At 45.6% G+C, this 529,093-nt stretch overlaps 5 protein-coding genes across 11 annotated transcripts; 3 read left to right on the forward strand and 2 right to left on the reverse strand.

The window, feature by feature from the left end:
• Positions 1-3,576: 3,576 nt before the first annotated feature.
• Positions 3,577-297,733, reverse strand: MYO5B (myosin VB). Of its 3 annotated transcripts, XM_082241748.1 has the most exons (40): positions 297,285-297,733; positions 203,630-203,740; positions 193,792-193,963; positions 191,485-191,629; positions 149,316-149,472; positions 135,020-135,163; positions 133,606-133,687; positions 125,142-125,249; positions 123,763-123,872; positions 119,853-120,118; positions 111,756-111,837; positions 109,432-109,572; positions 106,827-106,949; positions 103,616-103,699; positions 96,480-96,632; positions 94,532-94,629; positions 91,041-91,127; positions 79,335-79,449; positions 76,932-77,143; positions 73,849-74,005; positions 70,578-70,817; positions 64,060-64,296; positions 60,357-60,441; positions 58,021-58,169; positions 56,765-56,884; positions 51,419-51,556; positions 45,400-45,465; positions 40,996-41,235; positions 40,133-40,233; positions 33,512-33,589; positions 25,046-25,244; positions 18,868-18,961; positions 15,697-15,840; positions 14,421-14,572; positions 13,112-13,201; positions 11,443-11,593; positions 9,719-10,004; positions 7,631-7,805; positions 6,665-6,745; positions 3,577-5,583 (listed from the first exon to the last, which is right to left on the reverse strand). In XM_082241748.1, exons 1-40 carry the CDS (start codon positions 297,309-297,311, stop codon positions 5,431-5,433), a joined length of 5,553 nt encoding a protein of 1,850 aa, XP_082097874.1. In that variant the 5' UTR covers positions 297,312-297,733; the 3' UTR covers positions 3,577-5,430. The 3 variants fall into 3 exon arrangements, with proteins under 3 accessions (XP_082097874.1, XP_082097875.1, XP_082097876.1); XM_082241749.1 differs by lacking the exons at positions 33,512-33,589; positions 297,285-297,733 and adding an exon at positions 266,108-266,218; XM_082241750.1 differs by lacking the exons at positions 33,512-33,589; positions 40,996-41,235; positions 297,285-297,733 and adding an exon at positions 266,108-266,218.
• Positions 297,734-306,807: 9,074 nt separating this feature from the next.
• Positions 306,808-322,982, reverse strand: CFAP53 (cilia and flagella associated protein 53). Its single transcript, XM_082242049.1, has 8 exons — positions 322,856-322,982; positions 320,600-320,829; positions 318,904-319,077; positions 315,030-315,333; positions 314,645-314,863; positions 311,003-311,219; positions 308,676-308,778; positions 306,808-307,261 (listed from the first exon to the last, which is right to left on the reverse strand). Exons 1-8 carry the CDS (start codon positions 322,919-322,921, stop codon positions 307,039-307,041), a joined length of 1,536 nt encoding a protein of 511 aa, XP_082098175.1. The 5' UTR covers positions 322,922-322,982; the 3' UTR covers positions 306,808-307,038.
• A 9,477-nt stretch (positions 322,983-332,459) lies between these two features.
• LOC309543052 (tetraspanin-36-like) lies at positions 332,460-362,816 on the forward strand. Its single transcript, XM_082242270.1, has 7 exons — positions 332,460-332,727; positions 352,466-352,657; positions 353,957-354,031; positions 356,097-356,192; positions 358,045-358,203; positions 358,952-359,035; positions 361,122-362,816. The coding sequence occupies exons 1-7, from the start codon at positions 332,668-332,670 to the stop codon at positions 361,206-361,208; spliced, it is 753 nt and encodes a 250-aa protein (XP_082098396.1). The 5' UTR covers positions 332,460-332,667; the 3' UTR covers positions 361,209-362,816.
• A 3,141-nt stretch (positions 362,817-365,957) lies between these two features.
• On the forward strand, positions 365,958-384,221 carry SKA1 (spindle and kinetochore associated complex subunit 1). 2 transcript variants are annotated; one of them, XM_082242257.1, is made up of 7 exons: positions 365,958-366,096; positions 367,898-367,993; positions 369,591-369,715; positions 373,831-373,922; positions 376,586-376,723; positions 382,562-382,731; positions 383,665-384,221. In XM_082242257.1, the coding sequence occupies exons 1-7, from the start codon at positions 366,057-366,059 to the stop codon at positions 383,811-383,813; spliced, it is 810 nt and encodes a 269-aa protein (XP_082098383.1). In that variant the 5' UTR covers positions 365,958-366,056; the 3' UTR covers positions 383,814-384,221. The 2 variants fall into 2 exon arrangements, with proteins under 2 accessions (XP_082098383.1, XP_082098384.1); XM_082242258.1 differs by having other exon boundaries at positions 366,058-366,194.
• Positions 384,222-416,927: 32,706 nt separating this feature from the next.
• MAPK4 (mitogen-activated protein kinase 4) lies at positions 416,928-520,088 on the forward strand. 4 transcript variants are annotated; one of them, XM_082241998.1, is made up of 6 exons: positions 416,928-417,176; positions 470,922-472,237; positions 502,555-502,720; positions 515,837-515,998; positions 517,138-517,339; positions 518,082-520,088. In XM_082241998.1, exons 2-6 carry the CDS (start codon positions 471,692-471,694, stop codon positions 518,767-518,769), a joined length of 1,764 nt encoding a protein of 587 aa, XP_082098124.1. In that variant the 5' UTR covers positions 416,928-417,176; positions 470,922-471,691; the 3' UTR covers positions 518,770-520,088. The 4 variants fall into 4 exon arrangements, with proteins under 4 accessions (XP_082098124.1, XP_082098123.1, XP_082098126.1 ...); XM_082241997.1 differs by having other exon boundaries at positions 416,928-417,172; positions 470,919-472,237; XM_082242000.1 differs by having other exon boundaries at positions 416,929-417,172; positions 470,919-472,237; positions 502,555-502,699.
• The last annotated feature ends 9,005 nt before the right edge of the window (positions 520,089-529,093 follow it).

The raw sequence follows: 529,093 nt of genomic DNA on the forward strand, positions 1-529,093 counted from the left end.
TCATAGGGTATAGGTCTGACCAGTCTCCCCTCAATAAATAAAGTTATGGTGCTGGGCCACCCTAATGCCCAGCTCTGACAATTAGTTTTCAAGGGCACAGCCAGCACTATAGGCCAACCAATTCACTTTGGGGGTTTAGATTCAATGCAAACTGTCCATGCTCATTGAACATGTATATAATGAAGTTGTGCGGACACCCTGTTGTGAACCCCTGTTTATTGCATTATAGTACAGTAATTTGAAGCCTTGAGCTGAGGAGGCTAACCTGTGGCTCTCCAGCTATTTTTGGACTACCACTCCCAGCGTCGCTGACCATTTGGCATGCTGGTTGGGGCTGACGGGAATTGGAGTGCCTCAGGTTAGTCATCCTTGTCCTAAAGAAGTGACAAAAGAAAGCCAGCACAGATCAAAACCAAGTCCGCACCCACCCAAACAGTGTGGGAATCAGCCCCAAAAAGTTCAGTGACTTTATAGGATTTCTGCCAAGTCTAGGAAATTGAAATGCTCCCTTCTCTCTTTGGAAGTCTGCTGCTGATGGAAGAGGATAGAGAAAGAGAGATGTTTGGTAGTGGCTGCAGATTTCTTCCAGCCTCAGTTGATATGTTCCTGCTGCTGCATAGAAAATCTTTGTAACACCCTTTCTCAACCTGCGATCTCATTGCTGGAAGGAAGGGAGTAACAAAAGTGGGTTGGGTTGTTGTTTTTTGCTAGCTATGGCACCATTCATGGAATAGCGATCAATGACTGCTTCACCAGCACATGATCACCAGCTAATTGCTACAGTAAGAATTTCACACATGAATTCGTCTCTGGGAGCAGTTCCAATAGTTATAAAAAGATCCATGCCCAAATTTAACTGACACATAATTATGAATTACTGACTCAGGAAGAAATTCCTTAAGTTGCTCACTGGTGACGTGTTCTTTCCATACTAGCTGGACTAAGTATAGAGAAGTTACATGCTGGGCTATTCGTTGCTAGGGAACCTTCAACATTGCTAATTTGACTGCTATCCCCATTCAATTGCCCTTTATTATGAGGAATGTAATATATGCTGCATTCTCTCCCCCCCCCTTCTCAATTTGTGGGTCTGAATGCATTTTTAAAATTTATTTTACTGTTAATATGTGTGCTGATTAATTATGAATGTGTGTTCTTACAAAACAGGGTTTTCCATGTTAGCAAAAGGGGGTGCGTGTGAGCAAGCATCAATGTCTGCACATCCACACTTTTGGACACATTTCCCTTTAAAAAGTCATGTATGGGGTGGAGGCTTAGAAAACTGCTTGGGGAAAGGCCATTAAACCCAGTTTGGATTCTGTGCAATTGCTAGACTGCATCTATTGTTTACAGTGAATACTGAACTTGCTTCATCGACTTTTGAACATGTCTACTTCAAAATTTCCAGCGTCAACTGTCTACTTACAACTCCAAAGGCAATTTTTGGTGACATTTAAAGGTTTCCCCAGAATTATTAACACTCAGTCTTGAAAAAATAGTGATTGAGAATAATGGTGAAAAGGCACACAGTGGGAAAGTACTGTATCAGAAATATTTTAAAATGATGAAATAAATGACACCAACCACCTTTTTGAACTGTGCTAAAGAGTTTTAAATGACATTTAAATGGCTGATGGGGAAGAGAGAGAAGGCATGTTTGTGCAGGGCAATACCAGTGAATTGGCTTTTTAAAAAGTAAGTCCCAAGACATCTTAAAAACAGATAACATAAAAATTACATACATCAAATATATTTAACATGAGATCCTTCTGAAAATCTTTTGCAGTTAAATATTACAGTTATTTACTCAGTTCATATCTCTTTCTATACTAACAGTTAGAGTTTTAAAATATACACAGATATAATACATAATATAAATAAATTCTCCTTGCAGTGCTGTAGTGAAATACCATTATCCTCAGGAAGAACATTAGCCACATTTTATAAATACGTTTTCTAGGGTCACTGTGAAAGTGGGTTCTGCAGCCCCCTTTCAGTTAGCCTACCTGGTTAGAATTATGGTTAGCAATGCATAGTGATTCAGTTGCAGCTGGAACACTTTAAAAAAATTGCACAGCTGGATACACAGAAACAGGTGCAACAAGAGAAACTGTGAACACATACTTTCTGCTTAGTCTAGAGTGCAGGACAACACTAAATTCTGCATCGCATTGGAGAAATCAGGAGCAGTCACCCAGTTCACCTCCCCCCGACGTTTAAGGAGGCAAATGCTCTAGTTCATCACAACTGGCAGAGTGCCCCAACCTCAGGCTGATTGTATGGGAAATGGAAGATTTGATCCTGGGAAGAGAACATAATGCAGAAAGAAAATTACCTGGCTGCTGCAGTACCGACTGTGGCTTGGATGCTGCTATTCTTGCTTTTATGTCATTTAATTGACCATTACTGTGCACTGGCTAAAGAAAAAAAGAAGTGCCTGGAATTTATTATTTTAAAAAGAAGCTTCAAAGGAAATCTCTTCAATCATGCTGGAAAGAGACAGTTGTGGTATAAAGAAAGTTGTTTGCCAAGGTCAAGGAGAAGAATGGCTTTGTTCAGTGAAGGCAACATACTTTACTGTGCTTCCTTATTCTATCAAGCTTCAAACCCACAAAGCTGGCATGCCTAAGCACAAGGGGTCAGTCATGGCAACTGCTGGGGAAAAGCTCTGTCCAACACTGCTTTGCTGCATGCAGGAAGTCACAAGAGAAAGAGGCAAAGTTTGCCATGAGAACTGGCACTTTCTATGCCCAAGCAGGGTGTGAATGAGGAACAATGCGGGTGTGTGTGTGTGGGTGTGTGTGGGTGTGTGTCGGGGGAGGATTCCCTTGACTGGAGCATTATTGGGTAATTTCACCACCATGAGACTGGCTGAAACCTAACTGGGCACCTTTGGCAGGGACAAAAAACTACCAAACAGAAGCTCAAGGCACTGTAGAACTGAAGCAAATTCAGCTGAAGGAGTAATGTCTCAAGTGCATGCTGAAGCAATCATTACTTGCCATAGTTACTGGTTTATGAATTAGGAATATGAAAAGTTATATTAAACCATGACCCCCAGAATAATTCCATTTTGTATTATAACCTCTGTTCAACTGCGATGTTAATACACTGCTGTGTTGCAGCAGCGGATTTGTAAGTGCACATTAGAAATGCGGAGTGAGAGAGACGATTTTTGTGTATCAGGTGACTGCAGGACTTTACTTGTTCCTCCCTCTCTCTGCATGTTGTTCTTCCAAGGACTCGATACTGAATCAGCAATACGTCAATATGCAGACTGCTGAACTTTTAAAAAAGAGAGCGGTGACTCTTGGGACTCATCACCTGCTAAAAATGGGCAAGTACTCCAGTTCTTTTCTGAATCAGATCAGAATGCTTAGGACCAGTCCATCGGTAAAAACTGTATTCTATTATAAGGGAGATACTTCGCAAGCTGGGTATTCGATTTGCAGCAGTCAAAGAATTGGCTAGCTGCCTAAGTTCAAGTTGCAGGAAGCTGCTCTGCATTTCTGATGCTATCTGATAGTAGACTGAGTGTTGCCTTTGCAAAGCTTAATAGTTTTGAAAGCAACTGAATAGGTAGGAATTGCAGGTGTACTTTAATGTCGAAACAATAGAGTGTTGAGAAAGCTATTTACTTTAAACATTCTTTAACCCAAAGATTAAAAACCATATTGGTGAAACAGTTTCTGTGTGTTACACTGGTCGCGTTCACATCCTGGCTTGGTAAGTGAGGATACGCATGCAGCCACTTCCCTCTTCCCTTTGCACAGGCAGGGAATTACGTCAGGAAGCTGCAGTTAACCATAGCTCCCTATAATGTGCAAACCTAGAAAGTATGGTGAATGTCTTTCAAACAAGCCAGGATACCAAGCCATGGTTTAACATTGGCTTCCAGATCCTGGGTTATTTGGAAACCATTAACCATAGTTTCCTGGTTTGCGTGTAATGGCAAGTCATGGTTAACAGTGGATTCCTGCTTCATTGCCCGCTTACTTAAAAGCACCGTGTGTCAGTGCACTAAGCTTGGGCGGATCCAGTTTCTTAAGCCATGTTTCATTAGGCAATTGAGTATCTGATGCGGAAGTGATGCTGTTAACACTATTGCATATTAGTGCCATGTTAGGAAGTTAAAATAATTTCCCTAACCATTCTGGTTTCCTTCAAATTGCTGGTAACGATGCAAGCCAGTGCCAATATCTCATTCTATTTCTCCCAAAAGGCCTCCCTGCCAACCAGCGCTGTGCTACCCAATCAAATATGGTATCATACAACTTTTTCCATGGTATGAAGCAACTGCCCTCCATAACTGACTTGAAACAAGTCACAAAGTTGGCTGAAGGCAAACCTTCCATTCAGCTTGCCCAGCCAGTCCTATGGAAGCTCTGCCAGACTGTATCTTGACTTCACAATGGTTCCTAACATGGCCAGGGAATCTGTCCTGCAGATTGGCGCTGCCACTAGTAACCGTAAGGACTACTCAACTATGATAACAAGGAACTGACCTTTTTGTGAAGTATTTTGGACCTTGTACCCCTATCTCTCTTTTCTCACAATCACAGTAAAAGCAATGTGTTCTCATACATATTCACAGGATAAAAGTTTATGGATTGGTCCGAGTAACCTGCAGCAGTCTGCAGTGGAGCTGTAATTATAGGGCAGAGGTTTCTGGGTCCGTGACTTTCCTCTTTCTCAGTGTGGCACATGGACAAAATATTTATGGCCACTTAATATACTGAAGGCAGGCTGAAACTGCCCTACTGACTGCTTCTAGGTTATGGTCCGTACAAAGTTGCCTTTGATGGAGCTGGGACAACAACTGTAACCATCTTCTTGTGCCCCAGATGCAAGGAAAAAGCATTGTTCCCTCCACCAGTTAAATTTCCTTTCGGACTACATAATTAATTCTTGGTTTGGCCTACTGCAACTTTATTTCCCAAAACAATCATTTTAAAAATGAAGGGCAGCGGCAGAAATTGAAGTTCAGTATGTGCAAGCGAGCCCCATAACCATGGACGACGTTACGATACACAGTCACGAAGGCTTCTTTCTATTATTTCAAGATAGAATTTCTCAAACCACAACCTAAGAAAATGAAAATAGTTATTCCATTTACCAATGCTGGTGCCTTAATGACAGCAGGGAAAGAATAATTTTAGCATGGTATCAAGTGGTATAACCCCCCCCCCACTTGTTTCAAGTATTCTTAGCAGCAAAATCTCCCCCCCCCCAAAAAAATCCCCTCCATACAAACCAAAAAGCATCCAACCAAAAATACAAGATTAGTTTCTTATGCTATACAATTCAGCACTGATTCACTAAAGTGTATTGGTTCATCAACCATCATTTGGTCCACATTTGAAGAGATCCTTAAATTCCACTTTTTGCTTTTTTGCTTAGGAAATTTGGCTGGGAGTCTATATAGTATCTTCAAACTCTGATGAGGAATTCCAGGCCGAGAGAAGCGGGGATGTGGATAGAGTCCATGGTTAGAGAAGAAGGGTTGAATGGAAACAGTACAGGGAACATGAACTTGAAGTCTAACAGTAGCTGTGGAGGTTCATTCCGCTCTTGCAAATTTGCCTACAAGAAATTGGGGGCAAGGGGATGGGGAAGAAAACACACTCATCAGCAAACAGACAAAATGCAGCAGAATTCACGTTGGAACACCTGTGTGGCTGAGACCAGCCTTATCCTCAGTTGGCTTTCTGCAGCTGGGAGAGGGGAATGAGACTAACACTTATCTGGCTGCCATGGTAGTCAACTGAGCAGTCAAATACTGTGAATTGATTGACTGATAAAAACCAAAGGAAATAACTGTTTGGTGAATCGTTCATATTTACCAAAAACCTTCTGAGACCAAATCTTTTCATCAAGTGACTAATTGTAAAGCTTTGGTCTAAACGGCCAACCATATTGGATTTTGATCCATTATTCTATACCAGGACTTTGGGTCATGGGAACCAAACCTTTGTGCCAAGAAAAGCTATTATTCAGCTATTCTTTTCCCTCAAAAGATTAGAATCACAGAAGGGAGGGTATGTGTGGCTGTGGATGCTGAAAAGCTCCAACCCCTCCAGAAAGTCACCTTTCCCAAATCTGCAGCCTTCCGTGACTTGAAGGGCATTTTTTTCCAAGGTAGGAAGCCAGGAGGAAATCTGGCAATGTTTCCAATATTGCTTCTACAGGTCAAAGATACACGGCGTCCCTCTCACTGTTGGCCTTGTCTGTGATAGAAGCATTTTGCAACAATCAATATAAATCTGCAGAACAGGAGCACAGCACATGGCTTTGCGTGCATGGAAGGTACCAGGTTCGTTACTTGTGTCTCCACCTCCAAGTGTGCAAGGAGTTAAGGCCTGGAAAGATCTTGAGCTGAGACTGTGGAGAGTCATTGCTATTTGAAATAAATAGAACTGGGCTACACCAATGGCCTTGTGTGCTTCTATGAGTGACGCTGCACAGAAAAGGTACTAGTAGGAGGGGGAGGGAAACTGAGCATCTTGGGTTTTTTAAAAAAAGGAAATATAAATGCTTTTGTATCCCTGTGATCTGTTCCTGAACCAAGGCTTTAAAAGCTCTGCCATTTAGAAAACACACATGGCTGGTTTTTCCTGTGAGGCAGAGGTAGAACTTCCCAATGCCTGTCTGTTGGAGCACTCACCTGAATGTTTCTTATGAAGGCTACTGTCACACGCTCTTCAAATTCATTCACGGGAGTGTAGAGATTGAGTATTTTTACAATCTGTGGACAGGAAAATAAGACGGGGGCTTAGAGGAGGGGGCATACACAGAGTAGCTGAATTGATGCAGTGCACCCTGCATCACCCTTTATGTAAAAAAACGTAGCCACTTCTCTCAAGGAAAGAGGGAGAAAACTTAGGAACTAAGGGTGTAACTACAAGTTGCAAGGATAACACAGGGCACCCAACCTGGGTGGGGAGGGGAAGGTTAGATGCTTCCAGGTGGGAGTGGGTGCTTAACGTTTGCAACACCTGCCCAGTGATTTTTCTCCTGTAAATGCTTTCCTTTGGCTGAGGGGGTAATAACCTCAGAGAGGACTTGGGGAGATCCAGGGTCAAATTCTTGCTTGGCCTTCAAGCTCACCAGTAAGGTAAAGGTAAAGGGACCCCTGACTGTTAGGTCCAGTCGTGACTGACTCTGGGGTTGCAGCGCTCATCTCGCTTTATTGGCCAAGGGAGCCAGTGTACAGCTTCCGGGTCATGTGGCCAGCATGACTAAGCCGCTTCTGGCGAACCAGAGTGGCGCACGGAAATGCCATTTACCTTCCCGCCTATTTATTTACTTGCACTTTTACGTGCTTTCGAACTGCTAGCTTGGCAGGAGCAGGGACTGAGCAATGGGAGCTCACCTCGTCGCGGGGATTCAAACCACCGACCTTCTGATTGGCAAGTCCTAGGCTCTGTGGTTTAACCCGCAGCTCCACCTGTGTCCCTAAGCTCCCTGAGCTCTTTAACCTCAGCTTGACCTCAGCTGTTGTGAGTTTAAAAACGGCGTGGGTGGGGTCTTTTGGGACAGCAAAACAATCTTGTGTTTGGCTTTGTCAAGTCTTTTGTTAAGACTTTGACCTCATAAACAAGTAAATCAATGGATCCCTTCACTTCTTTACCTGCTGTGTGGTGAGGGCTGTGCATAAGGAACATATTGCCTCCGCATCTTCCGAGGTCTTCTTCTTCAGCTGCAGGAGCTGTGCCGCTTGGATCAGAGGCTCCATGGTCTTGGCAGCCCCGCTCTGTAGTAGATTCTTTCCTCGCAACCATTCCTCCAGCTGGCTGATGTTAAACCTGGACCGACACAAGAAGGCCATAATTAAAAAAAATAAAATAGGAGGAGGAAGAGGAAACATTTCAAACATGGCAGGTTGCCTCTGAAAGTGGCTGAGAAGGTTTGAGTTTCCCAAGGCAAAAGAGACCCTTGGGGGTGCTCCTCTGTAGCGACTGACTCCCGAAGATGATCTACACAGCATGAGAGATGAGCTAAAGTCGAGGCAAGCAAACTAGTATGATTGCACTACTGCACCAGGGATGGCACACACAATGCTCACACATTTTCTTGGTGAGGCAGTGCATACTACTGCCCTTCTTCCTCCTGAAAAACTGGGACCGCCTCTCCTGGTATAATAATAAAATAATAATAATAATAATAATAATAATAATAATAATAATAATTTATTATTTATACCCCGCCCATCTTGCTGAGTTTCCCCAGCCACTCTGGGCGGTTCCCAATCAAGTGTTAAAAACCGTACAGCATTAAATATTAAAAACGTCCCTAAACAGGGCTGCCTTCAGATGTCTTTTAAAGATAGGATAGCTGCTTATTTCCTTCACATCTGAAGGGTGGGCGCCACTACTGAGAAGGCCCTCTGTCTGGTTCTCTGTAACCTCACTTCTCGCAATGAAGGAACCGCCAGAAGGCCCTCAGTGCTGGACTTCAGTGTCCGGGCTGAACAATGGGGGTGGAGACGCTCCTTCAGGTATACAGGACCGAGGCCGTTTAGGGCTTCAAAGGTCAGCACCAACACTTTGAATTGTGCTCGGAAACGTACTGGGAGCCAATGCAGATCTTTCAGGACTGGTGTTATGTGGTCCCAGCGGCCACTCCCAATCACCAGTCTAGCTGCTGCATTCTGGATTAATTGCAGTTTCCGGGTCACCTTCAAAGGTAGCCCCACGTAGAGCGCATTGCAGTAGTCCAAGCGGGAAATAATTTGAGCATGCACCACTCTGGTGAGACAGTCTGCGGGCAGGTAGGGTCTTAGCCTGCGTACCAGGTGCAGCTGGTAGACAGCCGTCCTGGACACAGAATTAACCTGCGCCTCCATGGACAGCTGTGAGTCCAAAATGACTCCCAGGCTGCGCACCTGGTCCTTCAGGGGCACAGTTACCCCATTCAAGGAATCCCCCACACCTGCCTGCCCCCTGTCCCCCCAAAACAGTACTTCTGTCTTGTCAGGATTCAGCCTCAACCTGTTAGCCGCCATCCATCCTCCAACTGCCTCCAGGCACTCCAGGTATAGCCCGCAGAGGACCTTAAGGTCCATGAATAACCATAGTTTAGAGGTCCTGGGCCCTAAGGAAGTTAGACTATCCTCCACCAGGGCCAGGGCCTTTTCGATGATTGCTCCAACCTGGTGGAATGCTCTGTCCCATGAGACTAGGTCCCTGCAGGATTTAACCTCCTTCCGTCAGGCCTGTAAGACAGAGCTATTCCGCCTGGCCTTTAATTTGAATTCAGCCTGATCTTCTATTTCCCTTCTCTTCCCTCCCCCTCCTCTTTTATTAAGATCACCCGCTCTGAGACCCCACAGCTAATTCTCCACTGGCCTCCTCGCTGGCCCAAGTAGGACCAATTCAGCCAGCTAGCCCTGGGGATTATCTAATGCTTATTTCCCTTAAATTGATTTTTGAATTTTATCGTTATTCATGTTTTTATACTGTATTTTATGCTGCTTTTATAATCAAATGTTTTAAATTGGTTGCTAGCCGCCCTGAGCCTGGTTTTTGAACCGGGAATGGCGGTGTATAAATAATTTAATATTATTATTATTATTATTATTATTATTATTATTATTATTATTATTATTACTACTACTACTACTACTACTACTGGGAGAAGCAAAATGGTGGCATTGGGAGACGTGCAGCCTTTGGGAAGGGTGGCTAAGCATGATCATGTGCTTTGGCCTGAACCCCACCTGAGTTGCATGCCTGTGCTCCACGAACAGACATCCTTCCTCAGCAGCAGATTGTTCAGGGCCACTGCATTGATCATGTAGAAGAGCTGCTTCACAGCCTGCTGGATGATCTCGGGGTCGAGGCCCTGGTCGTACATGACGCTGTGGAACGTGTTCAGCTGGCGGATGATGGCCTCCAAGGTGTAGAAGTTGTCGCTGTCCCCCATGCTGGAGGTCCGCTTGCGGTAGCCCATTGGCTTCACGCCCGACAGACCCTGGATGCTCTCGTTTTCTAACACCGCCGTCACTGGGAAGGAAAGAAATTACTCTATTTGTCACTCTATAAGACGCACCAGACCATAAGACGCACCTAGTTTTTGGAGGAGGAAAACAAGAAGAAAAAAATTCTGAATCTCAGAAGCCAGAACAGCAAGAGGGATCGCTGCGCAGTGAAAGCAGCCATCCCTCTTGCTGTTCTGGCTTCTGGGATAGCTGCGCAGCCTGCATTTGCTCCATAAGACGCACACACATTTCCCCTTACTTTTTAGGAGGGAAAAGTGAGTCTTATAGAGCAAAAAATACGATATTTGCAAAAAGCAAACTAGGTGTCTTGAGAAACCTGAAATGCTTGTGTTTCAGTGCCGAGTTTTCCTAAATACCTCCACCCACCTATCCAGCTGCACAAGTCTGCCTGCCTCTAAATCATCTTTAAATTGCAGGCAATTTGCATTTCAGTCCCATGAGTGGATAGTAATGGGCTGTGGTGGTTGTAGTGGCAAACGAATACAGCGCTCTGGTAGCCCAGAGGGAACAATCAGCGGAAGGAACTTTCACCTGGCACCAAGGAAGACTTCCTTTGTCAGATTAATCTTCTCGCTCTTGGCATAGGGATGGATAATTTTATGCAGCATTCCTCCTGCGTCGGTGTTGGGGAGGATTAATTACTTAATGGTTATAAAGCACGGGAAAATGGTGTGGGCAACAGGATGGGTTGGAACCCAATTAACATACTGTAAAAATTACGAACACCTCTGCACAGAGGTATCATAAATACCCACTGCAGCCCCAGCATGCAGTTTGAGTAACTTCCGTATTTTAAGCCCTTGCGTAACGCAGGCGGAAAAGGGAGGCAAGGAAAGGTAAAATTAACGTTCCTAGATGAATCTGAAAACATGTGGAACTGAGTACTGAGCAAAGGCCTCAGGACTGTACAAATGTCAGCATTTGCTCCCCCCCCCAACAAGTTTCTAGTCTTCATGGCTGTGAAAATGCATAGGCCTGGTGAAATTTCAGGAATCATAGCAGGGATTCCTGTGCAATTAGCGTTTAAATTCCTGTGAAGGGATTGTGGTGGGAAAACTCATTGGCACAGATAATCCCCATTGGATGCCTGCCAGGTTCTGGTTTCAGATCAGTGCTTAAAAAACCACAAGGATTTTCAGTTCCAACACGAAGTTCTCTTGCATAGATTCCTCCCTAGCAAGAACTCCAAAAATAGTTTCCATGTATGAAAACATGATGCCCAAACTGGCTGATAATGTGCACAAACCACAAACAACTCCTTCACTGCAAACCCTATTGCTGTTTGGGGTGCTGTGCCCACTGGGTAACTTGGTAAATGGTATTGGTCACCCCGAATATTATGGATATGGGTCTGCTTCTGTTGGATTCCATTTCCCAGTTTAATTCAGGGTGCGCTGAAATGCACCACTGGGCTGAGTTAAATGTGAGCACTGGGGTTTCACCTATCATGGGCTGCAAGACGCCTTCTGCAATTTTAATGAGCTGCTGGTAGATCTGAATGGAAAGATCACTCAGGATCTGGCGGTACTCCGTGAGGTCGAAGTTCTTCAGGCAATGTTCATTCTGCTTCACAGTATTCTGGGTCATAAAACCCTAAAAAAAAAGGGAGAGCAACAAAAGGGAGACATTTAGCCACGATTGGTTTGCTGACATGTAAACCAAAGCAGACTCTTCCAAACACGACCCTGAGAAAGGCTTGGGCTTTTTGGCCAGATCTCAGGGTCATTGTTGCCCACTGCCCGTTTGCAGGTTTGTGACAGGCAAATCGAGTTCCCCATGATGTCTAAGCAGACACTGTTTAGATGGGAGTGTTCTGCCCTCCTGCTTGATCTATGGAGCCCTTGATCTATGGCAGAAGAAGGTCTCTCTCATTGGAGAAGTTCAAGTGACTACCAGGTCTTGAGCATTTCATTAGCTGCTTGGTGCAGGTATGAATTTGATACCCGCAATGGGCAGCATGTTCTGGGATGAAGGTAAAGGTAAAGGACACCTGGGCAGGTAAGTCCAGTCAAAGGCGACTATGGGGTTGTGGCGCTCATCTCGCTTTCAGGCTGAAGGAGCCGGCATTTGTCCACGGAACAGCTTTCCGGGTCATGTGGCCAGCATGACTAAACCCCTTCTGGCGCAATGGAAAACCGTGATGGAAGCCAGAGCACACGGAAACGCCATTTACCTTCAGAGTGCAGCGGTACCTATTTATCTACTTGCCCTGGCGTGCTTTTGAACTGCTAGGTTGGCAGGAACTGGGACAGAGCAACGGGAGCTCACCCTGCCACACAGATTCGAACCACCGACCTTCCGATCGGCAAGCCCAAGAGGCTTGGTGGTTTAGACCATAGCGCCACCCGCTCCTGTACATTGTGTTCTGGGTTGAGGAGAGACACCAAGATCCTCTTGCTGGGCAGGATGCATGATGCACAGCACACACACCAGCATATTTTCATGTTGATATACTTAACTAAAAATAGGCAAATAGGGAAAAGGCATTTTGGCTCAGTCCACCCCCCATCCTGCTTCTGGAAACGATCTAAGGGCATTTTTGTTGTTGTTATTCTAGATCTACTGATGTTAAACTCAAGGGAATAAGCAGCTGTAGCTTCCAGGGCAGATCCATAGGAGGGTGAAAAACTTTATGCTAATAGGGGACTCGTTCTCCGAGTGTGGAGCCTTGTGTAGCAAAATGGTGCTGTCCATAAATAGAGGTGTCAACAGACCTGGAGGAAACCCAAATTTGCACAATCTTTAGATAAACCCCTAAAGGAGAGGAAACCCCCAAAACAAAACAAAACCACACATAGTCAACAAAGACTGAGCATGCTCAGTGAGAACAGAATACGTCCACAGGTGGAGCAAGAGAACAGAAAATCAGGGTGGTGGGTGAGAAAAGATGTAATATCCTGTACTCGAACACTGCACATTTTTCTTGCAAATCCCATTTGTTCTGATATAAGATACTACAAAGATATTGAAAACAATTCAGCATTAGCCTTCAATGGCAAGTTCCCATTGAAGTGAATGGGAGCAGCAGTGCTTATTTCAGTAGAGAAGTTACAGGTGACAGACTGTGTGCACATCCATCATGGTGACATTTCCCACAACCGCTTATCTCACCGTATCCCCACTGTATTGCTTCAGGCAATGTAGAAGGCGGCAGGTGTTAGCCAGCCAAAACGACGTCATCTCAAAGTCGTCGTGATGTTTCTGCGAAGAACCCAAAACAAATATGATGAAAACCCTCTTTGAAACCTCTGCTTTTATGGGTTAGTTTTGCTTAAAACCCCCTGATTAATTCCTGGAGTCACAATATCCTTCTAGTCACACGTCCATTATAGGCAGGTGATCTAGATATCTGCAGCAGGAATGCTTAATTCTGCTATTTCCAAATATGCTTGCATTGAACCATTAGGGAGGTAGTGTTGCTGTATCAGGAGGAGAAGCAATTTAGTGTAATAGGATTGTAAGAATGGAGGGGCAGACAAGGAGCCATCCCTTGAGCCCATGAGACTTCTTCATTACCTCCTTGAAAGAAATCTGGTTCGATCAGTTACATCTTGCTTGCAACAAAGCCTGGCACTTTCCCTTCATGGGTATCATACAGACTTTTGGTTGCTCATTCTGCAGCATAAATTCTTTGGTACCAGGATTGGCTCAAAGCTTAAGGTGGGTGCTGGAGTAAGTGCCCTTTGGTGGACGCTATCCGACTTATCTGGCAGGGGTTCCTAGCTGAAGGCAGCTAAGAGCCACCTAGCTGTACTTTCCCCAGGGAGACTGATGAGAGCATCACAGCAGAGCAGGAAATTAACATGGCTGCTCACAGACTCAGCTGCCTGGCATGGGTGGGACAAGGCAGAGCTCAGTGCTGGTAAGTCCTGCCAGGATGCTGGGGCCTTAGCAGATCATAGATGCTGAGACCAGGCCTGGCAGGAAGAGTAAGGTCTAGAAACTGTGAGCTCTGAAGCAAAGGCCATGAGAAAAAGAACGAATGTGAAGTTCTTGACACATCTACTGATGCTCTTGCAAATGCTTCCTCAACTTTGGCCCTCCAGATGTTTTTGGCCTACAACTCCCATGATCCCTAGCTAGCAGGACCAGTGGTCAGGGATGATGGGAATTGTAGTCTCAAAACATCTGGAGGGCCAGGTTAAGGAAGCCTGCCTAAGAGACTCTCTGGGTGCACATTATGGTTTCAAAGGCTCCAGTGTTTTATGGAGAAAGTTTCTTGAGTTCTGGATGGAGGGGCAGGCATATTCTTTCCCTAGAAACCTCTACTGCCAACCATCCAGTTGTATGTTTAACCTTGTCACACTTCTTGCTAATAATATCAGAACAAAGCCAAACAAACAATAAAACCCCAGGCAATTTGTTCCCATTAGAAAAACCCTGAGGTTACGTAGGTGTTAGGGTTTTGCTTTGTTTTTACCTTTAATACTTTTTTAATGCCATTGATGGTAGAGGTAAGCAAGGAGTGCACTTTATGATCATCATTACTATAATCTGCATGCCTGATACACATGTAAAGGATGTAGGCAGGAAGACAGGGCACCGTGGCAGAGACCATCTGGGGCTTCAGATCTGTGAGCAGGAGAGAAAACCTTTCAGACAACCTGACTTCTTAACAGTGTAGTTATATATTATGCACACCATCTGAATGATGACCAAATCACAGAATTACTTAATTATCAGATTCCTCCCCTACAATATAAAATCTATACAAAAAACTCATTTTTTAAAAAAAACCCCAGTTATGCATGCATTAGCTAAATGAAGTATATCACATTGTGAAGAAATGGACCCACATTAATACAGTTAAGTGGGCACTGCAGTCAAAAACTCAGTGTGTAAGAGAGATTTAAATCTGATGATTTAAATACTTTACAAGCTATTTTAAATCCTTTTAAAAACCAGAATGATATCTGATTTCTACACGGAGTTTCCAGTAGATCCTGATCATTTTTGCACCTGCTTAGGTTTGGCAATTCTGCAGCATCACACAGTCCTGCTTTCCAGGGGACGCCGTATAATTTGCTTGCTGTCAAATTTTTGTGCTTCTGCTGTGAAACCCTTGCACGTTGCAGAGTATTCTGGGAAGTGTTAAGTGTTCTCAGGTGCACACTACAAAATAGCCAAGTCTTCGGGATCAGGTTGAAGATTCATGCAGTCCATCATGCTGGCCAGCAAGACGCTTCCAGGAAGCTTGGAAGGCAGTCCTCCTTTCCTGCAATGCTGAGATATTCCATTCAGGCTCTACAGCTAACAGCCATAGACAGACCTATCTGTGGTGGATTGGTCGCATCCTTTTTGATGGCCCTTGGATAGTGAATTCCACAAATCAATTGTGCGCTGTGTGAAGAAGTACTTGGCATGGTCGGACTTCCTGGGACCACCACACAAAACAGAAAGTGCACCTTATAAACAGTGCTTGAATTACCGGATGGAAGAGAGTCTCCCCCCCCCCCTTTTTCCTTCAGCAACAGCCTACTTCAATAAACTTGGTCCCATGGCTTGCCTGGAAATGGGGTTCACCCCTATCCCACCTGTTTCTGTTGTTTCAGAGCACATGTCCTTTCCCTGCAGCTGCCCATTACAGGGCAACTTCAGTAGATGTTGGCAGCCATCTTGCAGGGAAGTGTGCCTGCTGTTACTCGCCTTCCTACTCTGAGGTTTCTTTTAATAACAAGCAAAGCCAAGAGCATTACCTGTAATGAGATTTTTCACAAGTAGCGGCTCATCTTCTTTGCAATACTCCAGCATTCCCTGGAAATCTTTCTCCTTCCTTTGGACAGTGACCTGTCTGTTGAGTTCATGCCGCCGCTTTTCAGTCTGTTCAACAACTTGATCAGCTGTGAAGAGAAAACAGATGAGCCGGTGCTGAATCAAAGTAAATTGCCAAATGATCAATGCTGCACAGATACCTTACAGGCAGGCTTAAAGCAGCAGCCTTGAAAAGCAGCTAGCGCCTTCTGGTTTGGTCCATTTCAAGCTGGCGGTCTCCGAGAGAGGACTGCTGCAGGGAGATTTCTTACCCGTGGTTAGGAGATCCAGGAGCGAGCCACAGAATTGCACACTTCCTTCTCACCTCCCTTGGCATCAATTCTACTGCCCACTTTAACTGGGGCTCAGTGTTGGAAAGGCACCAAAGCTAACTGAACTTGGACTGATGTCTGTGCTTAAAGGTAAAGGGACCCCTGACCATTACGTCCAGTCGTGACCGACTCTGGGGTTGCGGCGCTCATCTCACTTTATTGGCCAAGGGAGCCGGCGTTTGTCCGCAGACAGCTTCTGAGTCATGTGGCCAGCATGACTAAGCCACTTCTGGCGAACCAGAGCAGCGCACGGAAATGCTGTTTACCTTCCCGTCGGAGTGGTACCTATTTATCTACTTGCACTTTGACGTGCTTTCGAACTGCTAGGTTGGCAGAAGCTGGGACCAGACAAGAGGAGCTCACCCCATTGCGGGGATTCGAACCACTGACCTTCTGATCGGCAAGTCCTAGGCTCTGTGGTTTAACCCACAGCCCCACCCGCATCCCATGTCTGTGCTTAAGTTCTCACAAAAAGCTGATAAAGTGAGGCTGTGTGTGTGTCATCTCTCTTCAGACTATGGGTGGGGCACATGGCTCCAATGATTTAATGCTCCTCCATACGAAAGCCTTACTTGCACACAGAAGGCTAGCGCATGCCTCATCTCCCTTGTTTTCTATGCCCAGGTAAGTAATATGCAGAAGCATTCAATGAGATGAGCCTTCTCCTAAGGTCTGGCATAGCTCCGGCCCAGGCTTACTTCCTCCCATCTACTGTATGTGAGAAAGAATCACAAGCTCTATAGGTCCCAACAGTTGCATGCCCTGTCATTGTTATATCCTCTCCTTTCTTGTCCATTCCTTCCCTACATGAACAAAAGAAACGTCTCCAGAGGCTTTCGTAATCACACTTATGCAGGAGTAAGCAGCTCTGAACCAAGTGGGAATTACTTCTAAGTATACACACCTGCTAATAAAAATGGATCTTGTGATCACTCATAATCACAAAAAGTTGCATCATCATCAAGTCCATTAATGGACCGAGAAGCTCACTGCTAATTTGCAGTTAACTGCCAATGGCTACAGATCCCATACACTTATTTGGATGCTATCATGTACCGTATTTTTCGCTCTATAACACGCACCCGACCATAACACGCACGTAGTTTTTAGAGGAGGAAAATCCGTAGGCATGCCACCCGTAGGCATTCCCTCCATAACACGCACAGACATTTCCCCTTACTTTCTAGGAGGAAAAAAGTGAGTGTTATGGTGCAAAAAATACGGTATTTATTTTTTAAAATTTGATTTACTGTTACAAATATATCCCATCTTTTCTCCAAGGAGCGCAAGGCAGTGCGCATGGTTCCCCCCCTCAACATTTTATCCTCACAGCAACCCTGTGAGGTGGGTTAGGCCGAGAGACTATGACTTGCCCAAGGTCACCTAGCGAGTTTCATGTCTGAACAGGGATTTGAGGCCTGGGGTCCCAACACTCTTTTATCACAGCGCCACACTGGTTCTTGGCATAGTAAGATATGGCATAGTAAGATGTATTGCTTTGTTGTTTTTTTGTTCCTGTTTTTATCATGTGCTTTGTGTTGCTGTACTGTGTTTTGATGTTGTGAACCGCGCCGAGATCTATGGATGTAGGGCAGCATACAAATTTAGTAGATAAATAGATAGATAAATAAATAAATAACCGTTCTGTGTGAGAGAGAAGATCTGGCCGCAACAACTAAATCGTATGTGCAGCCCACCTCCCACTCTCAAACCTGGTCCAAGGTGCTCATCATTAAGTCCTGACTTCCTGGATTGATCCCTAGTGGACAACTCGGCTGCAGCCATTAGACAAAACTGCTGTGTTCACAGGAAAAAGAGAAGCTCTGCTCTTTAACCGTACAGGAAGATGGTGACCGTACTGATGCCTTTTGTGTGTTAACACTGTTTAAAGTGGCTTACCATAGAGGATAACCGCTGTGGCACCCTGGTGAGGGGCGCAGCCGTGATATTTATTAGGAAAATGGATATTAAGGCACAATTCAAATAATGCGGCAAGTGTCACTTTGATGCATGTAAATTACAGTGACAAGAACCATCTGCTCCAGCTGCCACGATGCAGAATCCCCTATTCATTAGGCTTAATTTCATTTAATGACCAGCTTTCCAAAACCAGTCCTTCGGATCAAAGCCTGGCGTAGCTAATCGATCTGTCAAGCCACCAAGATAAAAAGAATTACAGGGCTGCACAGATGTCTTCTTTCCATGTTCCTTTCTTGCTGAGGCATTTCAACTGCTGCTGTAAATATACAGGGTTCCCTTAATAGGTGCAATTTATCCAAGAGGCACCAGGAGGTGGAGTGCTTCCTCGATATTGGAAGTACTAAAAGCCAAAGGAAGGCAGGACCGAAAAGGGCCACAGGGAGGCACCATGAGAACTGATTTTTAAAGCAGTCCAGCTCCTGTCCTATTTTATAGGCAAGAATTGTGCACCCCAGTCTATCAAGACTGTGGGATGTTATAGTGGGGGTGAGATGACTGATGGCACCTATATACCCTTGTACCCTGACAACATCTACCTACCAAATGAGTAACAAGGACTCTGGCTCTTAAGGTTCCTGACCGTTCCTTCCCCCTATGCATAACTCTCCTTGGTCTTCCAATCAATATCCTGATTTACACCTTAATATCATATCATCTGCTGCAGCCTCAGAGTTTCTGGCTTTCTGTTGGTTTAAAGATGCACAAGCCGCTCAGTTGAACTGAACTCTCTGTTATGGGGAAAGGAACACAACGGAGTTCTATTGACTTCTCATCTACAGCAGGAACATCTCAGGCCAGACCTACCTTCATAATCTTGGACTTTCTTCATGTAAATCTTGAGCTGCTTTTTCAGCTTGCTTTCATTCTTCTTCAGTTTTTCCAGCAGCTCTTTGAGATCCTGAAAGACAGGAATGACATCTGTAATCAAGTTAAACTGCTTCACTTGGCTAACAGAGCAAAAGTCTGCGTGTGCTGCTGCCAAACGCTCTGCTTCAGCCGTGCAAACACAAAACCAGCAAATGCTTCGTGGCACTCCCTTTACTGATTTGCATTAAAACAGTCCCCAGCAAGGGCGTTCCCACTTTGAACAGGTAATTGGAAAACATGCTAAAATGTAATAAAAGGGCCTGTCATAGCTAGAAACACCCCCCCCCCAGTGTTGCATTTACCTCCAAGGGTTTGGCGTTTCTCTCTAGCTACAGGGCGTTCCGGTTGTATGCCCTTTCCCAGGGCTTACAGCTTAAATTTATGGGAGGCATGAAAATGACTGGAAATTAGAAGCACTAACAATTCCACTAATGAGTATGCAAGGAATCCTGGTTTTAGTTTGGCACACCCAGTCCATAATGCTTTTCTGTCTCCTTTCCACATTCAGATTGGCCTCATTCACAGGGGTAGGGAACCCCTGACTAAATTTGTGGGCCTAATTTGGCCTGATGCAGGTTGACACATCAGGTGCGGAGCAAGTAGAGATGTACAGCAGATAGGAACCTTGCAGAAAGCAGCGTTGAAGGCTTGGTGACCGATCAGGAGATTGTGCTTTTTGAGGTTTTCCCATAGTTAATTCATGGTTTGTGGTTTCCTGCTTGTCAGTTTCCCTGTTCACATAGCAGGAAATTACATGATAGGAAGGGGTGGAGCTAAAAAGCTCACCGGTTCAAGGATTTCCATATGGGGCGCTCCCTCAGTTAAAGTTTATACCATAGTCAAACTAAGCTGTGGTTTAACTGAATATACAGCCTGCTGGTAAAAGGTAAAGGGACCCCTGGCCGTTAGTTCCTGTTGTGGCCGACTCTGGGGTTGCAGTGCTCATCTCGCTTTACTGGCCAAGGGAGCCGGCGTACAGCTTCCGGATCATGTGGCCAGCATGACTAAGCTGCTTTTGGCGAACCAGAGCAGCGCACAGAAACGCTGTTTACCTTCCCGCCAAAGCGGTACCTATTTATCTACTTGCACTTTGACGTGCTTTCGAACTGCTAGGTTGGCAGGAGCAGGGACCGAGCAACGGGAGCTCACCCCGTCGCGGGGATTTGAACCGACGACCCTCTGATGGGACGCGGGTGGTGCTGTGGTCTAACCCACAGAGCCTAGGGCTTGCAGCCTGCTGGTGCATGCTGCTAAAAAACCACTGGTGGTTTGCTCTTCCCCGCTGCTTCTAGGAAGCAAGCCATGAGCTGTGGCATGAGTGTCACACCTGAACCTGGGTTTGTGGTTTGTTTTGTCCAGAGAAAGCATGAGCAGTAAGCCCAAAAGAAACCTTGCTGACCACTCACAGTTTGGTTTGGAAATAATGAGCCTGGGATTGGACATAACGCCAAGCCAGAGGATGGTTTAGCTCCCAGAAATAGGACCAGCACCTCCAATTTCAGCAATGTGCATCAGTGCACACTGCACATTCGCCTTGAAGCCACAGCTCAACTATGGTCTAAAAGCAGTGTGTGAACAAGGTCACCATCTTCATGGGGTAAATTGCTGGTGCATGCCCATGAATAAAAACCGCTAGGGAGAGCTAGTGTGGTATTTTGGGCAGTTGGACCAGAGGGAACAGGCTTCAAATCCCTGCTCAGACACCAAGTTCACTGACGAATCACAGGCTCTCAGGCCAAACTACCTCACGGGGCTTATAGTGAGGATTAAATGGGAGAAGCCCAATTTCTAAGCTGAACTGAATATCTAGAATGAAGGACAAGGCACACAGATACAACAAATAAAATAAGCAGAAAGGTCTAAGGAAATTGTTGTCTTCTTCAGCCAGAAAGAAGTTGTCTAACTTTTTTTTTTTAAAGAGACCCTAAACACACCAGCAGCTTTTTAAAGCTGTACATTGATTTCTCTTTCAGGGTCCATTTCAGTCTGCACCAGACCAATCAATCATGCGTTGTGAGCTTTTCATATAATAGTAAAGTGAGTAATTTGTCAAGTTGCTCAGGGTGAGGCTGAATTATTTTAAGGAGCCAGTTATCGTGTTCTCTCTTTCCTTGCTGCTCGACTGCCTGCCTGATCTAGCTGTAACGTTATCAAAAGCTTGATTCCGTGTAGATGATGGAGAAAGCGTGGTTCAGCAGTTAAAAAAAACACACACAAAACCCCCCAGATTATACCATCAGCAGTTTGAAGCAGTAAAGCCTTCCCTGCAATGTTTGGGCTGCAAGTAGAGGGAAGGGGAAAAGAAGGCTACATTGTCTTCTCATTACATTAGATACATAGTGGTTTCTTCAAGTGCAGGGTTTAGGATTTTTAAACACATGTACGCACACACAAATTGCTCACGTGATTCTCAAATCTGGAACAGGACCCTAGTGTCAGGGTTAGGAGTGCTTTAACTGTTTGTCCTCTGCTGTGTTACCAATCCAGATAAGGCCTTCTGTACCAGTGGGGGACATGGGTGGCGCTATGGGTTAAACCACAGAGCCTAGGGCTTGCCAATCAAAAGGTCGCGGTTCGAATCCCCGCGACGGGGTGAGCTCCCGTTGGTCAGTCCCAGCTCCTGCCAACCTAGCAGTTCGAAAGCACACCAAAAAGTGCAAGTAGATAAATAGGTACCGCTCCGGCGGGAAGGTAAACGGCGTTTCCGTGCGTTGCTCTGGTTCGCCAGAAGCGGCTTAGTAATGCTGGCCACATGACCCAGAAGCTGTACGCCGGCTCCCTTGGCCAATAAAGTGAGATGAGCGCGGCAACCCCAGAGTCGGTCACGACTGGACCTAATGGTCAGGGGTCCCTTTACCTTTACCTGCAGTGGGGAGGAGTGTGTGTCTCCCATTCACTTCAATGGATAATTTTTTAGCCTAATACCAATTTAAGGCATGTTCCCACCAATATTGACTCAGACTGTGGTGGCAATTTGTATGAAACATTTCCATGAAGCTAATGTGACATGTAGTGTGATCCTCAGCTGAGCAGGAAATCCATGCAAGGCTAGCCTCATGTTTGTAGTTTTCGCACAGTGCCTGGAGTTTAGAGATGCTTCATAAGTACTAATTAAAGCTGTGCGTGCAAAGAATAACAATCCTGGCAAGAAAATGGCAAGTGTTTGTTTGACAGCCCTCGATTGCTGGAGCTTCTGCCAACGGGTTAAGCAATAAGCAGGTCTCTCCATGGCATGCCACAAAACCTTGCTCCCAACATAAATAATTACATTAAGAACAATCAGGGAATTAGTGGTTTATCTGACAAGGCTTCCTCCTACCAATTATTGCTTGTCAATCAGTCAGTCTTTGTTGCCCTCTGCCTAGCCAAAGAAACAACCTAAGGTCACTGATTCCCGACTTCCAGGGGAAGCAAAACACGGTACATAATAATTTACAATTTGCCACCTCAGTGCTTTTTGCCACAGTTCTTGACGTTCATATTTAAATGATTCTGACACATCTGCTTGGAAGTGATAAAAGTTTTCCTAATAAGATGCCACTGTGGAGCACAAGCAGAAGCGGCAGGCAAATTGATCCCCATAAGATCTCTACATTCTTTCGCGCTAGAGGGCCCCCTACTCTACAGACCACAATATCTCCAGGTAAAAAGGCCATAGCTCAGTGATAAGAGCATATGCTCTGCATTCAGAAGTCCCAGGCCCAATCTATGGCGTCTCTGGTTAAAAGGATCAGGTGATGGGAAACACTTTATGCCTGAAGTTCTGGAAAGTTGCTGCCAGGAAAGAGCAGGTAATGCTAGGCCAGGAGTAGCCAATGTGGTGCTCTCCAGTTGTTCATAGAATCATAGAGTTGGAAGGGACCCTGAGGGTCATCTAGTCCAACCCCCAGAAATGCAGGAATCTCAAGTAAAGCATCCATGACAGATGGCCATCCAACCTCTGCTTAGAAATCTCCAAGGAAGGAGAGTGCACAGCCTCCCTAGGGTTCTACTGTCAGACAACTTTTCCTGTTGTTGAACCACAACTTCCATCTTTCCTGACCACTGGCTATGCTGGCAGGGGCTGATGGGAGTCTCACAATATCAAGAGGGCACTACATTGCCTATCTATGTGATAGGCTGCATGGACCGGTGCTTTAACACAGCACCTATGTTTCTCTCTCCTGCTATGAAAATCTCTTCCTCTCAAGACGCCACATCAGGGACATGCAGTGGTACCTCGGGTTACATACGCTTCAGGTTACAGACTCCGCTAACCCAGGACTAGTGCTTCAGGTTAAGAACTTTGCTTCAGGATGAGAATAGAAATTGTGCTCCGGCGGCATGGCGGCGGCAGGAGGCCCCATTAGCTAAAGTGGTGCTTCAGGTTAAGAGCAGTTTCAGGTTAAGAACGGACCTCCGGAACAAATTACCGTATTTTTCGTTCTATAGGACGCACATTTCCCCCTCCAAAAATTAAGGGGAAATGTGTGTGCGTCCTATAGAGCGAATGCAGGCTGCACCGCTAAGCCCAAAGCCAGAACAGGAAGACGGAGCACTGCGGAGCGCTCCGTCTCGCTGCTCTAGGTTGGGGACGGCTGCGCGCAAACCTCTGCAGGGCAGCGGGGCGCTGCGTTCCAAAGGCTTCAGGGATCTTTGAGGCTGGCGGTGGGGGAAAGCAGCGCTTCCCTCCACCGCCAGCCCCACAAGCTCTGGTGAACGCACCTTGTTTTAGAGGGGGAGAACAAGAAAAAAAAAAGTTTTCCCTGTTCTCCCCCTCCTATGGTCCGGTGCGTCCAATGGAGCGAAAAATACGGTAAGTACTTAACCTGAGGTACCACTGTACACAACTTAGTTATCCCTGACATCTTCCTGAAACATCTGCAATGTATCTATAAATTATAAGGAGCTGCCTTAGGGTTGATGGTCTGTATTGCCCAATGCTGGGTAGAATATCAATCCTTTGCAGCCCTGCTACGGATTCAGACATTTGGCAGTTGCTTAGTTACTGTTTTGAATACAACATGATTTGTAAGCTGCCCTATGTGGGAAGTCTTCTCCTCTGCACACAAAATGGTTTGCATCTGTATAGTGGAAACGAAAGGTCTCACCTACTGGGCTGCTACACACAACCATCTCCCCAGGCAGTACGAGATGGAGAGAGGGCTGTTGCACCCATGCATTTCCTGCAGGTTTCCCACTGGCATCAGACTGGCCACTGTGAGAACAGGATACCAGATTAGATGGGCCTTTGGTCTGATCCAGCATGGCTCATCTTATTGAGCCCTGCCCTGGAACGTAACTGAAAGGAGACTCCGACATTACAGGAGAGGGCAGAGGTGCCAAAGGCAGAGGTGTGCAAGCAGCTCTTTCCTCCCCCCTGTCTCCAAGACAGGGTCTTTTTCACCCATAGCACGACTGCAGCATTCCACAGCAGGAAGAGCCAAGGTACGCAGGCTGAGACCCTACCTGCCCACAGACTGTCTCGCCAGAGTGGTGCATGCTCTAGTTATCTCCCGCTTGGACTACTGCAATGCGCTCTACGTGGGGCTACCTTTGAAGGTGACGCAGAAACTACAACTAATCCAGAAGGCGGCAGCTAGACTGGTGACTGGGGGCAGCTGCCGAAACCACATAACACCGGTCTTGAAAGACCTTCATTGGCTCCCAGTACGTTTCCGAGCACAATTCAAAGTGTTGGTGCTGACCTTTAAAGCCCTAAACGGCCTCGGCCCAGTATCCCTGAAGGAGCGTCTCCACCCCCATCATTCTGCCCGGACGCTGAGGTCCAGCGCCGAGGGCCTTCTGGCGGTTCCCTCATTGCGAGAAGCAAAGCTACAGGGAACCAGACAGAGGGCCTTCTCGGTAGTGGTGCCCACCCTGTGGAACGCCCTCCCATCAGATGTCAAAGAGATAAACAACTACCTGACATTCAGAAGACATCTTAAAGCAGCCCTGTTCAGGGAAGTTTTTAATGTATGACATATTGGTGTATTTTTGGTTTTTGTGGAAGCCGCCCAGAGTGGCTGGGGAAACCCAGCCAGATGGGCGGGGCACAAATAATAAATTATTATTATTAATTATTATTATTATTATTATTATTATTATTATTATTATTCTGCCAGTCCAACCCTACCAGGTTTTCGCTGGTCAGCCGCATGATTTCTTGCTGGATTCCGAACTCCACTTGGGCTTCTGGCGACAGCTGCAGCGTCTGGAAGAAGACCTCCTGCTGTTTCTCCATCTCTTCCCTCAAGGTCCCCATTTGCTCCTTCAGAGTTTCTACTTCCTCTTCATGCTCTCTCCTCTGATCCTGGAGCTGGGCCTCAAGGAGCCTGAGTGTGTGTGGGGGGGAGGTGAAGTGGGAGAAGACAGAGAAATCACAAAATCACTTGACCTCTCAAAGCCAAGGTCCGGAAGAAACAAAGAAACCGCACAACAACTGGACACGAGGGATACGATTAGGATAGCCCAGTCAGCAGAGCACGAGACTCTTAACCTTGTGAGTGTGAGCTCCACGTTGGGCAAAAGATTCCTGCTTGCAGGGACTAGATGGGATCCCTTGGGGTCCCTCCCAACTCTACAATTCTTTGACTCTATGAACTGCTATGGGTGGGGCATGAATTATCAGAGGGAAATGGGCCCCCTTTAAGAGTTGAGGGCACTTGCTAAGTGACAACACTGCATCAGCTCTGAAGCCACTCTTCTGTAAAATATTTCTGTAAAGCCAGCTGTTGTGAAGAACTACACACTAAGGAGTTTGTATTGGGCATAGGTTACGAGCTGCAAGGATTGTTATCGTTAGGTATTGGAACGTTCTTTCCAGCGCTACGCTGTCAAATGGATATCAAGTGGTACAGGATACAGTGCTGGTACAGCTGAGGATTGTATGAGGTCAAACTAAGAAAGATAACTTTACTGTGGTGTGGTCCGATTTTATAATATTTACTAATATTGAAGAGCCTGGACAATCCGCCTTACAGGCATACAGTAAAGTTTGGTTGACATAGATTCTCCTTTCCTTTTCACGCAATGTATCTAAAATAACAAAAAAAAAGTTTGAATTTTTACGTAGAAACTTTGTATTTTATTTTCAAATCATCCGTTCTGAGAGAAATGAATAGCAAACTAACTTTTCCGATGGGTATGTTTTGGATATGATATACACTGAAGAGTTTTTGATTTATTCTGTACAGTAAAACAATTACCTAATTTTGTTTTATTTATCATTTTTTTTCTCCTCCTCTCTTTCCTTCAGTTACTTTATCCCACAACAATCTTAGTTTGTGCCAGTTTGTTTCATTGAAGTGTATAATGTTTTGACAGCGGCAATATTTTTCCCTTTCCTTTTCATGTGTTTTAAAATATAAAAAAGATGAATTCGAACAAATGCAAAAACTCTGAAGCCACTCCAGGAAGTGTGGCAAGAAGGAAGCAGCCAGCCTCACTTCCGGGGGGGGGGGCGTTCTGAGGGGCTCATTCATGCCACTGTTCATGGTGCAAGCCTTTTAAAAGTTAGTATCATTACATTACATATTTATTTATACCCTGCTTTTTTCCCTGACAGGACTCAAGGCAGCTCAAAATTAAGAACTGCTAAAAACATAGAAAAACCAATAATTAAAAAGCAATTAAACGTTGATAGAATTAAAAATATATATACATATAAACAATCTATTAAAACCACACCAATAATTACAATAAAGACACCACAGCACCAACCCTTTCATTAAAAACAGCCCGGAACTGTTGGAACAAGAAGGTCGTTGCCTGCCAGCGCAAGGACAACAAGGACAAAGCCAGCCTAGTTTCTTTCGGGAGGGAGTTCCAAATTTGCCAGGAGCAGCACAGGAGAAGGCCCTTTCCCGCTTCTCCACCAAGCCAGGACTGAGAGAGGTTCCCTGTCCCTTCCCCTCTCTGAAGGAGAAAAGCAGTGTGGCCAGAATTGGGGAGGGGGCCAAAAGTAATTGGCCCAGGACACCCTCTAACCACCAGCATCTCTATCAGATAGATAATGCTTCCTTCATTTTGTAGAGAGGGGTAGCCCTCATTCGTCTTTCTCGGAGGTAGAGACTGATCGCTGGGGGAAAGCTCATAGGAGCCAAGGAGTGTCCAGTTCAGGATAAATCCTCCCTACAGAATGAGTGCAAAAAAGTTTAAGATTGCCTGAATAGGGTAGAAGGGACGCGGGTGGCGCTGTGGGTTAAACCACAGAGCTTAGGACTTGCCGATCAAGAAGTCGGCGGTTCGAATCCCCGTGACGGGGTGAGCTCCAGTTGCTCAGTCCTAGCTCCTGCCAACCTAGCAGTTCGAAAGCAGGTCAAGTGCAAGTAGATAAATAGGTACCGTTCCAGCGGGCAGGTGAACAGCGTTTCTGTGTGCTGCTCTGATTCGCCAGAAGTGGCTTGGTCATGCTGGCCACATGACCCAGAAGCTGTATGCCGGCTCCCTTGGCCAATAAAGCGAGATGAGCGCCGCAACCCCAGAGTCGGCCACAACTGGACCTAATGGTCAGGGGTCCCTCTACCTTTACTTTAGGCCATGAAAGTGCCAGGTTCAAAGAGACCAAAGCACAGGTGCTGAGGACCTTTGGAGGAAGGAACGCCTGTGCTTTAGAGCATAGTTAAACTATGGAATTTGCTCCCACGAAAGTTGGCGCTGGCCACTGACATGAAAAGGATTCAAAAGAGCATTAGACATACGAATGGAGGATACAGCCATCTGTAGTTACTAGTCAAGTTGGCTATGTTCTCCCTCGAGTCCAGCTTGCAAGCTTCTCCCATAGACACCTGGATGGTCACTGTGAGAGCAGGATGCTGGACTAGATGGGTCTCTGGACTGATCCAGGAGGGTTCTTCTTATGGCTGTTGACCTATTGTTCTTATTAGAAACTTAAGTTCTTATTTAAAAGCAGCTTTTCCTGGAAAACTGCTGCAAGGAGGTTGGGTGAGTCCCACAATCTCCTCCCTATAAACAACTGGGCCTGCAAGTTATGTTGCCGCGGATCCTGCTATCTCCACATCTCTGGCGGTCTGCTAGATCAGTGTTTTTCAACCTTTTTGGGGCAAAGGCACACTTGTTTCATGAAAAAAATCACGAGGCACACCACCATTAGAAAATGTTAAAAAAAATTAACTCTGTGCCTATATTGACTATATATAAAGTAATTCTCTTGAATAGGAATCAAATAAACACAAAGAAAGTATTTTATAATTACTTTATTATGAAATAGTAAGTAAACAGAAATATGAAAAATTATAAAATACTTTATTCAGTGTGCAACCTGGGCCTGTTTGGCTGAACACAAAGCTGATATTCTGGCTGGAATTGAACGTTGCGGACCGTACTCTGCTCAGTGGGGATTGATCCGCTGATCCCCGCTGAGCCAGCGGATGACAGCTCCGTCTCTGCACTGTGTGCGGAGAGGGAGATGTCAGAGCCCCGCTGCTCTCTATGGGGAATCGGATGAGAGCGGACTGCCTGTCCGCTCTCATCCAATCCCATCCGATCTGATCCCCACCCAGGATGGATGGAAAATAGGGTGGACACAGTCCGGCGCCCGCCTAGTGGGCAAAAATTTGACATTATTTTTTAAAAAATCTTTCGAATTTTTCAATTTTTCCCACGGCGCACCAGGCAACATCTCGCGCGGCACACTAGTGTGCCGCGGAACAGTAGTTGAAAAACACTGGACTAGAGTATCAGGAGCAGGCCTGAAGGGCCCTGGCTGGGCCCAAGATCCTTCCTGCTACCGACTCCTGTCGTATTGATTCCAGAGAACGGTGAACGCATTCTGAATTTGGATACATTTTAATCCAAGGGAACCATGTCCCTCTACCCTCCGAAAGGTATCACCTTATTTGTCTTGTACCTCAAATTGTCAAGCAATTATTTTTCTGAATTGGTCTCTTATTCAGAAGATGAGATATGAATTACCGGTATTTCTGAGGTCTCTTTAAAAGGTCTCCAGGTGAGGCTCAAAGCGCCATTAAGTCATTTTGAAAACCTAAACACTACATTTATGAACTCTGTTGTATCCTGCTGTACAAGAAAGTTTGAAATGCCTATTGTGTGTGTGTGTGTGTGTGTGTGTGTGTGTGTGTATATATGTGTGTGTGTGTGTGTGTGTGTGTGTATGTGTATATATAGTGTGCGTGTGTATATATATATATATATATATATATATATATATATATATATGCAGGTTTTGGTGTCTTCGGGTGTCTTCCCGTGTAAGAGTCGGGGTGTCTGTGCGACGTTTCGACGAGGTCTCACTCGTCATCTTCAGGCTGGTGCTTTCGGCTTCTTGTTACTGGAACAGAGCAGAATCTGGTGTTTGAGTTCCTATAAATACTGTTGAGGGGTGTGGTGTATAGCCTCCAACGTTCTGGGCAGAGAGGAAGTTCCTAGATTAGTGTGCCTTTTCTTCTTTTGTTCCTTAATTACTTGAGGGATATCTTGAGTGATTTCATGAGTGATATTCTGAATACCACTGGGTGGGTCATTAAGGTGTAGATTAGTTGCTAAAGCTTTTGTGTCTTGACCTCTTGAGCTTGTGAAGAGTTTTTCTGAGAAGATGGCTGTGCTGCATTTAGTTGTGCTCTGGCTTGGCTTCGTGTATAGGGGCGAGCTGTGGTTTTGTGCCTTGTGCCAGCCAGATCTGTGTAGGGATTGCAGGGGGGTGCAGCATCCGGAGGTGCCACTATAGTTTGGCTACTGGATGGAGTCTGTAATATGTCTGTGGAGAGGGTCTGGGTTTGGGTCTGGTGTGGTTGATTGGTGACGGCGTTCTGTGTGCCTCTGGTTCTGGTGTCGGTTTTTGTGGGGAGGGCTAATTTCCAGATGTCTGGCAGGCGGGACGTGTCGTCACGCTTGTTCATGTTGTGAGGGTGTTTCTCTATCTCGATGGCTTCCATGATTATTCTCTTGTGGTGATGTTCCATGTTAAAGAGCAATTTGGAATCTGCAAAATTAATTTCGTGTCCTGTTTCTTTCATGTGTTGGAAAAGAGAGGAAGTTTTTTCTTCTTTTTTGACGGCATTCTTGTGTTCTGCGATACGTGCATTTATTCGTCTGTTTGTTTGTCCAATGTACGTGGCTGGGCAGACTTTGCAGGGTATTTCATAGACCCCTTGGTTTTCCAGCTGGATTTTGTCTTTTGGGTTTCTGAGGATATTGGCTATTTTATGGTTGGTGCAGAAGGCTGTTTTGATATTGTGTTTATGGAGGATTTTGCTGATTTTGTCTGTAGTGCCCTTGATATAAGGAAGGAGGGCCATGCCATTGTTTTCTTCTGTGTCTTGGTTTTTGGGGGGTGTTTCTTTTTGGATTAGCTTCGTAACCCTGTTTTTCTGGTATCCATTGGCGATTAACACATTTGAGAGATTCTGTAACTAAATGCAGCACAGCCATCTTCTCAGAAAAACTCTTCAAAAGCTCAAGAGGTCAAGACACAAAAGCTTTAGCAACTAATCTACACTTAATGACCCACCCAGTGGTATTCAGAATATCACTCATGAAATCACTCAAGATATCCCTCAAGTAATTAAGGAACAAAAGAAGAAAAGGCACACTAATCTAGGAACTTCCTCTCTGCCCAGAACGTTGGAGGCTATACACCACACCCCTCAACAGTATTTATAGGAACTCAAATACCAGATTCTGCTCTGTTCCAGTAACAAGAAGCCGAAAGCACCAGCCTGAAGATGACGAGTGAGACCTCGTCGAAACGTCGCACAGACACCCCGACTCTTACACGGGAAGACACCCGAAGACACCAAAACCTGCATTCCTGTACCCGTGAAAATCTACGAAAGCATATATATATATATATATACACATATATACACACACACACACACACACACACACACATATATATATATATATATATATATATATATATATATAACATGCTTTTATTTTAAAATGAGGCAACTTGAATAATGGAAGTTAAAAGGGTGAAAGAAAACCTACACAGACTGTGCCAAAGGGAAATTAAAACCATGGTTTTCAATAGCAAAGTGGAAGAGAGGCTTTAAATCACAAAAAATAACCCTCTTCTAAATGAATGCACACTGTGCAATTCTGCACAAACAATAAATTAAGGAACATGCAGCACTTTCCGTACCAGGGGTTGCGCGAAACAATTCTTTGCATTTCTGACTCCTTTTCCACCCACTCCAGCGAAAAGTGTGATTCATCCCTGAAAAAGGTTACAGCTTTCCCGTATATGCCTGCACTGTTGGGTGTGCTGGTAAGGTTAACGTTTGGTAAGCTAAATTGATTCTTAAAGGTGCCAATTAGAGTTTGCTAAATTGAAACCTCTGCTACTTAAACTGCCCCCCCAAAAGCTTTCAGAAGAGATTCTAAAAGCAAGGCTGCAAACATTCATCAATCTGTTCTGACAGCCTGATCTAGGCAGGTGGTAGAACCCTAAGGTTTTGAGTAGGTTGAACCACTTCACATTGCAAGTGTGTGTGTGTGTGGGGGTGTGCCTTCAAAATTCTTCCCCCATGTTTTTTAAAGGCTCCCTGTGCTTGTTTTATCAGCACATATAGCTTAAAAAGGCCTCCCCACAAACAGAAAATCAGAGCAGCCTTCTCTCTGATTTACTAGTTTTCTACTTGCAGATAGATGGAGTCTGAAGTGGTACAGTCCCCTCGTCGGGACTCTACCTGCAAATGTAGACTCAGCAGTTTCTAGACACTGAGTTTACTAATATAGGATTGTGATCAGCAGCGAGGCAACCCGGGAAGCTATTCAAGGCTCAAGCAGCTTTGGCCCAGGTTCCAAAGGCATCCTTGATATATGGCTGGACCTCTTGACATGACTGGCTCAATCCCTGGGAAAAAGTTTGCCTGGGTACCAACACGCCAGCCTGCCGCGAGGTGGTTTTGTGTATGTAAGCTACTATAAACCAAATTCAACAACAACAAAAAGCAGCATGCCAAAAGCTGGATTTGGTCTAAAACAACAGGACACAGTCGTGCAAAGATGTGAAATGCTGGGATGCTTGGGATAGAAACCAGCACATGGTAACTGAATTACTTCATGCATAAAGCTCTTTGTGGCTGCCTTAGTCAAGATTCGTGCAAAAGACATCTCCACACAAGGCATGCTATACCTGCTAGGTTGTCAGTGCCAGATTATGGGCTCTACTTTAAGAAAGGGGGTGGCACGTACGGAAGATACGCTTAAGGTCCACAAAATCCTGAATTGGCCCTTCTGTTCATATCCAGGCTTTGTGTGCATATCCACATGCACAAGCAAAGAAAGCACTTGCCTTCTAAGAATCTCAGCACTAGATTTAAATACAAGAGCAGGTTTTGTAGACCTCGTAGATGTGTGAGAGAAAAAGGCTTGGAAGCACTTTCATGCCCTTGACTTGTCCTCTTTTCTCCTCAGCTGTGCTGTTCCTTACAAAAAAACACACCAAATACCCCCCCCACTCCCTAGTAATAATGGGAATGGAATAAACTGAAAACGTAAGATACTTAGAAAATTGATCGGAGGCTTTTGCATCTACAACTCGCTAGTGTGTGAAATAACATCTGTACAACTGGAACAAGTGACAAGGTGCCTCGGGAAAATATGAAGATATATGGCTGAAATCATTCTTTTATTTCACTACCATATCAAATTGATGATAGAGTAGTGTGCAGAAATTGAAATAGTGACTATCTGTATTAGTCACACACAATGATATACAGTGGTACCTCGCAAGACAAAAAACGCGCAAGACGAAAGAGTTTTCCATTTTTTGAGTCGTTCCGCAAGACGAATTTCCCTATGGGCTTGCTTCGCAAGACGAAACGTCTTGCGAGTTCTTGCGAGTTTGTTTCCTTTTTCTTAAAGCCACTAAGCCGTTAATAGCCGCTAACCCGCTAATAGCCGCTAAGCCGCTAATAGCCGCTAAGCCGCTAATAGCCGTGCTTCGCAAGACGAAAAAACCGCAAGACGAAGAGACTCGCGGAACGGATTAATTTCGTCTTGCGAGGCACCACTGTACTGCAATATGCATGCATGCTGAAGGGTGTGTAACATTTGATGCCCAGAAGAAACATTTTTAAAGTTTTGCATAAATATCCAAGAAATAAGCTACTGTATGCAAATATCCTTAATTACCATTATTTATTCTAGAGGAAGAACTACCTTAGCCACTTTAAGAAAAAAAAGAGACACACACACTCCTCAGATTTAGGGCTGGCTAGCCCTGGCAGGCGACCGTTTCCACTCTAGAAAACTCAAAACTAATTTAGCTGGCCGGCCAGCACCCAGATGTTGCCAACAGGATGCCCATGGATGCCCGTGTGCCCACCATTATTTGTTGATGAGTGATAGTTGATGCTATCAATCAATCAATCAATCAATCAGCCCAGCCTGTCTCTTGTATCCCTCACACACAGATCTGGTTCCAGTCACTACCCAAGTGGCAAAGCTGGATTTGACATCAAAACAGCTCCAAAGGAATCCAGTTTGGGGTCTTTGTGAATTATGTCCATTTCCAGTTCCACATGAAAGTGAGGGGAAGGAGAAACACTGGAAAGAGACAGTAGGAAAAGGTCCGAAAGGAGAAGGAAAAGATGTAAAAGTATTTGACCTGGCAACTTGCTTTAGACCCTGATAGGCCAAGCCGAGCTCTCCATCTTCATTCAGATACCCCCAGTCCTCAGTCTTGCTAGAAAGAAAGGACAGAGGAAAGGGAAACAGAAGTGGACAGGAAAGAAAGATAAAAGAAGTGTCAGCTGCAAGAGATGGGAAGAATAAGGAGGCCTCAACTGCATTCAAGCAGACAAGCCCTGTGCCAACATTACAATCCACACACTGTAGTGGGCAAGGTTGGGGGAGAAAAATCATGACCACACCTGCTGTTATGCACCTCTATGAAAATATTATCATTAATGTGTTGCTATCAGGTGCAATCACGACCACCCCCGCCCCCACTGCTTGATGTTTGCACGCACAGAATTGCAGTTTTTAAAGAAAAAGCACCATTACAGTAAGGTGATAATGCTGTGAACCACCCATCCCACATGTTACAACTTTGTCAGTCTTGTTAAGAACAGTTTTCTGGCATCTTACCCTCAAAACCCACCCAAGAAATTCTCTCTCTCTCTCTCCTCTCTCTCTCTCTCTCTCTCTCACACACACACACACACACACACACACCCGTCCTCCAATGGCCGACATTAATAGGAGAGTGTTGACAACTAGGAGATCACATCTGCCCCAATGTCAAACCTGAGCTGTATTTCGCATAAAGAGGTGTACAGAAGAGCATTTTTCAGTTGCTAAACAAATGCAGAGACATATGCTACTTTGGCAAACCTTGATTATACTGAGAATATAGCAACTGACTGTGTCCGAGTCCATAAAGGGCCTGAATTTTAGTGCTAGGGCCCTTAAAAACTGCCCAGCTGGTTTGAGTGTAGCACCTGCAGTCACATTTTCTTATTCCAGCTGTGGCTTAAGAGAGATGGGTCAAGCAAGGACCAGCCATGGTCCTTTGGCACAGCATCATCAGCAACATCATCTGCTTAGCAACAGAACACTTGCCCATTAATGTGCAATGACTTGCAGTGCTCTCAACTACCACAATATTCAGATATTACAAAAGGGAAGAAGAGCAATTAACTGAAGAGCTGGGTCTGGCTGCCACATTAGGGGCACCATGGGAGACGCACCCCTTCGCTCCGCGAGAAAAATGGGTTGCCTCACTGCCCTGAAATAAAGCAACCGAGATGCTCAAAAACAATTCCAGCTTTGCGATGCTGGGACCCTCCCACCATTTTATACTCGTCTCCTCTGAGTGTTAATGCTACAGCTCAAATCAGGAGCAGACCCAAACAGACGCCTCCCCGCAAGCAATGGCTCCACCAAAGAGAAAATTATGGGGGAAATATCTTATGGAACACGTACAAACTATTGGAGAGGTATGTCCTATTGTCACCAGTTTTCTTACCTGGTTCCTGGGACAGTCGCAGTAGGTGCATTTGGGCTGCCAGCATAAAAACTGGTACAATCCCTGTGGTGGCTAGGCAGGTCATTGAATCATTGAATTGTAGAATTGGAAGGGACCACAAGGGTCATCTAGTCCAACCCCCAGAAATGCAGAAATCTTTTGTCCAACATGAGGCTCGAACCCACAGCCATAGGATGAAGAGTCTCATGCTCTACTGACTGAGCTATGCCTCTACCCCCAGTTTGGCAAACACCTGACATTTGTAAAAAGCCCCCTCCCCCTCCCAATTCCTGGATTATTGTGGAATGAAACTAATTCAAGGACATGCCATTAGCCTTGAATATAAAGTCTGGTAAATGACAAGCCCATGGCATTTATAACTCCTGAACCTTCATTTGCAAATGGAAAGCAGTTAGGGCTTGCATCCATCAAGGAAGCAAACCCCTGTGGAGGAGGCATCTCTCTTGAGCTTATGCTTTTAAATGGATATTGTCCTGCTGTTTATGAGCTGATCTGACAGAAAGGAAACATTCACAGAGTAGATCTACAGAGTGGAAACATGCAGATTGTGGAAGAAAAGGCTGCTGAAGGACTGTAGGCAACATGCAAAATTACTTGGGGGCAGGGGTAGCCAATGTAGTGCTGGTAAACTCCCAACTCCCATGAACCCCAGTCAAAAGTGTGGGATGATGGAGTTGTAGTCCGACAACACCTGGAAGGGCTCCAGATTGACTTTCCGTGTTTTAAAGATGCCGAAGTCTGTTGCAAAACAGACCACAAGCTTTTTAGATGCATCAGCGACAAGAGTTCAGGACAGAGAGCCGAACGGCAGTGATTGTCAAATGGACTGGAACTCAAGAAACTTGGCTAGTTGCCAAGGGTTCCCAGTATGGATCCCACTCTGAGTTCCACTTTCTAAGAGAGTGGTTTGGTAGCCTTCTCTAGCGAGCGGCTGGTGACTTGTGACTAAACGGCAGGAAGAACTTTCTGAGAGTAAGCTGTTCGACAGTGGAATAGACTCCCTCGGGAGATGGTGGATTCTCCTTCACTGGAGGTTTTTAGGGAGAGGTTGGATGGCCATCTGCTATGGATGCTTTAGTTGAGATTCCTGCATTTCAGGGGGTTGGACTAGATGACCCTTGGTGTCCCTTCCAACTCTACAATTCTACGATTCCCAGCAACAGCTTCTCTCTACACATCTCTGCAAAATTGGATTTGGGTAGCCATAGTTTTCTTTTAATTATTTTTCAAGAACGGTTTAATTGAACAACATAAAATAAAAAGTGAAAATAAAGAAAAGCTATACTATATCATTGAACGAGTTCTTTTGCTTCCACAACATTTACAAACCCAGATGATAGCTTAAGTTTGTAGACGGTAGGAAAGGTGATGGAATCTGGGGAATACTATGAACATGGAGCTATCTAATTACAGTCAAATAAGTATTTAGATTGCTTGCAGCATTTTTATGAATGTTCCAGCTTTATCTATCCATCTCCCCCCTCCCCATCTATTCTCTCCCACTTTCGTTTTAGCGTGCTTTCATGGATAAAGGGATGGGAGGATACTCATGGGAGTGATGTAAATCTCTCTCCCTCTTTTCTGTTATTGTAAAAGGAAGACACAAATTCAGGGTATTAAGCTCACACTACAGGAAACCTGTAATCAAAGAGGAATCATGGCTGAGAGTTAAGATACAAATTTAGCAGCTAATGTGGGTGATGGGCTTCCAAGGACACAAGATGTGTATATATTAGCTCATTTTACCATTATAAAGCTGGTGGTTTGCTTTTCTTTAACACTTTTTCCAGCCTCAGGGGAAACATCTTGGCAGCCCTCCTATTAAACATCTTCCCTCAGCATGGTCTATGAATTATTACTTCGATGTAAGTAGTGCTTATAACTCTCCCGTACTGCTACAAAAGCTATATTCCACTGCAGCTTTGACACAGAAGGCGTTCCAACCACTCTGGAGCACGCTGGATTGAACTAGTTAAGTCTCGAGCCAGGAACACCATATCCTAATGTTGGAATTGAACCATACCTTTTCTGTATAAGCAAACTCAGCATTGATGTGACTGGTGTCGGGGAAAGGCCACGGCTCATTGGCAGAGCATCAATACTGGGAATCATAGAATCATAGAGTTGGAATAGACCACAAGGGCCATCGAGTCCAACCCCCTGCCAAGCAGGAAACACCATCAGAGCACTCCCGACATATGGTTGTCAAGCCTCTGCTTAAAGACCTCCAAAGAAGGAGACTCCATCAGACTCCTTGGCAGCAAATTCCACTGTCGAACAGCTCTTACTGTCAGGAAGTTCTTCCTAATGTTTAGGTGGAATCTTCTTTCTTGTAGTTTGGATCCATTGCTCCGTGTCCGCTTCTCTGGAGCAGCAGAAAACAACCTTTCTCCCTCCTCTATATGACATCCTTTTATATATTTGAACATGGCTATCAATCACCAGGCAGGGCTGGGAGAGACCCCAGTCAAATCCTGCAGCACTCCTGAAAATCAGTGTGAACAATACTGAGCTAGATGGACCAGTATAAGGCATCTTCCTAATAACAACAACAACAGGAATAATTTTATTATTTGTACCCAGCCCATCTGACTGGGCGGCTTTTAGCATATGCAAAAACACCAAACATTAAAAACTGTCCCAATACAGGGCTGCCTTCAGATGTCTTCTAAAGGTTTTATAGTTACTTGTCTTCTTGACATCTGATGGGAGGGTGTTCCACATAGCAGGCGCAACTACCAAGAAGGCCCTGTCGGGATTCACAGAATGCTGTGTGAGATAGCAAGTCTGCAGGCTTGAGTTTGCTAGCTGATGCAACTGGCTGATTGCATCAGCCTGCAATACTTTCTATGGAATTGCTGGGTCAGAATGACTCAACAGTAATGTGCTGTCAGTTGATTGGCTGTCATCGGTTTAAAAGGGAAACCTGTCCAGCAGTAAAGGGGTGGTGTAGAGGAGTGTAGTCAGAGAGAGAGAGAGAGAGTTAGAGGTCTTCCTATTTGCCTTAAGGTGCAGCCAGATACTCGATATTTGACTGTATGAACTGCTCGTGTATTATAGCCTGTAGATATTTGTATATATAAAGGTAAAGGGACCCCTGACCATTAGGTCCAGTTGTAACCGACTCTGGGGTTGTGGCGCTCATCTCGCTTTACAGGCCGAGGGAGCCGGCATACAGCTTCCGGGTCATGTGGTCAGCATGACTAAGCCGCTTCTGGCGAACCAGAGCAGCGCACAGAAACGCCGTTTACCTTCCCGCAGGAGCGGTACCTATTTATCTACTTGCCATTTGACATGCTTTCAAACTGCTAGGTTGGCAGGAGCAGGGACCGAGCAACGGGAGCTCACCCCGTCGCGGGGATTCGAACTGCCGACCTTCTGATCGGCAAGCCCTAGGCTCTGTGATTTAGACCACAGCGCCACCCGTGTCCCATATTTGTATATATAGCTCACAATAAATATACTGCACTGAAGAACCTGGAACGCTGAGCATTTCTGCTAAAGTGCTGCAAAGAATTTGCGACAGGCCCTCTGCCTGGTTCCCTGTAACTTTGCTTCTCTCAGCGAGGGAACCAGCAGAAGGCCCTCCGAGGAGGAAGGCCCTTGGAGCTAGATCTCAGTGGCCGGGCTGAGCTTGCGACATTTTAACTGTTGTTCGTTATCCTGAGTAATGTGTATGCATTAGAAGGGAGGGACATACATGTCTGGGGGAGGGACGCTAAGGGTGCCCGCCGAGTCCCACGGTCACAGGCTTCATCCGCCTGTGATTTTCAGAAGGGTCCCCGCTACGCCCGTTTCGTGCGGAGCTTGTCCCTCCAGTTCAGAGGGAGTCCGCCATCGCCGGAGGCGCCACCCCGGAAGTCTCCTGCATTTTTAAATATGTATCTGTCTATCTGCCCATCCACATAAAAAGGAAGTAACTTTGGAGGTAAGAAAACAGTAGACAATGCAAGGGGATCAAGATGTAAGAAACAGTGTCCTGTTTGCAACATATTTCTTTCTTATCCGCAAAAAAAAAGCTCAGGTTTGTTATTTCAAACTAATTCACATGACCAACTTGGCATGACGAAGGAGCAGTCTGAGTAGTCCATTGTCAAAACCTGGCGTGCAAAGTGGTCAATTCATGATGTATCTAATTTGCAACGCAAGCACCATCACTGCAAAGCTAGCCAAGGAGGGCTTAAGGAGCCTTCCTCATTATTGGGTCCTTAGATGTTGTTGGGGCTACAGTCCACATCATCCCCTGCTAGGGGTGATGGGAGCTGTGATGTAAAAAATACCTGAGGACACAGTTTTGACTTGCAATCTCTATGTGTGTAAGAAGAGTCACACAACTGCTTTACCGCGGGCCTAATTCTATACTTCCACCCCCCCCTGCAAGTTCATTTCTCAGTGGAACTCACCTGGACGTGCAAATTGACCCCAGATCTTCAACAGTTAAAGCCAAGTTTTGAAAAAAATTCTTCAGAGCCTTTCTAGGGGCAATGCAATTCTTTTTTTTAAAAAAACAACCCCCTCTTGCTTTTTGAGCCTCTCTCAGATACCATTGAAATGCTTCTGAGTTGTTCTCTCTCTTTTTTAAAAAAATAAATATTTATTAAGGTTTTTACAATGTTACAAAATGAAAAAGAGAAAAGAAAAAATACAAAATAAAAATAGTTAAAAACAATTCAATCTTTTCATCACTTATCTTTCATTTACTTGTTTCCCGGACCTCCTCATACCTCCCCTTTTTGTATTCCAGTTCAATTTATTAGTTCAGCAATTCCTTTCCCTCCTTATTTTATCCTGATCTTTAATCTTGATATATTGTAACCTGAATTTACCTGTTAAAAATCCAATTTTTTCATATTCTTTTATACCATTACAGCTAGAAACCACTTAACTTCAATCCAACATCATTCTAACATTCTGTTTCTGAGTTGTTCTCCACAATGTATGAGGTCTAGAAATTTATTTTAGGGAAAGGGAAGCCAAGATGCTCAGGATACCAATACCCCATGAAACAGCAGATTCTGTGCTTGTGTGAAAAGGCCACAAATAAGAACGATACACCCTGAACAGTTTGTAGTTTGATGCTTCTGTAAGAAGAAGCAATCCATATTTTTGTTTACGATTGCACCTGTTGCTGGTACCCTGCATCTGATGACGCCCCCCTCAGTTACTTAGAAATGAACAGAGGGTCCAGATTCCAACTCGTGTTGACCAGTAGTAATGGATAAACAAAGACAGGCTTACCGGTTTGTCTGACACACTCCATGATAGGCCTCTATGGCATCTTCTGGATCCACGTGCTTGTCACTGTTGGGCCAGCTAGTTTGCATGTTGCTGTTTGACTCCTTGAAAAAGAAAAATCCTACCATGAAATATTTCCTCCCGGTCAATAATTTCCATTTCCCTCCCCACATGCTCTGCTAATTCTACACTGGTCATACATGCAACATTTTTGACATGCAAAAGGTTTCGCAATCATTGATATTACATTTGCGACAAGGTATATTCAATGTCTGAAGGAAGTTGGAAAGTGAACTGGAAGGGCCCAGTGGAATTCGGCCTGAAGAGAAGTTAAGAGGAAAGACGGAGGGCAGATTTTCAACACACACCTATTTCGGTTTTATTCCTCCAAAGAAACCTGGGAGTTGTAGTTTAGTGAGAACACCAAGAATTATCTTTTAAGATTCCTCTAACTCACCTCACGAAAATATGATGGGAAAAATGAATGATTGCTACACCAATTTAATATGAAGAATGGAAATTGGTGGCTGAGCCATCCTAGAACTGAGAAACCAGAACTGAAAAGGGGAAATTCATATTTTGTAAAATGGACCGGGACGATGACGACAGGGGATTGGTCACTTACATTTGCCCAGACCCTTCTTCTGATCAGTTTGTCTTTGATATCAGTTCAGTCAATGCAGACAGACAGCAATGCAACTTGGAACAATTTGTTTCAAAAGAATCCTCCTGACCGTTTTTGGTTTTGGACTTGCCGTAAACCACTGTGCCCGACCATTGAGATACAGTGATAGTTGGCAACATGGTGAAAGGAAAGCACACACAAACACACACAAATGGAAGGACCTGCTTTTCTTGTCCATTACCATATTTCTGCCTGCATCTTTTTGCTGGGCTGCCTTTATAATCTGTGTCCTGAGAATAAGCACCTCTTCCTTCCGCACTTCCAGCTCTTCGTTAGCAGACTTGAGCTGATTCAGGAGGAGGCTGTAACTGTCGTGGACATCGTTAGAAGAGTTGTTCTGGGCCACCCGGTCCACTATAGCTTTCCTCAGCTCGTTAAGGTCATTTTTCAGTTTCTTGTTCTCAGATTCTAACTCTTGCCTCTATTGAAAATGACATTTGAAAAGTCACCCCCACTTAATAATTTCTAGAACTGCTGCTCTTGTTTTTCTCATTCCTTTGGAGCAGCGCACGTTAACAAAAAGCACAACGGGATGATCAGCAAGTTTAACTTTGTATGAACACAACTGCATGCACTTCTTAGCGATTAACAGGCCCAGTCCTACCATTAGGCAGACTGAGGCGGCCGCTTCAGGCAGCAGATTTTGGGTGTCATGAAAGAGCAGCCAATTGTTAAGTTACTTAAATTGTTGCATTTGTAATTTTACTGCCATTGTGGGAGAGAGGTACTGGTGGGGATTTGTACTTCAGGTGTCAAAATAACTTGGCTGGCCTTTTGCTGCCATTTGCTGCTCTGCTTCAGGCGGCAAAATGTCTTGGACTGGCTCTGGCTACTTAATCTTCCTCAGATTGTACCAGCATGTAAAAAGGCGCTGAGAACCTGTAAACCATTTTGAAATCAAGGTACAAAGAAACCATCTCCCACAGAATGCATAAGCAAAACCTTCTCAGAGAGGTCAGAGGGGCAATTAAAAGCTACATGTTATAAATTTTAATGAGTACAATATAAATTAAATCGCAACTACAGAGAAAAAAGAGGCCTTTGAGGTTTGTCCTGAATCTTGTTTTTCCTAGGGCCTTAGCTGGGTGTGGGGGAGTATTCTTCCTGCCTTGCCCTCAATGGAGTCAGTGGCCAAATATTTCTTGAGAGTAGGGATGGTGAATCTGCAAATTTTGTTTTCTCTCAAGTTTCTCATTTTTCCAAACTTAAATTCAATTCTCCACATTTTCAATAGGAGTATAGCATCTAGATCAAGGGAAGTAATAGTGCCACTGTATTCTGCTCTGGTCAGACCTCACCTGGAGTACTGTGTCCAGTTCTGGGCACCACAATTCAAGAAGGACACTGCCAAACTGGAACGTGTCCAGAGGAGGGCAACCAAAATGGTCAAAGGCCTGGAAACAATGCCTTATGGAACGGCTAAGGGAGCTGGGCATGTTTAGCCTGGAGAAGAGGAGGTTAAGGGGTGATATGATAGCCATGCTCAAATATATAAAAGGATGTCACATAGAGAAGGGAGAAAGGCTGTTTTCTGCTGCTCCAGAGAAGCGGACACAGAGCAATGGATCCAAACTACAAGAAAGAAGATTCCACCTAAACATTAGGAAGAACTTCCTGACAGTAAGAGCTGTTTGACAGTGGAATTTGCTGCCAAGGAGTGTGGTGTAGTCTCCTTCTTTGGAGGTCTTTAAGCAGAGGCTTGACAACCATATGTCAGGAGTGCTCTGATGGTGTTTCCTGCTTGGCAGGGGGTTGGACTCGATGGCCCTTGTGGTCTATTCCAACTCTATGATTCTATGGTATCAGCATGTGATTAAGTTTTCACAAAAATTCTTCAGGTGTGTATTTTACCAGCTATGGCTGATACATCAGCTATGGTTGTTCTTGAACAGGGAAAGGCTGGCCATGGTTATCCATGCTTTGGTCACCTCAAGACATGGATCATGCTGTAGGCTGGGCTACCCTTGGGCCTGATCCAGAGGCTTCAGTTGATGGAGACCTGGAATACTGTGTCCTATTCTGGGCACCACAATTTAAGAAGGATGTTGACAAACTAGAACGTTTTACAGAGGAGGGCAACTAAGATGATCAAGGGTCTGGAAATCAAGCCTTATGAGGAAAAGTTGAGGCAAGAGGTCTGCTTATTACGGTATTATCTACCATTAACTGTTTTTTGTGAGCTGCCAAGAAAACATGAATTATTATGCTGCCTATAAACACAATTATTAAATAAATAACTTTTTAACCCCCCCCAGTATATTTACTGTTTCTAAGGGAAACTGTTCCAGAATGACCAAAAATTGCTAAGAATCTTCATTTTTTTCCACCTCCTTTGGGTGCCCGAAAAATAAATGGTTGCAGTTGATGCACATTAAAGATTTATCTTCAAGTTGCGAACAGCTCACACATTAATCATGAGCCTAACATACAAAAAGAAGTCCAAAATGCAACAATTTCTTTTAAAACCTCTTACTGGAGCAAGAAAAAGGGGTGGAGGTGGGGGGGAAAGAGAAGGAAAAAAACAAATTCTATTTATGTCATCACCATCTGTAAATAATTTTGCACACAGAATAGGCAAATTGGTAGAAGATGACTTAAGAAATGCACTACATTGCCAAAGGGAGGTGGCAGGAGGGAAAGGAATTGGTAGTATATGTATACAGTGGTACCTCGGGTTACATATGCTTCAGGTTACAGACCCCGCTAACCCAGAAATAGTACCTCGGGTTAAGAACTTTGCTTCAGGATGAGAACAGAAATCGCGTGGCAGCGGCGTGGCAGGCCCCATTAGCTGAAGTGGTCCTTCAGGTTAAGAACAGTTTCAGGTTAAGAATGGACCTCCAGAGCGAATTAAGTATGTAACCCGAGGTACCACTGTATTTCCTTGATGCTCAGAAAATTGTTAGCCTGAAGAAAATGCAGTGCTCACTTACACCTTGTGCCTTAGGTAAAGGTAAAGGGACCCCTGACCATTAGGTCCAGTCGTGGCTGACTCTGGGGTTGCGGTGCTCATCTCGCTTTACTGGCCGAGGGAACTGGTGTACAGCTTCCGGGTCATGTGGCCAGCATGACTAAGCCACTTCTGGCAAACCAGAGCAGCGCACAGAAACGCCGTTTACCTTCCCGCCTGGAGTGGTACCTATTTATCTACTTGCACTTTTGACATGCTTTCGAACTGCTATGTTGGCAGGAGCAGGGACCGAAAAACAGGAGGTCACCCCATCGCGGGGATTCAAACCACCAACCTTCTGATCGGCATGATCAGTGTTTGGATAGGCTACTGCAGGGCAATCTCTCATATATGCTGACTTAAGTCCCATGATATAAGAAAGGTGGGATACAAATGTACTAAATAAAATAATGTATGAATCTTCAGAAAACAGGGGCATCCATGATACAGCATCTCTAACAGCCGCCTCAAGGTTGTGGCTGACATCCATCTGTCTTGAGAGACAACAGAGTGCATCTCTGGGGATGAAGTCAAACCTCTGCGTTAGCAGCACCAAGGTGACCTCCCTGGGATGCAAGCCTGGGCAATGTGGTTGAAGGTCCTGGGCTGCCCAGACGACAAGACCCACCTGATGTGGTCCAAAGGAAAGCACAGTAGGACATTGGGTACCTGCAGGAGTTGCCAGAAGGAGGCGTACAAGGCGCCATCCAACCGTCTTAGGGACTCCACTCCAGATTTGTGCTGCATTTACTCCTTAGCCTTTCCTTCTCCCAAAGACATCCCTCAAGCCAGCAGAGATTTAGGATCAAAGTTCTCCTTCTTCTGGTGGGCAACCTTCCCAGGTTGACGAGCTCCATCTACCCACCCGCTTCCCTCTACAGACCATGCAGAAACTGCCTTCTTGACTGCTGGACCCACTTTGGTCTTGTCCATTCAATCCACTGGAGGCTGTTTGCATGCAGGAGAAGTCCCTAAATCACCAAGGATTTGAGACCCATTGGCTCCCCGCACCTGGTTTGGCTGGTCAGTCGAAGTCGTTCCCGGGGTGTGGCTGCTGTCGCATGCTGACAGCTTCTAGGAACCACAGGTGATTACTGAGGGCAGGGTACAGACAAACTACCCCGGAAGAAGCACGACGTACCCTCTACCAGAGGTGGACAGGAGGACACAGTCCTTCAACCAACATTTTGAACTGAGCCGAGAAACTCATTGATAGCAAAAGCAGAGTTTTGCCAGCTCATCATCTGCCACATCTGAACCAGACCTAACAGGCAGGGGAGGGCTCTAAAGTCCCTGCAGTGCTCATCCAAGGACTTGGGGAGTCCCAAGAACACCCCAGTTAGAGAATTTATAGGGCACAGAGCACATTGTGCCATAAGATGGCCAAGTCAGTCAGTGGGGCCAGGCCGTGAACAAACAAGACGCCTCTTTTTGTCATAACCAAATGAAAAGGGGACAGAAAGCTGAGCATAGAAAGGAAGACCATGGGACTGTAAATAGTTAAGGCATATTTTGGTGTACCCGTCATGCAGATTTATAGAGACTGGTATCAGCAAAGCTCTTGCAGCTTTTTAGCACCTGAGGTGGGTGAAGAGAAAAAAATATATATATCCCTGGCCTGGAAATTTCTTTTACCTTCAGACTGTTGTACGCTAGATCTGTATCACGGTCCAAATCCATTTCGTTCTTCATTTCAATTACCTGGATGGATTAAGGAGAGAGAAAGAGAGAGATTTGATTTGACAAGAGGCTACAGCGGTTAGGCTTTTTGATTGCAGCTCTGGGTCACCTTACAAAATCTGTTGTTTACTGGCAGAGCAATTTGGCCAAGAAAGAAAAGATGAAAGAGTGAAGGGTGTTTAGTAAACATAGAATCAGATGAGAGGAAAGATAAAAACAATGGGATGGTAAAACAGGGGCACACGCAGAGGGAATCCCTTTTCTCTCTTCTCCTAGCGTCTCTATTATTTATCTGTATCCTATTTGCTGATTCTGTTCTTCCATGCGTAGATGGCAAAAGAGGTAAAATGATGTTGCTGGACAGGGGAGAAAAGAATCTCTGTCGCTAGCACAGGCCTCCGAGCCTGCAAAAAATAAAACAGTAGATAGAGGGTTGAAGCGACTTGTCATATCTTCCCAAAGTGTAGAGATTGCCTGAGGGCAGCATCCAGACATCCCTCCCACAGGATACTAAGGAATGGCATCAGCAGCAAAGGTCAGCTATCAGGCACTTGCCATGTTTCTTTAAGGCAGTCATCTGTAGCTAGCAGGAGTGGAGGCTGATCAGGGCAGTGAACAGGTCTGACCCAGGAGTCTTAACAGTGTTTGTTCAAGACTCTTGGAATAAAAAGGGCAACTGGTGGGGACCAGTGGAAAGGACCCCCTTGGAAGGTGGTGGACTTTCCTTTCTTGGAGGTTTTGGAGCAGAGGTTGGATGGCCATCTGTCATGGATGCTCTAGCTGAGATTCCTGCATTCCAGGGGGTTGGGCTCGATTATTTTTGAGGTCCTTTCCAACTCTGCAATTCTACAATTCTATGAAAGACTGAATTCCTGCTCATCACCTCTCAATCCCGACAGAATGGCCTCTCAGCCCTGGCTCTAGATAAAAAACTATGGGGAGTTCAAACGAGAATAATAATAATAATAATAATAATAATAATAATAATAATTTATTATTTATACCCCGCCCATCTGGCTGTGTTTCCCCAGCCACTCTGGGCGGCTTCCAACAAACACTAAAATACAATAACCTATTAAACATTAAAAGCTTCCCTAAACAGGGCTGCCTTCAGATGTCTTCTAAAAGTTTAGTAGTTATTTTTCTCTTTGACATCTGGTGGGAGGGCGTTCCACAGGGCGGGTGCCACTACTGAGAAGGCCCTCTATCTGGTTCCCTGTAACTTGGCTTCTCACAGCGAGGGAACTGCCAGAAGGCCCTCGGCGCTGGACCTCAGTGTCTGGGCAGAATGATGGAGGTGGAGACGCTCCTTCAGGCATACTGGACCGAGGCCGTTTAGGGCTTTAAAGGTCAGCACCAACACTTTGAATTGTGCTCGGAAACGTATTGGGAGCCAGTACGTTTGAATGAATGAACAATGAATACTTGGAAAAGCAAAGTATTTTTTGTACTTCGGCTGCACTGAATGTACCCACTTCTTGGCAAATGTTGAGATTAGGTAATACAAGAGCTGTTGTGGGATAGTGAGCAGAATGACAAGCAAAGACCATGGAGACCCGAATTCAACCCCAGATAAGCTCATTAGAATCATAGAATCATAGAGTTGGAAGAGACCACAAGGGCCATCGAGTCCAACCCTCTGCCAAGCAGGAAACGCAACCTTGAGTCAAGTCCTACCTCTCAGCCCACCCCACCTCAGAGGGTTGTTGCCTATCATGACGTAGTGGTTTGAGTAGCATCTGGGAGAGCAAGGTTCAGATCCACACCTAGCCATGAAACTCACTGGGTGACCTTGGGCCAATCACTGTCTCTCGGATGAACCTGCCTCACAGGACTGTGAGACTAAAATGGGAAGGGGGAGAACCATTGCGCTCCTTTGAGGAAAGCACGAGGGTGTGGAAATACAATAATAATTTTTAAATTGTTGTGAGGGTAAAAAAATGTGGGGTTGCTGGAACCCTACTTAAAAAGGAAACACAAGAGGATTTAAACAAGAGTCCACTATGGTTCAATCTCCACAGTGCTTGGAATAATAATAATAATAATAATAATAATAATAATAATAATAATAATAATAATATTTTTATATCCCGCCCTCCCCAGCCGAAGCCAGGCTCAGAGCGGAAAGACCATTAATTTTGGAAATGTTTAAAAGCTGCGCATGGGAGAGAGAGCATTCCATGTTACTCTGTGGTCTCCAGCCGCTGTTTTGCATCAAAGTACGTGGAAAATGCAGGCTATTTTTCTTTCTGTTTTGGGTTGCTGCTTTTGTTTTTATAAAAAGTAATAAAAAATGAATTGCAGAAAGAAGTGGCAGCGTTATCCTACAAGGACTCTGGGTCGTGATGAGCCTTCTTTTAAATAAATGATTGTCCTTTCTGCCTCAGAAACACAAGAGAACTTGTTCATTTGCGGGGCAAGCACAACTTTTCAGAAAGAGAACCCTCTGAAGGGTATTATCAGCAACTGAAAAAGAAACAAGAAACTGGTGGGTGGAGGGAAACTTGACGGGGGACATCCATAATACATACTTAAAAGGCAGCCGCCTTTCTATGACCGGATAAACAAGCAAGAAGCAAGTGCTGTCCTTTTTTAAATCCGCTTCTACTGGTTAAGAGGCACAAAGCTTACAGGCTTCCCAAAAGGCATCTGGTTGGCCACAGGATACTGGACCTGACCCAAATGTCTTTAACTGGATCCAGCAGGGCTCTTCTTCAGCTCTTAGGTAAAGACCCTGCCCTTTCAAGCCCCAGGTGGGAGTTTTCCTCCCACTTCAAATAGCAGATGCAAGGGGAGGGGGCAGGCAATTCTGATCAAAACAGCAGCACCGAGAGCAAAGGACCAGTGTTTGAAACTCCCATTGTTCTAGGAGCATTTTGTGAGCAGTTTCTGAGCTCCAGGCACAGTACTGCGCCTAAGATTTCAGATTAAAACTGCAGAGTGGGAGGAAAGGAGGACTTTTTTTTCTGCCTCCCCACTTCCAGCTACTCTCTGAAGACTAGATAAGAGACCCTCTTCAGAATATATGGGGGGTGGGCAGGGGAAGGACCAGACCATGTGAAAAATGAACGTAATATTTTAGCTGCAGTTCATTCATTTTCAGCTTTGTATTCTTCTTATTAAAAAAACACACCTAAACATTCCGTTGTTGTGCCCATAACCTAGGTTTAAGGTGCCATTTAGCTCCCAGCTTTCATATCTCAGTTTCTAACACGGCAAAGGATTAATGCTCTCTTCACCCATATCATGGATCCCAATTTGGTTCCCCATTTCCAGCATTAACTATTTTTTGTTTAAATATCAAATGCATCAGGGCAAGCCGTGAGACGAAATGTCATATCTAGTTTGGTCCTAACAGAGCAAACAAAGCTAGCTCCAAACATTTCAGAGGACAGTACAACCAGTAATTTTGTGGGTGGACCAGTTTGTTGGGGCTTCTGGAAACTGGCAGGGGATGTTGAATGACACAGAAATGCATCTATGATAAACTATTTAAGAGACTTTTACTCAAATCTTCTACCCCATTCTGCCCCAAGGTTAACTATTACTTCATTGAGCTCCTGTGAACTAGACGCTGCCTTATGAAATGCCAGTCCATGAATGCTTCCATCATAATTAAATTACTGGTATAGCATTGAAAGGCTCTTTTGTTTTTGCCTCAACAAATTAACATAGCTACCCCTCTGGGCATTATTACAACTGGTTCATAAATGGGGACCTGTGAGAGGGTGTGCTATTGGTTTGGTTGGTTTTTGTTCATATTATGTACTTTATAGTTTTCTTCTGCATTTTTACGCTGTGGCCCATCCTGAGATCTTTGGATGAAGGGCGGTAAACAAATTTAATTAATAATAAAATTAATAATAGTAGTAGTAGTGGGACGTGGGTGGCGCTGTGGGTTAAACCACAGAGCCTAGGACTTGCCAATCAGAAGGTAGGAGGTTTGAATCCCCGCGACGGGGTGAGCTCCCGTTGCTCGGTCCCTGCTCCTGCCAACCTAGCAGTTCGAAAGCACCGCACCTCAAAGTGCAAGCAGATAAATAGGTACCGCTCTGACGGGAAGGTAAACGGCGTTTCCATGCGCTGCTCTGGTTCGCCAGAAGCGGCTTAGTCATGCTGGCCACATGACCCGGAAGCTGTGTGCCGGCTCCCACGGCCAATAAAGCGAGATGAGCGCTGCAACCCCAGAGTCGGTCACGACTGGACCTAATGGTCAGGGGTCCCTTTACCTTTATCTAGTAGTAGTACTAAATAACTGACTTAGGAATCTTCCTTATACCGAGTAAGAACAAAGGTCCATCCAGCTAAATGTTGTCTACACTGACATGCACCAGGTCTCTGAGGTTTCAGAGATAGGTCTATCCCAGCCCTGTTTAGAGACACCGGGGATTAAACCTGAGACCTTCTGCATGCACCACTATCGTCTACTAGCCAATCCTCATTTAACCAGAAATGGCAGGGGCTGAACCTCAGATCTTCTGCACGAGAAGCACATGCTCTACCAAAAATGTCCCCCCAGAAATCTTGCTTGGAGTCAACCTGTGAGATCCCATGTCTGACGTTCAGAACCTCAACTGCTGTGAAACCAACTCAAGAGTGTGGCAGGGGTGACGGCTGAGCTCGTGCCACAGATGGATCTGGTGGAAAGGAGAAAGAGGACTCTGTGCAAGCAGAGCTGCATGGAGATGGTCCCTTTCCCAGCTGCTGCCCTGACCGCAGCCAACCTCGACCCAGAATCCCCTGGAAATTCACAGCAGGACACTTTCCGCTGGACAAAACTGGATCTCGCCATTTAGCTGGGGTTGCCAAGGCATAACTCTCTGAACCTAAACATGTCCCCATCCTAGTAGGATAAGTTGCATATTTCCTTTAGTTAACAGGTTGTATTTTAGTAAAATGCCGGAACACCCACAGCACAATAGGCAAGGATGTTCACGTCAATGATGCCTTTTCACTGCTTCTTCAGAATCGAAATTTCCCACAGGTCTGGGGGAAATGGAATCGATGATACTTTGGATTCATGACAGCTCATGAACAGAGTCATTGCCAGGCCAATTAACTATACAGTGAGATAAATCATTCCAGCATTGATTGTGTAGCCCGATGATTGCAAAGCCTGTCCTCAGGCAGAAGCCGGCAGCAATAGACTAAAGCATCATAATTATGCATGGATTTCTAACTTAAGTGTGATGGTTAGACCTTAGGATCACTGATGTTTTGGGTATCAACAGGACACAAAGATGAGGTGAATATCTTTGAGTCGAAGGGTAGATTTACAAAGTATTTCTGAACAAAGGTAAAATCCCAGTCACCCATCTGAGCAAAACGTTCATGGGAACCTGCTTAAAAGTTCTCTTAAAGGGCCCCGGCCCAGTATACCTGAAGGAGCATCTCCACCTCCATAGTTCTGCCTGAACACTGTGGTCCAGCGCCGAGGGCCTTCTGGTGGTTCCCTCGCTGCGAGAAGCAAAGCTACAGGGAACCAGGCAGAGGGCCTTCTCGGTAGTGGCGCCCGCCCTCTGGAATGCCCTCCCACCAGATGTCAAAGAGATAAACAACTACCTGACATTTAGAAGACACCTGAAGGCATCCCTGTTTAGGGAAGCTTTTAATGTCTGACATTTTAATGTATTTTTAATCTTTGTTGGAAGCTGCCCAGAGTGACTGGGGAAACCCAGCCAGATGGGCAGGGTACAAATAAATTATTATTATTATTATTAACCTGATCCACAAGACTCAACCAAACTGCGCAGAAAACTGCGCAGAATTCCTAGGACCGAACCATTTCTGACCACAGGGGGAAGGGTCACATTTTCTTGTATATCTTCACATCAAAAACCATCCCTGCATGTATTTAATGCAGTGTCTAGTTTGAGCCATAAATCCACAACACGTGCTTTAAAGTTTTCCCAGGAATGCCTGTTACAGATTTGAAAACCAATGTGGGTAGTAGCAGCAAAGCGACATTTTCTACCTGGGTTTTTTTGCTTTCGTTTTCTCTCTTCTCCAGCTGGCTTTGCAGCTTCTTCCTCTCCTGTTCGAGTTCCCGCACTCTCTTCTGCAGCTTTAGGAAGAGGGTCATGTCCATGGCCGCCTTCTCCATGCCAACCTCCTGTGACGGAAGAGGAGAACGAGAGGTAAGAGCAGAGAGTAACCTTAATGGCCCGGAGGCGCCGCAGGAACATGCATTATGCAGCAGGTCACCAGGAGACTTTCAGCAACACCTGAGAGCTTTGAATAATTACAAAGGAAAGGAACGTGCTGTGTGGCTGGTTCAACACTCTTGCCCAACAGGAAGCCAAGGAAGCACTTCTATCCCACCCAATGAAGGGTTCTTCCAGATGCGGTCCATTTAGCAGGCGCTCAGTCGCTGGTGTTCTGCTTACAACTGGAATAGCAGCTTTGGAATCTAAATAAGATTCTGCAGCCAAGTGGACAGCCCCTTTCTTCACTCCCAAACATATAAGGTAAAGGTAAAGGGACCCCTGACCATTAGGTCCAGTCGCGGACAACTCTGGGGTTGCGGCGTTCATCTCGCCTTATTGGCCGAGGGAGCCAGCGTACAGCTTCCGGGTCATGTGGCCAGCATGACTAAGCCGCTTCTGGCGAACCAGAGCAGCGCACGGAAACGCCGTTTACCTTCCCGCCAGAGCGGTACCTATTTATCTACTTGCACTTTGATGTGCTTTTGAACTGCTAGGTTGGCTCAGCCCCAAATTCTTGGGAGGGGAAGGGTTTCATTGGAACCATGGCGGGCTTTTTTTGAAGGGGGGCGGTAAAAGGTAAAGGGACCCCTGACCATTAGGTCCAGTCATGACTGACTCTGGGGTTGCGGCGCTCATCTCGCTTTATTGGCCAAGGGAGCCGGCATACAGCTTCTGGGTCATGTGGAAACGCCGTTTACCTTCTTGCCGGAGTGGTACCTATTTATCTACTTGCACTTTGAGGTGCTTTCGAACTGCTAGGTTGGCAGGAGCAGGGACCGAGCAACGGGAGCTCACCCCGTCGCGGGGATTCGAACCGCCGACCTTCTGATCGGCAAGTCCTAGGCTCTGTGGTTTAACCCACAGCGCCACCCACGTCCCTGAAGGGGGGTAGAAGGTGCTAAATACTCCCTCCCCCTCCTTGCTGCACATCCGATCATGGTTGCTCCCTCTCACCAAATTAAGACGAGGGAGGGAAAAGAAATGAATATAAAGGCAATGCTATTTGGAGAAGTGCTAAGCTGATAGAGCCGATCCCTAGAGAGGAGAGCTGAGGGAAATGGCTAGAGGAAATCTATATGGGCCATAACCCGTTCACCAAATATGCTGTTCTTGGACAAGAGACAGGCTGGCCACAGGGCTTATCCAAACTTCCCTTTTGCCTCTTTCTTTCCAAGCAGAGATCCATGCTTAAAAGCTCTGTGTCCAAGTGTCTGTCTGTTTTTGCCTCGAGCTTTCCCTGCTCTTCCCCACTGAATCGAAGCAAATGTTGATTCAGGTTTCCCGTAGATTGATGTTTGCTCTGATTGAGCTTTAAAGAGCAGGCTTTTACAGGGAAAGATCAGCGCAAAAGAAGAAGAAGGAGGAGGAGGAGGAGGAGGAGGAGGAGGAGGACGACGCTCGGACATGGAACTTTAGATTGTGACCATATCTGGAAAGAGCGAAGGAAAGGTAAGAGTGGATAAGCCTGCAATTAACCATGTCCTGGTGACATCATGTTTGGAAGACAGCAGAGTGGTCTACACAAAGCTATCCATGAAGGCAATCCAGAAGCGGCAGCTATTGGGAGAAAGTCCCAGCAAGATTGGTGTATGCAATCACACAATGGAATCATGGAGCACCACTCCTTTTGGACCTGCATTGACTGTCGATACGCTAAGAGGCCAGATTCTGGCACTAGTCTATATAAAGCCCAAAATTTCTTGGGAGCCAGATACCTGAAAGAGTGCCTCTCTCAATATGTATTGGCACGTGTGATCAGTGAGGGAAGGGCCCTGCTGGCGATCCCACTCTTGGGGGAGATACTTTCTATGGTGGAACAGGGCAGGGCCTTCTCTGCAGTGGCATCCTAACTGGAACTCGCTCCCATTGCCAGTTCAATCACCTTCGTTCGTAACCTTTTGGTGTATGATCTAGCTGAGATTCCTACATTGCATGGGGTTGACCTGGATGACCAATGGAGTCCCTTCTAACTCTACATTTCTGATTCTAGAATGTATTAAGCAATGGCAAACCTAAACAGCATCTTAAAAAGCAGAGACATCACCTTGCCAACAAAGGTTCGTATAGTAAAAGCCATGGTTTTCCCAGTAGTGATGTATGGAAGTGAGAGCTGGACCATAAAGAAGGCTGGTCGCTGAAGAATTGATGCTTTTGAATTCTGGTGCTGGAGGAGACTCTGGAGAGTCCCATGGACTGCAAGAAGATCAAACCTCTCCATTCTGAAGGAAATCAGCCCTGAGTGCTCACTGGAAGGACAGATCCTGAAGCTGAGGCTCCAATACTTTGGCCACCTCATGAGAAGAGAAGACTCCCTGGAAAAGACTCTGATGTTGGGAAAGATGGAGGGCACAAGGAGAAGGGGACGACAGAGGACGAGATGGTTGGACAGTGTTCTCGAAGCTACCAGCATGAGTTTGACCAAACTGCGGGAGGCAGTGGGAGACAGGAGTGCCTGGTGTGCTCTGTTCCATGGAGTCACGAAGAGTTGGACACGACTAAACAACAACAACAGTGGTACCTTGGCTGGCGAATTTAATCTGTTCTGGGAGTCTGTTCGACTCCCAGAACTGTTAGAAAACCAAGGAGCGGATTCTAATTGGCTGCAGAAGCTTCCTGCACGCAGTCAGAAGCCGCGGAAACTGTGTCGGACGTTTGGCTTCCCAAAAATATTTGCAAACCAGAACACTCACTTCTGGGTTTGTGGCGTTTGGGAACTGATTTGTTCGGGAGCCAAGCCGTTCAACAACCAAGGTACCACTGTGATGGGAGTCATGTAGGACATAAAAACGATGTGGAGTTTTTATAATGTTTTATTTCCACTTTCGTATTTTACTGTTGTATTTTCTGAGATGTGTTTATCTGATGGATTGGTTACTGGTAAACCACCCCATAATCTGGCTGGCTGAAGTATATGATAGAAATAAAAATAAATTATAAATAGAACAATAAATAACTGGACAAACAGTTGCATGAACAGCTGCATGAGGCTCTGCAGCTGGATTACGCAGCTGCTCCAGATTTTATGAGGTCGGGGGGGGGGAATTTGGTTGAGCAGGGAAAACACAGGAGGGGGATGTTTTGATCACAACATCATGCAGATGCCCTGTAAAAATGAGTTAATGATGTGTGGCTATTCGACAGTAATTGTGCACTGTGGAAGCAGCCAAATTGCACAAGCTTTCGTGCAGAATGTTTCCAGCACAGATTGCACCACTAGTTCTCGTCTACCACGTATATAAGGAATGAAGGTGGCTGTGTGAAAGAGAGAAAAACCTGAGATGCGCAAACTCTTAATCTGCAGCTTCTACTGGTGTCAGAAGCCTTGACACTTTGCACTTGGTGCAACGGGTTCATCCAAAGTGAGAAAGCAATTTCACAAATCCATCTTCGGCTTCTTAGCTCTCATGGTCAGGTAACTAACTATCCTAAACACACCCATTTAACAGGGAGAGAAATGGCAGCACCGAGAGGTGAAGTGACTAAAGGCCACAAGAAAATCCGTAACAGACAAATCCGTAACAGTGGTAGTCTGGCCTCCATTCCATTTTGCTTTTTACTCCAGACACACTAACACGCCAGCCACAGAGCCATTCAATCATAACCTCTGCCACCGGACATGCCAGCTGAACGCATTTTGTCTACTCTAAGTGGTTGAAAATATCGGCCTTAGCCCTTGCACTCATTATTTGAGTTCAACACATTCTTAACATCCTAGGCAGATTAATCTTACAAGGCTGGAATGGGCAGAAACGGAGACAGAAATTTTGCCAATCCAAAACCCTGCTGGACTCCTGCTGGCATAGTGGAAGGTGGGGGCCTTCTTTCTTGACCATTCATTCATTTTCATATTTCCTCTCCCTTTGGTCCCAAAGGGGAGGGGAAATCAGTGTGATGGCTCCAGGACTAGGGGCACAATTGGGGGAGATGTTGGGGGAATGTGAGGGCTTTGCAATCCAGCCCCCCACTTGCTGGAGTTACCACCTGGTAACTCCTTACTGTTATCGATGGTGGAGTGCTAAGGGTGGCAGCAGGCTCTGTGCCCACAACGGGGAGGCTTCTTCACCCACGGACCTCCCTCTCTGGGGGCTGAGAGAGAAATATAGCCTGTACTATGGCTCCTCAAGGGGACGCGGGTGGCGCTGTGGGTTAAACCACTGAGCCTAGGACTTGCCGATCAGAAGGTCGGCAGTTCGAATCCCCGCGACAGGGTGAGCTCCCATTGTTCAGTCCCTGCTCCTGCCAACCTAGCAGTTCGAAAGCACGTCAAAGTGCAAGTAGATAAAAAGGTACCTCTCCGGCAGGAAGGTAAACGGCATTTTCGTGAGCTGCTCTGGTTCGCCAGAAGCGGCTTAGTCATGCTGGCCACATGACCCAGAAGCTGTACGCCGGCTCCCTCGGCCAATAAAGCGAGATGAGCGCCGCAACCCCAGAGTCGGTCACAACTGGATCCAATGGTCAGGGGTCCCCTTCACCCTTTATGGCCCCTCAAATGCTCTTCCAGGAACCTTGGGATTTTGCTCTATTAGCCCTTTTGGAGAGCACAAGGAAGCCTTCGGAGTGTTGCTCTGCATTCTCCACCAAGCCTGCACGCTGCACAGATAGATACATTAATGCCTTGTGCCCTAATGTACTTTAAAATGTTGGTTATGCTGAAAGTGTACCAGTGAGGCTGGAAATCTCTCTGAAAACACAATAGGAGTGCCTAAAGCCAGTCCTCAGGAGGCTTGGAAAGGCGCTCAGAAGCCTTTTGAAAGGAAAATATGTTATATAAATGCATTATTAACCACTCGCTTTTTTTTTAATTATCGTTACTTAATGCTCTCCGTGCACAGCCCTAACTGTTAACTAAAAGCGTGCGTTTAAAAATTAATCCTCTTTAATTGCCTAATTAAAGATATAAACAGTGCGACTTTCTCAATGCGAGGCTGAGGTTTTGACATCTGCTGCTCCCTACATAATTAGTGTTGGCTTTCCAGCAGCACAAGAAAACTTAATAGTCACATTTCAAAACCACATCTGCCTCATTCAGAGAAAGTCATGGCACTCCGGTGACCATGCAGCGACCCACTTAAAAAACCCTGCCCCCAAACCCTGTTTGAATTGAACTTTCATACCTCCACCTGCTGGATGGCATCTTCAGTATCCCCAACCTCAGATGTAGAAATTGACGGGTAATTGGAGTCTGATTCCAGGCTGCTCTGGTTCGATGGATTTCTTCTGTGTCCTGGGGTCTGCTATGGAAAGAGATGACAGTATTAAAGTTTCCCACCTACCACCTGCAGGCAGCTGTTCTATCAGATTGCAGAACAGAGGGAGAGAAGGGAAGGAGGTCTGTTTCACAGGCTTCACAGTGACTAGCTTTCTCCAGCTCCTCCTCAACAATCACCTGGCAGCCATCACACCATCAAGGGTACATTAACTTTCTCCATAAAGGTAAAGGGACCCCTGACCATTAGGTCCAGTCGTGGCCGACTCTGGTGTTGCGGCGCTCATCTCGCTTTATTGGCCGAGGGAGCCGGCGTACAGCTTCCAGGTCATGTGGCCAGCATGACTAAGCCGCTTCTGGCGAACCAGAGCAGCGCACGGAAATGCCATTTACCTTCCCACCGGAGTGGTACCTATTTATCTACTTGCACTTTGACATGCTTTCAAACTGCTAGGTTGGCAGGAGCAGGGACCGAGCAATGGGAGCTCACCCCGTTGCGGGGATTCGAACCGCCGACCTTCTGATCAGCAAGTCCTAGGATCTGTGGCTTAACCCACAGCACCACCCATGTCCCAACTTTCTCCATACCAGCTAGCTGTTTTCAGAACCATAATTTCAAAAACTGGTGCTGGAGTTTGCTTTTTACCTTCTCTCCCCCCATCCTTTTTTCCTTCAGGGTCATGACTTGCCCCCAAAGAATTCTGGGAACTGTAGCTTGTTAAGGAAGCTGAGAGTCATTAGGAGACTCTTTACTCGTTCCACAGAGCTGTAATTCCAAGAGTGGTTTAACAGCCCGGCCTTCTTCCTAGAGGACTCTGGGAATTGTAGCTCTGTGTGGGGAATAAGAGTCTTCTAACAAGTCTCGGCAGACTTAAACTACTATTCCTAGGACTCTTTTCGAAAGCCATGTTGGTTTAAAGTGGTATGGTACTGCTTTAAATGTGCAATGCAGATGGGGCCTAATTCAGTAGAGCTACGGGAGTTACACTAGTTCTCATAAATCTATTATGTTCACAGGATATTGCTTATCACTAATTATTTCTGTCAGCTCTAAACAAGAACACACAGGTATTTGCTGTGGTTGGAAGCGCTTCCCAAAATATAGCCAGCGAACTTATCGCAGTTGACGGAATACTATCTGCTCCTAACATAGCATCCCATTACCTTTATGATAGCCATTTCATCCCTTAAGTTGTCATATCTCTGCTCCAGCCTCGAATACTCCTGCACAAGATTCTGATAGCGAACTCTCTCCTCTTCCAGCTCCTTCTTCGTCAGCAGATTTTCCTCGACAGCATTTTGTGCAAACTCATCTTACAGAACAAAAAGAAGACAAATTTGACATGTTTAACTATTGAATTTTTACTGAAGTGTTGAGCTCCGGCACCTCTTTTTCCAGAAAAATAGCACTGATTCAGGCTCTCCCAAACATCTGGAGGTAACTAGGTTGACGAGGACTGGCCTTACAGTCTTACACATACAGTGGTACCTCGGGTTAAGTACTTAATTCGTTCTGGAGGTCTGTTCTTAACCTGAAACTGTTCTTAACCTGAAGCACCACTTTAGCTAATGGGGCCTCCCGCTGTCGTTGCGCCGCTGGAGCACGATTTCTGTTCTCATCCTGAAGCAAAGTTCTTAACCTGAAGCACTATTTCTGGTTTAGTGGAGTCTGTAACCTGAAGCGTATGTAACCTGAAGCATCTGTAACCCGAGGTACCACTGTACTGGTATATGTTGCTGGCTTCTGAAATAAATAAGAAGCCTAAAGAAGATTCCCTCATGCTTGATCCAGAAGCTGAATAGTTATCGAGCAGAATGCTGCAACATGACTGCTGACAGGAGTGAGGCCTTGTCAGCATATAACCACTGCGCTCCAAGATCTGGTAGCCCATTTGCGACTGGGTCATGTTCAAGGTGTTACTATTAATATTTAAAGCCCTTAGCAACTTGGGACCAGATTACCTACAAGATCGTCTTATGTCACATGTGCCCACTCAACACCTCGATTGGCACAAACAGCACTACTACAGGTGCCACGCAATACCTGTGCTGCATTTGTAAGAACCCGGCCATTCAGTGTGGCAGCCCCCTGCCCTTTGAAACTCCCCGTCTCTTGACATCAAACAGGCGCCTTTACTGTACTCTCTTCGGCGCCTGTTTCGGATGCTTAGAAAGTTGAAGCAATCTTAATCTACTCTAGTGTTTTCCCCTTTTGTATGTTTTAAAGTAGGGTTGTTACCTTTTTCTTGACTTTATTGTTTTATCTTTTGTAAACTGCTAGGAGGGTTGGTTTTTTTAATAAAAAAAATAATCAAGTGGTGTATGATTTATGACTGATGTTTGTTCCAATTCAGGAGTAAACAGTGGGTTTTCCTAAGGAAAGTGGCAGGACAAACAGAAAACTGCTCGGATCTGAGCCTAGGAAGTGTGGAAAAGCCTCAAAGTGCAACAAGGCAGTTTCCTATGTTTGTTCCTAACCAATGGATCAGATAGAACCCATCTGATCCACCAAGCAATGTTTCTTTAGGGTGACAGCCCTAAAAATGAAAGAAAGCCCTCTATCAAAATGATAAGCTTGTACAACCCATTAGATAACAAAGGTATTTACTGAGTGCTTGCATTCCTCATGCACATTATGGCTTTCCCAGCCTGTTTTCTCTCTCAGCTTGCCAGTGTCTAAGTCAGTTTTTAAAATGATCCATTCACGGTGCCTTGTTATGTTAAAGAGGCCCTTTGTTGCAGTGCAAATACTGCTGTCTGAACACCACTTGTTTGCTGACACTGTCAAGTAATTTCCCTTTACAGTTCCTCTGATTAGATCCAAAAAAATGTAACTGAAGATTGGGGAATTTGTGCGCATGTGTAGAAACCTTTTTTCATTCCACGCTTAATTAAATTAGCTTTCCCTCCTCCTGTCTCACCTCTCTGAAAGCTATTCCAACACTGTCTTTGGGAAGGAGGCGAAGAGGAACTGTTAGAAGATTAGTAAGGTAAAGGTAAAGGTACCCCTGACCATTAGGTCCAGTCGTTACCGCCTCTGGGGTTGCGACGCTCATCTCGCTCTATAGGCTGAGGGAGCCGGCATTTGTCCACAGACAGCTTCTGGGTCATGTGGCCAGCATGACTAAGCCGCTTCTGGTGAACCAGAGCAGCGCACAGAAACACCGTTTACCTTCCCGCTGGAGCGGTACCTATTTATCTACTTGGACTTTGACGTGCTTTCAAACTGCTAGGTTGGCAGGAGCAGGGACCGAGCAACGGCAGCTCACCCCATCGCGGGGATTTGAACCGCTGACCTTCTGATCGGCAAGTCCTAGGCTCTGTGGTTTAACCCACAGCACCACCCGCGTCCCAGAAGATTAGTACATTTCCGCTTATCAATCACAACTAGCACTAAGGGAGAAAGGGCTCATAACACCGCAAGGAACAAACAAAAGCAAAACTGCCAGCCTGGTTTATCTCCAGCGTTAAATGAAACCATATGCCCTGCTCCTCCTTACCTTCCGACTGACACAGAATTTTGTTGTTCAGCTCCTCTTTTTCCTGCTTCAGCAGCGCATTCTCCTCTTCCAAGTCCGATATCCGCTGAGGAGAAAGCAGGAGAGCAATATTACTGTCCCACAATGTAAGGCAACTCAAGGTCGGTTAACTCCATGGAGCGACAGAGTTTCACCTGGCTGGCTTTTATAGCCAAACCGGTTTTTTGTCCTCCTTCGATCGCTAGAATAATGATACACAACAGTGAAAAGCTTGCTTTTCAAACAGCCTACTCCAAGGACCATTTTTTTTTAAAGAATGCACAAACTTTGGTATAAATCAATGGCTACTAGACATAAGAACAGCCTGCTGGGCCAGGTCAGTTGGGGTTGCCATATTTCAAAAAGTGAAAACCCAGACACAAAAGTCGCTGAGCTTTTTTAAAGTCTACCCACCCCCCAAAATAAAAAAGGACATTTTTGAGCTACTATTAACAGGAAAAAAACAGGAAAAAGAACATGAGCACAAGAGCAATTCTCCCCACAAGACACAATGACTATGTTCTGCTTCTGCTGTGGGTGTGAAGAGCAGTTGATGGAAGTCACAAGCAGGGAGAATAATGTTGAGCTCAGTTTCTTTTAGCAAGTTTTCCATGGTAATCTGGTTGGCCACTGTGAGAACAGCACGCTGGACTAGATTGGTCACTGGTCTGATCCAGCGGACTATTCTTACATTCTTCGTGTTTAGCATAAACAGTGTTTGCTGTCTAAGGCAAACTTGGACCTTACGCCTCAGACATGAAAAAACCTCGAGACGGCTCTGTGGGTCATAGTGAAAACTCTGAGGAGAGTTTTTTAACCTCGTGTTAAAGAAAGAGAAAGAATGTCTAAGTGAAGAATCCACCCCAAACTAAACTTGAAGTGAATCTGAGATACCTCCTCAGCGATTCTGAGGGATGCAATGTATTCATGTCATTGCCAGACTCCAGTGGACATTCCTGATGCCTTGTTTTTCCCCCTTTACTGTTTACTCTTTGCCACAGTGCAATTAGTCTTTCACATAACATTAAAATAAAAACACCTCGGATCATATTGTATGAGGGTAAAAAAAAGAGAAGAAAAACAGAGAGGAAAAGGCTCAGTGTAACTTGAATGCTTCTCATATCCCAGAGCCAATACTGGCAAAATAGGGGACACTGCCATGTCGCACACAAGGTCGTTCTATTTAGCCACAGCAGTCTTACTTCGCTGAATTGCTTTTAGCGCATGAAATATTGGCTTGGTTGTGCTGCACATGGACAAGGCTGCAGGCTGGCACCCCAAATTTCACTGTGGTGTTCCTCTCAGTCTACACAATTGCAACTCGGAGCAGAACAGCTATAATTTGGAAAATTGCTACACAGAGCGTGTACGTGGATTCTGAGCTGCTGGAGAAAGAAGGCTTTATACATCAGAATAATAAAGATTTTTATTTTATTTTTTTGCCATCCTAGCAAGCCCAACAATACATGCCTGCTAAGCCTCATTCATCCATACAGTAGCCTAATTCTTATCTACGTTCATATAACCATTCCCCAGTTTTCTTGGCAGGCAGGAAACTGCAGAGGTATTTTATCAATAAGTGCACATGACATTTAAAAAGCCAAACCCTAAATGGATAACAGGGGCCAGTGGGAAGCAAGCAGTTTATTACAAGAAAAGTTCAAATGGCTTTTGTAAGGCGTTATTCAATGTGCATAAAAACTGGAGGGGGGGGGGCAAAAAGCCCTAAAGCAACAAAATTAGAACAGCTCATTTATGAAATGATCTCTCCAAAGTATCTTTGGAGCATTAGTTCTGAACACAGCTGTGTGCGTTGCTGCAAACGAAACAGTCACTTAGAAAAACAGCCAAAGTTTTCTGCAGTGGATCGTCTTCTACAGTGAACAGGGGGACGGGCAATAATGCAGCTACCAGGGGCACATGCCTGGGGCATCACAAAAAAACTATTATATGTATTTTCCCCTTCAAATATTGTGTGCGTTGCTGCCCAACCTAGAAGGACAGAGAAGAACTCTGTCACCCTGGCCCACAAGGAACCACCTCTTTTGGAGCAAACCTATCCACCGGAAAACGTGAGAGGTAGACCTGATCTACTTATAATAAGCAACAGAATATGTTGACAGGAGCACTAAACTGGTAGAGTGTGGATTAGAACACTTAAAAGTTGTAGGTGGGGCTTCCTGCTTTTGAAAGCTTCCCCAAGCAAAGCAAAGTCGGCTCCCCTTCAATAGAGAGTTTATATAGTCTAGCTGTCTTTCTGGCATGCTACTTTTTATACTTGCAAAGAGTTTTACAAGCAGAAGCGTGGTGTGTTTTTTTTAATGTCTTTCCCCAAACTGCAGTCTGAAGTGGTTCTCCCCTTTTGATCACTTCATCCTGCTGTGTGCACAGGAAAAGCCTGGCCGCACCTAGAATACCAACTGGGAAAGCAGGGGTGTTCCTAGAGGCTGAGAAATTAGGAAGTTTGCCAGATAACATTACAGCCTCTGGTCTCTCACACAATAATGGAAGACCAACATGGTATGGCGATGCCCAGTGCCCACCTAGGACAAATGCAATGCATAAGCTTCTGGGTTTCACAAATCTATTCAGCCCAGAGAAGCAAGTAGCTACACAAGTCTAGGGCTGTTTCCAGAGTGTAATACCACAGGAAGACAAAAACAAACAAACAAGCCCACAGGAGCACAAAATGTAGTTTTTTATGAACAGCAGCATTTGTCCCAAGAGAAAGAACAAGTATTCAGCCTTTTGGGTTGCATAGGGTTGTGTCAAATATTAACCAGGTCCGTTAATTTCAATAGAGCTATTCTGAGCACTACCTAGCAGGAAACAACCCACAGACAAACAGCAACCCATTTGCAACACCGGCTTGCAGTAATGAAGCCCTGCTGTGGAAACACTCAGTATTATCACATCAACATTTCTTAGGTTCAGGGAAGAACTGCCGGCTGACTGGGCCCCTGACTCTTCATGTACAAACACCAAAATGCACAGAAAGGCATTTTCAAAGACATACGAGCTGTAAATACAGAACCAGCAGCCATCTCATACCCCACTTTAAAGGTGAGCTAAGATTATGGAGGTGTCTGCCATCTCCCTGAGTGGACAGTCTGGTTTCACAGTAACCTTTTTCTAGGTAGTCATGTACAGTGGTGCCCCTCAAGACAAATGCCTCGCAAGACGGAAAACCCGCTAGACGAAAGGGTTTTCCGTTTTTGAGCTGCTTCGCAAGACGATTTTCCCTATGGGCTTGCTTTGCAAGACGAAAACGTCTTGCAAGTGTTCCGATTTTTTTTCGCTCCCCCCCTTTTTCTAAGCCGCTAAGCCGCTAATAGCCTTTTAGCCGCTAATCCGCTAATCCTTTAATAGCCGCTAAGCCTTTAATAGCCGCTAAACCGCTAATAGCGCTGATCCGCTAATAGGGTTGCTTCGCAAGACGAAAAAACCGCTAGACGAAGAGACTCGCGGAACGGATTAATTTCGTCTTGCAAGGCATCACTGTATGCAACTGCAAGGAAGAATTTGGCAGTGCAAATCAGCCTTGAGAAATGCCTGTGGACCTTGCAGATGGATGCAGAAACTGTAATAGTGAGAAATGCAAAACCAACCAGCAAGCTTTCAGAAAGTGTGTCCAAGGTTTTGACACTGTGATACAGAAAGTCTGGCAAATCCTGGGGAGCATTACCTTTCGGAGCACATCTTTCTCCTTTGTATAGGTGTCTTCTACTATCTTTCTTTCCCCGTGAGCCTTCTCCAGGGCCAACCGGAGAGAGTCGATCTCTTCTTGCAAGCTTGCAAGCTGGTTGGCGTCTCCCTTCTTCCGCTGATATCGTTGCAGTTCCTTCTTCAGCTTCTCTATCTCGGTGGAGTGAGAAGTGGCGGCTGCGGAGAACTGTTCAGTCAGGAGCTTGTATTCTTTGTTCTGCAATTTTGGGGTAGGTGAGAAGGAATATATGAACACAGCTCAGCACTTGACAGAGGTACTGTCCCCCCTCCCCGCAAAGGCCCAAATACTACAATTTTAAAATATTGGGTTTATATTACTTGTTGATATCTTTTCAGTGTGATACAACTCTCTTTTAAGGATCACAGGGCGGAGAAATGCTACTATAAGCAATAATTTTCAGAGGGGTAGTGTTTGTTGGTCTGTTGCAGTGACAGTCTTGTACAGTCAAACCTCGGTTGTTGAACGTAACCCGTTTGGCTTCCGAAATGCACTCAAGTGGAAGCCGCATCAGACATTTGGCTTCTGAAAAATATTCAAAAACTGGAACACTTACTTCTGGGTTTTCGGCGCTCGGGAGCAAAAACGTTCTGAAACAGAGGTGTTTGGGAACTGAGGTTTGACTGTAAAGCCTTTGAGGACTTAAAGTCCACTACATCAAATGAATGGACTCTATCCCACAAATGTGTCATAATAAATTGGCCAGTCTTAACTATGCCACAGTCATCAGTGGGAATAAACAGAAGACCTCTACTCCTGAGTAAGTGTGTTTACGATGGCATAGTTGCTGGGGCAGCCCAGTCAGATGGTCAGGGTGCAAATAAAAAAAATATTACAGATCCACTTCTTTAAACTAGGGGTGAACAACCTGGGGCCCTAAAACCTAATTCCACGTAGGTGGCACCCCATGGCACTTCAACCCAGCTCAAGATCTGGGAGATGGGGAGTGCGAGAGACAAAATATGAAAGGAGAGATGGCTCAGCTCCCATCACCTGTGCACATAACAGCTCCAAGAAGCACAACGCAGCCCACATTCAGAAGGTTTTTGCTGCAGTGTGAAAAACCGCAGATTGTGTACCAGGGATACAAGTGAAACGTTACATTTGTGATAGTCAGGAAGCTGACGCAGAAAAGAGGGAGCAGAAAAGGTGGAATGGGCCAATGTATTGATGCACAGTACAGCTGCTTTGTGCAGCTCTTGAATGTGTGCCCATTAAACACACCTCCACTGGCCTGCAAGTTGCCTCCAACTCTATGAACCTCTAAGAGATGCAAGACTCTCCCTTTACACTGGACGAGTTCACATGTGCAGCTAAGCCAAACTATGGACCGACACAAATGTGCAAATGCAGAAACAGATTGAAGTGAAGATGTGAAGATCACAGCTGCAGCAGTCTTCCCCTAGTCTTTCTGGTGCTAAGGCATGGTTTTGCTTAGTGCTATAGCTGAAGCTGGACTCGCGGTTTTTTTCTCTCTCAGACAAACCATAAGAGGTAAACCAAGGACTCACTCTGGAGCAAGACAGAGCCTGTGGCTGGGTTTGGGAGCAGCATGAACTGCATGGCAAAATTCGGTGAAGTGAAAATGTCAAAGGTTTGATGTGTTTCAGTTTATATATTACATTGGAAAGTGTGAATTAGACAGACTGGCCTTTATAAAAGTGAACGGAGTCAAAATTCTCCTGTCTCTAGGTAGGGCTAAGGCTTAACAGTGACCACTCACAAAGCGCTGTTTGATGGTAAAGCCATTTCCTGTTCTCAGGGAGATGATGTTGCGGACTGGACACGAAGCCCGACTCACGTGCATGGCGCAGGATAGCCCCTGTGCCATTGGTGCCCTTGGCCGCATCATCCCTTGGACCGACCAATGCGGTTGGTTGGGGGCGTGGCTTGGGCTATTTAAATCGCCTGCGGTCGAGGACTTGCCCCCTATTGCTTCCTGTTTGTGCAGTTATCCCTCCCTCCCTAAGGTTAGGCTCTTTAGTCAGTTGGAGGTGAGGGGAGGTAGTGGCCACCACCTACCCCTCCTAATTCAAGGGTATTCCATTAAAGGAATCCAAGGGGCATGGTCTCTGTCCGAAGCCCCAGACCGGGGGGGGGGGGGGGCTAGGGCCATGGCATGACCCTGGGGGAGTTCCTAGTTGATGTGCATCAGCAGGGCTCCCCCTACTGATTGGAAAGCCTTCTGAGACTTCCTGCAGACAGGCAGGAGTCAGATATAGTCGGTTAGTTTCCAATGCCTAAGCCAATACCACTCACATTCTGTAACCAATGAAGTTGTGGTCTTTTTTAGCCCATTAAGCTAAAATACTGGTCTCATGGTGTCCTTATTCCTTAACATCTCGGGAGGGTTTGGGAGCTTGCCACGCAACACAAGCATCTTGAAATTGATAAGATAATTAACACATGGTATGTAATGAAGGTTTCATTATTCCAATCACAGCAACAGATCATGCAATTCGTCAAGAAGTTCAGCAATGTATACTTGATTGTCTCCACCCTCATCGTTCAGCCCAGACACTGAGGTCCAGCTCCAAGGGCCTTCCGGTGGTTCCCTCACTGCAAGAAGCCAAATAACAGGGAACCAGACTGCGAGAAGTGATGCTACAGAGAACCAGGCAGAAAAGGGAGCTTTTCGGCTGTGGCGCCCTCTCTGTGGAATGCCCTCCCATCAGATGTCAAGGAGATAAAGAACTATACAACTTTTAGAAGACATCTGAAGGCAGCCCTGTATAGGGAAGTTTTTTTAAAAAATGTTTGACGTTCTGTTATGTTTTCATATGTGTTGGAAGCCGCCCAAAGTGGCTGGGGCAATCCAGCCAGATGGGCGCAGTGGTGTAGCGTGGGGGGTGCAGGGGGGGCCGGCCGCACCGGCCGCAACATCTGGGGGGTAGGGTTAGGGGGCGCAAATCCATGGGTTAGGGGTGCAAATCCATGGGTTAGGGGGCGCAAATTACTTGCCTTGCCCCAGGTGCTGACAACCCACGCTACGCCACTGGATGGGCGGGATATAAATAATAAAATGATGATGATGATGATGTCATGCTGCAGTCTCCCTTTGAATTTCTTTTCTTCAAGACTAGCAGAGTGGCAAAGGTAGGAAAGTGGTTACACCAGTGCTGGCAGACCCCCCATTTCTGATTTCAAATGCTGAGAAGGGAGTACTTAGGAGGATACCTTATAACAGGGCTGCAATCAAAATGAACAAGAGCTGTAACTCTCAGGCAGGCCCTGAAATGAAATTAGAGTAAAAGGTGGTTTGGGAGAGTCGTTAAGTATCTTTTAAGACTATCTTTGAGAAGCCTAAGTGAATTGCTTGGAGGCTCCGGGTGGCGGTAGCGGGAGATAAAGAGCTGGCTGAAGAGGCAGAAGCAGTAATTCTTTTGCTGAAGAGCCGACGGCTACATCAACATTTACGTTCTTAAAATGTTCTGAAGAAGACTGTGTGAGCCCAGGGCACTCAGAGCATCAAGTCCAAACAGGCAGCAAGGCTGGCCCGATATTCCTAGGAAATCCACGCTGAGGACTAATTAACAGCCAGCAGCGTTGATTTGTGTGGAAAAAATAATCTCGGATCAACTTTTATAAGCAGAAACACATTAATGGCCAGCAGGAGAGCACTGATGCCTGTGGTTCAGCAATGCCCACAAAACTTTGATCTAATCTGTTGACATATTCACCCCTTTTGTCACAGGGATCTGAGCAAGCTTGAGGACGAGAAGCTGGTGAAACACAATCACAAACATCCATGAAAGCAGATATAATTAAACCGTGAAAGATGTGTCGTAAGGGGGAAGGCTAACGTCTCTTTCACACCCTTCACCATTTCAGTAGAGAGTGTAAGAAAAAACCGTATGCAGAATGTGCTGAGTCAACAACATTTCTGCCAATTCAGCAAAAATGATGGGCAGCAAACAATTTAGAGACGATTACATCAACGCTGATGAGAGGTTTTGAGATTCAATCATCACGAGTCTCCATTAAGGGTGCAGGCGGGAGGAGTGGACACCCTCAAGAATAACAAGCACCAAAACTAAATCCAGTGCCATCAGACTCCCAACTTTATTCCTCCCCTGCCTTTAGGTAAAGGCAAAGGGACCACTGACCATTAGGGCCAGTCGTGACCGACTCTGGGGTTGCGGCGCTCATCTCGCTTTATTGGCCGAGGGAGCCGGCGTACAGCTTCTGGGTCATGTGGCCAGCATGAGTAAGCTGCTTCTGGCGAACCAGAGCAGCGTACGGAAACACCGTTTACCTTCCCGCTCGAGCGGTACCTATTTATCTACTTGCACTTTGACATGCTTTCGAACTGCTAGGTTGGCAGGAGCAGGGACCGAGCAACGGGAGCTCTCCCCGTCGCGGGGATTCGAACTGCCAACCTTCTGATTGGCAAGTCCTAGGCACTGTGGTTTAACCCACAGCGCCACCCACATCCTTTACTCCAACCTAAAAACTGAGGATCATATTCAAGGCTTCTGATGGAAGTCCGCTCTTGTTCACAGAAGCTTATGCCAGCCTTCACCAACCTGGTACCCCACCTACCAGTTGTTTTTGACAATTCCTGACATTTGTTGTTCACTTTTAGGAACAAGCTTGTTCTATAAGGAGAGGTGAGTTATGAGCTTGTGGGCTTCCCATGGCTATCTGGTTGGCCAAGGTGAGAATGATGGAGTAGATGGGCCATTGCCATAATCCAGCCATCGCCTCTTATGTTCTTCTGTCAAAATAAATGTATGCTTTTTAAAATTTGACAGATGTCAATCAGTAACTTATTTAGCTACAAATGTCGTGAGCAAGGCCAACAGATCAGACCGCTGAGGCCCCTTCTAAATCTGTATGTTTGTCTAGAGTGAAAAAATCCTCCAATATCGGCACCTCTCATCCAAATGAGAACTCAGTGCTTCTCTTGCCTTCCCCAATCAGAAAATGCATCACAGGCTAAAGATCCCTATCTCCTTTATTGTTGTCTTAGCATGGCTTTTCTGGCAGTCAATAGTGATAAGCGATGGGGGAGCAGCACAATGCAGGCTTTAGCAGGAAAGCTTGGCTTTGTAGCAGCTCCCTTTTAACATCACAACCAATCTGTACACAAGAGGGATTTCTCTTCAGGACTCAACAATTGTCTTCCCTAATTCAGTCTGAGCCAAGGTTAAGCAAGGCTCTTTAAAAAAAAACACAACAAAAAACTGCACACATTGAAGATCAGCAAGTTGTCAATTTCTTTTTGCTGTCTTTTGACCTTCAGGAAGTTTATCGTTGCTCAATCCAAGAGCTCTGCTCAGAAATGGTTGTCCCTGTGATGATGTGAGATGCAGAGCCAGACAGGACAATAATTAGGGCGCTTTGACTTCCTGGCTAACCTGCAAGACCTATGAATTCCCTAACCCCACCCCAAACCCCACCTGACTTCTTGATTGGGTAGATATACCATTTAACCCATTCCGAGTCATGTTACCTACTGGACTGACAAAAAGCTAAGAAGATCTTGATTCAACTGACCAAGCATCCCTTCCCCAGCCCTGATTTTCAGCCCCCCTCTTGTTACAGAACTTGGAGGCTGACTTCTTCTACTTGTCTGACACAACAAGGCATGTCTTAGTATGATGGATTCTACTAATAAGAGTCAACCACAGGGATGGAACAAATGTCTGTAGCTTTCCATTTCCAAAGTGAATTTGCCACAGTGGACAAGTGTCCTGAATAAAGCAAGAGATACACACAAATGCGAGAGAAAGCAACGGTGCTGCGAGTTATGCGTGCTATTACAGAGAGGGGGACAGGATGCCTGATACTTCTGAGCAACAGCCCAGCTGAAGAGCCACTGCAGCATAGTGGTTAGCGTTAGGATCTGAAAGACCAGGGTTCAATTCCCCACTCAGCAGTGGGTGACCTTGGGTCTGTCACTGGCCCTCACCCCTTCCTACCCCACAGGGTTGTTGTGGGGATTAACTGAGGAGGGGGAGAACCGTATATGCCACCTTGAGTACCTCGGAGAAAAGGTTCGATACAAATGCAACAAACAAACAAACAAGTTCCTGAAAATATTAAGCCTGAACAAAGGCAAGCACGTGATTATTGGGGTCTGGCTGTCAGTAGGGGCAAGAGTAAAAGGAGTATCCCAAACTTCATTGTATCCAACTAGCTACACACATATACATATATTGGTAAATGAACGCTTAAGGTGGATTAAAGCTCTTTGCTATCTCTGCATTCCCACTGCGGTGATGCAGCTGCAGAATATTCTGTGGGCGTGGAAAGACAGTATCAACAACAACGGTGGTGGACAACTCGTAGCTTGCCAGATGTTGCTGGACTAGAGCTCTCATCAGCTCCAGGCAGCATGGCTAATGGTCAGGAAGGGTGGTAATTGCAGCCCAACAACAACTGGAGGGCTACAGGTTCCCCACCCATGGGCCTATATCCAGAGCAGCTGAAAGGTCCAAATATACACTACACAGCAGGACTCGTGGAGGGTTTACCTGTTCATCTATCTTCCTCTGCAGCTGAACCACCTTGTTCTCCATGCCAATATTGAGCCTCTTCAAGTGCTCTGCTGACCTCGCCTCTATCTTTAGGGCCTTCAGCTCTTGCTTGGCCTTCATGCGCCTGAAGTAGCATTGGAGAACTACAGCCGCACTTCTGAACCTGACAAAATGCTTCCGAGTTAGCCAGGCTCGGGCATGCTTCTGGATGATGGTAGCTTTGTGCTCCATGAGCATCTGCAAAACACAGGGATGAAGTGACCCTCAGGAGAAGTGGGGAGGGCAGGGGAGAAGAGCCCGTGATGGCAATATAGCATGGCCCCATCGGTGTAGCCGTAGCTGTTGTTATAGCTGTTGCGGTCTCTCTCTACCAGTATGAAGAATGCTGCCAAGGTTAGTCGTTGCACCATACAGTTGATGTATAACTTTCACAAGACAGGAACCTCAGGTTAACCAGGGACTCATTTCTGGAGCACTTCATCAATCGTATCATAGCTAACACAGCAAACATGAAAAATACCTTCCTGGATCAGACCAAATGGCCATCTAGTTCAGGACTCTGTCATCCAACACTGGCCACCTTCATGCTCCACCCTGCCCAGACAGTTCACATGCAGGTCATGGGGCGACAGATGTTTTCCACCTATAGTGTTCTAATACTGGTGCTGTTCAGAACACATTTATGGCCAGATTCCACATTCGTTAGTAACAGCAGTTAGACACATTTTCTTGTTTGTCACACTGAGATGGCAATGAGAACAGCACCACATCCAAAGGATTTCTTCCTCCTCTTCAATACTTCATACTATTTTCTAGAGATCAAAACTGCCTCTTAATGTTGTCATCCATGCACCCAAGTGCATAATATAAGGCCATATAATATTATGGCACTCTCACAAGACGGAGTGATGACAACTAACTTGGATGCCTTGAGAGGAGAAAAAAGGCGAGAGAGAAAAAATCACTGAGAAAGAGGTCTATCCAACAGCTACTTGCTATGATAGCTAAATGGAATGACCAGATATAGAGGCAGACAGAAGCAGACTAGATGAATCCAGGTCTGATCCAGCAAAGCAATTCTGTAAAAATCAAATGCGTGTGGTATTATTCCGAGGACTGCTTCCCACTTGTCATTTGTGCTGGGTTTATGAATGCAAAAGCACAACGTTCATGCAACTTGAGGCAGATTTTGAACGGTGGGTGCACATTTAAAAATGAAGGCATTCTGTGACTCCAAAGACAGGTTTTAAAAGTAGATTTGGAAATTACTCTACCCAGGTGAGTGACTGGGTGATCGCAGAGTAGCTGCTTTTTTTTCTTTTGTGGGACCCAGAAAAAGGGGCTTCTGAATTGTCTGCCAAACTGAAGGGGAAGGCAGACCTAAGGTCACAGCTCCTGTTCTCTGTGAATGAACCGAAGGATCCCCTTTGCCACAAGTAGGCAGCTGCCCCTGTGGAAGAAGCACTGGCCACCACAAGGAGAGAGATCATTAGGACCAGCTGTAAAAGTGACTTCACCAAGCAGATGGGTTTTAAAGTGTAATTCCAATACCTGTTCTGTCACGTAAATTCTCCACTGAGTGGCTGATATGGATGACATTTCCAGATTTCCACTTTGCCACGGGGCACCTCTCTGTGAGAACAGCTTCATTAAACTAGCAGTCTCTGAGAGGCTGCAGAAGAATTGCTTCTGCCTGGGCAGCTTGAGCAGTGAAATAAGAGCAGCTAGTGCTTTTGGACTCTGAAAATGGACAAGCTTCCATGTCAGAAAAGAAAGAATAAACTCCTTTTGTTCTTCCAGGAAGAGTGACCCAATGATAGGAGTTCAAGTCTGACATCATCCTTGCCCTGCTGTTAAAAGAATCAGGCAGCAGGTGATGGGAAGGATCAGGAGAGGTGCTGCCTGCCAGAGTAGACAATACTGGAGTAGATGGGCAAAAAGTTTGACCTGGCAATAAGGCAGCTCCCTGTGTAATTTCCCTTGCGCAGTCTGCTCCAAACTATTTGCTGTGTTTCCACACTGTTTTGTGAGTTGAATGTCATTGCCAATATTTTACGGATGGGAAGCTGAGATAAGAGACACAGTGTAGCTTTGGTCAAATTGTTAAGACCACAACTAATTTGGGACTCAATAGGTGCATTCACCTAAGCAGTCCTGTTATTGGAAGCTCAGAGCAAGGATTTCTGTTTGTGCAAAGGGGCTTCCTTCATGCTCCTCCACACCCCCAAAACTGGCTCTGGGGTGGTTGGAAGAACCCTAGAACAGCGTTTGGGGGAGGAGTGGGGAGGGGTCATTCCATCTTGCAAGCGGAAATCCTTGCCCTGATGGAAAAAATCAGCTTAGCAAGGTGCTGAATTCCTTATAAATACAAGCAACTCAGATCAAATAACAAGTGGATAACACTGGTCTTCAATAAAGTCAACGCTGCAATCCTGCCCACAGACAAAGTTCACTTCCAAATGACCTGTTTATACAGCATTCGTCCTGGTTTCTTTGCAGGGAGATTAGATGATGTTGGCTGGTTAATGAACATTCATTCCAATTTGTTTGTGCGGAGGTTAGATGACCCTGTATCAAAGCAAGTGTTATCCCAAATCTCCTGTGCGTTTGCCCCATCAATTTCCTTATCACAAATAAGTCCCATCTTCTTGGGAAGCGTGTCTGCTGCAGAAGACCTCCCAACCAACCATAATTGTGCAACCTGAATTTGTCAGCAACCATCTGGAAGTGTTAAATGACAATCAAGTCAGTGAGCAATCAGCGGCAAAGCTGCATGGGCTGGAGACAAAAGAGTTTAGGACAGTTCTCATTTTTAAAAAAGTGGTGTTGGCGGTTCGGTAACACTGTTCATGCCTTCCAAACAGTCTTCTGCTGCAGGAGATCTCTGCAGGCTTCCAGTGTGGTTCAGTCTAAATTAGGGGAAAAGCCAAGTGTCGTGGGTACCTATGACTAGTAACAACACCAACATGCATCTCCACAAACCCTGAGCACAAGGCGGCGGCTCCAAGCTGAGCTTTCATAAATTCCTTGACCTGAGAATGAACTGGCCCATCAAGCTTCTAATCTGCTGCTATATACAACTGTAGCACAAAATTAGAAGCTGGGTTCGTGGGTGGGAGAAAGGTGTTGTGGCTGTTTTCAGAAGGCCACGACTGTCTCCAACCAAATACAAAGTGCAAAGACAAGTGCCAGACAGAACACTGATAGGTCAAGTTGGAAGTTTCCTGCGTACTGACGGGAAACGTATTTTCAAAACGAAGCAGCCTACCTTTCGATAGGTCTTTCTGACAAACATTCCTCGGGTGAAGGCTTGGATTGTGACGGCAGCCCTGTGGATTGCTTGGTAAGCCCGGCGGATCCTCAACATCCGATATTGTTTCTGTAAAACAATGGCTGCTCTCGTCTTCCTAAGACGGTCAGCCAGTCTGTAAAAGTGCAAGAATTAAAAGGTTTAACAACAACAAGAACAAGCGAGACCTGCAACCAAATTTTGCAATGTGTCTTCCCTCACTAGTAGGAATGGTTCCTGTCCAGGGTCACAGCCAGTCATGTCCTGATCCAGGCTGCTCCATTGTATTCCCTCTCATTTTCTTTCCCAACTGACACTCGATGTTATTTGGCTGCTGAGTATGCTCAGTTCTCAATTAGGGTTTCCTGGGAGGATCTGAAGTCGGAACTTCCACCAAGTGTGGTGGAAGTGGCTAACGTTCTTGCCATGAAAACAAATGGCCCCCCCAATGCAGCAAATGAGTGCCAAAACCACCCTTTGGAATGTCTCTCTGTCTTCACCCCAAGACTCATCGTGTTCCAATTGTGCAAAACATATTGTCTCTCATTTGCATCCGTCTTAATTTATTAGAAACACATAATTAAGCTGGGGGTGCCGGTGGAGTGAGATGGGGTGATGCTGCAGTCACTTCCTCTGTTAACTTAGGCTGCTGCTCCCGGACAGCCATGAGAGTCAAATCACATTATCAGCAAATTCAAGTTGCACAATTCAAGTGGGTTTGGCAGCACTTGGGCAAGTAAGCTGCCCACTTCAAAGCAGAAAGAGAACAACCCAGACTTCTTGTGATATAGAAAGTGCACTGGGAAGTGTGGGGAAACAAATTCTCCCCATCAGGAGTGGAGGAAGGGGGGTGCGGTAGGTGTGGGCTGCCCTGGGTGTCACACCCCACTGAGGCAGAACTCACCGCAAGGCCTGCAGTGCGCCCGAGCCACACGTCTCTCCTAGGAAAGACGCAGTGGCTTGGGCGTGCACAGTCTCTGCTCTGCCCAAATAGTCCACCTGCTGCCTGCCCCCCAGCAGTAGGGTGGCTGAGTGGGAGGAGGCAGGCAGGCTCCGGAGGCCCTGTGGTGTGCACTGCCCCTATGGGCAGTGCGCCCTACCCCAGGCGCGCCACCCCAGGCGCCCAAGCCGCTTCCTCCGCCGCTGCTCCCCATACCCTTTCACTACTTGTGTGTTCTAAATTCTTCACTGGTTGTAAGCTCCACTGAAGACATCGGTGGTATGTAGAAGGTGGCTGCTGGGTAGCCCTTTTAAGGCCACCACATGGGACAAATGTATTGTCTGCCCAACAGATGATCCGGCTCTGCCTGGCAACTTTTATTAAACTTTGCTACGGTGTCCGAAAAGTTGTTAATGCTCTTCCAGGATTGAAATAAAATGCAGCACATAAATCGACTCCCTTTCTCTTAGCTTTTCACATCCCGACCTTAAATTTTAAAGCCCTAAAGGACATCCTCATCGCGGCTAGCTGCTCCAGTCCCCCAGCACCAAAAGCAAGTGTAGTGCAGCGTAACTACTGGTTACGAGAAATCCAGCACAACGGCAGCAAATTGATTTGACATTTAAAGCAATGTGCACTGGTTTGGCAACATCTAGGAGCAGGACTGCAAGCGGTTCCTACATGGTTCTTAATTTGGGATGCAGTTAGTATCCTCATGTAGTACTGCAGATCAGAGTATTGGCTTGTGGAATATACAACAGCTCGTTATTACATCTCTTTCAATAAATATTTATAAAACCTCAAGTTTTTCGAGATGGTTAAGTGTGCTTCATTGGATTTTATTATTTGTTCTTTGCTCGGAGCGATTAAAAAAAAAAAAGAACTTGTGAAAGTGGCAGTGGCTGAACCAATTTCCTATTGCGTTTGATTCCTGCAGGGCTCCCTGCTCTTATCATATGGCAGAAACAAAGTCTATCACACAAGGACAACGCAGGTGCCAGCATGAGTGAAAAAGACTTTCGCCCACTGCAAGAGAGGAATCATTTGTTGTATATTCCCAAATAATATATAGTCTTCAAGGTTTGCTCCAAAGGGAAAGGGACACAAAATATTAGAGCAGATTATTTAAAACAATACTTGCTTGGCAAGGACATCATTCAGCCCGGACACTGAGGTCCAGCTCCGAGGGCCTTCTGGTGGTTCCCTCACTGCGAGAAGTGAGGTTACAGGGAACCAGGCAGAGGGCCTTCTCGGTAGTGGTGCCCACCCTGTGGAACGCCCTCCCACCAGAAGTCAAAGAGAAAAACAACTATTGGACTTTTAGAAGACATCTGAAGGCAGCCCTGTTTAGGGAAGTTGTTAATGTTTAATGCTGCGCTGTGTTTTTAATATTCGGTTGGGAGCCGGCCAGAGTGGCTGGGGAAACCCAGCCAGATGGGCGGGGTATAAATAATGGGTGGGGCATAAATAATAAATTATTATTATTAGGGGGTGGGGAGAGCCACGCCGTATATTTAAAGGGCATTCAATGTACATTTGAAGCACATGACTTCCCCCCAAAATATTAATTTGTGGCTTTCTGCACCTAAGTGTCTCAAAGCAACTTACAAGAAAGTAGTAGAAATAACAAGGAACGTTAACATTCATTGCTGTGTGAAGCATGGTTACACCATTATCACCATGGCCAGAGGTTTGATACCTGAAAGCTTCAAGGAAACCAGACTTTTCAATGGCAGCACTTCCATTGATGCAACACCTTCATGTAAGAGAAACACTCTCTCTAGACTGACGGGTGCCAACAACCATGTTATGTGTTTTTGTATTGCAAACTGCCCTGTGGTCCTTGGATGAAGGGCAGTACAGACATATAATTAATAAATAAACAATTTCCACCATCCCTGACCATTCGCTGTGCTGGCTTGGACTGATGGAAACTGCTGTTGGACTATCTGGAGGTCACTATATTTGTTACATGTCCCCAAGATTCAGTACATGGCAGCTTTGCAAGTTCATATGCACTGGGTTGCAACATATAAAGCTGAAGTTCCTAGACTTCAAAGTTATCAGCATCAATTCATATCTTTTACACTGCCCTCATGAGAAAGTGTGTTTTATTGCTTACCTGCGTGCCAGGTGTCCTCTGGTATACCTCTGGATTTTAAGTGCAGCCTTTTTCATCTTCTGATATTTTGCTCTCTGCAGCCAGCCCCGCACAGTCTTCTGTATCATGATGGTAGCGGCCCGGAACTTATCCGCCCGTAGTTTCTCCAGGTACGCCACCTGGCCCGCCCGGAAAAAGATCTTGGTCCTCCCAAACTGGAACTTGTCAGGATCCTTTTCAAAAGCATAAAGGGAAACTGGGTTAAGGGAAACAGCTGTTTAGTCTTCCCCATCAGCATGCAAGGCGGCCTGTATCACATTTTGCAACTAGGTGAAATTAGGCGTAAGCTTCACATCTGTGCAGATGGCAGGTATCCCAAAACAAGACAACTCACGCAGGTCAGAGTGTGAGGAGCAATGAGCATAAGAAAAGCTAGGGGCACATTTGCACACCAAACATATACCCAGTTCTCCCCTTTTCAGGTTACACATGAAGTTTCAAAAAATTTATGATGTGCAACTTGCAGCTTATTTACTGCTGCCTTGGGTGCTGGTGGTACAACTAATTTCGGAATTAGAAACATCTGGATGGGTTGCAGGTCAGCTGTGGGTCCTTAATTGACACTGCCAGTTAAAAAGAACCTCAAATAGCAAGGGACCCAAAGGACCCTATTGTCTGAGAGCTTGGACTGCAACTGTCAGTCAATGCAGAAGAGGAGAAGAACACAGGAAGCTGCCTTATAATGAGTCACACCATTGATCCATCTACCGTATTTTTCGCTCTATAGGACACACCAGACCATAGGAGGGGGAGAACGGAAAAACATTTTCCCCCCCTTGTTCTCCCCCTCTAAAACAAGGTGTGTTCAAGGTGCATTCACCCAAAGCCTCCGGAGCGCAGCGGGAGTTCCCGCTGTGCTCTGGAGGCTTCAGGCAGCTACCATCCCCAAGCTAGAACAGCAAGACCATCTCGCTGTTCTGGCTTGGGAACAGCCTTTCTAGCCTCTGCAGGGCAGCGTCGTGAAGGCACCCCGTTGCCCCGCAGAGGCTTTGCGCACAGCCACCCCCAAGCTAGAACAGCGAGATGGAGCGCTCCGCAGCGTTCCTTCTCCCTGTTCTGGCTTTGGGCTTAGCCGCGCAGCCTGCATTCGCTCTATAGGACACACACACATTTACCCTTAATTTTTGGAGGGGGAAAAGTGCGTCCTATAGAGCGAAAAAATACGGTAGCTCTACACTAACTGGCAGCAGCTCTCCAGACTTTTAGATAAGCGTTTCTCTCTGCCTTACTGGGAAGACACCAGGGATTGAACCTGAGACCTTCTGCATGCAAAACAGATGCTCTACACCTGAGCCACAGCCGCTCCTGGGCTTTGACACCCTTTTATCAACACTCATACACTCAGATTCAGGATTACATAAGCAACAGAGAGCGATGGAACCTTGTGACATTGGAAGTCAGAATCCAGCAAAAGAAAGGAGCTGTCGCTGGGAGTTACTTCAGACATTACTATTTAGTTTTGCCAGGAGCCTAATGGAGGTTCAATTTAACCAGACCCCGTTGGAAGAAATGGTATGGCAGCCTTTTGATGAATTCCCAGGAAACTCTACTGTGCACATTATAATGGTGTGAGGAAGGATTTGATCCTTCCCCTTGTAAAGTCTTTACCTGGCAGACTCAAAGGTGTTGTGCAAGAAATATGTATGGCTGGAGAGGGCAAATATATAACTAGAAGGGCGGCCCTGTTTAAAAGTTTGGTAATCAAGATAAGAGCTCAGGCGATCTCAGAGTAAGTTTGGGGCAGATGTCAAATTTTCCATATTTTGTTATGCTTATTCATCTCTGAGCAATAACACAAGAATGGGAAAGGATTTGAAAACTTTCTGCTGCAGGCGAAGTCACTGCGGTCTCCTGAACCCTAATCTACAAAGCAAACTTTGTGGGGTTATACCAGTTCTACTATCATGGCTTCCCCAAAGAATCTGGGTTGGAGTTCCCAGGTGCGTTGCTGAGAATTCTCTGTTAAGACAGCCCTAAGCCCTCTCCTCACAGCTGAACTGCAATTCCCAGCATTCACCCACAAGAACAGCAGTGAAACCAGCTGAAGACATGATGCTCAATTTGGCTCTAATAAAGTGAGATTAAAAGGAGGCCCCGGAATGGGCAAAAGACTGGTAAAGTAATCTTAAGAATGTACAAAAAGGGTCCTTTTTAGACTGAGGGCAAAACAACCCCCATGGCCATGTCTCATTTACTTCATTCAATTTACTTCATTCAATGAAAGAGTTTTATTCTGCTGTAATCTCCAAGGTCCCCCAGGTCACGGCAACACCTGGCCAACTGGGCAGCAGAGGAGGAAGTGAACTTGGGAACTCAAGTACCAAGGCAACATGGGGATGTGGAAAGACTCTTAACCCTGCTCACCTTAATTAGGCTTTCCAGCAGCATCTTGCAAATCACTTTCCTGTCCTCCTTTTTTGAGGTGTCCTTCTTTTTCATAAGAATTCGATACCTATTGAAGAAGTCATGGTAGGTCCACCTGAGAAGGAAGCAGAAGAGGCTTCAGAATAGCTTGTTTAACCTGAAAGCCACGAGGAAAAGCTAGATGGAAGTCCTTTTAGTGTGTGTGTGTGTGTGTGTGTGTGTGTGTGTGTGTGTGTATATATATATATATATATATTATATATATATATATATATATATATATATATATATATATATATATATATATAGGAAGTCATAATGGCTCCTTCAAATATTGGCAAGAAGCAGAAATGGTGTAGCTGTCCAAAAGCAGAAGTTGTTGTGAATGCAGAAGGAACCTAAGAATACATTTCCACCAACAACAGAGGCACACAAAAGATCTAGGCAAAACTCCCAAGTTCCAAGAAGAAGAGAGTCTAGGGTTGTTCACATAAGAAAAACAACTAGTACTGGGGGCTGAAAAGCCAGTAATCCATTGTTCATCGTATTGCACACTCATTCTCCATCGCTCTTCCATTAGTGCCAGATTCTTCCAGGCTCTGCCTACAGCCTGTTAAGATTACACCCTGGCTTCAAAGCCCATCAGATTGAGTTAAGTTTTATACTGGCTCAACACACTCACCTGTCAAATTTCATGCTTGGTTCCAGCCTCTGGGCATGCTCGGTACTTTTTTGAGATCAAAACTCAGCACCTCTAACCCAAGCCTCAGCCCTGCTAATTACAGAAATTAAGGCTCTTTGTTTTCATGATGAAAGGCAGTGGAGGTGCTTTTTCTTGCTACTGCATGCACAGTCAGGGGCACAGTGAATTGCCAATTTATTCAGCCATTAAATGCAAAATGCAAACAATTGGTGAGGGATGTACTGGACTTAATTCTTCGACCAATGTGAATTCCCAAGCTCCCATACATGTAAATCAGGACAACCCAGCTTCCTGACTGTCTCCCTGTTGAGAGAGGAGAACATGGGCCTTTTCCAACCAACACTTCTGCAAAAGGCTCTGCGGCCTTTGCGAAACCTTTGGCTACCAATTAAACCTTTGGGTAGAGATTTGGAGGCAGCACTGAGCTGCGAGCACACCGTGGCGAAGCTCTAATTCAAAGAGGCAGGGCACTATATCTTGCCTCTCGGAAGAGGCATTTCCTGCCATCATATTTAGATTTAGAGCCCACAGAACGGATTCTGAAATTGGCTCACTGTCTGCCAAGTTTCAGCCCATTGCAAATTAAAAGTCCTGAGTTATGGACCCCTCAAAACGAGCCTTTTAAATAGAATTGCTAGGAGAGTCCGGGGCTGCCAACTGCTGCCATAATTAAATGCATGCGAGTGTCAAAAAAGAAAAGGGAAGGGAAGAGTGAACCACAAAATTCCGAAGGACTGTCGAAATGCCAGTAACTCTGCAAAAAGCAAGAGCCTGCCCCCAATAACCTTCAAAAATCGAAGGTGGGCTTCAGGCACAATGACTCCCCCCTTCTTTCCTGGAGTGTTTGGCTGCTTCCGCGGAGGTCCTGGCAGAACAATGGCTCACAAAAACCCCTTTTCAGGTTGAAGCAGGCTTGCTTGTGACAGGATGGAACCAGCTTGGTCCTCTCCGTCTCAATGTTTAGGGTCCTGATTGGGTAAAAGAGTGTCTATATGCCCCAGTATGTCCAACTGCAGCAGCTTTACAGGGTAGTCCACAAGTAGGCAATCTAGTGCTTTCCTGATGTTGCTAGACTCCAGCTCCCACCATCCCTGACTGTTCTCCATGCTATTTGGGGCTGATAGGAATTGGGAGTCCACAGCATCTGGAAGGCATGACAATGACTACCCTGGGCAAGTCCATTTTCCAAGCTAAGTCACAGAGCTCTGTGAGCAGACTTGCACCAACCCCCACAATGTCTGCAGTTGTTGTTTTTTTAGAAAAATCTATGCATTGTAAGCCAGTTCACATATTTTTGGTCACGCTAAGGTGTGACGGAATGTTGGGAACCAGCTCTTACATATCACTGTGGCAGAGTTGGCACAGAACACATCGAACTGTTTACAATGTCTAAGACTCTTGCAATGTCCAATCCTAAAAAAAAAAAATCCCCCTCTGTATAAAGATAAATAAAGCTTAGTAATCTATGGACCCTGTTTTCCTAGAAGGGACCACAAGGCAGCGTAAGGCACATTATGAAAAAATCAGTCTGCAGAGAGGGGTGCCAGTGGAAAACATTTCAATTATGTATGTGCAATGTCTGTAAAAGTTTAGCAGCTGTGATTTTTATACCAAACTGGTACAAGGCTGCAGCATCCGACAGACAGCTCAGATGAACGGAAGAGGCATGAGTGAGAAGTCTGGAACATTCAAGTGACAATCCCAACCGCTCCTGGCTAGATGAGGTTATATATATTGGATGAGGTGAGCTTGGAACCAGTAAAGGCAGGCGAGCCATCACAGATATTTGTGATAATATGTTTAGAGAAAGGCTAAGGGGGAAAACTATTTTATAGGCTATAAAAGGCTGAGGTTTATCATCAGCACCAGCTATTTGCACAGCCAACTAGTGCACTTAAAAAAAAAAGTGTTGGAAATACGGGGAGTTTTTTATGCATTTCTGTGGCACAGAGGCCGAAAGGTTTCCAAACTCTCAATGGCATGGCATTCCAAACTTTGCACCAAGAAAAGCTGAATTCTTCAACCTGCGTAATTTTGCAAATGTGCAGAATTTCTTGCAATTTACTCTGCCAATATTTTACTACTTTACATCGCCAGCTGAGCAAAATGGGCAAGATAGTAAGACAAGGAGCCAAAGCCTTCTGCACAATGCCAAATATCTAATTCAGCTACTTCTAGCGTTCCCGAGTCTTCAAGCACTCAATGTACACAGCCCTGGAAAGATGCAAGAGGCAGGCATCGATAAACAGTAAATTTGCGAAGCAATTCCCAACTTGTTTCAGCCGTCTTCATCAGGGGAATTTATTTGGCCATTAGCTAGACACAAAGCTGCAGATCTTCTACCTAGAATAGACCCAGAGGCACTAGAACTACGTGCCTAGCTAACAAAGGTTTAAAATTCCCCCACCCCTCGCTGAAGCCAAACTTTGTAGGCAATTGGTTACTGAATTATAGCTTCGCATAATGGGCCTGGTTTATTGCATCTTTCTCATGATTGGTTCTGTCTCTGTGTCACATGTTGTTGTGCAAATTACTACTCAAAGTGTCTGGCTATATCCTAGTTCTCTTCCCCATTCAGTCACACATATGTGCACTGATAAGCACAGGCCACGGCTGCTCCTGTACTGGGGAAAATGATGGCGTTAACTGGCCCAGTCAAAGGAATGGGGACACAGCTCAGTCATAGGGCATAAGAATTGCATGCCGAAGGACCCAGGTGCCTTCACACGGCCTCTTGCCTTTCAGACACTTGCAGCCTGCTTGGGAGGGACTGATGCTCCGTGGCAGGGCACGTGCTTGGCATGTAGAAGGACCCAGGTTCAATCCTTGGCCATCTGCTGCTGGAAGGATCGGATAGCAGGAGATGGGAAAGACCACTATTTGAGACCTTGTAGAGTCGCTGCCAATCAGACAAAAAGTTTGACCAGGTATGAATCATGTTCCTACTGCAGCTGGTGCAGAATGATGGGACGAGATGCTCAGCGCCTCTGCTAAAACATTTGCATGAGCTACCCATATGCTACTGAGTCTTGTTCAAGGTGCTTGCGTTGGGCAATTGGGGTTCTGGATTCCTTAAGGGCCACTGGAGCCTTTATCTCCCAGATCATCTGCAGGAGTGATATTAGTTGACCCCCATATTAAAGCTAGAATTTAGTGGGCATTTAGTGTCACTGGTTCCATTCTTTGGAAACTCTTCCAGCAGAGATTTGGGAGGCATCCTTGCTTTTGACTTTCAGGCATCTCTTGAATGCATTTTAATGCCGACAGAGCTTTGCCGCTGTTTAAACGGGTTAGCCAGTCACCCTTGTATTCAGCTCTGTTAAGGCCAAACCAAAAGCAAATGTTTTATCGAGCATTTCTGTGATGACTCCAGCCTCCTCCCGCTCTACCTCAAATACCTAAAGTATATCTAGATAGTAAATCTTTATACCCTGCATTGCTTTCCTGGGCAGAACAGTGGCTCTGAGTGCAATTTCTGCCACCCGACATCGATTCACTCAATGAACCGGATTAGCAGCAGATTCAGGCCTGACAGGAGGAAGTAACTTCATTTAGCACGTACTTGACAAAATTCACTGCCACAAAGCATAAGGGTGACGGCCGCTGAGCTTATGTGACATTTTAAAAAAAGGATTAGAAAAATTATTGATTGATGGACTATCCCGTACACTAACAGCAAACTCATTTTCAGAACAGGAACTTTATTTACGGCTGCTCCAGATGACCTGGTTATTCGGCATTTGTGCTGAATTGCTTGCACAAAAGCTTAGGCAGTGCTTAGACCATATCGGAACTTTCTTGAGTATTTACTCCAATTAGTTCAGAGGGCGATCATACGATCCTGTGCTCACCTTGATTTGTTTATGGTAGGCTTTTTTAAAACAAAACAAAACAACAACAACAACAAAACATCATCTTCTTGTTATATGTCATTATTCCTTCATCCCATTCTTTTCGGTACATTCTTCATCACTTTCCAAACCACAAAAGGCATTAAAAATGACTCAGTAGGGGAAGGGGTGGGAACATTCAGCCATCCAGATGCTGGTGAACTACAACTCCCATCATCCCTGGCCATTGGCCATGCTTGCTGGAGGTGATGGGAGTTGTAGTTTAGCAGCATTTGGAGGCTTCCCAGACCTATGTTAGGGCTACAGAGCACTTTAATAATTCACTTTAACTGCGCAAACCTAAAGTTCTGGTGTTGTGCTTTACTCTCCGTGCTTGACTCTCTCCCACAAAATATTGACTGAAGGCACTCCTAGACAAAACAGTCCTTTCTATCTATGCACAAGGAGAAGAAGGTTTCTGCAGGACTGGAGGAACCATCAGTTGGCAGAAGAATAAAACAACTTTGTAGGCTGGGGAGGGGAAGGAGAGCAGTTCCAATAGGGACCTCAGAATGTTGACAGACTGGGGTTTTTTTGGGGGGGGGTGTTGGGGGGCAAGGAGAGAAAAGGAATGGAGCACAGCTTTCCAAACTGTAGTTCATGGCGCACCAAACGGCCTTCAAGCTTTATTCAGGCATGTCTGCATTGAACATTCATATTGATCTTAATTGTAACTTTATTGTTTCATTTATTTCTTTATTTTGTATTCAATGCCCTTTTAAAATGTGTGGGGGGGCGTTACTGGGTTATTGTTTTTATTTCGATTATGTTTTCTGTATTTTTAAATCATTGTTTTATCCCGTGGACAGCCCTGAGATTGTATAGGGCAGTATACAAATTTAAATAAAAACAACAACAAAGTTTGAATTCTATGGAATGCAAGGATAAGAAATAAAAGAAGCAAAGAGCACTACAACTGCATAAAAATCATTCTATGGTCCACAAAGACAACCAGCCATTTTCAAGCGGTCTGTGCAAAAAAATAAATTTGGAACCACTGGAATGGAGTATTCAAGTAAAGGGCAAGACCGGACAGAACCCTAAACAGGAGCATTCTATACTGCAACATTTTGTTGCAGGTTTCACTTGACATACACATAGTATATCTCTGGAGACAGATGGACAGGAAGATCATCACTTTGACACTGGGCTGATGAGCTTCCCAGATTCTGTCTGGTTCCTCAGAACTGGGAACACTGGTCTGGTCTAGGAAGGATAACTCTTCTGTTCTTATGACTGACCCTTCTGCAACAGCTGCGCATTGACTCACTGATCTTAAAGCAAAAGTGTTTGCACACAAGGAAGCTTGTGAGTGATAGCTGAGGAGCTCAACTATTCAAGTTCATGGTTTCTAAAGATTACCTTTCAAGTGTAGCCAGCACTTCTAGAACGAAGATAAATTGATTCAAAACGGTTTTCAAGAAGTAAGAGACAGTGTTCCTTGCTTTAAACAAAAAAGGCTGTGATCGATACACTGTCCATTTCTTAGGGATGGTGCATTCATCATGGTACATTCTAATAACGAACATACCCCTCTGCTCCTGAGCAGCGCTTCAAACTGAATTATGCATTTTTAGTCTCTATCATATTTATGCAGAAATCTAGTATTTCATGGCACAAAAAACCCACAACTAAGCATATCCAATTTTGCCAAATGCAGTGTTTATAGTTTTGAAGGTTCCTGTTCTGTCAGTGCTCTCTGAAATCAGGAATGATTAAAAAGCTGCTCTCTCAATTTCACAAAGGGAACAAGAAACATTGCAGCTTTGTCAAGGGATTGCAAGGTGATCCTGAACTCTCAATATTTCAGTGAGGAACAACTGAAACGGTAATTACCCCTTCGCCAATGCAATGCAGACATATTGAAACCAGCCATGTTGAAGTACATGGTATCCTATACACAGAAACATGTACAGGCAGCTGCAGGTGGTTCAGCCATCTGCCCAGGAGGAACTTAAAAGTATCCTGGTTGTCTGTTAGACCCTTGTCTTATGCTGTGACCTTAATGTGCCCAGAAATGCAGAGCTCTATTTTTCTGCATTGGTTTCTAATAACAACAACAACAACAACAACAACAATTTATTTATACCCTGCCCGTCTGGCTGGGCTTCCCCAGCCACTCTGGGCGGCTTCCAACAAAATATTAAAAATTTTAATGCATCAAACATTAAAAGCTTCCCTAAACAGGGCTGCCTTCAGATGTCCAGAAGGGACCTGAAGCTGCAGACATCTTACAGTGTTTATTTATTGGCCATCTGTCACTATGCACTAATTCTTAATCAATAGCCAGGTGAGCTGAGAAATATATAATAAACACACACACAAATTTGCAATTAGGGACAGAAGATTCCGTCAATGTTGGTTTCTTTCAGTTTCTCTTTTTCCACAGCGGTTTGAGGGTTGTTGTTTTTAGTTGTTTTTTTTTAACTCCCCGTGAAGATTCACCAGCATTTTACTGCAAATTTCTCCTACTGTACATATAGGTAAAGGTAAAGGGACCCCTGACCATTAGGTCCAGTCGTGGCCGACTCTGGGGTTGCGGTGCTCATCTCGCTTTACTGGCCGAGGGAGCTGGCGTACAGCTTCCGGGTCACGTGGCCAGCATGACTAAGCTGCTTCTGGCAAACCAGAGCAGCACACGGAAACGCCATTTACCTTCCAGCCAGAGCAGTACCTATTTATCTACTTCCACTTTGTGCTTTCAAACTGCTGGGTTGGCAGGAGCAGGGACCGAGCAACGGGAGCTCACCCCGTCGCTGGATTTGAACCGCCGACCTTCTGATCGGCAAGTCCTAGGCTCTGTGGTTTAACCCACAGCACCACCCGTGTCCCACCGTACATATATTTGTATGCAAATTTCAGTTATCTGCATTTTTTTGGTGACTCAATTTCCATCAGCTGTAATGCTTTTTAATATTATTCACAGTAACATATGCATTTATATGCACAATTTGCCCTGTTGCGTGCATTCCTGCACATATCACTTGGCTGGAGAACTGCAAAATTCAGAGAAGAGCAAACCTCAGAGAAGGGAAGGGCTGTGTCTCAGAAAGTGCTGCTAAGCTCAAACAACAGGGGCTTGTGATCCACTTGTATGTGGGGAGGTTTCTGCGACAGCAGAGCCTTAAAACAGGCAACCCTTCACCTCAGCCTGAAATTGTGCATTTCAGGAAAAAGCTGTCACCACTAGGATCTGCAGATGGTATAAACTGGCCCAGGGTCACCAAGCCTCGCTTCTAAGTAAATCGGTGCAGAACTTGCCCATATAGGAAGACTGCCCTGGCGATTAAATGGAATCTGACATTCCTGTACGCCCATCAAGTCTTCTGATCTTTAGACAGGCTGCCATAAATATTATATGCATGTCTTTTGTGGCTTTTGGGAGGGCTTAGCAATGGAAAGGCTGTAAAAAAAATGAATAAAACCCCAAATAACAGGGGGGAAGTATAATTCTCTATTAAAGCTCCACTGAACTTTTATCGTGATGGTTTATTTGTGTGGACTATGTACGATTAACAGCCTTCCAGTTTGCTAGCTCAGCAGTAATGTCTGGAATTCCTTATGAAATGCAGATTAAACGAGGCTGGTCTAGGCAGACAAGGAAGAGACCTCACTACACACCTTCCTGCTTTTTATCTCAGGCTGCTATCTGCTATGCGACGGCATGGTTGGCACTCAGCTAAGGACAGAGCTGGTGGCGAAGTGGACAGGGACCACTTTAACAGCATTCCTATTGAACAACCAGCAGAGACAGCAGTGAGACATGTGAGCGTAAGAACTGTCTGCTGGATCAGTCCCATCCAGTCCAGTATCCTGTCCTCACAGTGACTAGTCTATGGAAAGCCCGAAAGCAGTACCTGAGTGCAATAGCACTCTCCCCACCTGTGACTTCCGGAATCTGGCATTAAGAGGCATGCAATGGAGGTAGAACCGGTGGCAAGAGATGCAAAGTATTTCCGATGGGCAAAGTATTGCAGGGGTAGATGTGACTCAGAGCCTTGAAGGGCTGGAAGAGGGGAAGCCCAAGGAAGCGTGGATTTAAGCTTTCCCTGCAGTATGCTGGAATAAACGTCTAAGTCAGGGGTAAGCAAACTTTTCCAGCAGGGGGCCGGTCCACTGTCCCTCAGACCTTGTGGGGGGCCAGACTATATTTTGAAAAAAAATAATAATGAACGAATTATTATGCTCCACAAATAACCCAGAGATGCATTTTAAATAAAAGCACACATTCTGCTCATGTAAAAACATGCTGATTTACGGACCTTCCGTGGGCTGGATTTAGAAGGCGATTGGGCCTGATCCAGCCCCCAGGCCTTAGTTTGCCTACCCATGATCTAAGTTGTCAAGGCTCGACATCTTTCTATATCCTTCTTTGGGAGGGACACAGGGTGGAGATCATGCAGGTCCTACTGTAAGTGCTTATTTCATTTTGCAAGCCACCTTTGGGGGTTCTCTGCACACACAAGGAGGTTCACAATACAGCAAAATAAATGGAATGCATAAAGGTAAAGAGACCCCTGACCGTTAAGTCCAGTCGCGAATGACTCTGGGGTTGCAGCGCTCATCTCGCTTTACAGGCCGGGGCATCCGGCATTTGTCCACAGACAGTTTTTCCAGGTCATATGGCCAGCATGACTAAGCTGCTTCTGGCGAAACCAGAGCAGTGCACGGAAACGCCGTTTACCTTCCCGCCGGAGTGGTACCTATTTATCTATTTGCACTGGCGTGCTTTCGAACTGCTAGGTTGGCAGGAAATGGAATGCCCACACCTAAAAACACACAAACCCAATAATGGCAGCAACATTAGCAACCATTTGCAAACAAGGGCTTGTTAAAATGAGTAATTTCCAGAGAAGTAGCCATGCTAAGTCTCTTCTGCAGCATGAACAATCAAGAGAACCTTGTGGGACCTCCAAGACTAACACATTTATTAAGGCTCTCAAAGCTCTCATGGACTCAAGCCCGTGTTGTCAGATATACGAAGTGAAATCTTAGTTGGCAGTTATAGAAAGGAGAAAATGTAAGGTGACTGGCAATGAGATGCGGACATTACAGCCAGTATGAATTAGAGTAGCTTAATGTTAAGTAGACACACCTTTAGCCTTTCACTGTAGAAGAATGGGAATAATTGCTGAGATTAGTGTATTAACACCTGTAATGGGGCAGAGAACTGCTTGCAAAGAAAGAAGATTAATATATAAAATTCCTGCAGACAGAGGACCAGATAATTTTTCTAACAATGATTGTTGCTGTTGTTGTTATCATCATCACCTTCATCATCCTCATCATATTTAGTACCCACCCTTCACCAGAAGGGCAGGTTACGTCAATATAAAATATGGCATTTAAAACAGTTTAAAACAAATCCCAATCACAAGTAGAACGGGTCCTAAAATATACATGCGGTATTTCTAAACTGTCAAAGGGCCAGAATAAAGACACAGAAGGTGGCCGAAAATAAATGGGTTTCAAAAACCAGTTTAAAGGTTTGCACAATTGAATCCCCTGAAAGTCCAGACATTGTTATAAACTCAGGACAGTGGCTGTGGCAGAGGTGCTCTTTTCAAGAGTAAGGAGGAAAAGCAGCCCTCGCTAACCCAGAATGTCAACACGCGGGATGTCACTAGGAAGAGCGTATAATGAGATACAATGAGATGAGGGAAGTTTGGCCGAACTGTATGCCACTCTGGGGACTCATAGAGAACACTCTGTATTCGCCCCTTCTTGTTGCTAATGCACATTTACATTCTGGGGCAGAGGTAAGGGAGGGGGGAGTGTGGCATGAGGACTCGCCATTACAGTAGCCTTACGTTTATAATCCCATTGCTGCAGATGATAAAGCTGATAGTTATGCCGATAGTAAAACACGAAAACTGCTCAGCGGTGAAGCCAGATGCACTCCCACCCCCGAAATATGACTTGCCCTTGTCACCATTATCTCTTGATTTATACCTGGGATGTGCAAAATTTCACCAAGCCCTAAAATGTTTCTTTTGTTAACTCCAAGCTCCCCAATATGTGGTGCAAATTCCAAATGCAAACCTGTCTCTATCCTCGCTTTGTCTGTAAGCCAGTCATCGCAAACTGCATTAGCACAAGACAGTTTGGTGGACTGGCTTAGAGAAGATGATGCTAAACATGCCGTGTGGCAGAACACCAGATGACTGGCCAATCTTTAATTCACTTACAGACTTGTCACTTGAAATTTTATGGAGCCTGGGTTGTTAAAAGAGGCCACCTCTATGTTGTAGCCGGAAAAAAATAGTTACTGCTGGGATTTCTCCTTGAAATTACCATATTTTTCGCCCTATAGGACGCACTTTTCCCCCTCCAAAAATGAAGGGGAAATGTGTGTGCGTCCTATGGGGCGAATGCAGGCTCTTTGGCTTCAGCGATAGCAACGCGAAGCCTGCGCTCCAGAGGCTTCGCGTTGCTTTCGCTGAAGCCAGAAGAGTCTGCTCTTTGAGGCTGGCTGTGGGGGAAAGCAGCGCTTACCCCCATTGCCAGCCTCACAAGCTGGGTCGAAAAGCCCGCAGGAGCCACACAGCCTTTAAAGAGTGCACCGCTCTTGGGGGCTTTTCCCTGAGGAGGGAGAAGGGACTGACTGGCCGTTTCAGTCCCTTCTCCCTCCTGGTCGAAAAGCCCGCAGGAGTCGCGCCTGTCTGCTGCTCTTAGGGCTGCGGGGGGGGGGTGTCATATTTTTTCCTTGATCCCCCCCCTGAAAACTAGGTGTGTCCTATGGGCCGGTGCGCCCTATAGGGCGAAAAATACAGTATTTCCCCCCCTCCGAGGGTGTTGTGGAAGATGGGTGCTGTTTATTTTTTTAAAAAAGAATCAATGCTGAAATGAGCTTATAGCCTTTCCGGACAAAAAACCACTCTTGGTTACTTCTATCCCCAAGAACAATTCAGGAGTCAGGAGATGGCTTAGGGGCAGTCATCTTGCTGCTGCGTGGTTAAATAACTAGAAGACAGGTATCCTTGCTGATCAGCTTCAAACCAACCTGGCTACCTTCTACCTACCCCCGGATTCTATTCTGCTTTTGTGTTTGTTAATTTCAATACACACACACTAAAAACAACACAGCGGAAGAGCATTTCAGAGATATGGTACCTGGATGGGTAGCCGGCTGCACTGATGCGGATGGTCTCCAAGACGCCACAGGCTCTCAGCTGCTGGACTGCTCTCTTTGGGTCAAAGCTGCAAAGAAACAAATTTATAGCACCTATGAACGTGGCAATGCAATACATCTAAAAGCCCTAACAGCAGTTTTTTTCAGGCAGCCCAACTGTTAACGATGCCAAGCAGCGTAGTAATGAGGACAGAAATTTGCCCAACCAGAGGAGGTTTCATACAGATAAGGCTGTGGGCGTCTCCTTTTAAGCAGGGGTTGGGTTGCCACCTGCCATGGATGCTTCAGTCGAGATTCCTGCTTTGCAGGGGGTTGGACTAGACGATCCTCCCAAATCTATGATTCTACGACTTCCCTAGGAGTACTTCAACATTCACTAAAATTTAACGTATTTTTCGCTCGATAACACGCACCTGACCATAACACGCACATAGTTTTTAGAGGAGGAAAACAAGAAAAAAAAATCTGCATGAAACAGTGGATGTATCATTTTTGTGCCTTCATGCTGTGGCCACAGACATGTGATTTGATGGTGAGTTTGGGATCACCCAATGCAAAGATCCTGAGGATCCATGTGGATCCATGCTTTGTAACCATGTTTTTGCATCATTGCAGCCCCAGGCAACAGTGGGTGCGTGATTTTTGGGGGGCAGGCTGTAGCCATGGACATGTAATGTGATCTGATGGTGAATTTGGGGTGACCCAATGCAAAGATCCTGAGGATCCATGTGGATCCGTGCTTTGTAACCACGTTTTAAGTAGGGAGGGAAGAAAAAACACAGAAGGGACAAGGAGCACGAGAGGGGTGTGCGGAGAAGCAGCTAGCTAACAATGCAGGAGAGGGGTTTAACAGGAGGGAGGAAAGGAAGGCAAAAGTTTTCCCCCATCCACCCAAGCCAGCCCCCCCCTCTCTCCCACCTGCATTTTCTGGCTGCCTGTGACGCTGGATGCAGCAGCAGCAGCAGAGCATGGAGAGGAGGAGGAGGTGGCTGTTGGCTGCACTCCTAGCGAAAACAGTGGGTAGTAAGACCCTGAGGCAGAATGCAGGAAAGCAGCAACCTCCTCTCTTTAGCCTTCCCTCCTCCGCGATTTGATTTTTGCCTGATTTTTGCCCCTGTACTCGGGCCAGTCGGCTCCAGGGACCACACATTCGCTCAATAACACGCACAGACATTTCCCCTTACTTTTTAGGAGAAAAAATGTGAGTGTTATAGAGAGAAAAATACGGTAAACTGTAACCGAAAGTGGGGTGGAAATAGAGAAATTTAGCGCATTGCAAGAAAAGAATCGCTATGAGGATCTTGCAAACCATTTCTGGATTTGGAAACACTAAAGCATTCTTAACCACATTCTGCAAGGGCACGGGGAGCTTCTGATTTGGGCTGACAGCCCTCTCAATCTGGTCTTTGGGGCTCTCCCCAAACTTCACTCCCTCTCCCCAGGCAACTTCCCTAATCAGCCCATGCATTTTGGGGGTGGGGGTGGGTCAGGGGCACAGAAGTGAAGGGAAAATGCTTTTGACTAGCTGGGATGTGTCCCTGAACTGTAACAATGCTTATCGCATGCCAGGTTGAAGGATGGAGAGATGCGGTAATAGGTGGTGATATAGCATCCTCTGGCTTTTGTGTACCTGGAATGTCCCCTGGTGTACATCTGCTGCCCCACCAATTTTTGCTTCTGACCCTCACCCTCCTCTAGCATAAGGAGAACATGGTCTATGAGGGAACCTTGCCCTCTGGTTGAAGAAAACAAAACAGTTCCCTGTCCCTGACACTAAGCAGAGGTCACCTTCAATTTCCCAGCACCAAGGAGGTGCATAGGATCACTGCTATCAACCTGAAATGAATTCCGAATTCTGGATCCTACTTGTGGAAGGCCTTTTCACCCCCCTTCAATGAATAACTGATCTGAAGGCAGCCCTGTATCGGGAAGCTTTTAATGTTTTATGTTTTATTATGTTTTTGTGTGTGTTGGAAGCTGCCCAAAGTGGCTGGGTGAAAAAAATACAAATACAAATATAAATATAAATAATATAAATATAAATATATATAAATATAAATATTGGCAAGTTCACAATTTGCCAGAACTGAATTAGAAACTCCAGGATTGCTCGCCAGTTCCTTTTCTGTGGCTCAAAATCTTCAGCAATTGTTGTCAACATTTAATATTTGCAAATCCAGAATCAATGAGCAGTTTTGAGTAGCCCTTGATGCACCATAATAGCAGAAATACGCCTCCTCCTGATATTCGCCACATTATAAAATCCATCAAAGCTGTCAATCCCACAGCAAGTGATCCATTATTTTATCATGAAGTCAAATGCACAAGGAGCAGACATTTAGCACATTATTCCAGCGAGCAACTCAGCAGTACGTATGCTCGTGTGTGTGCGCGCGCCATTTTAATAATAATAATAAATAGCACTAGCAATTTTGCTTTGACTGAGCACCTTTCATCATGTAAACTCCCCAAGCAATTCTTTATGTTGGCTATAACAAAGAGACCTCTCTGAAATGCTGCTGCCACGATCAAACTCTTGCCACTTTGGGACAGAGTACAGCAGTTATTCAACAACACGTTTAGGAAGAAGCGGAGACTATTGCAAATTTCATAGGAGTAACCATAGCAAAAGTTAAGCGAGGGAATGAATTTCAGTAGGGACAAATGTAAGATTCTGCACTTAGGCAGGAAGAACCAGGTGCACAAATATAAGATGAGGGGCGCCTGGATTGCCAGCAGTACATGTGAAAATGATCTAAGGATCTTAGCAGACCACAAGCTTAACATGAGTCAATAGTGTGATGCAACAGCAAGAAAAGCTAATGCTATTATAAGCTGCATCAACAGAAGCATAGTGTCCAGATCAAGGGAAGTAATAGTACTGCTCTATTCTGCCTTGGTCAGACCACACCTGGAGTACTATGCCCAGTTCTGGGTGCCACAATACATAGGATATTCTTTAGGGGAAGGGCAGTGGCTCAATGGTAGAGCCTCTGCTCTGAATACAGAAAGCTCTGGGTTCAAACCCCAGCATCTCCAGGTGGGGCTGGGAACACCCCCTGTCTGAAACGCTGGAGAGCTGCTGCCAGGGCTAGGTGAACACAGCATAAGGCAGCTGTCACCCCCTATTTCTAAAGGCTTATTGCAGTGCTCAGCATCGGGCAGGATTACAATTACAATTAGAAAAGAGGGCTTTCTCAGTGGTGGCACCCACCTTGTGGAACACCCTCCCATCAGATGTCAAGGAGATGAGTAACTATATAACCTTTAGAAGACATCTGAAGGCGGCCCTGTATAGGGAAGCTTTTTAAGATTTAATACTTTTAAATATGTTGGAGGCTGGGGCAACCCAGTCAAATGGGTGGGGCACAAATAACAGCAGCAGCAACAACAACAACTGACAGTCAGACATCAACTATCTCATGGTCTGCTTAACTTCAGCCCATTGATGTTCTTGTCTTGTCGTACTTACCTGAAAGGAAGCTTCTCATCATTTGGCTTGATGCAGCGTACGTAATGGGGAGTGGTGGCATTCAGGGTCTCCATAAGCAAATGTAAGGAGTTACGGAACTGGAAGAAACAATTAAAAAGACAATCCATTCCTGAAATTAGATGACATAATGTGGGGTGTAACATCACTTTATTTTTCTACACCTGATTACACTTAATGAGCAAGTGCTAAATCTATGAGATGACTCAGCCCTACAGCGTAGCATCTCTGCCTGTGAAGCCTTGCCCACTCTTCTGGACACTGCAGTCAAGTGAGGAACATGCACATGGAAACACGTGTAAAAGGGGGAGGTGAATAGTTTGCCCAATGCTGGTCACTGCCTCGTGGCTACAGCATGTGTGAATGACACAGTGTCATGGTGACAAACTGCTTGCTCCACAACTCCTCAAATGCAATCCTTTTTCAGCAGGATCCTGCCCAAATTGCTCCGGATATTTTAATAGGAAAACAGTGAAAATGGCATTTTAAATAAATACAATAGGGTGCAATTCAACATCATGCTAAAGCATTCATTCTGTCAAGAGTAAGCATTTCTGTTTGCCAGACAGAACCATCTCTTCCCTGGAGAGGGAGAGGGGGAAAGAGAGGGCAGAAAGTTGCATGGCGCTAGCAGGACAAATCACAATGGTTTCTGCTAGCACAACAACATGTTTGGATCTGGCCCAAATAGTGCAAAACCCACCTGGCAAGGATACCACATGCAAGAGTGGAAGACAGAATCTGGGGCTCAATGAACCACAGACGGCTGTTAAGTTAAATAACTGCAAGGACTGATACCTATTCTGGCCTGAGAGAAGCCTTCTTTTGGAACTTAAATTGAATTAGTTAATATTTATTACACATATGAATCTCTTCCAATGAAGCATCTGGAAGCAAAATATCATGGTCAGCATATGGAAGAAATCTGACCCTTAGAATGGTCACTGGGGTGGTTTTGTGCCCTAATAAATTCTCCTGCCCCCAGATCTAAGCAGAAGGCAAAAGAAATGCCAAACCACCCCAAATACTAAGGTGGTGGCAGGTGGAGGGGAATACCTAAATTTTCCCCCAAATATACTAAAATAAATAAATTGATTTATGTTAGTATATTTGGGGGAAATTGTGTATATTTGAAAACGTGGGCAGCATTAAGATAAATTCAACAGTGTAAATAAGTTTTGATGGATGGACTAATGGAATAATGGAATACTCAATGGTTTAGTTTACATAAAATATGCAGGGATTTATGTTATGGAAAATGAACCGTAGAAAGAGTAGAAGGGAAGTCATTGATATTTTAAGGTTGTTTAAATGAATATTCTAAAATGTAAAACAGAAAATTTAATAAAAATTATGGGGGGGGGGGAGAAGGAATACCTAAAATTGGCAGCAGAACTTAAGTAAATAAATGCACCCAAGAAGTATTCAGTGTTGGTTATTCACTTAGTCTTACGTTTTTGGTGTGACAAAGAGTACGAATAAAAGGTAAAAAGATAAAGGACCCCTGGACAGTTACATCCAGTCAAAGGCGACTATGTGGTTGAGGCGCTCATCTCGTTTTCAGGCCGAGGGAGCCGGCGTTTGTCCACAGACAGCTTTCCGGGTCATGTGACCAGCAGGACTATACCGCTTCTGGTGCAACAGAACACTGTGACAGAAACCAGAGCACATGGAAACACTGTTTACCTTCCCACCACAGTGGTGCCTATTTATCTACTTGCACTGGTGTGCTTTCGAACTGCTAGGTTGGCAGGAGCTGGGACCGAGCAATGGGAGCTCACCCCGTATTTGAACCGCTGACCTTCCGATCAGCAAGCCCAAGAGGCTCAGTGGTTTAGACCACAATGCCACCCGCGTCCCTATAAAGAGGACAAATGCTGCAATGGGAACACAAAAGTTCCACCGAGAGTGTGTGAGAACGATTTCCTACCTGATGCCCAACTGTTTTCTTGTGCTCCTTATTGGCTGCTTTCACAGCTGGACGGGCAGATCGGATATTGATTTTCGAGGAAGCTCCTTTTCCAGTCGCAGCAGCTGGCGTGGCGTCTTTCCCATCATGAAACAAGTCGGCTACCATGGGGTACTGCAAAGAAGGAAGAAAGGCTTGGACTGTTTAGTGCTCTTGCTACGGCGGTCAGGAAAACAGGCTTAGATCCTCCTGGTCAGCAAAGTCACGCTCAGAGCCCTCGCTGAAAGGCAAGGTTTTTAAACAGTGCTACGCTAAATGCAGCCAGGTGAGAAATGCCATATCAAATGCATTTAAATAGTTTTCTGTATCTCTTAGAGCCAAAGGAGACCTGATGTTAAGCAGGTTCCTTTTTTAAAATAAAATAAAATAAAATAAATTGTTGCTAGCTGGTGTGGTGGTGCAATTCCTTTGAGACCACAGTATATAAGAAAGGGAGGGGGGCACGAACATTTTAGGAATGCAAGAAGCTGCCTCATACCAAGCCAGATTGTGGCAAGACCACCACAGGTATTCCATATACTCTTCCAACAAGACCACCTGTCTGCCTAGCTCAGTATCGTCCCCGCACCTGTGGTTCTCAAATATTTCCCCCCTCCACAGACCCCTGGGAAATTGCTGAGGGTTTTTTGGCAGACGACTTAATGATTTTTCTGCCAGTTGTAATTGCTCTGTGCTAGGTGCTGTGTGACTTTTAACCATATTTTTACACACATTGCTGCAGACCACCTGATGGGAACCCCCCCCAAAAAAAATCTACACAGTTTCAGGCAGAAGTCTTTTCCTCAGCCCTCCATAGAGATCCCAAGGATTCAACCCAAGACCTTTTGCTCCACAAGGCTGAGGTTTAGAAAACCACAGTAACAATTGACTGAGGGAAGTAGATCATAGAATCAAAAAGTCGGAAGGGACTATGGGGATCATCTAGTCCAGCCCCTCCAACACAAGGAATCTTTCGCCCCATGTGGGGTTCAAACCCACGACCCTGAGTTTAAGGGTCTCGTGCTCCAGCAACTGAGTTTAAGCATGTTTAGCCTGGAAAAGAGGACAGTGGGAAGAGATATGAGAGCTATCTTCAAGTATCTAAAGGGCTGCCACATGGAAGATGTTACTCCAAGATTGTTTTCTCCTGCTCTGGAGGGCAGGACTCGAACCCGTGGCTTCAAGTGGCAAGAAAGGAGATTCCAACTAAACCTCAGGAAGAATGTTCTGACAGTAAGAGCTCTTTGGTACAACAACAAGTAACCAAACAATATAACCCCTGTGTTGTAAACGATAGTAGTAATATCCAAGGCAACACGATGACCAAATACAATGATATAATATCAATATACACTCTTTATATAATATGAAATATATGAAATCACATAAACAGAAAACTTATGAATCTCTGAAAGTCACAAATTATACACAAATTACTGCACAAGAAGCAATGTATCAGATTATGAGCTGGTGAAAATAGGCTGTAAAGCTTTGTTTATGGAGTCCAACACTGCCGAAGTAGTTCGCAAACAGATGTTGTGAACAGTGATTCTGGATATACCCACTGTTTCGTGGAATTCTTCTTTAGCACAGCAGAAGGATACAGAATTGCTTCATAAACCCATCTCTATGGTGACTGGAAAAGTAGAACAACAATTGCTATGGATCAGTGGTCATAAAGTTACCGTATTTTTTGCTCTATAAGACTCACTTTTTCCCTCCTAAAAAGTAAGGGGAAATGTGTGTGCATCTTATGGAGCGAATGCAGGATGCGCAGCTATCCCAGAACCCAGAACAGCAAGAGGGATTGCTGCTTTCGCTGCGTAGCGATCCCTCTTGCTGTTCTGGCTTCTGAGATTCAGAATATTTTTTTTTCTTGTTTTCCTCCTCCAAAAACTAGGTGTGTCTTGTGGTCTGGTGCGTCTTAGAGCAAAAAATACGGTATGTGGTCACTGCTACACTGCTTCTTTCAGAGACTTGCATAGTCTTCAAAGACTTTCAGAGACTTATAAGACTTATGTTTATTTGGTTTTATGTTTTCAAGAGAATCCATCAAGAGTGCATAATTTGTGACTTTCAGAGATTCCTAAGTTTTCTGTTTACGTGATTTCATGTATTTCATATTATATCAAGAGTGTATATTGATATTGTATCATTGTATTTGGTCACCGTGCTGCCTTGGATATTACTAGTAAGAGCTCTCTGACAGTGGAATGGATTCCCTCAGGAAGTGGTGGGCTCTCCTTCCTTGGAGATTTTTATAAGCAGAAGTTTTAAGTAGAGGTCCCTTTTAAGCAGAGGTTGAATCACACCTGTCTGGGTTTCTTTAGTTGAGATTCCTGAATTGCAGGGGGTAGTAGTAGTAATAGTAATAATAATAATAATAATAATAATAATAATAATAATAATAATAATAATAAATTTATACCCCGCCCATCTGGCTGAGTTTCCCCAGCCACTCTGGGCGGCTTCCAATCAAGTGTTAAAAACAATACAGCGTTAAATATTAAAAAACTTCCCTGAACAGGGCTGCCTTCAGATGTCTTTTAAAGATAGGATAGCTGCTTATTTCCTTCACATCTGAAGGGAGGGTGTTCCACAGGGCAGGTGCCACTACCGAGAAGGCCCTCTGCCTGGTTCCCTGTAGTTTTGCTTCTCGCAATGAGGGAACCGCCAGAAGGCCCTCGGCGCTGGATCTCAGTGTCCGGGCTGAACGATGGGAGTGGAGACGCTCCTTCAGGTATACAGGACTGAGGCCGTTTAGGGCTTTAAAGGTCAGCACCAACACTTGGAATTGTGTTCGGAAACGTACTGGGTTGGATTAAACGACAGTGAAGATCCCTTCCAACTCTACAATTCTAAGATTCTATGATGTATTTCTCTCTCTCTCTCTCTTTCAGGTATGCACAAGTATAAGATAGTTTTGAGATAAAGTTACTGAAGGGTTCTGGCCGTCATGGAAACACTTGAAAAACTTTCACGGGCAAAACACATTGAAGATAATTTAGAAGAACTTACTTTCAGCAAGCACAGCCCAGGCACCCCCTCCCCCCCAAAAAAACCTCTCTACCTCACAGCACTTCTGTCACAAAAGAAACTGCCATTAGCCCCATTTCAAAACACTGACCCAAGATGCATATCGGAACTACAAGGAACTTCAAAAGCAGACTCTCCTTTGCACTGCCTTTATTAAGACGGGACTGTAATTTTCCGTCAGTTCCTCTTGGAGATTAATTAGCCGAACCTTGTTTGCATATCTGCCAAAATCCCACTGAGGGAAGGATCTGTTTGCATGGTATTATCATCATCTGGCCTGACGCAGGACTCTGTGCTTGTTTTATGCTTGCTGGGCTTTATTTTAATCACAGCCGCCCACAGAATCCTTTTGTCTGCCTAGCTCCTGCCTCCAGCAAGCTTCTCTTGGGCTAACACCTTCAGATAAGCTGAGGAGGTCTAGCGATAGCACATGGTCACTATCTCTCAGCCTCACCTACCTGACAGGGCCGTTGTGAGGGAGCCCTGAGTTCTAGCTTCTCACCTCGTGCAAGAGTAACAGACCAAATAGTTAAAACAGCACATAGTTAAGAATAGAAAGCTCATAGTTCAAACTATGGAATTTGCTGCTGCCACAAGATGTACTATGAACTGATGGAGGACGTCTGTCAGTGGTGACTGGTAACAATGGATATATTACTGACAACATCAGAGGCAGTATACTGGGGAATAACATTGGGAGGTGGTAATTGCCCTCCTTGTGGGTTTCCTAGGAGCATGTGATTAGCCACTGTGGAATCAGAAAGCTGGACTAGGTGGAGCTTCCTGTTATCTGAGGGATAGTTGAGTCAGTAGAGGATGAGACTCTTAATCTCAGGGTCAAACCCCATGTTTGGCAAAAAGATTCCTGCATTGAAGGACTAGATGACCCTGGCAGTCCCTTCCAACTCTTCAGTTCTGTGATTTTACAATTCTATGTTCTTAAAGAATTTATGCTGCTATTCAGGGACTCTTCTGACATTTCAGTTCCTTCTCCCCTTTGGAGCAACACGTGCAGGGCAGCAGCCAGGTAACTGTGGAAGAGACGCACAGCTTTCCCATAACGAACAACCAGGCGCGAATTTGAGACAAGCGGGGGAAAAAACGCCAAGGATTTTCCCTCCCAGGAGCATCACAAGGTGCACGTCTTCTACATGAACACTTTTGACAAGAAAGAGATGTTCGCGCTCAAGCACGCCAAGGCCCCTTGCATCACAAGTATTATTTCAAAACAAGAGCAATAGATCGTGGTGCCAGAAAGCAGCTCTCGGACGCAACACAGAACAGATTCTCTTCACCCTTAACTTACTCCCTGTTGTGGCATGCCTGGCTATTTCCGAGGGTGTGTGTGTGTGTGTGGGGGGTGTTTCAGAGATGTTTTACTGCAATTTTTGTGCTGTGTGCTCAGATGGGGAAAAGCGGGACAATTGAAAGTGAGGATTGTTCTATTTGGCAGGTTGAAAAGTAGAGACATCACCTTGCCAACAAAGGTCCGTATAGTAAAAGCTATGGTTTTCCCAGTAGTGATGTATGGAAGTGAGAGCTGGACCATAAAGATCGCCAAAGAATTGATGCTTTTGAATTATGGTGCTGGAGGAAACTCTTGAGAGTCCCATGGACTGCAAGAAGATCAAACATATCCATTCTGAAGAAAATCAGCCCTGAGTGCTCACTGGAAGGACAGATCGTGAAGCTGAGGCTCCAATACTTTGGCCACCTCATGAGAAGAGAAGACTCCCTGGAAAAGTCCCTGATGTTGGGAAAGATGGAGGGCACAAGGAGAAGGGGACGACAGAGGACGAGATGGTTGGATAGTGTTCTTGAAGCTACCAGCATGAGTTTGACCAAACTGCGGGAGGCAGTGGAAGACAGGAGTGCCTGGCGTGCTCTGGTCCATGGGGTCACGAAGAGTCAGACACGACTAAACGACAACAACAAAATGCTGGCAGAGATGGAACCTTTGAAATGGTGTGACTCTGAATTCCACCCAGTGTGCTTAGGATAGCAGCTTTTTTTTTTTTTAAAGTCCTTTTCTCTCCTGCAATAGAGCAAACATCTCTCCTGTACTGATTTGCTTCTTGAGAGGAGCAAACAGGGCCGGTCCTTTATCTGCAAGAAAGGCTCCTTTATCTGAAAAAAGCCTTCCTCTCCTCCCTTCATTCCATCTGTACTAATACACCTACAGAAGCAGGATCTGGGCAAGCGCCACTGTTTTGTGCGCAGGAGAAAGATGTTCACCACAGCTCACAGTAACAGTAATAAATCTGTCCAGCCAGAAGCTGCAAGACTGCAAGAAAGGTTTTTGTTTAACTCGCACACTGCTAACCGGAATAGAATCTTGTTCACAATATCGCACCAACGCTTTGGAGTTCCTTCTCGGGCTCTTTTTATCTGCTTGCTGCTTCTCCCTGCTCCTCTGTCTCAGAACACCTGAATCCTAACAATGGAGTGAAATTAACCTGCCATTTAAACTGTGTTATCTGCTCCATGCAGTCTGCCTTGTGTCCCAATCTCTTCGCTGCCCCTGCTGCTGCCTCCCGCCCTCCCTCCCAGTCTGGCTGATTTTCCAGGAGTTCTGGTTGGACTTTCGCCCTTGAATTTCTCTGGGGAGAACAGCCACTGAAAGGAGATGAAAGGGGAGCACATACCTCTAGGGCAGCCTTTCTCAACCTTGGGTCCCCAGATGTTTTTGGCCTACAACTCCCATCATCCCTGACCACTGGTCCTGTGAGCTAGGGCTCATGGGAGTTATAGGCCAAAAACATCTGGGGACCCAAGGCTGAGAGCCACTGCTCTAGGGGATAAGCATTCGACTCATGTTCCCCTTTGGGTGGGGGGGAATCTATTTGCAAGAGGGAAAATATGCAAAGTCTTACTACACATGGCTTGTGGCTCACTAGGGTGTTTGATGGCAATCTTGCTTTGAACTGCTGAGTTTTGCAGTTTTTGCACATGTGTGTACACACACACACATGCACACAAATGTTTAATTCTAACTGTAGCCATAGGGGTTTAAGCAGTATCATTTTTTTTAAAAAATACAGTGTATATAGAATATGGATAGATATCTTTTCAAAATGAGAGCAAGAACATCAAGTAATACTGCAAACTCACACCCTTCATTGAATTTATACACATACATAAGAGGCTCATTTATAATTATATTTCGGGACGGATTCGTGTCCTTTTGTTTTATACTTTCTGGAAGTTCCATGATCATATTATAAAGCAGTTGCGTTCTGCGTAATAAATCAAGCCCTGCTAGGAGTCGTATCTTTCTGTTTTTCCAATGCATTTCTTACCAGTAAAAAATATTCAGTGTGGCATGAGCAAATTTTCATTCTGAAAGTGTGGCCCAGGGGGAAAAGTTTGAGGACCACTGGCCAGCAGCAAGGGCTTGATGGAGTCGCAAAGTCACTGTTGCTTCTGGAGTCCTGTGGCAGTGGTCCTGTGCCAGTTTGGCTCCATTCCATCCTTCTGAAATGCCCCCTTACTGAGGTTTCCACTGGTTACCACCACTAGGAAAGCTACTGGTGGTTTATTCCACCTGCCACCTGAGGAGGTGCATCACAGTGCTCCTTGAGAGTGTTGCCCCGTGATGGCCAAGGCCAATCGAATCAGGCAGGGCTGGTTGGAGGGACACCCAGCACGATGGACTGAGAACTGGAATTGTTTTGCCCACTTATATACAAGGATCACCCCGCGTAAAGTATCAACAACTGAGGGCTAAACACAGAAGGATCTAGCTGTGGCAAGGAACCCACACCTCAGGAGGCAAGAGTACCGACCAGAATGTCAATGTACATCCCTTGGCTGCCTTGGGGCCAGGGATCAGCTAATATTTGGTAACATCTGATCGTTGTGAGCTCTTCAAGAGCTCTCTACCCCCATGAGGACTCTTGCAGATTGCCCATGATACCTTGCACTATTTTAATGAAACCAAGATGGACACTTCTTCTCCACAATTCAATCTTAAGCGAATCATTAAGGATGGGAAGCAAGAAGAGGAGGCTAAGCAGGAACCATGAGTAATGCTGGAATGTCAGCTTTAAGTTTATTCCACCCCCTGGTATCTCAGAGTTTACCTTGCTGGCCTTCAGTATATTGATCTGTTCTTCATGTACAGTGTCTCTGTTTTTCTCCAGAAATCCATCACACTGGTACTCCACCTAGGACACAGGGAAGCACAGCAGTTGCGGGAGAAGAGTTAAGATTCTGAATGTAGATTATCCTAACAAAAAACCACCCAGATATTTTTTCAGACACAGAGATGAGCCACAAGGTTTCGAAAGGTTTTTGATGGCATCCTGAATCTTATCTATGCCCATGATGGAATCCTCAAGTGATTGGTTTGTGACTTCCCAAATTCAGTCTGAGCTGACCCATACACATATATATACACACACACAAAACACTGCCGGCCATCTTCTTCCTTGCCTTTCTGCTTCCAGTATCTCAGCGATTCTGAATACCAGAAACTTATAAAAGTCAGGATTTTAACATGACTCTACGGAATAATACACGAACAAGAGCTATATAGAGCAGATGTTTCCCGAATATAAGCCAACTGTGCTCTTGAGACTTTTAAGCCTCTGAAGTTCTTATGGCATAAACTTCCAGAGAAAATGATTCCCCAGATAATAGCTTAGTTTAAGGCAGAAGGCTGGACAAAAGTTACCTAGTGAAATTTACAGTGGGGTGGTTGTTGTTGTGGCAAATAATTCTAGCTCTTTCCCATCTATCCTCGAAGCTTAAGGCAGAAAGCACATTTCAGTCTGAACCAACAAATAAGGAAAGTATAAAAATCTCTCTCAGGTCGGCATCAAGGAAATCAGAACCAGACCTCTGAGGAAATCAGTTGTTAACAGAGAGCTAATTATAAGGATAATCAACAACATTTAGAGACCTCTCTGGAAATTGCTTTTCATTTCCTTTTCAAAACACATGCAAACCATACATGTTAATTGAGGCCCATAAAATATGCTTATTTGCTTTGAGCTTAGTCTCCAAGCTTTTAAGAAGCAGATCTTAAAGATTGAGAAATAGATCTTTAAAACTCGCAGGCTAGAAGCATCTCCCAGAATCTTTCCTCAATACTTTAGATATCACAGATTGAGCAATAATAGTCCATAAAGTATCTCAGACTTCTTTTCAAGGATTGTTACTATGAAAAATTGCATAAATTTTTAAAATTTCACTCCGTGGAACCCTTTTCACACTTACCTTTCCCTATAAAAAATTCCATTCCAGAGCCCTTCTAATTTAGATCCAAACATGCAGCTGCAGAAGATCCATTTACTTAAATCTGTGTGTGCCCCAATGGTCCAATGAAAATTGGCAGTGGAGGTGTACATTTTTCGACCAAAGCGGACAGAGAAATATAGGAAGTTGGAGCCTCTCTGCACCTAACACTGACTTTCCCACTGTGCTTTTTGCTCACAAGCACATCTACTCTAACTGGTCTCACTTCCAGAACCAAAGCTGGACTGAGGAATGAAGCACGAGGGGGAAGGGGAGAAGGCAGGAGATCAGCCCCAACTAATGTGCCTCTTTTGCTCAGATTCCCCCAGCTGGAACTAAACAGATATACCTTCCATGTGCAGTCTGAGAGCCATGGAAAGGAAGGGACATTAAGAAGGCCAAGTGTCCTTCAAAGAAGGGCAGTCAACTTTAACAAAGAGCTTTTAACCGCATCTGATAGCAGAAACTCCAGACTTATTTTTCTCTGATTTGTATCCATCGCTCTAACCAATCAATACATAATTATGGCACTGCATCTAGGCCGCCAGGTATCCGTCGCAGCAGACCAGAGTGATGGGCCTTACTCAGTGAACACCTAGGCCATTGCTTCTCTAATCCATCAAGGTGCTGTCCCATTTAACTGAACATGACTTGGCACTAGTGTGGGAGAGAGACTGTGTATGCAGGTTCTCTCCACCCATCCTCGCAGCTGGTTCTTTGAGAGTCTGCTATTATTATAACTTGAAATGCACACAAGAGAATCAAGGGGGAGATGGCAAGGTACATTAGGCTGAGATGGTGAACCCTGTCCAAGCATACTGAGGCAGCTTCAAGGTTGACTGGAGAGTTAGAAAAGGGTTGCCAACTGTTTTGGGGCCCTGATCCCATAATTTAACCATCTGGCATGAATTAAGAGTCATTTCTAAGAAGTGAGGTACTTGAATCTGCTGTTAAAAGCTGCCCTACCTATTTCCTGGTCTGTTTGTTTGTTTATTAAACTTATATCCTACCTTCCTCCTTGAAGGGTGCCCAGGGCAGCTACCAGCATAAAATCTGATAAGACTACAGTGGACGCTTGGGTTGCGAACGTGATCCGTGCGGGAAGCACGTTCACAACCCACAGCGCAGTGTCTGTGTACGTGTGGGTCGTGATTCAGTGCTTCTGCGCATGCGCAAAGCACCAAAACCTGGAAGTATAGTGACCTCCAGATAGAGTCCAACAGCAGTTTCCATCAGCCCAAGCCAGCACAACAAATGGTCAGGGATGATGGGAATTGTTTTTTATTAATTGCAGTGCACACTTGGGTTGTGAACATGATCCGTGCGGGAAGCACGTTCGCAACCCACAGCGCCGCGTCTGCACATGCGCAGGTCACGATTCGGCATTTCTGCGCATGTGCAAGCACCGAAACCTGGAAGTAATCCGTTCAGCGCGGTGCGCAACCCGAAATCATGCCACCCGAAGCGTCTGTAACCCAAGTTATGACTGTACATCCAAAGGTAGTAATTAAAAATGACAGCTTTAAAATCCACAGTGCCTGCCTGTTTCAGAATGCAACAACGAAATTACCCGTAAAACAAAGCTGAAAAGCAACCATCTATAACCTTCAAATGTGATTAAAATCAACAATAAAACCAGACTGAAATTCATGCCGACATTCTGTTTGAAAAAGCAAAACCCATTTTTAGGAGGTGCTGAAAAGAGTACAGCAAAGGTGCTTGCCTGGTGTCAACAGGCAAGGAGTTCCAAAGAGAGGGAGTTCTGCTATAGCATAGCGGCTCTCACTATGATGCAACTGAATGAAGCAGCTGGAGCTCTCGCTCCCATCCTACCCCCCCCCCCGAATGCAGGCTTTCAATTCATTCCTGCACTGGAGGTGGCTGGGGCCTTGGGGTTCTTCCCAACTCTACAATTCTATGATTCTAGACTAGCCTGAGCATTTGAAGATAAAGAGGAAAGTAAACACATTCTCAGCAGCTGCCACAAACCACACGCAGCCCATCGCCACACTGAACGCAGCCGAACGCAGCACCCTCTCCAGCCGCTCCTATTACCTTATCTGCAAAGTGCACAACTATAAAGGAGATGTTTGACATGCGAGGCTTCTGGAAGTGCTGGCTGCTGCCATGGCGATCGTACAGCTTCTGAGCCCAGTTCTGATCTGTTCCCTTAGGGACCTTGAAGAAAGAAAGGGAGGGAAGCGAGAGGTGTTAACACAGAAAGACATCAATATTCAGCATAAAAGCGCATGGCTTATGCTGATTTTACAAAACGTTGTTAGGGTCGAGGCAGTTCTGAATGGAGATTTGCACTGCCAGTTCGTTCTGCAGCGATGATACGATTACAGCAGTTTGTGATACACGACGATGACACGATCAGTACCACTTGCACTAATCCAGCCTTCACTTACCTGTGACTCCTCAGATGTCTTCAACTACAACTCCCATTAGCTGATGGAAGCTGTAGTTCAAAACATCTGGGAGGTCCCAAGCTGACACAAGTTGGATTAGTGTATTTTTCTGGTACAATTTACCCAAGGACAAAACTCCTGGGCACAACTGTTTTGGACATGTATATCTCACTTCTCCTCCAAGGACCTCAAGTCTACTTGCATGGCTCTTCCTTTTATCATGTTATCCTTACAACAACCGTGCGAGGTAGGCTATAAAAGACTGTGACCGCTTAATGAGCCTCACCCAATGAGCCTGACTGATTGGCGATTTGAACCCTGATCTTTCAGATCCTAGTCCAGCCCTCTAACCACGGCAGAGGTTGGGCGGCCATCTGTCATGTATGATCTAGTTGATTCCAGCATTGCAATCTTCAGGGCCCCTTCCAACTCTGCAAGTCTAGGGTTCTAACACATGCAAAACTGGTACGGACCAGATATTGACTGATCTGTCCATTCCTAGATGCAGGTAGTTAAGAGACTGAACTGAGACCTCATCAAAACATGCTAGCAACCCAGCAACATACCAAATAGGTAAGCATCTTTGATGGCAAACTGGGACACTTGTATTGGTCAGGCTTTTTGTGGCTTGAGAATAAAACGTTTTGAGCATTTTACTTTTATATTTACCCCAACATTTTCCTTACAACCTTTATTGCACCATTATCACCTCTTTCAGCAATGCTACCAGTGCTTGAGAAAACAGTAAACAAATATCTACGCAGAAATGAAGCACAAAGTTGATTCATTCAGGTTGCATCCTGTGTTTCGGCAAAACAAGAAAGCTCAGCACTAAAACTTTTTAAAGTTTAAAGCGCTTAGTGTCTTAATTACTCAAAGCAGATATACACCTAGGCGGAAAACACGTATTTCAGCAGTAACTTGACAGCCTTTGCTTCTCTGTATCACAATCCCACACACCTCAAATGACCTATTTTATCTTCTGTTTAATTATTGTACTGAGTAACAAAGTTTATTTCTGAAGAGGCTTTTCCACAAAATTTTGCCATGCAATCAAGATAATGCCACCTTTGTTTACTCACGGCATCCTTAAAATGTGAGGATTTGACAAGAATGGACTTTTGCACAACTTATTCTTTATGCAGGTTCTGCTCACTCCCCTGCTTCCCCACACCCCGTGTCTGTTTCTGGAATCCTAAAGTGCTATCCTGCTTCCAGGCACGGCCAACAGCCAAAAAAACCCGTAACTAATTTCAAAGGAGTAAGGTAAAAGGTAAAGGGACCCCTGACCATTGGCCGACTCTGGGGTTGCGGCGCTCATTTTGCTTTATTGGCCGAGGGAGCCGGCATACAGCTTCCGGGTCATATGGCCAGCATGACTAAGCTGCTTCTGGCGAACCTCAGCAGCGCACGGAAATGCCGTTTACCTTCCTGCCGGAGCGGTACCTATTTATCTACTTGCACTTTGACGTGCTTTTGAAGTGCTAGGTTGGCAGGAGCAGGGACTGAGCAACGGGAGCGCACCCCGTTGCGGGGATTCGAACCACTGGCCTTCTGATCAGCAAGCCCTAGGCTCTGTGGTTTAACCCACAGCGCCACCCGCGTCCAGGGCTAATTACTGTAATACATTTTCAGTTGGACCTATACTTAGTCATGTTCATAGACTTCTTCTTCTTCTTCTTCCTCTTCCTCTTCTTCTTCCAATTGTACCTTGGTTGACGAATGCCTTGCGACTCGAACCTTTTGGCTCCCGAACGCCGCAAACCCGGAAGTGAGTGCTCCGGTTTGCAAACCTTCTTTGGAACTTGAATGTCTGTTGGCATTGTTTCCGGGCCCAATCAGCCAATCGGAAGCTGCGCCTTGGTTCATGAATGTTTTGGAAGTCAAATGGACTTCCGGAACGGATACCGTTCGTCAACCAAGGTACGACTGTATTGTTATTGCCATCCATCCGACTGGGTTGCCCCAGCCACTCTGGGCGCTTCCCAACAAAATATTAAAAACACAATAGAACAGCAAACATTTAAAACTTCCCCATACAGGGCTGCCTTCATAAAACAAGCAAGCAAGCAAACTGTGTGGCAGGTAAGTCAGGTAGCAAAAGGATGGGGCTGCCACAGCTCTGCTCTGCTAAGCAGAGGATTATAGGAGCAGCAAAGGCAGAATTTCCAAAAGCCTTTAAAGCTTATTGCTTATCGTGACACTCGTATAGATGGAGGGTGACCAAGAACGATTCTGGCTCTTCTTACCTTGCATTCTTCATCCAGCAAGTCAAAGATACCCAGCTTGGCTTCAATAAGGTCTATGCATGGCTGGTTGTCGTAAAAATCTATAAGTGTCCACGGGATCTGCTCCTTCATATATTCCTCCTGCTCCAGTTTAAACACATGCTGCAACCGAAAGACAGTAAAGGTCCGTCTGGATTTAGGAAAAACTAATCTGATGATAAATGAAGGAATGTTCTCAAGGGCCTACTGGGATTTTATTTTATTTTTTCAAAGCCCAGACAGTAAGTAGATGCCTAGTCACTCTCTAGATTTAATGCCTGCTTTAAATTCAGCCAGCTAGCCCTGGGGATTATCTAATTGATTTTTGATTTTTATTGCTATTCATGTTTTTATACTATATTTTATGCTACTCTTAGAATTACCGTATTTTTCGCTCTATAAGATGCACCAGACCACAAGACGCACCTAGTTTTTGGAGGAGGAAAACAAGAAGAAAAAAATTCTGAATCTCAGAAGCCAGAACAGCAAGAGGGATTGCTGCGCAGTGAAAGCAGCAATCCCTCTTGCTGTTCTGGCTTCTGGGATAGCTGCGCAGCCTGCATTCGCTCCATAAGATGCACACAAATTTCCCCTTACTTTTTAGGAGCGAAAAAGTGAGTCTTATAGAGCAAAAAATATGGTAAGTGTTTTAAAATTGTTGTTAGCTACCCTGAGCCTGGTTTTTGAACCGGGACGGGTGGGGTATAAATAAAAATTTAGTATTATTATTATTATTATTCCAAATGTCTGATTCTCAAATGGTCACACACTGGGACAAACACCCAAGGCATGGGGCCTGTGCAAAAATGGGCACTGAGAGTGAAACCAGAAGCACAGTCGTGCTGCCTTCTTCCCTGCAGGTAAGTGCTGTGTGTAAAGTGCTGTGATAACACCAAGGTTGCAGGTTCAATCCCCACATGGGACAGCTCCATACTCCGGCATTGCAGGGGGTTGGACTAGATGACCCTTAGGGTCCCTTCCAACTCATTCTTTCCCTGCCTCTTTTAAATCTAGGCTGACTGGGAAAGCGGCACCTGAGGATCACTATTATTAGTAGTAGCAGCAGGCATTTTTATTCTCCTCTGCAGCTGAAAAAGGCTCGCCGAGTAGCTTTCGAATAGCAGTGGAATGACAGCACCTGCCTAAGAGACACAACAGAAAAGGAAAGGGGACTGGGAGGGAGGAGGAACAAAAAGGAAGCTTTGGCACTATTTCTTAGATACAGAGATCTCGCAGCCATCGGCAGGAATGGGGGGATATTGGAGGACCCTGAATTTGCTGGTCTTTCAGCAACAGCCAACGGAGAGTTCCAGCATATGCACTGCTCTCCCTCTCTCACTGCCTGGTACAGGAAAGGGAAGAAGCTTGCATCTTTTCATACAAATGTAAAGATGCAAGTTAGCACTGGGGGAAACAGTTTCACTGAAACTTTACAAAGTTGCACCAATAACGTTTCAGTGAAATGATAATTTCATGGTCATTTCGAATTCCATAGGACAATGACTGGTTAGTTTTGGTTTTTGCTTTTTAAAAATTGTTTGGCTAGGGCAAGGGGGGCGGTTACCTGTTGTGGGGAGGGTGTTCCTTGCTTTCTTCACCTGTATTTCATTTGTTATGGAGGAGGGGAAGGGGAAATTGAAATAGTGTTGCCTGCTTTTTTTGGGGGGGGAGAAGGGTTGACAGAGCATAAACACCATTTCTTCTCTTAAATGTATATTTAGTAGTGTCCACATTCAGCAAGGCTGGAAAAACTTTTTTTATATATATATTAAAAAAACAGGGTGGGAAAACTTTTATTAGTCAGGCCATTAGATAGTTAGGAACTCTTGAGAGCTTCCTGCTGTTGCAAACCACTGTGATATTTATGATACAGTGGCTTATAAATATTTTTTAATAAGTAAATAAAACAAATACATGCAGTCTCTGAATCTGGGAGATGATTAAATACATTTTCAGCTACAATTTAGATACAAGCTACTCTTCCTCACAGGAGTAAGCCCCATTGAAACCAATGGACCATTACTTTAAGCAAGCATGCAAAAGATTATAGACCCACCATGAATACTGAGGGCTCGTCTGTAATTTTAACATGATAAATAATACATCCTGTTTTCAGCGAAAACAAAACAAACTCAACTGAAAGAAAGGGAAAAAAGCCTGTTGTGTGTTTAAAATGTAATGTGGTTGGAGACCCCCTTGCCATCTTTTACACATATTAAAAAATATTTGCTTTTCTATCTATCCCTCTTCACCACATTTCCAGACAATGTCACTGTGGAAAAATAAAAACTATAAACCCAAATTACCGAGTTGAACTGCTGCTGGAGCTTTTCATTGGCATAGTTGATGCAGAATTGTTCAAAGCTGTTCACTTCGAAAGTTTCAAACCTGCAGACCGAAAGAACATTCTCAGGTCAAGGCTACACAGAACCATTTCTAAAATCTGAGTTTGTAGTTACATTTTAATCGTTTGATTTTTATTTTCTGGGAAGCCACCCTGGGAAGATAGATAGATGATAGATGATAGATGATAGATGATAGATGATAGATGATAGATGATAGATGATAGATGATAGATAGATAGATAGATAAAACTTTATTTGCATTAGCCAATGGCCATAGCAACAGTAAAACATTACAGTATACACAGAAAAGGAAATTTGATGTAAGAGCACAATTTAAAGTCCTGAATCAGTCATCAGTTAGTGGCCCTTACTCTGATTGCCCCTGCTATGAACCTAGCAACCTTTGCTGTTATCTGCTCATTTTGATCTGATATTGTGGCAGTGGTTGACCGCCCTGGGATGGTTAGTACGAGTGGGGTGATGATCTCGTTCCTCAGGTCTTTGTAGAGAGTACAGGACAGGAGGACGTGTGCCGCTGTTTCGGTGCTACCATCTCCACAGGGACAAAGACGTTTCTCAGGCGGGATCTTTTGGAATCGACCCTCAAGTACCGCAGATGGCAAAACATCCAGTCTTACAAGTGTAAAAGCACGTCTGCATTTTGGGATAAGAAGTTTGTGCAGATATGGGGCCAGAGAATCAAAATGGAGAGGTGGAAACTGAACATAGCAAGGGCAGAATTTCCTTATAGTGGCCAGGTTGTTCTGATGCTTGATATCTTTTAGACATTGACCAATTAGACTGTTTGCTTTAGTAGGGGCCACCCTGGGAATATGAGGCCCCCACTGTGCTTCTCTCTCTCTCTCTCTCTCTCTCTCTCTCACACACACACACACACACACACACACACACACACACACACCTCTACAACTCCTTCCTGAAGGTACTTCTTCTACCGCCTCAGGATACTGGGCTACAAAGGTCATTGGCCTGATCCAATACGGCTCTTATGTTCTGAATGACCTAAACATCTAAATAAGCACCACCTTTCTCTCTGTCGCTGTCTCCCTCCCTCCCTCCCTCCCTCTCTCCCTCTGTATTTATTGCTGGGAAAGAAGAAGGCAAAAACATGAGCTTCTTTCTATTCAATTAATAAAGCTTTTGAGAAGATAAAAAGGCAGCTAAGGCAGAACACTTCCACTGGACCATAAAGATAAAGAGCTTAAAATGTATTTTTGTTGTCATTTTTTAAGGGCTGCATTTGTAACTCTCCAGGCTCTGCAATCTTGTTATTTAATACAGGCGGCATTCAGTTAAAAATGTCCCCCAATTTTCCCGATTTTATCAGATTAAGAGCTCCTCTATTGTCATATATAACAGCTTAACTCTAACAGAGCAAGAGAACTGAAGGCTTAAGATAAAACCATTGGCTTAAGATAAAACCATTAACTTTTACAGTTTGTAAGTGTGCTGCTCCAATGGAAATCCAGTCCCCCCCCCCCATTTTGAGGTCGATTAAGGAAATTTCTGCTCTAAGACTCAGATTTAGGCTGTTAAAAATGTATTTGTGATATTGTGATTTCAGCATGCAGCCTAAAAATTGGGAAATGAACTGTCCCTTTGTCTCCATGAATGAAGGCACAAATACGGAACACAAGATGTTTTCCTATGATGTAGGATGAACCAGAGATTTCAGAAGAGAAGCTCTTCTGGATATTGGACCAAAGGCATGTCTCATCTGGCATATTATTTTCCAGAATGTCCAATGCCTCTGGAAAGACCATGAACACAACAAAGTATATGCTCTGATAGTCTCTACATTAGACTACTGCAATGCGTTCTATGCAGGGCTGCCTCTGAAGACGGTTTGGAAACTTCAACTGGTGCAGAATTCAGCAGCCAGGCTGCAAGACGGTTTCCGCATATAACGCCATCCTGGCCTGACTGCACTGGCTTCAAAACAGTTTCTGGGCCCAATTCAAAGTGCTGGTTTTGACCTATAAAGCCTTAAATGGTTCAGGACCACAGTACCTCAAGGACCACCTCTCCTTATATGAACTGACCCAGATCCTGAGATCATAATCTGAGTCCCTTCTTCGCGTGCCTCCTTCATTAGAAGTCCGAAGGGTGGCAACATGAGAATAGGCCTTTTCTATGTGGGGACCAATTAACGCTTGTTGGCTTTCAAGAAGCTCTGTGAAAATGATTGATAGAAATGTTGCTTAAAAGAGATGATAAGACTAAGATTGTTAAAGCGCAATATAAACTTAAGAAATGTGAGTGGAGTCTCCTTCTTTGGAGGTCTTTAAGCAGAGGCTTGACAACCGTATGCCAGGAGTGCTCTGATGGTGTTTCCTGCTTGGCAGGGGGTTGGACTCGATGGCCCTTGTGGTCTCTTCCAACTGTATGATTCTATGAGTAATTGTGATAATATAGAAATTGTCAGATAGGCTGGGGGAAGTCTAAAAGATGTAGATGTTAGAAATGGATGTAAAATATGGATGGAATGTATATTGGAAACTGAATAAAAATTAATTATAAAAAAGAGAGAGAATGGGCCTTTTCTGTGGTGGCTCCCCATTTGTGGAATGCAATCCCCAAGGAGGCAAAATGTTTCTCTATAACCAGGCCTTTGGCTGACATAATATTATACGGCCTTTAAAATGTGTTGTGGGAGAGGGGTTATTGGTTTGCGTTTGCTTTTGCTTTAGTATGTATTTTGTGTTCACATTTTGTAATTTCAATATTATGAACTGCCTTGTGATCTTCAGTTGAAGGGCGGTCCACAAAATAAATGAATAAATGAAATGGAGGCAGCGGCTCTCTCCCACTGCTTCTCCACAGCAATTAGTATTCACGGTCATTCTGCCTCTGATCCTGGAAGTATAACCATCAAGACTGGTAAGACACTGATAGCCTTATCCCTGATGAATTTGTTTAATCCCATTTTAAAGTCAACTGAATTGGTGGCCATCACCACATTCTGCTGACAGGGAGGACAAAACAACATTTCCTGCAATGACACATCAGCCCAAATCCGATGAGGATAGCCTGGGCAGCCAAATATATAGGGTAACAAACTAAGTGAAAAACAGGCAGATGAAGGTGATGGACTACATGGAACTGGCGGAAATGAGTGGCAGAATCCGAGACCAGGAGAAGAGTCGGTGGAAGAAGATTGGAAGAAATTTAAAGACTATTTACAGAAATATTGCAAAATTAATGAATGTTAGAATGATGTCAGAATGAAGTTAAGAGGTTTAAGCAGCAATGTTTTAAAGGTGTATGAAAAATGGATTATTAACAGATAAGAACTCAAAGTTATATGATATTAAGTTAAAGGATTAAGATAAAAACAAAGAGGGAAAGAAATTGCTGAATTAACTAACTGAATTGGAATACAAAAAAAGGGAGGTGTGAGGAGGTCAGGGAAGCAAGGATATGAAAATATGACATGGAAAGATTGATGTGTTTTCTTTTTAAATGTTTTTTATCTTTTTTCTGTATTTTGTATTTTTCTTTTTTCTTTTTTCTTTTTGTCTTTTCTTCTAATCTTTTTATTTATGTAATTTTTTCCCCTTTGAAAACTTAATAAATATCATTAAAAAAACCAAACCTAAGTGAAAAACAGAGTTTTACTTTTTCTTTCTGAGCGTAAACTGTAAACATCGGAAGTCACCAGTCCTAGCCTCACCTCACACAACCCACCACCTCCCAGCCTCAGTTTCCCCATTTGCAATACTGAGATAGTAACAGCGATCCATCTTGCAGGATTGCGTTACTGAGCAGGGCATTGCACAAAAATGTGTGAATAAAACGAACTCGCTTGTGCAAACTTCCTGCCCCATCTCTCTTCACCACCAGGGTCCCCTTCCAGATTGGGCCCACTATTCACAACAACAACAACAACAACAACACCATTCACACAATAGGTAGCTGGGGGCTTCTGACTGGCCACTCTGAGAACAGAATGCTGGACTACATGGGACTTTGGCTCTTATGCCCTTATGAATTCATACATGACACACAAAACACCAGAGACAGGCTCAAGAGTACTTGTTAACACAATGTATGAAAACACCCTAAGGCTGGAAACATTGTGGAGTTTTTAAAAGTAAGCTAGAGAGATGGTATTATAAAGCCTAAGCTACTAATTCCCCTTTTCTTCTTCTTTGTTGTCTGGCTCTTCTTTCTCAACAGAAACCCAAAGCACAGACATGCCAATTTTTTTAAAAAATTATAATGCATCCAGTCATAGTTATAGCTCATCTTCTTCCAGATAAAAACAAAACCATGCACACAGGGGTTTATCCAATTTCATTCTCACAGCTACTAGGGCTAGGCTGAGAAAAGATTGACTGGTCCCAAAGTCAGCCAAGGAGTTCCAAGACTGAGCAGGGATTTGAACCCAGATCTCCACAACACTAACAGCTACAGCACACCAACCTTCTGCAAAACAGAATTCTTTTCTTTTTATTTCTGAAAAAATCAGAAGCTGCAATTATACACTCCCCAGGGAACCAAAACATTCTGCAGGATGAGTACTGGACTAAGTCTGAAGGAAGCATTGCTTATCATGAAAAATGTAAAGCCACAGAGATTTCAAATTGAAGATGAAAACAAAATCTTAAAAACATGTACAATTTGCCAAAATGTTTTAGCTTTCTGGCATGTTGGACATTTTTGCATCCTGCAAACACCTAGTAAGTTTAATAAGACACTGGCGGTTTTGCTGGAAAGCCATAACCAAAGGATCAGACTGCCCACAAAGATTTGAAAAGATCCAACTGTCCGCAGTGTATGTTTCTCTATACAGAAGATATGCTTAACTTTTGTCTTCCAAGCCCATTAGAAGCATTAAGAACATTAATAATTTACTTGCCTGGGGCTCGAGGGTTATAACTTCTGGTTTCAAAGCTGGAAAAACGGCCATGGAAAACTCAAGTAATTTAGTTCAAGACTTCTGCTTAACTCACCAGGCCACTTGACTTCCTGGGCACATGGTTATCTTATTAGAACTATGTGTGGGCAACCTGTATCTTCTCAAGTTGCATGATGCCCTCAGGAACCTTCTGCAGGGCAGACTGAACAAGTTCTAAAGCTATGAAAACCACAGAGAAAGTCTGAAATGCACAATCCAGGGATACCCTGCGCTAAAATAATAATAATAATAATAATAATAGAGGCTTGAAGTGAAAATCACCTTCCCTTATATTTTACAATTTGTCAAGCTTTCTCACGATCTTTGATTAAGTGACTCCAGATTTTTAGCTGTTGGGAGGCACTTCTAGGCCTGACTAAAATGTGTCAAATATGGCTGAACATGAATTAAAACTCTCTCGCCAGGAGAATTCCACAAGCATTTCCATTTGGAACCTTAGCTTTGGACATGATGATGTATGATCCCTTGCCATATCCCCAAGATACATTTCAGTATATAACAAATTGAGGTGGGTAAAAATTCACTGCATGTACCAGGCCATGGCTGCATGCTGTTTGTGTTAATTTGATGAAAGGCATGCAAATAAAGCATGCATACTAATGACAACGGTGCAGCCCATGATAAATTTTCACCATGGCCCATTGTGCCCAGCTTACTGTCCCTTTCCTCCTGCCATAAGAACACAAGCCCTGTTGTTTCAGGAAGCTTTTAATGTTTGCTGCTTTATTACCTTTCTCGCCCTGACCTAGCCACTGTGATTCACCTCCAGGCTTGATTATTGTAACTCACTCTACGTGGGGCTGCCCTTGAGACTGACCCAGAAACTCCAGCGGGTGCAGAATGCCGCAGCGAGACTCCTTACGGGGTCTTCGCTGCGGGATCACATTCACCCAGTGCTATACCAGCTGCACTGGCTCCCGGTGGAGTACAGGATCAGGTTTAAGGTGCTGGTTTTAACCTTTAAAGCCCTACACAGCCTAGGACCCTCGTACCTATGGGACCGCCTCTCCTGGTACGTCCCACGGAGGACCTTACGGTCTTCAAACAGGGAGGTTTGGCTGGCCTCAAACAGGGAGATCCCGGGCCACAGGGAGGTTTGGCTGGCCTCAACCAGAGCCAGGGCTTTTTTGGCCGTGGCCCCGATCTGGTGGAATGCTCTGTCACAAGAGACTAGGGCCCTGCGGGACTTGACATCTTTCCGCAGGGCCTGCAAGACAGAGCTGTTCCACCAGGCCTTTGGCCAAGGCACAGTCTGACCCCCTCCTTCTGTAATCCTCATGGAACTCTAGCCCAATGGTTGCCATTAATTTGATTCTGAATTGATTTTAGAATGTATTTCAATTAATTGAATGTTATTTTATATAAACTGTGCTATTTTTACTGTTGTTAGCCGCTCTGAGTCAGGCTTTGGCTGGGGAGAGTGGGATATAAATAAAAAAATTTATATTTTTATGTTGTTGTTGTTGTTGTTGGAAGTTGGCTGGGGCAACCCAGTCGGATGGGTGGTGTATGATAAATAGATTATTATTATAAGACGAGCCAAAGACCCATCTAGTCCAGCTTTCCTGTTCTCACAGTGGCCAACTAGGTTATTCTGGAGAGGCCAGCGGGACGCAACTGGGCTCCACTGCTTCGTTTCTGCGATTTGTGTCTATGCGGACGTATCATTAGAGAAGAGGTGCAACAACGAGAGACGACAGCAGCTAATTCTCACCAGCATCCCTAGCAGATAAAGCTCTTTTGCTGAAGAGATCATATTCCTGACGTTTGCTGGCAAAGCTCATTGCACCGAAGCGTCTCTTTGATCAATTAAACGATGCCACTTAGCCCAGTTTTTCTTTTTTTAGGGCAGTGATTCCCAAACCCCTTCTCTGACAAATAGGCATAAGCACCAGATGGTGGGTGAAGAAAATGAATTTCACACTAATAGACACCCCCCTTGCCTAACTTAATCTTTCATGGGTATTAGCCTTCAATTCAGATTCCTGTTCTCAGCTCAGATGTCTCTGACTGGCAAGCTTTTTTTTTTTTCCTTTTTGCATTGGTCTTATGCCTCTCTCTTTTTTTCCTGTGTCGCTAATAGCTTTTGGCTTGTCAAACCTCCATCCTTGGCAGGGGAAACTCTCTCTGAAATCAAGAGAACTTGTACGGATTTATTAGGTTACTTAAAAAAAAAAATCCTTCAATTTTCACACCTCTCATTGATCAAGAAATTGGAGCACCTCCTCTGTGACAAAAGGATAAAGAAGTTGGGTTGTTTTTTGTTTTAGGTAAAAAGTGATGATGGGAGATGGTCCATGGAGACAAAGTGGATATGATTATGAATGATGTGGACAGAGAAATAAAACCAGGACTTGGGGTCACCCAAACAAGTATGATTGACAACAGAGGCAAGTCAGACAAAAGGAAGCACTTATTCACACCATGATTAACTTACGGAACTCACTGCCACAGTATGTGGTGCTGAACGCTAGCTTAGTTGTTTTTTTAAAGGATACAATTGGAACCTCCATTAATCAAGACATAATCAAGACATGACTAACACTGTTGGAAACAGAGGGCTGTACTACCTCACAGGACTGTTGTAAGGTAAAGGTAAAGGGACCCCTGACCATTAGGTCCAGTCATGGCCGACTCTGGGGTTGCGGCGCTCATCTCGCTTTATTGGCCAAGGGAGCCAGCATACAGCTTCCGGGGTCATGTGGCCAGAATGACTAAGCCACTTCTGGTGAACGAGAGCAGCGCATGGAAACGCCGTTTACCTTCCCACTGGAGTGGTACCTATTTATCTACTTGCACTTTGATGTGCTTTCGAACTACTAAGTTGGCAGGAGCTGGGACTGAGCAACAGGAGCTCACCCCTTCTGATCAACAAGCCCTAGGCTCTGTGGTTTAACCCACAGCACCACCCGCGTCCCTTTGCATTTGAGTAACCCTCCTTAAAAGTGCTATATAAATTCTGCCAAGTATTACTGTTATGTTTTCCTGCATGGATAAGCAAACAGCCACCCCATCAGCACACACGGATCTAACCATTTTGCAAATTGCAATGCAAACCATCTCAAGCGTCCAGCGGAAACCTTGTCCTGGCAAATGAAAACAAGCTTTCTGCCTACCCGTAAATGTCCAGCACCCCGATAAACGAATGCTGCTTGACCGTGGTGTGCAGGGCCTTGTTGATGTGCTGCACAATCCAGTTGAACAGCTGGGCATAAATGTGCTTGGCCAGCGCATTCCTGGCGTTCACAACCTGCTGGACAGACATGTTCTTGATATAGGTCTCCGAAGTGGTGACCAGCTTCCGATGGCAGAGCCAGTGCTCCATTTGGCTGTGCTCTACTCCCAGCAATCTGCAAAAATTATGCAGGTGTTCATCCTGTTTCTAGGATATAAAGAAAGACATCCAATTCAGCAAAGCATGCGATGGGGGACACGGACCAGATGACAAGAGCCCACCCACCCCTCTGGTTAACGGGGGGAAAGGAAGCAAGGGACGGAGGCTTCCGTTCTGAGAGCTGAAGCTCGCTTTGAGTGATGAAGCTTGTTTACAGAATTGCGCTCCCAGTTTCATTTATTCCAAATGAAGCCATGTCCAAATTCAGCTCATAAGGTCATCAAGGCTCTTAACAACCTCACTGCTATTTTAACCAGTCTCAGATTTGCCATATGCTGCTACTTTACCCCTGATTTCCCACCTCCTATTGGTGCAGTAATAAAGCTGCTGGCACATTTGCAAAGCTAAGCAGGGTCCGGTATGGCTTCCAATTGGATGGGGGACCATGCGTTGAGATTCTTGCCTTGAGGGGGGTTGGGCTAGATGACACTCGGGATCCCGTCCAACTCAACAGTTCTATGATTCTATGTAGACCAGTGGTGGGCCAAAGGTGGGCTGGGATCTACTAGAGAACCTCTGGGTAGATTAGCAAAGTATCTTACTTCCAAATACAGTCATGCCTCGGGTTACAGCTGCTTCAGGTTGCATTTTTTTGGGTTACAGACTGCCGAAACCCGGAAGTACCGGAATGGGTTAGTTCTGGGTTTCAGCAGTCGCACATGCGCAGAAGTGCTAATTTGCGCTTTGTGCATGCGCAGAAGTGCCGAATCGCATCCTGCGTGCGCGCAGACGCGCCGCTGCGGGTTGCGAATGTGCATCCCGAACGGACCACGTTTGCAACCCGAGTCTCCACTATATTTAAAAACAGGACCTCTCCACACCCTTTGGCCAATTAGATAACGGAAATGAAGAACGTTTACTATGGTGCCCTCCTTTCAACAGTGTTTGCTTTTCATGCCTATTCCATCACCACTTCCTTTGGAAAACTTGCCACATACTTCTATTTTGGAAAATGAGGAGGAAAAGCAGCAGGAGGAGAGTTACCGTATTTTTCGCTCTATAGCGCGCACTTCCCCCTCCAAAAATTAAGGGGAAATGTGTGTGCGTCCTATGGAGCGAATGCAGGCTCCTTGGCTTCGGCGATAGCAACGCGAAGCCTCCAAAGTGCAGAGGAGTGCTCCCTCCGCGTTCCGGAGGCTTCGCGTTGCTTTCACTGAAGCCTGGAGAGCAAGATGGGTCAGTGCGCACCGACCCCTCTCACTCTCCAGGCCTCTGGGATAGCCGCCTAAAGCCTTTGGAGTGCAGCACGAGTTCCCGCTGTGCTCAGCAGAGTCTTGCTCTCCCGGCTTCAGAAAAAGGAACCCGAAGCCTCATTAGCGCAGCAGGAACTTGCCGCAGTGGAAATGACGCAGGTGGAAACAGAGCGAAAAATACAGTACTTTCCATTGCTTATTCCCAGAGCAAGCATAGCTTTAAACACCCCCTGTTTACAATGGCATGCACCTACAACTAGGATCAAAGTCAATTTGAGCCGCACACTTATTTAACCCTGAGAAACTGCATGTTAGTAAAAAAATTGGGCAGCCAGCAATTTTAAAACAGGGGCCATGCCTTGAACTGAGCAAGGGCTGAAGGGTCAGGAATGTGGGTCTGTGCCACATGCCTCAAGGCAATACCTCCTAACCTGACTGTGAACTGAGGCACCACTCAAGTTTTTGCCATGTGCTCCTTGGCAATTGACTGCCATACCCAAGCCAGAACAGAGACAAATAGCCCATTGGGTCTGTTGCTCCCCTGTAAGAAGTTGTGAGTGGAGGGCCACACAAAGCCAATCTCTTCTCTACACAATCACATTCTGTTACACCAGGTTGCCTCATCACTAATTAAATGAGTTAACAGACGGCTCTAGCGTCACAGAGCTGCACTTACATTTTAATTAAATAACACCAATGATATTAAGGGAAGACAACGCTACAAGAGAAGATTTGTTTATGTACCCAATTGATCAAAGCCCTGAAATTAAAACAGCCCATCTCTTGGGTAACAGCGACACTGCAAAAGCACATTTTGATATTTTAATTAAAGCAGAAAACTTCCCTGAAACAGGACATCACAATGGCCACAGATTTCACAGAGCGCTACTATCGCGTTTCTATTATTGTATTCGTACTGCCTTGAATAAGAAGCATGTAAGAGAAGAAAGGAGAACTGCTAGTACACCTTTTTTTTTAGATGTGTTACTCATGAGCTTGTGTTTTCTTCAGGCATTTTGATTTGGGAGGTACAGATGCTGCTCTAAGGACCAGCACACTCTGAATACTTTCCCCATGCTTAACCTACATGTTTCCTTCTTTCCTTTTTCCTTTCTCCTTCTGTGATGGGACTCCTATTTGGGGACTTCCCTGGCTTTTTTCTGGCCCAGGTAGGACCAGAATGGATAGTTGGCCTTGGTGAAGATTTGACGTTTTCATCCCCCCAAAAGTTTTTGATTTGAGTTTCTATTGAAATGAGGCTGCATTTTAATGTTGTATTTTAATGTAGTTCTTAAGTTGTATCTTAATCAATTGTTTTATAACTGGTGTTAACCGCCCTGAGCTCGGTCTTCGCTCGGGGGGTATAAATAAAATTTATTATTATTATTATTATTATTATTATTATTATTATTATTATTATTATTATTATTCGAGTCTTCGGTTCTCTAACTGCACAGCTAAAATTAGCTGCTCCCCAGACTTATAGAATCCCAGCACTGCAGAGTTGGAAGGTACCCTGAGGGTCATCTAGTCCAACCCCCTGCAACGCAGAAATATTTTGCCCAGCGGGGGCGGGGGCTTGAACCCACGACCCCGGGATTAAGAGTCACATGCTCTACCGACTGAGCTATCCCACAAGCTTAGGCAAGTGGGAGAGCTGTAGCACAATACCGAAAGAGCCCTAAACTACCGTATTTTTCGCTCTATAAGACGCCAGACCATAAGACGCACCTAGTTTTTGGAGGAGGAAAACAAGAAAAAAAAATATTCTGAATCTCAGAAGCCAGAACAGCAAGAGGGATCGCTGCGCAGCGAAAGCAGCAATCCCTCTTGCTGTTCTGGCTTCTGGGATAGCTGCGCAGCCTGCATTCGCTCCATAAGATGCACACACATTTCCCCTTACTTTTTAGGAGGGAAAAAGTGAGTCTTATAGAGCAAAAAATACAGTATTTTATCAATAATTTGGGGACAAAACAAATGGCACAAATGGCCTCTTCCATGTTTACCGTATTCCTGATTGTTTTAAACTGTTTTTAATACAGTGGTATCTCGGGATGCGAACGGGATCCGTTCCGGAGCCCCGTTCGCATCCCAAACGGAACTCAAGACACGACGGCACGTCTGCACATGCGCGGGTTGTGTTTCGCCACTTCCGTGCATGATGTCATTTTGAGTGTCTGCACATGCGCAAGCGGCGAAACCCGGAAGTAACGCGCTCCATTACTTCCGGGTTGCCGCGGAGCGCAACTCGAACGTGCTCAACTCGAAGCACATTCAACTCGAGGTATGACTGTATTGTTTTTAATTGTTGTGACATGTCCTGGGGCCTCAGGGTGAAGGACAGGTAATTAATTAATTAATTAATTGTTACCATCATCATCATCATCATCATCATCATTATTATTTATAACAACAGCAGCAACAACACAGAGAACTTACTGATATACTGGAGGATTCCCCATCACGTTCTGGTTGAAGGTCCACATTTCCTAAGTGCAGGATAGCGGCGAGTATCTTAAAAATGGCCAACTGATGGGAATCCTTCACTCCTGAAAGAAACAACCAATATCCAGTTTTCACAGAGGGAATGTGCCTGGAGAATTGCTTTCACGTGGCTGCAGGAGATCTATAGGGTTTGATTCCTGTTCCTTCCCTAAGAACCTCAGCCTTAAAATAACAGCAGTAACAACATCCCTATTTCCAGCTCTCCTGGTTCCAAGCATATGCATGAATGTGTGGGCAATGCCTGTTCGAATCTCAAGTCAGAGAAGGGCCTGAATTAATTTTTGGTATCTCGGGGGTAATATAGCACCACTCACTATGCAAAGCAAAACAAGACTTATACAAAATAAGAGAAATTATGATATCCTGCCCAGTTTGCATAATCTATACAGGGGACAGAAACCAATTCAATGGTGCAAAATTTTGAATAACAGGTGCAAAATTGCTGTTGGACAACAACTCCCATCATCCATCGCTAGCAGCACCAGTGGTCAGGGATGATGGGAACTGTAGTCCAATAACAGTTGGGGACCCAAGTTTGTGAAACACTGATAGGCAACCACTATTGGGCTAGATCAGGCATAGGCAAACTTGGCCCTCCAGATGTTTTGGGACTACAACTCCCATCATCCCTTGCTAACAGGACCAGTGGTCAGGGATTATGGGAATTGTAGTCCCAAAACATCTGGAGGGCCGAGTTTGCCTATGCCTGGGCTAGATGGATCAACACTCGGATTCAGCACAAACCAAAACGGATTTTAATGGATTGATTAATCGGCACAAATACGTGTATAAGTAAATAATTTTTTGAAGAAAAAGCATATATAATATTTTTAAACAATACCTGCACATATTCCAGAAGCACCATCTTAGAAGCATTTCCTACCTTGCAGGAAACTAGGGTGGTGGTGTGAATACCTCTTCTCAGCCATAGATTTTTGCAAACACTTTTATTAAAATGAATTAACAAACTTGCGGTCTGATTAAAAATCTTTGGAGTGAATCATCTACTAATTTAACCAATTCATTGACTAGCATGGCTACATCAATTGCCATGTCGAGGAAAGCACGAATAGCTCTATGCCTGCAAAGCATTATTCAAATTAAATAGGTAGACAAGCAAGGTAAAGCTGACTAAGTTTGTGTGTTTGGGTGTGTTGCGGTTGCATGCACGTACACACCCACACCCAAATGCCTTCAAGGCTCATGAGATCACATTAAAACTCCTGAAGGCAGCGCCTTCTGCACAGGACAGCCATATCATCCAAATGTTCCACTGGGAAACCATCCAAGTCATCTTTTAAACAATCCCTTACCAAGCAGAGTGAAGGCATGCCTGGTTTTCTCAAAGTCGTCTGCGTCATCCACTCCTTCGATGGATGTGTCTCCTCCCAAAGAGGTGTACAAAAAGTTTTCGGCAGGCACTGGGGGGAAAGAAACAGAGAGCGTCGGTTTGTAAAAGCGAAACACTGCCGGACTTCAGCTCCAGCAATGGCCAGCGATGATGGGAATCTCAGTTCAGTCACATCTGGATGGAGAAAGGTTCCCCACGTGTGTGCTAAATCGTATTGAGTTTGACGTACTTCTAGTGCAGCCTTTCTCAACCTGTGGGTCCCCAGAGGTTGTTGGACTACAACTCCCATCACCCCTAGCTAGCAAGGCCAGAGCTCAGGAATGATGGGAGTTGTAGTCCGACAACATCTGGGGAGCCACAGGTTGAGAACCGCTGTAATCTAATGCATTGTTCCCCAGCCTTGGGCCTCCAGCTGTTTTTGGCCTACAATTCCCATCATTCTTGACCACTGGTCTTGCTAGCGAGGGATGATGGGAGCTGTAGTCCAAAAACAGCTGGAGGCCCAAGGTTGGGGAACAGTGATCTAATGCGTTGACTTGAAACTCCAGATCACACATATTGCTTTTCGCATCATGACTCGACTCCCAGAGCAGATACACTGGCTTTGTGGCAGCAGTCTCATGGGCACTTACTGCAGCAGGTGTGGTGTGGGTACGTCAGCAGGAATAAGAATAAGAATAAGAATAAGAATAAGAATAATAACAACAACAAACAGATAACAAAGAAGAAGAAAAGGGGCATTAGTAACTTAGGCTTTATAACAAAAACAAAAACAATAATAATTATTTATTATTTATACCCCGCCCATCTGGCTGGGTTTCCCCATCCACTCTGGGTGGCTTCCAACATAATATTAAAATCCAATAATCTATTGAACATTAAAAGCTTCCCTAAACAGGGCCGCCTTCAGACGTCTTCTAAAAATCTGGTAGTTGTTTTCCTCTTTGACATCTGGTGGGAGGGCGTTCCACAAGGCGGGTGCCACTACCGAGAAGGCCCTCTGCCTGGTTCCCTGTAACTTGGCTTCTCGCAGCGAGGGAACCACCAGAAGGCCCTCGGAGCTGGACCTCAGTGTCTGGGCAGAACAATGGGGGTGGAGCTGCTCCTTCAGGTATACTGAACCGAGGCTGTTTAGGGCTTTCAAGGTCAACACCAACACTCTGAATTGTCCTCGGAAACGTACTGGGAGCCACTGTAGGTCTTTCAAGACCGGTGTTATGTGGAACGCTCTATTGGCTCACCCCACTGCCTCCTCACTTCTTCCTGATAAGTGGCAGCAACACTGCTGCTGAGGAGCTAGCATTGCCCCATAATGACTTAAGGAGAGCCTTGCAGGAGAAGCCCAATGGCCCATCTATTTTCAGCATCCTATTCTCAACCAGATGCCCATGGAAAGCCTGCAAACAGGATTCAAGCATAAGAGCACTCTCGCCTCCTGTGGTTTCCAGAAACTGGTACAAGTCACCCACGGGTGAGACAAATCGGTCTCAAGGTATACCATTGTTGTTGTTGTTTAGCCGTTTAGTCGTGTCCGACTCTTCGTGACCCCATGGACCAGAGCACGCCAGGCACTCCTGTCTTCCACTGCCTCCCGCAGTTTGGTCAGACTCATGTTTGCAGCTTTGAGAACACTGTCCAACCATCTCGTCCTCTGTTGTCCCCTTCTCCTTGCGCCCTCCATCTTTCCCAACATCAGGGTCTTTTCCAGGGAGTCTTCTCTTCCCATGAGGTGGCCAAAGTATTGGAGCCTCAGCTTCAGGATCTGTCCTTCCAGTGGGCACTCAGGGCTGATTTCCTTAAGAATGGATACGTTTGATCTTCTTGCAGTCCATGGGACTCTCAAGAGTCTCCTCCAGCACCATAATTCAAAAGCATCCATTCTTCGGCGATCAGCCTTCTTTATGGTCCAGCTCTCACTTCCATACATCACTACTGGGAAAACCATAGCTTTAACTATAGGGACCTTTGTTGTCAAGGTGATGTCTCTACTTTTTAAGATGCTGTCTAGGTTTGTCATTGCTTTTCTCCCTAGACAGCATCTTAAACCACCTGGCATCTCAGACCAGGTGAGAGCTCTACCTGGTTTATCTTCATGGGCAAGTCAATACTTCATTCAAGCAGTACTGACTTCCTCTTAGCGTTGCCAGCATCTGAGAGAGGCTGTCCTTTCTTGACATTTCAAGCACTGTGGTGCCCTACCGCCTCTTGAGGCAACACAGTCCAGAGTGGTCTGGAGGATTTCAAAAAGGCACCTGAAGTGCGGTTTTCATCTTCAGTAACATTTACTCCAAATGGAGTGCAGCAATTTGCCATTTCCCGTGACATGCTGATGGGGCTGTTCTGACCTGCCCCGTGGCTTCAAAACGAGTCAAGCTGAAATAACAGAAACATGCACACATCTTGCACAGGAGAACAAAAAGATTTCTAAGTTGGAAATTAAAAAAATAAACCCACAGTTTGTTTTTCGACTGCTAGCATATGGGCGTAAACCTTGGCTGCACTGCTTAAAATGTATATTTTCTACCTGATTATACACTAAAAAAACTTTGTTGTTTATGATTAGCTCAGTGGTTCTGCCTGATTAAGTGTGCTTCCAGTGAACTCCTCCTGAGGACAGTGAGCAAAGTCCTTTTCTTTCTAGCTTTCCGTTTTATCTCCCTCTAATCAAAACGGCATAGCTTTATTTGAAACTTTCACAGGGTTTTAAACATCCATTTCAATATATGTTTCATGATGACTTGTGGGCCAAGTGGGGAGCCCTCAAGGGAAGAAGGAAGACTGCCAGAAAAAGCAGTGTTGTGTTTTTGTGAGTCCAGTGAAGGAAGGCATTTTAGCGCTTGTATAATGACTTCCCACACCTGTGAAACCTATGGACCAGTTAACAAATGAATGCCAGTGGGTGGAATTCTCAAGGATGGGTGAAAGGACGCAATGGAAAAGCATGTCATTTGAGGTAAGGTAGGGTGAGGGGAAAATATTCCTACTTACAGACTACCCTTTTACCCTTTACCTTCACCATGGTGGGTCACAAGAATGTAAAAACAAAAGCAAACGACCAATAAATAAAACCACAGCTTATATTATCATTTATTTATTTAATAACTGCCTTCTTCGTTGGTCTCAAGACAATTTACATACAAACAACTAAAACAGTACAAAAAAAACATCAATTAATGATAGGTTTTCACACAATACAGAAAAGGCACAGGCCTTTTAACCCAGCAGGAAAAGCTTACCAACAAACAAAAATATATTCAGCTGTTTCCAGAAAACCATAAAATAAAACCACAAAAACAACCAAAGGCAAAGCAACAAATAGGGGACAGAAAGACACTCAACCAACCAACGGCCTGGATAAAAGACTGTGTGGTGTTTTAATATGAGACGGATTACTCACACATGCAAGTCACACTCAATGTCTCAACCATCAAGAGACAGGCATGCTTGTGCCAGCTTGCCATAAATACTATGTCTCCAGTGGGGGAGCCATGTCAGGTCTACTCCAACAAACACAACAGAAAGTTTTGTGGCACTTTCCACGAAAGCCTATCCTGATCTGTAGGTATTATACTATAGATAAAATTATAAGACGGTTGTCATGCTGCAGTTCACATGGCTACCAACAGGTGGCCACGGCAACTCCCACATGACAACAGACCGGCAGGCAGGCAAGCAAGCAAGCAGTGAGGGGCAGGGCAGCCAGCCCAGATGACCTGTTTCAAGTAGAGTGGGAGGTTTGCAAACTGCTCTCTGAAGCACCTCCCTCCCTCCATTAAACATAGCTTCCCAATAAAGGCAATAAAATATTAGATCACAGTCACTTTGTTTTCACGAGACTGTGTCTATTTGTGTGTTATGCACACTCACAGAGTACATTGACTATACAGTGGGCGCTCGCATTGCGAACGTGATCCGTGCGGGAAGCATATTTGCAACCCGCAGCGTTCACAACCCGCAGCGGCACTTCCGTGCACGCCGCAATCCGGCGCTTCTGCGCATGCGCAAGCGCCGAAACCCAGAAGTAACTCATTCTGGTACTTCTGGGTTCGGCGCAGTGCGCAACCTGAAATCGCACAACCCAAAGCGTCTGTAACCGGAGGCATGACTGAAAAACAAAAGGGGACCCGTTAAAATTCACAGATGTGCATTTTATAAAATTCATTGCAATTTATTCTCTGTGGCGATTTGCCATTCACTCCAAAGCATGTTCATGCCAGCTACTTCCCCCCCATATTAATGTACAGTGGTACCTCGGGTTAAGTACTTAATTCATTCCGGAGGTCCGTACTTAACCTGAAACTGTTCTTAACCTGAAGCACCGCTTTAGCTAATGGGGCTTCCTGCTGTTGCCGCGCCACCGGAGCACGATTTCTGTTCTCATCCTGAAGCAAAGTTCTTAACCCGAGGTATTATTTCTGGGTTAGCAGAGTCTGTAACCTGAAGCGTATGAAACCTGAGGTACCAATGTACCTTTCCTCTCTTACACACTTGCTTCATATGCTCCATTCACATATCATTCTCTGTGCTACACACAGGCCCACGACTTTCTCTGTTCATCCTTCCCTCATCCCTGTCTCTTCCCTGTTTCAGCCCCTCACAACATCCCTCCCTGCACACCACTTCCTTCTCCATTGGTGATGCTGCTCCCTCAACAGTTTTGGACCGAAAGGAAGGAAGATCCAACAAATGGTCTTGGCAATGTTTTATCGGAAGCGATTCATGAATGAAACAAATGACCTAGAAACAAGAGGAAGCCTTCTGTGCTTGCTGAAACATCTGCTTCGTGGCAAGGTGGTGCCATCTTGGCGAAAGCAACCCTTCTTGGAAGGGAGAAGCCTTTGACAAGGTGATTCCTTCCTCCCAGTTCAATTAGCAACAAAAGAGGAACAGGATATTGGGTGGGTGGGGAGAGGGAGGCAGGTATTAGAGAGAGAATCGGTGGGAACTGCCTGCTTCCACATTCGTACAAGCAGTGTACCTTGCACTATGCTCAGGACATGAAACATTAAAGCAGTTCATGAGCTAGCTTCAGAAAACTGGGAAGAAAGAAGAGGGAGTCGATTGCGCCCCCTTTTTCTGCAGGTCTTGGGAGTTCTCTGCCTTGTCACTCTGAGCCTTTGAAGGAAAAATAGAATGCAAGGAAGAAGAAGAAGAAGAAGAAGAAGAAGAAGAAGAAGAAGAAGAAGAAGAAGAAGAAGAAGAAGAAGAAGAAATAAAATATATATTCTACTCTGCTTCAGGTCAATCTGCAAATTTTCACTGTTTTCCTTTCACTTATGGATGAGTTACACACACACATTCACAAACATGCATGCAAAGAGAAAGCAGCTATATCTACATCTGTATCCAAGAATGAGTCCTTGGTTTGATTTCATCGCAATTTCAAGCACAGCCTTTGAATGTTCGGTCAAAGGCTCTTTCTTGCCCCTGGAACAGAAAACGTGCCATTCTGAAACAAATGCTAAAACACCCACGAAGAGAAAAAGCCCAGCTGGAGGCCATAGAAACTCTCTCATCTCAAAAGCTTTAGAGGAGAAAGAGAAAACACAAATATTCCCCATCCAGTTAAATGCCATGAGGGGGAATAGCCTCCTCATGCTCTCAGCTTTCTGTGATTTCTAGGTTTTTCCACAAAGTGTTTCCCCTCCGGACACTGGAGTTGAGAGCCACTGTCTTAATAGAATAAAAGAGGCTTTCTTTGTGCAAGGGGGTCGTTTATATGTGCCTCTCCTACCCCACCCCTATCCTGTTCTAGATCTTAGGGTTTTCTTGGGGGGGGGCTTTCATGTTGAGTTCAATCTTCATCTTCAAACAAAGACAAAAGGATCAGTACCATCTGTAACCTGCACACACAAACCAGTGGACTGGCAGAGGACAGGTCTTTTCCTCTTCCAGCAGCCCACTCACTTACTTGCCTGCACAGAATTCCTCACTGCCTATGGCTGCCAAGTGAGTTGTTGGAGACAAGGCTGCCATAAAGAGCCATGCTATGGCTGCAACCCAAATGTACAATGTCTACATTCCACTTTCACCCTTGGAGGCAGGATGACCCTCAGTACCAGATTCTGGAAATCACAAGTGGGGCGGGGTGGGGGAGCTCTGCAGGTCCTGCCTGCGAAGAGACAGCATCTGGGTGGCCACTGTGAAAACAGATTGCTGGGCTAGATCAGCCTTTGGCCTGATCCCAGAGGACTCTTCATATGTTCAGAGGAAAAAGCCAAACTTGCAGGTGTTGTTAACTGCTGACAAAGGGACCGAGCACCCTACATGTTTTGAGCTGGACGCACTGCTCAGAGGCTGAATAAAACCTAAGAAATGTACGTATGTATTTATTAAATTTATACCTTGCCCTGCCTCCCAAAGGAGCCCAGGCAAATGATAAAACAATAAGGACATCTTAAGAGCAATCCTTATCAAGGCTCCTAGGGCTGGGGCTGGGAGTGGGGGTGGTGACAAGGCCGGTGGAAAAAGCCATTGCCTGATGGTCATCACAAATCTGTTAATTATTTTATATGATTTATGTTGTCTTTGTGATGTTCTGTTGTTGTTGTTGTTGTTTAGTTGTTTAGTCGTGTCCGACTCTTCGTGACCCCATGGACCAGAGCACGCCAGGCACTCCAATCTTCCACTGCCTCCCGCAGTTTGGTCAAACTCATGCTGGTAGCTTCAAGAACACTATCCAACCATCTCGTCCTCTGTTGTCCCCTTTTCCAGTGTGGTGTAGTGGTTAAGAGCGGTAGTCACGTAATCTGGGGAACCGGGTTCGCGTCTCCGCTCCTCCACATGCAGCTGCTGGGTGACCTTGGGCCAGTCACACTTCTCTGAAGTCTCTCAGCCCCACTCACCTCACAGAGTGTTTGTTGTGGGGGAGGAAGGGAAAGGAGATTGTTAGCCGCTTTGAGACTCCTGAAGAGGAGTGAAAGGCGGGATATCAAATCCAAACTCTTCTCTTCTTCTTCTTCTTCCTTGTGCCCTCCATCTTTCCCAACATCAGGGTCTTTTCCAGGGAGTCTTCTCTTCTCATGAGGTGGCCAAATTATTGGAGTCTCAGCTTCAGGATCTGTCCTTCCAGTGGGCACTCAGGGCTGATTTCCTTAAGAATGGATACGTTTGATCTTCTTGCAGTCCATGGGACTCTCAAGAGTCTCCTCCAGCAACATAATTCAAAAGCATCAATTCTTTGGTGATCAGCCTTCTTTATGGTCCAGCTCTCACTTCCATACTGGGAAAACCATAGCTTTTACTATACGGACCTTTGTTGGCAAGGTGATGCCTCTGCTTTTTAAGATGCTGTCTGTTAAGTTATTTTAATGTATTGTTTGTAAGGTGCTTTGTGATTTGCATAAATGAAAAGCAGGATAGAAATGTAATAAATCAAATCCCATTTTAGACAATGAGTGTGAAAGAGCTCAACTGAAAAGACTTGTTGGAAGGGGAAGGTCTTCAGTACAGAGACAGAGACTGCCTAATATCGAAGGAGAGGGAATCCCAAAGGGAAGGTGCCACCACACTAAAGGCCACCACACTAAAGTTTCTGCATTGTGCAGAATGGACCTCCTGAGAAGATGGCATCTGCAAGAAGCTCTCCTGCAGAGTTCAGTGGTCAACTGAGTATATAAGGGGTGAGAAAATATTTCAGGTACCCTGGTCCCAAACTGCATAGAGCTTTATATACCAAAACCAGCACCTTGAACTCAAGTCCAATAGATAAGTAGCAGCCACTGCAATTTTTTCAACAGTGAGGCAATGTGTTGACCCAGTATGCAGTCCCTAAAAAGGGAGATATTTGCAACCAGGTGGTAGTTGTCACAAATGAATGGATCTAGGGTGGCCTTTTTTCAGGACTGGTTGGATCACCACCTCTTTCAGGATGTCCAAAACAACTCTCTCCCTGGACCCACTCAGTCATACCCAAACAGTAAGCTTTAATAAGCGAAGAGGTGCAAGGAACACACATTGCTTGCATCAACTGAAACTGCATCAACCGAAGCAGACACTGAACTGCACACCTCACTAGAGTCTGCAGTAAGTCTTGATGTCACATGGAGATTGCTACAAAGGCAAGTGACTTCATTCACAGAGGGTGTCCAAAATGTCTAAAATGCCATTCCTTGGAGTAGATGTTAACAGACACCGGACAATACAGAGAAACTTTGCTAGACGGCTATTTGAGGATGCGATGGAGGCAGAGGACTGGACAATTTACTGCGTCTGTAGAACTAAATGGGCCAACACGGAGACCCAGTCGGCCAGGATCTGCATAGCCCCGCCTCTTTTCCTTGCACATAGTCCCACCCTGGATTCCATTTCTTGGCTGCAAAATCCAGGAACTGATTAGATGGAATTTCAGATCAAGTATCTCACAGTGCAAAGAATAAGGAAGCATATGATAAGAGTGACCGAATACTCAAGGATAATATACTCACTTAGGGAGAGTTCTTTAAATTCTGGAAGACTGGCAGAGGCACATAGCTGATAGAAGATGTGATAATTTCTCTCATCATCTGCCTGAGGAGTAAGACAGATTTCGTTTCAGAGATAAGAGCTTGCATTAAGCATAACCTGGAACACCCTCTTTCCCCCTACTCCAGACATATCCATGCCACAGATTCCACACACATCCACAGATGCCAGTTAAGGATTTGTATTGCTTTATTTACATGACTTCTGACAGTTTACGGATTATAAATAACTCAGCTTGTTCAAGTTTGGGTTCTTGATAACATCTGGTGGTGGACCTGCTCAAGTCCTAGCAATGAATAATGTCTTTACTTCTCTAAGGAGTTTAGGAGGGAAGAACCTTTACTTCTTAATAATGCTAATGCACATTTAAAATGTGAACTGCAGTGCTTTCAAATGTGTCTGAGAGCAGATTCAAAATCGCTGCTTCTGGTATAGCCTCTTTTAAGCCTTATAGGACTGTAGTGTGTTAGAACAGCTGGGGAGATTTTATTCTAAGAGCTTTTTTCTACTTCCACAAACCTTGAGGTTACCTCTTGCGCATCGATGGTGCTGTTTCGGCTACTTAAGAATCAACTCTCAGAGAATGAATTCGCTATTGGGGGAAAATATATTCTCTGTCCTTAGTTGCTCATATGTACGGATGTCTCTCTTTATCTGACCCTCCGTAATTATACCTGAAGGAAAGTCTCCACCCCCATCGTTCTGCCCGGTGCCACTACCAAGAAGGCCCTCTGCCTAGTTCCCTGTAATATCACTTCTCGCAGTGAGTGAACCACCAGAAGGCCCTCGGAGCTGGACAACTGAAGGGACATTTGGACCACTAAACTTCCACTAAATATATATATTTGCATTTATATTCCACCTTTCCCCCCAAGTTGGCATACACAGTTGTTGTTCTCCTCCTCCCTGTTTTATCCTCACAACAATCTTGCAAGGGGGGTTAGGCTGAGAGTGAGTGACTGGCTCAAGGCCACCCAGTGAAATTCATGGCCAAGTGGGAATCTGAATTCTGATCTTCACTGGGTGGCCTTGAGCCAGTCTGGCACTCTAACCACTGCCCCACATAGAGCAGAACTGCACTGGACACAGCAGTCCAGAACTACATCTCCCCTGCAGAGATAGGCATAGAAAAGGCAGGATCAAATGAAGCAATTACACAGTAAACAGCCCTCTTTAGTTAGGCTAAGAGAAACGCTGTGGGGCATGGCCTGGGTGTGGGGGGAGAAAAGCAGAGACAAGTTGGACAGCTCATAATGTCTGAAGAGAGCTATAGGTATCACCCACCACTGGGCAGTGGGTGGGTGTCAATGCACGACTGCTGTTTCATGTTGCTCAGACCCACAGGAAAATATTGTCCAAAATGAGAATCAAACTAACCTGGAACACAACTCTCGATTTCTCCAGTAGGTATGTCCTCATGTTGGCGCCGATGATATGGTATCTTTTGTCAAAGCCAATCTGAATGTATTTCCCAAAGCGACTGCTATTGTCATTTCGAGTTGTTTTCGCATTGCCGATCGCCTTTATGCAACAGAATAAAGTATTAGGGGAAGAAAGATCCTTTTTGCAAGAACGTACATCCTCTCTTAAGTAAACACAAGAAACTTGCAGTTGCCTATAAATAAACAAACATGGTTACATTAAAAGGAAGAGAGATAAAGGCAGACAGAGATGGCAAAACGTCTTGGATGTTAAGTTGTGCGCTCTTCAACATGACTACAGCACTATCCTACAGCTTCAGGTCTGAAAAATGGGAGCAAGAGCGATCTATTTTACAGGACTGCTTTTGAGAGCAACCAATGCATACTGCAACACCCTTTTAAAGAGTTATGGGGTTCCAGGTGAGAGTTTATTCTGGAATTGCTCATGAACAAGAAGTGCTGATTCCAGATTTGAAATTGCAGAGTACACACAATGCTGTTGTCATCATAATGAGCAGGTTGCCTTTCGCCATTAGATGTGTGTCTCCCCTTACTATGAAAATCCAATAAGTAAAAAATAACAGCCTGTATCACGACATCCCTGCTTATTTCCCTTCCTCACCTGAACACAACCTAGGCACTTGGCTCTCAGAAGCACAAACCATATGCGAGGGCTTGTTCCCACCAATTCCCACACGTGGAAGGCATGTTTGATTTCCAACTACCTGGGCTAGGAGGAGTTGCTTGCTCAAAATCTCCACAGGGTAAAACATGCACCAGCTTTTTTCGCTTTAAAAATAAAAATAATATAGAGGTCTTGTGCAAGACCTGTACACATGCACAGAACAGAAAAGAGGAGGGAGGAGAGATTGAGGAAAGTAACCACACACACACACACACACACACACACAACCCGCTCCATATACATTCTGTCAAGTTCTGCTCACCGGATGGCCAGTGGCAGAAGAACGATGAATATCTATGAGTTTTAAAAATGGGCTTATCTGGAAACTAAAATGCCACTGGCTTTTAAGACTCTTTTGAGAAAGTCACGTTCAGGTATGATGTCAGGTGTGGGCAAGGTAAGAGTGGGGCGTTGGAAGTTACAGCCAGGAGCTTAAGAGCGAGCTCCTGATGGTTCCCCTTTGTTGGGGGACGGTGTGCTCCCACTCTTTGCTACAGCCAGGTAATCTCCTTGAGCCATCCTTGCTAACGGAGGGGGATGTGGCTTCCTTTCAATGGAAAGCGCTTCTCCTGCCCAGAGCTGCTCTTTGGATCTCTGAAGACCGGAGGTTCAAAGAGCAGTGCAGGGCTGCTAGGAAAACAGTCCCACGCTGCTCCTTAAGCCTCTGATTTCAGGTGTTGTGTCCCCAAGGAATGAATTAACAGATCAGGGGTTGTCAACCTGGTCCCTACAGCCCACTAGTGGGCTTTCAGGATTCTAGGTGGGCGGTAGGGGGGTTCTATGGCACAAGCTGAATCTCCTTCCATTGAGCACTGGTGGGCGGTGAAGGAATGACCGCCGGGTGTGGAGAACACTTCCACCCGCAGACAAACCACAGCTGTCTGAACATCATGCCCTCGATCTAACCTTTTGCTCTCTTAGTAGTCTGCCGTGCCCTGTCTGTGACCTTTGTCTCCTTCGTCATACATTGTGCAAGGGGAAAGTGAAGCGGTGGAAACAGGTGCCAAAATAACTTTGTACCACCCCTCGATCTCGGGATTGGAAGATGTGTAAAGGTCACAGTCCAAAATGTACCTGACTGGTTTTGCATATTGTGTTAATAAAAAGAGCCTCGACAGAGCAAGCTGGCAGCTTGCTTGTGCACAGCTCACCTGCATTACCAACTCCTGCCTCATGCCTCCACTTCAGGGCGGTAAGAAAATTTCACCATCAAGAAAGATGCATTAGTGGGCGGTAGGTATAAAAAGGTTGACTACCCCTGTACTAGATGATCTTCCTCAAGTCCTCTGAATGGAGACGACATACCAAGAGGACATGCATTTCTCTCAGCCTGAGCTTCTAGCAAATGCTGATATTTTTTAGGGTAGCTGGATGCACTTGCACCTTTCCTCAAGCGGCATACTTGAAAATAAACTCAAATATCACAACGCGCCATAAGCTTCCAATGACCTCTTTCCAAAGAAAATCAAGGCTGGCTAAGCATGTGCCCTTAGGAACGCCTCACCACTCAGAGGAGAGGGTGAGGATAATGATAGGCTCCAGAGACAATTTTATTGATTTGCTGCAAACTATCTGATAGTTTCTTTAATAAGAGCCAGTGTGGTGTAGTGGTTAAGAGCGGTAGTCACGTAATCTGGGAAACCGGGTTCGTGTCTCCGCTCCTCCACATGCAGCTGCTGGGTGACCTTGGGCCAGTCACACTTCTCTGAAGTCTCTCAGCCCCACTCACCTCACAGAGTGTTTGTTGTGGGGGAGGAAGGGAAAGGAGAATGTTAGTCGCTTTGGGACTCCTGAAGGGGAGTGAAAGGCGGGATATCAAATCCAAACTCTTCTTCTTCTTCTAATAGCAGCATGGATGGAAGTGGCAGAATAATGCCTCTTCAGCAATAGCACCCTGGCATTTGGAGAACCGGGATAGTGTTACAATGCGGGTGTGTGTGTGAACGCATATAAATTAACACGTACAAAGGATTAGAGCAGGGGTCCTCAAACTACAGTACGCAGGCCAGATCCGGACCACCAGGGTCCTGAACCTGGCCTGCCTGGCAATTGCAGAACCCGCCGCTGTCTAACAGGTCTATGGTGAAGGGAAGTGTGGTGTCCCGTGCGCAAGCGCGACTTCTGCATCTGGCCTCCATTGATACTGCGAGTGGTTGCATAGCTGTCAACTTTCAGATTTGAAAATAAGGGATCAGCAGCCTCACCTGTCCCGGAGACAGTCTACGGGATATCTAACAATCCAGGATAGCAGCAGGAAGCGCGGGAAACGGCGCTGGAATAAGGGAATTTCCCGCAAAAAAATTTCCCACTATGAGTGGTTGGTTGGTTGGTTGTGGGGAGAGGAGATGGTGCGCGTGCAAGAGAAGAACGATGTGATCCTGCGCACACGCAACAGGCAGGCCAGCGCTTTTGCGCTCTCTCTCTCCTATGGCCCATGGCTGAAAGTTCCTTAGGCTGTGAAGAGCAAGGCAAGCGACTCGGGTGAGGCAGCTGCAGGGGGGGGGGAGGTTGGTCGCCCCCCACCTTCCCTTTTCAGCTGTTGCGCTCTGAAGCAGGACAGGGAAGTGGCCATTTTGGGGGCAGGGAGCCTCATTCTGCCGCCTGGCAGAACAGGTGGGAGGGGGCCCCACCTCAGAATTGAGACGGGCAGCTCTCCCCCAGCCTCCTTGGTCGGGGGTCAGCCACGACCAGGTATGGAACCAGATATTGACCATGTCATTAGCCAAAAGCAAGCCCATACTTCCCACTGAAATACAGTCCTACCTCATGTTACGTTTGCTTCATGTTACGCTTTTTTAAGGTTGGGTCCCGCAGCGACCCGGAAGTACCAGAAAGGGTTACTTCCGGGTTTCGCCACTCGCGCTTCGCGCATGCGCACAAGCACCGAATCGCGCCACGCACCTGTGCAGACACGGCGCTTCAGGTTGCGGGCTTTTTATGTTGCGAACGGGCCTCCGGAATGGATTCCGTTCACAACCAGAGTACACTGTACTTATAAGTTATTTTGGTTAAAATCATTCTTCATTTTAAATATTGTATTGTTTTTCCCTTTTTTGTGTGCACTACAAATAAAACATGTGCAGTGTGCATAGCAATTCGTTCATTTTTTTAAAAAAACCTCTAATTCGGCCCCCAACAGTGTCTGAGGGACAGTGAACTGGCTCCCTGCTTAAAAAGTCTGAGGACCTCTGGATTAGAGAAACCAGATGCCTTATATTCTGTAGGCAACTGTCAGGGAACTGCCATCAGAGGGAAGAGGAGAGGTAAGTTGCTCCAGTGATGCAGGGGAGGGAACTAGCAAGGAGAGAGAGAGAGAGCTTCCATGGGGGAAAGAAATCCAGGGGACACCAGGGAGAAAGGGGAAGCCGAGAGCAAGGCGGAGGGGAGTCTCAGAGACTCTTCCAGTGAAATCAGCGGAGAGAGCACCGGACCTCCGCTTGGCACGCCCACGCTGCGCAGAAGGCTTCCACGCAGAGAATCTAGGAGGAGACATGGAGTCAAGCAACTTTTATGTTGGAAGAAATTTAGGTCCCGCCCACTGACGGATTCTGCCAGTGACTAAGACAGTCGCGTTTCAAGGGCTGTCAAACCAGGGAAAGTTTTAGCTATACGGCTAGCTTGGAGCAGTTTGCAGTTTACGCACAAGCAACCCCAATTCCCATTACAGCAACCTTTCGCTTCTTACACGGAAAGGGAGTGAAAGTAAACTCTGAGGATGATATCTCTCTAAATCACATTCAGAGTAAACCCATTGAAATTAGCAGACTTCCTATTACCGATTCCAGTGGGTTTACTCTGTGCATGACTAATGTTGGGTATCAACTTAAATTATCGGGCATTTTTAGTATATATAGACACCTACCTTTTATATGATGGTATTATACTGACCATAAAAATAATGGAGTCAATATTTTAAATGGGAAAGACTTCTCCCTATTTATGTCATCTATCTGCTTTTCAGGTATTTTTTAAAACATAAGATTTTTTAAAAGTGTTATATATGTGAATGGTTGTAATACAGTGGTACCTCGGGTTAAGTACTTAATTCGTTCCGGAGGTCCGTTCTTAACCTGAAACTATTCTTAACCTGAAGCACCACTTTAGCTAATGGGGCCTCCTGCTGCTGCAGCGCTGCCGGAGCACGATTTCTGAAGCAAAGTTCTTAACCTGAAGCACTATTTCTGGGTTAGCGGGGTCTGTAACCTGCAGCGTATGTAACCTGAATCGTATGTAACCCGAGGTAGCACTGTAGTTGTTTTTATCGTTTACATCTTTATGCCACTCTTCTTGTATGAAAACCTATCATTAGATAAAAATTGGGCCATTCCCAACTCCTCAATTTTATTTTCACAACAACCCTGTGAGGAAGGGTTTGACGGAGAGGTAGCTTCATAGCTGAGCAGGAATTTGACCCTGGACCTCCCCGGCACTCCAGCTAGCTGCGCTGCGACCCAAGTCTAGGCTGCAGAGTAAGACGAGATGTGAGACTTTATGCCATCTGACAGCAGGAGAACTGAGATTACACAGGCAGAGGAGTCTGTTGTGTTTACAAATTGGGCAAAAAGCCTCAAGCCTCTCCAGGAGAAAGAGATGCAAATTCTTTTTTCCTTGCCTCTCCATGCAAGGAAAGGAGACCTAATAGCAGGAGTCAGTGAACAGAACAGAGAAGCGGCGGCTACCCCAGGTCACCTCCCTGCATAATGCACGGAAAGTGCATTTCCTCTTAATGGGAAGCAAAGGACATCCTGCCACACATCAATTTGACATATAAAAGTGGCGGCCATGTGTCCCATTTCACAGAGAGGAGTCCTTTAATTCAGGCATGTCCAACGGGTAGATCGTGATCTACTGGTAGATCACTGGACGTCTTTGGTAGATCAGCGGTAGATCACTCGCTCCCCCCCCAAAGAAACTCAACTACTTTGGCTTCCCAAAAAAGCTGAACAACTTTGACCTGAACCCCCCAAAAGGGGGTAGATCGCTGCCAGTTTTTAACGCAGTCTCTTGGGAGTCCCCCCTGTTCCCCGTTCTAGTTTAAGAGATTTCCTGTTCAAGCATGGTTTAAAGCAGGGGTCGGCAAGGCTTACTTTGCCTGGACCTGTTCACTGCCGTGGAGCCCCTGCCCCTGCCACAGAATTATTTCCAGTTAGCTTAACTTAACAATGCTCACTGATTGATTGATTGATTGATTGATTGATTGTATGTATGTATGAGCAAGCTAAACTCTGTGCCTCATAGTTCTCAAACTTTATCTGCATAAGTCCAGTTTCACACATGCAGTAGAAGTGGCATGTTCTGGTTTATAGCACTTCACAGAGAAATATTGTGGGCACTCATAATTAGAGGGAAAGAGCCATTGTAGGCCTCAAAATTATGTAAACTTATGAAAATGGAAAAATGTTGGGCCAATGACTTGAAATTTTGCCTACCTGAATTTACCTGATGAGGTCTAAAAATGTGCTAAAAATTGCCACAGGGACAGAAAATTTTAAAATGCTGAAGATTAGCACATTGACTCCTTTTCATTCCAATTTTTAAAGAAGCTTATCATATATTTCTTTCCATTCTGGGTGAGAACTACTGGTGTACTTCGTTCAGGCTTGTTGAGGAAGGCATTCTGTCATCATTTGAAGTTATAAGCAGTGGTTCAAAGGTTTTCCTGCCCCATTAAAAGTCTGTGGGACCAACTACTGACAAAATGAGGCGGTGTGTGCACAAATCAAATTCTGAAGTGAGAATTTTGCCAAGACTACAGTCATATTTGTAGAGGGAGCCACCTAGTGGGTGCTATTTCCCCAGTAACAGAATATAACACCATGGTGCAGTGGTAAGACAAGGAGTCTCCCATGAAGAAGTAGGCTGCAGCACTCCAGAATGCAAGTTTTTAATGTTACTCCACAAAACACACATTGAAAAGTAGAACTACTGCGCAGCAGAGCAAAAATTTCCAGAAGGGCGGTCATATTAATCTGTTGCAGCAAAAACAGTGAAGACTCTTAGAAAATTCACAAGTGCTAGGGGAGAATGGTTATGTAAGCTTTCAGAATATTTAGAATTAGCCAAATTGACAGATATAATAAGACAAAAACCAAAAAGTGAAGTGAAAAAGGAATGGGAGTGCCTAAAGGAATACCTTAAAGGCCAAGGTTTGAGGACAGAAATCTGGCTGAGTCTGGAATAACCTTGTGAAGTGAAAGGATAAGAAAGAGGGATTTATATCTAGATGTCAGGATAGAGATGATAAGGAAAACAGGAAGATACAATGAGAGGTAAAGGAGGCGCTGTGGGATTGGTGGAAGTCAACGTTTGTTATCCTTTTTAGTGTTTATATTATTAATTTGTAAGATCTGGATTTGTTTTTTTATATGCTTGTTTTTGTGTTTTGTGTATTGTTATTTTTTGGGTTTTGTTGTGTGGAAAATACTAATAAAATTTACTATTAAAAAAACCAAACACAAGTGCTATTTTACTGCTTTCAGGAAGCATTTGTTTGGGGGCATGGGAGTTACATATGGCAGCATTCAAAAAATATATCATTCTGCCAGCAGTTCAAAGCACTATGGTCCATTCTACCACCTCATTCCTTTGTGGGGCTCCCTTCTGAAGTTTTGCACATGGCGAGTGGATGACTGGTACAAAACGTCACTTTGGCTTCCATGAATTCCAAGCTCTGCCCCACCCACACAATATTGTCATTGCCACTTGCCATTCACCGCTTCACTTCAAAATGTGCTGAGCCAATCACAGAGTCGCCCAAAGAAATCCTTGAGTGCTTTAAAACAAGATTTACAATCCCAGGCCATAACTGAAGCTAAAAAGGGTATATATTTTGTGCCTGAAATCCTGCAAGGAAGATGATGATAATGATATTAACATTTCTGAAAACAACCTCTCCTTTTCATCATAGTTTGTGAAGTAGTGATACCATGGTTTACAACCATAATCCGTTCCGGAGGTCCGGTTGTAAACCAAAACAGGTTGTAACCTAAGGCACGCTTTTGCCAATGGGGCTTAAAAAAAAAAAATGGTTGTAATCCCAAAAAAGGGGTTATAATCCAAAAAAAGAGGGACACACACTTCAGGGTTTGACGTGGTTGTAATCCAAAATGGTTGTAACCCAAAACGGTTGCAAACCAAGGTAACACTGTATGAACAAGGTTTTTATTAAACATCTAAATGCATAAAAGTGACCTTGAGGAGGGTCGCGATGAAGCTGCTTCAAAGGCTGCAAAAAAACAAAAAAGTAGGAGTGGTGTCAAGTTCTCAGGTTAGGAATCTACCATGCAATCTTCAGAGATAAAATTGCTTCAGTGCTGCCTGCCCTTCACAACAGCAGTGTGGACTTGACCTGCTTGTCGCGAAATTTGCCAAGGACCCAACATCACAGCAAAATGGCAGAGACACTCACCTGAGCTTTGCAAAAATTCCACAAAAAAGTGGCTTTTCTAGCTTTACCTTGTTTTGAAGTAAGAGATTCATCTTCTCAGGTTTATACCTCTTAAAGGTTTTTTTTCCAAGCCTGAACAATTATCCTTTGCATCAGGGCTGGCTCTATCAGGAAGCGAAATGAGGCAACTGCCTCAGGCAGCAGAGGCAGGAGGCAGCGAATTTGTGCCTCGCCCTGCTTCCTTGACTGTTTGGCCCACAAAGCCGCCCAGGAACCTCCTGCTTAGCTCCACAAAGTCATCTTCTGCTTGCCTCCCCTCTTCTGCCACTGTGGCCCCAGCTCATTCTCTCCTCCCTCCATCCCCTTACTCGTTATCTGTTTTGTCACTGCAATCCTGGGGGCCACCATCCTCGTTTTTTAAAAAAATAATTTTTATTAACTGGCCAATCACATCAAATTAAATCATATCACATAAATTCCGAATTACAAAGCCGAATTTTAAATTTTGTTGGGGGGGGGGACCCATATTTCAAGATCCGAAGGGGGATTCTGATCATCTTTTTGCTGCTGCGTTAATGTCCCAATCAGTCCAAATCAGTTCAAACAAAGTTCATAGTTCTATCCCATCTTATCTTGCTGTTTCCACATCACATCTTGTTCATGTATTTTCTCTTTTTTCTTTATGATCTCTTCTGATAGTCTCCTTAAGCCGATAAACACCAATAGTAATAATAGTCCTGTGTGAATTTTCCGTTCTTCCAATCCTCAAATCAAGATGGTTTCCATATATTGTCTCCTTCATAGATAACATCACTCTTTCCATCATAGTCTCGTAAAGCTGTCGCTCTTAAGTCCCACTGAGGAGTTTAACCCACAATATATAAACAGCTCTATTTCTCTCTTTCTCCTCCCAGACTCAAGACCTCCGACAGAACTTCCCAATATGGCAACGGCATTTTTAACTGCGTCATTCCCAAGCTCTTACACATTCCACGCTCTTCTTAAAACGTGCTTTGGTTCGAAAGTTTATCTCCACACAGCCTTAAATCCACAGCTTAAGTCCTTAAAACGACATTTCTGACTCATAAGGGGAAGGGATTCTTGTTTAATCACATAGGCTGGGGGCCACCATCCTCAAGCCCCTGTCTCCCGCCTCACTCTGAGGGAGAGGTCCTTTCACAGAACAAGGCATTCTGCACGAGGTGGTCCAGGGGACTGCCTGCGTCACCATGACTTTGTCACAGAAATGATACCTTAAATTCAAAAACTGAAGTGGCAAAAGTTACACTTCTCCCATGTCTTGCTTCATACCCTCCTTGAGTGCTTCTGCTTGGCTAGAATGTGTATTTGGACTATGACGATGCCCTTCATTGCCTGGCTAGACAGATGCGGTGTGTGTGTGTGTGTGTGTGTGTGTGTGGACACCTCTGACCTTTTTTGTGCATGGCTGAAATGAAGCCTACTGTACAAAGATGAGTCACATCTAAGGTTCCACCCAGTTTTGCATCTGGCCCTGCCTGCCACTGGGATGTTGCCCAAGAGAGATTGTGCCTTTGAGCTGAAAGAGCTTCTCAACTACTGGCGCAGCCCAATTACTGGGCAGTGGGGTGGGTACTGAACATTAACCTTGTTTTGATGAGTACCATTTTATTCTTGTGGTGGCAACGGCAGCTGTTTCCTGATACCATTTTCCTCCTCCTCCTGTGTCCTGGCTGCCCTTAGTCTCTTTTGTCTCTGCTGCCATTTAACCTGACTGGCTGTGGTGACGCATGCTTATGCAAGTCTGTGAGATTGTCGACAAAAATACATGGAACAGCCCAGCCCAGGTGATGGTGAGGGCAAATAATATGAAAATTGGCATTGAGAGAAACGGCATTGGGACAACCCGAAAAGGTCGGCAAAGAGCATTGTAAACAAAACAGAAAGCACTTCTCAACTCCCGCTGACAGAAACACGGTTAAGAAATTTCAGAACACCCCTAATTAAATCATTTAAGTTATAGTGCAAGCGACAGAATGTGTTTTGTGCTTGTCGCTCCTTTGATTCGCACCACCTAACTAAGCTCCCTGTGAGGTTCCCTCATTGGGGATTCACCTCCTCACGTCTGAGTTATGGTATCTGGTTTTGCTAATTCCATCCTCTCATCAGCGCTCTCTTAAATTAAAAAATCTGCCATGAGAACACAATCCCGCAGGGATCGCAGCTTTATACAACCATCACATAGAATCTCAATTACTGTCATTCGGATCCGATCATCTGTGTTTAACAGAATAGGGAGGAAGGAAGCAATTATGTGATTGTTGCAGACAGAACCGTCTTCTGCAAACACCGTCATAAAACACAGGAGAGTGGCAGAGAACAAACCACTCTCGGAAAGGAAAACGGAAGCACGGCCCAGGGACAGATTAGCAGCACCGTTAAGAATAAGATCTTCCCTGGGCTCGATAGCAGGTAAGCAGACTTAACAGAATCTCATCACACAATCGGTGTTTTTTAATTTGTAATTTAAGGCAGCAATGAAGACTCCCAGAATAAATGCAATTTGAGAGTTCCTGTTTTTCAGTTATGTTCCCAGAAGCATCTCATGTACAGATCGGAAGATAAAAATGCATTTTTATTCTGCACCGGAAATATCTTCTCTGAAGTACCGTGTTAGCATTGGGTTCCACATACCAAGAAACCGAACACTGCAAAATCGAAACTGATTCCCTGCAACAAACAGAGGACATTGCATTCCCCAGGGGGCACACAATTAAGTCTCTGTTAGTGTACCCACATCCACAGCCTGTCCTCATGGCATCCCTGTCTTTTGTGGCTTGGTCACTATAATCAGGCATACCAAAGCAGGATTTGCATCCACAGTACTGTTTCTATGCATTCCTATGGGGGTAAATTAATTCACCTCCTTGTATCACAAAAAGAGAAAGGGCTTCAATCAAACACACCACTGATGACAGGGTGATGCTTGCCTCTGCTAACAGAAGCAGTAGAAGGGAGCACAGTATGGGCAAGTTTTTGCCCCATCCCTCATTGCAGCCAACTTATTTTGCCCCATAGCAAACAGAGACAATCACAATCTGTCTGAAACAATCCTAACACTTTTACCTGCTCAAGGTGTTCCAACCCTGCAACTGGAAAAACTATGCGAGACTAGACAGGACCTTGGCCCGAACACAGCAAAGCTTTTGGGTTAATTTAAGCAGCATCCAAGGCTCTTCCAAATTTCAAAAGGCTACTTGTCAAATGGTACAAGTCCTTGCAAAAGGCACGAGGGTGGCATTGCTACTTTCTCTGATAGCCGCATATCAGTGCATGCTTAAAAGTGCACAATGGCTATGCTTTAAAGGCCAGACCTGAATGCAGGGTTCAGCTTAAAAGATTCAAGACAGCCTTGTATTGGCTGCCAGCCAGAGCTTATAGCAGAAAAGCTTCAGCATCTCTCTTTAATGGGGGAAAGAGGAGGCTGGGCAACACTAGCCAAGCTGGCAGACATCTAACAGAGTCTGCCACACACGCGGCAATTAATTCTCTTATCACTACGAATTTGAAAATTAGAGTTGGCAGTAGAGCGCTCATTTATTTTCAGGAGCAAAAGGAAGAGAGTACTCAGAAACTGGAGCAGTTGATAAAGAAACCTCTGTCAGTGCAGGAGAACGAAAACTTGGGGCACAGATATTAGATTCAGCTCCAGCCTCCGCAATGATGCAGGGAGCACAAGGGGGCTACTAAGATCATTCCAGAGCCCAGCGTATAGGGAAGCCCAAACAGAGCGAGCTTCATAGACTCCTGAGCCACTGCAAGGTGCTTGGACTGTGTTGATCCTCCCTCTCTTACACCCTGCTGCTCTTCCAGCCCATCTGTAAGCTCTTTGAGCAGTATTCTCCAACAGGCACTGTGCACTGCAGTTTCCATCATACCCAGGTAGCGTGGCCAATGGTCAGGGATGACAAGAGTCGTAGTCCAAAGCATCTGGTTCATGTCATGCCCCAGACTATAAACCTTGGCAACTCAGAAGGGGGGATGGAGCCACCCTCTGGTCCGTCTATGCACAGCTGCAGAAACTAGAGCATGAATGTCAGGGGGCTGCCATTGGAACAGGGGAGGGAGCCAGGGGAAAGTCACGCCTCCAGTGGAGCAGAGTGGGAAGGGGGGAGCCAAGCGAGGGGAGGGCTCAAGGATGCTACTGAGAGCCCAAGCGCCTCACCTAGCCTGGCTAGCCAGGAGGCAATAACGCCGTTTCCGTCGCCCAGCTTACGCAGAGGGGTGAAATGTAAGGAGGGAAGGCGGAGATTTTGGGTGTCCAAGTTCTTATGTTGGAGGGGAAACCGGAAGGGGCCACTCCCGGAATCTGCAAGCGACTAAGACGGACATGAACTTTGTGATTCTGCACTGTATATAGTTTGCACCAATAAAACCTGTAAAAGACAGGTCGGAGTCTTGCCTGGTTACTCATGAGCAACCACCACAGGTACCTGGAAATGAATGCCTTCCCCTGAATCCTGAAGAGACACCTCTGCCACCAGAGTCCAATGACTAGCTCACAGACTTCTCGGGAGGATCAGGAGAGTGCTGAGACAATATCTCGAACTACCTAGTCCTGCAGTTGCTCTAAGGTGCTGGTGAGATAATTTGGATGTTCTGCCTCAACTGCACAATCACCAGCTGTGGTCATGAAACCCACCCATAGATCTCTCTCCAAGGTGCTGAACCCACTTTGTTTCGCCTTTCTGTGTGCACAGAACCCTGGGATCCTCTGCGCTTGGGCTGGCTTTCATCCGTAGCAGTAGGCATCCCCATGGGTCAGGATAGTACAATGTTGCATGTAAGGCTCTACCCAGCTGAAAAAAAGTTCCCCCTGAGCCCCACACATTGCCTCTGTAGAGTTAAGCAGAACGCCCTCCAACCGAAAGCCTGCCTGTTGCCGGCAAAGCTTTCTTTTGCTGAAGACTGATGAATTTTCTCTGCAGCAAAGCATAGTAGGAAAGGGCTTGCTAAAAACGAAATGATTTGACATACAAAAAGTGAAACACAGGAGAACAAAAGAGCATCTTTGAAAAGGGAATATTGATTCTGTTTCGAGACCAGGCTAATGCAAGTCTCAACTTCTGAAGACTATTATTGGGGTTGGGATCTGAATTCTCCATTAAAAATGAGCTGGGACAATGTTGACATGAAGTCAAATTTGCAAGCATCGGCTGAGGCTGACGTTACACATCTGAAGGCAGCACGAAGGCAGCATTAATCTGCATTCAATCTTCCGAAACAACAACAGCAAGAGCAACAGAACTTAAGAATAGACTGTCTTGAACCAAGCAAACTTTGAAATTTCTAAAGGCGGGTAAAACACTAAAGACCACTTTCCATGCCATGTGTTGCCGGCAGGAAACCCCTGGCAGCAGGCACAAGTCAGTAGTGTTACAAGCACAACAGGAGACTGGAAATTTGCTCTGGTTGACTCAGAATAAACCCCCACCAGCCCTTGCAGATGCATCTGGAGGGGCAATGAGCTGAAACAGGGAATTCGCCAATGAAAAGCCTTCCATTTCCCTGAGGTTCTCCTAACTGTTCGTTTCCACATTCTGCTTCAGCTTTCATACAATGTAAAAGCCGCTTCCAGAAAACTAATGGAACATAGTGCATGCTTGGTATTCATTTCCTGATTCAAGAAAAAAATAATATCTGTTTGAGACCCCCTTAATTCGGAAAGTCACAGGAGTAAAGTGATGAAATTGGGGGTGGGATGCAGTTCTTCTCTGCTGTTTTCATGGGGGGACTATTATTTGAAGAACCAACCCTGCATACGGAACATAGCAATGGGGTCCGTTCCAGATCTGCTCACAATTAAGAACTTTGGAAACGGGTCGAGAGACAGGCCCCCTGCAGAAAATGTTGCATAACTTCAAATATTTTCTGCAACATCAGTTTGCTCAAACAAATTTGGATGCCACAATTTCAACGCACTGAACGTTTTATGGCTTATCAGTGTTTATTTTATTTCATGCATCTCAAATATTTTCCACTGCTCTCTTTTCGTTTGAAATGTTTTTGCTTTTTCAATGAAATCTTTCATCTTGTCTTTATCTCTCTCCACAAGGTGTACGTATCGTAACACAAATGCTCTTTCCCTCCCAGATTGCCCCAAAGTAGAAGTATTTATGCCACAGTTGAGTTGGCCCTTACCTCCATGATAGGACTGGAAGCCAGAACTTTCTCTTCAATATTGGTTTCGCTGGAGGAGCCTCCAACAGATGCGAAGTAGCGCATGGCATATTTGGCAGAGACGGTTTTGCCGGCACCAGACTCCCCGCTAACGATAATGGACTGGTTCTTCTCATCCCTGTGTGAGGAAGAATGAGGCAGGTGTTACATTTAACCTCTTAACATTGCTCTCTTTTCTTGGCCGGCTCATATCACTTCATATTGTCTGCCTCCCAGGTGAGTTCCATTCACCTGGAATTGGCCAATGGCTCTTTCATTCCATGTAGAGAGTAGAATTGATATGGCAAGGATCTAAACTTCTCAGTTATTTGAAACTTGGTTTATTTATTTCAAAATGTGTCCTGCCTTCCTAAAATGTTAAAGGTAGGAATTGGAGAGAAGGAGAGAACATATTTGCATGCGTGAGCACAAACACACAGAGCTGTTCGCCTCTACATAGTTCCATCCTTATTTCAGACATTGTGATATATCAATATATTGCAATGTTTAGCTGGTGATATATCGTGATGTTGAAAACCTGATATCTCCCAGTCCTAACAGCTGGTCCAATACATTTTGCCACCCGAGGTGAAGAAGAAGATGGTGCCTCCCCATTCCTTTTACAAAGGTGACCAGACTGGTATCTGCATCTTATTTCAGCACTAGAAATTAACCACACTCTTGAAATCGGGAAGGGAACCATGTACACCAGTGTGAGATCCTTGGAAGATGGTACATAAGGTGGTACATAAATGTTATAAATAAATCAATCCCTATTTTTGCAAGCCTGCTGGCATACATTGTTTCCCTCACTTTTGTTCTGCATCTTTAACTATTACTATTATTTTTTAAAAGGGCCATTCCAGCCAATGAGGGATCACACAGCGAACATGTTCATTGCATGGTGCCATAGTCATGTGGTTGGCCACTGTGTGAACAGGGCGCTGGACTAGACAGGCCATTGGGTTGATCCTTCACGCTCTTCTTATGTTCTTAATTAACCCATTAATGTTTAATGTGCTACTAATCCGAAGTGGAACTAATCAATAGATGGTTTTGATTGTGCTTTATTGCACTTAATTGCTTTGATGTTGTTAGCTGCTTTCATGATCAATATGGAAAGAAGGAGCAGAAGTGACTGAAATAAATAAAAACCTTAAGCAGCAAAATTCCAGATCTTGAAAATACTTGAACAGTGTTAAGAATCTTGTTGGTGGGAGGGAGGAAAGGGACTCATTTTGAGGTGACAGAGGATTCACTGCACTCAGTAGCTCCTTATACCTCCTTGTGATTAGCAAACCCAGAAATATGCAAAATAAGCAAAAATGCAAAAATATATTTAGTCTGCGTGATTAAAGCAGCTCTCCGAGCTTTGCTTACGACCAGCGAGAAGCTGTGGTACCTTATTTATTCAGATTTAGAGACCACCCTACACCACATAGCATGAGACTATTCAAATATTATATTAACATATCATTAAAAGTCTCCTCTTTTCTGCTAGCTTAAACCTGATCCTGAATCAACAACTCAGAACAGATAGTACAGAATTATGATTCTGTCAGTGCAACGGAAGCACAACCCAAGCTTTAATCAGAACCAAGTTGCTTGTGCCTCGTTGAACATCCCCAGAACAGAAACCACAGATTGGCTGGAAGTTAATTTACTGCAAGAACCCTGTGAGGTGGGTTAGGGCTGAGTGGCCCAAGGTCACACACTGAGCTTCACTGCAGGGCAGGATTTGAACTCGGATCTCCAAGGTCCTACCCAAACACTCTAGCCTCTATGTCACACAGGCACACTCTCTGCCTTCCTCCTGCCACCTCATCATTGGTACTGACTGCACTTATGGCCTAGGGACGCGGGTGGCACTGTGGGTTAAACCACAGAACCTAGGACTTGCCGATCGGTGGTTCGAATCCCGATGGGGTGAGTTCCCGTTACTCGGTCCCTGCTCCTGCCAACCTAGCAGTTCGAAAGCACGTCAAAGTGCAAGTAGATAAATAGGTACTGCTCTGGTGGGAAGGTAAACGGCATTTCCGTGCACTGCTCTGGATCGCCAGAAGCGGCTTAGTCATGCTGGCCACATGACCCGGAAGCTGTAAGCCTGCTCCCTCGGCCAATAAAGCGAGATGAGCGCCGAAACCCCAGAGTCGGCCACGACTGGACCTAATGGTCAGGGGTCCCTTTACCCTTTACCTTTACCTGCACTTATGGCTGCCCCTGTCTTTCCTCCCATGGATTTGTTTGGATTTATTTGTTGCCCCCAAGATGGACCACAAGGCTGTGGTTGCCAATGAAAAAAGGGGAGGGGAGGCTGCCTGTTTCCCACCTCCTCCCTTGATTTCAACAGCTCTAGACCAAGTGAATGAGGCTTGTAGGTCTGAGTGTGTGGAGGAGGAATAGCCACACAGCCTCTGCCCTGCCCTGTGGAGGCTGGCTCTTCCTGGTGAGCAGCGTTAGAAACTCAGATATATAATATAGGAGCCATATCACTCCTTAAACCAAGGTTGCAGTCGCCAAAACTGAAGGTCTAGTTGCCATTTTGGAGCAAGACAGCTCTAAAGCCTTGTTTTTCTAAGGATGGACTGACTACTGTGATTGATTCTCAGTTAAACGCCTGGCTAGTTCAGATGACAACCTTGAGCCAGGTTAAGAGCTTTGAGAACTTACCATATTTTTCGCTCTATAAGGCGCACCCGACCATAAGACGCTCCTAGTTTTAGAGGAGAACAAGAAAAAAAAATTCTCTTCCTCTCTGCGCTGCACCTCTCCAGCAAAGCGGGAGGAGAAATGGAAGTTAGCTGGACCTGATGCTTCAAGATGGCTCTGCCTGGTGTAGGCCTCTTTCAGCAAGCAGCAATTGCACCCAGAGCCTCACTGGACGTCTCCCTCCCATAGATCTATCCAAGCTCTCCATTTGGCTCCAGACCTGCCGGGACTCACATGCAGGTAGATGCCTCTGCCTTCGAATGCTAACAGCCTTCTAGGCAAAACATGCTTCAAGACCCACTGCTCTAGAGAAAATTTAAGATTTGCCATCTACTCTTATAAGCATCATACACAGAGGGCGATTTTTAAAAGAAAGACTGCATGCATTAGAGAACAGAGTGGACTCTGCAGAGTTTCCAAAGAAACCATGTGCTCCTTTGAGTCATGGGGAATCCCAAGACTGACAGTCACTGCCTGCTGTCCAAAGTACCCCACCCATTATTTCCAGATGGGACTTTTTTGTGAATCAATCTCCAACATCACAGGATGAATTCCGCTGCCATGCACCATTTAACACTTCGATTTTAAACCAGATGTGTTCCAAGTACCGTATTTTTCGCTCTATAAGACGCACTTTCCCCCTCCTAAAAAGTAAGGGGAAATGTGTGTGCGTCTTATGGAGCGAATGCAGGCTGCGCAGCTATCGCTGAAGCCAGGAGAGCAAGAGGGATCGGTGCGCACTGATCCCTCTTGCTCTCCTGGCTTCAGCGATAGCCACGCAAAGCCTCTTGAGCGCAGCCGGAGCGCTCCTGCCTCTTCGCTCAGGAAGCTTTACCTTGCTTTCTTGTTTCTTGTTTTCCTTCTCTAAAAACTAGGTGTATCTGGTCGGGTGCGTCTTACAGAGTGAAAAATACAATAAGTTTCAACCAGAGGTTCTTCTCTTGTTGAAGGGGTGGGGAAAAAAGAAAATGGACCCATGATAGCTACTCTTCACTCTGCTGATATGGCAGCGGAAGAGAAATCTAAGCCACATCAGACAGGCGGATAGAATGAAGGAATAGGCATTACAATTACCCCACACCCAGAATGAAGACTTAACGCTCAAGCATTTGGTTAAAGGTTATATTTATTGCTATAAACAAAGAACAACTTGCGCCAAGCAAACCCAACAAGTGCAGGAGGTTATAATCTGTACATGCAGGAGATTTCCTGTCTGCTTCCAAGAGCCAAACTACCCAAGAGAAGCTCCATCACTTACACAGGAACTTTAGAAAACCCTCCATCATCCTTCCCTTACATTACGTAGGATAGAGATGGATCTATGGGTAGCAAACCGCTATTGTTCTGCACAAAATAGCAAAAAACAAATCAGAGCACAGACACTTCATGCTCTTCTCGTTGCAATAAAAAGCTTTCAACTTTGGATGACGCATTACTACTACATATTGGTCCAGGTTAAGCATTGCAGGAGTTATCAATAAAGCAGTTGTCCTATATGGAGGGCATAGCTCAATGGCAAATGTGGTATTTTTAAAGAGAGGAATAAGAACTGTGTCCTGTTCTCCCCACCCCGATCTGTGATATTTCACAACAGGTCAGATGACAAGAGTACCCCCAGCTGCAAAAAAAAACCCCACTGCAGTAGACAGAAACAGACAAAAGAACACACTTCTTCATACAATGCATTAATGGAACTTGGGGAGTTCACTGCCACAAGATGTGGCAATAGTCTCTAAAATTAGGCAATGCTTTTTAAATTCCTAAAGGGTAAGCTGATCAAAAGGAACCAGCCATGACAATGGGCTCCTGCAACAAAATGCAACTGAGCATTCTCACCTAACAGAAACGCTCCTGTTCAGGGTTCCAGCCAGCCATGTGCTCCTGCAAGAGACTCCATTGCATGTTTTTCATTCCACACCAGTATTTCCATTGCTGAGGTCAAACAAGAGGTGACGGCCACCCATCACTTTATTTCCCTGCTTATGGGCTTGCCTTGGCAGAAAAGCAGAATATTTGGCTAGGTGAAAAGTCCACATAGCACAAAACACTTTAAAAAGGACAAAAAATATATTCAGCAACTGTCAAGCCCCCATGTGAGGAATATAAAATTCCACCTCTCCAGCTAGTGACCCAAGAGAGAGATGAGGTTCCAAATACTGTATTTTTTGCTCTATAAGACTCACTTTTTCCCTCCTAAAAAGTAAGGGGAAATGTGTGTGCGTCTTATGGAGCGAATGCAGGCTGCGCAGCTATCCCAGAAGCCAGAACAGCAAGAGGGATTGCTGCTTTCACTGCGCGGCGATCCCTCTTGTTGTTCTGGCTTCTGAGATTCAGAATATTTTTTTCTTGTTTTCCTCCTCCAAAAACTAGGTGCGTCTTGTGGTCTGGTGCGTCTTATAGAGCAAAAAATACGGTGCTTGTAAAATTGCAGGTAGACCAAGCAATACCAAGGGAACTCAAATCTGGATGCAACAAGTTTTCCAGATCTGCCAAATTCAGGAACACAGCTATCAATCTTCTCTGCACATTTCCCCCCCTAAGTGCACACCCGCTAAGGCACACTATACATATATACAAGGAATCCCTGTGGACAACAAAAGTGATAAAAAGACCCAGCAAACACCATTTGCTGCTAATGCAATCAGCCTGCCAAGCTTTCTTTCCCCTCCCTCCCGTTTCACAAAAGATTTGCCTGAACAGCTGACCCCTTGTTTGTTCAGAAGCACTCAGCTGGGTGCTTCAGACCTAGCCAAGTTTACAATTTGGATTTGAATGGCCAGTTTTAAGACATGAATCACAGAATACAATGGTGCCAGCATTCTCAGCCTTCCGCGGGATTTTGAGCGGTCCTGGGCTTTGGTGACGGCTTTGGTGACGGCCGTCCCCCTCATGCATACTGCTGCCTGGGCTCCCAGCGGCAATGCTGCAACGAGGAGGGCATAAGGAATGCATGAAGCAGCCCTCACAGATCAAACGTCATTGCTAGAGCATGTGTGTCGCCTGACACAACTTCTGGCAGTGTACTCTTTGCAATGTGCCCCATTCACACACTCAAGCACGAATCATCATGACAAGACATAGAGAAGAGTTTATGTGGAATGGGCAATACAAGACTGCATACTGTTGTAAACAAAAATTGCCCTTTTCCCTTATGGGGTGTCCAAGAGCCCATATAGAGTCCTTACATAGGTTCCCTATTGGTAGGAGAGAATAACAGAAGCCAACCAGAGAATACTGAGAAGCAAAGCAGCTAGTAAGCTTGATCTTTATTGATCTGTTGCAACAGGGTGCTCCCCTCACCCGCAGGAGAGAGGAGGGACCCCGAAAAATGGCATGCAAGGCCTTATAAAGACTTTTGAAATTCCCACCCTGTAGATCAAGACCACCCGCAGAAACATCATACATACATCACAGAAGGGGTGTAACCTAAGACCACCCTTCAGATACATCACACCTACATCACAGAAAAGGCGGCCTAAAATAGAAATTTGAATATTGTTTTTCTCCTGTTGTTGTTTATCTCCTGTCTGGCAGGTTACTTGACTGGATTGCCTGGGGAGCCTGGCCAGTCTTTTGTAATGATAAATACTTAGTTCCTGGGCCATGTCACAGGCTCACACCCTATTCAAACACAGACATACCCTTAAGACAGGATTTGTGAGGAAAGAGACAATGGGAGGTTTTCCACTTTGACCTTGCAGAGAAAACATTGGCTCTGTTTAGGAATCAAAATGGTTCCAGGTTGGTCTTCCTGTGCTGATCTATGTACGTGCTTGGTTGGTACACTCATGAACATTACCATATACCGTATTTTTCGCTCTATAACACGCACCTGACCATAACACGCACGTAGTTTTTAGAGGAGGAAAATCCGTAGGCATGCAACCCGTAGGCATTCCCTCCATAACACGCACAGACATTTCCCTTTACTTTTTAGGAGGAAAAAAGTGAGTGTTATGGTGCAAAAAATACGGTATCTAAGACCATAAAATTCCTATCACAATACCCACTTTGTCCACTTGGTTTAGAGAAAAGAAAACTTTGAGGTGACACGAAAGGGTGCCTTCCTACTCTACAATTCTACAATTCAAGGTCCTGTGCAGCTTTTCTTCTCCTAAACCCACCAAACCCAAGAAAAGCAGGAAAACTGGACAAAGCAGGATAAATCATGGGACATTTGCGGTACTTAAATTTATGTGACCTGCACAAGCTGCAGAATTCGACTTCTCTCACTACAGAATGTTCATCTCATGCTTCTCAAACCCACTCTTTTTCAAGTAACACAAAGTTACCTAGTTAAACACGACTGATGGCTTTGTTAGCAAGAATATTAACAGAAATTATCTTTCCTGCGCACAGCTAGGAGCTGCCCTCTCCCGGCACAGGAGAGCAAAGAGATCAAACGTCCACTTACTGGTAATAGCTTCAACTCCTGCAGCTGGGCAAAGGTGAATGAGGGGGCTCCCTTATTCTCACGCTAATCTTCAAGGCAGAAAATAACCTTTCCAGATGTCTGCAATTTAATTGATGCCACTAGCTCATGGATAGGCTAATTAAAAAGGTTAATGATGCTTCTTTGTATTCCTACCTTGCAAGCACGTTCCTTCTAGCAAGAGCAAGGGCTCTGTCCCATGGATCTCCAGCCTTCCATTCCCAATTTTATAAAAAATATATATACATTTTTTTGCAAAATGCTTCATAGACCATAAGACTTCAGATCCACCATTTTTTATTGAAGATAAAGAAATGCTCATCTTATCCCGCTTACCCTTACCCCTTACTTTAGACTACTGAAACAGTCAAAACTCAGCTGCTCACCTATGTGGAGCAAGAATTAACCTGCAGGTGACCAGACATGGAATTTCTGGTCAACTAGAAGAGTGTTTGATAGTTCATTTTCCATCATTCAGAGCCACCAATAGATAAAATTGGGTCTATGCAGACAACACCTGCAGCTGTATAGCCTTATCTTTTGTTCTGTTGTGATGTTATGCACTTGTTCTGAGGTTATGTAAGTTTGGAATAACAGAATAATATTATGGGAGTTTTAGTGGGAGCCATAACCAGGAATCAGAATTGAGACACCAGAACAAGCCAGGAGACTATTGCTACCTGGGCAAAGTACTAGCCTGCACAGGAAGCCCTTATACACTTCTATAGTCAATAGCAAGCCTGGGTGAATAATATACATATCTCAGATACTTAGGATTCTCCATTACTTGGAGCATGCCTAGGAAGAGGCTCCAATCTGTGGTCCTGGTAAGGGCAACTGAATGCAGAGATGTGGGCTCCCAGTTCTGGCCTGGGCACCTCCTGAAAGAGCTCATCACCTGCCCACACCCAATATACTTGTCTGCACTCATGCCTGACAACTCAACCCCTCGCTCTCTAGTTACTGAGTTAAAAAACTCAAGACCAAAGGAGCTGACGTTTGTGCTACAGCTAGGTTTAACAAATGAGGCCCTGCTCCACAAAACAGCTACCTCTGCCTGTTCTAAATGAATCACGGTTAATTACTTTGCTCTACATTCAGGGACTGTGTGTTTCTCATTTGTCTATGTCAGTCTTCAAATGCTTTACACTACGTAGAAAAAATGCAGCTCATCAATTCTGAAGTTCCCCCCAAGGGTTTCCCTGAAGGCAACACAAGGAGCTCAACTTGCAAGTCCGGGTTAAATTTGCCACGATTAGGCTAACAATGGATGGTTAGTCCTACTGTTCCATCACATTTCCAAGGTAGTGAGAAGGTAGCTATAGTGGGTCTTTATGTTCTGTTACCCACTTTTCAAGGTGGGGGATACCAATTTAAGGAAATAAAATGGCAACAGGTGCAGGTTGTTATTATGATTAACTATTGTGCTTATTATGACACCCAGCTCTACCTCTCTTTTAAATCAGAACCAGTGAAGGTCATGTGTGAGTGCCTGGAGGCGGTTGGAGGATGGATGGCAGCTAACAGATTGAGGTTGAATCCTGACAAGACAGAAGTACTGTTTTGGGGGGGATAGGGGGCGGGCGGGTGTGGGGGATTCCCTGGTCCTGAATGGGGTAACTGTGCCCCTGAAGGACCAGGTGCGTAGCCTGGGAGTCATACTGGACTCACAGCTGTCCATGGAGGCACAGGTTAAATCCGTGTCCAGGACAGCTGTGTACCAGCTCCATCTGGTACGCAGGATGAGACCCTACCTGCCTGCAGAATGTCTTGCCAGAGTGGTGCATGCTCTAGTTATCTCCCGCTTGGACTACTGCAATGCGCTCTACGTGGGGCTACCTTTGAAGGTGACCCGGAAACTGCAATTAATCCAGAATGCGGCAGCTAGACTGGTGACTGGGAGTGGCCGCTGGGACCACATAACACCGGCCCTGAGAGATCTGCATTGGCTCCCAGTACATTTCCAAGCACAAAACAAAGTGTTGGTGCTGACCTTTAAAGCCCTAAATGGCCTCGGTCCTGTATAACTGAAGGAGCGTCTCCACCCCCATTGTTCAGCCTGAGATCCAGCACCGAGGGCCTTCTGGCGGTTCCCTCATTGCAAGAAGTAAGGTTACAGGGAACTAGACAGAGGGCCTTCTTGGTAGTGGCGCCCACCCTGTGGAACGCCCTCCCTTCAGATCTGAAGGAAATAAGCAGCTATCCTATTTTTAAAAGACATCTGAAGGCAGCCCTGTTTAGGGACGTTTTTATTATTTAATGCTGTATTGTTTTAAACACTTGATTGGGAGCTGCCCAGAGTGGCTGGGGAAACTCAGCCAGATGGGCGGAGTATAAATAAATTATTATTATTATTATCATCATTATCATTATTATCATTATTATCATCATCACACAAAGTGTTTCATAGGCATTATACTGAATAATAGAATTGCAGAGTTGGAAGAGTTACAGATAGGTAGCCGTGTTGGTCTGCCATAGTCAAAATAAAAAAAACCCTGGAAGTATTTTTTTTATTTTGAGAGTTGGAAGAGAACACGAGGATCATTTAGTATCCAACCTCCTGCAGTGCAGGAATATTTCACCCAAAGTGGGGCTCAAACCCACGACCCTGAGATTAAGAGTCTCATAGCTCTATCAACTGAGCTATCCCTTATTTATCCCAGTCACAATCCTTTGAGGCTAGTCTTACGGACATCAAAAAAGCTTTAGGGCAGTATTTTCCAACCAGGTGCCTTCCAGATGTTTGGAAATATAACTCCCATCAACACCAGCCAGCGCATGCAGGTTGAGGCTGATAGGAGTTTTAGACCAAAACATCTGGAAGGCATCAGATTGGGAAAGACTGCTTTAGGATAAGCAAAAATTCAAAAGTGACTCTGAACCCAGGAGCACACTCACTGAGTCACATGTTGGAAGCACTTCACTTGTGTCCTTGCTAACTCACGGCCACTTTATTTATATTTATTTATTGGATTTACCAATATGATTACCCCGCCATGTGGGAATCCCTTGCAGATGACTACAGTGCCTGGAGACAGATAGTCAGGTTGTACATCTACAGCAGTAACCAGAGTAGGAATGACCACAAGGACAGAATTTTCAACCATCAAATGGCTGGGTAGGTAAACAGGAAACTTGCCTCTTTAGGGAGGACATCACACGAGTGGGAGACTACCACCAAGAAGGCTCCATCACAGGTCACCACCAACTGGGCAACCCCCAGCAACCACATGGCCTTTAGAGCTTCAGCCCTGAAGCTTCGCAACCAGCATACCATGTGAAACTGACAAATTAGACAACTGAGCAATATGGGCAGAATTGGTGAACAACACTGAGGAACAAACAAACAACCGCACACAGGAAGCTGCCTTTTACACAGTCAAACCACTGGTCCATCTAGGTCAGCCCCATCAACTCTGATGGGCAGTGCTTCTCTGGGACTTCAGACAAGGGTTTTTCCCCAGCTGTACCTAGAGATGCTGGGGATATGAACCCAAGATTCTCTTTCATGCAAAACATGTGGTCCACCACTAGTGCTTTATCTTTGGGAGAAGAAAAAGGCTAAGGAGGAAACCTTACACAAATCTGGAGTGGAGTCGCTGCGCCTTCTATGCCTCCTTCCTGCAACTCCTGCAAGCCGGTGCCAAATGTATTGCTCTGCTTTCCTTTGGCCAGGCTCACACGCCCAGAAGGTCACTTTGCTAATGCAGCAAAAACAACCTGGGGGGCAGCAGCTACAAGCTACTAGTCTACAGCCACAGCAAGCGCTGTGATTCTGCAGCCATCTGACTTCACCCCCCAAGGCGCACTCTATTGTCTCTCAAGACAGATGGATACCAACAGCCACAACCACCGAGTGATGACGTTTTGTGGTGAGACATTGCCCTACGAATCACAATTCTGGAGGAAAGTGCTAACAGGTATTTGTTTTTGAATTTGCGGTTTATTTATTTGTTAACATTCTTATATTACATCGGTAAATGTTGTCATATTACATTACAGGACTTACTATAATTTCCAACATGTATACAAAAATTATATACAAATTTTATATACCTAGAAAGAAAATGAAACAAAAAAAAGAACAAAGAGGAAAAAACAAAAACAACCCCCCCCAAATCATATACATACCAACACACTAGACTTCCTGTCTTTCCCGTTGTATATTCCTTTTTTACAAATGAATGTACTCTTATTATTGTATATTTCTTTACATATTATCTAATACATTCCTATATCAATATGTGCTCCTAGTCTTATTTCTCAACTCAGTCTCACTCCAACGTCAATCAAATGCTAGCATAGACAGCGAACCTTTACTGTATTTTTGAACATATGTTTTATATCTATCCCACTTTTCCATAATTTTTTGTTTTGAATCAGGGTATTTGTTAACTGCGCCATTTCAACAAATTCTTGTAGCTTGTAATGCCAGTCCGTTATTGTCGGGGCTTCTTGTTCCTTCCACCTCTTTGCCACCAAAGTCCGAGCTGCGGCCGTTGCATATAAGAATACCTCCCTAAAGGCCTTTGGGATGTCCCTGCCAACAATGCTTAGCAAGTTTGTAATTTTTCCTAGCTTAGGTAGCACAAATTCCAAGGGAGGGGGATGAAGCGTGAACCAGCTCCAAAGTCGGGGGTCCTAGAGAACCTTATCATCCACATGAGTAATCACAAGATAAGGTTTTCCAGGGGCAGCTAGTTTGATGTAACACAGAGAGACACGGAACACTGTGTTCTCAACTCGCTGAACACTCCCACTATGCTACCCACGTTTGGGAACATGATCATCACCAAGACAAAACTTCATGAAACCATTAGTCTGAGACCTTGACCAAGCAAACCAAACAGAACAGAACCTGAGATTGCAAAGCCCAGCCCAAGAAGACAGCAGCAGCAGGAGCAATCTTGCTGCACCCCCAAATTTTGTTTTATCAAGGCACCAGTTCCTTCCCAAACGCAGCTGGAAAGAACGAGGCATCAGTGGCCAGCTGGTGCTCTGTTCTCCTCAGGTAGGCAGGAAGGTTCCCAAGGGTTCAGCACTTTGTGACACCCGCACAAAAAGTTAGCCTCTGGCAACTGAAACAAAGGGATCAGTGCTACCTGGAGCAGGATTTATGGTTCCTGGCCAACATTCTGGGACAAATAGGAGCAGGAGTCTCAACAGCAGCTATGAACCACCCAAGGTTGGGGGTGACTTCCTTAGGCAGAATAGGCAACATTGTCAGGAAATTATTGAGGGTTTTGTACAAATGCACTCATAGTGAGTGTGTGAACTGGGCCCACACACCACGGATTTGTTGACACCAGACTTCAGGGTGAGGTGGTTAAATGGGAAAAAATGTTGGTTCGATGTGAATGATTCTTGAATGATTAAAGAACAAACAAAGCAATACTCTGACCCACTAATTAGCAAATAAGCAAAACCTCAACCATCCCCTGGTCCCCAAATCATTCACATTGAACCAACAATTTTGAATTGTATCGCCAATGTTTGGTTGTTGTTGTTAAAATTCGTATACCATCCTTCATCTGTAGATCTCACGGAGGTTCAATAAATAAATAAATATAGAAATGCAACATACATAATAAAAACAAGAAGAACCCCTCCACACACACACCAACAACCCCCCTCCTCCACCTACCGTATTTTGCGCCCCATAGGACGCACCTAGTTTTTTTGGGGGGAAATAAAGCAAAAAAAAATTATTCCCCCCCCCAGGTGCGGGGCTGGAAGAACCAGGTCGGGGAACAGCGGGAAGGCACGCTCTGCCTCCCCGCTGTCCCCCGAGCTTGTGGGGCTGGCTATGGGGAGAAGTGCGCTGATCCCGGGACTGCAGGCAGCTCTGCGCGGCCATCGAGAACGGGGCGGGACTTTGGTGCGCACCGACGCCTCTCTCTCTCCAGGCTTCAGCGAAAGCCTGCATTCGCCCCATAGGACGCACACACATTTCCCCTTCATTTTTGGAGGGGGAAAAGTGCGTCCTATAGGGCGAAAAATACGGTATTTATATGGCTGGCATTTCCCCCCATGGATGTTATAATGTATGAAATATTAATGTATTATATGATTCCCCTTCTTTTTCCAGTACGGTATAATTTATTATTTTTGTCACCTTTGGGTAATAAGCGACTAAGTTTAATAATAATAGTAATAAATAATTTCAAGCTACACAAGGTTGCACTTTGGATGTTATTGAGTAGACCTGTTATCTCTTGGAGACAAGGAAGAAGTGGTAACTTTTAACCACAGCTCAATTTTCTTATAAGTGCAGAAGCTTCTGTTGCTTTTTCCTGCTAGCTGACAGTCAGAATCTGTATGCCTATGTTCACAGAGCCATCTTTCCTAGCCAGTGATTGCAATGAATGGGAGCAATGAGGGAAGAGTAAACAGTTAGATAAAGTAAAGGTTAATGTTCAAAAAGGGAGCACTGCTCCAAGCCAAAGATACACAAGAGCAGGGAGAGGAAGCTTTTATGTGTATATGTGGTTTATTTATACATATCCCCTTTTAAACTAACAATCAGACCTTTTGCAGCAATAAAATATCTCCCACATTTGTCAAGTTGAGTTAAACACACACACACCAAAGCGTCGTTATGAAGCTAATGCCTGCATTTTATTATGATTAGTTGCATTACAATGAGACTTTGAAGCTATTAATGGGTATTAGAGTGGAATAATTAGAGTCATCAAATCTGGGCTTACTTCTCCATGCTCTCTTCAAAATCAATATGCACACCTCAAACAGAGTGAGCTTTTATATCTGGCCAGGATATTATAGCAGTAATGGTGTAACCGAATCTAAAGGCTGACACATAATCTTGCAGTGTATGAGTTTACATCACAGTATACAAGGACAGTAGGTAATTAATTGGCTTTGCTTACAGAGCCACTGCTTTGCACCTGGTAGATCATAGGCAGATCTCCCAAGTCTGAAATATCCCATACCTGGATTAGATTATAGGATTACAGTGGTACCTCAGGTTACATACGCTTCAGGTTATATATGCTTCAGGTTACAGACTCTGCTAACCCAGAAATAGGTTAAGAACTTTGCTTCAGGATGAGAACAGAAATCGTGTTCCGGCAGCGCGGCAGAAGCAGGAGGCCCCATTAGCTAAAGTGGTGCTTCAGGTTAAGAACAGTTTCAGGTTAAGAACGGACCTCCGGAACGAATTAAGTATGTAACCCAAGGTACCACTGTATATTCTTTATCTGCATCCCATCACCCCAATCTAGTCTTCCCTGCCTTGTCATCTCTCTCATCCCATCCTCAAACAGAAAGCATTAATTCCTCAGTTTCCATCAGAAAAAGATGTCATTAACTGCACCATGACGGTCACCAGCGACTAGAGCCAAAACAGGAGCACTGAAATATCCTGGGAGTGTTATTGTTATTATTTATTAAATTTCTACACCATCCTTCATCTAAGGATCACAAGGCGGGTTACAATATAAAAACGCAAAAATAATACGTCACAAACAAAAACAATATCGGCCCTCCCTATAGTTTAAAAGGTTACATATTGTTTACTTAGCCAAAGACCTGCGAGAAGAGTAATGTTTTTAGTTGGTCTCTAAAGATATGCCATGAAGGTGTCAGGCGAGCCTTCCTGGGGAGAGACTTCCACAAACGGGGAGCCAACACAGAAAAGGTCTGCTGTCATCCTCCAAACCTCTTACAAAGCAGACATACAAAGAAAGGCCTTGCGGTCCTGAGATGTTGAAGGCTTTATAGGTCAAAACCAGCACTTTAAACTGGGCCCAGAAACTAACTGCCCCGGTGAGCAGTCTAGCTGCCAAATTCTGCACCAGCTGACGTTTCCAAACCATCCTCTTCAGAGGCAGCCCCAAATACAACATGTTGCAGTAACCTAAACAAGAGGTTACCAGAACACAGACAACAGTAGTTAGGCTATTCCTAACTCCGTAAAGGTAAGGGGACCCCTGACCATTAGGTCCAGTCGCGGACGACTCTGGGGTTGTGGCACTCATCTCGCTTAATTGGCCGAGGGAGCCGGCATACAGCTTCCGGGTCATGTGGCCAGCATGACTAAGCTGCTTCTGGCGAAACCAGAGCAGCGCACAGAAACGCCTTTTACCTTCTCGCTAGAGTGGTACCTATTAATCTACTTGCACTTTGATGTGCTTTCGAACTGCTAGGTTGGCAGGAGCAGGGACCGAGCAATGGGAGCTCACACCGTTGTGGGGATTTGAACCGCCAACCTTCTGATCGGCAAGCCCTAGGCTCAGCGGTTTAACCCACAGCACCACCCGCGTCCCAACTCCATACCACCCATTAAATTTCTTGTTACTGCACAGCCTGCTGGTACTGCTGGAATTCCATTGTGGCTGTAAACATTGGGGATTGCTTTTTATGGCTGCTTTCAAACAGTTAATGAAAATGTTCTGAGGATCCTCTTATGTGAGGAGTTGCCATTTACCGATTATAATAATGTCTGGAGGCCTTTTAAAGGGCCTTAGGCTCTCCAAGACTGACAACTGGAGCCTTGTGTGACAGAAAAATGCAAGGTGAGGCCTCTTTATTTCTGTGGACCCTCCATCTTGCACAAGAGCACTTCTGTGGTTGGTTCCAGGTGATTAAAAGTGGCAGACACCAAGAAGGGGAGACAAAACGGCAGGCAAAACAAATCACACAGAATTCCCCTCTTTGATTAGAGCTCTTCAAAAGGAGACAAAACGCACTGAAGCAATTAAATTCAGTCCAGTTTGGCTTGTCTTTCTTAAATCATAGAGAAAAAAGAAGAAGAAAAGAAATAGAGAAATCCAAAACATTCACTAGGAACAGACGTAGCGATGGCTATTAGTCCTATCTGAGTCTCTAACGGTGATTTGGGGTTCTTACAGATTTAAGTGCTATTAATGCATTCAGGCAAATGAAGCAGCTCTCTGCTGTCAGCTTCCTTTGCAGTCTAAACCACAGAGCCTAGGACTTGCTGATCAGAAGGTCGGTGGTTTGAATCCCCGTGACAGGGTGAGCTCCCATTGCCCGGTCCCAGCTCCTGCCAACCTAGCAGTTTGAAAGCATGTCAAAGTGCAAGTAGATAAATAGGTACAGCTCCGGTGGGAAGGTAAACAGCGTTTCCGTGCGCAGCTCTGGTTCGCCAGAAGTGGCTTAGTCATGCTGGCCACATGACCCGGAAGCTGTACGCCGGCTCCCTCAGCCAATAAAGTGAAATGAGCGCCGCAACCCCAGAGTCGTCCGCAACTGGACTTAATGGTCAGGGGTCCCTTTACCTTTACCTAAGGCATTCAGGGGGACGCGGGTAGCGCTGTGGGTTAAACCACTGAGCCTAGGACTTGCTGATCATAAGGTCGGCGGTTTGAATCCCCACGACGGAGTGAGCTCCCGTTGCTCGGTCCCTGCTCCTGCCAACCTAGCAGTTCGAAAGCACGTCAAATTGTAAGTAAATAGGTACCACTCTGGCGGGAAGGGAAACAGTGTTTCTGTGCGCTGCTCTGGTTCGCCAGAAGTGGCTTAGTCATGCTGGCCACATGACCCAGAAGCTGTACGCCGGCTCCCTTGGCCAGTGAGATGAGTGCCACAACCCCAGAGTCATCCGCGACTGGACTTAACGGTCAGGGGTCCCTTTAACTTTACCTAAGGCATTCAGGCAAATGAAGCAGCTCTCTGCTGTCAGCTACCTTTGCAGCATACTATTGGCACAGCATTGGTTACCTGAGCGTTAATATAATCTGACAGTTCTGTGGAATGTTCATGGCCTGCCACATCGAAGTGTGCCTCAGTACTGCCTCTGAATAAAGTCAGCGCAGAATGTGCTGTGCCCGATTCGTTGTCCTTATCTGCTCTTCAGACAAGTACGTAGAACAAAACTTTCGGAGTGCGGCAGAGCTTTTAGGAAAACGTTTCTTCGGGTGCCTCCCTTACCGCATCTTCAGAGGGCCCTCAACTTAGGACACATTGTGATTTGTGGTCCTTCAACTGAGAAGAATCATTTTCTGAACAGCCACCCAGGGTTGTAAAGGCTTATCTCTCCCACTCTAGGAAAAGTAGCTTTTTAAAGAAAAAGAAAAATCTTTTGATAAGGTGGTTTTACTGCTGCTTTTTCCTAGAATTACAAAAAAGAAGGCGAAGAAGGAAATCGATTTTCTGAAATTCTTCCCCTCGTAAAAGTTAAAAGGGTATTATTTTCTTTAGCACAGCGGACGGTGGTTTTTAAAAGACAGGGACTGCAAACTGTTCCAAAAGCTTAAGGTTGATGCAGGGTACTGCAAAAACATTTAAAATATTTTGCTTGCCCTGTTTTGCTGCTTCAGCAGCAGCTAACTACTTGTGCCTCTGTGTTGCCTTCTTAGCTATCCAAACACTGCCATAAATCCAGAAAGAAATGGCCATTGTTAGCCTGCCACACCGGGATGTGCCGCGATACTTGGCAACAGTGCCTCTGTATGATAGTCCTCTGTGTGATTCTGAAATTAATGAACCTGCTACATTATTCTGATTATATCGTCATCATATTTGTCCCCTGCTTTGTATGCGAAACATTCCAAGCAGCTTTTGGGAAATGAAGGAAAAACACAGAATTTAAAGCAAAAGCGAGGCATAGAATACTAGCAGCGACATAACCGAAGAGCAGCAGTCATAAAAACGAACTTGACAGGAGTAGTCAAACTGTCACCAGTTTGTTAAATAAACACAAAGAGAGGGAGGCCTGTGAGATCTCCACTGCAAATGCATTCCAACATTTTGGTGCCACCACCAATGAGGCCCTTTTTCTGCCTTCCACCTTGTGGAGGAGAGAGCAAGGCCTCTAGCTATGGAGATGGGGAACCTTTGGGGGACATTTGGCCCTGTAGAGGTTGCTGGGCTGCAAACCCCATCAGTCTCACCAGTGTGACTATCAAATGGGGAATGATGAGAGATTTTAAGATGCAGGCAGCTTTTATGAGGGTTTGGGACAGTTTCTGCGGGTGGCATGGCATTATTATTATTGTTGTTATTATTATTATTATTATGGAAAGGGACAAACCACAGAACAAACACCAGTCTTTCAGTACGAAGCAAGGACCATTACAAAGCATACAAGGCACCACCCAACCACCTTAGGGACTGCACTCCAGATTTGTGTTAGCCTTTTCTTCTCCCAAAGATATCCCACAAGGCAGCAGAGATTTAGGATCAGAGTATTCCTTCTCCTAGATGGTTTGCCTTCCCAGGTGGACGAGCCCCATCTGCCCCTCCGTTCCCTCTACGTGCAGAAACAGCCTTCTTGACGGTTGGACCCACTCGTCTGCTCAATCAAATGAAGTCAAGCCAAGATCTTCATGTGCCAAAACCATGGCAGTCTTTCCAGATGGAGCTTCGTTCCAAATATTTTCCCTTCCATGCAGGCTGCAATGCTTCCGCTTTAAGTAAGCAACAGGAAAACCCTAAATGTTTTTCTTTTTTTAATTCCAGCACAGGAGATCTACACGAACCATTGGTCCAATGCCCATGGATTTATGCCATTCTGTGCGTTATTATTATTGAGATGTAGGACACAGATCACTGGCAGTCATTAAAAAACCCCAACCCCCATTCAACATCCCTGCAGTGCTCATCTTTCAGAGACAGAACACTCCGGAGCCATTTTTAACTCTTATTTGCCTCCTGGTTCCCCTTCACGACAGCAGATAAATCTGGTTCAAATCTGTTAGATGGTGGTGGTGGTTGCTTGTGAGTAACCAGGCAGGACTCTGACCTGGCTTTTACAGGTTTTATTGTGCAAACTATTTACAGTGCAGATCTACCAAGTTCATGTCTGTCTCAGTCACTTGCAGAATCCGGGAGTGGCCCCTTCCGGCTTCTTCCCCAACATAAGAACTTCGACACCCCAAGCCTCCTCCTCCTCTCCTTGTGTTTCACCCCTCTGCGCAAGGTGGGCAATGGAAGTGGTGTGCGTCCCTCCTGGCCAGCCTGGATAGGTGAGGTGCTGGGGCTCTCAGCAGCATCCTTGAGGCCTTTCCTCGCTTGGCTGGCCCCTTCCCTCTCTTCTCCACTGGAGGTGTGGCTTTTCCCACCGCAGGAAGAGGAACTGCCCCTCAGGAGTTTCGGATGCTCTCTGTATCCCAACGCCCCCCCCCCCCGCCTCCTTCCCCTGTTCCGATGGCAGTCCACTGACAAAACCAACCACCTAACTCTGTGTTTCACAAAATTCTGGCAAGTGAGGCAAACTTGTTTTTTCTAAAAAATTGAATTAAAAAATTAGGAAGTGCACATCACTCCTTATAGCTCAAAAGGCGTGAGGGTTTGTTTGTTTTTTAAGCAGTGTGTAAATTGTATGAAATAAATTATGAAATAAAACGCTTGCTTTTAGAGTGTGGGAGAATAATACATCTCCTACATCTCTGCAAGAGCCACTCATCTAGCTGTCTCTCCCAGCCGGAAAGAGGAAAGCACAGAGCAGCGACTCATGCAGAGAAGCAACAGGCACATACACCTGCAGCCTCTCTACACGAAGAAATTGAATGTGTTAATGACAGCCAGTACAAAACTGTGAAGAAGCCCCCCTCTTTCTCAGTGGAGGCAGACTGGAGTGGGGCAAGACCAGGGAAATAACGCAGGCAGAGATGTAACAGGTAGCATCCTCCATGGGTGCAGGGCACTTCTGAATCCAAAAGAAACCTTTTACTGGCTCTCTCGTGGCATAGTAGCATTCCACTCACAGCACACCCTTTGGGAAATTACAAATGCGATTTGTTCGCTAGGCATTACAACAATAATTACATGTGTTCTTGGTTGTTTCTGGAGTGAGAGTGCTCTCTGCATGCTGAACCACCGCGGAAGCGTCCGTGTGACTCTTTCGCAGCGCTCCATCACTCTCTCGTACGTAGGACTGGGTTAAATGCTTAAGCACACTGCCAAGCCCTACAGCAAGGCTAGCAAGAATGGCAGGCAAGGGCAGCACTTCATAGGAAGCTGCCTAATAATAATAATAATAATAATAATAATAATAATAATAATAATTTATTATTTGTACCCTGCCCATCTGGCTGGGTTTCCCCAGCCACTCTGGGCGGCTTCCATAGAAACCAAAAATACAGTAAAATATCACAGATTAAAAACTTCCCTGAACAGGGCTGCCTTGTACCAGGACAGAATATTTCTACATATTGGAGAGTCTTTCCAAGGTCTTCTACCCAACATCCTTTCAACAAAAGGAACAGAAAGATGCCACGGTTTGAACAGTAGACCTTAAATCATGTGCTGTGCCACTGAGTTATGGTAGAATGGTAGGAGTAACGTCAGGAATGCAGGATACAACCACAATTTGGAGTGCAGCAACAGAACTGCCGCAACTTGAAAGGGACCCCTGTGCAGTGGTGCTGATGGGCTAGGAACAGGTCTCCAGAGCCACTCGAGCCGCTGCAAAGCTGCAAAGCTGCAAAGCTGCAAAGCTGCAAACCACAAAACACAAGCACCAACAGCCCTCTCTGAAATAGCTCTTGCACAGTAGGGCATGCCACAGGAGCAATGAGGTGAAAGCACAGACCTGCTATACAACCCTCTTGTGTTCCTGAACAGAGCCTACGCCGTTGACGCCCACAAATCAACTGTCTCGGTACTCTGTCCTCCTCCACCCCCTTAGGAATATTTGCCCCTTCTTTGTGAAGGCAGACTCTTTGTGAATCTCAGTTCAAATTTCAGGTCCTGGGCTGGGTTACCCAAGGAAGACAATTACTTAAATGGGTTGCACATACTTACTCTGAACCAAGTAGTATTATGGACAAGCACCACCAGACCTCTGCCTTCCTACTGCTCTAGGCTACCTTGGCCAACCTGTAGATCAGGGGCCTGCAACCTTTTTCAGCCATGGGCCAGTCCACTGTCCCTCAGACTATGTGGTGGGCCAGACTATATTTGGGGGAAGGGGGAATGAATGAATTTCTATGCCCCACAAATAACCCAGAGATGTATTTTAAATAAAAGGACACATTCTACTCATGTAAAAACATGCTGATTCCTGGACCGTCTGCGGGCTGGATTTAGAAGGCAATTGGGATGGATCTGGCCCACAGGCCTTAGGTTGCTTAACCATGTTCTAAGCTTATCTCATGCTGCCTGCTTCTTAGTTATGCTGATGCCCTGTGCCTTTCTAGTAAACCTGTTGCTGTTGGTTATGGTGGAGATGTGGTCTCGCTGAGAGATGCTGCAGAAATTCTTGTTTGCAGCAGCAGTCCCATGGACAAAGGGCAGGCAAGTGCCTAGAGTAGCCTTTGCCAAGCTGTGCCCTCCAAATGCATCGGACTGCAACTCCTGTCAACCCCATCCAGCATAGCATGCCTAAATCATCTAGAGCAGGGGTAGGCAAACTAAGGCCCGGGGGCCTGATCCGGCCCAATCTCCTTCTCAATCCGGCCCATGGACTGGTCCGGGAATCATAGAATCATAGAGTTGGAAGAGACGACAAGGGCCATCGAGTCCAACCCCCTGCCAAGCAGGAAACACCATCAGAGCACTCCTGACATATGGTTGTCAAGCCTCTGCTTAAAGACCTCCAAAGGAGGAGACTCCACCACACTCCTTGGCAGCAAATTCCACTGTCGAACAGCTCTTACTGTCAGGAAGTTCTTCCTAATGTTTAGGTGGAATCTTCTTTCTTGTAGTTTGGATCCATTGCTCCGTGTCCGCTTCTCTGGAGCAGCAGAAAACAACCTTTCTCCCTCCTCTATATGACATGCTTTTATATATTTGAACATGGCTATCATATCACCCCTTAACCTCCTCTTCTCCAGGCTAAACATGCCCAGCTCCCTTAGCCGTTCCTCATAAGGCATCGTTTCCAGGCCTTTGACCATTTTGGTTGCCCTCCTCTGGACACGTTCCAGTTTGTCAGTGTCCTTCTTGGACTGTGGTGCCCAGAACTGGACACAGTACTATGCCGGCCAAGAGTGCCAAGAGGGGCCAAACATGGAGTCCAGCACTCTTCCATTGCGCAGCTTGCAAACTGTCCGTGCCGATCCAAAAGTCCTTCTGCCTCTCCTTGGCCGGTAGCAGAGCGATCACAGCGGTTAGAAAGCAATTGCAGTGTGTGGGTAAAAATTCAGAACAAACACAAGGCATTCCTTATCTTCTTAGCCTTTAATCATGTAGAATAACAGCATAAATCAGACCTGGCGAAACCTCGCCCATTCTTCCTCTCGCATAGCGACAGACTGAAACACTCAGAGTCAAACCACTCCCGTAAGTGTTTGTGACCACGCCTCAGGAAAGAGACGTCACTCAGAACTCTTTAACTCTGTGAGTTCTGAAACCTTTAACTCCAGGTGAGGTCTGACCAGAGCAGAATACAGTGGCACTATTACTTCCCTTGATCTAGATGCTATACTCCTATTGATGCAGCCCAGAATTGCATTGGCTTTTTTAGCTGCCGCGTCACACTGTTGGCTCATGTCAAGTTTGTGGTCAACCAAGACTCCTAGATCCTTTTCACATGTTCAAGCCAGGTGTCCCCCATCTTGTATTTGTGCCTCTCATTTTTTTTGCCCAAGTGCAATACTTTACATTTCTCCCTGTTAAAGTTCATCTTGTTTGTTTTGGCCCAGTTCTCTAATCTGTCAAGGTCATTTTGAAGTGTAATCCTGTCCTCTGGGGTGTTAGCCACCCCTCCCAGTTTGGTGTCATCAGCGTGTTTTTACATGAGTAGAATGTGTCCTTTTATTTAAAATGCATCTCTGGGTTATTTGTGGGTCCTGCCTGGTATTTTTACATGAGTAGAATGTGTCCTTTTATTTAAAATGCATCTCTGGGTTATTTGTGGGGCATAGGAATTCATTCATTATTATTTTTTCAAAATGCAGTGGTACCTCGGGTTATAGACGCTTCAGGTTACAGACTCCGCTAACCCAGAAATAGTACCTTGGGTTAAGAACTTTGCTTCAGGATGAGAACAGAAATTGTGCCACCACAGCGTGGCGGCAGTGGGAGGTCCCTGAATTTTAGGTACCCTAAAGTGGTACCTCAGGTTATGAACAGTTTCAGTTTAAGAACGGACCTCCGGAATGAATTAAGTTCTTAACCCAAGGTACCACTTTATAGTCTGGCTCCCCACAACGTCTGAGGGACAGTGGACTGGCCCTCTGCTGAAAAAGTTTGCTGACCCCTGGCTTATAAGAACGGGAGCAACTTTGCAGCTCAAGTTTTATTAGTCAAACATCCTCACCTTGTAAATCTCCTGTTATCCACGTGGACCTGTCCCAAGCTGCCTTACTCAGCAATAAAACACTCTCTGCTACCCGACTTCATTTCTCTCTCTCCATATTTATGGCTCTCCCATCAGCAGATTTTTTTTAACCACTTCGTTAATTGCCTTCAAGATGCTAGACCATGCTTTCTAAATTGACTCTTAAAAAACACATACTCACACACACACAAAACACAAACACAAAACAACATGCCTTAAGATCTCACAGGGACCATAAACTACCTTTTATCAGGCCCAATAATAACCCTATTAATGTCCTAATAAAGGCTTTATTTTATGGCCCCTGTGTTCTTCAGGATCAACAAGAACACCTGTCTTTGTTGCTTAAGGCCATTCAAATCAGGTTCAGAATTTGTAGCCAAGTTTATTTTAGATCTGCTCCAACATCCAGTTGCTAGTACTTGCTGTGCTGGTATAAGCAAATATAATGTGATGAAGTGTGTCTGTGTGTACTTGTGTGTTATCAACAAGTTCTCTTTGGTGGCGAGGGCAAAAAAAACTCCTAAAAGGAGGTATCCATAGTAAGCTCTTTGCTTCCACTGAGCTCCTGGGGAAGCAAAACAGAGGAACTTGTAGAAATTTCTCCCTGAAATGCAGATACTGCTCTGTTTAAAGCACTCCCTGCATCTAATTGCCTATGTTTGATATGGCTCTTTTGCTTTGGTTTTGAAAGTAGTAGGTCCCATATTGGCAGTACAGTGGTACCTCGGGTTAAGTACTTAATTCGTTCCGGAGGTCCATTCTTAACCTGAAACTGTTCTTAACCTGAAGCACCACTTTAGCTAATGGGGCCTCCTGCTGTCGCCGCGCCACCAGAGCACAATTTCTGTTCTCATCCTGAAGCAAAGTTCTTAACCTGAAGCACTATTTCTGGGTTAGCGGAGTCTGTAACCTGAAGCGTATGTAACCTGAGGTACCACGGTATTACTTTATTAATTATTAGATTTATATACCACCCTTCATCAGAAGATCTTAGGGCGATTCACAGAATAAAATTCAGGTTAAAAACAAGTAAATAAAAACAAAACAACAGCAATAAAATAAGCCCCTCCCCTTCCCACAGACACTATTTGTCTCCGGTTAAAAAAAAGGTCTGCCTGAGATCTCGGAGAGGTGCTGCTGCTGAGAGCAGACAGCTAGGTTCTGAGAGCCTGATACAGTGGTACCTCGGGTTAAGTTTCAAGCAGCAAAAACTCCTGTGCCAGTACAGCCCCATTTGACATTAAAAGAGGTAAAATAAACTTGGGGGGGGGGATTCCCCCTTATGGCAATTGCATTGTGTTGCCATTAAGACACCAGATCTATGCCTTTTTATTACAGAAATTGCATTATTATTATTATTATTATTATTATTATTATTATTATTAAATTTTTTAAAGAGATGGGTATAATCAGCACTATCCTTGCCAAAGTGGGGATGGGAATACTGGGGTGATTTCCTGAGCTATTGTAATGTCTATTAAGATAATATATACAGTGGTACCTCTCTCTCTCTCTCTCTATATATATATATATATATATATATATGAAAAACTTAATTCGTTCCAGAGGTCTGTTCTTAACCTGAAACTGTTCTTAACCTGAAGCACCACTTTAGCTAATGGGGCCTTCTGCTGCCGCTACGCCACCGGAGCACGATTTCTGTTCTCATCCTGAAGCAAAGTTCTTAACCTGAAGCACTATTTCTGGGTTAGCGGAGTCTGCAACCTGAAGTGTATATAACCTGAAGTGTATGTAACCCGAGGTACCACTATATAACATTTTCCTAGCTGGGCACCCCCGTCCTGGTGCCCTCCGAACATTGCTTGCTGTGGCTGACAAAAGTCGTAGCGCAGAATATTTGCAGGGCACGAGACTGGTGCAAGCTGACCTGCCAGCTTGCCAGAGATGTCTCCCCAGCTGCTGCTAGAGATAGATTGCTGGACTACAGGAGATGCTTACGGTGGCTCACGGATGGAATTCTTGTGTTACAAAAGTATGGGGAACACAATGCAACTCAGCACATCCTCGTAATTTTTTTTAAAGGGGTTGCGACCCACACAGAGCAGCTTTGTGGCTTCCATTTCACGTGGAGAGTGATTTGGAAGAAACAACTCAGAGAAGTTAAAGCAACAACTGCCACACAAACGTCTCACAGCTTATCACTTCAGGGAAGCCAACCATGCAACCAAACAACCACAGAGTGTTGAGATTATCCCATGGGGTGAATGGGATGTTTAGGGAAGCTTTTAATATTTGATGAATCGTTGTATTTTAATATTCTGCTGGAAGCCGCCCAGAGTGGCTAGGGAAACCCAGCCAGATGGGCGGGGTATAAATACAGTATATTATTATTACTATTTACTATTATTATTATTATTATTATTATTATTATTATTATTATTATTACCTATTTTGCAGGAAAACCCTCCAACAAGCAGGCAGACACTGTAAAATTCACCATGCACTGACTTTGGCATTTCCCCTCCCCAACCCATAGAAAGTGATGAGTATTAAGCAAGTTTTCTTAGAAAGGGTGGGAGGTGTGGCACCAATTGTGTTCATGCAGATTAAATCATTATTATATGCACAACGTAAGATAATCAATATGCATCAGTCCAGATCATGATACAGTCCACATCACGCTCAAGTATCCACTTTTAACACAATTTCTGCTGCACAGATAAATGGTTTGTTCGACACATTTCTCTTTAGCACATCAGGAACGTGCAAATGCCTTAAATCTTTACCGCCGAGGCTGAAATGTCAGCAACTCTCAACTGATAACACTTCAGTATCCAAGATTGCAGGAGCTTTGGCCAAATGCCATATCAGTCTCAGGTTGTTACTCAAGCCTTTCACCTCTGCGGCAAAGACTAAGCGCTAAACATTTAAATGCATCTTCCTCGAGATTAATCTCAGCAATCTGATGCCAAGAGAACAGCCTTGGGGAAGTTGCATTAGGAAGGTACGCTGAGCATCCCCAGATGCAGCAGCTGCAAACCTATCGTTGAGCCTTCCAAGCGGAGGAACCTACACAATTTACAGGCTCAAAGAATCGTTGAGTTGGAAGGGAAACGCCCCCCCCCCCAGTCATCATCTGGTCCAACCTTCTGCAATGCAGGGATCTCAACACAAGGACAGGTATGGTTTGAAATTGGATAGGGGACCGTAGGTTGTGCTTCCTGCTTTGCAGGGGGTTGAACCAGATGATCATCAAGGTCCCTTCCAACTCTATGATTCTGTAGCATCCTGCAGAGTTCCCTACTCCCAAGGAGATACAACTTAAAACAGGCAGCAGCAGAAACAACAAAATTGGCACGGGCCACTTGGTTTTTGCCTACCTCTTAGCAATCGTCACAACTTTGTAAGGTTTGGCAGTTAGGCATTGGCTTGTTGTTGAATGGGGGAGGGGAGACCATCGCCTGCCCCTCCAGTTTCAAGGGTATTCCATTAAAGGAATCCGGGGCCTGGTTCCTGTCTGAAGTCCCCTAGAAGGTGAGGGTCATGCCAGGCTTCTGGGAACACCAGGGGAGACGCAGGCGGGTTCCCCCGAAGCAATTTCCCTTTGGGTGGTTTACCCTTACAGACTTCCTGCAAAGGGGACAGGAGTCAGATATAGTCTTGCCAGTGCCCAAGCCAATACAGTGGTACCTCGGGTTACAGACGCTTCAGGTTACAGATGCTTCAGGTTACAGGCTCCACTAACCCAGAAATAGCACCTCAGGTTAAGAACTTTGCTTCAGGATGAAAACAGAAATCGGGCAGCGGCAGCAGGAGGCGCCATTAGCTATAGTGGTACCTCAGGTTAAGAACAGTTTCAGGTTAAGAATGGACCTCTGGAATGAATTAAGTTCTTAACCCGAGGTACCACTGTACCGCTCTCATTCCTGTAATCAATACAGTTGTGGCCAACTTTTTGCCCAAAAACCTTAAACAAAATATTCATGTCCGTGTAAATTTATCTATCCTAATGGGGGGTTGGCTTGAGGGTCTTGCCACACAAATCCCATTACACGTAATGCCCACCTGTTCCTGGTTAATTGTTTTTATAAACAGTGGCGCATTAATTTTATGTTCAAAGAGCTCGAGACAGTTTTAATAACTGCGGAATGCAGGCAAAATCCAGTCAACAGGTAGATGCTTAAGTTTCACTGATTCCAACACCATGTGCTTAACTCTCCTCTCCCACTGTAATCAATGTGTATTAAAACTAAGTGCTGAACTTTGGCAGTATTGTGCTTGATTATTATTAAGTTTGTATGCTGAATGGAGCTGGCAACAGCCAAGAACATGCAATCCATTTCTGGCACTTGTTATTTTCCTAGAACTCCCTGGCCGCAATCCAACAAATGAGTTTGGCACACCTAAGCTCATTGATTCCACAGGGTTCAAGTACCCTTAAGTCGGCCTCAGCATAGAAATCTTCCAATTAAATTTAGTTCAGCCCATCAACCTTCCCCCCTCTTTTTTCCTGCTACTTCCTGTACAAAAAGCAAGGGAAGGGAGGAAGAGGAAGGAGGAGGAACAGTTGGCATAATGCACATCGTCTATTGTGAGGGGAATTGTTCTGTCTGCCAAGCTCAACTGCCAGAAGAATTGCCACACCCAGCACTGAATTTCTTCCTTACATTTCAACTTCAACTACTGCTTTCAGCTCTTCACAAGCTCCATTCCCTTCAAGATAGGGCTGCTTCCCCACATTCCAAGGTGATACTTATGCAGGAAGCAGGTGCCGGCCATCCGTGTAATAGTTTTACTTATTATTTTAAATCCCACAGCTCAACAGCGCCCTTGCGGGAAATAAAGAAAACCCAGAAAACGGTGAAATAATGTTCCTTTCCCATCGCTGTTTCAACAATTCCACTTTCCATGCGGAGCTAGACACCAAGGCCTCTTACAAAATGCCAGTTGTATTTACGCTTTGTTTTGCACAGTGGTACCTTGGCTCTCAAACTTAATCCGTTCCGGAAGTCCGTTCCAAAACCAAAGCGTTCCAAAACCAAGGTGTGCTTTCCCATAGAAAGTAATGTAAAATGACCCATTCCAGGCTTTTAAAAACAACCCCTAACACAACAATTTAACATGAATTTTACTATCTAATGAGACTATTGATTCATATAATGAAAGCAATAACCAATGTGCTGTACTATAAAATAAACAAGATATTACTGTAGATGATAAAAATTTTCGGTGGTGGCGCCCGCCCTGTGGAATGCCCTCCCATCGGATGTCAAGGTGATGGACAACTACCTGACATTCAGAAGACATCTTAAGGCGGCCCTATTCAGGGAAGCTTTTACTGTATGATATTTTAGTGTTTTTTGGTTTCTGTGGAAGCCGCCCAGAGTGGCTGGGGAAACCCAGCCAGATGGGCGGGGTACAAATAATAAATTATTATTATTATTATTATTATTATTATTATTATTATTCCCTGCACTGATGATAATCATTGTTTGGATGTGGGGCTTTTAGCCATTTCCGCAGTCACACAATCAATCAATCAGTAGCTGAACTGGGTTCCACACAGTCACAAAAACAAATTAAACTAAAAAGCCTCAAAAACAAAAATGCAAAATAAATAGCAAAAACAAAAGTGCCAAACTTAATCCATTCCGGAAGTCCATTTGACTTCTGAAATGTTCAAAAACCAAGGCGCAGCTTCTGTTTGGTGCAGGTGCCCTGGAAACAATATCCAACAGCTGCATCGGATGTTCGGCTTCTGATAAATGTTCAAAAACCGGAACACTTATTCTGGGTTTTCAGAGTTTGAGAACCAATGTACCACTGTATATGTTCTTTGCTCTCCATGCACTGAAAGGAGAGCATGGTTTTTAGTTCGTTCTAAAAACCAACAGTTGTCAGAGGGCGAAGTGGGGATGCACGCTGTTGCCACTGAAATCGCAAGCTCCAGCCAAGGATCCAGCCAAGATTGAGAGAATCTTGACGGGACGCTTGCCTTCAATCGAAAGGGAACTCAATGCCCCTCTTCCATGTGTGGTGCTCATGAATCCAAACCAGTGACAAGAACAACCTTCTACTCTGTGCAGATGTTTGCTTGTTTGTTTCTTTGTTTGTTCACCAGCTTTTGCGGAGGCCAATCACATATCAGGTATCCAAGTCTTTGATCCTGGCCTCTCTTCTTTAACAATGCCAAGCATCATCTACCTTCCACAAGGATCTTAAAGCCAAGCTCTCATCCTCTCGCTTCCATTTGGCAAAAGCTCAAGGAGGTTTCTCCCCCTCACACACCAGCAAGTGATCAATGCTTCTTTTGAAATAAAAAGTGAAAGCCCTTGGCCTCACTCGTCTATAAATGTCACTTTCCACACTCTCAACAGATCCTCTCTCTCTCTTAGTCACTCACTCCCCTTTAGAAAACTCTATGATTCTATGATTCTATGAAAGGCAAAGAGTCAAATCTGTTGCCCATGGGAGAAAGCAGCCGTTGGGCTGAAAAGATGTTCAAAGAATCACAGAACTGAAGGAGATCACAAGGGTCATCTAGCTCAACCCACTTGCAATGCAGGAATCTTTTGCCCAAACATGGGGCTTGAACCCATGAACTTGAGATTCAGAGTCTTGGGCTTTACTGACAGAACTGTGCACAATCCCTGCCTATTGCTGCTTTGGGATCAACCCTAAATGTCACAAAGGTGTGACAAGCTTCCATGTTCTCCAGAACTCTTCCTCAGGCAGGTGGGGGAACCAGGAAAATGTGGGTGGAAACAAGTACAGAAATTAGTCTGGTGTTTATAGCCTCGTTTCCAAGGAAGGTGAATCAATCTCCCACAGATGAAATAGATAGCAGGCTACACACCCAGGTTTCCACAGAGCATTAGGCCTCAATTATTTGAGGACTGTATGATCAAGGAATTTCAAAAGTTTTGTACTGGACTACTGTGAAGCTTTACATGTGGGGCTGCCCAATATACCGTAACTTGCTTCAGAAAACCCAATATACAGCTGTTAAGTGTGGGCAAGTGTTATGATTGCATAATGCTGGTGCTTCAGTTTTGGATCTCAATACAGTGGTACCTCAGGTTACATACACTTCAGGTTACATACGCTTCAAGTTACAGACTCCGCTAACCCAGAAATAGTGCTTCAGGTTAAGAACTTTGCTTCAGGATGAGAACAGAAATCGTGCTCCGGAGGCATGGCAGCAGCAGGAGGCCCCATTAGCTAAAGTGGTACCTCAGGTTAAGAACAGTTTCAGGTTAAGAACAGACCTCCAGAATGGATCTCTTAACCTGAGGTACCACTGTATACATATTGCCCCATGGCACGGGTGCATACGTCTTTTTTCATCATAACACATTATTATCCATTATCTGAGAAATAAAAATCAATAGTAAACAGAGAGCTAGGTAGAGTTACAAGCTTCCAAGCATAACTCACATAATGCACTAGTCTCTGTAATCACTAGAGCTAGAGACTCAATTAGCAGGTATAATAAAAGCTGAATTGGGGGGTCCCTGAATGTGCTGAAAATCTGGAGGTCTTAAGTATTAGCTCAATGGCTTGGCAGGCTGCCCTTCATTGAGACTTTTTGTTCTAGTTCAACCTTTCCCTCCCTGCTAAAATAATGTCTTAATTATGAACGCATCTTAGGTTTGACTTCCAGCCACTGGTTCCTGTTATGTTTACATCTCTTAAAAGCCACTGGAAAGTTCAACAATTGCCAGTTGGGATTTGCCATAAGTAACTGTTTATGTAGCATGATCAGATAACTTCACTGGTCTTTTTTGCTTGGTTTTGTTTCTACCCCCCCACCCCCACCCTGGCTGATGAGATGAATACCCTAATTCTATGCATTTCCCGGTTTTGTTTCTGAGCAGTGTCGTGCAAGGCACAACACAATCCAGTCTCATGTGGGCCAGCAGCAGTCTGAACAGAGCAATTTTGGTCCTGCTCACTGACTCTTGAACAGCACAGGAAGGACGTGTCACATCACATTAGATTGCTGGTCCATCTCAACCTCCTTTCCAGTTGGAAACAAAGTGACTGATGATATAGTCCGGAACAATTAAAAAGAAGAGCCAACATCTCATTTATGAAGGAAGGACTACAATTATATGCATAACAAATGGCTTGGAGACTAAGGGAAAACCCATTTTTTACTAGAGAACATTACAGTGGAACCTTGGGTTACATACGCTTCAGGTTACAGACTCCGCTAACCCAGAAATAGTACCTCAGGTTAAGAACTTTGCTTCAGGATAAGAACAGAAATCGTGTGTATGGCAGCAGCGGGAGGCCCCATTTGCTAAAGTGGTGCTTCAGGTTAAGAAGAGTTTCAGGTTAAGAACAAACCTCCGGAACGAATTAAGTACTTAACCCAAGGTACCACATTTGTTTCTCTTATTGCAGTGAGCGTTACACTGTACAGGCAGTTCCTGACCTGGCATGCAAGACATGGAAAGCCAAACTACGGTTTGCCAAGACAATATGGATGCGCAGGTACGGAGGGAGCCAAGGTTTAGTTTAGTGTGTTATCTGAAACAAACCCTGTGGTTAAGCTCTCTCCTCATTAACCACAAGCTATAGCCAATGTTCGCTCTTTGCTACAACTCACGGTTAGTGAGGAGAGAGTTTAAAAAAAGGCTCTGTTTTTGATGATACTGCTCAGCATAGAGCAGCAATGGAGGAAGAGCAAAACGGCAGCAAGCTCCTCTCCAGGAGGGTACAGTTTTGGCAAGCCATTGTTTACTGTGCTGTGCAAACCTCACCACTGTCAGATACCACTGACATTGGTAAGTTCCTTTGATGCAGAGGGTTACTGCATCAAGCCCTATCCTACGGGGATCCCATCCTCCATCAAGTCTGCTGTCTGGAGAAAGAACTTTGTGGAGGAACCTGCCCATTGCTCCTGGCCTGGCCAGTGACACCAGCTGTCTTCCTGGATCTGATCTGGGGATGGGCAAGACATCCAGTCTACCCACCGGCCTCAGCAAGGAGGAGCTTGTTAGCATTTCATTCTCTCATCACAGGATCGTGTGATCCTCTGTTTACATTCCATAACACTGTAAGTGTGGGAACGGAACTCAGACTAGAGAACTTCTGCTCTTTGTGCTCTCGGACAGAGAAGACGCAGGTGTGAGACGCTGTTCACACAAGCCATGTTTTGTTGTTTTGATTTGCTGTAAATAAAGAAAATTCGTGATGCCACATACCTACACAGTCTTGCTTCTTGTGGAACTCTGCTAAGTGTGCATACAGCTCCATTGAATGTATGCCACAGGTCTGTACGGAAAGTGCTGCCCTTCTAGGAAGCCAAAAGCTACACAGGCAGAACTAGTCAACTGTGTTGTTGTTTTTTTTAAAAAAGAGCTACAACTTGAAGTATTAGCACCTGAGCTTAATTTTCTCTCCTTTTCCCACTTCTTTTTTCCTTGTGCATCATTTATTTATTTATTTATTTATTTATTTATTTATTTATTGTGAACCTTAGGGCAGGGACTGTACTGATTTTTGTAAGCTGCTCCAAAAGCCTTCTTTAGCTAAATTGTAGGGCATAAATGTTTTAAATCGATAAAATAAATCAGTAAGTGTTACAGAACCACGCAGACTGCATTTTCCCTCCCCGCAAACGTTCCCATGAAACTTGACCACGACTGCAGCAAAATTATCCAAGGTTTCGCTTGCAGTGCGATCTGATGGTCTAATTAGGTCAACCAAGCGCCCTTCACGGGTAACGTCGCGCTGACACTGCACCAGATTCACGCGTGAACCCAGCAGCACAGCAGCCAACGGTGGAAAATGGCCGCTGTGCATTGGGGAGAACCGCGGTTTACTCAGCATCCTAAACTCAGTTCCCCTCTCCACAGTATGACCTGTCCCAAACTGAAGTTGAACTGTGCAGAGTTCAAACTTAATTGCTTTCCTAGCAATACTTGGCTTTACAGGCTCTGCCTGTGCAGATATTGGACACACATTCAATAGACCCTCCCTGGTACAAGAGGAAAATATTTTAAACCAGATACCCCTTTAAGATTATATCAGTAAACTCCTGTAAGCAATCAAAACCCACTTTTCCAGAAAGGGCATAGGAAAAACTGCCATGACACAGTGAATACCAGTAATTTCAGTTTTTCAAACTTCCTTGTGTGGGTTCACATTCTTCTACCATGGGCTAGTATTATACCAGAAAGAAGTACTCAAAATCATGCTGCTCTGTAATTTTAAAGGTGGATTACAGGAGCCTGGCTGGTTATCGGATTGAAATGCACTCAACAGGAGGCCTACTGCATGTTCCAAAAGGCAAGAAATCATATTTTTAATATAAAAAGCTTTTGGATGTACTGTGCTTTGTGCTCTCAGAACTTTTGAACCCAAGAACTCTTCTGTTTAAAAATGTTAGGAGTACATATGCACCTGGATGGTGATCTATGTGCTTGTTCAGTGGCAATGTAGGCTGTTGTGCGAGCAGTGGCGTAGCGTGGGGGGTGCCAGGGGTGCCGGCCGCACCGGGCGCAACATTGGGGGGCGCGCGTTTGGCCGGCCCTTCGCAAGACGAAAGTCCATAGGGAAATCTCCGGGACAGCGGGGAAGCGCAGCGCGTCTTCCCCACTGTCCTCGGACCTCCTCCGAAGGCTGGCGGTGGGGCGGAGAGACCTCCTCCCGCCGCCAGGCTTCGGAAGGATGCTCCGAAGGCTGGCGGCGGGAGGAGGGCTCTCCGCCCCACTGCCAGGCTTCGGAAGGCTGCTCTGAAGCCTGGCGGCGGGAGGAGGTCTCTCCGCCCCACCGCCAGCCTTCGGAAGGCTCCTCCGAAGCCTGGCGGTGGGGCGGAGAGACCTCCTCCCGCCGCCAGCCTTCGGAAGGCTGCTCCAAAGCCTGGCGGTGGGGCGGAGAGACCTTCTCCCCGCACCAGCCTTCGGATGGCTGTCCTGAAGACTTGTGGTGGGAGCAGTGGCATAGCGTGGGGGTGCACCTGGCGCAACATCTGGGGGGCGCGGAAGAGACTTGAGTGCTAAAATCCACGGGTTAGGGGGCGCAAATTACTTGCCTTGCCCCGGGTGCTGAGAACCCACGCTACACCACTGTGTGCGAGATACTCAAGAGCCCACCTGCCGTATTTTTCACTCCATAGGGCACACCTAGTTTTTAGGGGGGGAAATAAAGGGGGAAAACGACCCCTCTCGCTCTCCAGGCTTCAGCGAAAGCCTGCATTCGCTCCATAGGACGCACACACATTTCCCCTTCATTTTTGGAGGGGGAAAAGTGCATCCTATAGAGCAAAAAATACGGTACTTTGCAAGGTTATTATGAGAATAAAAATAAGGGATGGCACCCTATACAACACCCTAAGCTCACTGGAAGAAGGCTGAGGTAAAAAAAAGAATGAATTCACTTCCAGGAAACACAGCAGAGTTACTGACCCTTCAGAGGTGGAACACCCGCAAGAATAAACCTTACAAAACAGCAGACATCTCTGAAGGCAGGCTTTTCTTGTTCGTACAAGAAAGTGGCACAAGTCCCAAGACAGATGGATGCCAACACAACAACAATCTCTTTTCAGGTGCCAGTAAGACTAAACTGTGTCTCCAATTTTCATTTGGAAAACAATCGCCCTGCAAAGCTATGCTCTTATATAGAAGAGACCACGGTCCCCAAATATTTAAAACAAACAAACAACAACAACAACAACAACAACAACAACAACAACAACAACAACACTCCAATTCTTTTGCCTGTCTATTATTGTTGGAGCCCTTCTCCAGAATGCCAAGCACAAACTCCAGCTTCTCAAATGTCCTTTTGGAATGATTTGCTCCGTAAAAGGAATTTGCAGGTGGCATTTCTGACTGTACGACGGGAAACAAACGCTAAGCTGCCTTGCACCGAGCCAGACGACTGGTCCATCTAGCTAAGCCCTGCCTCCTCTGACTGGCAGAGTCTCCCCCAGAAGGGTTTCAGGCAGGACTCTCTCCCAGCCCTAGATGGAGAAGTTGGGAAACAAGCCTGCAACCTCCTGCATGAAGGCAAATGCTTCATCACTGAAGTATGACCCTTTCCCTTAATGCTGCCATTCTTTTTTGTAAGAGTTGCAGACTTGAGACTAGTGTTTGTACATTTTGTTTAATGCTGCCTGTTACACATCAATGAGATTTGCCGTTTTAACTAATGCAATAGCTTTCACACCAGAATAAAGAAACTGTGTCCTACTATGACAGTCTATCCATTTTGTCCAGTATTGTCTACTCCAACTGGCAGCAGCGGTCCAGGGTCTTGGGTAGGTTCTGCTACCTGATCATTTAAGCTGGGGAGACCAGGGACTGGACCTGAAACCTTATGCACGTAAAGCACCTGCTCTTCCACTCACCTAGGTAAAGGTAAAGGTAAAGGGACTCCTGACCATTAGGTCTAGTTGTGGCCGATTCTGGGGTTGCGGTGCTCATCTCGCTTTATTGGCAGAGGGAGCCGGCGTACAGCTTCCAGGTCATGTGGCCAGCATGACTAAGCCGCTTCTGGCGAACCAGAACAGCGCACGGAAAAGCCGTTTACCTTCCCACCAGAGTGGTACCTATTTATCTACTTGCACTTTGATGTGCTTTCAAACTGCTAGGTTGGCAGGAGCAGGGACCGAGCAATGGGAGCTCACCCCGTTGTGGGGATTCAAACCGCTAACCTTCTGATCTCTCAAATTTTCTAAAGGTATGGCCCTGTCTCCTTCTGGGAACTGAACCCAGAACCCCTCACATCAAATTAAGAATCATGTGTTAGACAATAACTCCCACCATTTCTTGACATTGGCCATGCTGCTTGAGGCTGATGGGAGTTGGACTCCAACAACATCTGAAGGATCCCAGATTCAATCCCCAGCATCTCCAGGTAGGACTGGTAAAGACCCTTGCCTGAAACCCCCAATTACTGCTGCCAGTCAGTGTAAACAATACTGAGTGAGATGGACCTATAGTCTGGCTCAATATGAGGCAGCTTCCTATGAAAGGAGGTGCAGAGAAATCAACACACTTTCTCAAATGCCACCCACAGAAATTAAGAAAGCCACATGGAGGCAAAGTCTTCTTCTTTGGCTATCACTCGTAGCCGAGTAAGATTGTCTTCCATAAACACGGTTTTAACAATGAGTCCGTAAGTGACTGTGGAGGCCAATTCTGGATCCACAAGTCCTTCCACAGTGGGGACATTGGTTTCCGGGCAGGAGTTGATCACGGTGTGGATTTGCCAAGCGTGCCTTCCTCTTAGCATGTTTCTCCCTTGCGTTCTGAGTTTGAATGTCTTCAAAGTCCATGACACCTTTGGTAAAGGCTGTTCTCCAATTGGAACACTCGCAGGCCAGTGTTTCCCAGTTGTCGGTGTTTATACTACAGTGGTGCCTCGCAAGACGAAAAGAATCCGTTCTGTGATTCTCTTCGTGTAGCGTTTTTTTGTCTTGCGAAGCAAGCCCATTGACGGATTAGAGGATTAGCGCTATTAGCGCTATTAGCGGCTTTTAGTGGCTTATCGGCTTAGAAAAAGGGGGGAAGGGGGAAAAAACGCAGGAACTCGCAAGACATTTTCGTCTTGCGAAGCAAGCCCATAGGAGATTCGTTTTGCGAAGCACCTCCAAAACGGAAAACTCTTTCGTCTAGCGAGTTTTCCGTCTTGTGAGGCATTCGTCTTGCAGGGCACCACTGTACATTTTTAAAGATTTGCCTTGAGACAGTCTTTAAACCTCTTTTGTTGACCACCAGCATTACGCTTTCCATTTTTAAGTTTGGAATAGAGTAGTTGCTTTGGAAGACGGTAATCAGGCATCTGCACAACATGACCAGTCCAATGAAGTTGATGTTGAAGAATCATTGCTTGGATGCAAAGTATGATAGCTTCAGTACTATCTGAGAAATTCTACTGGCTTCCTATAAATTTACCGGCTTTGTATTATTAAACCCGGGCATGGATCTTGCATCTGTCTCCTCACCCCATGCTCTTTTCTATTTATTTATTTCCAGACAGCTGAGATTGTTGATGGCTCTCTGTTAAAGGAAGTTGGAGGCACTTAAGGAGGCTCACCAGGAAATTAGCTCCAACACTGCAGGGCGAGATGGCAAACAAAGCTCAACACTGCGGTCCATAGCAACACCCGACAGCTTCAGAATACACCTCAGGGGTAAACAATACTTTATTAGCATGTAAAGTGAACCCCTTGCCAGTTTTTGTTTTTAAAAGTACAGTGGTACCTAAGGTTATGTACTTAATTCGTTCCGGAGGTCTGTTCTTAACCTGAAACTGTTCTTAACCTGAAGCACCACTTTAGCTAATGGGGCCTCCTGCTGCTGCCGCACTGCCGGAGCACGATTTCTGTTCTCATCCTGCAGCAAAGTTCTTAACCTGAAGCACTATTTCTGGGTTAGCGGAGTCTGTAGCCTGAAGCGTATGTAACCTGAAGCGTATGTAACCTGAGGTACCACTGTAAAAGCATCTGTGGAGAGGGCAACTGGAAGTATAAGGGGTGATATGATAGCCATGTTCAAATATATAAAAGGATGTCACATAGAGGAGGGAGAAAGGTTGTTTTCTGCTGCTCCAGAGAAGCGGACACGGAGCAATGGATCCAAACTACAAGAAAGAAGATTCCACCTAAACATTAGGAAGAACTTCCTGACAGTAAGAGCTGTTCGACAGTGGAATTTGCTGCCAAGGAGTGTGGTGGAGTCTCCTACTTTGGAGGTCTTTAAGCAGAGGCTTGACAACCATATGTCAGGAGTGCTCTGATGGTGTTTCCTGCTTGGCAGGGGGTTGGACTCGATGGCCCTTGTGGTCTCTTCCAACTCTATGATTCTATGATTCTAAGTAGAGAAGTAGAGGTGGTGAGTTTGTGTGCTTAACCCTTTCCCCACATGCAGTTTCTATATTCATTCTCCTCCTGCGAGCAGCACATCAGGGATCAAAATGTGTGTTAGTTAAGGTCAACTTGTGTTTTAAATCACAAACAGGGGTGGGAACCAACACCACATGTTCCAGGTTCAGGAGTGGAGTCTAGGAACAACCTGGTGCCATCCAGAGGTTGCTGGACCAACTCCCATCAACCCTAAGCACTGGCCACGTTGACTAGGGCTGATGGGAGTTGGAGCCTGACAATATCAAGAGGGCACCAGGTTGAGCAAGGCCCCCAATACGTTTCCGAGCACAATTCAAAGTGTTGGTGCTGACCTTTAAAGCCCTAAATGGCCTCGGCCCAGTATACCTGAAGGAGTGTCTCCGCCCCCATCGTTCAGCCCAGACACTGAGGTCCAGCGCCGAGGGCCTTCTGGCAGTTCCCTCGCTGCAAGAAGCCAAGTTACAGGGAACCAGGCAGAGGGCCTTCTCGGTAGTGGCACCCACCCTGTGGAACACCTTCCCACTAGATGTCAAAGAGAAAAACAACTACCAGTCTTTTAGAAGACATCTGAAGGCAGCTCTATTTAGGGAAGCTTTTAATGTTTAATAGAATATTGTATTTTAATATTGTGTTGGAAGCCACCCAAAGTGGCTGGGGAAACCCAGCCAGATGGGTGGGGTAAATTTATTATTATTATTATTATTATTATTATTATTATTATTATTAGTCCAAGGAGGAAGACAGAGCAACCACTTCAGGACACCTAAGTGGGGAAAAACAGTGTTGGCTCCTCTTACAGAAGGCTCTGGCACAGCAACATCTCCTGAGATGTATTGTGGAGATGATTCCCGCACTCAAGACTTCTTCCTTCCAAGGTGCCTTCAGACTATTCTCCTGAACTCAGACAGTCTGGTATGAGGGCCGTGTTGATACTGAGGGGTACTTCTGTGTGTGTCCATTTTGGAATGAAGAAATTGCAAGCCACAAATTGTTGTAATACACAGTTATTGGCTCACACTTGCATGCATGAAAGGGTTAACCTGAGCCTTGATCTCAAATGACCATGGATGGGACTCAGCAAGCCTTTGCTTCCTCTTCACTCCCTCCCTCCCTCCCTCTCTGCCCTGCTTCCCAGAAGAAGCTGGGCTGCAACACAGCTCAAAGCTCAAGAGGAAAAACCTACATGTGAGTGAATCTCTCTAAAAAGATATTTTTAACTGCCTGCATCTTTGCTAACACAAAGACTCATGATTCTTTTTAAGGAAACCAAGGGTTTTTTTACCGCCAACGGATGGATACTTGTTTGCTGTAACTTCTGAAAATCTGAGAGTAAAATCTTCGCTTTTGCAAAGATGAGTATCTGTGATTTGTTCTAGCCTAAGTATTTTTGTGAGGAACGTTCGTTTAAAGGTGGATGAGGCCCGAGTTTTAAAGTGCTTGGAGCAATTGCCATTGTGCTAACTCCACTATCAGAGTAAGAATCTCTCTTCCAAACCTCTCTCACCAACATGAAGGGCCAAACACCTCACTGTTCTTCTGCTTCAAATTCCACCCTCCCAATGCTACTTTCCTTTTTAAAAATAATACAGTTATGACAGAGATTTCCTGTGTGCATTTGCACATAATGTGTTTGAGCAACACTCCTCTCAGGCTGAACACAGACAAACATTTCAGCATTGAAACTCGAGAGAGGAACTACGTCCAACACTATAAACAGAAACCTTCCTTTCACCCCTCTGCCACCTTGGGTCAAACAGGACCTGCAGGTTTTTGAACAATCCACAGATCTACAACTCTCACATAGCAGGGGGAAAACTAGGATGAGGACACATGTCTCAAATGGCAGTCAAACTTGCAAACAGCCTTAAAAAAATATTATATAGCACAACAGACGGAAAAGCAGTTCAGCACTTTGCTGAAGGCAGCCCGTCACTTTTGCACCCTTCTCATTTTTGCGCATCGAGGTCAAACATAAAAGATACCATGCTTATTTTGCATTAACAGCCCCGCCAGGGAGCTCAAAGGAGTATAACTGCTCAGTCTTGCTCTTAAAACTTGCTTGAAAGACAAAACTGCTATGGAGACTCTCATCTCGGGGGTCTCTGCCAACGCCAACTCGTCAGCAACTTCCGACTGCAGCCCGGGCCAATTTCAGTGCAGGAGTGGGTGGATTAAACCCCAATTAAGCCCAGAGAGCGTCCCTTGCTCACAGCAGTCTCAAACTTGGCTCAAACGCTGTTGTCAGGATGATTAAGTTGCACTGCAAGCTAACAGCGGTAAAAAGCAATAAGATCAATAAGGGAGGCACAGTAAATGAAACTTTTGCTTCCAGAAAGAGAAATAAAAGCACCTTTTTAAGGGCTCCGGTGAAAGTTTGGGGAATTTGCTGATGCACCATCATCTGTCGCTAACCAAGGATGCTGAAAAGGTGAGGGGAGCGTCTCTGAAGACTGAAGGTAAGCAAAAGTTCAGATGCAGCCACAGGCTCTGGAATTCTGCACTAAAAGGTCCAACATCTCAAAGCCACAAATCTTAGGACAAACAAGCCTGAATTCTACAACTGGAACTGAGGCACAGAAACCTCAAACTCGTGTGAAATCTGCACATGGTTTTGAAGAGGATGTTGTTGTTGTTTTTTGAAGGGCAACAAGAATACTGCATGCAGGGTGGTTGGAAGGATATGGCCAGAAACCAACCCAAATCTAGACCTGGAGAGCTTGGAGATGTTAGAAGAAGAGGGAACGAACAGACAAGGAACAAACTGGAAGTATTTATAACAAACCCAGACAGGTAGGCAAATGTCAGTTCCCCTTGGACAAATGCTTGCAAGCAGCTTCCACGGTCTCCTTCTTCCCCAAGGCTCCCAGAGGGCTTATCTTGCGACAGGAGAGAGGCGGCTTTGTGCACTCCCAGTTGTTCCCAGTAAGCATTCACACACACACACACACACACACACACACACACACACACACACCACACTGCAGACTGAACAGGGACTAAACATCCAAGCCACCTCAGTGGGAAAATGGTGCTCTGCATGCAATTCTCAATGTGGACAAAAGCCTTCAAAGGAGACTTCTCCATAGTATGAATCACACGCTGTCAGGAACTAGGAGAACCCAAAAGTTTCTGCTGCTGCCCTCCTTCTGACCCAGAAGGGGAAGAGGAAGAGGAAGGCGGTGCCAGCACCAGAATCCCCTTTGCAAGCATGTAACCAGAGGCTTCACCTTGCCTGACCATCAAAGGAGCCCATGTTTATCTGTCTACTTATATAATTTATACTCTGCTTTTCTACATGAACTCAAAGCAACTGTGCAATGTCACACATTTCCATTTCCTTTAGCACTTGGCAGGCTTCTTTTTCAGTGCCAGATAAGTCAACAAAGCTAGTTTCCAGTCCAGGAGGTTCCAAAGATAAGTCCTAACTGCGAGCGTGTAAATGTATCTGTAAGTGAGGTGGAGGGGCTTGGCAGGGCCAGTGCTACTACCATTGTTGGCCTGGCCCTGGGGTTTGGTTTGAAGCACCAGCATTCATCCAAAGGGAAGGGGAGAAGGATAAAAGAGAGAACTATAAGCCACGAAGCATGAACAGGCAATGAGAAGCAAACCCTCCTCAAACACTAACTTCTCTAACTTCATTACTAGTCTTCATGAATAAGCAGAACTGATAGCAGGAATTAGTGCACCATGGCAAATGCACGCTCAATTCCCCCCTGCAATGAAACCATGTGGACTAGGAAACTGCTCAAAAAGAAAGGAAGGAAGAAATTAAGTCGAAAACCTTGGTATTTGGCAGAAGCTGCTGGGTTCAGCATTCAGTAGCGAACATTTTACTCCGTGACAGCATGCCAATCGTGAGCATTTTCAGAGCCTGTCCGCCAACCAAATTTGAGTGCTTTCTTACATGAAAATGGGATAGCTTTGGTTTTAGTGCACAAGTCTGTCTGCAGCTGGGATGGGCAATTATACCACTCACCTGGCCATCTGTTTATATGCTTCTTCTGCAACTGCAAATATGTGAGGATCCATGTCCCCCATGTTTTGGCCGCTGTATGCATAGATGACATCTTGTCCATAGATTGGCAACTGTTCATAGGGATTGATGGCAACAAGCACAATACCTTGAAAACAGGCAAGCATGCAAACAGTTAGAAGCCACGCCAAAGAAGCAAAATTTTAAATACATTCTAAAATAAGAACTACCAATCAACTCTGAATCACTTTTCTGCTACATATATGATGATGATGTTTCAGCCTAGCTGTGTTTTGTGGACCGTGGTTTCTGCGACGTTAACATATGAGAGTGCTGGAGGTGAAATAGTTAAACAGGTTACCCAATCAGAACCCAGGGGGTGGAGTCAGAGGGACTATAAAACCAGCTCTGGGAGGGGGAGGGGGAGTTCGTTGGAGTTGGGTGGTTGGCTGGAGTGGGAGTGAATTGGGATAGAGTCTGTGGGTAGGTTGAGTTAGTGTAGCGAAATAGGCTGAGTCAGGAACAGTTAGGGGCTAGGAAGACAAGTAAATACCTGAGAGGTGGTTTAGTGAGTGAGAGCAGGTAGCAAAAGGTATAGGTCTGGATAGGCACCCCATGATTGTAATTGACCAAATACCGTTTATGAAACCACACGCTTGTTAAACTGCAATAAATAAACAGAAGTTTATGTTCCAATTTAACCCTGACTGGACTCAGTATTGTACCAGGTAGGGCCTGGGTGGTATCAGCGAGAAATAAAGTGGTGGCACAGGGATCAATAGACGGTGAAATGTCCGGGGACCCTGTGTGATCGCCGCAGTTTCTTACTCTATGGCCACCATATAGGAATATATTTGAAAGGCTTCCACATTTCAAGTCACCTGCTACCACTTTGCCCTCTGCAACCATAATGCAGCAAAGCTACAACTGCACATGAGAGAGAAAGGTGCACTAAGCCACAAGTTCTTTAGCACAGCCATTTGCACTGCTGAAGAGGCAAGCAGATTTTCAGTAAAGTACAAATGCAAGTGGGTTGCCTCTTCAGCATGTAGAGGACTTATTTTTTTAAAGGCAGCACTCTTCTTCTTTAGCATTTTCCTCTATTATTTTCAGGATGGTTTCAGGAGCACAGCTGTCCCATACCATTATTTAATAAACACAATCAATCAATCAATCAATGCTGAAATCTAAAGGTATCAGTGTTTTTTTCAGGGCAGGACAAGACAAGGAATGGCTTTTTTCTAGAACAAACAGTTCTCTGTGCTGCAGGATTTAAAAAGAAACTGGAGCACTTATTATACCACAGCTTTCGACTTTAGAAAAAGCCCTCAAGGTGACTTACAAAAGAAAATCCTGTAAAGAACATTAAAAAAGTACAGGGCAGGATTCAGAGATACTTCTTTGATGTGCGGAGAGAGCTTATATCCTGCCAAAAGAGATGTACATTTCCTGCTCATCTGTCTGCCTCATCATGTGTGCGAGTTTTCGTTTCTATAGTTCTATTATGAGAGATGCTTTCAGCCCTTTAACGCTGTATTGTCTGTCTCTAAAAAAAGGGTCATGTTTGAAGTAGTTTTTGCTGATTCATGAACGGACAGACACGTCTATCCTTTTGAAAACAAACAGAAAATCTCTTGTGCAGCAATAAACTAAGCTATCTGCTTTAAAACCTAGTACAGACTTACCGTATTTTTCGCTTCGTAAGACGTACCTGACCGTAAGACTCCCCTAGTTTTTAGAGGGGGAATGCAAGGAAAAAAATATTCTTTAAAGGGAGCGCTGAGCAGAACCTGTATGCATCCCAGGCTCTGCTCAACGCTCCCTTTCACGAGCCACGTGGAGTGTGTGTGTGGCTCTGGGGGGCTTTTCCCTGAGGAGAAGAAGCCCCCAAGAGCCGCACACATGCTCCGCACACTCTTTAAAGGGAGCGCTGAGCAGAGCCTCCCGCCTGCATTCGCTCCATAAGATGCACACACATTTCCCCTTACTTTTTAGGAGGGAAAAAGTGCGTCTTATGGAGCAAAAAATACGGTAGTTATCTGGAAGCCTCCAGATGTTTTGGACGACAATTTCTCACAGTTCCATCCAGCATGGACAATGGCCAGGGAAGACAGAGGTGGTCTCAAGGGGCAAGACATCTTGATCCGGAATTAATAATCGCTGTGTTACTCTGGGCTACTTGTCTTTTTATTTTTTTAAAAGCAGGGTGGTGACAGCCACAATGATCTCTTCTCATATTTCACACCCCTGCCACCTCCTTCCACCCCCCCAAAAAAAATATTGAAAGAAATGGCACACTGCAACACTCACCACAGTAGGTGTAGATGTGGTTTGATTCCAAGAATCGGACTTTTAAGTTGTGCAAGACTGCAGGTTCGTGGAGGTAACTTAAAGCTGTCAGGTCGTTTTCTCCAACCAAAATATCTGGATTTCGCAAGAAAGGAAACTTGTTGGCTTTAGCATCAATAGGATATTCCAGAAGCTGAAATAGTAAAGAAAGAAAAATGTCGTTGTCCCTTTCATTTCTATACCACGTTATATTTAAAAGAAAAAAATCTCAAAGCAGTTTACAACACATTAAAACATCAAATAAAACAACCCTGGATAAAATAAATTCAAGCTTCAAGGAAAATAATTTCAGATCCTTCTCTATGTGGGATTCTGCTCTCCCCATATTTATTTACCTACTTAATTTATATAGCTGCCCCATAGCAGAAGTACTCTAGGAAGCCAGTGTGGTGTAGTGCTTAGAGTGTCAGACTAGGACCAGGGAGATCAGGGTTCAAATCCCCCCTCAGCCATGAAGCTTACTGTGTGGCCTTGGTTCTCAAACGCCTTAGTTCTTGAACGCTTTGGTTCTCAAACTCCGAAGACCCGGAAGTATGTGTTCCAGTTTTCAAATGATTTTTGGAAGCCAACCATCCAATGCAGTTGTTGGCTATTATTTCTGGGGCACCTGCACCAATCAGAAGCTGCACCTTGGTTTTCAAACATTTCAGAAGTCAAAAGGACTTCCGGAACGGATTAAGTTTGGTGCTTTTGTTTTTGCTATTTATTTTGCGGAGGTTTTTTTGGTTAATTTGTTTTGGTTTCTGTGTGGAACCCAGTTCAGCTACTGATTGATTGTGTGACTGCGGAAATGGATAAAAGCCTCCATACTGTCTTATTTATTTTACAGTACAGTACATTGATTATTGCTTTCATTTTATGTATCCATAGTCTCGTTGGATAGTAAAATTCATGTTAAATTGCTGTTTTAGGGGTTGTTTGTAACTGGAACGGTTTGATTCATTTGGCATTACTTTCTATGGGAAAGTGTGCCTTGGCTTTGGAAGGCTTTGGTTTTGGAACGGACTTCCGGAACAGATTAAGTTTGAGAACAAGGTACCACTGTAAAGAAGCTTTAGAAAGGTAGAGTGGCCAGTCACCACCCTGGCATACAGAGATCTCCACATGATCGCAATTGGACCTGTGTGAGTCACAAAATGCACCTGTATTCTAGGGAAAAAACAACACCTAAGTAGATCGTGCACATTGAATGTAAGCCTTTCCCTATTACAGGTATATTTCCTCTGGATCTGGAGGCTTCATCAACTCGTGTCAGAAAACTCGTCAGCGAAATGGGAAGGGAAACAAGCTTTAGCGATGTCCCTGTCTGCCCTCTGCTATGTGTGGCTAAGCCCTCTGTGCCTGAACCAGAACAGCTTGTTGGATGAAGTGAGCATCCTGGGAGTTCCCTTCCCACTCTCTTGATTTGACAAGAGGCCTCCATTTTTCCTTTTTGCCGGAGGAACTTAACTGTCAAAGCTTTCAGGGGACTCGTGCAAAATTAATCCAGAGCATAAAGCAGATACTGAATGTGATATGACACGCCCCGGTTTAAATAAAGATGCCGCCTCATTTCTCTTGCCGCTGCCCCCGCCCAAAAAAAGTAAAAAGGAAATAGCACCCAGGGGGAGGTGACAAAGGTGTTTACAGATAAAAGGAGGAAATATCATGCTGCTTTAGTCTAATTTGGAGGCACGGCTGTTCAGCTGAGACAGAGCCAAAAACTCTTTACCATATGGCCACCCATATGTTGGAAATGACACAACGGCATGACTCATAAAATCTCTTCTGAGAGTTTGCTTTACATATTTTTTTTAAAAGGCTTCCCCTATTCCTTAGCTTAGGGGAAGGAGAGAGGAGAGAGGGTTAGGTAAGGCAGATGAGATGTGAAGTTTGATCAAGAGATAACCCAAGAACAGTTCTTTGCATATTCTTTTGGAATCGTATGTAAAAAATGTGAATAAAAGTTATTAACCATAACAGCGGCAAAATAATAGTTTCAACGAGGAAAAGTCTCGGCCACCCATCTGCAAAATATCTAAATCTTTCTTGTGAAGGATGAGGATTGATTTTTCTCCCTTTTTTAACCCAGCATTACTAATAAAAGGGGTTGGCAAGAACATCAGCACAATAAATGCAACGTACAGTGGTACCTCTGGTTACATACTTAATTCGTTCCGGAGGTCCGTTCTTAACCTGAAACTGTTCTTAACCTGAAGCACCACTTTAGGTAATGGGACCTCCCGCTGCTGCCGCGCTGCCACTGCGCGATTTCTGTTCTCATCCTGAAGCAAAGTTCTTAACCCGAGGTACTATTTCTGGGTTAGCGGAGTCTGTAACCTGAAGCGTATGTAACCTGAAGCATATGTAACCCAAGGTACCACTGTACTGTATATGAATCTCAACATAATTAGGAGGCTCACCTCCCCCATCCTTTTTCATGCTCATATTATTCATTCATTAATTAATTCTGAATACTGCCCTATACCTGGAGAGTTTACAACACAAAATTACCACCCCACTTTCATTTTTCGAGTAATCCATAGTTAGGCATTATATTTGCCCATCAACTGTTAAGTTGTGGGTGAACATATCAAACGACACAGCGATTCTTCAAACAGCTCTTGTTTATTCACAAGCCAGGACAGAACTGAACTGAACTGAAGGGTTCAGTCAGCCTGCTTATATAGAGCTCCAGTACAGTGTAACTGTAACAACTTTCTAAAACTATCCAATCACTGAACGTCACTTTCGATCCCTTATTTGCATAACTATCTACAGTATCCCCCTGCTGGCCCAGGGTGAGAACTTCAGTACATAACATCAACTGCTGCTGTCTAGCTGTAAAGCAACACTCTGCAAACCCGTGACAAAACCATAATGGAAGAACGCAGAGTTTGGTGCTATCTGTGCCTCGCATTAACACTGGAAGATATGTGGCGTTACGTGCAGGCAGGTCCCGGCTTGCGAATCGGCATCTTGTTAACAGAACGTGAGCACCCTACGCCTTCATGTAGCAAGACGGCAAGCCACCAAGACAGATGGCAATTCCAGAAGAGGAGTTAAATTGCAAAGCCCCATCACGGGAGAAAGACGCATCAGTTCTGACAGCACAAAGCAAAATATGAATGCAACTATTTAAAACTTTTTTTTTGAAAAAAGCAATGATTTTATATAACACAGAGAGGCAATGTTCAGATACGCTTACAAGCAGTGGAGGGGCAGAAGAAACTTATTGCAACGTTCTACCTTGCCTGGTAAACCACTGTCTAATACAGGGGTGGGATAGCTCAATATGTAGAGCACAAGATTCTTAATCCTACGTTCATGGGTTCATTGCAGGGAGTTGGACTAGATGACCCTCGTGTGCAGAAATGGGGTTCCCCTTCCCTACCCATAATATTTAAATGGATCTCCTGGCTTTTCTAAATAATAATTTTGATCCTCAAAATCTTAATGACCTGGCAGCGTACAGTCTCAAAAGGATAGATCCCAATTTCACTTGCTGCAAGCATGGGCTTACTCCATAAGTGATTTGGCAACAGCTGTTCACCACAATTCATTAGGTCTAGTTGGAACATAAATAATAATTTGACAGCATTGTCACATCAGTCATTTACCCTTAATCTCACATTTCCTGTTATGAATTTTGCCTCTAGTATCTCTGCATAGTGCCTCTGTTCTGTTGCCCAAGCCCCAAAAGTCCAGGGATACCTGTGGGGTGGGGGTGGGGTTCCTCTGGTCCCTTTCCTAATTTCTTTGACTTCCATTTAAAAGAAAAAGAAGCTCTCCAGCCCTTTACTCATGGATATAAAAGCATGTAGGCAACATTCCACACAACTGCCCATTAAGGGAACTAAACCTGGAAGCTGCCTTTCAATATCTTGCCCCATCAGTGCAAAGGCACTGGGTTAAAAGACAAGAAGCAAGTTCTCGTTTTTGTTTTTAAGAAAGCTAACTGTCTTTGAATGTATATCTTACAATCATTAATCTCATTTGCAGAGTTTGCATGCACAGTAAGCTATAGTTAATGTGTTACCATGAACTTGTCAGTCTTCCCCACTTTGCTCCTCTCTGTTTGAGCTGGACAAAAACAAATCATGCTCCCTTGTCTTACTCTTACATCCAAACCCGGAATTGTGGTTTGTTTCTCTCCCCAAAAGCTATGATCTATTGCAAAGGTTTGCTCTTGGCTCACCGGCCATAGTTTCTTTGAGCAAATCAACCCACAATCCCTGGGGTTCAGATGCAAACTAAGCCAGGGATTGTGATCTGCAACCAAACAGCCAAGAATTAGGAGCGCTCAGAGTAAACCATTAAATATGGTTTACTGTGATGTCTAAACTGGACGGTGGTGATTTCCCCCCCCCCCAATTTCCATCATCAAAGAAGGCACAACAACATTTGAAGTCCTTGTGGCTAAAGTGAAAAGGACTTCTGCTGCTGAAATTCAGCTAATTCAACAGTTTCAAATAAAACCGTTTCAGATTACAAACTCTGTAACCGCAAAGAAATAATGAATACAGGCAAAAGCTTAACAAGGCCAGTTTGCAATCAGAATCTTTGAAGGCCAACAGAAATAAAAAGGATGCTAAACACAAGCAGATACATCAACTTCCCCTCTTTTATTTAATTTTTGTATTATAATTTTTTAAAAAATATATTGACAAATCCAGAAATTAATGGTGCGAGCATCCATATTAGCTCTGCTTGTCTGCATTCAGAACAGCAGCAGCCATGCCGTCTTCTCCCACTCAGCCAAATCCATATTTGAAAGGAAGAGCCTTTGGGAATTGCAGTAGTCGCAAACCCAGCACCACTCCCCTGCCATGAATGCGCACGGCTGAAGCAAGCCAGCCACAAGGGACGCAATTAACACCACCTGAGGTTTACCCAGCAGGTCCTGAGCAGAAGCATCTACCCAGCTTGTTTTAGCAAAGATCACAAGTTTATTTGCCAGAGCCCACACCGAAGTCTCTTTGATCGTCTGGGACTGTTGGGTGCAATTTTTCGAAAAGCAACACAGTACCCAAAGTCATTACTCTCAGAGAGAACTTTCCTGCTCTGCCTGGTGCCGCTGAACAGCAAAATGGCAGGCAGCTTGGGCGACAAGGTTGCAAGAAGCGCTTGTGTGATCAGATAACGCAGCCCAACATCCTCTCTCCAACAACTGATAGCAAGGGCATGATGGATGGCCAGCCGCCTCCTGCAACTGTATTCAGGATCTGAGAAGCCTCAGCAAGCCCAACCTGCCCCTTCCGAGCCCTGAAAAGCAGATCCCAAAAAGCATGGGGTGGGAAATTTAATTTTTTTGTGGTGGAGCCACAAGTGAGCAGGGTCAGAACCGAAAGCAGTTTACCTACCTTAAGCTTCCCAGCTCAGGCAGGGCTGAAAACTAGCTTTGTACAGGCTTTCCGCAGATAGAATTTAAGCTCCTAAGCCAGGCATAGGCAAACTCAGCCCTCCAGATGTTTTGGGACTACAACTCCCATCATCCCTAGCTAACCGGACAGGGATGGTGGGAATTGTAGTCCCAAAACATCTGGAGGGCCAGGTTTGCCTATGCCTGTCCTAAGCTATTAGTTATCGCAGGTTTTTGGCTCCTATCTAACAGTGCCCTTACTGTGTCCGTATCAGTCTGAGCTGTTTCTTTAATTGCATAAGACCGTTAGTTATTCTTGAGGGTGTATGGGGTCTTATGGGAAAGGTATCTCAGATAAGGGGCATGTTGTTCTCCTTCTGGGGTAGTTTGTCCACCTCAGGTCCCCACTCAGCTCTCACCGGTGGCTCCATGTCAGAATGTGACAGTGGCCAAACCATGGGAAACTGCTTCAGTTGGCCAGTTAAACCAGGTGAGGGTAGCCGATGGATCTCAAACCCTCAGTGAGTTAGGGACTTCCTCTGCATGTGAAGACAGGCTCTGGTGCATTGAGCAGATGAGATCAATAGTAGGTCCAGGCAGTTTCTGTGTGTGCTGTAGAGGGAAGTGATGGGGTTCATCAGCTTGGGAAGGTAGCCCAGGTAGGAGAAGGAAAACTCTGATCCTAAACCTTCACTGCTTTTTTTTTTTTGGGGGGGGGAGAAAGGACTAAGGAGTAAACCCTACACAAATCTAGAATGGAGTACGCACCACAACCTATTTGACTGGTGACAATAAAATGCTTCTTCCAATCCTGATTTCAGAAGGTGGAGGGAACCCTGTGGTTGCCATGGAAGGCCTCTGCGAGAACATGTGTGCGCCCCTGGGCACCATGTTGGTAACCCAAGTTCTGACGGGCTCTGTGCAAACAGCTGTCCCACTTCATTTCCTGCCATGGAGAACCTGAGGAGGTGGCTAAAATCTTGGAAACCTACTGTTAGTTTCTGTTTGCCACTGTGCAGTGCCTTGGAGTCACAAGACTCTGTTTACATTCCAGAAACATTCCAGGCTGTTGGAAGTCTCACGGGAGACAGGAGACGGATGTGACGTACTGGTTTCCTGTTCTTTTGTTGTTCAGTTGCTCTCTGCTCTCACAGAGAGAGGATGATTTCTTTTCTGTCTGCGTAGCTTAGAAAATAAAGCATAGTGATGTAGCCATAAATCTCATCACTTCCGTGTGCTGCTTTGATTCTCTGCTGAATGGGAATGTGCCTGAGCCTCATCAAAGGCTCAGGTCATTAATCATGTCGGAGGGCGATTCCGGAAGATGAGATTTATCAGCTCGGTCAAACGCAGATTCCGACACTTACTACCTTAATATGAGATTCTGGGGCCCACCTCTTGAACCATGAGATGCAACAAAGCATCTCAAGTTGACCCTTTTCAGAATCCATGCTAGGTTCAGGGTCCTGATGAACCTAGGCCTCCTAGATAGGTGAATGAGCCACTCACTGGGTTCTATTCTCATTCCCGGGTTCCACCCTCCCTTTTAATAACTGGATAACGCATCACGTGCAAGAAATAGTAATGCTTATTTTTTCCTAGCAGGCCTTTTGAATTATTCACAATGTCCTTGGAGCATGTTCAGTTTGTAAAAGCTGCATCTGCTAACTGGTTTAGCAAGTAACAGAGCACACTTGCAGCTAAACAATTTAAGAAGCCATTTGTGAAGAAATTTCAATAAACTCCTATTGCCATTATGCCAGCCAAGTGGGTTAAACGCAATTGTAACATTACCAGCCGCTGGTGCTTCAAGACAAAACTGCACCCATCATCATAATAAATTCTAGGCTTGTCACTGCAATGTTCTTAGTTAACAAAAGCAATTGCACCAAGTCCTTTCCAACTGCTATGTTAGCAAATGGGTTGGGGTGTGTATGTGTGTGTTTGGAGGGGGCAGGGGTTAAGAGCTTCTGAAGTCTTCCTACTAGTAGGATGTCAGCTTTTCCATATTTCCGCTTCGGAAATCTAAGCAGTGTGTTTGGCATGTTATGCAAATAGTTGATGGATATGCAAACTGAAGTGTGCTGAATTAGCAGACTCCATTGGTGTGGGTTTCCATCAAGCACTTGCTCTCTGTACCTATAGAAAAGGTGGGGGGGTAACAGTTCCACTTGACCACCACCACTCCTCCCCTCCTCGCCACACACACCAGGGAAGACAGAGGTTCTTCCCAAGCTCCTAGGATTGTGTGCCAGTAACAAAGTCAACTCTTATGCCCCGCTGCCACAATTGCTCCATTTGATGAATGCTGTTAGACACAACCCCCTGTTGAGGTGAGAAGTATCTGTTGCACTATACCAGGCATAGGCAAACCCAGCCCTCCAGATGTTTTGGGACTACAACTCCCATCATCCCTAGCTAACAGGACCAGTGGTCAGGGATGACGGGAAATGTAGTCCCAAAACATCTGGCGGGCCAAGTTTGCCTATGCCTGCACTATACTATCAGGGAAATGCTGTTGATGATCCACTGATAACTCTCTCCTAGCAGATGCCATCAGAGATGGGAGGCAATGGGTCATAGAATCATAAAGTTGGAAGGGATCCCGAGGATCATTTAGTCCAACCCCCTGCAATGAGGGAATATGCAGCTGTCCCTTACGGGGTTCAAACCTGCAATCCTGGCACTATCAGCACCACACTCTAACCAACTGAGCTACAGCCTGCTCATCTTCTGAGACACCATTTCCATCAGGCTCCTCCCTCCCTCGCCTCAACTGCCTCCTGGCAACCCATCAGGTTGAAGGATGTAGAGAAATATGGGAAGCAGGACCACTCCTTTTCATTTGCCGCAAGATCAACTACACTTAGGGGCGCAGGTGGCGCTGTGGGTTAAACCACAGAGCCTAGGACTTGCCGATCAGAAGGTCGGCGGTTTGAATCCCCGCGACGGGGTGAGCTCCTGTTGCTCAGTCCCAGCTCCTGCCAACCTAGCAGTTCGAAAGCATGTCAAAGTGCAAGTAGATAAATAGGTACCACTCCGGCGAGAAGGTAAATGGCGTTTCCGTGCAATGCTCTGGTTCGCCAGAAGCAGCTTAGTCATGCTGGCCACATGACCCAGAAGCTGTACGCCGGCTCCCTCGGCCAATAAAGCGAGATGAGCGCCACAACCCCAGAGTTGCAGTCTGCAACTGGACCTAATGGTCCAGGGGTCCCTTTACTATACAACTACACTTGGCTCCTTGCCCCTCTGACCTCTTTCCATCTCAGCTGGTCACTGTAACAGCTGCAAAACTAGCTTTAACAACCAGCATCTGAGATTGCTTTCTTTCTTCTTCCTTCCTCATCGTGTCTTCCTTTTTTGTACCACGTCTTTTAAATGGTAAGCCTGCAGGCAAGACCGTAAGCCAGTCTGAGAGCCCTTTTGGCCGAAGTGAAAGGCTTGAAAACACAAACCACAATGTTCGGAAATGCTTTGATACCTGAGAACTAAAAAGGAGCAGCACATATCTGGTTCCAACTAAGAAATCAAACAGAACCCAAGCAAGCAAAGATTGAGAGAGCAATCTTCCTTTGCTCTCTGCATGGGAGTGTGGAAAAATTAACTTCTTCGATGTGCACAACTCAAGACAAGGGCAATCCCAAAGCTAAAGAAACCATTCGATCGCCACTGTAGATATCAATTCCTGCTCCAAATGCCGCTGTTTGAAATCCAACTACTGTATTTTTTGCTCTATAAGACGCACCAGACCACAAGACGCTCTTAGTTTTTGGAGGAGGAAAACAAGGGGGCGGGGAAATATTCTGAATCTCAGAAGCCAGAACAGCAATAGGGATCGCTGCGCAGTGAAAGCAGCAATCCCTCTCGCTGTTCTGGCTTCTGGGATAGCTGTGCAGCCTGCATTCGCTCCATAAGATGCACACACATTTCCCCTTACTTTTTAGGAGGGAAAAAGTGAGTCTTGTAGAGCAAAAAATACGGTATGTAGGCAAAGACCTCTTTGCAAACCTTATTCAGCTTATTGTTTGTGTTGCCAACCCTTCAACTGATTGGTGGTGCCCACAAACCCCCTTTCGGCTCAGCTGCATCTTTATCTATCTCACACCTGACATCACAACAGGTGTACAGCAGGTGGCCATGGCTTGGCCAAAACAGCCTAGAGAGGGTCAACTGGGGAGGCCTAGAAGCCTGAGTTCCCCGCCCCCCTCCCTGCTACACACAGTTACAGGCTCAGGGCCGCCTCACGCGGAACAGCTTTCCGCACAGAAAAAGTATAACTTGTCAATCATCCCCTCCAGAAATCTCTTCGAACATGAAGAGGAATATCTAAAAGGTCAGTGCTGGCTGTTTGGACTTCAAAACGTTTCCTCAGCATTTCTTGAAAACAAGGAAACACAAGAAACAGCAGAAAACAGTGACACCCCCCCAAAAAATAAATAAATAAAGAGGAGGACGTACCGTTTCATCTTCAAGTTTCAGGTGCAGAGTTTTATCCCCCTCCTTGTAATCTTTGATGATTTCTGCTGATTTCCAGACTTCCTCCGGGTCAGGAATCCAGACTCTCGTGTACTGCAAAGGTGAAAAGAAGGGAGGAAATTGTTACGGTAAATTGCTCAAGTAGAGAGGCCTCCTCAGTAACACAAGAGGTTCATCTGTTACAGAATTCCGATTTTAACAGTGGCTAAAAAGATTTTAAAAGTGGCTAAAAAGGGACGCGGGTGGCGCTGTGGGCTAAAGCCTCAACGCCTAGGGCTTGCCGATCGAAAGGTCGGCGGTTCGAATCCCCGCGGCGGGGTGCGCTCCCGCTGTTCGGTCCCAGCGCCTGCCCACCTAGCAGTTCGAAAGCACCCCCGGGTGCAAGTAGATAAATAGGTACCGCTTACCAGCGGGAAGGTAAACGGCGTTCCGTGTGCGGCTCTGGCTCGCCAGAGCAGCGATGTCACGCTGGCCACGTGACCCGGAAGTGTCCCCGGACAGCGCTGGCCCCCGGCCAATAAATGTGAGATGGGCGCACAAACCCCACAGTCTGTCAAGACTGGCCCGTTCGGGCAGGGGTACCTTTACCTTTACCTTTAAAAAGAAGGCTCAAAAGCAAGACATAAAAGCAGGGGTTGGAGTAGAAAACTCTCGATACGATATGATAATCTTTATTGTCATTGTCCCATACAGAATGAAATTGAAAAAATCTACACCAGACATTCAAAAACCAACAAGCCTGCTATCCCAGCTATCCCAACCTGGTTAACCCCCTAAAAACTCTGATACCCCATAATTAAATACAATATACTCCCATAGAGACTCCTTACACTGCGTTTAAAACCAAAATCACATTTGGATAGAAACTGTTTCTCGGACGGTTAGTCCTAGTCTTTATAACCCTGTACCTTCTTCCAGAAGGCAGAAGCTGAAAGAGATCATTTCCGGGGTGCGCACTATCCTGCACTATCTCTGCAGCTTTCTTGTGGCACCTGGAAGCATAGATTTGATCCAAGGTGGGAAGAGTGCACCCAATTATTCTCTCTTCAGTCTTTACAACCCTGGACAGCATTGTTTTTTCCCTGACCGTGCAACTCCCAAACCACACACAGAGACCATAAATTAATACACTCTCCACAGTACAATAGTAAAATGCCATCAACAGGTCCTTTGAGAGATTATTTTTCCAGAGGATTCTCAGAAAATATAACCTCTGCTGTGCTCTCTTCATCAGGTCTTTGCTGTTTTCTCCCCAGGTTAGGTCATCTCTCGGGGTCCCTTCCAACTCTAGAATGATTCCAAGATTCCTTGTCTTGACCCAAAGACGTACCTGGAGATGCTACGGATTCAACGCAAATACCTTTTTATGCAAAGCACATCTTCTACCACTGAGCTACGTCTCCTCCTCGAGGAGTTGCCTTTGCGACACTCTAGGACAGGGGTGGGGTTCTGAATCCAACCAGTGGGCCAGAACCGCATCTCCCCCACACTGATAGTATGAGTCAAGTTTGACAGGGGAGTGTGCACGGGGCTTTGCAGGGCGCTGCCAACCAGCTGACAGGTGGTGCCTGTACTGTAAACTCCTTTGGACCAGTTGCACCTTTACCTGCCTCACACCTGTCCTTACCAGATTAAAGGTAAAAGTAAAGGGACCCCTGACAATTAAGTCCAGTCGCAGACGACTCTGGGGTTACGGTGCTCATCTTGCTTTACTGGCCGAGGGAGCCGACGTTTGTCCGCAGACAGTTTTTCTGGGTCATGTGGCCAGCATGACTAAGCTGCTTCTGGTGAAACCAGAGCAGCGCACGGAAACGCCGTTTACCTTCCCACCAGAGTAGTACCTATTTATCTACTTGCACTTTGACGTGCTTTCGAACTGCTAGGTTGGCAGAAGCAGGGACCGAACAATAGGAGCTCACCCCGTGGCGGGGATTCAAACTGCCGACCTTCTGATCGGCAAGCCCTAGGCTCAGTGGTTTAGACCACAGCACCACCCGCGTCCCTCCTTACCTGATTAGGGCATGGCTTATCCCAAACCAGATTGCAGGCCCAAGAGGGAGGCTTGATGGGGCAAAGCAGGCCAGAATGTCTTCACCCCTGCCACAGAACATAAGGAGAGCTTGCTGGATCACGGCAATGGCCCATTGAGTCCATCATTCTGTTCTCCCAGTGGCCAACCAGATGATGCCTGTGCAAAACCTGTAAGCAGGACCCAAGAACAAGAGCTCTCTCTCCTCTAGTTGTTTCCGCCAACTGGAATTCAGATACTTATGGCCTCCAACAGTAAAGGCAGACCATCTCCATCCTTGCAAGCAACCACCGGAAGCCTTATCCTCCATAGATTTTAATCCTCTAGGAAGCAGCGGTGTTCATTCTTCATCTAAAGCTCCTCCCAACCTGACATGCATTATTAGGTTTGGAAGTTAATGGAAACAGACGTGCATAAACTCAGACAAGTAAAGACCCCATGCAGAGACCCTCTGCAGGCAGCTGTGTAGGGGGTTCATAAGAATGAAGGTTTACTGAACAGCATCATCGCGGAGAAACAGGAACAGCAAAACATAGTCCCAAGCGGATCACATTTACACTCTGCTAATGGGCTTTTATTCAATTAGAGCTACAACTGTGCTCTGTGCAGTATGTGTCCGGAAGAGTTATGGCCTCGCAGGCTTCCTTTTCTGCTTAGGCAGATAAATGAGCCTCCTTCCAAGGAGAGCAGAGCTTGTTACGGGGGAAACTCCCATCCAACAGCGTCATGTTGCAAAGAGTCATGGTGCAACTCCTGATTAAAAGAGCTCTGTAGGCCCGCAGCATCTGAAGGGCTGCTGGTTAAGTCGCCCCGATTTAGAATAATGAAAGTGGGTGGACAATGTCAGCTAGCAAGAGGTTTGTCATTTCTGCAGTTAAAGCACAACTTAAATTCTAAATACGGTAGTCAGGATCCTGCTTTGTCTGTAATGAGCACTACTGTTGCTGCAAAAGATATTGGATATATACTCGATAATGAAACGGATTATGTCATTAATTTGTTTTCATCTTATTGTGGGTGGTGTTGTAATACAGTGGTACCTCGGGTTAAGAACTTAATTCATTCTGGAGGTCTGTTCTTAACCTGAAACTGTTCTTAACCTGAGGTACCACTTTAGCTAATGGGGCCTCCTGCTGCCGCCGCCGCGCGATTTCTGTTCTCATCCTGAAGCAAAGTTCTTAACCCGAGGTACTATTTCTGGGTTAGCAGAGTCTGTAACCTGAAGCGTCTGTAACCTGAAGTGTCTGTAACCCGAGGTACCACCGTACTGGGTGACTGATGATGATGGCCTTAGGCTAAACAATAAAGTTCTGGAAAAACATCCAGAGCTGTTTCTCCCTCTGTCTAGGAACTATACCAGTGTGACACATTTTGATGCATGCCAAGCTAAAAGGGGAGCAAGAGGAGACACGATAGAAGTGTGTAAATTTATGCAATGTATGAAAGAAGAGAGAAGAAGAGTTTGGACTTGATATCCTGCCTTTCATTCCCTTTAAGGAGTCTCAAAGCGGCTATCAATCTCCTTTCCCTTCCTCCCCCACAACAAACACTCTGTGAGGTGAGTGAGGCTGAGAGACTTCAGAGAAGTGTGACTGGCCCAAGGTGCAGCAGCTGCATGTGGAGGAGTGGGGAAGCGAACCCAGTTCACCAGATTACGAGTCCACCACTCTTAACCACAACACCATGAAAAAGGTTTTTCTCACTTTGCCACCACATCAGAAGTTGGGGACCTCCAATGAAGATGAACCTCGGAAGATTCGGAAGAGACAAAAAAGAAAGCACTTCTTTATGAGATAACTGCATTGCAGTGGGTTGAACTAGATAACCCTTGGGGTCCCTTAGAAATTTATGATTATTCTTTGAGAACATAGTTAAACTAAAATTCACTCCTACAAGGAGTTGCGGCGGCCACCAATTTGGATGGCTGTAAAAGAGGAATGGACAAATTTATGGAGGATAAGGCTGTCAGCTATGCTCTGTCTCCACGGTCAAGGGCAGGGAACGCCGAGAACTGTATGTCTCAGCGAGGGGAACAGGGGTGCCCTAACAACTCTCAGCATCAACAAACTACAGTTCCCAGCATTCTTTAGGGAGAAATTCGTGACTGTTTACAGTGGTCTCATACAGCTTTAAATGTCCATTGAAGATGCGGCCTCTTTTCAGCATCTGACCTTTGTTGGACCAGTACCTGATCAATGAAAACTGTTAGCAAGACAGATCCTAAAAGTATTGCAATGGGAAGTCAATGGTTCATGGGATTTGGGACCCTGGGCAGTTCCACACTGGCTTTTGTTGACACTGCGTCCCCCCAAAAGTGGGTAAAAACCCTACACTAAGGACAGCTGAGGGGTGCGGGTGGCGCTGTGGGTTAAACCACAGAGCCTAGGACTTGCCAATCAGAAGGTTGGCGGTTCAAATCCCCGCGATGGGGTGAGCTCCCGTTGCACAGTCCCTGCTCCTGCCAACCTAGCAGTTCAAAAGCACATACAAGTGCAAGTAGATAAATAGGTACCGCTCCGGTGGGAAGGTAACAGCGTTTCCGTGTGCTGCTCTGGTTCACCAGAAGCGGCTTAGTCATGCTGGCCACATGACCCAGAAGCTGTACGCCGGCTCCCTTAGCCAATAAAGCGAGATGAGTGCCGAAACCCCAGAGTCGGCCACGACTGGACCTAATGGTCAGGGGTCCCTTTACCTTTTAATCACAGCTGAAAACTAGATGCTGGCACTCCTGAAAGCAAACACAATCCTGTGTACTTCAATTATCAAAATGCCCCTCAAGAGTTAATGAAATGGCAGCTGTGAATATATATATTTTTAATGCTTTGCAGCTCTATAGCAATGAATTCTTTATATGTATAATGTATAATTATTTTTAGGATTACACAATAGCTGGAGCAGCAGGAACTCATCGACGTTAATGAAGCTATCTAAATATATTGCCAGAGCAGCAGTTTTGCTGGGTGAAAGGCGGAGGGGAAGAGGGAGAGGATGGGTAGACATGTGAGTGCCTCCAGAATGCTGCCTGCACCTCAGTTTCTACCTCTCAACACCTTCCAGCTCTGCAGTTGTTGGAATGGACTCCTGGTTTTAATTACCATGAGAATGCAGGTGGGAGAGGGGTCTCTTTAAGAATCTTGGCATTTATTGCTCACAGGGCATTCTCTTTAATCGCAGTGCTTGGCTGTTTACCGTCTGCAATTCCTGATCCAGTATTGGGGATGTAGATAGTATCTGGAAAAACTGGAGACAAAGTGGTTCAGTAGCAACGTTGGGCCATGAGCCCAACCCATAGGGCAAGGGTGGAGAAACTGAGGGTCATGTTTGCTTCTGGGAAATATTCCAGCGGTAGATGGGGCCAGAAGCAAAAGCAGGCACAGCAATGCATGCTGATTTAAGCTGGAACAAAATAAAAAAATTCCTTCCAGTAGCACCTTAAAGACCAACTAAGTTAGTTCTTGGTATGAGCTTTCGTGTGCATGCACACTTCTTCAGATACACTGAAACAGAAGTTGCCAGATCCTTCTATATAGTGATAAGGTGGGGAGGGGTATTACTCAGAAGGGTGGTGGGAATGGGAGATTGGCAGATAGCTGAGATGAGCCTGTTGACGACTCTTAACGACTGCAATAGGTCTTACAGGAAAAGGCAAGGGGTGAGAAGGTGAAAAATGGCTTAGTCATGTATAATGAGATAAGAATCCAATGTCTTTGTTCAGACCATGTCTCTCCGTGGTTTTAAGTCTGGTAATGAGTTGCAATTCAGCAGCTTCTCTTTCCAGTCTATTTCTGAAATTCCTACTGGAAGGAATTTTTTTATTTTGACTATGGCAGACCAACACGGCTAGCTATCTGTAAGCTGGAACAGTAGAGCCACATCGGCACATTCCTTTCTGCCCTCCATCCATGTAAGCAGGGAGCAAGGCAAGAACACTCAAGGAGGATGCAAAGTATGGTCAGAGAAGAGGGCATCTGGGGAGACTCTCAAGGGGCAGACAGAGAAGACCGAAAGGCCTCATTCAGCTCCAGTGCCTGATGGTCCCCATTCCTATGACAGAGCAAGGCCTTAAGGATGTTCCCGGACAACCCAAACAACACTTCGACAAGCATCAGGAGCCTTAAAGTGCACAGTCCTTCCCTAAACACATCTGCTCTTAGTTACTCCCCAGGCTGCCTTCGTCAAGGGAGGATGTTTTTATGTCACCATTGCTACTGTTAAAAATTTGGAAGTGAGATAATCACTCAGAGATCTACAGTCATACATCGGGATACAGCTGCTTCAGGTTGTGTTTTTTTGGGTTGCGGACTGCCGAAACCCGGAAGTACCGGAAAGGGTTACTTCCGGGTTTCGGCAGCCGTGCATGCGCCAAAGGGATAAATCGTGCTTTGCGCATGTGCCAAAGCACCTAATTGCAACCCGTGCGTGCGCAGACGCGGGTTGCGAATGTGCATCCCGCATGGATCACGTTTGCAACCTGAGCGTCCACTGTACTAGTAAATCCTGATATAACTTCTGCCCATTATCCACATGGTTAGAGCTCCCAGGTTATGCAAAGCCAAACCATGGTTTAGCGTGAATGTGCTCCCAGAGAGGAGAACACAGCTGTCTCGCTCCTCCCTGGTCTGTTCTATGTGAGTCTAGAGCAGTGGTGGCCAAACTTGGCCCTCCAGCTGTTTTGGGACTACAATTCCCATCATCCCTGACCACTGGTCCTGTTAGCTAGGGATGATGGGAGTTGTAGTCCAAAAAGCTGGAGGGCTGAGTTTGGCCACCACTGGTCTAGAGAAAGCTAGATCATGAGCCTGGGTTTGGGTGACACCCTGAGCACATCAAAAGAGCAGAATGATCAGGGAGAAACAAAGCAGCCGCAATCTCCTTTCCCCAGAGTTCTCATGTTTGCACTAACCTTGGCACGGCAAGCAAACATGGCCCCCATGTGTTGCGAACTGGAGGAACTGGTACATTTATTTGCTTTCCACCTCAATTCTCCTCATTTTCAGCGAGCGCTCAAGGCTTGTCAACAAAGAGCAATTTCTCAAAAACAGCCGTCATATATTACAAGCATGAACAACGTCTGTGGGGGGTTTGATGCACTCAAGTCACTTTCGGGAGAGGAAAAATCTGCATAGGAGTGATACGAGTCAAGGCAAGAGATGGATTTGGGGGTGGGGGTGGGAGGAGTTCAAAAAGCCTTTTAAAAATGCAAGGTGCCTTATTGACAGGCTATGAAAGTAGAAGCCTTCCTCTTGCCTGCAAAGCCCTGGAAAGCCCTCCAGATGTTTTGGATGACAATGTCATCCTCAGCCCCAGCCAGCACAGCTGCTTTGCCTTCCAAAACACCTGGAAGGCACCATTATAATCAACAGGAGTTACTGCAATTCATGGGTTGCACATTACTCTAACACAGTGTTTCCCAAACTTGAGTATCCGGCTGTTTTTGGACTACAATTCTCACCATCCCTGACCACTGTTAGCTAGGGATGATGGGAGTTGTAGTCTAAAAACAGCTGGAGGCCCAAGTTTGGAAAACCCTGCTCTAACTGCCCCATCTCTTTTTTTTAAAAAAAGTGCCATTTTTGTGGGACTTAGCTCTTGTTCCATGCATGAGCAATTTGCCAGCAAAGCGTGCTGTCAGACCAATTTCTTATGAATCACACTTTATAAAAGAGGAGCTAATAAGCATTTTGAAGTACACCCACATTAATAAACGTTCCCAGTGGCTTCTGGAAAACAGACTGAAGTACCGGGATTTTGACACAAAAACAAAACACTTAAGGATGAGCACATAATCTGTGCCTCCAAAGTTAACCGTTTTAAATAGGATCAACGAGAAGCCGTTAATGCATGAAGACCTTTTCGAAATAAAGGTGCACTCGCTCAGAGCACAGCTCTCAAGAGGAATCTGAAAGCGCAGACGGCATTCAGCGACAAGTTTCTGACACTAAATCTGTTCTTAAGGAGGATTTAAGTTCCTCTTTAAGACCTAACAAATAAAGTTAAGGGGCTGTTCCGAGAGGATAGCAGGGATTGTATCACACTGCCGACCAGAACCTCTGTTCTCATTTTGACACGGCTATGCAGTAACACAGCAATGTGATGGAAGAAATAGGCCGTTAATTATAGGCATCTGTGAACGTAAAACAAAAATGTTAATCACCCCCCCCCACACACAAAGTTTTTCTCCTGGCTTACGCACACATTCCTTTCCTCCACACTTTCCAGGCATGGTCCATGCTTTGAAGCTCTGGGTCTGAAAGCACTTAAAAAAACAAAACAAAACTCTGAAGCTTCCCACGTGAAGAAAACCCGCTCTTTAAAGCTGAATCGGAGCAAATGGCAATCCGCAGAAAACCAAAATTTTGTTGCGCTTCAGCTTTTTCATTCCAGGGGGACAAAAAAAGAGCACTTGAACACAGATCTGTGCCTGGAAAGACTGGGGCAAAAGATGAGTGTGGATAAGCTCTCACTGTACCTCTTTATGAGTTACTGTTCTGACTCTGCCTTCTTCATCAGCCTACACATAGGTAGGTATTGCTAAGGTTTTCCAGCTTGTCATTCTAACTTTAAGAACCGGCGCCTTAACTTGCTTTCCTCCTCCTGTTAATACTATTTGCCCCTGTACTATGACTGCCATGTGATCTCCAGGGTCTCAAGCGGAGGCCTTTGTCATCAGATGCTACCTGACTGTTCCAACACTCCCGGTGTGTCTTCTTTCAGTCACGCCCAGAAGAGGGATGTGTGCAGAAAATATAGGCAACTAAGCCTCCACTGAGCTGTTTGACAGTGGAACAGACTCCCTCGGGAGGTTGGGGACCTTTTAAGCAGAGGTTGGGCGGCCATCTGTCTTGGGTGCTCTAGTCGAGATTCCTGCATTGCAGGACTGGACTAGATGACCCTCAGGTTCCCTTCCAACTCTACAATTTGGTGATTCTATTATTCTAACTACCTGCTCTACTCCAGGTACTTGCCATCTCTCCAGCTATTAGGAGCTCGAGCTCGTCAGGGTTCAAATCTGGGCAACCCACAAGTAGCAACCTGCCTTACCTTCATAGATAGATCACAGCAGGAATGTAAGAAACGCAATTAGCAATTACTAGTACAGTGGTACCTCAGGTTAAGTACTTAATTCGTTCCAGAGGTCCGTACTTAACCTGAAACTGTTCTTAACCTGAAGCACCACTTTAGCTAATGGGGCCTCCTGCTGCCGCCGCACTGCTGGAGCACGATTTCTGTTCTTATCCTGAAGCAAAGTTCTTAACCTGAAGCACTATTTCTGGGTTAGCGGAGTCTGTAACCTGAAGCGTATGTAACCTGAGGTACCACTGTATGAGTAGCAGCATCTGGAACATATGACATCAAAAAGGTTGAGACAAAAAAAAAAGGAGGTTTGGAGTTTATGTATAGCAACCTAGTTGCTAGAGGCCAATAGGGATGTTGAAGAATTCTGAAAGAAACAGGAGCAGAAATTGCTAGTCTTCGTCTATTCTTCCCATGCCCTTAATGGCCAACAGTCAGGGATGATGGGAGTTGTAGTCCAACCACACCTGGAGAGCCACAGGTTAGCCACTCCTGATGCAGACCATAGCTTTTTGATGTGACTTCAAGATCAGCTAAGTTGTCCCCCTTTGCCTTATGTTTGGTTTTGAAGAGACCATTTGGTGGTTGTTAATTTATGTTCCTGCTTTTGTACCTTCAGAATTTGCTGTTGATGTCGGTTTCATTTGACTGATTTTTATTTTGTATTTATTTGTTTTTATTCCACACTGAGGGTTCTTTGTAAAGGCAGAAAGGGGTCTTAATGAATTAAATAATAAGGAGTAGACTCCCTGGGTTTCCACAAGCCATATTTGAAATTGGGAGACGAGGGATGGGGCAGAAACTCATAAGCTTTGACTTTTACAAGTCTCATCTAAAGCTGGATTAGCCTTCAGTTCAGCCAAGTAGTTTTCTTTGACAGGAAAAGTCAAGAAAGTTATTTGGGTCACCGTTTCATTTTACAGATGACATCAGCTAATGAAACAAGATTTTCACTCTCTTCCTGCTTCTTGTGTTCATTATGTGAAAAGTCACATGCCTATTCCTACAAGCAGAGGCATGTTGGTTGCTATCACCGCACAGTTAACAACTACGGGGGCAGTTCTGATGCTAGACCTGGAATTCCTTGAGCATACAAAAGAATTACGAACTCACCACATGGCAAAGGTCAGTGAACACGGAAAGCAATCAAGAAAGCCAAAACAGGTTTCACATTCCTGGAGAAAACACTGGTAAATACTGGCTTATACTTGAGTAAAGAGAAAGACACACCCCCACCACCACCACCAAAGCATAGTTAAGTAAAAATTATCCATGAGTCTGCATAAATGGTTCCCCACTAGCACATAACACTAGGTAGATAAAGGCTCAAGTTACAGCAATAGTTGTTGGGGTGTACAGGAGAATCTGCTGGAGACATGGAGACTGATGGAACGATCCTGTGAAAATGTGGAAGATTTTGTGAAGAGCTCATCTGACACCTTGCAAGCTAGACACCTTGCAAGACTTCTGGACTCAGAAAACTCTGGTTCGTTAGCAACTGAACTTTGCACTTTTCAGCAAGGACTTTGTAAGTTGGAACCCTCTCTGGGCTCAGAGAGTGAAGACTTCTTGTAGCAACCGTAAATAGTGTGTGTGTTTGTGTTTGTCAAGTAAAAGCTGTCTCTGCTACACAGTTGTTTCCTGCGGCAAGCCTAAGCACCTGACTGAACCTCCATGGTTCATACAAAACACCGAACTTGGTTGATAACTATACTGACAGAAAAGACAATTCCATAATAGTGGAATGCAATTTTATGAGCATGGGTCTTTACATAGCTGTAATGGCACCCCCACATACAAAAAAGAGGCATCAGTAGGCTTGGGGGAACTCCCTCCCCCAGTTTGCAGAAGTGCAAGAGGTCAAACCCTCAGGTGGTCGATTTAGAATTTCAGGAAAAAGACTGCAATCAGTTTCACTTTTTTAAAAAAAGTTGTCCATTTTTTCAACTGTTTCATGAGATTTGTATTTCTATTCTCCACACACTGCTACTTTTAGTTGCTTGGGAATCATGCAGAAAGGTGGGACAGAAATTAAAACTAAACAGGGGGAAACCAACAAAATGTTTTCAGTCAACATTTGAGTGAAAATGGGTATTAAGATGGATGAGAGAGCCATTTTACCACCAGTCAGTTCTGAAGCCAGGGAGTTATTGCAGATATATTCAAGAGGGAAAGAGTGCAGGTTGGAAGACCCAAGATGCCTGGGGCAAGCCATAGCACTTACCCCCAGACATGCATGTACTTCAGGAAATGAAAGTCAGCGGTTTGTAAAAGTGACCATGTGGTGGCCTTTTCACATCAAAAAGTAACCTGCCAATCAAGCCTGACAGAAGCTTTTTCCAGGTCAGCTTGAAGTCAGCAGAGTTTGGATTTTATCACCTTCGGGCTGACTCAAATAAACAGCTGAGCTCTGCCACAGCCAGAACACCATGGAAGCCTGCTAACACAAAAAGAATGCCAGGACCATGAGGTGCTGCCTAGTATGGTCACTAAATCTCACCTAAACTGAAAAATCTGAGGTAAATTTTAACGTCCAAAGGATTTTAAATCCCACTGAAGTTTCTATGGTGCGGGGAGGGGTCCGTGCATCCTTAACGTTGTGTAAAAACATCATTTCCCTTTAACGGCGATACTGGGCAGCGATCCAAGACAATTTTATTCAACTGCCTTATCTTATACCCTCAACACAAAAAGAGATGAGTGCCTCTTGGGGTTAACAGTCTTCCCAGCTTATTTATAATACGCCAAATAGCAAGAGACCACCCGATCAGCTGCATATGCCAATGTTTGGAGAGCAAACGGAGAGATCATTTAGTGAGCAATGAGACAAGGAGGGGTGTCACTGGGTCTTGGGACTTAGGGTGTGCTGCTGTAGTTGAGAGGATTGACCTAAATAGTGTCTGCATTTATCTCTCGGATGAAACAAAAAGGGTCAGTGGGTGGGGGGTGAGGGAACCAAGGTTTGCAGAGGAGACACACTAGGAATGCCTGTGACGAATCCCAAAATAGAAGGGAATAATTGCAAACTCCCATTTATCCTCCCCTTCATAAGATAAGAAATGCGGGGGGGGGGGGAATTAACTACACGAATGTTCAAGAGATGAAAATGTTGCCCAGAGGCAAATAGAAGGCATCAGAAACACCCGCTTCAAGCAAGAACGAGTGGTGGCTTTGTAAAAGCACCACATACGTGCCTTGGTTTGCTCTGCACACAAGACGCTCTCTTCCAAAGATTCAGCAAATCTTGTGGGCATCCGTGTCTTGGGAGACAATGCAAGAATGGGGGTGAAGTTTTGTTGCATTAGGGTCGCAAGCCTAGGCCATGGGGCTGGAGGTCCTGGGCTGCCCAGACAATGACCCCCGTCTCAGCCTTTTTACACCTGGTCTTTGGATCCTGTGTTGTGCTAATCTTACTACCACTGCAGTTACTTGATATATATTATCTTAATAGGTGTTACAATAGCTCAGTAAATCACCCCAGTACTCAACCCCACTTTGGCGAGGATAGTGCTGATTATACCCATCTCTCTAATTAATAATAATAATAATAATAATAATAATAATAATAATAAGCTCATCTTAAAGTTTTAAGTGTCTATATGCTTATTGCATTTATAAATTTTAAATTTATTGTTTTACATTGTTTTAAATGTTTGTTTTCCTTCTGGGATTGTACCCCCAAGTGTGTTTTATAAGCTGGTCTCCAACAGTAATAAATTATCTATCTATCTATAATAATAATAATAATAATAATAATAATAATAATAATAATACAATATCTATAGTAAAAGGGCAAGGAGCTGGTATCTTAATGGCAGCACTATGCGATTGCCACAAGGGGAAATCCCCCACAAAGTTTGTTTTAACTCTTTTAATGTCAAACTGGGCTGTACTGGCACAGGAATTTTTGCTGCTTGAAATGGACGTCCTCTCAACGCTTGGGAAGATCCTCACTGCACCATTTGGACATGACTAAGCCGCTTCTGGTGAACCAGAGCAGCGCACAGAAATGCCATTTACCTTCCCGCTGAAGTGGTACCTATTTATCTACTTGCACTTTGATGTGCTTTCGAACTGCTAGGTTGGCAGGAGCAGGGACTGAGCAATGGGAGCTCACCCCGTCGCGGGGATTCGAACCGCCAACCTTCTGATCGGCAAGCCCTAGGCTCTGTGGTTTAACCCACAGAGCCACCCGCGTCCCTGAGCGAAGCATCACTGTGTCCCAATTTGCAATGGAAAAAAGCAATATCTGGGCAATAACTGCTTTTCAACATCACGATATATCACCAGCTAAACATTATAATATACCAATATATCACAATGTCAAAAATAAAGATGGAGCTACATGGAGGCATTGGCTGGCTTCATGGTTTTTCCTGCATTGTGATTTTTACATAGCACAGAAACACACACCATGAGTCGTGATATATTGCCAGATCAAAAATTCTGAAACCTATGGCATGATATGGCCATCAAACCGGCTTTCAATGATATATTGATATACTACCCAGTCCTATGGACTACACACTCACTGTAAGTATCCCTGGATGGAAACTTCCTACAGCATCCCTCAGATGTATGGGGAGTGTGTCATGTCAATATTCTCCCTCTTTTATTATATGGATTTTCATTAGCTCTTGTGCGTATGTTTTAGGATGGTGATAAGCTGCCTTGGCCTGTGGGATCAGGCATGCAACTAAGAAAAAAAATAACCTTATTTTCAAAACCATTGGGGCCTGCTTTATCTTCCCTTGTGCTTTCTGTGCGAATTCCTGCAGCTTTCAGAGCGTGCATTTATCAAAGCTAAAACTACATCACCATCAGGCTTTTACAATAAATAGTTATGTGATCCATAACATAAAACAGTTAAGTCAGGCTAATCTTCACACAGTTATCATCCACACAGCTTATGGTTCTATAAATCTCAAGATGCTTACAGACATTCGGTAATAACCACTGTTTTATCACTTTATTATGGATTACAATTTACTGGGCGGCAAAGAAAGTTAGTCCCCCGGCTATACAGGATTTGTTTTTTAAAAAGAAATATTTTTCTTTATTGCCATAGTCCCAGCTCTTTTCTTCCTCTGTATTTTGCTTAGGGAAAACTTCAAATAAATATCTGTAACTCTTTACACTAGCTTATCAAAATTCTATGAAAGCAGCCCCATCTCGATTGTTACAAGATGCAAACACAGCACCAGTTTAGAACATGCTGATCTCTAGCAGGGATGAGTGAATTTATCAATTTCAGATTCTCAGTTATCCTTCTGCATCAGTTTGGGGGAAAACAAATTGAAGTCCTCATGAAAATTCATCAGGAAAGTGTTCTGAATATACACATTTTTGTATGCAATTTTGCCCAATATACATGTTTTACAAAAGAAAGAAAACCTTTCCCCTACTATATGAATTAGTATGCACACTTCATCCTAGTACATGCATTTTTATATACACTACTTGGCTGGAAAAGTGCACTGGAAGAATGAGAGAAGTGCAAATTTCAAAAGATGGAAGAATGATTTCTGTTTTGGAAACGGAGAATTAGGTAGGTTTGCCTTTGAATAGGAACTGAATCGAATTTCTTCCCCATACTTAATCACTAGTTACAACAAGCATCAGTAGTTCTGGGAAGTGCACTGACAGGTGTATTAAATCCACTTCTGAGTGTACTACTGATTGGGCATGCAGAAAACTAAGCACAGCATAAACCGGGGGGGGGGGGGACCAGACACACAAATTCAACAGAGGCGTTTCCACATCTGCTAATGCACTCACATATACAGTGGTGCCCCACAAGACGAATGCCTCGCAAGACGGAAAACTCGCTAGACGAAAGGGTTTTCCGTTTTGGAGGTGCTTCGCAAAACGAATCTCCTATGGGCTTGCTTCACAAGACGAAAATGTCTTGCGAGTTCCTGCGGGGTTTTTTTTCCTCCCCCCCTTTTTCTAAGCCGCTAATCCGCTTATCAGCTGATCCGATCAGCAGATAAGCCGCAAAAAGCGCTAATAGCGCTAATACGCTAATCCGCCAATGGGCTTGCTTCACAAGACGAAAAAACTGCTAGACAAAAAGAATCACAGAACGGATTCTTTTCGTCTTGCGAGGCACCACTGTACAGGGTTGTCTTAACCATATGCGGCACTGGGGTGCAAAGATCCGCCTGGTGCCCCCCCCAGGTTGCCCAGTCCCAGGTGTGCAGGAGGGTGAAGCCGGCCAGCCACCTCAGCGCCGGACTCTCGGCCTGGCGCCCCTGAGAGCCCGGGTGCCCCGCACCCCTAGCACCTATGGGTAAGATGGCCGTGCTCATACATTCGCCAATTACCAAATCTATACAGTGGTACCTCAGGATACATACGCTTCAGGTTACAGACTCCGCTAACCCAGAAATAGTGCTTCAGGTTAAGAACTTTGCTTCAGGATGAGAACAGAAATCAGGCTCCGGAGGCGCAGCAGCAGCAGGAGGAGGCCCCATTAGCTAAAGTGGTGCTTCAGGTTAAGAACAGTTTCAGGTTAAGTACGGACCTCCGGAACGAATTAGGTACTTAACCTGAGGTACCACTTTAGCTAATGGGGCCTCCCGCTGCTGCCGCACCACCACTGAGCGATTTCTGTTCTCATCCTGAAGCAAAGTTCTTAATCCGAGGTACTACTTCCGGGTTAGCAGAGTCTGTAACCTGAAGCGTCTGTAACCTGAAGCATCTGTAACCTGAGGTACCACTGTATATATTTATATGAATATGATTGGCAGTCATTGAGCATATCAGACCACTGATTTCTACCAACAAAATCTCAGAAGCCCTTCTGTGTGACTGTCCACATAGCTAGCAGTGGTTCAGTGTTACGGGAGACTCTGGGGAACTAGGACTTCTAAGTCTGGGCCAAGAGCAGACAGTTGACATCATAAGCAATGCGTAAGATTCCACTAGGTTGTCCCTCTCAGTAAAAGATTTCAAAAGTCCAAGCTGCCTCCAGATTTATTTCCACAAGTAGCGACAGCCAATTAGAAACAAAAACACTTCAGGGGCCAAATCAAATACACTTTAAATCAAAGTGCAGTCCTTTCAGCCACATCTTCTGGGGCGCATTACGCAGTCCCACAAAGCTGGCAAACACACAGCGGCCCTCACTTCCGGCAGTGGAAGCACAAGGTTATTTGTCAAGTGAAATGACCCTCTTCCACTTCGCTCAGTTCACTTAATGAGAACAACAACAGAAGTCGGCAGAGCTACTCCCAGCCATCTCTAGTCTATGTTGGGAAAGTTGGTTTCTCTCCCGCCACAAGAAGAAACCACAACTTCCCCTGTGGTGGCGACCGCTTGTCAACCCACCTCAGGACTGTGTCACAAGAGCATCTTAATAGGTCAGCTGCACAGCACAACGTTTTCTGCTTCTGGAATGATGTCTGAATGTTGAACGAATGAGGTTTAGTCCGAATCTCCTTTCCTATAACTTGAATCCATTGGTTTGAATCCTGCCCTCCAGAGCAGGAGAAAAACAAGCTCGCTCCATCTTCCATGGGACATCCCTTGAGATATCTGAAGATGGCTATCATATCTCCTCTCAGTCTCCTCTTTTCCAGGCTAAACATACCCAACTCCTTCAACCGTTCCTCACAAGGCTTGGTTCCTGTTCTTAATGGTTTTTATGAAGCTGTTTCATGGTCTTTTTTATGAGGCTTCCAGTGATTTTTGTTATGCTCAGAAATGCTTTTAAATAAATAAAGCAAGTCCCTTCCAACTCTACAATTCTATGATTCTATAAACGTACCGCCCAGGAAGAAATGCTTTCATCTGGGTCAACAACTCACTCTTGGCCACCCTTCAAAAGCCAGTAGTGTCAGTAGCACGGATAAAGGGCACAGGGAACAAACACCAAAGGGGAAAGATAACAAGTTTTGTGTTGTCCATAAGCTTAGTGAGACAAGATGACCACACAAAGTGTTATTGGATTGGAATTATATCCCCAAGGTCTTCAGGACAGTTCCCAAACATTGAATTTCAGGAAGGACTGCCTTTCTAAAAGCATTCGGTTGTGATTTATGAAGTGTTTTCCTTGCCCTTCCTGCGCTCCTGAAAACGAAATCAATAACTTAATTTTGGTTCCTCAAGTGCTCCTTTTCCATCTCGTAATGGTTTGTGGCAGTTCCAATGTGACCAAGGTCTAGATTCCGGGCTGCAAAGCGCAACTCCTCTTTCAGCTTTTGTTCAGCTTTCAGGTGGTTTATTTGCTTCTGGGAGGAAGTGTTCTTTATCGAAAAGATTCCACTGACGCGTCAACAGACTTGCCTATGAGCAACAGCACTAAGTTGGCTCTATTCACCAATACATTGCATTGTCCTTTTTAAGTGCAGGTGTATTTACATCAATGAGCCACTGATGTATGTTGAAATTCACTCCCTGACATACAGTTCTCAGCATGCCAGGGAGTTTGGTGTATGTCACCAGCAGGAAATCCTGCAGTACTTTGAAGTCTTCAGGAATGAGAGGAAGAAACATAGCCAACTGGCAGTACGGGAAAGCAAGTAACTCTGACTTCCAAAACAGAAATACAAAGGAATTTGGGGGGTGGGGGGGCACTACAGAATCAGAATGAAGACAACAGCAGAAAGCAACAGTAGCTGTCTCATCTCTCATCAAAATGCAGTTGTCATAAAATAAAACTGATTGATGGTTGGTGCACGCCAAAGCAACTCTTCTGAAGTTTAGCAGCTTGCTTTCTCTGTACTTGCCAACTTATGCACCCAACTAATCAGACAGATTTTTATTTTTTTTGCAGAAGTTGCCCTTTTTCATCTGATACTCATTTTGCAAGCAATGACAATACAGTCAGTTGCAAGAGCAGTTTTAGTTCAAGATGCCGTTTTTCTTTCGCTGATTAGAATGTGTTTTTTCCCAGGAAGTTAAATTATCAATATCACCACCTTATTAAGAATTGGCATGCAGTTGGTTAGCTGCTCAGCAATACTTTCTATTGAAAATATGAGGAAGTTTGGTTTGGTTTTTACAAAAAAACAGAAACACATGCAAACAGGCAGCGCAGAGTCATTTCAGTTAGGATCACACCTAATTTACACCCACCAATGTTGTTGTTTAGTCGTTTAGTCATGTCCGACTCTTCGTGACCCCATGGACCAGAGCACACCAGGTACTTCTCTCTTCCACTGCCTCCCGCGGTCTGCTCAAACCCATGCTGGTAGCTTCGAGAACACCATCCAACCATCTCGTCCTCTGTCGTCCCCTTCTCCTAGTGCCCTCCATCTTTCCCAACATCAGGGTCTTTTCCAGGGAGTCTTCTCTTCTCACACCCACCAATAGCAACACTTCAATGTGCTGTGTCAGGAAGATTTTGGGCATTCACATGGCAGGACAAGATGTGCTCTCCCAAGCACACATCTACGGAACATTTACACTCCTGTCTCACCAATGTCTATGCTAGCTTAGTCATGTCCACAGAATGGAAGTGGGCAAGATCGATCCTCAGGAACGTGCTCTATGGGGAGCTGGCTTCAGGCACCAGGCTTGTTGGCAGACCAACTCTTTGGTTACAAAGGTGTCTGCAAAGTGGCATGAAGGCTGGCAACATCCACCCTGCTATGTGGGAATCCCTTGCAGATGACTGCAGTGCCTGGAGACACCAGGTTGTGTATCCACAACAGTGGCCAGAGGAGCAATGACCACTGGGAGGAGTGCAGAGAAAAGAAACACCATTGTGCACCTGTAGCAGCAAAACTGGATGCCTTCATCTGCCCCAGCTGCAACAAAACATGTCTCTCCTATATCGGTCTCTACATCCACAGTAGGCACGGTAACGCTCCAACAGCTTGCCCTCCCAAAGATGCACTCTTCAATTGGTTCCTGAGACAGACAGATGCCAACACCACCTTATCAGTGGGTCAGACCACTGATCTATGTAGCTCAGCAATGTCCACATCGACTGACAGCAACTCTTCCTAGTTTCATGCAGGGTTTGATCCTGCCCGCTCAGTCTTAGCTGGAGTAGCCAGGCATTAAAACCTATAACCTTCTTTATGAAAAGCATTACCACTGAGCTACAGCCCTGCAGATGGAACTAATAAAGCTATTTATTCAACTACTGCTTTTTTTATTATCTTTAGCACCCAGGACATAAGCGAACAGATACGGTAAGTCGTAACCTTACCACACACACATACCACTGCTCTCATGTTTTCACAATCTGTGGAAGTCACTTATTAAAATTGTCGATTCACGAAACTAATTTGTAATCGCTGCCCGGCAGGACATTAATTAAGTATTATATCTGTTACAGAATAACATTATAATTACTGGCAGGCTGGCAGGCCAAGGAAAGTGATTCATTAGTAGTGACTAAAAGCCTGTCCTCCCACAGTACCTAATAGGTGGTGCACTGCCATAATGCTTTAAGGGATGAGAGATCTACATGTCCACACACGTGCACTTACAGAGATAGCTTTCTTCTTGCTGCAAGAGACTTAAGGGTCATGTGGGACATTTATTAATGCATAAGCTACTGTGGACTCAAGCCCACTTTGTCAGATGCATGACATGTACACAGATGCTCTTAACAGAACAGCCTCTACTGGTGCAGAATGCTATCTGCAGTGCTGTTTGTATAGCACACATGCACAGCCATCACTAGGATAGAGCGAATGGAGCAACTGCCCTGGACTTTGGGGCATCCAGCACCTGGCCCCAGTGGCCATGGCTTCCATAGTCCCATTGCCAAGCAACAATGTGCAGGTCTCTGTGGAGTGTGGGGCAAAGCAAACAGAGGTGTCTCTGAGATGATGAAGAAGAAGAGTTTGGACTTGATATTCCACCTTTCACTCCCCTTAAGGAGTCTCAAAGCGGCTAACAATCTCCTTCCCCTTCCTCCCCCACAACAAACACTCTGTGAGGTAAGTGGGGCTGAGAGACTTCAAAGAAGTGTGACTGGCCCAAGGTCACCCAGCAGCTGCACGTGGAGGAGCAGGGAAGCGAACCCAGTTCACCAGATTATGAGACTCTAACCACTACACCACACTCTAACCACTACACCACACTGGCTCTCAGATACGCTTGTCTGGAGGCAGAGGCAGCGTATGAAGTCAGGTCTGTTCTGAGGGTCAGGCAAACTGCATAGTCATACAGTTCAGAGGTCAGGGAATGCAATGTTCATCAAGCCAGGGGTCCAGATGAAGAGCAAGAAGCAGCAAGGCAGGACTAGAAAGCACAGGCATTGTTTCCAGCATCTGACTGCTGCTTAGAACTCTGTTTAAGAAGACTCAAGCCAGCTGGTTCTCATCAGTGCCTTCTCCTCCATGTTCTTGAAGGTTGGGCAGCTGCAGGTGGAGTCATTCCACCTTTCTCCCCTTCAGGCTGCTGTTCAGCAGGCGAAGTTGACTCATGGCCCATGACAAGCAACAACAAGGCAACAATAACAAAAAATAAGGTGGTGGAGAGGAAGAGGGCCACTGAAACTATGGGGAGGAGGATTACACAGTGATTTGTAGCACACAATGTAATTTGCCTCATGTCCCACACAACCCTAGGGACAGTCTTACACGAGAGAGAGAGAGAGAGAGAGAGAGAGAGAGAACACTCCCTGGAAGATTGCAGAAACCCCCAAACCTAACACATGATAAAATGCAAAAAAACAAAAACAAAAGAAAACCCCTTTGAAAAATTGTCAGGGTGGCGAACGAGAGCTTGAACAACACCTGTTTAATCTTACTATTTTCCAACAGTCTTAAGGGCCATTTCATCCCATTCCTCCTATCAAGAGAATCATAGAATCATAGAATCATAGAGTTGGAAGAGACCACAAGGGCCATCGAGTCCAACCCCCTGCCAAGCAGGAAACACCATCAGAGCACTCCTGACATATGGTTGTCAAGCCTCTGCTTAAAGACCTCCAAAGTAGGAGACTCCACCACACTCCTTGGCAGCAAATTCCACTGTCGAACAGCTCTTACTGTCAGGAAGTTCTTCCTAATGTTTAGGTGGAATCTTCTTTCTTGTAGTTTGGATCCATTGCTCCGTGTCCGCTTCTCCGGAGCAGCAGAAAACAACCTTTCTCCCTCCTCTATGTGACATCCTTTTATATATTTGAACATGGCTATCATATCACCCCTTAACCTCCTCTTCTCCAGGCTAAACATGCCCAGCTCCCTTAGCCGTTCCTCATAAGGCATCGTTTCCAGGCCTTTGACCATTTTGGTTGCCCTCCTCTGGACACGTTCCAGTTTGTCAGTGTCCTTCTTGAATTGTGGTGCCCAGAACTGGACACAGTACTCCAGGTGTGGTCTGACCAGAGCAGAATACAGTGGCAGTATTACTTCCCTTGATCTAGATGCTATACTCCTATTGATGCAGCCCAGAATTGCATTGGCTTTTTTAGCTGCCGCGTCACACTGTTGGCTCATGTCAAGTTTGTGGTCAACCAAGACTCCTAGATCCTTTTCACATGTACTGCTCTCAAGCCAGGTGTCACCCATCTTGTATTTGTGCCTCTCATTTTTTTTGCCCAAGTGCAATACTTTACATTTCTCCCTGTTAAAATTCATCTTGTTTGTTTTTGCCCAGTTCTCTAATCTGTCAAGGTCGTTTTGAAGTGTGATCCTGTCCTCTGGGGTGTTAGCCACCCCTCCCAGTTTGGTGTCATCTGCAAATTTGATCAGGATGCCCTTGAGTCCATCCTCCAAGTCGTTGATAAAGATGTTGAATAAGACCGGGCCCAAGACAGAACCCTGTGGCACCCCACTAGTCACTCTTCTCCAGGATGAAGAGGAACCATTGATGAGCACCCTTTGGGTTCGGTCAGTCAGCCAGTTACAAATCCACTGAGTGGTAGCATAGTCAAGACCGCATTTTACCAGCTTCTTTACAAGAATATCATGGGGCACCTTGTCAAAAGCCTTGCTGAAATCAAGGTAGGCTACATCCACTGCGTTCCCTTCATCTACCAGGCTTGTAATTCTGTCAAAAAACGAGATCAGGTTAGTCTGACATGACTTATTTTTCAGAAATCCATGCTGACTATTGGTGATCACAGCATTCCTTTCTAGGTGCTCACAGACTGTTTGCTTAATGATCTGCTCCAGAATCTTCCCTGCTATTGATGTCAGACTGACTGGGCGGTAATTATTTGGGTCCTCTCTTTCCCCCTTTTTGAAAATAGGGACAACATTTGCCCTCCTCCAGTCTGCCGGGACTTCGCCTGTTCTCCAGGAATTCTCAAAGATGACTGCCAGTGGTTCTGAGATCACATCTGCCAGTTCTTTTAATACTCTTGGATGCAGTTCATCTGGCCCTGGAGACTTGAATACATCTAAACTTGCCAAATATTCTTGTACTATCTCCTTAGTTATTCTGGGCTGTGTTTCCTTTGCTAAATCATTTGCTCCAAATTCTTCAGGTCGGGCATTGTTTTCTTTATCGGAGAAGACTGAGGCAAAGAAGGCATTGAGTAGTTCAGCCCTTTCTGTGTCCCCTGTTTGCATTTCACCATCTTCTCCTCTGAGTGACCCCACAGTTTCTTTGTTCTTCCTTTTGCTACGAACATACCCATAAAAGCCTTTTTTGTTGCTTTTAACCTCTCTAGCAAGCCTGAGTTCATTCTGTGCTTTAGCTTTTCTGACTTTGTGTCTACACGTGCTGGCTATTTGTTTGAATTCCTCTTTGGTGGTTTCCCCCCTTTTCCATTTTTTGTATACATCCTTTTTTAATCTTAATTCAGTTAAAAGTTCTTTAGATAGCCACCCTGGCTTCTTTAGGCACCTTCCATGTTTCCGTCTCATTGGTATTGCCTGACGTTGTGCTTTTAGTATCTTCCTCTTAACAAACTCCCAGCCATCATGAACTCCCTTTCTTTTTAGTATTACTGTCCATGGAATCTCACCCAGCACTTCCCTAAGTTTTATGAAGTCGGCTTTCTTTAAGTCAAGAAATTGAGTCCTAGTATGCTTGGCTGCTCCTTTCCGCTGTATAGTAAACTTCAGAAGAGCATGATCACTCGCGCCTAATGATCCTTCCACTTCTACCCCACTAACCAGGTCATCAACATTGGTTAGGACCAGATCTAAAATGGCTGTTCCTCTTGTTGCTTCTCCCACTTTCTGGACAATGAAGTTGTCTGCAAGGCCAGTGAGGAATCTGTTTGACCTTATGCTCTTGGCTGAGTTTGACGTCCAACAAATATCCGGGTAATTGAAGTCCCCCATTACTACTATCTCCCTTCCTTTTGCATGCTTGGCCATCTGTTCCAGGAAGGCATCATCTATGTCCTCCGTTTGGCTTGGGGATCTATAGTAAACTCCCACAATGAGGTCTCTGTTATTCTTCTCTCCCTTAATTTTGACCCAAATGCTCTCACTTTGGCTTTGAGGATCTAAATCTTGGATCTCTTCACAGGTATACACATCCCTGACATATAACGCCACTCCTCCTCCTTTCTTGTCTGGTCTGTTTCTCTGAAATAGATTGTATCCCCCCATTATTACATTCCAATCGTGGGACTTATCCCACCAGGTTTCAGTGATGCCTATTATGTCATATTTAGTTTGCTGTACCAAGAGCTCAAGCTCATCTTGTTTATTTCCCATGCTTTGCGCATTAGTGTACAGACATTGAAGTCCATTAATCATTCACCCGTGTCTCTTATTTAAGGATTTTTTCCTCCCACCACTAGGTCCGCGTGCTGTTTTCTCCATTTGGTCTATGACATTTGGATGATCATCTTCATTAATTGATAGGCTCCTACCTTCAGGAGCACTGTCTCCCTCCCCCACATTAGTCAGTTTAAAGCCCTCCTGATGAGGTTTCTGAGATTTTTGGCAAAAACATTTCTCCCAACCGTTGTGAGGTGCAGCCCATCACTTGCCAGAAGTCCATCTTCAAGAAACTGCAGTCCGTGATCTAAGAATCCAAACCGTTCCTGTTTACACCATTTGCGAAGCCAGCTGTTCACTTCCACTATTTTCCCCTCTCTCCCTGGGCCACGTCGTTCAACTGGGAGGACAGATGAGATGACAATTTGTGCATTTAGTTGCTTCAATTTCCTGCCGAGAGCCTCGTAGTCTCTTTTGATCTTCTGGAGGCTATTGCTTGCAGTGTCATTGGTTCCCACATGAACCAAGAGGAAGGGGTATTTGTCAGTGGGTTTTATGATTCCTTGCAGTCGTTCAGTTACATCTTGGATCTTAGCCCCGGGGAGACAGCACACTTCCCGAGACATCTTGTCAGGCCCACAGATCACTGCTTCTGTTCCCCTCAGTAGGGAATCCCCTATCACCACTACACGCCTCCTCTTGGGTTTGGTCGGGGTTCTTCCGTGAGCTGTCCGTTCCAAGGTCGCCTGCACATTCCCTGAGGACTGACTTTGCTGCTCGTCTTCATATACCTGATCGACTGTAATGAGGGAGAGATCCTCAAATGGAGTCTGCTCTTCGTCTTCCATGCTAGGGGAGAGGACCTCAAAGCGATTGTGTATTTCTAAGCAATCAGAGTGAACCCTGGGCCTCCTACTTCTTTGAGTCACGTTTCTCCATATATCTGGCTCCTGTGTTGGTGAACTAGACTCCTTCTCAGGGGAGTCCCCTGTCTCCTCCTTGGTGGAGACGGTGTGCTCTGTTGCTTCCAAGAAGAGCTCCAGCTCTCTAATTCTTTGGAGCGTAGCTACACGTTCCTCCAGTTGCTGGACTTTGTCTTTTAAGAGAGCAATCAACATGCAATTGCTGCAGGTAAAGCTGCCTGCAACCTTTGGCAAGATGGCAAACATTGCGCAGGAATCGCAGGCGACTGCAGCTGTTCCCTCCCCTTCCATCTTGAGATCGTGTCGTTGGGGTTGGCTACAGAGGTCCTCCATCATAAAAAGCTTGAAGACAGGACAAATAACTTCCCCCACACTACAAAACACCTAGATCTCCCCCCACAAACGTTTGAGACTAGCTCCCCTAAATCTAAAAGATGGATCTAACTGCGCGCGCCACTAGGCGCGCGCCGCTGCCCTGCAAACTCTGATAAGCTCCTCCCGTGAGGGATGTCTTTATAAAGCTGAGAGTTATCTATATAAACATATAGATTTTAAAATATATACTTAGCAGCCATTGCATATCCCTTAATCCAAGCTTCTTACAGCTTTTTACAAGCTTCAATTAAGGCTTACAACACCGCTGAGAGAGCGTTAAATTTTACTATTCTTCAGGTGATATAGCAAAGCTTTGTCTCTAGGCTGCTACAGTATAATTTAACCATGATGTAGAGTTTTGGAAATGCAACAGAAAACAACCTTATGTCTGCCATTAAAACCTACATGGATTTTCTCTAGAGTTACATTTCGGCAAATGTAATCCTTGCCTCCCTGTTTATGCAGAAATCAGCCAAAGGCCCACACTTACAAGGAAGTATTTACTGACCTTAGGATCAAAATTCTGAAGACTTCCCAAGATAAGACATAGTTGAGAGTGACACAAATTTATCTCAAGTTTGGTACCCCAAGTCACACCCAACTTCCACAAAGTAAGAACAACTTCCCATATCTATGCCAATGCATCAGAAGACTTGCAAGTACCGTATTTTTCGCCCCATAAGACGCACCGGCCCATAAGACGCACCTAGATTTTAGGGGGGGAAATAAAGGAAAAAAATTTTATTTCCCCCCCAGGTGCGCTGCGCTACACCAGGAGCTTGGGGCGTGCGGAGCTCAGCGCGCCCCAAGCTTCTGCATGCCGGCAAGCAGTCCGCTGCCGCCCCAAGCCTCCCGCACCCGGCAGGAGGTCCCGCTGGGTGCGCGAGGCTTGGGGCGGCAGCGGACTGCTTGCGCGCACCTAGAAGCTTGGGGCGTGCTGAGCTCAGCGCGCCCCAAGCTTCTAGGTGCGCGCAAGCAGTCCGCTGCCGCCCCAAGCCTCGCGCACCCAGCGGGACCTCCTGCCGGGTGCGCGAGGCTTGCAGACACTCGCCCGAAGCAGGGGGAGCCCTCCAGAGGGCTCCCCGTGCTTCGGGCAACAGGCTGCCGCCCCAAGCCTCGCGCACCCGGTGGGACCTCCTGCCGGCGCGCGAGGCTTGCAGGCATTCGCCCCATAAGACGCACCCCGATTTCCCCTTCATTTTTGGAGGGGAAAAAGTGCGTCTTATGGGGCGAAAAATACGGTAGATGTCACTACTGCAACTGCATCTCTAAGGAGAGGGATTCATGCCATGAGTCCTTCTCATCCATCTCAATTAGCAGAGCTCAGCTCCCCTGCCCTGAGCCCAAAAAGACACCTCTGTTGCCAGCCAGAATCTGATGGCTGAGTCCACAGACTTGGTAGAGGCATCAAGATCTCTGATGAGAGAGATCCCCATGGCCAGAACCCTATTACCCCAAATAAGCTCATGGCTACCAAAAAAGTGTTGGTGCTGATCTTTAAAGCCCTAAACGACCTCAGTCCAGTATATCTGAAGGAGCGTCTCCACCCCCATCGTTCTACCCGGACACTGAGGTCCAGCGCTGAGGGCCTTCTGGCGGTTCCCTCATTGCGAGCAGCCAAGTTACAGGGAACCAGACAGAGGGCCTTCTCGGTAGTGGCACCTGCCCTGTGGAATGCCCTCCCACCAAATGTCAAAGAGAACAACAACTACCAGACCTTTAGAAAACATCTGAAGGCAGCCCTGTTTAGGGAAGCTTTTAATGTTTGATGCATTACTGTATTTTAATATTGTGTTGGAAGCCGCCCAGAGTGGCTGGGGAAACCCAGTCAGATGGGCGGGGTATAAATAATAAATAAATTATTTATGAGGAATTTCAAGGTTTGGGGTCAAATGTGGCCCTCCAGACTGCTCTTTCTGGCCCTTGGGACTCTCCCCATGCCAAACCCCTCATCTGTGGCATCCCCTACTGGACCTACTTTGTGCACTCCTTCAGCATTCTTGCCTGGCTGGACTGTCCCTCTTAACTCTTGATAACACTTCTTGCTTGCCTGGGTGGAGAATATAGAGGGGTGTATGCTTATGGCACAAAAGAAAAACCCACATTTGTTGCTCTGCACCTGGTCCCATGCACCACTGGAAGACAAGAAGGGAATGCAGCTCTCGGGGTGAAAAAGGTCCCCCGCCCTTTTAACTGGATAGGAGGCAGCACTCAGGAAACGGGGCCCCTAGTCAATTATTATTTAGCCCTGCTGTGAAAAACACAGCCAGTTGCTCCAGGACTTGGCTGAGACAACTTGGATGTCTGGCCTCAGCTGCAGGAACACTCTCCATGGTCCTGAATCAGCAACATGATCTCCCCTTTCAAGGCACTGGCCTAGCCTAACTTTGGCATCCTACCTGCCTGCCTGGAAGTACCAATCTCACCTTGCTTGGGTGATCACCCCTCCTTGGTGGAAGGCATCCCTGTGGATTTTTGACAGCTTTAAGCTGGCAAAGGAGGAGGACTTCTGGATGTACACACTGAACACATCAACATCGAATGGCCTCAACCTGATAAACAGGATCATCATTGCTTAACTTCAGTGAAGGAAGCCCTTTTGAGGATTCCATCTTAAAGCTCTAAAGCTTGAACACAGCATCATTTTGTTTTTATGAGAGCAACTGATGAAGGTGGAAGCTGAAACATTTTGCCGCACAGGTTTTTTAAAGAAAAAACCACAACTTTTTTTTTAGTAACATGCAATTTTAGTGATTAGCTGGATCATAAAAGGGGCAAGCTAGCATGAAATGCTGCCAGAGGCTTTCATAAACATATATGAACTGGTGTGTGTGTATTCCATTGCGAAGTAATCAGGGTGGGGTTAAGGCATTCTGCCTAGACTCGAATCATGAGTCTAGATAGGCCTGCAGTAACAGAGAGTTCAGCAAGAGTCTAAAACAGTATATAGGTGCCTGCCTAGAATCCTTTTGCGTGGCACCCTAGGGTGCCACCACAGTAAAGAAACAGCTCCTCACAAATGTGGAACAAACACTGCGTGCGCTTGGGAAAGTGCAAGATCCACAGATCAAAGTGATTGAGTAGGCATGTCTGGGGCATTCCTGATGAACCCTAAATCTGATCCAGGAGTAAGTATGCCAGACTACAAGAGATATAGGTCAAACAACAAGGCTTCCTGCTGGAGAAGCTGTATTCATATTATCCCTTCAGACAACAGCAGTCATCTTTCCAAGTAATTCCCCTTCCAGCAGACTGCTGAGCAGTCTTTCTTGAAAAGCCACTTGCCAATACAGCCAAGGGTGCTGTAATTCATTCCAAGACGTTCCCAATAACGTTGAAAGCATGATTGCTTTGAAAGCATCTGGCAAGATTAGTGGAAGATAAATCCACTTTTTCATCAAATCAAACCAAGTGCTTAAAAAAAAAAAAGGAAGCAAATTAGGGGGAAATGAACAATATCTGATTGGGACACATGGTTATAGGCTTTGTGTGTGTCAACTGGTGTGATTACTGTCCTATCCTGCTTCCCAAGGTTCTCAGAGCAGCGTTCAAGTCATCCTATTAAGTAGACAGAAAAGTAGGTTGGATTGAAACAGGAGCGGGGGCAGACATATCATGAACTTCTTGCCCCAAATCGCGGTTCACTCCAAGGAGAATTTTGCCTGCCCTTCCTCAATTACCCTTGTCCTGCCAGCAGCCTTAATCATAGTAGGTTTTCACCACCCTTAACAGTTCCAACTGTTAAGAGTTCCAACAAGATTTAGAAGCAAAATCTGAAATGGATTTGCATATTCTAGCCTCCATTAACCACAGTTCAAAGGATGGTGCACATGCAACACTTAAAAAGTGGATGGTTAAGGCAGGCAGAAGAAAGACGACAGGATCCCACAGCACACTTCTGATCTCTTAACCCCAGTCGAGAGAATGAAGCATGACAGGAATGCTTGATTAATCCACTCAGCAGTTTCCCAGGCCTACTGGGAGATGCCAGAGATTAAAATCTGTGCTGGTTCAATTCAGAGTGCTGGTTTTGACCTATAAAGCCTTAAATAGCTTAGGACCGCAATTCCTTAAGGACCACCTGTCCCCATAGGAGCCTACCTGGACCCTGAGAACAGCCTCTGAAGCCCTTCTACTAGAGGTCTGGAGGGTGCCAACATGAGAGCAGGCCTTTTCTGCAGTGGCTCCCCATCTGTATAATTCTCTCCCCAGCGAGGCTCACCTGGCGCCACCATTCTATATTCTTAGGTGCCAGAGCAAAAAAGCATTTCCTCTATAACCAAGCCTTTAGCCTTTAACAATTTGTGGCCTTTAGAAGTGAGTGGGCTGTTTTCAGTATATTTCTCTTTACTCTTGGTTTTAATGTACCGTATTTTTCACTCCATAAGACGCATCTGACCATAAGACGCATCAAGTTTTTAGAGGGGGACAACAACAACAAAATATTCTGCGCAGAGCATGTAAGCGGCTCTCGCTTTTATTGCTTTAAGCCCTTCCGTCCCTCCTCCCGCTTCGCTGAGAAGCCAGCAGAGCAAGCTGCGCAGCTCTCGCTGAAGCCAGCAGAGCAAGAGTGATAGCTGTGCAGCGCCTCTTGTTCTGCTGGCTTCCCAGCAAAGAGGGATGAGGGACGAAAGGGAGCCCTTACAAGGGAGCGTTGAGCAGAGCCTGGCAGTGGCTCTTGCTGGCTTTTCCAGGAGGTGTGGGAAGGGACAGAGGGCAGCCCGTCAGTCCCTTCTCCCTCCTCAGGGAAAAGCCCCCAAAAGCCGCACACACGCTCCGCGCGGCTCTTTAAAAGGAGTGCTGAGCAGAGCCTCCTGCCTGCATTCGCTCCATAAGACGCACACACATTTCCCCTTACTTTTTAGGAGGGAAAAAGTGTGTCTTATGGAGCGAAAAATACGGTATCTATGTGGAGGTGGGGGGCTGTCTGTTTGTTTGTAAGTCACTTCGGGTTCCGCTGGGCAAGATAAAGCGATTAACAAATTCAATTAATCATCCCCTGGGAACATTGGCATGCAACAACCTCCAACAACACCCCACCCCAACAGCTCACTACCCTGCAATCCAGACAGGAAGGAACAGTGTCACAGCTGAAGGGCACCTTCCAACTAAGCAAAGAGGCAGTGTGGTATAATGGTTAAGAATGTTGGAGTAAGACCTGGGAAACCAGGGTTCAAATCCCCATTCAACAACTAAGTTCAGTGGGTGACCTTGGACCACTGCCTCTCAACCTAACTCACAGGGTTGAGCTGAAATGAGAGAACGATATACCGTATTTTTTGCACCATAACACTCACTTTTTTCCTCCTAGAAAGTAAGGGGAAATGTCTGTGCGTGTTATGGAGGGAATGCCTACGGGTGGCATGCCTACGGATTTTCCTCCTCTAAAAACTACGTGCGTGTTATGGTCAGGTGCGTGTTATGGAGCGAAAAATATGGTATACACAATCATTTTCATTATCTGAACAGGGATCGCGTGTGTGCGCGTGTGTGTATTGTGATACACCACCTTAATATTTTATACAAGTTGGCAGTACATAAATATTTTAATATAAAGAATGAATGGATGGAAATGGCAGTGACGCTGTATCTGGATGCTTGTAGCAGAAACGTATCATTCATGCCTTATGTTAACCACAGCTCCCTTGAATCACACACTCCATTTCCATAAGTCAAGAGAGAAATTTTGTTGGAAACAGTCCAAATGCGAGAAAAGCCCACGTGGTTTCAAAGTTGCAGCCAAAGCTGCACTTTCAAAGCGTTTCTTTCAATTAAGAACGCATTGATTCAGGCCACTCATTTATGAATACAGCACGATTAGAGTCTTTCTCCAATCAATAAAGATTAATAGCCATTTACACAGCTAGGCATGAACGATCACAAATGCGCAAGGCATTTGCCTACTTCCTCTGAACCACAACAACCCACTTTTTAAATGTATTAATCTGAATTCTTTGATAGGCTAGTGCCAAATGGTCAGTTGACAGAAACAGAAGAAGAAAATATAAAAGGTATACAGTGGTACATCAGGTTACATATGCTTCAGGTTACAGACGCTTCAGGTTACAGACTCCGCTAACCCAGAAATAGTGCCTCAGGTTAAGAACTTTGCTTCAGGATGAGAACAGAAATTGTGCTTTGGCAGCATGGCGGTAGCAGGAGGCCCCATTAGCTAAAGTGGTGCTTCAGGTTAAGAATAGTTTCAGGTTAAGAACGGACCTCCAGAACGAATTAAGTACGCAACCCGAGGTGCCACTGTACCATTATGGGTGTGATTTAAAGCAAAGCACTTAGATACAAAACAGTAAATCCCACACTCTCTTGTGAATCTCACTTCTCAAAGCTATCTCCCTCCGCCAAAAGGCTGTACGTTTTTGTCCATTTAAACGGGTAGATGAATCAACTAAAGCGTCAGTTGCTTTTATAAATATGGAGGTAAAAGCTCTAGACTTTTGGTACTAAAACAAACAAACAAACAAACAAACAAACAAGCACAAAGGAATCTGCAAGAAAAATCTTTTTAAAACTTGGAAATCATCCCCCACCTTCTGAGATAAATCTAAATTACAGGTCCATAGAAAAGATGGACTAAATTAAGGGTCTGCTTTCCCCTCTGGAGCACTACTAGGAGGAATATCGAAAGTTTGATCTAGTTCAAATAAGAACAGCCAATTCTTTCAAGGCTACAGCTGGTAGAGAAGTCTGCAGTCTGGCTTTGAACCAGGATGAGCCACAGGAAGTGTGTAACACTGGTGTTTGCTCATCTCCACTGATTTATTTGCCTCAGGCCCAAAGGACAGCACTGAGATGATCACCTTAAAGCTCTAAATCAAGGCTGGCCGACCTGTGGTCATAATGCAAGAAATGCAGGCTTCAGAAAGAGATATCCTGAAACAGCTCATTTACTTAAATCAGCCTTCGCCAAACCAGGTGCCCATTCAACAGTGCCAACCAGAATGGGGAAATGTACTCCAAAACAGATGGTGGGCACAAGGTTGGAGAAGGCTTGATTAGACTCCCACACCTGCAAAGGTCAAGGGTAAGATGGAATGCAATCCATTACGGAATGATATCTAGGTGGAATCTACACACATATAAAAATCATTCTGAAAATGCTTTTTTAAAAGCGTTTTTTAAAAAAATACATTGAATTTTCCATAAAGCTCACCATTGCCATTTTGTGTTACACTGTATATTGCACTTAAAACGTTTCATTTGCAGATATATAGCTGAGTCCCTACTGCCTTCCGGTACACTGTCACAGATGGTTGTTTTTTGTTTTTATAGGACCTGGAATGCCGCTGCTAACAAGGAGCGCTGATATAAATTGGTTTCTAGCTAACATGTTGTGCTTCTCCAAAACACACACACACACACAAATGGGAAGTGTACACAGACCTAAATAGGACTGCACAGCTTGTTGTCTGCCATAGAATCAGAGCCCTGGGAAGCTTCCAACGGATGATCTAGCCAGCTTTTCGACAACGCTTCCTTTATCAACCTTGCAAATAAGTCCACAAAAGTTAACAGCCCACAACTTGGGGGTGGTAGCTTTATTTACTTGGAAGACTGCTTGTTTACATATAGGACTCTTATGTCAGACGACTGGTGAAACAAGAAGAGAAAAGGACATTACTAAAATAAGGACTGCAGTGGTACCTCGGGTTAAGTACTTAATTCGTTCCAGAGGCCTGTTCTTAACCTGAAACTGTTCTTAACCTGAAGCACCACTATAGCTTATGGGGCCTCCTGCTGCCCCTGCGTCGCCGGAGCACAATTTCTGTTCTCATCCTGAAGCAAAGTTCTTAACCTGAAGCACTATTTCTGGGTTAGCAGAGTCTGTAACCTAAAGCGTATGTAACCTGAAGCGTATGTAACCTGAAGCGTATGTAACCTGAAGTGTATGTAACCCAAGGTACCACTGTAATCCTCAAATAAGTGCCTGAGAAGATTGTTTTTTTTAAAATAGAATTAAGTAGAGTCCCAAACTGGCAAAATTGATTCTTTTATTTAACGTGCATCTTTCTGCACATTTGGGGTAATGTTTTTTTGGGGGGAACTTGAAGGCTTAGGGGGTACCTTTTTATCAAAACATACTGGGCAGCTCAGGTAGTATCTTTTGTGAGGTTATTGGAAGCTAGCTGGACGTACTTCTGAGTAAACATGAAAAGGATTGAATTTTTAATTAAAAACCACTTCTATATGCCTATCTTTTTGCCTTCTGAAAGTAACGAATCAATACAAGCAACGCACAAAGTTTCCACATCTACATCTGCTTCTTCCCTACAGGCCTCCTTGGAGGAAAAGGACGTCAACACAAGAATGAGCCTTTTCAGTGGTGGCTCCCTGTTTGGGGAATGCTGTCTCCAGGTGAGCACGCCTGGTGCGATCATTGTTGGTTATTAGTAGGGATGGGGCACATGTCAGTTTTGGTTTCTCTCAATTTCTCATTTCTCCAAAATCCAGCTCAGTTCCAATATCCACATTTCTATACCTATTTGTGATTATTGTTTTTAAAGTCCTTGTGAAAATTCACCAGCATTTTCTTGTAAATTTCTCTCTATTGCACACATTTCTAGAAGCAATTCTGCCTACTAGACACATCTTTGCAAAGCAATTTCTCCCTAATGTAATGCATTTTTGTATTGTTTGGTTTCTGGCTACGGTTTGATCCAAGGGGATGCTGAACAACCCATAGTATCTCACCCCACATCCTTGCAGTCCATCTGAATAAACAATAATAGGTTTTAAACTTGCTGGACTCTCCGTGACACCTTTGTTAAAGAGGGTGTCACCAGGCAAAGTTTAAAGTGCTAGCTTAACATGGGAATGGGTCAGTAGGCCTAACCAGACATAATAAGACGACACAAAAGGTTTTCAGCTATAGAAGTCAAACAGCTCTTTAGATGAATTTAAAACACACACACACAAAAACAAACCTAGCAGTGTGTTTGCCTAGCAGTAGTTGTTCCCTTAATAATGCTTAGCATTTAATTATATGTTTATTTAAAGGCACACATGACGTACGCCAGTCCCTGGGGTCAAATCGAGCTACTTACGAAGACAATTAAAAGAGTCAGGCTACGCATTTCCTCAAGCTATAGGACCAATTGTGCATTTCCAGATGCCGTCATTTCACAGGTAACATTTAGGCCTCAAAACTATCCACACAAAGGGGAGTGACAGCCCTACATTAGGGAATTTGATAGAGGGTGGATGGCCCTCGGTCATATGTATGATCTGGGCGAGATGCCTGCACTGCAGGGGGTTGGACTAGATGACCCGCAGGGTCCCTCCCAACACTACAAGTCTATGATTATATGATGGCACAAGCTGACTGTATAAGCGATATTCAGAAGGACATCATTCCAGCAATCCTTGCGAACAATCCTGTAAAGCGGGGTGGGGTGGGGATATTGGTTAGTTGTTCTTATTTTTATAACAAATTTTGTGGTTTTTATACAGGTTACAAACACTTCGGGTTACAGTCGCCGCTAACCCAAAAGTAGTACCTGGGGTTAAGAACTTTACCTCAGGATGCCCCATTAGCTAAAGTGGTACCTCAGGTTAAGAACGGTTTCAAGTTAAGAACGGACCTCCGGAACAAATTAAGTTCATAACCTGAGGTACCACTGTGTTGTAATTTTATGTTGTGAATGGCACTATACCAATTTAATTGAAAAATGAAAAATGAAACCACCAGCCTGTAGGCTTAGGTAGCCTGGAGCGGGTCCCAGTTTGGCCTGTGAGGCCACCTTCCCCAAACCTCGTCCACCTGCCCCACGTGGGCTTTCATATACATAAATGCTGCTATCAAGGAACTATCAGGAGCTTTAAAATGCTCTGCATTCTTCCTTGGCAAGGGAGGCTTGTTGTGTCAGAGCCCAAAAGCTGATTGGCAGTGACACCAAGTTGGCAGCAATCAGCTGTGTGATGGACCCTGCCTGTTGGGACCTTCATCACACAGCCCATCCCAGAAAGCTTCCTGTAAATGCCAAACAGCTGATCAGCACTCACAGGAATACCGCTGGGATCTGCACCCACAGTAAGTTCCCTAAGCAGGGTCTCACAGGAAGCACAAGCTCAAATCAAAGCCAACAAGGCAAAAATTCTTCCTCTGTAGGCACAGCTTGAGTTGTGCCTGTCAAGGAATGGTTTTTTTTCGGGATGGGTCACTTGCTGTCATTGCAATTGTGGCGTCCAGTGACTGACAGGTGGGAGACCCCACCCACCTGCCAAAATAGCCTGTGGGGAGAGGAGTGAGTGAGAAGCGCATTGCCCACCCCAGGTGTAAAGGAAAGCCCGTAATGTTGTTTATTTATTTATACAGCACTAACTCGCATCAAGATATCAAAAAATGCAGTAGATCGTGAAATCCTAAAATACACAACTGATGCCAGCACTGAATCAAATTAATTATCCAAATGCACTGGGCGAAACAGGACGTTTTCAGCAGGCGACAAAACGTCAAAAACCGTAGGCCCCTGTCTGACTGCAATAGGAACAGTGTTCAAAATGACTGGAAAATACTTTCTAGTATTATGCTTTTGTTGTAAACAATCTGAGAATATAGTGCAGGCCTCCCCAACCGTTTAGGAGAAAATTCCACAGATTTGGAAATCAAAGGAACGGTTGTGGGAAGTACAAAATGTCCATTTGACAGGTATGAAACGGGCAATGCTCACAACACTCATGCACAAAACAAAGCATGTGGGGAAGGGGAATTCCACGCATGGATAGCTCAGTTGGTTAGACTAGAGCATGGGTAGGCAAAGTAAGGCCCGGGGGCCAGATCTGGCCCAATCGCCTTCTAAATCCAGCCCACGGACGGTCTGGGAATCAGCGTGTTTTTACATGAGTAGAATGTGTCCTTTTATTTATAATGCATCTGTGGGTTATTTGTGGGGCATAGGAATTCATTCATCCTGTCGGGGAACTGCCATCAGTGCCGGAGGGAGAGAGCGTCCAGGGATTGGGAGAAGCAGCCCATCTTCTGGGGAAGAGAATCAGCGTAGCACCAGTGGAGAAGGGGGGCAGATGGGGGAAACGGCGAGGCGGTCCCATGACTCCTTGCCTGGGACCAGCGGGGAGAGTAGGGGTCCTCCGTTGCCCACGCCCTCCTTGCGCAGAAGGCTTTCGCGCAGAGAGAGTAGGAGGAAACTAGGCGTCAAAGAGCTTCTTTGCTGGAAGTTTAAGAAACGCCCACTGACGGATTCTGCCAGCGATTGAGCCAGCCATGGGTGAGTGGCTGTCCGGACAGGAAAGGTTCACTCAGGCAACCCAGACAGGTGTTTGCACCCAGCCGCGGAGATAAGCACCGGCTTACGCATGAGCAACCCCTAGAACCATTACACATCCCCCCCCCAATATAGTCCAGCCCCCCACAAGGTCTGAGGGACAGTGGACCGACCCCTTTCTGAAAAAGTTTGCTGACTCCTGGACTAGAGCATGGTGCTAATAACACCACGGTTTGATCGTCTTATGAGACAGCTGCATTTTCCATCTCTCAGGGGGTTGAATTAGACAATCCTCGGGGTCCCCTCCAACTCTATGATTCTCAGGACGCAACACACACATCCCCCCCCACACACACATGCAAAATGGAGAGTGGCAGGAGGGGCTTGGCAAATGCCAAGGGCATTTGAAGACCCTGTGGTATGCATGAGTGCCATACCTGGGCACCTCAAGGATAGCTCTTGCAAACTGAACTTTGGAAGCTCATGCTTTTCCTAGATGCCAGAGAAACCACCTGGTATTGGACAAGACATATGAAATGGCTGGACACAATGTCTTTCTGACCACCACCACTCAACATGTTTTAAAAGGAACACTTTAATTATTTGGAGCGAGGGGAGGTAAATAAGACAATCCACACATTGGAAACCCCTGACTCTCCTCAATTTTAGCCTGTACTCTTCTTAAAGAGAAAAAAATCCACTAACTGTGGCCACCCATTCACCTCTGATAACTGAAGCACTGGATATTTCTGTGTATTTAAAACTCAGCATAAGCAGACAAGTCATATAACGCCGGCCTTCTTCCAGAACGTTTAATGCACATATTTTGAAAATATGGGCAGCAAGTGCTTACCGTAAGAATAACCGCTTTGCTAATTCACACTAATGACTGGAAAAAAATCTACTTGCTTTAATAAGGAAAGCTAAGAATTAGCAAGACACTGAAAGAGCATGACTCAAAACTACAGACACAGAGACAGAGCTTCATTAAGCTCGACTTGTCCAGTAGAATTTTAATTTCTTCGTAACTCGGAGAACATATTTAAACGGCAACGTTTTGTTGCTAATCAGGGACCTAAGACTTCATGAATGACTCTTAATTATGATCGGGAGAAAGGAGGGGCCATTCAAGCATACTGCGCCAGTTCTCAACATCAGAGGAGGAGAATAATTTTGCTTCAGAGATACCTGCTGGGCTGGACCACAGGGAGGCACCTTTGAAGATTTGGATCCTTCAGGGGCATTCACCCCCCCCCCTGCATGTTTCATCTTTAAAACAAGTCTCTAGACCTTTTAGTCATGCAGATATACAGAAAAGCATGCCGACAGGATTCTACCCAATTGCTTGCCAGTTGAATGCTATGCAATGTAATTAATATAACATTAAAAAATATCCCTCTCAAAAAGAACTAACACATGAATTTAATTAATTTACAACATTTAATGGCTTTCCAAAACAAACCGTAACATAAAAAAACAAAAGCAATTTTAACATACAGAAATGAAATATGACTCAGCATAAAATTTCCAAGGGGGAAGAATACAGGCACGGGCTAAATCAGATTGCAAACAGCAGAACACTGATTTAAGAGGCCTGGGAAGTTTTTGGAGAAAGGCCTTTGCGTTCCACAACTGGGGTGCCACCACTGAAAAGGCCCTTTCACCGCCTGTTGCTATCTGCTTCACCTTACCTGCCAGGGGCACTCTGAAGAAGATATTAAGGTCTGGGTCTGTTAAGTTGTGGGTGGACATATCAGACGACACAGCGATTCTTCAAAGAAGCTCTTGTTTATTCACAGAACAGAACTAAACTGAAGGATTCAGCCAACCTGCTTATATAGAGCTCCACTACAACGCAACAGTAACAACTTTCTGTAACTATCCAATCACTGAACATCACTTTCAATTCCTTATTTGCATATGTGGACCTGATTGAAAACTATCTACAGTATCCCCCTGCTGGCCCAGGGTGAGAACTTCAATACATAACAGGGTCACTACATGTGGTTCAAGCTATGATGGGCCATAAAGATCAAAACCCAGAAACTAGGCTCAGAAATGGAAGCTAGCAAAGATGACAAAGCACTGGCAAAATGTATTTTAGCACCCAATCAGAGTTGATCTTACAACCATACTCTGGACTAACCTCCACTTTCAAAGGCAACCCCATTTACAACACACCACAGTAACTCAAATAGGCAGCAGCAGTTGGTAGGGTGCAGCTGATTACCTGACCTCCCATAACTGCTGCGCTCTTGGCCAAGGGACAAGGCAGCAGCAAGATCAGTGTGGTGCAAACACACCAACGGAGCCAATCCAGTGCTCCTCCCGGTGCATTTTGCACTGTGCTGGCCTCACACCTCCCCCTTGCCCTCCTGGTATGCTACAGCCAACAGTGTCAAATAAACAGCCCTTGCAGAAAGGTACTTCCAGCTACAGCTGCTATCTGACGATCCAGGAGAAATGTGATCGCATAAGGCTAGCGCTTCCCAAACAGCAAATCCGATCCATCAATAGCAAAGTGTGCTCTAGTCCAGAATCATGAGTCTGCCTTTCTTCTGACCCAACAATACTATACTTGTGGATTAAGCCACAGCTAGAAAGGTGGTAAGATTTACTTTTTTTAAAAAAAGCAACCTGAAAATTATGGGGAAGAGTATCCTTTGGGTGGGGGTGGGGGTGACACATTAGAATGTAAGAATAGCCTGCTAGATCAAGCCAATAGCCCATCTACAGTCCAACATCCTATTCACACAGTGGTCAACCAGATGCAAACGAGATTGGAAACCTGGAAGCAGGATTCTACCGCAGCAAGAGCGCTCTCCTAGCCTGTGATTTCCAGCAACTGGTATTTGGAAACATTTTTGCCTCTAACTGTGGAGGCAGAGCATAGTCATCATGGCTAATATGATACAATACAATACGATAAGATAATCTTTATTGTCATTGTCCTATACAGAACAACGAAATTGAAAAAAAAAATCTACATAAGACACTCAAAACCAACCAGCCTGCTATCCCAGCCATCCCAACATGGTTAGCCCCCTAAAAACTCTGATACCCCATTTTTAAAATACAATATACAGTGGTGCCTCGCAAGACGAAAATAATCCATTCCGCGAGTCTCTTTGTCTAGCGTTTTTCTCGTCTTGCGAAGCAACCCTATTAGCGGCTTAGCGGATTAGCGCTATTAGCGGTTTAGCGGCTATTAAAGGCTTAGCCAGTGTGGTGTAGTGGTTAAGAGCGGTAGTCATGTAATCTGGGAAACCGGGTTCGTGTCTCCGCTCCTCCACATGCAGCTGCTGGGTGACCTTGGGCCAGTCACACTTCTGTGAAGTCTCTCAGCCCCACTCACCTCACAGAGTGTTTGTTGTGGGGGAGGAAGGGAAAGGAGAATGTTAGCCGCTTTGAGACTCCTGAAGGGGAGTGAAAGGCGGGATATCAAATCCAAACTCTTCTTCTTCTTCTTAGCGGCTTAGCGGCTAAAAGGCTATTAGCGGCTTAGCGGCTTAGAAAAAGGGGGGAGCGAAAAAAATCGCAAGACTTGCAAGACGTTTTCGTCTTGCGAAGCAAGCCCATAGGGAAATTCGTCTTGGGAAGCGCATCGAAAAACAGAAAACCCTTTCGTCTAGCAGGTTTTTCGTCTTGCGAGGAATTCGTCTTGCGGGGCACCACTGTACTCCCATAGATACTCCTTAAAGGAAAAGGTAAAGGGACCCCTGACCATTAGGTCCAGTCGTGACCGACTCTGGGGTTGCGGCGCTCATCTCGCTTTATTGGCCGAGAGAGCCGGCGTACAGCTTCCAGGTCATGTGGTCAGCAGGACTATGCCGCTTCTGGCGAACCAGAGCAGCGCACGGAAACGCCATTTACCTTCCCACTGGAGCAGTACCTATTTATCTACTTGCACTTTGAGGCGCTTTCGAACTGCTAGGTTGATAGGAGCTGGGACCGAGCAACGGGAGCTCACCCCGTCACGGGAATTCGAACCACCGACCTTCTGATCGGCAAGTCCTAGGCTCTGTGGTTTAACCCACAGTGCCACGCGCGTCCCTATAGAGACTCCTTACACTGCGTTTAAAACCAAAATCGCATTTGGATAGAAACTGTTTCTCAGACGGCTAGTCCTAGTCTTTATAACCCTGTACCTTCTCCCAGAAGGCAGAAGCTGAAAGAGATCATTTCCAGGGTGTGCACTATCCTGCACTATCTCTGCAGCTTTCTTATGGCACCTGGAAGCATAGATTTGATCCAAAGTGGGAAGAGTGCGCCCAATTATTCTCTCCGCAGTCTTTACAACCCTGGACAACATTGGTTTTCCCCTGACTGTGCAGCTCCCAAACCACACACACAGACCATAAGTTAATACACTCTCAACAGTAATAGCCTTTGATTCATGGAGCCTCTTCTCCATGAATTCATCTAATCCTCTTCTAAAGCCATCTAGGTCAGTGGTCATCCCTGCCTCCTGCGAGAGCCAGTTCCATAGTTTTAACTATGCGCTGCGTGCAAACAACTTTCTTTTACCTCTGGGTTAAACCACAGAGCCTAGGACTTGCCGATCAGAAGGTTGGCAGTTTGAATCCCCGTGATGGGGTGAGCTCCCGTTGCTCGGTCCCTGCTCCTGCCAACCTAGCAGTTCGAAAGCATGTCAAAGTGCAAGTAGATAAATAGGTACCACTCCGGCGGGAAGGTAAAACAGTGTTTCCATGCACTGCTCTGGTTCGCCAGAAGCGGCTTAGTCCTGCTGGCCACATGACCCAGAAGCTGTATGCCGGCTCCCTCGGCCAATAAAGCGAGATGAGCGCCACAACCCCAGAGTCGGCCATGACTGGACCTAATGGTCAGGGGTCCCTTTACCTTTACCTTTATCCTTTAACATTCAGCTTCATGAGATGTCTATGGGTTTCAGTGTTATGAGAGAGGGAGAAAAACTTTTCAGCTACCCACTTTCTCCGTGCTACGCCTAATGTTATGAATTCCTATCGTGTCAGCCTCTTGCTCTCCTTTTCTCTGAAGTAAAAAAATTCCAAATGCTGCAAGCTTTCCCATGGGGAACCCCCCCCCCCACTTTAAAACAAAATCACCCACACCAAAAGAAATTCTCTTCAGGTATGACCCTAGTGGCAAACCATTCTCTCATTGCAGAGAGGCAGCCTGCATGCAATGCAGAATTAAAAGGAGCAACCATGCAGCAATTGTCCAGGCCGTGTTGTCCTTGGTTAACCCAATTACCTGGGCAAACACGCCAAAGCGTAAAATCGCATAGCCTTCTGCAGCCATTTCTTCTTATTGAGTCATCAAAGCGAAAGGCAGAGGGGGAAAGGAAAAGGTGCTACTATAAAAAGTAGTGAATGACAAGTTTTTGAGACAGTGATCTTCACACACATAACAGTAGGGGTGAGGCCGTTCAGTGGTGAATGAGAGCGTAAGCATAAAGCATCCCTTTTGCTTCAAGCTATTATTTGCCATTGTGATATTATCAAAACAAACTGACCAAACTGTCCTGATGATTTTACAGCAGAATCTCAAGGAAAAGCAGACAGGCACGAAATTACGTTTCCACTGAGGCAGAGGAGATTGGGGGCGCATAGAGTGATAGGAGAGAAAATGAAATTTCTGCAAAGAAAAAGCTAAAATCTTTACTTCTGGTTCTCACACTCAGCCATTCTCCAAGGATCTTCAGCATATCTGCTGCCCATAAATTCAAGGCACTATTAGCTTCAGATCCTTTTAAGTGCAGGAGAAAGAAACAAAGAGAATTATGTATTTCTGAGATCTCAGCCAGACTGTTTATGGATTCATGAGCTCACTCAGATGAACCTGGCACTCACCCCTTAGGAAAAACACCTTTTTCAGTACACTCAACTACACTGTAAAAAAAGGAGGAGGATGGAAAGAGGATGTTCAAGTGTCATATCTAGATATCTGGGAGTTACATAAAAGTTTGGTTCCACTGAACCAACTATTCATACTAGGGAGTTTGCATTTTAAGCAGGTAGCTACATTTTCCTCTCTTGTTCCCTTCACCTTTTATTGTTAATAATGGGACGTGTGCCCAGAGTAATTTGCAGGCGCCTCTCACATAAACCATGCGGCAAGGGCAGTCAAAATAAATCTCATGCATCCATTTGATACAGCGGATCTCTTCAGTCTGCTGACCCAAGAGAGGAAGGTGCCACAGTTCAAGTTGCCTTGCACGCGAAGACCCAAGGGTTCAATTCTCAGCACCTCCAGGGGGGACCAGGAATATCCCCTGCCTGAAACCCTCAAGGGCTGCTGGATAGCCAGTGCAGACAGTGCTGAACTAGACGGACAGGTGGTCTCACTGTCAGGAGTTCAGCCGTCACTTGAGTAGGACCCTGGCAGAGACACATGCCCCACTGGCATGTTCCCTCCCTCCTGGTTGATCATTCGGGAGCTTCAAAAGCTTTCTTCTGCCCAAACATCACAGCGACCGATGCCAACCGGCACACGTAGGGATCCGCAGAGTCTTTGCAGCATTGCGTGACTGACCTCAGCAACTCAGCATTTTGGCTAATCTACTTTATTTACATATAAACACACACGGAGCACCGCAACACGGCTCCCTCTCCCTCTAGCATCAAACAGCAAAGAGAAAAAAACAAAGGACAATAGTCCCACTTCACGGAACACAGTAACACAAACATCCTGTTTCCGTCACTTCCCATGCTGTGGAGTCAAAACATGTACCGTCATGTGAAAGGCAACAATCCCATGACTGCAATCATGGAGCAGGAATTCTAACATCCTCCCCCAATTCATGCTCTGTGTTGCAGTCATCAGTGTAACTGCAACAACCATACAGATGTCATACACGCAATATACCTCTGTATCACCCGTTCCACCCTTGGAACTACCTGCAAGTCGACTGGTCTTGGGCCTTGCCATTTAACACTCACTCACTAGAAGGCAAGTTTCTGCATACATTACCTGGCCACCAGAACGACGGCAGAAGCCGAGCAAAACAGAGTTGTGCATGTAAAGCTGAATTTTCCATTCATCATTCAACAACAAATATTTACATGGTTCAGTTTATGTTTTCATAAACCAAAGATGATCACAGAAAGGTATGATGTGAAGATAAAGCCTCCAAAGTTGGCAAAAAGAAGGGAAAACCCTCCCTTAAAGAGAGCAGTTGTAGTTCAGCTACTGCAGAAGGGGTCCACTCCTGTCTGAAACTCTGGAGAGTCAATGACTGCAAGCAGAGACAATATTGACTTAGACGGATCAATAGATGGACTTGCTATAGAGCAGCTTCCAATACTGAAATTAAAAATGTCTGCCAGGATTCCATTCACTCTCAGGATATTTTAACACACAATATTTTAATTTTAGGATTCTTAATGTAATTTCAGAGCAGCACTGGATATGCAAGCATAATCGCTTCATGCATTCCGTTAGGCCACGGGTGGGACACCTGTGGCCCTCCAGTTGCGGTTAGGCTCCAACTCCCATCACCCCAGCCAGCACAGCCAATGGGCAATGGTGATGGGACTTGTAGTCCATCAATATAGGAAGGAACACAGGTCCTGACCTGTTATCAGATGGTGTCCATGACAGGGGCACATTAATGACGGGATGCAATTGTTTCTTATCTTTATCACACCACACACTAGTATTTGACAGCTAGCAGACTTATATTGGCTAGATTTTAAAAAAATACTGTTACAAAAATTGGGCAGGTTGGATGACAACTTGATATGGATTTATTTTACTTAAGGAGATTCTGCACAGTGCGCCTTGATCAAGTTCCACAAGGTCTTATAGATCTAAGAGACCAAGCCAAAAGACACTCTCCATCAAACTATATCCTATTCAGAAAATGAAAGGGGATTTAAATTCTTGGAGTATATCTTTTTACAAAGGTATCACCCCAATGTGCAAGCACGTTTTCCCTCTGCATCTGCATACTGAAACCCATTAAAATATCCGTAATTTTATCTATAAAAGTTGGGCATTCCATTTGATACATTTGGATCCCGATATTATACATCCTGTCTTATCGGTTTGCCTTAATCATTTCTATCCAAATTTTAGGGCACTTTTTACCCAAAGTGATAAGGAATGATGAGCAACCACACAGAGAAAAATTAAAAACCAGTCATATCATAAGCACATTTTTTTTTCCAGTGGCTAAACTGATTTCCTGGGTGAGGGCAGTGGTTGCACTCAGTTGGTGCCTGGAGATCAATCAACTGGGAAAAAGCCAGGACTGCAGCTGTGAACCTCTTGGAAAGGTTAAACTATGGAATAAATTCAAAGTAAGGGTGACAGTACATAAAAGAGAGAAAAATCCATAAGTACAGTCTGCACCTGGTGGAGTCTCTTGCATTGCCCTGGCAAACCTTATTAAATACATTTATAACAAATGTTATTTTTCAAATAAATTCTCTTGTGCACAGTGAAATGAGTCCAAAGAGCCTCCATCAACAAATAGTGCATTGGTAACAGAATGCTAATTGGTAAATCGTTCTACGTATCCACCTCCATAATGGGAAATGGAGTACCTTCCATCTGCCTACTTTGGCTCGAGTTTTACGGTTTCTTGCCGACCCACAGCTAAGCAAACTCCTACATATTTCATCATCTCTCTTTGCCAAGGCAGTTCCACATGGGAGAAAAGGAACTGAGGCAACACCGTTGCTTCCAACACCACCCACTTGATCCAGGAGGAGCTGTGCTGATTTTAAGAAGTTCTTTTTTAAACAAAAACAAATAAAAAGCACGAACTCCGCAGGGATTCAAGATGGCATGAGCTGTAAAAAGCAAGCAACACACCCTACAGCTTTTTATGAATTCCTTAAACCGCCACCTATGGAGCCCAGGACTTGAAGGTTCACTCATTTCAACCGGACTCAGAAAATACTGGTGCAAACTGGAGAAAGGGTTCGATTAGAGCAGTGGAAAGCCAGTGTGGTGCTGTGATTGCAGTGTATTAAGACCTGGGAAACCAGAGTCCTACTGCTCACTGATCCATTAAGCTCACTGGCTGACCTTGGCTGTCTCTCTCAGCCTAAGCTACCTAACAAGGTCGTTGTGATGATAAATAGGAGAGAAGCAGAGCCATGTACACCACTTTGAGCTCCTTGGAAGAAAGGTGGGATATAATTGTGCTAAATAAAGGTAAAGGTACCCCTGCCCGTACGGGCCAGTCTTGACAGACTCTAGGGTTGTGCGCCCATCTCACTCAAGAGGCCGGGGGCCAGCGCTGTCCGGAGACACTTCCGGGTCACGTGGCCAGCATGACATCGCTGCTCTGGCGAACCAGAGCTGCACACAGAAATGGTGTTTACCTTCCCGCTAGTAAGCGGTCCCTATTTATCTACTTGCACCCAAGAGTGCTTTCGAACTGCTAGGTTGGCAGGCGCTGGGACCGAACAACGGGAGCGCACCCCGCCGCGGGGATTCGAACCGCCAACCTTTCAATCGGCAAGCCCTAGGCGCTGAGGCTTTTACCCACAGCGCCACCCGTGTCCCTAATTGTGCTAAATAAGAACACATAAATGAAAGCTTTTTCACCTTGAGGGTCAGATTTGTATCTTGACGACCCTACCCAAGTAGGACCAGACAGCCAGTGGGCAGGACCAAGGGACCAGGATATGAACAAAAGCTTTTTCTAATAAAAAAATAAAAACCAGCACAGCAGCGGAATCCTCACATATAGGACAAACAGGCTTCCCTTTTACATCCACACGGAAGGGGAAAATCACTAGTCCACTAAGGCTCAAAAGTGTGACTTTCAAGGTCCCCTCCCATCTCTCGGCAGTTGCCATGGTACTTTATGGAGAAACATAGATTTCAGGGCGTGAAGGTGGCCAAGCACAGCTCAACTGCGTTGGGCGCAATAAAAACCATCAGCCCCAAGCAGCAAGCACAGGTCCCAAGCCACCAATGCAAACCAAGAGCCAACAGAGGGAGAGAGTGGTAGATCTTGCCACTCCTGCCCCATAACCAAACCTTTACTCAGATTGTATACTCCCAGGTATGGACTGGTTGTTGCAATAAGCAGGTCCCTTTATGATTATGGGGCACTTATCAGGGCTTGGCAACTGATCTCACTGTTTGTCATAGATAAAACCGCAGCCAGCATCTTGCTATTTTTCAAGGCAAAAGCTACTCCTCTTGTGTTCTTCTAACAGGCAACATGCCAGGTTGTCACACATAATTCATGAATCACTATGGAATAATCCAGTAGACTCCACCAACTTTACCAGTAAGGGAGTGCCAACCATGCCCTGCTCCATCAATGCTTCTCCTTCCTCCACCAATACCAAGACTCCCCCCCCCCTCAAATCAGGACCAGAACCAATGGTCAGTGTGGTCCGACAAGCACTTCAACGAGAAAGGAGCCTGTGGCAGATCACAGCTCTCTGTTGCTCCTTCTCATTCATCCTCTTCCTCTTTGCTCAGTTCCCACCACCACTCAGGAGAGAAAGTAAAAAAAATAATGGAGCTGGGCAGTGGAAAAGCTGCAGCAGCCTTCACTGTTTCCTTGTACATTCTCCCTGCCTATCCAGGCAATGGCGAGGACTGATTCAAATCGTAGTAAAGACTGAACCCACATTCGCATTAACCACAATGCTGATTCTTATCCTTAACTGCTGGTTATGACCAGCTTTCTCTTAGTGGCAGGAGGTGGAGAGGGCATTGTGCTTGATGGACTTGGGGCTCAGGGGGTGGAGGATGGGGGTATAATATGCAATCCCAAAGCCCCTCCCCCCCAATGCCTTAAATCATGGCAAAATTCCATTAGGATTTCATTCTTCTTCAGATCCACTCATGCCCGTCTGCAAATCATCCCAAAGTTCACAAATTAAATCGTTTAACAAATCACCCAAGCCAGAAGAGCGTGGCACAGAGTCAAAAATTCCTACCAACGGAAAGGTGAAGCAAGGGCACGCAAGGGTAGAAAGGCTTTCCAAAGATACAAAGCAACCTTAAATACTGCGGCTTCGTGAGAGCACCTCGCTGCGATTCATAAATAGTAATTAACATACCATGTTTACAAAAGCACACGCAAGCGAGGGGAACGAGTCTTTCAAACCCATTGTTCTCTCACTATTGCTTCATTATGTACAGAACACGGGGCTCCCTATGCCCCAACTCCATCACTGAAATCATCCAGGGGAGCAGTAAGAGTGCCCCCTCAACAGCCCGGAAGAAGCACCACCCGTGTCCATTAGGAGCTGTTCCATTTGGTGCAGTGTGGCCCCTGTTTCCAGAAAGATGGCGAATTTGGAAGTTCGCATCTGATACTCAAAGACTCTGAGCAATCCATGACTACACAGTGTTATGTACTGAACTGAGTTGAATAGGATCCAAAAGGCAGCAGTCTGATTGATCCTAGAACAATAGGATTCAGAATGCAGCAGTCTGATTGGTCCTAGAACAATGCAGCAGTATGATTGGTCTGCATGAGCCACCCAATCCAGCTCCAGGTGAAAATGAATCCGCAACCTGATTGGCCCACGGGAGAATCCCAGAATTAGCCAATCAGGTGTGGCCCATTGTGTAAATAATGTATATAAAGCAGATATTTTGGGGGAACATTCATTCCTCACTACTATGAGCTGAATAAAGAGCATGAAATCCACACTCAACTCTGAGTATATTTCACACAGGAAAGCCTCTAATAATTCAGGGGTGAGTGGACTTCAGACTTGTGGTATTTACTTGGTTTCCCAGAGTCGGTCACGACTGGACCTAATGGTCAGGGGTCCCTTTACCTTTACCCTAAGCACACTTTCATGGAAGTCTCACTGAAGTCAGGGAGGAAGTTACAGGACAATTCAAATTTCAACGACAGAGCACATCCTTCTTAATGAGGACAATCCCAGGCTCACTCCCCCATCTGCTCTCAGTAAGGCAAGAGTAGGCAACTTAAGGCCCGGGGGCCAGATGCGGCCCAATCGCCTTCTCAGTCCGGCCCGCAGAAGGTCCAGGAATCCGCGTGTTTTTACATGAGTAGAACCTGTGCTTTTATTTAAAATGCATCTGTGGGTTATTTGTGGGGCCTGCCTGGTGTTCTTACACAAGTAGAATGTGTGCTTTTATTTAAAATGCATCTCTGGGTTATTTGTGGGGCATATAATAATAATAATAATTTATTATTTATACCCCGCCCATCTGGCTGAGTTTCCCCAGCCACTGTGGGCGGCTCCCAGTCAGTGTTAAAAACAGTACAGTGTTACATATTAAAAACTTCCCTGAACAGGGCTGCCTTAAGATGTCTTCTGAATGTCAGGTAATTATTTATCTCTTTGACATCTGAAGTGAGGGTGTTCCACAGGGCGGGCGCCACTACCGAGAAGGCCCTCTATCTGGTTCCCTGTAACCTCACTTCTCACAATGAGGGAACCGCCAGAAGGCCCTCGGAGCTGGATCTCAGTGTCTGGGCTGAACAATGGGGGTGGAGACGCTCCTTCAGGTATACATAGGAATTTGTTCATTTTTAAAAAAAAAAATCAAAATATAGTCTGACATGGTTTGAGGGGCGGTGGACCGGTCCACGGCTTAAAAAGGTTGCTGACCCCTGCAGTAAGGGTACACCCACCTGAGAACATGAGGAGAGCAGACAGTCCATTATGGGATATATTTGAACTCAGTCTAAAGCTGCTCTTGTTTTCTTCTTCTTAATTTCAGGGGCACTTTCGCAAAACAGTAACTCTTTCCTGTATGTGGATGGAGCCGTTCTGACTAGATGAGGAGAACCAGTTCACAAAGGGCATATATAGGATGACGCCGTACCTTCCAGTAAACACGTTGAGTGAAAACATTTAAGGCAGTTTCCAAGAGGAAGTCATGTTTTAAGCTCAGGATGTGTGCAACCACAACAGTAGAAGCCAAAACTGATAAGGGATTATTACAGCCACAAACAGGAGTGGTTCTCATTTAGGAATGCATTGACACACATCTAGGTATAGTTCACTCATGCAAATCTTTTTAATGTGACCAACTGAGCGAAGTAGAATCTGACACACACATGCTCATGGGATGGCATTTCCTTAATCTGGGGGCAAGCGTGATACTTAATTGACAGAATGGCCCTAGGTAATTAAGACTTCTTGGAGAACCAGGAGTCACATTTGCCTTAACCCATCATCCACCTCTGGCACGTGGTGAAGGCTTTGACCCATCAGCCATTAAACCAACGGGTGGCTTACATTCATTTTTATTACACTGTCACGGAAAGAACTATCAAAACATCTTTTTAATCCAGATTCAAATGGTGTACCTACACTCCATTTTATAATATTTTTTGACTATTACCCAAAGAATCCTGGGAACTACAAAATGGCGACAACACTGGGAATTAAGTGTTAGAGACAATCAAGCCAGTTTCAAGTGTGTAGTGCGGATACGCTCCAAGTCTCTCTCAAAATGGCAATCAGGTTCCTACAAACTCCTTCAGCTGCAACCCAGCAGCTACCACACACAGTCAAGACTTAGGGTGCCCAGATGCCCTACTTTACCAAGGACTTGTTGTTGTTTAGTCGTGGCCGACTCTTCGTGACCCCATGGGCCAGAGCACGCCAGGCACTCCTATCTTCCACTGCCTCCCGCAGTTTGGTCACACTCATGTTTGTAGCTTTGAGAACACTGTCCAACCATCTCTTCCTCTGTCGTCTCCTTCTCCTTGTGCCCTCCATCTTTCCCAACATCAGGGTCTTTTCCAGGGAATCTTCTCTTCTCATGAGGTGGCCAAAGTATTGGAGCCTCAGCTTCACGATCTGTCCTTCCAGTGAGCACTCAAGGACAGTCCTCTATTTGAAGATGTCCTCTAGTTGAATGTCTGCATTATTTCTTCTGAAGAAATTCCAGCTTGACTCAAAACAAATGGAATTCTGCAGCAGGCCATCGCCAAAGCTTCTGGATTTTGCCCAAACTGCATCTACCACAGATGTTTAAACAGAGACAAACAAACTAGCAGCGCTCATTTTCTTCTAATTTGCTTCTGCTTGTTTAATTAAACCGTTTATACCCAAGTCTTTGGAAGCTTCCAGAGTGGCTTACATATCGACAGAGGAACAAGGCAGGCTTACAAGATAAAAAGATGCAACATGAAGTGGGTGAAAGGAATTGGGGGGGGGGCGGGCACACAGGAAACACAGGAACCAAATACATGATGCCTCAAGGCAAGCTTCTTGCTGGCAAACTTACTGTATTTCCCCTCTATACCCCCCCCCCACAGGTCCAGCACCAACAATTAATTTTGCAGCTGGAGTTTGATGCCTAGTCCTGGGTGCACAGCCTGCTGCTACATGCAAGGTTCTTTGAACTGCGGCACTAATCCAAAACTGGCTTTAAAAGAGGATTAACAGCATGATATCCCCAAACACCTCCTAAAATGACAAGCAGGGAACTTTAATTGACCAGCAGCACTTTGTGAACTCCCTTCCTTCCAAACCACTATGGGACAGGCAGGAGGGAGCAGCAGCAGCAGCAGCAACCACTCCCAAAACAAATACAACTGAATCTAAATTAGTTTAAAGGGCTCTACAATGTGTGTGAGCAGGGACGCAGTGGCGCTGTGGGTTAAACCACAGAGCCTAGGACTTGCCAATCAGAAGGTCGGCGGTTCAAATCCACGCGACGGGGTGAGCTACCATTGCTCGGTCCCAGCTCCTGCCAACCTAGCAGTTCGAAAGCACGTCAAAGTGCAAGTAGATAAATAGGTACCGCTCCGGCGGGAAGGTAAACGGCGTTTCCGTGCACTGCTCTGGTTTGCCAGAAGCGGCTTAGTCATGCTGGCCACGTGACCCGGAAGCTGTTCGCCGGCTCCCTCGGCCAATAAAGCAAGATGAGTGCCGCAACCCCAGAGTCGGCCACGACTGGACCTAATGGTCAGGGGTCCCTTTACCTTTACCTTTACAATGTGGGGGGGGGGAGGAGTCTTAAAATGATGTGGAAGGAGCTAGTAGACAATCATATGAGAATGTTCCAGGACAGGTTCTTTAGGTTTCAACCTGACCCCTAGCCGTGGGGGAAGGAGAAGGATAAAACTGGCTACTGTATTTTCCATCTCTGCAAATGCAAGAACCAGATGTTAACTCGGTTTGGTTGGCCACTGTAGGATGACGATGCTGGACTAAACAAGCCTCTGGTTTCTTAATCAATGTCACCTCTGAGTTTTAAAGGCCTTAATTACAAATTTAATAGAGAGCAATAGAAACAAAACAACAACAACAACAACAACAACAACAACTTATTATTTATACCCCACCCATCTGGCTGTGTTTCCGCAGCCACTCTGGGCAGCTCCCAACAGAATATTAAACAGAATAAATCTTCAAACATGAAAAACTTCCCTAAACAACACACAATCGGGAATATTGCTCTCCTACAAGAGATTGCTTGAATGCCTTGTGTCCCTGAGATAAGAAAGGCGCAAGTGGGCCATACATAATCCATATGGCTTCAGGCGAAAATACTATTGGTCACATCACACCAGCTAAACACTCCTTACTGCTGAAATATAACAACTAAATTATTCATGGAGGACTGTTTTAGCAAATCAGTGAAAGATTGAAAATTTGCTTGAGCCTCTTAGCTCCCAAATGCCATTTTGTAATCAAAAAGAGCCTTCATCTGAACCTCTCTCAAAGGGATCTGGTTAGCCTGAACACATTACAGTGGTGCCTCTAGTTACAAACTTAATTCGTTCCGGAGGTCCATTCTTAACCTGAAACAGTTCTTAACTAGAGGCGTGCTGCTGCGTCGCCTGCATACGATTTCCATTCCCATCCTGGGACAAAGTTCTCAACTCGAGGTAACTCTTCCAGGTTAGCGGAGTTTGTAACCTAGGGCGTTTATAACATGAGGCGTTTGTAACTCGAGGTACTGCTGTACTGGAATAACGATGGCATTCTTTCACTTTTTAAACTGTAGTTCTCTGAAAAGTTTCCGCAGGTTTCAAAACGATGTGGTTTCAAAACGAGCATGATAGGAACACGACTCCAATCTCCAAGCAGTGTGAGATACCCAGGGATTCGTGTTTCCTTTTGGAAATGAGGCACAGCAGAGACTGTGGTGTCTTTATGATGTTGTTTAGTCGTTTAGTCGTGTCCGACTCTTCATGACCCCATGGACCAGAGCACGCCAGGCACTCCTGTCTTCCACTGCCTCCCGCAGTTGGGTCAAACTCATGCTGGTAGCTTCGAGAACACTGTCCAACCATCTCGTCCTCTGTCGTCCCCCTCTCTTTCCCAGCATCAGGGTCTTTTCCAAGGAGTCTTCCCTTCTCATGAGGTGGCCAAAGTATTGCAGCCTCAGCTTCACGATCTGTCCTTCCAGTGAGCACTCAGGGCTGATTTCCTTCAGAATGGATAGGTTTGATCTTCTTGCAGTCCATGGGACTCTCAAGAGTCTCCTCCAGCACCATAATTCAAAAGCAATCAGCCTTCTTTATAGTCCAGCTCTCACTTCCATACATCACTACTGGGAAAACCATGGCTTTCACTATACGGACCTTTGTCGGCAAGGTGATGTCTCTGCTTTTTAAGATGCTGTCTAGGTTTCTCTAGGTTTGTTTAGGTTTTAAACATATATACAACCTGAGCCTGAAATGGAAGATCCCACAGCATGGACACCCCAAAGGGGTCTTATTTCTGCCATAGCCACAGATAAAGCCACTCTGGCTTTATCTGTTGAGGGAGCAACCCCCCCAAAAAAAATTTCTTGGCATTTTTGGATTTGGTAACACCCACAGAATTTTCTTATTGACTTTGGGGTGTTCTCTCATCGAGGGCTTTACATCTTAGCAAATTTTAATGGAATAGCTGGAATGAAAAGTAAATGGAGACAGCACTACGAGTAGGTGGTGACCTGATGTCTCTGAATGCACCTGGTGTTTGTTGATGTTAAAAAGGTCTTACGTGCCAACTCTTTCTTTTCCACAAGATTTAAAGAGAGGCAATGTTCTGCAGGATGATAGGCTCAAAGGGACCAACCAACCCCCACAGCTCCCACAGCCTTTAGATGAGTGCATCCAATCTCAATCTAAGTGTTATTAGCGCAGTAATGGAGACGAAAGGCTAGGTAAACAGAAAGGAAAGTGCAAAGCAATCAGACATATAAATTCCCCAGGACTCATGATTTACTTGATAAGGGACCAATTCATTAAGCTGCAAGCTGAATTTATGGGCTCTAGGCCTAGGACACAGCTTGCAGAATATAAGCCACATTGCTTTAGGAAATATGCACATGCAATAACAGCAAAACAAAACAAAAAATGTCAACTACAGAGTTGTATTTCCCTGTAGAGAAGGACAAAGATTAAACTCTAGCCCCCACTCCCTGCTGCTGCAACATGCAATTTACCCTAGTGCAACTCCTAAGCCTTTATGAGTTGTGTGAACATGGAAAACATTGGCAGGTACACCTGTTCAAACTCATGCAAGTCAACAATGTGATGTCTGGGGTAGGTTGCTACTGGCTCAGATACAATGTGCAACTAGATATGTCATGTGGTTGGTTTCATTTGTTTTGCTCTCCCGCACCTTTAATATTTGCATGACAGGCAGAAGTTCCACTGGTGCAGCTATTAAGAATGGCAGGTCGAAGCTCCATTTTGGATCCAGCCTCTGTGTGGGCTCAGCCAACAGCTTGCTTTCAGCCCGGAGAAGCAGAGCAGTGCCAGCTCCAAACTGACAGGTGGGTGTCTGAAGTGATTCCCCCTCCCTTAATAGGGAAGGACTGCTGTAGCTCCGTGGCAGAACATCTGCCTTGTTGGCGTGGCTGCAATGTTGCACCAGTCAGCACCAAAATGCATGCCTCTTTTGGTGCTGCGCTGCCCCGTGAATCAGTTGATTCACTCAACAGCATGGCACCAAAATACATGCGCAAATCAGATGATCTGTGGGGTAGGGCAGTACCAAAGGACACATGTCTTTGGTGCCTCATGGATCACCTGGCTCGCATGGCACCAAAAGAGGCAGGTCTTTAACCTGGCTGCATTTCCTCAGCCACTCTGAAAAGCTCCCAGAATAATAGCAAAAATACAATACAGTGGTGCCCCGCAAGACGAATGCCTCGCAAGATGGAAAACCCGCTAGACGAAAGGGTTTTCCGTTTTTGAGCTGCTTCGCAAGACGATTTTCCCTATGGGCTTGCTTTGCAAGACGAAAACATCTTGCAAGTGTTCCAATTTTTTTCCGCTCCCCCCCCCCTTTTCTAAGGCGCTAATAGCCTTTTAGCCGCTAATCCGCTAATCCTTTAATAGCCGCTAAGCCTTTAATAGCCGCTAAACTGCTAATAGCGCTAATCCGCTAAGCCGCTAATAGGGTTGCTTCGCAAGACGAAAAAACCGCTAGACGAAGAGACTCACGGAACGGATTAATTTCGTCTTGCGAGGCACCACTGTAAAACATCAAACATTAAAAACTTCCTTAAACAGGGCTGCCTTCAGATGTCTTCTAAAAGTCAGGTACTGTGGTTGTTTATTTCCCTGACATCTAAAGGGAGGACGTCACTACCAAGAAGACCCTCTGCCTGGAGACAATCTTTCCATTCTACATGCTGCTGAGATATGGAGCCCAGATGAAATTATGTACAGTACTTAAAAGCTATGGACTGGCAACCGACTTACTAGAGAGGCTAGCCAGTCTAGTTATGTTAAGTTTTAGAGTTAAGCTGTTTACTGGGCAATGTTTTCATAGGATTGTTTGTAAATCTCAAAAGTTGTACGTTTTCCTCCAAATCTAAAAAACAATAAAGTGCTGAATTATTATTTTTTTTAAAAAAAGAGGCAAGTCTTTAGTTCATGCTTTTCTAAAACAAGATAAAATAAATAAAAAGTGTTTCTGAATTTTTAAAAATGTGACTACAGACATTTTGTTTTCGCACCCACGGTCGAGGTTCCAGGGGTGAATAGCTTTTGTACCCCAGTTTCTAACACGCGACATAGTTGCTGAGAAACTGTACAAGAATTTGTACCATGAAGAGCAGTTGGATTCAGCCAGGTTAACCGTCACTCCTCATCTTATCAGGATGATTGCTCCCTGACATGGTCCCTAAGAATGTCTGAGCTGACACACTGGTATGTTTCTGAGAAGTTACACTATAGCTGCTCTTCCAATCTGCCACACCACCCCCTCCTCCCTGAACCTGGCACACCGCAAGGTGTTTTGGGCAACAGCTTCCATCAGCCTCACCTGCGCTAAGCAAGATAACAAAGCAAGGTAATGAAAAAGTCACAGCTATGTACACACTGACAAGCATCTTCCAAAGTCTGCAGAGAAGCGCAGGCTTGTGCCTCAATGCCAAACCCATTATAGTAAAATTAAAGCACTTAACTTTGCACAAGAGCTGCTGAGACACCACCCTATCTAAATGCTGTAACCGCCCACTGCTGAAGAGCGATGCCAGCACTGAAAGCATCTAAAATACGCATCACTGAGATCAACGGGCCTAACTTCTACATTGTCACCCAGCCGGTTTAGGAACTGGGTGTCAGAAATACTTAAGAGCTTAGCCCTGGTTTTTTTTAAATGGAGCTCTTACACCTCTGCCATGCTCTTGAAAACTGCACCTTAGCTTTTCTTCAAGCTCTTAATTACCGTATTTTTCGCACCATTGGACGCACTTTTTTACTCTTAAAAAGTAAGGGGAAATGTCTGTGCGTCCTATGGAGCGAATGTGTGGTCCCTGGAGCCAAATTGCCGGAGTGCGGCACACTCTTGGACTGGTCTTTGGTAGTGGTGGTGGAGCCGCCCTCCCCTGCCAGCAGCCTCGGCTTCCCTCTGCAGCCCCGGGAAGCTTTGGAGCAATGGGAAGGCTGTGCGCCCATGCCCCACGCTCCAGGGCTGCTGAATGGGGGTGGGGGGGTGCTGCTCTGCCAACAGCCTGCCCTTCCCCTCAAGGTTTGGAGCAGCTGGCAGGCTGTTCACTGAGAGAGGGGAGGAAGAGGACGGAGAGGAGGGGGACCAAGAAGCTGGGTGAAGGGAGATGAGGTACCATAGGTTGCCGTGAGTGGAGAGTCATGGTAGAGGGCAAAGGAGAGGGAGCAGTGATGGGGAGAAATTGTAGACGTCACCTGAGGAGTTTGGGCGAAAGGGATGGAGAGGAGGAGGCTGGAAAAGGGGACTGTTCTGCGGGGGGGGGAGAGAAAAAAGTGGGGAAAAGGAAAGCCTCCCAAGCCTGCCGCTGAGAAGCTCTGCTTGGCTGTTTCTTGACTGTAATTCAAGTAAAGGGAATGTTTGCGAGCATCTGGAAGGCTGTTCGCTGAGAGAGGGGAGGAAGAGGACTGAGAGGGAAAATGTGGCATTAGCAATGCTTTGGATGGATACGAAGATGGTATTTTACATGAAGATAGCGAAGAAAGTGATGTCAGTGACTGTGAGCAACTGAGCTTCATAAATTCTGACTTTAGCAGTGATGAGTTCTTGGGGTTCACAGAAGACTAGAAGAGTACTCAAACCTTAAAGTCTCTCTTCATTTGTTAATGACAGTGATGATGGTTCTTAATGCCATTGTCGACTGCTGTTCACTTTACATGGCTGTAATGTGATTCTGATATACCGGTTGTTTATTAAATACAGTAGTTTATACAACATTTGATTCAGAATATTTTTTTCTTGTTTTCCTCCTCTAAAAACCAGATGCGCCCTATGGTCGGGTGTGTCCAATGGAGCGAAAAATACACTTAAGTACTTCGCAAACTTGATTCTCCTGTGGTTTTATTGTTATGCATTGCATTTTAAAGTATCTCTTTCTCAGTTTTTGACTTGGCATCCTTTTATTGCAGAAAGGGAATAGTGGAGAGCATTCAGATGGTTCTGCTGGGTCAAGTCACAGCTTTATAAGCCAATATTGCTTCCCACACCTACCCTTTGCAAACCCAGCCTGCAACATCCCTTTAAATCTCATCTTGGAGAGGTGTTTTTCATACAATAAATACAGATACTTATTTCCATCTCCAGAGCCTTCAATTTGTTTTTGATTTTTTTTTCATCCCCCCCCCCAAAAGGCAACCTGACCTGAAAAACATTCTATTTTCACCACAGACATGGTTTTCAGTATTTTCATTCAAATATACTCTAGCAGCACATTTTAAACCTCTACCTCCTACATCAACAAAACAATACTCTTTCCTAGGAAATGGAGGGGAGATAGCAGTGAGTCAGCCTGTATTTCAGAAAGCACATACAAATCCTATCTTCTGCCATTCAGCTCCAAAGACTATTTAAGGCTGATCGAAATCGCATTTTGGAGACCACAACCAAGTACTTTCCCAAAACTTGTTCTGAAAATAAAGTTCATGTTGAAAATAAAATGTGAGGCAATATAAATTATTTGGTCATAAGTCGCTTTGAATATCGATTAGAAAAAGCTAATGATAAATCCATAAATTGGTGGACAAGCTGGTATGAAAAGGGCTGATTTCTACAAATTCAAGGTGAGTTTCTCAATTTTTATTTCCATCTATAGCACCTTGCACTGCATCGGGATGTCATGGGCTGGTTGGACACAGAGGGATGGTGGGAGGAAGCAACTGGGGAACCACCAAGGAAAGAAGGCTCAGAGCCCTGTGAGTGGTGGTGGGACAATGATGAGTGGTCAGAGGGAGAAGACTGGGAGGAGGAGGTATGGGAAGTTGAAGAGGTAACAGGGCTTAGTGAGCAGAACCAGAAGAGGGCTGAAATGGGCAGAGCAGCGACAAGCTGCACGCAGGCACAGTCTCTGATTGTTTGGGGAAAGCCCTGGAGAGGAGGGCTGTGGAGAGGCAGGGACTTTCAATCCCGGCAACTGATTCCATGAAGGCTAGCTGGGAATGAGCTGCTGTGCTCATTAGGCCTGACCCTCAGCCAAGTCTGTGGAGACTGTGTTTTTGCTAATAAAGAATTGACTCCAACTTCAAACGGTGTGATTTACTGCCTGCTCGCTCTCTGACACAGAACATCATTCTGGAAGATCTCCCAATCACCTGGAGCAACTTTTTAAGAGGTAAGATGGGGAACAGTAGATCAGAATTTAGTATCAGGCTAAAGGTCCCATGGTCAGTCACTGACATTGCCAGGTAGCAATAAGGTCCTTAGTCAAACACCTGGAAAGTCATCACCAGTCAGTGTCAGCAACAAGAGTGAAGTGGGTCAATGAGCCTACTGCATAGAAGGCGGCTTTCTATATTCCTAAAGATGAATCTGTGAAGCCCAGGTACAGAAAGAGCAAGCGATGCTCAAGTGTTGTTTCATTAGCCACCAGACAAAAATAGTCTCTGGGCAACCGAATCAAATTACAGAGTTGCAACTATGGCAAACAATACATTGGAAGGTGATGAACTCTCTTTCCTTGGAGATTTTTAAGCAGAGGTTGGATGCCTATCTGTCATGGATGTTCTAGTTGAGATACCTGCAATGTAGGGAGTTGGACTAGATTTCTTTTTCAACTCTACAAATCTATGAAATCTGAAACACTAACGAAACAACCACCTCAAGAATCCCATCAGCAATAGAACAGTAGAAACATCAACAGCATGTGGACCAAGCTAAGGTGAAGCCATCTGCCCAGGTAAAGAGGAAGGTTTAACCTGGTGTAAAAATGTGTTAAAAGTCGGCCATGGGTGGGCCTCACTTTGAAGAGCATTCCATAGTTGTGTTGTTGAGCAAGAGGGAATTAAGCTGGACAGCTCAGTGGGTTAGAGCGTGGTGCTGATAATGCCAAGGTTGTAGGTTCGATCCTTGTATGGGACAGCTGCATATTCCTGTGTTGCAAGGGGTTGGATTAGATGACCCTCAACATCCCTTCCAACTCTATGATTCTAAAAGGTTCAGGCGAGAATGTTTAAGCTGGGGGTGAGACTTGCAGCAAGTTCCACATGCTACCGGACTGTCAAAGCCAAAGCACTCCAGACCAAATCATAGTAAAAAGAGGGGGTGTCGTGCTTCGATTCCGCACAGCACTGGTCTGGAAATGCTATCCATGCTTCACAAGGCTGCCTAGCTCCAGCTGACCTACTTGTGCCTGTTCAAAAGCTGTGACTAAGCAAAGTGGCGGGTGGCACTCAAAGAAGCAGAGAAGCAACAAGCAGGCTGCCAGACTGGTTATACATGAACTTCTTGGTTTGGACTGAGTGCACCTTTTGCTTTGCAAAGGATTCTACAGTATTTCTCTGAAGAGAAAGAAAGAGAAAAGGGGGGGGTGCAGTGATGAATCCCTTTTTCGCCAGATTAAAAACTGGTTTTAGAAGCAGATAGGTAGCCGTGTTGGTCTGCCATAGTCAAAATAAAAAAATTCCTTCCAGTAGCACCTTAAAGACCAACTAAGTTAGTTCTTGGTATGAGCTTTCGTGTGCATGCACACTTCTTCAGATACACCTTCTTCAGGGGTATTACTCAGAAGGGTGGTGGGAATGGGAGAGTCGTCAACAGGCTCATCTCAGTTATCTGCCAATCTCCCATTCCCACCACCCTTCTGAGTAATACCCCTCCCCACCTTCTCACTATATAGAAGGATCTGGCAACTTCTGTCTCAGTGTATCTGAAGAAGTGTGCATGCACACGAAAGCTCATACCAAGAACTAACTTAGTTGGTCTTTAAGGTGCTACTGGAAGGAATTTTTTTATTTTGGTTTTAGAAGAACCTCAGTGAAAATCTCACATGCTATTTACAGAAAGCATTTTCTGGCCTGCCTCTTCCCGCTCCCCAGACACTTTTAGAAAACCGCACAGCTCAATCCCAATGATAGAATCGCATCTATCTGCAAAGCATACTTAGAATCACAGAACTGCAGAGTTCGAAGGGACCACAAGTGTCATCGAAACCAACCCCCTGCAATGCAGAAATCTTTTGTCCAATCTGGGGCTTGAACCCACAACCCTCAGATTAAGAGTTTTATACTTTACCAACTGAGCTATTCTCATAAAAAATTGCCTAAATAGAAATGTTTTGCCTCATCTAGTTGAGCCAAGGAGAAACACAGTCAGTCTTAACTGCATCCTCACACATTTATCTTGCTTCCCCCTCACTGTCAAGCTCCACAGTGGTACCTCTGGTTGCGAACGGGATCCGTTCCGGAGGCCCTTTCGCAACATGAAAAGAACGCAACCCCCAGTGGTGCGTTTGTGCCTGCGCGGATTGCGATTTGCTGCTTCTGCGCATGACGTCGTTTTGCACTTCTGCGCATGAGCGAGCGGCGGAACCCGGAAGTAACCCTTTCTGGTACTTCCGGGTCGCAGCAGGACGTAACCTGAAAGAATGTTAACATGAAGTGGACGTAACATGAGGTATGACTGTATCTGTAAGATACTTTTAAAGCCACTTTCATGCCACTTTAAACAGTCACAGCTTCCCCCCAAAAGAATAATGGGAGATGTCGTTTGTTAAGGGTCCTGAGACCTGTTACGAGACCCCTATTCCCCCTCACAGAGAAGAGTGGTTTAATCATCAATCCCTATTTCCGGAGAACTCCTGAGAACTGTAGTTCTGTGAGGGGAAGAGGAGGTTCCTAATAACTCTCTTCGTCCTTAACAAACTACAGTTCCCACAATTCTTTGTGGGAAGCCATGACAGCTCACCAGGGGCAGGGGACAACTTGGGTGAAAGAGTTTCAGGTGGAAACGTGGAAGTGACAAAGAAAGAAAAAAACTGCTTGGGCAGAGAGTTTAAGTAATCCACTTAGAAGCATTTACTCAGTAGAATAACTAGAAAGCTGGTCATTCTCAGGGGCCATTGAATGAAACCAAATGCTGGGAGATTCAAGACAGGCAACAGGAAGCATTTCCTCTTTCACACACACAGAGTTAAGTTATGGAATTTCCTACCACAAAATGTAGGGGATCAATTCTGGTGGCTTTGAAAAGCAGTTAGACAAATTTGTGGAAGATAATAAGGCCATCCATGGCTACTAAGTTGAATGGCTATGTTCTACCTCCATTGTTGGAGATGAGGAGAAGGAGAGCGCTGATATCCTCCTTGTGCGCTGGACATAACGCTGAACCCAGGCCAAAGACTTCTGGTGCAACTTCTCCCAGGGAAAAGATGGAGCTGGAACAAGTGGACACCAACTCTGTCCTCCAGCTCCAGGACAGAGCAAAGAGCTCCCTACCATTTCAAGATGGATTGGTGAGAGGAGGAAGGGCCAAAAACCCAAATAATGGCCACAGCACAAATCTTGGTTTTGCCTAGGCTCAAGGCACAGAAACACAGGAAGCTGCCTTATAACGAGTCAGACCACTGGTTCAACGACCTCAATACTGTCAATTCTGACTGGCAGTGGCTCTCCAGGGTTTCAGGCAGGAGCTATGGCCCTTCCCTATATTTCCACAAACAACTCCATCTTCTCCTTTGGCCCTGCAGCTGCCAACTTTTTATTTAAAAAGGTAAAGGACCCCTGACACTTAAGTCCAGTCGCAAACGACTCTGGGGTTGCGGCGCTCATCTTGCTTTACTGGCCGACGGAGCCGATGTTTGTCCACAGACAGTTTTTCCGGGTCATGTGGCCAACATGACTAAACCGCTTCTGGAGAATCCAGAGCAGCGCATGGAAACGCTGTTTACTAGGCCACCTCAAAACAGCAATAAAAACAACAAGTTGCAGAGTCATATACCGTTGAGACTCTCAGCTTTCACTAAAAAAAGAACACAAGTTTCTATCCCTCATGGACACTTAGACATCCTGAAGGCGACTACAGTTTCAAAATATAACTTCACCCCAAAGCGGCTAAGTATTTCCCACATTTAAATCCAATGCAAGATTTCAAGGTGCTGAATCATGGGTTTGAACTTCTTACTTGGAAGGAAATATTATCCAGTGGGACAGGAAGTGACCATTCCCACCAGCCTGGCAGCAGCGCTGTTAACATAATTTGCTTTAGCGATGCACAACACAGACAAATTAGAGCTGCTTTTTCCAGCTCGCGGATGGTTGCCAGTATACCCATGGTGATGGGAGGCACACAGAAAGCAGTTCATTAAATAATACAAGCCAGCGAAAAGTCCTTAGATTACTCTTCTACAACCCCACTTCAAAAAAAAACAAAAAACCACTGCGAGAGGTTCACAGAGACCACTGCATTTCCCAAGATTAAAGTTCAATCTTGCTTTAGCTAATGTGCCTTTTGAGGACAGCTCTTCAAAAAGCTGACACCAGCCTTGGGAAATTTTCCCTCCATGATTAGAAGCAAGTGCTGAACACCTACTCAGAAATAATCATATCCTAGGAAGAGGCCAAGCAGAACAGGAAATGTATTTTCCATGAGAACTTTGCCTACCTTCTTGACTCCTTTCCGCAGCCGCCTGATGATTTTATGCATGCTGGCACTCTTGGTCAGTGCTGCTGATGCATCTTTCCAGACTGACCACACCATTTATATTCAGCAGCACCTCCTTCCTTGGAGAGAGGTGGCCCTTGGCTGAGTAAGCTCCACCCCATCCACACAGCCAATAGGCTTACCTGTAGAGCACAGGAGGCTGCCTTCTACTGAGGCAGACCATTTGGTCCATCCAGCTCCATAATGCCTACACTGACTGGCAGGAACACTCCAGCTATTTCAGGCAGGGCTCTTTCCCAGACCACCTGGAGATGCTCAGAAATGAACCCAGGACTTTCTGCTGACAAAGCAGGCGTTCCAAGCCGCAGCCATTTCCAATATTAGTACAGTGGTACCTCAGATTAGAAGGCTGATCGCCGAAGAGTTGATGCTTTTGAATTATGGTGCTGGAGGAGACTCTTGAGAGTCCCATGAACTGCAAGAAGATCATACCTATCCATTCTGAAGGAAATCAGCCCTGAGTGCTCACTGGAAGGACAGATCCTGAAGCTGAGGCTCCAATACTTTGGCCACCTCATGAGAAGAGAAGACTCCCTGGAAAAGACCCTGATGCTGGGAAAGATTGAGGGTACAAGGAGAAGGGGATGACAGAGGACGAGATGGTTGGATAGTGTTCTCGAAGCTACCAGCATGAGTTTGACCAAACTGCGGGAGGCAGTGGAAGACAGGAATGCCAGGCGTGCTGTGGTCCATGGTGTTAAGTAGTGGGTTGACATAGCAGCCGGCACAGCGATTTCTTCAAGTAGCTCTTTTATTCTGGTAAGCTGGAAATAAACTGGCAGCGAACAGCTCAGCCGGCCTGTATTTATAGTCAGCCGGCTGTCAACATTGTAACCATAACAGCTCAGAGTTCCCGCCTAAAATAACGGACGCGGACCTGAGTGAAAACTATCTACAGACCTGAGTGGAAACTATATACATTATCCCCCTGTTGGCCCAGGGTGAAACTACACTACATAACACCCCTCCCCACCGAGATAAGGCGTTAGTTACAATCGTAATGGTTTCCTTATATACAGCACTACGCGTAATGGTTCAATTAGGCACAAAAGCATATCGGTTACATTTCCCCTACTTAGACCAACAGTGATACCTGTCCAACAACATAGTCCTTTAAATAAGTTGGGCGCTTGGAAACTCTGCCAGACCGCCGGGGACTGGTAGCCAAGTCCGGAGAGCCACACAGTTCTCGCTGAGGCTGTGGTGCGACCCTAGGTGGCGTTGGAACCAACTCCCCTGGATCCGCTGCTGTGGGTGGAGCCTCCGCAAGTGGAGTGGTCTGAGTCTGTTCTGAAACGGCTTGGTTCGGCTCCACGCTGGCAGTTTGCGAGGGAGGTGTAGGTGGGGCCTCGCCATCTGTACGTGTCTCTTCCGGAGCCGCAAACGCAGTTGGGGGCACCTCGGTAGTGTCCAAGTCCCCAACCCTGCGCCTAAGCTGGTCTATGTGCCGTCGCCACAAGCGTCCATCTTCGAGTGCCACCTGGTATGAGCGAGGTCCCGTGACTCCCACTACTGTGGCTGGCACCCAAGGGATGTCCCCCACATAGTTCCGGGCAAAGACCTGGTTTCCTGGGACAAATGACCGTGGTGCGTTGGCACAGCCTGGGGGTTCAGCCACGGCAAAGTCTGGGTGTAGCCGGTCGAGCGGTGACCTGAGGCGGCGGCCCATAAGCAGTTCAGCAGGGCTCCTCCCTGTGGCCGCATGAGGGGTGATGTGTTGCACGAACAAGTATTCGGCGACCCGCTCATGCCAGTCTCCCCGGTCCAGGCGCGCCAGTGCCTCTTTTGTCGAGCGCACCATTCTTTCTGCTTGCCCGTTGCTGGATGGATGAAAAGGCGCCGTTAGGGCATGGCGGATGCCCAGTCCCAAAAGATACCGCTCAAACGTGCCTGACGTGAACTGCGGTCCGTTGTCAGAGACCAGGACATCAGGACACCCATGCGTTGCAAACAGGCCTCGCAGCACCCGGATGACAGCTTCGGTAGTGGTGGAGGGCATCAGGGCGACCTCCAGCCATTTGGAATAGGCGTCCACCACTACCATAAAGGTCCGGCCGTGAAAGGGGCCAGCCAGATCAATGTGCACCCTCGACCAGGGTGTCTTTGGCGTCTCCCAGGTGTGTCCCTTAGCTGCCGGTGGTGCAGGCCTCGACTCTTGGCACGCTTGGCAGGCGGACACCCAGGCAGTGATGGCATCGTCCATATTAGGCCACCAGACGTAACACCGAGCCAACGCCTTCATTTTGACAATTCCCGGGTGGCCAATGTGCAGAGCCTCCAGGACGCGCTGACGGAGTCCCTGGGGAATCACGACGCGGTCTCCCCACAGCAGACAGCCGCGATGAGCTGAGAGTTCATGTTGTCTGGTTGCGAAGGGCTGGAACTCCGATGCAAAAGGCCCTTGTGGCCACCCCCTCCACACCCAGTTGAGCACCCGGCTGATGGTGCGATCCTGGGCAGACGCGGAGGCCACAGTGGCAGCTGATACAGGCGCTGTCGGAAGGTCCTCAATCAGAAGGAGCGATGAAGCTGGAGCCGGGTCTTCCACAAATGCTGGAAGAGGGCAACGGCTGAGGGCGTCGGCATGGCCCATCGATTTCCCCGGGCGATGGATGAGCCGGTAGTGGTAGGCAGCCAGGAAAACAGTCCATCGCAGCATGCGTGGTGAGAGGACCGGTGGAGTTGGACGATCACCGGCGAGGAGGCCCAGGAGTGGCTTGTGGTCAGTGATGAGGTCAAAAGTCCTGCCATAGAGGTATTCATGGAACCTCTTCACTCCAGCCACAAGTGCCAATGCCTCCTTGTCGAGCTGGCTGTAATTCCGTTCCGTCGGAGATAGTGTCCTGGAAAAGTAGGCGAGCGGTGCTTCTCTTCCATCTGGAAAACGGTGACTAAGGACAGCACCGATGCCAAAAGGTGAGGCGTCGCAGGCAAGGACCAGCGGCCTGGATTCACTGTACTGCACCAGCACACTGTCTGAAGAAAGGAGAGCCTTGACCGCGTTGAAGGCCGCCGTCTCCCGATGACCCCAGGCCCAAGGCGGCTTAGTGCTAAGGAGTCGGTGAAGAGGCTCAGCCACTGTGGCTTTGTGGGGCAGGAACATGTTATAAAAGTTCAGCAGCCCCAGGAATGCCTGCAACTCCGTTTTGTTTTTTGGGGTGGGAGCCTGCTGGATAGCGCGGATCTTGGATGTGGTTGGATGAAGGCCGGAGGCATCGATAAGATAGCCCAGGAACTCTACCTGTGAAACGGCAATCTGGCACTTCTCCCTCTTTACCTTGAGCCCGGCCTCCTGGAACCTGGTCAGCACGGCACGGAGGCGCTCGAACAGCTGCTGGTGTGAGTCTGCAGACACCAAGACGTCATCAAAATATGGTACCACGCCCGGAAGCCCTTGTAGGAGACGCTCCATAAGGCTTTGGAAGATGCCAGGAGCCACACTCACCCCGAACTGCAACCGGCGGCAACGGAATGCCCCCCGGTGGGTGACGATCGTCTGGGCCTCAGCAGTGGCATCATCGACAGGCAGTTGTTGATAGGCTTGGGCAAGGTCCAGCTTAGCGAAGACCTTACCCTCACCCAGGGAATGCAGCAGGTGGTGGACAACAGGAACCGGATAAGCGTGCTGCTGAAGTGCCTTGTTAATCGTGCACTTGTAGTCAGCGCAGATTCTCACCGACCCATCTGGCTTGACAGGCGTGACGATGGGGGTTTCCCACTTTGCGTGGTCAACCGGCTCCAAAACTCCTTGGGCGATTAGTTTGTCCAGTTGTTCGTCCACCTTAGCCTTGAGCGCAAAGGGAACCCGGCGTGGCTTTAGCTTGATGGGGGCGACTTGTGGATCAAGGCTAAAGGAGATGGGCGTACCTGTATATTGCCCCAAGGTGCCGTCAAAAACCTCGGCAAAGTCTTTGACCAGACCCTCAGTCTCTGCGTTAGAGATGCAGTTGATGCCGGTGATTTCCAGGCCGAGGGCATCAAACCAGTCTAGCCCTAGGAGGCTTGGCCGCTGACCTTCGACCACCACCAACCGGAGCAGGCCCGAAAAATCCTTGAAGGCGATCCGGAACCGGCCAACGCCTACCACGGGAATGTCGTTTCCCTGGTAGTCTCTCAGGTGTACGCGGTGAGAGTCGAGTTGCCTTTTGGACACTCTGGGTACCAGTCTTTTGAGGGTGCTCCATGACATGATGGACAGGGCAGACCCGGTATCGATCTCCATGTCACATGGAGCTCCTTCAATGAGCACCGTGACGTTCAGCTTGCGTCGCGTCGACGAGTCGGTTTGGCCAATCGTGGTTCCAGACGGGCAGCGGCAGTTGGTGAGAGCGAAACAACTTTCCTTGGCCGACTGGAGTGAAGACTTGGACTTGCGAGTCGATGAAGGGGGGGTGTCAGACGGAGCCGATCGGCAGACCTTAGCGATGTGGCCCCTTCTGGAACACTTCCTACAGATGGCGTCTCTGAATCGACACTTGGCACGGGAATGGTTGCCTCCGCAGCCAGCACATTCCGGTTGGCCCTTGGAGTTCTGTTGGAACTTCCTGCGCTCCCGCTTTGTCTGGTGCACATCATCGTCTTCACTGGAGGATGCCTCATCACTGCTGGCCTCTTCATGATGCACCGGAACTGGCTCCCTAGTAAGACGCGGGCTGCTGGACTTGCGGATCTCCTGAGCGGAGCGTTCAGCAGCTTCTGAGGCCACAGCCTCCTCAATGGCTTTCTGTAGCGTGAGGTCTGGCTTGGCTAGGAGACGCCGTTGCAGATGGATGTCCCGGACCCCGCAGACGATTCGATCCATCAGGGCATCGTCTAAGTCTCGGAATTCACAGTGCATTGCAGCCTGTCGCAGGGCGGTGGTGTAGTTGTTGATTGACTCCCCCTCTGCCTGGTTCCGGTGGTAGAACGCATGGCGGGCAGCAATCTTGGACGGCTTTGGTGCGTAGTGGCTGCGGAGCTTCTCTTGGATCGTGTCCCATGGTGTTTCCTGGACTGCTTCAGGCGCAACCAATGCTCGGGCCGTCTCAAACACCTCAGGCCCACAGAGGCTGAGGAATAGGCCCCGCTTCCGATCCTTTGATACTGCTGTCAGCTCGTTGGCTTGGAGGTAGCAGTCGAACCGAGCGAGGTAGGAGTCCCATGATTCAGATGCTGGCGCAAACGGCGGTAGAGGCACAAGTGAAGCCATGATTCCGATGCCGGCGTGAAGGGCGATGGATGGAACACAGTGCTCCAGCCAGAACAGTCAGCTCTGAATTGGTTCTGCCCAGTGATTTCGCTCAGTGATTTCGCTCTGTGATTCAGCTCAGTTCAGAGGCTGGCCGCATCTGGCTGTGCTCTGATGTCCATCCATCCCACCTTCGTCGCCAGTGTTAAGTAGTGGGTTGACATAGCAGCCGGCACAGCGATTTCTTCAAGTAGCTCTTTTATTCTGGTAAGCTGGAAATAAACTGGCAGCGAACAGCTCAGCCGGCCTGTATTTATAGTCAGCCGGCTGTCAACATTGTAACCATAACAGCTCAGAGTTCCTGCCTAAAATAACGGACGCGGACCTGAGTGAAAACTATCTACAGACCTGAGTGGAAACTATATACATTATCCCCCTGTTGGCCCAGGGTGAAACTACACTACATAACACATGGGGTCACGAAGAGTCAGACACAAATAAACGACTAAACAACAACACCACCTCAGATTACAGACACTTCAGGTTACAGACGCTTCAGGTTACAGACTCCACTAACCCAGAAATAGTACCTCGGGTTAAGAACTTTGCTTCAGGATAAGAACAGAAACCCTAAGTCTCGACTGTGTGTGGTGGATGCTGGGTTGCAGCCGAAGGAGTCTGTAAGAACCTGGTTGCCATTTTGAGAGAGACTTGGAGCGTACAGTGATACCTCAGGTTACAGACGCTTCAGTTTACAGACTCCGCTATCCCAGAAATAAAACCTCGGGTTAAGAACTTTACCTCAGGATGAGAACAGAAATCGCGCAGTGGCAGCGGGAGGCCCCATTAGCTAAAGTGGTACCTCAGGTTAATAACAGTTTAAGGTTGAGAACAGACCTCCGGAACGAATTAAGTTCTTAACCCGAGGTACCACTGTACCATTATCTCTTCATATTTATATCCAGACAGTCCACGTCAACACTTTTATGGCCACTGCCTTTTCTACCCAGAAGTGGGGGGGAGAGACTTTACCAGGCTCCGGAGAGGGTCTCCTCGCGAGCCAGAGGTGCAGCAGGGCTTTGCTGAGGCTCTTCAGCCTCCCGGCTAACAGCTAATGCGCGGGAAAGCCGTGACTCAGCTGAGCAAGCCCCCACACTGATCCGGTTCACACGAACCAGAGGTGCAGGGGGGGACACCTTAATTTAGTAGCTCAGCTGAGGCTCGGAATAATAATAATAATAATAATAATAATAATAATAATAATAATACCCCGCCCATCTGGCTGGGTTTCCCCAGCCACTCTGGGTGACTTCCAACACAATATTTAAAATACAGTAATGCATCAAACATTAAAAGTTTCTCTAAACAGGGCTGCCTTCAGATGTCTTCTAAAAGTCTGGTAGTTGTTGTTCTCTTTGGCATCTGGTGGGAGGGCGTTCCACAGGGCGGGTGCCACTACAGAGAAGGCCCTCTGCCTGGTTCCCTGTAGCTTTGCTTCTCGCAATGAGGGAACCGCCAGAAGGCCCTCAGCGCTGGACCTCAGCGTCCGGGCAGAATGATGGGGGTGGAGACGCTCCTTTAGGTACACTAGACTGAGGCCGTTTAGGGCTTTAAAGGTCAGCACCAACACTTTGAATTGTGCTCGGAAACGTACTGGGAGCTAATGTAATTTTTCAGAGAAGTTTTTACAGTTATATCAAAAATTACGGATTTGGTTATACTATTAGAAATACACAGAGAGATAATTATGAAATTATTGTGAGGTTTAATAAGTTAACAGTTTATATTTGGACAACTTTTCTGCTGTACTTTATTGGAAGGAGAAAAATCAATCATTTCCTTATTACAGTGGTACCTCGGGTTAAGAACTTAATTCGTTCCGGAGGTCCGTTCTTAATCTGAAGCTGTTCTTAACCTGAGGTACCACTTTAGCTAATGGGGCCTCCCGCTGCCGCCGCACAATTTCTGTTCTCATCCTGAAACAAAGTTCTTAACCCGAGGTACTATTTCTGGGTTAGCGGAGTCTGCAACCTGAAGCGTCTGTAACCCGAGGTACCACTGTAACAATTTAAACAATTTATTTAACTAAAGCAGTAACATTATAGCATATGTATCCATGTTTGTTAACTGATGTGGTTAAACTTTAAAAACAACAACACTTAGACTGAGTTTTAACGCCCATGAAAAATCATTTCCTGATAAGTAGCCTTTGAACAATAATGTAACTTAAATAGGAAACTATATTTAGAAAGATTTTTCCTCCAAAACAATTTTATTTTAAAAATCCAATTTAAATTTAAAAATCTGAATTTTTTAAATTTTTTTTTTAAAATAATCCCTGTAATATTTGAACCAGCACAGCCAAGGGGAGTTTCCTCCTCTATACTCTCTCTTGTACACAAGGCTGGCTGCAGGCAGGATTTATTTATTTACAGCTGTCACTTTCCTGACAGGAGGAAATCCTTAGCTGTAATTCAAGACAGAAGCAATGCAGCAAATCCCTGGAGCCCCATAATGCCTGCGCCGCCTCTCACTTCTGTCGCAGCGTATTTCATTGATGTCACACAAGGTGGTAATGCATTCTACGCATGTACTGGGAATGCTTTCTACATATTATTTTCAACTCCTGTCACAAGTGGTTTCTGGAGTCTGCATCACAGCAGCACTGAAGTCGCTGGGTTTTTTTAAAAAAGTTAGTAGCTGGGGTTTTTTTTATTTAGTATTTCAATATTTATATTCCAGTTCTGCAAATGGGTTTGGAAAAGGTTGTGATTATACACATTCTGTGGAACCATTTGCCTTGTCATCCCTTGAGATCAGTCGTTTATAAACAGTGGTGTATGAACTCCATGTTCAGGTGGTCCGTGGAAAGGTTGCAAAACAGTCAAAAATATCCTTAATTGGCCCTGTACCGGACTGAAGTCCCCTCACCCAACTATAGAAATATAGGTTATTTTCACTAGGGCTAGAATTATCCAATAGGCTAACAGGCCACTGGTCCAAGGCCCATAATCTTCATAATATTGCACTAGTGCAGTCTACAAATTTTTCTTTAACAATTTATCCATTGAGCTTCTTCCCCGAAGCCTGGGCTGAGGCCTATGACTTTCATGACACGGCGCTGCTTTTGGACTTCATGACAGCCCTGAAGGAAAAAGTTGTTAAAGTGTGAGGTATTTATTGTGTGCTTTGACACGTAGAATTAAAAAATCGATCTATTATGTGGCCTGTTAAGTTCCCCAGCTGTTTATGAGTGGTCCACATTTGCAAAGAATGCTGAGAACCATTGCTTTAGGACAGGGAAGAACTGTGCATTAGAGATCTTGGAAATAGATGGATGTCCCTGTAAAACGAATACACTATGAGGAAAAAAAAAAACCCCAAATAAATTCCACTCCCTACACTGGCTTACAAATCCGTTCACAATTACAATTTACGAATGGGCAAAGGTTATAGTCCCAGGCCTCTCGACCATTATTCCACTGCAGTTCTACCTGATTTTCAAAACTAGCTGTTTGGAAAGAAAACAACTGTATTATTTGAAAGATTAATAAAATGCAAATTAAGTTGGGAAATGTTAAAATATCATGCCTGCTTCGTGTCCCCTCAAAAATCTGGCTCCTCTGGCATGCCCCATGCTATGACCCTGGGACCCCAAAATGCAGCAGACTAATTTCTGGGGACACTTATAGAAGCCAGCCATGCAAACGTTTTAACCCAATAAAGCTTCTGTTCAGAAGACACACAAACAAGCAGGTGTCTAGGGTGTGTTATAAGACCTGAAATATAGGAAATGTGGAAACTGAAATGGCACATCTTACATCGGTATCAATAAGTAGCTAGCCTCCCCCAAAAAATCACTCACAGGGATTAGAAAGTTGTGGAATACTTCCGCAGTCAAGTCAGAAAACCAAAGTTTGGGACTTTAAAGTAGTTCAGGAATGTAAAGTAGAGAGGAGTTTAATGCATATAAAAAGTGGAAAGAACGTCCCAGGAAAGAACGTCCCAACCATGATTTACTTGTTATGTCCAACTCTGGTTTACATAGATAAGATATTTGATCACACCTAAGCAGACTTGAGGGACGCGGGTGGCGCTGTGGGTTAAACCACAGAGATAGGACTTGCTGATCAGAAGGTCGGCGGTTCGAATCCCCGCGACGGGGTGAGCTCCCGTTGCTCGGTCCCAGCTCCTGCCAACCTAGCAGTTCGAAAGCACGTCAAAGTGCAAGTAGATAAATAGGTACCACTCTGGCGGGAAGGTAAACGGCGTTTCCGTGCGCTGCTCTGGTTCGCCAGAAGCGGCTTAGTCATACTGGCCACATGACCCAGAAGCTGTACGCTGGCTCCCTCAGCCAATAAAGCGAGATGAGCGCTGCAACCCCAGAGTTGGCCACGACTGGACCTAACGGTCAGGGGTCCCTTTACCTTTACCTTTAAGCTGACTTGGCTCGAGCTATTTATAGGCCACAGCATTTTTTAGGAAAGCGAAAGCTCCATCCATCTGAGATGACCTCACTAATGTTTTTTGTAAACATTGCACGTGGCTTGGGGAAGAGTTGAGTCGGCCCCTGCTCCTGGCAGGATCATCCTTACCTCAGATGCACTTATTCGACACAAGAGCCAAAGCAAAAAATCAATAGCCGAGGTTTGCTTATCCTATGATAGCCTTTCCCAAGGGGGGAATGGGAGGGAATATGTTACCAGTGAACAAGAGAGCATCAAGTCTAATGGACTCAAAGCTTGCATCTATTTACCAGGGAGTGGGGTGCAGGAAAAGCACAGGCCTAAAAGACTTAAGCGATTTGTTCAATTGCAATGGGTGATCTAGACAGCTTCGGAAAAGATATTCCTAGTTATGATGCCGCAAGAGCAGAGAGGAGATTAGAGAGAGACTTGTAGAACAAGCACATTTAGTCAACAACAACCACGTGGCTTAGTATTCCTTGGTGTAACCTGGTAGCAACACACATAATTATGGGATTATTGTGAGGCCTACGCCAGCCTTGGCAAACCTCCATGTGTTCTGGACTACAGCTGGGGCTGATGGGAGTTGCAGTCAAAAACACCTAGAAGAAGAAGAGGAGGAGGAGGAGGAGGAGTTTGGATTTGATATCCCGCTTTATCACTACCCGAAGGAGTCTCAAAGCGGCTAACATTCTCCTTTCCCTTCCTCCCCCACAAGAAACACTCTGTGGGGTGAGTGGGGCTGAGAGACTTCAGAGAAGTGTGACTGGCCCAAGGTCACCCAGCAGCTGCATGTGGAGGAGCGGGGAAGCAAACCCGGTTCACCAGATTACGAGACTACAGTGGTACCTCGGGTTAAGTACTTAATTCGTTCCAGAGGTCCGTTCTTAACCTGGAACTGTTCTTAACCTGAAGCACCACTTTAGCTAATGGGGCCTCCAGCTGCCGCCACGCTGCCAGAACACAATTTCTGTTCTCATCCTGAAGCAAAGTTCTTAACCCAAGGTAATATTTCTGGGTTAGCGGAGTCTGTAACCTGAAGCATATGTAACCTGAAACGTATGTAACCCTAGGTACCACTGTCCCGCTCTTAACCACTACACCACACTGGCATAGCTGTCAACGTTTCCCTTTTCTTAAGGGAAATTCCCTTATTCTGAATAGGATTCCTCGCAAGAAAAGGGAAAAGTTGACAGCTATGCCTAGAGGGCAGGAGTTTGACCAAGGCTAGTGAAACCCAACAGCAACATGCTTTCCTACGCACATAACTATGGGAGGCAAGGCCGACACAAATTTCCAAGTGTCTTTTTAGGCACAGTGCTGCCTATGGCAGATATTTTTCTTCCTTGACTGGGGAAGAAGAGGAAGAGAGAACCACAGACATATATATATATATATATATATATATATATATATATATATATGCTTTCGTAGATTTTCACGGGTACAGGAATGCAGGTTTTGGTGTCTTCGGGTGTCTTCCCGTGTAAGAGTCGGGGTGTCTGGGCGACGTTTCGACGAGGTCTCACTCGTCATCTTCAGGCTGGTGCTTTCGGCTTCTTGTTACTGGAACAGAGCTCTGTTCCAGTAACAAGAAGCCGAAAGCACCAGCCTGAAGATGACGAGTGAGACCTCGTCGAAACGTCGCCCAGACACCCCGACTCTTACACGGGAAGACACCCGAAGACACCAAAACCTGCATATATATATATATATATATATATATATATATATATATATATATGCTTTCGTAGATTTTCACGGGTACAGGAATGCAGGTTTTGGTGTCTTCGGGTGTCTTCCCGTGTAAGAGTCGGGGTGTCTGTGCGACGTTTCGACGAGGTCTCACTCGTCATCTTCAGGCTGGTGCTTTCGGCTTCTTGTTACTGGAACAGAGCAGAATCTGGTGTTTGAGTTCCTATAAATACTGTTGAGGGGTGTGGTGTATAGCCTCCAACGTTCTGGGCAGAGAGGAAGTTCCTAGATTAGTGTGCCTTTTTTTTTTCTTTTGTTCCTTAATTACTTGAGGGATATCTTGAGTGATTTCATGAGTGATATTCTGAATATTCTACACTTAATGACCCACCCAGTGGTATTCAGAATATCACTCATGAAATCACTCAAGATATCCCTCAAGTAATTAAGGAACAAAAGAAAAAAAAAGGCACACTAATCTAGGAACTTCCTCTCTGCCCAGAACGTTGGAGGCTATACACCACACCCCTCAACAGTATTTATAGGAACTCAAACACCAGATTCTGCTCTGTTCCAGTAACAAGAAGCCGAAAGCACCAGCCTGAAGATGACGAGTGAGACCTCGTCGAAACGTCGCACAGACACCCCGACTCTTACACGGGAAGACACCCGAAGACACCAAAACCTGCATATATATATATATATATATATATATATATATTTGCTTTCGTAGATTTTCACGGGTACAGGAATGCAGGTTTTGGTGTCTTCGGGTGTCTTCCCGTGTAAGAGTTGGGGTGTCTGTGCGACGTTTCGACGAGGTCTCACAGCCATCTTCTCAGAAAAACTCTTCACAAGCTCAAGAGGTCAAGACACAAAAGCTTTAGCAACTAATCTACACTTAATGACCCACCCAGTGGTATTCAGAATATCACTCATGAAATCACTCAAGATATCCCTCAAGTAATTAAGGAACAAAAGAAGAAGAGGCACACTAATCTAGGAACTTCCTCTCTGCCCAGAACGTTGGAGGCTATACACCACACCCCTCAACAGTATTTATAGGAACTCAAACACCAGATTCTGCTCTGTTCCAGTAACAAGAAGCCGAAAGCACCAGCCTGAAGATGACGAGTGAGACCTCGTCGAAACGTCGCACAGACACCCCGACTCTTACACGGGAAGACACCCGAAGACACCAAAACCTATATATATATATATATATATATATATATATATATATATATATATATATGCTTTCGTATATATATATATAAAAAAAACCTTGCTTCTCCCAGCCTTCTTTCATGGGTCACTCATATGCCAGCCCTCCAAAGAACCTCCTGACGCAGACCGTCCTCCAAATCTCTCCTCCTGGCAGTATGAGTGCCAAGCAGCCTAGGCTAACCTGCCTTCCAGAAATGCTTCTCACACCTGCCTCTTCAGGATGGTAGGGATTCCTCACCTGCTTGACCCTCCCACACATCTCCTGAACGCTGGCTTCTAAATGGGGAAACTGGCAAGGTGAGTCTGCCCTCTGGTGTCCTTCCAGCAAGGCTCCGGTGCAATGCCAGGCCAAAATTCTGCCCAGGAATCTCTGAACACCATCCTGTCTCTGCAGCTCCCTCCAGAGTTCAGTTCGCACCAATTACCGTGTTTTTCGCTCTATAAGACGCACCAGACCATAAGGCGCACCTAGTTTTTGGAGGAGGAAAACAAGAAAAAAAATATTCTGAATCCCAGAAGCCAGAACAGCAAGAGGGATCTGGCTTCTGGGATAGCCTCTTGCTGTCCTGGCTTCTGGGATAGCCGCGCGCAGCCTCTCCTGGGCAGCGGGATGAAGGCTCTCCCTGCCCGGAAGAGGCTGTGTGTGGCTAAGGCAGAAGCCAGGACAGCAAGCGGGGCTCCGTTCCTCCTCCCGCTTTGCTGAAGGGGCGCTGCGCAGCTCTCCCTCTCTGCGCAGCGCCATTCGCTCAATAAGACGCACCCACATTTCCCCTTACTTTTTAGGAGGAAAAAAGTGTGTCTTATGGGGCGAAAAATACGGTAACACTCACCGGCCAGTGGTCTCCCCTTTACATACAGCACCACCAGGAAATTTTGGGAAGAGCTCAGTGCCTGCAGAAGGTCCCACACTCAGTTTCCAGGGATCTCTAGATAGGGATGGGAGAGAGAGAGGCCTGTCTGAAATCCTGGAGAGATGCTGTCAGTCATTGCAGAGGATACATTGCTAAATGCACCTCTGGAATGACTTCCTATGTTCCTAATTCTTTTGCGCTGGTCTCTGCCCTCCTTTCCAGCAGCTCAGAAGCACATTCCTGCCAGCGTCGGAGACATTTCCCTGACGTTTCAAATGAAGATTTGTTTTGTACTATGCAAACCAATGTTCCAGAGAAACAACAAATGGCGCTGTATTCATTACGTCAACCCTCTCTTGTCACACAGGTTCAGGAAAGGAAAACGTCTCTCAGCAATCACCAAGCCACCCGGAAGGAAGTCGTAGACTTGCCAACAATAAAAACGCTGCAATAAAAAAGGAACGAACTTGGCTTTTTTCACTTTCTGGCAACTTCTTGCTATTATAGGGACTAAAGGCACCCAGACACACACCTAACCTAACCAGCATACAACAGACGGCACTTTAAACGTCTTGTGCAATACAGTGGTACCTCGGGTTACACATGCTTCAGGTTACATATGCTTCAGGTTACAGACTCCGCTAACCAAGAAATAGTACCTCAGTTGCCAACATGCACCATTTGGGAAACTAAACGCAGAGATATTTTAAAAGTGTTCAGTTGGCATCCACAGCAATTTATCCAATAACATGCACACCCTAAAAAAGAACTCAGAAATCAAAGACACACTGCATATACAAATATAAAAGTTTTTTAAAAAGACTCCATAAGAAGCAGCATTACACAATGTCAATGCTTTTAGTCTTGGGATATTTTTGGTTCTGGTTTTACTAATGGGATTTACAGTTTTGGCCTTTATATATTTTGTTTCTTTCCAGTGGCTCCACCGGAGAGGAAAAATAGGGTATAACTTTCAGTATAAATAAATCAAGTTATACATTAAAAGCCCAGCTCACTGAGGAAACCCTTTGACTGGTGCCTGAAAGGTAACAGTGAAGGCACCAGGAAGATCTCCCTTGGGGGGAGAGACTTCAATAAAAAGGGTACAGGAAAACGTCACAAGCCCTCTCTTCAACAGAAATCCTCTTAACCTCTCCAGGCAGACACATCTGGAGAAGAGCCTCCGAGGATGATCTCAGCTCCAAATTTATTCTGGAGAAGGCGCTTCTATCAACCTTGGTTTGGGCTGCCCCAAACAGTATGGTTCATCACAAAAGTTTCCCCAAAATTCATATTTTTGTACAGATTCTTTAGTTGGAGAACTGCACAGCAAAATCCAGAGAAGCACAAATTTTGAAAGGTCACTGTGTTTCAGTTCGCATATTGTTTTTGGAAGCGCATCCTGGGTGAAGGTAAAGGGACCCCTGACCATTAGGTCCAGTCGTGGCTGACTCTGGGGTTGCGACGCTCATCTCGCTTTACTGGCCAAGGACGCCAGCATACAGCTTCCAGGTCATGTGGCAGCATAACTAAGCCACTTCTAGCGAACCAGAGCAGCGCACGGAAACGCCGTTTACCTTCCCACTGGAGCAATACCAATTTATCTACTTGCACTTTGACATGCTTTCGAACTGCTAGGTTGGCAGAAGCAGGGACCAAGCAACGGGAGCTCACCCCGTCGCGGGGATTCGAACCGCCGACCTTCTGATTGGCAAGTCCTAGGCTCTGTGGTTTAACCCACAGCGCCACCCGCGTACAACAAGGGGACTGGCCCTAATATGTGAGCCCCAAAGCTCTTGCAGCTTCAGTGTGTGTCCTTGGAAACAGAAGCAGACATGAGTTTAATGTATTTACATTCCTCACATACTCAATTCTCCCCCCCCCCCAGCCCCAGTAAAACCACTTTCCTGGGATACGCCTATCTTAGACAGAGGTACCTTTTGATGTTTTTGAAAGCTATCACAGAGTGAACGCTTCCTTGCCTGGAGGCTTAACCAAGAAAGCAATTAACAATGCTAGTATTTCAAATACTGTTGATGATCATGTAAACAAACTAGAGATTCAAGTAGGCAAAACCTTTACTGACAGATGGAGCACTGCTTCCTAATATCATACAATGCTCAGCAGAAGAAGGTAGGCCAATCTGTTTAAATGTTGCATAAAGAAAGTAAAATAAAAGTAAAGGACCCCTGGACAGTTAAGTCCAGACAAAGGCAACTATGGGGTTGCGGCGCTCATCTCGCTTTCAGGCCAAGGGAGCCGGTGTTTGTTCACAGACAGCTTTCCGGGACATGTGGCCAGCAGGATTAAACCACTTCTGGCACAATGGAACACAGTGGCGAAAACCAGAGTGCACGGAAACGCCGTTTACCTTCCTGCCACAGCGGTACCTATTTATCTACTTGCACTGGTGTGTTTTTGAACTGCTAGGTTGGCAGGAGCTGGGACAGAGCAACAGGAGCTCACTCACAGGGATTCGAACTGCCAACCTTACGATGGGCAAGCCCAAGAGGGTCAGTGGTTGAGACCACAGTGCCACCCGCTCATAAAGAAGAGGTTCACTGGATGGACAAAAGCAAGCCCAAGTGAAGGTTCTTAATAGCATCTTTGGCCAATAAATCCCCCCCCCCCACCTCTGGATGGAGCACAAAGAGATGTGTATAATGTTGGCTATATACCAAACCTGTCATCGGGAGCCTCCTTGGTTGCAGCCATCATTGCACATTTTGTGCCATGCCAGAAAGGCCTGGGTTTCTCAGAAAGCTTTCGGCAATAACCAGTTAATTGCCTTTGCTGCTACCGTTCTGTCTTTTGCTTATAGTTCTCTTTTAATCACGTTTTCAGTTTGTTTTACTTGTGTTCAACCAGCATGGCCAACTCCCCTCTTTCCCTCCCCCCCAAAAAGTCTATCTCTCTAGATATTGGCACTAAATCACAATTCATAGCCTTCAGATTCTCTGCAATTTTAACCGGAAGCAGAATAGAGCTATTTCCAAAACTAGAGAGTGCATAAAAGGTCCTACTTTTTTTACAATGGCAAAGCAATTCTTCCTGCCGTGCTATAACTTAAAACGTCTGGGGCCTGGGTCTGAAGTGTTTCCCATTAACCTTCTCCCTAGTCCTAGAGCAACTAGCTGTTAGTTCAGGTCTCCTATACTTCTTCCTGATTGAGTAAGCAATGAACAAGTAAGCTATAGTGGTCCAGGCTCACCCTGAGTAAACTCTTCAGCTCTTTCCACTGAATCATCACCTGCAACAACCTGGACCAATCACCTGGTGCAGGTGTTCAAAGGAACACTAGCCACTGTGAGATGACAAGTGCTGAATGCTTGAGCATGACGCCTCTGTGTTATGATTTTGAAAGATCTTTGGTGGGTCAATAAGCAAAGAGCTCTCCAATTTCCCAGAGCATTTTCGGAACAACTTCTCAGTGAGCTATGCGAAGCATTTTCTTGTTGATTCATTGCTCAGAGGCAGCAAAGAATGACCTGTTGAGCCGGTCTTTTGTCTTCTTCTGCTTGGATCAATCCCCAGCAACTTAACAATCAGGCCAAGTCAACAGGAGTGAGGAACCGTTTCGCGATTACCAGCTCAACATTCAGCACTGCGGTGATCGGATTAAAGATATGTGGTGCATTTATGGTGGGAGGGATTGTTCAAGGAAAACAGCGGGGTTGCTAAATGCCCCTAAAATAAAGGGGAAATCCCCTTCCCTCCTTTAATAGTCAGCTAAAGCTGAACATTTTCATTTAGCTTTATTATCATTAATCCTAACCAGGGCTTTTTTTCAGCCAGAACTCACCAGAACTCAGTTTTGGCACCTCTCAGGTAGGCACCATTGCCATTACAAGAGAACAAGGGAGGTGTTCAGGGTGAGTTCCGGCAACCTCTTTTTCTAGAAAAATAGCATTAATCCTAACCACAATTTCCAGAGGGGTTCAAGCATGTTAGGGACAGAGGTGTCTGCATCTGCAGAATGGGCCAGAAACTCTTTAAAGAAAGGGGAATTGCAGTGTGCTGCAAAACACATCCCATGCGTAGAGAAGGTTCCATGTTCATAGCATTTCCAGAGGATCTTAGCAGCCCTGCTGGGAAAAACTCTTCCCTGAAACTTTTTAGAGAGCTGCTTCCCCTTGGGCCAAACAATGGGACAGATGAGCCAATGGTCTAGATGTAAGGTGTGATCATGAGCTCAGTGGTCACCACCCTTGAGAGCCTTTACCAGTTGGGAACAAAGAGCACTGGCCTAGATGAACCAATATGCCATGTTTTATAGGGCAAGTTTATACAGCAGGCCCGTGTTATGTACTGAAGTTCTCACCCTGGGCCAGCAGGGGGATACTGTAGATAGTTCAGGTCCACATATGCAAATAAGGGATCGAAAGTGACGTTCACTGATTGGATAGTTACAGAAAGTTGTTACAGTTACGTTGTACTGAAGCTCTATATAAGCAGGCTGGCTGAACCCTTCAGATCAGTTCTGTTCTGGCCTGTGAATAAACAAGAGCTGTTTGAAGAAACTCTGTGTCGTCTGATATGTTCACCCACAACTTAACAGCCCGGGTTCAACTGCGGGCATCTCAGGGACTAAAAGGATCCCAGAAAGCACGGCAAGTTAAGATCTCTGGGGAATCATTGTCAGTCAGTCAGAAGAGACAACCCTGGACTAGATGAATTAATGGTCCGACTCAGACCTTTTGTTTGTACATAGTGCCTGATCAAGAAGAAGAGTTTGGATTTGATATCCCGCTTTATCACTACCCGAAGGAGTCTCAGAATGGCTAACAATCTCCTTTCCCTTCCTCCCCCACAACAAACACTCTGTGAGGTGAGTGGGGCTGAGAGACTTTAGAGAAGTGTGATTAGCCCAAGGTCACCCAGCAGCTGCATATGGAGGAGCGGAGACACAAACCCGGTTCATCAGATTACGAGTCCACCGCTCTTAACCACTACACCACTGGTGGAATTGCAGCAAGATTCCTCTCACAGGCACGAAAAGCACAGCTGTCAAGGTGTGCGTCTGTGTTTGTTGTCAAGTGGATGGGCAGCCCTGGAAGCAAACTTTTCAAAAGCTGGTCTGAACTTGCTCTGGGTTGCTTTTGGTGTCTGCAGTGGTCAAAATGTCATCCTTTCAAAAAAGCCATCAATGGTAACAAGTGATGGGGGTTTGCTTGTCACTTGCTGCTGCTCACCATTAAAACCAAGGCCAGGACTGGAAGGGACCAAACAAGCAATTTCTCACACTGTTCTGAAAATGCAGAAAACCCTGCTTATTACAGCATATCGTGTCAGCATCGCCCTTTGAGCCAGTGCCACCAACTGGACTCATCCACTTCAGCCCCAACTGGGCTAGGCGAGCTGGGTAGCACTTCCAGAGACCACCTTCTGCACAGGAACAGGTCAAAGTGCTGTGGACTCACAGCTTAGAGTTGCAAACACCGGATTCACTTCCACAAGAAGACAGTCGTCGCACAGCAGAGTATAGCAGAGTACAGCAGAGCATAAACGACTCGGAGAGCAGCTCTGTAGAATATCTTCTTTATTCTATCTACAACTATAATACACAACTATATACAGAGCTAAATGAGGTCTAAGCGAAAAGTGCTGAACTGCACTGAGTGTCTGCAGCTGCTCTTAGAAGCAACCTTATATATACACACGATCTCTCTCTAACACTCAGTCTCTCTCTCTCTGACACTTTGATGTGAGGCTGGAGCAGAATAAGTAGAGAGCAGAAACCGCCCCCTCCTCTCTGGAGAATCAGCAGAGAACATCAGCAGATTCTTGGATATGGGAGGGGTGAAATCTCCTCATATCGCTATCTTTAGATGCAGGAGTTCAATGCGAGAGACAGGTAAGGAGAAATCCCAGAGAGTAAAGAGGATGCAAGAAGAGACGGATGAACCCAGGTGAGAGCTGGGGGAGGGCATACTTTCATCTGTGAGGGATGAAAGTTAAGAAGGATGGGTGGATAAAAATCAATGATTTTTTAAAAAAATAATAATTAAAAATGTATTTTTTAAAAATTTTAATTGGATTTTTAAAATAAAATGCTTTTGAATGAAAAATCTTTCTAAAGATAGTTTTCTATTTGAGTTACATTATAGCCCAAAGGCTATTCATCAGGAAATAAGGATTCTTCATGTGTGCTAAAACTCAGTCTAAGTTTGTTTGTTTTTAAAATTGTTTAACCACATCAGTTAACAAACACGGATACATATGCTATAATGTTATTGTTTTAGTTAAATAAATTGTTTAAATTGTTAATAAGGAGATGAGTGTTTTTCTCTTTCCAATAACGTACAGCAGAAAAGTTGTCCAAATATAAACAGTTAACTTATCAAACCTCACAATAATTTCATAATTGGTGGTCTATGTATTTCTAATAGTAATTTTTGATATAACTGTAAAAACTACTCTAAAAATTTATTATTCCAAAAATGAAACCTTCATCTGGTTGTAAATATTAAGATGATACCAGCAAGAATGAGTCTTTCTGTAAAAAAAAAGATTTAAATCAAGTCTTACTGACAAGTAATTTAAATCATAATTTCAATCGTAACTTAAATCAAATCCACCCTGTGTAATGGAGGAGGGTATTGTACTTTCTTTTTCTGTTTCGTCCTTCTTTAGTCTATTATCTTTATTTCCTGTGGATTAGTTTGTTTCTTTTGTTATGTCATAAAAACTTCAATAATTTCCACCCCATATAACCAGATGTAGGAGTCCAGGTAGATACACATCACTCTAACAGCAACCTGCTTAAATACTAGTAACTGTCCAGTTTATTTAATTATTACAGATGCTTATATCCTGCCTTTCACCCCAAAGTATGTATGTACACACACACACACACACACACACACACACCCCATACAAACAGTTTTTCAAATAAAGCCACAGTGCATGGATCACAATATGAATCTCAATAATATAAATTCCATGGCAGCAGAAACCAAATAAAACACATTAACCCTCATTGTTACACTTCACCAACAAATCAAGCAGTATGGCTTTTCCTGCAGATGTACAAAGAGAAGTCGGGTGGCCATGTGCCCCACATCTTAGAGGGCAGCCCTCTATTTGAAAGGCTCTGCAGTCCAAGACTATTAAAAAAAAAAATCATAAAAAGGAAGAGGAGGGGCCATGGGGAAAAAAGGAGAGCAGGGGTCTTGAAGTTGTCCATCAACAGCACTGGACAGCAGACTGATCTGGCACACAGAAATTTGCATCTATGCACATATATTAGCATATGCAAATTTCACACAAATAAGCATCCTCTTCTGTGCTCCTTTTTGACACTTCATATGCAGCCACGCTAAAGAGAAGCAAAGGACACTGTTTACATCAGGGGTTGGCAAATGTTTTTAGCAGGGGGCCAGTTCACTGTCCCTCAGACCTTGTGGGGGGCCAGACTATATTTTTGGGGGGGAGGAGAGAACAAATTTCTATGCCCCACAAATAACCCAGAGATGCATTTAAAATAAAAGCACACATTCTACTCATGTAAAAACACGCTGATCCCAGACTGTCCGTGGGCCGGATTTAGAAGGCGATTGGGCCGGATCCGGTCCCCGGGCCTTAATTTGCCTACCCATGGTTTACATACAAGTTGGCATGCCTGGAGGAAAGAATCAGCTTCTAGCCTCTTCATTCTGTTGGTTTAATTCCCTTCACAAAGAAAACTCCTCCTGAACATCAACATGCAAAGTCAGCCACTCCAACAGAAAAAAGATGGAGAGCTTATTACACGTCTGCGCAGTTGATCATGCCTACAATTTCATATTCTCCAATTGGAGAATAAAAGGTAAAGGTAAAGGTACCCCTGCCCGTACGGGCCAGTCTTGACAGACTCTAAGGTTGTGCGCTCATCTCACTCTATAGGCCGGGAGCCAGCGCTGTCCGCAGACACTTCCGGGTCACGTGGCCAGCGTGACAAGCTGCATCTGGCGAGCCAGCGCAGCACACGGAACGCCGTTTACCTTCCCGCTGGTAAGCGGTCCCTATTTATCTACTTGCCCCCAGGGGTGCTTTAGAACTGCTAGGTTGGCAGGCGCTGGGACCGAACGACGGGAGTGCACCCCGCCGCGGGGATTCGAACTGCCGACCATGTGATCGGCAAGTCCTAGGCACTGAGGTTTTACCCACAGCGCCACCTGCGTCCCGGAGAATAGCCTCTACTAAAGGCATTGTGGATTTTGAAGAAGCATGAATGTAGGATGAAAGGGAGAAACGAGCTAAGAGGATGGCACGTTTGGCAAATCCTCATTGTGATCAACTCCTGTCCAGAAACCTATGTCCCCACTGTGGAAGGATGTGAGGATCCAGAACTGGCCTCCACAGTCACCTACAGACACACTGTTAAGGCCATATTCATGGAAGACAATCTTACTTGGCCAAGAGATGCTTTAGAAGACCAGCAGTGGTCCTCAAAATCTCAGTCAGAACAGTCCCCATTTATTTCAATAAGGTTTATTCTAGCAGGACGCTGTTTCCATCAAAATTGTATCCAGTCCGCATAAGCCTAGGGCATGATTAAGATACATATAACAGCTTAGATGAGACTGATAAGCACTTTGCATGTCTATGAAAACCTGCAGCTACTGCTATCGTTTGCTCATTAATGGTTCCACCCTAAAGGATAATGCAATGTTTAACAGACTTTGCTTGCAGAAAAGAATTTCTCAACACTAGTGCTTAAAATTAAGAAAAGGAAAGATGCAAAAGATATCAGGAATATCATTAAGTTGCTTCTGCCAAGCTTGGCATAATCAGTTTAAGAAGCATCCGGAAAAATCAGCAAATGCAAATCAATTGCCCATAGCACCTCCCTTTCCTTTTGCCAACCACTTTTTCATTCACATAATTGTGGTGGTTCAACTGTAGAGCCCGGAGTCCTTATCCTCAAACCTTTCTTTGAAAGGATGTGGTGGCTATTTATTACATGTAATTCCTGTTAAGTGTTTGTTAGGATGCTAGAGGCTAAGCAATCTTGAATGCACAAGTTAGAAACGTAGGGCTGAGATATAACAGGCAACCACACACCAAGAGTATGACATGGTTATTATTTTAACCAGACACTGAACGCTTGTACAAACAGATACAAATACACAGTAAAACTGCCGCCAGTAGCCATTGGGTGAACAAAAACTATTATTTAAATCGTGGCTAGATTCTCATGATTGCAACATGCCAAAGTATAATTTAGCCCACAGTGAATTATCTTGTTTTGTTTTGTTCATAGATGTCAGATCTAAATTAAAATATCCTAGGCCACATCCACACCAGATATTTGTAGCACTCTTATGTTACTTTAACAGCCATGGCTTACCCTAAGGAATCCTGGGATCTGTAGTTTGTTAAGGGCACTGGCCTCACGGAGCTACAATTGCCAGCAACCCTACTAGACTACATTTCCCATAATTCTCCATGACTTGTTAAAGCAGTATAGCAGCAGTGCTTCAAATGCATGATGTAGTAGGTGATCATAGAATAAATGTATCTCTATAAAGCCTTGGTTAATTTACTAAAGTAAGTATTTTCCTAAAACCATCTTACTTGCATTTCAAAGGGTGGGAAAGAGCCATGCATAAACCCAATACAGCCAAAGCCCAATTAAAAAGTTTAATTACACATTTGCTATGCAGACACCTGGCACTCCAGGATAAAGCATTTGAAAGCTGATGGAAAACAAATACCCAACCCCTTGTAGTTTCTTTGGATCCATCCTTGCCTGGTGAGAGATCAGAGGGACTACATGGAGCATCGTTACATTGGCTTACTAGATGCAGGGAGCTTCAAACATGGGGCAATATTGCAAAACATTTCTGTCTAGAAATGGATGACTTCTTTTCTGCAGAACAAGGCTGTTAGAAAGTCTTTTTGCCCTTCCAAATCTCAATTATATTGGGTTCTCCCAGACGTCCTCTGTGGGCATTCCCTGGAGCCAACACCATGCTTCCGACCATGGGTCAGCAAACTAAGGCCCGTGGGCCAGATCAGGCCCAATTGCCCTCTAAATCTGGCCCGCGGAGAGTCCAGGAATCGCCACATGGATCGCCAGCACACATGTTCTTTCCCTCTCCCTCACATGGCGGCGCCAGCGCCTCCTCCCTCCCTCCTCTTGGCTTCTCCCCGCCCTGCCTAGAGGAGGAACAGGGCTGGGCTTTGTTGCTGCCAGCCCATCTCCGGAGCCCTTTTGTGTGCCGCTCATTGTCCCGCCGCTGCCGCCAGCCCCTGCTGCTCACAAGACACAGGAGCCGCAGTTGGCTGAGCACCCCTCTCGAGCGGCCGCCATTTAAAGCAGCCCCTCTCTGGAGCCCTTTTGCACGCCGCTCATCATTCCTCCGTGCTGTTCCCCCCCAAAAAAATATATATATAGTCCAGTCCCCCACAAGGTCTGAGGGACAGCGGTCCGGCCTGCTGAAAAAGTCTGAGGACCCCTGCTTCAGACCTAGCCAATGCTGACCCTATTTTGCAACGAGTAAGAATTTGGGAGCAAGACCTGCCCAGTCATATGCTCAGCAAGCAAGGCAGCTGCTGGTAGCACGTACCTGTACGATATGCATAATCAGAAAGGCATCTTTGCTGAATGCACGCAGCACCAGTTTACACTCAAAGCACAGCACATGGATCCGCCCACTCTTTTGTGTCCCTTTGGGAAACAAATGATGGTTTTTCACCTGACATAATGGGCTAAGCCAGTGGGCAGGCATCCCTTGCGCTTCTTCCAGAGAAGATGCCCAGAGGCTAGCCTGTGGATATAAAGCAACAGGAATTGACAGACAGCCCAAATAATATGATGCTCATCTCAGGTTCTGCATCAGTTCAAGGAATCTGAACGAAACTTAGGGTTGTTGTTTTTTGAGCAAGGCAGGTACCAAAGCTCAGGTTCTAGCCTAAACCTTAAATCCAACCAGGGGGGTTGAGGCATGCAGTACATCCCCTTGAATAATATTCTGCTGTCAAAGGATCCCATGTTGGGATCCAATGCACAACACAATACAATAGCACACTTGGAACATCCTCAAGAATCACACCTGTTTCTTTTTTTCTGGGACTTTTATTTTACGGAGAGGTTGTCCTCTTCTGTTTATTATGTTATTGAACTTCTGCAAGCCAGAGGAGCTCCCTTGAACTTGCCCAACCTACTTCCCGCTGGGTAAGCTTTAAGATAGAAAGCAACGCTTTTCGGTTTAGCTGACATCGCCTCGTGAGAAAAAAATCTCATCCCCCCCCGAGATTCCCACGGGAAACTGGCATTGATAAGAAAGAGCAGGATGGAAGGGGGACACCTGTTGTTTGGAAAGGCAACAGCTGATATGCACACTGGAATGCAGACCTTACCACCGAATATCTCAACTTTAAATTGAAGGTTACTTTCCCTGCTCTCTTTACCCTGACCCTGTGCTTGTGTCTTTAAGAAGCAACACAAAACTGACAGGTGCTGTGTGAGATAGCAAGCCTCAGCACAGAGGCAAAACAAGGTACCGTATTTTTTGCTCTATAAGACTCACTTTTTCCCTCCTAAAAAGTAAGGGGAAATGTGTGTGCATCTTATGGAGCGAATGAAGGCTTGCGCAGCTATCCCAGAAGCCAGAACAGCAAGAGGGATTGCTGCTTTCACTGCACAGCGATCCCTCTTGCTGTTCTGGCTTCTGAGATTCAGAATATTTTTTTTCTTGTTTTCCTCCTCCAAAACTAGGTGCGTCTTGTGGTCTGGTGCGTCTTATAGAGCGAAAAATACGGTATTCCTCAAACAACAGGGATGTCTGGGACAGTGGAAAAAAGGCAGGTATCTGAGGTGTTCTATTGGTTAATCTCCATTTAATCATTTTATACAACAGAATATGTGCATTTTGTGTGTGTGTGTGTGTGTGTAAGCTCTGTTTTGAAGATACAAAAAGGAAAGACAGTCCAAGTTATTTGCTTGCAAGGCACTATAAATGCTGGCAAATTATCTTTCCTTCCCCAGTTCGTGGCCTGTAAATCCCAACTCTACTGCCAGGTAGTTTCTCTTGCACTCGGTACTGACTTTATAAATAGCGATGAGGTAAAGAGAGGTTTCCCAGGAAGTTCATGATCTCACCTGCCACACCCTGTGTGGAAAGCAGGCAACCCACAGCACCAGGAACAAGGGACTGTCAACCATTTCCCAACACAATTAGCGCAGCTAGCAAGCGGAACAAACCCCAGTCGCCTTCTTTGCTTTGTTAAGCAGCAAACGAACAAAAGCAGGGAGACTAAGGGATGGAACAAACTAGTCTTTATTTTAGGGCAGGGCTGACTAGCACCAACGCTCCTTTCTCAACTTAGAAAAAGGGTCATTGCTCCTAAACTTTGCAGGTGGCACACGATTCTCTGGGCACCTCTCCCAGTTTCTCTTCTCCCTGCCCACCCGACTTGCCCATTTTGCCACCACGACCAACCTTTAGCTCAGCTCCAATCCAGTTCAACTGCTGCAAGCCAAACCAAAGCAGGAATGGCCAGCTCTTTCCCTCCAAAAGTCAACGCAATCGTTTGTGGTTAGCTGTCACTTTTCTCTTGTGTCAAAGGTAAGGCTTTTGGGTATTTAACATATGCGTAACAGGTAGAAGAAGAAGAAAAATCAACAAGCAATGTTTCCCCTCGCTGCTATGCTTCCGTAGCAAAAAGAACTGCCTCTGTTGGATTTCCACCTGTAGCGCTGCAGCTAAAGACATAGGAGCTCTAACAGAAGAAAAACAAAAGTTAGCAAGCCTATCTGGGGTCGTTTCTGGTGAGAACCCAGGCATTTGCAAGCACTGAATGTACCTGCCCTAGAGTGTGTCTGGGAATCTGCAAAGTACTCATTTCCTTACAAGTTAGGCAACTTTAGACTCTGGACTTCATGAACTTACCTCCCCGCCCCCTGCTCTTAAGACGGTAACGTGAGCTATTTTAGTTTTGTAAGGTGATGAACCCTCCTCCTGCTCATTCTGCCTGGTACAGCCCCAGACTTTTGCCCTCTAAATCCTGCTGCAGGTCTAACCCCGCTAAGAAATCAATCACATGTTTCTTAGCAAAGACACAGTGTAAGCTAACCTGCTCCTCATCCAACAAATTCCAGAAGGTAGCCATACTTTCACAGCAAAACTAAGGAGGGCTGCAATGCTAAACACATTCATTAGGGCAGCCTTCGTCAACCTCGTGCCCTCCAAATGTAGTCCAAAACATCTGGAGAACATCTGGAGACCACTAGCTTGGTGAAGGCATAACCCCTACTGAACACAATGGGACATACCTCTGGGTAACCTTACTCAGGATTGCACTGTCTGGGGTTTTTTTGCCCCTTTACAGGCTAGCAGATGGACTGCAGCATACGTTTTCATGGACTGGAGTCGACTTTGAGACATACAAAAGGTTACCCCCCATTGGCACTTGACAGATACATAGGTACACACATAGAGACAGAAAAAAACTCCGTAAAACAGCGATGCTGAAAGATGATGAAATACAAGAGGTACAGCCTGCGACATTTTTTATGCAAAACTCAAATAAACACAAGATAAAAATACTGACTGCCATATTGAAATATGAAATGTCCTATTTCCATCTCTGCTAATTTAGCAACTGTAGTGGAACAGAACCCTGGTCTGGGTTTATAAAATTCTAAATATGCATATGTGCGTGGACATGCGAGATAATATATGCATCTGTCAATGGAGAATGTTATTTCAGGCATCTAGTCCAGGGGCTGTCAACCTTATTAAGCCTGTGAGCACATATGGATTGTTGAGCGAGGGCCACAGAGGCCAATCCTTCTGGGTCACTTCTATGCTGCCTCCCCTCCCGACACACCTCAGACAAAGCGTACATCATAATAATAATAATATAATTTATTATTTATACCCCGCCCATCTGGCTGGGTTTCCTCAGCCACTCTGGGCTGCTTCCAACACAATATTAAAACACAGTAATGCTTCAAACATTAAAAGCTTCCCTAAACAGGGCTGCCTTCAGATGTTGTCTAAAAGTCTGGTATTCTATTCTAAATAAAAGTCTGGTAGTTGTTGTTCTCTTTGACATCTGAAGGGAGGGCGTTCCACAGGGCAGGCGCCACTACCGAGAAAGCCCTCTGCCTGGTTCCCTGTAACCTCCCTTCTCGCAGTGAGGGAACCACCAGAAGGCCCTCAGCGCTGGACCTCAGTGTCCGGGTAGAATGATGGGGGTGGAGATCCTCCTTCAGATACAAGACGCGCCATTTTTTTCCAAGTGATCTGGGTAGAACTAACCTTTTGAAAAACCTGCAGACCTGAAAGAGGAAGTGGGAAAGAGCATCACTCTTCCAACTTCCTCCTCCAAAAAAAAAAAAAGCTCCAAGTACTTGTCAAGGGAGAAAAAAAAAGTTATCATCTCCAACTCCTGACAAAGCAAGGGGGGCACACCTGGAAGTTTTTAGGCACCAGTGGAAGGCCTCAAAAACGCTACTGCACCAAAATGCACCACATTTGGTGACCCCCTGATGTAGCCCATAAGCATCCACAACAAGCCCAAGGACCAAATCTACACTTTATGTCAGAATTCCATGGCTGGGGCTCTGAAGGTAATTTTCTTCCTCAAACAGCACCCACAATAGGGAGGTGATACAAATCTGAGTCATGGCATCACTTGCCTGTCAGTCCTTCTGCCCACATGTTAAAATGTATAACCTCTCAGGTGAGGTGCCTCAGGAGGAAATAAAACATCCAGGGGGGAAAGCTGAGGCATATAGGGTTTGCCAGGTAGAAGCGTTAAGAGAATTCTTAAGAAAACCACATTTGGTCCTGTTGCAATAGGGAAGGGGACGTGGAACGACCTGCTGTATCAGTGATCTTAAGGGCAAATGCCTGTTCTGTAGATTATATAATAATAATTTATTATTTATGCCCCGCCCATCTGGCTGGGTTTCCCCAGCCACTCTGGGCGGCTTCCAACCGAATATTAAAAACAATACAGCATCAGACATTAAACATTTCCCTAAACAGGGCCGCCTTCAGTTGTCTTTTAAAAGTAAAATAGTTGTTTATTGCCTTGACATCTGCTGGGAGGGCGTTCCACAGGGCAGGTGCCACTACCGAGAAGGCTGTCTGCCTGGTTCCCTGTAACCTCACTTCTCACAGTGAGGGAACCGCCAGAAGGCCCTCAGAGCTGGACCTCAGTGTCCGGGCTGAATGATGGGGGTGGAGATGCTCCTTCAGGTATACAGGACCGAGGCAGTTTAGGGCTTTAAAGGTCAGCACCAACACTTTGAATTGTGCTCGGAAACGTACTGGGAGCCAATGAAGATCTTATGACAAACTGAGCAGCCCTAAAGCCAGCATTTGCCAACCTGGCACCCTGCAGCTGTTTTACACTACAACTCCCATGAGTTGGCTGGGGCTGATGGGAGTTGTAGTCCAAAATGGCTGGAGGGCAAATGGATAGGAAAATCTGCCCTAAGGAATGGAGGTAAAATAGGTACAAGCAAAGAATGCTCACTAATAATACTGGGGTTTGGGAAGGGGGGGGGAAATCCTTTTTACCTCCAAATAGGGCTGTGTCAGACCCAGAACCAAAACCCCATTGCCAGGTCTTCCCCTTAAGGACATTTTATTCAGGTGCAAATCACACCCCTCCCACTGTGGCAGCTCCCTTCTGCCAAAAAGAAAAGATGAAGCATTTAAAGCACATTCCCCACCTCACCCCAAAGAACCCTGGGAATTATAGTTTGGTAAGAGAGTTAGGAAGTGCAGCTCTGTGAAGAAGGAAACTACAGTTCTCAGGATTTGGGGGGGGGGTTAAATGTATGTAAGGGACGCGAGTGGTGCTGTGGGTTAAATCACAGAGCCTAGGACTTGCCGATCAGAAGGTTGGCGGTTCGAATCCCCGCGACGGGGTGAGCTCCCATTGCTCGGTCCCTGCTCCTGTCAAGCTAGCAGTTTGAAAGCACATCAAAGTGCAAGTAGATAAATAGGTACCACTCTGGCGGGAAGGTAAACGGTGTTTCCGTGCGCTGCTCTGGTTCGCCAGAAGCGGCTTAGTCATGCTGGCCACATAACCCGGAAGTTGTATGCTGGCTCCCTTGGCCAATAAAGCGAGATGAGCGCCGCAACCCCAGAGTCAGGCACGACTGGACCTAATGGTCAGGGGTCCCTTTACCTTTAAATGTATGGTATATATGCACCCACACAGAAAGTATGGGGGGGATATCAGTTTTCTGACCCCAAGAGAAGAACCAGAATTAAAATGTGTAATGCTGAATAAGGAAGATTCCTTATGCTTCAAAGGGCTTGATATGTATATCAAGGCTGCAATACTAATCCCACTTACTTGAGAGCAAGACCCATTTACTTCAATGGGACTTACTTCTGAGTAGATATGGTTAGGGTTGAGTTTTATGGCACTGTTAGCAACCCTAGCACAGGAAAGAGAAAGGAGAGCATCTCTACAGATATTCAGAATGAGAAGTGGAAAAGGTTCTCAATATCAGGGCAGAATATTTTTTGTGTGAGTGGGTTTTGTTTGTTTCCTTTCTCATGGGGCTGCAGCCACCCAGGGCTTTCAGGAAAAGGAGGAAGTAAAACTGTCTCAGGTAGCAGCAGGAGAACAGGTGGAGGTGGAAGAGGAGGAGAGCTCCCAGCTAAGTCACTCAACAACTGCAGCTGCCTCCTAGCAACAAAAAGTTTCACCCGCCTTTAAAAAAACAACACAGCAACAGCAAGCAGCCACTTAATCCTAAAACAGGGAAAATTGGAAAACAGGGGGAAAGTCTTACTTGAGGGGAAAGAGGCACAAGAAGGTGGCTCCACACACAGAGGGCTGGGTTTGAATCTGCAAGGTCTGGGTGCGAGTACTGCCTTTCCCTATTACATCTGAGGTTTGGGGTTCTCCAATACAAAACAACAACCCTGTGAGGTTGAGCCGGATTAACGTCTGCAAGATCCGACTCTGAGCTCCATCTCTCCCCATTACATTTCACGCTCAAGGGCTCTCCAGCTTTATCCTCACAACAAACCCATGATGGGGCCAAAGAGAGGGCAACCAGCTGTGTCCTTTGAACCCAGGTCCAAGGCCAGTTATTACTCTACACCGGCCCCTCCATCAAGTGACTCGTTTGGCCTTTGGCATCACACACACAGCCTCAGCCTCCTATACGGAGTCAGTGTTGGTGCAGTGGCGTCCGACTAGGACCTGGGAGGTCGGGGTTCAAATCCCCAATTAGCCACGAAGTTCACGAAGGTGGCTGTGGGCCAGTCACCGCCTTCTCCCAGCCTAACCAACCTCACAGGGGTGTTGTAGGGGTTAAAACGAGGAGCAGGGGCTGGGTGAACCACTTAGGACACCTTGAGCTCCTGGGAGAAAAGGGAGGACTGTAAACGCAGTAAAAAAAAACTATTATTGTTATTGTTATTGTTATTGTTTAAGAGAGGAAACGTGAACAACTGCCTTTCCAGCGTTGCAAACGCAATCAAGCCGAAGACGTTCACTGCAGGGTCAAAATACAGAGTAATGAGAAAAGAAAGGGAAAAAATAAGGATTTGCTGCGGGGAGCGAACCGCAGAGCGCAAAGAAGTCAGGTGCAGAGAAGGATAACGAGACTCCGAGGAGAGAGAAAAAGTAGCCAAAACAACTCAGGGAGGGGGGGCAGGAAAGTAGCCTTGGCCTGGGAGCCCCCCGTGAGGGTGGCTGGCTTAAAGCCCCCCCCGACCCCCCACCGCTGCCTGCCGCCTTACCCTGCTATACAGCTCCGTCACCGACATCTCCTCGCCCGGGAAGCCTGATGGCGCAAAGCGAAGCCGGCGGCGCGTCCGCGACGCATCCACACGCGCAGCCGCCTGCAAAAATCCCAAAGTCCGGAGCGGCGGCGAAAGTCCAGCGGGGGCTTACGGGGAGGGCTCGGGCCACATGGCGGACAGGCGGGCAGGCGAGCCTCGGCCGGAGCGGGAACGGGGAGGGAGGCGCGACCTTTGCCCGGCCTGCCTCGGCGCGCCGCGGCTGAAGTTGGAGACGAAATGCCCGGAGAGGGAGCGAGGGAGGAAGGAAGGGAGGCGGAAGGTGCGCGGAGCGAGGGGAAAGGAACAGCCCTGCTGCCCGGCCAGGCGGGGCTGGGCGGCCGCTCCCTCCTCAGGTATGGGAGGAGCAGCTCGGCGGCCGGCCGGCTCCGCTTTCCCTCCCCTACCTGGCGGCGCTTCGCGTCGGAGCTGCGCGCTTGGGGAACCCTTTGCGCACAAGACCCGCCGCCGGCGCGCACGACGGGATCGCCCTCTGCCGGCCGCCGGGCAAACTTCCCAACCCGGAATAATAATAATAATAATAATAATAATAATAATAATAATAATAATAATAATAATAATAATAATAATAATAATAATAATAATAATTACCTCGGGTTACATATGCTTCAGGTTACAGACTTCGCTAACCCAGAAATAGTACCTCGGGTTAAGAACTTTGCTTCAGGATGAGAACAGAAATCGTGCTCCGGCGGCGCGGCAGCAGCAACAGGAGGCCCCATTAGCTAAAGTGGTGCTTCAGGTTAAGAACAGTTTCAGGTTAAGAACAGACCTCCGGAATGAATTAAGTACTTAACCTGAGGTATCACTCTGGGCGGCTTCCAACAAAACACTAAAATACAATAACTTATTAAACATTAAAAGCTTCCCTAAACAGGGCTGCTTTTAGATGTCTTCTAAAAGTCTGGTAGTTGTTGTTCTCTTTGACATCTGGTGGGAGGGCATTCCACAGGGCGGGTGCCACCACCAAGAAGGCCCTCTGCCTGGTTCCCTGTAACTTCTCGCAGCGAGGGAACCGCCAAAGCCCTCGGCGCTGGATCTCAGTGTCCGGGCAGAACGGACATGATCACAAACATACACACCCAATACACAAAAACCTGTGGGGGGGGGGGGACGGACGGACGACTTTTATTAATGTTTTAGTTTTTAATCTCCCACTCCTCCCAGCATTCCCAGTGCAGGCACCTTTGCTGCTGATGGGACTGGCAACTTCGCCTGCTCTGAATTTGTTTTTTTTTTTTTGCAAGTGTGTTTTGGCTGGATTGAATTAAGCTGCATCTGATAAAACAACGCTGTGATGTATTGTCACTCACTGTAATGATTAATTATATTAGACCCTCCCAGTGCCCCCATTCTTCAGGATCAAGTTCCTGTTTAGAGAAGCCATCCAGGTTTCTGGATTTGATCCCGGAATGTCCCACTTCTGCTTAGCAAGGCCAAACTTGGCCCTCCAGCTGTTTTGGGACTACAGTTCCCATCATCCCTGACCACTGGTCCTGTTAGCTAGGGATGGTGGGAGTTGTAGTCCCAAAAACAGCTGGAGGGCCAAGTTTGGCCATGCCTGTGGGGTGTCCCTATTTTCACTGGATAAATGTTGGAGGGTGTCAGGGCCTCAGGAACAGAGGCACAGGGGAGAGAGGAAATGGAGAGCGAAGGGGAAGAATCGGAGGGCAGCGTAGGGGGGTATAGCAGTGACCTGAGAGATTCCATGAGCTCCTCCAGCGAATCAGAAGATTCCCAGAAGGAGGTGCCGATGGTCAGGGCAAGGGGGGCCAGCGGGGACTCCCAAAGCAGCAGCTGGAGATCAGGGCCAGCTTCCCCACCAGAGCGTAGTGGGGGGGAGGAGTCCCAGGTGTCAGAGCCAGGATCTCCTCCAGCAGGGAGAGGAGTCGAGACTGACCACACCTCCACTGGGGAGTGGGGGAAGCAGTGACAGGAGCAGTGTAACAGTCAGGAGGAAGGTTGCCGGCTGGGCGCGCGTGCCAAGTTCAAATGTACAGGCGCGTGGGACAGCAGAAAGCCCGGATCGGGAACCAGGTCCTAAAGCCCGCCGGAGGCAGGGGGAAGACTCAGGGGACTCAGTGTCAGAAGAGTCTAGGAAGGGCGAGACCCCAGCTGACAGGAGGACCCAGAGGAGGAGAGAGCAGAGGAAGAGGTGGAGCAAGGCTAGAGTCTTAAACTGGTGTCTGGGGGGAGGAGACTCTGACGGAGCTTCAGCGGTCTAGAGTTTCAGACGTAGAGCTGCGCGCTGCGGCTGTGAAAGCAAAACTGAATTTCAATAAAGACTTTTGTATATAACAACGGATCAGCGTTGGTCCTTTGTGAGCTGGGACCTAGGGCAGCTCTGACAGAGGGTTATGGAGTTATCCGACCCCCAAGCAGCCTGAAGGCAATACTGTATAGGGAAGTTTGTTTGTTTGTTTTTTAAAAAAATGTTTTATTGTGTTTCTATATCTGTTGGAAGTTGCCCAGAGTGCCTGGGGCAACCCAGTTAGATGTGTAGGGTATAAATAGTAAAATTATCATTATGGAATGAGACGCTCCTCTTTTCATCGGAGAAATGTTGGAGGGTATGTTTTCGTATTGAGATTTTTTTACTGAAGTTTTTCATAATTCGGTATTTTTATTTAAAGAAACATTAAGCCACTTTACAGGCCCATCCCTCCCATGCTAGAATATTAACCACAGTTTACAAATTGCAAACTAGAAAATGTAAAAAAGCCGGCATCTCTGAGCAAGAATTGACTGACCCTTTAAAACATTGTTCAGCCCAGCTTTGGGAGCAAGGGGAGAGAAACAAACTACAAAATGCAAAAGCCAGCATTTAAAAACCAACAGCAACAATTCTATTTTTGTTTTTCTAGATCTGTGGGTGCTAAAGGAGGGGACTCTTTTTTTCCTGCATTTTGCTGAGGCTTGGGAGGAAATCTGTTTGAGGGTTTGTAGGAAGTTGGGGGCTAATTTCATGTTGGTTAATACTGCAGTTAAGCGAAGGGTGTCCTGAAAACCAGGTCTGCACGTTGGGCAAAATCCTGAAGAGATAGTAAAGTAAACACTTCAGACAGGCTACAGGGGAGAGATGCTTTTTTAAAATGCTCCCCATATAAAAAACAGATATAATAAAACAAGCACACTCAATGAGCATAGAGGAAGTGGGAATTCTAGCACAGTCTTCGCCCTGCCGTACTATTTTTTGCTTGTCAGAAGATTTGTTTAACTTACTTATGTGGCCTTTTAAAGTATCTTTTCAAAATGGGAGCCTTAAACATTTGTATTCCTTCTCCCAACTTCACTCTGAAGTGGTACCATTCATACTACTCAGATTTAATAAACAGTATGTGTTTGTAGCAGGGTGTGTGTGTGTTATTGGTTTGTTTTCAGTTTTATTGTGTATTTTGTGTTCTCATTTTGTATTTTTATGTTGTGAACCGCCCTGTAATCCTCGGATGAAGGACGGTATACAAAATTAGTTAATTAATGTTAGAATTTAATTAGAACTGGTATGTTAGAACTGGGAGACAGCCAGAACCAAAGGTGTATGAGGGTATTAGAATATAGTAAGAATTGTGGTGGACTCAGTGATAAGTCCCTGTTATTAGCTAATGTGAAGACTAATTTAGTCAGACAGGCTTTCTTAGTTGCCGCACAAAACCAGGCAGGAATGTGATCTAGATGTAGAATTATAGTATCCGAAATATACTCGGAGTTGAGTGTGGATTTCATGCTCTTTATTCAGCTCATAGTAGTGAGGAATGAAAGTTCCCCCAAAATATCTGCTTTATATACATTATTTGCACAATGGGCTGCACGTGATTGGCTAATTCCTGGATTCTCCTGTAGGCCAATCAGGTTGTGGATTCACTTCCACCTGGAGCTGGATTGGGTGGCTCCTGTGGACCAATCGTACTGCTGCATTGTTCTAGGACCAATCAGACTGCTGCATTCTGAATCCTATTGTTCTAGGACCAATCAGACTGCTGCATTTGGATCCTATTCAGCTCAGTACATAACACCATTGTAGAATTGTAGAGTTGGAAGCGACCTCGAGTGTCATCTAGTCGAACCCCCTGCAATGCAAGAACATGCCAAAGATATGAGAGGTTGCTTTCGTTCTCCAATGAGGAGTATACCGTATTTTTCGCTCTATAAGACGCACCAGACCACAAAACGCACCTAGTTTTTGGAGGAGGAAAACAAGAAAAAAATAATTCTGAATCTCAGAAGCCAGAACAGCAAGAGGGATCGCTGCGCAGTGAAAGCAGCAATCCCTCTTGCTGTTCTGGCTTCTAGGCTAGCTGCGCAGCCTGCATTCGCTCCATAAGACGCACACACATTTCCCCTTACCTTTTAGGAGGGAAAAAGTGACTCTTATAGAGCAAAAAATACGGTAATTTGCAGCTTCCTTAGAAAAGACTTTCTCAGAAAAGGCTGGTGTGTGATGTAACCTGCACACCAGTGTGGCTTCAGCGGTTGATGATGCAAATGAATAAATCTCTAAGAACAAAGCTGGGCTGGTTTCCTATCTCCAGGATTTGCAAAGTAGGAGGCACAAAGGTTCAGTCCATGGTCTACGGCTGCAGATGTAAAGATAGGGGAATGCAGATCATGGCACAAAAGTGAATCATAGAATCATCAAGTTGGAAAGGGCCCCAAGGGTCATAAAGTACAGCCCCCTGCAAAGCAGGAATCTCAACACACGGTCTCCCATCCAAGCTGAAACCATATTGGACCCTGCTTAGCTTTAAGCAGTTTTATTGCTGCACCAGTAAGAGGGCCATCTAAGTGAATAAACATCCCCACAGCATCTGTCAGTCAATTTTATACTTTAGTTATAACTGCTTTTTGATGTACATGAGGCATAGGCAAACTCAGCCCTCCAGATGTTTTGGGACTACAGCTCCCATCATCCCTGACCACTGGTCCTGTTAGCTAGAGATGATGGGAGTTGTAGTCCCAAAACATCTGGAGGGTTGAGTTTGCCTATGCCTGATGTACACCATGCTAATGACCAGTTGGTGACATTACAATAGAAAGCATTTTTTAAAATGTACATATGAGAAGTAATTCATTTTTTTCACTCTGTCCCAGAATGACTGCCATTTTGACCAGGTGACCTAGCATGGCAAATAATGCTGCCTGTCCACTTCTTCTGGAAAACATAGTACAAATGCTGCTTAAGAATTAAACTGCAAACAATTCCATTTTTCTCTTGCCCTGCACAGCTGACATCTATTTTAAAAACCTGCCGAGGTTTAAAATAGGTAACTGGTTTTGCATACATGGGAAATGTTTGCTGAATGTAAATTCGTACTACCCATTTTCCTTGATTAAATCAATATATTCCCACCCACTACACGGCTCTGCCTTCCACTAAAAAAAAAAAAAAGTTAACTACACTTGGAATTGGGGTGAGAAAATTAAGCCTATATTTAATGCTGAAGGCCGGACAGCAGAAAAGGTTTCCCCAAAGCACAGTGCAGTTATTTGCATGAAATATAGATTACAGCAAACACACTGTTTTAAAGGGAATTTCTAAAACTTTCAGTTAAGAGATTTTAAAATATTATAAATTTCTTGGAATGGTTGACATGCAGTTGTTTGTCTTCTGTATTATCCAGAGAAATATTCTGATGAATTGTGACCCCTGGCATTTTGGTTCAATCTGGGGCAAATCCTTTATCCTTATCCCAAGGTCTGATCCCATACTTCAATGGCAGACAGTGTGATGTAGGGGTTAGCGCAGGCACAGGCAAAATTGGCCCTCCAGATGTTTTCGGACTACAGCTCCCATCACTCCCAGGACCAGTGGTCAGGGATGATGGGAACTGTAGTCTCAAAACTACTGGAGGGCCGAGTTTGCCTATGCCTGGGTTAGTGCATTGTACCAGGAAGGTCTGTATTCAAGTGTTCACTGATCCTATGAAGCTCATTGACGGGGCTTGGCCTCAGTCACCTTTCAACCTAATCTACTTCACAGGGTTGATGTGATGATGACATGGGGAAACTTTGTGCATGCAGCTCTGAGCTCCCTAAAGGAAAGGGCAGAATTCAAGAACGATAGTTAAATAAATAACTGTTCTTTTAGAGAAACCTGAAGTCAATGACTCTTAACTGAAGTATACTGAATGAACCATAGCTTCAGAATAAATAAGAATAATGTTTTGTGTGCAAAAGGTTAAATCCCTAGAAATCTCAGGTTAGACTATGTACTGGGCAAAGTGTAAAGCAGTTATGCATGACATGAACACTTCGTTTTTTAAAGAAAATATCCACTGTTTTTACTGTTATTTATTAGTTGTCTTCTGTACAATCGTCTCAAGGCGATGTGCAATACAAACAGCAAAAAAAGTTAAAGACACACAGGTGGAATCTACACTCATATAAAGAACGCTTTGAGAATGCTTTAAAAAAAGTTTTGAAACATATATTAAATTTGCCGTAGCTCACCATCGCCATCTAGTGTCACATTTGCATATTGCATTAAACGACACACTTAAATCATTTTATTTGCAGCTGTATGGCTGAGTCCACAGAAATACACAGCAGATACATTTAAAACAAAAGCCTATTCATGACAAAAACCTATTTGTCCAGCTCGGGAAGAACAAAGAGATTTTCAGTTGTTTCTGGAAAGTGCAGAAAGAAAGGGCACATGCTGTATCTCAGCAGCAATACTATGTTACAGAACAGGGGCCACCATATTCAAAGCCCCGCTTTGAGTTACTGTAGCTTCTGAGGACTTTGGGACTTGCAGGTAGGTATCAGATTCGCTATGTGCATTTTACATGTTAGAAATACATATAAATATGCGTTGCAGGGCTAGCCAAATCATAGCTCCCGGGTCATTCAGCGATATAAGCAATTAACCCCGCAGTTTGCAGTGAGCAGGAACTGACTAATTAAGGGATAATTCATCCAAATTCGCTCTGTGTTTGTGTGCGAGAGGGGGGGAAGCGGAGGGAGAGAGAGCATGAGAGCAATCAGTGTGTGTTTCAGGACAAATCTTGCGACAGGCTGATATTCCACAACTGAAGCTGCAGCAAAGCAGAAATCTGCATCTGTTGAATTGCTGGCTGCTGTGCAGCCAAGTGTTCTGAATTGGGGTGGGAAGGCCTGGCTCTCATAATCTTCTGCATGGCACATACAAAACTTGCAAGGACAGCGACTGCATCCTAACTAGTTTTAAGAGAGTTTGTGTACTGGTCCAGTAAACGCTTCCGCTGCGCCACCAGCAACAGCTCTCTTTGCAGAGCATTAATTAAGTCCAGCGCAGAGATTCTTGTTGCAGTACAAGCTTCAGAGTCCCAGCAGCAAAGAAATAACGACACAGGGAAGCCTGTCTTTCCAAAGACAGGTTTATTGCAGAAAGATAACAGAAACACCTCCGGAGCTTTCAGACATTTTTGCTTCACGCCCCACACACAGAGAAAACAAACACTCTTTATATACTGAGCAACTTAACGAGCTTGACTACTTAAAGTTACATGACATTGCTAACTTGCCAGCGTCTTAGGTTTCACACCCTAACAAGTTTCCTTCTGGCTTTACCGCTGACCCGCTGCAAGATTTTGCACGGGCTGCTAGATCTTTCCAAACTCCACCCAGGAGAACTATCATATTTATCTGATATTTTCCTGGACCTGCCAACCCTAAGATCCATAAGCCAGTGGCGGCAGGGTGGGGGGTATAAATAAAAAAAAATGAATAAAACAGTACATATGTGCATAAATGCTGACCTTTACTTGTCCACATCTAGAGTCTCCAGCTTGACTGCTAACTAAAACCACTGTCTGGCATGTTCCAGGAATTCCCAGGCAGCCTGTTCTGCTGCCAAGGGAAGACAACAGCCTGTAATATTTATTTATGCATGTTTTATCATGACTAATATCCTCCCCTTTATATAGAAACTGTAGTCAAGGCAGCACCTTTTTTTATTCTTAACCCATTTGACAAAACAAACAGCAGATTATTTAAATAGGAGTAGTTAAAAGCACATAACTAAAGAGGCAGCATTTAGCTAAAAGTGTGCTGTGTGTATAAAATAAATTGAGGAAGGGCTATAGCTCTGTAATAGTGTCTAGGTCTTAAATGGAGAAGGACCATAGGTGAGTTCCCAAAATCTCAATTCAAAGGGTTACATTGCAGGTAATGGGACAGACCTCTGCCTGAGACAAGAACATGCTACCTTGATAAGGAACGAAACGGAAAAATGCATTTTTTCCTAACTATAAAGGCTAGATTTTTTGCTTATTAAACTGTAAATCATCTCAGTCCTATTTTCAGGACTCCTGTGTATTGTGAAGTTGTAAAGGGATCTTGCACATACACAGAGTCGTTAAAATAGGAAATGCTTGCCAATACACTGCACTGTTGGGAAATTGATTAATCATTGCTGCCTACGGTTTTGAAGCATAAGTAACCCCTGACTCAAAACAAGCTAATCATGGATGGAACTCGCTCAGCTTTGTGCAGGAACAGGTAAGATGAACGAGGGAGAATCAACAGGATTCAGGAGGTGGGAATCTTCCAGTGTTGGGGTGAAAATGCAGCACAGAATGAGTCACTCTGCTGCTAGGTACAAATGTCGGAAGCTTTTCAGAAGTACCTGGAAAGTCAGGATCAATGTGTTCAAGAGCTCGCTCAGTAATACTGTGACAACAAGCTGACTTGTAAAACAGATTTCTGATTGAATACACTGAACGGCTCATGGTGTGCGATTCAACACTTGTCCTATAGTTGTGATCTAAAGACAAAACAAGTGATGGGGCCGAGAGGCAGCCATGTTTATTGTCCATGTTTAAAGTGGAAGGGGCAGGAGTAATATTGTCAACAAAACGAGCGTGCAGCTGGTAGAAATCAAGTCTACCTTGTCACCCACAAGACTCAGTATAAGCCAGCTTTCTATGTTCCCCAATCTGTGGGGAGAACACATCTGCATAGCCGTGTTTACTTGCCTACGGTTTCTTTCTCAGAGGTTGCTAGAGATTTGGGGTAACTGGCCAGGCAGCTGTGTCCAGATTAACATTGCCACTTTTGTTTTGATTGCTCCTGCTTCTGCAAACTTTAATGGCAGCTGGACACACAGAAACTAAATATGCCAAGTTTTGTCCAGAACAACTCTTAAAGCCTCGTTTGCTTAGTTTCCGTAGATCTAGCTGTAAGTACAGCAGGTCTCGGCTCTGCAAAGGAACATGCTGGCAATATGTACACAGGACTCCAGGTTGCCTGATCATGGTGAGACAGAGGGAGTACATCAGTTCTTATAGCATACAGTGGTGGGAATGGGGAATGTCAACTGAATAAATGCTGAGTTATGGACAACCTTTTCTTTTCTTTTTTTAAAAAAGAGGGAATGAAAATGCTTTTTTATTACAAATAACTTGGAAAAGCACAGCATATAGGCATTCATTTTGAATTGTACAACTAAAAGTGTTTTTAAAGAAAATGTTTTGAAGTCAGTCAATTTCACCATGCAACGTTCTTTATTTAAAACGTAAAACTTTCGACAGCATTTTATTTTTAAAAGGAGGTTTTGCTTGACCAAGAAAAGAAGCTAGGAAACATGGTATTCTAGAGTCTTCTTCCCCTCAGTCAGTGTACACATGTAGAAGATGCTTTAGCTGCACTTGGGGGTTTAAAATGCAGTGATTTATAAATATAGATCTATATAAAGGAAATTGGTTGGAGTCTAAGATTAAGAACTGCTGGCAAGGTACCTCCGCAAAGGATGGAGATCTGACAACTTCATGTAAGGTCTTGAGATGATGTCCGCTATCTTCTGCTGGTAAAGCTTTTCCGCTTCCAGGGACAAAGCGTATTGGCGGCGTTCTTCTTCCTTCTCAAGATCACGGGCTTGCTTGTTGTAATCCATCTGAGCATTGAGTTCCTCCTGATACGCCTTTGCTTGCTGTGTGCGCCTGCAGATAACATAATAAAGAGGGATGAGCGTAATCAGAAGCAGAAACTACTTAACACTTTTAACACACTCCCTTCCAGGGCATGGTCTGAAGGCACACAGCCTTTCTGCAGGCCATTCTCCCACACACTGTTCTGTGCAGGACAGGAAGGAGGCTCACTCCACGTTCTCTTTTCCAGCAAACCTTTGAATAAAAGTGCATCTTTGAATAAATGTGCACCTCTGAATAAATAATGCATCCTTTGATGGATGCATTATTGTCCGCCACGTGACACACCTTGCTTTTCTATCCTTTTCATTGCCTATGCACTCCCTTCTCCCCCCCTCCACCTATTGTTATTGTACTCTAATATATAAAGAACCCCTGGACAGTTAAGTCCAGTCAAAGGCGACTATGGGGTTGCAGCGCTCATCTCGCTTTCAGGCCGAGGGAGCCGGTGTTTGTCCGCAGGCAGCTTTCCAGGTCATGTGGCCAGTATGACTAAACTGCTTCTGGTGCAACGGGACACCGTGACGGAAACCAGAGCGCATGGAAATGCCATTTACCTCCCTGCTGCAGTGGTACCTATTTATCTACTTGCAAAGACGTGCTTTTGAACTGCTAGGTTGGCAAGAGCTGGGACAGAGCAATGGGAACTCACTCCGTCGCGGGGATTTGAACCACCGACCTTCTGATCGGCAAGCCCAAGAGGCTCAGTCATTTAGATCACAGCGCCACCCGCGTCCCTACTCAAATATAGAGGATTGAATCAAGCTAAGTCATACTCAGAGTAGACCTACTGAAAAAATCAGTGAGCATGACTAACCTAAACTGACGTATTTAAATAGGTCTACTCCAATTATGACTTGGCTGTATACAACACACAGTATTGTGGTGTGGTGTTTGGGGGAAAATGCTCAATAAAAATGATAATTTTTGAAATGCATAGGTTTGCACTGTGTATGGTTATTTGTTATCCCTATTCGAAAATTTGTTAGGATTCTAAGCACAAGCTGAAAATCATCCTTTATTCTCTGACTTTGTTATTAAAATCTGTCCCACTTTGGAATGTGGAAGGAGCTTTCACCACATGTTGTTTTCTTATTGATGTCCCTGCAAGAAAAAGGGCTTAATTCCCAGTTTTAGGGATGGAAAACAGAGGAAAGATAGTGAGACTCTCTAAGAACACTTGAACTCAGGACTTTTAGCACCAAATTGCAGCACTCTCTCTCCTTTTAAGCACTGCTACTTAGAAGCTTTCAAGGCTTTAATGTCTCTGCAAAAGATATATGAAAATGTGTTCAATTTGCCTTGACTGTATAGGTTACAGAACTGAGGCTTTCCCTGCAAATAATTTGGGTGCCACTGGCATAGTTTGCTGGGTTTTTACCACAAAGGTATAATCAGCCCTGCTGATAGGATCAAGAGCAATTACCTTGCATATTTCTCCTCTTCTAGACGGTTGAATTCTAAAATGGCTGCATTTAACAATTCCCTGTCCCGAATCAGTGCCTCTTGTTCTTGGGCATTTCTCTGAACTGGAAGGCAAAAGATGGAACATGTAATTGGCCGATGCTGCTGCTTTTTTGTCAATGAATTAATTATTACAATGTGTTTAGTCTTTTGGTCGCCTAACACACGGCAGTATCTGTACAGCAAAGCCGGGAAAATACCGTATTTTTCGCCATATAGGACGCACCGTCCCATAAGGCGCACCTAGTTTTTTTGGGGGGGCATTATTTCCCCCCCAGGCGCGGGGCTGGGGCGGGGGAGGCCCGAGCTTCCCCCGACCCCAGCCCCCAAACAGGCAGCTCTCTGCAAGCAGCGGGAGCGCTCCCACTGCTTGCGGAGAGGTGTGCGAAGCCTGGAGAGTGTGAGGGGTCGGTGCGCTTCAGCGAAAGCCTGCATTCACCCCATAGGACGCACACACATTTCCCCTTCATTTTTGGAGGGGAAAAAGTGCGACCTATAGGGCGAAAAATACGGTAGTTAAAAACAAACATCAACATCAAAACAATCAAATCAATACATAAAACATCAGCTTTCACAGGGTTGGGTGGGAGGGTGTGCTTATCAGTAACCCAGGGCATCACTAACATTGCCTTAGCTGCTAGTTATCTGTTCATGCCAGGCAGGCCTTACTTAGGAGACCATTCCACAGACAGAGGGCCACAACTGAAAAGGCCCTGTTCTTTATTCACACCCTTCAAGTCTCTCTCAGAGGAGGCACGTGGAGACACTTGTAACAGGCAGTTATATTCTTGTCTGGAGTGGGAATTAATCAGGTATTGTGGTCCTGCAATGTATAAGCCCTGCGGGATTTGACATCTTTCCGCAGGGCCTGCACGATGGAGCTGTTCCAGGGTTCAGTCTGATTCTTTTTTTTAACAAGCATTAAAGAGGCCTCCTAGCCCGCTCACAGGTCCTTTATAAGGCCAGTGGTAACATTTGGCCCTGGAGAATATCAACCACTCTCAGTTTTACCCGTGGACTGCCATCTGTCCAGATTTTAATTTGCTCTGAACTAATTTTAAGATGTATTTTAATTAACTGACTGCCTGTTTTTATGTTCTTATATTCTTTATATACTGTGTTAGTTTTATGATGTCAGCCGCCCTGAGCCCGGCTCTGGCCGGGGAGGGCAGGGTACAAATAAAAATTTATTATTATTATTAGTTCAAACCAGCACCTTAAATTGGGTCTGGAAGAGTATAGGCGGCCAGTTTAAACTTTCTTAAATGGATGAGTGGGTGGGGGGAGGGGTTACTGGTTTGTAGGAGGCAGGTCTTGTTTTTATTCTGTATTTTGTGCTTTTATATTGTATTTTTATGTTGTGAACTGCCCTGATATCTATGGATGAAGGGCAGAATACAAATTCAACAAATAAATGAAATAAAAATAAAGAAATGGCAAAAGCCTTTCCTGATTAGTTCCATCCCTGTTCCTGCTGCTGTATTAATATCATGGATTTTATTACATGTGTTTACTACTCTGGTAATCTCCCAGCAGGGCTACTGCAATGCAACATATGTGGGGCTGTCCTTGAAAACAGTCAAAAAGCTACAGCTATTGCAGAATAGCAAAGTGGGATCATGAAACACTGATCCTTAAAGCACTGGACTGGCTGGCTGTGAGCTATTGAGCACAAATCAAGGTGCTGGCATTCTGGTCATGCATATTACCTTTATGAGGATATGGGTATGAGCTGGGCTGATTCAGGGCTGGGAGGTGGAAATCCTTAACAAAATATGGGGTGGAGGCAGGCAACCCTATTTATGGGCTCGACTTTGCGCATTTACGATGGCACTGTACAAGTGCAGAACACGGTAGGCATGCAATTCAACGCCTTGAGAACCTCGGCTTTTGTTTTTGTTGTAAAAGCCAAGGGTCCAGGCCCTTCAGAGTGTAAAATATAGGCTTCAAAGCACACAAACAATGAACATCTGGCGTCATCTTTGGCCAGGGCGCAGGAAAAGCGGGCGAGGCTTTTGCTTTTGTCAAGGGTGGGGTTTCAGTTCTTTGCACAGCTCCTTGTTCCTGATTCATAGAAGCAGAATTCATGATGTGCAGATGCATTAATTTGCATTATTTATGCAGTCTGCAGAATTCAGGTGCACAATTCTGACCTCGCTTCCTAAAGCTCAGCCTGCACAGAGCCCTGCTTAGTGTTTCTGCTCTACAGGCGCAGGTCTCCTGTTCCAGACCGTGCAAGATAGAAGGTAAATCAGGCCCATGGATAACGTGTCCCCGACATCCCCTTACGTTTCTCCTCCAGCTGAAGTCTCCTCGTGTCCATGACTTCTGTGAGCAAGCGGCCCCTGGCCTCTTTCATGGCCCTCTCCTTTGCGGCTCTCTTTGCCCACATCCGGGCTGTCTCTTCCGCCCGCAGCTTGTCCAGCTCTTTTTCCTGGCGCTGCTCGTCCTCCCTCTGCTGAGCCAGGTAGGCCTTAAACATCTGCTGCTCTTTCAAGAGCTCTTTCTGCAGAAAAGAGACGAGGAAAAAGTTGCAGAAAACAATAAATAAAAAGGGAGTCATGGTGATTTTGCAGCTTTATACACCATTGATAATATGGCCATTGAGAACAAGCTTCAGAAACTAAGTTCTCATCATCTCCTTAAAGGTAAAGGTAAAGGGACCCCTGACCGTTAGGTCCAGTCGCGGACAACTCTGGGGTTGCATGCTCATCTCGCTCTATAGGCCAAGGGAGCCGGTGTACAGCTTCCGGGTCAAGTGGCCAGCATGACTAAGCCGCTTCTGGAGAACCAGAGCAGCCCACGGAAACGCCGTTTACCTTCCCGCTGTAGCGGTATCTCTTTATCTACTTGCACTTTGACATGTTTTCGAACTGCTAAGGTGGGCAGGAACAGAGACCGAGCAACGGGAGCTCACCCCGTTGCAGGAATTCGAACCGCCGACCTTCTGATTGGCAAGCCCTGGGCTCTCTGGTTTAACCCACAGCATCACCCACGTCTCCTTAGCCTTCCCCCAAATGAAAATGAAGAACATAAAAAGCTGTCTTGAGGCAATTTGGACCATTGGTCCTTTTACCTCAGTATTGTCTACACTGACTGGCAGCAGCTCTCCAGAGTTTCAGACAGGCAGTTTTTCCTAGCCCTACCTGGAGATTGAAATAAATCTTTCGCCTGCTCGCTTAATACTAGATCTCAGTGTGACCTAATGAAACGGACTGGCAGTAAATGATAGGGTAGAAAAATAAGAGGGGGGAAAGAAAAAAAACCAGTGGGTTGATTACATTAGCAATGAAAACATTTCATCACTCCTGACTTTAACGTATGACTTTATGCAGCACTTCTACATTGTAAGGGATAATGCACAGTTTGCTAATTCTGGAGAAGTCCTTCCCTCGCTCGACATTCGGTGTTATCTGAGAACTTTGCCTATTTAGGTGATCTGCCATTACAGCTTTTCTTTTTAGGGCAAGCTGTGAACCGCCAAGCGTGATGGAGTCTGGCTGGGTTTCTTTTATTCTCCCTGCTACTAATATGATGCTGATGGTTCAGATTTCACTATTGGTTGGGCTGTATAATGCAAATGCTTTAATTTTAAATATTGTTCTCAGCTTCGAGAACTAATGGAGTTGAAAATCAAGATGCTAACTCAGCACTGGGAGCCTATGGGCTAGATTCAAACTTTGCCAACCATTGGGGGTTGTGGGGGCACATTCCAATGGTGAGCAGAGACAAAAAGTAAATAAACATGCATGCTTTGTTTTCCATGCAATTGCTATTTGCACATACCTGTTCCCTTTTTCTCCATTCCCCAAGTCTTATTCCTGTGTAACATGCAGTTAATTTCTCTTTCCTCTGATTTTTGGCCCTTGAGAATCGGATGTATATTCTCAGGACCCACCTTATCTTTGTAATTACAGATTGCTTTAAACTGTTTTTAATATCACATAATGTTGTATTTTACTATTAAAGTTGTGTTTTAATTGCTCTAACTCGCCCTGGGACCTTAAGCCTGAAGGGTGGGTAATAAATTGTAATGTTTGTGGTGGTAATAATGCTTGTATCTTTTTTAAACAGAAATGCATTCACTGGTTTTCTGAAGAGGATGTATTTGAAATAAATCATTTCAAACAGATTACAGTGGTGCCTCGTAAGACAAAATTAATCCGTTCTGCGAGTCTCTTCGTCTTGCGGTTTTTTCGTCTTGTGAAGCACGGCTATTAGTGGCTTAGCGGCTATTAACAGCTTAGCGGCTTTAAGAAAAAGGAAACAAACTCGCAAGAACTCGCAAGACATTTCGTCTTGCAAAGCAAGACCACAGGGAAATTCGTCTTGCGGAACGACTCAAAAAACGGAAAACTCTTTCGTCTTGCGTGTTTTTCGTCTTGCGAGGCATTCGTCTTGCGGGGCACCACTGTATAGCCTCTTGCTTGTTGGTGGTACAAATTAAGAACCACATTTTCAGCTCTTACCTCTGTTCTGCACCCATTGTCACAAGTGCGCGCACACACACCAGACATGCAGGTAAAAAACACTCTCTCTAACAAACACATGCACACATGCAGGCACACACAACAGCATTTCCAGCCCCCTCTACTCTAGCGTGGGGGGTGGGGGTGGCTAGAAAGATCCCCCTGCCTACAGAGCAGGAATAGGGATTTCCTTTCCCAGTCTTTGCACCAAGAGCTGAGATAAGAGTAAAAGGCAGCCTTTCTTCCCTGCTCCCATCCCAGGGTTCACTGAGTAGGAATGCTGCCTTTGAATCTATAAGCACCAGCAGAGGACTTCTTGCTGTGGTGCTTAGTACTAAGGCTGGAGATGTAGGATCTCTCTGCCTGCTCTTTTAAGGGCTGACCTCCAATTACCACTGGGGGACTGGCAACTGAGAGGTTGGGCAAGTTGGACTGGGCAGGCCAGATTAGGCCCATGGGCTGGAGGTTCCTCTCCACTGTGATAAATCCTCAAACAAGGCTTGATCCTTTTTTTATCATGAGCCCAGGGCTTCCTTGGAAGTCTGTTGTGGGCTCCCAAGTGAAAAGGTCGGTGTCAGGAAACTACCATCAGAACAGGGAAGGGAAGCTGGGGGGAGTTGGGTTACAGGGAACCTCCGAAAATCTTGCGAAGCAGTTCCTCTTCCTGTGGTGGGGAAAGCCACACCTCCAGTGGGGAAGAGGGGAAGGGACCAGAGGATGCTGCTGGGAGCCTCAGCACCGCTCCTGGTCAAGCTGACCAGGAGGGAAGCACGCCTCTTCAATCACCCACCCTGTGCAGAGGTGTAAAACGCAAAGAAGGAAGGAAAAGGCTGGGGGTGACTAAGCTATTATGTTGGGGGAGAACCTGGAAACAACCACTCCCAGATTCTGCTAGCGACTGAGGCAGACATGAACTTGTGGTAAAGGTAAAGGGACCCCTGACCATTAGGTCCAGTCGTGACCGACTCTGGGGTTGCAGCGCTCATCTCGCTTTATTGGCCAAGGGAGCCGGTGTACAGCTTCCAGGTCATGTGGTCAGAATGACTAAGCCGCTTCTGGCGAACCAGAGCAGTGCACAGAAACGCCGTTTACCTTCCCACCGGAGTGGTACCTATTTATCTACTTGCACTTTGACGTGCTTTTGAACTGCTAGGTTGGCAGGAGCAGGGACTGAGCAACGGGAGTTCACCCCGTCGTGGGGATTCAAACCGGCAACCTTCTGATTGGCAAGTTCTAGGCTCTGTGGTTTAACCCACAGCGCCACCCATGTCCCACTGAACTTGTGGTACTGCACTGTAATTAGTTTTACACCAAAATAAAACCTGTAAAAGACAGGTGGGAGTCCTGACTGGTTACTCACGAGCAACCACCATTGCCACCTGACAGTTGGCAATGGCAAAGAAGCCAGAAACGTGGAATCAGCTGCTTTTAGCTCAAAACCTGAATTAAATACTAGCCTTACTTTCCTTCTCTTTTGGCTCTCTGTATCCTCCTGGGATTCTTTCATGATGTGATCCAGGATCTTCATATCTAAAGCCAGCTCCTCTTGCTGCTCTTCGTGGAGACGCCTCCTCTTCTCCTCCATGGAATCCAGCAGCATGTCTCTGCACTCCCTCAGCTTCCTCTGCCGCTCAATCTCGGCCCGCTCGTTCTCCAGTTTCATCAGCTGACGTTCTTCTTCCTACAATTAGTGGCAAGAGAGATGCTTAACTCACACCTCCCGCTTTAATGATGCCCACAAAACAGGGGCGCTAGACTGGAAGAATCGCAACGCTACGAAGATGTAGCAATGGCTGCCATCTTGGACCCTGCAGATTCATCTTACGCTCTTAATCCAGCTACATTACCATCAGCTTTGCCTCTTCTTCCTTCAGCCGCCTCGCCTCCTCCCGCTGAGCGTCCGCCACAGTTTGCTGAGCTTCAAGGAGGTTTTTCTGGCTGTCAGTCCACCTTGTTCTCTTCCGTTCGTCCTCCGCTGCTCGCTTCTCCTTGGCCAGCCTGTCCTCTTCCCAAAGAGCCGCAAAGGCTGCCTCCTCCCTTGCTCGTTGCTTCTTGAGTTCCTCCTTCAAGGCCAGCTGGGCCAGCCGGTCCTCACATATCTCCATCAGATGCTTCTTGCTCCACAGTGTCCGTGCGTCCTCACAAGTCGCTCTGAGCAGGAGAGAAATGGAGGAACGGAAACATGTTTCTGAAGAGGCATATGGACACAGTACTGTGCCATCAGGAACACAGAAAGCTGCCTTGGCTATTAAGTGCCCTCAGGCCACAGGATCACCCGGTTCAGTACTGTTTACACTAACAGGCAACAGCTCTGTGGGGTTTCAAAGCAAAATTTTTGACCAGTCCTGACTGGGAGATGCTGGGGATTGAACCTGGGACCTTCTGCATGCAAAGCAAGAGGCTCCACCTCTGAGTTGCAGCCCTTCTTCAATAATGCTGATTCACATTACAGCTAAAAAATGCATGTCTAGGCACAAAGCAAAGGTAAAAATGCTAGTTCTGTTGGTCCATAGCTGTGGGGTAGATGGAAGGCTACTTAGCCCCAAGGCTTAGCTAGTGATATTTAGGGATGCCTGATGAATTAGAGTTCTGCAGATTCCAATATGAACGGACCCGATCCACAACAACCAGCCTAATGTAATTATCCTCTGGATTTGGTACTTCAGCAAATTCTACAAATGCAGTTCTAGGTCCAAATAAATTGCCAAAATCCATTTTAAAGTATGCAGTTTTATGACAGGTATTTGAATACTTAATTTATGATCAAATGTGTTTTCGAATAGAAAAAATAACAACAGTGGGACCCCTCTTAAAATGTGGGCCTCGGCAGTTGCCCAATCATGCCAAGCCCTGATGCTGCCCATGCCCCTCCATTTTTTAGGTAATGATGTCCAAGAGGTTTATCTGTTAAGCAACTTCAGCGCTTGACCTGTCAGATTCTGCCAACTTAGCAGAGAGGCACACTCAGGGAGGGGTGCCACCGAAAGCATTTTGCCTAAGGGCCTCCAAACCCTGGCACTTGTACCGGACATGAAGAATTCCTTCACTGACTTTTCTGCGCCCAGAAACTCCATGGGTTCTTCTCCATATCATTGCAAACTAATCGTCATATCACATAACGCAGCTGGAGCAGATCTTTGTCAACACTGTGACAAATCTTCCTGCTTTCTGGGGAGGGTGGGGCAGGGGAGTGCTATTAATTGCCCGCTGTCCATCCAAGTGTAATTTGAAGGTGCAGCTGTTTCGCTGCCTCTGCAAATAACAATTCACTGCTGATCAGCTGGATATGCTAAAAAAAGGTATAATAAAGCAACATAAAGGTGACATGCTTATTGGCATTGAGAATGGATATATTGTACAAAAAAGGAATGCCTCCTGGAAACGAAGGGCACAATCTATCAGAAGTTCTCTCTTTCAAAGGAGCAATAGCAGCACAGGAGCACTACTGAGCCATAGATGTCATCCTTCCCTTTTTTTGCGGGAAATTCCCTTATTCCAGTGCCGTTTCCCGCTGCTTCCCATTGCTATCCCGGATTGTTAGATATCCCATAGACAGGTGAGGCTGCTGATCCCTTATTTTCGAGGCTGCTGATCCCTTATTTTCAAATCTGAAAGTTGACAGCTATGTATTGAGCAAGTGTCATGTTGGCAACTGGGGGAGCAGCTGGTAAACAGGCTGGTTTGGGGAACAGGAGAGCAAAAGGGAACTGAGACTTTGGCATGCATAGTTAGTACATGCAACCACTTGATGGTTGTTAAGTGTTTGCCACATCTGGAGAGCCAGAGTCCGTGACTCTTGATTTAGCGAGAGAAACAAGATCTATGGATAGCAGATCACTGGTTTAAACGGTCAAAGAGAACATCTGGAAGAGATCAGGGAGGAGCAGGGCAATGGGGTGGCAGTGATAAAGCTGCTGCATGAAAAGTGATCCATCCAGACTCCAGATCAAAATTCCCTTAAGAGAAAGGAGAGCACTGCTTGCTTATCCAAAGCTGCAGCTTCTAAACCACACGAATGCAACAGACATTTCAAAAAGTAGGAGTTAAATCAAAGCGCTAGCCAAGGCAGTAATTCATAATACAAAATAGCTCCATAACTGTTTGATCCGACCAAAATAAGTCATCCAAAGCAGCTTTTACAGCCACCCATACACATCTGCTCTCACAGATGGTTGTTCAACTATTTCACTTTGCTGTCCTAAGCTTCTCTACTGTCAAGAGCTGTGAAATTTTAATGTTGCTTACGGAAGTCAGATGCCAAATTGGTGCCCCTTACCAGCATTTATCCATTTTTATGGGAGCAAGGCAGAATCACGTGTGACTACACTCTCTCCTTTGCAAGAAGTGACAAACGTTATGATAGAATAGAGGGAATGATATGGCTATATGGCCACTTTAGAGCCATCCAAAACATCTTTAATATACATATGTAAATAAATAATAAATGCCTCCAAAGCTCAAATGGCGAGGCAATAAACTACAATTTCTATACAAGTGTCAGCAGGGGAGAGAGAGGAAAAAAACTTTTGTAAAAAGAAGAGAAGATACAAAAACATTTCCATGTGATATATTTAAGACCCATAAAACAATATTTCTCTCTTGCCACCCAAACAAACCATGTTCAGAGCTGCAAAAAGTATGACTGGCAGCCTCTCATCATTAAGGATGCACAAAGCTGTCAGTTTTGATTTCTCTCAGTTTCTCATTTTTCCAGTCTTAAGTTCAGTTTACACCATTACATCAGTTTGCAAGCTTTTTTAAAAGAAAAAGTCATGAAACTCTGGCCACACTTTTGTCTGCATTTCTCATAATAGACAGACTTTTACAAGTGACATCCCCTAATATAATGTATTTTTTTACATTTTCTTCACTAATATACACATTTTTGTTCACACTTCCCCCTATCGCATGTTTTTGTACACATTTTGGGGTTTGAAAACTGCCCAGCAAAATTTGTTGAAGGATGAATTTCAAAGGATAGCCTGCATAAATGTTCAGGAAGTGCAGGTTTGGTATTCAAAACGGTTCATTGGTTTAGGACCAAACAGTGGACTCAGCGCTATTCTGAACACAAAAGCAGGGCTCCAGGCTTTAACTAGTTTTGCTGGAAGATTAATCCAATGGTCTTCAACTGTTGGATTATGACTTTTCATTCCGCCACACTTAACACTCTAAATCAGGGTTTGCCACCATGGTGCTCATACAGTGGTGCTCCTGAGGTCCTCCCTGGAGCCCCCAAAGCAACAGAGCAACCCTACCCATTGCTCCTTGTGGCCATAAGAGGAGTTACCTTTTTCTCCTTTGAAAAGTACATGGATCTGAAGGAGGAAGATGAAAGGGGGATGGTCTTCCTTGCTTTATCTTATGCATTAAATTTATACGTCAGCCTTCATCCAAGGATCACCAGGGCTGTTTACTTCCCCTTTCAGTTCCATGTGCTTTTCAAGGCTCAAATTTATTTTACTGGCTCTAGCTTTTACCAGATCCCTTGAAAAGGCAGTGTATGTGTTTGAATGCACACACACTCTTGTTTTCAGCAGGGGTGATGTCATCTGGAGAAGAGGGAGAGGAAAGTGACCAGAGGACATAGTGCCCACAGCACTCACTGAAAAGTCCAAATGGGCCCGCAGGTCTAAAAGAAAACAAATTCATGGACCGAGAAGTTGACTGCCCCCTCCCTCTTCCTCCTGCCTGGGCTGCCCCTGTTTATGACCAACTTACCTGAACTGTTGATCCCTTTTTTCCGCCACAAGCTTCCTCCGAGCTTCTTCCCTCTTGTCTCTCAGCAATTTTGCTTTTGCTCTCATGTTCACTTGCCTGTCTTCCATAGTTTCTCCCAGTGATTCTATTGCAGCTAGGTAACACTTTTCCTCGGCTTCCAGGAGATCGCGAAGCCTGGGAAGGGTGTATTAAAAATCAAATCACTGTCAACGGTGTTAAAACCGAACTGCGCCTTTTTACAGAATGTGGAAGAAAGAATGCTCTGAATCAGAGGAAAAGAGTGTCCCCATCTCTAGAATTCTGTTTAATATCTATACGAAGGCATTTGCAGCAGTCATTAGGCGTTTGGGGGCAAGTTGCCATACTCCTGAACACGGAGAAGCCTTGCCACTGTAATTCAAGCACTGGTTACTTCAAGACTGGGTTACTGCAACATGCTCTGTGTGGGGCTTCCCTTGACCTTGATCCAGAAGCTGAAGTTAGTGCACATTTCTGCAGCTCCATTGCTGACAGGAGTGAGGCCTTGTAAGTGTATAAATTTAATGAGATAAAAGAATAGTACTAAAGGCCTGATCTGTCTACTGTGTGGAAGAGAATTCCTTATCATGTACTCTGCAGACCAGGGTCTTGGTCCCTCCATTTAAAAAACAGGAGCAGAGTTGTGATGTCAAACCAAGTAAGGCTTGCTTGATTAGCTCAATTCCAGGGATGGCCAAAATCTCAATTTAGCGTCTGGAGTGGTGAGGGCAGGCAGGATCTATTCTTTAAGTATCCGCCAGGGAGCACAAAGTTCATATTGCTCATTTCCATTACATCCACCCTCAATACCCACCTCTTCAGCAAAAACGTTGGTGTAACCACTTATTTATTTCATGGCAGAGCTTACAGAAACATGCATTAGTCTTTCCCACTTTGACCTCACAACAACTCTGTGAAGTAGTTAAGGCTGAGAAAATGCAACTGATCCAAGATCAGGCAAGCACCCTTCATGGCTGAGTCAGTATTTGCAATTGGGCCCCTCTGATCTCAGATTATGCACATTTAAAGCACACAGTTTTCCCCAAAGAATCATGGGAACTGTAACTTGTTAAGGGTGCTGGGAATTATAGTTCTGTGAGAGGTAAACTAATGTTCTGAGGATTCTTTCGGGGGAGCTATGTGTTTTAAATGGGTACTGAATGTGCTTTAAATGTATGCCCCATTCTCCATAGAAACAAAGCGTAAGTACACATAGGAACACAGGTATCCAACTTATACCAGGCCAGACTATACCAGGGGCAGCAGCTCTCATGTTCCTGACCCTTTCGAGAGCAGGTGCCCTACCGATGAACAAAGGCCTCTCACTATTGTGAGACTGTACACTTCTTGTGAGCAAGAGACCTGTTTTACTTGCTGTGGCTTTCTGTAAGGCACATCAACTTAAACAGTAATAAAATGAAACCATTGTGTTTATTTTGTGTCCCCCCCCCCCCTGAAGGACCAGTTTGGTAGCATTAAAGCAGCAGCAGTGGGAACCCATTTTTTCAGCCTGGGGGCAGAATTCCCATGTGGGCAGCCTGCCAGGGCCCACATGCAGAAGAACCAAGAAGCAAAAGTGAGCAGGAAATGAATGCAAATTTTACCTTTGTATGCCCTCCTCTAATTAAAGGCAGAAACCCAAGATTGAATCACCAGCTTGCTCAACTGGCTTGCTTACCTTTCTTTCCTCTCCTCTTGTCCTGCCAGGTATGCCTGCATTTCAACATCAACCCTCTTCTGCACGATCCGGTGGAACTGTTTTCGCTCATTCCGATCCTCCCTTTCGATGATCTGGCGGCCAAGGAGATGGGACTTTGCGTACATCGCGGCCGCATGGCGAAGTTTCTCTTGCTCCCTCCAGAGGAGGATTTGCTTCATGGCATCATTCGGTTTAGGAAACTTGGCCCTCTGTATAAGGAAGTATGCCTTTAGTAACGGGAATCGGATCTAGATTTTACATCAAGCATCAAAGGGACGAAGGGAAGTGGAGCACATTTCCTCTGTATGAAGTGGACGCTGCTTTAAAGAAGTTACATATAAAAACATTATTTCATCCAGTGATCTTAGGGTTGCCAGGAACTTCAGCCACCAAATGCCTGGGTAAACAGGAATGCCTTCAAAGTCCCCCTGAAAGTTAATAAAGATGGGGAAGGATGCACCTCATACAAATAAAATGACGGCACTGATTAGGAGCACTGTGCCTATCCCTGGTGTACAAGGGACTGCAGCCCAGATCTCTGAATGTGAGAAAGTGGTCTGAAGCAACAAGCCGATGTCAGAAAAGAGAAGCTGCTGCAATCCTATTATCATAATTATTAAAATTTAAAAAAACACCTAAAAGCAGCAAACTCTCAAGGCCACTTTAACCACAATATACACAGACAACGAAAAGCCAAATAAACTTATGTATTTGTTTATCATGTCACCCTTCATCTGAGAATCACAGGGCAGTAAACACTAATTTGGAACTCTCTGCCTATTGATATCAAGCAGGAGCCTTCACTGCATTCCTTTTCGCGCCTGCTGAAGACCGTTCCTATTGAGATGAGCCTACTCAGGGGTTTAGGGACAGTGATATGAGCTTTAATTTGCTCTATTCTAACTCTATTCTATATCTTTGCTTTCAGCTTCCCTCGTGTTTTGAGTTCAGGGCTGTAAAAGGAAAAAATAGGTGACAATCTCATTGCTTGTGTGTATACACACACACACAAACAAACAAACATACAGTGTGGTACCTCTGGTTGCAAACAGGATCCGTTCCGGAGGCCCATTCGCAACATGAAAAGCCCGCAACCTGAAGTGGGATTGAGTGTAGGCATGTTTGAACATTTTAAGGACTGTATGAAATGTATGTTTGTATGCTTGTATATTCACAATATGTGTGCATTAATGTTGAATTGTTCTAATAATAAAAACTTTTCAAAAAAATAAATAAAATGAAGTGTCGTATCTGCACAGGTGCACGGCACGATTTGGCGCTTGTGCACGTGCACAGAGCGCGATTTAGCGCTTCTACGCATGCGTGAGCGGCGAAACCCGGCAGTAACCCTTTCCAGTACTTCCTGGTCGCCGTGGGACGCAACCTGAAAAAGCGTAACATGAAGCAAATGTAACATGAGGTATGACTGCATACACACACACACACACACACATATATGTATACACATTCTCTCTCTCTCCCTATATATAAATATTTGGTAAACCGCTTTGATGAAGGGGGTTCACCCCCACCCCACTTCCCGCCCAGCCCTTTACAATCAAACGGTGCATAAATCCCATGAAACAAATGGTAAATGGAATGAATAAAACAACCACAACGAACAATGCATAAACTAATATCTGTTAGCCTACAGCAAGCCACATCTCGCCCAGCGAGGCTTCCATCCGATAGTGAAGCGTTGCGCTGACGGGCCTCACTGAGGACTAGTTCCTTGTGCCCTTAGACCAGTGTTTCCCAACTAATAATAATAATAATAATAATAATAATAATAATATTTTTTTTTTAATTATTTATACCCCGCCCTCCCCAGCCAAGGCCGGGCTCAGAGCGGCTTACAAGCAATAATAAAAACAAGATGAGGGATTGCAACTTAAAAACAAAAATAAAATACAACATTAAAATAATGGAACACTAGAATATTAAAATGAAGCCTCATTGCAGGAGAAGGAAAAGAAAAAAGAAAAAGGGGGGCGGAGGGAATCAAATTGGCTCAGCTGGTTTTCTGGACTACAACTCCCATGATCCTCAGCTAGCAAGACCAGTGGTCAGGGATGATGGGAATTGTAGTTCGAAAACAGCTGGAGGCCCAGGGTTGGGGAACACTGCCTTAGACAAACAGCCTTTATTTTTTTGGGGGGTTGATATAACCCCCCCCCATATAAGGGAACCTCCGCGCTCCCCAATTCCCCCCCCCTCAACGCTCAAAGGACTTACTAGGGCGTAGGAAAACGGCTTGGGTCCCGGGACCTCCCTCACCACTCGGCCATAGGGATTCGCCATCCTGCCTGTGAGGCGAGGTCATGCCGCGGCGGGCGTTGCCGTGGAAACCGGACGCGGGGACGCGCGGCGTCTGCGTCGTCATCACGCCGGCGCCGCTCCGGCCGAATGTTTCGGCGCGCAGGTTCCGTCTCGTGGCTGCTGCTGCTGCGCATGCGCGTTATGCGAAGCCGGGCTCCTCGGAATGAATGGATGGCGGGTGAATGGAAGGGAAGCGATGGAACCGGGCTGTTTTTGCAGCCTGGGCAAGGCGAACTTATTCGCGCACGCAGCACAAGCAATTGCGAGCTTCTGTTTGTTTGTTTGTTTTAAAAAGGGTGTCTTCCGTAGAAAAGAAAGAAAGAAAAGCAATTGCAATGGAAAAAAAGTAGGGTGGGGACAATTCCAATGTATGAATTACTTTACAAATGGTGAAATCCTTCAACATATGAAATAAGAATGTCACCAGACATTTATGACAAAAGTTTAATAAAAGCTATTCTGTATAAAGCTGCGCCCCTCCAGCCCTGAGTGTGAGGCAGCTTATGTGTCAATCACCTTGAACCCAGCAAGCAGGAATAGGTCTGATTTCTTTTAGAAGCATGCGACTGTGGAAAGTCCATGCTATTGCACTGCTTAAGAAACGTGAAGAGTTTAACTTTATTTGTTGTTGTTTAGTCCTTTAGTTGTGTCCAACTATTCGTGACCCCATGGACCAGAGCACGCCAGGCACTCCTGTCTTCCACTGCCTCCCGCAGTTTGGTCAAACTCATGATGGTAGCTTCAAGAACACTGTCCCACCATCTCGTCCTCTGTCGTCCCCTTCTCCTTTCCCAACATCAGGGTCTTTTCCAGGGAGTCTTCTCTTCTCATGAGGTGGCCAAAATATTGGCGTCTCAGCTTCAGGATGTGTGTTTCCAGTGAGCGCTCAGGGCTGATTTTCTTAAGAATGGAGAGGTTTGATCTTGCAGTCCATGGGACTCTCAAGAGTCTCCTCCAGCACCATAATTCAAAAGCATCAATTCTTCAGCGATCAGCCTTCTTTATGGTCCAGCTCTCACTTCCATACATCGCTACTGGGAAAACCATGGCTTTATACAGGCCTTTGTTGGCAAGGTGATGTCTCTGCTTTTTAAGATACTGTCTAGGTTTGTCTTTGCTTTTCTCCCAAGGAGCAGGCGTCTTTTAATTTTGTGACTGCTGTCACCATCTGCAGTGGTCATGGAGCCCAAGAAAGTAAAATCTCTCACTGCCTCCATTTCTTCCCCTTCTGTTTGCCAGGAGGTGATGGAACCAGTGGCCATGATCTTCGTTTTTTTTATGTTGAGCTTCAGACCATATTTTGCGCTCTCCTCTTTCACCCTCATTAAAAGGTTCTTTAATTCCTCCTCAATTTCTGCCATCAAGGTTGTGTCATCTGCATATTATGACATACAGTTTAACAAAAGCTATTCTGTATAAAGCTGCGCCCCTCTGGCCCTGAGTGCGAGGCAGCTTATGTGTCAATCACCTTGAAGCCAACAAGCAGGAATAGTTCTGATTTCTTTTAGAAGCATCGCGACTGTGGAAAGTCCATGCTATTGCACTGCTTAAGAAGAATTTAACTTTATACTTCCCAAAAATGTTTCCTCTTAAAATTGTTGCTCCAAAAGCAAAACAGGCCACTTTTCTGGGGGGGGGGACCTGTCCCCTAATAAAAAGTTTAAACAGAAAATGAAATAAATAAATAAATGCCTTCCTAATAAATAAATAAATGCCTCAGGAGGAGGACCGGGAGCTTTGGAAGGCTCCGTACTGGTTGGGAAGAGACAGAGACCACACCAGGATTTGAGAAAAAGCAAAGTCTGATCTTTATTGAAAGAACAGAGGGGGAAAAACCAAACTGTTTCAACAGGGTCACCGCTCATCTAATAAAACAGAGTGAGACCCCGAACAAAAGAACTGCCTTGACTCTTATACCTTTTGGTTTCCATACAAATCAGTAACAGCGGAGACCAAAGTACGAGATTGGCTCCATTATTATCAAATAATGGAGGTTTATAAACAAGACAGGAAAATTGGCTTCCAGGTGGAGAAATCAAAATTAGAAACAGAATTGTTAGAACCCAATGCTAAGAATTTGTCTAGAATGTATAACTTGTTGCTGAAGTGGAATACACAAGATGAAACAGTGAAATCAGCTATGATTAAGTGGGCACAGGACATTGGTCATAATATTATGTTCGCTGACTCGGAACAGTTGTGGACCACCGGTTTGAAATTTACGGCATGTAATGCCTTAAAGGAAAATATTATGAAAATGATTTATAGGTGGTACATGACCCCAGTCAAGCTAGCAAAAATTTACCATTTGCCTGATAATAAGTGTTGGAAATGTAAAGAAACTGAAGGTACTTTTTATCACCTTTGGTGGACGTGCCCGAAGATTAATGCTTTCTGGGAAATGATATATAATGAAATGAAAAAGGTACTTAAATGTACCTTCCCTAAGAAACCAGAGGCCTTTCTCTTGGCATTGTCGGCCAATTGGTGTCAAAGAAAGATAGAGTTTTTTAATGTACGCCACCACAGCAGCAAGAGTACTCATCGCAAAGCATTGGAAGACCCAAGATTTACCCACTTTGGAAGAATGGCAGATGAAGGTGATAGACTATATGGGACTGGCTGAAATGACTGGCAGAATCCGTGATCAGGGGAAAGAGACGGCGGAAGAAGATTGGAAGAAACTTAAAGTTTATCTTAAGAAACATTGCAAAATTAATGAGTGCTAAAATGTCGTGGTTTTAAGGAAAAAAAGGAGACTACAGCTGTAAAAGATTAAGTAAAAGAAAAGAATAAGGGAAAATTTGATAAAACCAAGTGTTAGGATTTGCTGAAATAATTTTGGAAATTGGGATGTAGAAAGGGGAGGTATGGGGAAGTCAGCGAAGTAAGGTTTAAGAAAAAGGGATATGAAATTATACATGTTCGTTTGTGTGTTTGTTTGTTTGTATTGTGTATTGTTTGTGTTTTTAAAAACTGTGAAAAACCAATAAAAATTTTATTAAAAAAACAAACAAATCAGTAACAGCGGAGGTGGTGGTAACCGACATGAATGGCATGAAGAGGGGATCAATATAAGGTAAGTAGGATGTTTGTATAGTTCAAGCTATGGTTTTCCCAGTAGTGATGTATGGAAGTGAGAGCTGGACCATAAAGAAGGCTGATCGCCGAAGAATGGATGCTTTTGAATTATGGTGCTGGAGGAGACTCTTGAGAGTCCCATGGACTGCAAGAAGATCAAACCTATCCACTCTAAAGGAAATCAGCCCTGAGTGCTCACTGGAAGGACAGATCGTGAAGCTGAGGCTCCAGTACTTTGGCCACCTCATGAGAAGAGAAGACTCCCTGGAAAAGACCCTGATGTTGGGAAAGATGGAGGGCACAAGGAGAAGGGGACGACAGAGGACGAGATGGTTGGACAGTGTTCTCGAAGCTACCAGCATGAGTTTGACCAAACTGCGGGAGGCAGTGGAAGACAGGAGTACCTGGCGTGCTCTGGTCCATGGGGTCACGAAGAGTCGGCCACGACTAAACGACTAAACAACAACAATGAGTAAGATGTTGTAAGACCTTTTCAGGTAAAGGGACTCCTGACCATTAGGTCCAGTCGTGACCAACTCTGGGGTTGCGGCGCTCATCTCGCTTTACTGGCCGAGGGAGCCGGCGTACAGCTTCCAGGTCATGTGGCCAGCATGACTAAGCCGCTTCTGGCAAGCCAGAGCAGAGCACGGAAATGCCGTTTACCTTCCCGCCGGAGCAGTACCTATTTATCTACTTGCACTTTGACGTGCTTTTGAACTGCTAGGTTGGCAGGAGCAGGGACCGAGAATGGAAGCTCACCTCGTCGCGGGGATTCGAACCACAGACCTTATGATCGGCAAGTCCTAGGCTCTGTGGTTTAACCCACAGCACCATCCGCGTCCCTGTAAGACCTTTGGGAGGTGTCAATTTTGCTGTCGGGCTGGGATAATATGTGTTGAGCTTCTTATCTACAGGGAAAATCTCCATAGTTGCTGATAATCACCATGCAGATCGTGAGGCTGGATGTTGGGAAATGGCTCCAGTGTTAATGTGAGATCCTGCTCTGCATTGCTATCAATTTGGGTGTAATAGCCTGATGTTTGCATACTTACTGGAAAATAAAACTACTTTACTTGAGCTGGTATTTGTGTGTATTCATGGCATTATTTGCAGCCCCAGTAGATGGCAGTGTGGTGGAGAGTGTTTTGGCAGCTACAGTTTGGATACATTCAGAAAATACAGCCTAGTGCAGCATTACATTTCAGTAAAGGTACATTCATGGGGAAAAAGAGATACATTTCAGTAAGGATACATTCAGATACATTCTTATATATTTCAGTGATAGCAAAAGGTAAAAAAGACGCAGCAAAATGATACATTCAACGATACATGAAAAAGACACAGCATACATTCCTATACATTTTAGTGATAGCAAAAGGTAAAAGGACACAGAAGACACAGCAAAATGATTTATTCTCAAACGATGCATTTCTGCAAGACACAGTTCATTTTCTTGTGGGGTTTTTAAAGGTAGAACACTATAATTCTGATATTGGTGGGGTCATTTTCCTTTATTCCCCTCTCTGACCCTGACTCTCTTAGGACAATACCATCTCTCAACTAAGAGATTTAAATATCTGAACAAGACTAACAATCAATCAATCAATCAATCAATCCACGGACGTGGATTGCAAAAGAGTCCCTTGTGTTTGTGTTTGACAGTGCAATCCTGTATATGTCTTCTGTAATCCTATATAGTTACTGCTGAGCCTTACCTCCGAAGGGGACTTACTCCCAGGCAAGTATGTCTAAGACTTCAGTCTCAAATGCACACTTCATGTTTTTATTTCTTTTGATGGCACCCTCAAAAAGATACAGCGGCCTGGTTTATTAATATTACTGTGGTGCGTGACTGCCACCTAGTGGCTAATTGGATAATGAATAAATAAAAAAATTCCTTCCAGTAGCACCTTAAAGACCAACTAAGTTAGTTCTTGGTATAAGCTTTCGTGTGCATGCACACTTCTTCAGATACACTGAAACAGAAGTTGCCAGATCCTTCTATATAGTGAGAAGGTGGGGAGGGGTATTACTCAGAAGGGTGGTGGGAATCGGAGATTGGCAGATAGCTGGGATGAGCCTGTTGACGACTCTTAACAACTGTAATAGGTCTTACAGGAAAAGGCAAGGGGTGGGAAGGTGAGAAATGGCTTAGTCATGTATAATGAGATAAGAATCCAATGTCTCTGTTCAGACCAGGTCTCTCCATTGTTTTAAGTTTGGTAATGAGTTGTAATTCAGCAGCTTCTCTTTCCAGTCTATTTCTGAAATTCCTTTGTAGTAAAACAGCTACTTTGAGATCTTGTATAGAATGTCCTGGGAGATTGAAGTGTTCTCCTACTGGTTTCTCTGTTTTGTGATTCAAACAGGCCAAACCTTACGCCAAAGAATAAACGGACATAAATCTGACATCAAGAATCACAAAACAGAGAAACCAGTAGGAGAACACTTCAATCTCCCAGGACATTCTATACAAGATCTCAAAGTAGCTGTTTTACTACAAAGGAATTTCAGAAATAGACTGGAAAGAGAAGCTGCTGAATTACAACTCATTACCAAACTTAAAACAATGGAGAGACCTGGTCTGAACAGAGACATTGGATTCTTATCTCATTATACATGACTAAGCCATTTCTCACCTTCCCACCCCTTGCCTTTTCCTGTAAGACCTATTACAGTTGTTAAGAGTCGTCAACAGGCTCATCCCAGCTATCTGCCAATCTCCGATTCCCACCACCCTTCTGAGTAATACCCCTCCCCACCTTCTCAATATATAGAAGGATCTGGCAACTTCTGTTTCAGTGTATCTGAAGAAGTGTGCATGCACACGAAAGCTTATACCAAGAACTAACTTAGTTGGTCTTTAAGGTGCTACAGGAAGGAATTTTTTTATTTTGACTATGGCAGACCAACACGGCTACCCATCTGTAACTGGATAATGAATGTTCTATATGCCAATTGGAAATTAAGAAGGGCTGTTTCCCTTTTCCTTCCATCCCAGTGCAAAAAAATATGCAAAGCCTTTTAGCTGCTCCTGGTGTTATATTTTGAGCCATACCTGGTTATAGGAATTCTAAGGTCTCATATATAAAAACCATATGTTCATAACTTTACAAGACAAACGCATACATAAGTACCGTATTTTTTGCACCATAACACTCACTTTTTTCCTCCTAGAAAGTAAGGGGAAATGTCTGTGCGTGTTATGGAGCGAATGCCTGTGGGTGGCAGAGGGGATCTTCTGCAGTCGTGAGCAGAGGATCCATGGTTCCCCTTCCTTCCCTCCTCCGTGGCTCACTTTGAAACAGCAAAGCGGGAGAAGAGCCGCTTAGTGGGGAGAAGAGAGGGACAGAGAGCCTGGTTACAAAGCACGGATCCACATGGATCCTCAGGATTTTTGCACTGGGTCACCCCAAATTCACCATCAGATCACATAGCATGTCCATGGCTACAGCTTGCACCAAAAAAATCACGCACCCACTGTTGCCTGGGGCCGCAGTGGTGCAAAAACATGGTTACAAAGCATGGGTCCACATGGATCCTCAGGATTTTTGCATTGGGCTACCCCAAACTCACCGTCAGATCACATGTCTGTGACCACAGCATCAACCACAAAAATCATACATCCACTGTTTTGTTTAGAATATTTTTTTATTGTTTTCCTCCTCTAAAAACTATGTGCGTGTTATGGTCGGGTACATGTTATAGCGCGAAAAATACGGTATATAAACCACGTTTCTAACATAGTACAGGAGAGCAATCCTGAAGCCATTTTGACTCTTCCCACCACCTCAAATATTCTCTACAGTGAGGAAGGAAATGGGAAAACCTCCCCTTTGTCTCTTTGCTCAGAAATCCTGTCTTAAGGGCGTATTTGTGTATGAATAGGGTGAGCCTGTGACCTGGATTCAGGAACTGAGTATTTCCCATCACAAAAGAATGGCTAGACTGCCCAGGTAAAGCAATCAGTGACCATTGTCAGGTTTCCTGGCAGACAGAATTCCTGTGGCAGACCACCCTCCTGTGATATATTTCTGTTGGAGAGCTCCTTTTGTGATGTATGTGTGATGTTTTGGGGGGTGGTCTTGGACTACAGGGCGGGCAATTCCAAAAGTCTACACTGTACAGTGGAACCTCTACTCACAACCACAATCCATTCCAGAGGCCCGTCCTTATGGAGAAACGGGTGCTGGGAGAGGCACCGTGTGCAGGCGCGGGTGGCAATTGCCTGCTTCTGCGCATGTGCGAACGGCGGAAAACCCGCCGGTTACTTCTGGGTTTGCCATGGTCGCAACTTGGAACATCCGCGAGTGGAGGCGGTTGTAAGTACAGTGTTACCTCGGGTTAAGTACTTACCGTAATTCGTTCCGGAGGTCCGTTCTTAACCTGAAACTGTTCTTAACCTGAAGCACCACTTTAGCTAATGGGGCCTCCTGCTGCTGCTGCACCACTGGAGCACAATTTCTGTTCTCATCCTGAAGCAAAGTTCTTAACCCAAGGTACTTTTTCTGGGTTAGCGGAGTCTGTAACCTGAAGCATATGTAACCTGAAGTGTATGTAACCCGAGGTACCACTGTAGAGGTTCTACTGTATAAGGGCTTGCACACAGTTGTTCTGGTTTCCTCTTCTTCCTCCCTGCATGGGGTGAGTGGGGAATCCTGTTGCAACAGTTTAATAAAGATCAGGCTTACTAGCTGCTTTGCTTCTCAGTGTTCTCTGGTTGGCCTCTGTTATTTTCTCCTTCCGATAGAGAACCTACTTAAGGACTCTATACGGGCTCTTGGACACCCCTATAAGGGGAAAGGAGCAGGGGGTTTTTCTTATAAGGGTTTGCTTGTTTGTTGTATATTTTAATTACATTGCCCTTTGAATATTGTGGGAATAAAAGAAGCTGGCTTATACTCAGTCAGACAGTTGGCAGCAGCTCTCCCAAGTTTTTAATTGGGGGACATTCTGGGAATTGAGCCTCGAACCTTCTGCATGCAAATTTGATGTGGCTACGTAACTCCAAATAACATAATGTAACTCTGCACTGTCGCCATTGGAACCAGCTATGACTTTCCCTGTTGTTTCCCTTTACACATTCACCCTAAGGAATGCTTCTACATAGATCTCAGTTTAGCAGCTTTCAATGGAGTACTTAAGCTTTTGAACTGTCTCGGGCAGCCATTCTCTATACACCTGAGAGTCACCCATTGAACTTAGTGGGGTTTAATTCTGAGTTGACATGCATAGGATCGTGCAGCTGATGTCCTAAAATTGGCAAAGTGGCATAGGAGGCAAGTAAAGTGATACCTCAGGTTACAGACACTTCAGGTTACAGACTCCGCTAACCCAGAAATAGTACCTTGGGTTAAGAACTTTGCTTCAGGATGAGAACAGAAATCACATGGCAGCGGTGTGGTGGCAGCGGGAGGCCCCATTAGCTAAAGTGGTACCTCAGGTTTCAGGTTAAGAAGGGACCTCCAGAACGAATTAAGTTCTTAACCCGAGGTACCACTATAAAGGTAAAGGAACCCCTGAGTCTTAAGTCCAGTCATGAACGACTCTGGGGTTGCAACACTCATCTCGCTTTACTGGCCGAGGGAGCCGGCGTTTGTCCGCAGACAGTTTTTCCGGGTCTTGTGGCCAGCATGACTAACCCGCTTCTGGCAAACCAGAGCAGCGTGTGGAAACGCCATTTACCTTCCCACTGGGGCGGTATCTATTTATCTACTTGCACTTTGATGTGCTTTTGAACTGCTAGGTTGGCAGGAGCAGGGACCGAACTTCCCTAAACAGGGCTGCCTTCTGATGTCTCCCAAAAGTCAGATAGTTGTTTATTTCCTTGACATCTGAAGGGAGGGCATTCCACAGGGTGGGCGCCACTACCGAGAAGGCCCTCTGCCTGGTTCCCTGTAACCTCGCTTCTCACAGTGAGGGAACCGCCAGAAGGCCCTCAGAGCTGGACCTCAGAGTATGGTAATAACTGTGGTAATAACTGTTGCTTCTGCTGTTGTCTTCCTTTACCAGAAGTAAGAAACCTTTTCTGCCAGGGAGGACAGATTGTTCTGTGTCCTCACCCCCAACAGTCACCTGTGATAGGTGGGCAGGACCTGACCTCAGCATCTTCTCATAGCACCCTCACCTCCCCAAAGAATTATGGGAACTGTAGTTTACTCCCTCATTGAGCTACAGTTCCCAGCACCCTGAACAAACTACCATTCCCAGGATTCTTTGGGTGGCGTGTGTGATCTAAATGCATTCAAGTGTTCAGTTGCCTGCTCAGCTACAGCTGGACAAAAGCTCCAAGCTGTGGTGGATCTGCTATTAGGAACTGCTTGGTACAGCCCTTTTTTGTCCAGGCAGCTAGTTCAGAAGGCTTACGGCAACCCTGTTAGTCACAATAGTATGTTAGTCACATGGGCAAGGAATAAGCAAGGTGTTGTTTTGCACTGTACATAACCGAGCATGTGATTAGGGGAAGGGCACTGAGCGCATCATGCCCTGATAATTGGTAACTCTCAGCTCAAAAGTCCCCAGAGCCTGCACAAACCTGGAGGCGTAATTACTTTAGCAGGAAACGAAAAGCTTTCTTCTGCTGCTGTTTTAAAAATCTTTTTTCCACCACTTCAGTGGTACAAACAAACGCACACAGAGCGGAAATAATGGATTGCGGCGTGATCACTTCCAAAACGGTGTTGCTGCTGATCAGCCTGTTTTTTTGGGTAAGTAAGATGGAAAGAAAGCAGATCTGTAATTCGGTAATACTTTCCTCCTGTTCTATTGACTCTTTCCTGCAGATCTAAAACAAGAGATAGATTCACTGGGCTTAAAACACCTGTTGCTGTGAGAGTTCACTTTGTGGACAAAGCCCTTCTCCTTTATCCCAAGTAAATGTACCCTAAGATTGTGCTCGGACGTGAAGTTCTTGGGGTGCTTAAGAGTGTCAGACTGGGATTGAGTTGGGCAGCTTCCTGCAAAATATAAAATATGTAGACATCTCTGTGGTTACAGCTTGAAACTTTCCGTATTGCTTTTTCAGAAGCAGAGCTAGTAAAAGGGAAGTTAGAAATGCCCTCCGGACCCCCATCCCTGTATTAACAAGGGATGCTAAGGCATTGAAGTGAGGGTGGGGGAACCTGTGACCTTCAGATGCTGTTGGACTCCAAATCCCTCATCCCAAACTGTTGGCCATGCTGACAGGGGCTGATGGGAGCCGGAGTCCATCAGTCTCAGAAGGGTTGTAGGCAGTGGTTTTTTCCTGGGGAGGACTCAGGGGTACGCATACCCCTAAACATTTTGTAAATCTTTGTACTTTTGTCCATTTACTGTATTTATTTTCCCCGATTTTAACTATAAAACAGTGGTTTTCTTGAGTCAAAATGAGAGTACCCCTAAATATTTATTATTTTTGGGGGGGCACTGGTGGTTCGTCTCCCCATCCCTGCATTAGAAGCACTCTGAATGCCATGTATAAAACAAGGAGCCCCTGACTAGTTTTCTAATGACTTTTTAACACATATGGTGAAAGAATAAACTCCGCAGGGGACGTTTTACTCCTGGAATGAAGCTGCAGTAGTGGGGAAATATTTTTATATTTTTAATTCCTCCTTGCCATCTTAAGGCACAGGATCTCTGTAGTAATGATAAAAATGGTAAAAATAGCAAAGCATTTGGCAACCCTGGAATGAGAACGCCTCCGAGAAACTGAGCAGCGAAGTAGGGGACAGGATATCCTGAAACAGGGTGTGGGTTTGAGGACCTGACAGAACATTCTCAGTACTGATTTTGGTTTAATTAGGGGGGGCTGTTTGGGTGCTTTAAAAGGAATTCTATTGGGTGTTTTTCTCTTTCCCCCAATATTCCATTGTTGCCCTTTCATAGCGTTCGATAAAGTTGCCTTTTTTTGTAGGTGGCAAATTCAGCAGAAATCATATTTATTTAGAGAGATCTATTACAAGGCAGAACTGCATTTGTGAGGCAGTTGATGTTCTGGTCTGAATTAAGTGCTTATTGGGACAAGTGCGGGTGGGAATTTTTATGGTGTTCTTCCTCAGCACACTGTACTTGATTCTCACAGACCTTCATTTAATCCTCACAACAACCCTAGGAGGTAGGATAGGCTGAAAAAAAGTCACCCAGTGGACCTCCTGGCTGAGTGTGTCTCTCTGATCCCAGTCCTGGACTCTAGCCATTACACCACACTGCCTCTCTGCTTCAGATTAGGCTTTTAAACAGGCCAGCAGTCGCCAGCAGAGGGTTGGCTGGGGCTGATGGGAGGTGTAGTCCAAAATATCAGGAGTGGGCACCTGGTTGGCGGAGGCTGAAATTGCTATTTGTCTGATTAACCTCGGGAGACAAAAGTAGGGGAGCTTTACAAAAGTTACTTCTTTGGTTCCCTTCGTAGGGAAGGCCTGGAGTCAGTGATTGCTCCCATGTTTTGTGTGTGGAAATTCCCAGGTTCAAAACCCCGTCTGAAACCCTGGAATGCCACTGACAGTCAATACAGCTGATACAGTCATACCTCGGAAGTCGAACGGAATCCGTTCCAGAAGTCCGTTCGACTTCCAAAACGTTTGGAAACCAAGGCGCAATTTCTGATTGGTTGCAGGAAGCTCCTGCAGCCAATCAGAACCCACGGAACCCAAGTTGTACATTTGGGTTCCAAAGAACGTTTGCAACCTGGAACAATCTCTTCTGGGTTTGCAGCATTCGGGAGCAAAAAAGTTTGACTCACAAGGCGTTTGACTTCCGAGGTACGACTGTACTTACTTTTTGTCATGGACTGAATGTAGAAGAGTGGTGGGAGGCACCAACTTGAGAAACCCCAAAAGTCAAAGGCTCAGAACCTGGTGGTGGGACGATGATGAGTGGTCAGAGGGAGAAGATTGGGAGGATGAGATGGCTGAAGCTGAAGAGATAACAGGGTTTCGTGAGGTGGGAAAATCCACGGCAGAGAGAAGTCCAGAAGTAGAAGGAGAAGAGGGAGACCAAGAGGCTGGTAAAGAAGCCAGGAGGTCTCCTCCTTGTGCTGTGACAAGCTCCCCTTACCCCTGGTCTCCCAGAGCCAGAAGAGGCATGAAGAGGGCATAGTCTCAGATTGCTTGGGAAGGGACCTGGGAGATGAGGAGTCTTAAGCAACTGTGGGAAGGCAGGGAACATCAGCCTCCACAACTGGAATTCCCTTCACTTACTCTGTGTGATTTATTGCTGACCCACCTTGAGGGATCGATGGTCTGACTCACTAGAAGGTAAAGGGACCCCTGACCATTAGGTCCAGTCGTGGCCGACTCTGGGGTTGCGGCGCTCATCTCGCTTTACTGGCCGAGGGAGCCGGCGTACAGCTTCCGGGTCATGTGGCCAGCATGACTAAGCCGCTTCTGGAGAACCAGAGCAGCTCACGGAAATTCCGTTTAGCTTCCCGCCAGAGTGGTACCTATTTATCTACTTGCACTTGATGCTTTCGAACTGCTAGGTTGACAGGAGCTGAGACCGAGCAACGGGAGCTCACCCCGTCGCGGGTATTTGAACCGCCGACCTTCTGATCGGCAAGTCCTAGGCTCTGTGGTTTAAACCACAGCACCACCCATGTCCCAGAAAGCTGGTACCTAACTAATACAGTATATGACGGCAGGCAGGACAGTCACTTCTGTGGGCTAAGGCCCTATCTGCACTATACATTGAAAGCAGTACCATTCCACTTTAAACGGTCACGGCTTGCCCCAAAGAATCCTGGCGACTGTCGTTTGTTAAGGATGCTGAGAGCTGTTTGGAGATCCCCTGTTTCCCTCACCGAACTATAATTCCTTGGACAGAGCGACTGATTGTTAAACAGCTTTTGCTTCACTTTCTTTCATTATTCATGTCATGTGGAAGAGCGAAGTTCAGCAGGTGCAAAAGCAAAGCTGCACCTATTGAACTTTGCCCTTCCACGGGAACCAAATAGGGAGCAGAACAGAAGCCATGGCTAGCTTTGCATCTGTCTGTCCTCATCAGGTTTGCAAGGCATAAGCGGGTTGTCGGGTGTCTTGCAGATCTGCACCTGTGGCTGCAAGCCATGTACTTCTTAAAAAGATGCACACACGTGTTTGCAGTGGCCACAAATGAACAGATGCATTGTAAAGAAAAAGGGAAGAAAACACAGCCGCTTCTCTCTTTCGAGTCCTCTTTAAACCACAGTGGGGATGTGCAACTGTTAATGCCCAGAACCACAATCTGAGTAACCTCTGAGTAAGAGTTGCTGGAAATCCCAGTTGGGGAGAGAGCGATGTTTAGGGTTGCCATGCAGAAATCCATAAAAATGTCTGTAAAAAAAGCTCCACAAACTACTTTGCTCCAAAGAAACCTAAACAACTTTTCTTTTCTTTTAAATAAAAATAAAATAAAAATGTGCACCCCACCCCCGAGACAATACCATTGTAACTATCCAACCACCCCCAATTTTCAACACCTCCTGTGATGGTTTGACCCCCTTCCGTTTTAACAGTACAAATTCTACAAATGTCTTCCATATTTCCTCAAAATAATTTCTCCTGCATATCCCCTGTCTTACCTTAATAGCACATGTTAATTTATCATTAATAGCTCTATCCCACACCTCTTTTTACCACTCTTCCATTTGATATTCATCTTGCCCCATCCACTTCCTAGCTCTAATAACTCATGCAGCTGTCAATAAATTTGTGAGCAAGTCCTTCCTAGCTTGTGAACCTTCCACCCCATCATCAATTGATAACAAAGCTACCTCTGGACTTTGCGTCACCCAGTGATTTCTGTTATCTCCTTAAACGCCCTTTGTCCCAGCAACTTTTCTGCAACAAAACAACAACACCACAAACTGGCTTATAAGTATAAAACCAAATTTTTATGGTTTACCACACATTGTAATTGGAGTGCTATTTTGTATCATGCAGCTTTTCAGACTGATGAAGCGTGTAGTGAAACCTGTACTGTATTATATCCGGAGAACAGGTCTCCTTTTGCCCACTTGCGTTATTCTCACCAGGGTGCTGGCTTTGAGTTGCCCTCCTGTGATTGATCCATGCATACGGCTTTGTGTTTCCATCTCAAGACCCACTGAAGAACATCTCACCCAGTTCAATCTTTGGAAAACAGCTTTCAAAAACTTTTTCATATTCTCCAGTGGGCTACCCTTGCCGTTGTGGCACCACGGGGTTGCCGTTCTGTGACTGGACTTATGCTACTTGTTGAATGGTTCGTTTATCCTGTCTGTATAACGTTTATTGCACATGTAACTTGTTGAGATGCTTTTGTACATTTATCCACTCCATGTTTACAGTATCTCCAGGCTTTGTTTTGCACATGGCACCTTAGTATGTTTGTTGCTTGGATGGTTACAAGTCTCTCTCTATTCTAGCTATTATTCTAGTAAATTTGGTTTTATACTTATAAGCCAGTTTGTGGTGTTGCTGTTTTGTTGCATTATTATTACTGTCACCATATTTGATACTTTGTGTATATACCCAGCAACTTTTCTGTCCGGATTTTCACCGTTTGAAATATAGCAACCCTAGCGCTGTTGCACTTGGCTTCTCATACCCTCCAACATGTTGTGACGGAAAACCAGGACACCATCTTTGGGGCCGCACACCTGGACGAGTCACGTCACCCATGCAAGATTGTGGCCTTGGAAAAAGCTTTTTTTTCTTGGGCACCTTGCCCCAATACATGTGTTTTGAGGCACCGTGCGAGATTGTGCCTCTGAAAAAGTGCCTTTTTCCCCGGGGTGAGATTGTGGTGCCCCAAATGACTGCCATGCTCTCACAGAAAATAAAAGGAAAAAATTCCTTCCAGTAGCACCTTAAAGACCAACTAAGTTAGTTCTTGGTATGAGCTTTCGTGTGCATGCACACTTCTTCAGATACACAGTGAGGTTGATGGACTTCCATTTCATGCGGCTCAATGTGGTGCCTTCCATGGTTCCAGTTACAGATAGGTAGCCGTGTTGGTCTGCCATAGTCAAAATAAAAAATTCCTTCCAGTAGCACCTTAAAGACCAACTAAGTTAGTTCTTGGTATGAACTTCTGTGTATCTGAAGAAGTGTGCATGCACACGAAAGCTCATACCAAGAACTAACTTAGCTGGTCTTTAAGGTGCTACTGGAAGGAATTTTTTATTTTGACTATGGCAGACCAACATGGCTACCTATCTGTAACAGAAAATAAAAGGGTTATTCCGTCTTGAGGGGTATGGATTTGTGGCATCTGAATATAGACTGCATTTTTAATCAAGGCATATATTGGCTTATATCTTGATCAGGTTCCTAAATTAAATGGGCTTAGATTTTCAAAAGTTTCATGCCAGGCAGAAGACCAGCAGCTCACAGAACCTTGGTAATGTTTTCCTCCTAGACAAAGGGCCCCTTGATTTATAGCAGAAAACAATTCTCAAAGTCGTAAAAGCTGGAATTACAGACTGAGAGTGAGGACACTGACCCTACATGTTACAGAAGATAAAAAGGGCAGAGACCAAACATAATAAAACCGTTAAACTTGAGCCACAGGACAAAAGGCCAAGAGCACATGGAAATGAGGCTGTAAACTGTTTCTTCCTTTTTACTTTGAGGAAGTTTATCCTTTCAAAAGGCTACCTATGTTATGTATTAAATATATTGGCTTAAATGTAATTATGCAAAAGATTTAAGAAATGCTAGATTTCATATAGTTGTATTTTGAAATTAAGTCAGCCATCAGCCTAGCCCCCCCTGCCGGACAGGAAGACGCCATCCGAGCAGTCCTGATATATAGTGGTCAGACATTTGTTTAGAAACCTTCAAATGAAGGAGATATTTCATTGATGATGCATGAGAATATGAACCCAAGGTCTCTGACATCTGTTCAAGATAAAATTTTAAAATTATTAACCATCTGTTTTGGAGGGCAAGGAAGGCAAGAGGTGAGCTGGTAATTAAGATTCCTTGTTGAGACACATGTAAGATATATTACTACTTATTTGTCATTTATAGATGTAACAATATATAGCTCTTTGTGTTCCATATAAGGACAGGAGGATATGGGTGTATCTCTTAAAATTAATTATAGCAATCAGCCAATAGGAAATCCAACCAGGCTGATTGAACAGAGGCAGCCACAGGAGGAGCAAAGGGGGCTGGATTAAGGGAATATAAGTGCTGGCCATAATGGCAGGAGGCAGGCCAGAGCTTGGTAACTATATACCACTGTGCCTCTCATTTATTTGTCTGACAAATAAATTATTATTTCTCTGTTGCTGCGTTGAATATTTCATTCCAGCTAAGCGTTAACCACAAGCAGGGTGCTACAGATTCTGCTTTTGAGCTTCCCACTGTCAGCCACTGTGAGAACAGGATGCTGGACTAAATAGGCCTTTGACCTGATCTAGGAGAGTTTTCCTAAATTCTTAACTTCTCAACGCACGTAGAAATAGAAAATTGTTCAGTACTATCTGACTATGAACCTACCTGAGCCTTCAGATCTGTATCAGAGGCCCTGCTTGCCGGCTTGCACACCTACTGATTTATTTTAACATTACGTTTATATCCCATTTTCCCTCCAGGGAGATCAAGGTAAAGCACAGAGTTCTCCCTCCTCCCCATCTTCTCCTCCTAACACCCCTGTGTAGGCTAGGCTGAGAGATGCCAACCGGGCCAGGATCCCTCAGTGAGCTTCCTGTCTGACTGGATGGGATTTTGACCTCGTCTCCCAGGATCGTGGTCTGATGCTCTAACCCAGGGTTTCTCAAACTCAGGTCTCCAGTTGTTGCTGGACTACAACTCCCATCATCCCTAGCTAGCAGGACCAGTGGTTTGGGATGATGGGTATTTTAGTTTGAAAACAGCTGGAGACCCAGGAAACCTAGCAACCGATATCACACAAGCGATATCGCAGGAATCCCATCAACTGAAAGTGGGAGAGCAGAGGAAATTGGGAGATAATCTCTGTCTGGAAACAGGCAGCTGTGACATCCTTATTTTTGTTTCCTCACGTACCAAAATTCTGCGATGTTCCTCTGCCAAGCAAGCAAGCCTTACCTCTCACCAAAACATTTAATTTGGGCCTTAATAACCGCATTATCTCTTGCCCTGGCCTAACCTAACGCAGGATTGTTGTGAGGATAAAATGTGGCTGGCACGCCATGACTACTGCCCTCAGATTTTCAGAGGAAGGGTGAGGTTGAAATAGAATTGTTTTGTAATAATGTGAGCAGGAGCAATGAGGAGGAGGTCTGGGTGCCTTAAATAATAATTTAATGTCTTGTTGCATAAGTTGTGACAGGTTACAGCCTACTTTGTCGGAGGCACGGAATGCTTTCAGAGGTTGGTAAAGGGGAGAAAGAGAGAGAGAGAGGGAGAAAGAAAGAAAGAAAGAATAGAAGTGGTTAAAGTTAACTGTTCTGCTTAGTTTCTTTTTGTTGTGCTTTGCTCGTTGGGTGAGAAGTTCATATCTGGCAGGGGTACCCCAGGGCCCAGCAAAAAACTGGTGTGTAAGGGAGAGTGTTGAATTATTATTCAGGGTAAAGGTAAAGGGACCCCTGACCGTTAGGTCCAGTCGCGGACGACTCTGGGGTTGCAGCGCTCATCTTGCTTTATTGGCCGAGGGAGCCAGCGTACAGCTTCCGGGTCATGTGGCCAGCATGACAAAGCCGCTTCTGGCGAACCAGAGCAGCGCACGGAAATGCCGTTTACCTTCCCGCCAGAGCGGTACTTATTTATCTACTTGCACTTTGACGTGCTTTTGAACTGCTAGGTTGGCAGGAGCAGGGAACAAGCAACGGGAGCTCACCACGTTGCAGGGATTCAAACCGCTGACCTTCTGATCAGCAAGCCCTAGGCTCTGTGGTTTAGACCACAGCACCACCTGTGTCCCGTACATCCCTCCTACTCCTCTGTCATCTCCAGCAACTGAAGCACCGGCTTCTCAGGGTTCAGGCCGTAACAGACACTGGACAAGTACTGGGTGAAACTGGCTTTCCTTCTCTAGAAGAAAAACAAATAAACAGATCTGTGCATCACATTCTCAATCATGCAAACACCGGGTTATGTTTTTCTGGTTGCTTCCCCCGCCTCATTTTATGAAGATTCAACAGTCGGCTTTAATTTAAAACACACGGAAGGAATACATTTAGCCAAACGGGCTAGAGCGGGCACATCTCAAAATGCAAGAAAGAAAAAAACCAAAAAGCCTACCGTTTATAACAATATGAAGCCAGAACAATGAGCTGCAAGCACTCCCCTCTTCCTCCTTCCATCCTTTCCTCTCTCTCACTCTTGGCACCATTATATACGCAAGCACTAATAGAGGGTTTGTTTTCTTGAGTGTGGAGCTTTACATAGCGAAAATGCCACCATCCACGCAGGTTTGGGGGGTTCCTAGCACCTGCAGAAGTATTAAAAACACTTTAGGGGGGAACACCCCAAAACTACCCAATGAGAACTGAGCAGGCTTGGTGGGACCACAGCATAGGAGCCAAGTCCTAGGGGCTGAGGTCCCTTCGCCCCCCCTAAAATCTTTGAGGGCCCCCCCAAGTTAATGGACATTGTCATGGTATGATTGATTATGGGGGGTGGGGCATACCTATCCCTCCCAATATTTTATTCAAGTTGGCTCCCCTGGAACAGAATATTCACTTTTAGGCAGGAGGAAGATGGACTGTACCGGAATCCAGGAATGGCAGTCTGCAATCTGTATTCTCTTCACCCTCTTCTACAGTACGGAAGCACTCCATGCTGCAAAAAATTATTGCAACATCCCAGTGTGGTGTGTGTGTGTGTGTGTGTGGGTGTGTGTGTGTGTGAGAGAGAGAGAGAGAGAGAGACATTCATATGTACATTCTAAAGCAGGCATGGCCAAACTTGGCCCTCCAGATGTTTTGGGACTACAACTCCCATCATCCCTAGCTAACAGGACCAGTGGTCAGGGATGATGGGAATTGTAGTCCCAAAAAACAATCTAAAGACTCTTCAGGGAGATTGGCCACATTAAGAGTCAATCTTACAGCCGAAAAGCTTATGGTTTATATATAATCAATTAATCAAAGGATCAAGAGAAAATGGAAAGTGTTTTGGGAATGCATGACCGCTTATGCTTTAGAAACTATGAAGCTAGGCTTATTTTTTCGGCTCTGCCCCTGGGAGAGTGATTGTGCAGCTTGTTTGCTTAAAGTTTTAGAAGGGTGCTTGTGGAGAAATTCCACTGAGGTTCTGGTAGCTTTCCAGTCACGTGGCAGTTCATGGGAAGTTCCATAAAGTCTCTCAGAAGAGCAAAAGTTCTAGTGCATACAGTGTTGGAGAAAAGATCCAAGTCCAGTTTAAAGATGCTTAATAAGATAATAATTGGGAAGGTGTGCTGGAGCATGTGCAGAGTGCACCATGCACGCCAGGCATAGGCGAACTTGGCCCTCCAGATGTTTTGGGACTACAACTCCCATCATCCTGGACCACTAGACCTGTTAGCTAGGGATGATGGGAATTGTAGTCCCAAAACATCTGGAGGGCCAAGTTTGCCTATGCCTGCCGTACACCCACAGAGCAGCCACAGCAGGTGCTTACTAATTCTTCGGATGGGAGGGGTGTGGTTTTAAAGGCAGAGCATGTGGCCAGCGGCCAGATTAAGCCTCAACACTTTTTTTGAAGTGATACAGTAATGGTATTGTGAAATGTATACTGAAATTCACTATGGGTGAATCCTAGAATCATAGCACTGTAGAGTTCACAGAGACCCTGCGAGTCATCTAATCCAGCCCCCGCAATGTAGGAATCTCATCCAGTATTTATGCTGCCTTCTGCCTTTTACCTCTCAAAGCGAAACTAATAAAATAACTACTCTTGATTTTAACAGCATCAAGAATCACGGGCAGCCTCAGTGGTGCAATAAGCCTATTTCTTGCATAGCTCTCAAATGATGGGGGCAGTACCCCTGTTTCTGCATATTTCTCAAATGACGGGTCATCAATTAACACCCAGTTCTATGAGAGCAGAGAAGAAGCCGTAATTTTTCTCTAAGCAAACAAGTCATCTTATACATTCCCTTCCACCTTTTGTGGTTTGTTGTGAGGTCCGCCCGAAAAGCGGTATATAAATACTGCAGTTGCAGTTCCCAGCACCCTTAGAGTCATAGAATCATAGAACTGCAGATTTGGAAGGGGTCATAAGGGTCATCTAGTCTAACCCCCGGCAAGTCAGGAATCTTCCACCCAATGTGGGGCTCCAACCCACAACCCTGAGATTAAGGGGGTCTCGTGCTCTACCAGTTGAGCCCTTAACAAACTGCATTTCCCAGGGGGGAAGCCAAGTGCTTTAATTCATGTGGGTGTGGTTCCGTCAAAGCAAGTATTCAGCAAACTTTCCAGAACATTTCCCCCTCCCTTTCCAAGAGTCTTGACTTCTGAGGAAGTGTGCGTGTTGCACAAGACCTTCCAGCCAATTATAATTGGGCAACTGGAATTTTCCCATGTGTTTTTTAATCCCAGCTGAAAATAGTGATGGTGTTTTTCCTTGCAAATTTCAGAGAGTTGTGGTTGATGGCACTTAACCTATTCTTACCAGGAGAGGTAGCGGTTACGGGAATCTGGGGTGAACTTCCTCCTTCCTAAAGAATGCCAGTGAGGCCCTTATGCTAAGAAATAAATCAAATAATTAAAATATTGGGTAAGTGGTTTTGAGCCTGGCTGATTGAGCCAGAGAGTGATGCAACGACCTACTTGAAAAGAGAGCAGTTCTTACTCCTTCTGCCATGAGCTAAAGAGGTCTTTGGATTGTCAACTCTTGGGCTGACCTGACCTCTATGAAGGGTGTGCCACTCATCATTCTGGTTAAACCTCTTGAGATAAAGACGCCATTTTCTAAGTGCGGGAAAGTCTGAGTGCACTCGAGCGTTGAGCAAGCTAAGTTTTTGTTTTAAGAAGAAGGTATTGCTGTGAAAGAAGGCTTTCTCTGAGGCCTTACTTGGACTGTACATTTGAAGCAGTATTATACCACTTTGAATGATATCCCCCCAAGAATCCAAGTTAGTGTGATTTGTTAAAGTTGCTGAGAGTTGCTTGTTGTTGTTTAGTCATTTAGTCGTGTCCGACTCTTCATGACCCCATGGACCAGAGCACTCCTGTCTTCCACTGCCTCCCGCAGTTTGGTCAAACTCACGCTGGTAGCTTCAAGAACACTGTCCAACCATCTCATCCTCTGTCATCTCCTTCTCCTCGTGCCCTCAATCTTTCCCAGCATCAGGGTCTTTTCCAGGGAGTCTTCTCTTCTCATGAGGTGGCCAAAGTACTGGAGCCTCAGCTTCAGGATCTGTCCTTCCAGTGAGCACTCATGGCTGATTTCCTTCAGAATGGATAGGTTTTGCTTTTCTTGCAGTCCATGGGACTCTCAAGAGTCTCCTCCAGCACCAGAATTCAAAAGCATCAATTCTTTGCCGATCAGCCTTCTTTATGGTCCAACTCTCACTTCCATACATCACTAGAGAGTTGCTTGGTGAACCACTATTCCCCTCCCAGAGCCACAGTCCTCAGTGCGTTGGAATAGTCAATCCTTCTTTCCCAAAGAACTCTGGAATTGCAGTTCCGAGAGTGGAATAGGGGGTCTCCCCATGACTCTTAGCACCCTTAACAAATTAGTTCCTAGGATTCTTTTGGGGAAGGTATCTAGCTGGCTTCTGTGGATGCTTTTATTAACAGTACAGTGGAGCTCTCTGGGTTGTAATTCGGCACAGCTTATTTTTTTCAATTTGTCAATCTTTGGTGGAGATAGATCTTTGCGGTCCCTTCTCCATCTTCAGATTTTGCAAATACAGTCTAAGTGTATATTAGGGTTGCTGTACGTCTGGACATACCGAGACATTTCCAGAACATGCTTGGAATAATGCTGTCGGAAGCAGTGTCCGGGCAGAAATTGGCAAAAATGTTCCGGAAAATCTGGACGTATGGCAACGCATGTCGGCAGTGTAGTTTTTGGCGATTTTATTTTTAAAAAAGCTCCAAAAGGTCCACTTTTGTGATTTTGCTCAAAAAGTTCAACAACAAAACTAAAAAAAGCTCAATAACTTTGCCCCCACCCCATAATCTGTGTGTCTGGATTTTCACTAATTGAAATACGGCAACCCTAGCATATATTCCCCTTTTAAAAAAAGTACTGTGAAATAACTGGAAGATTGATAGGTTTGTTTGTGCCTTTAAGAAGCCTTCTGGGAAGCTGTGTTTGTTGCTACAGACGAGCCTTTTAAACTTATCTCTTCCTATGTTGAAAGGAAGGAGCCACAAAGACTGCAAGTCTATGTATGCAAGTCTCTATTACAAATCAGTTCTGATGCATTTAACAGGGTTTAGTTTCTGGGAACTGACGTTGTTTTTAAGTGCTGTGATGTCCAAGCTAGCACGGCAAAAGAGGAAGCATTTGCACTTTTAATAGTATGACAAGTTAATATCACGAACTACATCACACGAGTCTGCCTCATCATGTTCCTTATTGTTCGGCTTGGCGTGCAGAATTTCCAAGCAAATTTGTCCTCTTAATATTTTGTATTTGAGTATGTTTGTCTTTGTTTGTGTTGTATACACTCCACTACATCCTGCCAGGTTTTTTTAGGTCAGGTAACCAGAACTAGGGATGCGGGTGGTGCTGTGGGTTAAACCACAGAGCCTAGGACTTGCCGATCAGAAGGTCGGCGGTTCAAATCCCTGCGACAGGGTGAGCTCCCGTTGCTTGGTCCCTGCTCATGCCAACCTAGCAGTTCGAAAGCACGTCAAAGTGCAAGTAGATAAATAGGTACCGCTCTAGCGCATAGCTGTCAAGTGTCCCTTATTTGAAGGGACAGTCCCTTATTCCAGCGCCATGTCCCGCTGCTGTCCCTTATTGATGGATGTCCCTTAAATTTCCCTTAAATTTCAAAGGAAGCAGCTCCTCTCCCTCCCTCCCTGCCGGCCAGGGAGGAGGGAGGCTCCAACTGTGTTGCTTGGCTGTGTTGCTCACCCAATAAGAAGTCTAAGAACGACTGGGGGTGGAGCTTGCATGCCTTGTGTGTGGCTAGTTAATGCAAGCTGAGGGGGTTTTTGAATGCTGGACGCCATTTTGTTGCATGTGCTGCTGCAAACTTTGCAGTGCAAAGCCAGGCCGGGAAGCCATCTTAAGTTGAGGCTGCATAGGCCTTGTGGTGCATGTGATTCAAATTCTATTCAGTTGAACCTCTGGTTACAAAGTTGGTTGGACAGTGTTCTCGAAGCTACCAGCATGAGTTTGACCAGACTGCAGGAGGACAGGAAGACTGGAGTGCCTGGAACAGGTGAGGCCGCAGGTCCCTTATTTTGGCTGCTGGTCCCTTATTTTCAAGGCCGCTGGTCCCTTATTTTCAAATCTGTAAGTTGACAGCTATGCTCTTGCGGGAAGGTAAACAGCGTTTCCGTGTGCTGCTCTGGTTCGCTAGAAGCGGCTTACTCATGCCGGCCACACGACCCGGAAGCTGTACGCCGGCTCTCTCGGCCAATAAAGCGAGATGAGCGCCACAACCCCAGAGTCGGCCACGACTGGACCTAATGGTCATGGGTCCCTTTACCTTTACCTTTAACTAGAACTAACAAATGAGAACTCTTGCTCAGGGGTCAGCAAACTTTTCCAGCAGAGGGCCGGTCCACTGTCCCTCAGACCTTGTGGGGGGCCCGGATTATATTTTGGAAAGGGAAAAAAAAGAACAAATTCCTATGCCCCACAAATAACCCAGAGATGCATTTTAAATAAAAGGACACATTCTACTCATGTAAAAACAGGCTGATTCCCGGACAGTCTGTAGGCCTCCGGGCCTTAGTTTCCCTACCCATGCTCTTGCTGGTGCGGTGCAATGGTTGAATTGCAAGTGTTTTCACCGTTGTGTTGATGTGTCAGATCACACAACTGGAAAGCTAACCGTTGCCTGTCCGCAGCAAATTTGCTATCAGCCCCAGTCAGCACAACTCTACTGGTTGGGGCTTATGTGAGTTGCAGTCCAAACTTTCCAAAGGGCACCAGGTTGGTGAAGTCTGTTAATAGAGTCTGCCTTTCCTTTCAACTAGAGGCTTTCTCTGTAGGAAGGAACATTTTTCAGAAGGAAGTTTTCCATGACCGCTGTAATAATCAACCGCCGTTTCAGAACGAAATGTATTTTTAAATCAGAAGCATGACAAATGTCGGTCTTATGGCTGATGGACTTAATTTAAGGCCTAGCACATGGTTAGAATTATACTGAGAGCAAATAAGACTGTTGACCGCTGACAGATGATTAGTTGGCGTCTTTGTTCCAAAGATGAGCTCATAGTTTCCCTAGAAGACCTATAATGTTCGTTCAGGCCTGGCCCTATCATTTGGCAACGTGAGACTATGTCCTCGGGTAACAGATGCGGCAGAAAGGGTCAGCCTCCTGGTTGTACTGTTTGGTTGGGGATCAAAGCTTATCTAACACCAAGTTCCCCTGCTGGTCTTCGTCAGGACTCAGAGCAAAGCAACATCAGAACCTGGAGACACACTACTTGTGCTGGTCCCGGGGGGGGGGGGGAGGTACTAATACCGTATCCGAAGTTCAGTCCAGAGTCACTAGCAGGGTAGACGATCTATAGATGAGACGCGAGGTCCAAAACAGGGAGCCGGGCGGGGAAGCAGGAACGCTGGTAGGGCAGCAGCAGGAAGCCAGGCGGGTAACAGGAGCACTGGTAGAGCAGAAGCAGGGAGCCAGGCGGGGAACAGGAACACTGGTGGGTCAGCAGCGGGCAGCCGGGCGAGGAACAGGAACACCGGAGAGACAGGAGCAGGAAGCCGGGCGAGGAACAGGCACACTGGGAGTGCAGATCTAGGTCTGGGTAAAGCAGGTACTCCACAACGACGTTGCTCCCGCAACCTGGGACCGGGCTGCCTGACCTTTATCTTCTTCTAAGGCTGGGGGCGGCCCCGGCCCCCAGGAGCCCCGCCTCTCCTGGCCTTAAGGCGAGCACTCCTCCTGGGAGAGACCAGTTCCCTTCGCCTCTCTGCCCTAAGCCTCTGCAGTTCAGGAGAGGCCGAAGGGTTATTGGGCCCCGGGGGAGGCTCACTTGTAGCCACTGAGTCCTCCAGCATCTCTGGGGCCAGAATGGTCTCACCTGGTGCCTGCCCCTGAGGATCTGGCACAGGTGCAGGCTCCTCAGCATCTAGGCCTTGCCCCAGTTCAGCCGGCCCTGGAGGCGGGGACTCCTGTGCCGGCTGGGATTCCTCCGGTTCACTCCCAGACTCGGAATCCCAGGCCATCACACTACTGGTTGACCACTGTGAGAACAGGGTGATGGACTTTTGGTCTGATTCAGCAGGGATGTTCAGGGGGGGATGCACTGGGACATCCGATCTCGGTGATCACGGGTAGGAGGAGGAGTTACGCTAAGACCAGATCATGTCATTACAGAGGAGGCAGGTTTAGTCGTTGTTTGAGGACTATCCCTGCCTCCGGGTCTGGTCCTGTCCAGACGGATACTAGAATCAGCAAGGGATACCCACATAGCCTGAAGGTGCTGCTGTGCAATGCCAGGTCAATGATTCATAAGACCACTGCCATCCATGACTTGATCATGGATGGAGGATTTGACCTGGCTTGTGTAACAGAGACTTGGTTGGGTGAAGCAGATGGGCCTGTTCTTGCCGCTGCTTGTCCACCAGGTTTCTCTTACGCACAGCAACCCAGGTCATGTGGGCGGGGAGGGGGGGTTGCAGTGATTTTTAGGAAGTCATTAGTTTGCACCAGGCGTCCTATTGGGAAGACCCAGTTTTCTGAGTGCATGTTCTGGAAGTTGGGCAATAGGGGCAGTACAGGATTCCTTTTGGTGTACCGACCTCCCCGCTGCACCAAGGATTCCCTGTCCGAGCTGCTTCAGGTCGTGGCGGATGTTCTCCTGGAGACACCTAGCTTGGTCGTCCTAGGGGATTTTAACATCCATGCCGACACGACCTTACAAGGGGCCGCTCGGGACTTCGTGGAAAGCATGGCCTCCATGGGGCTGTCCCTGAATAAGTCTGGCCCAACCCATAGCCGTGGACATGCCTTGGACCTGGTGTTTACCTCTATGGATGTTGGTGATCTGACACTAAGTAAAAGCGAAACGAAAGAAGTGCCATGGTCAGATCACTTCCTGGTGCAACTGGACTTCTCTGCGACCCATCCCCTCTGCAGGGAGGTGGGACCAATTCGGATGGTCCGCCCCCGCCACTTAATGGATCCAAATGGTTTCCAGAGAGTGGTAGGGGATGCTTTATCCCATGTTGATGGCCTTTCAGCTGATTCCCTGGTGGCCCGCTGGAATGTGGAGTTAACCAGGGCTATTGACTGTTTGGCTCCGAAGCGCCCGCTCCGATTGCATGGAGCCCGGACAGCCCCGTGGTTTTCCACGGATCTGAGGGCAATGAAACAATCGTTGAGACGGCTAGAGCGCCGGTGGCGGATAACTCATTCCGAATCTGACCGGACACAGGTTAGAGCTCAACGTCGAGCCTACCAAGTGGCGATAGCGACGGCGAAGAAGAATTTCTTCACCGCCTCTATTGCATCTGCAGAAAACAGCAGCAGGAGACTTTTTCAGGTGGTTCACAATTTAGCGGAACCACCTGCAACATCGGGGCCCAGTACGGGCCACATGTTCTCCTGCAATGATTTTGCAAAGTTTTTTGCAGATAAAATCGCTCAGATTCGGGAAGAAGTAGACTCCACCGTGGGAGCAGGGCCGGGGCGGGAGAGTGCAAGAGTTCTGTCTGGTCAAGTTGAGTGGGATCAATTCCAATCTGTTACCTCCGAGGATGTGGACAGGCTGCTTGGACGAGTGAAACCAACCACCTGTCTCCTGGATCCTTGCCCATCCTGGCTAATAAAAGCAAGCCGGGAAGGGCTGGGCGATGGGCTTCGTGGGGTGGTGAACGCTTCCCTCCGTGAGGGAGCCTTCCCAGACCCGCTGAAAGAGGCGGTTATTAAACCGCTTCTTAAAAAACCATCTTTAGATGCGGCCACGATGGCCAACTATCGCCCAGTCTCAAATCTTCCATTCCTGGGCAAGGTGATTGAGCGAGCGGTTGCCGAACAACTCCAGGCACGCCTGGAAGAAGCGGACCATTTGGATCCCTTCCAGTCGGGATTCAGGCCTCATCATGGGACTGAAACTGCCTTGGTCGCACTGGTTGATGATCTCCGGCGGGCTAGGGACAAAGGTGAGAGCTGTTTCCTAGTTCTGCTGGATCTCTCAGCGGCGTTCGATACCATCGACCATAGCATCCTTCTGGACCGTCTTGAGGGGCTGGGAGCTGGGGGCACTGTTATACAGTGGTTCCGCTCCTTCCTCCTGGGCCGTGTTCAGAAAGTGGTGGTGGGGGATGAGTGTTCAGACCCCTGGGCTCTCACTTGTGGGGTGCCTCAGGGTTCTGTCCTCTCCCCCATGCTTTTCAACATCTACATGCGGCCGCTGGGAGAGATCATCAGGAGGTTTGGGCTGGGTGTTCATCAGTATGCGGATGATACCCAGCTCTACCTCTCGTTTAAATCAGAACCAGTGAAGGCGGTTAAGGTCCTGTGTGAGTGTCTGGAGGCGGTTGGAGGATGGATGGCGGCTAACAGATTGAGGTTGAATCCTGACAAGACAGAAGTACTGTTTTTGGGGGACAGGAGGCGGGCAGGTGTGGAGGATTCCCTGGTCCTGAATGGGGTAACTGTGCCCCTGAAGGACCAGGTGCGCAGCCTGGGAGTCATTTTGGACTCACAGCTGTCCATGGAGGCACAGGTCAAATCTGTGTCCAGGGCAGCTGTTTACCAGCTCCATCTGGTACGTAGGCTGAGACCCTATCTGCCTGCGGACTGTCTCGCCAGAGTGGTGCATGCTCTGGTTATCTCCCGCTTGGACTACTGCAATGCGCTCTACATGGGGCTACCTTTGAAGGTGACTCGGAAACTACAACTAATCCAGAATGCGGCAGCTAGACTGGTGACTGGGAGCGGCCGCCGAGACCATATAACACCGGTCTTGAAAGACCTGCATTGGCTCCCAGTACGTTTCCGAGCACAATTCAAAGTGTTGGTGCTGACCTTTAAAGCCCTAAACGGCCTCGGTCCAGTCTACCTGAAGGAGCGTCTCCACCCCCATCATTCTGCCCGGACGCTGAGGTCCAGCGCCGAGGGCCTTCTGGCGGTTCCCTCACTGCGAGAAGCAAAGCTACAGGGAACCAGGCAGAGGGCCTTCTCGGTAGTGGCGCCCGCCCTGTGGAACACCCTTCCCGCAGATGTCAAAGCGATAAACAACTACCTGACATTCAGAAGACATCTTAAGGCAGCCCTGTTCAGGGAAGTTTTTAACGTGTGATATTTTATTGTATTTTTGGTTTTTATGGAAGCCGCCCAGAGTGGCTGGGGAGGCCCAGCCAGATGGGCGGGGTATAAATAATAAATTATTATTATTATTATTATTATTATTATTATTCTTAAGTTAACTCTGAAAATGGTGTATCAATGGTACTTAATTCCAGTAAAATTGGCTAAAATTTATAAATTAAAATCAAATACCTGTGTTGGAGATGCAAGAAAGAAATAGGAACAATGTTTCACATGTGGTGGGAATGCCGACCTATTAAACAATTTTGGGATGAAATATATGAAGGAATCAAAAAGATGTTTAAAATATCTTTTAGTAAAAAACCGGAGGCATTCCTTTTAGGTATAATCACAAACGATACTCCTGACAATCAAAGGAAAGTATTCCTCTATGTGACAACAGCTGCCAGGATGCTCATAGCAAAATATTGGAAAGGGAGAAAAATTCCATCAATGAAAGAATGGCAAATTAAATTTTGTGAATATATAAATCTGGCAAGACTCACAGAATTCATAAGGGGACAATCGGACCAAAAATTATTAAAAGAATGGGGATGTGCTAAAGAGTATATGAAAAAACATTGTTCTGGAGTAAGCATATCGGTATGTAATGAATGATGCTTTGCAGGGTTAAAGAAAGAAAAAAATGGTGTTAAAAGTATAAAGCTAGAAGTAATCTACATTAGACACATCAACTTAGAAAGAGTAAAAATTTTGAGGTCTTAGAACAAAGGAAGGAAGTCAATATGTGTATATGTATGTAATGACTAGATTAGAATGTTGATATGGTTTTATTCGTAGATGTGTGTTTTTGTTTTTTGTTGGTTTTTTGTTCTTTTTTCTTTTGTGTTCTGTTTTTTTTTCTTGTTTGTACTGTTTTATTTCAGATTCAATGTTTGTAATTTTTGTTGTAATTTTGCATTGAAAATAAAAAATATATGGTAATAAAAAAATTAATTCTGAATTGTAGTAGGCAAGTTGTCTCGCAGCAATATGGAAACTAGGTCAAATCCTGTGGCTAGATCCAGCACAGACCAGTCTTGGAAGGAGTCATTCGGGTTCACTGGGAGGAAGTCATAGTAGTTTAAACTGGTTTATCTGATACCATTTTGAAACAACGTTTTGCTTTATATTAAGGCTGCAGCTGCTGGACTTTCTTATGTTGGTGCATACGTCCTCAACACCTACAAGGAATATGACCCTTTCCTCCAGGATAAATACCCTCTCCTGCCGGCTGTCATCATCATTTGTGTTGCCGTGGTGATGTTCGTTATCGGCCTCATTGGCTGCTGTGCTACAATCCGTGAATCCAAGATTGGGTTGGGAGTGGTAAGTAAGGAGTGCGTCACTGAAAATGCCTTCTGTAACAATTCCATGGTGCCAGAGAGAGGGAATCAGGGAGGACAAGGGCTTCTCCACACTTCCACTTTTCCACGGGGCTGAATGGTTTCCTGTTTGCTCCACAGCTTTTCCCAGACAAACCCGCTCTTTAGAGCTTAATCGGAGCAACTGTCAATCCGCTGAAAACCTGATTGATGCTTATTCCGATTCAGTGGTAAATATCAGGTTTTCCTGGGAGAAAGCGGCAGGACAACTGAAAGCCTGAATGAGCCCCAAGTGTCTGTCCACACGCTTCCAGACAAGTCACTTGCCCTATGGCTTACCTTCCCGTTGCTGGGGCCATGTACCATATTTTTCGCTCCATAAGACGCACTTTTCCCCTCCTAAAAAGTAAGAAGAAATGTGTGTGCGTCTTATGGAGCGAATGCAGGCGGGAGGCTCTGCTTAGTGCTCCCTTTAAAGAGCTGAGTGGAGCATGCGTAGAAAAGCCCCCAAGAGTGTGTGCACTCTTTAAAGGGAGTGCGGCTCTTGGGGGAGCTTTTATTCCCCTGTCCGGGATAGTCTTCGCGCGGCTATCCCAGAAGCCAGAACAGCAAGAGGCTATCCAAGAAGCCAGATCCCTCTTGCTGTTCTGGCTTCTGGGATTCAGAATATTTTTTTTCTTGTTTTCTTCCTCCAAAAACTAGGTGCGTCTTATTGTCTGGTGTGTTTTATGGAGCGAAAAATACGGAGGTTTCTTGAAGGAAAGGTAATTACCATGTAAAATTTGTGGCTGGAGATCTCTTAAGCATGCCCACTTGAGACTGAATTCCGTCATGACTAAGAAGACTTCAGAAGAGGATGGGAGCATTAATGTGAACTACACCACGTGGCAGCTCTTCAGATATTTGTAGATGGCTATCATATCTGTGATTCTCCAGTGGTTTGGCTTCACTCCGTTGTTTCTCGAGACAGATGGATGCCAACCAACCAACCAATATCATATCACTTCTCAGTCTCCTCTTCTCCAGAGTAAACATACCCAGCTCCCTCAACCGTTCCTCATAAGCCTTGGTTTCTGGACCCTTTCTCATTGTGCTTATCATCCTCTGCACGTGTTCTAGCTTGTCAATATCCTTCTTAAATTGTGGTGCCCAGAATTGGACACAGGACTCTAGGTGATGCTAGGCAACAGGTCTCTCTCATCCCCACCCCTCACACAAGGCTTCTTCACCCCAGCCTGTCATCTTAGATGTCTACAACACCTGTACACCAGCCTCTTCCTAACTAATTCTTCTTTTCCTCCAGTTCCTGATCATTATCCTGTTGGTCTTCATTGCTGAAGTGGCAGCTTTTGTCCTTGGATTCATTTACAAAGGACAGGTGGGTAAAAACAGACGTATGTACTCTGTACCAATGATGAGGGCAGGTGGGCGAGGTGGGTGGGTGGTGGAAATGCAATTATGAATTTCTCTCATTCCATGAAGACTGGGAGGCTCAACCACCTTTCCATTTACCCCTCCACCTTCCCCCAGGAAAACCTACAGTTTAGTGCTGAATCGGAACAAACAGCAATCGGGTTTTCCATGAATTGCCATTTGTTCCAATTTAGCACTAAAGAGCAGGTTTTCCAGGGGAAAGCAGTGGGTCAAAGAAATAACTGCTCAGACCCATACTCTCTAGGCTTGGGACAACTGGGAGTGCGGATGAGCTTTGGGCCAGAGCAGGGGTTAACCATACCAACCCAGAGCCAATTTCACAGCATACATTCAAAGCGCTACGATGCAACTTTAAGCAGTCATGGCTGCACCCCGAAGAATTGTGGGAGTTGCAGTTTGTTAAGGATGCCTAGAGTTGTTATGGTAAGCCTATTCCCCTCAAAGGTGACGCTGCGGTCTAAACCAGTGTTTCCCAACCTTTTTTGGGCAAAGGCACACTTGTTTCATGAAAAAAAATCTCGAGGCACACCACCATGCCAGATGGGGAAAGGTCACTTTTTACTTATGTAAAAAAAAAAAAAAAATAGTAACAGCATAGAAGGTAATGGTTAGGCTAGCATCCCTCTTCCAAATATGCTAGGTTTTTATTTGCAGGGACTGTTCTACATGGGAAAGCATTCAGCACTGTCATTCTCCCATCTGCCATCTGAATTGGTACTATTCTGGGTCAACTTACTCTGCTGCATGTGTAGATGAAAATGGCACCAAGTGTGGGGGAGGGGGCAGAACAGGTTTCAGATACAGGATATTAAGCATACACGTACTTCAGATTGAACTGGTTGCTTGCTTTGCAAGTTTTCATTTCCCAAATGACTGCCCTGGCAAGCGCAATACCTACCAGGCTCAACGCCGGTCTCGCGCTGCCGCTTCCCGCGCTCTCAAGGACCCGGGAGGAGGAAGGCGTGAAGGCAATCCCGAAGGTGCGAAAACCTCGCGCATGCGCAGGCCTTCCGCCTGCGACAGCCCAGTAGGCCGGCCGAAGTGAGCGGCGATGGGATGTGGGAGGGAGCTCGCTCGCCGCCCCGCGCGTGCCTATGTGGGGCACGTTACAGCCCCGTGACGTCAGCGCCACGCAGGCAGCCAGGCAGGCAGACGGCGAGAGCCCCGCACTGGGCGGCCTCTCCTCGCCGCCGCCGCCCCGCCTCTCGCCGCCCGACTCACCCGCCTCCCTCCCACGGCACACCAGGCAAAGTCTCGCGGCACACTAGTTGGGAAACACCGGTTGGGAAACACTGGTCTAAACCACTGAGCCTCTTGGGCTTGCTGATGGGAGGTCGGCAGTTCAAATCCACATGCTGGGGTGAGCTCCCGTTGCTCTGTCCCAGGCATAGGCAAACTCCGACCCTCCAGATGTTTGGGACTACAATTCCCATCATCCCTAGCTAACAGGACCAGTGGTCAGGGATGATGGGAATTGTAGTCCCAAACATCTGGAGAGCCAGAGTTTGCATAGGCCTGCTCTGTCCCAACCCGCAAAAGCTGTACGCAGACAAACGCCGGCTCCCTTGGACTGAAAGCAAGATGAGCGCTGCAACCCCACAGTCAAATTTGACAGGACTTAACTGTCCAGGGGTCCTTTACCTTTACTTTTACTTATTCCCCTCACAGAGCTACAATTCCCAGAGTTTCCTGTGAAGAGGGATTGGTTGTTAAATCACTCTGGAAATGGTTTTTAAAAATGCAAATATCATCACCTGGGAAGGGAGTCTGTGCTGGGAACTGCTGGGTCCACAAGGAAGGCAGAATAAGGCATTGAACCCTTTTCTTTATTGTTGGCGATTGTCACTTCAGAAAGAGAAATCACAAAGGAGGAATTTCCTCCCAATACAAATACAACTTTAGAGGAGAGGCTTTCCTCAGCTGAGGGGCTGCAATGATCTTCTCTGTTTTTTGCAGTTGAGGGGCTTTCCGTTCTTGAACAAAACCCTCACATTTCTGTCTTCCTACAGGTAAAAACAGATTTGCATGAACCAATGGTGCAATCATTCAAGAACTATGATGGGAAAACGGAAGAGTCTCACATCATAGATTACTTACAGCAAGAGGTTGGGAAACTTTATGTTCTGTTTAAAATTATCGTCACAAACTTCCTCCTCTGGTTGAAAATCCTGTTATTAGTCCTAGAACTATGAATGTTGGCTCATCTTGCATACTTTATCCTGTTTGCAGTTTCCTTCCAGTTTTTTCCCCTCCCCCCCCTTTTTAAAGAAATAACTACAGGAAAAATATCTAGTGGGCTGTTCCAGATACAGTGGTACCTTGGGTTAAATACTTAATTCGTTCCGGAGGTCCGTTCTTAACCTGAAACTGTTCTTAACCTGAAGCACCACTTTAGCTAATGGGGCCTCCCGCTGCCACCGCGCCGCCAGAGCACGATTTCTGTTCTCATCCTGAAGCAAAGTTCTTAACCTGAGGTACTATTTCTGGGTTAGCGGAGTCTGTAAGCTGAAGCGTCTGTAACCTGAAGCATATGTAACCTGAGGTACCACTGTAATCTGTTTCAGGGGTTGTTGTTTTTTAGTGTGCAGTTGGACAAGGGATGCTTTGCTTTGTGAATTTCTTTAAGGTTCCCTTCCATTCTGCCAATATTTTGCAGGAAGGATTCAATCACATAATGGCGAATGTAGGTTTGCACAGTCAGCTTGAATTAACACAGTCTTGGGCACTAAAGCCACTTAAAAACATATATAGATTTTTTTGCGGTAAGGAAAAGTGATAAGCAAAAGCACTGAAAAGTGTGGTATAATAACTGATTGACAGGCAGTCATAAATCACCTCTGTGCAAACAAATAAGAATGTGTTCAAATCAGAGTGGATATTCAGTAAAGAGCAGGAGTCATATAACCACCTCACAGACTTTGTGCAAACATATCAGGACAAATGCTGGATGAACAAGGCTTCTGGAGACACACATTCACCCCAAATGTAGTTGTTTCGCAAAATTAAACTAAGCCATTTCCTGATCTTGTGCAATCCATTCTTATTTCAAAAGGCCTATGTTCTACTTACTAAGTGTAAAAAACAATGATTTAATACAGAAGCGAAACCTATTTCAGAGATCATATTCCCATTAAATCTATCCCACATTTTCATCAAGACTGAAAGTTGCAGCTTTTAAAAACAATCGACCGGTCAGCTTCTTAAGTCACACAAATATTTTGCAGACAGAGGAATTATGTCCAGGAAATGTTTGCTCAATGTGATAGCAGATGTGCTTTTCCACTGGTATAAACCAACTGGCTAAATTCCATAATTGTGATACATAATCATCTATTTACTGCAATTGCTTTTGCCGAGTTTCTTTTAGCTGGAGCCTCTTTCATTATTCTTTTGATTCTTGCATCAGTTGCATATACACTGGTACCTCTGGTTACGAACTTAATTTGTTCCGGAGCTCTGTTTTTAACCTGAAACTGTTCTTAACCTGAAGACCACTTTAGCTAATGGGGCCTCCCGCGGCCTCCCGCTGCCGCCGCACGATTTCTGTTCTCATCCTGAAGCAAAGTTCTTAACCCGAGGTACTATTTCCGGGTTAGCGGAATCTGTAACCCAAAGTGTTTGTAACCCGAGGTACCACTGTATTCTCTCTGTGTATTGCAGAGTGGTCCTTGTGCAAGTGTAAGGGTTAGCCGCTTGTGCCTCCTTGTATCAGAACTTAGACGTCTTGTATTAGTAACACAATTGTGTCAAAACAGACTCCCTGCAACCTCTGATTATGCATTTCAAAAATGTAATTGCGGTGTTTTCATGAGGCTCAGTACATTTTTTAAAGATGGCTCAAACAAGGCAACAGTTCTTTTTTTGTTTAAAGATTTGTAACACACACTTTTGAGATCTCACACATTCTTGAAAGTGACACACCCTGTTTGCTTTCATTCACGATTTCAATCTTTGCAGCTTCAATGTTGCGGAGTCGACAACTACACCGACTGGATTGGTAGCCAATGGTTCAATGCCACCGGCAACCACAGCGTTCCTGTAAGCTGCTGCAAGCGAGACGTCATTAAGGAAAACTGCACAGGGCAGCTGAGTGACCTGAAGTTTCTCAATACACAAGTAAGGGCACGTTGCATTCAGGACTTGCATGGGAATAACAGAATTGCTGGGGACCTGGAACCCAAGGCTGGTGCAATCCATCTCTTAAGATGATTGCAAGGTGTAAATAAAGCAGCAAGATTTTGAAAATCCTAACATTCGGGATTTCTGGCTACCCTTCAGAACAGTTCTGGCAGAGATTCCACACTGGCTAACAAAAATAATGACACTTTATCCAGCCATCAGTTCTTTCCTGTTTTGTTTTTGTGGAAGTGGTGTAAACTGCTGATATCTGCAACTGTAACGGATGGGGGAGACATTCAATTCTGTTAGCATTTTGATGGGAAACAGCATAACTTGTCCTTCCCAAACCAAAGCAGGAACAAAAACATCACCACCTTTGAAATTCGACCTTGTCCAAATTTTGCAGTGCAGTTCTCAAACCCAAACGATGTGTGCAAACGTGTACATGCTTGTGAAGATAGCATACAAAGTGCACCGAAGTTGGGGAAATTGCATACCAAAAAAAAAAAAATGTGTTTATTAGGAGGAAAATTACACTGGAAAGGTGAAAAACTTTCAAGGGTTTTTTTTTTTTTTTTTTTTAAAAAAAAGATGCAATTTGCTTAAGAAATTGTGTGAACTGAATTTAAGGTGGGGAAATTGAGAGGGCCGAAATAGATTTCTCTTTCCTTAATGGCCATTCTCTCTCTCTCTCTCTCTCTCTCTCTCTCTCTCTCTCTCCTACATCTGCAAATTCTCCCTGCAGGGCTGTGAGGAGAAGGTGGAGTCTATTCTGCAGAGTGTCCTCAACTACGCTATGCTTGTCATCCTAGGATTTGCCATTGTGAAGGTATTTATACACTGACCTTGACACGAATGCCCCAGAGCAGAAAGGTACACAGTCTGAACCATAAATTAAACAACAAGTTTCAAAACATAAACAACAAGTTTCAAAACAGCATTAAATCAAAACAAAGGATTCAGGCTACCGTGCAAGTTTTTCAGTGCTAGGTGGAAACCTTCCAATTTGCCCTGGGCATTTTATACTTCAGGTGATGTTTAAAAATTCTGTTTTATCCTGCCTTTAGCTTCTTTTGATTTTTTGTTTGGTTCGGTTTTGTGTTGCTACTGCCTTCGTGTTCAGAATGTGACCTTTCTGGTAATATCATAGAATTGTAAAGTGGGAAGAGTCCCCAGGAAGGGCAGTTGCTGGTTCGTGGTGAGGGAATGAACTAGGTGAAACTTTGTGGCCTGATCCATCAGGGCCTTAAGTTTTGATTCCCTCTGAATCCTTGGTTTGCTTAGCCTTTGCCTTGCCATTATCCAGTATGTTTCTGAAAGCATAATCAAACAACATTGCCACCTGTAGGCAAGCAAAATTTAGTGCTTCCCAATTGCCTGTAGTGCTCCTTTAAAGAAACTAGAATCTGACAGGTGTTCTAATGGCACTGGGACAGTGTTTTTATTTCATGTTCATAGTTAGCCTATACAGTGGAACCTTGGTTCTCCAACGTAATCCTTTCTGGGAGTCCGTTCGACTTCCGAAACGTTCAAAAACCAAGGCGCAGTTCTGATTGGCTGCAGCAGCTTCCAGCACTCAAGCAGAAGTTGTGTTGGACGTTCCGCTTCCGAAAAACATTCGAAAACCAGAACACTTACTTCCGGGTTTGTGGCGTTCGGGAGCCGATTTGTTCATCAACTAAGCCATTTGAGAACCAAGGTTCCACTGTATACCCTTTCGCATTTCAGCAGAAATCTCTCAGCGGCCTATGAATCCCAATGAAAAGGAATAAATAAAAGCAATCTGTGCAAATTTCGCATTCGAAACCAAGCAAAACAACAAAGAACCACAAATGCAAATATACAAGACATCAGGATATATCAAGATATATCAAAATGCGACATAATAATGTTATAAGCATTTCATAAACGTTACAGGAAACATAGAGGGTATGATTCATAGAATCATAGCACTGCAGAGTTGGAAGGGACCACGAAGATCATGTAGTTGTAGCCTCTACAATGCAGGAATCCTTTACCCAACGTAGGACTTGAACCCATGACCTTAAAATTAAGAGTCTCATGCTCTACCAGCTGAGCTACCCATCTAATGAGTCCCATCCATGGAAGCCTTGCACAAGGACTTCCACTTCCACAATGGGGCTTCCACCCTCTCCCCTGCCCCCACCTGTGCCCCCGATATTGGCTCTGTGGGGGTCAGAAGAACCCCCAGAACAACATGTGGGGCACAGAGAAGAAGGGAAATTGTTTCATCTGGCGAGCTGAAATGCTTGACAAAGCGCAACGTTGAATTCCTCCCATGATGCCATTTCCAAAATCTGCACATTCCCAGAACTCAAAACTAATCCAAGTACATAACCCCCAAATACACCCAACTATCTCCTCACGTGGGTGGCATTGTGGGTTAAACCACAGAGCCTAGGGCTTGCTGATCAGAAGGTCGGCAGTTCGAATCCCCGCGACGGGGTGAGCTCCCGTTGCTCGGTCCCTGCTCCTGCCAACCTAGCAATTTGAAAGCACGTCAAAGTGCAAGTAGATAAATAGGTACCACTCCAGCGGGAAGGTAAACAGCGTTTCTGTGCGCTGCTCTGGTTTGCCAGAAGCAGCTTAGTTATACTGGCCACATTACCCGGAAGCTGTCTGTGGACAGACGCCGGCTCCCTCGGCCAATACAGCGAGATGAGCGCCGCAACCCCAGAGTCGGTCATGACTGGACCTAATGGTCAGGGGTCCCTTTACCCTTTACCTTTACCTCCTTACAGCCACTAAATCATTTCATCCATTTAAGTTTAAATAGATTACAAAAGGGGGCCTTAACATGGGCAGTGGGGTGGGGATTCAACTTTCAAACTCTTTAAGCGCCATGAACATTGCTGGTTCTATTTAAAATAATAACAATAACCTTCTCATTTCAGTTCTTTGGAATGCTTAGTGTCTGCGTGCTGACCTGCAAAAGAGAAGAGCACAATGGTTACCATCCTTTGTCGGGGACGTTCGCTTGACCGGAAGATGGAGAGTGACCCTTTGTTCTGCTCTTCCAAGATAAAATGGACTTGGGAAAGATGCTCTGAGCAGAAAATGTTTTGCCTGCTTTTGTAAAATGCTGAATCCTTATCTGGGTGAACAGAAAGGAGATTCCTTTCAAAGCTTCTTATTAAATGTGACCTGTCTTGGATTTAACCTAGCTACTGGTGATTCCACTTGAGAATCTTTGAGAATCTTTGACGTAGTTCAGGCGTACGAAATTTGTGTCCAGATGTTTCTAAACTACAACGCCCTCTGGAACGCCCTCCCACCAGATGTCAAAGAAACAAACAACTATCTGACTTTTAGAAGACATCTGAAGGCAGCCCTGTTTAGGGAAGCTTTTCATATTTGATGAATTAATTGTATTTTAATATTTTGCTGGAAGCCGCCCAGAGTGGCTGGGGGAACCCAACCAGATGGGTGGTGTATAAATAATAAATTATTATTAAATTATGTTATTATCACCCCTGGCCATTGGCCATGGAGTTGTAGTGTAGCAACATCTGGAGGGGCAAAGGTTCCCCACACCTGATGTAGCTGAACTGAAGTGACTCCCTTTCCTTAGAACAGCATATGAAGCCTTAAACCTTAAAAGGTAGCCCAGCAGGTACCATTCTGACGTTTCACAGGTGAATGTGGTTCTCCCCTCCTCCCCAAACCTTGTTAGATTTATTAACATAAATTATTTTTTCAAACTATTAAAGGACTCGGTGTATTCTCCCTTGCCTGCTGGGTGTTCTGAATGCAGGAGAAGGTTTTCAGCATTCAGCAGCGAAAGACAGTCAGAGAGGAATCTTGTCTCACTTCTTGGAATGTGGGCACTGCAAAATAACAGATAGATTTTAAGTGAGTGTTGGCATTTGCTGGAGGTTTTGGAAAGCCGCAAATTTCACCTGGGACTATCAGCATTCAGATGTGAATGTCAACATGGTACCACCATCCACATTCCCTACCTAGACTCTTAAGGGTGGAGGGGTGAAACTTTTGCATGTTGTGCGCAGAACTAAACAACTACTGATGTCAGCTTTGATAAACTAATTCACACCAACACCAGCTTTTCACACAAGATGAAGTGACCAGCAGTATAAACCTGATAGCACTAGACAGTGTCTGGATTAAGGCTGTGTGATCCTGAGATCCATGCTTAGTCACTTGCCTTGTTGACGTTTGCACTGGATCAATCCCATGCCATATCTCAAAGCACCAGAATGCATATGAAATCTCCTGGCTGGACTGGGAGCGTTATGTCGGGTGGAGCAACTCTGTACACACTGCGATTCAATGTGGGAATTTGTTAAGGGTTTTGTGCTGCCTAACTTTAGGAGTGATTGGAACACACCTGAATCCTACATCTTTAGAGAGTGCGCTGAGAAACCATTTGAAGCAAATACGATTTGAACAGCCACTTACAAGTGTATCATAGTGAAAATGTGGTGCAGGCTTTATTTATGCTTTGCATTGTTTTACTTGCTTCTGGTATCACATTTAATACATACAGTGTCCTTTGCGCTTTTGTGAACAGTGGAACAACTTAGGTATCATACGTACTGTTGAAAAATAAAATGACACTTCCCTTTTCCAAACACCTTTGCTTTAGTTTCTTGAGGGCTTCAGGAATATTTGGACTATAGATAAATAAGTTCCTTTTTAACCCCAAATAAATAAATAAAGGTTAATTACATGATGTTTTATTTTAAAGAGAATGAAATGGCTGGATGAGAGAAAAATCGTATTAAGAGAGAAGCAAGAAACCTGCTTCACCTGTCACATTAAGCAAAATTATAACTTTCCGGAACCATGCTAATGTGCTGGCTCTGAGAGACAAGCTGGCACCCACTTAGTTCCTTCCCAGTCCCTTTGGCATGGCACTGTGGAGCAGGCAGCTAAGCCAAGGTTTGACCTGACATGCAGCTGGGACCACTGGGATCACGGTTAATCTCTCTCCTTAACCACGATCTGCAGCTAGGGACAAACAGTTAATGAGAGGGGTTAGGACCCTCTACTCCCCTCGCAGAGCTACAATTCTCAGAGCGGTTTAGCAATCAATGCCTTTCCCCAGGTGATTCTGGAAACTGTAGCTCTCTGAAGGGAGCACAGGTGGCCTAAATATTATCAGCACCCTTAACAAACTACAGTTCCCAGTTTTTGGGGTGGGGGTGGGGCAGAGAAAGCCATGACTTGAAAGTCGCAGGATACTGTTTTAAATGTCTATTTGCAGTAAACAAATAAGGACATTGGCAGGATTATTGTAATAATCTGCGGTTTCATAAGAGCGTATATTTAAAGTAGATGACTAAAAGAATAAGTCATGTTAATTTAGAATATGCAGGAAATGTAAAAAATAAATTTAAGGAACCTCAGAAAGAGGAAGGAAGTCGAGTTTTGAAATGTTAGAATGACTGTAAACCCATTGAAATGTATATAACTGAAAATCACAAATATAAAATAGAACAAGATACTGTTTTAAATATCTAGTGTAGATCACTCTGATCTAGCCTGGATTTGTGGCACTGAGGTAAGAGTACAGTTGACCCCTTTCTCTACGCCGTTTCCCCAAATGGGGACACTTTGAAAGCACATAAAAATGTTTCCACATTGAGGGAGCTAAATGATTGCAAAGGATAAATTCCTAGATTTCTTCTGTGAGCAGCTGCCCCCCATTGCCACTCAAGATGTGATTAGTCGGGGCTTCAAACATAACTCGAAAATTGCACCTGCAAACATCGAGCTAGACCCTTTTGACGTCAGTGGTTCCGCCTCCTCTTATATTTCTTAGGCGAGCGGGGGCGGGGGGGGAGTTGGTCTGCGCGTGCTCTCCTCCCTAGAAATACATTAAAGACGCACACCTTCACTTTCGGTTCTTAGCCACACGTCGCAGGACAAGGAACCTTAGAAAAATCAATAAGTGTGACACACAGCCAGCATTTCTGGTGAAAATGGAACGTCGCCGTTATCCGTTGATTCTGTATGAAGACTAATATTTCTCTGTGGGCAAGACTAGCACTTAATAATAATTATTATTATTTATTTATACCCCACCCATCTGGCTGGGTTTCCCCAGCCGCTCTGTGCAGCTTCCAACCAAATATTAAAAACAATACAGCATCAAACATTTAAAACTTCCCCAAACAGGGCCGCCTTAAGTTGTCTTTTAAAAGTAAAATACAGTGGTACCTCGGGTTACAGATGCGTCAGGTTACAGATTCCGCTAACCCAGAAATAGTACCTCGGGTTAAGAACTTTGCTTCAGGATGAGAACAGAAATCGTGCGGCGGTGGCACAGCGGCAGCGGGAGGCCCCATTAGCTAAAGTGGTACCTCAGGTTAAGAACAGTTTCAGGTTAAGAACGGACCTCCAGAACAAATTAAGTTCTTAACCTGATGTACCACTGTAGTTGTTTATTGCCTTGACATCTGCTGGGAGGGCGTTCCACAGGGCAGGTGCCACTACCGAGAAGGCCCTCTGCCTGGTTCCCTGCAACCTCACTTCTCGCAAGGAGGGAACCACCAGAAGGCTCTCGGAGCTGGACCTCAGTGTCCAGGCAGAACGATGGGGTGGAGATGCTCCTTCAGGTATACTGGGCAGAGGCCGCTTAGGGCTTTAAAGGTCAGCACCAACACATTGAATTGTGCTCGGAAACGTACTGGGAGCCAATGAAGATCTTTTAGGACCGGTGTCAGCACTTGACATCCCTGGAATGTCAATATACCTGGAAGTGTCAACAAGTACTATCTTGCGATTCTTACAGCAGAAAAAGATGCGAGATGGGTCTTATCTCTATAGCTTGTATCTCTATTGTATTCTGTCATTAAATCTATGGTTGCCAGGATTTTAAGGTTAGAGTAGCCAATGGATAGAGGGACCTCACTCTGAAACCCATATGTTTACCATGTAGATGAACAGCAAAGGTTATTTGAGATGGGACTTCCTGGTGGCTTTTGACTCATTATATATATAGTCTCTATTGCTGCTATAATAATAGGGAATTAATTCAGGTCTTTTCAACAGTCGAAATGTGAAACCCTCTCCCGCACCTCCAAACTCAGCCCTAAGAACAATGAAGTAGGCGCAGAGGCATGAAAGGTCGAAGCAGAGGCAGAAACCGGGCTGGAGACGTCCAGATTCTTGATGCGATAGAAATAATAGCAAGCCTGCACAAAGGAAAACGCCATTCACACGGATATCGCTTATTTTCCGAGCTCCAGTTTGCTGAACCTGAGTTCCTGAGGCTCCTATTTATAAGATCATTCCAACGCAAATGAAAAGCAAAACTAACAGAAAAGCAACGTTGCGCAGCCAAGTGTTCCTACTTTAAAAAATCAAAATGCTAAAATGGATTAAAATCGCCTCGACTTTCTAAGGCTTGCTTTTAGCAGACGCCGCTGGGTCGCAAGAGGCAAAAGGGAATGCCACTAAACGGCAAGCCCTGGTGGAAGCAGATTTAAATAATAACCGTTTTCCTGTTATGTGTCTTTATGTGGCAGAGCACCTGTGAAGCTGGATTGCTGTTTCAATTAAAAAAGACAAATACACATGCCAACCAAAACCGTGTGCGACTCTACACTTCTTATCTCTATGCAATGCGTCGCTCTACCGTAAGCTTCCTTAATGTGTCGCTCTAGCCTTACTTATTTCCTTAAGCTCTATGGCGGGAAAAAATAGGGTTCCCCCCTCTGATTCGCCAGCGACACCAGCCCGTGAGACTTTACTTGTTCTCGCGAGAGGCGTGGCGCGTCCAGCTGATTGCGCGGGCGGTTTGAATCCAGAGAGCCTCTAGCGGCGCTGCGGGAAGGAGGGTCCTCGTCTTTGCTGCTGGCCTGGATATGGAGGGCAAGGAGGAGCCACTCCTGGAGCTCAGTGACGGTGAGGCAGCGGCTTAATGCGGGCAGAGGGGCCGGAGCTCAGTGGTAGGGCTGCTTTGCGTGCAGGATAGTCTTAGGTTCGAGCCCCAGCACCTTCAGGTAGGGCGGGGAGAATACATGGATCCTTCCCGGAGGCCTGTTGCAAATGAACACATGCTTTACTTTATTTTGGATTGTTGTTGTTTAGTCATGTCCGACTCTTCGTGACCCCATGGACCAGAGCACGCCAGGCACTCCTGTCTTCCATTGCCTCCCACAGTTTGGTCAAACTCATGCTGGTAGCTTCAAGAACACTGTCCAACCATCTCGTCCTCTGCTGCCCCCTTCTCCTTGTGCCCTCAATCTTCCCCAACATCAGGGTCTTTTCCAAGGAGTCTTCTCTTCTCATGAGGTGGCCAAAGTATTGGAGCCTCAGCTTCAGGATCTGTCCTTCCAGTGAGCACTCAGGGCTGATTTCCTTAAGAATGGAGAAGTTTGATCTTCTTGCAGTCCATGGGACCCTCAAGAGTCTCCTCCAGCACCATAATTCAAAAGCATCGATTCCTAGGTGATCAGCTTCTTTATGGTCCCGCTCTCACTTCCATACATCACTACTGGGAAAACCATAGCTATTACTATACGGACCTTTGTTGGCAAGGTGATGTACAATACGATAATCTTTATTGTCATTGTCCCATACAGAACAACGAAATTGAAAAAATCTACATCAGACATTCAAAAACCAACAAGCCAGCTATCCCAGGCTGGTTAGCCCCCTAAAAACTCTGATACCCCATAATTAAATACAGTATGCTCACATAAGGACTACCTTACACTGCGTTTAAAACCAAAATCTTCCAGAAAGCAGAAGCTGAAAGAGATCATTTCCAGGGTGCGCACTATCCTGCACTATCTGCAGCTTTCTTATGGCACCTGGAAGCATAGATTTGATCCAAGGTGGGATAAAAAATTATCCAGCGCTTGTTTGGAAACAACAACAACCCACCCCTCAAAATCGATTGCAAAAAAACAAAATCAAGACAAATTCACAGCATGCAGGAGCTAAATTGCTCAACTTTTCTAAGCACCCGGGTTAGGCCTGTCTGAACAGGAATGTTCTTGGCAGGTGCCGAAAAGGGTATGACTAAGGATCATCATCTGCTTAGTCCTGTAATAGGCAGTATTAGTAACACTATTAAAAAAGAGGAGAGCAGCAGGTCTCTCCCGCCACCCCTGCTAGCCAAGAAGACCTGGGAAGGCTGAATAACTTCACCAAGAACGTGATCAGAATAAGTTACCTTATGCCAAGTCAATCCATCTAGCTCATATAGCCCACACTGGTTGGCAGCCGCCTTTGGGTTTTCAGTTTGGGAACCTTTTGCATGCAAGGCATAGTGCCCTAACCACTGAGCCCAAATAATGGTACAGTGGTACTTCAGGTTAAGAACTTAATTCGTTCTGGAGGTCTGTTCTTAACATGAAACTGTTCTTAACCTGAGGTACCACTTTAGCTAATGGGGCCTCCTGCTGCCGCCGCACGATTTCTGTTCTCATCCTGAAGCAAAGTTCTTAACCTGAGGTACTATTTCTGTGTTAGAGGAGTCTGTAACATGAAGCGTCTGTAATCCAAGGTACCACTGTATTATAATGCTTTAATTTAGGGAATGCAGTCAAGTTGTTTCTGATAACATTCTGATTTGCTTTAATGTTGTGTACCTTACAAGAAAGGTAGGGGGAGAATAGTCCTGCCCCCCCACCCCCCAAATAAAAACTGCTAGCTGTTGTGGCCTTTAGAATTAACTATTACTCTTTTTTTGTTTCAGAAAAATATAATTTGACTTCAGATTTTAACGACTTGTGTTCTCACATGAACACAAAGATTTCAAATATCAAAAAGTCACTTCAGCTGAGAAAAATAGGTAAGGTGGTTTAATGTTTCCTGGGCATAGGGGTTGACGGGCTGAGTTTGTGAGATGGATTCAGCAAAAGATGTATGAAAGTTTGAGATGCACGTGAGAGACATACTAACCCTCCTGAGCTGGACCAAGTCTCTTTCAAGACTGGCATCCTCTAGGTTGGAACAATTGTTGTTTTTTGTATAAACACATGGAATGTGGTTTGCCAATTACATGGCTACGAAGTGAGCAGGGATGTTTCATGCCTGCATAATTTTGAGAACATTTTCCAAAGTCGGTTTTTCGTCTGTGGTTGTTTCCTATTACTCTGTGCAGGAGTTCTCACCGATCCAACTGTTTGGTTTTACAAGCATGTTTTCTGTGTCCTATGCCCTTTCTTAGCAAGATACAAAAGGAAGAAAAACATGCAGCTGTGTCTCAAAGCCTTTAACAATAGAGGTTGTGCCCTTGATCGCTGCTGTGCCTGCCCCTCTCCTGTGCTGCTGGAGTGCACATTTAGCCAGGCAATTTGTGGCTTTTTGGGGTCGTCGTCTTTTTTTTTTTAAGAAGGAGGAAAAAAGAACTGTGTTGCTGGGTGCCCTCTCCTTCACAGCAAGGCTGTCCTCCACTTCATTTTGTAGGATGTTTGTTGTAGCCATAAGGTTGCATACCAGTTTGATGCTTTCAGCAGAAAGGATATATATAAACAGGGTTTCTACTAGGATTTGGGGCAGCTTTGGAATTTGAAGGCTCTGTGCAGACATCCGCAAGACATCTGGTTGGCCACTGGAACAGATGAGGCCTCTGACCTGATTCAGAAGGGCTCTCCTTAGGCGTTTATGGCTATTCTGAACTGACCTCCTATTGGTAGGCCATATGCCCACTTAAATATTTGCTAAACTTTGAATAAGTTGTTAATTACTTAATTGTTAGCTTTATGCTGTAGGGATTTTTTTATTTTGTTGTGGTTGTTTAACCGGTGTCGTGTTTACGCTATTTCTTTTTTTGTGAACCACTTCGAGCACAATGTTTGTGAGGAAAATGCTGTATATAAGCGGATTAAACTGATAAGAAGAAGCAACTTATAGATGTATCGTATTTTTCGCTCTATAACACGCACCCGACCATAACACGCACATAGTTTTTAGAGGAGGAAAATCTGTAGGCATGCCACCCGTAGGCATTCCCTCCATAACACGCACAGACATTTCCCCTTACTTTTTAGGAGGAAAAAAAGTGAGTGTTATGGTGCAAAAAATATGGTATTTGCCAGAGGCTGAAGTGAGGTTGGGGTACTCTTGGGAATCATAGCATTGTAGAGTTGGAGGGGGGGGGGTCATCCGGTCTAACCCCCCTGCAAGGCAGAAATCTCAGCTAAAGTATCCATGACAGATGACCTTCCAACCTCTGCTTAAAAACCTCCAAGGAAGGGGAGCCCACAACCTCCTGAGAGAAGGGTAGTTGTCGTGGTGTGTAATTTTAGGAGATGACAGAGCAGGAACCAAGGGTGTTTCTGGTGGTGACTAGTGGAAAGAGAAGTCTGTATTTAACCTACAATGAATTTTTCCTGTGGGAACTTCCTCTCTTTCCATGTCGGTGACTTGCCTTCCTTATTTGTCAGACCAGGAACCATCTTTGAAGACGGTGCTTAGCAAGATAATTCATGAGGTGTCGCTTTTAAACAACATCCTCAATAAACTGGAGACAGAAGTGAACCATCAGGAGACCCAGCAGAGTCAACTCAAGGTAATAATAATAATAATAATAATAATAATAATAATAATAATAATAATTTATTATTTATACCCCGTCCATCTGGCTGGGCTTCCCCAGCCACTCTGGGCGGCTTCCAAAAGAATATTAAAATACTATAATACATCAAACATTAAAAGCTTCCCGAAACAGGGCTGCCTTCAGATGTCTTCTAAAAGCCTGGTAGTTGTTGTTCTCTTTCAACAACTGCTTGAAGGGGACTTTTGTTTAAATGGGGGTATCTCTCCAGCGTTGTAAATGAGGATCCGCTGGTGCTTATTTGAGATGTTTCCATGCTTGTGCAAATTAGTTTCCATAAACAAGGTGGGAAAACTTGTCATATACACACACACACATACACACACACACACACACACAATATTTCTGTTTTACAATTTAAAATGCTCATTTAAACACCCATAAAATATCAAAGACTTCCCTTCTTCTTTTTCCATGGTTCATTTTGCATATCTTAAATCCCTGCATACTTTACATAAACTAAATCAGTTTTTCATTATTACATCCATCACTGTTGAATTTATCTTAACGCTGCCAACGTTTTCAAGTGTACACAATTCCCCCCATATATTCAATGAACATTTTCCAATCTTCTCTAAATGTATATTCTTCTTGTTCTCTTATTCTGTATGTTAGATCTGCAACCTGCGCGTATTCCGCCAACTTAAGTTGCCATTCTTCTTTAGATGGGAACCTCGCTCGTTTTCCATTTTTGGGCTAACGAAACACGGGCCACGGTAGTGGCATACATAAATAACCTTTTCCCCCACACATGGGAGTTTCAGTCTGAATTATCCCCAACACGGTGGGGAAACCTGTTGAGCTTTGGGAGGGGAGTATGTAAGGTGATGTGTGAGGAAGAGCAAGGACTCGGTGAACAGGGCTGAGGAGCTGGCTCTTTGAAGGCCCTGGGTACCTGTGGAGAGCAAAAGGCCTAGTAGCTTCAGGGACGTGGCTCATGGCAGAGCATCTGTCCCAGATTCAAATCCTGGTGTCTCTAGGTGGGCCTAGGATATGTTCCCTGCCTGTAATCTTGGAGAGCTGCTGCCGGTCACTGCAGACCAGGGGTGGGGTGACCATTTTGGCCCAGGGGCCCATATCTTTTTCTGGCCTCACCACTACAGGCAAACCTTGGCTGGTGGCTGGGCCAACCCACCTGTCAAAGTCTGTTGCACAAAGCTTCCCAAGCAGAGCCAGTGTGGTGTAGTAGTTAAGAGTGGTAGTCTCGTAATCTGGTGAACCGGGTTCGATTCCCCGCTCCTCCACATGCAGCTGCTGGGTGACCTTGGGCCAGTCACACTTCTCTGAAGTCTCTCAGCCCCACTCACTTCACAGAGAGTTTGCTGTGGGGGAGGAAGGGAAAGGAGATTGTTAGCCGCTTTGAGACTCCTTAGGGTAGTGATAAAGCAGGATATCAAATCCAAACTCTTCTTCTTCATCTAACAGCTGGTTTGTCGTGGGTGCTTGGGAACCACCACACACAGGGCTTTGCTGCTCCCATAGTGCCAAGTGGTTTGCACCGAAACTGCTGCCCAAAAATGAGGGTTTTCTCCTTCATTTTAGCAGCGGTTTCAATGCAAGCCCCTTGGTGCAACTGAAGCAAGGCATTCTTCCACTCCACCCACTGAACTGATTAGCATCTTATTCTATCAGGGAGGCAGGGGATTGTTCGTAAAATGCTGGTGCCTGTTCATTTATTATTATATTTTTATTTTATAACCTGCCCTTCACCTTGAAATCCCAGGGTGGCTTACAGCAATTTAAAACGTTACTTAAAATTCTAGCATTCATTTTTCATTTCCTTCATAGCCCATCAGATGCGATCAACTTAAATGATCTGATAGGCACTTGCCCTGCAAAGAGATGCTGTTGTGTGCTGTCAGTTGTGTTTTCTCTTTGTCTAAGATAAACACGCTTTCTTCACATTTGTTTAAAAATTAAACTGGGGAGGGGGAGGCTGCCCCAGCTAACTGGAAACAGGCACTGGAAAAACGAGCTGTGGTTCACAGGAGATTTAAACGACCAAGTGGCCCATGGATGGCTTTCCAATTTTATTTATTTTTTAGTAAGTGGGTAGTTTCATTTTTTTGTTTTTAAAAGCAGATAGTATTCTCTGTTAATGCGTGCAGCCAACAAAGCCGTTTCTAGGTCTGCATCTATAGTCTTTAAAACGTTCCTGTGCCAAAGGATGTGCCCAGAAAGCTTTATGACTCTGAAGCGTGGTGCTTTGAACATTAAATATTATTGAGGTAATTTAGGATATTTTTATCAAATTAGGCCTACCTAATGGTGCACTGAGCACCGTGATGTGAGGGCCAGATATGGCCCTCCACATCCCTTGAAACTCCCCCTCACAGGCTCTGATTTGTACCCCAGGTCCTTTTCCCTGGCTGGAATTCTTGCTTGCCTGGGTGGCGGATAGAGGAGCACGTAGAAACTAGGCTTAAAAGGTAAAATTTGCATGTGTGACTCCGCCCGCATTTTTCTCTGGCCCCGCCCACTGTTGTCACGTGGCCCTCGCAAGGTTGCCCTGATAGGAATGTGGCCCCCCAGGCTGAAAACAGTTTCCCACCTCCAGGTAAAGCTTTCCTCTTTTAGCGCTGGGTACATCAACCCTATGCGTGGGTTGATACATGCAAGCACAGCAGGCTGAAATGATATGAGGATTTATCTTCCCTTGTAAGAGCTTTCTTTAGAAAGCTTGCTTTTGAATTTGAGGCTGCAAAAAGAGCTAATCAGAGAGAGAATCCACTCCAGAGCCACTCAAAAGGCATGTGGGAATCATTCAGAGTCTTTCACTTGTGGCATGGTTAAATTAATTTAAAGCACGAGTCGCAAGGATATTTCACTAAACATGGCCTTAGCCCTCCACAAGATCGCGTTTCCGAACTGTGCCGTTGGAATACTGATAATCGCGGAAGATTCTTGGTGTTCTCTCAAATCTGAGGCAGTGCATATGAAAGCAGAATACCTCAGGGGACAGCGAACCATAGATTTTGTATCGCCTGCTGTATAAGGATCCGAGAAAGGGGATTTCTCATGAGACTGTGTTCAGACATTTTTCCAGGATGACAGATCCTGACAGGATTATTTGCTGCTCAGTGTTGATGCAGTGGTAACCGAAAAGATAGATGTTTGCGAAATCTGTTGCCACGTTGAGGTGTTCCCTTGGAGGGGGGAGGTTGCTTGAAAGATGCAAAGTTGTTCAATGTGGGGTCCAGCTTTTGTTTGTTGAACCCAGCCTCACAGGGATTACATTTCCCCTCTTTGTTTAATGACCTGTAGTGTTGTTGTTGTTTAGTCATTTAGTTGTGTCCGACTCTTCGTGACTCCCTGGACCAGAGCATGCCAGGCCCTCCTGTCTTCCACTGCCTCCCGCAGCTTGGTCAAACTCATGCTGGTAGCTTTGAGAACACTATCCAACCATCTCATTCTCTGTCGTCCCCTTCTCCTTGTGCCCTCCATCTTTCCCAGCATCAGGGTCTTTTCCAGGGAGTCTTTTCTTCTCATGAGGTGGCCAAAGTATTGGAGCCTCAGCTTCAGGATCTGTCCTTCCAGTGAGCACTCAGGGCTGATTTCCTTAAGAATGGATAGGTTTGTTCTTCTTGCAGTCCATGGGACTCTCAAGAGTCTCCTCCAGCACCATAATTCAAAAGCAATGACCTGTATTGCCATATTCATTAAAGCTGCGTGACCAGCCTGATATTTTACAAATAAGTTTTAATAACATGCAAAAATATTTAAATCATTAAAAATAATGAGAACCCTAGTACAGTGGTCTCTCGGGTTGCGAACGTGATCCATGCAGGATGCACGTTTGCAACCTGCATCTGTGCACGCACGGGTTACAATTTGGCGCTTATGCGCAAAGCACGATTTAGCACTTCTGTGCATGCGCGACCGCCGAAACCTGGAAGTAACCCGTTCCGGTACTTCCAGGTTTCGGCGGTCCGCAACTCAAAAAAACGCAACCTGAAGCATCTGTAACCCGAGGTATGACTGTAACTGAGGCTCATGAGGGGTCAGGGTTCCCTTGTCATAAAAGCAAAAAACAAACAAACCTGTTCCTCTTGACATCCATCAAACTCCAGGAGCTCCAGGAAACGATTGAGAGGTACTACAATGAAGCTCAGCATCTTGAGGAAAACATGCCTATTCACCTTCCCAGAGGAATCCCAAGCAGGTATGTTTCCTGCCACCAAGGCAGGTTTTGCAGTTCTTTAAGCAGAGGCCATCAATACTTTGGGATTCAGCTGTGTGCTCTTCCAGCGATGCTCAGAATTAATGGTCGAAGCAGACATTTTATGAGATACTTGACAGCAGCCCCCAAAGCAGTTAGAAACAGGAAAGGAAAAATCCTCCATCACTCAGAGACTAGTTAAGGATTTGGGATGTGACATACATATATGATTAAAATCACAAACTTAGTTAGAGAAGGTAGATGGGGGCAGAAGAGCTTTGTTGAAAAGCAGCCTCTCTGTTTTTGTTACATACCGAATAAGTTCTGGAGTAAAATACAGTTTATTGGAAATTTTGTGAAACTGAAGAAATTATAACCCATCTGAAAAGCTATTGATGTGTTCAGAAATAAAGTATGATATCAAAAGGATGTTCCTATTGGTTGAACTGGTTTTTAATGTGACTTCATGTATTAGTAGTAAAAAGGGTTGCAAGATGAATTGCCTCTTACTTTTGCAAATTGTAATATACCCAAACCATCCTAGAGTGTATCTTAGACCTAGGCATGAGAACATGACTTTTCTTCATTCATACAATTTGTGCAGTTCTTTGGCTTCAAAATAGAAATTCTCGAGATGAACACCTGAGGGTGGGGTTTATTATGTTAGGGCATGGACTCAAAGATGCGCAGCCAACTCCCGCAGCCAAGCTGGTGCCAAACGCGTTGCTCTGCTTTCCTTTGGACCACACCAGTGAGGCTGGTCTTGCCATCTGGGCAGCCCAGGACCTCCAGACACACTGCTCTCTGCAGCCACAGCAGACGCTGCGATTCTGTGGGCTTGACTTCACCCACGGAGGGGCACACCATTGTCTTTTGAGACAGATGGATGCCACCCAGCTAGAAACATCTGCAAGGCACCTGATCTAAACCACGGTTAAGCATCAAATCTTGTTGAGCTAACCATGGTTAAGGGAGATTTTCCCAGCACTCTGCCAAGTAATAATAATAATAATAATAATAATAATAATAATTTATTATTTGTACCCCGCCCATCTGGCTGGGTTTCCCCAGCCAGTCTGGGCGGCTTCCATAGAAACAAAAAATACAGTAAAATATCACAGATTAAAAGCTTCCCTGAACAGGGCTGCCTGTTCCCTGAACAGGGCTGCCTTGGCAGGGGGTTGGACTCGATGGCCCTTGTGGTCTCTTCCAACTCTATGATTCTATGATTCTAAGATGTCTTCTAAATGTCAGGTAGTTATTCATCGCTTTGACATCTGATGGGAGGGCGTTCCACAGAGCGGGCGCCACTACCGAGAAGGCCCTCTGCCTGGTTCCCTGTAGCTTTGCTTCTCGCAATGAGGGAACTGCCAGAAGGCCCTTGGCGCTGGACCTCAGCGTCCGGGCAGAACGATGGGGGTGGAGACGCTCCTTCAGGTATACTGGGCTGAGGCCGTTTAGGGCTTTAAAGGTCAACACCAGCACTTTGAATTGTGCTCGGAAACGTACTGGGAGCCAATGTAGGTCTTTCAAGACCGGTGTTATGTGGTCTCGGCGGCCGCCCCCAGTCACCAGTCTAGCTGCCGCATTCTGGATTAATTGTAGTTTCCGGGTCACCTTCAAAGGTACCCCCACGTAGAGCGCATTGCAGTAGTCCAAGCGGGAGATAACTAGAGCATGCACCACTCTGGCGAGACAGTCCGCGGGCAGGTAGGGTCTCAGCCTGCGTGAAGAAGTGACCTGCGCCTCCATGGACAGCTGTGAGTCCAAAATGACTCCCAGGCTGCGCACCTGGTCCTTCAGGGGCACAGTTGCCCTATTCAGGACCAGGGAGTCCTCCACACCAGCCCTCCCCCTGTCCCCCCAAAATAATACTTCTGTCTTGTCAGGATTCAACTTCAATCCATTAGCCGCCATCCATCCTCCAACCGCCTCCAGACACTCACACAGGACCTTCACCGCCTTCACTTGTTCTGATTTAAAAGAGAGGTAGAGCTGAGTATCATCTGCATATTGATGGACACCCAGTCCAAACCCCCTGATGATCTCTCCCAGCGGCTTCATATAGATGTTAAAAAGCATGGGGGAGAGGACGGAACCCTGAGGCACCCCACAAGTGAGAGCCCAGGGGTCTGAACACTCATCCCCACCACCACTTTCTGAACACTCATCCCCCCCCCCCACTTTCTGAACACGGCCCAGGAAGAAGGAGCGGAACCACTGTATAACAGTGCCCCCAGCTCCCAGCCCCTCAAGACGGTCCAGAAGGATGTTATGGTCGATTGTATCAAAGTGCCGCTATGTACCCTCTGGACTCGGTTTGGCAGCCAAAAAACATTATTTTGTTGTGGCATCAGAATCAGATGGGTGCTATCCCTGGTTCAGCTTTCTGTTGTTCATTTTAGTGGTTTTCTTAGGCCACTGGCACTTTATTCTGTATTTCCCCCTCCCCATCTCTCAAAAAAATCACGTCTTGAACAGCTCTGCCATGAAAAATTGGCAGGAGGAAAGGAAGCAGCGCATTTTGTTGTATCTGCCGCCTCCGTCAGGGTAGATGAACTATAACTTATCTGAAGTGGCAAAGAGAGGGAACTTGTCAAGGGTGCTTGTAGCTTCCTGCGTGATAAGCTTTCCGATGTCGGCTCTGCCTCCCACTTCCTCTGTAGCACCCAGGGCATCACGGTGAAGGATGAAGCACAGTGCAAAGATGCTGAGGCTGCCGGTGGGAAGAAGCCAGCGAAAGAGCCCAGAAGCATCAAACAAGCAGCCTTGTTAACGGAAGAGGAGTTTGAAAGCATTCCTGCGTAAGTAAGCAGTCCCCACCCTTAACCGGAGAAAAGAGTAGCCAGGTTTTACCTGCATTTGCCTGTCAGAGAAAAAGGGACGTGGGTGGCGCTGTGGTCTAAACCACAGGTCGGCGGTTTGAATCACCGTGATGGGGTGAGCTCAGTGTGGTGTAGTGGTTAAGAGCAGTGGACTCGTAATTTGGTGAACCGGGTTCGCGTCTCCGCTCCTCCACATGCAGCTGCTGGGTGACCTTGGGCCAGTCACACTTCTCTGAAGTCTCTCAGCCCCACTCACCTCACAGAGTGTTTGTTGTGGGGGAGGAAGGGAAAGGAGAATGTTAGCCGCTTTGAGACTCCTTAAAGGGAGTGAAAGGTGGGATATCAAATCCAAACTCCTTTTCATTGCTGGTCCCTGCTCCTGCCAACCTAGCAGTTTGAAAGCACGTCAAAGTGCAAGTAGATAAATAGGTACCGCTCCAGCGGGGAAGGTAAATGGCGTTTCCGTGTGCTGCTCTGGTTCACCAGAAGCGGCTTAGTCATGCTGGCCACATGACTGTGCGCCGGTTCCCTCGGCCAGTAAAGCGAGATGAGCGCCGCAACCCCAGAGTCGGCCACGACTGGACCTAATGGTCAGAGGTCCCTTTACCTTTTTTACCTGCCAGAGAGTAGCGGTTGCCAACCTTTTCAGGCCTGTGGGCACATTTGGGTTTCTGAAGGAGCACCCCATCTGCTGGTCGTCGCCCCCCCCGCCCCCCTGCCCCTTGGATCTGTCCATCTCCCAAGAGACAGAAAGTCTGTGCCCACAGATGTTGCTTTGACATGGTATCTGGGTAAAGCACGGAGCGTCACTCTTCCAACGTCTTCCTTTAGCATTACAGGGGAGAAAATCTTAACTACCCTTGCCTCCTCAGGACAAAGGGAGCAGTGATCCATAAGTGGATTACAACTGTGTGTAAAAAAAAAAATAATTAAAAAAATTTGGAAAATCACAAATTCGTTGCATATATGTATAGTGCTGATATCACCAGTGTCGCAGGTTTGATCCCTGTATGGCACAGCTGCATATTCCTGCTTTGCTGGGGGTCGGAATAGATGATCTACTGGGTGGATCTACAATTTTATGACTATATGCAACGTAATCGGCAGCTGAACTCCTTTTTGTCTTTGGCTTTCTGTCTGGTGGCTCTTGGTTTTGTAACCTGAGCAGATGCTTTTCACAAAAGCGGTCCTAATTTATTCCGCATCTTCTGTGGCGTAATACCGAGCTGAATGAAAACTTAATGCAGTCGAGCTCCGGGGTCCTCTGTGTAATGAACAAATTGCACGGCGGCGTCTGACTCATCAGGACGAGGCAATTAATGAGACAGAATTAATCACGGCTCCCGTTTCAGAAAGTGCTGCTCCTTCTGCCTCCCCCCCCAACCCCATTGCCCTCTTCTCTTTTCATTTAGCAGGAATCATCCTCGTTTCTTCTGGTGCAGCCAAGTCAAGGACAGTGGAGCGTTAGATGCCTTCATGTCTCCCATGATTGCCGTTGCAATTTGCCGTGGCACATTCCAGGCTCCCTGGCATTCCCTTCCCTCCATTTCTGTCTGTCTTTGGGGGGTGGGGTTCAGGTAGCCCCCCATCACTGCACATTCAAAGAACACATGGGGGGGGTTTGAAAGGCCGCTTGAGCCCCCCACTGTTGACATCCTCTCACCATTTATGGGTATGAGAAGTGGATCTGCAGACTTATGTATTATTGGATTCCTTACCCATGCTTTACCATGTGCTCCCAGGGCAGCTTACAACAATATAAAAAAGACAGTATTAAAACCAATTAAATACAATTACAATCTGAAAAATTAGGGAGGGTTTGTGTGTGTGTGTGTGTGTGTGTGTGTGTGTGTGTGTCTGTGTCTGTCTATCTATATTGTCCTTGTTGATATAAAAAAATTCCTTCCAGTAGCACCTTAAAGACCAACTAAGTTAGTTCTTGGTATGAGCTTTCGTGTGCATGCACACTTCTTCAGATACACTGAAACAGAAGTTGCCAGATCCTTCTATATAGTGAGAAGGTGGGGAGGGGTATTACTCAGAAGGGTGGTGGGAATGGGAATTTTTTTATTTTGACTATGGCAGACCAACACGGCTACCTATCTGGTCCTTGTTGATGGTATGTTGTCATCTGGCTGTCTCGGGAGAAAATGGAAGAGTGTGCCTTTGGGGGTGAAGTCAACCTGGAGAGTTACAGCGCCTGCTGTGGCTGTAGAGACCAATATAGGAGAGACATGTTTTGTTGCAGCTGTGGCAGGTGAAGGCTTCCAGTTTTGCTGCTGAAGGTTTTGCGCATGGAGTTTCTTCTTTCTGTACTCTTACCGGCGGTCATTCTTCCACTGTTCACCGCTGTGGATGCATGACCTGGGTAAAAGCGTAAGATTGGCACAGCCCCTCCATTGGAAGATTTTTTAAAAAAGTTTTTTTAAAATTTATTTATTTAATTTCTATACAGCCCTTTATCCAAGGATCACAGGGCGGTGTATAAAAAAAAGAAAAGAATGCACACAAACGAAAACAATAAACCCACCCCTCCTATTTAAAAGGCCATAGATGTCTAATTAGCCAAAGGCCTGGGAGAATGGGAATGTTTTTGTCTAAAGATATGTAACGAAGGCGCCAGGCAAGCCTCCCTAGGGAGAGCATTTCACAAGCAAGGAGGCAACCCAGAAAAGCCCCGTTCCCCTTTCACCACCTCCCAGATCTCACATGGAGAATGCACACGAAGAAGGGCCTTGGTTGATGGTAGTAGGGTCCAGCTCAGTTTATATGGGGAGAGGCGGTCCTTGAGGTATTGCAGTCCTGAGCCGCTTAAGGCTTTATAGGTCAAAACCAGCACTTTGTTGTTGTTTTTTAATGATATTTATTAAGGTTTCAAAGAAAAGAATTACATGAATTAAAGAAAAGAAGAAAAAGAAAGACAAGAGTAAAAATAAAAGAAAAAGTAGAAAATACAAAAAAATAAATAAAAAACACTTTAAAAAATACATCAGTCTTTCCATACTTTACATTCATTTCCTTGTTTCCCTGACCTCCTCACACCTCCCTTTTTTGTATTCCAATTCAGTTAGTTAATTCAGCAATTTCTTTCCCTCTTTGTTTTTATCTTAGTCCTTTAACATAATATATTATAACTTTGGATTCTCACCTGTTAACAATCCGTTTTTACATACATCTTTATAACATTGCTGCTTAAACCACTTAACTTCATTCTGACATCATTCTAACATTCATTAATTTTGCAATATTTCTGTAAATAGTCTTTAAATTTCTTCCAATCTTCTTCCACCGACTCTTCTCCCTGGTCTCGGATTCTGCCAGTCATTTCCGCCAATTCCATGTAGTCCATCGCCTTCATCTGCCATTCTTCCAGAGTGGGTCAAAACCAGCACTTTGAACTGGGCCCGGAAACTAATTGGCAGCCAGTGCAATTGGCGTTTTATGCTGAAACCATCTTGCCTCGGTAAGCAACCTGGCTGCTGAATTCTGCACCAGCTGAAGTTTCCAAACCGTCTTCAGAGGCAGCCCATGTATAATGTGTTGCAGTAATCTAACCTTGGCTTACCCCTATGGAGTAACATTTCTATGGCCCTTCTTGAGGTTAGCCGTGTTCAGACTGCCTTCTAAGCCCAGGGGTGCACGGAAGCCTCAGTGACAATTCACTGTTTTGAGGAGAAGTGAACAACTGAGCCAAGGTGTCCTATTTGTGTATGTTTCTTTGGGGCGAGGGATGGGGAAGATTAGTCTTGAAGAACAATTTGTTTTCCCTACACAAAGGCCAAAATTGGGAAGAACCCCCTTTCTACCGCCCAAAATTTTCTCACCCTCTTCATATTTCTAATGTGGGGTCTCCTTGCTTCCAAGAGAGAGAATCTGCGTTTGTTCTTTAGTTGTATGACTTTCTCTTTTGAGATTTGAAGTAAATCTCGCTCTCCTGTCCTGTGTACAATTCCCTGGAGAGCAATATCACGTTTACAGGACTCTGTTAAAACTTGGACCTTATTAGCTATTTAACACACATCCATTTTTACTGTCCTTATTATGTGTTAGACCTCCATGTTTCCAGCCGGAATCAAGAGCTGAATATACCCTGCTAAACTGCACAGAATATATCACCTCCCTCTTAAAGTTTTTAGCACCTGCTTTTTCAATAATCTCTATTTTCCATCTTCTCCCACTTCTTTTAGCCTGAGTGCATGTGTGCTTTCCCTTCCTTGCCTTGGGCATGTCTTGGTCTCTCGCGTTCTCATATATCAACTCACAAGTTTTTTGCCCTTTCTCCCCTCTCTGCGTGGGTGTGTGGAGCCTTTCTCATCTATTAGCTTGCTGTCCTTCTACTTTAGCAATGCTTGAAATGTGAGGTTCCCCCGTCTTGAGTTTTCTCCAGGCAGCTGCCGGCCAGTCTCCTTTTGATTAAATGCCAGAGCTGAGAAAGGAGAACATGGGGAAGGGAGAGCAAAATAATATGGAAATCTGATTTAATATACTTTGCACGTGACTTGATTCTATGGGAGACAGGAATGGACTTTCTGGTTCCTAGGGCAAGCTGCTTTCTGTGTTACTGTGCCTTTGCCTATAGATGGACGCACGCGCACCTGTGTATGCAACTTGGACACCTGTTTTCAGGGATCTTGAGCATGGGGAAAGTCACACTTAGACCAGTGACCAGTCAAGAGATCAAGGCCCCGTCTGCACTATCCCTTTAGAAGCAGTGTCATACCACTTCAAACACTATTAAAAGGGTAAAGGGTCCCCTGACCATTAGGTCCAGTCGTGACAGACTCTGGGGTTGCGGCGCTCATCTCGCTTTACTGGCCAAGGGAGCCAGTGTACAGCTTCTGGGTCATGTGGCCAGCATGAATAAGCCGCTTCTGGTGAACCAGAGCAGCGCACGGAAACGCCGTTTACCTTCCCGCCGGAGTGGTACCTATTTATCTACTTGCACTTTGATGTGCTTTTGAACTGCTAGGTTGGCAGGAACAGGGACTGAGCAACAGGAGCTCACCCCGTCGCAGGGATTCAAACTGCCAGCCTTCTGATCGGCAAGTCCTAGGCTCTGTGGTTTAACCCACAGCGCCACCCGTGTCCCTTCAAACACTATTGGCTTCCCTCAAAGAATCCTGGGGACTGTATTTTAAAAATACAGAGCTCGGCTTCCAGGATCTCCAGGTAGGTCTGGGAAAGACCCCTGCCCCAAACCCTGGAGATCTGCTGCCAATCAGTGTAGACAGAACTAGGCTAGGTGGGCCCATTCGTCTCACTTGGGCAGCTTCCAGCGTTCCTGAAACCGAATCACACACAGAGGCTTAACCTTGGAAATGCTTGTAGGATCAGCTGCCTTGGGGAGGGGTGTACCTGTAAGAAGAGGGGGAAAGTACCCAGGTGTGGGGCAGATCTAAGCTCATGCATACTTCTTGGGTGAAAGCTTTTCTACTGCAGGTGTGCTGTCCGCTAATACAGAGCTGTGTTCACATATCTTTTGGGTCTTAGAGGGGTCTAACAATGACCATAGAGTTTTAAGCAATGTTTCTCCCCCCCCCTTCAGCATCCTAAAATATTACTAAATGCTGCTTCAGGCAGAGGCGCAACCTTCCCTTTGCCACTGATCCAGGTGAAGCAGCCTTGCAGCTTCACACCTGACCATTGCTGCAGGTGTGCGTGCTTGCATTTTTGATAATGCGGGTTTCGTACACGAACGTGTGATCTCCCGTTACGAATTTGCCCTGAGAAAGGTGGGGGCTCTGCAAGTTTGGGCATAATTCTGCTTGTTTCGTGCTGTGCCATGTAAGGGGAACCTGTTTCCTTCCTTCCCCACAGGTACATGCGAGGCCGCCTGACGTACCACCAAGTCAATGCAGTCCTTCAGGAAATCAACAAAGCCGTGGTTAGCAAGTACAAGATCATTCACCAGTCCCCTAAGACAATGTCCGGCGCTGTGAGGAACCTCTTCTTCAGATTCAAGGAAGAGGAAACGAAGAATACAAAAGGTAGCTTTCACTCCCGAGTACGTATTTAAACCATAGGTTCAATCCCTGGCCTCCAGGTAGGTCTGGGAAAAGGACTCTTGCCTGAAACCCTCAAGAGCTGCTGCCAGTCAGTGTAGGGGTGGGCTGACAGGCCAATCTTGGCTCATTGGGGGTCTATGTTGGCCTGTAAGACCATTTCTTCCCTAAACCGCACCCGCCTGTTGATCAAGTGATCGGTGACATCAGCAACGGAATGGGGTTCATTCCTGCCAATTGCTGCTTTGCCAGCAAGTTGCCTGTGATAACTGCTGGTGGAGCAAACCCAGGATTGCCCCCTTCGCTCATCAGCTAGTGAGTGGAGCGTTCAGTCCCGCTGCCACCTGTCAGTCAACCTGATGTCATGTCAGATGATTGACAGCTGGGTGGGCCCATCCTGCATATTGGGGGCCAAATATCTATCACTGGTGGTTTCCTCCCCACCCCTTCCAAATTGAATGTTTGTTTTTAATTTTTGTAAACTGCTCTGAGATTCATTTGGATTGGCAAGGGGTACAAAATACAGTCGCACCTTGGAAGGCAGACGGAATCCGTTCCAGAAGTCCGTTCGACTTCCAAAATGGTCGAAAACCAAAGTTCGGCTTCTGATTGGCTGCAGGAAGCTCCTTCAGCCAATCGGAAGCTGCAGAAGTAACCATCGGACGTTCGGCTTCCAAAAATAGTTCGCAAACCGGAACAGTGACTTCCGGGTTTGCAATGTTCGGGAACTAAGCTGTTTGACTTCCAAAGCACGACTGTACATATTTAAAAGATTTGTTACTCACCCTCCATCTCTGGGTGGGGACAACCGTACTTTTAAAAGAAAAAGTAAAACCAATCCAAGGAAAAGTGGGACTGGAATTAAACGAAAGGTAAAGTACTCTGTACCAGGATGAAACACGAATTGTGTCTCTGCAGGCCAGTTCTTCATCGTGGAGGCCGATGTGGAAGAATTTACACAGCTCAAGGCAGACAAGCGTTTCCACAGCATCCTGACCATTTTGCGACATTGCCAGAGGCTGCGAGAGATCCGTGGCTCGCGCCTGGTCCGTTACGCCATCTGCTGAGGTGGTGTCAGGGTGTTTGAGGCTTGTGGTGGGTGGTTCCCCTTGCCCCACTCCTCAGGACTGTGCCGCAAAACAAAATCCTTCCTTCGTTTAGAGTTTTACATGGCAAGGCTGTTTCTTTACTCCTCTTTCTTCCTACCCTCATTCATTATTGTTGGAGATGGTGGGTTTCGTTTGCATCCGTAAAATACAGCGTTTGTAATTTCCATCTTTCTGCAAACGTATGAAGCTATACATCCCGCAAGTGCAATTCTCACCCACCGGGCTTTGGGGTTTCTACCTGTTGAGCTTGACCTGCATTTTATAGCAAAGCAGAGGGCAAATGGGTTGAACCAAGAACTGCCTCTAAACCATTGTTCAAAGCTTGAGATTTGGAATTGCTGAAATGCCAATAAAGAGTTGAAAGCACTGGGCGAGTCGGAATCCTTGCTAACATTCTTCATCTTTGGGATGCTTCCTCAATTAAAAAGGTAAAGGGACCTGTGACCATTAGGTCCAGTCATGGCCGACTCTGGGGTTGCAGCGCTCTTCTCGCTTTATTGGCCGAGTGAGCCGGCGTACAGCTTCCGGGTCATGTGGCCAGCATGACTAAGCCACTTCTGGCAAACCAGAGCAGCGCATGGAAACGCCATTTACCTTCCCGCCACAGTGGTACCTATTTATTTACTTGCACGTTGATGTGCTTTTGAACTGCTAGGTTGGCAGGAGCAGGGACCGAGCAACGGGAGCTCACCCCGTCGCGGGGATTCGAACTGCCGACCTTCTGATTGGCAAGCCCTAGGCTCAGTGGTTTAGACCACAGCACCACCCGCCTCCCATGCTTCCTCAATTACTACATCCCAAAGTGTAGGTGAACAAGCCATTGTTGGAGGTGCGCCGCTGACCACAAAGCCTGGGTGTATGTTTTTGAGTAGAGTGTGATGGGAGGTTCCTCTGGCGGAGTCCCGTATTGAAGCATCGGTACACATCCGAAAGACACGCGCACGCTATAAGGAGAGTCAGCGAAAACAGTTGTGTAGGAATTGTAGCATCAAGTATTTTATTATTTACAGCAAGAGAAACAAATAAAACATGGCATTCTGCGTGAGCTCTTTCTCACACAAATCCTCTCTAGCTTCCTAGCTGGACAGAGAACAAAGAGCAGTAGTTTATCAGCTTGACTTCCGCTTACGCACACAATCTTAAGAAATGAAAACATCCGATTGTGTGACCCCCTGCAATAGTGGCAGTGAAAATACTGACAGGGTGAACAGTAGGGCGCTCTGTTTATCAGGGGATCCCACCAGAACGGAGCTCATCTGGGTTTGTTGTTGTTTAGTCGTGTCCGACTCTTCGTGACCCCATGGACCAGAGCATGCCAGGCACTCCTGTTTTCCACTGCCTCACGCAGTTTGGTCAAACTCATGTTGGTAGCTTCGAGAACACTGTCCAACCATCTCATCCTCTGTTGTCCCCTTCTCCTTGTGCCCCTCAGTCTTTCCCAACATCAGGGTCCTTTCCAGGGAGTCTTTTCTTCTCATGAGGTGGCCAAAGTATTGGAGCCTCAGCTTCAGGATCTGTCCTTCCAGTGAGCACTCAGGGCTGATTTCCTTCAGAATGGATTGGTTTGATCTTCTTGCATTCCATGGGACTCTCAAGAGTCTCCTCCAGCACCATAATTCAAAAGCATCAATTCTTCGGTGATCAGCCTTCTTTATGGTCCAGCTCTCACTTCCATACATCACGACTGGGAAAACCATAGCTTTAACTATACGGACCTTTGTTGGCAAGGTGATGTCTCTGCTTTTTTGGTTGCTGCCATTCAGGAAAGATAGCAAACCGTAACCAGACCAAAAGAGGGCAGTAAGAGGCATGAAAATGTCCTATGAGCAAACGTTGGAGCTGTGTAGGCCTATGTTCATAAGTTCCATTTTTTCTTCACACCTCCACGATACCACCTCTCATTTCCACCAAATCTTCCCTCAAAGTCCATCTTTGATGGGGCCACGATGATCATCTAGTCTCACCTGCAATGCAGGAATCTTTTGCCCAACGTGGGGCTTGAACCCACAGCCCTGGGATTAAGAGTCCCATGCTCTACTGACTGAGCTATCATCAGGCAGTTGGACTTGTAACACTGCAAAGGTGCAAAAACACAAAGCACCTTGCCTGTATTTTTCTTACATGTAGAGATCATAAGACAACTGCTTAAATCTCATTAGCATTGGTGTGGCTTCACTCTGGTTAACTGCTATTGATTTCCGTGCTGTTCTCAACCTGCTTAATGCACTCTGGATTGCGCCCAAATCTGAAGTCATTAAAAGTTAAAAGTCATCAAGAGTTCTGAGACACGTGTTTGAGAATATATGTTATCTTTAGCTATTTAAACCCCAGCTTATCCTCCTTAAGTATATCTCTGCCCAAGGTTTGTCCTGCAACCCATTGGAAAGTCAGGTGGATTAACAATGTTGCATCCTTAGCATTTTGTTTTCGGGGGAATAAACTCGGTTGATCAGGATTTGGCCAGTTTGGCTTTTGTTTTTCACTAATCCTTGCTTAAAAGCTTATGGAATGCAGGTGGTTTTTATAATGGATGTGCCCATTATAATGGTTTGGATGAATTAACCAGTGTTTAAATTATATGAAAGGTATTATTTTCAGGCTGATCAAAATTCTCTATTCTTAAACCTTTTGTGGTGTCTGTTCTTCAGGCTAGTGGTTTTGTTTGCAAGGCATCACAGAATTTGGGCTAGGACAGTAGCTCCCTGGTGGTGCATGTGCCAGTCCATGTAGAGCAAAGTGGAGAACCTCTTCCAGCCAGAAGGCTGTATTCCCCTTTGGGGATCCCTTCCAGGGGCTGGGCCAGGGGCAAAAGTGGCCAGAACAATGAATAATAATAATAATTTATTTATCTATTTATTCCCCACCCATCTGGCTGGGTTTCCCCAGCCACTCTGGGCAGCTCCCAACCAAATATTAAAAACATGATGCAGCATTAAACATTAAAAACTTCCCTAAACAGGGCTGTTTGACTTGTCTTCTCAAGGCAATAAACAACTACAGTGGTACCTCAGGTTAAGTACTTAATTCATTCCGGAGGTCCGTACTTAACCTGAAACTGTTCTTAACCTGAAGCACCACTTTAGCCTATGGGGCCTCCTGCTGCTGCTGCCGCGCCGCCGGAGCACAATTTCTGTTCTCATCCTGAAGCAAAGTTCTTAACCTGAAGCACTATTTCTGGGTTAGTGGAATCTGTAACCTGAAGCGTATGTAACCTGAAGCGTATGTAACCCAAGGTACCACTATCTGACTTTTAGATCTGAAGGGAGGTTGCTCTATAGGGAGGGCACCACTACCGAGAAGGCCCTCTGCTTGGTTCCCTGTAACCTTACTTCTCGCAGTGAGGGAACCACCAGAAGGCCCTCGGCGCTGGACCTCAGTGTCTGGGCTGGATGATGGGGGTGGAGGCGCTCCTTCAGGTACACAGGACTGAGGCCGTTTAGGGCTTTAAAGGTCAGCACCAACACTTTGAATTGTGCTTGGAAAGATGTTGTTGTTTAGTCGTTTAGTCGTGTCCGACTCTTCGTGACCCCATGGACCAGAGCACGCCAGGCACTTCTGTCCTCCACTGCCTCCTTGGAAAGATACTGGGAGCCAATGTAGGTCTTTCAGGACTGGTGTTATGTGGTTATGTAAAAGTTACCTTTGCACACTAGGCTGGATTCTACATATGCACACACTGTTTTCCATTGAGGAGAGCAAGAGGCATTATGGGAGGTCAGGGACAGCCAGGCAGAAACGCCCAAGGAGCATGTGATGCAGAAGCAATGAGGGAAGTGGCTTGAGAGAGGAAGGGCAGCCCCAGAGAGCCCCCAGTGCCCCACATTTGGTGTAGACGATTCATAGATATAGATTCTACAGGCTTCCTCAAGCTCGGCCCTCCAGATGTTCTGAGACTACAATTCCCATCACCCCTGACCACTGGTCCTGCTACTTAGGGATCATGGGAGTTGTAGGCCAAAAACATCTGGAGGGCCGAGGTTGAGGAAGCCTGATATAGATGATTTGGGGAAGTTTTTTTCTGTTTGATGTATCGCAGTGTTCTTTATTTTCTCTTGGAAGCCTCCCAGAGTGACTAGGGCAACCCAGTCGGATGGGCGTGGTAAAAAGAACAAATTATTATCATTATTATATTGATTTTTGAAAACAGCTGTAAAAAGTCAATAGGATGCACAGCTCGATTAAAAGAGAATTATTGATAATAATAATAATAACAACCCTAACTGTGACTGAGTGAAGTGCAAAGGTTGTTTGTGACATCTTCGATATTAAGAAATTTGTGAGCGATGGGTCAGAGTTTACATTGGAGTGGAATCGGGAGCAATCAGTTCTGTAGATAATTCTGAGCTGGGCAATATCAAAGGTCAGGTTCTAAAAGGCAACTAAAAAGATTCCCTAAACAAGTTAGATGGAAGTTCCAGCAACTTCCTCGTCTGTCTGTTTAGTTTCATCCCGTCTCCCGTGTAATTTTGGAGCAGCTATATTGCAGTCGAAGGCTGAACAGGGTAGATCTGAAACTGCACAACGAAGGAGTCTCAGTGGCTTAATTTCTGCCCTCCCCGCATCCTGCGCCAGGCCAAATAAGTGTCGAGGCGCTGCCGTTTCATAAAGACATGCCGTTCCAGTTTAAAAGATTGGTCGGCATAGCAGTCGATTGCTTGCGTGCCCCGTTTCCTGAACAGAAACCATGGTGCTAATCATTAATAGCGTTAACTTAGCTCAGGGCCAGCACATCAGATTAACCTTTCTGGAAAGGCACAAGCGTTTCTTGGCTAGGAAGCCGCGTCCTGGGGAGAGGTAAAAGATCACTAAGCAGCCGTTGACTTGGGCCATGGAGCTGATACTCATTTGTGGGAGAAAGGGATTGGAAGTGAGTAGTAGAAAGAGGCTAGCACTTCTGGTATGTAGGGAAAGGTAAGGTATAAGAATAATTTATTATTTATACCCCACTCAACCGGCTGGGTTTTCCCAGCCACTCTGGGCAGCTTTCAACAGAATATTAAAATACAATAGTCTATTAAAAGATTCCCTAAACAGGGCTGCCTTCAGATGTCTTCTAAAAGTCTGGTAGTTGTTTTTCTCTTTGACATCTGGTGGGAGGGCGTTCTACAGGGCGGGCGCCACTACCGAGAAGGTCCTCTGCCTGGTTCCCTGTAACTTGGCTTCTCACAGCGAGGGAACCGCCAGAAGGCCCTCGGAGCTGGACCTCAGCATTCGGGCAGAACAATGAGGGTGGAGACGCTCCTTCAGTTATACTGGACCAAGGCCGTTTAGGGCTTTAAAGGTCAGCACCAACACTTTGAATTGTGCTCAGAAACGTACTGGGAGCCAGTGTAGGTCTTTCAAGACCGGTGTTATGTGGTCTCGGCAGCCACTCCGAGTCACCAGTCTAGCTGTCACATTCTGGATTTGTTGTAGTTTCCAGGTCACCTTCAAAGGTAGCTCCACACAGAGCGGATTGCAGTAGTCCAAGCGGGAGATAACTAGAGTATGCACCACTCTGGCGAGATAGTCCGTGGGCAGGTAGGGTCTCAGCCTACGTACCAGAGGGAGCTGGTCAACAGCTGCCTCCCTGGACAGCTGTGAGTTCAGAATGACTCCCAGGCTGCGCACCTGGTCCTTCAGGGGCACAGTTACCCCATTCAGACCAGGGAGTCCCCCACACCTGTCCACCTCCTGTCCCCCAAAACAGTACTTCTGTCTTGTCAGCATTCAACCTGACAGAGTACCAGAAATGAGAAGATGCCACAACCAAGAAAGCCACTACCTTAATGTTTGAAGATAGCATCACATGGTAAAAGCCTCTGATGACAGGTTCAACATCTAGGCTGTGTACACACTATCCATTTAAAGCACATGAGCTCCCCCAAAAGAATCCTGGGAACTGGACTTTATCCCACACAGAAATACAATTCCCAGCATCTTTAACAAGCTACAGTTTCCACGATTCTTTAGGGGAACTTGTGTGATTTAAATGGTGTGTGCAAATCTGCAGGCTGTTTCATAGGGGTGAAGGCGATCCTTCAGCCAAAATACACGTTAAATACATGACCCAGACCTGAAGTTGTTGGCGCAAGCTTTGCTGTGCAGACCAGGTTGCTTGCCACCCATGACATTGTGCCATCTCTAACTTCCTGATCAAATAATTGCCGCAATAGGCTTATGATCACTGAGCTGTTTGCTCAAATGGTTCCCGTATGCATTGGGTTGGCCATTGTGGGAACAGGAGGGTGGACTGGATGGGGCCTTTGGCCTGATCCAGCAGGGCTTTTCTTAATTTTTTAATCGAAACATACAACTTGACAAAGTTTTGCTGAAACTTTACAAGATGCGACACAATAAAAGCCAAACTAATCTAAATAAAGATAAGAGGAAACGAAAAAATAAAGCGCATGCACACACACAGAGAGAAAATACAGAGACCTCTAAAAAGGTAGATCTTATCTTTGGTCCTATGCAAAATGTGGATTCTTCCAGCAGGCACTTGGAAGCTTCCCTTTCTTCTCTCAGCCTCCCACCCTAGGAGATCTTTCTTTCCATAGCAGGGCTTTTCTTACATTTACTCTAGACCAGGGGTAGGCAACCTAAGGCCTGTGGGCCAGATCCGGCCCAATCGCCTTCTGAATCTGGCCCGCAGACGGTCTGGGAATCAGTGTGTTTTTACGAGTAGAATGTGCGCTTTTATTTAAAATGCATCTCTGGGTTATTTGTGGGGCATAGGGATTCGTTCATATTTCCCCCCCTTCAAAATATAGTCTGGCCCACCACATGGCCTGAGGGACGGTGGACCGGCCCATGGCTGAAAAAGGTTGCTGACCCCTGCTCTAGACTGTGGTCCGGAGGAAGGTTGTGACCTTCTCCTTCGAAGTGATATTCTACCTTCATTTCCATTTCGTCTATTCCTCTCTTTTTTCCTAACTTCAGAGAAGGGGTGGACAATCTCCTTGCTCTCAGGGGTCATATATGGTAGAGAGCAGTGGTCAGGGGTTGCATAGCTGTTGGTGTGACCTCATCTGGTGGGTAAAAAGGTAAAGGACCCCTGGACGGTTAAGTCCAGTCAAAGTCGACTATGGGGTTGCGGCGCTCATCTCGCTTTCAGGCCGAGGGAGCCGGCGTTTGTCCACAGACAGCTTTCTGGGTAATGTCACCAGAATAACTAAACCACTTCTGGCGCAACAGGACACTATGACGGAAACCAGAGTGCACGGAAACGGCGTGTACAATGGTGGGACCATTGTCTCATTCTGTTTCTCACACCCCTTCTCTCACACAAATACATATACACACTCGCCCACAATCACACTCCCTGTCCAGTTCACTAAACTGCGAGTTGGCTTTATGTGGCTTTTAGGCACCTGTTTCAAATGTGAACCCCTTTTCCTACCCCCCAACCCCCAACTCCATCTCAGACTTCATCAAAGCTTGCCTCTTCTGGAGGCAGACCTAATCCTGCTAAGACCCAAACCAGCCATAGGCAGACTCGCCCCCCCCCCATGTTTTGGGACTACAATTCCCATCATCCCTGACCACTGCTCCTGTTAGCTAGGGATGATGGGAGTTGTAGTCCCGAAACATCTGGAGGGCCGAGTTTGCCTATGCCTGGCCCAAAACACTCAGTACCTGACTGCTTTAAGACTTGGGGTTAGTTTATACCTGGAAGTATCGTAATAAATGCTGCTGTTATTCTCCTTTCGCTCATGCTGTTTTGAATAGACGTAGCCTGGCAGATTATAGTGGCTCTTGCATATATAAGCGGTTTAAGCAATTTAAATATTTTCTCCTTTGGAAAACAGTCATAATCTTAATAGTGTGGTGTTGTTTTTAATTGATTAATATGCTGGCTTTATTACAAGTTGGGTTTTAGAGAAACAAACATGCACAGGCACTCTGAATCTTGGACTCACTATTTCTCTTCCCCTCCCCATCATTTTGTCTCCCTCCCCCTTAAAAAAAAAAGACAAAGAAAACCAGGCACCTGGGAGGAAATTTAACCTGCCTACCAATGGCAGCAGAACATTTGGATCCTGTGAGGAGATTTTGGTGCTGTGCCGTTGCATAATAGCATAGTTGTGGGCAGAGTCCAATAACTCTCAAAAGACTAGGGAGTTCAGAGAGGGCAGTTGTCTCTCACTTCCGGATTTGGTTTAGCACAGTGGTTAAGACTGGTTCTCAAGGGGTGTGATGCGGCAAGAGAGGATGGCAAGTGGCAGGAAGCTTCAAGGGCAATCAAAGAAACATTTTAACATTTTACCATCATCATTGTCATCATCATAATTTAATTATACCCCGCACATCTGACTGGGTTTCCCCAGCCACTCTGGGCAGCTCCCAACTGAATATTAAAAACACAATACAGTATTAAACATTAAAAACTTCCCTAAACAGGGCTGCCTTCAGATGTCTTCTAAACGTCAGGTAGTTGTTTTTCTCTTTGACATCTGATGGGAGGGCGTTCCACAGGGCAGGTGCCACTACCAAGAAGGCCCTCTGCCTGGTTCCCTGTAACCTCACTTCCCTTAGCGAGGGAACTGCCAGACGGCTGTGAGTGTTCTTGCCCCATGGCAAGTCACAATGGTGCTGTAGTGAAGACGGAGTGTCTCCGCACTTTTAAAAGCTATCACAACGGTTTATTTCTACATAGCGGGCTGTTTTTAACCCTTCTGCCACCAGTCCCGGCTGCCCCAGTTTGCTGCCGCTGATTCAAGTTTAAGCCAAGATATTCTTTAAATTATAAGGAGAGAGTCTTATGTATGTTCGCACCCACAATGCTCCTGCCTGTGGGGTTGCTATGGTTTTGCTACAATAAGGAAGACTCCCCTTTGCAGGGAACCGTTCTAAGGTGAAACTCAAGCGACTTTTTAAATGTCAGGCGGGGTGGGCGATGTAAACATTTAAGAGCCACATTACAGACTTTGGACATAAATGGTGGCTTTGTTCATCTAGCACTCTCCCCACAAACCTCCAGTCGTGGGATATCAGTGATTTGGCGACACTGCCGTTCATATTGGTGAGCCACGTATAAATTGCACGGAAAGGACACTGAAATGTTAGGTGGAAATCCTGGTGTTTCCTGACATTCATCACTTGATGTTGACAGCCATCAAGTGATGAACACGAGCTGCCTGAGAGATCAGCCCTGTTTTTATGCTCTTCACAGAATTAGAGAATCGGTACTGATATATCACACGCAGGTGTTGCAGTGGCAAAGTGATGAGAGGGAGAATCCTGTGATCCTTGGGATTGAAATTCGTTTTTTAAAATTATTTTCTGTGTAAGGAAAGAGGGGTGAAGGCCTCTTCTAAGATAGTGGCACGTTTTCTGTTGGCTTTTGTAAAAAACAAGAACAAAAAACACTTTGAAGAACAGAAATTTGCCTCCTGGTTGTTTGGCAGGGGCGGAGGAAGGTGAACATTCACAAGATATTTAGCCAATTAACCGAGCCCAATGCATTAGTTAAACATTGCAACTCTACAAAGCACTCCACACATTTTGAAGAGAATCCCACCCCCAACAGTTAATTCTATTCCTCTTAAGCAAGATCGCCGCCACTGTATCAACCATCGAGTTAACCTACAACGAAAGAATCTTAGGTTTGAACTTTTACACGTATTGACAGAGCATCCCTAACCCTGGAGGGGAATTAGCTGTGCTGGTTTGACGCTCCTGCTTCTGTACCTTGACAGCGGTGCCTGGAAGGGCGCAGCACAAAAGCGAACCTTTCAAAAGGAAACTTCTTAGATGGCGAATCATAACTTATTCATGTCTCTTGAACTGAGGATGCTGGCATGCAAATCCCCAAAGGCCACGCACAGAGGGCACTGAAAGAGCCATCCTCCCAATTAGCAGGGAAGCCTTGTTTCTGTTGGATCAATCCGTCAACCTCTGAGGGATGATTTAGAAGGATTGGGTCCGGCATCACTTTCACTGCTTGTGTGTGCTGGCAGCCATACTCGGCAGTGTTACATCTCAACGCGGCTCCTTCCTTGGAAGGGTCTTCAGGGTTGAAGGTACACACAGGAGACAATAAACACTCATGGCGCCATAAAGATTCAGTCTTTACTGAGATTTACTCAAAGGCGTTAAAGCATATTGGTAGTAATTGCAAAATACTGGAAAAACAGCACAATTCCAGCAAAGAATGAATGGTTATCAAAATTAAGTGAATATCTTGAACTGGCAAATGTTATGTACTGAAGTTCTCACCCTGGGCCAGCGGGGGGATACTGTAGATAGTTGTGCAAATAAGGGATCGAAAGTGACGTTCAGTGATTGGATAGTTTTAGAAAATTGTTACAGTTACGTTGTACTGCAGCTCTATATAAGCAGGCTGACTGAACCCTTCAGTTCAGATCTGTTCTGGCTTCTGAATAAACAATAGCTGTTTGAAGAATCGCTGTGTCTTAACAGCAAAGTTAAAGAAATAGTAAGAAATCAACCAAGTGGGAAAATCAGGAGAGAATGGGATGTCTTTACAAATTATATGAAGAGGGCCGGTTTCCCAAATTATGATTATGACTTAGTCTAGACTAAAACCTCCAACAGGTAAACTAATTGTCTCTCTATAAAGTGTATAATGATTACAGACAATCAAAGATATGATAATATACCACAAGGAAGTTGAAGGAAGTCAATCTTTCTCTCTTTTCTTTTTCTTTGAGTTTTATTTTTACTTTTGACTTTCTACTTTTACTTTTGTATTTTTGTATTTTTTCTTATTACCATTTTTTTGGTAATTTGTATAACTCAGTTCTTTTATGGATTGTATGTACGTATGGATTTATGTATTATGTATATAGCAAAGAAACTAATAAAATAATTTTTTAAAAAAGCATATTGGTAGCAAATACATACAGAAATTCACCACTGCTGTGGCCTAGGCATGCTTAGAGTCCAACAAGAGCCCAAGACTATCTCTCTGCTTCTTTCACCACAAGGCACAAGCAAGAGACCCACAACAAGTTACAACAAGTTACACAGAACCATTGTTATCAGTACTTCCTGTCACACTTGTGCATGTCCAAAAAACAGTTCCCACAGAAAATGTCCTTGCATAGAAAACATAATCTCAGCCTTCTGCTGCTTTCTTGAAACTTCTTCTCTGTTTCTGGAACAAATGATTCTCTCACACACAGAGAGAATATCCAACAGTTTCATTTTGCAGCTTGGTTTTGGAGGCTACAACATTAGCAGAAAAGCTCCTGGATCTACCTAATTGTTCCCCAACACCAGTTGTGACTAAGGTTGCCTGCTGTTCAATGGGCCCCCGCAGTCTTGCAATTAACAAGCGAGCTTAATTTTCGGTGATTAGCAGGTGACAATAATTACCTCCACCGCCCAATGAAGCTTCAGCTTCTCGTTCCAGCAAATCGCTGCTTCCAGGCTCAAATTCAAAGACAGCCAGTGGGATGTACTGGTTAGAGGGTTGGACTACGACCTAGGAGCATAGGGTGAAAATCCCTGGATCACATTGGGTCAATCACTGCATCTCAGCCTAACCTACCTCACAGGGTTATTGTGAGTATAAAATGGAGAGAGGGAGAGCCATGTGTACAACTCTTGAGCTCCTTGGGGGAAAAGAGGAGTATAAATGCAAGAAATAACTAAAAATAAAGTACTCATTCTAGCTTCTGAAGCAGGAATAGGGAACCTGTGGCTTCCCAGGTGATTAATAATAATAATAAGCACAGACATCACCTCGCCAACAAAGGTCCATATAGTTAAAGCTATGGTTTTCCCAGTCGTGATGTATGGAAGTGAGAGTTGGACCATAAAGAAGGCTGATCACCTAAGAATTGATGCTTTTGAATTATGGTGCTGGAGGAGACTCTTCAGAGCCCCATGGACTGCAAGAAGAAAATCAGCCCTGAGTGCTCACTGGAAGGACGGATCCTGAAGCTGAGGCTCCAATACTTTGGCCACCTCATGGGAAGAGAAGACGCCCTGGAAAAGACCCTGATGTTGGGAAAGATGGAGGGCATAAGGAGAAGGGGACGACAGAGGACGAGATGGTTGGACAGTGTTCTCGAAGCTACCAGCATGAGTTTGGCCAAACTGCGGGAGGCAGTGGAAGACAGAAGTGCCTGGCGTGCTCTGGTCCATGGGGTCACGAAGAATCGGACACGACTAAACGACTAAACAACAACAACAACAATAATATTTCTACCCCACCCATCTGCGCAGCTTCCAGCAAAATATAAAAACATAATAAAACACCAAACATTAAAAACTTCCCAATACAGAGCTGTCTTCAGAAATAATAATATTTTTTGTTATTGGACTCCAACTCCCATCATGCTTGGCCACAGGCCATGTTGACTTGGGCTGATGGGTGTTGGAGTCCAGCAACATCTGGGGCATGGCAACTTGGCAAGTCCCCTTTCCCTTTGCTAAATGGCTAAGAATGAGGTTACCCTCAGGCGGGGATAGGTGCCACCAGATGCTATCAGTCTCGCATCCCTTGCAAGCATGAATTCCCAGAATCAGTAGCGTAGATAGACGGGGGGTGGGGCAGCGTTATGGGGGTCTGTACTGTGGCAAGATGGCTGCTGTGCATTGGGGCTTGGGATTCTGGGCGGCAGGGGAGCTTGAGAGATTACGGCAGTTGCTTGGTGTTTTGGCCGCACTTCCTTGAAGTCAGCAGACTTTTCCCACACAGCACATAGTTAAAAACTGTGGGATTTGGCTACTACAAGATGTAGTAATGGCTGCCAATTCGGACGGCTTTAAAAAGAGATTAAAGTAACCAATTCACAGAGGATAAGGCTATCCATGGCTATTAGTCGTGAGGGATGTGTTCTACCTCCAATATTGCAGGTGATATGCCGCTTAATACCAGGAGCCAGGGAACATGAGTGATGTTAAGTTCATGCCCTGCTCATGGGTGTCCCATAGGACCCTGGCTGAGACACTGAAAATAGGACAGTGGGAAAGCTGAGTCATGCTTTTGAACCTCTATATGACGCCTCTGGGAGCTGTCATCAGGAGATTTGGAGGGAAGTTGACACTCGATGACATCCAGCTCTGTCCCTCTGCTCCATCTGAATCAGGAGAGGTGGTTGAGGTGTTAAGACTGGCGCTTGAAGCTGGTGATATGATACAATACAGTAATCTTTATTGTCATTGTCCCATACAGAACAACGAAATTGAAAAAATCTACATAAGACATTCAAAAACCAACCAGCCTGCTATCCCAACCTGGTTAGCCCCCTAAAAACTCCAATACCCCATTTTAAAATACAATATACTCCCATAGGGACTCCTTAAGGTAAAGGTAAAGGGACCCCTGACCGTTAGGTCCAGTCGTGGCTGACTCTGGGGTTGCGGCACTCATCTCGCTTTATTGGCCGAGGGAGCCGGCGTACAGCTTCCGGCTCATGTGGCCAGCAGGACTAAGCCGCTTCTGGCGAACCAGAGCAGCGCACGGAAACACCATTTACCTTCCCGCCGGAGCGGTACCTATTTATCTACTTGTACTTTGACGTGCTTTCGAACTGCTAGGTTGGCAGGAGCAGGGACCGAGCAACGGGAGCTCACCCCGTCGCGGGGATTTGAACTGCCGGCCTTCTGATCGGAAAGTCCTAGGCTCTGTGGTTTAGAGACTCCTTACACTGCATTTAAAACCAAAATTGCATTTGGATAGAAAATGATTCTCAGGCGGCTAGTCCTAGTCTTTATAACCCTGTACCTTCTTCCACCGCCATCTTCTTTCTGTTGGGTAATCTTGGCACTAACTGATTCATAAGCAAGAGGGGAAAGTTCCTTTGGTTAACAGTTTTCCTTTGGCAGTCAGAATCAGCCAGCTCACTAACTTGGATCGGCTGACGTGTCTTCTCTCAGCACGGCGGCCTTTATTGCCAAGTTTATTAGCTGGCTTGCATCGAGTGTGAAATTAATATGCGGCCCATTAACGAACCAAGGAGAACCAATGCCTCTCGTTTGCCCAAAGCTGTTCTCTTTGGCTGAGGTGAAGTAAGACAAGCAACAGGCACATAAATACATCCTCAAGAAATAAATAAATGGCTCTTTCGGAACGCCTTACTCGCCATAGAAGGATAATTATAGGCACTTCAAAGATAGACACTTTTGGCGAGACTTGGCTCCCAGTCTTTTCCGTTATAAATGAGACAGAATACACTGTTATTCCACCCACAACACAAGAATCTCTGTGGAGAGGATACTTGAATTGACAATGCATAAATAAACATATTGCTTGTGTACTGTGTACTGCATATGGAACTTAATAAGAATGTACCACTGGACAAGTTGCTGTAGTTATACGTTGTTCTTGTATTTACATGAAAATCAATAAAAATTATTTGGATAAATGAATAAAGAGGAAGGAAGGAGAGATGGTGACCCAGGTGAATTGCAGATAGAATTTTACCTGAGGTAAAATTTAAAGTGGTAGAGGGGGGGAGTGAAACCTCTGAGGAAAATATCTGAGGGAATTTTGAGGGAAGCTGACAAGAGTCTGAAAAAGATTGACATGAGCCAACAGTGTGACGCGGCAGCTAAAAAAGCCAATGCAATTCTGGGCTGCATCAATAGGAGTATAGCATCTAGATCAAGGGAAGTAATAGTGCCACTGTATTCTGCTCTGGTCAGACCACACCTGGAGTACTGTGTCCAGTTCTGGGCACCACAATTCAAGAAGGACACTGACAAACTGGAACGTGTCCAGAGGAGGGCAACCAAAATGGTCAAAGGCCTGGAAACGATGCCTCATGAGGAATGGCTAAGGGAGCTGGGCATGTTTAGCCTGGAGAAGAGGAGGTTAACGGGTGATATGATAGCCATGTTCAAATATATAAAAGGATGTCACATAGAGGAGGGAGAAAGGTTGTTTTCTGCTGCTCCAGAGAAGCGGACATGGAGCAATGGATCCAAACTACAAGAAAGAAGATTCCACCTAAACATTAGTAAGAACTTCCTGACAGTAAGAGCTGTTCGACAGTGGACTTTGCTGCCAAGGAGTGTGGTGGAGTCTCCTACTTTGGCGGTCTTTAAGCAGAGGCTTGACAACCATATGTCAGGAGTGCTCTGATGGTGTTTCCTGCTTGGCAGGGGGTTGGACTCGATGGCCCTTGTGGTCTCTTCCAACTCTATGATTCTATGATTACGTATATTTCTCAGGGGTTGCATTGACTAGATGAGCTCTGAGGTACCTTTCAACTCACCTGCACTGTCATTTAAAGCAATATCAGGCCACTTTAACAGCCATGGCTTAACCAAAGGAATCATGGCAACTGCAGTTTGTTAAAGATGCTGAGTGTTGTGAGGAGACCCCCATTTCCCTCCCAAAACTACAGTTCCCAGAGTGGTTTACCAATGAAACCCTCTTCTCAGGGAACTACAATTCACTGGATACTTTGCAGAAGGTGATGACTGTTACAATACTGCTTTAGATGAGAGCCTTAGACTACATTTCTAGCTCCCCAGGAAGCACACTGTCCCTCCACAAATCCTTATTTCTGTGGGATGGGTGTGAGTACATATTAGATTGCACCTGATGCCCGTTGAACTAAAGCTCCCATCAGACCTAGGCAGCATAGCCAATGGTCAGAGATGATGGGAGTTGCAGCCCTGCAATGCCTGGAGGGCAACACAGTTCCTTGTTGGAGGCTTCAAAGCAGAGGATGGATGGCCATATGTCATGGATGCTTTAGTTGAGATTCGTCCATTGAAAGGGGTTGGACTACATGACCTATGGGGTCCCTTCCAACTCTACAGCTCTATAATTCTCTGATTCTACTTGCACCAGTACTGCATACCTGTCCACACTCGTTCACTTCCACCTCTGGCTTAAAGGCTTTGTCTTTTAAGAACTTTGTGGAGAAAAGACCCAAGGAGAACAGCAATACCCCACCCAATGTTGTTGCCTTTGCATAGGGCAGTCATTAGACACACAAATTTAACACCAAAAAGGAGACAGTCTCACAGCTCTCTGCTATTTCTGGAGACACGAGCAGCCCCGGTGAGTAATTACTCTGCTCCTTGCTTTGTGTTTATTATCTGACCAATTAACACGACAACAATGTCGTTTCGCCTTGGAGTCCTCTTGTGTTAAATAGGAAGCTGCCATATAGGGAATCAGACCATCCGCTCACATAAAAGGTAAAGGTACCCCTGCCCGTACGGGCCAGTCTTGCCAGACTCTAGGGTTGTGCGCTCATCTCACTCAAGAGGCCGGGAGCCAGCGCTGTCCGCAGACACTTCCGGGTCACGTGGCCAACGTGACAAGCTGCATCTGGCGAGCCAGCACAGTACACGGAACGCCGTTTACCTTCCCGCTGGTAAGCGGTCCCTATTTATCTACTTGCACCCAGAGGTGCTTTCGAACTGCTAGGTTGGCAGGCGCTGGGACCGAATGATGGGAGTGCACCCCGCTGCGGGGATTTGAACCGCCAACCATGCGATCAGCAAGTCCTAGGCGCTGAGGTTTTACCCACAGCGCCACCCGCGTCCCAGTCATCCGCTCACATAACTCAGCACAAATCCAGAGCAGATTTGTTGGGTTGGCGCATTGTACGCCTCCTTCCAGCAACTCCCGCAGCCCAGCTGGTGCTATGAAGGTACTGCTCTGCTTTCCTTTGGGCCACATCAGTGAGGCCGAGAGTGGGGTCTTGTTGGCTGGGCAGCCAAGGATGTCCACTGCCCAGGCTTGCACCCCAGAGAGGTCACTTTGGTGCTGCTAACACAGCAAAAACAATGTGGCAGGCAGTGGCGTAGCGTGGGGGGTGCAGGGGGTGCAGCCGCACCGGGCGCAACATCGGGGGGTTAGGGTGCGCAAATCCACGGGTTAGGGGGCGCAAATCCACGGATTAGGGGGCGCAAATTACTTGCCTTGCCCCGGGTGCTGACAACCCACGCTATGCCACTGGCGGCAGGCAGCAGTTACGAGTTACTGGTCTTTGCAGCCACAGTAGGCGCTGTGATTCTCCAGCGGCTTGATTTCACCCCGAAGGTGCACTCCATTTGTTGTTGTTGTTGTTTAATCGTTTAGTCATGTCCCACCTCTTCGTGACCCCATGGACCAGAGCACGCCAGGCACTCCTGTCTTCTACTGCCTCCCGCAGTTTGGTCAAACTCATGCTGGTAGCTTCGAGAACACTGTCCAACCATCTTGTCTTCTGTTGTCCCCTTCTCCTTGTGCCCTCCATCTTTCCCAACATCAGGGTCTTTTCCAGGGAGTCTTCTCTTCTCATGAGGTGGCCAAAGTATTGGAGCCTCAGCTTCACAATCTGTCCTTCCAGTGAGCACTCAGGGCTGATTTCCTTCAGAATGGAAAGGTTTGGTCTTCTTGCAGTCCATGGGACTCTCCAGAGTCTCCTCCAGCACTATAATTCAAAAGCATCAATTCTTCGGCGATCAGCCTTCCTTATGGTCCAGCTCTCACTTCCATACACCACTACTGGGAAAACCATAGCTTGTGTACTCCATTATTGGATGCCAACAAGGTCTCTCTCTAAAGCAGATGCTGGTTCTAGGCAGTGTTCTCTCTTAGATTTCCTGATATGTTTTAGCTGCCTTTTAGGTGTCTTAGCCTCCAGGTACTGTTGGACTTTAACAGCCATTAGCCACCCACAGCCCTGGCGTCATTACTCTCCTTTTTGCTTTGTGTTTATTAACTCAACAATTAGAAACACACACCACAAAGCTGCAATTTCACTGTCCTGCTCAAACCTTTTCCCCACCTCCCCAGTCTCCTTTATTTTCTGCATCTGAACACCCACATATGCAAGGCAGAGTCATTTTCCTTCTTTTCCCCCACAGCAACGCCAGTGATGAAATTGAACGTGCAGGGCAAGGAGCAGCTGAGAGGAATACTCATATATTATTGACAGTACAGTATAAGTAAAAAGAGGGGGAGAGGATTGGAGGGAGGCAGCTGAGAATAAATATGTGCTTGGCTCTGGCTGTTTGTAGAGCTTTTCCCTAAATGAAGATAAACTAGCTTCTCTCATGTATCCTTGGAATGAAAACATTTAGAATCCCGATTTATGACTGTGGGCTTGTCCACACCAGAGGAAAATGTGGCTTTGGAACTGCCTGTCTCCCCATTAATGTAGAGATGTCCACATGATGCCCTCCCCATCTCAGTATCATCCTAGACCTCCCCCCACCCTTTAAATGTGTGTTTTTCGATTTTGGCTCTCTTGGATTTTCCAGTGATCGAAAAACCCCACATTTAAAGGGGGAAAGGTTCAAAGTAACACTAGGATTAGGAGGACGCTATGTGTCTCCACTGTTTTAGAGAGACAGGCTTTTCTTTCTCTATTGATAGGTGGCAGAATCTAATTGCCACAGTATTTCCAGGCTGCATTATTTTTCAAGTTAAAGGTAAAGGTAAAGGGACCCCTGACCATTAGGTCCAGTCGTGACCGACTCTGGGGTTGCGGTGCTCATCTCGCTTAATTGGCCGAGGGAGCTGGCGTACAGCTTCCGGGTCATGTGGCCAGCATGACTAAGCCGCTTCTGGCGAACCAGAGCTGTGCACAGAAACGCTGTTTACCTTCCCACTGAAGGGGTACCTATTTATCTACTTGCACTTTGATGTGCTTTTGAACTGCTAGGTTGGCAGGAGCAGGGACCGAGCAACGGGAGCTCACCCCGTCACGGGGATTCAAACTGCCGACCTTCTGATCGGCAAGTCCTAGGCTCTGTGGTTTAACCCACAGCGCCACCCGCGTCCCATTTTTCAGGTTTGGGCCTGCTTAAAAAAACTTTCCAAGTTCTTGTTGCATAGTAGCCTCATAGCTGCACTGGCGGAGGAACAAGAGTGCGGAGGGGAAAGACCGTCCCAGGCACCACTATTCCAGTATGGTGCCATCGCGGTGGCCCCCCTGGACATGCACCGCACACCCCCACGCGCACTGGGCACCATGCCCCCACAGGCAGCACGCCACGCACCCAGAACATGCGCCACACCCCTGTGGGCAGTGTGCCACACCCTCGTGGGTGGCATACCACGCCCCCGGGATGTGTGTCACACCCCTGGGGGGGGCTCCAGCCTGCTCTCCGCCCCTGGTAGCAGAGCACGCAGCTTCGCCACTGCATAGCTGTCCCCATTGTTAAAGCTCAGGACGAGTTTGTGATAGTTGTTCTGTATAGATACGGCCTAGCAAGTGTATGTGTCAGCATGTATGTGTATGTTGAATTCTGAAAATTATGTGTTCCTCAGGCTTGTGGTTGTTTTTTTAAAAAAACCTTTCAGACTAAAGAAGAGATGGTAAAGAGCTAAAAAAGCTCAAGTTGAGCGCATGCATGCATGAATTTAGTTAGTTGTGGCCTGGCAATGGGCATATTTGCGTGTACCAACTTTTACTGGGTAAATTTTGCTAGACTTGTTGTAAACCGCCATGGGTCTTTCCCTAATTACACTGTTCCACCAGGAAAAGGGTTAAGCTGTCTTTGCCCATTTTCAGATCACTTTGCCACAAACAAAGAAATGAGTCCAGTTTAGGAAGCAAAAAAAAAAAAAAAAGAGGGGAAAAAGAAAAGGAAAATTAAAATAGGGTTGGAACTTTGTGCATTCCTGGTAAAGAAGATCAGTGCCTTCACTAGTCATAGCTGTCAGTGTTTTTTAAAGGGAACTTCCCTTATTCTGAATAGGATTCCTCGCAAGAAAAGGGAAAAGTTGACAGCTATGTCACTAGTAGCTGCAAGGCAGGAGGAAATTTAGTAGGTGCCATGTTTTCCTATCATTGAGATGGAACTGTTAGATGCACAGATCCTCTAAAATGGTGACAGCCTTAAATAAGTGCATGCCTTAAAAAATAAGGCATGCACTTTTGTTGCTTTTAAGTGCCACAAACAGCCAAACAGATTTGGTTTGGTTTGCTCTGACTTACAGCCAATCTCTTACAAAATATATCTCTTACACCATCGTCATTACCCATCTTATAGCTTTTTTAAAAAATGCAAAAATTAAACTGAACAACATTAAATCCTCCTAATAATTTTGGAGTGCAATCCTAACTGTGTCTACTCAGAAGTCGGTCCCACTGAATTCAATGGGACTTACTCCAAGGTAGGTTCATTTAGGAGTGCAGCTTATATTGCACATCTGTAGAGCTGGGACTGTTAAAGGCACACAGCCTTTGCTGGGTAGAAAAAAAGGAGAAACTTTAAAGAGAGACTTGCAGAACAACGGAACAAAGGGCTAACAACTTTTTATTGGTCCAGCTGTTGTACTTTTAACAGCCTCTTGACGTACAGAAATTCAGCAGAAAATGATTCCTAGGGGAACCCATTATCTGCTCTCTTTATTTTGGGTGGTTACTGAATGCAGAAGTGGGAGGAAGGTGGTAAAATAAAGTTCTTAATTTGCCACAGTCCGTGGGCGAGAGGTTGGCAACCAAACAGGGCTTGAGAGACTAAAATCCATTAGGGAATATTTATTTTTAAGACCTCAGCAGACAACCGATGAACACATTTCAGTTTATGAAAGATGTGAGTATAATAATATTGAAGAGAAATCAACAGCACACGATAGTTGGGTGAATTGTCAGGTGGAGGCCAAACGTTTGCTCCTTCTCTATTCCACTGACAAAAAGTGGCTTGTCCATGTAAAGGGGAACTCCACTCAGCTTCCCCTGACAAGAGTGCCAACTTACCAGCTGACCTCTGTAGCTGTGCCTTGGACAGCAGTGCAATGTAGTAGGTATGCCACAAGCTTAATATGAGTCAACAGTGATGTGGCAGCAAAAAACCAAAGCTAATGTTATTCTAAGCTGCATCAACAGAAGTACAGTGGTACCTCAGGTTACAGACGCTTCAGGTTACAGACTCCGCTAACCCAGAAATAGTACCTCAGGTTAAGAACTTTGCTTCAGGATGAGAACAGAAATTGTGCAGTGGCGGCAGCAGGAAGCCCCATTAGCTAAAGTGGTGCTTCAGGTTAAGAACAGTTTCAGGTTAAGAACGGACCTCCAGAACAAAGTAAGTTCTTAACCTGAGGTACCACTGTATAGTGTCTTAAGTGAATAGTCCCGCTCTTGATCACCTGGAATACTGTGTCCAATTCTGGGCACCACAATTTAAGAAGGATGTTGACAAGCTGTAATGTGTGCAGAGGCGTCTCAAGGTGGGTGATGTGGGTGCGGTCTGCCCCAGGTGCTACCTCTGACGGAGTGGGGTGACAAAACGCTGTGCGGCAGTCAATGTCGGTGAGAGACGCTGTTGCTTTCCCTCAGCTCTCCGCCAGCTCTTCCTCAGCTGTATCTCCCCCCAAAATGCTTGACAACTTTGCCCCCCATGAAATAAAGTCAAACCATTTTTGCAGGCAAAAATATAAAAATTCAATGTGGGGGGATGGGAGAAAAGAAATTTTCCGCACCAGGTACCACCTGACCTTGCTACGCCACTGCCACGATGACCTAGCCCAGCCTTTCTCAACCTGTGGGTCCTCAGATGTTGTTGAAATACAACTCCCATCACCCCTAGCTAGCAAGGCCAGAGCTCAGGGATGATGGGAGTTGTAGTCCAACAAACACCTGGGGACCCACGGGTTGAGGACCGCTGACTAGGGTTTGGAAACCAGGTCTTATGAGGTACGGTTGAGCAGTGGCGTAGCGTGGGGGGTGCAGGGGGGCCCGGCCACACCGGGCGCAACATCTGGGGGTTAGGGTTAGGGGGCGCAAATCCACGGGTTAGGGGGCGCAAATTACTTGCCTTGCCCCGGGTGCTGACAACCCACGCTACGCCACTGCGGTTGAGGAAGTTGGGCATGCTTAGCCTGTTAAAGAGGAGACTTGAGAGAGGACATGATAGCCATCTTCAAATATCTAAATATCACACGGAGCAAGCTTGTTTCTGCTGCTCTGGAAGCTAGTACTTGAACCAATGGATTTGAGTTACAGGAGAGGACATTCTGACTAAACATCAGGTAGAACTTCCTGACAGCAAGAGCTTTTTTTTTTTTTAACAATGGAACAGACCCTCTCAGGAAGTGGTGGACTCTCCTGCTTTGGAGGTTTTCAAGCAGAGGATGGGGGGGGGACATCTGTCCTGTAGGATCTACCTGAGATCCCTGCATCACAAGGGTTTGGACTGGATGACCCTCAGGGTCCCTTCCAACTCTACAGTTCTGTGATTCTAGGTGGTGAAAGAGCACTTCTATGATTCTATGATTCTTTGGAGGTCTTTAAGCAGAGGCTTGTCAACCATATGTCAGGAGTGCTCTGATGGTGTTTCCTGCTTGGCAGGGGGTTGGACTCGATGGCCCTTGTGGTCTCTTCCAACTCTATGATTCTATTCTATTCACTAGCAGCTGATTTTTGTGCGTGGAATAATAATAATAATAATAATAATAATAATAATAATAATAATAATAATAATAATAATAATTTATTTATACCCCGCCCATCTGGCTGAGTTTCCCCAGCCACTCTGGGCAGCTCCCAGTCAAGTGTCAAAACAGTACAGCGTTAAATATTAAAAACGTCCCTGAACAGGGCTGTCTTCAGATGTCTTTTAAAGATAGGATAGCTGCTTATTTCCTTCACATCTGAAGGGAGGGCGTTCCACAGGGTGGGCACCACTACTGAGAAGGCCCTCTGCCTGGTTCCCTGTAGCCTCACTTCTCGCAATGAGGGAACCACCAGAAGGCCCTCGGCGCTGGATCTCAGTGTCCGGGCTGAATGATGGGGGTGGAGACACTCCTTCAGGTATACAGGACTGAGGCTGTTTAGGGCTTTAAAGGTCAGCACCAACACTTTGAATTGTTCTCGGAAACATACTGGGAGCCAATGCAGATCTCTCAGAACCGGTGTTATGTGGTCCCGGCGGCCACTCCCAGTCACCAGTCTAGCTGCCGCATTCTGGATTAATTGCAGTTTCTGGGTCACCTTCAAAGGTAGCCCCATGTAGAGCACGTTGCAGTAGTCCAAGTGGGAGATAACTAGAGCATGCACCACTCTGGCGAGACAGTCTGTGGGCAGGTAGGGTCTTAGCCTGTGTACCAGGTGGAGCTGGTAGTCAACTGCCCTGGACAAAGAATTAACCTGTGCCTCCATGGACAGCTGTGAGTCCAAAACTATTGTGAAAGGCACAAGAGGAGACAAGGTTTGGGGCTTGTTTGTTTTTTGACTCTAGTGAGTTGGCCCTGCAGGATTCCTAAAACACACACACACCTTCCAAGCCTCAGACTGCTCAGGCACAAATTGGAGTGTGCGTGCTCTCCTGCCTTTTTAAAAAGAAAAGACTCAGGAGAGAACCTGAGAGGTGAAAGTGACCTTAAGGGAGATTGGGCTGGCTTTCTCTCCAGCATTTTCCATTAGCATGAAAATGGCTTCTCAGCCTCAGCTCCTATTACCAAGAAGGAACAAGTTCACCTACACAGCTCTTTGCAGAAGGGTCAGGAAGACTCTGAAATCAGATGGCTGGAAGAGCCTGGTGGGGAGAGATGATAAAGTGAGGCTTAGAGGACTTGCCTGCAATCCAGCAGCTGTAATGAGCTTCCCTTGGTTATTGCTCTCAAGCCAGTGCAAACACCAGACGTAGCTAGCTGTGCATGCAAATGCTCCAGCCTTAACAGAAAAACCAACTCTGGAGTGGGAGAGCAATTCAGAGTGTGGAAGGGAGTTCTAAACTCTTTCCCAGCAAAGAAGATTTTGTGTGTGTGTGTTTGCCCTTGTAAATAAGCCGCCGTTAGCAGTTCTCTCTATTTTCTTTACTGCGTTTCACAAGCAGGGAGCTTTCGCCACCCAATAACATTCCCTTAAAATATTAAAATATCATAAAGCAACTGCAGAACAAAACAGTTCTAACAGAGAGAGTCCTTCGGCCAAAATTCACAGCACTGAAACCCTGTAGCAGGGAAGTTGCAAGGCGAGAGTAGTGGTATTGTAGTATTGTATTTTAATATTCTGTTGGAAGCCTCCCAGAGTGGCTGGGGAAACCCAGCCAGATGGGCGGGGTATTAGTAATAAATTATTATTATTATTATTATTATTATTATTATTATTATTATTATTATTAGTGGGGGTTTCGATTGTTGCAGGGAGAGGAGCAAGACTGAGAATCCCCTGCTACTTCACTGCTCTCAACTAGCCCCTTCTCAGGCTGCATATGGCTCTTACATTTAAAGTACTTCCCCATCCTCCTAAGCCTCATGGGAACTGTAGTTTGTTAAGGCTGCTGGGAATTGTAGCTCTTTGAGGAGGTAAACTATAGATCCCAGGATTCTTTGGGGGAAAGCAATGTGCTTTAAGTGTGTGGTGTGTACACAGTCACGAAGTGCTTTTCCTTTACATAAATATGGCGTTGGGCTCTAATATGTACCTCTGAATGCAACATTCGTTCAGAGGCTTAATCACCTGCTTCTAAATTTAAGCAAACTCTCAAAAGTGGAGAACCCCAAAATATAAATAAGTACTGCTTAAAAACTAACAACATTAATAGCAACAATACTGTAACAATAAGTAAAGACTAATCCAATAGCAGAGATTTACAACAACAAAAATTAACAATGTTTTTATCTTGTTGTCTTTCTTCCCTTTTCCAGAAAGGTCTTTCTTGGGACTCAGCTACATTAGTAAAAAAAAAACAGCATTTTGAATGCGTTATAAACAAGCAACACCAGATGGCACTGTAAAGCACTTGGGAATTCAAAAGATAATTTGGTTAAATTAATATAATTTGCTTGGCTTGGTAAGGAAAATGTGTGTAAAATTGCATAGAAACCATTAGAAATGACTGCCAAGTACTTGCAGTTATATATCATTACCATTAAAATTATTATTATCATTATTAAAATTATTATTATTTAGAATTACCTGACCTTTTCAGAAGGTAAAATTAAAATTCCTTGGTTTTCCGAAAGCAGCTTATGTGCTTCTTCATCAAACATATACTTACCAAGCTAAATGCTTTCCAGTTACAAAAACAACAGCAAATATGAACTCATCGGACTCAAAACCATATTTTAAAGACCTATCATGGAGGAAATTTGCAAAACTTAAATTGCACTCCCTAAAATGACATGCCCTAATGGGGCAGTGTCTTCTCGGCGGTGGCTCCCTGCTTGTGAAACATCCTCCCTTCTGAGGCCCACCTTTGGCTCTGTTCTGCCATCAGGTTATGGCTTGTCTCTGGTGCAGCGTTTAGGAGTTGTTAATTCTACACCTTAACATTGTAATAGCTGCTGCTTTTGTTTTAACAATATGTCATTACTTACTGTTTTATCTTACCTGTGTTATAAAACTATCGCTCGAATTAACTGCATAGTCCATCCAGAGGTCCTTTCCGTACAGGGAAGGCTTTGAATATTTGAATATTTAAATAAAAACAACTCTCTGTGGGCTCAGGCAAGATTCTTCTCCAGGTTTTTCAAAAACTGGAAATACAATGAACTGAACCTGGGGGGCTTTTGCTAAATGACTAAGGGCGCTTCATCCTGATTTTCTTGCAGGGGAATTAAATGATGGTGGCTGCGGGTGGCGCTGTGGGTTAAACTACAGAGTCTAGGACTTGCCAATCAGAAGGTCGGCGGTTCGAATCCCCATGATGGGGTGAGCTCCCATTGCTCAGTCCCTGCTCCTGCCAACCTAGCAGTTTGAAAGCATGACAAGTGCAAGTAGATAAATAGGTACCGCTCCAGTGGGAAGGTAAACGGCGTTTCCGTGCGCTGCTCTGGTTCGCCAGAAGCAGCTTAGTTATGCTGGCCACGTGACCCGAAAGCTGTACACTGGCTCCCTCTGCCAATAAAGCGAGATGAGCGCCGCAACCCTAGAGTCGGTCACGACTGGACCTAATGAATGAGCATTCATACAAATTTGTGTGTTGCGAGGCTGGGTGGCGTTTTGCATCTAAGCTTTGTCATCCCACAATTTTCAGAGCATTTCTCCATCAGTCTTCATATATGTCTGATCTTTGGGAAGCTGGTTTGTTGTGGAAGACCTTTCACTTGATTACAATCTCATGACCTGAATTTGCTGGTATGAACCCCACCTGAAAACAGTGACAGCCTGGAAGTGCCTTAAACAAATGTCCGGTATTAAAAGTGGAGGAGCAGAATTGGGGAAAACACTGGCAACCACATGCCTTGCTTCAATAACATGTAGGCCAGGAGAATGAACAACCAGGCGAATACCTTATTTTCCTGCCTGTCCCTCTTTGCATAAGCTATGCCTGCTTTTTTTGGAAGTCCTATCTGCTCGTAGGGTTGCCATATGTCCTCTTTTTCCAGGGAACACCCTCTTTTTCATGGGTATGTAAAATGAGAGTCGTCATAGCGATCCATAGTTAAAAGTAGAAATCAGCAAATGTGTCCTCATTTTTGCTCTTCAAAATATGGCAACACAAATAAACTGCAGCTTCCTTTTGGTCTGAAAGAGGCCAGATACAGAAAGCAACTCTTGTTGAATTTCCACTATTTTATCAAGACCTTCAAAACACCTTTCTGCCATCTGCTTAAGTCAATGCATTTTTTTTTTTAAAAAAACAACCCCTAAAAGAATACAATTTAAAATAATGGCATCAGCTTAAACCAGTGGTGGCCAAACTTGGACTACAATTCCCATCATCCCTGACCACTGCTTCTGTTAGCTAGGGCTGATGGGGGTTGTAGTCTCAAAACATCTGGAGGGCCAAGTTTGGCCACTACTGGCTTAAACAAACAACACTTCTCTCCATGCTAGGAAAAGCTTCACCTATTACAGTGGTACCTCAGGTTACAGATGCTTCAGGTTACAGACGCTTCAGGTTACAGACTCCGCTAATCCAAAAATAGTACTTCGGGTTAAGAACTTTGCTTCAGGGTGAGAACAGAAATCGTGCTCTAGCAGCGTGGCGGCAGCAGGAGGCCCTATTAGCTAAAGTGGTGCTTCAGGTTAAGAACAGTTTCAGGTCAAGTACGGACCTCCGGAATGAATTAAGTTCTTAACCAGAGGTGCCACTGTACATTTTTACGGCTGCAGACCTGAGGACACTTACTTATCATTGAACAAAGTGGGGCTTGTGACTATGTCACTGCATAAGATTGCAGTGATTTATTGAACGGGAGGGGGCAGCGGATGCTTCAGCAGGGGGTATGCCTGACAGCTGTTTCTGTGCTGCTCTGACAGGTGGGTCAAATAGCCCATCTATCAAACAGACGGACCCATGGCATCCTACGTTTCTCATGCAATCTCTTGCCCTTTGCCCCTATGGCTACTTTGCAAGCTCTGGGGTTCTTCCAGTACACGGTGTGCAAGTCAGACACGCAAGCACACATGCCTGGTTATTATCCTCACATTCTCTTGCTTTCGCCCACCAGCCTCTCAAATATTCATTAAGGCTCCTGCGAAGCCATCCTGCTTAACTGGGACCTTAGGGAAATTATAGCCTTTCTAGAGCAGGAATAGGGTATCCTGTTCTTCAACGAGTGAATAAAGTAATCTTGTGTAAAGAAAGAGGAACTGTCGTCGCTGATACGGTATTTCATTCCCCTTGGGTTGTCAATTGACACACGCAGACATCTATAACCCTGGCCTGGCTTGATCTTGTGCCTCAAACAGCAGGCTGGATGTGCAGAAATCAGCAGATGGAGGTTTTTCACAGCAAGGAAATAAACTTGCTAATGTCTGTGCATCAAACTACTATTTAAAGGCACAGATACTGAGGATGACTGAGAAGCTGGGAGCCCGGAACTGAATTTTGATGCTGTCTCTTTGCAGTTTGATGCCGTGTTGCCTAGAGAGAATACTGAAAAAAGAAACAATGCAACCAGATATAAATTTTTAGCATTTCAGTCTTGGAAAGAACTGATGTTCTCCACTCCCCGATCTTTCCCATTCCCTGGTATGATTGCTGTATTTTTGTCCTATATCTGCTCCAGTGCCTATGACAAGCAGGCTGAGGTGCAATAATTAAGCAGCTGAAGCTTTTCCTCCATGCTAGGAAAAAGCTACATTTGCTAAATCTCTGCGCTTGCAATACTGTGCATGCTTTTCTATGCAAGGCCCAGCAGGATTTCCTTCCAGCTAAAGACCCATAGGAACAGGGAGCATGGATCAGGGGGCCGCTATAGGCACAGAAGAGCAAGAGAAAGGGGGCAGGATATGGTAGGAAAAAAATGCAAAGTTGCATTAGTCACCTGAAGTTCTTCAAAGGGAAGTGCGGAACTGACCTTTTAAGTGGTGGCTCCCTGTTTGTAGAATTCTCTCCCTAGGAAAGCACCCCTGGCACTATCACAGTCTCTTTTTAGGTGCCAAGCAAAAACATTATTAATAACAAGGAGGCTCATGGCTTTTAGTTGAAAGGGTAGTTAGATATGTCAGTGGCCTTTGTTTTGTGCTTGTCCTTTAAGTGGAGTGGGCAGGACTTGTTCCTAAACATATTATTGCATGAGTATATTGGTCTTGGTTTATTGCTGCTTTTTACCTTGTTTTAATGTGTTTGCTGTTTTCTTTGTACTGTGTAAATCGCTTTGAGGCATTTGAATACAGAAATATGACCAATAAGAAGAAGAAGAAGAGTTTGGATTTGATATCCCGCCTTTCACTCCCCTTCAGGAGTCTCAAAGCGGCTAACATTCTCCTTTCCCTTCCTCCCCCACAACAAACACTCTGTGAGGTGAGTGAGGCTGAGAGACTTCAAAGAAGTGTGACTGGCCCAAGGTCACCCAGCAGCTGCATGTGGAGCAGTGGAGACATGAACCCGGTTTCCCAGATTACGTGACTACCGCTCTTAACCACTACACCACACTGGCTCTCAACATAAAACAATAATAATGCAAAGCCAGCTAGGTACAGACATGTTTTTGTTGAATAAATCTCCCATTTGGTTTCATGTATCTTCATCATGTTAAAGCTATGGTTTTCCCAGTAGTGATGTATGGAAGTAAGAGCTGGACCATAAAGAAGGCTGATTGCCAAAGAATTGATGCTTTTGAATTATGGCGCTGGAGGAGACTCTTGAGAGTCCCATGGACCGTAAGAAGATCAAACCTATCCATTCTGAGGGAAATCAGCCCTGAGTGCTCTCTGGAAGGACAGATCGTGAAGCTGAGGCTCCAATACTTTGGCCACCTCATGAGAAGAGAAGACACCCTGGAAAAGACCCTGATGTTGGGAAAGATGGAGGGCCCAAGGAGAAGGGGACGACAGAGGACGAGATGGTTCGACAGTGTTCTCGAAGCTACCAGCATGAGTTTGACCAAACTGCAGGAGGCAGTGGAAGACAGAAGTGCCTGGCGTGCTCTGGTCCAAGGGGTCACGAAGAGTCGGACACAACTAAACAACGACAACAACAATCTTCATCAGAGGAAATTGCTCAATGATTTAAGACACCCAGAGTTGCCTCTCCTTCTCTTATTCCATTCTAGCAGTCAGAAGGTTCCAGGTTCAATACCCAGCAAGTCCAAGTAGGGCTGGGAATCTGTCCGAAATCCTCAAGAGCTGATAGCGGTCAATGTAGACAATACTAAGCTTCTTGTGTTTCTGTTTAGGAGGAAGGGGTGTAGCTCAGTTTCAAACTGAGGCATCTCTGGGTCTAGGAGAGAACGCTGCCTGAAATCCTGTAGGTAAAAAAAGGTAAAGGACTTCTGGATGGTTACGTTCAGTCAAAGGCGACTATGGGGTTGCGGCGCTCTTATTGCTCTCAGGCTGAGGGAGCCTGCATTTGTCCACAGACAGCTTTCTGGGTCACGTGGACAGCATGAGCAAACCGCTTCTGGCGCAAGGGAACACCATGAGGGAAACCAGAGCGCACAGAAACGCCGTTTACCTTCCCGCCGCAGTGGTACCTATTATCTACTTGCACTGACATCAGTAGTGGAGCAAGCCGCTTGGGCACCTGGAGCCAGGGGGGCGATCGGCGTAGCAATTGGCATGCAGAGGAGTGATCAGCGTAGCGATCGGCGCCCTTTGGGGCCATTGAAGTGGTGATTGGCACCCAGGGGGGCGATTGGAGCAGTGATTGGATCCCAGGGAGTCGGCGTGGCAATCCGCCCAGGGGGGATTTTGTCACCCCCCCTCAGGGATGACACCCGGGGGCCAACCGCCCCCACCCTCCCTTCCTACGCCCCTGACTGGCGTGCTTTTGAACTGCTAGGTTGGCAGGAGCTGGGACAGAGCAACGGGAGCTCACCCCGTCACGGGGATTCGAACCGCCGACCTTGGCAAACCCCAGAGGCTCAGTGGTTTAGACCACAGTGCCACTCGCATCCCAAAATCCTGTAGAGCTGCTGCTGTCAGTGTAGACAGCACTGAACTAGATGGACCAATGGTACAACTCATTATAAGGCAGTTTCCTCAGTTCCTACATGCAGAAGACCTACATTTCCAAGGTACCCCTCCTGCTCCTCCAGAGATGGCAACACGTGGTACAACAAGGTCACTTGTTCACTCCACAAAATGGTGTCTCCCTCAGCTACATTATTATGCAAGTTATCTTTTTTCCACACTTTCTCTCTCCCCCCCCCCCACTTTTGGCAGTTCTAGTTCAATTTAATAAGGAAAAAGAGGGCCTCTCGCAAGAGTTGATACGAAGGCAGTGACAGCTTTGGAAATCAAAGACTCCATGCCACGCAAGGTTCTTTTCCAGAAGCAATTTAGCTTTGGATTGAAGGGAGAAAAGCCATCTATAAGCAGCCAGTGATCCGATTGCATTAATATCGCACCACTCTTCTCCAGGCCCGTAGACAGAACGATTTGCGACAAATGTGATGGTTAACATATGCATTGTTAGATGAACAATGAGCATGAGGTTCCAACTAAACGCCACCCCACGATTTCTTGCTGCCTGAGGCAAAGAGCAAAATGGTGTCCTCCATTTAAGAGCTGCTCAACAGTGGAACGGACTCCCTCTGGAGCTAGTGGACTCTCCTTCCTTGAAGGTTTTTAAGCAGAGATTGGATGGCCATCTGTCATGGGTGCTTTAGCTGAGAAGGGGCTAGACTGGATGGCCTTTAGGGTCCCTTCCAACTCTGCAATTCTATAATTCCCTGTACAGAAGTTGACTGGCAGTTGAGTCTGCTGAAACTGAGGCTGCTGAAGAGACCAGAGACCATCTTGGCTGTGAGTCCTGGAAGACCTGCTCCCTGCTTTGCGGGCTTTTCCCATCTGGGGTTGGTAGTTATTCCTGGTAAGTTGTCAACAACAAACTTTTTCTGCTCATGAACAGCAGCACCAGTATTGCCATCTGACCAAGTCCTGATTTTTCTTTTAAAATAAAAATAGATCAATTTTTTTTTTAATCTCACATATTTCTAGACCTCATGGTGGAGTAGATTGTCTTGCATGTAAGCAAAGCTATATAGACACAAGACCAGTGTTTGGAGTGGGTGCTTTTCTGTTGCATGCAAGCTGAGGCGCTGCCGTTGTCTCAGGATTCCCACAACTTGTACATGTGGTTGTGATCACATATTTGCATGCAGCAAGAGTAAAAGTTGTATCCAACAAAGTTCTATCCGGAAGAGACCCATAAAAATGAATGGGCGTTACCAGTCTAGGCCCATTAAGTTCAATAGGAATGGTAGTCAATCCCAACAAATTGTAGCGATGGCCACCAACTCAGATGGCTTTCAAAGAGGACAAGGCAGGTTAATGGAAAATGAAGCCATCAGTGACTACTAGCCAAAAAAGCTATGTTGCACCCCAACTGTTGTGAAGGGAATCACAGGAGGGAAGAGTGCTGTTGTGCTCAGGTCCTTCTGGTGAAATCTGGGTGGCCACTGTGAGAACAGGAAAGAGCTGGCCCACCCAAGAGGCAAGCTGAGGCAACTGCCTTAGGCAGCAAGTGTTAGAATTCCTGATCTATGATTGCAGTCATGGGATTTTTGTCTATCACATGACGGTGTATGTTTTGACTCCACAGAGTGGGAAGTGATGGAGACAGGATGTTTGTGTTACTGTGTTCCGTGAAGTGGGACTATTGTCCTTTGTTCTTTTTCTCTTTGCTGTCTGATGCTAGAGAGAGAGGGAGCCATATTGCAGTGCTCCGTGCGTCTTTATATGTAAATAAAGTAGATTAGCCAAAATACTGAGTTGTTGAGGTCTGTTACGCAACTGCACAAACTCTGCGGATCCCTAAGTGTGCCGGTGTCGGTTGGCATCGGTTGTTGTGATGTTCGGGCTGAAGAAAGCTAATGAAGCTCCTGAATGATTGACCAGGAGGGAGGGAACATGCCAGTTGGGCATGTGTCTCTACCAGGGTCCTATTCGGGTGTAGGCTGAACTCCTGACAGCAAGATCCACAGGGACAGATTATATGGCCTCCAAGGAATGCATCACCCATTGCTGCAGTGGCACTGACAGCAGCAATGCACCCTTGGATCTGTTCCCCACATGCTGCCTCTGTAGGAGCTTCTGTAGGAGGCTTCCTCAACCTCGGCCCTCCAGATGTTTTAAGACTACAATTCCCAGCATCCCTGACCACTGGTCCTGCTAGCTAGGCATCATGGGAGTTGTAGGCCAAAAACACCTGGAGGGCTGAGGCTGAGGAAGCCTGCTCTTGACCAATAGGAGAGATGCAATGTAGATCTCCCCCCTGTACTTGTTTTGGATGTAGATCTTCACTTACCCCTTATTCCACAGCAGGAAAGGCCGTGCCATTTTGTGGTCTGCCTCAGATGCCAAAATATATTGGGAACAGGATTCTGGACTAGTTGGGCCACTTGTCCAGCAGGGTTCTTCTTCTGTTCCAACCTGCTCAGCTTTCAGCCTTAAACTTCTTTTACCTTTGCTCTTCTCTTCGCCCCCCATCACACACACACACACACACGCACACACAGAGAAGGAAGTAGATACCATCTCCAAATTTGGCTGCTGATGTGCCCAAATTTTCATCTGAGCAGGGAACTACACAGCTGGCAGACTTCTCATTTCTTCTGCCCCCACCCTTTGCACATAAGAGCCTCTCACTGTTCTTGCACCCTTGAACCAGCTGCTGTCTTCCCTCCCTCCTCCCTTCCACTTCCCTGCCTCCAACCGGGGACGGGGTGGGGGCGCAGCTGCGGTTGCAACCAGCCTGAGCTAACAGCAGGTGGCTGCCCGGTGACTGACAGCCCTTCCATGACGTCATGCAGGTGGGCAGGGCGCCGGGAGGCGTTCTTTTTGCATGACTATAGAGGCAGTGGCTGGTAAGTGACAGAGGGGAGCTTATCAGTACACAGAGAGAGTGAGTGGAAGGAGGGAGGGAGGGAAGGAGAGGCAGAAAAGAAAGCCGAGCTCTCTCTGTGTGTGTGTGTGCGTGCGCGCGCGCTTCTGTCTCTTTATGGCCGGTGCTTTTAAATAGGAAATGCACCTTAGGTGAGGCTTCCCTGCGAGAAGGGAGATAAGAGATCAGGACCATCCTTCCTGCCTGCGCTCATTCAGCTGGATGGGCTCCCCCCCCCATAGGTGAGTAGCTCCATTCTTCCTTCCACAGGGATGCTGGTTCCCAATTAGTTCCGAGGAGCCTGTGTATATGTGCGCGCGCGGCTGCCTGATCTGCGCTCAGGAAGAAAAGGATCATAATATTAATCAATGAAATGAAATCCATAGCCAAGAAGATCCTGGAGGGGCATATAGAGGAAAAGGAGGGGGCGAAGGAAGGGAAGAGATCCGGAGGGGTTTTGCTCGCCTCTGCGCCTCTTTTTATCGGTCCTATAAAGAACGCTCTCCTTCTCATTGTCCTAGAGAGAGGGGGGCGGGGAGCTGGTCCTCCGCCTTTTAGTCCTAGCCGGATTGTTCCGGGGGGGGGGTGGATGGGAGCTGGTGGAGGCATCGGCGGCTGCCTTGGCTGCCTGGGGTTCTTTCAGGACAGGGTGATGGGAGGGAGCGAGCGAGGGGAGGCGAGCAGCAAAGAATGAATGACGAGACGAGTTTGGCTGGGGAGGCATCTTTTCCTCGCTCTCGCTCCCTCTTTCTCTCCACTGCCAGCATCTGAGCTAGGCAGCCCCGATCCTTTTTGAGCGTTTTGGTCGGGAGGAAACCCCTCTTCATTCAGAGGGTCTTGATTTTAATGGAAAGCCCCTCCTAATTCAATGGGACTCCACTCCCCAACTCAAAAGCGCGCAGAATTGCAGCTTTGGGGATTGCTTAACCGTGGACCTGGGAGAGAATGTATTGTTGCGTTTGTGAAAGGCAATGTCTTTCTTTCTTTCTTTCTTTCTTTCTTTCTTTCTTTCTTTCTTTCTTTCTTTCGCCCCTTCCCCTCTTGCTCTGTATTGCACTGAACCAGGAGATTTGCAGTACTGTATTGTCCTCCTTGCGCCAAGTGGGTAGGCGCCGGAAGAGGGTTTTCCCCGGGGCCACCTTTCCACTTCGGATTCTGATGCCCGCTTAGCGCTGGGTGAGCAGGTGGGAAAAGAGGCGAGGCGGTGCATCCAAGCGAAAGGGCTGTAGCTCAGTGGTTTGCGTGCAGAAAGTCCCAGGTTCGGGTCCTTGGTTTCTCCAGGTACGTAGATAGACGCATGTCACAGTTCCTGGATAGCCGCTGCCAGCCATCAATAAATATTGATTGGCTTTTAAAAATCACATCACAAAGTCCAGTCTGAATAAGATTAAAATATTATTTGTGCCTTTCACAACCGAAGTGAGAAAGACTGTAGCTCAGTAGCTCCAAGTAGAGCTGGGAATGTCCCCTGTCTGGAACTCTGGAGAACAGCTGCCAGTAGACAATATTGAACGAGATGGATCAATAGTCTGTTTCAATGTTTAATACTAGGAGCCCTAAGGAATATGACCAGGATCCTTTTCACATGGTCTTGCATCCTCCTTTCCTAATTCTTTAGCCTTTACTATGCCATGAAAGCTGGTGATGGATGTTGGCATCTGTCTGTCTCGAGAGCAATGGAGTGTGCCTCGAGGGGTGAAGTCAAACCACTGAGTTAGCAGCACCAAAGTGACCTTCCTGGGGTGCAAGCCTGGGCAGGGTGTGTGGTGGTCCTGGGCTGCCCAGACGACAAGACCCCACCCCCTGGCCTCGCTGATGTGGTCCAAAGGAAAGCAGAGTGATATGTTTGGCACCAGTTTGGCTTGCGGGAGTTGCGTACAAGGTGCCATCCAACTGCTTTAGGGACTCCACTTCGGATTTGTTGCAGGGTTTACTCCTTTGCCATTTCTTCTCCTGAAGATGTCTGGCAAGGCAGCACAGGTTTAGGACCAGAGTTTTCCTTCTAAATGGACTGCCTTCTCAGGTGGAGGAGCCCCATCTGCCCCTCACTTCCCTCTACAGCTCATGCAGAAACCACCCTCCTCTTGACTGTTGGGACTCCACTATGGGTCTCCACTTCCAAGGCAAGAAGGTGACTAGCTGTATGTTTTCTTGGACACAACAATAGTGTATTGCAGGGACTGGGATACACGATAATAACCTGATTCGAGAAAGACTGCTAATGGCTTGGGAGTTAACAGTGCAGTCCTAGGTAAGGGTAAAGGGACCCCTGATCATTAGGACCAATTGTGGCCGACTCTGGGTTTGCGGCGCTCATCTCGCTTTATTGGCCAAGAGAGCCGGCGTACAGTCATGTGGCCAGCATGACTAAGCCGCTTCTGGCGAACCAGAGCAGCACACGGAAATGCCGTTTACCTTCCCGCCGGAGCGGTACCTATTTATCTACTTGCACTTTGAAGTGCTTTTGAACTGCTAGGTTGGCAGGAGCAGGGACCGAGCAACGGGAGCTCACCCCGTTGAACTGCCGACCTTCTGATCGGCAAGTCCTAGGCTCTGTGGTTTAACCCACAGCGCCACCCTAAACCATGCCTATTCAGAAGTTAATTCCCAACAAGTTCAATGGGAAAGTGGGTGTAGCGTTGCAGCCTTAGAACAATGTAGCGGTGAACTGGGACTTTGCTGGTTCAACACTAAGCTCTGTGCTGAGCATTTTTCCAGTGGTCTGGGGGAATGAGCTGTTGGCCCCAGCAATTCATCTGCACTTCTGGGAGGCAGTTCTGGGTTGCTTGACAGCAGTGGGACTCTCCCCAGTCTGCAAAATTCACCAGTCCTCCTTCATGTCCTTCTTGAGTAGTTTTACCTGGCTGGAATGTGTCCTTGAACTCGGGCAATGCCTTTTGTTCACCTGGATGGAGGACAGAGAGGTCTGTTTAGGAACTAGCCTACTGTATGAAGATAACATTTACATTTCCTGCTGCACTCACTTTGCCTCTGCCTCTGCTCCCCATTGGCATATGCCACCCCCCCGAAGGTTGCCAAGAAGGGAGAGGGTCCCTCAGTGTGAAAAGATCCCCCACTTGAGCCGTAAATTCAGGGGCAGTCTACCTCTGAGAGTAAGTTGCTAGGGAGCAAGATCAGGAGCAGTCCCCCATGCCCTTATCTCAGTTTGCTTCTTGCAGATCAGTTCTCACACCCCAGTGCCTAAGCAAATGTGTTCAGCGAGGTTACCCATTAAAAAAGTTAAATAAATGTACACCTGTATTTCACGTGGGACCTGACAGGTATTGTACAGACATTAAACAGGAATCAAATTGCTTATGAAGTTGGCTGCAGACGCACCAGACAGCAGTTTTAAAGAAGTCGAGTCACTGCTGCTTACCGGGAGGGAGAGTGGAAGAGGCGAGGTTGCAAGGAGGTCAGCGCTGTGCAAACTCACTGGCAGAACCCCTGGCAATTCCACAGCACCAACCAGCCCTGTCCCACTCTCTGCCTGGTAAGCAGGAGCAAACGGCCTGCCTTGAGGTCAGGTGAGTGTCATTGCCCAACTGCACCACCTGCCGCTGTGTTTGGCTAGAGGTAGCCAACATGGGCGCTCTGTTGAACTGTAGCTTCCATGTCACTCCATGTTGCCCTGGACTAGGGCCACAAGGGTGCCTTAGCAAGCAGAGACAGGGTAGGCACCTGACAGAGTGGGCCCTAATCCATGAAAGCTTCTGCCACCACAAATCTTTCAGATGCCACAAAGGACTCCGTTGTTCTTGCTGCAACAGGCAAATGGTTGACCACAAACTTGACATGAGCCAACAGTGTGACGCGGCAGCTAAAAAAGCCAATGCAATTCTGGGATGCATCAATAGAAGTATAGCATCTAGATCAAGGGAAGTAATAGTGCCACTGTATTCTGCTCTGGTCAGACCTCACCTGGAGTACTGTGTCCAGTTCTGGGCACCACAGTTCAAGAAGGACACTGACAAACTGGAACGTGTCCAGAGGAGGGCAACCAAAATGGTCAAAGGCCTGGAAACGATGCCTTATGAGGAATGGCTAAGGGAGCAGGGCATGCTTAGCCTGGAGAAGAGGAGGTTAAGGGGTGATATGATAGCCATGTTCAAATATATAAAAGGATGTCACATAGAGGAGGGAGAAAGGTTGTTTTCTGCTGCTCCAGAGAAGCGGACACGGAGCAATGGATCCAAACTACAAGAAAGAAGATTCCACCTAAACATTAGGAAGAACTTCCTGACAGTAAGAGCTGTTCGACAGTGGAATTTGCTGCCAAGGAGTGTGGTGGAGTCTCCTACTTTGGAGGTCTTTAAGCAGAGGCTTGACAACCATATGTCAGGAGTGGTCTGATGGTGTTTCCTGCTTGGCAGGTGTGTTGGACTCGATGGCCCTTGTGGTCTCTTCCAACTCTATGATTCTATGATTCTATGAAATGGGCACCACAGGCTTGCAAGGAATACTGGACTAGGTTGACCTCACTGTGCTCTGGCAAGCACTTCTTATGTTCAGAGGCCAGATTGTTTATGCAATGACTCCTGAGTATGGGACCTTTGCTTTTATAAATGATATATATATATATAAGCAGACCTCATGGGGATTCTGTTTCATTTTTTAAAGCAGACAACACAAGCCATCAACTAGTTTCAACGTTGCTGTTGCATTGGCGGCTCCCAGACCACTCACGCCCCTGCCTCTATATATATATGATGTCTAATCCAGTCTCTCTCTCTCTCCCCTTCCCATGCTATAAGTCTGCTTTGCTTGCACATTGTTTTTCCTTTGCTGGCTCTCCTGCGCTTTAAAAGCCAGCGTTCCTATAAAACCAGACCTGATGCCTACAGCGTACGAATGCTTCTGTTGCAAATAACTGATTTACATTTGTATGAATGAATTCTGTTATGCTGTAAGTGTACGTAGCAGCTCGCCCATTGGCTGAATGCATCCTTTGCTGCGCTCATGCTTTCAGATCTACAGAAGAAGCCCTTTTGGTAGTCACCGCACCTAGTGAGGTCTGTGCTGGAGGGGGCTGTGGGAGTGTGTTCTCTGTGGTTGCTCCACACCTGTGGAATGACCTTTTGTCAGAAGTATATCAAGCTCCAACATTGCTGCTTTCATTTCACCAGTGGGTGAAAGATGCAACTCTTTACCCAAGCCTTTGAGGAGTACCAGGAGACGGAGAGTCTGAGACTGCCTCATTTAGCTATGCTTTTTTAGTGTGTTTCCACTGCAATTTGATGAATGTTGTGTTTAGTCTAGCTCAGTGGCGTAGCGTGGGGGGTGCAGGGGGGGGCGGCCGCACCGGGTGCAACATCTGGGGGTTAGGGTTAGGGGGCGCAAATCCACAGGTTAGGGGGCGCAAATTACTTGCCTTGCCCCGGGTGCTGACAACCCATGCTACGCCACTGGTCTAGCTCAGTGTTTCCCAACCTTTTTTGGGCAAAGGCACACTTGTTGGATGAAAAAAATCTTGAGGCACACCACCATTACAGCCCTGTGATGTCAGCGCGCAGCGTCACGCCGGGAGGGACGCACGAAAGTGTAAGTTTCAATTTTTTTCCCTCCCCCTTGCCGGGGAACCTCCAAGCTTTGGGGGTGGGGGGGGAGGAGGCAGCAAAGCGAGGCAGGAAGGAGAGCGCGGCTTGGCTGGGTGAGCTTTGGCAGGGGCAGGGAATGAGAGCCGCGAGGCGGGCGCTGCGGACGGAGGCGCTGCCCGCCGAGCTCACAGGCAGCCAGGCAGGCAGACGGCGAGAGCCCCGCACTGGGCGGCCTCTCCTCGCCGCCGCCACCCTGCCTCTCGCCCCCCGACTCGCCCGCCTCCCTCCAGGCAACATCTCGCGGCACACCAGGCAACATCTCGCGGCACACTAGTGTGCCGCGGAACAGTCATTGGGAAACACTGGTCTAGCTTATTATTATTGCCAGTTGTTGGTTTTCAATACTACCTATGCATTTACCTTCCTAGGACCTTTGGGCCAAAGGTGGATTATAAATGTTTGTAATAAACAGATTCATAAACGGCAGGTTTCCAAGGGAGCAACCTGTTTATTGAGCATTCGTTCTGTTTGATTTGTGGGGAGATTTGACAATGTTGGCTGTTTAAGGAGCATTCATTCTGATTTGTTTCCAGGGAGGTTAGTCAACATGGTTTCAAACCATTTTCCCATGGCTTTCCTTACTGTAAGCTTTTGAGGAAGAGGGGTTGTCGTGCATGGCCTCCCAATGATCTTTGAGTTCCCAAACCTGAATTTGCTGCCAGGGGACTGGATCCCACCTGAACATAGTGACAGTCCGGAACTGCATGGGCAGACTGAGAACACGATACCACACTCACCAAACCAGCACTCTTTGCATGCACCCAGGAGCATGGGATTTGGGTGCTGTTGCATGGCTTTCGATGCACAAACTCTATTTATATTGGTGCTCATTGACAAGCTGCCGCATACAAATTTGCCACTTAAACTGATCAAGTAGCAAGGTATGTATATGCACCCCAGACTTAAAAGGAGTTTACTTGCGGCAGATGCATCCCATTTGTGACACACAAATTTATGATAAATTCCTCAATAGCAACTGTGGTGGTCTGCCATGGCAAGAAGCAAAGAAGAAACTTGAGACATTGCCCCCCCCTTAAAGACTGTGATTTCGGACTATAAGATCTAGTGTGGAGTAGTGGATAGCTTGTCACACCAGAATTGGGAAGACCAGTTCAAATCCCCTCTTGACTATTGGGTATCCTTGGACCAGTCTCTGCCTGACCTACTTCATGGGGTTCTTGTGAGGTTTAAATTTGGGGGTGTTGAGGAGAAACATATATGCTACCTTGAACTCCTTGGGGGGGAAACGTGAGATGCAAAGGCAATAAATAATTGCTAGGCACTTGTAACCGGAGAACGGGAAACTTAGTTCAAACCAGCCTCTGAAATTTGGGCCCAGGTGCAGATTTCTGCTGCTTACGGCTTCATAGTCCTTGTTGACAGATCACAGTGCGGAAGTGACAGTGAAAAACATTAAGGGCTGGAGTTATGTCAGACTTCAGTAGTGCAGGGAGGTAGTTTTGTGCCTGGACTTCGTGCTCTTAATTGTGTCACCTTTAGGCAGGTGTAAGAAACATAGGAAACTGCCTTGTACACAGGCAGAATACTGGTCTGGCTAGCTTGGCATTGTCTCCACAGGCTGGCAGCTGCTGCCAGAGTTTCAGGCATGGACATTCCCAGCCTTACCTGGAGAGAGGAGGGAGATTGAACCCAGGATCATTTGCTTACAAAGCAGCTGTTCTGCTTCTGAGCTGCTGTCCTTCTCCACTCCATACAGATAGGTAGCTGTGTTGGTCTGCCATAGTCAAAATAAAAAAAATCCTTCCAGTAGCACCTTAAAGACCAACTAAGTTAGTTCTTGGTATGAGCTTTCGTGTGCACCACATTGAGCCGCATGAAAGGTACCGTATCTGAAGAAGTGTGCATGCACACGAAAGCTCATACCAAGAACTAACTTAGTTGGTCTTTAAGGTGCTACTGGAAGGATTTTTTTTATTTTTTTATTTCCACTCCATACATAACCCTTTGCTTCTGAAGCATGCAAATAATATTTATTTCCATGCTTTGCTACCCTACGGGAGTTTTACTTGCGTTGCATTGAAAAATATTTCAAGAATTGCTTTTAGGATAGGTTTTTTTAATTAAAAAAAGGTCCACTTTTTGAAAAGACCCCCTCTAAGGGTGACGAGAGGACAATTAATTTTGTTAACATGCCAGCGTTTGAGACTAGGTTATGTCCAATTCCCACAGAAAAGGTCTTAGCACTAGTATAGCTCTTAGTACTATTGTCCCCGCAACCACACCACACAAAATTGCTCTCCTGTGTTGCAGTTTGGAAGCTTTCTAAGTCTTCAAATGCCTAAAACGACCCCTGTTCCATGTGTGTGAATAGCAAACAAAACAGCAGATGAAATTGAAATTAACTGGCGTTCTAGTCTAAGCTGCCTAACTATGTTTTTGTTTTGTTTTGTTTTGTTTTGCTTTTTTAAAGTGTGCTAATATTAAGCTGAGTTATCTGGCTTCGGCTTTCACTTGTTTGGCCTTTTTCTGGATATGCAAAGCTAGCGACCAAATCCTCTTAAATAAATCTTCATCAGTGTCTCTTAGAAAGCGCAGCCCAGTTTGCAAGAAAGTCGATTACATCACCGCTCCCGTGAAGGAGTCCTCCTGGACGCTTACATATCAATGCTCGACCGCACGCCATGGGTTCAGAGCCCTGTACAAACATGGATGGCAACAAGGCTCCTGTGACAGCTGTCAGTGTTGCAAGCCTTGTTTTACAGGCATTTTGGAAGGTGAAATGTCTTGCCTGAGGCTATACTGGGGTTGGGGGGGGGAGAAAGCAAAATTGATGGAAGTTAACCTCCACCAGTGATTCGCAAGCAATAGGGCAGCCATGGCGGCATGATGTGTTTAGAAGAGGTAGTTTTGATGTCACAGGGAAGGGAGAGATCATTTGATGGGGCACGGCAATGCCAAATTTAGCATGCCCACAGCCAGCTCCCACTTACTTCCTTACTTCTAGCCAGTCTGGGAGGGAGGTGGCAATAGATGTCAGCTTTCTCTTCCTCCTCTCTGTCAGTGTTGTCCTTGCAGAACTCAAGAGGGAGGAGGATGGGGAGAAAGCTAGAATTAGTTTTGAGTATGTTGGACTCAAATATATTGGGCGCAGGTGGCGCTGTGGGTTAAACCACAGAGCCTAGGGCTTGCCAATCAGAAGGTCGGTGGTTCAAATCCCCGCAATGAGGTGAGCTCCTGTTGCTTGGTCCCTGCTCCTGCCAACCTAGCAGTTCGAAAGCACAAAGTGCAAGTAGGTAAATAGGTACCGCTCCGGCGGGAAGGTAAACGGCGTTTCCGTGCGCTGCTCTGGTTTACCAGAAGCAGCTTAGTCATGCTGGCCACATGACCCGGAAGCTGTACGCCGGCTCCCTCGGCCAGTAAAGCGAGATGAGCGCCGCAACCCCAGAGTCAGTCACGACTGGACCTAATGGTCAGGGGTCCCTTTACCTTTATATTGGACTCCATGACATTCATGTAGGAAAGCCCTGCCCAATACAGATAGGTGTTAAATGTTGAGAAGGCTTGAAGGAACGTAAGAAGAAGAAAATTATAGGGACAGAACTACCTAAAATGTATAGAAACGTATTTATGTATGCTGCTACAGAGGCAAGAATGTTACTTGCCTAAAAGTGGAAAGTAGCAGAAGTCTCAGCAAAGAAAGAATGGATATAAAAACTTATGGAATATGCAGAAATGGCGAAACTTAACGGAAGAACAAGAAATCAAGATAATTTTTTTAAATAAAAGAATGGAAATGGTCTGTTAAATATTTACAGATAAAACCACTGACAGGAGTATTGTAAAAACCTGCAGTTTTATATGAGTGCAGTGGAATCTCGATTGTTGAATGTAATCCATTCTGGAAGATTGTTCGACTTCTGAAACGTTTGACAACCGAGGCACAATTCCCGGTCGGCAAAATGCATTGGGGAAAAATGGAGAAATGCGCCTTGGAAGCCGTTCGATTTCCGAGGCGCATTCGAAAACGGAAGCATTCACTTCTGGGTTGTCAGTGTTCAACAGCCGAACCGTTTGACTTTCAAAGTGTTCAACAACCGAGGTTCCACTGTATATATTTAAAGAAGATGAGCAAATGAGTAAATTAAGTTAATTTGGATATGCAGAAGATATTAAAAACAAATATAAGGAACCGCAGAAAGAGGGGGAGGGAAGTCAAGTTTTGAAATGTCAAAATGATTGTAAAAGTAGTGAAATGTATAAAATTAGTGAAATGTATAATTGCACATCTAGTCTTGCATCGTGTTCTCACAGTGGCCAAGCAGTTGCCTGTGGGAAACCTGCAAGCATGACCTGAGCACAAAATCACTCTCCCCTCCTATGGTTTCCAGCAACAGGTGTTCAGTAAGATACTGCCTGCACCTATGGAGATAGAGGCAAGTCAGCAATGTCTAGGCAACATGACAACATGTGTAATAGACAACATATGTAATAGACAATCTTTATAGAATTCCTTCAAACCATAACAAGTACAAAATGAAATCTTTAGTCTCAAAGTCTATGAAAACCTTTAAATGAAGCAAGGTACCAAACTTTGTACGATGAAAGACAAGCTGTGAAGCTTTGTATATTCAGCAAATATGATGTCCAACACTGAACAGTGATTCCGGATATTGGCTACTGTTTCATAGAATTGCTTCATAAACGGAAAATAATTTTTTTTACAGACGATGACCTGCATGACATATCACTTTACAAAACTTATAAACCATAATGCAATCAGTAATGAAAAAGAGTACATACCCCATCTTCATTTAAAGATTTTCAGACTAAATATTTCATTTTGTACTTGTTTTGGTTTGAAGGAATTCTATAAAGATTGTCTATTACGTATGCATATGGTCATCATGTTGCCTAGACATTGCTGACGTTCTCTTTGCAACACTGGGGTTTGTTTGCCTACTTACCCATGGAAGCAAGAGCATAGCCATCATGGCTAATAGCAATTCATAGTCTTATGCCCCATGGAGTTATCTAATCTTTTTTTAAAAAAAAGCCATTCAAGTTGGTGGCCATGACTGCCTCCTGTGGGAGTGAGTGCCATAGTTTAACCATGCACTGCCTGAAGTTGCTATCCACATCAATTTTGTATCGGCACAATCCTTGATAATTGCAGGTGTTCATGTACCGTGCTTTTAAATTATGTTCCTGTAGTCTGGGGGAGTTAATGGGAGGACACCAAAAGTGGACTTTGCAAGCCTTTCTTGTTGCTAAGAGACTTTGCCCACCATCTGTTATGTAATGGTCTGAGGACCTTGCTGCCCTGCCTATATATGTAGGATGCATGTACTGGTAATATTATTACTCATACACTATTTTTATTTTCTTCTTCTTCTTCCCCTCCCTTCCCTTGTTAAATTTGCAAAAATAAAATAAAAATATTAAAAAGGTTGCACTGAATCCAGTGAGTCAGCCAGGGCCACACTATACCACACTGCGGAAGATAAGGCTATTGATGATTTCTAGCTTTGACAGCTGGGTAGGACCTCCAGTGTCAGGGATTGCATGCCCCTCTGACTATCAGTACTGGGGAACACAAGTGGGGAGAGAACTGGCTTTGTGAGACCAGGATGTTAGACCAGATGGGCCTTTGGGTCTGATGTAGCAAGGATCTTCTTATAGGTGGCTGTCCAAGTACACTTCATACAGATGAATGACACAGTCAACGTATGAAATGAATATGGCTAATACTCAACTTGAACCGGTTCTCACCATTTTAGTACCTTATCTTCCAAAACTCGATCAGTCACATAGGCCCGCTGAGAGGACAGAAGAAATTCCATTCCCCAAATTTATTTTCCACGTTGATATGCGCAGCAGAAACCAAAACCACAATTCTAGCTGTTTTCATGGTGGATTTTATCTCTTTCTCTTTCCCAGCAGGGAAATGCAGTAAATACAAAGCCTATCTAATCTCAATCTCAGTCTCAGTCTCTGTGTGTGCACACTGAGAGAGGGAGAGAGTAGGGTGGAATGCTGTTTTGGATAAGAACATAAGAAAATGCACAGTCATGGGTTTGAGCCCCACACTGGGCAAAAGATTCCTGCATTGTAGTGGGTTGAACTAGATGACCCTTGTGGTCCCTTCCAACTTTCCAAATCTATGATTCTATGTGAAATGTAGGTGGGTTTCCATGAGGCAAGACACAGTTATAACAGCAAGAACCTTTACGGAACAAATAGAACTGGACAACAGGGGCAAAGCAACTGCTTATATATATTTTTGAAGGCCTGGGCCGCTCCCACTCCCAACGTGATTGGCTGTCTAAACTTCCAAGCTGCGAATCATGACTCAGAGTTTAAGGGCCAATGGCAGAGGCCCAAATCCTGAAATGTTCTGTGATTGGATATTATGTATCAAATCAGAACACGGGCTCAGAATCCTTAGTCCAGACCAAAGGTCAGCAAACTTTTTCAGCAGGGGGCTGGTCCACTGTCCCTCAGACCTTGTGGGGGGTTGGACTATATATATATATATATATATATATATATATATATATATGGGGGAGAACGAATTTCTATGACCCACAAATAACCCAGAGATGCATTTAAAATTAAAGCACACATTCTACTCATGTAAAACACGCTGATTCCTGGACCGTCTGTGGGCCGGATTGAGAAGGTGATTGGGCCGGATCCAGCCCCCGGGCCTTAGTTTGCCTACCCATGGTCCAGACTCAAGCTCAGGCAAACACCGACCACTGAATACATAACACTATGAGAAACTGCAAAGGTCCTCACCAGCACCCTTGTGGAGAAAAGTTGTGAGAAACCATAGAAACAGCTTGGTCCTTTGTGCTGCCCACTATACTGTACTCAACGTACCCAAAGATTTATGCTATGGAATGACTACACAGAAGAAGCAACAGTTATTACTGATAGGCGACCCCAGTAGACGAGCCCCATCTGCCTCTCACTTCCCTCTACAGCACATGCAGAAACTGCCTTCTTGACCGTTGGACCTGTTAGAATTCCTGCTCCATGACTGCAGTCATGGGATTGTTTTTGTTTTTTTTAAAGATATTTATTGAGAAAAAATTTTAAATATAAGAAAAAATGAAAAATAAACATGCAAAACGATAAACAGTTAAAAACACACATTAATTTTCATTAACATAACTTCCATACCCTTATTTCCTCCAACCTCCTCTTACTTCCCTTCTCTGTATTCCAGTTCAGTTTGTTAGCTCAGCAAATCCTTACCACAAAATTTTTACCCATTTATAATCCTTTTTTTTTCATATCTCCTAAAGCATTACAGCTGAAAACCGCTTAATTTCTATCCAACATCTCTCTAACATTCATTAATTTTACAATATTTCTTTAAGTAGTCTTTAAATTTCTTCCACTCTTCTTTCACCGACTCTTCTCCCTGGTCTCGGATTCTGCCGGTCATCTCAGCCAGTTCCATGTAGTCGATCACCTTCATCTACCATTCTTCCAGAGTGGGTAGATCTTGTGTCTTCCAATACTTAGCGATTAGTATTCTTGCTGCTGTTGTGGCATACATAAAAAAATTCTGTCTTTCTTTTGCACCAATTGGCCGACTATGCCCAGGAGAAAGGCCTCTGGTTTCTTCTGGAAGGTATATTTAAATATGCAGTCATGGGATTGTTGTCTATCACATGACGGTGTATGTTTTGACTCCACAGAGTGGGAAGTGATGGAGACAGGATGTTTGTGTTACTGTGTTCCGTGAAGTGGGACTATTGTCCTTTGTTGTTGCAGTGCTCCATGCGTGTTTATATGTAAATAAAGTAGATTAGCCAAAATGCTGAGTTGCTGGGGTCAGTTACGCAATTGCGCAAACTCTGCGGATCCCTGAGTGTGCCGGTGTCGGTTGGCATCAGTCGCTGTGATGTTCGGGCTGAAGAAAGCTTTTGAAGCTCCCAAACGATTGACCAGGAGGGAGAGAACATGCAAGTCGGGCATGTGTCTCTACCAGGGTCCTACTCGAGTGTAGGCCGAGCTCCTGACAGGACCCACTATTGGTCTTGTTCACTCAATCTGCCAGAGCCTGTGTTTAGGTGTAGGGTAAGTCCCTAACTTATTGAGGGTTTGAGACCCATTGGCTCCCCTCACCTGGTTTAACTGGCCATTAGAAGCCGTTCCCAAGGTGTGGCCACTGTGACATACTGACAGCTTCTAGGAGCCACAGGTGAGAGCTGAGTGTAGGTATGGAGACCAAAGGTGGACAACCTACCCCAGAAGGAGCACAGTGTGCCCCCTTATCAGAGGTACTACCCTTCCCCTAACACCCTATAAAACCCTGAGGCGTCTTGGCAGGAAAAAGAACACTTCCCATGCACCTCTACTAAAGGGTATTTGGAGCAGGGGTTTCTGTGGAATATCTTAAGAAATGGAATTGCAATTATAAATGGCATAAAAAAAAAATCCCCTTTGTCTGCATGCCTGATGAACCCATGGCGAGCATTCTTTGCAAAACCAAGCATGCACAGCAGATTGAAAATGAGGAAGGAGAAAAATGGTAGATAGTTTTGGATACTGCTCCAGTAGGGAAAGTAATTTTTAGCACATTTGAGTTAACTATTATTGGAAACCTTTCTCGCCCCCCCCACCCCGCCCCCCCTGCTGTCCCTTTTGCTCTGCTAAGTACGGGATTCTTGTACTCTTGGGTTTGTTTCATCTCCTTTTGCGTGCCACCCACTGCGATTTTCACTACTCATTAAGCGAATTTCTCAGGCAGCTGGAACGCTAACTGGCATTTCTGAAGATTCCTTTCTCCCTTTGCCCCCCAATTCGTGGCATCAAAAAAGACAATGAATTAATGAGGGCAAAATGATTGAATGAAGGTGAGGATCAAAGATATGGCAGAATGCAAAAGAAAAAATGGGGAGAGAAAGGTATCCTGATAACAGGACTAAGACATATTGCGTGTTTGATCTCAAACTGTTCATCCAAGTGCATTACTCATAGGTTCTCAAACCATAAAATGGTCAAAGCTATAGTATACCTGAAGGAGCGTCTTCACCCCCATTGTTCAGCCCAGACCCTGAGGTCCAGCTCCGAGGGCCTTTTGGCAGTTCCCTCCTTGCGAGAAGTGAAGCTACAGGGAAGCAGGTAGAGGGCCTTCTCGGTAGTGGCCCCTGCTCTGTGGAACGCCCTCCCATCAGTTGTCAAGGAAATAAACAACTATCTGACTTTTAGAAGACATCTGAAGGCAGCCCTGTTTAGGGAATTTTTTAATGTTTGAAGTTTTATTCCGTTTTTAGTCCTCTGTTGGGAGCCGCCCAGATGGGTGGGAATAATAATAATAATAATAATAATAATAATAATAATAATAATAATAGTTCTTATGATGATTATGAAGGTGACTGGTTTTCCAAAATATATGCTCCTAAGTAAAATGTAAAGTTTGAACTGCAACCTTCATGAAACAGCAGGTCGCTTTTCTGTTCGCAGTGAAGAAAATGGGCTATAAGAAAAAACCCAGGCAATTATATTTCTTTAGCAGCCTAGCAAGCTGTGCACATCCTTCCCAGAGCATAAAATAAAAGAGCTCTTATGCGTCTGGCCAAGGCCGGGAGCAATAAATTGACATTGGTGCCATACGCGATGGTTGGCGTGTTAGCTTTTGTCCATTGTTATCACTGCACTCTCCGTTCCTTATTTCCATTCACCTATGGCCAAATGCTATTTCCCCCCCCTTGTGCTATTTGCATATATGGACAGTGTCCAGCAAAATATATATATAAAATAAGCATGCATCATTGCGGGAAACAAACAGGTTTGCTGTTAGATTTGCAAAGCAATGGGTTATGGAAGGCTGATCTCAAGGCTCAGCTCTGGCAGATTTGCACAGGTGCAGGCAGTACTTCACATAATGTGCTCCCCAACCAAGTAGGGCTTTGAAAGTCACCACCGGCTGTTTAAATTGGGTCCCAAATCAATCAGCAGCCAATTCATCTGTTTTAGGGTGGCCAGTTAAAGGTAAAGGTAAAGGTACCCCTGCCCGAACGGGCCAGTCTTGACAGACTCTGGGGGTGGTGCGCCCATCTCACATCTATAGGCCCATCTCACTTCTGGGTCACGTGGCCAGCGTGACAAAGCTGCATCTGGCGAGCCAGCGCAGCACACGGAACGCTGTTTACCTTCCCGCTGGTAAGCGGTACCTATTTATCTACTTGCACCCGGGGGTGCTTTCGAACTGCTAGGTTGGCAGGCGCTGGGACCGAGCAGCGGGAGCGCACCCCGCCGCGGGGATTCGAACCACCAACCTTTCGATCGGCAAGCCCTAGGCGCTGAGGCTTTTACCCACAGCGCCACCCACGTCCCAGGGTGGCCAGTTGCACATCGTCAAAAAAGAGGGCAAGCAACATCAAACAATAGTACAAAGGGGGATTTATATGGTCATTTAAGGGTATAAAGGTAAAGGTAAAGGGACCCCGACCATTAGGTCCAGTCGTGACCGACTCTGGGGTTGCAGCACTCATCTCGCTTTATTGGCCAAGAGAGCCAGCGTACAGCTTCCAGGTCATGTGGCCAGCATGACTAAGCCACTTCTGGCGAACCAGAGCAGCGCACGGAAACACAGTTTACCTTCCTGCCAGAGTGGTACCTATTGATCTACTTGCACTTTGACGTGCTTTCAAACTGCTAGGTTGGCAGGAGCAGGGACCGAGCAACGGGAGCTCACCCCGTCATGGGGATTCGAACCACCGACCGTCTGATCGGCAAGTCCTAGGCTCTGTGGTTTAACCCACAGCGCTACCCGCGTCCCTCCATTTATGGGTATAGATTCAAATTATTTCTTTACCTATAAATTATCTTATGCAATACTGTAATTTAAATATAATAACTCTATAAAGCCTGTGACTAGGTGACATGTGTGTGTCTGTCTAGTCTGCTGATGCTGCAAACTGTGGATGGAGAACTTTGATGCCCTTCCTGTTCTCCATTTTTATGGTTCTCCAGCTTTAATGGACCAGATAGCCCTTCAAATAGAGGATTTTATTTGTTTGTTTGTTTGTTTGTTTGTCCATTCAACTAAATTCCTATGCTGCTTGGTTGTAGTAAAACATCTAAGCAGTTTCCCAGAAGAATATAACATTTAAAGATAACTAAAATTAACAGCAATGAAGATTAAAGCATGTCAACAGCCATGTGTCTGGATAGCCTTGCCTAAACAAAAATGTTTCAAGCAGGCACCTGCAGCAATACCGATTACACTGGGAACTGTAAGATATGGCATTGTGTGAACCTCCATAAGCTGTTTACATTGGTTAATGGGCACTGTCTTCCCAGCTCCTAAGCCTAGCTCTTGTTTGTATACTGTTGCCTGCTCTTCCACACCTCTCATCCTGAACCCACTGATCATTTAGGAAGCATCTGTGTCTCACTAGAGTGGTGATACTATAGAGTTTCCTAGGAGGTGATAGGAAACCTTGCCTTTGGCCACTGGAAGCTCAACATAAAAAAACCGAAGATCATGGCCATTGGTCCCATCACCTCCTGGCAAACAGAAGGGGAAGAAATGGAGGCAGTGAGAGATTTTACCTTCTTGGGCTCCATGATCACTGCAGATGGTGACAGCAGCCACGAAATTAAAGGACGGCTTCTTCTTGGGAGAAAAGCAATGACAAACCTAGACAGCATCTTAAAAAGCAGAGACATCACCTTGCCAACAAAGGTCCGTATAGTAAAAGCTATGATTTTCCCAGTAGTGATGTATGGAAGTGAGAGCTAGACCATAAAGAAGGCTGATCGCTGAAGAATTGATGCTTTTGAATTATGGTGCTGGAGGAGACTCTGGAGAGTCCCATGGACTGCAAGAAGATCAAACCTCTCCATTCTGAAGGAAATCAGCCCTGAGTGCTCACTGGAAGGACAGATCCTGAAGCTGAGGCTCCAAGACTTTGGCCACCTCATGAGAAGAGAAGACTCCCTGGAAAAGACCCTGATGTTGGGAAAGATGGAAGGCACAAGGAGAAGGGGATGACAGAGGACGAGATGGTTGGACAGTGTTCTTGAAGCTACCAGCATGAGTTTGACCAAACTGCGGGAGGCAGTAGAAGACAGGAGTGCCTGGAGTGCTCTGGTCCATGGGGTCACGAAGAATCTGACACGACTAAACGACTAAACAACAACAGGAGGTGATAGGAAACCTTGCATTTGGCCACTGGCATCCCTCCAATCGCTTTCACTTGGAGCAGGCAGAACTCTCTGCTCTTTAATGCCCACTCTTAATTACCGACCAGAGTACCGACTACTTTGGGCAGAGATGAATAACTGTTCAAGCCCACCAAACACACCCTGGAGGTAGTGTTGTGTGGATAGCGTCATTATGCATTCTGATCACTAGGTGGCTTGGGACTATATCCAAATGAAGTCATGCTGGGGTTCTGTTCTTGCTTAAAGGAGAGACTATAAAGATCTGGCCAGCTCCTAGACTGGTATCTATCCCCTTGAGTTTTCCATAACACCAATTAAGGAAAAAAGACTTGCATGTTCAGACCTTGAAACCTCCCCCTTAAATAAATCCAGACATGACTCAAATTTTGGTTTGGTTTTTGGCAGAATTTAGGCCACAACTTTATTGATTTCAGCTTGTGAATGGTTGCATAGGCTATGGTTCGACTAGCTCCCTGCCATGCAGGTAACGCTGACCCAGGACACCACCATAGGTCAGCCTAGAGTGAACACCCAGATAGGCGGAAAGCCGGGAACAGGCTATGTCCACCACCCAGATGTCCCCCTGGACTCCGGCACGGGCACAAGCCCCTCACAGGGTTGACCAAAGCATTGAGTCCCTGGATTCCTTTAATGGAATACCCTTCACACAGGGATGGCGAGAGTGTTCTCCCATCGCTATCACCTGAACCAGAGCCTATCCGCAACCTTACAAATTGTGACTATTTGCTACATAGCAGGCGAAACCCAAATGGCTCCAGCCAATCAGCCAAGTGGGGAAATTCCTGCTGTGCCCCTGTCCCAACGACAGACGACACACGACGGCATAGCAAGGTCAAGCGCACAGCCCTAAAAGGAAGGAGAGGTGGGCGGGTGTTCCGATGCACGCACCGAAAGAGGAAGCTCTGGGTCACGTGCACAAGTCCCTTGATCCGTTTAGCCTGCGTCCCATTGGCCTGATTAAACCCTTCATCAAGGGACCTACCAATCGGGTGTTGTGGCTATCCAATCGTACCCACCCACAACACAGGGTTTGGTTGCCAGGTCTCACCGCAACATGTGCCCAATTTAAGGGAGGACCCGATTTGCAGCGAAAAAAATCTGTTGATAAAAATTGGGGCATGTGTCCTTTGGGGCCGCACTCTTGTGTGTGCCAGCTGACTCCAGTGACGTTGCGGCACCACTGCAAAGGCCAGCTCCGTCTGCAAGCGCCGGCTCATCTTCCTCCCCCAAGCTTGGTGGCAGTGCTGGGGGGGGGGGATGGGACATTCTGGAATCAAATCAAAAGCCGGAATGGCTTCTGTAATTCTGGGATGTCCCGGGAAAATCAGGACACTTGAATGGTATGTTATGATAGGTTCTTTGCGTTCTCATTATGCATTTTTACGCTGTAAACTGCCCTGTGATGAAAGGCAGGATATAAATTTAAGAAATAAAACACAGTGGTACCTTGAATTAAGTACTTAATTCGTTTTAGGGGTGCGTTCTTAACCTGAAACTGTTCTTAACCTAAAGCACCACTTTAGCTAATGGGGCCTCCCGCTGCTGCTGCCGCGCTGCCACCGTGCGATTTCTGTTCTCATCCTGAAGCAAAGTTCTTAACCCGAGGTCCTATTTCTGGGTTAGCGGAGTATGTAACCTGAAGGGTCTGTAACCTGAAGTGTATGTAACCCAAGGTACCAATGTAAAATAAAAAGGCAGGACCAGTTAAAGGTTTGGCTTGGGGAGGGGTGGTGGCCAAACATTTGGCTCTCAGGCCTGAAGTTCCTTACCACTGTCTTTTAAGGTCAAGTGATTCTTTTTTAAACAAACATGTTAAAAACAATTGCATATTTTGGGAGGCTGGAATGGGAGGTTCATTGGCAAAGTCACAGACACTCACTATTGTGCCCTCTGTTGCTGGCTCTTCGTAGTTTTAGTCTTCGAACCACGACAAACAGTTTCAGAAGCAACATTCCCCCCATTCCCCCCATCTCACGGGGGGGGGGCAGGAGAAGAACCTTTTGTTTGTTTTGAATGCAGCGAGAGTGCCTTCCTACCTGCCCTTTTGCGCTTGAAATGTTGCAACTGTCTGGACGCTCCTTTGTATATTGAAGGTGTTCCAGGAAAGGGCTTCCCCCCTCATATGCTTTTATCCATCTCTTGGATTCATTAGGGAAACTACAAGATGAGGTTTCTGATGAGGAAGGGAGAGGTGGGGGTGGTGAAGAGAGAGCTGAAGCCCCACTTGAAAGCTCATTAACCCTCTACTCCAGTGTTTCCCAACCTTTTTTGGGCAAAGGCACACTTGTTTCATGAAAAAAATCTCGAGGCACACCACCATGCCAGATGGGGAAAGGTCACTTTTTACTTATGTAAAAAAAAATAAAAAAATAGTAACAGCACGGTAATGGTTAGGCTAGCATCCCTCTTCCAAATATGCTAGGTTTTTATTTGCAGGGACTGTTCTACATGGGAAAGCATTCAGCACTGTCATTCTCCCATCTGCCATCTGAATTGGTACTATTCTGGGTCAACTTACTCTGCTGCATGTGTAGATGAAAATGGCACCAAGTGTGGGGGAGGGGGCAGAACAGGTTTCAGATACAGGATATTAAGCATACACGTACTTCAGATTAAACTGGTTGCTTGCTTTGCAAGTTTTCATTTCCCAAATGACTGCCTTGGCAAGCGCAATACCTACCAGGCTCAACGCCGGTCTCGCGCTGCCGCTTCCCGCGCTCTCAAGGACCCGGGAGGAGGAAGGCGTGAAGGGAATCCCGAAGGCGCGAAAACCTCGCGCATGCGCAGGCCTTCCGCCTGCGACAGCCCAGTAGGCTGGCCGAAGCGAGCGGCGATGGGATGTGGGAGGGAGCTCGCTCGCCGCCCCGCGTGTGCCTATGTGGGGCACGTTACAGCCCCGTGACGTCAGCGCCACGCAGGCAGCCAGGCAGGCAGACGGCGAGAGCCCCGCGCTGGGCGGCCTCTCCTCACCGCCGCCACCCCGCCTCTCGCCGCCCGACTCGCCCGCCTCCCTCCCACGGCACACCAGGCAACGTCTCGCGGCACACTAGTGTGCCGCGGAACACCAGTTGGGAAACACTGCTCTACTCTTCCAACGAAGGAAGAGTAGAGGAGGCAGAGGCAGATGCCTCCTGTAATATGCGCAGTGTCCTTTCATTCATCTCCAAAATGCCTCAAATTTAGCATGCTTCAGATTGTGCCTGGAAAATTAACATAACAAAAAAGCCTGAGAGGCAGAAACAATAAAGAAAACACCCTACCTCTGAATTTTTTCCTCTGTTCTTGAATGGGGGAAATGCTATTTTCAACTAAATGCATCATATAGTGACAGTGATAACATGAACGTCTTAGCTTTTCATCTGGTGTGGCACATTTTAAGGAAATTAGTCAAGTCTGCTTCACAGGATTTGTTTCATTTATCACAGAGATATATATTGCATTTTTAAAAATCCTGTCCTTCCACGTACAAACCTAAGAAGAACATTGTTGGACTGGGTCAAAGGCCCACCTAGTCCAATAGCTTGTTTTCACCATGACCAACTAGATGCCCCTAGTTACAGGTAGGTAGCCGTGTTGGTCTGCCATAGTCAAAATAAAAAAATTCCTTCCAGTAGCACCTTAAAGACCAACTGAGTTAGTTCTTGGTATGAGCTTTCGTGTGCATGCACACTTCTTCAGATACACTGAAACAGAAGTTGCCAGATCCTTCTATATAGTGAGAAGGTGGGGAGGGGTATTACTCAGAAGGGTGGTGGGAATGGGAGATTGGCAGGTAGCTGAGATGAGCCTGTTGACGACTCTTAACGACTGCAATAGGTCTTACAGGAAAAGGCAAGGGGTGAGAAGGTGAGAAATGGCTTAGTCATGTATAATGAGATAAGAATCCAATGTCTTTGTTCAAACCAGGTCTCTCCATGGTTTTAAGTTTGGTAATGAGTTGTAATTCAGCAGCTGCTCAAAGGTCAAAACCAGCACTTTGAACTGGGGCTGGAAACGAATTGGTAGCCGGTGCAGTTGGCTCAGGATCGGTGTAATATGCTTAACCTGCCTTTAACCAGGTGAGCAACCTGGATGCTGAATTCTGCACCAGCTGAAGCTTCCGAACCATCTTCAGGGGCAGCCCTATGTATAACGTGTTGCGGTAATCTAGCCTAGAGGTTATCAGAGCATAGATGATAGACGTTAGGCTATCCCTGTCCAGATAGGGGCGTAGCTGGACCACCAGCCAAAGCGGATGGAAGGCACTCTGTGCCACTGAGGCCACCTGAGCCTGGGACAGCTGAGAAGAAGAGTTCAGATGCTTTGATTTCTCTGTTTTATTAATAGGGAGGCTGTGATTGGGAATGCTAGGAATATACCAGTGCAGAAATAGGTAAAGGTAAAGGGACCCCTGACCATTAGGTCCAGTCGTGACCAACTCTGGGGCTGTGGCACTCACCTCGCTTTATTGGCCGAGGGAGCCGGCGTACAGCTTCTGGGTCATGTGGCCAGCATGACTAAGCCGCTTCTGACGATCCAGAGCAGTGCATGGAAGCGCCGTTTACCTTCCCGCCAGAGCGGTACCTATTTATCTACTTGCACTTTGATGTGCTTTCGAACTGCTAGGTTGGCAGGAGCAGGGACCGAGCAACGGGAGCTCACCCCGTCACGGGGATTCGAACCGCTGACCTTCTGATCGGCAAGTCCTTTTTTTTTTATAGAATTTTTATTGGTTTTACAAAATTTTTAAATAACAAACAAACACTTAAAGAGACAAACATACACGTATAGTTTCATAACATATTTTCATAAACCTCTTTTCTTGGACTTCCCCTTACCCCCCCTTTCTGCATCCCGATGTCCATAATTTTTAGCAACTCCCAATTGTTACTTCCATCCTCTGTCTTCTTAGTCCTCTCTATATTCTGACCTTATATCACTGTATCCCTTTGTTTCTAAAAACCATAACACTTTAACATTCATTAAGTTTATAATAGTCCTTAAGATAGCTTTTAAATTTTCTCCATTCTTCTTCCACCGTCTCCTTTCGTTGGTCACGGATTCTGCCTGTCGTCTCAGCCAATGTCATATAGTCCATCACTTTCATCTGCCATTCTTCCAGAGTGGGTAAATCTTGTGTCTTCCAATACTTCGCGATAAGTGTTCTTGCTGCTGTTGTAGCATACATAAAAAAAGTTCTATCCCTTTTTAACACCAATTGGCCGACAATGCCCAAGAGAAAGGCCTCTGGCTTTTTAGGAAAAGTACATTTAAGTACCTTTTTCATTTCGTTATCTGATCGGCAAGTCCTAGGCTCTGTGGTTTAACCCACAGCACCACCCACGTCCCACCAGTGCAGAAATAGGACTGAATAAACCTTTGTGAGAGGTGACGCTGATCAAGCTGATTGATGCCAAGGGCCTGCCGCTGGGACCACACTTGACTGTTCTGCTGCTTGGAGGTCACTTCTTATCTGTCCACCTCGCACGTGGAAGACTATTTAGAGAGACGCTTCCTTAAGTACAGACAGCTGGCTGGAGTCCTCCTGTCTGCTCAGCTCACCATGTAGCACCAAAAATGCAGCACAGATGGGTTACCCATTTTAGCGACGTTCCTTTTTAATTCCCCCCGCCTCCCCGCAAAGGTTAATGCTCCTAATCTCATTATTGCTGTAGGTGATTGCTCTGGGCTGCTGCTAAAGCTGGTTCCTTGGTACAACCTTTGATTCCTCCCCCCCCCCCAGTGTGTCATGGGAACGGTGAAAAAGTCACTGGGTATATACAGTGCGTTCCGTCCTGTGCTATTTTAGGATTTTGATTTATGATGCAGAGCTCTTTTCTTCTTCTAAAAATTTAATTCCTATAAGGAGATTGTGCGGTATTATTTATTGAAATGCACACTGTATGTAGGAATCTGCTTGGGAAGATAAGGTTTCGTCAAAAGATGCATCTCTGTGTGTTGTTCCATGTTTGTGCCTTCTTGGAAACCATATCCCCTTTTTCCCCTAATCTCTCAAGTGTGAGGACTATCTGTAATTATTTAGGGAGGGAGATATATTCTGCATGTTCTCAGAGGCACCCTTGCCTCTTGTTTCACATGTCAGCGCTGTTAAACTTTAGCCCCACAAATAGCAGCTGGCTGGGGCTGATGGAAATTGGAAGGACTCTTCTTCATTTGAGGTTGTAAAGCAAGGGTTGGGTGGCCACCTGTGAAGGATTCTTTAGTTGTGATTACTCCAATGCAGGGGGTTGGACTAAATAATAATAATAATAAATTTTATTTATACCCTGCCCTCCCCAGCCAGAGCCGGGCTCAGGGCAGCTAACACCAGTAAAATTACAATACAAACATAATGGGGGGGACGGACGGACCCAATTTAAAATACAGGTTAAAATGCAATTTAAAAAGCAGCCTCATTTTAAAAGTAGCCCATAAATCAAAACCGTAAGGGGAGGGAAGACATAAGGGTCAGACTGAGTCCAAACTTGAAATATACTCAGAGTTGAGTGTGGATTTCATGCTCTTTATTCAGCTCATAGTAGTGACGAATGCCAGTTCCCCCAAAGTGTCTGCTTTATATACATTATTTACATAATGGGCCCCACGTGATTGGCTAATTCCGGGATTCTCCTGTAGGCCAATCAGGTTGCGGATTCACTTCCACCTGGAGCTGGATTGGGTGGCTCCTGTGGACCAATCAGACTGCTGCATTTTGGATCCTAGTCAACTCAGTACGTAACAAAGCCAAAGGCCAGGCAGAACAGATTGTCAGCCCCTTCCAACTCTTCTATGATTTTGAAGGCCACAGATCCCCTCCCTTCCTTGATCTAAACCCATTTCTCACCACCCACAAAGGGCAAAAAGCAGTCTGGGTGCTATATTGCTTGAGGAAACAACCCATGAGGATAGGATTGAGAAGCTTTCTTCACCTGCTGTTTTATCTCAGTATATTCCCAGCTGCGGTTCAGTGCTTTTAAAAGTTGGGAGGTGGAATCTTGCATTTTGCTCCTCTGAGTGGGTAGGGTTAATGGCACATTCCGAGACACCGTCTTCCAGAAATATATCCCGATATAGACTCAACTGTTTCTGTAGAGGAACTTTGAAAGTTCCCATTGGTGAGCTGTTTTGGAGCAACGGCTCCAGTTATGTAAAAGTTTACGAGATTACGAAAGACAAAAGAGTGCCTGCTGGCTCAGGGAAAATGTATTTCTGAGACTCTATTGCAATTTAGGTTGAAAGCTCGGTCAGGTTACTGGTGCCAGTTACCTTCTTACATAAGATGGGGGCGGCAGCGGGCATTTTTTCAGCAGCATGGGCGATCTGAATGTGAACTTGCTGCGTTCAGGCTAACTGTACTTTTCCTCTTCTGAGCAGGTTGGCCATTAGAGCAGACAGTCCTATCTCTGGCGGACTCCTCTGTCTGAAGGGCTATCCAGCATAATAATAATAATAATAATAATAATAATAATAATAATAATAATAATAATACATTTGTACCCCGCCCATCTGGCTGGGTTTCCCCAGCCACTCTGGGCGGCTTCCAACAAAGATTAAAAATACAGTACATTAAAATGTCACACTTCCCTGAACAGGGCTGCCTTCAGATGTCTTCTAAATGTTGTTGTTGTTGTTGTGTAGTCGTTTAGTCGTGTCTGACTCTTCGTGACCCCATGGACCAGAGCACGCCAGGCACTCCTGTCTTCCACTGCCTCCCGCAGCTTAGTCAAACTCATGCTGGTAGATTCAAGAACAGCACCCAACCATCTCGTCCTCTTTCGTTCCCTTCTCCTTGTGCCCTCCATCTTTCCCAACATCAGGGTCTTTTCCAGGGAGTCTTCTCTTCTCATGAGGTGGCCAAAGTATTGGAGCCTCAGCTTCACTGTAGCACCCTGCTTGTGGTTAACGCTTAGCTGGAATGAAATATTCAACGCAGCAATAGAGAAATTAAAATAATTATTTATTTGTCAGACAAATAAATGAGAGGCACAGTGGTATATGGTTACCAAGCTCTGGCCTGGCCTCCTGCCATTATGGCCAGCACTTATATTCCCTTAATCCAGCCCCTTTTGCTCCTCCTGTGGCTACCTCTGTCCAATCAGCCTGATTGAATTTCCTATTGGCTGATTGCTAGAACCAATCCTAGAAGATACACCCATATCCTCCTGTCCTTATATGGAACACAAAGAGCTATATATTGTTACATCTATAAATGACAAATAAGTAGTAATATATCTTACATGTGTCTCAACAAGGCATCTTAATTACCAGCTCACCTCTTGCCCTCCTTGCCCTATTGCCTTCTAAAACAAATGGTTAATCTTAAATTTTTATCTTAAACATATGTCAAGGATCTTGAGTTTCACATCAACATTGAAAGATCTCCTTCATTTGAAGGTTTCTAAACAAATGTCTGACAACTAATATATCAGGACTGCTCAGATGGCGTCTTTCCGTCTGGCAGGGCTAGGCTGGTGGCTGACTTAATTTAACTCTTACAACTATATGAAATCTAGCATTTCTTAAATCCTTTGCATAATTACATTTAAGACAATATATTTAATACATAACATAGGTAGCCTTTTAAAAGGAATAAGGCCTTTGTAAAGTAGAAAAGGAACTTAGTAAAAAGGAACACAGTAAAAAACCGCTTTAAAAGAAGCCTCTCCAGTTTACATTCCCCCCCCTTCTCCAGCCAGCTGCTTTTCCCATTAGCTCTTCCCAACATTTATTGCCCTTTAACTCTCTTCAGTTTAAGAAAGAAACAGCTTTAAAAAGACTTCCCAAAAAAATGCTTTCTTTCTGCCAGCCAGATGCTTCTCCATTTGGTCTTTAACCTTGGAAAGAAGATCTGGCTCATTTTACTGGGAGGCACATTGGCATTATTTTACTATTTACTCATTCCTAATTATTTATTTCTGCCTTTTTTATCTTCTGTAACATATAGGGTCAGTGTCCTCACTCAGTCTGTAATTCCAGCTTTTACGACTTTGAGAATTGTTTTCTGCTATCAATCAAAGGGGCCCTTGTCTAGGAGAATAAACATTACCAAGGTTGTAAACTGCTGGCTTGAAACTTTTGAAAATCTAAGCTCTCTCTTTAATATACAAGTCCTGATCAAACATTAATAAAATGCAGGCTTATGCCTGATGCCTCATTCCCCCCTTTCAAGCTCAAGGACCTTCATCCCAAGTGTCCTTGATAGCTTGACCTTCATCATGTTCCTGAGGTAAAGCTCTGTATAGGGCCATGATATGAGGTAGAGTTTCATTTGAAACCATCTTGCTAATTGTACTTCTAAAACATGAAATGATACATGGCATCATACATAAAACCATTACCACTACTGTCAAGAAAAACAAGCAAGACAATAGTATCCCTTTGAGTCCTGTGACATTAGGTAACCAATTGGTGAGCCATCCCATATCCCATCCTTCCCATGTTTGTACTGGGACATGTGCTATATTCTCCATCTTTGTGGCCAACACACGGATTGCCTCACCATTATCTGAAATGTTAAAGCAACAGGCATTCCCTGTCAAGTTCAAGACTCCACATAGGCCTCCCTGCTTGGCAAGTACATAATCCATTCCCATTTTCAGCTGCAAAATGGCGGCTCTACTTTCATCCAACTGTTGTGCAATAAGTCTCAAACTCTGGGCCGTTGCATTGGTTACAAGTTCCACTACTGCTTGCAATCGAATTATTCTGTTTAGATTATAAATAGGATCCCGTGCCCCTTGTATGAGCTCACCAGGATTCCAGGAGGCAGGATCATAATAGGCTATAATGCGCTCTGGTGGCCAATCATCAGTACCGCTCCAACTTTGGGTACTTCCTCCTGCTATATGAGAAATATCAGCGTTTCTTCGTGTTCGCTTGGCCAAATTAGTGGGCATAATCCACATTGGTGGTAATACCCATCCCAGGAAACAAGTCCCACTCCATTTGGAGGGGAGTTTCTTGTATGCCCATTCTCCACATATCCACCACAACCATCGGGTCTGAGGTTTTTGGTACGTGGAGTACAGAAGGCGAAATAGCAAAAGAGGTAGAGAGTTCACAGTGCAGTATGTTAGATTGCCTTTTTCTGTCACAGTTATGTTCCATACCACTTTCCATGCATGAATAAAAGGAGGTGCACAGGGCAAGGCATTCCGAGTTCGATAGGTAGTACCGTGTGCCCAGGTATTCTTAATATTATCCCAAGTATAGCGACAATGAGAAGAGCCTATCATGGTAGAATCAGCTGCATCTGATGATTTATGTACACAGAATTCCCCTTGTACAGGTATAACTCGTATTGGTTTAGTTGAGTTCCATCCGGGGAAATTCTGTATTTCTGTTTGGTGTGGTATTTCGCTTACCATACCAATGGCATCTAATGGTATCGGTAATAAGGGCATACCTCCCTCTGAATCATCTGGCCCAAGAGAGCAAACAAGGCAATTGGTCCTATTTGCAACATTGGCTACCATTTCAGCTAAACCTACCCACATATTGTGGTCATGGCGGAATCCATATTTAGTCAATTTGGTCAGATTCAAGGACCCTTCCCCTTTCCAAGGGATCAGGATTAATAATAAAATCATGTTGATGTCTAGCATATGCATTCCTTCCACAAAAGATTACCTTATTGTGATAGCAAATAAATATTAGTCCCAATATAATTCCCCCAGTGACAGAAATGGGGAACCACCAAGACCAAAACATATATCCCGAGGATCCCCAATGAGTAATATCTCTGATAATTGTTCCACAAGGGGGGGGCAGTCAATTAATTGTATAAGAGAATCTTTCCTTTCACAATCGCTGGTTCAGATGCTCCTCAAGCTTCAGGCGTGCGCAGGTCAGCCAGCTTCCAGGTTGTGGCTGCAGCAGGCCGGTCGTCTAATGTTGCCCGTGACCTAGCCCGTTCCCGGTAGGGCTAGATACAGGGGTTTTTGGAGAGAGTCAGTTTAAGAGGATTAGAGGGGTCACCTTTGCACGTCCAACTGCCTTCGGACTTCTTCAAACGGGAGTGATGAATCCAGGGGGTCACCTCAGCTACCTTCACCGCTGTTGGAGTAGAGAGCAAGACGGTGTAAGGTCCACGCCACTTAGGTGCAAGTGGATCACGTTTCCACTCTTTCACCCATACGCTATCGCCAGCCTGGAACTGATGAATCGGCTCGGCAATGCTGCACGGCGTGCGCTCGAGGGCCCACCTGTTAAGAGAAACAAAAACACGGGAGAGAGATTGCACTTGTCCCTGTGTCACATGGTCTCCTATTTGTTTAAGGTCAACTGAAATATCCTGAACAAAGGAGGGCGGTCTCCCATACAGGAGCTCAAAAGGTGACAACTTAAGTCTTTTTGTGGGTGCACACCGAACACGAAACAGTGTTATGGGTAACACATCTACCCATCCCAATCCCGTTTCCTGGGTTAATTTTGCCAATTGGGTTTTCAGAGTCCGATTCATTCTTTCAGTTTTCCCTGAACTCTGAGGCCTATAGGCTGCATGCAGTCTCCATTTCACTTGTAGGACTCGACATACTTCTTGTACTACTTGATCAATGAACGCTGGCCCATTGTCACTTCCAATGCATCTAGGTAACCCAAATCTCGGGATCAATTCAGTGAGGAGTCTCTTAGTTACCTCTCGTGCCTTTTCAGTTCGGGTGGGAAAAGCTTCAACCCATCCGGTAAGAGTATCCACAAACACAAGGAGATACTTGAATCCCTTAGAAGGGACCAGCTCTGTGAAGTCCACAATTAGGCTTTCCATGGGGACATATCCCACATGTTGGATTCCAGGAGGTTGTACCGGTCCCTGCCTGGGATTGTTTTTAGCACAAAGAACACATTTCTGTGAAATGCAAGTTGCTAATTGTGATAGATTAATAATATACAACTTCCGACTGAGACTCTCTCTGGTTGCAGTACCGCCAAGGTGAGTAGATTCATGATAATTTCTTACAATCGTGCCTGCTAGATGATGAGGTACATAAATCCTATTGTCCGGCAGGATCATCCAACCGTCCTTCACAACCGCTCCTTCCTGTTCAGCCCACTTCCTCTCTTCTGGGGTATAGTGAGGTTTAACTTCTTCTGGAACTACCTCTGGTATGAGGGCTGCTATAAATCCTCCCACAGGCTTTTGGGCTGCCTCTCGAGCTGCTTTGTCAGCAGCATGATTTCCTCTGGTTATTGGATCCCTTCCTCGTCCATGACCTTTGCAGTGCATTACAGCAATCTGTTCTGGAGCCCATACTGCTTCTAACAGGATTTCTACTTCAGGTCCATATTTCAAGGCCTTCCCGTGGGCTCCTATTAGACCTCTTTCTTTCCATAGAGCTCCATGTGCATGCAGGGTTAAGAAGGCATATTTAGAATCAGTATAGATGTTTGCCTTACATCCGGCTGCCAATTGCAGAGCTCTAGTTAAACCTATAAGTTCAGCTTTTTGTGCTGAGGTGCCAGCAGGCAAAGCTTCAGCTTCCACAACTTCCTCATTGGTGACCACAGCATATCCTGCTCGTCTGGCACCTTCATGCAGGTAACTGCTACCATCAGTATAATATACAACATCTGGATTTTTCAATGGTTCATCTTTCAGATCAGGTCTACTGGAATAAACTTCATCCATTATTTGGAGACAATCATGTGATTCTTCATCATCTACCTCTGGTAGGGGCAGCAAAGTCGCTGGATTGAGCATATTCACTACTCGTAGATGAATCCTGGGATTTTCACACAATAGGCCTTGGTACCTAGCCATCCTTGGGTTCGTTAGCCAATAACTACCCTTATATTCCATGAGTGTCAGAACAGCATGAGGTACATTCACGTACATCGTCTGGCCGAAGGTAAATTTATCAGCTTCTTTGACAAGGCTTGCAGTGGCCGCTACTGCCCTTAGGCATGGAGGCCATCCTTTTGCTACTGAGTCCAATTGTTTTGACAAATAAGCTACTGGACGGTTCCAACTTCCTAATCTCTGGGTCAGGACTGCCGCTGCAATCCCATTCTGTTCATGTACATACAGCTGAAAGGGTTTTTCTGAATTAGGCAGTCCAAGGGCTGGGGCCTCCATAAGTCGTTGTTTGATAACTAAAAAGGCTTGTTGCTGCTCAGGTCCCCATACGAATGGGTCCTTTTCTGCACCTCGAGTGCTTTCATGTAAGGGCTTGGCCAGACTGCTGAAATCAGGTATCCATAGTCTACAAAACCCTGCTGTTCCCAAGAATCCTCTGAGTTGTTTCCTTGTGGTGGGTTCCTTGATAAGGCAAATAGCTTCTTTCCTCTCTGGTCTCAATGCTCGTTGTTGGTGTGAGATGTCAAAGCCCAAATATTTGACCTTTTCTAAACATAACTGTGCCTTTTTCTGGGAAACTCGATAGCCAGCTTGCCAGAGCAAGTGGAGCAGTTCCTCTGTACCTTCTTTACAGGTATCAAAATCCTTTGCTGCTAGTATAAGGTCATCTACATATTGCAGAACCACCTTTTCTCCAGGTATTGAGGGGTAACTTGTTAGATCCTTCGCCAAGGCAGTGCCAAATAAAGTTGGGGAATTTTTGAATCCCTGGGGCAATCTTGTCCAGGTTAGCTGGCCTTTTGTTCCTGTCAAAGGGTCTTCCCACTGGAAGGCAAATATAGGTTGGCTCTGTGGTGCCAGCCGGCAACAGAAGAATGCATCTTTCAAGTCCAATACAGTAAAAAATGTTGCTTCTGGTGGGATCAAACTCAGCAAGGTGTATGGGTTTGGTACATTTGGGTGCAAGGTCTCGATAGCCTGGTTTACGAGCCTCAAGTCCTGCACTGGCCTGTATTCATCTGTCCCAGGTTTTCGAACAGGCAAAAGGGGTGTGTTCCATTCTGATTGGCAGGGCTTAAGCAGACCATATTTTAATAGGCGGTCCAAATGTTTCTGGATGCCCTCTGCTGCTCGCCGGGGTAAAGGATATTGCTTTACAGATACAGGGGTAGCCATAGGTTTTAAGGTTACTACAATTGGAGCTATATTCTTAGCCATTCCTGGTGGGCTATTTTCGGCCCATACTCCTGGTGGCACCTGTAGGGTTCGGAGGAGCTTGTTTAACTCTGTATCCAATGTGGGTTGGACTTGCAGGGCTGACATTAGGCGCCATGATTGTTCCTTAGGTACTGAGAGGGAAATTATTCCTGCTGCCTTTGATGGCAGTTTCATTTCTGGACCTCGAGGAGTGAAGGTGATTTGGGCCTGCAATTTGGACAGCATATCTCTACCTAAGAGAGGTATTGGACACTCAGGTATATACAAAAACTGATGGGTTAAACGATGTCCCCCAATCTGGCATTCCAAAGGTTGGAGGAAAGACCTCTTAGCTGACTGACCAGTGGCACTTTTAATGACTACACTTTTGGATGCCTTTTTCTGCAATAGTTCTGGGAGTACTGAGTATTCAGCCCCAGTATCAATCATAAAGTCTATTAAATGGCTTCCTAATTGAATCGTGACCGTGGGCTCCTGGAAGCCTAACTTTATGGAGTCCGGTCTTTCCTAGTCTTGGGTAAAATCCTCCTCTGCCAGTCCAATGAAATTGTCTCTACTCTGTCCTTGTCCAGGTCTCTGATATCTTCCATTTCGGATCATTCCCCGTCCCCGTCCCTGGTTTCTTGGGCCGGAGCCTGGGCCTAGGCCTGGGCGTACTTCTTCCAACCTCAGAGGTTCAGGACATTCCCGCTTCCAATGACCCTCCTTCTTGCAATTCGCACATTGATTCCTTCCCAGTGGTGGATTCCTTCCCCGCCCTCTTCCTCCATTTAAGGGGCGGTAGTCTTGCTTCACTGCTGTGGCCAGCATTACCATCTTTTCCTTCTGCCACTTCTTCTTCTCTTGTTTCTCAGCCTCATCCCTATTCCGATAAACTCGGCGTGCAATGGCCATAATTTGGCTCATCAGCATCCCTTCCCATCCTTCTGATTTCTGAATTTTCTTACGAATGTCAGAAGCGCACTGGGCCACAAATGTAGCAGTAATCATTCTACTGTTTTCAGGGGCTTCAGGGTCAAAAGGAGTCCATATACGATAGGCTTCTTGCAGCCTCTCTAAAAAGTCTCCTGGACTCTCATTTGGTTTCTGTTCTACTTCTGAGACTTTAGACATATTAGTGGGCTTCTGGCATGCCCTGCGGATACCTTGCACAAGCGTCTGGCGATAGGTGGTAAGTCTGGCCAGGTGAATTACATTGTTTGGATCCCAATTAGGATCTTCCAAGGGAAAGTGGTCTTGGAGATGACGGTCAATATTATAAATATTTCCCACTCTGGCCTGCTCACGCAAATATATCTGTGCCTTTTCAATTATGTCTCTCCTTTCCTCAGTGGTGAACAGAGTATTCAGGAGCTGGCGGCAATCTGTCCAAGTAGGACTATGAGTGTTTATTATTGAAGTCACCAAGTCCATCATAGCCTGAGGTTTTTCTGCAAAAGATGGGGTGTGTGTTTTCCAATTCATCAGATCCGTAGTTGTGAATGGAATGTACTGGAGGGTCGAAGTTCGAGGTGGCCGTGGTCCGGGTTGCCCGTTAACCAGCACAGGCTCCTCAAGTGCATCAAATACTCTTCTGAGAGGGGCTAGTACGTGATCTTTCTCTTCGCTTTGCTCTAGGGGCCTCAAATCATAGGGGATGGTATTTGTCCCAAGGCGTTCTTTTAGCAGCCTTATACGCCTGGCTGTATTGCTTGCTGACCGATTAAGGTCTCCCTGTAACTTCTGTAATAATTCTCTAGGACTTGGATGTACAGGAGTTTGGGGTAGGCAATCAGTTATTCCACTAAAAGAGACTGTAGATGGAGTTCTACTGGGACTCACAGGTGGAATAACCACTTCTGCTTGGGCTTTATTATAGGCCTCCAATGCCTCCTAAAGATATTTATCATAATCTATCAAGGAATCAAGTTCTGTGACTCCAGCCCCATTATTCATTCCACTTTCTTGCCTTGGGGTTACAACTGGTGGAGTGTTTGGATTAGGCTCCCTTCGATGTGGAGCATAGGGTGGAGGTGGAAGCAGCTCTTCCTCTGGTCCCTCAAAAATGGGTTTGAGTTTATTTGGCAAGATTCCTTTCCTAGCTTCGGCTTTTACAGCCAATAATTTGCATCGTTGGACTTTGCATTCCCTTATCCATGGAGGATTTTTATTTAATGTGCTCAGCCAAGAATCTATATATGAAAATTGTTCTGGGCACCCTCCAGTTTCTTTGGCGATGTTAGACCAAAGTTTGCTTACTAAATTTATATCAAAGGTTCCTTGAGATGGCCATTCAGTATTTTGCTTCGGCCACTCTAATTCACATAACGTTCTCAGGCGCTCTGGCGTCATTTTGACTCCATACGCCCCTGAGAAGGCTTTCTTAAAATTATTTAACATACATTCAAGAGGTGTATTTCCCCCCTTTGAACCCCCAACTCCCATTGTATGGCCCTGTGAAGTATCCACTCAGTCACTCACACACACACTTCGTGGGTTTCCTTGCCTGGTGAAGTCGCCTTACCAGGAACCGAAGTACTGCCCACTCCACACTCAGGTCAGCTACAGATTGCTCTGTACTTTCTCACACATACAATGCGCTAGATACTTCACCACACACTCTACCTCCCATTCTTCCCTTTTCCCCCACCAGACCACCATCTGATATACCCAACCACCTAGCGTACTCAGTTCCCACTTGCTGAGACGCAGAAGTTTGATCAAGACTTCTCTTCCTCCCAGTTAATTGGAGGGCCAAAAAATCCCTTTGTGCACTTACCCTTGGTTGGTTCCGTTTCCCCCCGGTCCGTCGCCGCCAGTGAGCAGGGTATCAGACAGATGAGACTTCTGCGTTCCCCTGGAAAAAAACTTTCCAGTGCGCGCTGGGTAGGCAGTGAGTGGTCCTCTCTCTTGTACCCTGCCCAGTAGGGCGAAGGGGCTGCGTTCCAGCAGACCACTTATCCGAGTCGCAGGCACCATAAAATGTAGCACCCTGCTTGTGGTTAACGCTTAGCTGGAATGAAATATTCAACGCAGCAATAGAGAAATTAAAATAATTATTTATTTGTCAGACAAATAAATGAGAGGCACAGTGGTATATGGTTACCAAGCTCTGGCCTGGCCTCCTGCCATTATGGCCAGCACTTATATTCCCTTAATCCAGCCCCTTTTGCTCCTCCTGTGGCTACCTCTGTCCAATCAGCCTGATTGAATTTCCTATTGGCTGATTGCTAGAACCAATCCTAGAAGATACACCCATATCCTCCTGTCCTTATATGGAACACAAAGAGCTATATATTGTTACATCTATAAATGACAAATAAGTAGTAATATATCTTACATGTGTCTCAACAAGGCATCTTAATTACCAGCTCACCTCTTGCCCTCCTTGCCCTATTGCCTTCTAAAACAAATGGTTAATCTTAAATTTTTATCTTAAACATATGTCAAGGATCTTGAGTTTCACATCAACATTGAAAGATCTCCTTCATTTGAAGGTTTCTAAACAAATGTCTGACAACTAATATATCAGGACTGCTCAGATGGCGTCTTTCCGTCTGGCAGGGCTAGGCTGGTGGCTGACTTAATTTAACTCTTACAACTATATGAAATCTAGCATTTCTTAAATCCTTTGCATAATTACATTTAAGACAATATATTTAATACATAACATAGGTAGCCTTTTAAAAGGAATAAGGCCTTTGTAAAGTAGAAAAGGAACTTAGTAAAAAGGAACACAGTAAAAAACCGCTTTAAAAGAAGCCTCTCCAGTTTACATTCCCCCCCCTTCTCCAGCCAGCTGCTTTTCCCATTAGCTCTTCCCAACATTTATTGCCCTTTAACTCTCTTCAGTTTAAGAAAGAAACAGCTTTAAAAAGACTTCCCAAAAAAATGCTTTCTTTCTGCCAGCCAGATGCTTCTCCATTTGGTCTTTAACCTTGGAAAGAAGATCTGGCTCATTTTACTGGGAGGCACATTGGCATTATTTTACTATTTACTCATTCCTAATTATTTATTTCTGCCTTTTTTATCTTCTGTAACATATAGGGTCAGTGTCCTCACTCAGTCTGTAATTCCAGCTTTTACGACTTTGAGAATTGTTTTCTGCTATCAATCAAAGGGGCCCTTGTCTAGGAGAATAAACATTACCAAGGTTGTAAACTGCTGGCTTGAAACTTTTGAAAATCTAAGCTCTCTCTTTAATATACAAGTCCTGATCAAACATTAATAAAATGCAGGCTTATGCCTGATGCCTCATCACGATCTGTCCTTCTAAATGTTAGGTAGTTGTTTATCTCTTTGATGTCTGGTGGGAGGGCGTTCCACAGGGCAGGTACCACTACCAAGAAGGCCTTCTGCCTGGTTCCCTGTAGTTTTGCTTCTCGCTGGACCTCAGTGTCCGGGCAGAATGATGGGGGTGAAGACCCTCTTTCAGGTATACTGGGCCGAGGCCATTTAGGGCTTTAAAGGTCAACACCAACACTTTGAACTGTGCATTTGTAGTACATTTGTAGGGTTGCCATATGTCCTCTTTCCCCAGAACACGTCCTTTTTTTCATGGGTAGAGTCATCAAGCGATCCATAGAAGTTAGCAATTGTGTCCTCTTTCTGCTCTTCAAAATATGGCAACCCTAGATGTGACAAGGGGAACCTTTGGCCCTTCGGGGGTTGCTGAACTACAACTCCCATAATCCCTGGCCATTGGCCATGCTTGCAAAGGATGATGGGAGTTGTAGTTCAGCAACATCTCAAGGCATAGGTGCCAACTCCCTGGGGCCCTGGGTGCCCAAGCACCCACAAAATTCTCCATGAAGGGACTGGGCATCCACAAATTTTGGGGTCAGGGTCATGCATGCCACATGGCACCCATGGCCCCGGACACCCATGGTTGTGGGGCCAAGCCAGTACCCTTTCTGTCAAAGATTCTCCACACCTGAAGTTCCCTCTCAGTCGCTGGAGCAGTTTGTATTTATTTATTTATTCAATTATTTTATCATGCAGAATTGGCAAAGTTAACAACCAAAATAAGAGAACCTAATTCCTTTGTGGAAGAATGGAAGTCTTTTTTTTTTTTTTTTGATGACTTAAATAAACACTATAGTATCAATTTGTGAGCAGGATTCATACTATGAACAGAAGGAATCTGAGATTTTGTATTGTTGTTATGGTAAAAGATATAGAAGACAGGGTGCAGCAAGGGGAAGAAATAAAAAAACACCACAGAAAATGGGGTGGGAAGTCAACAAAACGAAAAAATATATATATTATGTACAGGTATTGGAGTGTCTATATTAAGCTTTGGAAAATTTAATAAAATATAACTGAGAGTGAGAAAGAAAGAAAGAAAGAAAGAAAAAAGAAAGAAAGAAAGAAAGAAAGAAAGAAAGAAAGAAAGAAAGAAAAGAAAACCTCCACTCAGAAGGCTTGTTGAAAAGGGAGAGCTTTTTTATTTTTATTTTTTAAGAATCCTTTTAAACAAAAAGGAATATTTGGTGGCTAAGGAATGGCTAATCATATGAGTGTTCTTGGGGGCAAGGGACAATTTTGACTCCTGAGCCAATGTCTGATTTGTTGCTATATGTGTCTGCCAGTATTGCCCCTCCCTTCCCACCTGGAGAAGCTGATGAATGTTCACAGAAACATCACAGACATCTTGGCAACAGTGGGGGTCTCTGGGGAGGGAAGGAAAGGTCTTATTCAGGCACCGACTGCCCCAGAAATCTGACTCAGGATTTCCCAGCGTGTAACTTTGGTCAAGCTGTTTGTGGGTGTAGTTCTCCTGCCCATCACCTCCAGCCTGCAAAGCTAAGATGACAGGACCTGTCTCCCTGGCGCCATCTTGGCAGTTTTCTTACCTCATGGTGTGAAAAACTAGGGCAGCCAACTGACTGAAAGACTTTGACTGCACTGTTCTAGCCATTTCTACTCAGAAGCAAGCCCCATTCAGTTCAATTGGATTTTCTTCCAGGTAAACGAGTAGAGGATGACAACTGCAGTCAGCTGTATCACTTCTTAACAGGTATACAGCTCGGTCCTAATCATGTCTACTCAGAGAAGCAGGTCCTGTTGAATTAAATGAGGCTCGATTTCAGGCAAGGGAGGATCGCAGCCTTGCATACATGGTGTGACACCTCAGTAAAAGTGTTTCTGAGGTTCCCGAATGAAGTCCGATAATAATACTTAAGGAGAAAATGCATCCTCCTTTGCTAAGGGAATTTAAAATCTCCCAGTCTCCATAAAAGTGACATGGATGCCTGTTGCTTTGAGGTGCTTGAGTTTTTAAAAAAAAACATGTGCGTGGGACCAAACTGCATTGAAACTGTGCTCCAATGTATTCCATTTTATGTATGCTATATTACATAAATAGTATATGATAGGATTTAGGTCAAAACAACATCTTTGATCAACAATTCATGGGTAATTGGCAAAAGGAACAGAGTATATTTACGCGGGGGGGGGCAGTGGTGAGAGAGAGAGAGAGAGAGAGAGACAGAAAGAACCAATATACAGTGGTACCTCGGGTTACATATGCTTCAGGTTACAGACGCTTCAGGTTACAGACTCTGCTAACCCAGAAATAGTGCTTCAGGTTAAGAACTTTGCTTCAGGATGAGAACAGAAATTGTGCTCCTGCGGTGCGGCAGCAGCAGGAGGCCCCACTAGCTAAAGTGGTGCTTCAGGTTAAGAACAGTTTCAGGTTAAGAACAGACCTCCGGAACGAATTAAGTACTTAACCCGAGGTACCACTGTACTTCCTTAACAGAAAACCACTGCTCTACTGGGGAGCTTTTCTTGAAAACTATCTAGAAGCTGGTTTGGGTAAGGCTGTCATATGTCCAGATTTTCATGGGAGGAATTTCTGAAAGGCAGTGCTTTTTCCTGGATCTTAGGCAAGTCAATCAAAAAATCATGTTCTGAAGGGGGGAGAAAGCTCAACAACATTTTTTTTGGGGGGTGTCCTGGTTTTTACTTTTTGAAATATGGCAGCCCTGGTACTATTACTTCCCTTGGTCTGGAGAATACACTTCTGTTGATGCAACCTAGAATAGCATTACCCTTTTTTCCACTAGTGGGACTGGTTGGTTGACTCTGGCAGTTTTAGGCCCTCCAGATGTTGCTGGACTTCAGCTCCCATCATCCTTGACGTCAAACTATGCTGGCTGGAACTGATGGGGGTTGGAGTGCAACAACCTCTGGAGGGCCACACTCTCCCTACGCCTGCCATAGAAGGACCCAGGGGGGTATGACCCTGTATAAGGCAGCTTCCTGCGCCAACACCAAAGCAAAAGAATCAGCTGTTGCTTATTTCTGTTCTGCTTGGCTGTTTGCGCTACTCTTGTTTGTTGCAGATTGACATGGCATATTGACTAACTTAAATGAGTGTTGAAAAGCAACCTGCCTCTTGGCAAATCTTGACGCTTTGCCTTGAGCAGAGGTCAGTAGTCACTTACTCTTCCTGATGATTTGCAAGTGGTGATTTGTAGGTGCAATCGCTTTGAGTTGTAATTGATTGGATTGATTTTGCTGTTGCAGATGCCTGAGAGGCCCACCCCCCCATTCCAAAGCCCCTTTCTTGGACCACTCTGCTTTCCATGCAGTAAGAGCAAAGCCTATTTTTATGGCCAGGATAACTAAGGCTGCCATAAATAGCCTCTGAGCATCACTCCCTTTTTCCCTTCTTTTTTTTTTTGCTGCTTGAAAGCAAATAGTTTTTGCAGGGCTCCTGTTGATGGATAGGGAGCCTTTTAAGTTAATTAAGGGTGCATCCATGAGGCTCTTACTTTCTCAATTAGGGGCACTTAAGCAACTCAGACCATTGCTGCTTTTCCTGCTATCTTCCCTGGTGCACACTTTATTGCCTGCATTGGTCCTAAAAAGGTAAAGGTAAAGGTAAAGGACCCCTGACTATGAGGTCCAGTTGCGGATGACTCTGGGGTTGCAGCACTGGTCTCACTTTACTGGCCGAGGGAGCCAGCGTACAGCTTCTGGGTCATGTGGCCAGCATGACTAAGCTGCTTCTGGCGAACCAGAGCAGCGCACGGAAACGCCGTTTACCTTCCCGCTGGAGTGGTACCTATTGATCTACTTGCACTTTGACATGCTTCCGAACTGCTAGGTTGGCAGGAGCTGGGACCGAGCAATGGGAGCTCAGCCCGTCGTGGGGATTCAAACCGCCAACCTTCTGATTGGCAAGCTCTAGGCTCTGTGGTTTAACACACAGCGCCACCCGACTGCTTTATATGGTCAGGGGAAAAGCAGGCAGTCTTGGACTATATGACAATGCAGAATGCAGGTGGGGATGTGGGATGCATGACTGAGTATTCCCCAGCATTAAAAAGAAGAAGAAGAAGAGCCTATTTTCCTCGGCAAAGCTAGCTAGCTTGCCTGGACAGTGATGCTAACATGCCTACTTCCTGAGTTGCTAGTTTTCAGGTGGAGTGGGAGGGGAAAATTGTTTGCTTTTCTTCAATGTATCATAGCTGTAATGTGTATGCGTTGCTCGTGTGTAAGTTGCCGCCTCTCCAGGCTTTGTTGCCTTGCTAAACCTTTCAGTCTGGGCAGCCTTTCACTTCATGGCTGCCTCAGTCGCTAGCAGAATCCGTCAGTGGGTGTTTCTTAAATCTTTTCCAACATAAAAGTTGTTTGACACCCAGTCTCCTCCTACTCTCTCTGCGCGGAAGTCTTCTGTGCAGGGTGGGCGTGGGTAGCGGAGGACCCGTGCTCTCCCCGCTGGTGTCCGGTGAGGAGTCCTGGAGCCCTCTCGCCGATTCCCCCATCAGCCCCTCTATATCCCTGGTGTTGCGCTGATTTGCTTCCCCATCTGTGGAACTGCCTCTCTCCCTGCTGGGCCCTTCTCCAGCATCATTTGAGAGCCTTCCCTCCGCCTCTAGCTCCAATGTCAGTTCCCTGACAATAGCGTAGGGTTGCATTCAACAAGATCATAACTGGAGTATGAACTCACGAACAGTGTAGAGTGCTCCTTATTTTATTATTTATTCTTTAACAGCATTTATCCGCCACCCCTAGCAGTTTCCCTTCTTACAGCAACATGCAACTGCAAACAAACAAACAAGTCCTAACTGAGCCCATAGAAGGCAATGGCAAGACCTTTCTGATAGTAAGTGCTGTTCGACAGTGGAATGAATGGGTTCCTATGACGGATGGTTGTGGACTCTCTCTCCTTGGAGGTTTTTAAGCAGAGGTTGCATAGCCCTTGGTCATGGATACTTGACAGTGGTACCTCGGGTTACAGACGCTTCAGGTTACAGACTCCGCTAACCCAGAAATAGTACCTCGGGTTAAGAACTTTGCTTCAGGATGAGAACAGAAATCGTGCTCCGGTGGCGCGGCAGCAGCAGGAGGCCCATTAGCTAAAGTGGTACCTCAGGTTAAGAACAGTTTCAGGTTAAGAACGGACCTCCGGAACGAATTAAGTACTTAACCCGAGGTACCACTGTAGTTGATATTTCTTCATTGCAGGGGCTTGGACGATGGTTCTTGGGTGTCCCTTCTAAGTCTACGGTTCTGTGATTCTCTGTCATCCAGGGCATCATCAAAGTCCAGCCAGACAAAAAACAGTCTACACAGATGTGCAACGAGGCCAATGAGAGGTATGGTTCGGGAGAGCCTATGTGGTTGGGAAGGGGGGTGGAGCGCTGCCTAGGCAAAGTCTCAAGGGCCAAGTAGAGAAACCTTCTTTGGCCCTTGAGCTTGAGGTTCCCCACTCCTGTCTTAACACATCCCTTCCTGGTAATGTGCAAATCGGTCCTGAGCTTGCTGGATTTCGTTGTCTCTGCTCTGAGCTTCTGCGGGCTGAAGCTTCTCACTCCTGGACATTGAAAGAGACTCAAGACCTTGCAGAGCTGCTGCTGCTGCGCACATCAGCAGATCTTCACAGATTCTCCTTCCCACGCCTGACGGAAATCGATCCAGGGAAGGCTGTTTGCTAACATCACCTTGTCAAGCCCTCAACTGTTGATGCTACGGCTGATTATTCTTCTCTGCCAGTGCTGGATTCAGCATGTGTGTTTTACTCTTCTCCAGAGGAAGTGGAGGACTTGCTTTGGAAAAAATGCGACCTTTCCCTCCTCTGGGCTGGGCTTCGCCCTTTGAAAGTGCAACCAGCTATATCGCATGCTGCGTCCTTATAAATTGGAGAGAAAATTGTAAACTTCACACTTGTTGTGGTATTCTTAATAATGCCATTTGGTTGCCATAGAAACGTATTTTCCAAGCATTTTCTGGAGAGCATAGGGGGAGAGGAGGCAATGGGAAGAAGAAGACAGGTTTGGCTCAGGTCAGATCTGAAGGATGAACTTGGCACATCAGTCTACTAAATCATACTCAGAATAAACCCATTGAAATCATTTGACAATCTAGTTTTAAGAACATTAAGAAGAGCACGCTAGATCAGGCCAGTGAACCATCTAGTCTAGCATCCTGCTCTCAGTGTGGCTGTCTGTGGCAAATCCACCAGCAGGATCCGACCACAAAAGCACTCTCTCCTGTGGTTTCTACTCACATCCCGGGGCAAAGTTCACAACCAGGAGCACCTACTTCTGGGTTAGCGGAGCTCACAACCTGAAGCATTCACAAGGAGGACGGTTCGTAACCAGAGATATTAAAGTAAAGGTAAAAGGACCCCTGACCAATAGGTCCAGTCATGACCGACTCTGGGGTTGCGTGCTCATCTCGCTTTACTGGCCGAGGGAGCTGGCGTACATTTTCCAGGTCATGTGGCCAGCATGACTAAGCCGCTTCTGGCGAACCAGAGCAGCGCACGGAAACGCCGTTTACCTTCCCACCGGAGCGGTACCTATTTATCTACTTGCACTTTGATGTGCTTTCGAACTGCTAGGTTGGCAGAAGCAGGGACCGAGCAACGGGAGCTCACTCCGTCACGAGGATTTGAACCGCTGACCTTCTTATTGGCAAGTCCTAGGCTCTGTGGTTTAACCCACAGCGCCACTGTAGTGCTAATAATGCACATTGTTCATCTTGAAGTGGCAATTCACAGAGCAGTATGCCTAGTGTTACTTCAGCATTACTACTGAAGGGAAACTAGTCCTGCAATGTGACAAGAGAAAGACATAAGCATTTGGCCAGAAATTTGTATCTTATTGAAAAAAAGCTCCTGCCTTTCTCCCGTCATGTTGCAGCGCTTGTGAAAATCTATAAAATGAGCATCTCATCAAAAGAACGTCTTCTAGTCCAGACACAGATGTAGTGCTCCTTTTTATCTGGTTGGCCTAAGATGGCATCCAGCCTGGTAGCAACAGCTGTGTTGCGGCACATCTGATGTGGCCTTGTGCATCCCTATAGGTTGAGGACCCATGCGCTAGACCACAACCTGCCTACAAATTTCCACCATAGAAATGAGTTGTGCGCACACCAAGAATACAAGAGTCAACAATCTCTGGTTTAAATAAGAAATGGAATGAATGAATGAGTCATAATAATGATACACTGCTTTTGTATTTTCCATTAAGGCCTTAATGCATTTCATAAACCCAGTTGCGGGATCAAAATGGAAGGGGAGGGGGAACGAGAGAGTGGGTGGAATTCAGTGTTGTGTTTCAGCTTGCCAGACGGGAGTTATCTCCCGCTTGGACTACTGCAATGCGCTCTACGTGGGGTTACCTTTGAAAGTGACCCGGAAACAGCAATTAATCCAGAATGCGGCAGCTAGACTGGTGACTGGGAGTAGCCACCGGGACCACATAACACCGGTCCTGAGAGATCTGCATTGGCTCCCAGTACATTTCCGAGCACAATTCAAAGTGTTGGTGCTGACCTTTAAAGCCCTAAATGGCCTCGGCCCAGGATACCTGAAGGAGCGTCTCCACCCCCATCATTCAGCCCGGACACTGAGATCCAGCGCTGAGGGCCTTCTGACGGTTCCCTCATTGCAAGAAGTGAGGTTACAGGGAACCAGACAGAGGGCCTTCTCGGTAGTGGTGCCCGCCCTGTGGAACACCCTCCCATCAGATGTCAAGGAAATAAGAAGCTATCTTATTTTTAAAAGACATCTGAAGGCAGCCCTGTTTAAGGAAGTTTTTAATATTTAATGCTGTATTGTTTTTAACTCTTGACTGGGAGCCGCTCAGAGTGGCTGGGGAAACTCAGCCAGATGGGTGGGGTATAAATAATAAATTATTATAATTATATTATTATTGATCCCACTGTCCTCCCCACCCTAGTACTGTTCTGGGGCTTCATCTGCCCAATTTCAGGAAGCACACAGGGAGAAGAGAGGAAGGGAAAGCCCTATTGTGCAAGTTCAGTTTTTCTGATGGCACCATGTCCATTGGCAGACCAACTCTGTGTTCCAAAGATGTTTGCAGATGTGACATGAAGGCTGGAAGCATCAACCCCGCCTTGCGGAGATCCCTTGTAGACAACTGCAGTGCCTAGAGACAGACAGACCTTGCATCCACAGCAATGACCAGAGGAGGAATGACCACTGGGAGGAGTGCAGAGAGAAGAAATTCTGTGCTGCATCTGCGGCAGTGCAACCGGACGCCTTCATCTGCCCCAGCTGCAACAAAACATGTCTCTCCCACATCGGTCTCTACAGCCACAACAGGCGCTGTAACCTTCCAGCAGTTTGCCTTCACCCCCAAAGGCACACTCCTCTGTTGTCTCCTAAGAGAGACGGATGCCAACAGTTTTGCTGTCGGAGTTCATAGTGCGAATCCTGCCCAGTGTCTTTCTTGGGGAAGGCTTGCTTTGTGTGCAGGAGTCCTGAGGTTAAATCAGCACCACTTCCACAAAGGGCTGGGAATGTCCCCCAATGTCCCTACAAAAGGATATTTTTTCTAGCAGTTTAAAGATTATGCGTGGGATGGATAATTCCCAGCCTTGCATTAGGGGAATTGAAAGCTGCGCATGGCGTAATGCTTTTAAAAGATTCTGTGAGATCATGGATGTTTGCAGAAATGTTTGTAAATCTGATAAAGAACATTTTCCCGGCAAAGCAGCTGCCGTTCCTGCCGAGGGCTGCTCTTTACCAATCTAATTTGTCCCGCACACTCTCTGCATAGGCGGGTGCGATATACACAAGCCAATATCTGTGCCAAACCCTCAGTGATAGAAGATGTCTGGGTGGGGAAACCCAACAGAATTATTTCAAGGAAAGCTTAGGCTTTGAGATCAGTCCTCTTGTCATTGGTTATTACAATACTACCTCAGGTTAAGTACTTAATTCGTTCCGGAGGTCTGTTCTTAACCTGAAACTGTTCTTAACCTGAAGCACCACTTTAGCTAATGGGGCCTCCTGCTGCTGCCGCACCGCCGAAGCACGATTTCTGTTCTCATCCTGAAGCAAAGTTCTTAACCCGAGGTAATATTTCTGGGTTAGCAAAGTCTGTAACCTGAAGCGTATGTAACCCAAGGTACCACTGTACCTATATCCCAGTTTTATTCCAAGGCAGGGATGTGGACCTCCAGATGTTGATAGACTACAAGTCCCATGGACCCTGGACCACTGGCCTTATGCTGGCTGAAATCTAGTAACATCTGGAGGGTGATGGGTTTACAAGCTCTGCTGTAAGGAGCTGAAGGCAGCTTATAACACCATACATTCAAAGCATGTATAAAGCACGTTCCCCACTCCCCAGAAAAGAATCCGTGGGCTTTCTTTAGATTTGAAGGGTTGTATTCAACTAACTCCCCCCCCCCCAATTTTTTTTTTATTCATTTTATAACGCAAATAAAGAACAAACAGAAAAACAAACAATGCAAACAAATTCTTGTCATATCCTTATTTTGTATTCAACTAACTTTTACTCAGAGTAGACCCGTTAAAATAAATGGCAGCAAATACGTAGTTAGGCCCATTAATTCTGGTGTGTCTGCTGAAGAGTAAAAGTTAGTTGAATGCAACCCAAAGTAATTGACATTTCAGCCTTAGCAAAACACACTCTCTTCCGGGAACCCTTTTTCTGCAAAGCCATCAGCCGTGACCTCATTAGCAGCCCTGGCTCTGTTTCCTCTTTGTCTGCTTGGCAAAGGTGCCTCAGGCCCAGTCTGTCTAAGTAAGTAAGTAAAATAAAGTAAGTAAGTAAAATAAAGTAAAGTAAGTAAGTAAGTAAGTAAGTAAAATAAAGTAAAGTAAGTAAAATAAATAAATATCTGCATGATGTAATGGTTTGGCTTCCCTGACAAAGCCTGCAGGCTTGCAGCCAAGAGTCAGGCTGAAGCGCCGTGCTTTGGGATGATTTACTACTGAACCTTGAATTCAGTGGAAGCTCTGCCCGGTTATTATGCCCGCAATGTATTAGTCCAGACACCCTTTCAAAAAGCTGTAGGGGGAAAAGCCCAGGATGGACAGCTCGTAATGCAGAGCCCATTAGCCAAGTGTGACAGGGCCTTTGGGCTAGAGTGTTTAGGGATTTGGCAATCTCACAAGGCACAAGGACAGGAGATTTAAAAGGCAGCTGAACCTTCGTCAGTTCGACCTGCTTGCAGTCAAACGATGGCCGCAGCCATAAATCTTCTCTGTAGCTGAAGAACTGGCCGGAGAGGTGGAAATGCTGGAAAGGAGATACATGATTGGGTTCCTCTCAAGGAGATGAACTGTTGCCTCTGTGAAACACTTTCCATCGGTTTCTGTCAATGTCAACAGGTGGTTATTGTTGACATCCATTTGTCTCGAGAGAACATGGATTGCGCCTCTGGGGGTGAAGTCAAACTGCTGCGTTAGCCACACCAAAGTGAGCTCCCTGGGGTGCATGCTAGGGCAATGTTTCTGGAGGTTCTGGGCTGCCCCTATGACAGGACCCCCCTCTCAGCCTCACTGATGTAGTCCAAAGAAAAGCAGAGCACCAGCTTGGCTGCAGGAGTTGCTGGAAGGAGGCGTACAAGGCGCCACCCAACCGTCTTAGGGATTCCACTCCAGTTTTACTCCTTAGCCTTTTCTCCCAGTACGTTTCCGAGCACAATTCAAAGTGTTGGTGCTGACCTTTAAAGCCCTAAACGGCCTCAGTCCAGTATACCTGAAGGAGCATCTCCACCCCCATCGTTCTGCCCAGACACTGAGGTCCAGCGCTGAGGGCCTTCTGATGGTTCCCTCTCTGCAAGAAGCCAAGTTACAGGGAACCAGGCAGAGGGCCTTCTTGGTAGTGGCGCCCGCCCTGTGGAACATCCTCCCACCAGATGTCAAAGAGAAAAATAACTACCGGACTTTTAGAAGATATCTGAAGGCAGCCCTGTTTAGGGAAGCTTTTAATGTTTAATAGGTTATTGTATTTTAATATTCTGTTAGAAGCAGCCCAGAGTGGCTGGGAAAACCCAGCCAGATGGGCGGGATATAAATGATAAATTATTATTATTGTATTATTATTCCTCTGAAGATACTGTAAGTGTGGTATACTGTATTTTTTGCTCTATAAGACTCACTTTTTCCCTCCAAAAAAGTAAGGGGGAATGTGTGTGCGTCTTATGGAGCGAATGCAGGCTGCGCAGCTAGAAGCTAGAACAGCAAGAGGGGTTGCTGCTTTCACTGCATAGCGATCCCTCTTGCTGTTCTGGCTTCTGAGATTCAGATATTTTCCCCCTTGTTTTCCTCCTCCAAAAACTAGGTGCATCTTGTGGTCTGGTGCGTCTTATAAAGCGAAAAATACGGTAATTAAGTGTCCCTTGTGAAAACTGTCCACCTCCTCAAGGGCCTGAATCCAAAAGTCAGCCGTTGGCTATGCTCCCTGGGATTCTCATGTCCAGCCTCTGACTTATTGTTTGGCCTTGGGGAAGTGATAAACAGCATGGAGTTCTAACTCCCAAATGGCTTCTACACTTAGAAGTGTGCTGAGTTCCCACAGTTAAATCCAGTGCTTCCCTAGCACCAGACATCCAGCTGGTGGCTGGGTATTTGGGAAGTGTTGTGCAAAGCAGGAATAGCTTGTCCAAAATGGTCTCGTGGGCCAAATGGGGAGGAGGTCTGGTGGGCCATAAATGGCCTAAGGGATGGAGGTTCCCTACTGTTGGTGTAATAAGCCTGGTCTACTTTGCACCTTGTTGCCTTGCATATCTGCAGCGTTGGTGATGTCTAATGAATAGTGGGACCATAGCTGTCAACTTTTCCCTTTTTTAAAGGGAAATTCCCTTATTCGAAATAGGATTCCTCGCAAGAAAAGGGAAAAGTTGACAGCTAATGAGAGGGACGTGGGTGGCGCTGTGGGTTAAACCACAGAGCCTAGGACTTCCCGATCAGAAGGTTGGCGGTTCAAATCCCCATAACGGGGTGATCTCCCGTTGCTTGGTTCCTGCTCCTGCCAACCTAGCAGTTCGAAAGCACGTCAAAGTGCAAGTAGATAAATAGGTACTGCTCCAGTGGGAAGGTAAACGGCATTCCCATGCACTGCTCTGGTTCACCAGAAGCAGCTTAGTTATGCTGGCCACATGACCCGGAAGCTGTACGCCGGCTCCCTCAGCCAGTAAAGCGAGATGAGCGCCATAACCCCAGAGTCAGTCACGACTGACCTAATGGTCAGGAGTCCCTTTACCTTTACTTTGCACCTTGTTGCCTTGCATATCTGCAGCGTTGGTGATGTCTAATGAGAAGTGGGACCATAGCGTGTGAAGGAGGACCAGCAGGGGGCGCTCATGGGTAGGCAGTGTGCCCTCAAGAGAGTCTCAAGGGCCAGATAGAAAGCCTTGGTGGGCCACATGCAGCACCTTGGCCTAACCTTCACCACCCCTGGTGCAAGGGCTTGTGTGGCACCTAAAAACTGGCGACAGTGCCCAGCACTCGTCTCTCTTACAGTTCTGCTTGGCCCTGCTGAAATAGCTGTTGCATTTTTCACCCCCCTGGTTGGCCTCTGTTCATTTGGCACAGGAATGGGTTGCTAAACATAGCCTGCGCTCAGTCAGCGCTGCAGAAATGCAGAGATCTTTATCAGAGGCAGACTTCTAGTTGCATTCGCTTGAGGAGTACATGCCAGAGCGACCTGGCGGTGCCGAGCTTTGGGAAAGCACTTCAAGATGCGGGTGTTTGAATCGATATGTTTTGTAATTCAGCTACTGTTCCAGTTCAGCTATGGTGAAAACAACAACAACCCCAAAAGGAACCAAGGCTTTGCTTCCGTTCCACTTCGTGTCGCCTGCATTTCTGCTTCAACTTTTTCTCACTACAAGATTCTGTTATGAAACTGGACTGGGCTGGGATACCCTGAAGTCAGGTTTTCTCAGCCTGCTGTCCTGCAAGGATATATATATATATATATATATATATATATATGCTTTCGTAGATTTTCACGGGTACAGGAATGCAGGTTTTGGTGTCTTCGGGTGTCTTCCCGTGTAAGAGTCGGGGTGTCTGTGCGACGTTTCGACGAGGTCTCACTCGTCATCTTCAGGCTGGTGCTTTCGGCTTCTTGTTACTGGAACAGATACAACAGATACAGATTCTCTGTTCCAGTAACAAGAAGCCGAAAGCACCAGCCTGAAGATGACGAGTGAGACCTCGTCGAAACGTCGCACAGACACCCCGACTCTTACACGGGAAGACACCCGAAGACACCAAAACCTGCATATATATATATATATATATATATATATATATATATATATATTTTCTTCTTTTTTGACGGCATTCTTGTGTTCTGCGATACGTGCCAAAAAATAGCCAATATCCTCAGAAACCCAAAAGACAAAATCCAGCTGGAAAACCAAGGGGTCTATGAAATACCCTGCAAAGTCTGCCCAGCCACGTACATTGGACAAACAAACAGACGAATAAATGCACGTATCGCAGAACACAAGAATGCCGTCAAAAAAGAAGAAAAAACTTCCTCTCTTTTCCAACACATGAAAGAAACAGGACACGAAATTAATTTTGCAGATTCCAAATTACTCTTTAACATGGAACATCACCACAAGAGAATAATCATGGAAGCCATCGAGATAGAGAAACACCCTCACAACATGAACAAGCGTGACGACACGTCCCGCCTGCCAGACATCTGGAAATTAGCCCTCCCCACAAAAACCGACACCAGAACCAGAGGCACACAGAACGCTGTCACCAATCAACCACACCAGACCCAAACCCAGACCCTCTCCACAGACATATTACAGACTCCATCCAGTAGCCAAACTATAGTGGCACCTCCGGATGCTGCACCCCCCTGCAATCCCTACACAGATCTGGCTGGCACAAGGCACAAAATCACAGCTCGCCCCTATACACGAAGCCAAGCCAGAGCACAACTAAATGCAGCACAGCCATCTTCTCAGAAAAACTCTTCACAAGCTCAAGAGGTCAAGACACGAAAGCTTTAGCAACTAATCTACACTTAATGACCCACCCAGTGGTATTCAGAATATCACTCATGAAATCACTCAAGATATCCCTCAAGTAATTAAGGAACAAAAGAAGAAAAGGCACACTAATCTAGGAACTTCCTCTCTGCCCAGAACGTTGGAGGCTATACACCACACCCCTCAACAGTATTTATAGAAACTCAAACACCAGATTCTGCTCTGTTCCAGTAACAAGAAGCCGAAAGCACCAGCCTGAAGATGACGAGTGAGACCTCGTCGAAACGTCGCCCAGACACCCCGACTCTTACACGGGAAGACACCCGAAGACACCAAAACCTGCATATATATATATATATATATATATATATATATATATATATATATATATATTGTGGGTAGATTTGGGACTTAGCCATGCCTACCTCCAACACAGGATTGAAGCCTTAATGAGAGAGGTGGCATTTCATGGTTCATTTTGATAAATCCAAGGCCTCGCCTGGTACTCTGGGGAGAAGGAAGAACTGCTGTTGGCACAGGACACCTAAACGGAGTCTAATTCTAGGTGGCTGACATTTTTAGAACAAAACTTTAGGGTGCTTAATTTTCCACCAAAATCTGCAAGAAATGCCTCTCAGTTTCTAATTTAGTGTAATTAAAAAACAAAAAAATACCTTCGTGCAACCTGAACAAACAGGGAACACTAGACTCTCCTAAAGGTAAAGGGGCCCCTGACCATTAGGTCCAGTCGTGACCGACTGTGGGGTTGCAGCGCTCATCTCGCTTTATTGGCCGAGGGAGCCGGAGTACAGCTTCTGGGTCACGTGGCCAGCATGACTGAGCCGCTTCTGGCGAACCAGAGCAGCGCACGGAAACACCATTTACCTTCCCGCTGGAGTGGTACCTATTTATCTACTTGCACTTTGACGTGCTTTTGAACTGCTAGGTTGGCAGGAGCAGGGACAGAACAACGGGAGCTCACCCCGTCATGGGGATTCGAACCGCTCACCTTCTGATCGGCAAGCCCTAGGCTCTGTGGTTTAACCCACAGCGCCACCCACATCCCTCCTAAATATACCTAAATCTTAAAGTTTTACAGACAGCTTTGCACAATATCCAGAGACTTTCAAATACATCTTACCATTACAGTCCCTTTGAGTTTTATGGTGCTGATAGGGAGGGAAAGTGGGTTTCTTCTCCTTTTTCCTAACATGCTCCTACTTCTCATTGCTCACTCCCCTTACCTCAAGCACAGTCCTCCAGAGAGACAGCCATGTCTGGGGGAAAAACTGGAGAGATGCTAGCAGGCATTATACACAATACTGAGGTGGTCTGGCTTGGTGTAAAGCAGTTTCTTATCTTTCTTTTCTTTTATTTCCTCAGTTCAGAGGGAGCCACAGAGAGCCATGCAGAGCAGACCCAATCCATTTTGCTAGCTGTGGTAAAGCAGCAAATATTAACCCCCCCCCTCCCAAGTCAAGGTGCAGAGATCAGATTATTTTGGCACCTGAACACAGAAAACCTCACAGATTCCTCTCCCCTACCCTGCCAGTAAGAACCATAAAAAACTAAATAAATAACAATTTGCTGCTCCTTCAGTGCGGCGGCGGGGCTTGTTATTGAAAACATAGTGTATACATTGGTTTCTTTCTTTTGTATAGTCTTTGGGTTCATCATCAAATCATCGAATTGTAGAGTTGCATATGCAGGAATCTCAACTAAAGCATCCATGACCGATGGCCTTCCAACCTCTGCTTAAAAACCTCAATTGAAGGAGAGTCCACAACTACCCAAAGGAGTCCAGTCCACTGTCATACCACTCTTAATGTCAGAAGGTTTTCCCAGCTGCCTCAACCATTCCTTATGAAGTTTGGTTTCCAGACCATTGATCATCTTGGTTGCCCTTCTGAATAACAAAACATACGGATTTGAAACTCAGCTACAGGTGGTACCTAACACCAAGAAAACTAGTGCTAATACACCCAGGAACCTCACCAAAATCCTGGAGAGGGTGCACCTCCACAGGCACATACCTCCACATGTGATGGGAGTGCCCCAAAATCCAACTATTCTGGACAACAGCCATGCGAGAAATATGTAAAATAACTAAGCAAGTATTATAAATCACCCCAGAATTGGCCCTACTAAACATCTTCCAAGACAATAATGCCCATTTACACCACAAAGAACTCATAACCTACCTACTTTCAGCAGCCAGAAACATCATAACCAGACACTGGAGAGACCTGTCAGGAGTAAGCATGGACCAATGGTACCAAATAGTATGGGAAACAGCCTTACTAGAAAAATAAACCAATAAACTGAAAAGGACACGGGGACAAATAGAAGAAGACGCCTTCACCCCGGTATGGCTCCCCTTTATCACATACACAGCACAACATGACAATGACAAAAATCCACCAAAAGCATACAAATCAATATGGCTAATCTGATCCAAAACACCCACCTACCCCACTCACACATGAAAACAAAGATCACCACAGCCAATCACAAATAAACAACCACACCCTAGGCCAACCCCAACCTCTCTCACCAGCACAGGAACACAAGCAAACAGCAGAGAACCTGCACAAACAACGCTGACACCAAACCCTACATATATTAAGCGCAATAGGAACATCGCCACCTGACTCCACCCCCACTGACCTTCCCCCCTCCACCTCTTCCCCCTTTTCTTCCTAATGTCTCAACAAATGAAACTGATCTGTAAAAAATGTTACTTGAAAAAAAGAGAGAGAGATTGCACATACTTTTGTAAACCAAGAAAATCTTTAATAAAAACACATTAAAAACAACAACATACGGATGGAAGTGCTTTTCCAAAGTACAATGCTTAAATTATACGTGGTCATTATTCAGCATTTGTTCTGATTTGCTTGTGGGGTGTTTATGCATCTTCCCATTAATCGTTAATTCATCTCCACTCCTTTCAGTGCATTTGACCGTCACTTTCCTAACTGCAAAAAATGTCTTTTTTTTAAAAAAGTGGATTTGTTGCACTAGGGCAACAGAACACTATTAATCTGCTTTAATTACATGAATTACACCAATCTAAATTTCCCACAGAATACTGGCAGTCTGGTGGGCATGTCTACAGGAGCATGGCTCTCATGCAGAAAACCTGCTGTTCAGAATTTACCACTATACCAGTGGAGAAGAGATATAGAACATAGAGGTGACCCCAGAGATGGGAGAGCAATTCATTTCCTCTACCTCATTGTGAAGCTCTTTCCAAACAAAGTCTATCCTTGGTCAGCAGTCATGCATCCAATCAGTCATGCATCCAATCCTTTCTAGGAAGGTGGAGAAATATGATTCAGTTCATGTTTAAAGGCTAACCTATCTAATTCTCACTTTTCAAACCAATTCGCAAACCAAGACATACTGCAGCTACCCATCGAAAATTGCACTTCTGCAAATTTTGTAAATCACTTCTCCAGCCAAGGTTACTGATACAATGCATTTGTGCATGTTCTTTTCATTAGATGCATATATATTAGTGAAAGGAACATACAGAAATACATTACATTGCAAAAAATGTGTATATCAGGAAAATTGCACACAAATGTGTATATTAGGAGAATTTTGCAGTAAAGTGCTGATGAATTTTAATTATTAGTATTATTAGTATTTATTAAATGTTTTTACCACCATGTACCCTATACCCACAGGTCTCAGAGTGGTTCACAGGATAAAATGAGGACCACAGGATTTTAATGAGGACCTCTTTTTAAAACATCACAAACTATGTGGAAATGAAGAGAATTGAACTTAAGATTGGAAAAATGAGAAAGAGAAAACCCCAATTTGACAGATTCGCCCACTCCTAGGTGACCGTAATGATGTATTTTCTAATCCTGCATAACTAAATTTGTATTTTCTTTAGGTGTGTTAACCTTCGAGAAGGTAGGGTGTGGATAAAAGAAACTGCAGTAGCAAACTACTTCATTATCTATTTTTCACTTGCAGGAGGAGGGGCTATAACAAGTGAGGATTTGACAGACACGATGAAGACCGAATGGTGATGAAGGAAGGATGTGGGAAGAACTGAGCATGGCTCTTTGTGGACTCAGTTGATGGGGAGCAAGATTCATTGGGAGGAAAGCACTTCCGTCTTTTATCAGGTCTTGTGACGGCGAAATGGAAAAATCCACCCTGTGTTTAAGAATGTGTGACAGAAGATTCACCAAAGCCTTGCAGAACTAGAAAAAAAATGCTGAGTCCACTTCATGGAGAATAAAGGTTTCTGGAGAACCTCTCCACCATTTGCTGTCTGAAGGTCCATGTTTAGATAGCCTACTGAATATTAAAAGCATGTATATGTTGAAGCTTCACTTTCCCAGACTTAAAACAAAACAAGGAGGATGATATTTAAGAACTCTTGGAGCCCATTAGTTTATCAGCATATTGCAACGAAAACCATTTGCTAGATTGGCAACTTTTCGACTCTCCCCTACATGCTTACCCGAACCGAAGAGAGACAATATTTAAAGTTTGCAAGCTTGTTTCCAAGACTATTCTCGAATCCACTTTATGTACTTGTGTCTATTTTCCTTTTTAAGCTCTGAACATTTGACTTGAAAACCTTCTCCTGTACGATTATGGGCTCCAAGCAAAGAACTGCACAGATTCTCATTCGTGGTAACGATGCACTGTTTTCTATTAAACCGTATTGGTGACTGGGAGACAGGGCTCCTCCGCTGCCATTTCATTGCAGACACAAAGGCGGATCTGACCCCACCATGGCGGAGAAGTGCAATTACATTGCGAGCGTGTACGGCTATGACCTGGGCTGCCGCTTCATCAACTTCAGGCCCCTGGGCTTTGGAGTGAACGGGCTTGTCCTCTCAGCAGTCGACAGCAAGAGCTGCCGCAAGGTGGCCGTGAAGAAGATCGCGGTGAGCGATGCTCAGAGCATGAAGCATGCCTTCCGGGAGATCAAGATAATCCGCCGGCTGGACCACGACAACATCGTAAAGGTCTACGAGGTGTTGGGGCCCAAAGGAGCTGATCTCCAAGGGGATCTGTTCAAATTTAACATGGTGTACGTCATCCAGGAATACATGGAGACGGACCTGGCCCGTCTTCTGGAGCAAGGACCTCTCTCTGAGGAACATGCCAAACTTTTCATGTACCAGTTGCTCAGAGGCCTGAAGTACATCCATTCAGCTAATGTCTTGCATAGGGACTTGAAGCCCGCCAACATCTTCATCAACACAGAGGACCTGGTGCTGAAGATCGGTGACTTTGGATTAGCTAGGGTCGTGGACCAACATTACTCACACAAGGTACGTCCCTTGATTTGTTTGGCCTGATAAAAGCTGAGTGTTCTTTAAAATAACAGCATGCAGAAGTTTAAACAGATACTGTGGCATCTTCACAAGCGGTTCCAAACAAAGTTTCCCATAGAATGAAAGAGCAATATTGATGAGGCTGAGCATTTATGCTAAATTGGCTGGCTTCCCCTTGGAGCCCAAAAGGCATTGCCTTAGCATATCCTGTGAAATCTCGCTGCGTTAATTGGATTACAAACAACCCGGTTATGTTGGAGGGAGTCCAGCCACACCACTTTCCAGATGTCAGGTAGCAAAAAACTTCAACCTAGAAACTAATTTGCAAGGTATGTACAGTAGAACCTTGGTTCTCAAACTTAATCTGTTCCGGAGGTCCATTCGAAAACCAAGGCACGCTTTCCCATAGAACAGGCATCCCCAAACCCGGCCCTCCAGATGTTTTGGGACTACAATTCCCATCATCCCTGACCTCTGGTCCTGTTAGCTAGGGATGATGAGAGTTGGAGTCCCAAAACATCTGGAGGGCCGAGTTCGGGGATGCCTGACATAGAAAGTATTGCAAAGTGGATTAATCCATTCCAGTAACATGAATGTTACTATCTAATGAGACCATTGATCCATAAAAGGAAAGCAATAAACAATGAACTGCAGTAGCACAATAAATCAATCAGTAGCTGAACTGGGTTCTACACAGTCACAAAAACAAAACAAAAAGAGCTGCAAAAACAAAAACGCAAAATAAATAGCAAAACCAGACAGACCTCAGCGGAATACTCAAAACAGAAGTGTGGCACTCAAAATGGAACATGTTTGGCTTCCGAAAAAAGTTCGCAAACCGGAACACTTCCGGGTTTGCAATGTTTGGGTTCCAAGTTGTTTGAGTACCAAGGCAGTTGAGAACCAAGGCACCACTGTATTCCATATCCGTGTTAGACCAAGAATGAGCAGCTGGTTACTTCCTTTTCCAGATCCAACCTTGTAACGCATCTGGGAAATGCAGCTGAAAAGTTCACACAGAAATAAGTCCCACCAAATTGTAAGAGTCCTGCTTCCTGGTAGGTCTGCATAGGATGGACCCTTAGAATGCATTCCGGCCCTAATTTGAAAGTACAGTGGTGCCCCGCAAGACGAATGCCTCGCAAGACGGAAAACTCGCTAGACGAAAGAGTTTTCCGTTTTGGAGGTGCTTCGCAAAATGAATTTCCTATGGGCTTGCTTCGCAAGACGACAATGTCTTGCGAGTTCCTGCTGGTTTTTTTCCTTTTCTCCCCCTTTTTCTAAGCCGCTAAGCCGCTTATCAGCTGATCCGATCAGCAGATAAGCCGCTAAAAGCCGCTAATAGCGCTAATAGCACTAATCGGCTAATCCGTCAATGGGCTTGCTTCGCAAGACGAAAAAACCGCTAGACGAAGAGAATCACAGAACGGATTCTTTTCGTCTTGCGAGGCACCACTGTACATTTAGGCTGCAATGCAATACTTGCTTCACTGAAATTTTCATCTGAGTTCGTGTCTCCGCTCCTCCACATGCAGCTGCTGGGTGACCTTGGGCCAGTCACACTTCTTTGAAGTCTCTCAGCCCCACTCAGCTCACAGAGTGTTTGTTGTGGGGGAGGAAGGGAAAGGAGAATGTTAGCCGCTTTGAGACTCCTTAGGGTAGTGATAAAGCGGGATATCAAATCCAAACTCTTCTATGTGCATCTGGGATGTACTTCCCTTTGAATTCTTCAAGTTAGCATGCAGAAGCTTTTCACCTTCAGAACTTTTAAGCTTCAGCTGGACTGCCCTCAAAGGCTAGAATCCAAACAAGCTTGCGTTGTGTTGCTTTCATTGGAAGGTATGACCGAGAAAGCTCACAGGGGTCTGCAGTGGGTCGGAAGACTTGGGACAGGGGTGGAAAATGGTAGGTTGGTGCTTCTTTGGCTATGGAGCAACACTAGAAGAGAAGCAGTCAGAGCCAATGAAGGAGCCAACTCCTAGGCGCTGCTGGGCCCCCACAAAGTTGACGGGCATTGCCATGGTGTGTGTGCACTGTGTCATGTGATCGATTATGCAGGGCGGGGCTTACCTGGCCCCCACAATATTTTATTCAAGTTGGAGCTTCCACAAGCACAGGCAGTTAGAAGTTGATTTGAGAACAGAGGCTGGAAATTGGGCCACGCTCACACCAGTATGTTCAAAGCACTATGATACCACTTTCAATTGTCACAATACCCAGAGTTTCCTGGGAAAGAGGGATTTATTGTTAAGCCACCCTGGCCATTGTAGCTATGTGAGGGGAATAAGGGGGGGTCTCCTAAAAAGCACCCTTAGCAATCTACAGCTCCCATAATTCTTTGGGGGAAGCCATGTGCTTTACATGTGCAATGAATGCACTCCATGGATGGTTTGGGTCTGCCCTTTGTAGGAAGAAGGGGTAGGAGGGATAAAGTCAGGGAGAGAGCGATTGGGGAGTGGGAAACGTCGTGCATGTGATGTCGGGAGGAGCCAGGGGTGGAGCCAAACGTGGAGACCATGAGGCTTCAATGGTTGGTGGCTCCTCCTCTGTCTGGTGCCACTGTGGCAGTGTTGGGATGTGTCCAAGGGAACGGCGGCATCAGGCAGGCCCCCAGCTGGCTCCAGCCCACTGGCCGGCAGCCGGGCGAACTCCAGTCTCCCTTGGAACAGCATCAAAACAGTGGCACACAGCTTCAGAAACTTGAGCACGCCTTAAGCGGCAGGGTGAATATCATGCAACAGAAGTGGCGGACAGAGGCATACGTAAAGCGTATTTATAAGCATTTTATTCAGCATCAGGACAAAGGAAAAACATGTCTGCTCCCCTTCGTGTCCAAGCAGCAGGAAGCACAAAGCAAAAGCAATAGACAAATGGAAGTTCCCAGCAAGCTGTGCTGGAATGTAAACAGACATGTGACATACAACAGCTCTACACATCTGTTTAGGTGGAACTAACAGATATCCTAACAGGCAGGAGGAAGAGGAGAAGGAGTAGAGTCAGCCACTGGAGCCACACAGTGCTCAGCTCAGTTCTGCGCTCAGCTCCGTGCTCAGTCTCCTCTGCCCCCTAAACACTGGGCGAGGGGTGGAAGGCTGGCTCCATCCCAAAAGATATTGAGGGCCCCCCAAAACAGCTCAGGCCCCCAGGAGCTGATGTCCCTGGATAGAGTATTTCACCTGCAGCATGGAAAATTCCACCATGAAAAAGCCTGTTCAGAAAGAATGTCCTATTTCAGAAAACTTTGACCACCCCGCCCCATAAAAGAGAGTTGCGTCCAAAGCGTGGGCTTGGCTCATATGCATGATTTCCCCAGATAAAAGGAACAGATGGACAGAAGGAGGAATTCAAAGTATGCTCAGCAATTTCGCTGCTACATCCCACCCCCTTCCAGCAGCCTGCCTGCCAACTAGGGGCTTAGATGGGATTTTTGTCTGACATGCCCTTCCTTTGCCAATGAATAATAATAGAGATGCTTGTCCCCCTTTCCCTACCCCACCTTACTAATTATGGGATACGCATGACTACTGCTTAGCTTACTTTAGGAAGAAAACAACGTGAAACCTTGGGCTCTTAAGGGGGAACCATTCATTTTTGAATAAGCATTTGCAGTGTCAGAAAACTAGGCAGTGTTTTCCCCCCCGGGAGCTAGTGCAGCTTAAAAAACTTTGAGAATATTATTAAAGCGGTTGGAGTACTTATCCTTTCCTGTGCAAGTAGCTCACGGAAACATAAGCAGGGCTTCCTATTCCTCCTCCCCGCTCTAATATTTTTTTTATTCTGACAACACTGCAAGGTAGGCTACAGGCAGAGAAAAAGAAAGGGAGAGAGTGGATGGCTTAAGGAAACCTGTTAAGTTGTGGGTGAACGTATCAGACGACACAGCGATTCTTCAAACAGCTCTTGTTTATTCAGAGGCCAGAACTGAACTGAGCTGAAGGGCTCAGTCAGCCTGCTTATATAGAGCTCCAGTACAATGTTACTGTAGCAACTTTCTAAAACTATCCAATCACTGAATGTCACTTTTGATCCTTCATTTGCATAACTATCTACAGTATCCCCCTGCTGGCCCAGGGTGAGAACTTCAGTACATAACAAAACCCAAACGTCTTTTCAGGGGCAAACTTCATGTCACACCCAAATACATCTAATGAAACCCCACTGCAGTTCTTGTTTTGGGCTATGTGTGCGCTTGTGTTTTCAGAAGCATCCATGGAGACGAGATGCTTAACTCTGAAGCCTGCTGGTTTCGCTACTCCCTATCAGTTTGGTGACGCAGAAAAGTTTTCAACAGGCGTTTGAAGGTTAAAGCAGAAAGCTCCTGTCGAATTTTCTGTTGGCAAAGCATTCCACAGGGCTGGGCTGATGACACTAAAAGCTAGGTATCTTCTTGCCGTCCCATGAGCTGCACCAACTTAGGCAACGATCAGCAATGCTCCTGCAGATGGTCTCAGAGACTGAGCTGGGATATAAGGGATCAGGCTGTTCCTAAAGTACCCTGGGCCTAAGCTGTTCAGGGCTTTGTAAATTAATACAAGGCCCTAGAACCTAGCTTGGTCGTGGCTGTAGTAGCCAGTGCAGGTATTTTCACAATGGTGTCACGTGTTATCAGCCATGTGACCCCAACAGCAGTTTGGCTGCCGCATTCTGCACCTGCTGGAGCTAGCAAGCAGACTCAAGGTCAGCCCCGCACAGAGCGCATTGCAACAATCCAGCCCTGAGGTTAGCAACGCATCAGCTACAGTGGTCAGGCTACTAATAGGAACAAGCATTTCCAACCAGTAAGAAGACACTCAACTTTCTTTCGTTCAGCAGCATAATTATAAGAGGCAGGGAGGTGGCGGTGTTAAATTTTGTTGCTCCTGTTATTAAAGAATTAGGAGTCCAAATGTTTGCTGATCTGCTGTAAATCACCCAGTGGATCCAGATTGAGTTTCTGTCCACTCTGGCCCATCTCACCTATTTGACAAATCCAGGTCTGAGCCAAAGACTTTGGGGGAAGTTGGGTTTTGACAAGGGATTTGAAGAATGTCAAATGTTCTTCCCTCTCACTTGTTTAAATGAAGATTTTGGATAACTATTCGGTTCTATGCAGAGTTTTGAGTGAATGCATGTCTGAGCTGATTGCAGAACCATAGGCATCAATCCTAGCCTGAAACGGCCATAATCTTAGTTCATTTTGACTCTGGAAAACCTTTTTCCCCCCTCCAGGTTTTTTTGTATTGTTTGGCCAGGCTTAAGATGATATTTATACACTGTGGTGAGGAATGATGTCTCTCTCAAACGACTTTCAGCTCTGTCTGAAACTAATGTCTCTCTCCATCTGCACAGACAGAGTCATCTGTTGCTTCTCTGTTGTGATGCAACTGCAGAGAGGCTTGTGGTCACAGGCTAAGTGACATTTAAAACCTTCCACTCCTTTTCCCCCTCACATGCTATAGAATCAGATAAAGGTTACCCATTCAGCACTGTATTATAGTGCCCTGCAGGTGAATGGAGGGAGATTTAATTCCACCTGGGCGGCTGAGTATAATTTCTCTGGCATAGTGGCATAAATCACCTACCTCTATTGTTACTGGCTTAAGAGAAACTGGAGAAGCCTCAGCCAAACCTTCCCCATTCAGGATGAGATTAAGGCGGAGAGACAAAAAGATCGCCACCCTCGGTCCCATCCTACAGGGCAGGCTCAAGAGCTGGTTGCAATAGGAACAGGGCAGAATGAGAGGCTACAGTTTCTAACATTTTTATTTCGAAAAGTTGTGCTTGGACAGGACTGAGGGTTCCTGCAGAATGGTTTACTGAGCATTCATCCTGATGTGCTTGCACAAAGCTTACGCAGAGGTTAGATTATATTTGGTCTTCATTCTGATTTGATGTTGGGTTGCTCATCTTAGCTCTGAGTCCTGGAAGACCTGTTCCCAGCTTTGCCTTTTCCCACCTAGCCTGGGAGGGAGGGGCCCTGACTGACTCCAGCTACAAAAAATGAGGCTGCTGGACAGACTCTTGGGCTGGGGTATCGCTTAGTGGGGTTTGTTGGGGGCGTTGTTGTTGTTAAAAGGTAAAGGTAAAGGGACCCCTGACCGTTGGGTCCAGTCGTGACCGACTCTGGGGTTGCGGCACTCATCTCGCTTTATTGGCCGAGGGAGCCGGTGTACAACTTCCAGGTCATGTGGCCAGCATGACTAAGCCGCTTCTGGTGAACCAGAGCAGCACACGGAAATGCCATTTACCTTCCCACCGGAGCGGTACCTATTTACCTACTTGCACTTTGACGTGCTTTCGAACTGCTAGGTGGGCAGGAGCAGGGACTGAGCAACGGGAGCTCACCCCGTCACAGGGATTCGAACCGCCGACCTACTGGCTGGCAAGTCCTAGGCTCTGTGGTTTAACCCGCAGCGCCAACCGCGTCCCGTTGTTGTTGTTACTAATGTTAAATTGTTGTCTCTTTATTTTAGATCCAGTTATGATTTATGTGGCAATTATTCAATTTGGTTGTGTGGTTTTTTGATGAACATAAGAAGAGCCCTGCTGGATGAGGCCAATGGCACATCTAGTCTAGCATCATGTTCTCTTTTCTTTTTTTTAAAAGATATTTATTGAAGGTTTTTAAAATATAACAAAAAAAGAAAAATAAACATACAAAATAAAAAACAATTAAAAACACACATTAATTTTCAATAACATAACTTCCCTACACTTATTTCCTCGGACCTCCTCATACCTCCCTTCTTTGTATTCCAGTTCAATTTGTTAGTTCAGCAAATCCTTACCATTAAAATTTTACCCATTTGTGAAACCTTTTTTTTCATATCTCTTAAAACATTACAGCTGGAAACCACTTAGTTTCTATCCAACATCCTTCTAACATTCATTAATTTTACAATGTTTCTGTAAGTAGTCTTTGAATTTCTTCCAATCTTCTTTCACCGACTCTTCTCCCTGGTCTCGGATTCTGCCAGTCATTTCTGCCAATTCCATGTAGTCAATCATAGCGTCATGTTCTCACAGTGGCTGACTTGATGCCTGTGGGAAACCAGAAGCAGGATTTGAGCACAAGAGCAACTCTGCCCTCCTGTGGTTTCCAGCAGCTGGAATAATAATAATAATAATAATAATAATAATAATAATAATAATAATAATTATTATTTATACTCCGCCCATCTGGCTGGGTTTCCCCAGCCACTCAGGGCGGCTTCCAACAGAATATTAAAATACAATAATCTATTAAACATTAAAAGCTTCCCTAAACAGGGCTGCCTTCAGATGTCTTCTAAAAGTCTGGTAGTTGTTGTTCTCTTTGACATCTGGTGGGAGGGTGTTCCACAGGCCAGGTGCCACCACCGAGAAGGCCCTCTGCCTGGTTCCCTGCAACTTGGCTTCTCGCAGCAAGGGAACCACCAGAAAGCCCTCGGCGCTGGACCTCAGTGTCCGGGAGAACGATGGGGATGGAGACGCTCCTTCAGGTATACTGGACCGAGGCCGATTAGGGCTTTAAAGGTCAGCACCAACACTTTGTGGCATTCAGATAGCCACTGATAGCCTTCTTTAGGAATTTGTCTAATCCACTTTTAAAACCAACATTCAGTGTCATGGAATGTCTTTTCTCTGTCCACTTTCTTGATGCCGTATGTAATTTTATAAATTTCTGTCATGTCTCCTGTTACTCATCTTTTCCCTAAACTAAAAAGTCCCAAATGCTGCCCTTTTCTGTACAATTCTTTTCTTCTGGCTCAAAAAGCACAGCGGTTTGGTTTTTCTTTTTTGCAAAGGAAAAAAAAGCATTGCTGAGGGCACCCCTTCCATTTACACACACACAAAAAATATGTTTTATGGTTAGCCATCATAACTTTGATTTAAGGTAACCGAAGTTCATTCCGTATTTGGGCAAAAATGCAGCGATGGTGTAAGGCAAGGCAGTGTTTCTGCTTTGGGCAGGCTTGATTTAGCCTGGCAGTATCTTGGCAGGTAAACTGTCCTACTGGGTAGTGATCCTGCACCCTGTTCTTTGCTGCAAAGGGACAATTTTATCCTCCAGTCTGTCAAAGCACTGCTGCATTCCAGTGGATTTCCCCCCTCAAGGATCTGTAGAAAGAAATAGTACAGTGGTACCTCAGGTTACATACGCTTCAGGTTACAGACGCTTCAGGTTACAGACTCCGCTAACCCAGAAATAGTACCTTGGGTTAAGAACTTTGCTTCAGGATGAGAACAGAAATCGTGCTCTGGCGGTGCGGCGGCAGCAGGAGGCCCCATTAGCTAAAGTGGTACCTCAGGTTAAGAACAGTTTCAGGTTCAGAATGGACCTCCAGAGCAAATTAAGTTCTTAACCAGAGGTACCACTGTACAGTCATACCTCTGGTTGCGAACACTGCGGATTGTGCGTTTTCTGGCTGAGGACTGCGCTGAATCCAGAAGTACCAGAACGGGTTACTTCCGGGTTTTGGCGCTCACGCATGCGCAGAAGCGCAAAATGATGTCATGTGCATGTGCAGAAACGCCAAATCGCATTACCCGCATATTGCAGGTTGCAAATGTGCCACCCGCACGGATCACGTTCACAACTCAAGGTATGACTGTACTCAAGAAGGCTTCCCCCTCCCCTGGATTGTCTCTTGTATATGACGCTGGCATATTTTGAGCCCCTCTCACACTTTTGTGCCATGTGCAAATAATGTTGAAGGGAACTCAGAAGAGAAAGCTCAAATGGAACCGTTATTAACGCTGTCTGCAGTAGGAGCCGTTTTGAAACAAAGTGGACTTTGCTGTAAGAATAGGGTGGCCCTGTGTCTTCCTTTACAGATTACAGTCCTCCATTTGAAGTCCTTCCTCTATGTGAAGGAGTCCTCTAGAAGAAGGGTATTGTAGTTCATTTGTGGTTTAAAGATACCTAAGGAAGGTGAGCAGGAGAGGCCTTGAAGTTGCCCGCTTGGAGTGAGCAGTACCTGGGCATCAAACCCATCAGGCACACAGATCACCAGGTCATTTGTTGTGTTTCTGCTGAAATAATAGTCTTTCTAAAGTTTCATCTATACATATAAGTTAATATGTACAAATCTGTGCCTTTTTCATTCTCTCTCTTTTTGTGTCCTCTCACAGAGCACTGTTGACAAGAAATGACACAATTTTCTTGTGGGTTTTTCTCTCTCCTGAAAAAGGGAAATATATTTGCTTTTGGAATAATTTTCTATTACAGTGGATGCTCAGGTTGCGAACGTGAGCCGTGTGGGATGCACGTTCGCAACCCGCAGCAGCGCGTCTGCGCACACGTGGTTTGCGATTTGGCGCTTCTGCGCATGCACAAAAGCGATTTAGCGCTTCTGCACATGCGCGACCACTGAAACCAGGAAGTAACCCGTTCCAGTACTTCCGGGTTTCGGTGGTCTGTAACCCGAAAGAAACACAACCTGAAGCGTCTGTAACCCAAGGTATGACTGTACTACAGTTTTGCATTTGGGCTTCAGTATATGATACTAAAAACAACCAAAACAAACCAAAACAGATTTTTTTTACATTTTTATCTCACTTTTCATCCAAGGAGCTCAATGTGGTGTACATGGTTCTCTTCCCTATTTTATCCTCACAAGGTTAGGCCAGTGTTTTTCAACCTTTTTTGGGCAAAGGCACACTTGTTTCATGAAAAAAATCACGAGGCACACCACCATTAGAAAATGTTAAAAAAATTAACTCTGTGCCTATATTGACTATATATAAACTTACCGGGCTGCTGCTGCTGCACAGGGCTGGACTCACTTGTCTCTCTTCTGAGACCCTGCCATGACCGACTGGTTCCAGATGATCTCCTCACCTCACGCTGCACCTGCGGCCTGGTCTAGATCCGGATGCGGTCTCTCTGCAGTGCCGACTCCCGCCGAGTCCTGGTCTCCGTCCGTCTCCTCCTGCTCCGGTCCTCCTGGTGACTCGAGTCACGACGTCTTCTTCTCTCCGCTGCTGCGCACACTGTGCTCGGGCGGGAAGGAAGTCGGAAGATGATGTCCTACTGTGATAGGTCCAGGCTGGAGTCTGGACCAATCACAGCCCGGACATCAGAAAAGTAGAGGGTGTCCCCCTGAGGAGCGCCAATCGGCGCCCCTGCTGGCCGAGGGTGGGGTCAAACCCCCCCATACCCAGGACACAGTCCGGCGCCCGCCTAGTGGGCGAAAATTTGACTTTTTTAAAAATCTTTCGAATTTTTCAATTTTCCCCAGGGCACACCAGGCAACATCTCGCGGCACACTAGTGTGCCGCGGAACAGTGGTTGAAAAACACTGGGTTAGGCTGAGAGACAGTAATTGGCCCAGGGTCACCCAGTGGGTTTAATGGATGAGCAGGGAATTTTAACCTTGGCCATAAGCCAACAATCTAACCACTATGCCATACTGACTCCCAATACTGACTTTGAGCCCCATGAGTGGAAACTGCCTCATATATTTTCTGATAGACTATTCTTACTATTTTCATTTATTTGTCACTTTCCACAACAAAATGTCTCAAAGAGACTTGCTGATCTCTAACTTGCTCACAAATCTTTAAAGGCAAATGCATCAAGAAAAACAAGTTTGTGTAATCTGGAAATGATAGCAACAGAGAAAGCTCCCCTGCATGCGTGATTTACGATGCTCTGATTTGACAGAGTGTTTCAGGGTGAAGACGGATATAGATTTTTAAGAGCAGGGCGCTGTCTATTTGTAATCTACCATATAAACTAGATTCAGAACTTCCTGAACATACAGTAATTCATAAAACAAGGAACCGGCAGAGGAAAGGAGAGGAATCGGATGTAGCCACTGGAACAGAAGGGGTAGAGATCGGCAAAGTTACATGTGCCATAATTTATTAAGATCTGGGTTTCAAGTCTCCAGCTTTCTTGATGTAGTGTGAAATATGGTCTTGTTTTTTCTCTGAAAGAGCTGAATCAGTTTTTCCTGAGAATGAGCTACAGTACATGAAATGCATCATCAGGCAATAAATGATCTTCTGTGCACCTTTTGGACGTCTCTTCTGTTTTCATTCTTAACATAATTCATACCTGCAAGTCAAGTACTAGATCAGCCTTGCAGCTTCCCCTGTGAATCTGGCAAACTGCTTTTGTAAGAAAGAAAGAAAGAAAGAAAGAAAGAAAGAAAGAAAGAAAGGGAGGGAGGGAGGGAGGGAAAGGTAGGCAGGTAGGAGGCACATGAAATCCAAGGGCTCTACCAGACTACCTGTTCATTGAGAATTCCTTCAGATTGGTTCGCAGAGAGATCAAAGCAAGTGTTATCTTATACTTCACAATATATTTTCTTTTCACTTTCCTTACTGCTAAAAGTCAAATCTTTGGAGGAGGAGGGTTTCTTGCGCATGCCCTCTCAATCAACCATCATTCTACAACCTAAATTTGCAGGTATGTGCTCATAGGTTCAAATAGCATCAGAGGGCAGTTTGAAAGCCTTCCCCTGAACAGCCCTTTGCTCCTCTTTAAGTCTCTGTTATCCAATTTTCTTTAAACTTCCTTAAGCATCTGGTTTGCTTGCAAAGGTCTTTCAGATAGCTCCATGCTGCACTCTGAAGACTCAATAATAATAATAATAATAATAATAATAATTTATTATTTGTACCCCGCCCATCTGGCTGGGTTTCCCCAGCCACTCTGGGCGGCTTCCACAGAAACCAAAAAACACTAAAATATCATACATTAAAAGCTTCCCTGAATAGGGCCGCCTTAAGATGTCTTCTGAATGTCAGGTAGTTGTCCATCACCTTGACATCCAATGGGAGGGCATTCCACAGGGCGGGCGCCACCACCGAAAAGGCCCTCTGCCTGGTTCCCTGTAGCTTCGCTTCTCGTAATGAGGGAACCGCCAGAAGGCCCTCGGCGCTGGACCTCAGTGTCCGGGCAGAACGATGGGGGTGGAGACGCTCCTTCAGGTATACTGGGCCGAAGCCGTTTAGGGCTTTAAAGGTCAACACCAGCACTTTGAATTGTGCTCGGAAACGTACTGGGAGCCAATGTAGGTCTTTCAAGACCGGTGTTATGTGGTCTCGGCGGCCGCCCCCAGTCACCAGTCTAGCTGCCGCATTCTGGATTAGCTGTAGTTTCCGAGTCACCTTTAAAGGTAGCCCCACGTAGAGCGCATTGCAGTAGTCCAAGCGGGAGATAACTAGAGCATGCACCACTCTGGCCAGACAGTCCGCGGGCAGGTAGGGTCTCAGCCTGCGTACCAGGTGGAGTTGGTAGACAGCTGCCCTGGATACAGAATTGACCTGCGCCTCCATGGACAGCTGTGAGTCCAAAATGACTCCCAGGCTACGCACCTGGTCCTTCAGGGGCACAGTTGCCCTATTCAGGACCAGGGAGTCCTCCACACCAGCCCGCCTCCTGTCCCCCAAAAACAGTACTTCTGTCTTGTCAGGATTCAACCTCAATCCATTAGCCGCCATCCATCCTCCAACCGCCTCCAGGCACTCACACAGGACCTTCACCGCCTCCACTGGTTCTGATTTGAAAGAAAGGTAGAGCTGGGTATCATCTGCATATTGATGGACACCCAGTCCAAACCCCCTGATGATCTCTCCCAGCGGCTTCATATAGATGTTAAAAAGCATGGGGGAGAGGACGGAACCCTGAGGCACCCCACAAGTGAGGGCCCAAGGGTCTGAACACTCATCCCCCACCACCACTTTCTGAACACGGCCCAGGAGGAAGGAGCGAAACCACTGTATAACAGTGCCCCCAGCTCCCAACCCCTCTAGACGGTCCAGAAGGATGTTATGGTCGATTGTATCAAAGGCCGCTGAGAGATCCAGCAGAACTAGGAAACAACTCTCACCTTTGTCCCTAGCTCGCCGGAGATCATCAACCAGTGCGACCAAGGCAGTTTCAGTCCCATGATGAGGCCTGAACCCTGATTGGAAGGGATCCAAATGGTCCGTTTCCTCCAGGCGTGCCTGGAGTTGTTCAGCAACCACACGCTCAATCACCTTGCCCAAGAATGGAAGATTTGAGACTGGGCGATAGTTGGCCATACTGGCCGGGTCTAAAGATGGTTTTTTAAGAAGCGGTTTAATGACCGCCTCTTTCAGCGGATCTGGGAATGTTCCCTCACAGAGGGAAGCATTCACCACCCCGCAGAGCCCATCGCCCAGCCCTTCCCGGCTTGCTTTTATGAGCCAGGATGGGCAAGGATCAAGGAGACAGGTGGTTGGTTTCACGCGTCCAAGCAGCCTGTCCACATCCTCGGGGGTAACGGATTGAAATTGATTCCATGCAACTTGACCAGACAGGGCTCTAGCACTCTCCCGCCCCGGCCCTGCTCCCACGGTGGAGTCTACTTCTTCCCGAATCTGAGCGATTTTATCTGCAAAAAACTTTGCAAAATCGTTGCAGGAGATCTTGGGGTCTTTACAAGGCCCCGGTGGTAAAGGTGGTTCCGTTAAATTGCGGACCACCTGAAAGAGTCTCCTGCTACTATTTTCTGCAGATGCAATAGAGGCGGTGAAGAAAGTCTTCTTCGCCGTCGCTATCGCCACTTGGTAGGCTCGACGTTGAGCTCTAACCTGTGTCCGGTCAGATTCGGAGTGAGTTTTCTGCCACCGACGCTCTAGCCGTCTCAGCGATTGTTTCATCGCCCTCAGCTCCGAAGAAAACCACGGGGCTGTCCGGGCTCCATGCAATCGGAGAGGGCGCTTCGGAGCCAGACAGTCGATAGCCCTGGTTAACTCCGCATTCCAGCGGGCCACCAGGGAATCAGCTGAAAGGCCATCAACATGGGATAAAGCATCCCCTACCACTCTCTGGAAACCATTTGGATCCATTAAGTGGCGGGGGCGGACCATCCGAATTGGTCCCACCTCCCTGCAGAGGGGAAGGGTCGCGGAGAAGTCCAGTTGCACCAGGAAGTGATCTGACCATGGCACTTCTTTGGTCAAAGTGGCCTTGTCACCAACGGAGCAGGTGGGCCAGCATCCAGATGCATTGGCAAATCCTCACAGTTGCATTGGTGCAACTTGGTTCCCCCGGCATAGTGTGACTGACCTGTGACCCCCCAGATATTGCTGGATTACAACCCCCATCATTCCAGACCATCGACCATGATGAATGGAGCTGATGGGAGCATCATCCAGATGGCCACAGGTTAGACACCCCTGCTTTTGCTTCCTAGCTGGTATATGTCAAGTAAAAGAATGCTCTCTAAAATTAATACTGCTACAGACAAGCACATTAAAGTGTGGAGTGCAGTTATAACAAGCAGGAAAACTTAAAACACACAGTTGCTGATTCAGTGTACACTTAGATATCTTTGCACCTAATGCTATTAAAGTGCAATTCTAAAAAGATATAAATATCATTCAGTATCGAATATTACAAATATTATTGCACCTGGTGCTACTAAAATAAAATACAGACCGCCGCATGGTTCTGTGTGCCTCGCTGGGCGATTTACAGCTCCTTATGACCAATCAAACCCTGGCATCTGTTTTCTAATTAAGGCTCATCTTCCCTTTTGCACAGAGTGCTGAGAGCTTCCTGGAATCGAATGCAAACATGAGGCATTTGCTATAGCGATGTGGCACGCGGCATTGCTAATTAATTTCAGCGGGAGCTCGGTCTGCTTTGGTGTCTTTGTACCAGCTCAGACTTCTGAGACTGTTGTTCTTACAGTGAAGCCTAATTAACAATCCCCTTTCTGAAACCAATGCTGCTGTGAGGCTCTCAGATTTTTTTGGTGCCTGAATGCAGCTAATATTGCGTTGGTTTTTGCAACCGACACTCTCCCGTTAGTAGATCAGAATGTGCTGTTCATTTATTTTAGGGAGAGAGGGAAAACCTCCTGTCTTTGGGAACAAATGTCCATTCTTTTACTTTGTTGCTTTCTCCGTGAGGGCAGTCAATAATTCTTCTGAGCATCTTAGAATCAGAGGTCTTGCAGAGGTAGCACCAGAGGAAGTGGGACATCACAGACTGACATAAGAAGCCAAGGCAGCTTCTGTGTGATGGCCTGGGATTCGGACTCGAATGCTGAACCTGAGGGATTCCAGCCTGCACAGGATTCCCCGCCTCCAGAACCAGCTGAGCCGGGGATGGGGCATGAGCCTGAAGGGTCCTCACCTGTGCTGGGTCCTCAGGTGCAGGCATCAGCTAAGTCTGCTCTGGCTCCTGAGGTGATGGAGGACCCATTGCCTGCAGGTGCTCCACTCTCAGCCCTGTCAAGGGAAGCTGAGGTTGCCTCTGGGTCTGGTAACCCCCCAGCCTCTCCTGAGCTGCAGAGGCTCAGGGCAGAGAGGCGGAGGGAGCTAAGTTCCCGCAGGAGGAGTGTTCGCCTCCAGGCCAGGAGGGGCGAGTCACCAGAAGATCGGGGCCGCCCTATGCCTCGGGGCAGATAAAAGCCAGCCAGCCTCAGTCCCAAGTTGCAGGAGCAACATTGTTGGTTGCTAGTTCCTGTCTGAACCCTGTCCTGCTTTCCTGCCTGAGCTCCTGACCAGCGCTGGCTCCTTGCTTGCAAGCCTGTTCCTGACTTCACCCGACTCCCTGCCCTGCACCCAGCTTTAGCTACTACGGACTCCCTCCTCGTTGCACCTTTGACCACAGACCGGACTTGGACCTTGCCTCCAGGACCAGCACATTCTGTCAATCTGTGATGTCCCAGAGAAATCAGGACTATTGTCACAGGTGTTATATGTTAGGTTTGCCATACGTCCGAAATTTCCCAGACATTACCAGGATCCGGCCTTTGGAAAGAGTGTCCGTGTGGGGGAAAAGCTCAACAACTTTGGGCGGCAACTTCTTTTGCGTCCGGATTTTCACTTTTTGAAAAATGGCCACCCTGTTATATGCTCAAGCCACCTTGCTGCAATGTGCAATTTGGCCGCCGAATTCTGCACCAGCTGAAGTTTCCAAACTGTCTTCAAAGACAACCCCAAGTATTACGTGTTGGATTTCTGTTTCATGCGTGGTGGGGAATAATCAATAATCAAACATCTGTAGTTTCTGCTTGTGTTTTTGTTGGAATCCTCTCTCGTCAGGGTCTGCAGCTCCCAAAGTTCCTCTGCTTCAGATGCGGAGGCCACAGAAGTAATGACTTGGTTTCAGAGTAGGCTGCTTGATGTGTGAATCAGTGCTCTGGGTGCAAGAATACAGTGCATGTTAAGTTGTGGGCGAACATATCAGATGTCACAGCAATTCTTCCAAAGCAGCTCTTTATTTGTAAGCTGGAACAGAACTGAACTGAGGAGCTCAGTCAGCCTGCTTACCGTATTTTTCGCCCGATAAGACGCACTTTTTCCCCTCCAAAAATGAAGGGGAAATGTGCCTGCGTCTTATGGGGCGAATGCAGGCTTCAGGAAGCTCTGCGCAACCCTCGGGAGACCGGCTCCGAGGGTTGCGCAGAGCTGCCTGCAGTCCCGGGACCAGCGCAGCTCTGCCCGGCCACCGGGAGCCGGGGGGAGAAGCTCCGCCCCGCTCCCGGTGGCCGTGCAGAGCTGCCTGCGGTCCTGGGACCAGCGCAGCTCTGCGCCGCCATCCCGAGCGGGGCGCTAAGTCCTGTCCCGCTCGGGATGGCGGCACAGAGCTGCCTGCCGTCCCGGGACTGCAGGCAGGTCTACGCCACCATCCCGAGCGGGGTGCTAAGTCCCGCCCCGCTCGGGATGGCGGCACAGAGCTGCCTGCCATCCCGGGACTGCAGGCAGGTCTACGCCGCCATCCCGAGCGGGGCACTAAGTCCCGCCCCGCTCGGGATGGCGGCGCAGAGCTGCCTGCGGTCCCGGGACTGGTGCACTTCTCCCCATCGCCAGCCCCACAAGCTCGGGGGACAGCGGGGAGGCAGAGCGTGCCTTCCCACTGTTCCCTGACCTGGTTCTTCCAGCCCCGCACCTGGGGGGGGGGAAATAAAATTTTTTTTCTTTATTTCCCCCCAAAAAAACTAGGTGCGTCTTATGGGCTGGAGCGTCTTATGGGGCGCAAAATACGGTATATAGAGCTCCAGAACAATTGTAACTGTTGCAACTTTCTAAAACTATCCAATCACAGAAGGTCACTTTTCAATCCTTCATTTGCATACAAACTATCCAATCACTGAACGTCACTTTCGATCCTTCATTTGCATAACTATCTACAGTATCCCCCTGCTGGCCCAGGGTGAGAACATCAGTACATAACAGTGCACACTCCGGTCCTAAATCAGAAAGTCAATCTGCACGGCTGCCAGCCTTAGGCTAGCCTTCCCCCAACCACGTGACCTTCAAGTGTTTGGGGCTAGCGTACCCATCAGCTAGCATGGCGGTGGCTGATGAGAGCTGGTCCAAAACATCTGGAAGGCACCAGATTGGCAAAGGCTGCCTCAGACCCCAGTGGCCATTGGGACAGGTAGAGCGGAAAGCAGAGTATCCTACTGGAGATGGAGGCAGAGCTAATGACAGGCAGAGCCAATGAATTCTAGTTTGTCCCCATCCTCTTCCCTGCTGGGTTCTGCAAGGGCAACGCTAAGACTAGAGAGGAGGAAGCTGTGTTAGCTGTAAGTAAGAAAGCAGATCAGTGGGGCAGATTGGACTTGGCGGGGTAAAGCCCCATTTGCCCTACGATATGATACGACAAGGATGCGGGTGGCACTGTGGGTTAAACCACAGAGCCTAGGACTTGCCGATCAGAAGGTCGGTGGTTCGAATCCCCACGATGGGGTGAGCTCCCGTTGCTCGGTCCCTGCTCCTGCCAACCTAGCAGTTCGAAAGCACATCAAAGTGCAAGTAGGTAAATAGGTACCACTCTGGCAGGAAGGTAAACAACGTTTCTGTGCGCCTCTCTGGTTCGCCAGAAGCGGCTTAGTCATGCTGGCCACATGACCCGGAAGCTGTCTGCAGACAAACGCCAGCTCCCACGGCCAATAAAGCAAGATGAGCGCCGCAACCCCAGAGTCAATCATGACTGGACCTAATGGTCAGAGGTCCCTTTACCTTTACCTTTATGATACGATAATCTTTATTGTCATTGTCCCATACAGAACAACGAAATTGAAAAAATCTACATCAGACATTCAAAAACCGACAAGCCTGCTATCCCAGCCTGGTTAACCCCCTAAAAACTCTGATGCCCCATAATTAAATACAATATACTCCCAGAGAGACGTCCTTACACTGCGTTTAAAACCGAAATCAGCAAAATTTCTCAGGCGGCTAGTCCTAGTCTTTATAACCCTGTACCTTCTTCCAGAATGCAGAAAGCTGAAAGAGATCACTTCCGGGGTGCGTACTATCCTGCACTATCTCTGCAGCTTTCTTATGGCACCTGGAAGCATAGATTTGATCCAAACTGGGAATTATTCTCTCTGCAGTTTTTACAACCCTGGACAGCATTGTTTTTTCCCTGACCGTGCAGCTCCCAAACCACACACAGAGACTATAAGTTAATAGACAAGCCTCCACTGGCCTCAGACCATTTCAAATGAGGAGGTCAAATTCTGGCCTTTCTAACCCAAGGCATTTCTGCCTCTGCTGGGTTCTGTCCTAGCATAGGCTTGGGAGAGTTGAGGTAGAGCTGCCTCCCAGTTTGAAAACACTTTCTAGTTTTGAGTGGGCTTAGAATCACAGAATCATAGAATTGGAAGGTTTACCTAGTGCAATCCCCTGCGAGGTAGGAATCTTTTGCCCAATGTGGGACTTGAACCCACGATCCCAAGATTAAGAGTCTTATGATCTACCAACTGAGCTATCCTTCTTAAGGAAGCTGTCAGAAGAGCAAAAAGGTGTTTTTCATTTTTTAAAAAATGCAACCAATCGTAATAATAATCCCAATTTTGCTGCACGGGCACAGAAAGCAATGGCGTTGAAGGATATCATTATCTTATCAGGGAGCGAAGATGATGATAGGAAATGTCTACACACTCCTGCTGGTAAACTGCTGCTATTTCCAGGGCACTCGTCCATTGGATTAATAGCCAGCAGCACCGCCAAGGAGATGTCCGACTGGAATTGTCAGAAATGGCTGCCATTCTGTTCTTAGGGAACCTTTAGCAGAATACCCCATATGTGTGTTGACCTAGTGACTGCAGTTAGCAGTCTGGGAAGTTCGCAGGACGAAAGGAATATGGAAAAGAGAAGGCAGTGCCAGCATGCCTTGTCCTTTTACCAGGTCTGGAAAGGTCACACCCACCCACTAGTCACATGCAAGGAAGGCCTTTCCAGGCCAGGAGGAACAGGAAGTTTGACTGGCTGGACCAAACATTCCCTTGCACGTCCACTCTAGCAAAACAAGGAATGTTGTACTTGACTGCTCTCGGTGGATTGCATCCCACAGATTGGTTGGCGGGGCATGTTCCAGTAGGTGTGGCCAGAGCTAGCCACTGCCACAAAAGCACACATTAACACACACAGTGTGGAGCGACTGACTTTTCTCCCCTTTGTGGCCAAGCCATTATAAGGTGAGTTTTCTTGAGGGCGGTTGTCAGGCTTCGGGGAATCCCTCCCACAGTGGCAGCCAAGAAGCAGAGAAAAGATAAAAGTTCTTACCAAGCAATGTATTCAGTAATTCACAGAAAGCGACGAAGGAATGCAGTCTTCCCTAAATAATGGCGTTGCTCCAAGTAAAGTCCCCACCCCACTACATTTCCCCTGTTCGATGTCACTCCTCTGTCAGTTAATCTGAGCTTTCTGCCTCTGAGCTCTCTGTTCTACTACCCTTAATGCACGCCTGGTCCTGGGAGAGGAATGCTTTCCAAGGACACTGAGTCTGTCAGCTGTCTCTCTCTCTCCCCCCCCCCCCGGTGCTTCTTCTTCCTGCTGTTCCTTTCCCAATATTTCCCAGCTTTTGCCCTCTGAACTATGCCCTTCTGCAAACCACTGTTCTAAATCTAGACTGTCCTCCTGTTCTAGGGAAGGTTTGGGAGAGGGGTGGGGTGGTCCCCACCCTTCCTCCTCAGTCCAGCCCCTGACAACAGTCCTGTCTGGTTCGTATCCCTGCAATGAATGGGCCTGCTCAATGGGGTGGGGATGTCATTCCCAGAGTGGCTGGTTTTTAGCACCTCCCCAGACAGTAGAGAATTATGTGTTGTTGTGCATAGTTTGCGGCTCACAACCTGCTGTGTGGAGGAGGCCCCCGAGCCCACCCTGAGAAGAAATGATGCACCCCGTGAACAAGTATTCGTGACTATAGCCATGCAGAATGATACCACAACACCCACCAGAGAGTCACCAACAACTACCTTTCAGCCTTTCGCCACCCACTGAGTGTATGGGAGATGGCCGTGAGTAATGGGTGCAGGTAGGCAGAAATAATGAAATCATAGGATTGTTGGAAGGGACCCAAAGGGTTCCTCTGTGTGTTTCTATGCACCCAAGAGAAGGAATGAGAGTGAGTGGTTGTTACTGTACACTTGATGCAGTGGGCGGGCTGATTGGACCATGTGGTGCCATTTTACAGCAGCTCCGAGTACAACTCTTGCCATATGGAATGGGAGTTCCCAGCTCACAAGTCCTGCTTCTTTCCCTCCTACGGCCAGATGTCCTAAGCTAGCAGGAGGGTGCTCCATCTTTTGCCTCGTCTAATTTGAGGGATGACGCGTCATCGGTAGCAGGCACCGTTCCCAGCGTTGGCTCAGCGATGGCTCAGATCCTCTTGTCTGTTTTCTGTTGAAAAGCGCGGAGTGAAAACAAGGGTGTTTAATTGAGACCTACAAATAATGCTGTCATAGATCTATGGTGCTAAATGTTTAGGTTGGTAAACATTAGGATTTAATCAGAACTTGTATGTTATGAGACAGTCTCAAATGTATATTAATGTAACGGGTTTGAGGTGTTTAAGTAGCGTTTATGTGTAAAGGCTGCGTATCAGACCTTGAGGGTGTAATCAAGATCCATGTGTATTGGAATATGTGCATGGACCTACTTCTGAGCACCACCTATAATTAATTAATTAATTAATTAATTAGTTAATATCTGGTCTGCAGATCTGATTAGGCTCACCAGGTCTCCCCATTTGGTCTGCGAAGCTGTTTTGACGAAGCCATGCCCACCAACTGTACACCTGACGCTATATATGATGTCGGATGCGATGATGACCACCTGATTGCTGGGACTTGTAAAGCAATGTGTATGTGCTGTTGTCGTTTGATTTCAAACTGTGCAGGCAAAAACATCAGATGACTGACAGGTGGGTAGCCCTGCCCACTTGTCAAACCTGGCCTGGGGAGTGGGGGGGGAGGTCCGCTTCTCTGCCCCTGGCTTAGTGTTATGAATGAACCTTGTGGGGTGTTTTAACTATGGTTTGTTTACTGCCACCAAGCCCACAATCTGAATCCATGGTCTGCCATTAGCTTGCAAAGCGTGGTTTGCTTTAACTGTACAGTGGTACCTCGGGTTAAGAACTTAATTCGTTCTGGAAGTCTGTTCTTAACCTGAAACTGTGCTTAACCTGAGGTACCACTTTAGTTAATGGGGCCTCCTGCTGCCACCGTGCGATTTCTGTTCTTATCCTGAAGAAAAGTTCTTAACCTGACATACTATTTCTGGGTCAGTGGAGTCTGTAACCTGAAGCATCTGTAACCTGAGGTACCACTGTACTTTGTGCAACCAACACACTCCCCTGCCTCAACCTGCTGGATTTTGAAACAACTTTGAAATGACAATTGCTTGACCTGATATCGTATAATCTACCTGCAAACAAATCAGAATGAATGCTCAATAGTCTCTTGGAAGCAACTGGTGTTGGGGTGGGGTGTTGAGGAAAAATTCATGGGTGATAGAGTTAGCCGTCATGTTTTAGGTTCCCTCTCCTTAGTGTAGAGATCGAAGTATACATCTGTGCATTTAAAAAAAATAATAAGTTTTTTATTTGAAATTACAAAATTTAAACATACAACAAACAACAATTTGCAATCTATAGAATGAATTACTCTGAATCTCCCGACTTCTCCCCATCCCTTCCATGGCTCCTAATGAAAGTATTTACAACTGCATATCAATATTTATCCAAGTATTTTTCCTTCTGAATTATCCATAGTATCTCTTACTTTACAAGTGTGGTTAAAATCCTGCCAGTGTTTTAACCTGCTTGCAGTGGTCTCTTTTGTAAATTATAAACTTTCCCCATTCTTTTTTAAAGTGCTTGTCTTCTTGATTTCTGAGCTTCCCAGTTGGTTTTGCCATTTCTGCACAGTCCACCATCTTGATCTGCCATTCTTCTCTGGCTGGGGTTGTCTCTTCCTTCCATCTCTGGGCCAGTAGTATCTGTGTGGCCATCTGTGCATTGTTTTAACTCTTCTGCCACAATTATATTCTTAGTCTGATGTTCTTAGTCTTAACGCTTTATCTGCAAAACCTTGGAACTGAAAAGCTTTGGCTCAGGCTGAGGGTGCTGCTGCCATTCCCCCCCCCCTTTTAAAACAGAAAAAGCAATATTAAACAGGCTTAATAACAGGCATTTCCCACCCTGCCTATTGTTTATATGTATAAGCTACAGGGAACAGCCACCTAATTAAGATAATTGTACTTTGGCAAGGAGATTCTTGATTTATGCTGGATCCTCACTCCCCATGCTCATTACTGAAAACCATGTGGGTGCTTTCCTAGTTGAACAAAGCAGAACAGGGAGAGCAAGCCAGTTACCCCTCCCCCAGCATTGGGATGAATCTACAGAAAATGCATCTGCAGTATGAAACATCGATGGTATGTGTGGCGATCACACAGGGTCCCTGGACGTTTGACGGTCTATTGATCCCTGTGCCACCACTATAATCACTTCCCTGCTGCCACCAACCCGTTTCTCTCAGGTACACACTGAGTCCAGACAGTTGTTAACATTAAAACAAATAATCAAGTTTATTTTATAAGCATGAACAAGTTTATGGTTTCAGATAATTTTTCTTGTCAGTTTCTTATCCTTAGTTTCTATACCGGCCTATACCTTCCTAATACAGTGGTGCCTCGCAAGACGAAATTAATCTGATCCGCGAGTCTCTTCGTCTAGCGGTTTTTTCGTCTTGCGAAGCAACCCTATTAGCGGCTTAGCGGATTAGCGCTATTAGCGGTTTAGTGGCTATTAAAGGTTTAGCGGCTATTAAAGGCTTAGCAGCTATTAAAGTCTTAGCGGATTAGCGGCTTAGAAAAAGGGGGGAAGCGGGAAAAAATCGGAACACTCGCAAGACGTTTTCGTCTTGCAAAGCAAGCCCATAGGGAAAATCGTCTTGCGAAGCAGCTCAAAACACTCCTGGAGTGTCAACACAAGGGGGCTTGTGAAGAAGGCGCAGCAGAGACTGTACTTTTTGAGAATACTAAGGAAAAACCATCTTCCACAGAAACTGCTGCTTGCCTTCTATCACTGTGCCATTGAGAGCGTGCTCACTTATGGCTTATGTGTGTGGTACGGAAGCTGTACTGCCCAGGACAGGATGGGGTTGTGCAGGGTTGTTAAGGCAGCAGAGAGCATTGTTGGCTGCCCACTCTCCACCTTAGGGCAGATTTATGCCATAAGGTGCCATAGGAAGGCACTGGACATAGTAAAAGATCCATTGCATCCTGGTCACTGTCTCTTCGAGCTCTTGCCGTCGGGACGGAGATACAGGTCGATGAAGACAAGAACGAGCCGTCTTAAGAACAGCTTCTTCTCCAGAGCGATCTCGGCCCTGAATGGGAAGCCCGGACTTTGAAAGTCATCTAATCTCCCTTGCTGTATTATATTGCATTGTTTAATTAGTGTTTTTATGGAGCAGTCAAGTAATTTCATTGTCCCCAAAGGGGGCAATGACAATAAAGATATTCTTATTCTTAAAAACGGAAAACCCTTTCGTCTAGCGGGTTTTCCGTCTTGCAAGGCATTCGTCTTGCGGGGCACCACTGTAACTTCTAACTGATCATCCCAACTGTCTATCTGACTCCTAACAGTTTCACTCACTCTCACATCAAACTAGCCCAACCCACAGACTTATCCTCCCTCTTCCTTCTCCAACTCCCAACTGACTCCCCAACAACTCCAACTCTAGCTCCTCCCCTTGGGTTCCCACTGGCCAATCACTTCACCCTCATTTAACCCTTTCCTTATGACCCACCTAGGAGGGCAAACGCCACAGTATGAAACTTCGATCCATCCTTGGGCTCCTCTGAACAACCTATCCGTTCAGCATCCATCCTGATTTGCTTGCACAAAGCTTATGCAGTAGTTAGACCAGAGGCCCCTCTATAAACATCCTCTCCTCTCCCCTTTTTGGTATACATTTTTATTTATTTTAATACAGACAGAACAAAGAAACATATTACAAAGCTACGCTGTGGATCAATGTCAAATATAAAGCTTTTAACTTAAATAGCGGGGAGAATGAAAAAAGGCACAAGACACAGATTAGGAAACACAGGTATCTCCAATATCAAAGGATTACAATTCTGAGCTAATTTATTTAATCTGTTAGGGGGAAGGGGGAAGAGACATCAAGAGGCCTGCGGCGCATGACATCTATTGAATCAACCAGGTGGAGGAGAATGTCCGTGTGTCATTGACAAGCATAACAAAACTGTGTCACACTGAAGGAAATCTGTTTTTCTTGCTTTGACCTTTAACAATTCACAATTTATGTGCTAATTTTTCTAAGAAGGCTATCTCCCAAACTTTCAAATACCATGCTTGGAGGACGGCACCAGCAAGGTCTTTTCCCAGCAGACATCCTTTTTTGTGGGAGTCATAGCCACGGTAAAGGCTTATAATATTGCAGGGTGCCCCCTGACCTCGGCTGACCAGCACTCTGAGCTTTACAATGTATTGGAATGCATTGACCTTATAAGGAGTTATGTTCCCCCCCTCTGGGCAGTGTAACCCTATATGGTTTGTGGGTGGGTTAAAGCCAGGACCGGATGTAGGTAACGTGAGACACTGGCAAACGGCCATGCGGCTGGTGAGGAACAAAGAGTAATAAAGGGACTGGAGGGAGAGGAGAAGTCTGAAATGAGCTGCCCTCCGTCCATGGAAAAATTGCTGGCTTCTGTGTCTTTATTTTATGCTAAAAAGCACCATTTGTAACGGCTGGCTCCGACACTTTTTATTGTACATTGATGTTGGTTTGTGCTTATAATGGTATTTGGGAAGTGACATGTGACCCCACTTTCCATACTGTTTGCGGCTGCAAATGCTCCAGAGTGGACATACTACTTCCTTTCTGATCAGTGCACATCCCATAACTTCCTAAAATCCCTCAACTTCTCATTTCACAATTGTTCCAGGGCTTGTTTGTTTAGTCCCAGTTTTGTTGCGGCTCCAAACGGCAATGGTGCAAATAATATGCTCTCCCAAGTCCACATTCCCAGCATGTTCACACTCCTGGCTTTGTCATGTCCACAAAATGGAAGATGGCAGGATTCCTAAGGATGTGCTGTACGGGGAGCTGGCTTCAGGCACCAGGCCCATTGGCAAACCAACTCTGTGTTACAAAGATGTCTGCAAATGCGTCATGAAGGCTGGCAACATCAACCTTTCTCTTTCCCCACAACACAACAGTAGCGATGGGTGAATCTCTCTATTTCAGTTTCTCATTTGTCCCATCTAAAGTTCAGTTTTCCAAATTTCCACATTACAGTTGTTGTCCGTTGTCGAACATAATCTGTTCCGGAAGACCATTCGACTTGCAAAACGTTTGACAACCAAGGAGCAAAGGGTGGTCTCCAAAGTCAATGGAGAAAATTGAAAAACACGCACCATTCGACTTCTGAGGTGCGTTCAAAAACGGAAGCAATTACTTCCAGGTTTTCAGCATTCATAAACCAAAACTTTTGGCTTCCAAGATGCTTGAAAACCGAGGTACCACTGTAGTTTGTGGTTGTTGTTTTTTAAAAAAAGCCCTCAAGAAAATACATTAGCATTTTAGTGTGACTTTCTCCTACTACACAAATGTTGTTTGTGTGCAGTTTTCCCTAATACATACATTTTTTGCAAAGCAGTTCCTCCCTAATATAATGCGTTATTGTTTCCATTAATATATGCACTTCAATGTACACTTCACCCTAGCGTATGCATTTTTGAATACATTACTTGACTGGGGAATGGCGCAGCAAAATTATGAGAAGCACAAATTTTGAGGGATGGCTGTTTTGGGAAAATGTGAATTAGGCAGGTTCGCCTTTAAATGCAAACTGAATCCCATTTCCCCCCATCCTTACTTGACAACAAAACTAGGGCTTCGTTCTCGTTTGCAAAGCCCAGACTGCAAGGCTCAGATTTCTTGTGCCATAGCAATGTCTGGAATCTGGCAGGGTGATCAGAGACCAAATTACCTAGAGGAAGGTTACATAAATGTGCCGCAGCTGAATATTTTCATTTTACTGCATCACCTCAGTTCCTAGGATGGGACTACCCTGCGGGGCTGGATGCGGATCCTGGAAAAGTACAGACAGAGTGATGAGGAGGTTAGCAGTATTCTTACCCCCCCCCCCTTCTAAGGGTGCTGGCTGGGTCATAAAGCAACTGTCACATTGCATTAGCCTGCGAACTGCTTCTCTCCACACATGCCAGCGAAGGCAACTGCAGCACCGTTTGTGTGCAGTGAGAGATCCGTGCCTGTTTGTTCATCAGGCAACGCTCCGTCCCCACGAGACCCGCACGCTTGCCTCTTTCGCATGCAGAACGAGGTTCTCGTGCACAGCAACCACCCGGTCCCTTGTGGGTTTGTGATCTTGTGCAAAGAGATTCTAGAACACGTGCGGCAACTGCGCATTGAATTACCCTAAATCCAGGCTGTTTCTGCGCCTACATTTCAGGAAGGTCTCCTGCTGCTTGCATATTGAGAGGCAGTGGGGCGTAATGGTCAGAGAATCAGACTAACTTTGGGGAGAACTGGGTTCAAATAGTCACTCAGGCAGGGTGCCAACTTGAATAAAATACAGGGTGGGAGCAGGCAAGTCCCATCCTGCATAATCAATCACAAGATGTGGCCGCGAACACCATTTGAATGGTAATGCCCATCAACTTGCGGGAGGGGCTCAGATATTTTATTGGGGAGGGGGCAAAGGGACCTTGGCCCCCCAGGAATTGGCTCCTATGCACTCAGGGCACTTCCAGACTGTCGACATTTTCAGCTGGGATTCCATCACCTTCCAGCAAATTACAACTGATGGGATGGTTGTGCACAACAAACCCACTTTCCTGAAAGTTTTTTGCAACAAGGAAAGTGGCAGGAAAATATATCCGGGAAAATACGAGATAACACCTGCTCGGATGCAGCCTCATCTAACCTCCCCACAAACAAATCAGAATGAATGGTCATTAAATAGCCAGTCTCATCTGATCTCCCTGCAAACAGTCAGGATGCTCAATAAACAGGCCAGCTGAGGAGAAAAATGGATCTTCTATTGCATTATGTGTGTGACAAGAAGCATTCCTACCAAATCACATTACTGGTCTGCCCAGAGTACACACTGGGAGAGATGGAGCATGCAGCCCTGAAGGCAATGGTGACTTTGGGGCTTTGTATTCATTCCCCTCCTCCAATACTCATTGGTTGAGAGGTCCACTAATAGCCTCTTACTGACATCCTCAGAAGATCCTGTGTCAAGACCTAGGCAATAAGTCCCCCTTCCTTCCTTCCTTACTTCCTTCCTTCCTTCCTTCCTTCCTTCCATGTGTTTTATTCTCAACAAAGGAGAGAAGCTCCGTGGAAATGAATTAATTGTAGAGTCTGTCTGGAAAAGGACCATCTCTGATGGAGTCTTCATAATCATCATCAGCATTAGCAATAAGACAAAAGCCGTAAACAAGCTGACTGCAAAGGAGCTCAGCAAATTGGTCTCAATTACTTGCCTATCTTGGGGAGAGAAAAATTAAAGTGGCCTTTTAAGTGCAGAGAGACGTGTTGAATGGAAATCCATAGTTATAAATTAGAACAGCAGCACATGGTTGAAGAGAGAAAGCAAAGAGGTAATATGCTTTGTGTGTCCCTTGCATTGCTTAATAGAGCCTGTAGCAAATTGCATTCCATTCTACAGGTAAATGGTGTTTCTTTTTCTCCCCTTCCTATTTTTGCTCACAAGCACTGGAGCCAATTTGAGACTGTTGCTACTTTGTGGGTGGGATTCAGTAACGTAGTGACAAATTTAGGTTCCTCAGTTGAAGTGGCTTCGGCGCTCTTGCATATCAAACCCCCTCCCCAAGGACATTTTGCAATAAGTAAGGGGGTGAAAAAAGACACTAAAAGGTGAGGTATAACCATCCCTTGATGCAATGTCGTATAACCTTTGCTGATTGTTGTGGCGATCACACAGGGTCCCCGGATGTTTCACTGTCTATTGATCTCTGTGCCACCACTTTATTTCTCACTGCCACCACCCAGGCCCTACCTGGTACAATACTGAGTCCAGTCAGGGTTAAATTGGAACATAAACTTCTGTTTATTTATTGCAGTTTAACAAGCATGTGGTTTCATAAACAGTATCAGTCAATTACATTCATGGGGTGCCTATCCAGACCTATAACTTCCGCTACCTGCTCTCACTCATTAACCCACCTCTCAGATATTTACTTGTCTTCCTAGCCCCTAACTGTTCCTGACTCAGCTTATTTCGCTACACTAACTCAACCTACCCACAGACTCTATCCCAATTCACTCCCACTCCAACCAACCACCCAACTCCCAACAAACTCCCCCCTTTGCCCCTCCCAGAGCTGGTTTTATAGTCCCGCTGACTCCACCCCCGGGTCCTGATTGGGTAACCTGTTTAACTATTTCACCTCCAGCACTCTCATATATTAACGTCACAATTGTTAGCTTCAAAAATGATGCAATTAGTGATCTTAGTACTACCAGTGGCAGCACCAGAAAAAAATGGGAGTGGGGCATAGAACTGGCAAAGTTGGAAGGGACCACAAGGATCATCTAGCCCTCTGCAATGGGTGAATCTTTCACCCAAAGCGGGACTCGAACCCACAGCCCTGACATTAAGAGTCTCATGCTCTATCAACTAAGCTATGCTATCCTTCCGCCTACCTCTCTTGTGTCATATTAGGTTTTGCAGCTGAGCTCTGGGAAGGGCTGCTTTCACTTTGGGGTAGAGTTTCTAATCAGCAAAGAGCAGTACGAATCTCCCAGGGTCGCCATCCCACTGGTCCAGTGACTGAACCAGCCTGAGGCTCATTATCTTAGAGTCGGCTCTCTTGGGTTCCAGTTTTCCTGCGTTTAGAGCTGTGTAAGTGTCCCTTTTAAGGACCTGCTGTCTAGTACAAGCTGGGAGCTGGAGTGTACCTGCTCCTTTCATGAACGCATCGGTGCATGAAAGAGGATGCCTCCAGCCAGCTGTTGAGTTGGATTAAGTTATTCATCCCTAAGACGTCAGATAGGCAGACTGTTTAGCAATTAATAATGAAAAGGCATTGCGTGCGTTAGAATAACCGCTATGGTTCTGCAAGGGAAAAGAAAGATGCAAGAAGTATTATCTTAGCAAATGCCCTACAGCTTTGTGGAAGAGCAAGAAGAGAGAATCTTCCTGGAGCTCTCAAATCAATACCCACAGTAACAATGGCAGGTTGTGCTCTTTTGAATGTTCAGAGTTGCTCACTTCTGAATTCTGTGGTTTAATACAGAGGAGATATTCTGAGCACGCATCTGGTCCAGTTTTGTTGGATGTGTTTCAGTTATTGGGGCTTGTGGAGAAGGTATTTGGTCAAGGCCAGCTCTCCATCTTTGCCTATTATGGCAACTAGCAGTGAAAGGGCAGTTGGCTGGGCCCAGGGGGCTGTAAATGTCTCCATAAAGAAGACGTTTCTTTTGAGTACTCAAAAGATGTTGACAACTATGGTCTGGTGGCTAAAGGCTTCTCTAGCTGTCCTCCATATTGTGCTTTCATGATGATTGGTTCTCATGATGCTATAGGGACATTCACATGTGATGACGCTTTCAATACTTGTTGCGCCTGCAGAGGTACTGGACTATTGCTTCATTTCCAATCAGTGCATGTCCTATAAGTGGGCATGGTGGGCATAGGTGCCCTGGCCCTTTTGCCTTCAAAAAATATTTTGGTCCTAGAGCCAGTGTGCCAAGGGGACCTTGCCTGTGGAGCAAGGCTGAGAGCTTAAAAGCTCTCTTTGCGCCGGGTAACCCCAAGTGGATGAATGCTTGGCCTTGCCTGCTCGGTGTGCCAGTTCTGGCCTCCCTCTCATCGTCCGCCTTATTGAAGGCATGCTGGCTAGCTGTGAGGTGGTTCCAAGAGCAACGTGATTCTGATCAGATGCGAATTTTGTGTGTCCGTGTTACCCGTGGAACCGAACCCCCATGTAAGATGCTGGTGTGCTGTGCAACGTGCCTGTATTAGGTACCTTAGGCCAAAGCATCGTTTCCATGATGATTTATATACGTGTGGGTGTAAAAGAATATTTCTTTCTCTTGCAGGGTTACCTCTCGGAAGGGCTAGTGACAAAATGGTATCGATCTCCTCGCCTGCTGCTTTCACCAAACAACTACACCAAAGCAATTGACATGTGGGCTGCTGGTTGCATTCTAGCAGAGATGTTGACAGGAAAGATGCTTTTTGCTGGTAGGTCTTCAGTTCTTGCTGGTAGGTCTCAAATTTTCTTTCTTTCTTTCTTTCTTTCTTTCTTTCTTTCTTTGGTGGAAAGAAATGCAATAGCTCAGCCGTGGACATCTATTTTGGCTGAGTGTAAAATGCTGAGCGTTTCAGTTGGCTTTCAGACTGCCAGGTATTTTGCAGGTATGATTCAGTTGTACACAGTCGTACCTTGTTTGTCAAATGGAATGAGTTACAGAAGTTTGCTCGACTTCCAAAATGTTTGCAAACCTGGAAAGGAATTGCTGAAATAATTAACAGAAGTGGAATACAAAAAGGGAGGTGTGAGGAGGTCGTGGAAATAAGTGAATGCAAGATGGGATAATGAAATTGTTTGATTTATTTTATTGTTGTTGTATTGTTTTGCTAGTTTAATGTATTGTATTGTATGTGTTTTTTTCTTTTCTTTTAGTGTTTAAATTTTTTGGAAAAGTAATAAATATTATTTTAAAAAAAATGTTTGCAAACCAAGGCGCAACTTCTGAATGGCCCCGGAAACAATGCCGACAGCCGAAACAGATGTTCAGCTTCCAAAAAACGTTCGCAAACCGGAACACTTACTTCTGGGTTTGTGGCGTTCGGGAGCCAAAACATCCGAGTACCAAGGCGTTCGACAACCAAGGTACGACTGTACTGGTGAATTTAGGTTGCGCAGTTGAATCCGACAGTCTTGTGCAACAAACCACTTAAGAAACCATAGAATCATAGAATCATAGAGTTGGAAGAGACCACAAGGGCCATCGAGTCCAACCCCCTGCCAAGCAGGAAACACCATCAGAGCACTCCTGACATATGGTTGTCAAGCCTCTGCTTAAAGACCTCCAAAGTAGGAGACTCCACCACACTCCTTGGCAGCAAATTCCACTGTCGAACAGCTCTTACTGTCAGGAAGTTCTTCCTAATGTTTAGGTGGAATCTTCTTTCTTGTAGTTTGGATCCATTGCTCCGTGTCCGCTTCTCTGGAGCAGCAGAAAACAACCTTTCTCCCTCCTCTATGTGACATCCTTTTATATATTTGAACATGGCTATCATGTCACCCCTTAACCTCCTCTTCTCCAGGCTAAACATTGCCAGCTCCCTTAGCCGTTCCTCATAAGGCATTGTTTCCAGGCCTTTGACCATTTTGGTTGCCCTCCTCTGGACACGTTCCAGTTTGTCAGTGTCCTTCTTGAATTGTGGTGCCCAGAACTGGACACAGTACTCCAGGTGAGGTCTGACCAGAGCAGAATACAGTGGCTGACCAGAGCAGAATACAGAAACCAAAACACCCTGGGGTTTTTTGCAGATTAGGAACGTGATGGGAAAATATACTGGAAAGTGTGGGATAATGGTAAAGAGAATTGAAAGTGGGATTGCGAATAACTGCCTGGATAGCATCACAAGCACAAATCATCAAGAATGCACAATAGGAAGGATGCCTAGAGGGGGGGTCCAAAGTGCTTATACAAAAAAATAACCTGGCGAGAACAAGAAGTTTTCCCACCTGCTGGAAGGCTGTTGTCCGAGTCCATCGCCAGCAGCTGGAAACGGGGCCATCCATATTTGTTCAGGAATCGAGTGCACCCCCTGATGCTACTTAGCAAATAAACATCCCTCCTTTTCAGTTGACCCAACAGCCTTTCTTTCATCTCTGCTTTCATGGTGGTTATTATTATCCTATCCTTGCCCATTATTTGTTTTGCAAGACTGCAGGATTTTGACACTCTGGGTAAGCTGGCCGCATGCAGCTTTCTCTAAATAAATAACAAGGTTCATTAATAATGGATTCTAACGCTTGGCCTTCCAAAATATTTCTGCTCTGAAGACCTGGTAGCGTTGGCTGTGCATAGACTAAGGCCTTGTCCACACTCCTGTTTGCCCTGCACCTTGGGGTTTTCCACTGGCCCTGTGCTTTCTAGGCATGGGTCTGAGAGGTTTTGCCTTTCGCTCACCGCTCCCCCCCAAAAAAACCCCCCACTTATACGGCGATAGTTCCATATCTTCTGAGTTCCCTGTTTTAAGAGGGATGGCCCCACTTTCTTTGAAGTTGCCCTGGGCTCTGCCTTAGTCCTTTCCCCCCCAAAAGATATTTATTAAAGTTTTTAAAATATAACAATGAAAAAAATAAAAAAATTTAAAAAAATACAAAATACAACATAAAAACAGTTAAAAAACAAATAATTTTCCATAATATATCTTCCTTACGCTCATTTCCACAGACCTCCTCATACCTCCCTTCTTTGTATTCCACTTCAATTTGTTAGTTCAGCAAATCCTTACCATTAAGCTCTTACCCATTTATAAACCTTTTTTTCCCGTATCTCTTAAAGCATTACAGCTGGAAACCCCTTAGTTTCTATCCAACATCCTTCTAACATTCTGGGCTCTGCCTTAGTCCTGGGGCACCCAGGTTTTGCATGACAGGTGGGATTTATTACATGTTCTGGGATTTATTATTATTATTATTTATTTAATCATTTTTCAATACAAACAGCAACAAAAAAAAACCATATACAACAAAAACCACAATAACACTAATAACACAATTTAACAATTTAGATTTGAGTACTGATATATCTATAACTACACCTTTTTAACAATATTTCCTCACCTCTCCTCCCCCTACTTCCCACCACTGTCCGCCTTATCATTTAAGTATTCCTTCCAGATTTCTTCATATTTATCCATTCTTAATTTGCGTTGATATGCAATTCGTTCTTGGGTAACTAGTCTGTCCATATTGTCAATCCATGTGCTCAATGGGATCTTTTTGTCCTGGGGCACCCAGGTTTTGCGTGGCAGGTGGGCTTTATTACATATTCTGGGATGTGTCTTTTGAGTACAGGTTAGGTAATTATGACTTGACCGTGTGGGAATGTACAGGGAGGCAGGAGAGGATATGTTGTTTACTAATATCCTTCCTAACTTTCGTTAGCAAGTTCATTTACTTTGCAGAGTTTACATTCCCCTTTTACAGGCACAGCAGACAGCTGGCTGCAGGCTTGTGTAAGCCTCTCACTATTATACAATTCAATCTGTCTGAGATTGAATTGTACATTCCTGGTAAGCTCGCATGAATCCCTCTTAAAAGAATAAAGACGCCACAATCCTATTTAAAGTCAATAAAAGAAGTTTGCTTACATCAGGAAGAGCACAGTGTGATCCCTGAAGGCAGACTTAGTTACAAATAAGTACATGTGGATCTACCCCATATGGGGGAATAATCCCAGTATTTCTGCTAGCTGAGAAGCTAGCAGAGCATTCCTAGCTAAGAAGCTGGTCCAGCAAGGAAGGAAATGAAAAAGAGAGAGGTGTGCTGCATGACTTGCCCTTTTGTTACCTGGACAGGTTAGGTCACGCCCACCTTCTATCACATGCAAAGGAAGGATGCTGCAGCCAGGAGGAACAGGAAGTTTCGACTGGCTGGACCAAACATTCCCTCAAATGTCTTCTCTAGCATTACAAGGAATGTTGTGTTTGGACTGCTCTCAGTGGATTGCATCCCACAGAGAGAAGAAATAACGTCCTTTATAATTTCAGTCGTCTTTCATGTAATCTCACCTGACACGCTGATCTCATTTTCAAAAGGCACCACTGAACGGCGTAAACCACTCATGAGAGAAAACAAAACCAATAGCCGAGTGCCAAATCCAATGTTAGTAATATTCAGAGCAGACTCATTGAAATGAATGGACACGACTAGCTTATTTCCATTAATTTCAGTAGATCTACTCTGGGTAAAACTATGTTGTATACAACATAGGAAAAGAAAACAGAGAGATAAATAAAAAAATTACGTTTGTAAAAAAAAACAACAAAAAACCTAGAAGCTTTTCTCTTGGGAATTATAGGGATGAACTACCTAAACTGTACAGAAATTTACTTGTGTGTTTCACTTGCTCCAAAATGGAAAGAAGTCCCAGCAAAGGAAGAATGGATACAAAAACTTATGGAATATGCAGAAAAAGCAAAACTTACCAGAAGAATAAGAAATCGAGATAACAAACTTTTTATAAAAGAATGGAAATGGTTTATTGAATATTTACAGATAAATTGTAAACAGATAAAATACTGGCAGGATTATTGTAATAACCTGCAGCTACATAAGAATATATATATATATATATATATATATATATATATATATATATATATATATATGATAAATAAATGAGTAAGTTAATTTGGATACTGTATGCAGAAAATATAAAAAATAAATTTAAGGAACCACAGAGAGGGAAGGAAGTCAAGTTTTAAAATGTTTGTAAAATCAATGAAATGTATATATCTGAAAAGTATAACTATTTTTTAAAAACAACAACAACCAGAAATACAAATTCCTGCAGCGTCATTAACAATAGGCTTCCTGAATAAGGAGATTTTTCATCTGATGGTGGAAGCTAAAATGAGCAGGTGCTGAGTAGAATCCTAGAACTGTAGAATGAAAGGGAGCCTCAGCGATCATCTAGTCCAGTCCCCTGCAGTGCAGGAATTGTAGCTAAACAGCTGAGGTCCATGAGTGGTCAGGGCAGCCCAGAATGCCCTGCCCAGGCTCCTGGCCTGAAGGCTGATTGTATGGTCACACAGTTCTCCAGGCAATTATTCCCTGTACCTAGAAAAGTAGCTTGCCATGCTAGTCTAGAATCTGTCTCTGACACCTAATTTTGTATGTGCAGGTATTTTGTGGAGGAGCATTCAATCTTGTGAGCCACCGCTTTTGACGTGCCTTAAGTGGTGCAGTCCAAACGCACCACTGGGAACAGCGAGTGCAAAACTCGGGTTATGGCTTCTGGAGTGGTAGATCAGAGTTGCCACTGGTCTGCCGCTTCATAATTTGACTAAAACTGTTGCAGAGAGTTGTTTTGAGCTAAGGGATAAAAGCATAGCTGTCAAGCGTCCCTTATTTGGCGGGACAGTCCCTTATCCCAGCGCCAAGGCCCTCTGCTGTCCCTTATTGATGATGTCCCTTAAATAATCTACTGAAGGTAATGGGGCCCTTTCTATGTCCAGCTGTGCTTTGTCAACAACAAATTGTTGCCTTTTTTGTGTTGAATATATGCTATATGGTAATTTATGGACCTAATAGGTATCTAAAGCCATTTGCACGCAACAAAATATGTATTTTATCAAAGTAATTGTTGATCCCTTATTTGGCTGCTGATCCCTTATTTTCGAGGTTGTTGGTTACTTATTTTCAAATCTGTAAGTTGACAGCTATGGATAAAAGAAGAAGAAGAAAGTACTGCTAAATCTATTCTGGGCGGGATTTGGTTTGTTTGGGGCCCGGGGAGAGGGAGACAGCGTGTCCACACATTCTTCCACACCCCTCCTTGCAACCCCCAGCTAGGCCACGTACAATTAGAGCTGTTGTTTTAAAATAAATAATCAAGTGCTTTCCAGTCGTGCTGAGGATATGCTTCTCCACCCAATTAAGCTATGGGAAGCAGGGGAAGAGGGGTAGGGATGGAAAATGAGTCAACTGATTCTTTGATCACAACATCGGTTCCCTCCTGTGAAAGAGCGAGGGGGGTGGGTTGGAGAATGCAGGACATAGCAAGGCGATGCGTTGACCTGTGTATCAAAATACTGACCTGACCAGACTCCAGGATGTTAGTGCAAATCTGCAGAATATTCTTATGCAAGAACTGATTTGCTCCCAGCAGTTTCTTCAGACGATAAATAATGGTGAACACGCACAAGTGTGGCCATGCCATAGATGTGTCCAAAGTTCTCCAGACTTACTAGTGTCTGAAGATATATGTAAATAGTAGACACGTTTCTCTTCTAAAGGGCACACCAAAATTAGGTACATGTTATGAGCATTCCCACCAGGGACGTGGGTGGCGCTGTGGTCTTTTTTTTAAAAGATATTTATTGAAAGTTTTTAAGATATAACAGAAAGAAGAAAAATAGACATACAAAAACAAAACAAAAACAGTTAAAAACACACATTAATTTTCAGTAACTTACACTTATTTCTTCGGACCTCCTCATACCTCCCTTCTTTGTATTCCAGTTCGATTTGTTAGTTCAGCAAATCCTTACCATTAAACTTTTACCCATTTGTGAAACCTTTTTTTTCATATCTCTTAAAGCATTACAGCTGGAAACCGCTTATTTTCTATCCAACATCCTTCTAACATTCATTAATTTTACAATGTTTCTGTAAATAGTCTTTAAATTTCTTCCAGTCTTCTTTCACCGACTCTTCTCCCTGGTCTCGGATTCTGCCCGTCTTTTCTGCCAATTCCATGTAGTCCATCACCTTCATATGCCATTCTTCCAGAGTGGGTAGATCTTGTGTCTTCCAATACTTTGCAATAAGTATTCTTGCTGCTGTTGTTGCATACATAAAAAAAGTTCTATCCTTCTTTGGCACCAATTGGCCGACAATGCCCAGGAGAAAGGCCTCTGGTTTCTTCAGGAAGGTATACTTAAATACCTTTTTTCAATTCATTATATATCATTTCCCAGAAAGCCTTAATCCTTGGGCACGTCCACCAAAGGTGAAAGAATGTACCTTCAGTTTCTTTACGTTTCCAACATTTATTATCGGGCAAATGATAGATTTCTGCAAGCTTGACTGGTGTCATGTACCACCTGTATATCATTTTCATAATATTCTCTCTTAGGGCATTATATGCCGTAAACGTTATACCTGTAGGCCATAACTGTTCCCAGTCAGCAAACATAATATTATGTCCAGGTGGCGCTGTGGTCTAAACCACTGAGCCTAGAGCTTGCCGATCAGAAGGTCGGCGGTTCGAATTCCCGCGACGGGGTGAGCTCCCATTGCTTGGTCCCTGCTCCTGCCAACCTAGCAGTTCAAAAGCACGTCAAAGTGCAAGTAGATAAATAGGTACCGCTCCGGCGGGAAGGTAAACAGCGTTTCCGTGTGCTGCTCTGGTTCGGCAGAAGCGGCTTAGTCATGCTGGCCACATGACCCGGAAAAACTGTCTGTGGATGAACGTCACCTCCCTTGGTCAGTAAAGCGAGATGAGCGCCACAACCCCAGAGTCGTCCACGACTGGACTTAACTGTCAGGGGTCCTTTACCTTTACCTTTTATGAGCATTCCTACCTTTATAGCAGCTTGCCTCCTGTGGCTGGTGTGGGCATATGCGAACCTTTCAAATGAACAGTGCAAGGGGGTTTCTAGATGACCTGTTAAGAAGACATTCATTCTGACTCATTTGCACCAAGTTTGCAGAAGATTATACAACATCACGTCAGGCAATTTTTATCCTAATCTTCCAGTCACTTTCTTTAGAGCAGAAAGTCTGGTTGTTTTTGGAAGCAAGTTTCTTGCATGTCAAATCCATTTTGGTTGGGCAACCCAAATTTGCTGACGTGCAGCTGAAATTCCACCGGCAAATTAGCCTTGATGTGGCCCAAGAGGCTATTGTCATGGTGTTCATTGGCAGAGTGTGTACTTTGCAAGCAGACAACAACAGATTTAACCCCCAATGTCTCCACTAAAGGATCTCTAGGAGGAAAGTCAGGACAGTGTCTATAATGGCTTTCAAACACATGCATAGGTACCATAATTTTCACACATGACTTTACCATGTGTACCGCTCCCTCACCTGATATATTGGAGTCAGACCTATTGGGTGGTCAAGCTCAGCATTTTCTACACCTATGGGTAGTGGCTCTCTGGGATTTTAGGCAAGCCCTATGTGGAGATGTCAGGAACCTGGGACCTCCTACCTTGAGATCTACTGCCAATCTGTCTTGTCCATACTGAGCTAGATGGATCAGGTTTTGACCCCAGCAAAAGATGGCATCATTTGTTCAGAAATTCAATATATCAGCACATACATGGGTCCCTAACATTGTACTTACCTTTACCAGTGGTAGTTATTGTCCCTTATTCCATATGCATAATTGCTGCTGTGTATATGTCATGGTTGGGACGCGGGTGGCGCTGTGGGCTAAAGCCTCAGCGCCTAGGGCTTGCCGATCGAAAGGTCGGCGGTTCGAATCCCCGCGGCGGGGTGCGCTCCCGCTGCTCGGTCCCAGCGCCTGCCAACCTAGCAGTTCGAAAGCACCCCCCGGGGGCAAGTAGATAAATAGGTACCGCTTACCAGTGGGAAGGTAAACGGCGTTCCGTGTGCGGCTCTGGCTCGCCAGAGCAGCGTTGTCACGCTGGCCACGTGACCCGGAAGTGTCTCCGGACAGCGCTGGCCCCCGGCCAATAGATGTGAGATGGGCGCACAAACCCCAGAGTCTGTCAAGACTGGCCCGTTCGGGCAGGGGTACCTTTACCTTTATATGTCATGGTTAAAGGGTCTTAATAAAGCTGGTCCATTTTAGCCTGTCCTCATGAAATCATAGAGCTTGAAGAGACTAGGAGACTATCAAACCCAACCCCTTCTTCATGCTTCATTCCCCCCATCTTCAATTAACTCACATAATCCACTTTTTAAAGAGGGCAACCTCATTCGCTAGCATGCGAGAGCGGTGAGCCACTTTCAAGAGATGAGACCCCAGCCTAATTCTGGCATGGCTCTTGGAAGTAGGCAATTTCAGCTGCTAAAATAATCATGAACGCAGATCTGGAGTTTGTTAATTATTTAGGCAACGTTAATGAGACTCCAACAATAAAAAACAACAACCCTCTGTTGTGGTAGTTATGCTCTCAGTCTGACCTGGACACCTCTGGCTAATGGTCCTCAGAAATAAATGCACAAAATGATCTAATGAAATGCACCCTGTGTTAAATTATTTTGTTCTTGCTGTAAACCTCCTTGCTTAACTTTTTGTCCTTCAGCTATTACTTTTAGCCAGTTCTGATAGCCAATTCTGAACATTTGGTGTGGTGGTGGTGGTGGGGGAGAGAACATACATAGATGGTCTTCTTCACAGCAGGTGATTGTGGACTACACAGTGTCCACACGATGCCACCTTCATCAAAATGCTATCCTATGTGATTTCCCCATCTGGACTTATCATTTCTCCGGAAAATCCAGTAAATCAAACAAACAAACAAACAAGCCTGGGCAACGTTAAATCCAGATAAAAGGAGTGGGAATGGAATGGCATTTTTATGAGGATGATGTGTGGATGATGTGGAAAACTTGCAGGCATAAGCAGCACCAAATCCACAACAAGTTGCTTTGTGGAAGCACCCAAAGGACACCCCCCCCCATTAGTTATCTCCCTTGTTACGGAAATTACTGGGGAGGGCACATCTTTAAAGTTAAATATTACAAATATTATGCCTGAATGTATCCTTTCAACTTGACAGCTCAGGGAAGTTACCTAGCTTTAAAAATAATATAAAATCATCTCCTTTCCCAGTTTCCTCCATTCCAAAGTTATTTTCCCCTTGAAAAGGGACTCCAGGAAGTTCCCAGAGGTGACAATTGCTGGGCTCATTGTTAGCCAAAGGAAGCCAAATCTCATCACCTGACTTGCCTCAGGCTCCAGACATGCAAAGGAACTTCCATTGTACTTTTGGGTGGTGGGTACTTAAGACATATTTGTCTATGCTAATCTTATACCTGAGTCTTGCCCTGCCATGTCTGCTTATGCTAATCTTGTACCAAGGACTTGTCTGGACATGTTTGCCAAGGTTAACCCCTCCCTTTTTGTGACATGTCAGTGATGTAGCAATGATGCTGTACGAACTGTATTCTGGGATATGGTGGGAAAGTTTTAAAAGTCTTTGTCACCCCATCCTCAGGGTTCAAATTTGCTCTTTGAACCTATTGCGCAATAAACTTTGGTCTACGAGCTGGGTGACTGAGCAGCCTCGCACCTAGATTTTTTCCATAACACCCTTAAACAAAGCCTCTCTTCTGAACCACCAGTGGTGACTGGTGCCTATTGCAACTTGTAGGGCAGATGGAAGGGGAATCAACAATAGGCGGAGTCACAACTGTCCTGCATAGAGGTGCAAGGCACACAAACAAGTTATTCATTGAATTGTTATGGAAGTTGCACAGCCAATCGGTGGACTGTGCAAAGATCTCTTGGCTGTTTGTTGTGGCACAGAAAACTGTTGTCTTCTCCCACCTAGTGGCAAAAAAGAACCATGAGCTTATAGTCCTTGTCTTCTTATAGAGCATTCGTCCACATTTATTTTCATTAAGTTTGTGGGGAGGTTATATGATGCCTGCTGTTTACTGAGCCTTCATCCGATTTGCGCGTAGGTTTTAAGACACAGCATCAAGAGATTGTTATGTCACACATTATAGTATATTTTTCTGCCACTTTCCTTACCTCAAAAGAACAAAAGGAGCAACAACAATTCTGGGAGGCGTGAGTTTCTTGTGAAAGAGCACCATAGAATCATAGAATCATAGAGTTGGAAGAGACCACAAGGGCCATCAAGTCCAACCCCCTGCCAAGCAGGAAACACCATCAGAGCACTCCTGACATATGGCTGTCAAGCCTCTGCTTAAAGACCTCCAAAGTAGGAGACTCCACCACACTCCTTGGCAGCAAATTCCACTGTCGAACAGCTCTTACTGTCAGGAAGTTCTTCCTAATGTTTAGGTGGAATCTTCTTTCTTGTAGTTTGGATCCATTGCTCCGTGTCCGCTTCTCTGGAGCAGCAGAAAACAACCTTTCTCCCTCCTCTATATGACATCCTTTTATGGTAAACGTGCTGGCACCAAACCCACTTTAATCGTGCAATCGAACTCTACTGGTATAGACCTGAATCTTGAGGGCTTAACTACACTCCAAGTTTCGTATTGAATTAATCTCCTTCTGACTCCTGCTTCCAAAGAAGCTGAATGCTGGAGAATTTCAAAACAGATTTTTTAAAAAGCACATACAGTGGTACCTCGGGTTACATATGCTTCAGGTTACATACACTTCAGGTTACAGACTCCGCTAACCCAGAAATAGTACCTCGGGTTAAGAACTTTGCTTCAGGATGAGAACAAAAATTGTGCTCTGGCGGCATGGCGGCAACAGGAGGCCCCATTAGCTAAAGTGGTGCTTCAGGTTTCAGGTTAAGAACGGACCTCCGGAACGAATTAAGTACTTAACTCGAGGTACCACTGTATTCACGCAACACATAGTAAAATTGTGGAACTCACTCTGAAAGGAGACAGCAGTGGCCACCAACTTGGATGGCTCTTGTTACGGAAAAATCTGGGTGCGGGGTTACTCTGCCACCCAGCTCGTCGGACTAGGTCCGCGGGTCCCTGCGGAAGAAAATGAACTCAGCCGGAGACAGGAGCAAACTGCAGAGGATCCAAGTTTATTGCGCAACAGGTTCAAGGCGAGATTGAAGAGCGAGAAAGGGGTGACATGAACTTTTGAAATTTCCCTCCATGTCCCAGAATACAGTGCAAAATACATCCCAGTTACATCATGAATACATTAAGAAGAGGTTGGGTTACACAGATTACATCATGAATACATTAAGAAGAGGTTGGGTTACACAGATTAACATATGGAGGAGGGAGGGGGGAATATGCAGAGCTGGAGATATGCACAGATAAGCACATCCTGAGTACCTGATGAGAAGACAATGGTCCATGTATGCATGGTCTGCCACCTGGCCTTGCCCGGAGGAAAGGCTTGGCAGAATGATTTGACAGGATTAGGGTCTTGACACCTTGCTTGAGGGATTATGGAGGACAGGGGAGGTGTCATGGAGTCCTAGAGAAATTGAGCAAATTGGCACGTTGATTTTCTATGAATTTTATAGATTTTAGCCCCTTTTGACATAGAAAATTGGAAATAAATGGATATATTGTAGCGAAGAAGGAGGTGAAGAAGACATGCCCCCCCCTTCCGTATCACTATAAAAGAGGAAAAGAAAGTCATGGGGGAGATGGCTATTAATGGCTACTAACCATGATGGCTAGACTTTGCCTCCACAGCTGGAGGCAGTGATGCTTCTGAATATCAGTTGCTGAAGACCATAGGAGGGGAAAGTGGTCCTGTGCTCGGGTCCAGCTCATGGGTGTCCCACCGGCATCTGGTTGGCCACTATGAGAAGAGGACTAGATGGGCCGTTAGCCTCATCCAGCAGGTTCATCTTAGGTTCTTATAGTATACCTGAAGGAGCATCTCCACCCCCATTGTTCAGCCCGGACACTGAGGTCCAGCTCCAAGGACCTTCTGGCGGTTCCCTCACTGCGAGAAGTGAAGCTACAGGGAACCAGGCAGAGGGGCTTCTTGGCAGTGGCGCCCGCCCAGTGGAACGCCCTCCTATCAGATGTCAAGGAAATAAAAAACTATCTGACTTTCAGAAGACATCTGAAGGCAGCCCTGTTTAGGGAAGTTTTTAATGTCTGATGTTTTATTGTATTTTTAATATTTTGTTGGAAGTCGCCCAGAGCGGCTGGGGAATCCCAGCCCGATGGGCAGGGTATAAATAATAAATTTATCATAATCATCATCGTCTTATGTGCTGGCCTGGCTGGTAAATGTGCTGGCTAAGCAGACACTTGCAGTCAGCTGTATTGAAACCTCCACTCATCAGTTGGTTCCCTGTGGAAAATGAGCTAGTGAAGCAGATCCGTCCACCCACCCAGTTCGACTTTGAGAGGTGGGCAGGACTGCCCTCTTCTCAGTCACCAGACACCGTCATGCAGTCAGATGATTGACAGGTGGGTGACTTTGTCCACCTATCAAAGTTGGCCCATGAGAAGGGGGCGCTAAAGATCTGACATGCCAGCTCCCAAGAATTCTGTACTTCTCCTGTAGTACTAAATTTCGGTTCAGCATTGCATCCTACCTAGCCCCATGTGTTTTGATATGACTACGTCATGTTTGCTCTGTGGTGGCTCATTAGCACATGCCAAAGCTATCAAGTGATGGAATGCACGCGTGAGCAAAGCCAAAGGGAAGAGCCAGTGTGGTGTAGTGGTTAAGAGCGGTAGTCACGTAATCTGGGAAACTGGGTTCGTGTCTCTGCTCCTCCACATGCAGCTGCTGGGTGACCTTGGGCCAGTCACACTTCTGTGAAGTCTCTCAGCCCCACTCACCTCACAGAGTGTTTGTTGTGGGGGAGGAAGGGAAAGGAGAATGTTAGCCGCTTTGAGACTCCTGAAGGGGAGTGAAAGGCGGGATATCAAATCCAAACTCTTCTTCTTCTTCTTCAAAGGCCCCAGAGGTCACAATGTCACCCTTCTGAGCAACCTTCTCTTTGTTCATTTAGGAAGCCACGAGCTGGAGCAGATGCAGCTCATTTTGGAGACCATCCCTGTTTTCCACGAAGAGGACAAAGAGGAACTGCTCAAAGTGATGCCGACGTTCGTCAACAGCACCTGGGAAGTGAAGAAGCCGTTGCGGAAGCTCCTTCCTGAAGTGAACAGCAAAGGTAGAGACTCGGTTCCACATCTGCTCGGATCCAAGCGTGGGCTCCTTTGCTGGAAAGCATTTGGTTCCTAGTGGGACTGTCCCAGAAAAAATGGGGCATCCTGTTTTCTCCTGTGAGAGTGCACGGCGGCCATTTTGGGCACTGTGCTTTTGTGTGATTTCAGGCTGAGCTCTTGCCCTGAAGAAAGCACTTTTTCTTGTACAGCATCCCAAAATGTGTTTTTTTGGGGGGTGTCGTACTGGGGGGGGAGAGGGATGCGGGTGGTGCTGTGGGTTAAACCACAGAGCCTAGGACTTGCCGATCAGAAGGTCGGTGGTTCGAATCCCCGCGACGGGGTGAACTCCCATTTCTCTGTCCCTGCTCCTGCCAACCTAGCAGTTTGAAAGCACGTCAAAGTGCAAGTAGATAAATAGGTACCGCTCTGGCGGGAAGGTAAATGGCGTTTCCGTGCACTGCTCTGCTTTGCCAGAAGTGGCTTAGTCATGCTGGCGACATGACCCAGAAGTTGTACGCCGGCTCCCTTGGCCAATAAAGTGAGATCAGCGCCGCAACCCCAGAGTCGGCCACGACTGGACCTGATGGTCAGGGGTCCCTTTACCTTACTGGAAAAAAGTGCTTGGGGGGATGCACTCTCATGCAGGTCATGTGACTCGTGTGGGACTGCAGCCCTGGAAGATGGCATCCTGGTTTTTTGTGGTAAAAGCCGTGGAGGATATGCTTTCTCAAAATTCCAAATGTGCCCACCGGCTCAAAAAAAGAAAAGAAAAAAAAGGCAACCCCTGGGTTAGGGACGTTAGGGCTTACTTCTGAGTAGACATGTATAGGATTTCTTTCTCTCATGCTTGTTAGACCAGACTCTCTTTGACTGTGACTCCTGTCCTTTCTAAAAATAAGTAACATCCCCAAGACTCACTGTCCTTCCAAAGCTTGCACAACACTCCCATTAAATATAATTAAGAGCTTTACTTCTGAATCAAGGACAATTACATTCAATAATTAAATAGAAATGGAGCTTAAAGGTGAAGTCTTTTATCTGATTTCAGAATGACTGTTCTTATCATGCATATAAGTGTTCCCAGGTGACTCTGTCTTGGGGACTAAGAACTGCTGACCTGATTGTAATAACTTGCCCCTCACAGCCATCGATTTTCTGGAGAAGATTCTGACATTCAATCCCATGGACCGGCTGACCGCAGAGATGGGTTTGCAACACCCTTATATGAGTCCCTATTACTGTCCTGAAGACGAGCCCGTTTCTCAGCACCCATTCCGGATTGAAGACGAGATTGATGACATTTTGCTGATGGAAGCGAACCAAAGCCAGTTGTCCAACTGGGACAGGTACATTTATTCATGTTATTCATGTGTTCTGCTGCTGAGCTGCTTCTTTTGCTCCTTTGAGACCAGTTTCCGAGATTCTCAGGCTGCAATCCTGTATTGAGCTTCCCTGGAGAGTAGGGTTGCTGGAGAATTCTAATGGAAATGGTAGTAGAACGATTAGCTGGTGAAGTCTGGAATAGCAGTGGCAATTTGCCCTTGCAAGGATAGTAAGCCCGTTTGGATGACCGGCTCTTGGAGACCAATGGAAACTGAGGGGTTCCTGACTGCTCTGGAGGATCTTCTAGTGGAAAAAGTTGGTGGTTCTGCTGAAGATGGAGTGGGTGGGTGGTAGAATCACTTCTGAGTGTCTTCTCTGGCTTTGTGGAGCCCTGATAGCTTCTCAGTATTCTGGAGAGCTTCAGGCTATGAAGCAAGCTGGACAAAGACTAGTACACAAATGATGCAAGTCTCACTCCAAAGCTAATAGAACGCTGGTTAGTGTACATAATTGTCGGAATAGAAGGCTCATTTTGCAGCTTGCATTGTATTCTCTAGTAGCCAGCCAGTTGGAGTTATTTCAGATGGTCCAAAGGTTACTGACTCCCAATGAGGGACAAAGCAAAGCAGGGAGCTAGGGCCCTTCCCAATTTCTGGGAAATGTATTCAGAGAAAGTAAATAAATAATTTCTAAATTTGCTTAAATCGGAGTATGCGCCTGACCCTTCGTTGTGCGTCTAACGTTGTTGTCACTTCGAACAAACAGGTACCAAGTGAGCTTATCCTCGGATTTGGAATGGCGGCAAGAGAAGTGCCACGATTTGGAGGAGGTGCAACGAGATCCCAGAGCGGGGTCGGAATCCATTGCTGAGGAGGCTCAAGTGGACCCGCGCAAATATTCCCAGAGCAGCTCCGAGAGATTCCTGGAGCAGTCGCATTCCTCGATGGACCGAGTGTTTGAGGGAGATTATGGGCGGTCGTGTGATTACAAAGTGGGGTCGCCTTCCTATTTGGACAAGCTCTTGTGGAGGGACAACAAGCTCCATCATTATTCAGAGCCCAAGCTCATCTTAGACTTGTCCCACTGGAAAAGGGCATCCATTGCACCCACGGCGGAGATCGCCTTGGAGGAGGAACCATCCAACCTATTCCTAGAGATAGCGCAGTGGGTTACAAGTACCCAGACAGGACTCGAATGCCCAAATCCTCTCCCAGAGATCCAGGAGAGGAGCTTACCATCTTCTCCTCACCATCTCCACAAAGAACCCAAGGAGGTCAGCAGCGAAAGCGACCCCCAGTTTGACTTGGACGTCTTCATTTCCAGGGCATTAAAACTTTGCACAAAGCCAGAAGATCTGCCTGACAACAAGATCAAAGACATCAACGGCGCATGCCTAGCAGAACACCCAAGTGAGATTGTACAGACGGAGGTGTACCATAAAGAGAGGTGGTAAAATAATAATAATAATAATAATAATAATAATAATAATAATAATAATAATAATAATTAAACGTTGCTGCTGGTATTCGTGGCTGATTCCTTACAAATTCTTCCAGTCTTCGTGCTAATTACCCAATGCTGAACAGTAACCAAGGTTTGATCGAACATGCTCGGTACCCGAAGTTACTGAAATGCCTTTTTTTGTTAAGGGCAGGTAGAAAACCAGGTCCCCTTCTGATGCCTTGAACGGAAAAGGAATCCAGAGGTGTGAATGAAATTTTAGGGGTTTTACGCTGCCTTAACAATCTTGCCTTGTACCTCCAGGGGTGCGTTTCGGACACGAGCCCTCCATTGCGGAGGTCTTCTGGATGTTAAACTCTTGGTCTTACAGAGAGAGGCTGAATTGGCATTATTTTGAGAGTCGTAGGACTTGAAGCCCCCTGCTCCTTTGATAACCGGGCAGCCCGGTTTTTAGTGACCTCATGATTTACATTGGTATGACACTTTTCCTGAGAGCCCAGAGCATTTAAGGGAAGGGCCATAGCTCAGTGGTAGGACACCTGCTGTCCTATGCAGAGGGTCCCATCTCCGGCACCACCAGGTAGGGCTAGGAATGACCCCCTTTAGACAATACTGAGCTAGATTGACTTGGCAGCTTCCAAGTTTCCTCTGTTCCACAAGGTTCCTCTCGTTCTAGCTTGGCCAGGTAGGCTGATAGTACTCTCATGCTATTACAGCTAGACTTTGCTTCCTAGTTAATTGGTGACTGAGCTGAGAGTCGGAATGGGGATCTCTGGCTTGTAGCTCATGCTTGCAACCACCACACACCCTCTTTGTCACACTTAACAAGTGGAAAGGTAGGGCTTCTCCTGAGACATATTTTACCATCATTCCTTGGAAACAAGACCGCCGTACAGCTAAATCAGTTTGAACATCTCAACCTTAAGAACTTTAGGGCACAACGTTTATTTGCTTACGCGTTGCTCTTTGTCGGATCAGGGCAAAGGTGTCAAGATGCTTGTCAGGCCTCTAACCTCCCCTTGCCCTTCACATAGTACCCTTAAGTCCCCTGTTCTTACCCAGCTCTCTCGCTCTCTCTGTTTGCTTTTTGCTTTTTTTTTTTTTGCAGGGCGTGCGTGCCTCATTTGTGCGTGTGTGTTTATTTGTTTTGGGAGATATGTCTGTGTTCTGCCTGGGCTTTTTTGTGTATGTGCGCACAGGGGGTTGAGCATTGCCAGTTTGGATTCTGGGTCTCTTATAGTGCCCACAACACTTTCTTAAATTTCCAAATGTGCCCCTGGACCTCAAAAAGTTGAGGAACCCCCACCTAGGCTATCAATTTCCAGACCATCAGTATGCATGTTTCAGAAGCAGGTATATCACCCCAAACAAGCAGGCTGTCCAGGCAGAATACAGTGGTACCTCTGGTTACGTACTTAATTCGTTCCGGAGGTCCGTTCTTAACCTGAAGCACCCCTTTAGCTAATGGGGCCTCCTGCTGCTGCTGCTGCGCCGCTGCCACACGATTTCTGTTCTCATCCTGAAGGAAAGTTCTTAACCCGAGGTACTATTTCTGGGTTAGCAGAGTCTGTAACCTGAAGCGTATGTAACCTGAAGCGTATGTAACCCGAGTTACCACTGTACGGTAAGAGAAAAGGACTAGGTGTTTAGGAAGATATCTCAGCACACAGTGGCTTGCTGGCATTGAGGCCTTTATGGCATCCCTGAAGCACAGAACCAAGTTATCAGGCTTGCCCTAGTGTTTCTTAGGAGGCATGGCAACGGAGCCTGGCTGTTGGGAACCCCAGTTCAAGAACCCCTCCCCAAGCGCCTTACAAGCATAGTGAATTTATTATGCCGTTGCCTTAAAGCCCACCAGGAAGAGTTAATGCCAAAGTCAGATTTCAAAAGCGAAGCAAGAAAAGAGACTAGAAATTCTGAAAGTTGAATCTGAATTCTGAGGTGCCGTCAAATGTTGGAACTTCTGTGGAATTTAGTTTCGCATATACAGTGGTGCCCCGCAAGACGAATGCCTCGCAAGAGGGAAAACTCGCTAGATGAAAGAGTTTTCCGTTTTGGAGGTGCTTCGCAAAACGAATCTCCTATGGGCTTGCTTCGCAAGACGACAATGTCTTGCGAGTTCCTGCTGGTTTTTTTTCCCTCCCCCCCTTTTTCTAAGCCGCTAAGCCGCTTATCAGCTGATCCGATCAGCAGATAAGCCGCTAAAAGCCACTAATAGTGCTAAGCCGCTTATCAGCTGATCCGATCAGCAGATAAGCCACTAAAAGCCACTAAAAGCCTCTAATAGCGCTAATAGTGCTAATCCGCTAATCCTTCAATGGGCTTGCTTTGCAAGACGAAAAAAACCGCTAGACGCAGAGAATCAGAGAACGGATTCTTTTCGTCTTGGGAGGCACCACTGTACCGTTAAACCAGGTGCTCAAACTAAGTAGTGAAGCTGAGGGCTTAAATGTTAAGTGATGGTCTTTTGTGCACAGACTCTCCCGCAGACAAAAACAACCCCCAAACAAAAAACCCCACCCTGAAAAAGAATGCTAACAAATCTGGGTGGTATTCAGTTAAATAATTGCTCAAGCAGAATTTCTTGCACTTGTGCAATGGGACTCCCACACCCAAACTCTTCCCCTAAATATATTCTGGGTTTTGCCCTAACCCCCTGGAGCAGATATGGGGGTGTGTAGGGTGAAGGCGGGGGAAGATGATTGCACAAATTTGTGTAAAGTTGTTGAGGCCAAGGGTTGTAGGCCTTAACATCTTGAAAATGACACTCACAAAAGTTTCCTGGGATTAGCCAAGACTGAACTCCAGCTCTTCTGCCACAGTTGTTTTTGCACTGAAGTGTCCTTGGAAGGAAAAGGAGTCAAATGAAAACTCAAAGAAGCTTTGTAAATAAATAAAAATTACACACCATGGATCTGCTGTAGGCTCTATTTTCATTCACATTTCTGAGCACCTTATTAATGAATCGCTTGAGTTTGATTTGTATATTGAAGAAATGTTATGAACTTCTATGTAATCTGCCTGATCATTTTTTTTTTTAAAAAAGGAAATACTGAAAATGTGTAATTAGCATGCACTTTTCTAAAAAAAAAATAAGAATTACCTTCTTTGCACCATTTTGTTCACTGGATTATGTAAATTTCTTCTGGGAAATTCATCCTGCTTATTATTTAACACTTGGACAGCTGGTATATGACTTCTGCTGAGATAGTTATTTTATTAGCGGCATTCAGAATGTGTGCAAGCTTTTGAGTTCCACAGAGATCTTTTAAAATGTGCATTGCATTTTCAGCTGACAGATCTCAATAAAAGGCATCTTCTATCTTGCTTGCTCTATAGTTCGACCCTCCCACTTACTGTTGGGCCAACGCTTCTAGCAAGAATTTGCATCCTAAAAAGCTAATTCTGCCATTTAGTAGCCAAGTTAGTAAACTATTGCTTGCATGTTGTGGGGGGAGGAGAGAGATGGAAGATCATTCTGTCTAGCAAGCAGAATGCTTGCGCTAATGATTGTTTGTATTAACATGATGCTGACGTTTCTGGCAACGATGGGCTTGGAATTTGGCCACAAGATTAACTCCAAGGTAGAGGTTGCAGCAGACCTCAGCATTTAGTTCGGCAAAACTCAGAACACTGGAATTCACAGATGTGCTGCATATTCAGAAAAGAAATACAATGTAGTGCAGTCTTTTGTGGAGGAAAGTGCTCCCCCTGCAAACCCCTCCACTTCCCTGTACTTAGAAAACTAGCGTGTCAAGAAGGCTAAGCTGGAGACAACTTCCTGACCAGCTTGTTTTCTGTAAGCAGGGAGTTTTTCTGTGGCAGTAAAAAAAATAGTAAGGTATATTCAGGTGAGTCTTTTTCTACAATGAACAAAATGAAAGAACCAGGAGCAGAGGGGTTCCAAAGAACTGGTATACCTCAAAAACAAAAAATTGGCATATCCTCTAGCCCAATTTAATCTTTGATGTAAGAGGCCCAGTTGTTTTCAGTGAGGTTATAACTACGTGGATCATAGGTACAGTATGAATTTTACGCTGCCCCACCAAACTCGTACAAATATTATTGATGTATTTATTAGTCTACTACAGGCTGCAATGAATTCAGAGTTTTTCCTGTGTGTGCCCTCGTAGTTAATGGTAACAGGACCAGTTAGCTCCCCCCCTTTGGGATGAGCGTGATCATGCAACTGTTTTCTTGTTGTGCCAGCTTTACCTCTTCACCATTTCCTGCCCTCCTACTCACCTGGTGGTTCTGGTTTGTCAGAGCTGGTGCCAGGGTTTGGCGTTGTGAAGCACCTGTCAAGGCCCCGCAGCTTTGCAGGGGACCCAAATGTTTGGTACTCTACAGCAGAGCATCTTATCTTGCCAGGAGTTTTTTTTTAATCTTCCTTTCAGGTTTTATGCAACCCTTTAACGGCCTTGGTCCAGTATACCCAAAGGAGCATCTCCACCTCCATCGTTCTGCCCGGACACTGAGGTCCAGCACCGAGGGCCTTCAGGCAGTTTCCTCGCTACAAGAAGCCAAGTTACAGGGAACCAGGCATAGGGCCTTCTCAGTAGTGGCACCCACCCTGTGGAACGCCCTCCCATCAGATGTCAAAGAGAAAAATAATTACCAAACTTTTAGAAGACATCTGAAGGCAGTCCTGTTTAGGGAAGCTTTTAATGTTTAATAGGTTGTTGTATTTTAGTGTTTTGTTGGAAGCTGCCCAGAGTGGCTGGGGAAACCCAGCCAGATGGGCGGGGTATAAATAATAAATTATTATTATTATTAGGACAAATCAAAAGCTGATGAACATTTGAAGCATCATAACCATAAGGGAAAGCACTAGATATTTTATGTATTTATGTGTTTATTTATTCGGAGAAGTTACCCCGCTGTTCCATTGAAAGAAATGCTCATAACAAACGATAGCTTTAATATTGATTCTCTCCCTAGACTTATCTGCAGTATCCCACATAACTGTTTTATGCCAGCTTCACTGCTATGGCTTCCTCCAAAGAACGATAGGAATTTTAGATTGCTGAGAGTTTTGAGACTTCCTTGTTAGAGATTCCTATCTTTGCCCCCTGAGAATTGCCTTGCTCTGGGGGAATGACTACTAACCAAGTTTGTAGCATAGATCTGGCTTCGTTCGCTCACTGTACGTTGAATCTGACACCACGCCAGCTTGAGAAAAATAAGCAATTCCACATGAGTTCATGTCGCGGATCTTATGCTTTTCACTTGCGTAGACAGTTTGTGTGGACCGAGTTTGTTTTCAGTAGCTTATAGCTGGCTACTGCTGTATCACTAGAACTTATGTTCCTGTATGAACGCACATTGGAAACTGAGAAACAGAGAATCCCCTATGGTCAACCCACATAACAATGCACCAGTTGCAAAAGTATCCATGGTGAGGCGCATGTTCTAGCTGAAAGTTAAACACTTATAAGTCTCTACCACTGAAATCAGTGGGAGTTAAAAGCACTTAACTGTGGCCAAACCATACCCATTGTCATAGCTGTCAACTGTCCCTTATTTGGCGGGAAAGTCCCTTATCCCAGCGCTGTGTCCTGCTGCTGTCCCTTATTGATGATGTCCCTTAAATTTCCCGGGTTTCAAAGGAAGCTCCTCTCCCTCCCTGCCGACCAGGTAGGCTCCTCAACTGCTTTGCTCAGCTGCGTTGCTCACCAATAAGGAGTCTGAGAACGACTGGGGGGTGGAGCTTGCATGCCTTGTGCCGATCAAATCGGCCGTGTTGCCTGGGGACTCGCCTTTGCTCAGCGCTTCCCAGCGGAGAGATGACGGTGGTTTTCCTTGCTGCATCCCCTTTGCCAGGTTGCTGCGCTGTGGGAACCACCGCTTGAGGCTTCGTTTGGCTGTTGGCTGGGTTTTCTGCCTTTGGCTCGGAGGGGCTCAGAAGTCAAACATACCTGTGTTCGGAAAATCCCTTATTTTGGCTGCTGATCCCTTATTTTCGAGGCTGCTGGTCCCTTATTTTCAAATCTGTAAGTTGACAGCTATGCCCATTGTGGTGGTCACAGGTGTAACCCTTATAAGACAGAAGTTTCAAAAGCAGTTTTTAAAACGCTTCCTTTTGTGTCAAAGAATGGTCCTGATTCACCCTGTTGAAGCTAAGTGGTTCTGGTCAGTTCCTAGATTAGCAGGCTGTGTGCCACACCTTGAGTTCCAACGTAGAAAGGCACGGTGACAAAAGAAAGCACTTTTTTCACACAGCACTCCCAGAAGTAATGATAGCCAGCAATGCTGCAGCAGGGAGAGAGTGTTATTGTGCCTGGGTTCTGCTTGCAAGTTCTGGTTGGCCACAGTGAGAACAGAATGATGAACTAGTTGGGCCACCGGCCTGATTCACCAGGGTTTTCTTACCTTCTTAATCTCAGTGGGTGTTGGCATGAGCAACAAAATATTGTCATCAGCCCCATCCAGTGACCAGTATCTGGTATTTGCAGTTGCATCGAAAACTTTCTTCTAAGATTCAAGATCTGAGCAACTGATCTTACATTTTAAATGTTTGCACCTGGAAAACGGATATTTGAATATTTGGTACTATTTTACTGTCAGATTTTAAATGTCTCTTTTTGTACCCTGGATGTACGATGGATGAAAGGCAGTGCGCTCCCATCGCATGAGACTTGATGCTGCTATACACTACAACATGAATAGCTACAGCAACAAGCCACAAGTAATTATTCATACGCATTTCCATTTAAACATAGTCTGACTGTCATCACACATCTTGAAATTTATCACCGTGGATATGAATGTTAATAAAATAATTCTGTTTCTTTGAAATGGCCATTGTGATGAGGAAGCCATTGAAAAATCAGGAAAAACCCCCACACCACTCTGTTTCTTAGTACTTTATCATTTTCTCTGGATCTCTACTGGTACACAATCAGTTCACACTGTTTCAAATTCCAGTATTATCAAACCACTTTTAAAAAGAACAGAGCGCTCTTAAACCTACCACATGATTGTTTTCAGCCAGCCATGAGCCAAGACTTTCTCATGTATGTAACCAACAACAATAAAGGAAATTTAACAATGCTTTCCGTTTGGAGATGTATATCTTTGGTAAGAAGCAAGGCTTCCAAATGGTTTCCCAGAGAAACCTGCACTTCTTTGTAAGCTTATTGGGATACCTCAGTTAGAAGATCAGAAATGGCAGGTAGGTATGCTTTTCTTAAAGACAACATTGCCTATAACTACTGATGTTCCCCAATAAAGTGCAGTGCATGGTCTGAAGACACATGATGCAGCAATCTTGCTGACGCTAAGAAGGTCAGGATTGGTTTGGTGCCTCAATGGGAGATAAGAACCCCAAAGATAATACTGTCTTGAGTTCCATAACAGAAGAAAGGTGGAACAAAAAATGTAACCAGTAAATAAAATAGGGTGGGGGTGTTTTTTATTTTTTATTAGAATGCACTCTCGATTTATGTGGTCACAGTGAGACCCAAAAGGTTTATTAAAGGCCCAGAACTGAGTGTGCACACTTGAATATTCTCCAGATGGTCTAGAATGTCCAGAGGTTATGTGACATATACGTGCGGCAGTGCTGTAACCGGGGGGGGGGGTAGTTGCCCCCCCAGGTGAAGCCTCCAGAGGGGAGCCATTGAGACTCCCAGCCTGTGTGTGTGTGTGTGTGTGTGTGTGTGTGTGTGTATGCAAATGTGCGTGGCAGGGGTGTCAAACTGGGTTTTTGACCTGGGTAAAATAAAACCTAGTTTTACCTCTGCTTGCAGCAGTTCTCACCCTGTGGCTCCCCAGATGTTGTTGGACTACAACTCCCATCATCCCTGAGCTCTGGTCTTGCTAGCTAGGGATGACGGGAGTTGTAGTCCAACAACATCTGGGGAGCCACAGGGCGAGAACCACTGGCCGGTTCCTTGGCAGATAAACTGACATAGAAAAAAGTGGTCTAGTATCTGAAGGAAAAGCACAACTGTGGGTAAATATTTGGAGACTGGCACTCCAAATGGGAAACGTATTAAGGTTACATTTGGAGGGGGGGATAATTGTGCTCAAAATCCCTTAAGTGCTGCTCTTAGAAAGCATAGTTCCATCCATTTTCTGTATTCATTGTTTCTGACTAGAATCAGGAATTATGTATGTATGTATGTATGTATATTGCTCAATCAAGAGTTTAAGCTGCAATTCTAAACTCCTGGCTGGCAGTGGTGGGGCCTGAAGGAACGGTATCCATAGCCCCAGCGGTTGTGCAAGTTATGGTGGAAGGTGTGAGCAAAGGCAGGGGGAAAATGCTCCTTTGCTGTGGGCCCATTGCAAGGTGTTGCAAGCTGGGTGGGCTTCAAGGGGCAGCATCGAAAGGCACGTGGTTGGGGCCCCAAGTCCGGCTCAGTGAGGAGTTCTGTGGAAGCTGGATTCAAACAAAGGCATCATTTACTCTTTACTATCCTATCTGCTTTAACTGGCACAATAGAATAAGACAAGTGTATTGGTGGTGAAACTGCATTTGGTTATAATTCTCAGCTCTGCCATGAACTCACTGGGTGTGAACACATGGTAAAATAAAAACAAAAATAAATGGAGCCAGTTGAATTAAAATCACAGTGCCGGTGAAGTAGTATATTTCACTAAGACTAGCCACTGTTCAAAATGCAATATGCAAGCTTTTGAATAACACAGGGCCCTTCCTTGTGTTTAGTGTCCAGGAAAAGAACACATACTTACGTACAACACAACACAGAAATATTTGAAACTATACCATTAAACAGAAGCTGATGAGTGCCCTCTTCTGGTTATCTGCTGTAGGCTACTATTCCAAACCATCATTTGGTTTGTGTGCACTCCCTGGTCATTTCTGAAGTCAGAGCCCAGATTTCAGGCATGACCTGTAATATTCAGTACCATCAAATGAGATTCCATTCTGCGCTGAAGGCTATAAAATGGAAGTCTTTAACCTGTGGGGTGTGTGTGTCTTGACGTGTTGTGCATTTCCTTCCATGTGCCCACATGCACAGTGAGAAGCTCAGCCTATGGATTTCACACTACCGGTAACTCCTACATGGAAATGCTTCCCACCAGAATAAGCCCCAGGAGATGGGGCTGCTTGTGTAGCTTTCTGGCAGTTCTCCGCACACCTCCGCAATCTGCAATCCATGTTTCCCAAAGGGGTTATGGTTAAAAGCAGCTTGGTTTTGCAAGGGGAGTGGGGTTTGAAAACAGCAAGCAGGAACAACGCTACCATCGGAGTGAAGCGACTGCTTCACATCGCTGCTAAGAGAGCTTTTGTGAAACTGATGCCCTCTAGTTGCTACACCAGTGCCTGGAGACGGACAGTCAGGCCATGTAGCCGTAGCAGAGATCAGAGGAGGAACGACTGCTGGGTGCAGAGAGAAGAAACCCCATGGTGTATCTGCAGTAGCACAACTGGACACCATCATCTGCCCCAGATGCAATACAATATGTCCCTCCAGTATCTGTCTCTATACCCACAGCAGGTGCTGCAAGCTTTCAACAATTTGACATCATCCGCCAGAGGTGCACTCCTCCATTGTCTCCCAAAACAGCCCTGTCCCTCACAGAACTTAAATTTCACTGTGACATGGGATTGATAGTTAAACCACTCTGGAAATTGTATCTGTGGAGGAAATAAGGGCCTCCTAGCAATTCTCAGCACCCTTAAAAAACTGTAGCAGCTCCCAATATCCTTTGGGGGAAGCCATGACTGTTCAAAGTGATATCATAGTGCTTTAAAAGTGGTCTCATAGTGCTTTAAATGGTGTGAATATGGCCACAGTCATGCATCTCTAGGTGCCCTCAGTCATTCCCAAGCTATCTCTCTCTGCTATTGCCTCTTACGCAACTGTTGTTTTGTCATACCCTTTACACCCACCTCATCTCTATTCACCTGGTGAGGTGTCCCTATTTACCAAGCTCTGGTGTGTACAAACATGTAAGGCTGGAAGGATAAACCCCCCTTTCTACGTTCGGACATGTATCTTAACCATGGTCATTCTTGTTTGGCTACTGGTTTGGACATTTGGCAGCTTATATTAATAAACGTGTCTTATGTGTGGGGGGGGGTTATTGTTTTGTGTTTCATTATGTTATGTATCTTTGTGTTTCTACATTGTAAACTGTCCTGTATTCCTTGGATGAAGGGTAGTGCACAAATGTAATAAAACTACCTACCTCACAGAGTTGTTGTGGGGATCAAATGAGGAGGAGAAGTGTAAACATATTGAGCTCGTTGGAGAAAAAGGTGGGATATAAATGTAAACAATCAGTGCTATTTTTCTGGAAAAAGAGGTGCCGAAACTCAAAATGAAAGCCTCCCTTGTTCT

This window comes from Podarcis vaucheri (genome assembly GCF_965113315.1).
Source record: "Podarcis vaucheri genome assembly, chromosome: 11".
Taxonomy (NCBI): domain Eukaryota; kingdom Metazoa; phylum Chordata; class Lepidosauria; order Squamata; family Lacertidae; genus Podarcis; species Podarcis vaucheri.

Bases quoted from the DNA above. Each gene is read 5' to 3' on its own strand.
- MYO5B (XM_082241748.1), bottom strand. From the start codon at position 297,311: ATGTCGGTGACGGAGCTGTATAGCAGG. The intron at 135,164-149,315 runs GTAAGGGCCAAC...TGTTGCATAAAG, and splicing joins CTTCCAGTCCTATCATGGAG to GCGATCGGCAATGCGAAAAC. The intron at 56,885-58,020 runs GTAATGGGATGC...CTCTTTCCATAG, and splicing joins ATGAAATGGCTATCATAAAG to CAGACCCCAGGACACAGAAG.
- CFAP53 (XM_082242049.1), bottom strand. From the start codon at position 322,921: ATGGCGAATCCCTATGGCCGAGTGGTGAGGGAGGTCCCGGGACCCAAG. The intron at 315,334-318,903 runs GTAAGTTGGTCA...TCTCCTGCTCAG, and splicing joins AAAAGGGATCAACAGTTCAG to AGCGACTTGTGAGGACGCAC. The intron at 308,779-311,002 runs GTAAGGGGATGT...TTTGCCTTCCAG, and splicing joins ACTTCAGCTGGAGGAGAAAC to TTCAGAGAAATGCCCAAGAA.
- LOC309543052 (XM_082242270.1), top strand. From the start codon at position 332,668: ATGGATTGCGGCGTGATCACTTCCAAAACGGTGTTGCTGCTGATCAGC. The intron at 354,032-356,096 runs GTGGGTAAAAAC...GTCTTCCTACAG, and splicing joins GATTCATTTACAAAGGACAG to GTAAAAACAGATTTGCATGA. The intron at 359,036-361,121 runs GTATTTATACAC...TTCTCATTTCAG, and splicing joins TAGGATTTGCCATTGTGAAG to TTCTTTGGAATGCTTAGTGT.
- SKA1 (XM_082242257.1), top strand. From the start codon at position 366,057: ATGGAGGGCAAGGAGGAGCCACTCCTGGAGCTCAGTGACG. The intron at 369,716-373,830 runs GTAATAATAATA...ATCAAACTCCAG, and splicing joins CCCAGCAGAGTCAACTCAAG to GAGCTCCAGGAAACGATTGA. The intron at 373,923-376,585 runs GTATGTTTCCTG...CTTCCTCTGTAG, and splicing joins CCCAGAGGAATCCCAAGCAG to CACCCAGGGCATCACGGTGA.
- MAPK4 (XM_082241998.1), top strand. From the start codon at position 471,692: ATGGCGGAGAAGTGCAATTACATTGCGAGCGTGTACGGCTATGACCTG. The intron at 472,238-502,554 runs GTACGTCCCTTG...TTTCTCTTGCAG, and splicing joins ACCAACATTACTCACACAAG to GGTTACCTCTCGGAAGGGCT. The intron at 517,340-518,081 runs GTACATTTATTC...TCGAACAAACAG, and splicing joins CAGTTGTCCAACTGGGACAG to GTACCAAGTGAGCTTATCCT.